The 576,716-nt window shown below is 41.0% G+C and overlaps 1 protein-coding gene, 1 non-coding gene and 1 pseudogene across 3 annotated transcripts; 2 read left to right on the top strand and 1 right to left on the bottom strand.

The window, feature by feature from the left end:
- Positions 1–251,726: 251,726 nt before the first annotated feature.
- DNAH5 (dynein axonemal heavy chain 5) lies at positions 251,727–576,171 on the bottom strand. Of its 2 annotated transcripts, XM_027520118.1 has the most exons (79): positions 575,788–576,114; positions 507,411–507,545; positions 506,363–506,447; positions 503,143–503,303; positions 501,702–501,923; positions 498,724–498,861; positions 497,769–497,945; positions 496,259–496,372; positions 495,224–495,331; positions 492,332–492,454; positions 490,994–491,209; positions 489,148–489,255; positions 484,082–484,167; positions 482,357–482,678; positions 481,188–481,394; positions 475,819–475,990; positions 473,029–473,174; positions 466,271–466,436; positions 465,125–465,364; positions 463,353–463,543; positions 463,177–463,264; positions 460,563–460,696; positions 455,775–455,976; positions 454,445–454,680; positions 449,141–449,359; positions 447,753–447,815; positions 446,437–446,675; positions 445,518–445,758; positions 442,781–442,980; positions 438,952–439,105; positions 436,870–437,033; positions 434,854–435,010; positions 428,884–429,096; positions 427,522–427,746; positions 425,960–426,132; positions 410,127–410,305; positions 409,544–409,731; positions 409,017–409,211; positions 403,758–403,892; positions 402,804–402,911; positions 400,627–400,780; positions 393,130–393,276; positions 389,859–390,100; positions 387,447–387,623; positions 386,794–386,995; positions 384,830–384,972; positions 383,733–383,867; positions 374,982–375,104; positions 374,592–374,805; positions 372,727–372,950; positions 369,349–369,547; positions 366,116–366,288; positions 355,658–355,788; positions 351,005–351,158; positions 349,486–349,753; positions 338,211–338,442; positions 336,709–336,823; positions 336,085–336,261; positions 331,671–331,874; positions 328,302–328,481; positions 324,527–324,664; positions 319,781–319,916; positions 318,482–318,798; positions 316,775–316,930; positions 314,674–314,856; positions 304,811–305,054; positions 303,710–303,824; positions 303,016–303,206; positions 297,133–297,254; positions 293,295–293,444; positions 289,439–289,684; positions 283,928–284,147; positions 281,944–282,149; positions 279,780–279,983; positions 277,087–277,302; positions 273,061–273,273; positions 269,522–269,674; positions 268,491–268,722; positions 251,727–253,676 (listed from the first exon to the last, which is right to left on the bottom strand). In XM_027520118.1, the coding sequence occupies exons 1-79, from the start codon at positions 575,797–575,799 to the stop codon at positions 253,525–253,527; spliced, it is 13,830 nt and encodes a 4,609-aa protein (XP_027375919.1). In that variant the 5' UTR covers positions 575,800–576,114; the 3' UTR covers positions 251,727–253,524. The 2 variants fall into 2 exon arrangements, with proteins under 2 accessions (XP_027375919.1, XP_027375920.1); XM_027520119.1 differs by lacking the exons at positions 277,087–277,302; positions 279,780–279,983 and having other exon boundaries at positions 575,788–576,171.
- LOC113878938 lies at positions 447,012–447,661 on the top strand (annotated as a pseudogene).
- On the top strand, positions 548,713–548,823 carry LOC113879300. The gene has a single exon (XR_003507274.1). It is a non-coding gene; the product is annotated as a U6 spliceosomal RNA (small nuclear RNA).
- Positions 576,172–576,716: the final 545 nt, after the last annotated feature.

Raw genomic sequence — 576,716 nt, 5'->3', positions numbered from 1 at the left:
GCCTCTTGCTTGCCCTATCTCCTATCCAAAATAAACCAATCACCATCTCTAGACAACTTCCAGAAGTCTTCTAACTATGTGTCTTTGTTCAGAATTTCACTTCTTCCAGGAATCCTAAGACCCTCATTTCTTCCTATCAAAATTCTTTCTATATTTTCATGATCTATATTCAGCATCACTTCTTTCATGAAGATTTCCTTGCTCCTCTAAGAAATGCTTCATAGTTCCCTGTGTGGCAACTTATCCAGGTATTCTTGTTTTTATCCATTCATCTCTAATGGCTCCTTGAGGGCAAAGAAAGTATTCTCTATCTCTGTCTCCCTTGCAGTAACTAATTAACTGATATGAATATATTATATTTGCTCTAAAAAGTTAACCGTGATCAAATGGCAGGGCAGGCTATCTGGCAATACCCAAAGAGATCAGCATGTTCTAGACAGTGTGAGACTCAGGAAGGCCACAGAGAAGTAAAAAAGAGTTTATAAACCTGGTATCAGGTCGACTGGATCTTGAATCTGCTGTTTAACAGCAGTTTGGGGCAAGTTTTCTTTTTCCTATTTTTTTTTTAATTTTTATGAACAGCTGGCCCCTCTTGCTATATGTAGTGAATATAAAGATCAATACCACATGTAGACAATTGTGTCTACTACATATGGTTGTGTTGAAGGCTGTGCACCCTTTAAAGTGTCTGACCTACAGACTTCCCTGGAGATCCAGCAGAAGAACCCACCTTGCAATGAAGGGGACAAGGGTTTGATCCCTGGTTGGGGAACTAAGATTCCACATGCCACAGAGCTACTGATTCTGTACCACAGCAAGAGAGATCATGAGCCCTAACAAAAGCTCCTATAGGATGCAATGAAGATCTGATCCTGCAGCCAAATAAACAAACTTTTCTTTTTTTTAAAGAATTCTTATAAAAAGAAAATAAAGCACCTGGCCTAAAATCAGAGGAATTGATTCACAGTCCAGAGTGTTAACCATTCCACTGTGGAACAACCACAGAAGGCCTGATTCAAAGCCCAAGTCACCAGATATAAGAGTGTGACTTGCACTACTGTAGCCCTCACAGTCTCAGAGTTTTCATTGTAAAATTATAGAGCTTGGCTTTATTTCCTTAAACATTATTTTTTTTATTTTATTGAGCTGTGGTTGGTTTACCATGTTGGGTTGTTTCTTCTGTGCAGTGGCATGACTCACTCAGTTGTGTGTGTGTGTGTGTATATATATATATATATATATATATATTCCTTTTCATATCCTGCTTCACTGTAGTTTATCACAGAATATTCTATATGATTCTGCAAGACAGTACATCTGCAAGTTAGATGAGCCTTGCCAAACTGTAGTTCATGAAATAATGGTGCCATTGGCTGCTCTGTGAAAAATGCTTGACATCAAATAATTTGAGGAAATTCTGGATTCTAAACAAGAAAATTTTAAAAGTACCTGGCCTAGGAACCCAATCCTCATGTCCTGACTCTATATCCTAAGCACCAAAGACCCAGGCCCCTCTGTGTTGCCTCTGAGGAAGCAGCCATAGGTCACAGGGTCACACGGGTCATGACACACAGAGACTCATCTGCTGAAGAGCACAGAATGCGCTATGCTGGCTGGTGAGGCTCTAGACAGGGTCTTTTTCCCAAACCCAAAGGTATACCTCGTGTCCCAAGGCTGACCAGTGACAGCAGAGGGTGGCTGAAGCATGAGAAGCCCTTCTCTCTTCCTGTCCAAGTCTACATAGAAATGTAGGTCCTGAGAGATGTGGAGCTAGAAAAAGAGGATGTGCCTTTTAAAGCAGTCACCTGAGCAGAGAGTATGGAAAATAAAACCTTTCAAAAGAGGAGGGGGCTTTCACTGTGTTTTCCATGTTTATTTCTCTCAAAATGGCTAAACACTCAGAGAAATATGCAGAATTTCTGGAAGACAAAAAAAAAAAAAACCTGGATGATGCTAGTACAGAGTATGAAGTAGGATGAAAAGGAAGAGTTATTTCCTTGTCTGTAAGAAGAATAACATTAGACCTGCTTTTGTTTTTGATAATAATGCTAACATGCGGATATAAATGCATCTTGTCTTCAAGCTGGAAATTTCATGTCATAGTAATAGAGGTTTAGGCAGTGTTTATAATTATACAAAATTGGATGGCTGAGAGTGGAAAAAAGCTAAGGCAGACTTTACCCACAACACAGAAACCATGTATTAGGATTCACCGTTACCCTTGGGAAATAGAGCATTTCACACACAAGAACACATGAACCCAGCTCACTGATGGCATTAGCTATGAATGGCATGGTAAAAAAAAAAAAAAAAAGTGTCATCTTGTTTTGAAAAAAAAAAAAAAAAAGCACCTCTGTTACTAAACCTCAAAGATGTCATTTTAAGCAAAAAAAAAAATAATAATAATACTATATTTAAGCAACTCAGGTAACCCTAAAATTCATTTCCTGAAACAAGAATTTTACCCAAAACAAGCAAATTTTCCAAGTTATTTTCCTCTGTAAGCAAAGTGGCTGACCTATGTGATTATGTTTTACAATTGAAAAAAACCTGAAGTGTTGCCCTAGAATAATGTTTGAGTAGAGATGGAAGCTGAAGTATTTTATTAGATTACATTTATACATATCTTTGTATATATACATAGTTTTATACATATATATATACCCTCATATACAGTCACTCCTGGTTATTCGCATGACTCCAGGACCCACCAAGAACGTCAAAATCCACTTAGAAACAAGTCTAATAGCTGGCCCTCTCTACTCATGTATCCACGGATTAAACCAGTCACAGATCATTTAGTACCATAGTGTATATATATATATATATATACATATAAAATGAAAAAAATCCACAGATAAATGGACCCACACAGTTGAAAGTCCACATTGTTCCAGGATCAGATACATATAGATACATATATGTATATTTATACCTAAGACCTCTTTAGTCATTGACTGTTATCACATATAATTTATCCCTGTTTATCTTGTAATCAGTATTACTTTGTTGACAAAGGTACCTATGGTCAAAGCTATGGTTTTTCCAGTAGTCATGTATGGATGTGAGAATTGGACCATAAAGAGGGCTGAACACCAAAGTATTGATGCTTTTGAGCTGTGGTGTTCAACAAGACTCTTGAGAGTCACTTGGACTACAAAGAGATCAAACCAATCAATCCTAAAGGAAATCAATCCTGAATATTCACTAAAAGGACTGATACTAAAGCTGAAGTTCTAACACTTTGGCCACCAGATGTAAGAGCCAATTTATTAGAAAAGATCCTGATGATAGAAAGATTGAAGGCAGGAGAAGGGGATGACCGAGGATGAGATGGTTGGATGGCATCACTGACTCAGTAGACATGAGTTTGAGCAAGTTCCAGGAGATGGTGAAGCCTGGAAAGCCTGGCATGCTGCAGTCCATGGGGTTGCAAAGAGTCGGACATGATTGAGCAACTGAGCAACAACAAATCTTGTATTCAGAACAGTAACCTGAAATGTGGTAGAACAAGTAATTTGTTCCATTCACCTATAGTCTTTACATCTTAAGTTCCATTTTAGGACCTCACAGTTTCAAATATAGAAAACCTCTTAATGAGCCAAGGTCAAAAATTTAGAAAGCTGACCCTGTCAAGGAAGAAAGAATTATATCTTTTTCAAGGGTAACAAAGTCTTAGAGAGGTGTGTGAAAAGCCAACCTGAATGTGCCATAAACATTCTTCTAATCTATCAGTTTCTGGTTCAATTAAACTAGCATCCAGAAAATATAGTTTTTTCTACCAAAAGACAATCTAGATTAATTCACAATGAACCAAAAGACAGACACCATAGATAGAGACCTTCAGTCAGTGTGCAGTGGGCTCCAGACCAGGCATCATGCAAGGACACTCACTGATGAGCCCTCCACTGACTGACAGAAGGGGATGTCCATGGGAGTGCAGTGTAGTCAGCTACTGATGGGAATGGTGAAAAGGACAAGTATTCACTCATCCTTCGGTTTTCACATATTTACTATAATCCAAATGGGATACCTTAATAACCCAAATAGACAAAATTTTTATAATTCAAGTCTAGTGAGAGGATACAAGAAATGAAATATACGCACAATCAATAGTTTAATCATAAAGTGAATTGCTGCTGCTGCTGCTGCTGCTGCTAAGTCACTTTAGTCATGTCTGACTCTGTGCAACCCCATAGATGGCAGCCCACCAGGCTCCTCTGTCCCTGGGATTCTCCAGGCAAGAATACTGGACTGGGTTGCTATTTCCTTCTCCAATGCATGCATGCATGCTAAGTCACTTCAGTCGTGTCTGACTCTGTGTGACCTCATGGACAGCAGTTCACCAGTCTCCTCTGTCCACAGGATTCTGTAGGCAAGGATGATGGAGTAGGTTGCCATTTCCTTCTCCATGATACAGTGAATTAGAAGGTGATAATTGCTATGAAAATGGAGCTGGGCAAGTGGAATGAGAGGGTGAGGGAAGGTTGCAAACATCAATATTATTGTTCAATCAAGACAATGTCTTCAAGATGGCAGACCTATGAACAAGCACAGAAAGAGAGTAACAGACATTAGGGGAGAATGGTATAAGAGATGAGCATTTGGATCTAGACATACAGCTCACACTGGAGGACCTAGAAAATCAACAGAAGAAAGAATGACAGAAATATTGGTGATCCTCACAATAGTGAAGCCTGGGGCTGGAACACAGGAAGATGTCCTGGGTTGCATGTTATGAAGGGTGTAGTGAGATGGTTTTGATGTCCCCTGGTTGGACTCCCAGGACAGAGGACAAGCCACTGAAGGGAACCACTTAAACATTCATTTTGCTTTATTGTCCTATCAATATTAATTGAACACTTTGAAAATTATTGCAGAAATAACTTATATGTATTCTAGGAAACCCAGATATGTCTTCAAGCCTGATAAGTAAAAGAGGAGGAAAATTCATGCTGCTGAAGGCTGACTCTTCTGAAAGTGTAATAGTCAACTTTAAGGTGGAAGGCCAGTGAGTCTCAGGGCCCTGGGCTTCTGTAGAGTTTTTACGTCTCTCCATCTCCTTCATAGCAAGGAGGAGGAAATTCAGCTGTTCCCTACCTGGCTGGTGTTCGACAGCATTTCTCTATGTTGACACTGAAGTTCCAAAATATTGGCCTCCTACTGCAAAGAGCCAACTCACTGGAAAAGACCCTGATCCTGGGAAAGACTGAAGGCAAAAAGAGAAGGAGATGACATGAGATGAGATGACTAGATAGCATCACTGACTCAATGGACATGAATTTGAGCAAACTCTGAGAGATAGTATGACAAAGGAGCCTGGCATGATGCAGTCTATGGGGTCTCAATGAATCAGACATAACTTAGTAACTGCACAACAAGAATCTACTGTATACACAAGGTAAATTTTTTCAAAGCCTGAAAAAAAAAAGAATAATCAGGCACATATGAGTACAGAATACTACAGAGGAGGTGTGTACAGAGCATTAATAGTCATAAATGGAGAGAACTGTAATGTGAGAGATGACAGGAGAGAGGAAAATTTTCCAGAAGATGGTCTTGATAATATTTGAGAATAACTAGTTCATCAAACAGAGAACATTCCAGAATTGTGTCATTTTGTTTTGAATAAAAAACCACTTCTGTTACTAAACCTGAAAGATGTCATTTTAAACAAAAAGAATGTCACATTAAAGTGACTCCGGTAACCCTAAAATTCACTTTCTAAGACAAGGATTTTACAGAAAACAACAGCACATTTCCCAAGTTACTTTCCTTTGTAAGGATAGTGGCTGACCTATGTGATTATGCTTTATATACGCAAAAAAAATCTGAAGTTGCTGTCTAAGATTAGGTTGGTGTAGAGAAAGAAACTTAAATACTTAAATATTTTATTGTATCCCATTTATACACACTAATTATATATGTACATAAGTACTTGCACATATATACTCATATACGGTTGCCTCTTGTTATCGGTGGGGGGTTGATTCCAAGTCGCAACAAGGATGCCAGTGTGTGTGTGTGTGTGTGTGTGTGTGTGTGTGTGTGTCTGTGTGTCTGTGTGTGTATATGTGTATGTGGTGAAGAGGGTGGACTTGCAGTGAGGAGCTTATAAACACAGAGACAAGAAAATGCATGACTTGAGAAAAGCTCAAGAGTTTAGGAAAACTGTTTTCCATATTTAGCTTCATTTCAAAAATCTTATATCAAGAGCTTTGACTAGATAGGGGTTTGAATTTTATTTTTAAATTATTAAAATGTTTTGATGCATGTTCAAAGATATTCTACATAAGCGTCAATAATGTGTTTCTGCAGAGTGAGCAAGCTTGCAGAATTTGGGACAATGTTTAGTGCTGAAATTTTATATCTAACAGAGCCTCAGCTAGTTAGAAAATGAACTCTGCTCTAATCCATCTTCTCTCCCACTTAGTCTGGTTGATAAAAGGCAAGACATCAATCAGGAAAGAGCATAACTATCTAGTGCTTTAGGGAGAAATATGGACACCTTAGCAAGAACATGAAACCATTATGGAATAATTTGAGTTTGGATGAGCATAGGTCAGAAACATAACTTCTTGAAAAATGTCATTGGCACTGAAATCGGACTCCATATTGAAGGGATATTGTTCCCTAAAAAGTTTCAAACTTTATTCCTTTTAAGATTGAAATGTTAAATATACCTTAAAAGCTATCCTACTTAGGTGCACACAATCAAAATATTCAATACAAAACAATCTCAGTTGCATAACCACAATCCAATACATTTGTCTGTTCAAGTCTCTTCTTGGTAATGGTGTCAGCATTAATCCAATTAATCAAATGAGGTGACCTCCAGCATCACTGAATCACCTCTCTTCCTCTACAGCCCTCCTATTTCCTACCTCCTTTCTGTTTACCTCCTCTCTGCCCATTACACTCCACACTCAAGACAAATTGCCATTCTGCCTGTAAGACACACCCAGAATCCAGGCTTTCTCATCACTTCCACCAGTGCCTACTCAGTCTAGGTAAGCGGTTCTCAAATGAGAATGACTTTTGCCTTCCAAAAGATATTTGATGATGGCTGGAGACATTTTTGTTGCCATCACCGTGGGCATGTTATTGGCATCAGTGTGGAGAAGTTAACAATGCTGCTAAACATCCTACAGTGCACAGGATATCTCTCCACAATACAGAATTATCTCCTTCAATTGTCAATCATGCCAAGGTTGAGAAACACTCATCTGAACCACCATCAGCTATCACTTGGATGATGTCAGTACCTTCCTCCTGAGTAGGTCTCTGCCTGCCTCCTACGTTGCCCAGAGTCATCCTTACAAAATGTTCATTGATCCAGAGCATATCACTCTCAACTCTTCAAGGCTCCTCATCACATGTCAAATAAATTTTGAAACTCTTGCCTCACCTCCAAGGTCTCTATGCGTTGGCCCTTTGACTTCTGCTCTGACTTTCCACCTCCCTTCCTTTGCTTCAGCTCTGTGTTCAAGTGACCCCTAATTGGAGAGGCTTTCCTTGGCCACCCTATCTAAACTGGACTCTCCCCTCTTCACTGATCATGTTCATGCAACTGTGTCTTTCTTTATAGAACGTATCACAGGCATATATATTAGAAATCTCTCTTCTATTTATCATTTCTCTTTCATACTGGACAGCAGGGACTTGCTGTTGTTAGTCACTCAGTCATGTCCGACTGTTTGTGGCTCCATGGACTGTAGCCCGCCAGGCTCCTCTGTCCATAGGGACTCTCCAGGCAAGAATACTGGAGTGGGTTGCCATGCCCTCCTCCAGGGGATCTTCCCAACCCAGAGAATGAACCCAGGTTTCCCACATTGCAAGTGGATTCTTTACCATCCAAGCCACCAGGGGAGCCCATGAAAACTGGAGTGAGTAGCCTATCCCTTCTCCAGGGGATCTTCCCCACCCAGGAATCAAACCAGGGTCTCCTGCATTACAGACAGATTCTTTGCCAGCTGAGTTACCAGGGAAGCAGGAACTTGGTCTTCTTTTATCTACTATGTTTCTTATACTTCAAACAATGCTGGTGTGTAGTAGATACTCAATAAATATCTCCTAAATGAATGAGTGTATGAAGCTACTTGCAACAGATTTACGAACATCTCTGCAGGTTATTTGGGTTTTTTTAAAGAACAGCAATGAGGGCATAGTGGACTGGTGGAATTTAAGTTTACATCTATAGGCTCCTAGATCATTTTTTAAAATACGTACTTATTTATTTACTTATTTGGCTGAGTCAAACCTCAGTTGTGGCAGGTGAGAGCTCCAGTTGCAGTATACAAGCTTAGTTACTCTGTGGGATGTGGGATCCTAGTTCCCTGACCAAGGATCAAACCCATGTCCCCTGCCCTGCAAGACAGATTCTTAACTACCATACCACCAGGGAAGCTCTTAGGTAATTTACCGTATGGCGTTAAGCTACTGGTTTATACATTTCTTTCCACCATTAAGCCATGTGTGTCCTAAGGAGAAGAACTGCGACTTTTACTTTCTGTTGTCCAGAAAACCTAGTTTTATGCCTGAATTATAGCAGTTGGCAAGTAATAGTTTGCTGAAAATAAAAAATAAACCATCATTAGATATTTTATGCCACAATAAGCATAATAAATTAAATTTAATAGCTATAAGTTAAAAAATGGTACTTAGGAATCTGTTTTAAACAATGTCTTGGTATAATTTCAAGAGGTTAATCTTCTTACCCCTGGAGAAGGGAATGGCAACCCACTCCAGCATTCTTGCCTGGGTAAATCCATGGACAGAGGAGGTTAGTGGGCTACCGTCCATGGAGTGGCAAATAATTGTACACGACTGAACGACTTTCACTTACTCACTCAATCATCTTACAGATGATTCACTACAAAATTCACTACAGATATTCAAGTTTTTTTAACTCCGTATTCTACAGTACCTGATTTCCACTGTTACAAATGTGACATTTTTTATAATAGCCACATATGACAATGCAGTGGTTCTTTCTGCAAACAAAACAAGAACTCTATCACAAACAAGGGACACTGTGTTTCTTTCTTATAGTTTTAAGTCTTCAGCAATTCTCCTTTGGAACCATCTTCTAATATGTATTATTTTCTGAGTAACTTTGAGGAAGTGGGGCAATATATTACCAACAACTGCAAACAATTATATATTTTCTATAATCTCTTATATTCTGAGTATTGGATTTGAGCTTATTTTCTGACCAGAATTACATTTGAAATGTAGATTGCTGACTAACTCTCAGTGTTAGGAGAATAATATTCACTTCTCATCTACAACCTCCCTAAAGCTTCTTCAGTCTTCTTTGTCAATCCTGTATCTTCCTGTCTCTATGGATTTTGTAACTTCAATTCTCAAACATGTAGGATGTCAAAGCAAAAATCTCAGGGGATAAAGGTAAGCAGGCAAGGAAGATTTTATTCAGGCTATTGCAATGGGAGACAGAACCTAAAGGAATGAATTCCACTTGAAACCAAAGGTGGGGAGGGGTTTAAGCATGAGGGTAAGCGCGTTGAAGGAGATGCATTGCCCACATGGTTGTTGTTGTTCAGTCACTAAGTTGTGTCCGACTGTTTGTGATCCCATGGACTGCAGTATGCCAGGCTTCCCTGTCCTGCACTATGTCCCAGAGTTTGCTCAACTCATGACCATTGTATCGGTGCATTCCTTCCAATCACCTCATCCTCTGTCACCCTCTTCTCCTCCTACCATATTTGTGAACAGTTTTCTCTCTAATTGTGCCATCAGGTTTCTAGTCGACACCCATCCAAGTTAGCCCCCACCTCCCACAGAGACAAGAGATGGGTGTGAGGAGGTGTTTCTCACTTGATGTTTAAGTTTCAAAGAGATGGTTCCTCGACTCCTTGAGAAAGTCATTTCTTGGGTCGTAAAACTGGTGAGAACCTGAGTGAAGATTTACATGCATTTCAAGGAGCAAAGCGGAAAAGGGGATGGCACCCCACTCCAGTACTCTTGCCTGGAAAATCCCATGGACGGCGGAGCCTGGTAGGCTGCAGTCCATAGGGTCGCTAAGAGTCGGACACGACTGAGCGACTTCCCTTTCACTTTTCACTTTCCTGCATTGGAGAAGGAAATGGCAACCCACTCCAGTGTTCTTGCCTGGAGAATCCCAGGGCAGGGGAGCCTGGTGGGCTGCCATCTAGGGGGTCGCACAGAGTCAGACACGACTGAAGTGACTTAGCAGCAGCAGCAGCAGCAAGGAGCAAAGAATTTGCAACTACTAGTCTTCTAAAGTACATGCTCTAAGAAAAGGGACATCTGAGGCCTCTAGGCAGGAAAAAATCTACCTGAAGTGTAGCCAAGCAGAGAAAAACATTAAGTCTGCCCTGGTCAAGGTTGTGGAGAAGGCAGTGGCACCCCACTCCAGTACTCTTGCCTGGAAAATCCCATGGACAGCGGAGCCTGGTAGGCTGCAGTCCATGGGGTGGCTAAGAGTCAGGCACGACTGAGCGACTTCACTTTCACTTTTCACTTTCATGCATTGGAGAAGGAAATGGCAACCCACTCCAGTGTTCTTGCCTGGAGAATCCCAGGGATGGGGGAGCCTGGTGGGCTGCCGTCTATGGGGTTGCGCAGAGTCGAACCCGACTGAAGTGACTTAGCAGCAGCAGGTCAAGGTTGTATCACTAGAACAACTACAAATGCACACATTCCGGTCAGTAGAATTGCCAACTGGAAGATCCTATTATTGAACTTCTGTTCTCATGTCCATAAAATCATTCACTCTGATATGTACTGGTGTTGTGTGTGTGTGTGTGTGTGTGTGTGTGTGTGTGTGTCTTTATAAAGTACCACTTGGGATTTTGAAAGGATTGTTGCTCTTACTCCTAGCAAGAAACTGAACATTTATGTCCCAGCAAAATTTGTATGTTGAACCTCAACACTGGTGTGATGGTGTTTGAAGATGGGACCTTTGAATTACGTCATTAGTGTGGAGTACATTATGGAATTACTGACCTTGTAAGAAGAGGCCAGAGGGCTAGATGTGCTCACTTTTGGCCATGTGAGGATACGAGTCAGTCTCCTATAGAAAGTGGGCCCTCACCAGAGCCCAACCATGCAGGCCCCCTGATCTGGCACTTCCAGCCTTCAGAACTGTGAGAAATAAATGATTCCTGTTTAAAGCACCCAATCTATGGTATTTTGTTATAGCATCCCAGGCTAATGAAGACACTGATACACACTCCAATGTTGCCTGATTTACACTCATCTTGTCAACATTATCATCAATATTACCATCAATATTATTGCTATCAATAATCAATATCAAATATCAATAAGTGAGCTTCAAATGTGGACTTAGAAGGGTTTTTCTGGTGGCTCAGTGTTTCCGCCTGCCAATGCAGGGGACACAGGTTCAATCCCTAATCCAGGAAGATCCCACATGCCCTAGTGCAACTAAGCCCATGTGCCACAACTATTGAGCCTGTGCTCTAGAGCCTGGGAGCCACAACTACTGAAGCCCACACACCCTAGAGCCTGTGCTTCGCAACAAGAGAAGGCACGGCAATGAGAAGCCTGTGCACCGCAACTAGAGAGTAGCTAGCACTCAGCACAACTAGAGAAAAGCCAACATAGCAACGAAGACCCAGCACGGTCAAAAATAAATAAGTAATTAAATAAATAACGTGACAGAGAAGGAGATGATTGGATGTCTTCACCGACTCAATGGACATGAGTTTGAGCAGACTCCAGGAGCTACTAAAGGACAGGGAAGCCTGGCATGCCGCAGCCCATGGGGTAGCCAAGAGTAGACATGAGACTGAACAGCAGTCTAAACTGTTGTCCAGTTAGAGACTGAAAAACAACAACAATAAAAAAAGAAGAAGAAGAACAGACCTCATTCAGTGACGATCCAAAGCAGGAATTTCAAGGACAGCAACAAACGTTCCACTGAATCCCCTCCCCTCTACTGCACCACACCTGTGTCTGAGCCTGTTGATTGTAAGAATCTCAATGAAATTTAGACGGCTTTCCCTGGAGCATCACAGGTCTCTCATCTCACACGACTACATTCAATTAGCATTCTAAAATTGAAAAGTCACTGCCAATTCTGTAACTTAAGTCATTGAGTGCCTGAGGAAAGAACAATGCCTGCAAAGGGAGGGGAATGCAGAGCTTCAAGTTGGTCTCTCGTTTCAGCTGAGCCAACGGTCTAGAGCAGGGATACCAGTGACGCACGCCCTCTTCACTTCTCAGGTGAAGCTGACAAGACTGTGACACCCTTAGTTTGAGCTTCTTGAGCTCACAGAGCACAGAAGGAAGCCAGCTGAGATTTTGATTGCTGATCTAATTTTCTACCTACTCAACGATAAAGTAATATACTCTGTCCTTCCAAATTAATCTTCTAAGTCATTAGAAAAATAAATCTCAAGCAAGTGGATCTTCAATGTAATGACCAAATTAGCTGGATAAAAATGGGGGAGAGTCATTCTCAAGACTATGAGAAAGAAATGAAAGGCCATATACTAGAGAGAGTATGTGTGTGTGTGTGTGTGTGTACACACACACATGTATCTCTTCTTATAACCCCAGCACATCATCAGTGGCAGTTAGAGCACTTGTCACCCATTAGCTAATTAATTCTCACTGCATCCTGTTCAGAGATAACCAGCCCCCTGCATCTTGTACCTGCCCATGAGGAGACAAAGCTGGGTTTTGCAAATATACTCTTAAAATGGTAAGAACTGGAAACTAAATTAGATACTTCATGTTTCCACCTGCTCATTGGAAATTCAGATTTATTTTAGGATGCCTCTTGGAATTCAGTCAGTTCAGTTCAGTCGCTCAGTCATGTCTGACTCTTTGTGACCCTATAGACTGAACTTTCCCAAAGCTTGCTCTTTCAAAATGGTAAAAATTGACAGCAACTGTGATGACCCAAAGGCACCAGGAAATAACTTGCTTAACAATGATGTGAAGAATTTTGCTGAGCGTAGACTTCCAGTAGACTTTCTATCTGTATTCCTCTTCTTCTTGAAAATAATAATAAACCAGCTGTTCATCAATGCAATAAACTACTTAAGTCTTCTGTCTTCTTATTAGTTATCTTCCCCAATAATAATATCATAACATCAATTACACCATCACTTTAAATGAAGCAGTACCTGTGAGCAGCAAAGTTAGAGCAGGTACACATAAGGTATGGCTTTGAGGGTCAAGGTTTCACCTCACCTAAAAATTATTGTGCATGCATGCTCAGTCATGTCCCACTCTTTGTACTGCCTAGACAGTAGCCTGCCAGGCTCTTCTATCCATGGGGCTTTCCAGGCAAGAATACTGGAGTGGGTGGCCATTCCCTTCTCCAGGGGGTCTTCCTGACTGAGTGATCAAACCCCAGTCTCCTGCATCTCATCTGTTGCATCGGCAGGCAGATTCTTTACCACTGCACCGGCTGGGAAGCCCTTTTCATACAAGATAATTGCTGTTATTAGTCCCTTGGTGTCATAGCAAACTTTGTTTCTGCATATCCATATTGATTTTAATTTAATAAATGCTTCTTTGTTTCAAAAGCTGGTGAAAACAGAATAAAGCAATATTTAAAGAGAAGAAAAAACTAATTTGATGGCAAAGCACTCTTTTCTTAAAGTAGATAGACCTTTTCTACACTGTTTGTTTTTTTTCCCCCCTTAACACAGTTGAAGTTTTACAACTTTGATTTTCTAGTACTCCACTTTTACCTACTGGTTCCACTAACAAAAAAGTCCATTTGTCAGGTAGGTTTTAGTAAATAATTATGAGTCAGACCTGAGAAATTATCTATTGAATAATAAGCGTAAACAGGAAACAAATGTCCAGTGCTGTTCTATATTCTAGTACTGGTGTTTCACAGGGATCCTACTTAATAATAAGGTGAGACCTTATCAGAATTGAAAAATCCCTTGAGGTTTCATTTCAAAATAGAGTTCTAACTTTCTCAGTTACAGTAGTAACTGAGATTGCACCTGCAGAGGACATTAAGAAATTGCTGATAATTATTAGCAAAAATGATCTAGGAAGCAGAATTGTCATAAAAAAGGATAATTTTATACTTCATCATCAGTAAATTTTTATTGGGCATTAATTTAATGTCCTATATTTATTTAAACCCCATTCTTCAAATATTTTTTCTGATTTCCAAAGAGTTACAATCTAGATCAACTAAAGAAAAACTAAAATTAGTACAAAAGTCTAATTTGTCAAAATTAAAATGTCATAAAATCACATTGTTTACACAATTAGTGACTGTATTAGCAACTACTGCAATAACCTTGTGTAACAAAGCCTTCTCAAAATCAGTGAGTTACAGCAGCATTTATTTTTCTTCCTTGCATTTCTTCTGGTTGGTTAGGATGGCTCAATTTAGGCTGTCAGTGAGCTGAGCTTTGCTCCAGCCTGCAGGTTGAATGCAGATCTGTGTCATTCATCTCTTCCTTGTTCTTGGGTCAGTGGCGACCCCAGGGCATATTCTTCTCGTGGTAATTGTCAGAGCATAAGGAAGCAAGGCTAAATAATATCAGCACATTTAAGCTTGCAGCTTACAAGTCATATGGCCAACATCAGTACCAGTGGGATAAGAAAATAAAGGTTGCCCACAGTGGAAGGGCACTGGATATATAATTTATAATGAGATAGTGAAGAACTGGGGATAATATGAAGATCTACCACAGTGGTAAAGAGAATAAGCATTACATCTTCAAAAGTTAAAGAGGCTTTGGCAAAAGTTTGACCATATCTTGACTGTATAGCTAAATAAAAATACCAATAATTGCATATAAGAAGCCAAGTTTGGGTAAACACCATTTTTGATCTAAAGATATATTTATACATTTCTTTAGGCATTTGTTTTTCCAAAATGTTCCACAAACAGCTGCTCTTTGTGCTTGCTATTGTTACTGTTCTGCTGGTCTCTACTGACTTTCCTGAATTATGTAAAGTCTGCTTCTAAGTCATGTGTAGCCACTAAAGTCTCTGCTTAACATCAGTTCAGTTCAGTTCAGTCTCTCAGTCGTGTCCAACTCTTTGTGACCCTATGAATCGCAGCACGCCAGGCCTCCCTGGCCATCACCAACTCCCGGAGTTCACTCAAACTCACATCCATCGAGTCAGTGATGACTTCCAGCCATCTCATCCTCTGTCATCCCCTTCTCCTCCTACCCCCAATCCCTCCCAGCATCAGAGTCTTTTCCAATGAGTCAACTCTTTGCATGAGGTGGCCAAAGTACTGGAGTTTCAGCTGCTTAGCATAGTGGCTAGCTAATGACTGAGCAGAGGTTTCCTCAAATTCCTGGAACCAGTAAGTTTCCCAGTCTTTGCCAAAGAGCTCTGTGTATGTGTTGGGACATGCCTTGGGCAGGCAGTTCACAACTCTAGCTTACCTTTCACTTCCTGTTTGCTCAAGGTCTGCCAGAGGTGTGTTCTGAGCTTGCATGTAGCCCTGTACATGGTCATGGCCATCCAGATTTTCCTAGAACATGTTGGAGCTTTTGAAAGCAACTAATTGTCGAAATTGTCCTTTATTTTTTTCCTTTGTGTGTGTGATTGTTGTCTGCCCCACTAGTTATCAGTGCCCCAGGCAGCTGTGATATTAACTAATTGGACTCTATCTTTGGCAAACACTTCTTAGGAAAAAATGCTATTTGCATTGAGCAATGTCTGAATCAGGCCAAATAAACACAAGCCCTGAAAGTGGAGTTTCTCAGAAAACAACCAGGATGGTCAAATAACAACAATTCTCTGGAACTGAAACTTAAGAGGAGAGCCAAGCATTCTCTATTCTACTTCCTTCATGGTTGCTAGTTTTCTGGTTTTCACTGTGACTATGGAACTGCTGGGTTTCAAGGTCCCCACATGGTGGCAACAGGGACATGGTGATAGGGTAAGTTATTAGTCAAAATATCAAAAGATAAAGACAATCCTGAAAATAGCAAAAGAGAAGCAATTCATCACATGACAAGCATTCTCCATAAGATTAACATCTGATTTCTCATTGGAAAGAGTGAAGAATAGAATACAGTGGAATGAATGACATAGTCAAAGTGCTGGGAGGAAAAAAAGATTGTCAGACAAGGATTCTATATCCTGAAAAATATACTTGAAAATTGAAGGACAAATAAAGATATTCCCAGATAAACAGTCTCTTGCACACTTTAGGGAACTGAGTCAATTTAGACCCAGAACCCATTACCTAAAAGGACAGCCAAGTCTCCAGAAGAAAGTCCTTGCTGCATCACAATATGTATAAACTGTGTTGACTGCCCTACTCTTTCCATAAAAGAGCCTGAAGCATTTACTCAGCTAACTGCACCGAGGGGAAAACGACAGACAGTTTTGAGGGCTACTGGATGCAGATTTCGGGAGATGACAAGCTTCATGAGTTTGAGCGGTCTCTGGGAGATGGTGAAGGACAGGGAAGCCTGGCATGCTGCAGTCCATGGGGTCGCAAAGAGTCCGACATGACTTAGCAACTGAACAACAGATGTTTGTCAGTAGAACCTAGCCATATGAATGGCGTGATTTCTCCCAGTTAAGATGAAGTAATTGAACCGATAATAATCAGATCCTGGTCCTCTGATCCAGTATGAACAGGATATTTCAATGAGGAATACTCATTGCCTCTGACGTGATAGCCTTGGGAGACCAGTTAGGACCAAGCTTGATTCCAAGGGATGTACATGGGGGAAGGTCAGGGTGGAGATGGGAGGAAGGTAGAGTGACAGTAGAGGGGGAAGGAAAGAGTGCAGCTGGATACTCAGTTTGCTTCTTTCAAAGATGCTCTAAGTACCAATTTAAACCTAAAGACTTTCCTGCATGAAGAATTCAAAGAACAGAGATAGAGAATAACTACAGCTGAACTTGATGTGAGTCCATTGATTTTTCATCCATCTCTAGACACATGTGTTCTCAGAGAGGACTCCTAAGCCATTCAAGTAGATTACCTTGGCCCAGGAATATGAGACACAGGGATGGGCAACTCATATCTTTTCCTTCTCTGTATACCACATCCCCAAATATTCCTCCTTCCTTTACGAAAATGTTTAAATGTTTAATCATGAAATTTGGGGGCTTCTCGGGTGGTACAGTGGTAAAGAATCCACCTGGCAATGCAGAAGCCACAGGAGATGCGGGTTTGATCCCTGGGTCAGGAAGATCCCCTGGAGAAGAGAACAGTAGCCCACTTCAGGATTCTTGCTGGGATAACCCCATGGACAGAAGAACCAAAATGGACTACATTCCATGGGGTAGCAAAGAGTCGGACAGGGCTGAGTTGACTTAACGTACCCATGCAGGGAGATTTAGATAGCCTGACTTGAATGTCAGAAGCTGGACTTAAGTTATTTTATTCCACTATTTGAATGAAACCTAAACTCTATTGATTAACTTGGTGTGTGACATACAAGAAGAGACACTGGGATTTGGGTGACAGATTTACTTTTACATGTATCACAACGTCATACCTTTGCCAAGCTGCCTGTCACCACTCAGATTCACCAAGAAAGCTTCCATGTAGGAATTGGCACTTGATTTAGGCCTTGGGAAATGTTTCAGGTTTGAATTGTGTAGAAAAGATGAATGTTTTATATGTAAAGAGTAGAACATAAGCAAATTTAGAGTCAGAGGAGTAACCAGTCATTGGACAGTTGGATAGGGATGTGTGTGTCTGTTAATAGCTCAGTCGTATCTAAGTCTTTGAGTCCCTGTGGACTGTGGCCCGCCAGGTTCCTCTGACCATGAAATTCTCCAGGCAAGAATACTGGAGTAGGTTCCCATTCCCTTCTCCAGGGGATCTTCCCGACTCAGGGATCAAACCCAGCTCTCCTGCATTACAAACAGATTTTTTACCATCTGAGCCACCAAGGACACCCGCAAGATATAATTAACAGGAAATAAGATTCAGGTAGGAAGCTTTTTTTTAATTTGCTAAATATACAAATTTTTAAACAAGCATTATTCTATTTAATCTGTACCACCAAGGTAGGTAGTGTCATCTGTCTTCTAAAGATGAGGAAACTGGGATTCCAAGAGGCTAACTAAGTAGTTGAAGATCACACAATTAGAAGGTTGACAGGTTTGAGATTAAAAACCCAGGTCAAGCAGCAAAATCTGCCCCCACACAGCTTCCACGAAATGAGTGAGGAATAAAATAATAAAACAAATTCAGGGCCACATAATAAAGATCTTCCATAGCTAGGTGAAGATAAAGAGTTTTACTCCATAGGCTAAGGGCCACCAAATGTTTGTGTTTCAGGAGTGCTGATTAATGTGATGTGTGATTCTGATGGAAAACAGGATGATTAGTTGAACATGGAATGGTGATTCTCAAGTGAGAGATCTTCACCTGAAACATGATGTTCCACTCCCATCTACACCCTTGACTCTACTCTTTATCCTTGTGGGGACAATAGAAGCTTCCCCAACATGCAGCCCACACATGCATTTCATTTCTCCACAGCTCTCTTTTTGTTTTTCTTCAAGCAAAGGACAACTTGAAGCTATACTTTCGATCTTATCTCCCTAATTCCCTTCACTTCTGGAGCATTTTTAATGTCATTTATTTTGCATACATTTCTACATATTATATTGTAGGCTCGCAACTCTTCTTAAGAGGACTCCTAAAAGATCTCTAGCTGTAGTTTGTCCCCATATTTGAAACATATTTGTGCAAAAAAGAAGCCAAAGGACACCCTCATGTTCATCGCAGCATTATCACAACAGCCAAGGCATGGTAGGGATCCAAGTTTCCAATAAAGGATGACAGAAAAAAGGAAATGTAGCATATATACACAATGGAATATTACTCAGCCTTAAAAAAGAAGGAAATTCTATCACATGCTACTTCATGGACGTATCTTGAGGGCACTATGTTAAGTGAAATAAGTCATTCACAAAATGATAAACACTATAAGATTCCACTGATATGAGACCTCTAAAGTAGTCAGACTTCTAGAAATGGAGAGTAGAATGGTGGTTGCTAGGGGCTGGAGGGAAGAGAAAATGGGGAGCTGTAGTTCAGCCGGTATGGAGTTTCTGTTTCACAAGATGAAAATACGCAGGAGATCTGTTGCCCAACAGTGTGAATATATCTAACAGTACTGAACTGTACACTTTAAAATGGTTAAGAGAGTGAACTTTATGCTGTGAGAATTTTTTTTTTAACCACAATTAAATTTTTCTTAAAGATTCCAATGGGAATAAAACTTTATCACAGCAACATATCATTGGATAACTCTTGGATAATTAAACATCATGCCAAATAGGATAATAAAAAGTAAAAATAATAAAAGAGGGACTTCCCTGGCCTTCTGGTGGTAAAGAATCTGCCTTCCAAAGCAGGGGATGATCCCTGGAACTAAGATTTCACATGCCATGTGGCAATGAAGATCCTGAGTGCTGCAACTAAGATCCAACATAGCCAAGTAAATAAATAAATAATGCTTTAAAATAATAACAATAAAAGAGAACCCAAGAAAGCTGTTGATGGAGCAGAGGTTTGCACCTCCCTTGGGTTCAGGAAGGTACCAGATGGCAGACTCAGAGGACACAGAGGCCAGGGCCCAGTGAGAGGTTAACAACTGCTGTGCTTACTGTCCTGTCAGTCAAGCCCTCCACACTTTTATTTGCTTTATTGCCTTTTTCCTTTCCTTATACCCTGAGCCTAAAAGCAGGCATGATGGATGCATCTGTCACATTGTGAGCTGATAACTATCACACTTCCCCTCCTGTTCTCACTATAATTTCCTTTAGGAGGTTTGGCTTACTGCTGGCTGAGTTCGGAAAGAGCCATTCTTGTCAGACTTAGGAGAAAAGAGAGAGAAGAAATATGGATTTGTGACTCCAGTTTAAATGAAGAGGTGGCAGTTTCCCTGGAAATATTAAATTAGAGGCATGATTCAGGCTTCCAGGTCTTGCTCTCCTTACTCAGCTTTCTCTTAACAGCAGGACTTGGAAGAAAAAAAATAATAAAACACAATATCAATATTTACAAAAAAATATTCATGGGAAATCTTTCCAGAGTTCCTGTGAGAATCAAACGAGACATGGCATAAAAGTACATTTTATTTCACAGAATGACAAGGGCCCAAGGCTTTGGGAATTATTCATTGTGAGCATGGCCTTTCTAGGGGGACTATGCAAGCTCAGGGAAGAAACATCCATAGGGCATGTTTGACCAATCACAAAGCAACTAGGTGTAATTGATGGGTCCAAATGTAAAGCAAGTCCTGGAGGCAGATCAATGGATCTCGTTGAAAGATGCAACGCATCTCTGACAGTCAGTATCAAACTGACAAAATAGGGAAGACAAAGGTGAGCTTGATTCTGTCCCAAAGATATTCTGAAAACTAATTGAATGATGTTCAACATCAACAAGCATTTACAGTCTGATGTTTAGATGCTCCTGAGATGTGTCATGAAAAGCTAGCAAATGCAAAAGCTATGTACATGGTCACTCCAATTCAATCATATCAGAGGACTTTGCTTTAAACACCACTATACACTTGGTTGCCTCAGGGAAATGTCAGATTTCAGGTAACTGAGGCAGAAAATTCTGACCCTTTAGGGGGATAGTTTCAAACCAAAATAGGAATTTCAAAAGGTTCAGAGCATTTGCACGGGTAAATTCCAGTGAGCATTATCTTCATCCTTTGGAGAAGCAAAGTTAGGCTGCAAACCTCACCCACAGAATTCCCAGAAGATGACCTATCTTCCATTTCTTTCAAATATTGCTCTGTTTCCTAGCATTGTACAGATTTCAACTCAGCGTGGACATGAAACATGAATATCAAAGTTGAGTTCTTAGAGGGGAAAGAAAATTTTGCTTTGGTTTCTCGCTGGCCCTGCTATACTGTTACACAATTCAAAGTTAAAGTGGCTATCTGACTTCCAGGCAGCAATTTTATTGTAGCTGTGCCTTTTGAAAGTTCACAGAAGGCTGCCATCATAAATGCCATTTTCATTAGAATAATGCAAAAGGTTACACACCATACAGAAGATGACAAGGCCCGACTATCAGGTACCGCTCTTGGAATTTTCCAGTTTGCATAGCTGTCCACTCACAGGGAAGCCAAACTGAACAACATAAAAGAAAAGTCTAGTGGGCAGAAGGCACAGTGCTTCAGTCTCAGAAATCCTACAGAGGTGAAACATTCCCTCAATTTAAACAGTAACAAAACAAACCTTGCACAGTCCTCGGCATTATTCCTGGGAACACACGTCTAAATCTGCAGTATATTCTGCGTGTGTGCTCAGTCTCAGTCGTATGCAACTCTCTGAGGCTCCATGGGCTGTAGCCCACCAGGCTCCTCTGTCCATGGGATTATTCCAGGCAAGAATACTGGAGTGGGGTGCTATTTCCTACTCCAAGAAAGCTTCCTGATTCAAGGAGCAAACCCTCATCTCTTGCATCTCTGCATTGGCAGGTGGAGTTTTTACCACTGCCTCACCTGGGAAGCCTGCAATATATTCTGAGGCAAACAGTAAAGGATTAGCAAGAGCTGTCTTTCAGAACACATGAGGTCACAGGAGACCATCTCAGAAAGGAGGAGGAAGTATGCATGTGTGTGCGTGTGTGATTGTATGCACACTCAGGCGTGTGTTGTGCATTTACTAGGACCCCTGGCAAATTTTAACTCTAAAATGTCACACAGGCATGACTTCTTGTTTATCATTTTAAACAAACAGATAAACTTCACCAGCATTCCAGGGCAAAATAAGACTTCCTGTGGCAGAACCAAAGTGAATGAACCATGCTGGGGGCATTATTGTTGTGCTGAGATGTTGGGCTTCGTGAATAATTGTGCCATCATCTTATTTTTTTTATATGGTACTTTCAGTGAGGCATTTTAAGCAACCAAATGGTTTAAAGACTAAATCTAAAGATTTTAAGAGAAACAATGGAAATAGAGAGACTTACAGAAAAGCATAAAATTATTGTTAAAGCATAAGAAGATCCTTGCCAATGATAGCCAATGTGTGTTAGATACTCTCATATCAAGGTCATGGTTCAGACTGCCCCCTCTCTGCTATCTGTCTTCAGTATCTGTATGCTCCATCTTTCAACTGTAATTAGATCTCAGTTCACATGTCACCTACTCAGAGAACTCACCAACTCTAACAGTAGAGTATGTTCCTCTCCTATGATGGCTACTTTTATGGGTCAACATGGCCCAGCTACAGTGCCTAATTTTTTGATCAAACATCAGTCTATATGTTGCTGTGAAGGTGTTTTGTAGATGTGATTGACATCTACAATCAGTTCACTTTAAGTAAAGATTACCCTTGATACTGTAGGTGAGCTTCATCCAATCAGTTGAAGGTCATAAAGGTTAAAAACTCAAGTTTCCCAAAGAAGAAGGAATTCCACCTCAAAACTATAACATAGAAACCCTAGGCTTCTTGTCCACCAATGTCCCATACAAATTTTGGACTTAAGACTGTGACAACAACTCCTGTCTGAGCTTTGAGCCTGCCACAGAGTTCAGAGTTGGAAACTCAGCCTGCCCCTACAATTCCACAGTTATGTCAGCCAATTTCCTAAGATAAACCTCATATAAATATATATGTGTGTGTGTACATCTCCCTTTACCACTCCCTTTCTCTACTTCCTCATTCTTTAGAACAATTGTCAGCACCAGTTAAGATAAATAAGTATTTATTGGGTTATATTTTTTAGTACCTAGAACAGTATCTGAGACCTAGCCAGCATTCAAGACCCATTTATTGATTTTCCATCAACTGTGTGCTGAATTTTGCCAGTCACGGCTTTCTACTGCTTTGCACAGAATAACATTAGCTATGTTGATGGTTGAGGTTGATGCTATGTTTTGCTCCCATTTCATAGATACTGAAGTTGGGCACAGAGAGATGAAGTTATTCCACAAAAGTTGTGCAGACATAAAGTGAAGCTGATCATTGAAACCATGTAGCTGGGCCCCAGAGTCCACACTCTGAAATTCCACATTCTAAATTCTGGGGCTTCATGGGAATATTGTTTGGTGGGAGAAAACCCTGTCTTAGAAAGTATAAAAATTGAGAGCATATAATAATAAAACTAAAATACTCTATACATCTGTGATGCTGTAACTCCGTGTGATTTGGGGGGATGTTACAAACCACTCCAACAGATTAGAAACAAAGGATTTTTAATTTAAAGAAGAAAGAGGAGAGTTCCTCATGTTGTTTAGGGAAATGAATAGATGCATATATACATATAACCGAATCAACGTGCTGTACACCTGAAACTAACACAACATTGTAAATCAACTATACTCTGATACAAAAGTATATTTGTGTATTGGAAAATTTTAAGAGAAGAAAGGGGAAAAGAAAGGGAACACTGAAAATAATCAGTGTTCCGGAAGCTTTACTAAAAATAGATTTCAAATGATTCAAGTAGAGAAAATTGGTCCATTGCAAAGCCTTAAAAAGCAAGACAGCTGAAAGAGTATGGGAAACATTTGAAAATGTATTCACATTTACATCATCACAAGCATCTTATTGAAAAAGAAACTTTTGGTAGTGAAGGAGACCAGAGAGAAGGGAGACGCCCAGAGAGTCTCTAGTGAGCCCAGGAATAAGAAGCAGGATGGAAATCACATCACAAGTGGAACACTTTCCCTCAGGCCACAGCTTCCACCGGGTCCTGTTGCCAAAATCATGGTTCCAAGTCTCCAAGCCTGGCTAAATATCTGCCAAGAGTTTCTGGGACTCTGTCCCCACCTAGAGGTCTGATGGTGAATAAAATCAGATAATAGGGAAGTGCCCAGAGTTGTTCAAAATAGCCATCATAGCTCTAATCATCACTGTGTAAGTCCCGATAAGATAGCATTTTGTAACCATTTTGCAAAGGAAGGGGCAATGTCTGGGAGTCAGAGGTTAATCATAAGCATGCCAGCCTTAAAGCTTTCTTGATTTCAGCAAGACTTTTGACAAAAAAAAAAGCATAGTTTTGTGGGCAATATAAAGAGATATGTGCTTGATTATTAGACAGTTAGCCTGATAACTGATTAATTGTGGTATACTGTATTGTGGACTGTCTATATTGACAAGCTGACACTGAATCTCAATGGTACCCATGTGATAAACCAGGCTCTGCAAGGCTGCCATGGGATTGCCTATCAGTTCAGCTCAGTTCAGTTCAATCGCTCAGTCGTGTCTGACTCTTTGTGACCCCATGGACTGCAGCACGCCAGGCCTCCCTGTCCATAAACAACTCCCGAAGCTTGCTCAAATTCATGTCCATTGAGTTGGTGATGCCATCCAACCATCTCATCCTCTCTCTTCACCTTCTCCTCCTGCCTTCAATCTTTCCCAGCATCAGGATCTTTTCAAATGAGTCATTTCTTCGCATCAGGTGGCCAAAGTATTGGCGTTTCAGCTTCAGCATCAGTTCTTCCAATGAATATTCCGGACTGATGTCCTTTAGGATGGACTGGTTGGATCTCCTTGTAGTCCAAGGGACTCTCATGAGTCTTCTCCAACACCACAGTTCAAAGGCATCAATTATTCGGCACTCAGCTTTCTTTATGGTCCAACTCTCACATCTATACATGACTACTGGAAAAACCATACACTTGACTAGATGGACCTTTGTTGGCAAAGTAATGTCTCTGCTTTTTAATATGCTGTCTACATTGGTCATAACTTTTCTTCCAGGGAGCAAGCGTTGCCTATACCTGATGTGACTGTGGCAGCTTTATCATTAATAGCTGCTTACTCTGTTTCCTCTTCCCCTCTCCCTTCTCTTGGGCTGTTTTAGAAAGGGAAGGGAGTCAGGCTTTATAGAAGACATGAACTTTCATATCTGGGGCACATCGCTTCTCAGATGATGTCCAAGTGCAGAGGCTGAGATTATCAAGGATGCTTCTAATGGTTGGTCCACCCTAAACCCTTTGTATGGGATGCTTTTGCCTTTTAAGAGATTAAGTGAGACGTGTCTGAAAATCTTGGTCTGCCCTAGTAGATCAGTTGCCATGGGAAACCTAGGATTCCCTGTCTTATCAGTCTGGTGCCCACAGAAAATAGGTAGAAGATGGGTTTCTGGTGATGGCTGTGGCCCTCTCCTCATCAGTTCAGCCCCTTTTCCATCATCTAGACAAAGGACCTCCTCAGTGCCCCTGGAGCTTGTCTACAGGTTCTGCCAATGAACCACCACTGGGCAAAACCAGAGCTCAGACCCTACATTCAGAACCAGGACCGTCTTTAGGGAAAATGTGTCCTCGCAGCTCTTTTCTCAGTAGAGAGAGGAAAAAGATGACTCCCACGCTCAAACACCCTCAGAACACCCTCCATAACATTCTCTCCCCAAAGCCCCCTTCTTCTTTCCAAATCTCTTTTGTTAGTTTTGTTTTTATTTTATTGTGATAAGAACAGTGAACATGAGATCTGCCCTCATAGATTTTAAAGAGTACAATACAATATGGTCGAGCAGCAGGTTTTGAGAATTTATTCATCTTGTAAAAGTGAAATGTAACACCCACTGATTAACAAGTGCTCACCCGCCTCCTCTAAGCCCCCGGCAACCAGCATTCTGCCCTCCCTGGAGCTGAGGAAGATCCAGCAGTGTTGGCTCGGCTCAGCAAAGTCTCCCTGGAGCCTAAACATTCAAGTCAGTCAGTCAGTTCAGTTGCTCAGTCTTGTCTGACTCTGTGACCCCATGGACAGCAGCACGTCAGGCCTCCCTGTCCGTCACCAACTCTCGGAGTCTACTCAAACTCATGTCCATCGAGTCAGTGATGCCATCCAACCCTCTCATCCTCTGTCAGCACAAGAATAGCCAGGAGCAGTGTTTCATGTCTTAAGTTACTGTTACCAAAAAACCTTTTATAGCACCCTGCTATACAACTTAATGTAAGTCAGCAGCATGATATGACTGTCTCTAGTTTTGTGCTATAAAAATACTGAACTTCTTATGATCATCAAGGCTTTCACTCCCTGACCAGGAGACCATACTGTGTTGTGGATGCCAAAATGCCTTTCTCACAAAGAAGAACTCAAGAAAGTGGAGTCTCATTCTAGATTGGGTGGTGCTATCAGAAAAGCAAGGGTAGGGGTGGCCAGTGGTTAAGACTCTGCATTTCCACTGTCTTGAGCCTGGGTTCGATCCCTGGTTAGGGAACTAAGATCCTGCATGCCTCACAGCACAGCCAAAAAAAAAAGGAAGGAAGGAAGGTGAGTGAAAGTCACTCAGTCATGTCTGACTGTTTGCAACCCCATGGACTATACAGTCCCTGGAATTCTCCAGTCCCATATACTGGAGTGGGTAGCCGTTCCCTTCTCCAGGAGATCTTCCCAACCCAGGGATCAAACCCAGGTCTCCCGCATTGCAGGCTGATTCTTTACCAGCTGAGCCATAAGGGAAGGCCAAGAAAACTGGAATGGGTAGTCTATCCCTTCTTCAGGGGATTTTCCTGACCCAGGAATCAAATCAGAGGTTTCTGCATGGCAGGCGGATTCTTTACCAACTGAGCTATCAGGGAAGTCAAAAGGAAGGTAAGGAGAAGCAATTCAGTGGTCAGTGATTGGATCTTGGTCATTTTTACCTAAGAGTGGAGAGGATTGATGTGATGGTCAGCCCACTGCTCTTAAAATCATACAGCACAAAACTAAACCCTATAATAAGACTCTTTCCCTTCCACTTCCCTTTGCCCTTCATGCCCCATGATTTCTGGGATGTGTACTTTCTCATATAGTAACAAGCTAAATAACCTAATCTTGCTGGACTCTGTGTATCCGTGCTGACTGAAAGGGATGAGGGATGCGAAGGAAGACAGTGTAGATTGGGATTTACTGATTGGAGAGTCTTCAGTCATCTCAAACTTCAAAGTGCATGTGATTTACCTGGGGGTCTTATTTAACTGCAGATTTGGACTCAGCAGGAGAGAAAAATGAAGTCAATCAGTCGTTTCTGACTGTGACCCCATGAACTACAACCTACCAGGCTCCTACGTCTATGGGATTTTCTAGCCAAGAGTATTGGAGTGGGTTGCCATTTCCTTCTCCAGGGGATCTTCTCAATATGGATCTTCCCGACCCAGGAATTGAACCCTGGTCTTTAGCATTGCAGGCAGATGCTTAACCCTCTGAGTCACCAGGGAGGTCCAGAAGTCATGCCTAAGATTCTGTATCTCTAATGAGCTCCATTGATGCCTACCCTGCCAGTCTGAGGCATCCCTTACACTTTGAGATAGCAAGGCTCTGGTCCACAGGCTCTCAAAAACAAAAAATAGAATACCACTGATTTCAGTTGGAGAGCTGCAAAAAACACTGAATCCTGGTCTTACCCCCCAAGATGATTTCAATGTAAAGTAAAGTTTGAGAAATATTTTCTACTGCTCTATGGTACAGAGTGGAAGGCATGGAAGAGTTAAATTCACAATTTCAAAGGAGATTGTACAGATGAGCCAAGTTATGTCAAGATGGACAAAACAAGGAGTGAAGATGTGTGGACTTGGGAGCTCATCTGCATTCTTGGGATCACAGAAGCAAGTGAGGTGAGCCAGGAGCAGCCCTATGATAAGGAATCTACATGTAAATTAACAGTAATTAGGGCTTCCCTGGTGGTTCAGACAGTAAAGAATCCACCTGCAATGAGGGAGACTTGGTTTCATTCCCTGGGTTGGGAAGATCCCCTGGAGAAGGGAATGCCAACCCACTCCACTATTCTTGCCTGGAGAATCCCCAAGGACAGAGGAACCTGATGGGCTACAGTCCATGGGGTCACAAAGAGTCAAATATGATTGAGAGACTAACCACAAGCACATGCCTACAATTGGAGACAGAGTTCTAATAGTCTAGTGAGCTCCTCTGTGGAGAGAGGTCAGGAAAGACAGTGGAAGTTTTGAGCCACATAAAAGAATGAAGATATAAAGGGGAAGGAGATAAATTATGTATGAAAGGGGTCAGGAGTCTGTTGAGCTTCTGGGTTCCGCTGACCTATAGATTCTCCCATTTCCTCAAATCAAATCAATATATGTAATAAATTATGTACTGCATGCTCATCTTTCTCCTCTTCAGATATCACTCCTGGAAAGCAAAAAGGATTTGCCTCCCCTCTGGTGCCCTGCATAGATCTTCTTTTTGACTTACTGACTCAAATTTTACCCTTCTCCAGGGCCCTGGGCTTGAGCCAAGTACAGATCTGAATCAGAAGTCAAGAGAACTATCATGAAATACAAAGATGAATCCCATCCACCTTGAACCTTGGAACGGCTTCACCCACTCCTGAAGGAGTCCAGGAACTGTAGGAAGTTTCACCGCCAGTAGAGTCTATGAATGTCAAATGTTTTTGCTTAGACATACCTATGTAGGGACCCCAAAGTGAGTGTATCACTCGCTAATCAGCCTGTTCATTGGAAGGACTGATGCTGAAGCTGAAACTCCAAAACTTTGGCCACCTGATGAGAAGAGCTGACTCACTGGAAAAGACCCTGATGCTGGGAAAGTTTGAAGGCAGGAGGAGAAGGAGATGACGGAGGATGAGATGGTTGGATGCATCGTCAACTCAATGGATATAAGTTTAAGCCAACTCCAGGAGATAGTGAAGGACAGGGAAGTTTTGAGTGCTGCATGGGGTCACAAAGAGTTGGACTTAATGACTGGTGACCTAGTGACTGAACAACAAAAACAGCAAGGAGCCTGTATTTTGAATCAGACCTTCCCCAAAACACACTCCAGTTGGAGTAACGATCAGCTGGATTGGATAAATGAATGTAAAGAAATACATGGAAAACATTTTTATGTTTAACATCAGATTCAGATAGATACAGACAGTAGCATTCACTCCACCTCCTCATGTGGCTTTCCTAGGACCCCACCCCGTCTTAAATCCATCTTATCCTTATGTGAAACACCAAGAACAGGACAGTCTCCTTCAAAGGTGCTCACTTTCTCTCACCTTAGTGTGTGTGTCTGCGCTCAGTCGTGTCCGACTCATGACCCATGGACCACAGCCCGTCAGGCTTCTCTGTCCATGGAATTTTCCAGACAAGAACACTGGAAGAGGTGACTGTTTCCTATTCCAGGGGATCTTCCTGACTCAAGGATTGAAATCTTGTCTCTTTCGTCTCCCACATTGGCAGGCAGATTCTTTACCACCAGCGCCACCTGGGAAGCCCATCACTTTAGAGCAGAATTCAGCTAAAACCTCAGCCATGGTGATTGTTGTTCTGTTGCTAAGTCGTGGCACTTATGTTAAAGAACCCATCCCAACACAACCGCAGATTTGATCCCTGGGTTGGGAAGACCCCCTGGAGTAGGAAATGGCAACCCACTTCAGTATTCTTTCCTGGAGAAATCTATGGATGGTGGAGCCTGGCAGACTACAGTCCATGGGGTCTCAAAGAGTCAGACACGACTGAAGCATGCGTGCAGCCATGTAAGGGAAATTAAAGGTGACATATTTACTCTTTAACATTGTTCTGTTCTCCAATTCTCATTTTCTCTACTGATTATATGCATAATCTCAGGAATAAGTCCCATAGCACAAAGAGCTCTGATCATAACAACCAAGATCAAGAATTATTGGTATTGATGGTGCTTGTAGGGATTAGTCAGGATGACAAGACTGGCCTCATGGGGAGATACAGATGGTAGCTGCCTCGGGGATCAAATTCCAGGGCATGTGGAGCCCTCAGCTCCTTCTGGTGGATCCCTTACCTTTCATTCTTGAATGTTTTTCCCTCAGTCACATGAAAGCTCCCATTAGTGCCATATCACTCATCGTGAATTAAACATCTGAGCATGTGTTTTGATTTTCAACTCAGGAAAGGAAGAAAGATGGGCAGGTAGAGATGGGTGGAGGACACGGAAGGATGACTCACCCTCTCACAGAGAGGCCAACTCAAGATGCTCTCTTGTGTGCCTCTCCCCCTCTCTCTCCTCTGGGAACCCCTTCCATTTCTAGCCAGACAAGAAGCAAGCAGAAAGGCCAGCGGTCACCCCAAGCTCCCTGGGAGGGAGGGAACCCAAGAGGCTTGGCAGAGAGAGGTCCCAACCATGACAGAGGCAGTTGATTTCCTTGGTCCTCCCAAAGGGCAGTCATTCAGAGCAGGCAGATTTCTTATTCCTTCCTCTCATCCACCTTCTCTGCTTGTTAACAGAACAGGAGCCTTCAGAGCATAGTCAGAGGTGAAAGTCTCATCGGCATCTCCCCCTCCGTCGGGCCTCTTCCCCATTTCTTTGGGCACCTTGCTCACTTCGCCAGCCCTTCCCAAAGAGAACCACTAAAAATAGCAACAGTTGTAAAGCCATGCTTTATGTGTTGTTCCAGATAAATATCTGTATCAGAGTGGGGAAAGCATTTCCAAGCATAGAAATAAAGAAAGAGAACATAAAGTAAAAGATTGATAATAGAGCACATAAAAATTCAAAATGTTTATGCAATAAAACTGCCCAAAGCAAAATCGAACAGCACAAAACTAGATAGAAGAAAATTGGTACACCATAAATAACAGACAATGGGTCATTATTCCTAATACAAAAGAATGCTCTTCTATGGAAGAAAGACATGAATATGCTAGTAAGAAAATTGGCAAAACTGTGAAAATCTGATGTACAAAAGAAGAAATACACATGGACAATGAAAATATTTCTTATTTATTAGAGTTCAATTTGTGTGTGTGTGTGTGTGTGTGCTTAGCCATGTCTGACTATTTGCAGCCCCATGGGTTGCATCCCACCAGGCTCCTCTGTCCATGGGGATTCTCCATGCAAGAATACTGGAGTGGACTGCCATCCCTCCTTCAGGGGATCTTCCCAACCCAGGGATTGAACCCAGGTCTCCCACATTACAGGTAGATTCTTTACCCTCTGAGCCACCAGGGAAGCCAAAGAATACTGGAGTGGGTAGCCTATCCCTTCTCCAGGGATCTTCCCGACCCAGGAATTGAACTGGGGTCTCCTGCATTGCAGGCAGGAGAAGGCAATGGCACCCTACTCCAGTACTCCTGCCTGGAAAATCCCATGAATGGAGGAGCCTGGAAGGCTGCAGTCCATGGGGTCACTGAGGGTCAGACATGACTGAGCGACTTCACTTTCATTTTCGCTTTCATGCATTGGAGAAGGAAATGGCTACCCACTCCAGTGTTCTTGCCTGGAGAATCCCAGGGACGGGGGAGCCTGGTGGGCTGCTGTCTATGGGGTCACACAGAGTCAGACACGACTGAAGTGACTTAGCAGCAGCAGCAGCAGCATTGCAGGCAGATTCTTTACCAGCTGAGATACCAGGTGTGTGCTTAGATGCTCAGCTGTGTCCGACACTTTGTGCCACCAGGGAAGTTGTGCAAATAAAAAACAGGCACTTTGAAACCAGTGCCATTTTAACCCACCATATTATCAGTTATTTTTAAGACAATATCCAGTGCTAACAAAGTTATTAAAAAGTGAATATTTATATGCGAGTAGTGGAACTGTTACCTGCCACTTTTTTTTTTTTTATAGGAAATACACCTGTATGCATCAGAGAAATTAAAAAGCTGTACAGTGTTTACATTCCTAATTCTACCTCCAGGAATTTTTTTGTGTGAAAAAATTATCAAAGATATAAACAATTACTTATTAACAAAGATACTATACTCAGAGTTATAGATAAAGAAAAGAGAGCTGAAAACAACTTATAGATGTGATACCCTAAGTGTCAAACAGAAATGTGGTGAAATGTCCATAACAAGGGATATATGTCTTTCCTTATAATTTTAATTTTAAAGAATATTTGATGACATGGATAAATAATAATGTCATAAAGGATAAGTTAAAAAGTTATAAACAATAAGGGCCAAAAAATTATTTTTATATGTTTATTTGAATGTGTTTGTGCGCCTGTGTATGTGAGTGTGTTTGTGTGTGTGTATTTTTCCCCTAGAAAGCTTAGCACATAAACCCATGGTGATCCAGGATAGGTATGACCATTCAAGACTGCAGTTTCTCATGGGAGCTTTTTCTCCTGTATTCTCCTAGTCCACAATGAATATGTATTTCTTCTATAAATATTATCAGAAAAATGTAATTTTTTAGAATTATGTATGTGTTTTTACTTGATCAAAATGTCTCTCTTCATTGTATTATGCAACATGTTATTTAATTCACTTTTTATTGTATTCATATCAAAATGCTCATTAAAGATGCTGCAGCCCTGGAGGAAGAAATACTTCTGCTTAATGAACCCACGAAATGGTTTGCCCACTGTCCATCATCTCACTAGCAGATGTGCTCAGTCTCGTCCGACTCTGCAGCCCCATGGCCTATAGCCTGCCAAACTCATCCATTCATGGGATTTCCCAGGCAAGAATACTGGAATGGCTTGCCATTTCCTTCTCCAGGGGATCTTCCTGACCCAGGGAGCACACCCACATTTCTTGTGTCTCCTGCACTGGCAGCAGATTCTTCACCCCTAGCACTACCAAGGAAGCCCACACCAGCAGATAACTCTTGAAATAATGCTTGGAGCAGTTAGTGTCCAGAAAATAAATGTGGCTACTCAATGTCCAAATTATGGCCTGTGGTTGATGGTTACAAAGATCTCAAGTATTTTGAAAGCCTTGTCTATTTAAAATCAAGTTATAACCGTAAAGCTTTTAATTGATGACAAAATAAGTTTAAAACTGCATGATTTAGAAAGCTCATTGAACTCTGTAGGATAAAAATGTCCAAGGTAATCAAATTATGACATTTGTGTTTCCTCTTTATCTACAATTCTTCACCTAGAATTGTCAGATTTAAAGTGGTTCAGAGACTCAACCCTCAACATGGGGAGGAAGTTGACTGTAAGACAGGAATTGTGTACACACGGTGTCTCTAAGCTGCATACTGCTGCTGCTGTGCTATACTCAGTCGTGTCCAACTCCGTGTGACCCCCATGGACTATATAGCCCACCAGGCTCCTCTGTCCATGGCATTCTCCAGACAAGAATACTGGAGTGGGTTGCCATTTCCTTCTCCAGATCTTCCCAACCTAGGGATCAAACCCATGTCTCCTACATTGCAGGTGGATTCTTTACCACTGAACCCCCTGGGAAGCCCTAAGCTGCATATGGACTGATTCAAACATGGAATTTTTTTATATCCTGATCCAACCAAAAAACAGATATTATAAAATAATTATACATCTGGCAGTAGCACATTTCCACATAGAATTCTCCATCAGATGTCATGGAAGATGTAACTTCCCAGTTGGTCTGATTTAATCTAAGTTTCCTCTCATCCTTTGTTCTTTCGAGAAATGGCAGTAGCTTTGCAGTTTGTCTTTCACGGTGAGCTGCATCTTTTCCCGAGTGCAGCAGTGCATGGTTCCCTAAAATGTGTTAATCCTGGAGAGATTTACCTTTCTCTCTCAGAGCCTTCACTAAATCACCATCCTACTTCTGGTGTTTATCATTTTAATGAGGAGCCTTGGAGAGCAGCTAGTCAAAACAGACTCTCAGTTAGCACTTTTTAAAATAGCTAATGCCAATTCACTGATCCTTCAATGTTTAAAGGTATTTTACTGGGAAAGATTTCTTGAGCCATTTCTAAAGCTGATGTAAAGGCTCTGATTTTTGTCTCACATTGATAAAAACAGAGTTGATCTAATCTAAACTGATTCTTTCTGAGAATCAATTTCTTTCTCTTAAATATAAGAGATGGTGTTGAAATGGATAGCCAACAAGGGCCTACTGTATAGCCTGCTGTATAGCCTCTGCTCAAGGCTATGTGGCAGCCTGGGTGGGAGAGGAGTTTGGGGGAGAAGGATACGTGTATATGTGTGTTTGAGTTCTTTCGCCATCCACCTAAAACTCTCACAATGTTGTTAATCAGCTATGATTTACTACAAAATTAAACATTTTTTAAAGATAAGAGATAGCATTGGGTGTGTGCGTGCATGCGTGCATCTGTGTGCTGTACATTTATCACATCTCTAGAGCCTCAGAGAATATACACTAACCTGTTAGTAATGATCCTATTTGGACAATGAGAAGATGGGCAATTTTTTTAGAATGTTTTTTTCACAAATATATGAAATGTTTATGGAACTAAATAATAATAGGCTCTAGATTTGCCCAACTATCCTAGATCTTAAACCCTTTAAACTATTCATAAATATTTAATGCATTCATTAAACATTATATTGGTTTGTTTATAAGGTTTTAAATATCTATGATTTGATAAAATAGGCTATATATACTTTTTATTATCTAAGAACAACACAATAGCTTTGAATATTGAATGAAAAATAAAAGCCTATATGAGTGGGCTAAAATTAAAAATATGTATATATACATATTTCTAGAAAGAACAACAAAAATTTCTTTCTTTTCTTCTCTTTATTTAATATCTCTGATATTATTGTTGCTGTTTACTCACTAAATCATGTCCAACTCTTTGTGACCCCATGAAATGTAGTCTTCTAGGCTCCCTTGTCTGTGGGATTTTCCAGGCAAGAATACTGAAGTTGGGGTGCCATTTCCTTCTCCAGGAATATGTCTACTATAAGTTTCCAGAAAATCCTCTCAAAATAAAATGTAGATAATAAAAAATATATATTTTGAATTATTAATATCAAATTAAAGGAGATGTGACAAATTCTACTCCTCTTCCTTGACAAATTAGGAACCAGTTTAAAACTGACAAAGCAGTAAGGCAAAATAAGCAAAATGTTACTGATACTGCTGATAAAGTTGATATTGGATTAAATGGCCTATGTCTGATATAAGTAAATTTCTAATGCTGGATCCCCAAACTGGGCTGACTTACATCCAAGACATTGCAGGACTCCAGGACCCCAGGCCTGAGCCACTGGGATATCATATACACATATCCACATTTATACATATCCACACATCCACACTATATACATATCCAGTAGGGAAGCTCCTACTAAGTTAACTCATGGAGCAAAAGAGGAGAACATTGGCTCTTAATGGACAGGCCAACTCTCAGGAGAAAAGGGGGATGGAGAGGTCAGTATGCATGCAACCATCTCCTCTTACTAAACTTTCTACTAAGGTACATTTAAGTGAAGAAATGGAGGCGGGAAGAGGGGATAGAAGTATTACATGAGTATTTCCTTTGACTGTGTGGATCACAACAAACTGCAGAAAATTCTTCAACAGATAGGAATACCAGACCACCTTACCTGCCTCCTGAGAAATCTGTATGCAGGTCAAGAAGCAACAGCTAAAACCAGACATGGAACAACAGACTGGTTCCAAATTGGGCAAGGAGTACGTCCAAGCTGTATATTGTCACCCTGCTTATTTAACTTATATGCAGAGTACATCATGAGAAATGCCGAGCTGGATGAAGCACAAGCTGGAATCAAGACTGCCAGGAGAAATATCAATCACTTCAGATATGCAGCTGATACCACTCTTATGACAGAAAGCAAAGAGGAACTAAAGAGCCTCTTGATGAAAATGAAAGAGGAGAATGAAAATGCCCGCTTAAAACTCAACACTCAAAAAACTAAGATCATGGCATCCGGGCCCATCACTTGGAAACAGGGACAGACTTTATTTTCTTGGTTTCCAAAATCACTGCAGATGGTGACTGCAGCCATGAAATTAAAAATGCTTATTCCTTAGGAGAAAAGCTATGACCAACCTAGACAGCATATTAAAAAGCAGAGACATTACTTTTCCAAAAAAGGTCCATCTAGTCAAAGCTATGGCTTTTCCAGTAGTCATGTATGGATGTGAGAGTTGGACTATAAAGAAGGCTGAGCACTGAAGAATTGATGATTTTGAACTGTGATGTTGGAGAAGACTCTTGAGAGTCCCTTGGATTTCAAGGAAATGAAACCAGTCAATCCTAAAGGAAATCAGTCCTGAATATTCATTGGATATTCATTGTTGCACTGCTTGGGGTTGCAAAGAGCCAGATACAACTGAGAGACTGAACTGAACTGAACACAGGAAATAATACAGCAAGGTTTAAAAAGGATTTAGCAGCCTGGTACCATTGATGATGAAAATATTCCACATCCTTGAATTTTCCATCTAGCTGAATCCTATTCACTTAATATACGATTGGGAGATTATTCCAAATGTGCTTCTCCCTTTCTTGCTTTATTAAATGGACTTTAGCAAGGGTGATGGTAACTTCTATTCTGAATCCAAAATCCCTTTGACATCTGCCATCACACTCAGGTTTTCGTGTTTGTCAGCCAAGTGGCTGTCCTGAGAGCCTGGCTCCAGGAAGGCTTACCTGCCACGATGGATCAGTCTGGCAAATGTTGAAACTTCAAAGTGGTCTTTATCTGGAATCTAGGGTCTATTGCTGCTGCGTCACTTCAGTCGTGTCTGACTCTGTGCAACCCCATAGATGGCAGCCAACCAGGCTTCCCGTCCCTGGGATTCTCCAGGCAAGAACACTGGAATGGGTTGCCATTTCCTTCTCCAATGCATGAAAGTGAAAAGTGAAAGGGAAGTCGCTCAGTCGTGTCCAACTCTAGCAACCCCATGGACTGCAGCCTACCAGGCTCCTCCGTCCATGGGATTTTCTAGGCAAAAGTACTGGAGTGGGGTGCCATTGCCTTCTCCGAGGGTCTATTTCCTAGGGTCTAATCTAGCATGACCTCAGATTTCTAGCTTCTACTTCCTTTGCAGAAGACAAACCCCAAACTGGACCCCTTCCTAATATTACCAATTAAAGAAAAAGAATGAGAGAAGATACTAGCTATTTGGGGCTTCCCAGGTGGCACAGTGGTAACACATCTGCCTGCAAATGCAGCAGATATGGGTTCCGTCTCTGGGTCAGTAAGATCCTCTGGAGTAGGAAATGGCAACTCACTCCAGTATTCTTGCTGGAAAATTCCATCCGTATAGGAGCCTGGCAGACTACAGTCCAGGGATAATAAACAGTCAAATACTACTGAGCAGCAGAGAGTGTGCACACACACACACACACACACACACACACACACACTAGATTCTTTCTCTCCCTCTTCCCCCCAAAATGTCCCCAATACAGTTGTCTCCTACAGGACTCCTAGATTTCTTTCCTCTTAACTCAGTCGGTAAAGAGTCTGACTGCAGTGCAGGACACCTGGATTCGATCCCGGTATCAGGAAGATTCCCTGGAGAAGGAAATGGCAACCCACTCAGTGGGTATTCTTGCCTGGAGAATCCCATGGGCAGAGGAGCCTGGCAGGCTCCAGTCTATGGGGTCTCAAGAGTCGGACATGATGGAGTGACTAAGCGTGCACACAGATTTTTATCATTTCACTCCTCCAGTCAAGAAGCTTCTATCCGTGGACACAGAAATAAAATGGCGGACACTCCTCTGTTCCCTGGATGATGGAGTTTTATTTTTCCTCTTCAGTTTTATTTCTCCGATGCCTCCATTTTTGTGCTTGTTACTTACCAGGACCCCTGCCCTCTGTGAGAGTAGGAGGAATAGGAGAAGGTAGAGTCATGGTGGCGGTGTTGTTTTAAGACTATTGTTTTCAGCATCTGTCACCGTAATAGATTATTTGCACTTTGCGACTTACAGAGTGAGGCCTCATGATAATGCTTGGCAAATATTTAAATCCAGACAAACGTGGAATCAAATTCTTGCTCCACAGTTTAGTTCATGATGTGATTCATATCGATTTAATTCAGTTCTGAAATCGGGCTGTTTGTAGAGATATGGATAGACCCAGAGATTGTCATAGAGAATGAAGTCAGAAAGAGAAAAACAAATATCATATATTATATGAATATATATATAAGGACTCTAGAAAAATGGTACAGATGATCTCATTTGCAAAACAGAGACACAGACACAGAAAACAAATGTACAGATATTAACAGGGGAAAGTGGGGGGGAGGGAATGGGGAGTGAGGGAAATTGGGAGATTGGGATTGAAATTTATACACTATGGACATTATGTATACAATAGACAACTAGTGGGAACCTACTGTATAACCCAGGGAACTCTACTCCATGTTCTGTGGTGACCTAAATGGAAAGAAATCCAAAAAAAAAGCTGGGGCGGGGGGTGTATACATACAGCTGATTTACTTTGCTATACAGCAGAAACACACAACATTGTAAACCAACTGTACTCCAGTAAAAACTAAACCTTTTATTCTCCAGGACAGAATACTGGAGTGGGTAGCCTATCCCTTCTCCAGTAGATCTTCCAGACCCAGGAATCGAACTGGGGTCTTCTGCATTGCAGGTGGATTCTTTACCAACTGAGCTATCAGGGAAGCCCAATTTAAAAAAATAAAAAAGTTAATTCATTTCTTTAAGACAGTCTTTCCTCTTTTACAAAATAGAAGCATCATCCTGATGATTAAATGACATGACTTAGAGGATGCATCAGAGCACTTGGCTAGTGTCTTGCTCCCCTCTCTGGTACTTTCAAGGTTATCAAAATAAGTAGGCTGTCTGACTTTTCACATAGCATACTCAGCAAGGCTAATTTTTTTATTTTCGCCTCCTCTTTTGCTCTCATGTGTCTCTGTTTACCATTACTGTCTGTCCTTCAGCTTCTAGCCAGCACCTCCCCTCAACATGGCATTTGCTGACTGGTGCTGAGAGCATCTGCCCTCCTCCCAGGGAGCAGAGGCATGGGCTTTGTGACAGCTTATCCCTCTGCTGTGAATGTCTGTCATATCCGTGCTTTCCAGTGCCTTTTGAACATCATTCCTGTGTTTCCTGTGTCCCCCTCACCAGACGGTTACTAAGGTAGTGTCTCAGCTACAAACCAGCTCTTCCGTAGTCCATGTTTTAATGCAGAACCAGGACTCTCTAAACCACACATCTACTTCACTTGTTGCTCCCTGATGGATTCTGCCAAAGGACACAAGGCTTGAGGAACAGAAAGGAGCAATGTCCGCTCCTGTGTGACTCCTGCTCCAAGGAGCAACACTCAAACAGCCTTCTTCACTATGGCAGTAGTGCTTCATTCTGGTACTTGTGTTGGTTCCAGTTTTCAGTTTTCCCAACACCTGCAAAACCAGGCTCATTGCCCTCAGGGACACGGTAAGCACCAACCAGTCAATTTACCCATCAGGAGTCCAGGTCCCCACCCAAAGGGACCACTCCTCTAAGGATCTAAGTTTTAATAAGTCCAATCTCTTCCTTTGATTCTTAAACCCTAGGGGTGGTCCTCATTTCCTGTGGTTGCTAGTCTGATGCATTAGTGGGATTTTTTTCCCAACAATTCCTATATCTATTTAATACTTTTTAAAAAATTTTATTGGAGTAGAGTTGATTTACAATGTTGAGTTAGTTTCTGTTGTACAGCAAGGTGAATCAGTTACACATATACATATACACACGCCTTTTTGGATTCTATTTCCATATAGGTCATTACTGGACTAAGAAATGGCAACTCCAGTGTTCTTGCCTGGAAAATGCCATGGACCGAGGAGCCTGGCAGGCTATAGTCCATGGGGTCACAAAGGGTCAGACATGACTGAGCACGCGCACATACACACAGGTCACTTCAGAGTATTATGCAGAGTTCCCTGTGTTATGTAATAGGTTACTATTAGCTATATATTTAATACATAGTAGATGTATTATGTCAATCCCAATCTCCGAACATTTCCCTTCTCCCATTTCATCCTTTGTAACCAAAACTTTGTTTTCTTCATTTGTGACTCTATTTCTGTTTTGTAAATAGATTCATTCATATCATATTTTTAGATTCCACATATAAGGATATCATATATTTATCTGTCTCTGACTTCACTCGGTATGACAAACTCTAGGTACATCCATGTCACAGAAAATTGCATTATTTCATTATTTATTATGATTTAGTAGCATTATATATACATATATATAATATAAATACACATATATATACATATACATACATATGTATGTATCTACATATGTATACATTAGAGAAGGAAATGGCAGCCCACTCCAGTGTTCTTGCCTGGAGAATCCCAGGGACAGAGGAGCCTGGTAGGAGGCCATCTATGGGGTCACACAGAGTTGGACATGACTGAAGCAACTTAGCAGCAGCATGTATACATATATATACATATAAGATCAGATCAATCTCTCAGTCATGTCCGACTCTTTGCGACCCTATGAATCGCAGCACACCAGGCCTCCCTGACCATCACCAACTCCCGGAGTTCACTCAGACTCACGTACATCGAGTCAGTGATGCCATCCAGCCATCTCATCCTCTGTCGTCCCCTTCTGCTTTTGCCCCCAATCCCTCCCAGCATCAAAGTCTTTTCCAATGAGTCAACTCTTTGCATGAGGTGGCCAAAGTACTGGAGTTTCAGCTTTAGCATCATTCCTTCCAAAGAAATCCCAGGGCTGATCTCCTTCAGAATGGACTGGTTGGATCTCCTTGCAATCCAAGGGACTCTCAAGAGTCTTCTCCAACACCACAGTTCAAAAGCATCAATTCTTCAGCGCTCAGCCTTCTTCATAGTCCAACTCTCACATCCATACATGACCACAGGAAAAACCATAGCCTTGAGGACGAACCTTTGTTAGCAAAGTAATGTCTCTGCTTTTGAATATGCTATCTAGGTTGGTCATAACTTTCCTTCCAAGGAGTAAGCGTCTTTTAATTTCATGGCTGCAGTCACCATCTGTAGTGATTTTGGAGCCCAGAAAAATAAAGTCTGACACTGTTTCCAATATTTCCCCATCTATTTCCCATGAAGTGGTGGGACCGGATGCCATAGTCTTCGTTTTCTGAATGTTGAACTTTAAGCCAACTTTTTCACTCTCCTCTTTCACTGTCATCAAGAGGCTTTTGAGTTCCTCTTCACTTTCTGCCATAAGGGTGGTGTCATCTGCATAGCTGAGGTTATTGATATTTCTCCTGGCAATCTTGATTCCAGCTTGTGTTTCTTCCAGTCCAGCATTTCTCATGATGTACTCTGCATATAGGTTAAATAAACAGGGTGACAATATACAGCCTTGATGTATTCCTTTTCCTATTTGGAACCAGTCTGTTGTTCCATGTTCAGTTCTTACTGTTGCTTCCTGACCTGCATACAAATTTCTCAAGAGGCAGATCAGGTGGTCTGGCATTCCCATCTCTTTCAGAATTTTCCACAGTTTATTGTGATCCACACAGTCAAAGGCTTTGGCATAGTCAATAAAGCAGAAATAGATGTTTTTCTGGAACTCTCTTGCCTTTTCCATCATCCAGCGGATGTTGGCAATTTGATCTCTGTTCCTCTGCCTTTTCTAAAACCAGCTTGAACATCAGGAAGTACACGGTTCACATATTGCTGAAGCCTGGCTTGGAGAATTTTGAGCATTACTTTACTAGCATGTGAGATGAGTGCAATTGTGTGGTAGCTTGAGCATTCTTTGGCATTGCGTTTCTTTGGGATTGGAATGAAAACTGACCTTTTCCAGTCCTGTGGCCACTGCTGAGTTTTCCAAATTTGCTGGCATATTGAGTGCAGCACTTTCACTGCATCATCTTTCAGGATTTGGAATAGCTCAACTGGAATACAGTGTCATCTTTCAGGATTTGAAATACGTCAACTGGAATTCCATCACCTCCACTAGCTTTGTTCATAGTGATGCTTTGTAAGGCCCACTTGACTTCACATTCCAGGATGTCTGACTCTAGGTCAGTGATCACACCATTGTCATTATCTGGGTCATGAAGATCTTTTTTGTACAGTTCTTCTGTGTATTCTTGCCACCTCTTCTTAATATCTTCTGCTTCTGTTAGATCCATACCATTTCCGTCCTTTATCAAGCCCATCTTTGCATGAAATGTTCCCTTGGTATCTTTAATTTTCTTGAAAGATCTCTAGTCTTTCCCATTCTGTTGTTTTCCTCTATTTCTTTGCATTGATCACTGACGAAGACTTTCTTATCTCTCCTTGCTATTCTTTGGAACTCTGCATTCAAATGGGTATATCTTTTCTTTTCTCCTTTGCTTTTTACTTCTCTTCTTTCACAGCTATTTGTAAGGCCTCCTCAGACAGTCATTTTGCTTTTTTTCATTTCTTTTCCATGGGGATGGTCTTGATTCCTGTCTCCTGTACAATGTCACGAAGCTCCATCCATAGTTCATCAGGCACTCTATCAGATCTAGTCCCTTAAATCTATTTCTCACTTCCACTGTATAGTCATAAGGGATTTGATTTAGGTCATACATGAATGATCTAGTGGTTTTCTCCACTTTCTTCAATTTCAGTCTGAATTTGACAATGAGTTCATGATCTGAGCCACAGTCAGCTCCCAGTCTTGTTTTTGCTGACCGTATAGAGCTTCTCCATCTTTGGCTGCAAAGAATATAATCAATCTGATTTCAGTTTCAACCATCTGGTGATGTCCATGTGTAGAGTCTACTCTTGTGTTGTTGGAAGAAGGTGCTTGATATGACCAGTGCGTTCACTTGGCAGAACTCTATCAGCCTTTACCCTGCTTCATTCCGTACTCCAAGGCCAAATTTGCCTGTTACTCCAGGTGTTTCTTGACTTCCTACTTTTGCATCCCAGTTCCCTCTAATGAAAAGGACAGCTTTCTTGGATGTTAGTTCTATAAGGTCTTGTAGGTCTTCATAGAACTGTTCAACTTCAGCTTCGTCGGTGTTACTGGTCGGGGCATAGACTTGGATTACCATGATATTGAATGGTTTGCCTTGGAAACGAACAGAGATCATTCTGTCGTTTTTGAGATTGCATCCGAGTACTGCATTTCAGACTCTTTTGTTGACCATGATGGCTACTCCATTTCTTCTGAGGGATTCCTGCCTGCAGTAGTAGATATTGCCGAGGACCAGCCCCGGCTGATCCAGGGTATTCGAAGGGGAGACGGTGTCGGCGACTATTTATATGCTAATTAGAGATATAGAGAACAATAGAATGAGGATAGCTCAGTAGGAAAATTCAGTGGAGAAAAGAAGCTGAGTAGCTTGGTTTACGCGGGAGACCAATAAAACTTCAAGACAAGAAGTTTGCACCACTTACGTAGGCCGCAGGCGCCCTCTCGAATAGCGGAAGGTGTCTCACCCTAGACACCTTCTCGAGTGGGTCTTAGAAGCCCAGGCATGATTAGTAAGCGTGGTGGGTTCCGCGCTCCAGATGGAGACTCAGCTGGAAGTTAAAAGAAAGAATGACATGGGGAGACCAAGCGTTGGTGAGCAAGGCCCGTAGCTTTATTTTTAACAGGGGCTTTTATACCCTAAGTTACACATAGAGGATAATAGGGGATGCAAAGTCAGCAGTCTTTGGTTCTTATCAAAAACCAAGGTTTCTTTCCTGCAAATGTATCGTATACAAATGGTTTAGGTGATTTACATCATCTTCTGGCCAGAAGGCCTACTAACATTTTATGACTCTTGACAAGGACTTATCAACAAAGACTTACTTTCTCTAAGAGTAATTATTTCAAGGTTTGGCACCATCTTCCAAAGATAAAATTGCATTCCTATAGGGCGGATGTGTAATGGGTTTACAACAAAGAAAGAATTTATTACCTTAAGGGTCTAAAGTTACTAACACCAAGGCCACTACTTATTTTTTCTACATACCCACTATTAATTGATACATATTCAAGGATACAATTCAGTGGATGTGAAAACTTGGCAACAAGCATTGACTCATCAATGAAATCCTTTACTAGTTTATTCTGACAGTTTTTAACTCTCTGAGAGGCTCTAAGCTATTTGAATATCTTAAGCTTCCCATGCCTCTCGAGGCTGGGAGACTGTAAACAATCGTATGCATAGCTGCAGGAGTCCGGGTAAACTTGTCAGGCGAGTTAGAGAGCCATCAGAGGGGTTTGGATTTAAACACTCCTAATTGCCCAGGAACTTTATTAATTGGACACAGAGAGAGAGAGATGGTGGTAGGGGACAGCCCCCAGTAAAGTCAGAGGTGAGAGCACAAAGCAATAAAGTAGGCAGACTCTGGTTTTTGGGGGGAAAATGCTCGAGAATATCCGGGGGGACTCCTGAGGCTCGATCCCGCCTTTGCGTATGCCGAGCCTCCTTCCTCATGACCTTTGTCATGAGTGGAATGCCTCACCGGCTCCCCGCAAGATATAATGGTCATCTGAGTTAAATTCACCCATTCCAGTCCATTTGAGTTTGCTGATTCCTAGAATGTCAACATTCACGCTTGTCATCTCCTGTTTGACCACTTCCAATTTGCCTTGATTAATAGACCTAACATTCCAGGTTCCTATGCAATATTGCTCTTTACAGCATTGGACCTTGCTTCTATGACCAGTCACATCCACAACTGGGTATTGTTTTTGCTTTGGCTCCATCCCTTCATTCTTTGTGGAGTTATTTCTCCACTGATCTCCAGTAGCATATTGGCCACCTACCAACCTGGGGAGTTCATCTTTCACTGTCCTATCTTTTTGCCTTTTCATACTGTTCATGGGGTTCTCAAGGTGAGAATACTAAAGTGGCTTGCCATTCCCTTCTCCAGTGGACAACATTCTATCAGACCTCTCCACCATAACCCATCTGTCTTGGGTGGCCCCAAATGACATGGCTTAGTTTCATTGAGTTAGACAAGGCTGTGGTCCATGACTGTAGTTTCAGTCTGTCTGCCCCCTGATCCCCCCTCTAAGTGCCTACTGTCTCACCTGGGTTTCTCTTACCTTGGACTTCTTTATCCATTCTTCTGTCAAAGGATGTTTCAGTTGTTTTTATGTCCTGGCCATTGTATACGGTACTGCTATGAACATTGGAATACATGTATCTTTTCATATCTTTCATACCTTTTCATATGGTTTTCTCCATATATATAAAAATATCCTGTTAAAATTAATGATGTGATTACTCAGTCCTAATAGGGCCCTGACTGATAAATCCCCATCAGAAGTCCCACCTCACCCAGGACTCATTTACAGTAGGCTAATAACAGCTAGAATACAGGTGTGTGTTCATCTACCCATTGGCACACATGTGTCATCAATTCATCGTACCTTGCAATGTTCAGAAGAGACCAGGATTTCTATTGTAATTCTTTGGATTAGAGAAATAAGATATATAGAAAATGCCTGGTATTTTTAACAGGTTTATTGAAGTATAACTGATATACAAAACCCTGCACATGTTTAGTGTACACAATTAATGGCACACTTTGTACTTAGTCACTCAGTCATATTTGACTCTTTGTGACCCCATGGACCATAGCCCACCAGACTCCTTTGTCCATGGGGATTCTCCAGGCAAGAATACTGGATTGGGTTGCCATGCCCTCCTCCAGGGGATCTTTCCAACCCAGGAATCAAACCCAAGTGTCCCACATCCCACATTGCAGGTGGATTCTTTGCTGTCTTAGCCACCAGGGAAGCCCCCCAAAAGGCTAAGCACTGAAGAACTGATGCTTTTGAACTTTGGGGCTGGAGAAGACTCTTGAGCATCCCTTGGACAGCAAGGAGATTAAACCAGTCAACCCTAAAGGAAATCAACCTTGAATATTCATTGGAAGGACTGATGCTGAAGCTGAAGTTCCATCCAATGCTTTGGCCAGCTGGTGCGAAAAGCAGACTCATTGGAAAAGACCCTGATGCTGGAAAAGGTTGAAGGCAAGAGAGGGGGTAACAGAGGATGAGATGGTTGGATGGTATCACTGACTCAATGGACATGAGCTTGAGAAAGCTCCAGGAGATTGTGAAGGACAGGGAAGCCTGATGTGCTGCTGTTTATGGGATCGCAAAATGTTGGACACAACTGAGCAACAGAACAAGCAACAACAACTCTTGAAATACTGTAAGCATATTAAATCTATGATGTGGGATCTTTGAGGGTAAAACTCATATTCTGTATGTGTTCTGAGTCCCCAGCATGACTGTTAGTCCACTCAGGCTCCATAACATAACCCCACAGTCTGGGCAGCTTAAACAACAGATATTTATTTTCTCTCATTTTATTTCTTGGACCTGAAAGTCCAAGATCAAGGTGTGGCAGGACTAGTTTCAGATGATATCTCTCTTCTCAGCTGATAGATAGCATCTTCTCACTGGGTCTCATACAGCTTTTTCCCTAGGCACACATGGGAAGAGACAGATCTCTGGTTTCTCTTTCTCTTCATCTAAGGACACCAGTCCTGTTGGATCAAGGCCTCACTTCTATGACCTCATCAGTTCAATTCAGCTGCTCAGTCATGTCTGACTCTTTTCGACCCTGTAGACTGTAGCCTACCAGGCTCCTCTGTCCATAGGATTCTCTAGGCAAAAATACTGGAAAGGGTTGCCATGACCTCCTCTAGGGCATCTTCCAGACCCAGAGACCAAACCTGTGTCTCTTAGTTTCCTGCATTGGCAGGCAAGTTCTTTACCACTAGCACCACCTGGGAAGCCCTCATTTAACCTTAATTACTCCCTTTATAGATCTCATTACCAAATACAATTACATTGGCAGTTAAGGCTTCAATATGTGAATTTTGAGGAGACAGTTCAGTTCATGACGTTGATTATAAATGAATTGAGGAGTGTAAGTGTTATTTAAAATCTGTGGGATTCTATCTTTAAATTAATAGATATGGAATGATTTGGAAAACCCTTATTTTCAAAACCCAGTTTATTCTCTACTAATTTCAGTGTCTTAGATCTTACACCTTCTTCCCCATTCCATACCAAATAGTTTTCTTTCTTCAGAGATTAGTTTGGGATCCATGTCACTAACACAGGAGTTGACATCACTTTTCTAGAAGAGTGGCAATTTCCCAAAGATCAACCATGAAGTATTTTCCATATCTGTTCAGCAGGTCAGAAGTAAAATGTAATGGCTTCATGTAACTTACAATCCTCATATTGTGTGTTCAGAATAAGTAGCATGGGCTTGCCTAGCCTGTGTGAACACCTGTCTTCAACAGCTTATGAAATTACAGGAAAGCACCTCTGTCTATTGTGATAAATGCATTATTAAGATTACAGCTGTACTTCAGGTGCCATTATGTGGTATTTGTCAATGTGAGGTGCCTCATTAATTAATTCTTTCTGAGCTTTCAAATAGGTGCCAAAGGATACAACCAGCAGGAAGAAGGAAAATGACTTATACCACCTCTGCTGGTTTCGTGTAGCTTAAAATGAAAATGTAGACACACTGAAAGCATTTGCACTTCTAAATTGAGGGTAAATCTTGGGGTATATATTTTGCAACTGAAAAGTGTGATGAAATTGCATTTCTGGAAAAGCAGGAGAAAGAATAATGGCTTAATTTTATTAATCGTGGTTTTCTTAAAAGAGTAGTTTCCTTTTATATTATTGCCAAGTTTCTATGACAATTCAAGAAAGCTGCATAACCTCATAACAGAACAATTTGTTAAGATGAAGGCAAAGTATAAAGGTAGTGGGCACACTGGAATCACAGTCCCAGGGCACTACCATAAGGAGACAGGGTTTGCTCCTTAAAGATGTAACTGCCCACTGTGTTCCCAACAGGAAGTTCAGACAAATATAATTGTCACCAATTCCACAGCTATTGTATTGGCAGTGACAATTGCAAGCCAATGATCAGATTACAAAATTATGAATCAGTTAAAGAACTTATTCAGCTTAAAATTAGTAAAAATGTATGTACTAAGTATTAACGCAGGTAAGAGAGAAGCAACAAAAAATTTACATTCCCTCTTTTAGTTAGCTCAGTTTCCCTGACCTCTTTCAGCATACCCAGAGGTCCATGCCTTGAATGAGGTGGTTAACAGCTCTTAATCATTGTGGTCTCAATTGAGTTATCACTTTCAACTGAAAAAAAAATTGTTCCAGCAAGTATAGTCTAGGAGAAAAATGGAGCCTTATAGTCCCCATTCCAATCTTTTTAAAAATTTGTATTGGAGTATAGTTGCTTTCAACCCTATGTCAGTTTCTTGTGTTTGTGTGCTCAGTTGCTCAGTTGTGTCTGACTCTTTGCAACCCCATGGAATGTAGCCTGCCAGGCGCCTCTGTCCACAAGATTTTCCAGGCAAGAAAACTGGAGTGGATTGCCATTTTGCCCTCCAGGAGATCTTCCCAACCCAAGGATCAAACCCGAGTCTCCTGCATTGACAGGTGGATTTTTACCACTGTGTCACCTGGGAATCCCTGTGTTAGTTTCTGCTGTACAGCAAAGTGAATCAGTTATATATATACATATCAGATCAGATCAGTCGCTCAGCCATGTCCAACTCTGCGACCCCATGAACCACAGCATGCCAGACCTCCCTGTCTATCACCAACTCCCAGAGTTCACTCAGACTCATGTCCATAGAGTCAGTGATGCCATCCAGCCATCTCAGCCTCTGTCGTCCCCTTCTCCTCCTGCCCCCAATCCCTCCCAGCATCAGAGTCTTTTCCAATGAGTCAACTCTTCACATGAGGTGGCCAAAGTACTGGAGTTTCAATTTTAGCATCATTCCTTCCAAAGAAATCCCAGGGCTGATCTCCTTCAGAATGGACTGGTTGGATCTCCTTGCAATCCAAGGGACTCTCAAGAGTCTTCTCCAACACCACAGTTCAAAAGCATCAATTCTTCAGCGCTCAGCCTTCTTCATAGTCCAACTCTCACATCCATACATGACCACAGGAAAAACCATAGCCTTGACTAGACGGACCTTTGTTGGCAAAGTAATGTCTCTGCTTTTGAATATGCTATCTAGGTTGGTCATAACTTTCTTTCCAAGGAGTAAGCGTCTTTTAATTTCATGGCTGCAGTCACCATCTGCAGTGATTTTGGAGCACAGAAAAATAAAGTCTGACACTGTTTCCACTGTTTCCCCATCTATTTCCCATGAAGTGATGGGACTGGATGCCATGATCTTCGTTTTCTTAATGTTGAGCTTTAAGCCAACTTTTTCACTCTCGACTTTCACCTTCATCAAGAGGCTTTTTAATTCCTCTTCACCTTCTGCCATAAGGGTGGTGTCATCTGCATAGCTGAGGTTATTGATATTTCTCCAGGCAATCTTGATTCCAGTTTGTGTTTCTTCCAGTCCAGCATTTCTCATGATGTACTCTGCATATAGGTTAAATAAACAGGGTGACAATATACAGCTTTGATGTATTCCTTTTCCTATTTGGAACCAGTCTGTTGTTCCATGTCCAGTTCTAACTGTTGCTTCCTGACCTGCATACAAATTTCTCAAGAGGCAGATCAGGTGGTCTGGTATTCCCAGCCACTCTTTTTTGGATTCCATTCACATTTCAGTCACCACAGAGCAATCAGTAGAGTTCCCTGTGTTGTTCAATAGTTCTCATTAATTGTCTATTTTATACATAGTAGTGTATATATGTCAGTTCCAATCTTCCAATTCATCCCACCCCACCCCTCTTTCCCCCCTTGGTGTTCATATGCTTATTCTGTATGCCTGTATCTCTTTTTGCTTCTTTGCAAATAGGTTTATCTGCACCATTTTTCTAGATTTCACATATATGCATGTGGATTACCTGGAGGTAGAATTTTTCTGTAGATAGAAAACTAAGACAGGAGCAGACTCCATCAGCTGAAGGCATAGAAAGAAGTCCAACATGGTGTGAGAGCAAGAAGCAAGGAGGAGAGTAGTATAAGTAGAGAGGATCTCATGGAACAAACCACATGATCCCTTGAAGACAATGATAAAGATATTGGGTTTTCTTCCTGGGATAATAGGAAGCCCTATTATATCTATAAAAATTGTACATTTTTTTGCTGGCTAAGGATTAGGTTAAGAGTAGAGAAAGGAGACCCTCAAAAAAACACTGTAGGAATTCAAGCAAGATGGGATTATGGCCTGAAATAGAATGGTAGGAGCAACACCCATGAGAAGCAGTCAGATTTCGGATATATTTTAAAGCAGAACCAATGACATCACTGATAAACTGATAAAGAGATATAAGGAAAAGCAAGAGTTGAAAATGGCTCCAAGGTTTGGGGTTTGAGCAACTTTGTCCATCTGGACAAAGATCCCATTTACTGAGATGAGGAAACCAGGAGATGAGGAGCCCAGGTTTGGAGAGGGAAGAGGGCATCAGAAGTTCTATCCTGAAAATGTTAGGTTTGGGAGTCTTATTCATGGAATAGATTAACAGAGATATCAAATGGGCAGGTGAATGTCCATGACCAGACTGGGGAAATCCGTGGATGAATGAGGAGAATTTAGAGGGCGTTAAAAGTCACTGGTTTGAGGTTACTCAGACTAAGATCCACAAGCTCTGGTTTGTGGTCAAATCAAGACACTTCTTTGTTTTGGTAAAAACACTTTGCTGGAACACAGGCCCATTCAGACCTTCATGTATTGTCTGTGGACACTTTTGTGCTACAACAGCAGAATTAAGTAGTTGTGACAGAGTCTGTGTGGCCTGTAAAAGCCTAAAATATTCACTACCTGGACATTTACAGTAAAGAAAAGTTGCCAATGATGCCTGACCTAGGGATGAGTAGAGATGAAGAGAGGAGGTCTGAGGACTGAGCTGTGGGATCTTCTAACATTTAAGTCAGTGAGAGCAGACGGATGCAGGAAAAGAGAATCAGAAGGAGGAGTGGTGAGAGAACAGGAAAATGGAAGCTTACTTCTTTTTTCACTTGTACCTTTCACGTCTGGAGCAGAGCCTGCCTGGGGAAGATGCTCAATGAATATTAATGGACATCAAACTAATGGATCAATACAGTCATAGAATTAATTTTTTTAAATGATTGAAAATGTTTTTCCTTCCAGTCTGCCAATACTTCATTATGATTCTAGGATGACAGATTGTGAAGCTACCACAAAGTTTTCAGAGGAAAACTAATATTTTTCAACTCATATATGGGTGAGAGAAAAACAGCAGGCTCTAGCATCAACTTTTGATCTTCTGTATTTCCCTCCTGATCCTAAAAATAGGTTCTGTATATTTTTATTGCAGGATCCAAAAAAGAGGAGAGATTGCCCAAAATGAAAGGGCTCAGACTAACTCTGCTCTTCACATTCTATCACCGGAGAAGATGGGCATTTCAAAAGCCAATTTGTGTAGTGTAATTTATTCCAGCTGCCCAACAGAAATAAGTCATACTCTGGGGCCTTCTCATATTGAAAGATTTAAGCTGGACAAGCATTTCTCACATCTTTCATCTGCATTAGATATCTAAGGGGGAAATCTGTCACCCTGGGAAGTTATGCGCTCTGCTTCCCAGGATCAGGCTTATCACCGAATATTCTGTGCAGCAGGTGCTCTCTCTCCCTGCCTTCAGCTGACAGTCTTTCTGAAAAGTGAAGCTTTATGAGAATAAGGATAAATAGGAAAGGGAATCCCAGACCGGGGATCCCTTTGATTTTTGTAAGCTATCTCTGTGTAATATCCTACCAAGTTTTCATTTAAGATACAAGGCTGCTGCTGCTAAGTTGCTTCAGTCGTGTCCGACTCTGTGCGACTCCATAGACGAAAGCCCACCAGGCTCCCCCGTCCCTGGGATTCTCCAGGCAAGAACACTGGAGTGGGTTGCCATTTCCTTCTCCAATGTGTGAAAGTGAAAAGTGAAAGTGAAGTTGCTCAGTCGTGTCCGACTCTCAGAGACCCCATGGACTGCAGCCTTCCAGGCTCCTCCATCCATGGGATTTTCCAGGCAAGAGTACTGGAGTGGGGTGCCATTGCCTTCTCCGAAGATATAAGGAAATATATTCAATGTCAATAGTAATAATCATCAGGCTGTACTGAGCACTTTCCTTGCTAAATTGTCTCAGGAAATCCTTCCAATAGCCTTTGGAAGAAGGGTTATTTTCTTTACATACAGAAGGCAACTTGGGTTCAGACATACATGATAAAATTCAACTTGCAATGCAATGTTGTATTGCATTGTTTTTACTTTTACTTTAAAGTTTTGTATTTGTGCTTTTGTTTTCTTTTTACCTCACTGCATGCTTCCACAAAGCTCACCACTGAGCTATAAATGAATTGAAAAGAACCTATGCAGGATTTCTTAGGAAGGAATTAAACAGTTTAAGAACCCACTCAAAACAAAGATCCCATTTCCTTCTGACTTGTTTTAAAAGATAAACTGAGGCACATTAACATTTTCAAGTTTCTTTGAGCATGCATGGATTCAGATAAGGCAACACTAAACCAGAGGTGACTGAAAGCACTCCACCAACAGGAGTTAAGGAAAAAGATTTTACTGAGATGTGAAAGCAAAGCAAGGACATTATTTCATCGGCTGTAGGTTAAGTGGGTGCCTTATTGGGGAAAACCTGGTTGATTGTGATATGTTGTTTTAACTTTCATTTTCTCAAATTCAAGTACACTGGCTCTGGCTTAGGTTTTACTTTGTTAATGTAAGCTACCAAGACTTTAGAGCCACCCCCATCTAATGGGCTCCTTGTTTAATTACTTTAACTCTTGCCCGGGTGGTTATGAAGCCATGCCAAGTCATAAGATCCAGTGCCAATAAATTTGATGGTAATTAACTTAAGCAGTTTTGAGACACAGGCAAGCCATCACTAAGTTGAATTCGGTAAGATCAAATAACAGTTTCTGATTTTAAAACCATGCATGGTTACACTGATAAGCTTTTATTTCTACTGAAAGTCATGCCAAGGAAATATTATCAACCAAGAAACTTCAGGGTGCATTTCCGTAATCTTTACTAATTATTTTGTTTACTAAGCAAAACCAAAATTCTTATCCAGAACAAGCACTTTCTAAAAATGATCTTGCACTCCTCAGCTTCTTTCATGTACAGTAGCAGATGTCTCACCTGATAGTCCTTGGCAAAATGTTTCATCTTTAATCTGTGAGTTTAAATCCTTCCATGCCATTTTTTAATCATCATTTAACTTCTTTTACTGTTTAATTTATCCTGCAGTGAAGAGTGAAGCTGTGAGATTCTGCAAATAAAATTCCCTTGTGTGTATTAATTTTTAAAAATAGGAAAAAAATACTTCCTCATGTTCTTCCAACTTCTAAACTATTCAAAATAACTACTTACTCTCTAACCTCAAGAAACATAATTCTGAACATCTGTCCCTTAACATAAGAGATTTTCTTCACTATGCCCCATGTATTTATCAATTATCAGTCACCAGTGGTTAACAGAAAAGAAGTGTGATTCTTCTTTCTTCTATATTCTCTTTGCAACCTCACGGACTGTAGCCCACAAAGCTCCTCCATCCATGGAATTTTCCAGGCAAGAGTACTGAAGTGGGTTGCCATTTCTTTTTCCAGGGGATCTTCCTGATCCAGGGATGGAACCCAGGTCTCCCGCATTGCAGGCAAATGCTTTTACAATCTAAGCCACCAGGGAAGCCCAATATATTGCTATAGACAATGATTTTCATATATGTGATTTTACTGCTCAGTAAAGAATCTGCCTGCAGTGCAGGAGACCCAGGTTTAATCCCTGGGTTGGGAAGATCCCCTGGAGAAGGAAATGGCAACTCACTCCAGTACCCTTGCCTGGAAAAGCTCATGGACAGAGGAGTCTGATGTGGTGCAGTCCATGGGGTCACAAAGAGTCAGGCACGACTGAGCCTAACCATGCCATATATATATATATATATATATATATAAATCATTGTCTATAGCAATATATTCAGAGAAGGCAATGGCACCCCACTCCAGTACTCTTGCCTGGAAAATCCATGGAGCCTGGTAGGCTGTAGTCCGTGGGGTCGCTAAGAGTCCGACAGGACTGAGGGACTTCACTTTCACTTTTCTCTTTCATGCATTGGAGAAGGAAATGGCAACCCACTCCAGTATTCTTGCCTGGAGAATCCCAGGGACAGTGGAGCCTGGTGGGCTTCCGTCTATGGGGTCGCACAGAGTCGGACATGACTGAAGCGACTTAGCAGCAGCATAGCAATATATTGGGCTTCCCTGGTGGCTCAGATGTAAAAGCGTTTGCCTGCAATGCGGGAGACCTGGGTTCAATCCCTAGGTCAGGAAGATCCCCTGGAAAAAGAAATGGCAACCCACTTCAGTACTCTTGCCTGGAAAATTCCATGGATGGAGGAGCTTTGTGGGCTACAGTCCGTGAGGTTGCAAAGAGTTGAACACGAAATCTAGTGACTTCACTTTCACTTTTCATTTTCATAGCAATATACTGGAATTCCTAGTTGGGGCCAGTGGTAAAAAATCCATCTGCCAGTGCAGAAGACATAAGAAGCAGATTCAATGCCTGGGTCAGTAAGATGCTCTGGGAGTGGGCATGGCAACGCCCTCCAGTATTCTTGCTTGGAGCATCTCAAGTCCATGAGGCCTCAAACAGTTGGACATAACTTAGTGATGGAGGACTTATTTGTTGATTGGAGATCATTTTCCAGAGCAAAGCTGTGCTTAACATTAACATGAAAGAAATCACACGTCAACTGTGTGTTTTTTGATTCAGTCAAACCAGAGCTCACTCTCTCTTCCATTTCACTACTCATGCTGAGCCCAGCAGTAAAAGTTCACACAACAAATGTGATTGTATTGTATGGTTCTAGGTACTGTGATCAGTTCAGTTCAGTTCAGTTGCTCAGTTGTGTCTGACTCTTTGCAACCCCATGGACTGCAGCATGCCAGGCCTCCATGTCCATCACCATCTCCCAGAGTTTACTCAAACTTGTGTCCATTGAGTCGGTGATGCCATCCAACCATGTCATCCTCTGTCATCCCCTTCTCCTCCAACACCACAGTTCAAAAGTACCCCACGTCCAAGGGCAGAGAATCCCTAGCAAGATGGTAGGTGCTGGAGCAGTGGCTGTGCTGCACTTGAGCAACCGTGAGGAGATACCCCACAACCAAGAGCAAAGGAGAAGCCCCAGCAAGACCGTAGGAGGGGCAAAATCCTGCGGAGGTACAGGTCAGCAGTGGACTCCTGCAGGGGCAGGGGCTCCGTCCTGGGTGGCCCTGCATGGCATATCTAACTCAATGAAATTATGAGCCATGCCATGCAGGGCCACCCAAGATGGACAGCTCATAGTGGAGAGTTCTGACAAACATGGTCCCTTGGAGATGGGAATGGCAAACCACTTCAGTGTTCTTGCCTTGAGAACCCATGAACAGTATGAAAAGGTACTGTGAGAGAGACAAACGAAGCCCTTAGCCCTGTGTAGCTCACATCCCTGTAGAAACAGACAGTCAATTAAAGTAGCAGACAAATAGCTAAACAATATTTACCTCTCAGGGAAACTCTGGTATATTAGTTTCTTGGGGTTTCCACAATAAAGCAACAAAACTGGGTGGCTTTGTGTTCAGCCACTCAGTTGTGTCCCAGTCTTTGTGACCATCTGTCCATGGGATTTCCCAGGCAGGAATACTGGAGTGGATTGCCATATTCTCCTCCAGGGGATCTTCCTGACCTGGGGATTGAACCAGCATCCTCTGCAACTACTGCATTGGCAGGCAGATTATTTTACCACTAAGCCACCTGGGAAGCCCTAGATGTCTTTAACAACAAATATTTATTGTCCCCTGCTTCTGAAGACTAAATATCTGAAATCAAGTGTTAACTGAAAAAAAAAAAAAGCACAACCTAAAAGTTGAGAATTATGTTTTATTCAGTGAACTTACTGAGGACTGTAGCACAGATAGCTCTAGGTACTATTTCAAAGAAGTAAGGGGGATGCCAGAATACATAGGAGTTTTTGCTAGGGAAAAACATATATATGTAGTTGAACATCAAAAGATTCCTACTCATCACAAAAAAAAAAAAAAAAAAAAAAAACAGATATCTAAGTTAATGTTTTTAGTGCTTTTCTATATCTGGGAAGATGCAACTTTTTGGGCTCATTGAAGTTATTCCTTAAACATACAGCTTAACTGTCTAGAGCCAGTATGCTGTTTTTCTTCATCCTGAGTCACCTCCTGGTGCATCACTGGGGCAACTGCAGGGGCTGGGGACTTCCTGACTGCAACATCCTTGGTTTACTGAAATGACAGTTAACATATTTTGTCCACACAAGGTTTTAACAAGGTCGGTTCCTTCTGAGTGCTGTGAAAGAGAATCTATTCCATGTCCCCACCCTAGTTTCTGTTAACCTCAAGTATCCCTTGGCTTGTAGATGTCCATATCCCTGTGTCTTTCTATCATATTTCCTCCATACTTGTGTCTCTGCATCCAAATTTCTCCTTTCTATAAAGACATCAGTTGGATTAGAGCCCACTCCAGTGATGTCACCTTTACTTGATCATCTGCAAAGATCCGATTTCCAAATAAGGTTCACTTGAAGTACTAGCGGTTAGAACTTCAGTATCTTTGTGAGAAGTGATTGGGGGAGGGGACAAAATTCAACCAATAGCAGGTAGAAGAGAAGGCCCTGAAACCAACTAACTGGTGCTCAGTCTCTCAGACATGTTTGATTCTTTGTGAACCCATGGACTACAGCCCGCGGGGCTCCTCAGTCCTTGGAATTTCCCAGGAAAGAATACTAGAGTGGATTGCCATTTCCTACTGTACAACTAACTGGAAGCACAGAGAATGTATCTTTGGGGTGTCTGCAGCCAGCCATCCCTGGTGTTTCACCAGCTCTAGCTCTTTTACCAAGATTCTTCTTTCACTTACTTATTCACACTCCCCCTGGCATTAGGTTCCCCCATGTTTTTAAAATCTCTTCTTCAAATCATTGTGGTTTTCACCTTCTCTGATTTCACCATTACCCCGGATCTGTATGATAACTTTTAACCTGATCATCTTCTGCTGCAGGCAAGCCTTTTGCACCCAGTTTATTCCGATCACAAATTGAGTTAGGTTTGGCTTAAATTATGGTTGGCTTGAATTATGTTTTCTTTAAACATTTGCAAGCAATTTTTGCTCGTATGAAAGTGAGAGAGCAATAAAACAACAATGCACATATTTCTGTAGTGCTTTATAAGGAGCTTCCCTACAGAAATTTCTCTTTTTGTCTCTCAACAACTCCATGAGATGTAAATTATGTTCTCCCTCAATGCAGACAGTTAGCCTGAAAGACCACAAGCTTCTGAATGGATTCAAAAGCAAGGTGGGACCATTTTGCTGCTAAAACATGGCTTCAGATCATCTGTCACTTGAAATTATTTGGAATTGGAAAAGGTGATCATGGTGGGGGTGAAAAAACAATAGAGTGTTACTCTACTATTTACCAGATAAAATTTTCACCAAAATTATTTCTTCCTGGTGCATCACACTCCCTTTAGGTGAACTGAAAAATCATCCCTTCAGGATTTAACCTCCCTCATGACTGTAGAATTGATAAATCTTTCTTCCCTATGAGAGACATGCCATAATCAATATTTTCCGGCATTGAACAACCCTATGTTTTGTCACAAAAATATCTAGTTTCTAACCTAATTCCACTTAATTCACTTTCATTCTCCTATTCAGATTTTTAAAAAGACATACCAAGTGGAGTTTTCAGAAGGCAAATTATCATTCTCACATGGGGGTGCTGCTCTAATGTGCTTCAGAGTTTGATGCTACCAATATCACTCAAAAGGATAACCTGTCAGTCGGTGGTTATTAATTGAGAAGAATATTGTCTGTGTGCTCCAAAAAAGGAAGAAAAGGCTCACTTTTCATTAGAGCTCTGTCCACTGTTTTCTCCATAGCTTTTGTTGGAACTTGCTGGGTGGCAGGGCAGTGCACAAGCTCCAGGCAAATGGAAGAGAATACTTACCTTGAACAGGTCAAAAACTACACCCCCTTATAATGAGATCTCAGAAAGGAGCATTTAATTCCAATGCTGGAAAGTTTGAAAAGGTTAATAGCAGGGAAAATCCATTTCTAGCACAAAGTCAAGTTCACACCTGGAGAGTGCATGTGCCTATGTTAACTGAGAAGAAAGCTCTGTCTGCCAACCTACAGTATGAAAGTAAGGAAACAAATCTCTGGCATGATTCATGCTCCTTCATTTTCTTGCCCAAGTTGAATATATTCTTGGCTTAGTTGGCTTCTCGGCACTTGTTTTGAAAAAATTGCATGACTTCTGCTCAAAAAATTAATTGGTTTCTCCATCTTTTTATGTTCTGCCATGTCATGTTAATAAAGAAGGCAATAACTTCTGCCCAAGGGCTTATTAGAAAGTTTTACAAACAAAAACCAACTTGTCATAAAAAAAAAAAAAAAAAAACATAGCTGCACTGGAAACTGTTCAAAAACAGCCTCTAGGTTTCCCTTGAAATGATACTTAATAAATGATCAGAAATGTAAACTTGTCAACTCTTTAAGAAAGAAAGCTGATCATAATCCAAGTGACTTGCAATGATCTCCTCAAATAATCACCACCATATTTAAAACTTAGCTTTTTCAAAAAGCAACAGTGACATCCAGTTAAACTCTGGTCTTTTGAGAGCTAAGCAATTAGGAGAGAGTTTTGAAGAGAATTTGCCCAATAACATTAAGCAGAGACTGTCTTACATCTCTGTAGCACTTTACAGATGACAAAGGACTTGTGTGACATCCTCTGACTCCTCCTCCCTACCCAATCCAAAAGGTAGAGAAGATCAGAGGTATCATTCTCCTCATTTTATAGAGTAGTTGAAGCTGAGTAAGTCAGTACAACTTGCTTCAGTTTCAGTTAGTAATTGGCACAGATGGAGCTCTGGTTCCTTGTCTGGGCTACATTATAACTCATTGATTAAAAAATATTCTCTTAGCAAAAGGACTACCACAGGCTTCCTACATCATTTATTGCTTCAGTGACCATTAAAGACTGATGATTCCCAAGTTTATATCTGTGGGAAGGTCTATATACTGGACTTCCCACTTCCCACTGGATATATAAACTTGGATAGGCCACAGGCAGCTCAAATTCAACATGTCCAAAGCTAAACACATCACTAGATGGGCTCCTTCTCACTGCACCACTACTTGGTAAAGATAGATACTGCAAAGAAATTGCTGCAGGAATTTCCCAGCACTAGCCACATGCAATCCATTCCATGAGCCTCTCTCAACAGTCTCAGCATTTACAATTTGTAGCATTTATGCAATTATGAATTTTCCCACATGCCATCGTGTGCTTACACCTATATCCTCCTCAATATTTTGAAGATATGGCAGATAGAGTCCATGTACCTATTGTTAGGTGTGCATGCCATGTATGTTTGCTAAAATTGATCTGAAATTAACATAACTCTTAAATTAGAAAGACTTTTTTAATGAAGATTTTCTTTCAGAATAGTTTGAGGTTTAAATAAAAGTACACGAGTAATTCAGAGAGTCCTCACATGCCTCACAGCTTCCCCTATTACCAATGCTTTACATCAGTACGGTACATTTATCACCAACACTGTTAAGGCACCAACATTGATTGCAGTTAACTAAATTCCATACTTTATTCTGATTTCTTTAGTTTTTACCTAATCTCATTGTTTTGTTCTAGGATCCCATTCACAATTCCACATTACATTCTTTTGCCATGTTTTCTTAGGCTCTTCTTGGCTGTGAGACTTTCTCAGACTTTCCTTGCTTTTGATGACCTTGACAGTTTTTAGGAAATATTGTCACATTTTTCCACCCCAAAGTTATTCCCTTCCTACCCTTTCCATTCTATATTCTTTAGAAAGATGTCCCTATGAATAACCCACACATAAGAGAGGGAGCTATGGTCCACTTCCCTGAGGGCAGAATATCTACATGAATTATTTGGAATTCTGAACAGATCTGTCTCTTCTTTCCCATTGATTTATTAATTCAGTTACTTATTTATGTCAGTATAAACTCATAGATATTTATTTAACACTTTGAATTATAGTTCAATACTTGCTTATTTATTTTCTGGCTCGAATTGTTCCAGCTTTGGCCGCTGGGAGTTCTTTCAGTTGGAAGAAGTCTTTGTTCATAAAAATAAAAATATCATTTATGGATGCAAGCTGGTTTTTACCATTTGAGAAAATGATATAAGTTATATAGTTTAGATGCTTAAGATCTGATTTTAACAAACAAAAATATTTGGATTTCTATTCTTTTTTTCATACTTTCCTCTTTTTTTTTCTTATTTTAACACTTATAAAAATATATAATCCCTACTCATCTTCATATTGTACCTAACTAATCCCCACATCCAGCAGGGCATGATAATGAAGGACTTTTATCTCTGTTTTACAGATGAGAAACTAAGACACAGAACAGCTAAATGGCATGCCTTAAGGCCTTGCATGCCATACGACGGAAATCAAATCTGTAAGGCATCACGCCCAACCATCTTGTAGAGACCTGGGTCACCTTTGCCCCCCTCCCTTCTCCAATTATGGTGGACTTTGCAATCAATGAAGTGGTGATCATGCCCTTTGCAAAGGCTCAAGCTCTCCAGCAAAAGGTCAGCCAGTGTTTTGCAGCTCCTCTGGCAATGTTTTGCCTTCTTCTGCATGTAAAGCCCAGCAGAGCAGGGAAATTTCTGCCACTTTTCAGGACCACCTGGAGTTCTCAATTCCCAGCTTCCCCAAAAAGCTTCACAAACAAGCTCCTTCTTTTTGCCCTGATCCCACAAGACCTTTAATTCAACATCCAGTTGCCTGGTAGGCTTAGCTTTCTTTTCAAAACAAATAGCACTCATTTCTGTTCTGAAAAGCTAAGTTCTACTAAGCCACTGTCCAACACTAACAGGAGATGAGATTTTGCATTCTCAGTGCTAGATAACACAGGGATTGAAACGAGGCTGAAGAAGAAAACAATGCACAAAGTGGGTAAAACAAAAAGCGCCTCTGGTTCTATTTGGCGTTTTGCCTGTAATTAGCTTTGTGACTCCCCCGCCCCACCCCCTTCATTCCCTCTGGACCTCACTCTCTCCATCTGTAAAATGAAAAGGTTATGGACCTGAACCCTGTGTAGCCTTGCAAATTAAAGCCTTTACAAGAACAGTTTCATTTTATCCATATGTCATTGAAATAATAGTTTCACTAACTTGTCCTTTTCATGTGTGGCTACTTTGATATTTCACATTCTATTCCATATCTTTTTTTTTTTTTTTAATGTAAGTGATCTGGAATCTAGTAATACTTTTGTCCTAACCCATGAATGGATTATGAACTGCAGTCCCTTTTTTTTTTAATATAAATTAATTTATTTTAACTGGAGGTTAATTACTTTATAATATTGTATTGGTTTTGCCATACATCAACATGAATCCACCACAGGTATACACGTGTTCCCTTCCCGTACCATCCCTCTGGGTCATCCCAGTGCACCAGCCCCAAGCATCCTATATCCTGCATCGAACCTGGACTGGCGATTCATTTCTTATATGATATTACACACGTTTCAGTGCCATTCTCCCAAATCATCCCACCCTCTCCCTCTGCAACAGAGTCCAAAAGACTGTTCTATACATCTGTGTCTCTTTTGCTGTCTCGCATACAGGGTTATCGTTACCATCTTTCTAAATTCCATATATATGCGTTAGTATACTGTATTAGTGTTTTTCTTTCTGGCTTACTTCACTCTGTATAATAGGCTCCAATTTCAACCACCTCATTAGAACTGATTCAAATGTATTCTTTTTTATGGCTGAGTAATACTCCATTGTGTAAATGTACCACAGCTTTCTTATCCATTCATCTGCTGATGGACATCTAGGTTGCTTCCATGTCCTGGCTATTATAAACAGTGCTGCGATGAACATTGGGGTACACATGTCTCTTTCCCTTCTGGTTTCCTCAGTGTGTATGCCCAGCAGTGGGAGGAAAATTCATTTACAACGTTGTGTTGATTTCTACTGTACAACAACATGAATCAGTCACAATTTTATATATCCCCTCCCTCGGGAGCGTCCCTCCCCTCCTCCCATCCCACCCCTCTGGGTTATAACAGAACTCTGGGCTGGGCTCCTTTTGTTATATAGCAACTTCCCCCTAGCTATCTATTTTATACATGATAGTGTATTGACATTGTATATATGTCAATGCTACTTTCTCAATTCCTCCTACCCTCTCCACCCCACGTTGTGTGCACAAGTCCGTTCTCTAAATCTGCATCTCCATTCCCCCCCTGTAAATGGATTCATCAGTACCATTTTTCTAAATCCCCCCATCGACCACAAAAGATGCACAACTTGAGAGTTGAGAGTTAAGTTTTATTTGGCGCAAAATGAGCCCCAGAGGCAGCATCTCAGATAGCTCCAAGAGACTGCTCCAAAGAGGCAGCTGGGGAAGGTCAATATATAAGATTTCGGTGAAGAGGGGAGTTCAATGCAATCAGGCACTTACTTTACAAGAGGTTTTCTACAAGTCAGAAGGATCTGATGTAATCATGAAGGGATTTCCTGTTTTTCTAGAGAAAGAGATGCAAAGACTGGGATTATGAAATCAGTTCCCAAAAATATCCAACTATCTAAAGACCTGTTCCATCAGATTCTCTGGAGGACAGAGGGCCTCACTCCACCCTGAAATCCCTCAGGGGGTGTTGAAGGTCGGCAGCTGCAGCAGCACAAGATTCAATCTGCACAGAAAGTGAAAGGGAAGTCACTCAGCCCTGTGTGACTCTTTGCGACCCCATAGACTGTAGCCTACCATAGACTGTAGCCTACAGGCTTCAGTGGGTTGTCATTTCCTTCTCCAGGGGATCTTCCCCACCCAGGGATTGAACCCAGTCTCCAACATTGCAGTCAGATGTTTTACCCTCTGAGCCACCAAGGAAGCCCAATCTTCACAGAGGCAGATGGCAAATGCCCTTGTTGTTCAGTCACTGCCAATGCTCTTGGCAAGTGCCCATTTGTAGTTGACAGGCAAGTGTCAATCTGTAGTTGACACCACACATATACATTAATGTATGATATTTGTTTTTCTGTTTCTGGCTGACTTCACTCTGTATAAGAGCATGAGCTGCAGTTCTAAAGGTCTTGGATCTAGGTGGTATCTGAGATGCTGCCCAGGGCTCAAACTTCTAAATCAGTGTTGGAAGGGATACTTACTGTCAGTCATTTGCCGCATCCATGGCTTTGTCCACTTGCCCTCCATTTCATCCTGATTCTGTATTAGCTGTGAGACCTGGAGCAAGGTACACAACTTTCTCAGCCTAGGTGTTTTCACCTCTAATGAAGGCTTATCATTAAGACTATATCAGATAGTGCAACTAGCAATGCCTCAATATTTCATTTCAAAATATTTGGTGTCATTATTGTTATACAAGACTGCAGGGAAAAATTCTTATCTAGGATGAGGCATTCTCCATGAGGAGGGACTGTGAGCAGTGCAGACTTTCCAGAGGAGGACTCTTGGGGAATCAGCTAAATTCTTGAACACTTTTAGGTATAATTCTTTCCCAGTTATGCCCATTGGCCATATTTTGAGGGTGTTGTGGCGTTACATGGATGCTGAGAGCTGGTCAGACTCTTGGATACCTCTTAAGGGTATACAGGAAGTTGGCATCAAGTTGCAAAATCAATATCTAATTTTATCTTATTAAAATTAAATTCTCATATTTTATCACAGTTTATCACATAATGTGGGCTTCCTGGGTGGCTCAGTGGAAAAGAATCCACCCACCAATGCAGGAGACATAGGAGATGTGGGTTCAATCCTTGGGTCAGGAAGATCCCTTGGAGGAGGAACTGGCAACCCACTCCAGCATTCTTGCCTGGTAAATCTCATGGACAGAGGAACCTGGTGGGCTACAGTCTATAGGGTCACAGAGTCAGACATAACTGAGCACACACGCGTGCACTCACACATCATATCACGTCTGTCATACCTTATAAAACAGAGAAAATATTAACAAAAACAAACAACAGAATCACGTTTAAATCTTTTTTAACCCTGCCTGGAAATCTCTCTCAAGCAATCCTTCACTCTATGCAAGTGTGAATTCTTACAAGTCCCGACCTCCTTATCCACCCATTCCACACCCATCAGTCTCCAGATTTCTCAGGCATCCAGAAGCATTTTCCAGCACAAGAGCAGGCCAACCCAACCAAGGCAATCAAGCTAGCACCTCAGGAGTTGTTATCTTTATATAAAGTCTTCTACAAGGAGTAAGGATTCTTTTTTCTCTCTGAAACATAACAGACCTAAGTGCAAATGCAATAAGGGAAGAAACTCCACCCTCCTCTCTTTTCTTAGAGCAACTACTTTAGGAAAATTATAATTGTAAGTTCTTTGTTGCTCTGTGATGACCTAGAGGGGTTGGAGGGATATATAGCTGAACCACTTCATTGTACAGCAAAAACCAACATAACATTATTGTCACGCGAGTGTATGTTCCTCGGTTCTTTGTCTCGTCACAACAAAGATTGGAGCAACGGACATTAAAGCCCTTGGTGCGTCACAGCTCTCGGGTCTTGGACAAACCGTGCTACAGCTCTTAAGCAAATCAGTGTTACAGCTCTATTTTATTTAGAAGATAGCAGGAGAGTGAGAGAGAGAGAGAGAGAGAGAGAGAGAGAAAGAAAAGAGCGCACGCACGCAGGAGAGAGAGTCCGTGAGAAAGCGCTTTGGCTCCTCCTTTTACATGTTTTTTCCTCCACCTGGGCCTGCCCTATGCAAATTGGGCTTAGCCAGGAGTGCTGTTTGTTCTGCCTGAAGTCTTCACTCTGGTCCTCGGACTTTCCTTTGACCTTCCTTGTCTTTTAGCCACTGCCATTTTGGACTCCTTTTCCCTATTCTACCTAACAATTATAAAACAATTCTATTCCAGTAAAAAATTATAAGTTCTTTATTTCTTTGAAATGTTTGTAAATCTTTTTAAAAGCTAAATAGGCCTCCAGCTTTAAGTCTAATGTCTTTCTCAAGGACCTGGAAGCCATCTCTTTGAATTGTGATAGTCAAAGGAACTAGAGCCTTAAAGCTGCACCTGCCAGGCTAGGGGCACAGGTAGAAGGGGCGGGCATAATTCCATGGCTTTTTCCCTCAGTAGGATGGAGATGTTCGGGAAAGCGACCAGAGAAAAATCAACAAGTGCAATGATTAGCATCCTGCTGTAGAAGCTGAAATAACTTTGAGGAGGTGAGCCGAGTTTTGCATTAAAGGCCATTGCAACTCCTTCGAGAACTTTATCCAGTCCCTTGTTATTGTTATTTAATCATTAAGTCATGGCCTGCTCTTTTGCAACCCCTTGGACTGCAGCCCACCAGCCTCCTCTGTCCATAAGATTTTCCAGGCAGGAATACTAGAGCAGATTACCATTTCCTTCTCCAGGGAATCTTCCCAACCCAGGGACTGAACCTGCGTCTCCTGCATTGGCTGGCAGATTCTTTACCGCTGAGCCACCAGGGAAGCCCATCCAGTCCTTTAGAAGCACATGAAAAGGAGCCTCCCCTCTATCTTGTCCCCTTTCCAGCCTCTTTGCTACCTGAGAGGATGGCAGCATATGGTAAGAAATGTTGGTGGATACAAAGAGCTCATTTCAAAAGTGTGATCTGACACAGAATGACTGTTATGTGGGTCCAGAGGTACATCTAGAATCCAACAGAGATTCAAAGTCTGGGAAAAGAACAGCTGTGGGCAGGTGCCAGGTGCCTGGTGGAACAATGACAAACATCCATTGACTGCTACCTCTATGAAGTATGCCCTGCTAGGCATAATTTGATTATCACAACAAGCCATGAGATGTAACTGCTATTAGTCCTAATTTACACAAAAAAAGAAACTAAAGCTTAGATCCTTTAAGCAACTGATAGAGGTGAAAATTCTAACCCCAGACCTGGGGATTTCAAAGCATAGATGGTAACCTCTGTAGTACAGCTCTAGGATTCAGCAATGCGGGTTCTTTCCTGCTCAGTGTGAACTTGGAGAAGCCTTAAACATCTCTGGTCCTCAATACGTTCATCTGAAATGAGGTTTATTAACAAGAGTCCTGATGCCTCTGAGGATCGAGGCACACAGCTGAGAGGAAAGTGCATGGAAAGGTCAAAAGTGTGTGAATTGTTTGTTTATCCTGACAGTTGAGAGGGCAGGAAATCAAGAGGGAGCTCTGCTTACTGGAAATTTTATTAACGCACAGAGACAACAACAGAGTTAAGGTTTCCTGGACAGCAACCCTTGGCTTCCAGGTTCCCAGGAAACTGAAGATCATATCCAACTTTAGGGCCATGTCAGTTCCACAGCTCCATCAGAAGAAGCTTCCAGAGGATTCTTCAGTGTGCAATTCACACAAAAGACCTAAGAGTCAGAAAACATCAAGGTTGTCACCTTGCAACAAAGTCTCCAGCAGGGGTATTTTACATCTGAGACCTGGCACATGATTCTTCTTCAGAAATACAGGAAGACAAACGTGAGGTTCCCAAAGACACCAGTGCAGTATCTTTCAAAGTAGTGAGACAGTCCGATTAGGTCACAGTGGGAGTGAGGTAGAACTTGGGCAGGTGACCCTTAGCTCAGAATTCTGTGACCCACTGTAGTGTATACTGTCTAAGCAGCTGCAATAAACATCTCTTTATCTTGTAAACCAGCGAGTGGCTGGGGGTCCTTGGTAAATCAGCAGTAAAGAATTCTCTTGCCAGTGCAGGAGATGCAGATCAGTCCCTGGGTATGGAAGATCCCCTGGAGGAAGAAATGGCAACCAACTCCAATATTCTTGCCTGGGAAATAAATGCCATGGACAGAGAAGCCTGGCAGGCTAGAGCCCATGAGGTCACAAAGAGTTGGACATGACTGAGTAACTAAACAACAGCAAGTGAGTGGTTGACATGAGATTGAAGTTGTTTCTCATCCATGAGATGGTCCAGATGAGGAGGAGGCTCTCCCACATGGGGATCCAGGCTGGAAGGGAAACTCAACATAGTGGTAGGCTGCTAAAAGCCTACAGCTAGCTCTCAAATTTAAAAAAAAAAAACATGAACTACAACAAAATAGGAAAAGGAGTACATCAAGGCTGTATATTGTCACCCTGCTTATTTAACTTATATGCAGAGTACATTATGAGAAACACTGGGCTGAATGAAGCACAAGCTGGAATCAAGATTGTTGGGAGAAATACCAATAACCTCAGACATGCAGATGATACCACCCTTATGGCAGAGAGCCAAGAAGAACTAAAGAGCCTCTTGATGAAAGTGAAAGAGGAGAGTAAAAATGTTGGCTTCAAGCTCAACATTCAGAAAACTAAGATCATGGCATCTGACCCCATCACTTCATGGCAAATAGAAGGGAAAACAGTGGAAACAGTGACAGACTTTATTTTGGGGGCTCCAAAATCACTGCAGATGGTGACTGAAGCCATAAAATTAAAATATACTTTCTCCTTGGAAAGAAAGTTATGACCAAATTAGACCAACTTAGATAGCATATTAAAAAGGAGACACACTACTTTGCCCACAAAGGTCTATCTAGTCAAGGCCATGGTTTTTCCAGTAGTCATGTATGAATGTGAGATTTGGACTATAAAGAAAGCTGAGCACTGAAGAATTGATGCTTTTGAACTGTGGTGTTGGAGAAGATTCTTGAGAGTCCCTTGGACTGCAAGGAGATCCAACCAGTCCATCCTAAAGGAAATCAGTCCTGAATATTCATTGGAAGAACTGATGTTGAAGCTGAAACTCCAAGACTCTAGCCACCTGATGCAAAGAGCACAGCATTTTCATTGGAAAAGACCCTGATGCTGAGAAAGGTTGAAGGCAGGAGAAGGGAGTGACAGAGGATGAGCTGGTTGCATGGCATCACCGACTCAATGGACATGAGTTTGAGTAAACCCTGGGAGCTGGTGATGGACAGGGAGGCTAGGCATGCTGCAGTCCATGGGGTCACAAAGAGTCAGACACAACTGAGTGACTGGACTGACCTGAACTGAAAGCAAAATATCCCTGATTTGTAGCATTTACCAGTTTCCATGGTGTAAATACTCCAGCATGACCAATGCAAGATACCAACAAGACACTAAAAAATGCAAAGTATGGAGGAGACTGCACACTTGGCTCTTGTGCATCTTATCAGCCATCCCCATCATATCACTGTTCCCATCTATTACCATCTTTTCCAGGAAACACCTCCAGCTTCTGCTATTTCCTAGATGGTGGAAAGGGAGTTAGGGAGAATGACAGTAACTATCTTCCTTATAAAAATGTGATATCACATCCCTAAAACAGGATCATATGGCAGTGCTTTGCTGCACAGGAAGGTTAGAAATGTAGGGGCCTCTAGAGTGAGTCAGTGTTGCATGCACCTCCTCAGTTGGAAAAAAAAAAAGGAATATATATCCCCTTTTTTTTGCCTTAGTCTTAAATCCCCTAAAATGACAAATTTTCTCCCTTCTTACCTCTAACCTGCATTCCAGGAAAACTATGTTAATCTCTGTCTTTGGATGGAGGAACCACATTTTCACTGTCTTACCTCCCACGTCTAACGAGTGAGAAGTTCAGGCTGAAATAAGTGTCATGGGCAGGATAATCAAGTTGCTTGGAGCAAAGAAATGTTCATTTAAACAATGGAAGCTTTTAATCCATTGAGGTAGAGAAATAAAGCTGTGCTCGTGTCATGACAAATAAGCGGGTGAGAACAACAAAAGTACAAACAAACCAATCTTCCTCCAAATTGGAGTACTGGACCATTTTTAAGCCAGTGATTTTCCACTTCCTCTCCCCACGTGATTCTCTTTGATACAGCCTGAAAACGGGTCCTCATGGGAGTTATGGTATCACTTGTAGGTTGAGTTCATGTATCATTCATTTTAAAAAACTTTCCAAATATCTGTGGTATTCTGGTTCTTAGCTATGTTCAGTTCAGTTCAGTCATTCTGTCATGTCCAACTCTTTGCGACCCATGGACTGCAACATGACAGGCTTCCCTGTCCATCACCAACTTTCAGAACTTGTTCAGACTCATGTCGGTGATGCCATCCAACCATCTCATCCTCTGTAGCAAGGCCATAGTGATACCCTGGAGGAAGGCATGGCAACCTCCAGTATTCTTGCCTGGAGAACCCCCATGGACATGGGAGTCTGGTGGGCTACAATGCATGGGGTCACAAAGAGTCAGACATGACTGAGAAACTAAGCACACAGGCGTAGTGATAAAACCTCCACATTCAGTCCAGTTCAGTCGCTCAGTCGTGTCCGACTCTTCTCAACTCCATGAATCACAGCATGCCAGGCCTCCCTGACCATCACCAACTCCCGGAGTTCACTCAGACTCACATCCATCGAGTCAGATGCCATCCAGCCATCTCATCCTCCATTGTCCCCTTCTCCTCCTGCCCCCAATCCCTCCCAGCATCAAAGTCTTTTCCAATGAGTCAACTCTTTGCATGAGGTGGCCAAAGTACTGGAGTTTCAGCTTCAGTATCATTCCCTCCAAAGAAATCCCAGGGCTGATCTCCTTCAGAATGGACTGGTTGGATCTCCTTGCAGTCCAAGGGACTCTCAAGAGTCTTTTCCAACACCACAGTTCAAAAGCATCAATTCTTTGGTGCTCAGCCTTCTTCACAGTCCAACTCTCACATCCATACATGACCACAGGAAAAATCACAGCCTTGACTAGATGGACCATTGTTGGCAAAGTAATGTCTCTGCTTTTGAATATGCTATCTAGGTTGGTCATAACTTTCCTTCCAAGGAGTAAGCGTCTTTTAATTTCATGGCTGCAGTCACCATCTGCAGTGATTTGGGAGCCCCAAAAAATAAAGTCTGACACTGTTTCCACTGTTCCCCCATCTATTTCCCATGAAGTGATGGGACCGGATGCCATGATCTTCGTTTTCTGGATGTTGAGTTTTAAGCCACCTTTTTCACTCTCCTCTTTCACTTTCATCAAGAGGCTTTTTAGTTCCTCTTCACTTTCTGCCATAAGGGTGGTGTCATCTGCATATCTGAAGTTATTGATATTTCTCCCAGCAATCTTGATTCCAGCTTGTGTTTCTTCCAGTCCAGCGTTTCTCATGATGTACACTGCATAGAAGTTAAATAAGCAGGGTGATAATATATAGCCTTGACGTACTCCTTTTCCTGTTTGGAACCAGTCTGTTGTTCCATGTCCAGTTCTAACTGTTGCTTCCTGACCTGCATACAGATTTCTCAAGAGGCAGGTCAGGTGTTCTGGTATTCCCATCTCTTTCAGAATTTCCCACAGTTTATTGTGATCCACACAGTCAAAGGCTTTCGCATAGTCAATAAAGCAGAAGTAGATGTTTTTCTGGAACTCTCTTGCTTTTTCCATGATCCAGCGGATGTTGGCAATTTGATCTCTGGTTCCTCTGCCTTTTCTAAAACCAGCTTGAACATCAGGAAGTTCATGGTTCACGTATTGCTGAAGCTTGGCTTGGAGAATTTTGAGCATTACTTTACTAGCATGTGAGATGAGTGCGATTGTGCGGTAGTTTGAGCATTCTTTGGCATTGCCTTTCTTTGGGATTGGAATGTAAACTGCCCTTTTCCAGTCCTGTGGCCACTGCTGAGTTCTCCAAATTTGCTGGCATATTGAGTGCAGCACTTTCACAGCATCATCTTTCAGGATTTGGAATAGCTCAACTGGAATTCCATCACCTCCACTAGCTTTGTTCATAGTGATACTTTCTAAGGCCCACTTGACTTCACATTCCAGGATGTCTGGCTCTAGATGAATGATCACACCATCGTGATTATCTGGGTCATGAAGATCTTTTTTGTACAGTTCTTCTGTGTATTCTTGCCACCTCTTCTTACTATCTTCTGCTTCTGTTAGGTCCATACCATTTCTGTCCTTTATCGAGCCCATCTTTGCATGAAATATTCCTTTGGTATCTCTGATTTTCTTGAAGAGATCTCTAGTCTTTCCCATTCTGTTGTTTTCCTCTATTTCTTTGCATTGATCCCTGAAGAAGGCTTTCTTATCTCTTCTTGCTATTCTTTCGAACTCTGCATTCAGATGCTTATATCTTTCCTTTTCTCCGTTGCTTTTCACTTCTCTTCTTTTCACAGCTATTTGTAAGGCCTCCCCCAGACAGCCATTTTGCTTTTTTGCATTTCTTTTCCATGGGGATGGTCTTGATCCCTGTCTCCTGTACAATGTCACGAACCTCCGTCCATAGTTCATCAGGCACTCTATCTATCAGATCTAGTCCCTTAAATCTATTTCTCATTTCCACTGTATAATCATAAGGGATTTGATTTAGGTCATACCTGAATGGTCTAGTGGTTTTCCCTACTTTCTTCAATTTAAGTCTGAATTTGGCAATAAGGAGTTCATGATCTGAGCCACAGTCAGCTCCTGGTCTTGTTTTGGTTGACTGTATAGAGCTTCTCCATCTTTGGCTGCAAAATATAATCAATCTGATTTTGGTGTTGACCATCTGGTGTTCATAATGCCATGGGAAACTCAGGTGTGCAGTAATTCATCAAGTCTGCAGACAAAAGTCACTAACAATTTGTCAAGTTGGGCAGCATATACTAAGAATTTCATGCCAGTGGAGGTTCTATTGACATTTGAGTGTTGTGTGTGTGTGTGTGCATGCTCAGTTGTGTCTGACTCTTTCTGACGCCATGGGCTATAGCCCACCAGCCTCCTCTGTCAATGGAATTTTCCGGGCAAGAATACTGGAGCAGGTTGCCATTTCCTACTCAAGGGATCTTCCCAACCCAGAGACTGAACCTGTGTCTCCCATCTCTCCTGCACTGGCAGGCAGATTCTTTACCACTGTGCCACCCAGGAATGGGCTAATATTTCTGTCTTCCCAAAATCCATGTGTTCAAATTGTCATCCCCAAAGTGATGGTATTAGAAGGAGGAGACTCAGAGAGATAATTAAGTCATGAAAGTGGTACCGTCAGGAATGGGATTAGTGCCCTCATAGAAGAGACATGAAAGCTTGCTACCTCTCTGCTGTCTGCCACGTGAAATTACAAAGAGAAGACAGACACTTGCAAACTAGGCAGTAGTCTCTCCCCAGACACCATTCTGCAGGCACTCTGATCTTGCATTTCCAGCCTCCAGAACTGTAAGAAGTAAATGTCTGTTGTTTAGCCACCTAGTCTATGGTAATCCATTACAGCAGGCTGGACTGACTTCTTTTAGACCAAGCTGATTTTATTTTTGTTACTAATTTCTGAGTAACAAATTACCACAAACCTGATGACTTTAAACAAATACATTTAGTTCTCACAGTTTCTCTGGATCAGTAGTCTTGACACGACTTAGCTTGGTTCTGCAGGAAGCTACAATCAAGGAATCAGCAAGGACTGGATTCTCTTCTGAGCTGTGACTGGGAAGGGCCCGGTTTGAGTCAAGACAATTATTAGTTGCATGCAGCTTCTTGCAGGCTTCCAGTGTGAGGGTCTCAGTTTCTTTCTGGTGGTTGACCAAGGCCATTCTCATTTCCTTCAAAGCATGGCCTTCTCTGTAGGGCAGCCGATAAAGTGGCAGCTAGCACTTTCAAAATAAAGGAGAGAGTTCTTAGCAAGACAGATATCATAATCTTTTACAATATAACCACATGTGCCTAGTCGCATATGTCCTGTCACTTCTTGTTGTACTCTGCTAGCTAGAAGCATGTCGCATGCCCCTCCCACACTCAAAGGGTGTGGATTTCATAATAGCATGAATCCCAAGAGGGGTCATGGATGCATATTAGACTCTGTCTACCACAGGGTGGGACAATTATTCCTGGGGTGGCACTGTCCCCTACACGCACAATGGATAACAACCCTCTCCCCTACATACAAAATGCCAGGATACCCCCTCCCCAGTCATTTTGACAAACAAAGCTGTCCCTAGGCATTTCCAAATACAATTATATGCCTGAGAACCACCGCAGTTTCTTTTCTCAAACAGACACAAAGTTGCTAAATTTATATTCAGTTTGTGTTTGGCGGATGTGACCACTAACTAACAAGAAAATATGTCTTCATGTTTTCACCTCACAAGCAACATAGACAGTATAACCAATCCAACCAGCTGTGAGTTACATTTAGTAAAATTTAATTGGAATGGAGACCTTTAAATAAAAGTCACCCTAAAAGTATATTTATTTCATCATGAAAAACATGGTTTATGTAAGGAAACATAAAAGACAGTGGATTCAAAGAAATTTTTATTCATGAAACATTCATAAAACTAGACCCACCATTTTCCTGGTGAAAAGCCTTTGCAAACTTCTACTTAACTCTTTTGAAACTAAAGTATTCACTTCCTCCCGTAGCATAGCGGCACAGTTGGTAGACTACAGGTTCAAATTCCCCAGAGGATAGACTTCATTTAATGTCTTTCCAAACTCTCCTCAGAATCACTGATACAGGAAAAGATAATTGTGTCATTTTTCATTCTCATCACACTTCCAAGATTATTCTGACAATGGATTTATTTGATGCCTTTCAGAGTTCTCCTCAAAGATACAATCAAGAGAAAGAGAGTGCATCAAAGAATCTGGGGCATTTTTTGTTGTCCTTCATCCTTCATGATGAGACAAATTAAAAATAGAAAAAGACTCCAAATGAGATCTATTCTTGTTACCTCACGTTTCTTCTGGGACTAGCTTGCTAGTGATAAAAGCCCTCTTTCTTTGTTGAAATCTAACTTCTGCACGTGTTTAAGTTTTCTGAAACACGTAGACAGGACCTCATGACCTTTTCTAAAGTATAACTGACCTATAAATACACTTCATATAAGCTTTGTAAATTTAGAGGAAATTTAGAACCATCTTCATTTTTAAAACTCATAGAATCTCAAGATTGATAATTCTACTTTAAACAAAGTCTTCTTCTAGGATCAGGCAAACACAAAGATTAAGATAACCCTGGTTTGAAAGGCTGATCTCTCAAGGACATTTCTCAAACTTTATGGGCACACAGACCACTCTGAGATCTTGTTAAAATACAGGTTCCAATTCAATAAGTCTGGGATGGGACTTGAAATTCTTGTGTCTAACAAGCTCCCAGGAGATGGCAGTGCTCTTGATTATGATTTAGGTTAAGAAAAGGGAGGTACTTGCTTCTAGCACAAAAAAAGTTAAGAAGTTGCCCTAAACCTCTATAATAAAAATTTTGAAAAGTTTTAAGGCAATATTTTAAACAATCAAAATGAATGCAAAAAATACCCATGATCAAAACATACCAAATACTTTAACAAAGACAGGCAGTATTTTTCATTACAGCCCTATGCTATTTTTTTTTTTCCAGAACCAATGGTACAAATGCTTTATTAAAATTAAACACAGGACATAAAATGAGTAAGAGAATACAGAAGTCGGCATAGTGACTGGATCCCCATTCCTTGGCTGGCTGAGGGAGCTCCGGTGGGTGGGGGGAAGGCAAGAGCACATCCAGCCTCGTCAGGCCACCAGCTGAGGACAGCTCACTTGTGGCCTGGAGATTTGATGCTGGAGTACCCCTATGCTATTTTATAGCAGAAATCCTTATTCCCAACACATGCTACCTTGCAGATCCTACCATGCAAGCTTAGGAGGGTAAAAATTGGGTGGGAGCAGATTGGGCATGGTAGGGCTTAATATATGGTAATTTTTCTTTAATTGTAGAGATTTTATTAACATTTTTCCATTTAATATCCATGAAATGCATAGGATATTTGATAAGTGTATATAAAGACACATTTTCCCTTTGACCCCAAGTTCTAACACAGCTCCGCAGGGCATTACTGCAGGTCTTCAGATCATTCTTGGAGCCACAAGGCAGCCCTGGCTGTCTGAGCAAAGAGCCTCTTTCTTGGTCTACATCTGAGGCCCACCTACTCAACATGGGTCACCAGCAGCAGCATGGACATCATCATTGGGAAGCTATGTAGAAATTTAGACTTTCAGGACCCTCCCATTCCAGAACTTCACAATCACGAGCTGCATTTTAACATGATCCAGAGATGATTTTATGTACAATAAAATCTGAGAAGTCTGGCTTTAAAAATTTCCAATCTCTCTCATCAGGATGTGAGCTCTTATTTCTCACATCCTTACATATGCCTTCTCTCTAGATCTGAGCCTGTGTGCTTGGGTGGTTTCTTCATGTCTTAAGTAAAAAAAGAAAGCAAATTTCCTGTGGCATGGTATCTTTTTATATTCCTAATTGTGTTTCTGAGCCAACAATGATAAATGGCCTCTAGAAAGAATCCTATCCTCACATGGAAGAAAGAGAAGGAATGAAAAATGTAGGTTTATGTCCATAGGAATGTTTGATGTCTGCTCAGTACCAACTCTTCTCTTGCAGAGAGATGGATAATTTTTCAAGAAGAATGTCAGGACTGACTGCACTAACCTTGAAACTTCAGTCCACTTGGGCTGTAAATTTCTACAAACTCACCAGTGAGTCTTTTTGAAAGAGAAGAGCAGAAGAGAAAGAGTGGGAATAGAGGAAATAATCTTGCCTCAGAAGCAAAAAGGAGAGTCTTGGAAATTAAATTCTGGGCAGTCCCCAAAAATGGCATTTATCTTCCACATTCACCTGAATGAAATGCATGCATTCCATAGGTAAAAATATGATCATCTACCACTCCCTCCAGGTAAACATGTCTTTACTAAAAAAAGTTTAAAATAAAAGAGTATAAGAGTTCCTTATACACTGTTGATGGAAGTGTAAATTGGTTCAGCGACTGTGGAAAACAGTATGGAGATTCAGCCCCAGATTGAAAAATAGAATAGCCATACAATTCAATGATTTCACAACTGTGTGTGTTTGAAAAAATAATCATTATCTTGAAAAGATATCTTCATCTTCCTGTTCATAGCCATATTATTTAAAATAGCCAAGACATGAAAAAAACCTGTGTCCATTGATGAATATATATGTGTGTATATATATACACACACATATATATGGCTTCCCTCATGGCTCAGACAATAAAGAATCTGCCTGCAATGTGGAAGACCCAGGTTTGATCCCTGGACTGGGAAGTTCCCATGGAAAAGGAAATGTAATGCACTCAGTTTTCTTGCCTAGAGAATTTCATATACAGAGGAACCTGGCAGGCTATAACCCATGGGATGACAAAGTATCAGACATAACTGAGCAACTAAAACTTTCAAGTATTTACATAATTGAATATTTTCAGCTATATAAAGAAGAAAATCCCACCATTGCAAAAATATGGATGGACCTTGAAAACATTCAGTCAGTTCAGTTGCTCAGTCATGTCTGACGCTGTGCGGCCCATAGACTGCAGCATGCCAGGCTTCCCTGTCCATCATCAGCTCCAGGAGCTTGCTCAAACTCATGTCCATCGAGTCAGTGATACCAACCAACCACCCATCCTCTGTTGTCCCCTTCTCCTCCTGCCTTCAATCGTTCCCAGCATCAAGATCTTTTCCAATGAGTCAGTTCTTCACATCAGGTTTTTTCTTCCAGTATTGGAGTTTCAGCTTAAACATCAGTCCTTCCAATGAATATTCAGGGCTGATTTCCTTTAGGATGGACTGGTTGGATCTCCTTGCAGTGCAAGGGACTCTCAAGAGTCTTCTCCAACACCACAATTCAAAAGCATCAGTTCTTCAGTGCTCAGCTTTCTTCACAGTCCAACTCTCACATCCATGCTTGACAACTGGAAAAACCATAGTTTTGACTAGATGGCCCTTTGTTGAGAAAGTAATGTTTCTGCTTTTCAATACGCTGTCTAGGTTGGTCATAACTTTTCTTCCAAGGAGCAAGTTTCTTTTAATTTCATGGCTGCAGTCACCATCTGCAGTGATTTTGGAGCCAAGGAAAATAAAGTCTCTCACTGTATCCATTATTTCCCCATCTATTTGCCATGAAGTGATGGGACCGGATGCCACGATCTTCGTTTTCTTAATGTTGAGTTAAGCCAACTTTTTCACTCTCCTCTTTCACTTTCATCAAGAGGCTCTTTAGTTCTTCTTGTCTTTCTTCCATAAGGGTAGTATCATCTGCATATCTGAGGTTATTGATATTTCTCCTGGCAATCTTGATTCCAACTTGTTTTTCTTCCAGCCCAGTGTTTCTCATGATGTTCTCTGCATATAAGTTAAATAAGCAGGGTGACAATATACAGCCTTGAAGTACTCCTTTCCCGATTTGGAACCAGTCTGTTGTTCCATGTCCAGTTCTAACTGTTGCTTCTTGATGTGCATACAGTTTTCTCAGGAGGCAGGTCAGGTGGTCTGGTATTCCCATCTCTTGAAGAATTTTCCACAGTTTGTTGTGATCCAAACAGTCAAAGACTTTGGCATAGTCAATGAAGCAGAAATAGATATTTTTCTGGAACTTTCTTGCTTTATCGATGATCCAACGGATTTGGCGATTTGATATCTGGTTCCCCTGCCTTTTCTAAGTCCAGCTTAAACATCTGGAAGTTCATGGTTCATGTACTGTTGAAGCCTGGCTTGGAGAATTTTGAACATTACTTTGCTAGCTTGGGAGATGAGTGCAATTGCACGGTAGTTTGAGCATTCTTTGGAATTGCCTTTGGGATTGGAATGAAAACTGACCTTTTCCAGTCCTGTGATCACTGTTTAGTTTTCCAAATTTGCTGGCATATTGAGTGCAGCACTTTCATAGCATCATCTTTTAGGATTTGAGATAGCTCAACTGGAATTCCATCACCTCCACTAGCTTTGTTCTTAGTGATGCTTCCTAAGGCCCACTTGACTTCTTATTCCAGGACGTCTGGCTCTAGGTGAGTGATCACACTGTTGTGGTTATCGGGATCATGAAGATCTTTTTTGTACAGTTCTTCTGTGTATTGTTGCCACCTCTTCTTAATATCTTCTGCTTCTGTTAGGTCCGTACCATTTCTGTCCTTTATTGAGCCCATCTTTGCATGAAATGTTCCCTTAGTATCTCTAATTTTCTTAAAGAGATCTCTAATCTTTCCCATTCTATTGTTTTCCTCTATTTCTTTGTATTGATGACTGAGGAAGACTTTCTTATCTCTCCTTGCTGTTCTTTGGAACTCTGCATTCAAATGGAATTCAAATTGAAGACATTATGCTAAGTGAAATAAGTCACACAGAGAAAGCCAAATGATTTCACTTATAATGTGAAATAAAAAAAAAAAAAAAACTCATAAAAATGGAGAAAAAATAGGTGGTTGTCAGAAATGGGGGTGGGGTATGGGGGAAATGGGTGATGGTCATGAAAAGGCACAGAACTTCCAGTTACAAAGAAGATAAGCCTTGGGGATATAATGTAGGACACAAAGATTATAACTAACAATTTTGTATTCTGTATTTGAAAGTTAAGAGAATAGATATGAAAAGTTCTGGTGGAAATTAACTAACTAAATTTATTATGGTTATTTTGCAATGTGTACATGTATCAAGTCATCATATTGTACAGTTTAACACAATGTTATATGTCAATTATTACCTCATCTCAGTAAAACTAGAAAAAATTAAAAATAAAATAAAAAACCATTTACTCCTTTTCACCAGTGGGGAACTAATATTTTGAAGAATTGAACAACTTAAAACATCATGGATTACAGAGTTCTCATGTTGAAGAATGCTTAGATAGCTATTTTCCAATGATTATTTACAATCCAGAAACTGAAATAAAATCTTGGTTTGCCATTATAGAGGATCAACGTTTTATAGAGTTCATTGCTATCCAAACAGTGAAATAGAATACTATAGTGATTCCTCAATCTATATACTCAGGTAACTAATCACAGTGACATCTGGTGAACAGTTGAAGGGATGTAAGTAGTGAAGTGAAATTAGATAATGAAGCTGGGTGGAGTGGGGGTTGAGAAATCAATGAGGTTTTGGATAGAGTCTATTTCTTCTGAAAATGAAGTGCCAGTTGTTTATTTTACATTGTATAATGTGCCTCTAAAACCACAATTCAATTGGCATACAAGTTTTAGAGATCCCTCTGCCACTGCCCTTGACATAAATTGGTTCGTAAAACTTGATATCAGAAAGCAAGAAAATGTTAGCATAAAAAGAATCATCTTCCATTTAAATAGCTGTCTAGTAAGGAAGGGTTAAATCTCAGAAATTGCAGCTGAAAAATAGCATTTTTCTTTTGACAGTTCAGGTCACTAGCACTCCCATTCAGTAACTGCACATTTTAACCTGTAAAATCATCCTCCCTCCAGTGTTCTTTCCTTTCATCGCAGGATATATACCACCCAGTTTGCTTTGTCTGACATTTGCTTTGACTGTGATCCATTTCATTCCTGCCCTCTCCTTCCTATTTTGTTGAGTTTTTTTGTTTGTTTGTTTTGGTTTTGGGTTTTTTTTTTTTTTTTTTTTTTTTGGTGCTTGCTAAAGGACTGGGATTGACAGTCCAAGAGACCAAAATCCTCTGTTTATCCAGAGGAAAGATAAGGAGAAAAGCAATGAGACTGTCAGCTTGGCTGACACCCAGGGCAGCCTCAGTCTTGCTGCTGAGACCCAACTCTCAAGAAGCTTGCCCACTGGACACTCTTTAGTTCTTCCCCAAGGTCCTGGTGACCTATGGAGCAAGGCACACGAGCATAGATACTAACTTCTAGGGAACTGCCTAACGTCTTGGTATTTAATGTGGATGGTAGGTGAAATCTGCAAGAAGATATGGAACAAACACATGGGTCTCTTAGCTCTCCCATTTCTCCCGCCCAAACTACAGTGGGTTTTGGCATAACTTAGTAACAAGCTTGCAAAACTAGGTGTACATGTGTGCACAGGTGATGCACACAGGCATGCATGTGGGCATGTAGGTGTGTATGTGAGTCGAGTCATGGCTGATTCTTTGGGACCCCACAGACCATAGCCCACCAGGCTCCTCTGTTCATGGAATTCTCCAGCCAAGAATGCTGGAGTGGGTAGCCATTCCCTTCTCCAGGGGAATCGAACATGGGTCTCCTGCATTGCAGGCAGATTCTTTACCATCTGAGCCACCAGGGAAGCCCCACTGTAGTGAATTCTCAAACTTGCCATCTTTTCTGTCACCTGGAGATCTTGTTAAATTTCAGACTCTAATTTAAATGCTCTAATATGTGGCCTGAAATTCTTCATTTTCAAATAAGTTCTCAAGGCACTGCTGGTCCAGTGACCATATTTTAAATGACAAGGGCTGTATTTAGGAAAGACCAAGAGGTACTTGTCACCAATCAAGTGCCTCCCTCAGTCATTTCTAGAGTTGATTTCACGATAAAAACAAGGAAGTTACCTTGATACCTAAACCACTAAATCCCTCTAGAGTGAGCATCATTACCTCTGCATTAGTTCATTTCATTGTGGTGATGAACACTGATAGGATAAGGAACCCATAATTCAAGAAGAAACTATGTATCTATTTGCCAAATAGATACTCTGGACTAGGAACTGGACTAGGAACACTATACCCATGAGCCTGAAGAATACAGGATGCTCACACCCTGCCCTCATCCTTAAACTTGGGCTATAAGTTAATTGGCACAAGTCTTCTCTGCTGCTTGGGAGCTTGCCCTAGGAGTCTCCAGTCAATATGAATCATTTATTAACCCCCCTTCAACTGGAGACTAGGCCAAATTTTATTTTCCAAACAACAGGCACTATTTTCCAACAACAACAATAGGCACTATTGTCTGCTTTTATCCTAGTGGGTTGATCTCAATATGTTACCATTTTAAACAACAATGAGAAATATGTATAGTTTTTTTTTTTAAGTAACTAGAAATGTTTCTTATCCAATAACTAGAGATTAATTTTTAACTTTGGAAGAATTAAATATCTCATACAAGCCAACCCTCAAGGCAAAATTCTAGGACACTTGCTTATATAAAGATGTGACAAGGTCTATATTAGCATTCCCTAGTCAAAATATTAAATTTGTTTCCTCATAATTGTGGGTCAGAACAGAAAAGTCTGACACATAATAGAACTCCTCATCGAATCTCCAAGGAACTCCCTTTCCAAAGTGGCTTAAAAATCTATCAGTAGAAAATGCACGTTGAGGAGACAACCTTTCATATGGAAAATTTTTTTAAGGTTGGAAGTTGAGAGATCCTAAGTGGAAAATTATCAAAAGGTGTCACAGTTGCTGGACTTCCCTGGTGGCGCTGGTGGTAAAAAAAGAAAAATAAAAACACACACAAACACAAGGAGACTTAAGAAACTTAAGAGATGTAGTTTTGATCCCTGGGTCAGGAAGATCCCCTGAAAGAAGGCATGGCAACCCACTCCAGTATTCTTGCCTGGAGAATCCCATGGACAGAGGAGCCTGGTGGGCTACAATCCATGAGGTCACAAAGAGTCAGACACAACTGAAGCAACTTAGCACATACAGCATCACAGTCGGTAGACTCTTTTTGAAAAATAATGACACATTCTCTCTCTTCATGTCTGTAAACATCAGAAACCCTTACACATATGTATACCATGAGAAAACAAAAAAGTAAGCAAAAATGCCCTGTAATTTTCCTTTTATTTTTAATTTTTTTCTTGGTTATTTTTATGTTTTTTTTAACCGACCACCCACTTCAGAGCCTAATCAGCAAGATACCAGCCATCTGCTTAAATCCTCACAACACAGCATCTTACATCCTTGTCTTCTGAGTCTATTCCTCTCCATTTTCTTATGGTCTCTGAATGTTATATTACTATCCATTTATATCAAAAGAACTAATGTGACCTTCTCTTCACTCTAGAAAAACAAACATTACATTATCTTGCTTGAGGGTTTGTTCTCAAATAAGCAGATCAGATTTTTGCTCTTTAAGTTATTTCTCATTTTGTGCTTTAAAACTTTTTCCTAAAAAATTAAGAAAAATACCTTCTGCCTTGTCCAATAAACTCTATTAAGAATAAAGCAATGATCACTTTTCATATTCAATACACATCATATTTATTTTCAGAAACTTCCAGGTTTGAGGTCACTGGCTTACTGAGGTTGTAAAACTCTGCAATGAGATCATATTATAAAAAAGGAGTAATACTCTAAATATAGATCATGCTTAGAAACCATTTTTCATTTAAGTATAAGATCTCTAGGTCCTTACTTTATCTGCCTGATGGATCAGACTGTAAAGAATCTGCCTGCAATGCAGAAGACCTGGGTTTGATCCCTGGGTAGGGAAGATCCCCTGGAGAAGAGAACGGAAACCCACTCCAGTAGTCTTGCCTGGAGAATTCCATGAGCAGAGACACCTGGTGGGCTACAGTCCATGGGGTCCCAAAGAGTTGGTCACAACTGAGTGACTAACACTTTCACTTTCACTCCTCTAAAAAGAGTGATGTATCTCAAAAAGTTGTTAAGAAGGATGCCTAGAACTACTTTTCCAAATCATGTTTCTCATAACAATATTAGCAGTATGTATTCTAAAAGCTAAAAATCATAATCAAAGAAGTTAGGAAAACATGAAGCCAAACACAGTTCAACAGAATTTATTGCAGGAATTCTCTGAGCTTTTAGAGTTCTGCAGTAGAAACCGGCAAGGCACTGACCACTTCTCTTTTTTGCACATAGACATATTAAATTGCTACATCTTCCAACTGCTTTACTAGTAAGGTTGCAGCCATTTGACTGGTTCTATCCAATAGAACATGATCAGACTGATGTGCCATTTCCCGGTTCCACCTCCTTCTCTTTACTTGCTTCACTGTTTGGGAAGCTGAAGGCAAAGGATCCATGAGAGTCTTCAAAGGAAACTGGGGATGGTTGTGTAAGAACCTAATTGGAAAAGAATTTGAAAAAAAATAGATACATGTATATGTAGTTAAAGAACCACTTTGCTGTACACCTGAAACTAACACAACGTTAATTAAATCAAGTAAAATCATAGCTTCACAACACTGTAAAACTTCTTTTAAATTAAATAAAACTAATTAAAATGATTTAAAGTCCTAAATGTAAGGCCAGAAACTATAAAACTCTTAGAGGAATATAGACAGAACGCTCTTTGACATAAATCACAACAAGGTCCTCTATGACTCATCTCTTAGAGTAATGGAAATAAAAACAAAATAAACAAATGGGACCTAATTAAGCTTAAAAGCTTTTGCACAACAAAGGAAACTATAAACAAGGTGGAAAGAAAACCCTCAGAATGAGAGAAAATAATAACAAATGAAACAACTGACAAAGGATTAATCTCCAAAATATATAAGCAGCTCAATACTAGAAAAACAAACAACCCAATCAAAAAAATGGGCAGAAGATCTTAACAGACATTTCTCCAAAGAAAACTTACAGATGGCTAACAAACACAGGAAAAGATGCTCAACATAGCTCATTATTAGAGCAATGAAAATCAAAACTACAATGAAGTATCTCTTCACACAAGTCAGAATGGCCATCATCAAAAAAAAAAAAAAATCTATAAACAATAAATGCTGGAGAGGGTATGGAGAGTAGGGAATCCTCCTACATTGTTGATGGGAATGTTAATTTAAAAAAAATGTGCACCATACCTTACTCGAAGACTCTTGAAGAACTCAGATATTAAGTGATCTGCAGTGGATAGTGTGGGGTGTAAGTGGATGGTGTTATAAGTATAATGAATGTTATGTGAATGGTAAATACAGGGTACAAAGTGTTTGGTCTTCTTCTTTTTCTGGTTTTGTTTTTAGGAAACTTTGCTATGAAGAAAAGGCATAAGGACATAGCTAGAGGTAGACAGTGGGATGTCTGTTACACAGATCAGATCAGATCAGTCCCTCAGTCGTATCCAACTCTTTGCGAACCCATGAATCGCAGCATGCCAGGCCTCCCTGTCCATCACCAACTCCCGGAGTTCACTCAGATCCACGTCCATCGAGTCCGTGATGCCATCCAGCCATCTCATGCTCTGTCGTCCCCTTCTCCTCCTGCCCCCAATCCCTCCCAGCATCAGAGTCTTTTCCAATGAGTCAACTCTTCGCATGAGGTGGCCAAAGTACTGGAGTTTCAGCTTTAGCATCATTCCCTCCAAAGAAATCCCAGGGCTGATCTCCTTCAGAATGGACTGGTTGGATCTCCTTGCAGTCCGAGGGACTCTCAAGAGTCTTCTCCAACACCACACTTCAAAAGGATCAATTCTTCAGCGAGTCCAACTCTCACATCCATACATGACCACAGGAAAAACCATAGCCTTGACTAGACGAACCTTTGTTGGCAAAGTAATGTCTCTGCTTTTGAATATGCTATCTAGGTTGGTCATAACTTTCCTTCCAAGGAGTAAGCGTCTTTTAATTTCATGGCTGCAGTCACCATCTGCAGTGATTTTGGAGCCCCCAAAAATAAAGTCTGACACTGTTTCCACTGTATCCCCATCTATTCCCCATGAAGTGATGGGACCAGATGTCATGATCTTCGTTTTCTGAATGTTGAGCTTTACGCCACCTTTTTCACTCTGCACTTTCACTTTCATCAAGAGGCTTTTTAGTTCCTCTTCACTTTCTGCCATAAGGGTGGTGTCATCTGCATATCTGAGGTTATTGATATTTCTCCCGGCAATCTTGATTCCAGCCTGTGTTTCTTCCAGTCCAGCGTTTCTCATGATGTACTCTGCTTAGAAGTTAAATAAACAGGGTGACAATATACAGCCTTGATGTACTCCTTTTCCTATTTGGAACCAGTCTGTTGTTCCATGTCCAGTTCTAACTGTTGCTTCCTGACCTGCATGCAAATTTCTCAAGAGGCAGGTCAGGTGGTCTGGTATTCCCATCTCTTTCAGAATTTCCCACAGTTTATTGTGATCCACACAGTCAAAGGCTTTCGCATAGTCAATAAAGCAGAAGTAGGTTTTTTTCTGGAACTCTCTTGCTTTTTCCATGATCCAGCGGATGTTGGCAATTTGATCTCTGGTTCCTCTGCCTTTTCTAAAACCAGCTTGAACATCAGGAAGTTCATGGTTCACATATTGCTGAAGCCTGGCTTGGAGAATTTTGAGCATTACTTTACTAGCATGTGAGATGAGTGCAATTGTGCGGTAGTTTGAGCATTCTTTGGTATTGCCTTTCTTTGGGATTGGAATGAAAACTGCCCTTTTCCAGTCCTGTGGCCACTGCTGAGTTTTCCAAATTTGCTGGCATACTGAGTGCAGCACTTTCACAGCATCATCTTTCACAATTTGGAATAGCTCAACTTGATTCTATCACCTCCACTAGCTTTGTTCATAGTGATACTTTCTAAGGCCCACTTGACTTCACATTCCAGGATGTCTGTTATGCAAGGAGGATTTAAATATATTTCCACCATGAAGAGAAAGATTCTTTAGAACAAAGAGGATGAGCAATAGCAGAGCAGGAATGATTGATTGTAAAAGTTCTCCAGGAGACCCTGGGACTCCAATTACCAGAGGATTAGCCTTCAATTGGAAAAAGCTTCCATCTTTTTCAAGATCTCAGAGCAGGGAAGAAGGATGAGCAGAGAGACATATGTTTTTAGTGGCAGGGGGTCCAATCAACAGAGTGCTCCCTCAGTGGTTTAGGGATTTTCTCAGTAGGTTAAAGGCATTGTAATTGGCAAGTAGAAAAGAGGAGATGTGAGTGTTATTAGGATAGTCTCGGACAGTTACACTGAACCGATATAATTAAGAAGTAATTATTTGAATGCTAATTGTAATAAATTGAAGCAATATTGTCTTGGGGTTTTTGGAGCAAACACATTATTTTTGAAAAATCATTTCTCTTTTTCCTTTGTAATAAAAAAGAACATTAGTAAAATTGCAAGGCTTTGCTAGTGGTTTTTAAAAGTGAATTATAGCTCTGCCATCTTCTAGGTATTTTCAGCCAATTTCTACGATTTATTTGGGAAGATAACCAAAAAAAAAAAAACAGAAAGCCATATTTTCAACTACACAATCAGGAAAGGAAAATCACCAACTAATAACATTTCTCTATCTCAGTCAGTGCTAGACTGCGTCATTACTTATTTGTAATAAACGTCTGAGTCCCCTTTTCTTGCCTCCGCTTCATTTTCTTCCTTGCTGTTACAAACCAAGTGCAGATGTGCTTTGCTCTCCTAGAGGAGAGGGCTCCAGCCCTGTTCTCATGAACTAGAGACACAGCCTGCTCTGCAAGTGTTCCAGAGGCAGAACCAACACTTGGGGGCTTAGAGACAGGGAAGCGGGAAGGGGGCGTGTTACCATCACAACCACCAGGCTTATCAGTAAGCCCCAGAAGAGAACTAAATGGAATAAAAATGTGACTGAAGACATGTAAGACTGCAGAAGTGTGGTCAGAAAGCCCTTTGATTAAAACAGAACCAAAATGCAGGTGCCACATAATAGCAGGAGGATGCCTTCTGCTATGGCCTTCCAGCCAGGATGCTCTTGAAAGCAATTCTATGTATATTCCCAAACTATGTTTGTCAGCAAGATTAAGTACATCAGGGAAGTACTAAGATGTACCAGACACGGCTCCATGCTTGGTACAGCGACTCTGTTATCATGGGTTACAACTGAATACCAACCTCTTGGACAAAAGTCAGAGTGAAGTCACTCAGTCTTGTCTGACTCTTTGCAACCCCATGGACTGTATAGCCTACCAGGCTCCTCAATCCATAGGATTTTCCAGTGGGTTGCCACTCCAGTACTGCAGAGTTCTTGCCTGGAGTATTCTTGCCTGGAGAATCCCCATGGACAGAGGAGCTTGGTGGGCTACAGTCCATGGGATTGCAAAGAGTCAGATATGACTGAACTGCTAAGCACCAACACCGAGGTGAAGTTACACAGAGAAGAACCAGAGGCGGGCTGGAAACAGGAAAGCCTTGCGTGCTACTCCAAAGGTAATAAAGCACCCATTTGTACTATTATTCTTTCCACTTCACACACCAAAAAAAGGAATCATTGGATGATTCTGGAAAAGAGCCAGGTGATCCTTGCCCTAAGCCCACCCACAATTTGATTCAAGGCTTTTTCAAGTAACCTGGCCTCTTTAGAGCTCAGACTTTCTTTACAAAGGAAATTAAATTAGATCTATGATTTTCTGAGGTCCAGACACATTCAGGAATTTAATGGAGGGCTTTCCTAGTGGCTCAGTTGTAAGGAATCTACCTGCCAATGCAGGAGACGTGGATTGGACCCCTGATTCAGGAAGATCCCATATACCTCAGAACAACTAAGTCCATGAGCCACAACTATTGAGTCTGAGCTCCAGAATTCAGGAGCCACAACTGCTGAGCCCATGTGCCCTAGAGTCTGTGCTCCACAAGAGAAGCCACTGCAAAGGGAAGCTAGCACATTGCAACTAGGAAGTAGCCCCCACTCTCTACAACTAGAGAAAAGTCTACACTGCAATGAAGACCCAGCATAGACAAAAGTAAATAAATAAATTTTTTTTAAGAACACATTGGAAGTGATGGGTGTCATCCCCTAAAGTATGAACTTGTAGATAAATAGACACAAAGATTTTGGAGCTTCCCTGGTAGCTCATCTGGTAAAGAATCTGCCTGCAGTGCAGGAGATACCAACTCAATCCCCGGGTTGGGAAGATCCACTGGAGAAGGGATAGGCTACCCACTCCAGAATTCTTGGGCTTCCCTTGTGGCCCAGCTGGTCAAAGAATCCACCTGAAATGCACTCCATTCTGGCCCGGAGAATTCCCTGGACTGTCCATGGGGTGGCAAAGAGTCAGAGCCACTGAGCGACTTTCACTTCTTACTACACAGATTTCAGATACTTCACTAGCCCTAACAGTCCAGCTATTGATCCTATCATGGATTGAATTGTGTCTCCTAATAAGATATGTTTAAGTCCTAATCCTTGATACTTGTGAAGCAACCTTGTTTGAAAACTGGGTCTTCTTAGACAACATCATCCTGGATGGGAGACAGAAGGTGGTTTGCCTGTGAAATGAAAATATCTCCTGCCATGTCAGTAAGCAAGAAATGTCACAGCCATCAATGACTTCTGGCCTCCAAATGTGAATGAGGGCTCCCCAAAACTGAGATCCAGTGGGTGCTGCCACCTATCAAGGTGATTGCTGAAGAGCTGGGGGTATGCAAGAAGCAGTCATCTGCCACTCCTTAAGGTGAACAATGAAACAGGATTTGGTCTCAGAAGGCTGAGGTGCTTATGAAATGACTGAATTCAGTGAGCCCAGAGGCTTGCATCTTCCTATATATAGAACGCTAAATTCCTTAACTTGTTATCTTGATGTTCAGACTGCCTGCTCCCTTTGTTGCTAACTTGTGTACAGCCTGACTCCCCCTCTTATTGGAGTAGTTTTCTGAGAGCTACTGAGATGCTGTCTCCTGGGCTCAGAGTTCTAAACATTCCCACCAAATAAAATAACTCTCTACTTTCAGGTTGTGACCATATATTTTCATCAACAGCCCTGAGCTGTATCTGTTTGTGTGCTTCCAAGAAGAGGAGAAGAGACAGAGATACCTCATGTGATGATGGAGGCAGAGACTGAAGTGGAGCATTGACACCCTAAGGAATGCCAAGTATTGCTAGAAACCACCAGTCCATTCTAAAGGAGATCAACCCTGAATATTCATTGGAAGGACTGATGCTGAAGCTGAAGCTCCAATACTTTGGCCACCTAATGCGAAGAACTGACTCATTGGAAAAGACCCTGATGCTGGGAAAGATAGAGGGCAGGAGAAGGGGATGACAGTGGATGAGATGGTATGATGGCATCACTGACTCAATGGACATGAGTTTGAACAAACTCCGGGAGATAATGAAGGACAGGGAAGCCTGGTGTGCTGCAGTTCATGGGATGGCAAAGAGACACGACTGAGCAACTGAACAGCAACCAGAAGCTGAAGGAGGCAAGGAAGGATGTTTCCCTAGAGACTACAGAGAGGGTGTGGCCCTAAAGAAAAGCCCACACAGCTGATACCTTATTTCAGACTTCCAGCCTCAGAACTGGGAGAGAATAAATTTCTGTTGCTTCAAGCTGCCCAGTTTGTGGTTCTTTGTTATGCAGCCCTCAGATCTAATATAGACCCAGCAATGTGACTCCCCAGACAAGTAACTGTTAGTTCATCTCTAACACTCACACACACCCCATCAGCAAATCCTCTTTGGCATTACCTGCAGATTATATCCAGACTTGGATCATTTCACTACCTCCCACTCTAGTTCTCTGGTCCAAGCCTCTGTCAATCACCTCTTGCTTAGATATCACATTTTTCTACTTTAGTCAGTGTTAGGCTGCTCCGTTGCTTATTGTTAATAAACTTCATGTTCCCCTTTTTTGCTCACCTCTTCATTTTTCATTTTCTATTACAAATCAATGCAGACATGTTTTCCTGCCCTTGGAGCTTGCATGTCTTTATCTCAACCAGAGGGCAGCAACTAGGATACATGTGTGGACCCATCTGCAAGTAGAGATTCTAATTAATGATATTTTCCAGGGGAACTCCATGATCTACTAGATGTATATATGCCATGTCCCAGTCCCCATCAAGACTCAAGAGACTACAGAAGTGACTTCCTGGAGCCCCTTGTGTTTACAAATAAACTTGTTTTTAAATAAATTTTTATTGGAACACAACCGTGACTATTCATTGATACACTGTCCACAGCCACTTTCATGCTACAACAGCAAAGTTGAATAGTTGCAACAGAGACTATATGCCTCACAAAGACTAAACTATTTACTCTCTGACCCTTAATTGAAAATGTTTGCCCCCTGCTCTAGACTACCTGGGACTCTGAAATTCTCTGTCCAAAAGGCTCCGAGTTCCCTTCCAGGGGCTGCTTGAACTTCTGTAACAATGAAGATGAAAGTGAAAGAAAGTGAAGTCGCTCAGTCGTATCCGACTGCTTGCGACCCCATGGACTGTAGCCCACCAGGCTCCTCCATCCATGGGATTTTCTAGGTAAGAATACTGGAGTGGGTTGCCATTTCCTTCTCCAGGGGATATTCCCAACCCAGGGATCAAATCCTGGTCTCCCGCATTTCGAGCAGACACTTTACCGTCTGAGCCACCAGGGAATCCTAACTATGAAGATATTTCTTTTAAAATTAACTTTATTCACTCTGTTTCCCAATTAGGCATCAGGTAAAGTTATATATAAATCACCATGATTAATATGCATATATAAAACAAACACTTAGACTTTGCCAGTGGTTACCCTTATAAGTGGCTCTGGTGAAGTATTCCTGACATGGGCTATGACAAGAGTTATTGTTGAGTTTTCCGCCAGAGACTCTCACACTATTCATTCAATAGATTTTCAACAATGATGATATCCAAGCTGTGGACAAAAATAGAATTACTAATTATGCACCAGCGGGGATATATCTCAGAATAATGTAGATACACTCCATGCTGTCATGAAGTGGACAGCCAAGTAAGGAACCCAGAAATCAAACAAACATTAGTATAAAAAATATCTACCTGAATTTCTCTTACATGCTAGAAAGGACAGTGAGGGGTAGCAAAGCAATTAGAAGAGGTGAACCAACTTTGGCTGGCAGGGAGGGAGGAGATCACAGGAGGCTCCTTTGAGGAAATGACATTTAAACTGAGCCCAGTGGGATGCGTAGATGTTAGCTGAGCAAGGACAGAACATTTGTCATGGCCCTGAAGCACAGGAGAGCTTTGATCAACTGTAGGAAGACCAGTGTGGCTGGAGTGGAGTGAGCAAGGTGGCAATGGTGTTAGACTAGACTGAAGACAGCTGTAGATCCCAGATCAAAGACAGTCCTCTACACAGAGTTCACACACTTTTCTGTAAAGACCAGAAGATTAGTATTTTAGATTTTATAGACCAAGTAGCAAAATCAAGGATATATGCAGTCAGTCTATATCAAGATAGAGAAGAAATTCTCACACATTTTTATTGACAAAATACAATACCAATACAGTACAATTTTTATTTGTGATTAGATCAGATCAGATCAGTCACTCAGTCGTGTCCGACTCTTTGAGACCCCATGAATCGCAGCACACCAGGACTCCCTGTCCATCACCAACTCCCGGAGTTCACCCAGACCCACGTCCATCGAGTCAGTGATACCATCCAGCCATCTCATCCTTTGTCGTCCCCTTCTCCTCCTGCCCCCAATCCCTCCCAGCATCAGAGTCTTTTCCAATGAGTCAGCTCTTTGCATGAGGTGGCCAAAGTACTGGAGTTTCAGCTTTAGCATCATTCCTTCCAAAGAAATCCCAGGGCTGATCTTCAGAATGGACTGGTTGGATCTCCTTGCAGGCCAAGGGACTCTCAAGAGTCTTCTCCAACACCACAGTTCAAAAGCATCAATTCTTCGGCGCTCAGCCTTCTTCACAGTCCAAATCTCACATCCATACATGACCACAGGAAAAACCATAGCCTTGACTAGATGAACCTTTGTTGGCAAAGTAATGTCTCTGCTTTTGAATATGCTATCTATGTTGGTCATAACTTTCCTTCCAAGGAGTAAGTGTCTTTTAATTTCATGGCTGCAGTCACCGTCTGCAGTGATTTTGGAGCCCAGAAAAATAAAGTCTGACACTGTTTCCACTCTTTCCCCATCTATTTCCCATAAAGTGATGGGACTGGATGCCATGATCTTAGTTTTCTGAATGTTGAGCTTTAAGCTCACTTTTTCACTCTCCACTTTCACTTTCATCAAGAGGCTTTTGAGTTCCTCCTCATTTTCTGCCATAAGGGTGGTGTCATCTGCATATCTGAGGTTATTGATATTTCTCCCAGCAATCTTGATTCCAGCTTGTGTTTCTTCCAGTCCAGCATTTCTCATGATGTACTCTGCTGCTGCTGCTGCTAAGTCGCTTCAGTCGTATCCAGCTCTGTATGACCCCAGAGATGGCATCACACAAGGCTCCCCCACCCCTGGGATTCTGCATATAAGTTAAATAAACAGGGTGACAATATACAGCCTTGACGAACTCCTTTTCCTATTTGGAACCTGTCTGTTGTTCCATGTCCAGTTCTAACTGTTGCTTCCTGACCTGCATACAAATTTCTCAAGAGGCAGGTCAGGTGTTCTGGTATTCCCATCTCTTTCAGAATTTCCCACAGTTGATTCTCATCCACACCGTCAAAGGCTTTGGCATAGTCAATAAAGCAGAAATAGATGTTTGTCTGGAACTCTCTTGCTTTTTCCATGATCCAGCAGATGTTGGCAATTTGATCTCTGGTTCCTCTGCCTTTTCTAAAACCAGCTTGAACATCAGGAAGTTCACGGTTCACATATTGCTGAAGCCTGGTTTGGAGAGTTTTGAGCATTACTTTACTAGCATGTGAGATGAGTGCAATTGTGCGGTAGTTTGAGCATTCTTTGGCATTGCCTTTCTTTGGGATTGGAATGAAAATGGACATTTTCTAGTCCTGTGGCCACTGCTGAGTTCTCCAAATTTGCTGGCATATTGAGTGCAGCACTTTCACAGCATCATCTTCCAGGGTTTGAAATAGCTCAACTGAAATTCCATCACCTCCACTAGTTTTGTTCGTAGTGATGCTTTCTAAGGCCCATTTGACTTCAAATTCCAGGATGTCTGACTCTAGGTCAGTGATCACACCATCGTGATTATCTGGGTCATGAAGATCTTTTTTGTACAATTCTTCTGTGTATTCTTGCCACCTCTTCTTAATATCTTCTGCTTCTGTTAGATCCATACCATTTCTGTCCTTTATCGGGCCCATCTTTGCATGAAATGTTCCTTTGGTATCTCTGATATACTTGAGATCTCTAGTCTTTCCCATTCTGTTGTTTTTGTCTATTTCTTTGCATTGATCGCTGAAGAAGGCTTTCTTATCTCTTCTTGCTATTCTTTGAAACTCTGCATTCAGATGTTTATATCTTTCCTTTTCTCCTTTGCTTTTCACTTCTCTTCTTTTCACAGCTATTTGTAAGGCCTCCCCAGACAGCCATTTTGCTTTTTTGCATTTCTTTTCTATGGGGATGGTCTTGGTCCCTGTCTCCTGTACAATGTCACGAACCTAATTCCATAGTTCATCAGGCACTCTGTCTATCAGATCTAGGCCCTTAAATCCATTTCTCACTTCCACTGTATAATCATAAGGGATTTGATTTAGGTCATATCTGAAAGATCTACTAATCAGAAGAATGGAATTCTTTTGGGGGAGGATATACTTTTGTTTGCAGCTTCAAAGTTAGTATTTCCTATGATTAAAATTGATTAGATTTTATGTGTTTCATCTCTGAAAATGTCTTTTCACACATATAGGTATACCAAATACCAATATAAACCCACGATTTCACTTGAACATCTCTATCATTTGGAATCAGGCATTTGTAGAATTCTGTTATACTCTTCTCTTGATATTTGCCTTTTAACTTACCTTTATGTTGCATATTAATCATTTCCAACAAAAGTTAGGTGGAGGCTTCTCAACTACACAATCAAAATGGGTTTTGAAACACAAAGTTTCCTTTGCACATGCATTGAGGTCTGAAAAGCGCTGCTGGCATTGTAGATAGACTCTGCTGAAAGGTCATTTGTTTTATCATATTTGATGATGCTGGATAGTCTTTCTTATCAAGTGACAAGTTGATAAAAAAAATAAGATTCTAGACCACAATTCAATAGTAGATTTTTAATCTTATATGATACACAGTTTTGTCTGTTTCTCAAATGTTTGTCTTATTCCCTTACTGGAAACCAAAGTTTTAGCTTTCCACAATCCAATTTATAAGGCATACTCAGTTTCAGTTAAGAGTTTTATACAGTATGGCTTCAGACAGTAAAGAATCTGCCTATAGTGCAGGAGACCAGAGTTTGATCCCTGGGTCAGGAAGATTCCCCTGGAGAAGGAAATGGCAACCCCCTCCAGTATTCTTGCCTAGAGACTCCCATGGACAGAAAAGCCTGGTTGGGCTACAGTACATGGGGTCACAAAGAGTCAGATGTGACTGAGGGACTAACTTTTATACAGTATATACATATATATATATATATATATATATATATATATATATGTATATATTTATCAATCCAGAAGATAAAATGATCAGGAAACAGGACCAACAGTCCAGTTGTGGACAGTTGGAACTGGAAATATGTCATCTCTTAGATCCACTTCTTTCTTTGCTGTTCTCACAGCATTTCTCACCATAGGTGAGTCCTTAGCACAGATGGTCCTTTACTCAAAATTCTGTTTCAAGAACCTCAGAGGAACTTTCCACCAAATTATCCTAAGTGCTTAGTTGGCAATAAAGCCAGCAAGCAAGTGTTTGTTGTAATAGTTTTGCAAGAATTTAATGAATTTCTGCAGTCTGAAGTCTACTGAGAAAACTCCCACATACTGACATGACTGAGTGGAGAGATAGACTGAGATTCTGCTTCTCACTGTGCCAAATCCCCATCCCTTTAAAGACAAGCAAAGGACCCCAAAAATAAAACAGCATTGGCAGATGGACTTGACAGCTGAAAGCTGAAGATAGAAAGTGATCCTTCATAAATGTGTACCTGTTTTCGTTTTCTAGTGACCATAAACTCAGAGGTATAAAGCACAGTTATACTGTATAAAGTACAAAGCACTTTAGCTCACAGTTTCATAGAAAGATCCATCATGGTGTGACTGGGTCCTCTGCTTGAAGCTGAAACTGATGGGAGTGAGTTCTCATCTGAAGGGTCTGGGGAAAAATCTTCCAAGCTCACTCTTGTCAGAAATCAAAAACTGCAGGTTGAGGGACTATTAGGTGGGACCACACTTCTCAGTTCATTTAGGCTGCAATATTCCTTAACAGAGGACTTCCCTGGTGGCTCAGTGGTAAAGAATCCTCCTGCCAATACAGGAGACCCGGGTTCACTCCCTAGGTGGGGAAAATCCCCTGGAGACAGAAATAGCTACACACTCCAGTATTCTTGTCTGGAGAATTCCATGGACAGAAGAGCCTGGTGAACCATAGTCCATGAGCTCACAAAGAGTCAGACACAGCTTAGTGACTAAACAACAACAACATTTCTCAACAGGTGACACCCAGTCCAGCCCATCCAGATAATCATTAATTGTACCACATAACAACCTAAGCAAAGGAGAAAAATACATCTGATTCATATTCCTGTAGATTGTGAAGAGTGTGTACACAGTGGGAGGGAGAATTTGGAGGGTGGGATTCCAAGAGAAAAACAGAAGTTTAATACACATGTAGGTATACAGGCACCAGGGTACAATTCTTTTTGCCTTTTGACATTTTAGATTTCATTTCTGAATCTCAAAAAGTAATCTTCATACTAGAAATGGTGTTGCAGTGCAAGATTTGTAGCTGAGTACTATGATGATTCCATAAATTTAAAAAATGGTAAAATATCAGAGGGCAGAAGAGCTCCATGGACATGACAGCTCAAATAATAATTTCATTTCTAAAGCAAACATCACTCTTCTGTCAACCAAAAACTTCCTTCTTACCAAAACATTTTCCACACAAGGATTATAGTCATTGAGAATATTTAGCTATGAATATGCAAGGGTGAATATTTGACAGTGGAATAGTCAATACATTCAAATATTTGTAAATTCATTTAATCCTAATTTTTTACAAGAATAAAATTATTTGGAGTCATGAAAAATATCCTATTGTAGGGAATGCCTGTATATTGTATAAAGGGATTCCATTACTTCCCCCACAAAATACATATTTTTAACAGAGAGAACATTAAGGGTAAGTACTTTTTTTTTTTTAAACTTTACATAATTGTATTAGTTTTGCCAAATATCAAAATGAATCCGCCACAGGTATACGTGTGTTCCCCATCCTGAACCCTCCTCCCTCCTCCCTCCCCATACCATCCCTCTGGGTCGTCCCAGTGCACTAGCCCCAAGCATCCAGTATCGTGTATCGAACCTGGACTGGCAACTCATTTCTTACATGATATTTTGCATGTTTCAATGTCATTCTCCCAAATCTTCCCACCCTCTCCCTCTCCCATGGAAGCAACCTAGATGTCCATCAGCAGATGAATGGATAAGAAAGCTATGGTACATATACACAATGGAGTATTACTCAGCCATTAAAAAGAATATATTTGAATCAGTTCTAATGAGGTGGGTGAAACTGGAGCCTATTATACAGAGTGAAGTAAGCCAGAAGGAAAAACATAAATACAGTATACTAACGCATATATATGGAATTTAGAAAGATGGTAACAATAACCCGGTGTACGAGACAGCAAAAGAGACACTGATGTATAGAACAGTCTTAGGGTAAGTACTTTTTAAATTATGAGTTTGAATCTTTGCAACCCCATGGACTGCCATAAGCTAGGCTTCCCTGTCCTTCACCATCTCCGGGAATTTGTTCAAACTCATGTCCCTTGAGTTGGTGATTCCATGCAACCATCTCATCCTCTATTACCCTCTTCTCTTTCTGCTCTCAATCTCTCCCAGCATCAGAGTCTTTTCCAATGGGTTGTCACTTCACATCAGGTGGTTGAAGTATTGGAACTTCAGCTTCAACATTAGCCTTTCCAATGAATATTCAAGATTGATTTCCTTTAGAATTGACTGGTTAGATCTCCTTGCTGTACAAGGAACTCTCAAGAGTCCTCTCCAGCACCACAATTCAAAATCGTCAATTCTTCAGCACTCAGCCTTCTTTATCGTCTCACATCCATACATGACTCTTGGAAAAAAAAAAAAAATAGCCTTGACTATATGGACCTTAGTCAGCAAGGTGATGTCTCTGCCTTTTAAAACACTATCTAGGTTTGTCATAGCTTTCTTTCCAAGCAGCAAGCATTTTTTAATTTCATGGTTGCAGTCACCGTCCACAGTGATTTTGAAGCCCAGGAAAATAAAGTTTTCTACTGTCTCCACTTTTTCCCCATTTACTTGCCATGAAATGATGGTAATGGATGTCATGATCTTAGTTTTTTGAATGTTGCTTTTAGGCTATTAATCATTTAGGCTGACAATACACTTATATGTGCACCTTCATTTATCAAAAAAAATCAGTTTTTTAATTTTACATATTAATGGCTCATATTGGATGTTCAATGACAAAATATTTTATTAATTTACTATTTCAGGTGCAGTGTTCAGTGCACCCAGCACTCATTAGGTGTTTAAATCTAGTATTGTAGCTGAATTGCATTTAAAAGGTTTTCTTAAATGATAATATAGTATAAGACCTCTGAGAAAATTTTCAAACATTATAATAAGAAATAGATCCATATATATCTTTTAATCATTGGACTCAACCAAAATGCATCTGCATATAAAATATTTTACAGAAATTTTGCTATGATTATTCAGATTCTCTGGGGAAAAGTTCAAGATATCAAGAAACCTAAACATTAAATTCAGAAGGAATGTATTTATAGAAAAAGAGAAAGATTGATTATAAGCCAAGAAGCAGTGTATAAATCATTTCAAGATTATCCAGATTGGCTGAAAGGATTTTTTTGCTTTCAGTGTAAACTTTAAAAATAAGAGTTTTGTCTCAGTTGCCATGGAAAGTCAACTTTTCTCTACTGACATTTGTTTGCAATCTATTTGTTTTTCTGATTAATATGCTCTTTTCTAATATAAAGGAAGTCTAAAAAATTAGGTGGTTTTTTTTTTTTTTTTTGAGTGAGAAATAAAACTCTTATTAGATGTCTCTAAATTGACTAGATCAATTTTTTTTTCTCTCATCTACCCCAATCAACTAACTGCCAGCTCCATTTGTAGTCTGTTCCAGTTATCTATTGCTATATGTGTCATCCTAAAATTTAGTCATTTAAAAAATTAACATTGTTATTAATCTTGTGCTTTCTATGGGTCAGAAATCCAGATAGCATTTGATGGCAGTGACTTAACTCTACTCCATTGTGTCTGGAGACTCAGCTGGGATGAAATGACAAGGGATAACTCCACCAGATAGGACCTGGAATCATCAGGAAGCTTCTACACTCATCTTGCTCTGAGTTGGAATGATGTGAAGATTGGTATCAACTGGACTGTCTACACATAGTCTCTCCATGTGGCTTAGGCTTCTTTCATAGTGTGGCAGCCTCAGAGTAGTTGGTTTTTCCTATGGCGGCACAGGGATCATAGAGACAACATCCCAGGAAACAAGACAAAAGCTAAGTAACCTAACCTCTGAAGTAACATAGCATCAGTTCCTCTCAATTAGTTAAAATAGTCATAAGCCCCTCCCAAATTCAAAAGGAGAAGACATACACCTATATTGCAGTGGGATGAGTATCAAGGAAATTCTTGCCAAATTTTAAATCCAATACACAGTTTACCACCATTCAGTTCAGTTCAGTCACTCAATTTGCGACCCCATGGACTGCAGCATGTCAGGCCTCCCTGTCCATCACCAACTCCTGGAATTTACTCAAACTCATGTCCATCAAGTCAGTGATGCCATCCAACCATCTCATTCTCTGTTGTCCCCTTCTCCTGCCTTCAGTCTTTCCCAGCATCAGGGTCTTTTCAAATAAGTCAGTTCTTCCCATTAGATGGCCAAAGTATTGGAGTTTCAGCTTCAGCATCAGTTCTTCCAATGAATATTCAGGACTGATTTCCTTTAGGATGGATTGGTTGGATCTCATTGTAATCCAAGGGACTCTCAAGAGTCTTCTCCAACACCACAGATCAGAAGCATCAGTTCTTTGGCACTTAGCTTTCTTTATAGTCCAACTCTCCTATCCATACATGACTACCGTAAACACCTTAGCTTTGACTAGACAGACCTTTGTTGGCAAAGTAATGCCTCTGCTATTTAATATACTGTCTAGATTGGTCATAGTTTTTCTTCCAAGGGGCAAGCATCTTTTAATTTCACAGCTGAATGCACAATATGCAGTGATTTTTGAGCCCAAAAATATAGTCTGTCACTATTTCCACTGTTCCCTCATCTATTTGCCATGACGTGGTAGGACCGGATGCCATGATCTTAGTTTTCTGAATGTTGAGTTTTAAGACAACTTTTTCACTCTCCTCTTTCACTTTCATCAAGAGGATCTTTAGTTCTTCTTAGCTTTATGCCATAAGGTTTTGTCATCTGTATATCTGGCAATCTTGATTCCAGCTTGTGTTTCATCCAGTCCAGCATTTTGCATGATGTACTCTGCATATAATTTAAATAAGCAGGGTGACAATACACAGTCTTGATGTTCTCCTGTCCTGATTTGGAACCAATCTGTTGTTTCATGTCCAGTTTTAACTGTTGCTTCTTGACCTGTATACAGATTTCTTGGGAGGCAGGTAAGGTGGTCTGAAGAATTCATCTCTTGAAGAATTTTCCATAGTTTGTTGTGATCCACACAAAGACTTTGGCATAGTCAATAAACAAGTAGATGTTTTTCTGGAACTCTCTTGCTTTTTAGATGATCCAGTGGATGTTGGCAATTTGATCTCTGATTCCTCTGCCTTTTCTAAATCCAGGTTGAACATCTTGAAATTCTCAATTCATGTACTGTTGAAGCCTGGCTTGGAGAATTTTGAGCATTACTTTGCTAGTGTGTGAGAAGAGTGCAATTGTGCGGTAGTTTGAACATTCTTTGGCATTGCCTTTCTTTGGGATTGGAATGAAAACTGCCCTTTTCCAGTCCTGTGGCCACTGCTGAGTTTTCCAAATTTGCTGGCATATTGAGTGCAACACTTTCACAGCATCATCTTTTAGGATTTGAGATAGCTTAACTGGAATTCTATTACCTCCACTAGCTTTGTTCATAGTGATGCTTCCTAAGGCACACTTTCTTGCTAGCTTGAAGAATTTTGAGCATTACCTCAAATAGTGCAATTGTACAGTGGTCTGAACATTCTTTGGCATCGACTTTCCCTGGGATTATAATGAAAATTGACCTTTTACAGTCCTACTCCACTGCTGAGTTTCCCAATTTACTGACATATTGAGTGCATCATTTTAACAACATCTTCTTTTAGGATTTTAAATTGCTTACCTGGAATTTCATCACCTCCACTAGTTTTGTTCACAGAGTAACTGTACTTCAAGAAAAAACTTAGCACACATAAACATACAACCTGACTTCCCGATTCCCAGCCATATTTGCATCAAACTCAGAATATGGACAGTATACCCCTGGATTTTGGCTAAAATTTGAGTAAAACAAAAGCACTGAAAATAACCCTCCATCCAAACATTCAGATTTCACAAAATTTAGTAAGATATCTCAAACTCAAAGTCCTGTGAGAGGAATGGCTAACATGGGCACAGTCTCACCACCTGCTTACACCACCTTAAATTGCAAACTGGGTAAGTCCAAATGCCCTAATTACTGTCTAGAAAATAAAATTTGGGTGTATATTTCTGGTAGTCCTTAAAACTCCTCCTTAGAGGCAAATTGTGTCAACATCATGAGAAACTCTAGAAGAAGTACTCTAACTATCTAGTAAAAATCAGTTTTTCTAGGCAAACGTATTCCCTAATTGTGGCTACTTCCTTTTGTGAAATAGCTTTTGGCTCACCATTTGTCTTTAATTTATACTTTTACCTCACTATTAATTATTAAAGTATCAGATAATTAGTTTAAAGCATTCTGTTATCATAATATGGAATCACCATGTGGATATCTGACCCTTTTATCTGGTAGAAATTTCACGTAATGGTGTTAAAATTATACCGAAATAAAAACTACAGATGGGTACTTAGTGTGTGGATAACTCGGTATTAGTTAACAGGTAATACAGAGACAATTTACTGTCTACCAACTTTAGAGCATCCTCTCATATTCCTGAAGTTGCTATTGCAATGTGCCTGCCCACTAAGAACTGCATTTCCCGACTGCTGCTTTGCCTCCACCTTGCACGAGGTAGACATGTTCATGTTGCATATTCCATAGAGAGGTTCCATCTAAAGAATATGAACCTAAGTGTTATGTGTCCCTCTCAGGCAACAGTATCTAAGAAGCATTTTTTTCTTCTCTCTCCTTCTGTGCCAGATGATTTTGTCTTCTGCTTCTCTCTCCTATGCAGAGCACTCCCAGGCTGTAGGAGGTGACTGGACCACAGAAGAAATAGACCTGGGTCACTGAATCACTTCAAGTAGACAAACTGGCCAGGAGCACCTAGACTGATTAGTACTACACAATGAGAAATTAACTTTATCCCCAAAATCTTAGAGGTTATTTGTTACAGCAGGTGGTGTCAACTTAATTAATAGATTTTTTTAATGAACATGAATGCCTTGTCTCAATATCCTTAGCAGTGATATACAGACAATAAAAGCTACCTTGGAGTATTGTTGCCAGAAAAAAACGAGATAATATATATAAGCAGGCAGCCCAGTGCCTGGCATACTGTAGGTGCTAAGAACAGTAACAATGCCACTTGTGTCCGTAATTTTAAACCATACCTTTTCCCACCTAGTTTAATAGTAATCCTTCAAAAGTAATTACAGTTAATTTTGTGGAAAAAAATAGTGTTTAGTTGCTATGATCTCTTCCTTTCCAGACATTAGGGGAAAATCCTACTTTAATATAGCAGACCACAACCCACTCATCCTACACACACATACATATAACAAACATCACAAGCATAAAACCTCTCTCTTCCTATAATGGTGTTTTCAGCTGCCAAGGGTTCTTAAAGAGATGGGAATACCAGACCACCTTACCTGTCTTTGAGAAACTTTAATGTAGATCAAAGAGCAACAGAAAAATTAGACATGGAACAACGGACTGGTCCAAATTGGGAAAGGAGTACAACAGGCTTACTTATTTAACTTCTGTGCAGAGTACATCATGCCAAATGCTGAGCTGAATGAAGCACAAGCTAGAATCAAGATTGCCAGGAGAAATATCAATAACCTCAGATATGCAGATGATACCACTCTAATGGCAGACAGTGAAGAGGAACTAAAGAGCTTCTTGATGAGAGTGACACAGGAGAGTGAAAAAGCTGGCTTAAAAGTTAACATTCAAAAAACGAAGATCATGGCATCCAGTCCCATCTCTTCATGGCAAAGAGGTGGGGAAACAATGGAAATAGTGATAGACTTTGTTTTCTTGGTTTCCAATATCACTGCAGATGGTGACTGCAACCATGAAATTAAAGGGCGCTTGCTCCTTGGAAGAAAAATTATGACAAACCTAGACAGTATATTAAAAAGCAGAGACATTACTTTGCCAACAAAGGTCCATCTAGTCTCATTTATGGTTTTTCCACTGGTCATGTATGGATGTGAGAGTTGGACCATAAAGAAGGCTGAGCACTGAAGAATCGATGCTTTTGAACTATGGTGTTGGAGAAGACTCTTGAGAGTCCCCTGGACTACAAGGAGATCAAACCAGTCAATCCTAATGGAAATCAGTTCTGAATGTTCATTGGAAGGACTAATGATACTTTATCCATCTGATGCAAAGAGCTGACTCATTAGAAAAGATGCTCATGCTGAGAAAGAAGGAAGGCAAGAGGAGAAGGGGATGACTGGACGAGATGGCTGGACAACATCACTGACTCAACGGACACAAGTTTGAGCAATCTCTGGGAAATGGTGAAGGATAGGGAAGTCTGGCATGCTGCAGCCCACGGAATCCAAAGAGTCAGACACAACTGAGCAACTGAACAACAACAACAACAACACACCTACTCTATTAGTTACCACTCACTATTGTCACCCCAAGGTATTTTTGCCTAGGACTTAACACTAAAACACACACATGCATGTGCACACACACAATACACACACAAAATAAAATTGCACAACACAATTACCCAGTCAAGATTATTTCCTCCTTCTTGGTCCTGATTGCTCTAACTGCATCCATCTGTCTCAGTATCTTCAATCAAGATAACTAGTTTTGTGAGAAAATTGTTGAAATATAAATTCTGAAGCTATTTTGAGAGAATGCATGCCCAAGAAGAGTAGTGTTAAATTTTAAATTTATGCTAATAAAAAATGTATTTTGCAACACATAACCATCTGGCTCTTTGCAACCCTGTGGACTATACAGTCCACGGGATTCTCTAGGCCAGAATAATGGAGTGGGTAGCCTTTTCCCAGACAATCAAGCCCTTAGACCAGCAGTGAAACCAGTCATTGCCTTGTCAGTGCTTTCCCCAGCTTACACTAAGCCTGGAAGTCAATCTCCATTGCCAAGATGATTCATCTCCATGGGCATCATGGCTTTGGCAACTGTGATTGATCAAGGCCCAAGCACATCAGATCAGTCAAGCTATAAAGGGGAGACACTATGTAAATTACACAGAGCACTGATGCTTATAAGGTATTTTAATTATGCAATTTTTTAACTTGCCTATATTAAACAATGTAGAAAATAAAAAGAAGAAAAATAAAATTTCACACTTCAGTGTCACTACTGCTAGCCTGGTAGAATTTTTTCTATGTCTACCTTTGTAAATGCACAGTATATGCAAATTTTACACTGTGATATATATGTTAAAGTCACAATTAGGTCACAATTCCAAAGAGCACCTTAGTAGATGGCTTACAATTATCTAAGAGTAAGCAATTTCTTTTTCAGAGCCACTCTGTGTGCCATCAGCAGAACTGGTATTACAGAACTCATACTGTGTGGTTGAAGGTTTTTGCTTTTTTGAAAAACTCTACAGTAGAAGTGCTGTATCTTCTGACTTGGCATCATGCTGGGTGAGGTCAATTTCTCAGCCCTTTCTTCCCATGGAAAACTACCAGATACCATTCCCCATGGGTTTACCTGGAAAATACATGTTTATATTCTCTCTCCAAACATCTTCAAAATAATTGTATATGAAAGGAAACTTTCCAGAACAATTCTGCTTGTTTTCAGGTTCTACACTGTTAAGCAAAAGAAAATGATGTTCCTAGCAATCATAAATGTCCAGAAAAGGACAAAATTCTCTCTGTGCAAAAATCTCAGATAATAGTAGGTTATATCGTTAAAGCAAGAGAAACTGAACTCTGAGTAGAAACCTATGAACTTTTGCCAATACATAGAAATCCATTTAAAACTAGGGAAATTGATTGAAAACCACTAAAAATCTGCAAAAGAAAACAGCATTAAAGCCAAATATTACATGATTGCATTGTACAAAATTACTGAAATAATTATGGATAAACACTTAGGTCCAAAATATTTGAAAATTAAATAATTTACATGTATTTTTCCCCTGGGGGCCCATAATAAAGTATCATAGTTTGATTTGACAACAGAAATGTAGTCTCGTAGTTCTGGAGGTTAGAAATCTGAAACCAATATGTTGCCAGAGTTAGTTCCTTCTGATGGCTTTGGGAAAAAAACATTTCTTCCAATCCTTTCCCCAAAATTGCTGGTAGCCTCAGGTGTTCCTTGAGTTTCCCTGGTAGCTCAGACACTAAATAATTCACCTGCAATGCAGAAGACCCAGGTTCGATCCCTGGGTAAGGAAGATCCCGGGGAGAAGAAAATAGCTACCCACTCCAGTATTATTGCCCGGAGAATCCCATGCATAGAGGAGTCTGACCAGCTACAGTGCACTGGGTATGCAAAGAGTCGGACAAGACTAAAGTGCCTCACACTTGCACTTATGGTGTTCCTTGGCTTGTAGATGGTATTTTCCAGTCTTCGCATCTCCTTCTCTCTGTGCGTGTCTGTCTCTGTGTCCAAATCTCTCCCTTCTTTTTATAAGGACACAGTCATTGAATTAAGGCCCACCCTAATGACTTCATTTTAACTTGACTATCTACAAAGACCCTATTTCCAGATAAGACACAATCATAGGTACTGGGATTTAACCATTCTCACTTTGAAAATCAGCAAAGTAAGACAGGGGAATGAATTGATAAACCATGGTATCTCAATACCCATTTTAAAGGATCATATCACTGTAAATATAGATTATGTATCAGGTTATATAATAACCCAAACAACAAGCCCCAAAAGGAGCTTTTGGGACAATAACCTAAGACGTTTTATGCTTTTACTTGTTAGTTACATCACCTAGAGCAGCACTCCCCAAGCTTTTTGGCCCCAGGAACTAGTGTCAAGGAAGACAATTTTTCCATGGACCAGGATGGGGGGGAAGGTTTCGAGATGATTCAAGCACATCACATTTATTATGCGACTGCCGCCGCCGATCTGACCGGAGGTGGAGCTCATGCTAATGTGAGCAGTGGAGAGCAGCTTTAATACAAAGGAAGCTTTGCTCACCCACAGCTCACCCACAGCTCTGTGGCCCCGTTCCTAACAGACCAGACTGGTAACAGTCCACGGCCCGGGACTTGGAGACACATGACCTAGAGGACAGGTTTGTTAACAAGTTATTAATTCAGAAAAGCACATGTACAACCTATCATAAAAGTTTTCTTCTTTTAGACAGCAAGATGGATTTTTAATTTTTTTTTTCTTGGACAAATTGTCAGCAGTCCCTGAATGTATCTTCTGAAAATTCAAGTTCTATCTGCTGTCTTTAACACAGCAATTACTTCACTAACACAAAGAAGTGAATTGCCAAGTGGTTTTACTTCTACTTACAGATCTGGATAAACAGCATTATTCTAATTTTGACTTTGGTTTAAGGACACATAATATTGACATAGGACAGTCGGTTTCATTGATGCTCAACAAGCCTTAAACAACATTTATCGTTATTCCCTTAGTTTACAGACCAGCTGCAACTTCCATTAGAATTTGACCCAGAACTGGTACACCAGAATCTGACAGAGTCCTGAGATCCTTGCTCTATGGGACCCTGAGAAAACATTTCAGCTGGGTGCAATAAATTATAGATTGCTTATGTTGCATGCTCTGCTTAAAATCTAGAATTTAACACAGTTCTCATAATTTGTATCAGTAAAGCCTATCAAATCCTAGACGAGGTTTGCTGTTTATGATTTGCTATTACAACGGTTATTTTCTAAAAGGATCTGTGTGAATAAATTGCATCTTTCAGAACTGAAGTTAACCCACCTTTCCCTAAGGAAATTGTCAAGAAAAAAAAAAAAAAACATGAATTGTTTCCTCTGGATGTGTTTGGAAATTCTATTATTTGTGTGTGTGTGTTTTGTTATCACTGTCATTAAAGAGGCACAGGCACACAATGGCACCCCACTCCAGTACTCCTGCCTGGAAAATCCCATGGACAGGGGAGCCTGGTAGGCTGCAGTCCATGGGGCACGAAGAGTCGGACACGACTGAGCGACTCCCCTTTCCCTTTTCACTTTCACGCATTAGAGAAGGAAATGGCAACCCACTCCAGTGTTCTTGCCTGGAGAATCCCAGGGACAGGGGAGCCTGGTGGGCTGCCGTCTATGGGGTCTCACAGAGTCGGACATGACTGAAGTGACTTAGCAGCAGCATACTGCAAAGAAGAATTGAAAAGGATGAGATGAAAGGGATGGGCAAGAACGACAGGCAAAATTCTGAGAATGGAAGGACTGCTGAACACCCCTTATAATCCCTTCTCCCTGAGGGTAGACAGAATCCATGAACTTGACAGGATATCACCTCCATGATTACATTACCATATAGTTCAAAGGTGAAAAAAATGTAGCAGATGTAATAAAGGTCCCTCATCAGTTGACTTGAGTTCAAAAGAAAGAGAGATTAAAAAAAAGAGAGAGAGAGAGAGTCCTAGGTGACCAGACTTAATGAAAGTGAAAGTGAAAGTCCCTGAGTCGTGTCCAACTCTTTGCAACCCCGTGGACTATACAGTCTGTGTAATACAGAATCCATTCTCCAGGGAATCTTCCCAACCCAAGGATCAAACCCAGGTCGCCAGGATTGCAGGCATGTTCTTTACCATCTGAGCCACCGGGGAAGCCCAGTTCTAATGAGGTAAGCCCTTAAAAGGGACTGGGTCTTTCCTGGAGTCAGATATTAGAAGCATAAGAGAGATTCTTCTAGCAGACTTGAATGAGCAACTGCCATATAAAAGAGAGGACTCATGGAAACACCACATAGGAGGGAGTGGTGGGCAGCTCTAGGTGCTGAGAATGTATCTCACCTCACAGCCACTGAGAATAGGGAGGACTCAGTCCTACAATCTCATGGAAATGAATTCTGTCAACAACCTAGGAGCTTGGAGAAGGACCTTGAGTCTCAAGCCAGACTGAACCTCCACTGACACCTTGATTTAAGTCTAGGAGACCCTAAACTGAAAACTCAGTCAGTCTTCACCTGACCTCCAAACCCCTGGAAACTATAAGATAGTAAATATATGTTGTTTGAAGCCCCTCAGATTATGGTTTTTTTCAATGCATCACCGGGCAACCAATGAAGAACATACTAAAAGGAAAAGGTCCTGGAGGAAAGAAGAGAGGAAATGTTAATCAACAGATGAGGTTCACCTTCTACCCTGCTTTGAAGGCTGAGCACTGAAGAATTGATGCTTTCAAATTGTGGTGCTGGAGAAGACTCTTGAGAGCCCCTTGGACTGCAAGGAGATCAAAGCAGTCAATCTTAAAGAAAATCAACCCTGAATATTCACTGAAAGGACAGATGCTGAAGCTGAAGCTCTAATACTTTGGCCACCTTATGCGAAGAAATGATTCACTGGAAAAGACTGATGCTGGGAAAGATTAAAGGCAAAAGGAAAAGAGAGAGGAAGAGAATGAGATGGTTGGATGGCATCATCCACTCAATGGACATGAGTTTAAGCAAGCTCGGGAGACAGTGAAGGGCAGGGAAGTCTGGTATGCAGCAGTCCATGGGGTTGCAAAGTGTCGGACATGACTTAACGACTAAAAAACAGCAGTAAGTACAAGGTGGGTCAGGAAGAACATACTTGGAGTCTGAAAATGTTTTAATATCTCAGTACTTTTGTCTCCATGGAATTTTTTTCAATGATGAAAGTTGCTGTGGCAACATCACAGGATTCCAAATGATTGCTTCTAATTCATTGAAATAGTCAAACAAGACACGCAGTGAGCAATGCTTAGGCTCAGTGAGAGTTCCAGTCACTGGCTGTGATAAATCTCTTTCCATTACTCCACTTGTCACTTGAAAACATCCCAATAAGAACTTCAAAAGACTGAGTAGATTTTACATGTTCAAAGGAACCAAATTTCCCACAAGAGAAATACAATTGCCCATGTTACAAGTGGCTAATTATGATCACGGAAATTATTCTTCATTAAGCTATCTTAAAACTAAATTCCAGTGAAACTCATTCAATTCTGCTTAGTTAACTATCAATACAGAAACAAGTAAGTTGTTCAGATCTTTTGCCTTTAGCTAATTGTTTCTATTACAAAATGAGACATTTTATTAGAAGACTCATTTTAAGCAAAACTAATAGTTTGGCCATATTTCAAGGTTTAACAAAGTTAAATGGAGCTCCCAAAGAAATGAGGTGTCATTTTGGTAGCTGATTGAGCACAATGTAATAATGGTTGGACCCTTACAATGTCTCTAACCATCAGATTGGAAAGGAATAAGAAAGCTGGAAAATCTCTAAGTGCCTTTTTATAAGCAGGCACGACTATGCCACCTGGGCTTCCCAGGTGGCGTTGCTGCTGCTGCTGCTGCTAAGTCACTTCAGTCGTGTCCGACTCTGTGCGACCCCATAGACGGCAGCCCAGCAGGCTCTGCCGTCCCTGGGATTCTCCAGGCAAGAACACTGGAGTGGGTCAGGTAGCATTAGTAGTAAAGAAATCACCTGCCAATGCAAGAGACCAAGAGACTAAGGTTCGATCCCTGGGTCAGGAAGGTCCCCAGAAGAGGATATAGCAACCCACTCTGGTATTTCTTGCCTGGAGAATCCCATGGCCAGAGGAGCCTGGTGGACTACAGTCCATGGTGTTGCAAAGAGTCAGATACGACTGAAGTCACTTAGCACATTATGCAGCATACCAAAGAAAACAGTAAATATTGAGACATGCAATGTGAGTTGCTTACCCATCAGCCACTGCCCACTTTGTTTCTGTAAACAAAATCCTGATTTTGTCCAATGTTTGGTGACCGTGCATTTGTGGGAAAGCTGTACTTCTCCCTAACCTAGAGGGTAAATAGGCATTCAGTCTAAGCCAGTGGTCCTCAGTTTTTATCTCTCATCAGCCTACCCTGGAGGGCTTATTAACATGGTTTGCTGGGCCCACTCTCGGAGTTGCTGACCCAGTAGGTATAGGATGGGGCCCATGAATGTGCATTGCTAACAAGCCCTCTGATGATACAATGCTACTGGCCAGGGGTTGTTCTTGTTCTTTAGTTGCTAAGCTGCATCTGACTCTTTTGAGACCCCATGGACTGTAGCCTGCCAGGATCTTCTGTCCATGGGATTCTCCAGGCAAGAATCCTGAGGTGGATTGCCATTTTATTCTCCAGGGAATCTTCCCAACCCAAGAATCAAACCCTAGTCTCCTGCGTCTCTTGCGTTGCCAGGCAGATTCTTTACCAATGAGCCACCTGGGAAGCCCACCGGCAAAGGGACACCAATGTAAAAGCCAAGCCAATCGTTTCTCTCCCTAGTGAATGATTTCTTTAAATGGGAACCAATGATACCATTCTGAAAAATAAGCTGAGAGGGGAAAACTGCTGAGGACTTTGGAAAGACTTTCATGATTTATTTTTAAAAGTGCACCTGAAATTAAGAGCATTGTAAATCAGCTATACTTCAAATTTTTAAAAATAAGCAAAACAAAATAATTTTTAATAAAAACAAAAATAAAACCTGAGATATACTAGCAGATTTGCTCCCTTTCTGCTTCTGAATACTTTTAAAATTCTATCTGATGCTAGAAGGTGGGTGCTTATTTTACAGCTAGACAGCCAGAACTGCCCAGCTAACCAGCCATGGAATGCTTTCCTTCTGAACTTGTTACTGCTCATGGTTTATTAGCTTTCAGCCAACATTGGTTCAGTTTTCTATTACTTGAAATCTAAATCACCTTAACAGAACCATCAAAAGTTGGAACACTCTATTAGTTATTTTAGGGCTTAGATTAAGTAAACAAGAAAATATCATTATTAAAGAACTGTTTATCATTTGCTCTGTACATTATTTGTATTCTGCTTCCTATTGTCCTAGATATTTAAATAATTAGTCTCCTATTATGAAAACTGGTCGGGTTCCAAACATTATTGTTGAGAGATTATGAGAGTTGGAGGGGAGAGTAATACAAAAACAATAAAATGTAAAGCTAAATGTATAAATATGCTTCAAGATATTAGTATTCCAAACTTAAGTTCTAAGCATTTCATTACAGTCATTAGTGAGTTGTTGTTGTCCAGTGGCTCAGTCATGTCCAACTCTGCAACTCCATGGACTGCAGCACACCAGGTTTCCCAGAGCTTGCTAAAACTCATGTCCATTGAGTCCTTTATGCCATCCAGCCATCTTGTCCTCTGTTGTCCCCATCTCCTCCTGCCTTCAATCTTTCCCAGCATCAGGGTCTTTTCTAATGAATCAACTCTTCACATCAGGTAGCCAAAGGATTGGAACTTCAGTTTCAGTATCAGTCTTTCCAATGAATATTCAAAATTGATTTCCTTTAGGATTGACTGGTTTGATCTCTTTGCATTCCAAGGGACTCTCAAGAGTCTTCTCCAACACCACAGTTCAAAAGCATCAATTCTTCAGTACTCAGACTTCTTGATGGTCCAATAAATGACTACTGGAAAAACCATAGCTTTGATTATAGGGGCCTTTGTTGGCAAAGTAATGTCTCTTTTTTTTAATATGCTGTCTAGATTGGTCATAGCTCTACTTCCGAGGAGCAAGTGTCTTTTAATTTCATGACTGCATTCACCATCTGATTTTGGAGCCCAAGAAAAGAAAATCCATCACCGTTTCCATTGTCTCCCTATTTATTTGCCAAGAAGTGATGGGACCAGATGCCATGATCTTGCTTTTTTGAATGTTGAGTTTTAAGTCAGCTTTTTCACTCTCCTCTTTCACTTTCATCAAGAGGCTTTTTAGTTCCTCTTCTCTTTCTGCCATAATGGCGGTATCATCTGCATATGTGAGATTATTGACATTTCTCCCAGCAATCTTGATTCCAACTTGTGCTTCATCCAGCCTGGCCATTTCGTATGATGTACTCTGCATGTAAGTTAAATAAGCAGGGTGACAATATGCAGCCTTGACGTACTCCTTTCCCAATTTGGAACCAGTCCAATGTTCCATGTCCAGTCCTAACTGTTGCTTCTTGACCTGCATGCAGGTTTCTCAGGAGGCAAGTACCAGTTTGTTGTGATCCACATGGCCAAAGGCTTTAGCGTAGTCCATGAAGCAGAAGTAGGTGTTTTTCTGGAATTCTCTTGCTTTTTCTATGATCCAACAGATGTTTGCAGTTTGATCTCTGGTTCCTCTGCCTTTTCTAAATCCAGCCTGAACATCTGGAAGTTCTCAATTCACATGCTGTTGAAGCCTACCTTGGAGAATTTTGAGCATTACTTTGCTAGTGTGGGAAATGAGTGCAATTGTGCAGTAGTTTGAACATTCTTTGGCATTGCCTATATTTGGGATTGGAATGAAAACTGACCTTTTCCAGTCCTGTGGCCACTGCTGAATTTTCCAAATTTGTTGGCATTGAGTGCAGTACTTTCACAGCATCATCTTTCAGGATTTGAAATAGCTCAACCGGAATTCTACCACCTCCATTAGCTTTGTTTTTAGTCATGCTTCCTAAAGCCCGCTTGACTTTTCACTCCAGAATGTCTGCTCTTGGTGATGTAACTGATTAAAATTAAGAGATTGAAAAGTTGGCTTGTAAAAGAATTTCTGTTGTCATTTAATTTGTCCTTTCTAGGCTGATTCTCTGTTTTATTCAGAAGGGTAAGTCTAAGGCATCTGGGCTTCTTCCTGTCCTGCCTGTTCCTGCATATGGAACATCACCTTTTATGTAAAAATGGGTCTGGTTCTCTGGGCATTCAAGTCCAGCTTCAGGCTGGTATCCTAGTTAAGGATTCTTTGGGCAGTAAAATTGCAGAATATTTGACTTTGTACACTTTGGTGAGGACATCATTCTGGGGACTCCAGCTCCTCCCCCAGGAGATACCCATGTAGTGTCCTGGGTGCGTTCTACAGGATCCAATGACATCTGAGTAACCCCCTCTGGTGGAGTCTTTCCCACTCAAGGAACTCTTTTCTAGAAGTAACAGCAAGCACCAAACCTCTTACTATGCTGCAAATGGGCTTATCTTTGTGCTCTTTGCCATGGGCAGGGTGCAGCAACTGCTTGGTCAGGACCACAAACAGCTCTCTAGCCAGCATTAAGGGCAGAGCCTGCCAGCAAGGCCAGCACCAGGACTCTGACCAGTGGGGCTGGCCTTGCTGCTGACTCCTGGGACTGGGATCTGCCATGGCCATGGAAACCAACCCTGAATATTCATTGGAAGAACCGATGCTGAAGCTGAAGCTCCAATACTTTGACCACCTGATGCAAAAAGCTGACTATTGGAAAAGACCCTGATGCTGGGAAAGATTGAGTGCAGGAAGAGAAGTGGGCGACAGACGATGAGATGATTGGATGGCATCACCAACTCAATGGACATGAGTTTGAGCAAAGTCCGGGACATAGTGAAGGACAGGGAAGCCTGGCGTGCTGCAGTCCATAGGGTCCCAAAGAGTCAGACATGACTTAGTGCCTGAATAACAATAACAACAATGGTGAGTGCACAGAGCCTGGTGACTTGCAGCCTGGGAAGTGAAGTCCAGTGCCCCTGCCTGAGATCCCAGAACCCTGCCCCACATGCTGTCACTTTGTCATTTTATTTGAGCCTACGATGGTAAAGCCTACCTTGGCAATTCCAAAGTCTAAATGTGTGCAAATAAAAGTTCACTGGGAGAGCAGTTTATAACCAATTCCTCAGAAAGGATCAAATCCCAGCTATGAGGAAAATTCTGCAAAACTCATCATTAATCCTCCTCTATGTGAAAGACAATGGACACTTCTTCTTGAGTTCTGTCCCGGGTAATTCAGTTACCGCAATGCTACAAGAACCTCATTATTGAGCAGCTGGAGGGTTCCCTATGAAGCTTCGACATACTAATTACTGCCATCTTTTTTTTTTTAAGGAGCTTATCTTGTCCTTTTTTTAAAAAAGGAGTCATCTTGTTTAACGTCAAAAATGACAAAAATACACCAGTCTAGAGACAGAGATGGAGGAGTTGATCTCCTGAAATACATTTAAATCAAGTTCTATCATTTTAAGAAAACAATTTATCTCGAGATTTTCTCCTAGGCAAACCTGTCTTTTGATCTCTGTACATCATTGCTTATTTATTTTCTAATGCAGTTATTTTCATAGAATTCCCTCTGCCATACACAGAAGGACTGTATACAGTTATAAAGTACAGTGAAACTAGAAAAAAAAAAGTGAATAGTCATTTGAAACATGAGATCAATGTTTTTCTAACTGATACTCTACAGAAGAGCTTAAAGAATTCCCCCCAAAGAATAAAGCATTTTTCACCAACAATGACTATTTGAACTGCTTGAAAAACCTACTCAGTGAGCCTACCATATTCGTCTATGAGGAGCATGAATAGCTTTCCATCGATTTTTTTTAAGTCCACTGTTTAAAAAGGAAGAAAAGAGAAGGCAACAAAATCACAGCACTAAAGCAACAGACTATTAGTCTATTTGAACACTAAGCTTTTTAAAGAAACTTTAACTCATTACCTCTCTGGACTCTAGGGACTTAAAGTTTTCCAGAATGTGCCCTGTTTCCAGGTTTCATATTTGTGTTCTTTCTCCCAGTGACTTTGGAAAGTCTCGATCAGGTTTTCTTCTCTAGGAAAGAAAACTCCATGAAAAATACATTGTTAAATTTAATTTGTTTTAAAGTAAAAGGTATTTTTCAATTTCAGAAGCAATACCTATGGAAAAATGGGAAAAAATGGGAAATAGAAAGAGAAAGGAACCATTCATATTTTCAGTGCCCAAAGACACACAGCACTGATTCCACATTTAATTCCTCTGAAGTATTTTCTTGTTTTAATCTTTACATTTTTCAAAATTAAAAAATTCAGGTTTATTCTCTGGCAATGATTTTTCACTGTCTTTAGTTCTTTTCTCTTATTGTGCCTGCCTATCAAATTTTGATATTCTTTAATTTCTGGCCTTAACTCTCTTCTACTCTCACTTGCTGCTTAATATAATCAATATGCCTGGTTTTATCCCATCTATAAGCTGATAAATCCCAAACAAAGATCTTCTATTTATACAATTTTCTGGTGATTAAATCCATGTTCCATTTCCTTACTGGATAACTCCACCCTAATGTCTTTAAAATTAAATATCTAAGCCTGCCCTTTCTTCTCTACTCTCTTAAGATTAATTTAGTTTCAAGTAAAAGAAATCCAAAGTCAAACTTGTGTAAATAAAAGCAAAAGTAAAAATAACTTATTCAGATAGCAGTGAGAAACTGCTGTATCAGTTCAGTTCAGTTCAGGTCAGTCGCTCAGTCATGTCCGACTCTTTGAGACCCCATGAATTGCAGCACACCAGGCCTCCCTGTCCATCACCAACTCCCAGAGTTCACTCAGACTCACGTCCATTGAGTCAGTGATGCCATCCAGCCATCTCATCCTCTGTCGTCCCCTTCTCCTCCTGCCCTCAATCCCTCCCAGCATCAGAGCTTTTCCAATGAGTCAACTCTTCACATGAGGTGGCCAAAGTACTGGGTGTCAGCTTTAGCATCATTCCTTCCAAAGAAATCCCAGGGCTGATCTCCTACAGAATGGACTGGTTGGATCTCCTTGCAGGCCAAGGGACTCGCAAGAGTCTTCTCCAACACCACAGTTCAAAAGCATCAATTCTTCAGTGCTCAGCTTTCTTCACAGTCCAACTCTCACATCCATACATGACCACTGGAAAAACCATAGCCTTCACTAAAAAGATCTTTGTTGGCAAAGTAATGTCTCTGCTTTTCAATATGCTATCTATGTTGGTCATAACTTTTCTTCCAAGGAGTAAGCTTGGAAGCAAGAAGTAAGACTTCTTCCATGAAGTCTTTTAATTTCATGGCTGCAGTCCCCATCTGCAGTGATTTTGGAGCCCAGGAAAATAAAGTCTGACACTCTTTCCACTGTTTCCCCATCTATTGCCCATGAAGTGATGGGACCGGATGCCAAGACTAATAGAGTTTTGCCAAGAAAATGCACGGGTCATAGCAAACACCCTCTTCCAACAACACAAGAGAAGACTCTACACATGGACATCACCAGATGGTCAACACTGAAATCAGATTGATTATGTTCTTTGCAGCCAAAGATGGAGAAGCTCTATACAGTCAACAAAAACAAGACCAGGAGCTGACTGTGGCTCAGACCATGAACTCCTTATTGCCAAATTCAGACTTAAATTGAAGAAAGTAGGGAAAACCACTAGACCATTCAGGTATGTCCTAAATCAAATCCTTTATGATTATACAGTGGAAGTGAGAAATAGATTTAGGGGACTAGATCTGATAGATAGAGTGCCTGATGAACTATGGACTGAGGTTAGTGACATTGTACAGGAGACAATCAAGACCATCCCCATGGAAAAGAAATGCAAAAAAGCAAAATGGCTGTCTGGGGGAGGCCTTACAAATAGCCGTGAAAAGAAAGAGAAGCGAAAAGCAAAGAAGAAAAGGAAAAATATAAGCATCTGAATGCAGAGTTCCAAAGAATAGCAAGAAGAGATAAGAAAGCCTTCCTCAGTGATCAGTGCAAAGAAATAGAGGAAAACAATAGAATGGGAAAGACTAGAGATCTCTCCAATAAAATTAAAGATACCAAGAGAACATTTCATGCGAAGATGGGCTCAATATAGGACAGAAATGGTATGGAAAAACTGCTGTATAGCACAGGGAAATCAGCTTGGTGCTCTGTTATGACTGAGAAGGGTGGGATGGAGTGGGTGGGAGGGAGGGAAAATTGTGTACATATAGCTGCTTCACTTTGTTGTACATCAGGAACTAACACAACACTGCAAAACAATTATACTCCAATTAAAAAACTGTGGGCTTCCCTAGTAGCTCAGACAGTAAAGAATCTGCCTGCAATGAGGAGACCCAGGTTCGATCCCAAGGTCAGAAAGATCCCCTGGTATATAAGTGGCCTCCCATCCTGAACCCCACCCATGGCTAATTCTTATCTATGTATGAGAAAACCCACCACAATATTGTAAAGCAATTATCCTCCAATTAAAATGAATTAATTTTTAAAAAAGGAAAGTTCCCCTGGAGAAGGAAATGACTACCCACTCCAGTATTCTTTCCTGGAGAATCCCATGGACAGAGGACCCCTGGTGGGCTACAGTCCATGGGGTGGCAAAGAGTTGGACACAACTGAGTGACTAACATTCAAATCAAGGCTCTATAACAACCTAGAGGGGTGGGATGGGGAGGAAGGTGGGAGAGACATTCAAAAGTGAGAGGCCATAGGTACACCTATGGCTGATTCATGCTGATGTTTGGCAGAAACCAACACAATTCTGTAAAAGCAATTATCCTTCAATTGAAAATAAATAAATTTTTTTAATTTGAGGAAAAAGAAAAATATATTTAGATACGAACATGGATTGTATTAAGCAGTTACCAAATTGTTTCCATTAAACAGGTGAAAAAAAAAAAAAACAACTAGATTGATATGATAGATTTCTTATGTGCCCAACACTTTATCATTTTTAGCACACAGGAGTTTGACTTAAAATGCTGGTGACTAAATAGATCGCAATAGTTTCTATTCATTGCACTCTTGATCCACACTTTTACAGACATAAATATTCAGTACTTCTTTTATAACAAAAATAAATAAATAATTTATTGGTTCCAGGACAGAACTGGCTGAATAGAGAAGCTCTAGCACTAACATCAAGTCTGTCCAATCATGCTCAGTCTCTGTTCTGCTAGTTCCTTTTCATTTATTTTTTTAATTTCACCTTCAGATTATAGATATTTGTGACCACCAGATGGCTAGCACCATCTCCCCAGTCTACATGCTTCCAGGTTCTAATCAGGCAGAAAAAAAAAAAAAAAAGAGTGGCTTCCACTTTCATTCTTTTTCCAGTGTCCCCACCAAAGTTCTGAGAGGCACTCAGATTAGACTGGCACACAGATTGGACATGCCCAACACTGAAAAAAAATCACGTTGGCCATAGCGATGCTATGGGATGCTCTGTTTGGCTCTTGGTCTCGTGCTTTATTGGGCTTGTGGGGACCTCCCATGGACTGAGAGTCAGGGAAGGAGAAACAGAATTACAGATGAAAATCAGAGCTGCTGCCAAAATCAAGCAAGTGAATGCCAGGCATTAACAAATACTGTCTCACTTTCCTTTAGATAATGACACTCACTCACTGAATTCCTGTACCTCCCTCCCATTGTATCTAAATAGTGAAAAGCTTTGTCATTCTAGTCCTGCAATTTTTTTTTTTTTAAGTCCTGCAGTTTTATTCAAAGCCATTCTCTCCCTGCATTCCCAATGCTACTCCCTCAAAGCTGGCTTTCTCAGTTCCTCACAACTGACTCTTTCTAACACTAGTCTTATTGCTGTTGTTGTTGTTCAGTTGCTGAGTCGTGTCCAACTCTTTGTGACTCCAAAGGCTGCAGCAGGACAGGTGTCCCTGTTCCTTCACTATCTCCCAGAGTTCGGTCAAATTCATGTCCTTTGAGTCAATAATGCATCCAACCATCTCATCCTGTCATACTCTTCTCCTCCTGAACTCAATCTTTCCCAGCATCAGGGTCTTTTCCAATGAGTTGTCTTTTCACATTAGGTGGCCAAAGTATTGGAGCTTCAGCTTATACCCACAACATTTTATTAAGCCACCACTGATTTATCTAAAATGTATATATGATTCTGCTACTTCGGCAGTTTAATGAGTTCTCTCACGGCCTAGACAAGAACAGCACCTCTGCACCTCCCTTTAGTTGTGGCCTCATCCAGCCTTGCAGCAAGCTTCTGAATATGTTCTGATAGTCACAACTTCTTATAGACACATTGTACAGTGGCTCAGACAGTAAAGAATCCGCGTGCAATGCAGGAGACCTGGATTCAATCCCTGGGTTGGGAAGATCCCCTGGAGAATGAAATGGCAACCCACTCCAGTATTCTTTGCTGGGGAATTCCATGGACAGAGAAGCCAGGTGGGCTACAGTCTGTGGAGTCAGAGAGTTGGACATGACTGAGCTACTAGCACTCTCACTTTCACTTCACAAACAGTCTATAAAGGGCTTCCCAGGTGACTCAGCAATAAAGAACCTGCTTGCCAATGCTGGAGACACAGGAGACATGTGTATGACCCCTGGGTCAGGAAGATCCACTGCAGGAGGAAATGGCAACCCACTCCAGTATTCTTGCCTGGGAAATCCCATGGACAGAGGAGTATGGTGGGCTACAGTCCATGGTACTGCGGAGTTGAACACGACTTAGCAACTGAACACACACACACAGACACCACCAGTTTATACACCTCTATCTACTCCAATTTCTTCTTTCTTCCCTGAAATATCTTTCCTTCATGCCTCCACCCTTACCATTATTTCCCACCACCCGTTGATAACAATCTAATTTCCACTGCATTTACTTTCTCTTGCTCCTGTAAGAAATTATGACAAACTTAGTGGCTTCACTACAACACAGCTGTATTATCTTGAAGTTTTGGAGGTCAGAATTTAAGAGCATGTCTATGGAGCTCAAACTGAGGTGTCAGCAGAGCGTCATTCTGTCTGAAGACTCTGGGAGAGAGTGTGCTTTCTTGCTTGTCCAGATTCTGAAAGCTGCCCACATTCCTTGGCTCATGGCCTCCTTTCATCTTCAAAGCCAAAAATAACGTCACTCTGACCTCTGCCTGCATCATCACTGTGCTGGGCTTAGTTACTCAGTCATGTCCAACTCTTTGTGACTCCATAGACTGTAGCCCACCAGGCTTCTCTGTCCATGGGATTCTCCAGCAAGCATACTGGAGTGGTTTGCCACACCCTTCTCCGGGGGATCTTCCCAATCCAGGGATCGAACCCAGGTCCCCTGCATTGCAGGCAGATTCTTTGACATCTGAGCCACCAAGGAAGAACATCATCACATCTCCTTGTATAATTCTTCTGCCTCCTACTTTCACTTGTAATTTCCCTGAGTCACATTGGACTCACGCAGAAAATCCAGGATAATCTCTTCACCTCAGTATCCTTAATTTAACTCATTTGTACAAAGTCCATTTCACCATATAAAATAACATAACATCTTAGCAGGTTCTAGGGATGTGGACATTTTTGAGGAATCATGATTTTACCTACATCACCCACATTTTCCTGAAGAACCATCTGCAGCATGACCTGCTTTTAAACGTGTGTTCTGGCCTTGTGTCTATTCTGGGTTTCTCCTCTTTGTTTTTGTAACACCTGTATCCTTCACTTTGGCACTCAATATCCACTCTGTCGCTCATGCAACCTTAGGAGTTCCCCATGTAGAACAACCTGGATTTATTTATTTCTGAGTGATAATGTGTATCTGGCACAGCTGAGGAAATTAACAAATGCATTATAGTTCCATAGTCCTCTGTCAACCTAAAAGCTTGATAGTTTTTGAGAACCAAATCTCAAGCTAACCTAAATGTGCTCCAGAGTGATTCACAATTAGCTTATTGTACATTGAAATGGAATTTACCAAATTTTACTTTATTTTCTATACTTCAAACCAATAAATTTTATCTCTGAATTTTGGTCTTTAATAAAATAATATGTTATCACACTTGGCCAGCTAAGAAACAAAAACACTAAATTCTTAAACCAAGCAACCTATAGAATAAGAGAAAATATTTGCAAACCATATATCAGATATGGGGTTAATGTCCAAAATATATAAAGAACTCATACAACTCGGTAAAAACAACAACAAAAAAGCAGCCAATTTGATTTAAAAGAGTGAGCAGAGAAACTATTATAAAAAGATATTTTTTCTGACGAAGACAGACAAATAACCAACATACACACAAAAAGATGCTCGGCATCACTAATAATCAGAGAAATGCAAATCAAAACCACAGTGAGATATTACTTCACACCCATTAGAATGGCCATCTCCAAGAAGAGACGTTATATGTCAATTAAATCTTTATAAAAATAAATTAAAATTTATAATTCCCAAATAAAATAAATACCTATGAGTGCATACTGATTCACATATATGATTAAATAAATAAATAGACAGAAGGAAGAGCATAGACACATTCCCATATGAAAAGAATTTAAACAATGTATGAAGTTGTTCCACCTTCAAGGAAGTAGAGAATAACTTCCCACTTTGTAGGTATGGTCTTTACATGGTGACTTCCTTCCAAAATGTACATTATGGAAATGGGAGAAGAAGTAAATGTACATAGGAAACACCTAAAAATACTACCTAAGAAATATGATCAAAGTAAACAAGAGTGACAAGTGATATTGAGAGTACTTACTCATAATGTGATGAAAATGACGCTTCACCTCTGTGATTTTCTCCAAGAAAATTCATAACCCCAGTCTAATCATTTTAAATAAAATCAGGCAAACCCCAATAATGGAACTAATCAGTAATTCTCAAAGTTGTCAAGGTCCTCAAGGTCAAGTGAAGTTTGAGAAACTGTCAAAATGAAGAGAACCATAGACATGACAACTAAATGTGGTGTATCCTGGAGTGGGAAATGAATATTATGCTAAAAGCTAAGGAAATACAAATAAAACAAAGACTTGAGTTGATAATAATGTATCAGTACTGACATGTTAATGTAGCAACATTAACAATGGTACAAATGTACCATTCTAATGTAAGATGTTATTAAAAAAACTGAGCATGGGGAGACAGAACCTCTCCATAGTCTCTTTGCATTTTCCTATAAAATCAAAACTGTTCTAAAATAAAAAGTTTATTTTTTTAATATCAGCACTAAAAGTGATAAAAATCTAATTTACTCTCCTCCTTATCCTCGTCTTTCTCAACTGGTTCAAACTCAGGGGTTTTATTCATCCTCCTGCCCTCAGGGTCATCTAATGCCAACATTCATCTTTACAGTGGAACCTGTTTTTGTCTTTAATATATGTGAAGAATCATTTTGCTGGAGCATCTATGAGCTCTTTCCATTTTCAACCAGCTGCACCATTAACTCAGCTAGCTGGACCATTACGTCAAGAATTTCTTGGCATTGAACACTACAAATTAAAATGAATGTACAGAAATATATGCAAACATGTGCTCACTCACTCAGTCGAGCCCAGCTGTTTGCAACCCCATGGACTGTAGCCTGTCAGGTACCTCTGTCCAAGGAATTTTCCAGGCAAGAATATTGGAGTGGGTAGCCATTACTCCAAGAAGGGGATCTTCTTAACAGAGTTTGAACCTGCATCTCTTACGTCTCCTGCATTGGCAAGGGGATTCTTTCTACTGAGCCACCTGGGAAGCTCACAGAAGTATGATTTAAGTCAATATAGAGTACAGAAACTTGATTTCCTGAAACAATTCAGTGCACTTTTTTACACCTATATTTCACTCTAAAGGACTGAACAAAAAGCTAAAATTTTAATCATCAGTTTTAAAATAACACATATATTTATGACACTGTTGTTTATTTACTAGATACTCAAGGTTTTAAAAAGAAATGCTTCAATAGACTTCCAATATCTAGTTCATGTTAATATCTGAAATTTCTTGTATTTCATTAAAGTTGATGTGCCTGTGGCATTATTCATGTTTGTTAATGTTAATGCTTGTGGTGTTGCAAAAATTGTGTAAGTCACGATGTTAGGTTTGTGGCTGATGATTTGAGTTTCTTGGATCTAATTATAAATTATATGAAAGGTGTTCCTTGGCTTCAGTGGAGAGTAAATTCTATTAAAAAAAAAAAAAAGAAAGTTTTGGGCATTTTTTTAATGATATTACTGGACTTATCCATTCTTTGAAAGAGCTCTGTTGTCATATTTATCATGTGCTTTCTTTGATTTGCTTGGCCTATTTATTGAAAGAAAGGAAATTTATTAAAAACACACAAATTGCATAGTCTAAACTAGAAAAATGACATCATTTTCTCTCAGATCTAGAGAATAGCACAGTTGCAGTTTATTTCTTGCTTCAAAAGTCTCTCATTATTATGGACAACCACATATCAGTTAAAGCATTTGTCCAGAGTTACTGATAAGAAATCATCTAAGCCACTGATTGAATGCAGATTCATTCATTACTTAGTCATGGACAGAGGAATTTCATCCTACTAGTAATTATTAAACCATTTAGTTCAGCAAATATCAAACATGTTCTTCTGTCCCCTGCATGTAGCAGAGAGTAGGTGTCAGTATATTCCTGTAAAGGGCCAGAGAACAAATATTTCAGAATTTGTAAGCCTTAAATAACCTGTTACATCTACTCAACTTTGTTGTCATAGCATGAAAGCAGCCATAGAAAATATGTAAATGAATGGGGTTGGAGTGTACCCATAAAACTTTATTTACATACAGGCATCCGGTGCATCAAGTCAGATTTGGCCCCTGGACTGTAGTTTGGCAACCACTATCAAACAGTGTGGCGGAGAAAAAAATGGAGATGCAGACTGGTTACTTTCTGAGATTCAAAATGTTCTTTGCTTCCTTCTTGGACTTGGGCTTCCCTTGTGGCTTAGCAGGTAAAGAATCTGCCTGCAATGCGGGAGACCTGGGTTCAATCCCTGCGTTGGGAAGATCGCCTGATCCCCTGGAGAAGGGAAACACTACCTACTTAGGTATTCTGGCCTAGAGAATTCCATGGACTGTATAGTCCATGGGGTCAAAAAGAGTCAGACACGACTGAGCGACTTTCACTTTCACTGACTTAAAAAAAAAAATCCCCTCTCACTTTACCACACCAGCTCATGTATCCTTTCTTCCAGGACATCATTCTCAGTTTCACCAGATAAAGTTAGTTTTCTCTTTTTCACACTGTACTATTATGACTGTTAGTTTTCCTATTTTCCATTCTTGCTAAACAATGGGAAAAGGCCAGATCTGTTATCCAACTGAATTCATGCTGTGCAAAATGTGTCCAGTTCCCCTGGAGTTGAGCCTCACGTTAGCCCTTCTTGGGGACAGAAAAATACCCCATCCATCTCTATATCTTAGTACATTGCAGAATGCCATTATTTAGTGAACACATTAAAGATAAATATAAAGAAGTGATGAGTAAAACATGTGTAGGACAACAACATGCTGTGTGAACTCAGAGGAATTAAAGAGTACCTTCAAAGGGAGGGATAAAATCTGCTTGTCATATAGCACCTTGCAGAGGCTTCAGTTTTAACATCAAGTTACAGTGTAAGCAGAGTTTCAGTTTAAGGGAATTCATCTAGGGATGCAGGTGAGATTGAAGTCTCAAGGCACTGCAGGAGAGAACCTTGAGGAAGTGTTACTAAATAATCTAAGCTACAGATAAGTGAGGTCCAAACTAGAGCAGTTGTAGTGGGAAAAAAAATTAGGAACAATGTCTCAAGAGTCATGGTGGAGGTAGATTGATAGGAACAGAATGAATGTGAATAAGAAAAAAGACTTGAGAACTGGAAGAAAATTTTGGTCCATAACCGAAATCAATTCAGATGGAGTGCGTTTGAAGGGAAAACAGGAGGGTCAAGCCTGGAGCTCTCAGAAACATTGTGGCAATAATTGGTAGAGACAAGTATCAAGAAGTTAGAAAACAGGTCTCCAAATTCATAATTGAAGTTTAGCATCATCTGCACAGAGAGAACTATTGAACTCATAATAGTCATAAGACTGACATTAAAGGACTTCCCAGTACTCTTGCCTGGAGAATCCCATGGACAAAGGATCCTGGTGGGCTAGAGTCCATGGGGTTGCAAAGAGTCAGACACGACTGAACGACTAACACATACACAAACATACTCAAAGGACTCCCCTGGTGGACCTGTGGTTAAGAATCTGCCAGCCAATGCAGGAGACACAGGTTCAATCCCTGGTCTGGAAAGATTTCACGTGTCACAGAGCAACTAAGCCCTTGCACCACAACTACTGTGAGTCCTGAAGCCACTGCTCTGCAACAAGAGAAGCCACCTCAATGAGAAGCCTACTCATCGCAACTAAAGAATAGCCTCCACTCACTGCAGAGACAACCCATGTGCAGAAGCAAAGAACCAGCTCTGCCAAAAATAACAAAATATTTAAAAAAAAAAAAAAGATTAACATTAAAAAGTAGTAGAAAAGGAGGAAAATCTCCCTCTAGAGAGGGCAAAAACACTCCAAAAAGTGAAAACCCAGGAAAAGACAGGGCTTTACTGAGGGGTAGTTATTAAAATCAAAAGCTTAAAGCAAGATAAAAAATGAATTGCTGAATATTCCTCAGGACATTACCCTCAGGAAAATGTCCATCACCAGAGATATTTTCCCATAAACTTGCTGAAACCAAGCCCAAATTCCAAGGGTCAAGGATTGAATGAACTGTTAAGAAAAAGAGGCAACAAGTACAGAATTATCTTCGGGAACTTGTCAATAAATATGAAAATCTCTTTTGAGAATACAGAAAATCTAGGAGACATTTTAAAATTTGGACATGTTTTTAGGCAGAAAGTGAATAGGAACTAAAAAGCCTCTTGATGAAAGTGAAAGAGGAGAGTATAAAAGTTGGCTTAAAGCTCAACATTCAGAAAACGAAGATCATGGCATCTGGTCCCATCACTTCATGGGAAATAGATGGGGAAACAGTGGAAACAGTGTCAGACTTTATTTCTGGGGGCTCCAAAATCACTGCAGATGGTGACTGCAGCCATGAAATTAAGAGACGCTTACTCCTTGGAAGGAAAGTTATGACCAACCTAGATAGCATATTCAAAAGCAGAGACATTACTTTGCCAACAAAGGTCCGTCTAGTTAAGGATATGGTTTTCTCTGTGGTCATGTATGGATATGAGAGTTGGACTGTGAAGAAAGCTGAGCGCCGAAGAATTGATGCTTTTGAACTGTGATGTTGGAGAAGACTCTTGAGAGTCCCTTGGACTGCAAGGAGGTCCAACCAGTCCATCCTAAAGGAGATCGGTCCTGGGTGTTCATTGCAAGGACTGATGCTAAAGCTGAAACTCCAATACTTTGGCCACCTCATGCAAAGACTTGACTCATTGGAAAAGACCCTGATTCTGGGAGGGATTGGGGGCAGGAAGAGAAGGGAATGACAGAGGATGAGGTGGCTGGATGGCGTCACCGACTCAATGGACATGAATTTGGGTAAACTCCGGGAGTTGGTGATGGACAGAGAGGCCTGGAGTCCTGCGATTCATGGGGTTGCAAAGAGTCAGACACGACTGAGTGACTGAACTGAACTGATAGGCAGAGGGGTGTCAACTACAAATTACCACCTGCCATCTACCTCTTCAATGATGAGACCATGTGCTGCTGTAGCTGCTGACTTTCAACATGCCCTAAAAAGAGTTCAGGGTGGACAGCAGACATGAGAGCTCTGCACCCTGGAAACCTGGCAGAACATATCTTCAGACATTAAGATTCACATATTTTGAGGAGCTGATTTTATGAGCCCAATTCTTATATCTCTTCATATCAAGAAAAGCACTAAATTCCTTCCTGGTAACTACTGCTCCTCGTAACTAGCAAAAATTTCTGCAAAAAATATGTGTTTGACTGTGTGAACTCTCACTTCACCAAAACCAAATATATTGGCTTTGGTCAATCATATATATTGGCCTGTCTCTTTAGAGCACTTTCTCAGAGCTATCTGAGGTACTGTCTCCCAGGCTGCAGTCCTCATTTTGCCCCAAATAAAACTTAAACTCACAAGTCTCATGTTGTGTAATTTTTTTAAGTCAACAGTGGGAAGAGCCAGTGAGCAGAAATTGATTCAGAGGAGCATGAAGTAGAGAGGAAACAAGGAAATAAGACTCCTGGTGGGTGGGCTCTTAAAATGACAGGCAAGCACTTGTGCTAAACGGAGGGAAAGGGAAAGGACTACAGGGGGGGATTCAGATGCAAAAGACAGTTGAGAGAACCAACTAGATGGTTTCAAGTTTTTAATAAAATAGAAAGTGAGGTCATCTTAAAGATGTGAGACCAGCTAGGGGCTGGTGCACTGGGATGACCCAGAGGGATGATATGGGGAGGGAGGTGGGAGGGGGGTTCAGGACGGGAAGCATGTGTAAATTTGTGGCAGATTCTTGCTTATGTATGGCAAAACCAATACAATATTGTAAAGTATATATATATATATATATATATATATATATATATATATGAGATAAAATAAATAAATAAAATTGGGGGGAAAAATAAGAAATAAATAAATAAAATGTTTCCACACTGAAAAAATAAAAATTAAGATGTGAGACAGATACAGGTTGGTTTCTTGCAGAAAACAAAAAGGCTCTGAAACCATTACAACCTGAGTCAGAATTTTTAAAACAGACTATCAGTCAAATACTAACAAAGGATTGCTGATCTAAATTTGAGTCACTCAGTTCACTCCCTAGGTTGTGTTCAACTCTTTGTGACCCCATGAACTGCAGCACACCAGGTTTCTCTGTCTGTCACCAACTCCCAGAGCTTGCTCAAACTCAAGTCCATCAAGTCAATGATGCCATCCAACCATCTCATCCTTTGTCTTCCCCTTCTCCTCCTGCCTCAATCTTTCCCAACATCAGGGTCTTTTCCAAGAAGTCAGTTCTTCGCATCAGGTGGCCAAAGTATTGCAGCTTCAGCATCAGTCCTTCCAATGAATATTCAGGACTGATTTCCTTTAGGACTGACTGGTTTGATCTCCTTGCAGTCCAAGGGACTCTCAAGAGTCTTCTCTAACACCACAGTTCAAAAGCATCAATTCTTTGGCGCTCAGCTTTCTTTATAATCCAACTCTTACATCCATAACGTTGGTAGTACTGTTGCTGCTTTTTAACATGCTGTCTAGATTAGTCATAGCTTTTCTTCCAAGGAACAAGCAACCCCTTTGATTTCATGGCTGCAGTCACCATCTACAGTGATTTTGGAAACCAAAAAGATAAAGTCTGTCACTGTTTCCACTGTTTCCCTTTCTACTTGCCATGAAGTGATGGGACCAGATACCATGATCTTAGTTTTCTGAATGTTGAGTTTTAAGCCAACTTTTTCACTCTCCTCTTTCACTTTTATCAAGAGTCTCTTCAGTTCCTCTTCACTTTCTGCCATAAGGGTGGTGTCATCTGCATATCTGAGGTTATTGATATTTCTCCCAGCAATTTTAATTCCAGCTTGTGCTTCATCTAACCTGGCATTTCTCATGGTGTACTCTGCATGTAAGTTAAATAAGCAGGTTGACAATATACAGCCTTGACCTACTCCTTTCCTAATTTGGAACCAGTCTGTTGTTCCATGTCCGGTTCTACTGGTTGCTTCTTGACCTGCATACAGGTTTCTCAGGAGGCAGGTAAGGTGGTCTGGTATTCCCATCTCTTTAAGAATTTTCCAGTTCATTGTAATCCACACAGTCAAAGGTTTTAGTGTAGTCCATGAAGCAAAGGTGAATGTTTTTCTGGAATTCTCTTACTTTTTCTATGATCCAACGGATGTTGGCAATTTGATCTCTGGTTCCTCTGTCTTTTCTAAATCCAGCTTGAACAGGAGTTTACAGTTCACGTATTGACAAAGACTGGGTTGGAGAATTTTGAGCATTACTTTGCTAGCATGCGAGATGAGAGCAACTGTGCAGTAGTTTGAACATTCTTTGGCATTGCCTTTCTTTGAGATTGGAATGAAAACTGACCATTTCCAGTCCTGTGGCCACTGCTGAGTTTTCCAAATTTGCTGACATATTGAGTACAGCACTTTCACAGCATCATCTTTTAGGATCTGAAATAAGTCAAGTGGAATTCTGTCACTTCCACTAGCTTTGTTCATCGTGACGCTTCTTAAGGCCCACTTGACTTCCCATTCCAGGATGTCTGGCTCTAGGTAAATGATCATACCATCATGGTTATCTAGGTCATTAAGATATTTTTTTTTGTATAGTTTTTCTGTGTATTCTTCACAATTTTTAATATCTTCTGCTTCTGTTAGGTCCCTACCATTTCTGTCTTTTATTGTGCCCATTTTTGCATGAAATGTTCCCATAGTATCTCTTTTCTTGGAGAGATCTCTAGTCTTTCCCATTCTATTGTTTTCCTCTATTTCTTTGCATTGATCACTGAGGAAGGCTTTGTTATCTCTCCTTGCTGTTCTTTGGAACTCTGCATTCATATGGGTGTATCTTTCCTTTTCTGCTTTGCCTTTTGCTTCTCTTCTTTTCTCAGTTATTTGTAAGGCCTCCTCAGACAACCATTTTGCCTTTTTGCATTTTTTTTTCTTGGAAATGGTTTTGATCACTGCCTCATATACAATCTTATGAACCTCCATCCATAGTTCTTCAGGCATTTTGTCTACCAGATCTAATCCTTTGAATCTATTTGTTACTTCCACCATATAATTGTAATGGATTTGATTTAAGTCATACTTGAATGGGAGAAATATCAATAACTTCAGATGTACAAATGACACCACCCTTATGGCTGAAAGTGAAGAACTACTAAAGGGCTTCTTGATGAAAGTGAAAGAGGAGAGTAAAAAAGTTGGCTTAAACTCAACATTCAGAAAACTGAGATAATGGCATTCGGTCACATCACTGCATGGCAAATAGATGGGGAAACAATGGAAACAGTGAGAGACTTTATTTTGGGGGGGCTCCAAAATCACTGCAGATGGTGCTTGCAGCCATCAAATTAAAAGACACCTGCTCCTTGGGGAAAAAAGCTATATCCAAACTAGACAGCATATTAAAAAGCACAGACATTACTTTGCCAACAAAGGTCCATCTAGTCAAGGCTATGGTTTTTCCAGTAGTCATGTATGGATATGTGATTTGGACTATAAAGAAAGCTGGGCACTGAAGAGTTGATGCTTTTGAACTGTGGTGTTGGAGAAGACTCTTGAGGGTCCCTTGGACTGCATGGAGATCAAACTAGTTAATCCTAAAGGAAATCAGTCCTAAATATTCATTGGAAGGACTGATGCTGAAGCTACAATACTTTGGCCACCAGATGTGAAGAACTTATTCATTGGAAAAGACCCTGATGTTGGGAAAGATTGAAGGCAGGAGGGGAAGGGGGTGACAGTGGATGAGAGTGTTGGATGGCATCACCAACTCGATGGACATGAGTTTGAGCAAGCTTTGGGAGTTGGTGATAGACAGGGAAACCTGGTGTGTTGCAGTTCATGGAGTCACAATGAGTTGTACACAACTGAGCTACTGAACTAAACTGAACTGAACTGAATCATCTAGTTGTTTTTCTACTTTCCTCAATTTAAGTGTGAATTTGGCAATAAGGAGTTCATGATGAGTCACAGTCAGCTCCTGGTCTTGATTTTGCTGACTGTATAGAGCGTTTCCATCTTCGGCTGCAAAGAATATAATCAGTCTGAGTTTGGTTTTGACCATCTGGTGATGTTCATGTGTAGAGTCTTCTCTTGTGTTCTTGGAAGAGGGTGTTTGCTATGATCAGTACTTCCTCTTGGCAAAACTCTGTTACCTTTTGCCCTGCTTCATTTTGTACTCTGAGGCCAAACTTGCCTGTTCCTCCAGGTATCTCTTGACTTCCTACTTTTGCATTCCAGTCCCCTATGATGAAAAGAACATCATTTTTTGATGTTAGTTCTAGAAGGTCTTGTAAGTCTTCATAGAACCATATTGCTTCAGCTTCTTTGGCATTACTGGCTTGGGCATAGACTTGGATTACTGTGGTATTGAATGGTTTGCCTTGGAAATGAACAGTGAAGTGATCATTCTGTCATTTTTGAGATTGCACCCAAGTACTACATTTCAGACTCTTTTGTTGACTATGTGGGCTACTCCATTTCTTCTAAGGGACTGTTGCTCACAGTAGTAGATATAATCATCATCTGAATTAAATTCAGCCATTTTAGTCCATTTTAGTTAACTGATTTCTAAAATGTCGATGTACACTGTTTTACCGTGATTCATGGACTTAACCTTCCTGGTTTATGTGTAATATTGTTCTTTACAGCACTAGACTTTAATTCAGTCACCAGTCACATTCACAACTGGGTGTTATTTTTGCTTTGGCTCCATCTCTTCATTCTTCTTGGAGCTATTTCCCCACTCTTCTCCATTAGCATATTGGGTATCTACCAACCTGGTGAATTCATCTTTTAGTGTCATATATTTTTGCCTTTTCATATTGTTTGTGGTGTTCTCAAGGCAAGAATACTGAAGTGGTTTACCATTCCCTTCTCCAGTGGATCACGTTTTGTCAGAACTCTTCACCATGACCTGTCTGTCGTGGGTGAAACTACACGGCATGGCTCAGTTTCATTGAGTTAGTCAAGGCTGTGATCCATGTGATCAGTTTGGTTAATCTTCTGTGACTGTGGTTTTTATTCTGTCTGCCCTTGGATGGATAAGGATAAGAGGCTTGTGGAGGCTTCCTGATAGGAGGGACTCAGTTAAGTTCAGTTCAGTTCAGTCGCTCAGTCGTGTCTGACTCTTTGTGACACCATGAATCGCAGCACGCCAGGCCTCCCTGTCCATCACCAACTCCCAGAGTTTACTCAGATTCATGTCCATTGAGTCGGTGATGCCATCCAACTATCTCATTCTCTGTTGTCCACTTCTCCTCCTGCCCCCAATCCCTCCCAGCATCAGTCTTTTGTAATGAGTCAACTCTTCATATGAGGTGGCCAAAGTACTGCAGTTTCAACCTTAGCATCATTCCTTCCAAAGAAATCCCAGGGCTGATCTCCTTCAGAATGGACTGGTTGGATCTCCTTGCAGTCCAAGGGACTCTCAAGAGTCTTCTCCAACACCACACTTCAAAAGCATCAATTCTTTGGTGCTCAGTTTTCTTCACATCCGTACATGACCACTGGAAAAACCATAGCCTTGACTAGATGAACCTTTGTTGGCAAAGTAATGTCCCTGCTTTTCAATATGCTATCTAAGTTGGTCATAACTTTTCTTCCAAAGAGTAAGCATCTTTTAATTTCATGGCTGCAGTCATCATCTGCAGTGATTTTGGAGTCCAAAAAAATAAAGTCTGACACTGTTTCCAATGTTTCCCCATCTATTTCCCATGAAGTGATGGGACCAGATGCCATGATCTTCTGAATGTTTTCTAAATGTTGAGCTTTAAGCCAACTTTTTCACTCTGCTCTTTCACTTTCATCAAGAGGCTTTTTAGTTCCTCTTCACTTTCTGCCATAAGGGTGGTGTCATCCCATATCTGAGGTTATTGATATTTCTCCCAGAAATCTTGATTCCAGCTTGTGTTTCTTCCAGCCCAGTGTTTCTCATGATGTACTCTGCATAGAAGTTAAATAAGCAGGGTGACAATGTACAGCCTTGATGTACTCCTTTTCCTATTTAGAACCAGTCTGTTGTTTCATGTCCAATTCTAACTGTTGCTTCCTGACCTGCATATAGGTTTCTCAAGAGGCAGGTCAGGTGGTCTGGTATTCCCATCTCTTTCTGACTTTTCCACAGTTTATTGTCATCCACACAGTCAAAGGCTTTGGCATAGTCAATAAAGCAGAAATAGATGCTTTTCTGGAACTCTCTTGCTTTTTCCATGATCCAGCAGATGTTGGCAATTTGATCTCTGGTTCCTCTGCCTTTTCTAAAACCAGCTTGAACATCAGGAAGTTCACGGTTCATGTATTGCTGAAGCCTGGTTTGGAGAATTTTGAGCATTACTTTACTAGCATGTGAGATGAGTGCAATTGTGTGGTAGTTTGAGCATTCTTTGGCATTGCCTTTATTTGGAATTGGAATGAAAACAGACATTTTGCAGTCCAGTGGCCACTGCTGAGTTTTCCAAATTTGCTGGCATATTGAGTGCAGCACTTTCACAGCATCATCTTTCAGGATTTGAAATAGCTCAACTGGAATTCCATCACCTCCACTAGCTTTGTTCATAGTGATGCTCTCTAAGGCCCACTTGACTTCACATTCCAGGATGTCTGGCTCTAGGTGAGTGATCACACCATTTTGATTATCTTGGTCGTACAGATCTTTTTTGTACAGTTCTTCTGTGTATTCTTGCCATCTCTTAATATCTTCTGCTTCTGTTAGGTCCATACCATTTCTGTCCTTTATTGAGCCCAAATTTGCATGAAATATTCCCTTGGTATCTCCAATTTTCTTGAAGAGATCTCTAGTCTTTCCCATTCTGTTGTTTCCTCTATTTCTTTGCATTGATTGCTGAGAAATCCAGGTCTTGGTCTGATGGGTGTAGCCATGCTCAGTAAATCTTTAATCCAATTTTCTGTTGATGGGTGGGGCCCTGTTCTCCCTGTAGAGTTTGGACCAAGGCCAAACTATGGTGGGATAATGGCAGTAATGGGACCTCCTTCAAAATGACTTATGCCAACGTGCCCCAAGGCTCCCAGGACTGTTGGATTAAGTGCTCCTGACCTCCAGCAGGCCGCTCACACCTTGCCTCTGCTGGAGACTCCTGGACACTCACAGGCAAATATGGCTCAGTCTCATGTGTGGCCACTGCTCCTTTGTCCTGGATCCTAGTGAGCACAGAGTTTTGTTTGAGCCCTCCAAGAGTCTGTTTCCCCAGTCCTGTGTAAATTCTGTAATCATATCCCACTGGTCTTCAAAGTCAAATTTCCTAGGGGTTCTCAGTGTTTTTGTCAGAGGGGAATCTTTTGTGGGCCCTAGAACTTTTGCAACAGTGTGAGAACTTCTTTGATATAAGTTCTCCGGTTTGAGGGTCATCTACTTGGTGGCTCTATGGTGGGGCTAATGGTGAACTCCTCCGAGAGGATTTATTCCACACGCCGCACCTCCCGGGTCTGCTTCAGCCAGAGCCCCTGTCCCCATGGCAGGCCACTGCTGACCTGTGCCTCCAGAGGAGACACTCAAACACTCAAAGGCAGGTCTCACTCAGTGTTTTGTGGGGTCTCTGGGTCCTGGTGCACATAAGGTTTTATTTGAGCCCTCCAAGCATCTCTGGTGGGTATGGGGTTTGATTTTAAATGCAATTTCACTCCTCCTACTGTCTTGTTGGGGTTTCTCCCTTGCCCTTGGATGATGGGTATCTTTTTTTAGTGGGATCCCACATTCCCTGGTCTATGGTTGTTCAGCAGTGAGTTGCAATTTTGGAGTTCTTGCAGGAGAAGATGAGCACACGTCCTTTGACTGCCATCTTGAGATTAAATTTAGGTTTCAATTAAAACCAAACTCTTCTTTCCCACCACTCACTCCATTATTGGTGTCATTTTTTTTTCAAGGTTAACTAACTGTCATTGGATTGTGATGTCCTCCCAATGTTCTTGCCAATTCAAGAAATAAGCAACAGGATTTGCTGTATAGCACAGAGAACTATAGTTTATATCTTTTAGTAGCCTATAATTGAAAATAATCTGAAAATATATGTATATATGTAACTGAATCACTTTGAATTAGTTTGAATCTCAAACTAATACAATTACTGTAAATCAACTACACTCCGAGTAAATTAAGAAAAAGTACAGAGAAAGCATATAGAGCATTACCCTGGGCAGGTACTTGGCAAAGTGGTATTGGATGTAAGTCAGGGTGAAGAGAGGTCAGGATGCAGACAGGCAGTCTTTAAGTTCTGTCCACTAGTCATGCAAGCAGACAATAAGAAGTTGTGAGATAGAAGGAATAGTGAAGTTCACAAGGATGCTGGATGGAGGTGAAAAGGTAACAGGTGAGAACCATAAAGAGGAGTCCTGAAGGAAGGTGTCAAGGCTCCTCATGTTGGTGGAATACAGACAAGCAAAACAAGCTGAGAGTCATCAGACAGTGACAAAGACCAAAAAGCTGAATTTGTAGCTTCTCTTAAGAGGAACCCATGCCTGCATGTTAAGTCGGTTAAGTTGTGCCTGACTTTTTGTGACCCTATGGACTGTAGCTTGCCAGGCTCCTCTGTCCATGGGGATTCTCCAGGCAAGAATACTGGAATGGGTTGCCAGGCCCTCCTCCAGGGTATCTTCCAGACCCAAGGATCAAACCTGGGTCTGCTGCATTATGGGTAGATTCTTTGCCATTTGAGGCATCAGGGAAGCCCATTAAGAGGAAGCTTTTGCCCAATTCCTAATGTTTTTGTCCAGGTGGTCTCCCTGCATATGTATTCACTCCTCTCCCCACCAGAGGTGGTGTCACTTTCCTGATTGCTGAATTCGGAGGAAAAAATTGAAAGTGTTTAGACCAGCTTCTATCCCCTCCCTCTAGGCACTCACACCCCATTAGAAAATCACCTTCTTTGTGGCTGTTCCATAGACAGAGCACAGCTGACATCAAACATCTTCTGCAAGTGGACAAGTAATTGTAACCCATCCTGTGGTTCTGGTCCATTTGAGTCTCACTCAGCTGCATTCTTCACCTTGGGTGGTATCAATCATTTTACCCTCCATCAGCAAGAAGAGATTATTTTTACTGAAGCTTCTGAGAGACCATAACAGTTCACTGAAACCTCCTGGTGTCTGGAATGTTTCTGGTATATTTCAGTTATAAACTGAGTCTGTAACAGAATCCCACTTAAAAATCCTCCTTATTTCTTTCCATGCCTGTTCAATGTGTGTCACAAGCTGAGTCTGAAAGCCATGACTGCTTGGTTCCCTAATGAATGACCATCCATTCTTGGAAATGCAGAATGTCTAATCTAGCCCTGAAGAGTAGTGGGACCTGACTCTAACTAGCTAAGGAAAGCTTGCCAGTGGAAGAAAATTATATTTCCAGACTGGTTCTGGAGAAAGCAAAATGTGCAAAGAATTAAAATCAGTCACATTTTTTAAGATCAAAAGAAAACTTTGAAGTCTGACTGCTAAAAACAATAGAGGGGGCCCAAGAAATTTAAATTTGATGTAATAATTTAAAAATAATTTTTCACAATTTAAAGCCTAATTCCCTTGTGTAGGTTCCTCTTAGGCCTTTGCTCTGGAAGCATGAATTTATAAATTGCAAAGGTCACACTAGCCATTCACCCCAGTTCTACATAAGGACACAAGTTTACATGATTGTCTTTATTTCTAACTACAAAGGTATAAATTGCAATCCAGTGCTTAAATTAAGTTTATATTATATGCATGACTCTTTGAAATCTCTGTGTCTGCCACTGAAACAGTTGCCATAGTAACTAATGCACTTCCAAAGAGGGGAAAATGTGCACTGATTTTTTTTTTCCACTTAAAAGGTAAAAATTATACTAAATAACAACAGATCATGGCCATTTCATTAAAAGGGTGTTCCCTTACATATAATATTACAAACCTCACACAATTCTTTGACACAGAGAAATAGTATTCTCTTCCTTACCCTTGTGTGTTCACACTCAAGGACAAAGAATAAATGTCCTTGAATAGAACACCGAGAGATTCATGAAGAACTCACTAAACAAACTTAAATATGAAGTAAATGACTGCACTGCATGCTGTATATTAAATACCTTTTGTTTTGCGAGGTGGTTAATTCAACACTACTACTACTAATAATAATGGTCACCTCACTGGTGGCTCAGATGGTAAAGCGTCTGCCTATAATGAGGGAGAGCTGGGTTCAGTCCCTGGGTGGGGAAGAGCTCCTGGAGAAGGAAATGACAACCCACTCCAGTATTCTTGCCTGGGAAATCTCATGGACGGAGGAGCCTGGTAGGCTATGGTCCACGGGGTCACAAAGAGTTGGACACAACTGAGCGACTTCACTTCACTTCATATATAAAGGAAACACACACACAGAGAAATTATTTAGAGTCTAAAATTATATTAAATTATATTTAAGCTCTAAACTTTAAGAACCTTAAAGAGAATTTGGGCAACAAAAACAATTATATTTAGCATATATCACTGAGCATTCACAAATTAATCTTTTGTTTTTAATTTGTTTCACTGCTGTTTTGGATGGAAAAAAATTGGATAAAATATTTTTTTAACTGAACTTATTTAAACAGATTTTTTCTCTAGTCATATTGAATCATTGTGGTATAAATTGTAAAATAAAATTTATAAAATTCCACTTAATACATTTTATATTGTTTAAGTTTACTGACTTGTATAAGATAAAACAAGGGAGCCAGGGCAAAGGTTAGAATTTAGACTTTGGTTAACTGAATATGTCTTTCCCTAATAACCTACAGCAAACAAATAAATTTAGTGTTAACCTTGAGATTTAATGGAAATGTAGAATCTTTCTAAAGACATTATTTTATTTGATGTCTTCACTGCTATTTTGTGTCATTCTCTCTTTTTTCCTTAGGAAATAATGTCCTCAATAAATATTGGAAACATTCTGCTTTATATTTTCTGTAAGCCACCAACTTTGAAATCTGCGCATTAAAGCTATATATACTTCCTGGTAATCTTTCCTCTTGGCATATGCAACTGGAAAATAAACAATGAAATAAACAGAAATAGGAGAAAATAAAATTGCATATCAAAGGGTGTGAATATATCATCTTTCTTTCATTAACAACTCCAGAGTAAGAGACAAGAGTTCTTTAAACCAAATATTATAGGTATAACTTCAGGCACTAAAGCAAAGATAAAATAAAATAACACAAAGAGAAAAGAGATTTAGATACCAAGCAGATGGATGATACACAGATGTTCCTAGAACAGCTGCTATAACAATAATAGTCGAATAGTCTTTGGGAAAATTTAGGCAATTGCTTTCCATTTATGGAACGCACTGTATTTAAAATTTAAATCTAATAAATGCTGCTATTGCATGCTTGAATGTGCTTATTATTTAATCTGAAGTGCAGCGAATTTGGCATTCATTTCAAAATATCTGTGGCTTATAACAGCAAAAAACGTTCAACCTCATGGCCACTGCAGTCATTATTAGATCATGTCCCTCAATGAGCATCATTGGCCATAGCTTCCCTAGGATGGTTCTACCCCAAATGTTGTTGATTATTCTATAGAGCATTCATCTGGAATGATCAATTGCTTCTGGTGCCATGTGAAAACCATGTACCTTGGATCCACTTTGGGGCAATCCAATCCATCAGAAATCTAGCCAAGCCCAGAAGACATTTTGAGTTTTGCCAAGCATTCTGGAGAACTGACAGCTGATTGAGGACCAAAGTTCCATTTTAATGAGTCTCCTAGGTCTTGAATCCATCAATGCCAGACTGACAAATGTCGAGACTTGGCACCTTCCATTAGAAACTATTTACCCTTCAACTCTGCATGCTGTAAAGAACTGCCAGCCTGTAGTTTGTAATAATGAAAACTTGCTTAGCTAAAGCTGCAAGGTCAGCTGACACATCTGCCTCACCAATGAGAACCCTGAGGATGAGGCATTAAATGTTGGCTTTTCCATACTTTTAACAAGTGGAAAGTATTAGTTGCTCAGTCGTGTCCAACTCTTTGCGACCTCATGGACTGTGTAGCCCACCAGGCTCCTCTGTCAGTGGAATCCTCCAGGCAAGAATACTGGAGTGGGTAGCCATTCCCTTTTCCAGGGGGGGTTTCCCTACCCAGGGATCAAACCCAGGTCTCCTGCATTGCAGGCAGATTCTTTACTGTCTGAGCCAGCAGGGAAGTGAAGGTGATTTACTATTGGATGTGACATAGGCTAAAGGAGGTATTGTACAACGTGGGGAATTATAGCCAGTACTTTGTAATAACTGAAAATGGAAAGCAATCTTTAAAAATTGTATAAAAATTTTTAAAAATGTTTTAATTATTAGAGGGAAGCTGCTGTACAGCATGGGGAGCTCAGCTCTGGGCTCTGTGATGACTTAGAGGAGTGAGATGAGGGAGGGAGGGAGATTCAAGAGGGAGGGGATATATGTATACATATGGCTGGTTCACAATGTTGTACAACAAAAACTAACACAACACTGTAAGGCAATTCAATCAATAAAAATCAAAATAGAAAAAATTTTAATTGAAAAAAAAATTAATTATGGTTTTTAGGGTTACCAGGATCTATACACTGGATACAGACACAAAGCATAAAATCTATACATTTAAACTGTGTGGGGAAATTGGTATTTATAACACAAATACTAACACAAACATATACAGAACAGAACACAGGCCTACCCAGGTTAACCTGCACCCTAAAGTAAAATTGACCCTTTACAGTAGAAACAAGTACTGTGGATAGTCTACTGATGGAGTGAGCTCAACCACCGTGTAAGGCGTGGTCTCCAGGGTACATGGAGAGGGACGCGTACTGGTCACCAGTGTGCTTCCTGATGTGCCCAGACCCTTGTAGATGGCAGTTGTGTGGCTCTTCTGGACAATGCACTGTGTGTGTAGGAATGAAGTGTGCCACTTCTGGTTTGAAGCGTGTAAGACTGGGTATCAATCTTTTAAACTGTGGTGCTGGAGAAAACTCTTGAGAGTCTCTTAGACAGCAAGGAGATAAAACCAGTCAATCCCAAAAGAAATCAACTCTGAATATTCTTTGGAAGAACTGATGCTGAAGCTGAAGCTCCAACACTTAGGTCATCTGATATGAACAGCTGACTCATTGGAAAAGACCCTGATGCTGAGAAAGACTGAGGCCAAGAGGAGAAGGGGATGACAGAGGATGAGATGATCGGATGGCACCACCAATTCAATGGACATGAGTTTGAGCAAACTCTGGAGATGGTAAAGGACAGGGAAGCTTGGTGTGGTGCAGTCCATGGGGTCACATAGAGTCAGACATAACTTAGTGACTGAATAACAACAGACTGCTTTCAGGTTTTCCACATTCTTGTCCCCTGCTAGAGTAATCTACATTGTGAAATGCCAGTGTCATTAAATAACAGTGCTTCTGTGAGTCTGAGTCTCTGATCACCACCCACAACTTCCACTGACGTAGCTTAGGTGAGGGAAAATATTGCCAAGTGAGATGTTGAAATAAACTTGCTGATGCAGTATAACCTAGCAGAGACTGTTGAGAATATAAAGGGATCCCTGAGCCAGCAGTACAAGTCAGGAATATTCTAGAAAATAGTAGTAGGTGATGCTTGACTGCAAGAGTACTGTGGTGAGCAGTCTAGGCACTGACTACATAAAGAGTTCTATACTGATAAGTAGATGTAGGGCCTCAGTCATGGAACATTTCTAAAGCAGACTTTCATGAACACGGGTGTATAAGACATCAGGGGATATGCTCATAGAAACAAGAGAAGTGCTAGATTACCTGAATGGAGACAATGTAATAATAGAATCATCTAAGCTACTGAATAAAGTCTCTGAAAACTACCTGTCACCAAGCATAAGCTTTTTATCAAAGCCTGGGATGGGAATCATGGCATCTAGTCCCATCACTTCATGGCAGATAGATGGGGAAACAGTAGAAACAGTGGCTGACTTTAATTTTAGGGGGCTCTAAAATCACTGTACATGGTGACTGCAGCCATGAAATTAAAAGATGCTTACTCCTTGGAAGAAAAGTTATGACCAACTTAGACAGAGTATTAAAAAGCAGAGACATTACTTTGCCAACAAAGGTCCATCTAGTCAAGTCTATGGTTTTTCCAGTAGTCATGTATGGATGTGAGAGTTGGACTATAAAGAAAGCTGAACACTGAAGTATTGATGCTTTTGAAGTGTGGTGTTGGAGAAGACTCTTGAGAGTCCCTTGGACTTCAAGGAGATCCAATCAGTCCATCCTAAAGGAGGTCAGTCCTGGGTGTTGACTGGAAGGACTGATGTTCAAGCTGAAACTCCAATACTTTGGCCACCAGATTCAAAGAACTGACTCATTGGAAAGACCCTGATGCTGGGAAAGATTGAAGGCAGGAAGAGAAGGGGACAACAGAGGATGATATAGTTGGATGGCATCACCGACTCAATGGACATGAATCTGAGTAAACTCTGGGAGTTGGTGATGGACAGGGAGGACTGGTGTACTGCAGTCCATGGGGTCACAAAGAGTCAGACATGACTGAGAGACTGAACTGAACTGAACTGAACTGGGATGGGGAGGAAAGTAACTCCCACCTCTGAACAAAGAAGCTTATTCTGAGGCAGAGGGCCAACATTTTTGAAAACTAATTCCAAAATGTTGATGGAAAAGTTTGAACAAGGTGCATATGATGATCAGTTCAATGTTTGTCATTAAAATGATCAAAGAAAAAAAGAAAAAAATTTGTTCTGGTTTCGAATTGAATTATATCAATAAAAACCAACACACATCCTGATGTAGAACCATCAAGCTATCTCTGGGTTCAGGAGAGCACAGTGGGGCTCCCTGAGGTGTATTAAAAAAATAAATAAAATGATGGCGCATCACTCCTCTCTCATGTTGTGTTGGTTCTTATTAGACCGTGTGCCCTAAAAAGGAAAGAGCTCAGGAAACAAGAGTTGGTTCAAACCAGATTTGTGCCAAGACTGCTTCGTCTATTAGCATAAGAGAAATCTCTTAGCACTCCCATATAAAAAGTATTTCATAAAAATTTAATGTAATCTGTGTCAATAATCAATTATATAATTCAGTGGCTTTAATAGGATATTTCCACACAGTTTTTGTAATTTTATTTCTTTGCTTATTTTTGGCTGTGCTGGGTCTTTGTTGTCACATGGCTTTTCTCTAGCTGTGGAAAGCAGGGGCTACTCTCTGGTTGCCGTGCTCACTGTGATGGTTTCTCCGGTGGCAGGGCACTGGCTCTAGGGTGTGGACTTCAGCAGTTCTGATATGGGGGCTCCGTAGTTGCAGTTCCCAGGCTCTAGAGCACAGGCTCAATATTTAGGCTCAATAGTTATGGCGGATGTGCTTAGCTGCTCTGCAGCATGGATCTTCCCAGTCCAAGGATCGAACCAATGTCTCCTGCATTGGCAGGCAGACTTTTTACCACTGAGCCATCGGGGAAACACTCTTTCCACATGCTTTTAAAAATGCATTTTCAAAAACATGTCTGATTCCTTTTTGAAATACAGCAAAATATAAAATAAAAGAATGTCTTTACCTATTGGCTTTGGCAAAGGCAAATAGAAGCCTCTATTCCTGTGTAAACATTTTGCATGAATTTTGTTTAGCCAATGAACCTAAACCTGCCAAAAAAGAAAATATGAAATGACAGAGTAAATTTAGATTTAGCCTTTGTCCAGATACAAATGGGTTTTGCCAAATTTGGAGTCATGAATTGAATTCAGCAAAAACATTCATATTAGTCTTTGAGGTATTAAGTCAGCAATTTGATGGATGTGTTTTCTTTACAAATTTGCTCTGCCATGTTACACATAGAACCAAATCTAGTTTTACAAACCAGGCTTCAGGTGGCTTACAAAAGGAAAAGAGAGCTGCCAGCAAGGAAGGCACCCCAAGATTTATGAAGAAGAGACATACTTGAAAAGAAACTGGAATCTCATATGGAACTAATTCTTGTTGTTGGTAGATTAAACATTTTTTGGACATGTACGTTAGTCATTATCTTGGCCAAATAACCACGAAATTGTTGACTCAAATTGATCATTGAAGGATATGTAAGAAGCTGTTTAGTTAAAATAATAAACAACTTGCAAATAATGAACTATTTTATGTATTATTATGCAAAGACAAACTATGTCTTAAAAATTGATTTGATTAACTAGTCAACTAGATATTTTAAGTCATCTAAAGAAGTACTTTATTATAGTAGATGTTTTCTCTCTCTGTCACTCAGTTGTGTCTGACCCTTTGTGACCCCAACTCTTTGTGACTCTTCATAGCCCGCCAGGCTCCTCTGTCCATGGAATTTTCCAGGCAAGAATACTGGAGTGGGTTGTCACCTCCTACTCCAAGGGATCTTTCTGACCCAGGGATCAAACTCCCATCTCTTGTGTCTCCTGCATTGACAAGTGGATTCTTTATTACTGTGCCACCTGGGAAGCCCATATTTCCCTTGCTGCTACTGCTAAGTCACGTCAGTCATGTCCGACTCTGTGTGACCCCATAAGTGGCAGCCCACCAGGCTCCCATCTCTGGGATTCTCCAGGCAAGAACACTGGAGTGGGTTGCCATTTCCTTCCCCAGTGCATGAAAGTGAAAAGTGAAAGTGAAGTCGCTCAGTCATGTCCGACTCTTTGCGACACCATGGACTGTAGCCTACCAGGCTCCGCTGTCCATGGGATTTCCCAGGCAAGAGTACTGGAGTGGGTTTCCATTACTGTCTCAGTAAAAAAAACATTAAGTTCTCTTATTATTCATGAATTAGAGCAATATTTCATACCTTTCTGTTTTTTGAGCATAAACATTAAGCTGCCACTCTGGTTGTTCAATAACCTGATGGCAAGTGCATATACATGGTTACACACATCATATACACATGGAACTTTAAAATCACATTCCAGTTAAATCAATAGTGTAAAGTTTATTGATTTAATTCCATCTTGAAGAGAAAGAAAAGTGAATTATGGTGCTTTCTTGCAACTTACCATTGTCCATACAGTATTTCAAACTTATTTATAATGAAATCCATCTTCTTAATGTCAGATAATTAGTCCAGGGAAAGTTCAAGGGATCAGATCATTTTCAAAAAGTCTATGGATGAAAAAATCAGAAAATATTCGGCTGTTAAAGAATTCAAGAAGAGTAAGCTCTTGAAGAAAGCCGAGCGCCAAAGAATTGATGCTTTTGAACTGTGGTGTTGGAGAAGACTCTTGAGAGTCCCTTGGACTGCAAGGAGATCTAACCAGTCCATTCTGAAGGAGATCAGCCCTGGGTGTTCTTTGGAAGGAATGATGCTAAAGCTGAAACTCCAGTACTTTGGCCACCTCATACAAAGAGTTGACTCTTTGGAAAAGACTCTGATGCTGGGAGGGATTGGGGGCAGGAGGAAAAGAGGACGACAGAGGATGAGATGGCTGGATGGTATCACCAACTCGATGGACATGAGTTTGAGTGAACTCCGGGAGATGGTGATGGACAGGGAGGCCTAGCATGCTGCGATTCATGGGGTCGCAAAGAGTCAGACATGACTGAGCCACTGAACTGAATTGAACTGAACTGAAGCTCTTGTAAAATCATATAAGTTACTCTTTTACTAATTATCATAGTATCAAAATACTTGGGATTTTATTCAAAGAATGGGTAAAGATATGCATTTGCATATTTGTTGTGCATACAGACATACACACACCCAATTATACACATTCCTTTTACATACTCCGTTGCCACAAGATTTTTTAAGAAAAGTTAAATTAATTTAGCTGATGTATAGTAGAATATCATCAAATTATGAAATATATAAGTAATATCAATAACAATAAAACAAAAATACAATTAACTACCAAGTAAAATACTGGGATACCTGATTTACGCAACCGTCTCACAAATATCAATCTTCTCCCTATAAATGGGTGGCCTAGTAACCATTTTTCAGTAGAGCATCACTGAGTTTATCCCAATGAGACTAGCTTCTCCACCATCTACGTAACCTCAAAGTCAAAGGCAACAGATAAACAGGTGGACCAGTTCACCAACTTTCCTGGAACAGAATACCAGGTCTTGATACCTCCAATCAGAAGAGACGTGGGGTTGTGACCCAAAGGCCATATAAAGAGAAGGTAGAAACCAAATGGAAATATATGAAATACAATATATTAATATAATAAGAAAAAAGACAAAAGAATTAAATATCCAGAAGAGGAAGCAAAGAAGCAGAACTGATTTTAGGCAGAGTATATAAGACATCACTGACTTCTCTACTAGGAATATAACACATCACTTCAGATGAAGAAGGACAGCCAGAGAATCCCTAGATGGAAGTTAAGAATCTTGTTCCCCTTGGGAACCTCACCGATCAGTTGTATCCTTGTATTGAGTTTATAAGTGGGGTTCTTCCTATTTTATATCATTCTAAGTGGACGTAACCTCCATTTTCCTTGATCCTAGCTTAGATAAGACTGGTGTGTCAAAGGTTTTATTAGTATCTGAGGAGAAAACAAAAAGGAAATTAAAATAGAGTATCATGAATTTAGACAATCTGACATGCCAGCTAAAATGAAACGGTGAGTCCCTTAGACCATTCTAAGAATAGATTGTTTGAATTAGGAATGTATATTTCAAAGAAGATCCTGAGCTCAACCCAGAGTCAATTTACCTGACCTTCCTAGACCTCAAGAGGATTACCCCACCCTGTTCTGTTCTCTCCTTTCTTTTGAAAAACAGCCAAGCTTCAAGCTTTAAATTTTGCTGTAATAATTCCAATCTATATTGATTCTTTTTCCCTGTGACTTAATCCACATATTATGTATATATTCATTTCAATTTTTAATTCTATATTCTCCTAAATAATATTATAATTGTTTGATTAAATTGTTTTCAACAAGAAAAGACAACCAGCTTTTCAAATTGCCAGTACAGGTCTCTGCATATACTAGGCATTTAATACTTAATAAAATAGATTTATATGAGATATAAATTTTCCACAAAAATTATACGTAAAATAATTATTAGCTTTATTGCATGACTGAGCACAGCTTAACAAGAGGATACTCTTCCCACATATATTTAAATGATATTCTGCAAAAACATATTCATAGATAATATTTTTATAGAACAGACAAGGTGAGGCAAGGATTTTTTCATGTCTCTAGGAGGGCATTTGAGTAAGTACAATGACTATATTAGGTTTTATAGTCATTCTTAGGAAATCGGACTTAAAAGTGACTAGCCATTTTTGGCATCTGTGCCTTGAGAGGTACTTTTAAACAGCATAGGGACTTGCACATAGTACTCTAGACAGTGCCCCACCATGTTAGAATGTAGTAGCCAAAGGAGGTTGGCCACAAGGCACACCCAAGCAGTACCTAGAGGGAAAGTTGCAATTTTAACTGAGGAGTGCTATAAGTAACTTGTAAACATCTCCTAGCACCCTCTAAACATCTCCAAAGTAATTCCCAAACCATGGAGGAGAGTTTTCCCAATATTAGCTTGCCCCCAGGGAGGGGTAGAGTACTGGGGTTCTAACCTTGCCCTAAAGGCAGATTGCATGGGGTCAGTTGTATCTCCTCCACACTAACTCCTGACTTTGTGCAAGTTACTTAAGCTCTGATTGATTAAACCTTTTCATCTGATGATAGTTGCAATAAGGTTATGATAATATACTCATAAAGCCATTTTCCTGTATAGTAAACTATTTAATAATATATACAAGGAATATAATGTTAAATCAGAAAGCAAAATGTAAAACAGATTTCAAACTCACAAATATGTATATATTCTATGTGTTTATAAACTTGTTTAAAAATATCTTGTTAAAAAAAAACCCATGGCAGTCATGTCTGGGTGGTGGGAGTCCTGGGTGAGGGAGAGAGAGGTCAATGTCTGAGACTTCACACAGGAAAGAGAAGTGCGCTTCTGATGGGAGGAAAGAAAAGGAGAAGGTCCCAAAGAGAAAAATGACTTTGTCCAGCTAATTTCATTGCACTGGAGGGAAGCCTGGAGGAGTAGAAGGAGTGAGGAGTCTCAATTAGAAGGATGGGGAGGGAGGTGGAGGGGGGTTCAGGATGGGGAACGCATGTACACCCATGGTGGATTCATGTCAGTGTACGACAAAACCAATACAATATAGTAAAGTAAAAAAATAAAGAAAGGGAAAAAATAAACAGAAAGTTATTGCAATGTCAGGAGAGAACTGGGTAGGTAAAGAATCACAGAAATTTCCAAAATTCTGCTCTGTTATCTACTGAATTCTATGAATGCATCCTCCATTACCTCATCTTCACTTACTCTTGTGTTTTGTTTCTCTTACTTCCTCCAACCACAATGGCGAATATATTTATTTTGTATGATGGATTTTTTTGTTATATATATATATATTTTGTTTATATATATATATAAACATTATATATATAATGTTTATATATAATGAAAAATCACATTAAAAGGTGCTTTTGTATTTTTTTCTTGTAAATAAAGTTTTATTGAAAGACAGCTTTACAATTGCTTACATGTTGTTGAAGGCTGCTTTTGTGCTACAACAGCTGAGTTGAGCAGCAATGACAGAGAGCATGTGACCTGCAAAGCCTAAAATACTATGTGGACCTTTCAAAGAGAATCATACTATATATTTACTCATTTAAAACATGTCACAGACGTCTTCCTACATCAGAACTCATAGACTCACCCCATTATACACCTTTCCTTACTTCATAGCAGTCCATACTGTGAGTGGACCAGGATGTTTACATCATTGTAGTGTTTCTCTTAGTACAAACAATAGCATAATATGTGTCCCAATGAATGTGTATCTGAGCTTATATGTAAATATAATGTGGTGCTAGAGAAAAGTCCTGAGAGTCCCTTGGGCAGCAAGGAGATCAAACCAGTCAATCCTAAAGGAAATTAATCCTGAGTATTCATTGGAAGGACCGATGCTGAATCTGAAGCTGTAATACTTTGGCCACTTGATGCAAAGAGTCAGCTCATTGGAAAAAATTTTGATGTTGGGAAAGATTGAGGGCAAGAGGAGAAAGGGATGACAGAGGATGAGATAATTGGATGGCATCGCCGACCCAATGGACGTGAGTTTGAACAAGCTCTGGGAAGAGGTGAAGGACAGGGAAGCCTGCTGTGCTGCAGTTCATGAGGTCACAAAGAGTTGGACAGGACTTAGCAACTGAATGACAACAACAAGTTCCACTTTATTTTTTATTGAAGTATAGTTGATTTACAATATTGTGTTATTTTCAGATATACAGCAAAATGAATATATAAATCATCATCAAAATGAATATATAAATACATATTTTTCCATATTAAAGGATTTGTCTTTACATTTTTTCTAATTTTAAATTTATTTATTTTTTAATTGAATGATAATTGCCTTATAGAATTCTGTTGATTTTGGCCAAACATCAACATAAATCAGCCATGGGTATACATATGTCCCCTCTCTTTTGAACCTCCATCCCACCCCCCTCCCCATCCCTCCTCTCTAGGTTGTTACAGAGCCTGGGTTTGAGTTCCCATTGGCTGTCTATTTTGTCTATGGTAATGTAAGTGTCCATGTTACTCTCTCCATACATCCAACCCTCTCCTGTCTTTACTTTTTGATGAATGATTGTTCATAGCTTTCAATCCTTATGCCAGCTTCTTCTCTTGTCCCCATGTAGGGAAGCTGATGGAAAATCCATGCTTTCCCTTCCTGGGTGCCAGTGAGAAATTCAAACCATGCAATCCCTGACTTAACCTCAAAAACCCTCTTCCTGGTCCCACCAGGAAATCACAATAAAAATTCAAACTCAGTTTGCTTTGCTCTCTCAGTCCATCTCACACTTGCCTGGGACCCTTCCCTGTGGCCCCAGAAAGGCTTATTGTATGAGAAATGAGGTTTTCATACTCTGTGGGCACATGCGTGGCATCTAGATACCTCACCAGATGTGGGCAGATGGTTGATTCTGACCCTTCACAAGGGGACCACAAGACGACAAGTGTTTATGTGAGAAATATTTCTAGAAGTAGCTCTATAAACACCAACAGGTAGTATAATGTCCCATTTCTCCACATCCTTATCAATTGTAAGTGATTTTTCAGATCTTTTGCATACTGATGTGGTGGGCTTCCGTCTATGATGTCGCACAGAGTTGGACACGACTGAAGCAACTTAGCAGCAGCAGCAGCAAGCCAAAAAGGGGAATAAAGACAGAAGTTAATTGCATTAATTTGTGTGTGTGTGCACTCAGTTGCTAAGTTATGTCCAACTCTTTGGGACGCTACAGACTATAGCCCACCAGACTCCTCAGTCCATGGGATTTTCCAGGCTAGAATACTGGAGTGGGTTGCCATTTCATACTCCAGGGGATCTTCCCAACTCCAGGATCAAACTTGAATCTCCTGCTTGGCAGATGGATTCTTTACCACTGAGCCACCTGGGAAGACCTAATTTATAATTATTAATATCTGATTAAGTTGAATATTCTTTTTATTTATTTTCTAGCCATTTGTAATTCTTTTACTGTGTATTGTTTGCATTCTATTTTTATTTTTCTACATGTAGAAACATTTTATTATTCTTCTTCTCTATATAGAAACATTCTACTTTTATTAAGAATACCAGTCTTTATCCATGATACATATTGTATATATATTATTTCATTCTAGCTTTAATCTTTTAACTTTGTTTACAGTGTCTTTTTCTATAGGCAAGTTTTTAATTTTATAAGATTAAATTAATCAGCACTTTTAATTTTATCTTTTCAGTGTTCAGCAATGTTTAGAAGGACTTCCACATCCTAAGATTATAAATTTGCCTTTCTATATTTTCTTTTAGAATATTTATAGTTTTAATTTTTACATTTATATATTTAATCATATGCAATTAATATTTAAATATACCATGATATAGGTTTTTTTATTATTAAATGCCTAGTTATCTAATTTTGTTGTTCAGTCACTCAGTCGCGCTCGACTCTTTGTGACCTCACGGACTGCAGTACATGATGCTGCTCTGTCCTTCACCATCTCCTGGAGCTTGCTCAAACTCATGTCCTTGAGTCGGTGATGCCAGCCAACCATCTCATCTTCCATCATCCCCTTCTCCTCCTGCCTTCAATCTTTCCCACCATCACAGTCTTTTCTAATGAGTCAGCTCTTCTCATCAGGTGGCCAAAGTATTGGAGCTTCAGCATCAGTCCTTCCAGTGAATACTCAGGATTGATTTCATTTAGGATTGACTGGTTTGATCTTGCAGTCCAAGGCACTCTCAAGAGTTCTCTCCAACACCACAGTTCAAAAGCCTCAGTTCTTTGGTGCTCAGCCTTCTTTATGGCTATCTAATGCCACTTAGTAAATAATCTGAATTTTCTTGGCTGAATTTGAAATATCAGTTTTATAATATAAAAACTTCCCTTATTCCAAGCATATACACACACAAGCACTCAGATACACACATATTTTCATGCTTTGTTTCGTTTCATTGATCCATGTGACTATCCATTGCCTTTCAAAAGAAAATCTACCTTTAAAATTTAACTATAATCTATTACAGCATCCTCCCGTCTACCATAGGATTTTTTCCCCAAATTTTTAAATTTTCTAGGCTACTGTTTGCAATTTTAAATTTTGTTTTCAGATTCTAGACAAATTTCTTTAGCCTTATTTCCATATTATTGTGTTTTTTTTTAATTTTTTAAATTGAAATCATTTTTATATTTAGTCTTTCCATCCAAGATACAGAATAGTCCTTTATGTTTTCTGCTAGAACATGTAACTGCAGGAACTTATTCTAGTAATGAATAAGTACAAATTTACATACTTACTGTTTCTAAATGCAGAACACATATCACATTTGTATTTTTTTATGGTAGCATTTCACATATACATGTTTACGGTAGCATTTTTCTTCTGTCTTTTCAAAATGCCATAATTAAAATATAGATAGCATTTTGTTGTTGTTTAGTCGCTAAGTCATGCCTGACTCTGCAATGCCATGAATTGTAGAGAACCGGGCTCCTCTGTCCATGGGATACTCTAGGCAAGAATACTGGAGTGGGTTGCCACTTCCTTCTCCATGTTATTTGCCTAGGATACAGGTGTGTGTGAGTGTGAACACCTCACACTTAATCGTGTCCAACTCTTTTGTTACCCCATGGACTATAGAGTCCATGGTATTCTCCAGGCCAGAATACTGGAGTGGGTAGCCATTTACTTCTCCAGGGAGTCTACCCAACCTAGGGATCAAACCTAGGTCTCCCACATTGTCAGCGGATTCTTTGCTAGCTGACCCAACAGGGAAGCCCAGTAAATCTCATTAAGTAGGAAAACATAATATCATGCAATTAATAAAAGAATATAGCTTTTGTAGCCACTTGTTTTTTCTCTTTTCATGTAGTAGGAAAAAACAGAGACATTCTTCTAGTATCTATTTTAACAGGTAAGGGCAAGACTAGGGTGGCCTATGCTAAGTCGCTCCAGCCGTGTCTTTGCAACCCTATGGACCATAGCCCACCAGGCTTGTCTGTCCAAGAGATTCTCCAGATAAGTATAGCGGAGTGGGTTGCCATGCTCTCCTCCAGGGGACCTTCCCAACCCTGGGATCGAAGCAGCATCTCTTGTGTCTCATGCATTGGCAGCCAAGTTCTTTACCACTAGTGCCACCTGGGAAGCTCCAGGTGGCCCATGATTCAGTTTTTTACCACTCTTCAAGTTTAAGTGCTAACTCCACATCTACTGGTAACATATTCAAAAACCTAGTTTGGGCGCTTAAGTTCTTGGCATATGGCCTCCGCAGACTCCCTAGATTCTAATTCCTAATCTACAATGCAGCTTCTGAAGAACAATTGTCAGTGCTTCATACACATTGGAATAGAGAGATTTTCTATTCACTGCCAAATGAAAAGTTAAATACCTTATTGAAATGCATGGCAAAATCCTCTATCACCAGAGGGCAAAATTTGCTTTCAATACTTTATTTAAAATTACACATGTTATTACTGTCTGGCACATAAAGTAGCTCAGAAGCGTCCTAGAACGTTTCCTTCACTTTATAGGAAAAAAGTGGCCTGTTAATGTTTTCTTTTTTTCACAGCAGCATCCAGACTATAATTATACAAAATCTCCTTATGCTTCAACTAGGGAAAAAGAATGGGGGTGTTTGCATGTTTAAATGAAATTCTTAATTCCTCCAAATTCTGCCACAATTTTTAAAAATCTGTTTACCTCATATTCCAAAGGCTCTCATGACATATGCTACCTATGAATAATATTTTTAAACCCACATATGCTAAATACACAGTTACTGTTCTCACATTATAGTCAAGTACAGTTCTTCACTAATTCTACATAACAAAATGTTCCCAACACTCAAAGACACTTGCAAATTATCATATTTTTTAATTAATTTTTACCCTGAAGCTCCTAAAATTAATTCTTAAATTCCTTGTGCAAAGCGGGAAACCAGAAGCAGATTTAAGTAGCAAAGTTTCATAAGTGCCATTAGGCTTTTTAATCATAGCCCAAATTGACCATTTTCATTCAGCCTTTTGTTTTATTGCTTTATCAACTTGTATTCCAAGAAATGTTTTGCCTTCTCATTGGGCCTTTGGCCTGCTGGCATCATCTGTATAACAGTCGATAGCTTAGATTCCAATCCATTTAGCCTCTAATGCTCAATTAAAACTCTAAAGTAATCATGGGCCAAGCTAAGTAAGGGAAGATACAGAAATAGGAAAAGTCTTTAAAACCCTTCCTCTTTCTGCCATTCCATCTTCCAAAGCAACATGGCTTCGGCCATGCCCTTCTGCCATTTTGAATGCCTTGTATGACAGTCTCTCCTCTTCGGGGCACTCAGCTTTGATTTTCCCACCTGTCCATTTCTATCGTCGTAACCCATTGCCCATTTTTCCTTTCACCCTTTCACTCAATTTCTCTTTCATGTTCTCTCTTGTGAAACGAAGCTGCCCCCAAAAGAAGCAAGAACTAAAGGAGAGAAAGTAAAATGTTGTGTCCTTGGGCTATTGTCTGAAGTTTCATGACTTTTTTTGTACAAATATCTACAGGTTTGTGTTGCTTTTTTTCCCCTCTTACTCTCCTTCTACTGAACTTACAACACTTCCTATCCTCCAAGGGTCACCCTTCACTCATTGTCTAGCAGATTCACCTGTCCTGGTAAACCCGGTGTGCTCCAGATAATGGTTAGCCATCTGTCAATTTCAAGGTAAGATGTATTTTAATCATTTTCTCTTGATTTTGTTCTAAATCAAAGGAGTAAATTTTATCTTGGGAAGTTGAATGATAAGTGAAATCTTTTGACCTTGCAGCATCTCGCCTAAAACAACGTCACATAGGTACTTGGGCAGAGTGAAAGATTCAACATCCTTTATCCCCTTCAAAAAAAAAAAGGTTATGTATGCAAAGACAGTTGTGCTCAGCTGCTTCAGTCATGTCTGACTCTTTGCGACCCTATGGATTGTAGCCCACTGTCCATGGGATTCTACAGGCAAGAATACTGGAGTGGGTTGCTATACACTCTTCCAGGAGATCTTCCCAACCCAGGGATTAATGTATCCTCCTTTGTCTCCTGCATTGCAGGCAGATTCTTTACCCACTGAGCCACATGGCAAAGATGATTAAGGCTTAATAATTCAAAACATTCATTCATTGTTCAACAAACACAGTTCTGTATAGACCCTTCGATATGCCAGTTGTAAAGCTAGGCATGGAGGATGTAAAGATAAATAAAATTTAGCTCCTGTCCTTAATCACAGTCAAGTGAGGGATGCACATAGCACCATGTGACCAGTGCCATGATTGTGACCATCATATCATCTCATGGCAGTTGGGAGGAAGGTACTTCATCCAGATTGGATGGAGGGGAGTCCTGCAAGATTTCTAGGTGGAAGGGACACCCAGTCTAGGAAGGGTGAGTTTTGAAAGATCAGAATGAGGCAGCCAGACATAAAAATGGAATTTCAAAAGGAGGTGCCAGAAAAAAAAGTGATATTTACAGTTCAGTTCTATCTCTCAGTCGTGTTTGACTCTTTGCAACCCTATGGACTGCAGCATGCCAGGCCTCCCTGTCCATCACCAACTCTCTGAGTTTACTCAAATTCACGTCCATTGAGTCAGTGATGCCATCCAACCATCTCATCCTCTGTGGTCCCCTTTTCCTTCAATCTTTCCCAGCATCAAGGTGTTTTCAAATGAGTTCGCTCTTCGCATCATGTGGCCAAAGGATTGGAATTTCAGCTTCAACATCAGTCCTTCCAGTGAATATTCAGGACTGATTTCCTTTAGGATGGACTAGTTGGATCTCCTTGCAGTCCAAGGGACTCTCAAGAGTCTTCTCCAACATCACAGTTCAAAAGCATCAATTCTTCAGTGCTCAACTTTCCTTATAGTCCAACTCTCACATCCATACATGACTACTGGAAAAACCATAGTCTTGACTAGACGTTCCTTTGTTGGCAAAGTAATGTCTCTGCTTTTTAATATGCTGTCTAGTTTGGTCATAGCTTTTCTTCCAAGGAGCAAGACTCTTAATTTCATGGCTACAGTCACCATCAGCAGTGATTTCAGAGCCCCCAAAAGTGAAATGAGTCGCCAGTCCAGGTTTGATTCATGATACTGGATGCTTGGGGCTGGTGCACTGGGACGACCCAGAGGGATGGTATGGGGAAGGAGGAGGCAGGAGGGTTCAGGATGGGGAACACATGTATACCTGTGGCAGATTCATTTCAATATTTGGCAAAACCAATACAATATTGTAAAGTTTAATAATAAAATAAAAATTAAAAAAAAAAGCAAACTCTGTCATTGTTTCCATTGTTTCCCCATTTATTTGCCATGAAGTGATAGGACTGGATGCCATGATCTTCGTTTTCTGAAAGTTGAGCTTTATCCTGCAATTATGAAGTCAGATATTAGGAATTGGGGGTATGTGTGGGGATGAGGGAAAAGATGAGGTTGGGAAAGAAGAAAGAGGCCAGATACTGAGAGACCCTTTTGCCAAGGTAAGGGTTATGATTTTATCTCAAAGTTGGTGGGGAATTACTGAATAATTTGCAATAGAAAAACAGCACATTCTTGTGTTAAAATATCTTTAAGTTAGTGTTATAGAGAGGATAAACACACTATGTATGAGGACATACAGATTCAGGTGTGCATTCCAGCTCCATGCTTGCTTACCTGTGTGCTCTTGGACACATTTAAGGTATCCAATATCCCCTTTCTCCATTTATGAATGGCAACAGAACCTGCAAGTTGTTGTGGGAATAGATGCCACAGGGAACTTACTTAAAACATTTCATATGTTACCCTCTGTGCTGCTTATTCTCTGCCTGCCTCCCCCTCCCCCATCCCCCATTCATTCTCTACCCTTTGCTATCTGTTCTATGTCCTCGAAGTTTGACCCTGAAAGACTGAATGGCCCTCGCTCCTTTGCTGTCTGCTTCTTAGCCAGGAAGAGGCGCCAGCTAGAGAGGAGAAGTTGGAAGACAGGAGGTCTGGTGTGTGTCTCCTCTACTCTCAGTCCTTGCTTAGATGTCATGGTCCTGATGGCAGATGCCTCCTTTTAACACCGAGGCTTCTCCATGGCTCTAGTCCTCATGGTGCTCCAAGAACGTCCTTTCTTCCTCTTGCCCTTCACATTCCCTGCTCTGCTAGCCCCTAGGCACCCCAACATCCTCTTTGGGTTTTCTTTACTTTGCCATAAATCTACAGTTTCTCATTAAGGTTTCTTCTTAGCTGACAATTCCATCTGATATATTGGGTTTAAAAGTACCAATGACAACAATTTTATAGAGGACTCCAGTACCAACGAATGCCATGGTAATGGCATTCTTCCCATGTTAACATTCTCTAAAACATGCTATCCAAAAAGAAAGCAACATGGTTATTTATTAGTCACTATAGTACCCCAATACTTTGGTCACTTCATGCGAAGAGTTGACTCATTGGAAAAGACTCTGATGTGGGAGGGATTGGGGGCGGGAGGAGAAGGGGACAACAGAGAATGAGATGGCTGGATGGCATCACCGACTCAATGAACATGAGTTTGAGTGAACTCCGGGAATTGGTGATGAACAGGGAGGCCTGGCATGCTGCAATTCATGGGGTCCAAAAGAGTCGGACACGACTGAGCGACTGAACTGAACTAAACTGAATCATTCATCCTTTTTCATTAGTGTTATCAACAGCGGTAAGTTGCTACTAAGCATCTGGCATGAAGTGTATTCTTCAAAACCCATTACTTCTTTAATTTTGAATCCTAGAACTTTTTTCATGAAAAAAGTGGAACGACTCTACATGTGGGAGAGGTAAGAGTACATCTGCCATCCTAGCTGTTTTGGTGCCAAACTCCCTGCAGTGGGAAGACTGCAATCTGTTGTAGCTATTAATATTGTAGAAGGGAAGCATACAGGAGAAGAAATTTGCAGTCAAAAACACTAAAGTCAGAATATTAAAAAGTTCAGTATTCTTTAGCATAGTGGTATACCCATACTCTGATAGTGTCTTGGTTAAATATTAGTATTGGTTTAGATCATATTCACCAGGTTTTACAGCAAGAATAAATCTATTTTTTGGTGGAGAGGGATGTAAAAAAAAAAAAACTCTAAATCATTCAAGAGCTTATACATTCAAGATAAATTCTCTTAATTTACCAAAATATTTTTATTTCCTTATCTTAGAGTAATAGAGCATTTCACAAACTCAAGTATTGCCTCTACAAAGATGGAAGAATGAAATAAGGCTGTCTTCTTTTACATGAAAGCTGCCCTATGGAAAAAGGATATAAACTTGCAACAATATTTTTGAGAAAGCATGGTGATGAAAAATTCTTAGCAGTGTTGGAGATTATTTTTAAAAGTAGGCAAGTAGTTAGTGATCAAGTAAATCTGTTCAAGTAGAAAAGTACAGATGTAGACAAGAAGGATGTTCTTTTCTGAGTTATATATGGCGTGTATCTTGTACATAAGAATCGCTCTCTTAGTATCAAACTAACATGTTGTGGTGTGTTAATTGCTCAGTTGTGCTTGACTCTTAAACCACATGGACGGTAGCCCACCAGGCTCCTCTGTCCATGGAATTCTCCAGGCAAGAATACTGGAGTGAGTTGCCATGCTCTCTTCCAGGGGATCTTCCTGACCCAGGAATCAAACCTGGGTCCCCCACATTGCAGGCAGATTCTTTACCATCTGAGTCACCAGGGAACTGATGTATCTTGCGTAAAAAATTAAAACAATAAAAGCAAGGGTAATACCAGCTTATCAACTGATCTACGAAACAATTTAATTAAGGATTTTTTCTTGACAATGCAAAAGGATTTGCTACTTTCCTTAATGTTCTGCTTTCTATAATGTGTTCTATCAGGGAATAAAAGTGTTTTCTAGATTACCAACCATTTTCACCTTTGGGGATTTGCAACTGATAATAATAAATTAGAAATTAAATGCAAGCTCTTGTGGAATCTAAGAAAAATTTTGGTGAAAGTAGGCATCAAGGCAACACAAGATGAGAAAGTTTTCTGCACAATGTCTGGTAGTACTAGAAACTAAAGAGAATATTTCCTCAGATATTTTGTTGGGGGGATGGGGTGGGGAGGCAAAATAAGGAAACTTTCAATTCAAGAGACCAAACAGACCATATACTTTTGCCCCTTTTTGAAACCAGGATCCCAGTGATGTAACTGAAGAAAAATACAATAGCAGGTAAGTTAAAAGTGAACCAGAGAAGGACTTCAGGCTTCCCTGGTGTCTCTCAGATGGTAAAGAACCTGCCTGCCAATGCAGGAGACCTGGGTTTGATCCCTGGGTCAGGAAGATCTCCTGGACAAAGAAATGGCAACTCACTCCAATATTCTTATCCGGAGAATTCCACGGACAGAGGAGCCTAGAGGGCTACATTCCATGGGGTCACAAAGAGTTGGACACAACTGAGCAACTAACCCTTTCAGAGAAGGGCTTCACCAAGCCAAAACAAAGAAATATTTATGAAAAATATAAAGTTGATGAAGTCAAACAAATAATAACACTCAACACAGAGAACTCAAAATGCAGGCATACAGTTGAACTAAGATGGAAGACATGTCTAAAGAGAACCTGAGAATAATCCCCATGGTCAGAGCACAGAGTGGAGAGAAGACTCTGAATTCAGAGCACCTGAGTTCAAGGTGGTCCAGGCGCCATCACCCCCTGCTGCCTCAGTGTCCTCAACTAAATCACAAGAATGAGAATAGTATTTTCCTCAAGAACTAATGTGAGAATTACATGTGATTACAGGTGATGGAAAGTTATGAACAACCTAGATAGCATATTGAAAAGCAGAGATATTACTTTGCCAACAAAGGTCCATCTAGTCAAGGCATGGTTTTTCCAGTGGCCATGTATGGATGTGAGAGTTGGACTGTGAAGAAAGCTGAGCACTGGAGAATTGATGCTTTTGAACTGTGGTGTTGGAGAAGACTCTTGAGAGTCCCTTGGACTGCAAGGAGATCCAACCAGTCTATTCTGAAGGAGATCAGTCCTGGGTGTTCTTTGGAAGGACTGATGCTAAAGCTGAAACTCCAATACTCTGGCCACCTCATGCAAAGAGTTGACTCATTGGAAAAGATTCTGATACTGGGAGGGATTGGGGGCAGGAGGAGAAGGGGACGACAGAGGATGAGATGGCTGGATGGCGTCACTGACTTGATGGACATGAGTTTGAGTGAATTCTGGGAGTTGGTGATGGACAGGGAGGCCTAGTGTGCTGCGATCCACGGGGTCGCAAAGAGTTGGACACGACTGAGCAACTGAACTGAACAGGTAATAATGGCTTTAAGGTGCTTAGCAGACTGTCTGGTTCACAGAAATGCTCAAATATTCAGAACCTAACAAAAATAAGGATACCAGATATCAGAACCTAAAGAAAGCAGCTAAAAATAAACAGGAAAAAGTCATAACTTTAAGTGACTTATTACTTAAGAGGAGAGACTGAAATGCATAAACTAAATTGAGTAGAATCTGTGGGTTCCCAGCCCAGATCCCCAGGGATCAGTTCTTACCTGTGGAGAGTGCTCCTGGTGGGGACCTGCCCCTGCTCACTTCTGCAGCGATTGCATTTGAATGATTGCCGACCCAAAAATGCCCGGAGTTATGTCCTGGCTCCCACTTCTCTAGTGGCTGGAGCCAATGGCTGACTTAAAGCTGGGATGCAGATGTCCCACATCCTTGCCTTAAGTTAGGACAGGCTATGGTTCAATCTGCTACAGAGCTCCCCACAGGACCAGGTTGAGTTTAGACTGCCCCATTCCCTCTCTGCTACCTCACTCCTTACAGGTTCACATGAGCACCTCCATAACAAACCCCTTTCACCAGAATCACATCTCAGGGTCTGCTTCTGGACAACCCAAGCTAAGACATAAGCCTTCAATTCAGGAACCTATAAAAAGTACTCCCCCAACACTCGACCAAGATAAAATATAAGCAAAGAATTAATAAAATAAAAAAAGAAATTAATGAAAAGGGGGAAAACATGAGCTTGTTAAATTGAACAAGAACTTGAACTTGTGAATACTTCCAAAATAGACCTCTTAACTGACCTTTGCTTACCTGACACGCTGGATTAGTCACAGCTCTCTCCATTTACCTTATAAATCATACGCTGTGCACTTAGTCACTCAGTCGTGTCCAGCTCTTTGTGACCTCATGGACTGTAGCCTGCCAGGCCCCTCTGTCCATGGGATTTTCTAGGCAAGAATACTGGAGTGGATTGCCATGCCCTCCTCCAGGGGATCTTCCCAACCCAGGTACCGAACCCTGGATAATGATTTTATAAAAACAAATAGGTAATTTGGAACTCAAAATAGTTGATGTGTTCTCAAAGAAAGGCCTTTCCATACAACATTGTAATTTCCTGTGTGTGTATTATTAGAATAAAATTCAAATGTATTCAATCAAAAAGCACATCTGTTATGTACTTGCTTTCTGTTTGTTTTGTTGTTTAAGACCAGCTGCTTAGTACCAATCCCAATGGATTAGTGTGCTTCTATTTTATTCAGAAAAAAACTTCAGAAAACATAAGACAACAAAGAAAAACAAGAAAATATGCAGGTATCTGCTCATTAGTAGAAGAATAAACCAGAAACTAATGTGACTGGTGAGTAGATGAAAACAGGGTGGAAAAATGGTTCTGCCCTGTAAGCAATTTCATCACACAAGTAATTGACTATGAGGCAATTTTACCATAGGAGATAAAATACTGAAAAGAAAATAAAAGAGGGACATTAAAAAAGACAAAATTGCACATGAAATGTTAACAACAAATTTTTTAAAATTTTTATTGTAAAAATTAAAAATACAAAAAAATACTTGAATACTTTTAAAATGTGCTCAGATTCATTGTTACAGTTGTATTTGGGAATACAGTTGTTCTTCTGTGTTCCCGGGGCATTGTTTCCAGAATACTCCTGCAGATACCGAAATCCATGGGTGTTCAAGTCTCTTACATCAGATCAGATTAGATCAATTGCTCAGTCATGTCTGACTCTTTGCGACCCCATGAATCGCAGCACGCCAGGCCTCCCTGTCCATCACCAACTCCCGGAGTTCACTCAGATTCACGTCCATCGAGCCAGTGATGCCATCCAGCCATCTCATCCTCTGTCATCCCCTTCTCCTCCTGCCCCCAATCCCTCCCAGCATCAGAGTCTTTTCCAATGAGTCAACTCTTTGCATGAGGTGGCCAAAGTATTGGAGTTTCAGCTTTAGCATCATTCCTTCCAAAGAAATCCCAGGGCTGATCTCCTTCAGAATAGACTGGTTGGATCTCCTTGCAGTCCAAGGGACTCTCAAGAGTCTTCTTCAACACCAAAACAGCCTAATTCAGTCCCATATTTGCAGTCTCCACATCCATGATGGGTTGAATCTGCAAATGCAGAATCTGGAGATATAGAGGATCAGTGTATCTTAGAGAAAGGGAAGGTATTTCCTTTCTCGAAGTCAATTATTAAGTGGGATCTAACGGTGGACATAAGCTCTTTGCAATATTAAAAATAATTCTGTAAATCTCTTCAAATTTCCCTGGAAGTAAGAAGAACAGATGAGGGATGCTGTCATTTCATATTGATATATGTAACATATATAATTGAGAGTACATATCTAGACTACATTTAAATGTTCGGTCACATGTCCAGTCCTTATCTTATATTTCACCACACCATCTAAGTCAGATTCTGTGCCAAATACCAAAAACCTGTCTACATCGTGTTCTCCACTATTCAAGAGCAAAAAATACTCACCATTTTCAAGAAACTTACACTCAACAGGAGTCACTAAACCATTTCTTTGGGAGGTACAGGAGGAGCTTGATTTTTTTTTTTTTGCCTCCAACGTGTAACATTGTGTGATAAACTTGGCAAAGATGCCTTGCCAGAACAGGCTGTTGTATTTAAATCAGCTAAAGGATCAATCTTAAAGGATCAATCTTTAATGATTTCCAAGATCTGTGAATTACGAGCCACCTTTTGCATTTGACATAGCTCCCTAAACTTTTTTGGTTTTGATGACTGGGAGAGATGACTGCTCAAAAAGGATTTGCAGAAGTTAATATGTTACCATTTTCTAGTAAAGTATGCAATCTGCCTTTATACTCTCTTATTTCACACTTCCAGTAAGTTTTCCTATCACTGCATTTTCTATCAAGTTGATATACGTAGTTGTTAGCATCCTCTATTTTAAGACCACCACACTTTCTCTTTACTGTGAAGATCGTGATAAGGCCTAAGATTTATACAAAAAAGGAAGTATTGCCTCAATGGAGAAATTAAACCAAACTGTCAGCCAGTTGAAACCAACCTGTCAAACCAAACTGACAGCCAGTTTTGTTATCTTTTATGACAAAACTGCCTAATGGCCATTAGATGTGTGGGAAACTGCTTATAGCAAAGATGTCTAAAGGAAGATCAAAATACCAGATATGAAAAAAATGGAGTAATGGGAATAGAGTGAAAGAGTGGAGTCACATTCTCTGAGGGTACAGTTTGGTGTACCTCTTACTGATAGGCCCACACGGGGTCTCATTGATAAGATGGCTTGTTATGTTGACCTCGCAAACAAAGAATAAATCACAGTGATCTGTGAGACTGACCAAATTGCCCAAATGGCATCTTTTTATCTCACTGGGGCCTATCTTCTCAAAGCTGCGAGACCACCAGATTCCAGACCTTCAGCGACGTGATCATCCGTTCAGAGAATTTTTCATTGATGGTGTAAGGCATAGTTCGGGCCAAGTCAGAAAAGAAGGAGAGACAACCTCAAAGGAGGTGGGTTACCTTTATTCAGGCAAGGAGGGCTGACAGTCAGCCTAATGAGCAGGCTGAGTGTGAGAGGGATCAGGGAGGCTTCATATTTAAAGGGAGGTTTATGGAAGCGATAAGAGAAACGTTAGTCAGGTGGGATGTTTGGGGTATTCTTTAGTTGAGATGGCATTTTTAGTTGAACAGGGGTTAGGAGGTTTTGGGCAGGGGGTGATAAGTCCCCTGGGCAGAGGGTGATAAGTTCCGGGCATATGTAGGCAGTGGAAGGTTTCTGGACAGAGGGTGCTAAGTCCCAGGTAGATGCAACCAGCCGGGAGCATCAGGGCAGGACCTAAAGTTCAGTTTTGTTTTCTCCAAAGTTAGATGATTCAGCAAGGGCCTTTCAGACCATAGTTTTCTTTTCTAGGCCCAGAGATTCCTTCAGATGGGGTATAAGAAGGACTCAGTCAGAAAGGGAGAACACTGGATCTCCTTAAGAGCTCATTACCCTCTCTTTTCCCTCTAATAAATCTCCTTTTCTTGCCTGACCACCGGCTCACTCTCTTTTTTTCTGCACTCACCTTACACTTACTTTTAGCACCATTTTCAAGTTTCACATGGATAAAATTAAATGCCTAATTGAGATTGAGCAGATTGTGTGTCCTGGAGTGAAGGGGTCACTGGTACAGGTTGGAGAGAGTCCCCTGGGCTCCATCCTGCAGGGTCCACCACGCCCAGGGTGAGGAACACAGCCTGCTGGTCCCCGCTTCCTGTCGAGTGAGAAGGGTGCACAGAGCTCTGTCCCATAGGGTCTGAAGCTGAAATGTGGGCAGGAGAGATAAAGGGGGTGGGAGGCAGCACGTGTGGCTTCTATTCACCTCTAGTAGGGCAGGTAAAGTCAGAAATCTTCTAGGCATGCCTTGTACATCTCTGGTCCCCAGATCATCAGTTATACATTTCTGCCCCCAGGGATTCCTGGTTAACTTAGGGTGATGAGGTATTTAGAAAGGGAGTTTAGGTGCTAAGGATGCTCATTGCTACTGGCTCGTTCACAACTTCTGTCACTTTTCTCTGGAAACACACTCATGGATGGAGAAAAATAAACCATGAGTTCATAATACTTTTAATTCTATGATTGCAATCATTTTATGATGAAATTTTGGGTTGCTAAGACATGGCTTCTCTGGTGGCTCAGTAGTAAAGCATCTGCCTGCAATGTGGGAGACCTGGGTTCGATCCCTGGGTTGGGAAGATCCCCTGGAGGAGAGTATGGCAACCCACTCCAGTATTCTTGCTTGGAGAATCCCCATGGACAGAGGAGCCTGGAGGGCTACAGTCCATGGAGTCACAAAGAGTCAGACAAGACTGAATGACTAACACTTTCACTTTTTTCAAGGACATTAATACAATGATATATTTGTTTTGTTGTTATTTATTTCAAAAGAACAAAATTTTATTTATTCACTTATTTATTTTAGGGATGACCTTCTGAATTTTTAGCTTTTGTTTACTTTTAAAAAGTACATTCAGAAAAGTCTAGGTTCTATCACTCCTCTCTATTCTTTTCTCCTTAGTCCATTCAGGCTGTTAGAATGGAAAACCATAGACTGGGTGACTTAAACAAAACACATTTGCTTCTCACAGTTCTGGAAGCTGGGAAGTCCAAGATCAAGGATCTACCAGAACTGGTGTCTGGGCAGAGCGCTTTTCCTGGTCCATAGGTGACCACCTTCTCACTGTGCCCCGATGTGAGCAAAGGGATAGGGAAGCTCTCTTGGGTCTGTTTTATAAAGGCGCTAATTCCACTCATGAAGGCCTCACCTTCATGTCCTAAGCAACCCCCAAAGTCCTACTTTCTAATATCATCACACGGCAGGTTAGTATTTCACCATATGAATATTTGGGGGACAAAAATATTTGGTGCATAACAGACTGAAATAAGTCAGAAGGAAGTCAGAAAGAGAAAACAAACATATTAATGTGTATATGCATAATCTAAAAAGCTGGTACAGATGAACCTATTTGCAGAGCAGGAACAGGTACATAGACATAGAGAATGGACATGTTGACACAGTAGGGTAAGGGGAGGGTGGAATGAATTGGAAGACTGGGATTGACCTATATAACTGTGTGCTCAGTCACTTCAGTCATGTCCAACTCTGCATAATCCTGTGGAGTGTAGTCCACCAGGCTCTTCACCCCATTGGATTCTCCAGGCAAGAATACTGGAGTGGGTTGCCCTGGCCTCCTCCAGGGGATCTTCCCGACCTGGGGATCAAACCCGCATCTTTTACATTGCAGGCAGATTCTTTATCACTGAGCCACCAGGGTAGCCCCATTTATACCCTAGCATGTGTAAAATAAATAGTGTGAAACTGCTGTATGGAACAGGGCTCAACTCAGTGCATTGTGATGACCTGGAGATGGTGGGGTGAGGTGGGAGGGAGGTCCATGAGGAGGGGATTTATGTATACATATAGCTGATACACTCTGTTGCAGGGCAGAAACTAAACAATACTGTAAAACAATCATACTTCAATTAAAAAAAAAAAAACAGTGTGGAAATTCCTTAAAAAACTGGAAATAGAACTGCCTTATGACCCAGCAATCCCACTGCTGGGCATATACACCGAGGAAACCAGAATTGAAAGAGACATGTGTACCTTTATGTTCATCGCAGCACTGTTTATAATAGCCAGGACATGGAAGCAACCTAGATGTCCATCAGCAGATGAATGGATAAGAAAGCTGTGGTACATATACACAATGGAGTATGACTCAGCCATTAAAAAGAATACATTTGAGTCAGTCCTAATGAGGTGGATGAAACTGGAGCCTATTATACAGAGTGAAGTAAGCCAGAAAGAAAAACATCAATACAGTATACTAACGCATTTATATGGAATTTAGAAAGATGGTAACAATAACCCTGTGTACGAGACAGCAAAAGAGACACTGATGTATAGAACAGTCTTTTGGACTCTGTGGGAGAGGGAGAGGGTGGGATGATTTGGGAGAATGGCATTGAAACATGTATAATATCATATATGAAACGAGTCACCAGTCCAGGTTTGATGCACGATACTGAATGCTTGGGGCTGGTGCACTGGGAAGACCCAGAGGGATAGTATGGGGAAGGAGGAGGGAGGAGGGTTCAGGATGGGGAACACGTGTACACCTGTGGCAGATTCATGTTGATATATGGCAAAACCAATACAATATTGTAAAGTTGAAAAATAAAATAAAATAAAATAATAAATAAATAAATAAACAAAACAACATTAAAAGCAAAGTGGCCACCATTGGTATTGACTTTGGTCTATGTGTGTATATCACTTTTCCTGAAATAAATAATATATCCTGTATACTTTGGTATGTCCATAATTTTTTCAGTGACCTCTGTACCCTGGTGGCTAGACTGTAAAGCATCTGCCTACAATGAGGGAGACCTGGGTTTGATCCCTGGGTCGGGAAGATCACCTGGAGAAGGAAATAGCAACTCACTCCAGTACTCTTCCCTGGAAAATCCCATGGATGGAGGAGCATGGTAGGCTACAGTCCATGAAGTTGCAAAAGGTCAGACACGACTTAGCAATTTCACTATGTACCCTGTAAACCATATATACCAATACAACAAGATTTTACTCATTTTTTTACAGTTGCAGTGTGTGTTTACTCCAATAGCCCTTTGTTGATAGAGAATTGGGTTGTATTCAGTCTTTTGCTCGTGAAAACTATTGTAATAAACACCTTTGTTCAGATGTAAATTTGTATTTCCCTGTTTTTCGTCAAAGGCTGAGGTGAAATTTTTCATGGATATGAAATTGCTGGATCAAAAGGCATATATACACTTTTATTAGATCTTGTCAAATTGCTCTCATAAGATTGTCTATTGTCTTATTCCCACCAGCAATGAGTGAACATACCTGTTTCTACTTGCCAACAGATGATGCATCAAACTTGTAGGCTTTGATCATCTGCTAAGTGAAAAACTGTCCCAGTGCAGGCTATGTATCTATACAATTTATAATGAGATTGAGCTCACTTTCCTGTTTAGTGGACATTTGCAGTTCTTTTCCTGTAGAATGTCTGTTTAATTTCCTGCCCATTTTTCTAAATGGTGGTTGTACATTTTCTTCCCAAATTTTAGAAAGGTATTATATATTAGGGATATTAATGCATTTTCTGTGACTAAACCCTAAACGTTTTTTCCTGCTTGTCATTGCCCAAGGCGTTCTTATAAGGAAAAAGGAAAATGGTAACTAGTATGTAAAATATAATATTATTTTACTTTTTAAAAGTTTGTGTATATAGATATTAATTTTTCATTTGAGTCTGGTTCAAATGGTACAGTTCTGAGTTTTATCTGGAAGGTGATATTCACAGAGAATTAGCGCTCTCTTATTAATTGTATGCTTAGTACTATGTCTGTGCTCAGTCACTCAGTCATGTCTGATGGTTTGCAGCCCCATGGACTGTAGCTTCCCAGGCTCTTCTGTCCATGGAATTCTCCAGGCAAGATTACTGGAATGGGTTGCCATTTCCTCCTCCAGTAGATCTTCTGGACCCAGAGATCGAACCCAAGCCTCTTGCCTCTCCTGCACTGGCAGGTGGATTCTTTACCACCGTATAATTTTTCTATTTATATATTGTGTATAATACATTCTGGGCTTCCCAGGTGACACAGTGGTAAAGAATCTACCTGTGAAGCTGGATTTGTAGATTTGACCCCAGGGTCAGGAAGATCCCTGGGAGTAGGAAATGGCAACCCCCTCCAGTATTCTTGCCTGTGAAATCCCATAAACAGAGGAGTCTGGCAGGTTATAGTCCATGGGGTCATAAAAAGTTGGGCACAACTCAGTGATTAACAATCACAACAAATAGTTCATTATACACCACACATTATTGTAGTGTAAGTGCTGACAGTTGGCTGGGTTTCTGTTTTGGTTTTGTAATGTGAGTGCTTAACTTAAGCTTTGATTGCCAAGCTATCTACTTCAAAGATGATTCTATGCAATAAACAGAAAGCCAGCTACAGACTAGATCAAGAACCAGAGTCTCTTCACCCCACCACCACCCCCAAGATACTCATAGTCTCCTTTGTCTTACAGGATCTTGGTTGATTTCCATAACTGACCATTTGGGCTGCTTGTTCTTTCTCTTACCACACTTTAAACTTCTACTCCTGTGTTTTAAATTCACCTTTAAAAAGTCAGTCTAGCAAACCCTATGCCCCCACCTTTGACCCCAATAAAGACAGAAACCTAAGTTTCCCAAATTTCTTTGCTCTCTCTCTGTGTCTCTCCGGGGCTTCCCTCATAGCTCAGTTGGTAAACAATCTGTCAACAATGCAGGAGATCCTGGTTCAATTCCTGGGTCAGGAAGATCCACTGGAGAAGGGATAGGCTACCCACTCCAGTATTCTTGGGCTTCCCTGGTTCAGCTGGTAAAGAATCTGCCTGCAATGCGGGAGACCTGGGTTTGATCTCTGGGTTGGGAAGATCCCCTGGAGAAGGGAAAGGCTACCCACTACATTATTCTGGCCTGGAGAATTCCATGGGCTGTATGGTGCATGTTCATTTAGGGCTTCCCTAGTGGCTCAGCTGGTAAAGAATCCACTTCTCTCTGCACCTCTCTCTCTCTTTCTATTTCTCCCTTGCTGTGTGGCCCCAAGATCTATGTATCCTCCAAGATCTATGAGTAATAAAACTTTGTTCTATTTTCAAAGTTCCCTGATAGTTATTTCTAAGGATGTCCTGCAATTATAATAAGAACCCCAAGGGCTGGTCCAGCCACAACACTGGCTATTTATAGGCTAAGGCCATCATCACTAAACAATTAGATGTCTTAAAGGTACTATATGGCAAATATTATATACTTTATATATATAGTACATTATTTATTCTATACCCAGACCTCATGCGAAGAGTTGACTCATTGGAAAAGACTTTGATGCTGGGAGGGATTGGAGGCAGGAGGAGAAGGGGACGACAGAGGATGAGATGGCTGGATGGCATCACTGACTCTATGGATGTGAGTTTAAGTGAACTCCGGGAGCCGGTGATGGACAGGGAGGCCTGGCGTGCTGTGATTCATGGGGTTGCCAAGAGTCGGACACAACTGAGCAACTGAACTGAACTGAACTGAGAAGGATATATACTGTACTGCTATTAGTGATTATCCTGGCAATGACAGGGTATTTAGAGAATGAAAGAGAACTTTCGCTTTGACCATATTATCTCTGTGTTACTTGAATTATTTTCAACAAACAAGCACACGCTTCCTTTACTGTTTTTGAACCAACCAAAAAGGATAAATAATTTTTAGTTTCTGCTTTCCTAAAGTACTTTCCTAAAGTACTATTACTTCCTAATATCTGGTCCCTTTATGTTGTTGAAGGAGAAAACTCTGCAAGTGAACACCCAATGTCCAAAGTCTGAGGTACAGAAATGATGGAAGAATTTCAAAAGAATCAAGCTTTCCTCTTGACCTTGATTCAACTGCCTGAAGAAAGGAGAATATTATTAATTGCTTTCCTGACACATTTGACTTGACCCTGTCTTTGCTGAACATTCTTAGTACCACTTCCTCCCTGTGTATCATCTCTAACAGTTACCTTCAGCGGTGAGTTTGAAATGGATTTTAATTTAAGAGGCCCATTTCTCCCCCGCTAATTTAATTTCAGAAGGCACAGTGGGGATAATAATTGTTCTAGTGATAATATGATGCTCTGATGTATTTTCTCAAATGTGTAATTAAAATGTTTCCCTTTTATCTTGGTAAACAAGCCAGGCCAACCAAGTCAATCCAAATGATGAGGAATCCTTGTCTCTGTTGGGGAAAGGTAACATCAGCATTCTAAGACTTCATTTAGTATCTCCTCATGGAGACATAGCAAATGGGAATTACATCATACAGTGTAATCACTTAAAGATTTGATGCGAAATTGAAAATGTTCTAAACCCATAAAAGAATAACAGATGTTCAACTTGAAGCATCATGTCTAGACAAATGAATCACCTGTTCCTGGAGCATTTAGATCAGAGGTTATTAACACTCTCCTTTGTATTTTATTGAGCTACCTTGCAGTGCCAGAGTTGTTTTACAGCATCATTAACAAAACTGACCAGGTCTTGATCATGTATCAAGTTGCATCACATCAACACTTTTGAGCTTAACAAAACCTCAGTGTAAGACTTCACTAAGTTCTGCCTCTTTGGTACTGTTAGCTCCATTTATGGAAATATAAAATCACACCTGCATGTCCAGGAACTATGGAAGGAACTGCAAAAATCTGGATCCACCTCTACTATAGGATCCCAGAGACTAGCTGCAGGGGACACATGTTTTGTGTCTGGAATGGACATGTGCATGGTGGAGGGTTGGAGAAGCAGCTCCCTGGAGATATATTGTTGTTGTTGTTTAGTCACTCAGTCGTGCCCAGCTCTTTGTGACCTCATGGACTGCAGCACTCCAGGCTTCCCTGCCCTTCACTATCTCCTGTAGCTTGCTCAAACTCATGTCCATTGAATTGGTGATACCATCCAACCATCTCATCCTCTGTCATCTTCTTCTCCTCCTGCCTTCAATCTTTCCCAGCCTCAGGGTCTTTTCTAATGAGCCAGCTCTTCGCACCAGGTAGCCAAAGAATTGGAGCTTCAGCTTCAGCATCAATCCTTCCAATAAAAAGATGTATATAAAGCACAAATCACATCACACAGCCCTGATGTCTTATTGTTGTTGTTTAGTTGCTAAGTCATGTCTGACTCTGTGACCCCATGGACTGTAGCCCACCAGGCTCCTCTGTTCATGGGATTCTCCAGGCAAGAATAGTGGAGTGGTTTGCCATTTCCTTCTCCAGGGATCTTCCTGACCAGGGAACTGAACCCGAGTCTCCTGCTTGGCAGGTGGATTCTTTACCACTGAGCCACCTGAAGAAATCGCTCTGATGTTCACCAAGAAGTATTTGTGGTTGACCAAGCCACCAGACCTACCTCTGGGACCCCAGTTATATTGTGTGACTATGACAAGTGAGATGCCAGGATGATCCCAACCACTGCCTAAAAGCATTCCCCACAGCTGTCCAGCAGAATGCCTGTGGCTCCACCATCCTGGTCTTCCCTCCAGTCTTGAACACCTCACAAACACCCCTGCAACTGGAAACAAGGTAGACATTTATCATTTCTTAAAGCTTAGTATGAAACTGTGGCATAAAGCGAAGAGTAGATGTAGTAGCTGTACTTGTTTCCTCGCCCTGACCCCTCTGCAGACAATCCATGCGTGCTCAGTCACTTCAGCCATGTCCCACTCTTTGCAGCTTTGTGGACTATAGCCCGCCAAGCTCTTCTGCCCATGGGATTCTTCAGACAAATTGAAGGATAGTTGCTGTACAGAATTTTATTGATGTTTGACAAAAAACCACGAGATAGTTGCTAGGAAGCCGCAAAATTCTATAAAGCCACTATTGTTCAATCAAAAAAATAAATAAATTGGGAAAATAAAAATACTGGAGTGGGTTGCCATTGCCTTCTCTGGGGGATCCTCCCAATCTATGGATTGAATCCAAGTCTCTTTTGTCTCCTGCACTGGCAGGTGGATTCTTTACCACTAGTGCCACCTGCGAAGCCCCTTGCAGATGGTACACCCAGGTTAATGTGTCCTCCAGGTTAACCTACCCTCCAGCGCTTTGAGTCTTGGCTGCTAATGGCTCACCCATGCACCTGCTGCAGACAGTCATCCTCAGTCTAATGGAAGCAGCCTTGCCTGGGAGCCTAGGCAGCCTTCACCCCCTACTTGGGGCAGCCAGTCACTCACTGAAATGTGGTAGAAATGGTGGCTCCCATATCTCAAGGTGAAGGGACCCTGTGGTACAGGTCATGTTCCATGGCATACAAGCCAGGACTGCATCCATCAGTGGGTTCCCTTCCCCACCTGCTCCCTCACCCCCCTCCCCTTCTCACCAGACCCTCCCTCAGGACATCACATGCCTCCAAATCCCTGCTCTGCCTCTAGGAACCCTGACTTAAGACATGGAGGTACATCTGAAGGAAGGAGAATAGAGAGGCATGCCCATGGCAAGAAAGGGACATGACAGGTCTTTAGGCAGAGAATGATAGCCAGGTGCTGAGAGAGGGAACTTGGAAGATCAAAGAGAAGAAAAGGGAAACAGAGGAGTGAATCCTGCCTGCTTCCCTCTCCTGAGAGCAGCACACAGAGATCTTAAGGGAGAGCCATGTTGCACAAAATAATGCTGACAGCTTAAGAATGTGTGGCTGTCACATTATTGCCATACAAGGTAACTCTATACTGTAGAAGGTACCATAGAAGGTAATAATGGGCTGTGCAGATGCTACCAGGAGCAGCAGGCAGGGAGCCACAGCCTTGGAAGGGAGCGTCTTTGTCAATTCAGTCACGAGCCCAGTACTTCTAGTGTCTACTGCACCCCAAGACTTTCTCCCCAGACTCCCAGTGCCGTCTCCCAGAGAAATCGCCTAGGGCCTTCACCTCTCTAACAAACTCTTTTTTGATGGATGGGTCCCTCCGGGCAGTAGAGTTACTGCTCAGAGAGTAGATTTGTTTCTCTTGTCGTTCACTTTGTTTTTCATTCATGTGTTTCTCTTGTCATGTACTTCCAATAAGCTTGAATAACTTTCTCTGTCTCCTGTCCTGAGAGACATGGACCAGCGGGAGAAAACATCCTTGATGCCAATCAACGATAACACTCTGGGGGCTTTCAGGTTCCCTGCCTCTTGTCTTTCCCTTGAAGTAACCCCCCTACATATGAATGAGTTCCTTTCCTAGAGTGTGATCCTAAGTCCAATTTGTTTGTAAGTCCTGCCAAATTAGCCTAGGTACCCAACTAACAACCAACTGTGGAAAATTCTTAAAGAGATGGGAATGCCAGACCACCTTACCTGCCTCCTGAGAAACCTGTATGCCGGTCAGGAAGCAACATTTAGAACAGGACATGGAACAGACTGGTTCCAAATTGGGAAAGGAGAACATCAAGGCTGTATATTGTCACCCCGCTTATTTAACTTATATGCAGAGTACATAATGTGAAATGCTGGGCTGGACAAGCTGGAATCAAGATTGCCAGGAGAAATATCAATAACCTAATCAACTGATAAGGTTGTGCAGATGACACCTCCATTATGGCAGAAAGTGAAGAGGAACTAAAGAGCCTCTTGATGAAGGTGAGAGAGGAAAGTGGAAAAAACTGGCTTAAAACTCAACATTCAAAAAACAAAGATCATGGTATCTGGTCCCATCATTTCTTGGGAAATAGTTGAGGAAACAATGGAAACAGTGAGAGAATTTATTTTCTTGGGCTCCAAAATCACTGCAGATGGTGACTGCAGCTATGAAATTAAAAGACAGTTGCTCCTTGGAAGAAAAGTTATGATAAACCTAGACAGCATATTAAAAAGTAGAAACATTACTTTGTCGACAAAGGTCCATCTAGTCAAAGCTATGGTTTTTCCAGAAATCATGTGTGGATGTGAGAGCTGGACCATAAAAAGTGCTGAAGTGAAGTGAAAGTTGTTCAGTGGTGTCCAACTCTTGCAACTCCACAGGCTGTAGCCTGCCAGGCTCCTTTGTCCATGGAATTATCCAGGCAAGAATACTAGATTTTGGTATTAGTATTATTAGTAGTAACAGCGGGTAGGCTTTCCCTTCTCCAGGGGATCTCCCCAACCCAAGGATTGAACCCAGGTATCCCACATTGCAGCCAGATTCTTGACAGTCTGAACCACCAGGAAACTCCGAAGAAGGCTGAACACCGAAGAGCTGATGACTTTGAAATGTGATGCTGTAGAAGACTCTTGAGAGTCCCTTGGACTGCAAGATCAAACCAGTCAATCCTAAAGGAAATCAACTCTGAATATTCACTGGAAGGACTGATGCTGAAGCTGAAGCTCCAATACTTTGGGCACCTGATATGAAGAGCTAACTCATGGGAAAATATCCTGATGCTGGGAAAGATTGAAGGCAAGAGGAGAAGGGGATGACAGAGAATGAGATGGTTGGATGGCATCACCGATTCAATGGACATGAGTTTGAGCAAGCTCCAGGATATAGTGAAGGACAGGGAAGCCTGGCATGCTGCAGTCCATGGGGTCACAAAGAGTCAGACACGACTGAGGACATGAACAACAACAACAACAACCCAATTAACACAATTGACTATATTGTATTATCTGCTTTTATGCTTACTTCCAGATGCCCTGGGCATTAAATAAAGATACTGAACCTAGAGATTGTCAGAATCTAAAAAGACATGATATAAATGAACTTATGTACAAAACAGAAATGGACTCACAGACTTAAGAGAACGAATTTATGGTTACCAGGGGGAAGGATAGGGGGAAGGGATAGTCAGGGAGTTAAGGATGGACATGTACACACTGCCATATTTAAAATGGATAACCAACAAGGGCCTACTGTACAACACAGGGAACTCTGATCAGTGTTATGTGGACGCCTGGGTCGGGGCGGGTGGAGTTTAGGGAAGAATGGTTACATGTATATGTATTAGTGAATCCCTTCGTTGTTCACCGGAAGCTATCACGACATTATTAATCACCAATATGCCAATACAATATAAAAATTTAATTTAAAAAAGATACTGTATCAGAGTACTGTATACAGCATTTGTGGGGAGTCCCTGGTGGCTCAGATAGTAAAGAATCTGCCCACAATGCAGGAGACCCAGGACACAGTATCTGTACAGTAAAATACAGAAAACCCTTTGTAGAGGATGCACGCCCGTGACAATATACGCCAGACATGTGAACTAGCTTAGATTGGACATGCAAATGCATGTTTGCATCTTTGAAAGTTCTCAACTTGAAGGTTCACATCTAGGAGACTTACTGTATTAAGATTATGTTAGTGAGATTAAGAGACAAGAGAAATGGAAAACCTGAGTAAAAGCCAAGGAAAATGTAGTATGTAACTAAAGGAGGAGGTCTCTGAGTTGGGCGTCCTTCCTTGAGAGTTGAGTAAGGAGGTTGCTCAATAAGGAAAACAATTTCTCTGAAGGATGCTGTATTTAAAGTAGAATAACTGTAGAATAACTGAAATAATTTAAATGTGGTCATTCCACAGACTTCTTCCTAGGTCATTTCTCAGAATTCCTCCCAAAATCAGTCTTTATTAACCTAGATGTATCTAACTTTAAGAAAAATAGAGAGAGAGAGAAGGAAAAACAGAAATGTGTTTTTAAAATGCTAATGAAAGACAAAAATCACATGATATAGCTTTCGCGTGAAATCGAAACAGTGGTACAAATGAACCTATTTACAAAACAGAAATAAAGTCACAGATATGGAAAGCAACTTACGGCTACCAAGGGGGAAATTATGCTGCGTGCACGTGTGTGCTCCGTGGTGTCCACTCTTTGCGACCCCATGGACTCTAGCCCGCCAGGCTGCACTGTCCATGGAATGTTCCAGGGAAGGAATACTGGAGCAGGTTGCTGTTTCCTACTCCAGGGGATCTTCCCAAACCAGAGATCAAACCCACATCTCTGCATTTCCTGTGTTGGCAGGTGGGGTCTCTACCACTAGTGCCACCTGGGAAGCCCAAGGAGGAAAGGGGGAGGGATTAATTGGAAGACTGGGATTGATGTATACACACAACTGTATGTACAATAGGTAACTAATAAGAACCTACTGTACAGCACAGGGGACTCTGCTCAATACTTTGTAATAACCTAATGGGAATAGAATCTTTAAAAAAGTATATATATATATATACACATATACATATGTGAGTGTGTATTACTGTTCACTTTGCTGAACAGCAGAAACCAATTGTACATCAACTATACTCCAATAAAATTGATTTAAAAAATAAAATAAAATTGACATAAAAACTATAAAAAGTCTTTTTAATGTGCATGAAGCTATCAAATTCTCTTTTCGCTGCTGGAAAGTAATTCCTGAATTAAATAAATCAAGGGAGTGATATCTTTGAAATATAAATAATCACTCAGTTTTAATTTGTAAAAGTTTATTTTTCACCCCTGGCTTATGTGTTTTTGTTCTCAGATGATAAATGCTTGGACAAGTCCTGAGTCTATGAGATAGCTGGAGCTGAAACATTCTAACTTGGTTTGTGTTTACTACACCGTCTTGCTTTCACCCCTCAGCCACAATATCTTTCTTTATTGCAAATATCATTGTGTGTCTCTGGGACTTGAAAACCTTACCAGTGTCTTCTCACTGTTTATGGAACTAGGCTGAATAACAGACTGCAAAAGTCTTGCTTCACCTCTTAACTCTTGCTTCACCGAAACCCTGCCTTTCTGCTTCTCATTTCCAGACACCTGAAAAACACAAATCTTCTGTCAAAAAGGTTGTTCTTTTTTTTAAGGCATCAAGTGGCATATGGGTTCTTAGTTACCTAAGCAGGGTTCAAACCTGTGCCCCCTTCATTGAAAGCATGGAGTCTTAACCACCAGACTAACAGGCAAGTCCCAAGCATCTTCTTAAACATCTCCCTTCCATGTCTTTTCTCACCACTCCATCATTTACACCCAGTGATGCTCTCATTCCAACTCACAGCACCACACACAACTTCTGGTGCACTCCAGCCTCTTCTGGATGGTAAGCTCCTTAAAGGATGAGCAGGTTTTTAAAATTCAATGCCTAGCATTTGTCACAGTATCAGGCATTACCTAGGTGCACAATAAATGCTTGTGGGGTTATTCAATAAATTTCATATTAAATTGTAAAATATCTCCTTGCTTCAGGGCCTGTGCAGCAATGCAAGATGAAATTCTATTTAATTTAATTCAAAAGCAAAATTCAGAAAGGTCAATTTTCTGCCACAAAATCTTTCCATGTTAGAGTCAGAAGACTCAAATTTCCACCAAGAAAAAGGTAAAAACCTGACATTCTGGAATGATACATTATTTGATGTTCAATACTTTGCTCTAAAAAAAAAAAATCAAAGTTGTAACATCAAAGCTTTAGCTCCCTAATTTCTAACAAATCACTGAGTTTCCATTACTTTGTCTCCATGGCCATGTTGATCTAATTTAAATTGTAGGCTGTAATTTTAAAGGTCAATTCTCAAGCCTTTCAACCAGAAAGGAAACTGGGGGGAAAAGTTTGCTTTCAATACCAGGAAACACCAAAGTTTGATTTTAGTGTTTTTATCCTCATGTAGGTTCTGTCATTCTATGTTATAGGAATTTGAGGAGGATTGTGCCCTGTGGTTTGGGACTCAATAAGCAATTGTTTTTGAAAGAATCTCATTGTCTTCGTGTCTGTTGTTGCCCAATGCAATATATTCTACAGAAATGGAGTCCAAGCGAAAAGAAATCTAGACAGTATGCTAAATCTGTTTTCAAGCACTACAATTTATTTCAATATATATACCATGAAATTCTGGCTACTTCAGAGTTTTAAGCATTATTTTTGAAGATACTGAAGACTCCTGTCAGGATGCCTGCTTCGGAAGACACATGACAAAAGGCTCTTCTAGCTTGGAGACTTCCGGTAGAGGTTGTGTTCCTCCATGTCTGTGGACCTTGAACACGGATCCCTCACCACTGTAACTAACTCCATATTAGGCCTTTGATGAGCCTGTGAAAAGTGTAAAAAACCCACATTGCATCAATAGTATCAATAACTATGACTTTACAGACACAAATGCTCCATGAATAAGGTCAGAATAATAATAGCTAAGATTATTGCAACTATCATCAGATGAAAAGAGCTTAAGTAACTTGCACAAAGTCAGGAGTTAGTGTGGAGGAGATACAACTGACCCCATGCAATCTGCCTTTAGGGCAAGGTTAGAACCCCAATACTCCACCACTGGACCAGTGGTTAAGAATCCACCTTCCAATGCAGGGGACGTGGGTTCAGTATCTGGTTGGTGAACCAAGATCCCACATACCATGGGACAACTAAGCCAGCATGCCATACTAGAGAAACCAGTCTGCCATAAGAAATACCCAGCACAAAGAATCCCATATAATAGATACTTTTAAGTCCATATTTTACCAATGAGGAACCTATGACTTACTGTATAACTCACCCAAGATTGGTTTTTGTTTGTTTTGGAGGGAGTGAGATTTCAGTTGAATATGATAAGACAGTCGACAAGCTCACAAAAATATAAATGAGGAAATCCTATATTTTGAAAGCTTTGATGAAAGAAATTTTCACATACTGAGGTATGGAAAAGTCATTTTGTCTTATACATGATTTGGCCTGAATGTTATGCTAGCTAGAACAGCTTATCTTGTGTCAAGTATGCATTGTACATCTGTTTTAACCATTCACTAAATGCATCTAAAAATCAAAATGGAGTAACTGTGGTTCAGGTATTTAAAACGGAGCCATGCAGGTGTTGTGGATGTGGTTTCAGGCCCTTTTCCTGTGTCACTGAGAACTTGAATTTTCTAAACTGTATCAAACTCAAGGGCACCACCAGTCATTTTCAAAGCAACATCTGTTAGGAGCAGCTGGCCATAACTTTATGGTCTCAAGGTGTCTCCTCTTGTAATCATGCAACCATTTTGCACCCGAACAACCCTTACTTAATGAGCACCGTTACCTCTCGTCAACTTCAATCCTAATCCTTGCAAACAACTTATGCAACCTGGCAGTTTTTTGCCTATTTCAGCCTGCCCCATCCTTTGTCTGGGCTTCCTAGGGGACAAAGTGGTAAGGGATCCTCCTGCCAATGCAGGAGACACAGGAGACATGGGTTCGATCCCTGAGTCAGGAAGACTCCCTCTAGTAGGAAAAGGCAACCCACTCCAGTATTCTTCCTTGGAAAATCCCATGGACAGAGGAGACTGGTGGGCTACAGTCCATGGGATCGCAACGAATCGGACATGACTGAGCATCCATGCATTTTGTAGTCCAGTGGAATGCAATTCAGGTGTTTTTTGAATCTGCATTTCTGAAGCTATAGTCCTCAGTTACACTCAAATAAAGTTCTTTCTCAATTCTATCATTGATCATTTTATTGATTATTTACATCAACATGACCAACCTCCTGAAAGTTGCTGGCCTTCACCCTTTCAACTGAAGTTGTAGGCAATCTAGTCTGCATGCCCTCCCAGAAGCTTCCAGGTTTCTGGGAGAGGCTCAATGCTTCCAGCACAAAATGTCCAACAGCAATCATACATTTGTGTTCTGAGAGTGTGCTGTGAGCTGTGTGTACACCAAGAACTAGGAAGAACTTAGTAAACAACACAGAGTAATGTAGATTACCTATACCCAAGTTATCTGCTTTCTGGAGGCTTCCAGTTTGCATGGGCCTCTAGCATATGTAATTTTGGGAGACCACCTTAAATAAGAATATCAAAAATTATTAAAATAAAATTAGGTACAAAGGTTAATACCAATTTAAAAAACAAACAAAAAAAAATGAACAAATAACTTTTAAATCCTGGCAAATAGCACAAAGAGACACTAGAGACGCAGCTTCAATGCTTGGGTTGGGAAGAGCCCCTGGAGGAGGAAATGGCAATCCACTCCAGTATTCTTGCCTGGAGAATCCCTGGGCAGAGATTCCTGGTGGGCTACAGTTCATGGGGTTGCAAAAAGTTGGACATGACTGAGCACACACATACACACATACAAATAACACAAATGTGCAAAAATACATAACAGTTTTGAAAAATAGTGTAACATTTTAATTAACTACCTTCCTAATACTTACCCATAGTATTTTTTCCCTACATTTTTTGACTGCATGGTCTTTGATCATTTCTCACATGAAGATTCTTGAATATCTTTCTCTTCAAACAAAATAGGAAGATAATCTAGTCTTTCCTCAAGTGTGGTTGATGCAAATTGTTTTCGTTATTGATATTTTAACCAAAGTTTAGTTCAGATTCAGTATTTGTTATTGAGAGTGACATTTTTAGTATTTTTGTCAATTTGGGAATGCCTTTATTGAATTTCTGTCATATTTGAGCTGCTAGAGATAATTCTGCTGCAGAGTGTGCCCTACGAATAGCAAAAAAATTCTGAAAATTTTATGTTGTGTGATTTCCATGGAAGAAGAAAATATATGGTACAGCACTAGCCATTCTTCTTGACAGGAGATAATTCTCATTTTGAAAGCATAAACAAATCTTCCTCTGTTAATTTTTTTATTTTTAATAACTAGTAGAATTTTCCACAGACCTCTCTCTTCACACATGTCAATCCACATACTAGGGGCCATGGGACATATTCATATCAGGATGTGACATCTGGCCTTGACTTTCATGTGTCAGGTGAACCAGAGCAATGGACCGGGGAACCACTACAGGTAAAGAGCCTCTCCTTACCAGGACAACTAGAAATAACTTTGCTATTCAAGAAAGTGGCTGTGAACCACATTCAAACATCCCTCTAAGTTCAACTAAACCAATTTGCCTAAATCTCAAACATACCTATGGTCACTTTAACACAACCCACCCAGTGGGGAAGTGAAGAAAAATTTGGTGGCACTAAGGGTAAGGAATCCACCTGCCAATGCAGGAGGCATGCAAGAGATGTGGGTTCAATCCCTGGCCCAGGAAGATCCCCTGGAGTAGTAAATGGCAACCCACTCCAGTACTGTTGCCTGAAAAATTCCACAGGCAGATGAACTTGGAGGGCTGCAGTCCATGGGATCGCAAAACAGTCAGACACAACTGAGCGACTGAGCACATGTACTAGTGCAAAGAGAACTTTGGTCTTAACCAATGACAGCGAAAGTGTCTCACTTTTGGAAATGTCACACACACCTCAAGCAGACACTCTGTAGGACCTCTCCCAGGGTCTCAAGAAAAAGCGGCTTCACTGTAAAGCCGTTTTTTTTTTTCCCCCCTCCTGTGCTATCTTTTTTTTAATTTAAATTTATTTATTTTAATTGAAGGCTAATTACTTTACAATAATGTATTGGTTTTGCCATACATCAACATGAATCTGCTACCGGTGTACACGTGCTCCCCATTGTGAACCCCCTGGTTTTAATGTCGGTTGGACACATTTGAGAGATCCAACTGCAAGGAGATCCACCCAGTCCATCTTAAACGAGATCAGTCCTGAGTGTTCATTGGAAGAACTGATGTTGAAGCTGAAACTCCAATATTTTGGCCACCTGATGCGAAGAGCTGATTCATTTGAAAAGACCCTAATGCTAGGAAAGATTGAAGGCAGGAGAAGAAGGGGACAACAGAGAATGAGATGGTTGGATGGCATCACTGACTCAATGGACATGAGTTTGGGTAAACTCCAGGAGTTGGTGATGGACAGGGAGGCCTGGTGTGCTGCAGTCCATGGGGTCGCAAGGAGTTGGACATGACTGAGCGATTGAACTGAACTGAACTGGACAAGTTTTCAACAAAAAAGGAGAGTGGAATTTTCCCAGGGGACATTTGACAATGATTGGAGACTATTTTGGGATGTCATAACTGGAGTGGGGGATGGGAGGATTACTGATGGCATCTAAGGGGTGAATACCACTAAACATCCTCTAATGCACAGGAGAAGCTCCCTCCCCAATAAAGAATCATCTGCCCCACCATGTTAATACTGCTGAGATTGAGAAGCCCTGAGTGAGACAAATCAAACTCAAGTAAGGAAATCAAACCAGAAGATCATTCAAATAGACAGACATAAATGTTGTCGAGGTATCAGACACAGACTGTGTCTGAAAGGGGAGGGCTCCTCTAAATAGGTGGTAATGAAGGTGTCACCAGTGAGCCAGAGAGGACTTCTGAGCTGAGACCTGAGCAGAGGGGCCATGGTGGAAAGATCTGGAAATGAAGCATTTCAGAGAGAAGTACAAAGGCAAAAGGTCATGAGGGCCTCAGTGTATTAAGAAACTGAGCAGGTGAGTGTAATTGGATACTAGTGAACAAAGCGCTTCCCAGGTGGTGTGCTAAGTCGCTTCAGCTGTGTTCAACTCTGTGCGACCCTTTGGACTGTAGCCTGCTAGGCTCCTCTGTCCATGGGATTCTCCAGACAAGCATACTGGGATAAATTGCAGGCCCTCCTCCAGGTGATCTTCCCAAGCCAAGGATCAAACCCTCATCTCTTTCATCTCCTGCATTGGCAGGCAGTTTCTTTACCGCTACCACCACCTGGGAAACCAATGCAGGAGACATAAGAGACATGGGTTTGACACTGGGGGAGGGCATAGCAACTCACTCCAGTATTCTTGCCTGGAGAATCCTATGCACCGAGGGACCTGGCAGGCTACAGTCCATGGGGTCACAAAGAGAGCACAATGAAGGAGACATAAGAGACACGAGTAGACCAGGGTATTCAAAGGGAAAGTGAAGTGATCTACCTTAATCTGTAAAAGGCTGTGCTGCTACAGTGTGGAAATGAAGGGTTGAAGAAAACAAAGAATTCAGGGAGAGAGACTGTAAGAGTTTGTCATAGTCCAGGAGAGTGACAATGGTAGCCTGAACAAGGTCATCAATGGAAAGGGAAGTCATGGACGGAAGGGGGATTTGCTTTGGAAATCGAGCTTTGAGTTCTTGTTGAGAGATTGAATACAAGAAAAAATAAGGAGAGGGCTTAAATAATGACCACAGATTTGTGATTGAGTAACCAGATAAATGTTCATGTGATTTTCCTGAGATGGGGAATAAATATTTTGGTGGGTGACAAAATCTTCTGTCTGTCCACTGTCACAAAATTTTCTGTCTGGCCATTGTACATTCAAAATGCCTAATAGGCATTCAGATGGAAATGATAAAGAGGCAGACAACTGGATGGAGGAGTCTAAATTCAATGGAGAGGTCAGGGCTGGAAATACAAATGTACAAGTCATCAGCATATAGATGGCATTTAAAGCAATAAAAATTCTGTCAGCTACATAGGCTTAAAACTTTCATTACGATGAGCATTAACTACAATTTATTGCATCTGATGTTTCACCTAAAAGAATTTTAACTGTGCTTAATTTTAAACTGCCAAGTGACTCTGAAATTCCAAGGACTCACGATTTAGGGACAAAATATCTACCAGATGAAATGATATGCCTATTGCTGAAAAACCCTTATTCCACTCTCAGGAATCAAGAAGCTGAAAGCCCTGAAGACCGCCAAGCCTTCACCTCTATCCCAGAGTAATTCTTAATTCCAGACCCTCAAGGCAGACTGCTGACTCAACACCACTCAACATCATTGCCATCTTAGAAGTCTTTCCAAATCTTCCAAGCCTGAGTCCATCCCTTGTATTTGTTCAGACCCCCTATTTGTCCATGTTCCGAAATTGCCAATGGGATTGTTTAGCATACCTCTACGTGCTACTAGAAGAAAATTTTAAAATATCAGTGTTGGTGTCCTGTTAAGTGAGAAATGGGAGATCTATGCTCCAAATAGTCCTTTATGATTCAGACAAAGGAAGACTCTGCCATCGCAAATATGAAGTTTCCACAGTTACTCTAGAACTATGAAACAGACAGGAGACAAGGGAGGAGAGACAGTTGAGAAACCACACTGCAAGAAGCAACATACATCCCATCCAATCACCTCCCCTTGATGAGAACAAGCCATACGATCTGTGCAAGGCGCACTGGGCAATTAAGCATCTGGCCAAGAACCCACGCGAGAGGACACAGATCTCTGATAAAGATCTTGGCTCACCTCCCACCTATTTACTGCTCAGTCCCCACCTTCAGAGGGTAAGCTTCCTGAGAATGAGTACCATATCTTGTTCAGCATTATGTGTCCAGATATTAATGCAGTCTCAAAGGAAACACTGATACATGGGTTTAAAGTCCAGATTCCAGTGACTATCTACACCCTAAATTATTATCCTATAGGTACTATGTATGAATCTTTTTCAAGGATTTTGTGGTTATGATTAAGACTAGGGGAGGGGGAAAATGACTTCCTGCCTGTATCTTGAAATATGTATCATGGCTGATCCCAAATTCCTCCACCAGGAGCACTGACCTCAGCAAAAATAGTAAGGATAATTAAATGACTTTATTATTCATAATATTAAACTTGGGGTAGAGGAATGACCAAAAAGGAACCCAAGAAAATGGAATGGTTTGCAAACTGTAAACAAGAGCCCACTCCCATGAATGGTTCCTGTGTAAAGCATGGCATTGCTTTTCCAAAGGGAAATTGTCACAATACCTTTGCCATTCTATCCCTCCATGGAGCTCCTCTGTTCATAAAAGCTTTGGCTGCAAGAAATGCCTGATGGCCCATACTGTTTAACACTGAGAAGATTAATGATGTGTAACACAAGATAGACTAGGCAGCATCTCACCAAACACATCTGCTTTTCTATGGTAAGCAGCCAAGTGGTGTTTCCAAGGGCCCATATGGTCCTTGTATTAATAGAACCATTTCAGGCAACAGCACACTGTTTTGAGAGACTGCTTGAACCGAGATCACTCAGTTCCATTCCAATGCACAACCTCGTCTTAGTGCTTTGTTTAATGTCACTTGCCAGACAAAACATGATCAAACAACAGGTTTCATTAAGTTTGAGAATCTGTGGGCAGAAACGTTACAACCAACAAGAGACAGGAGAAGAATTAGACTGGAACGTCTTAATACCCTCAAACAAATCATGAGCTAGAAGTTTAGGCAAACATTGGAAGATGACTTGAAACTGATCAAGTAAGATCTGTTAGTGATGTCTGAAGTCTTGGCCATCGAGAAGAACATGAAGCTGATCCTAGTCAAGGCTGGAAAAGTCAACAGTGTACAAAGCCTGGACTTGGAAAACTGAGGCACAGCTAATGCAGACATGAGCAGCTAGACACCCAATAGATATGACACTGCCAGCATTATGCCATCATTTATTTATCAGAGGTAACACATTACAGTGAAATTAGGTCCTTCCATCCATAAAGGATAATGGTACTCCTCTGCTCAAAGCCCTCCAATGGCTCATGAGTCTACTCAGGCAAAAACTAAAGTCTTATCAAAGGCATTTAAGGTCCCATCATGTATGAACTCATCTTCAACTTGGGCCACATTGCCACTTTGCTAGTCTTTAAACTTGGCAATCATGCTCCCACCTTAGGTTTTGTATGTCTTGTTTGCTCTGTTTAGAAGGTTCTCACAGAGGTCTGCATGGCCTGCTTACTTCTTACACCTTTAATCCAAGTTTCTGCTTCAAGGTCATCTTCTCAATGGGATCCTACCTGGCCATCCTTTCTAAAATAGCAACTTCCTTCTACACGCTGGCCTTAATTTACTTTTGTTCACAGCATTTGCTACCATCTGACATGTTTTCCTACATATTTGTTTATCTTCATCCTTCCCTAAAATATAAACTGTGTAAGCAAGGGGCTTTGTTTTGTTCATCTCTAGAATCCCAGTGCAAGGACAGTGTCTGAATCAGGGTAAAAATTGTCCACCAAATGCATATGGCGGGACTGTAGTAGTCACTGGGCCCCAACTGGTTGTGTAAGAGACTTCTGGGTAGGAACAAACAGTGAGGAACTAATCAAAAGTACTTCTTCATATCTGTGCTATCATGTTCCAGATAGGCATTGTTCCAGATATGATTTCAAGTGGGGCTTCCATAAATTCAATGAAGCAAGCATTATTATCTCTGTATTAAAGATGGAAATGTGAAGTGATAGAACAGATAGTAAGTTACAGAGCAGAACTGAATCTCAGCCCAGCATGATTCCATGGTTAAAGCAATCTTAGGTAAGAAGGAGGCAAAATGTGGGCAATTAAAAATGCCTTTTATCACTGTTGCTTTCCCAAGCCCCTAACATTAAAAAGAAAAACAACAAAAAGAAGGTTTAAAACCTACACAGATAAACAGAAACTAAAGGAGAAAAGCCAGAGAAAGAGGGCAACATATTATGAGACTCAAAGTGATGTTGGGCCTGGTAGATGTGTAAAAGCAGATTTCTAAGAGATGGCAGAGGAAGAAGCTGATGACAAGGAAATCAGTTTGAGCTTCAGAACCTAGAGCAGGCTCAGACATTGGAGGCATCAGCTACACAGAGGGTGAGGGTAAAACGAGAGGCTCAGAGTACATGAATTAGTGGAGAGTCTATGTAAGGAGAACTCAATACTGCCCACCACCTGCCCAGCACATCCTCCCACCATTACTGCCTTCCCTCTGCCTGACAGATGTAAAATTATTATGAGAAGATACTGAATCATAATGGGCTTCAGACCAAGAGAAAACAATGAGAAAGAAGAGCCTTACCGAAGCACAAGTTAAGGAAGTAGTAGAAAGGGAGGTCTCCGGGCCCTTCACCTTCTTGGTTCCCAGAGATGGTGGTCAGCTGAGGACTGTCCACTGAAGAGTCTCAAAAAAAAAATGAACATCCAAAATTTTTATCTTCTATGATAGGAAGATGGTAGACACTGTCTAAAGTGGATAAACAAGGGAAGAGCAAGCATATATACTTTCTTTAGAAACACAGAAACTGGACATATACCCTGAGAAAACCATAACTCAAAAAGACACATATACTGCAATGTGTCCATTGCAGCACTATTTGCAGTAGCCAGGACATGAAAACAACCCAGAAGTCCATCAACAGATGGATAGATAAAGGTATCTATATACAATGGAATATCATTGTTGTTGTTCAGTCACTAAGTCATGTCTGACTCTTTATGACCCCATGGACTGCAGGATGCCAGGCCTCCCATTCTTCACTATCTCCTGGAGTATGCCCAAGGTCATGTCCATTGAATTGGTGATGCTATCCAAACACCTCATCCTCTGCCACTGTCTTCTCCTTTTGCCTTCAATCTTTCCCAGCATCAAGATTTTTTCCAATGAGTCGGCTGTGTGTATCAGGTGGCCAAAGAATCCCATAAACAATGGAATATTACTCAGCCATAAAAAGGAGCACAATTGGTTCATTTGTTGAGGTGTGAGTGAACTTAGAGTCTGTCATACAGAGTGAAGAAAGTCAGAAGGAGAAAAACAAATATCATATGTTAACGCATACATGTAGGACCTAGAAAAATGGTACAAATGAACCTACTTGCAAAACAAGAGCAGAGACACAAACATAGAGAATGGGCATGGCATGTGGGCACAGTGGGTAAGGGGAGGGAAGAACAAATTGTGAGATAGGATTGCTCTTGTGTAAAAAAACAAAAGGAATAGCTAGTGGGAATCTGCTGTATAGCACAGGAAGCTCAGCTCGGTGCTCTGTGATGACCTAGATGGGTGAGACTGGGGGAGGTGGGATGGAGGTCCAAGAGAGAGGGGATACATGTATACATATAGCTTATTGACTTCCCTGGTGGCTCAGACAGTAAAGCCTCTGCCTACAATGTGAAAGACCTGGGTTTGATCCCTGGTTCAGGAAGATCCTCTGGAAAAGGAAATGGCAACCCACTCCAGTACTCTTGGCTGGAAAATCCCATGGATGGAGGAATGTGGTAGGCTACAGTCTATGGGGTCACAAAGAGTCAGTCATGGCTGAGCGACTTCACTTCACTTCATAGCTTATTTACTTCATTATACAGTAGAAATTAACACAACATTATAAAGCAATTATACGCCAATGAAATAAAAAGTTATCAGGGAAAATAAAGCAGGATTGACTTACAAATAATTTAGTCTCTGAAGTGGAACTCAAGGGTGAGAAAGAGTAGGACAGAGGGCAGCTGTTTGTCATGAAATCTCCTCTAGTACTGCTTGACTTATCCATCTTTATACCCATATTACATCAACAAATTTTTTAATTAAAAAGATGAAGAATGACAGATAAATTTGCCATGTGTGTTATCACCCAAATTGTGCTTTTTAACAATTCTACCAAATTTCTGATGCAAGTAAGTTTTCAGGAATGGACTAAAACCATCCAGGAACCATTGACATATGCTGACCAGATTTCTCTGCCCAAGTTCCTGTCTGTGCAACTGAAATTAGTCCCTGCTGAGAACTAAAGCAGAGGCTTTCCTGCCACTGGAAATGTTGTAATATTTTCTCACTTGTTTGGTGTCCTGAGCTGTCTGTTGATAAGTAACACCGAGATACTAAAAGTCTGATTTGAAGCTCAATGGACCTGAGTGAGTCAAGTTGATTGGTGACTTTTCTGTTTATTCACCTATTATTCCAGAGACTGATACAGATGGGCCTGTGTGTCATCTTTATTTTGACCCAAGGTGACAGGATTCTACCCAACACAGCATGACAATAGCAGAAACACCAGCTGAGTTTTTCCTAAATCATCTTGTGTAGAATCCCCTTCCATAACCACTGAGGGCTCATGGAGGTCCTCTTAGCCCAACAGAATGAACAATGGTTCTGTAACCTTTGAAAATCCTGATGTAGGGACTTCTCATATGTCTGCACCCAGCACAGATGCAGCCTCAAAAGAGAGCTACATGCCTACCCCTTTCTCTCAGCAAGAGTGGAGAGAATGAAAACAACGTGAATGAGGCTCCAAAGGAACACTTTTATTCATTCCAGCCACTGTGGCCTGCACCACGCGAAAGGTTGGAGGGGAGGCATACGAGTGGGTTCTTGAGTCTCTGGCATCTAATCTTAGCTTTTGTTGAAGGTCTACTCTTGAGTCTCCTGTTTCCTGTCACTGTTTGCTGTCACCCCACAGCTAGTGGAAGAGAAGGCGACAGCCTCTGAGACTCTGCCACAGCAGAATATCTTTTCCCCTTGCTCTTAAGAATTCTATGAGCAAATGTACAGCATCCATGGATTTTAAAAATAGGCATTGTTTTGTCAAGTGCTCTCATAGGAGATGAGCTGTGTTCCACACCCCCGTTCTTTTCAAGAGAGATGGAAACCCCACGGCCCCCACTCCCGGCTGGCTGTCAGAACAAAAGGAAAAACAGGCATACAAACCTGCCTGCCCTTGTTGAAGACTGAAAGGCAAGGTGGCTGTGAAGATGGGGGAAGAAACCCTTTCATCGGAATAAAAGTGAAGCATCTCAATGTGCTTTTTATTCTAAATTTCTTCCTCTTCCTAGAAGGCTGTAATCTAATCAAGACTATTATTTTATGAAGTAGTTTGGAATTAAGTAGGAAGTTTCAAAAGAAGACGGCATTGCTCAAACTCCTACCAAGAATGAAACACTTCATCATCATCACTCTTAACCTGTTTGAAGACAGTGCCTTTATCTCTAACTTAGAGACAAGGACACAGCACCAAGTGGCTGACTGAATTGCTTTCAGTGGTGCCATCTAAGAGTAACCGGGACATGGAACCATCTCACCTTTGACCTATTCAAAATGCAACTTTACAGAACGGACCTTGCCTTCAGGATGGTTGACTTAGATTTTTAACTTCACCATGGTGTGAAAGCCATACACATTCAGTAGAACCTGTACCTCAGATTTTGAATTCTGGTCTTTTCTCAGACTAGCGATCTGTAGTAGGACAGTCTCATGATGCTGGGTGGCTGCAGCAAGCTTCAGCACCCAGTCAGCCTGTGATCACAAAGGTAAGCAACCAATATACTTAAAATCATTCTGCACACACAGTATTCAATTATGTGAGATAGTCAACATTTTATTATAAAATAAGCTTTATATTAGGTGCAAACAAATACTGTTCAAGTCCATCTGCATGAGATATCTAGAATAGTCAAATTCATAGTCAGGAAGTACATTGGTAGATATCAGCATCATGGCAGGTAGGGGAGAATGGGGGATTAGTGGTTAATGGGCATGGAGTTGCAGTTTTTGTTGTGTACTCACAAAGCTGTGTCTGACTTTTTTGCAACCCCATGGACCATAACCCACCAGGCTCCTCTGTTCATGGGATTTCCCAGGTGAGGATCCTGGAGTGGGTTGCCATTTCCTTCTCCAGGGGATCTTCCCAACCCAGGGATCACACCCAGGTCTCAGTTTAGGAAGGTGAAAAATTCAGGAGATGGATGATGACGAGAGTCCCCAGACATTGTGAATGTACTTAGTGTCACTGAACTGCACAGTTAAATAAAGTTAAAATAGTGTGCTTTATATTATATGATTTTACCACAATTAAAAGCATTTAAATATATATAACATATATTTAAACATATATATAACATATATTTAAATGTTTATATATGTGTGTAAATATAGGCTTTGTGTTAATATGTGTGCAAACATAGCCTTTGTAAAAAGGCTTTGTGTTAGGTGATATTGCCCAACCATAGACTAATATAAGTGTTCTGAGCACATTTCCGGGAGACTGGGCTAAGTTACAGTGTTATATTTCAGTTTATCTGATGACTTCCCCAAGCAGGAAATGTAGGAGGAAACCTCAGTCTTTTTCCTGGTTGCTGTTTCACCTCCTCCCTGACCTGTCCAGCCCAACCATGCCCACCTCTTGGTTTTCTCTCGATCAGATGCAGGGAGGCAGAGGCGGGAAGGGCACAGAGACTCCCGAGCTGCTGACCTGGTTTATGTTGGCTCCCTGCATGTGAGAAAGCTGACTCCATCTCTAGTGGGTACCTTTGTGGACTCTCTGACAACACCTAAGCCTCAGGAGATACAGTTTTCCTCTGGGTGTCTTTTGACTCTCCAGGTTGGTTTCTGCTGATTTGCTCCATAGAAATGCTTCTTCCATTGCAGTCCCATGACCCTTCAAGGAGGTCATCTCAGGAAAAACATAAAATGACTCCAGGTCAGTTCTTTTACATTTGTCTCACAGGAAAATCCCATGTACTCAGTCGTTCAGTCATTTCTGACTCTTTGCAACCCCATAGACTGTAGCCTGCCAGGCTCCTTTGTCCATGGGATTTCCCAGGCAAGAGTACCGGAGTGGGTTGCCATTTCCTTCTGCAAGAAAGACCCATGCAAGACCTTTAAGCACTTTCTTCTTCATCTGGAAATTTTCTTTGGAATTATTTATCTCATATCTTTAAAGATCCCTCACTTAGTAGTTACAAGAAACCTTCTGTGGCATGGGCAAAAGATTGAAAGTAAAGTGAAAATCACTCAGTCATGTCCAACTCTTTTCCACCCTATGGACTATATAGTCCATGGAATTCTCCAGGCCAGAATACTGGAGTGGGTAGCTGTTCTCTTCTCCAGGGGATCTTCCCAACTCAGGAATCAAACCCAGGTCTCCCACACTACAGGCAGATTCTTTACCAGCTGAGCCACCAGGGAATCCCAAGAATATAGGAGTGGGTAGCGTATCCCTCCTCTAGCATATCTTTCTGACCCAGGAATCAAACCAGGGTCTCCTGCATTGCAGGCAGATTCCTGACCAGCTGAGCCACCAGGGAAGCCCAAAAGACTGAAAGCAGAGTTGAAATCCATGCCTGGGGACTCCAAGCTTTTTCTGTTTTCTATGGACCATTCTGACTCTGCAAACAACTGCTGCCACCTACTCCACCCACTGATGGGACCGCAAAGACTCCCCGTAACTGTCACAAAATTCCCAGCACAGTCTTGGGGGAGGTGCAAAAATATTTAAGGTGTCTTAGATACAAAGGCCAAAATAAGGTTGACATTTTCTGAAATATGAGTTGTTGACATAGGGGTTTGATATTCTGAAGGGAAACCCCTCATGACCATAAGACATCAAGACAACCAACAGTTTTGGCAGTGAATACTCCAAGCACAGTTTGATCTAATATAACATTCAGTTGGCTCACCCACAGGGGTTCAGTAACTCTGGTTGTATCATTTCATGAATTATTAGGATTGGAGTATCCGTTAGGATACATATTCCAGCAGAAGTGAATGACAATTCCAACTAGCATATGAGAGACCCAGAACTCAAGATTCACAACTCAGGATGCTTATTCCATGTCTTCATCTTTTTCACTTGACATTTGGCATTATTTACCAGAAATTAAAAAAAGAGAAAAATCAAGTGATTGTAGATATGTTTTGAGACATTACATTCACAGTAATGAGACTTGAGGAAATTCTAAAATGTCATCTACATTTCCATTGAGTTTTGCATTATTAATACTATGCTGCTTTCTTAAGACCCAAGTATAGAAAAAGAGCAGAGGTGATGCTTGTTAGATTTCATTCATATGTCATCTTTCCATTTTTATGCCAAAGCATCCCAAACTATGCATTCTGCTGTAAAGATAATTTCCCTAGGTATATTGAAAAATGAGTCCAAAGCATCATTTATGTTCAGCATGATGCACTCATATTGCACCATGCTTAGTTAAAAAATAAAGCTTTATGGAAGATTTTTATATTTTGGACTTTTTTCACCTGTTTCCAATCTTTGAAATATTTGCCTCATTAACACTAGCATTTTCTGATGAACCAGCTTCTGAGAGCTAGACAGAAACATACAGCGTCAAAATATTGTGTGTTTCACACAATGGGAAGTGAAGACAATGATCTCTCCATGAGATCCTGAGGTGCCTAGGATGCTCAGAGCAAATACAGCCTTCTCTTCAGAGGGTATCCTTGGAGGAAAGCCAGCATCCAGTCTGGAGAAAAAGGATGAAGGAAACATTTCAGAAAGAGGCTGTGCAAGAGATCACAGTGGGAGAGTTTGGGAATGGGGGAAGGGCATGAGATAGGACCAGGTTAAGGGGTGTGCAAAGCAGTTAAGGGAAAGAATTCTGACCCTGACAGATGATATAGAAGGTGTAAACTTACAATGGTGACAGAATGGTTAGGGTTATGAGGCATAATGGGTGAGACGCAAGAACATTTTTCTCCTTAGTAATTTGTATACATTCTATGTAGTTCTGGGAAAATCAACAGAGGCAGAATCATCTCCCTCATTTTCCCCTATACCTAAGCACTTAGGGGGTACTTAGTTCCCAGGGCCCTGGCCCATGTTAACCTAGAATAATTGAAGGTAGTCTTTGATGAGAGAAAGAAATGAGAGGGATCTTCTTTAGTGCAATCAATCTGGGGGTAGAAAGGAGGATGGGATTGTGAAAGGGAACAAAGGAGTCTTTAACTGTATTTGCAAGGCTTTTATCTCTCTAAAATAAATCTGATAAAACCAAAAAATAAAAATTGCAGTGCAAATTCAATTGTTTTAAGGTTCTTTCTGGGTTAAATAAATAAATCAGAGCTGGACTGACCTATAATAATTAACCTGTATTAACCTTATCACCCTGGCATTTATCTCATTATTTTATGTAAACTATAAAGGCATGAAGATTTTAACTTACAGGACACCAAAGTTCATTCATCCTTAACACATGATTAAGTACGGTTAGAGCCATGTATTGACTTTTTAACATAATGGTTCAATTAACCTGGTTCAATTCAGTTCAGTTCAGTTCAGTTCATTCACTCAGTCGTGTCCAACTCTTTGCGACCCCATGAATAACAGCACGCCAGGCCTCCCTGTCCATCACCAACTCCTGGAGTTCACCCAAACTCATGTTCATCAAGTCAGTGATGCCATCCAGTCATCTCATCCTCTATCATCCCCTTGTCCTCCTGCCCCCAATCCCTCCCAGCATCAGGGTCTTTTCCAATGAGTCAACTCTTCGCATGAGGTGGCCAAAGTATTAGAGTTTCAGCTTTAGCATGAGTCCTTCCAAAGAACACCCAGGACTGATCTCCTTCAGAATAGACTGGTTGGATCTCCTTGCAGTCCAAGGGACTCTCAAGAGTCTTCTCCAACACCATAGTTCAAAAGCATCAATTCTTCAGCACTCGGCTTTCTTCACAGTCTAACTCTCTCATCCATACATGACCACTGGAAAAACCATAGCCTTGACTAGACGGACCTTTGTTGGCAAAGTAATGTCTTGGCTTTTTAATATGCTAACTAACCCTGGTTCAATTAACTTGGTGAAATAAGAGAAAACACAACAACGAGCCTGTTCTCTGTCGAGCCTATTCCTCGTCAGTCTCTGTCACAGGGATGAAATTTAGGATAGAGTTAAATGGTTAAGAATATCCCCTAAGATGTCACTGAATCCATCTTTCCACTAATTCCTGGGGAACAGGAAAAAATCTCTAATTAGTACATCTTTCTTTTCATTTGTTTTGTTTTTTTAATCTTTTTTAATGAAAGGAGAAGAGAATAAAGATTAAGAGAATGGAGGAGGGCAGAGAAAGGAAGGGCGGAAAGGAGAAGAGAGAAGTAAAGAGAAGAGATGAGGGGTTTTCTTGGTGATCCAGTGATTAAGGCTCCATGCTCCCAATAAACTTTAAATCTCTGGTCAGGAAACTAAGATTGCTGCATGCCATAGAGTGGAACTAAAATGTAAAACAAAATTTATTGTTTGAATAAATAAATAAATGTGTGTGTGCTTTTTTTTTAAATAAAGAGAAGATGAGAGGAAGGGAAGGAGGAAGAGTAAAAAGGTGGAAATAGAGCCATAGAGCCTGGAGACAGGGAAAGAAAAGGGGAGGGGAGGAGACTGCAAGGGAGGAAGAGGAGGAAGAAAGTAGAAAGTAAAACTTGGAAAGGATATTACTTCCTTAAAAAGTGACCAAAGAAATGATGCTGCAAAACCCACCATACCCTTGATTAAAAGAGGTCCCATCATTTAACAGAGCTTGGTTTTTCTTTTAATAAAAAATTTAAAGATGAGTTGCTAGTACCTGAAGTCAACATGGAACAACAGACTGGTTCCAAATAGGAAAAGGAGTACATCAAGGCTGTATATTGTCACCCTGCTTATTTAACTTCTACGCAGAGTACATCATGAGAAACACTGGGCTGGAAGAAGCACAAGCTGGAATAAAGATTGCCGGGAAAAATATCAATAACCTCAGATATGCAGATGACACCACCCTTATGGCAGAAAGTGAAGAGGAACTAAAAAGCCTCTTGATGAAAGTGAAAGAGGAGAGTGAAAAAGTTGGCTTAAAGCTCAACATTCAGAAAACGAAGATCATGGCATCTGATCCCATCACTTCATGGGAAATAGATGGGGAAACAGTGGAAACAATGTCAGACTTTATTTTGGGGGGCTCCAAAATCACTGCAGATGGTGACTGCAGCCATGAAATTAAAAGACACTTACTCCTTGGAAGAAAAGTTATGACCAACCTAGATAGCATATTGAAAATCAGAGACATTACTTTGCCAGCAAAGGTTCATCTAGTCAAGGCTATGGTTTTTCCAGTGGTCATGTATGGATGTGAGAGTTGGACTGTGAAGAAAGCTGAGCACCAAAAAATTGATGCTTTTGAACTGTGGTGTTGGAGAATACTTTTGAGAGTCCCTTGGAATGCAAGGAGATCCAACCAGTCCATCCTGAAGATCAGCTCTGGGTGTTCTTTGAAGGGAATGATGCTACAGCTGAAACTCCAGTACTTTGGCCACCTCATGCGAAGAGTTGACTCATTGGAAAAAACTTTGATGCTGGGAGGGATTGGGGGCAGGAGGACAAGGGGACGACAGAGGATAAGATGGCTGGATGGCATCACCGACTCGATGGACGTGAGTCTGAGTGAACTCTGGGAGTTGGTGATGGACAGGGAGGCCTGGCGTGCTGCAATTCATGGGGTCGCAAAGAGTTGGACACGACTGAGCAACTGAACTGAACTGAACTGAAGTCAACAAAAATTAGCACAGGCTCTACTTGTGGCATTTAATTTGGTAAAAAAAAAAAAAAGAGAGAGAGAGAGAGAGAGAGAGAGTTGGACAAGATTAAATAGGTCAAGCGAATAGTTCAAAATGATAGCTTTATAGCGAATGTATATTCCCTAACAACTTGTGTTACATACATTGGTACATTTTTAGGGCTTCACAGGGAAGTTCTCTAATGCTTCATGCCATGTATAGAACCTTATTTCCTACTCCAATCATTTTTTATTCCTTTTCTGTGAGGTTGGTGTTAGAAACACCTTAATTGTTAAGCATTATAATAAGCCACCTGAAAAGACAAATTGTATTAGCATAAACAAATGTTTTAGGAAAAGAAATTTCTCTCCAATTCACGCAATCTAAAAAAGAATACAAAGTTTGTAGAAAATAAGCAGCATAACTGGCCAAAAAATTATGTCATGTAGTTTCTTAGGTTTTTATTTATCTATTTTTTATTGTGTTGGGTCTTCGTTGCTGTGCGGGCTTTTCTCTGGTGTCAGCGTTTGAGGGCTACTCTTCATGGCAGTGTGTGAGCTTCTCATTGCGGTGACTTCTCTTGTTGGGGAGCTGGGTCTCTAGGGTGCCCTAGCTTCCGTAACTGGTGCTCCCGGGCTCGCGACCACAGGCTCAACAGTGGTGGCACACAGGCTTAGCTGACCAGGAGCACGTGGGATCTTTCCAGACCAGGGATCAAACCCGTGTCTTCTGCACTGGTAGGTGGATTCTTCCCCACTGAGCCACCAGGGAAGCCCCCTAAAATTATATTTTCAGTTAAACTTTCCAACTGCTTTTATTTGTAATTTAAAATGTTACTTTCCCTTGTCATAAGAACAATGCATTCTCATCACAGAATATGCAGATTAACAAGAAGAAAACTATCCATAACCCTAGCCACTCAGAGGCCCCACCATCAAAAGTCAAAACGTGTCTTAACATCCCAATAATTATTTTCACACAAAAAATATCTAACCAGTTCACTTGGCCCCTAGCTATGTATATACAATGAATGCCAGCAACAGTGTTACCCACTAGAAATTTGTAAATTGTCTTCTGATTTCCTTTTCAATTTATAATTTCATGCAATTCCTGGAAGTACCAGTTGGTTCTGACTCCCATCTGGAAGCCTGGCTTCACAGTATGTAGAGCTGTCAGTGATTTAACCAGCTCCCTGCTGGACACTGCCTGCTCCTGAACCAGCCCAGGGTGCTGCTACAGGTGCTGTATCTCTAGGAAGATTTAAACTTTCACTTAATTAGTTATTTTTACCCTTTATCAATTTCATTGTAGTATCCACTAGCAAAGATTCTTTGGGTAGGAGGGGAAAACCTCAAGATGTGTTTTTGTATTAATCCAACAGATGAACAGAAGGCACTCTACCATGGATCCAAGAACCAAAAATGAAGCAAGAAATGCAGATATGGGGAACTGACAATAAAGCCAAGAATAGAAACGAAGTAAACATAATAAGGGTGCGCCCAATGAAGGCCAAACTGTGCTTTGAGTACTGTGTGTTGAAAGAAGATCCTGAATAATCCCCCATAGACAGTTTATTTCTCATAGAGATAAATAACGTTAGTAAAACTGAATGAATAACAAAACTACATAGTAAAGTCTGCTTGGGAAGGCATGAGTGCATTTTGCAAGACTAGGAAAAGGAATGGAACTAAAAAGGGGCTTCCAACATCCAAGAACCTAGGCAAGCTTTCAAACTCAGTTTCAATAGAAAGCTAGGAATTACATACTGCCATTCATTCACTCATCATAACTTCTACTTTTCAAGTATATGACTATCTTGTGAGATAGTTCTGAAAGTATTTGGCTTCCAATCAAGAAAGTGTTTTACTCTTTTACTCTACAACATTAGCCGGGTGAGTGACAATCAGTGGAGAATCTTTTTATATCTAAACTTATGGCAATACATGTTCTAATAATCCCACTTCTGCCTGTATATCAAAAAGAAATGAAAACAGTATCTCAAATAGGTATCTACATGCCCATGTTTATTTCAGTATTGTTCACAATGGTCAGGATACAGAAAGAAGGTAGGTGCCCAAAACAATGAAGGAATAAAGATGTGAGATTGGTCAATAGATAGATAGATAGATAAAGAAATATTATTCCACCATTATAAAGAATGGTATCTTCTTATTTGCAATAACATGGATGATGTTGATAGATGAAACTTCAGGGCATTAGTGAAGTGAAAAAGTCAGACCAAAAATACAAATACTGCATAATATCACTTATATGTAAAACCTAAAAAAGGCAAACTAGCCTGATCAAACAATGGCACAAGTCATTTTTACATCATACACATTTTTCTCTCCCACACTGGAATATTATCCCTATAAGGCAAATAGCAAATTTTCATTTCCCTCACAGTATTTTGCAAAGAATTTGCTAAAAGGTAGACTAATATTAGGGAATGTCCAATAAAATGAAACCACTTACTCTTTTACAAAAGCTAAGGGTATGAGGAAATGTCAGCTATTCACTAGAGAGAAAGCTGAAATCTCCATAATAAAAGCATGAAGTAACCTGTACTGAAACATCCTAATGAGCTTTAAATCATCAAAGCCATCCTATCTTTATTTTTCTTTCAAGACAGAACTTGCAAAGCACTTGCAGAATTGAATAGACTTTTATTTATTAATATTTGCCTCTTCATTGTTGGGTGAAATGTGAATTTCTAGTGGTAGGTTTCATTGATTTCTGTCAAACTGGACAAAAATTAATAGAGTTAGTCTATCCTTTCAGGAAGAAAATTAAGAAAGCTGTTGTATCAAGCTGCCTCCTTTATCAGCCAGATATTGAAAAAATATTATTCCCCATTAACAGCTAAAAACAATAAGATGTCCATCTCAAAATTCAAGCCATATGGCTTAGGCCACTAGTGAGAAGGCTTTTATAAAGGAGGGAAGTAAAAATAACTCTCATTTATTGGCTATTTCTAAGTAGTCTGGAATGCCAAAGGATGTCCATCAACCAACTCCAGACAATTGCTGTGGTTCACAAATGATCTCCTGGAATTTCAGGTGTGACATTTCAGAAGACAACTGCTGAAAGACAGCAACAGTGCAAGAACTAATCAAAGGTAGCCAATGAGGGAAGTAAGTCACCCAGCAGAATGAAGGACTCCCAGCCTAGTGGTAGACTCAAGTCTACATACCACTTCTGCCAGTCAAAGAACAGAAGTACAATTCAGAGGAAAACCCAAAGATAGTCAGCTATTAAAAGAGGCTCATTGTAATGTTATTGTTGTTGTTTAGTCGCTAAGTCCTATCCGACTCTTTACAACCCCATGGTCTGCAGCCTGCCAGGCTCCTCTGCCCACAGGATTCTCTAGGCAAGAATACTAGAGGGAGTTGCCATTCCCTTCTCCAGGGGATCTTCCTGACCCAGGGATCAAACTCACGTCTCCTATATTGGCAGGCAGATTCTTTACCTCTGAGCCAACAGGAAAGCCATGTTGGGGATTGAATGAATCAACTTAAGAGGGAAAAGATACCTGGGCATTGTGTAAGGAATCTCAAAATGATACTAAGGTCATCCAATAATAACCTCAGCAGAAGCATTCCATGCCAACCCCTGACTCAGCTTGACACTGACACCTGGGGTCAGTATCCAAGGTTCAAGCATGGAGAACTGAGCTGGACAAGTGGTTGTAGCCAAAGCTTTGAGTGTTTGCTCCTAATAGCACCATAGGAACCAGTGGACTGCATGTGGCCACGTGGAGAGTTATGCACACTCTGGTTATTCTGAATACAACCAATGGAAACAAAACATCCTCTGGACTCTGTTCTCCAACCAAAGAAAAACAGTATCTGATACGCAGCTGAGGTCAGGACATACATATCTCTGAAAATAATGCTGCAAATTCAGGTAAGTAGCAGAGTCAGAAGTTCTCAGAAAAAAATGTTCCTCCATGCAAAACTTAGATCCTTGAAAAACTGTAGTTTCCTAACTTTTCCAGTTTCCTGTGTTTATTATAGGAAAAGCCTGTAACAAGGTACCAGGATTCTCTTAAAACACATTATAAAAGGGAAAGCAGACCAGAAAATTTCATCAGAAGAGTCACAGAGGGGTTTCATGGAGTCATCTCCCACCAAAGGACAGCCCAGACTTCTCCAAGTGTAGCATCAGGATTTTTTTCAATTGTGAGGACACTTTCTCTTTATTTTTTTTAATTGCAGTATAATTACTTTATAAGGTCGCATTAGTTTCTGCTGTGCAACATGAATCAACCTTATGTATACATATATCCCCTGCCTCTCATGTCTCCCTGCCACTCCCCATCCCACCCCTCAAGTCATCACAGAGCACCAAGCTGAGCTCGCTGTGCTATACGCCAGCTTCCCACTAGCTGCCTATTTCACACACGGTGGTGTGAATATGCCAGAGGCGCTCTCCCAGTTTGTCCCACCCTTTCCTCCCCCGGCCCTCTGTCCCCAAGTCTGCTCTCTATGTCTGCATCTCTATTCCTGCCCCCAAACAGATTCTTCAGTACCCTTTTATCTCTCAGTGCTTTCTTCCAGGTCAAATATATGTGAAAGTGGTGCCTATGGTTAATAAACTGGATATTTGAAAGCTACTAAGAGAGGTCTTCAAAGTTCTCATGACCCAAATAATAATTTTGTAATTACGTGTGGCGATGGATATCGGCTTGCTGCAGTGATTATTTCACAATATATGCATACAGCAAATCGTCATGTTGTACAATGAAAACATAAATATTATGTGTAAATTATCTCAATTAAAAAAAATATGTGATGATTTACAGCAGCTTGTTCATGTGGAAGCCTTCTTCTCCCCTTCCCTCTCTGTAAACTTCAAGAGGAGAGTTTAGAGTCATCAACTCTATTAGACACAAATGCTATGCATTTTCTCATTATATGTATATCTCTTGCCTCCTGACCCCTGCTTGGAGCCAACTGATCCTTTAAGGTTTATTACCACCAGCAGTCTGGACCACCAGCCTTGGTTAGAGTGTGTAGCTCCTGCCTCTGCTTTCAAAATTCAAACAGCAAAGCTTAGGTTAGGCCACTGATGATATGTAAGTTGTAGAAAGCAGGGAAATATAAAGAATGCAGCCTTAAAGGATGGAATTTGACATTCTTAGTGACCACAGGCAGAAATGATTAATGTAACCCCAAAGTACAGAGACCCAGGTTTAATCCCTGGGTCAGGAAGTTTCCCTGGAAAAGGGAATGGTTACCCATTCCAGTATGGAGTGGAGAATTCCTGGAGAATTCCGTGAACAGAAGAGCCTGGCAGGTTACAGTCCATGGGGTTGCAAACAGCCAAATGTGACTGTGCATCTAACACACACAAAGTACAGGAAAATCAACTCTGAATATTCATTGGAAGGATTAATGCTGAAGCTCCAATACTTTGGCCACCTGATGTGAAGAGACAACTCATTGGGAAAGACCCTGATGCTGAGAAAGATTGAGGGCAGTAGGAGAATGGGACAGCAGAGGATGAGATGGTTGAATGGCATCTCTGACTCAATGGACATGAGTTTGAACAAGCTCCAGGAGTTGGTGAAGGACAAGGAAGGCTGGCATGCTGTAGTCCATGGGGATTGCAAAGAGTCAGACATGACTGAGCAACTGAACAACAATGAACAAAGAACCGAGAACTTAGCTCTTTGTGGACTGAACTCTGAGTGATGGTCAACATGAGACAGGAGGGAGGCAAACCCCCACCCCTCCATGGACTGCTCTGTTAATATGACTTCTTTGTCTTCCCCTGTGCTGAAGAGATGCACCAGGGTGCCCAGCAGTGTCTTTGCCCAGCCCTTTGGGATGGAGTCACTGGTTTCATAAAGCATCCTTGCACACTTTTGCCTACCCTTTTCCTCACTCTTACTGCCTTAGAGTTGCATCTCCCAAATAATACATTCGTACTTTAAATCTCTGCCTCAGATTCTGTTTCCTAAGACACTAAGGTTAGGGCTGAATTTAAGAAGTTTCATCTAAACTTGATTTTTTAATTATTTCATTCATTTATGATATAGATTTAAAATATAAATAAGTTCAAATTAAATGTGTTAGGTCCTTGACTAAATATTGAGATATGTACAAGCTCATAAATTTTAAATTAAGAATGTATTCTTCACAATTTTTATAGTTAGCTACCCTCCTTCAAGACTCCAAATAGTGACAATAAAAACATTACTCTAGAAAAATATGTGATATGGTTAAAATCAATGGTCTATGAAACTCTGGGATGAATATCCAAATATTTGTCAACACTTATTACTTATCCTCTTCATCCGCATTGTAAAAATAAATATTAGGTGACAAGTAAAATTCCCATTACAATGAACTTCATGGTCTAGACAAATTGATTTCTTGTGGCTCACAACCTGCACATTTCTCAAGTGGCTGAATTCATATCCTCAGGCAGCTAGAAACAAAATAATTATGTCCAAACTCTCAAAAATGAATTAGCAAATATAAGCAAGTTCTCCAAACACAGCTAAGAAAATGAAAGATAACACGAATTCTCCAAGCAAGTAGTTCTTTGTACAGATCACATAGTTTCTTTTGGAGGGTGATCAGGATATATGAGAAGGAAAGGGATGATGAGAATCAGGAGTGAGTTGAGCCCTGAGGGTTCAGAGATAAATAAGATATTGTCCCTCCTGTTTTTGGTGAACTCACAGTCCAATAAATGAGGAGACAAGTTAGAATTCACTGCAGAAGATATTATAAGAGTAGTATATTTCATGTTTCAGAAGCAGAGGTGACGGTGGCTAATTTAACCTGAAGCAGGTCAAAGATACTAATAGACTTTCTAGTTAACAAGTTTCTGCTCACTGAGAAAGGAATTGGTTTGAGGAGGGAAAGTAATCAGTTTGGTTTGGGACTTGCTGAATTTGAGGTAAGACATTCAGGTAGAGATGATCTGGACACAGATGAAAAATTAAACCCAAAGTTCAAGAGATACATGCAGTCTCAAAAAGATGTGAGAGGCAAGAAGGCACAGCTTATAGTTAAATGCAGGCATGAGGAGGTCCAGGGAGTAAGGGGGTAGATTTAAAGGAGATACAAAGCCCAGTTTTGGAGTCCCAGGGACCACAGGTATTTAGGATGCAAAGGAAACTGTAGAAAAGAAACAAGAAAAAGCAGTCCAAAATTAGGAGGAAAAGCCAAAAATTATCTGGGATAAACATTAGGAAATTTCAAGGAGAAAAGTTACCATTGGATTAGACAGCCGATCATGCTGAGAGGGCTTTTTCTGGAGTAGGATTGACTGATGCCAAGTTGAAATGAGTTGAAGATAGAAAGGGAGCAGAAAGATTGATGAGACATTAGCATCCAACACTGACTGGTACTGCACCATTACATTGGGTCAAAAAGAGTGAATTGCATAAAATACAATTGCTGTATGTGTGACAGCTTTTCAAAACCCTTTTTGGGGTCTGCATTATCCAAATGCATCTGGTCCCACCTTCCATTTATAGGCTCCAACATAAACATCTTTAGGGGACCACTCTGGTGTCTGTGGCTCACTGGGATTCATGCAATTGTTAGGTCCCTTTTCATAGGTCTGTTGCAGGGAGACTGTGCTAGAGAAAAAGACATGGGTACACACATTCTGCCTCAGTTCCCCATGAGAGTAGTCTGCTCTTTCCTGCTTTGCCCCACATTCACCTCCAGAAGTTAGCTGTCACCACACTTTCCCTTCCCACAGTTCCTAATCCCATTCATCTTACTGTAGGATGCTGAGAGGGTCACAGGCAAAAGGAAATAGCAGCTATAAGACAGAGAAGGATATAGGTCTTTGTTGGACAGAACAAAGGAGTGAGTCATTATTTAAACACAGATTTTTAACCTCTGGCTTCATCTCAGTTTCTTTTCAGCTTTAGTCTCTCCTCTATCATGTAATGGCACATCATCAGGTTCCTTGATTTAGTGAGTAGCTATTGCTTGGATAGGAAAGAGAGGCTCCATACATTATGTGATTGTCCTTGTGCAGAAACTGTGCCTGTCATGTTTCTTCTGCTTTCAGATCCATTTCCCTCTCTTTCTCGAAACTGCATTTCCACATCTCCCCCTTGTCACCTGGATTTTTACAAAGGTTCAACCAGTCAGAAGGAAATGACAACCCACTCCAATATTCTTGCCTGGAGAATCCCAGGGACAGAGGAGCCTGGCAGTCTGCAGTCCATGAGGTTGCAAAGTGAAGTCGCTCAGTCGTGTCCGACCCTCAGCGACCCCATGGACTGCAGCCTTCCAGGCTCCTCCATCCATGGGATTTTCCAGGCAAGAGTACTGGAGTGGGGTGCCATTGCCTTCTCCAGAGGTCATAAAGCAGAGTAACACCTTTAAAAGCTCTAATATATTTTTCTGGGTCCTCTAAATAGTCTCCCAGATCCTCCTTGATTCTTTGTATTTCTTGATAAGAAAAAGGCTTATTAACTCTCACAGACTGATTATTTTTCCTGGTGGATGTTTCATAAAGAGGTAACAGCTTGTGTGGCTGTTCCTCAGTCTCTCTGGCTGCTCTGTGCATATGATCCCAGGGATAGATTGGAGAAAACTGTTTTTCTTTTTCTCTTTGTCTCCTGTCCTCCATCTCATCTCTTACTTCGACGGTCTGAGTTTCTACTGAAACCAGAGTAGTCTGAGGACGTTCTGAGACAGGAGTTGTTTGGACCTCCACGTGAGCAGTTTGAATCCCAGTTTGGATTTCCACTGAGACCAAGGCAACCCTTCTGAGGGGGGTTCTCTGGCTTTCAGTTTGCTCAGCTTGGAGCCCCAGGTACAGGGGCCAAGTAGGAAGACAGGAGGGAGCTGAAGGTTTCACGCCCAAATCTATACCCTTAGGACACAAGTCTGGCATATTTCTCAGAGAGAAAAAGGGCAACACATATGCTGCTACTGCTGCTGCTAAGTCACTTAAGTTGTGTCTGACTCTGTGAGACTCCATAGTTCTACCCATTTCCCTTGTTCCTCACAGAACCCGTCTAACTGTAGAGCAGTATTATACTTACGAGACCCTCCAACTGGCCACCGTTCACCATCCTCCAATGGATACCTTGGCCATGCTGTATCACATAGGAAGATCAGGTGTGTCTTCTTTAAGCCCTGGGGAGCAAATCTATCCCAGTTTTTCAGGATACAGTTCAAAGGAGTGAGGCTCCCATCTGTAAGAGAGAAAAAAAGCGACCAGCGCCATTTTTCTACCAGAGGCGTCCCTCCCTGCTCTAGGTGGGGGTGTAGACAGACTTTACACAAAAAGCTTTTCCTTCCTGGTCAGACTTAGTCTGTCCCTTACCGATGGAGGCACCGTCCGCGTCCCTCCTGGTTCTACCACTGAGATGGGGTGGGGATGTACCAGGGGTAGACCTGACAGCATCCCTACTTGACGTCCAGCTCTTCACCCTTAACCTTGCTTGCCTCTGAAGCCACCAGGGGTGCAATCAGAGTAACCTTCCGGAATGCCTCCCAAGCTAAGACCGCTGCGGAAAGCATTTGTCACCTCAGTGCCTGTGTACGACCCTGAGTATTTCCTGACCACAATAAGACCGACATGAACATAAAACTAAGATGTTCTTTCCAAGCATCACCACACCATCATAGAGTCGGACACAACTGAGCAACTAAGCATATATATAACTTCTGTCAACAGCTATGGACCAAAATGCTGTGTTTTCCATATTAGATTCTCCTGGAGAAATTCATCAGTTAAAAATAAAATAAGGACAAATTCCTGACTTCCTACCCACAAGCCTCACTCTAGAATTACCGAGATTAAACTCTCTAGGGGGTAAAGAATTTTTAACCTGATTTTTAAAGAGCACTCCACTCAAAGTGTGAGAGACCCCGCTGAAGAAGATACCTTTAAGATCTTGTAAGCAGAACAAACACCAGCATGATTGAATATACTGGAGTAGAGGGATATATCTTTAAGAAAAGTGGGGAAATTTGCCTGCTATCAGAGATCTCAAGATTTAGAAGAAAACTTTCACAATATATGTTTTTGGATACTCTGCACAGTGGCAATTAGAAGATTTGTTTGCAACAGACCTGGATAAGCCTTCCATTTGAGGGCACCCTTGGGAGGACCCAGTCTCATCCTAGACCAGAAGGGGATTTTCATTTCTATGCATGCTTTATAGTTTAGAATGTAAATGCGCCCTATTTTCTTTTTCCTGCATCTTGGTTTGGTCCCGAAGTAATTTTAACCAACTTTAATTTCCAGTTGGAAGGTTCTGGGACATTAAACAAAACAAAAAAGACTCTTTTAAAAAATATTATTTTATGGAGCTATTTGCTGCACTTATTTTACACACAGCATGATGATTACTTCTCTGGGCTTTTTTTTTTCTTTGTTTAGAGATAACTAGATAAGTAATTTTTAGGAGACAATCACAGACACCCATTACTGATGCCTGGCACATTTAGGGAAGCTTCAAGACTATTTGTAACACCACCGAAGACATTTTCAATAACTGGCACAATTTTGAGATGGAAATTGCTCTTGGTGTTAAATTTTAAAAGCAATTTTGTTTGGAAATATTAGTGCAGTCTACAAAGAAACATCAAATGATACAGCTAAGGGGACTAACAGCCTTTGAAGCTTCAGCAGTAGACTGGAGTTTTCTTGTGCTTTCTGCCTGCCTTCCTTCCTTCTTTTGTTTCTGGTACATAAGTGGGACACAGTACTGAGCAAAAATGGTCATTATCTCTGCTGTTATCCCATGACACAATCAAATATTAAGCAAATAAGTATATTAAAAGGTGAAATTTTAAAGTAAGTACAAATAGGAGAGCATCTGACAAGACACTGGACAAAATCAGGGGGTCAAATGAGAGTTTTTCAGTGTCTTTGAGATATCCAAGGAGAAAAGCTAAGTAGGTGGTTGATTAGATGGTTAGATGCAGAAGACTGATTGTGGTTAGTACAGGAAGTCCCCAACATACAAACCTTCAAGCTGTGAACTTTCAAAGATGAAAATGTGCACATGGCTCCAGCAAAGAACCAGAGCCTGTGCCATCAACCGTCAGGCATGAGTGACATTGCAGCTTGCCCTCCATCTCCCATTGCTGAACATCCTTCAGCTCTACCATCTCCCACCTCCTCTCCCTCCTCCAGTCAGTGACTTTTCTTGCCTGTTCATTCTATGCCAGCCCTTGTATGCCAGCTGTTATACTGTACTCCTGTACTTTCCAAGGTATTCTACTGCATGATTAAAAATGTTTTCTTTACTTTTGAGGCTTGTTTTTTAAGTATTATTTGTGTGAAATGCATTATAAACCTATTACAATACAGTGCTATACAGCCAATTGTGTGAGTTGGGTACCAAGGTTAACTTTGTTGGACTTAGAAACAAGTTGGACTTACGAATGCACTCTTGGAATGGAACTCATTCATATGGAGGGAATTTACTATAGATTGATCACAGGCTAGAACTACATTGGTTAACAGTTTTTTTCTTTATACCATCATATAAAATGGCCTGGATGTAATGTGTTCTTCTAAGTGTGTGTGTGCTAAGTCACTTCAGTCATGTCTGACTCTGTGATCCCAGACCTGTGTCTCTTTCATCTCCTGCATTGGCAGGCAGTTTCCTTACCACTAGTGCCACCTGGGAAGCCAATTCATGAGACACAGAGATGCAGGTTTGATCCCTGGGTTGAGAGGTTTCCTGGAGGAGGGCATGGCAATCCACTCCAGGATTCCTGGAGAATCCTGTAGACAGAGGAGCCTGGCAAGCTACAGTCCATAGGTTCTCAAAGAGTTGGACAAGACTGAAGCAATTTAGCATGCACACATGTGTGTGTGTGAATATAATATCCAAACATTATTTATTAGTTGGTAATGGGACATAAAAATACTAAAAATTTTAACCAAGACAGACTCATAATTTGAAACAGGTAAGAAACTGCATCAAACTTTAAGGAATTTAGATATTGAGACAAGCATTTAAATAAAACTGGATCATTTCCCCCATACACTTTTTCTCTCTTGCTGCCCTCTACCCCTTGTTGTTATTATATTTCAAAAAGCTATCATTATTACCATAAACTGCCCAGCCTGTGTCTTGTTAGTTAGAAGGCTTACAGAAAAGGTGACTAGCGGTTTTCAAATTTTCTAATACCTCCTATTTCATTTCAAAGTAACCTGAGGGAAAAAGGGGGAGAAACCTCATCATTCTATGCCCTAGTCACTTTGGGCTGCTATAACAAGCTATCACAGACTAGGTGACTTAAATATTGGACTTTTCCTGGTTGCCCAGTGGTTAGGAATCCACCTGTAGGAACAAGATTTCAATCCCTGGTCTGGGAAGATTCCACTAACCACAGAGCAATGAAGCCCAGGCACCACAGCTACTGAGCCCATGAGCTGTGACTCCTGAAGCCTGCATGTCTAGAGTCTGTGCTCTAAAACCAAAGAAGCCACCATAATGAGAGGCCCACTCACTGCAACTAGCGTAGCCCCTGCTTGCTGCAGTGAGAGAAAGCCCAGGTGCAGCAGTGAAGACCCAGCCCAGCCAGAAAATTAAATAAACAAATACAACTATTAAAAAAAAGCGTAAATACTTATTCCTCACAATTATGGAGACTGGAAGTCCAACATCAAGGCACTGGTCGTTGGTGTCTGACGAGAGCTCAGTTCCTTCATAGATTCATAAGCCACTATGTTCTCAATGGTAGAAGGAGGCTCCCTAAGGTCTCATTTTAAGGATTCTAATTCCATTCATGAGGGCAGAGCCCAACCTCCTAATATTGATGCTATCACATTGGAGGTTAGGATTTCAACATATGAACTTTGAAGGAAGACAAATGTTTAGTTTATAACACTCTGTATATAACTGAATTGAAATGAAGAAATAAATATATGTGAGTCATTTATATGATCAACATCAATGAGTAGCCAGCAGAAGAAGAATAAACTATTAGAAATGGATCTGAACGTATTAAATGCCACTGTCATCACAGATATAATCCATTGTTAAGGAAAATCTCTTGATCATAGATAGAAAATGAAAATATGCTTCCTTTTTTTTTTGCTAGAATATTTAAATACCAGCTCTCTGGTGATTATATGCTCCCAAAGATTTTAAGAAATCAAATTATTCTGGAAGTAAACAAGGCAGAAGTCTTTTCTTAAATGATTCTTGAAAATGACAAACTTCATAGTTGTCTCATTTTTCATTGTTCTTTGCTGCATGCCTCCACCTCTTTCACTTTGTTTCACAATGAAGGATTCACTTTCCCAAAAGTGAGGGAAAAGAAGTTCTTTGAAAAGGCTCATAACCTTTCAGAGTGTGGCTTTGCTCATGTGTCACACAAGGGCAGCAGGGGCTGGCGTCATGCCTGCTACAGCCAGGGGGCGCTCCAAGCAACTCACATTTATCAAAGTGGCCACCTTCCTGTCACAGGTGAGGAAACTGGGGTTGGACGACCTGCTGGTGAGCACATGGCGAAAGAATGAGGACAAAGTGAAGGTTCAAACCCAAAGACTTTGGAACTAGCATCTGTGTCACTGGCCACCAAGCTGCGCTGCCCTGTACAAGCTTGTCAAGCCTACCTTCTAGGATGCTTCTGCAGACCGAGAGGGTAACAGGCAGGAAGGCCAGGGGGTCTCCAAACAGAGGAAATATGCTACAAGTGTCAGACATTTTTTATCTCTCTCTTAAGTGGCAGGAGGAAACAAACTAGTGTTACATTTTTTCCCCTTCTGTATACAAATTTTAAAAGAGGTTTCTCTTAAAATTCTGTGTTGCTGTAATGACACCTGGTTCCACCTGAGCTTAACTTTTCTCAAACCTTGAGCTAACCAATACATTTTTCTTATGGAAATGTTTGTCTTAAGCTGTGTTAATGGGCTATGTATTTACCCCAGACTCTGTCTTCAAGTCAGTTCCACCTAAAGGCTCAGAACCCACTTGACAAAGCAGTATGTTATACATTATTCTCCTAATCTATGTTAAGGAAACTATATATTTGTATGGAAATCTGCCTTTCTTCAAGATTCATGTCAGTCATTTTATGGCCCGGGATGACTCACCTGGTGCCAAGATTATCTCAAAATGCATTTTGTGGGTTAGGGGCCTGGTGCCATTCTCTGAGTTTTGAGACATTTTCTTTCTTTAATTAACAGACTGCTAGTAGCTATATACCTGGTTCAAAGGGAACAGAAGCTCAGGCAAAGCAGCAAGCATGAATCTTAAATATTCTGCCTTAAGCATCCTAAAAAAAGGAGTCTCCATTGTTTTTTATAAAATACCAAATTATCATGGCTTCAAAAGAAATATGCTTAATGTTGAAATAATTGATTAGTTGGTACTTTCACATGCAAACAGTTAAAATGAATACATAATTAAAGTGTTAACATTGTGATGAGGAAAATAGGAAATGAACATGAAATTTTAAGTAGGTGTCATGGAATACTATTGTTGTCTGCTAAGGCATTTTATTTGAAAAGACAATGGCACCCCACTCCAGTACTCTTGCCTGGAAAATCCCATGGATGGAGGAGCCTGGAAGGCTGCAGTCCGTGGGGTCGCTGAGGGTCAGACGTGACTGAGTGACTTCACTTTCACTTTTCACTTTCCTGCATTGGAGAAGGAAATGGCAACCCACTCCAGTGTTCTTGCCTGGAGAATCCCAGGGACGGGGGAGCCTGGTGAGCTGCCGTCCATGGGGTCGCACAGAGTCGGACACGACTCAAGTGACTTAGCAGTAGCAGCTTAGCAGTAGCTATATAATATCCACTAATGACTAGTGAGGGTGGGCACTCTTTCTGGCCCCTTCTGATGTCTATGTCAGAAGCTTTCTCTGTCTCTTTTATACTTTAATAAAACTTTATTGCAGACAAGCTCTGAGAGATCAAGCCTCTTCTCTGGTCCCGGATTGAATTCTTCTCCTCCAGAGACCAAGAATCCCGGTGTCTTTCGTGGTTCAGCAACAACCTTTCAAGACCAAGCCAGGCTCATCACATGAAGCACTTAACACATTTTAAAGAGGCTGGTGCACTGGGACGACCCAGAGGGATGGTACGGGGAGGGAGGAGGGTTCAGGATGGGGAACGTGTGTATACCTGTGGCAGATTCATGTTGATATATGGCAAAACCAATACAATATTGTAAAGTTAAAAAATAAAATAAAATATATAAAAAAAAGAGTGATGCAAAAGTAAGTTAACAATTTTGTTGGAGTGAGTGATCCCAGGATGAAAGGGAACATCCAAGTCAGTTACTGGCGACGTTAACCTCAAACTTTCGCTCAAAGTTGCCTGACTTGAGATATCAAATAAATTGGAGGGCGGGGGAGAAAAAATTTGCATGTTTCACAGTACCATAAAACACTGCTGCTGACATTATGGCTCACCACAAGTAAAGTCTTGATAATATGAGACAGCTTAAACTTTGGCGTCTGATTAAATCGCCCTGAAAATTATAACTTATTTTTGTGAGTGAGGTCATATTGGCTGACACGATAAGATTTTTACTTAAACTCCCTTTATATTTTCAGTTTGATACAAGTCACATCTAGTGTATTATCTATCATTTCCTGAGAAATTCTGAAATTTTTTTCCTAATTCAGTTGAAATGCCACAGTGATCAAAAGTAATTGTTCCATCTTGAATTTAGGATTATTCTATTATAAAGAAATATAGCAAGTTCATTTATTACTATCCCTTTTAGCATCAATATTTTTAAAGGTATTTCCCATTGCCTTTCATCATTTACTTGTAAATGCAGCAGAGATGAACCACACCCACATAAAATACCATAGGTAACATTTACAGAAATAGAAATGTATGTTACATGGTTAAATATACAAGGATATTATGAAAATTGCAAGACAAAATCAATGTTAGAAATTGTTCTGTAGCAATGTAAAGCATGACATTTTTCACTATCATTATTTTCAAACTTGTAAATAGTTTGATATCCATAAAACATTTATTCATGAGTTTCAGAATTTTTAGTTCTATTCCTTTGTATCATATATTAGAGATATATTTTATTTTCTTCTCAGTAACTCCTTAGCATTATTGAATTAAACATCATCATCACCACCACCACCACCATCATTGCTATTGTCACTTAGTAATGTCCAACTCTTTTGTGACCCCGTGAACTGTAGCCCACCAGGCTCCTCTGTCCATGGGATTTCCCAGGTGAGAATATTGGAGTGGATTGTCATTTCCTTCTCCAGGGGATCTTCTTGACCCAAGGACTGAACCTGTGTCTCCTACATTGGCAGGTGGATTCTTCAACACTGAGCCATCAGGGAAGCTCAACCATCATCGTGGCTAAACAGAAATGTTTCAGTGCTAGATTCCACTTTAGGTACTTCACATATATCTCATCAATCTTCACAGCAACCCTGTGTGGCATACACTGGCATCAACCTTTTCTCACAGATGAGAGCATTGACAGGTGGAGGTCTGGTGCCTTGCTCTTCAGGGTCACACAGCTAGACAGTGCTGGAAACCAGGATTTAATCTCAGATGGAAGACTCCAGAGCCCAAATATACAATTCCCAATCTATTTTACTATTGTGTGAAGCATATGAACAAAAGGAAACCTGGAATAATGAGAACCAATGTGAAAAACTCACACTTAGAATCAAGAAAAAATGGACAACAATTCCCCTCCCACAGCACAGGAGTTGACATTTATGCTGCTGCTGCTAAGTCGCTTCAGTTGTGTCCAACTCCATGTGACCCCATAGACGGCAGCCCACCAGGCTCCTCTGCCCCTGGGATTCTCCAGGCAAGAATACTGAAGTTGGTTGTCATTTCCTTCTCCTATGCATGCATGCATGCTAAGTTGCTTCAGTCGTGTCCGACTCTGTGCAACCCCAAAGATGGCAGCCCACCAGGCTCCTCTGTTCACAGGATTCTTTAGGCAAGAATACTGGAGTGGATTGCCATTTCCTTCTCCATGACAATTATGAGCATGCACATAAACTTTGCCCTAGAGGTTTTCTGGTGGTGGCTCAGTGGCAAAGAATATACTTGCCATTGCGGGAGACACAGGTCCAATCCTTGGGTCAGGAAGATACCCTGGATAAGTATATGGCAACCCACTCCAGTATTTTTGCCTGGAAAATCGATTGACAGAGGAGCCTGGAGGGCTACAGTTCATGGGGTCACAAAAGAGTCAGACATGACATAGCAACTAAACAAGAGATTTTCTGCTAGGTCATATTTCTACATCAGGCCAAATGGCACATGGTTAAAGAATGCTGTGAGTCCTTGAACATAAATGTCATATACAACATAGCTGGAAGTGACACAAAAGTCAAAGCTATTTTCAGCTGAGAGTGAAGACGGAGTCCGCGGTCAGGAAACACTCTAGGATTTCAGGACACGTCCTATTTTCACAACCCATCTGTGATCCTCCTCCTTCTCAATGGACCAATTCAATGGACATGAGTTTGAGCAAACTCTAGAATTTGGTGGTGGACAGGGAAGCCTGGCGTACTGCATTCTGTGGGTCTCAAAGAGTCGGACATGACTGAGTGACTGAATTTAACTGAACCTGGACCTTATATTCTGATGGGTCAAAGGGGAAACAGGCAACAAAATGAACATAAAAGCAAAATATACCATATGTTAGATCATACAAGGAAGAAAACTAAATAAGGGAAAGGAGATATAAAATGTCAGGGGACAAGATGTTGAAGTGACAGAAGTGGTAACTAGGGAAGAAGCACTAGAAAGGAGATTTTTGAGTAACAGCCTGGAGGATGGGAAAGCACTTGAAGGACAAACATGCAGCACAACAGTACTCCAGGCAGGGTGAACAGGATGCCCAAAATTCTAGAGGCTGGAGGGTACCTGATATATACAGGAAACAGGCCATAGCGTTGTAATAGAGTATACGCTGGAGAGACTGGTAGGATACAGTCAAGCAAATGTTAGAAGTGGGGGTGGAAGACAGACTCAGAACCACTAGGGCCTTTGCAAATCACTGTAAGCACCCACCTGGCTCTGACACTGTGTTTCAGTTAAGTTAGAGAATTGACCCAAGAATAGAGTGCCTTGGCAAAACAAGGGATTCATTTTATCATATTATCTGTTTATCTTTGAAGATCAGAGATGAACACTCCAAGGCTGTTAAAGTCATCATAATGTAAGCTCCATTTTTATTTCTGATTTGCCTTATTAGTCTGTGACTTCCATCTTCAAGTTTATCTCATGGTCACAATATGGTTGCTGGAAAGCAAGTCAGTGCCTGCATTCCCTTCAGGGACTAGCTGAAAAAACTTCTTTAAAAGACATTCTCAAAAACTACCTCCCAACATTCTTACATATCGTTGGTTATCCTCATTTTATAATAGGGGCTAGAAAATGTTTAATTTTAGTTGACTACATTGCTATTTCCCGAAATTAGGAGCTCATTAAGGGAGAGAGGAGAATGATTATTTTTTAATTTATTTATTTAACTGGAGGCTAATGACTTTACAATATTGTGGTGGTTTTTGCCATACTTTGACATGAATCAGCCACATGTATATGTGTCTCCCCATCCTGAACCCCCCTCCCACCTCCCTCCCCACACCATCCCTCTGGGTTGTCCCAGAGCACTGGGTTTGAGTGCCCTGCTTAATGCATAGAACTTGCACTGGTCATCTATGATTATTGAGTGGGCAATGAACTGCCATATATGGTTACAATTTTTAAAGCTTTTAACCAGAAAATAAAGATGTTGGATAAGTCTAAAAGTGGAATTCTGAATTTGATGGTCACTTTATCCACAAAATAAATGTATATAATAAAGAACACTATTTAAAATAAGTAAAAAGATTTTTGGAAACATTTCAATGAGTATTGCATCAGTGGAACAATTTTTTTTTAAAAAAACTTGGAAAGCTCATTTATTTTGGTGTGGGAATACAACTGAAACCACAACTTTCCAAGATACTTATGAGCAAAAGTCCTCAAAATAGGTATAAGTATCCTCTAGACTTATTATGGCAAAGAAAAATATTTCCAAGATGACAAAACACTCTGCAAAGCACATGAACCAAGTTGATATCCTCTGAAACACCAGTGTCCAAAAGTCCTCAGGAGAGGTCACTATACTTGAATATCATTTTGCAAACCTCAAATATTGCCTACATATATGTGTGGCAAGGTTATACAGAGGTTGAGAAAGAAAAACATAGTTACAGGATATAATCAAATATCCACAAATTTAAAATGTAGAGGCAATATTAAAAGAAGAGAAGGGCTTCCCTGGTGGTTCAGTGGATAAGAATTCGGCTGTCAGTGCAGAAGACATGGATTTGGATCCTAGTCTGGAAAGATCCCACATGCTGAGGAGCAATGAAACCAGTGCACCACAGTTATTAAGCCTGTGTTCTAGAGCCCACAAGGGGCAGCTACTGAAACCTGTGCTCCTGGAGCCCACGCTGAGCAACCAGAGCAGCCACCGCAGTGTGAAGCCTGTACAGCACAACCAGAGAGGAGCACTGCTTGCTGCAACTAGAGCAAAGCCTGTGCAGCAATGGCCAAAAATAATTAACGTTTTTAAAAAAGAAGAGAAAAACATCCAGTAGATCCGCTGGCATGTTGAGTAGAGACAGGAGAGCGCTATATCTGCAATTTTAAGTTCTTCTAAAATAAGAAAACTCAGAGTTTCTAGACTCTTTATATTTGAAATCCTCTGTCAAGGTCATAAAATCCACTGAAGTCCGTTGTGCTCCCATTTCCAGGAGTGATTTCCTTCATAAAACTATTCCGGATCCTATAAGGTTATTTCCACCAACAAGACCGTACAAGTTTGCAGCACAGGGGCAGTTCTGTCTCTATCTTCACGAAAGAATAACCTGGAGTTGTTCTCTGTGGGCACTAAGTGAACATTAATTAATGATGAATGGGGGATACTTTGCCATCTGTTCAGCTCTGTTTCAAAATATACTGTTGTTACTTAATTGGCTTATTTTTAGTCTTGTAGTTTTCAGCTGGGGTGAACACTAATGACTGGATCTGTGAAATGCCCTGGCAAATCATAACTCCCATTTTGAAGTCCTTGTCTGGAGGGGTGGCTAATTATTGAATGATAAGTACATCCAAATGGCAATAAAAGAAGGTCTTTTCTAACATTCAGTCTTCTTAAAGTGATAAAGCATTCCCTCTTCAGTAGAATAATTCAAGTCATGTATAAGAAATAGCAGCCTGGAGGACTGAGAGCTAATGCAAGAAAGACAAGGAAAAAATAATTTAAGGAAAAGAAAACAAATGAGATGAACATATATGGTAAATAGCACCATAGTGTCTCTTTTTTGGTCATTAACCTCCCCACACCCAGCACCTCCTAGCACGTTTGCCATGCTATGCTACCCTCTGTATGTGCTATTGTATGCAGAGGGACTAGCAAATAAAATTTCAAATCAGATATAAGACATATAATCATAAAATGATAGTCGTTTCTTCATGAAGAAGAAATTGAGTCATTTTCGAAATTACTTAGGGCAAGAGGCTTCTGAGAAGTTACACTATATTTTTTCAAACTTTCAAATTAGAATTAAGAGTAAGAAATAAAGATATTTACTTAGGTGCCCAAGGGGAGCTGGGGTTCTCTTAGTGTACTCTTTTTGAGTTGTGAATTGCATGCCAGAATAATTTATTGACAGCCCCAAATGCTTCATTTGCCCCAGTGAAGGACTTTATTAAAGGTGTGTTTTTCCCTCGTCTGCTTTCAGCTGCTGCAGTGCAGCATAACCATCTTGGTTATTTAAGACATCAGATTTAAAAAACAATCAAAATCATGCTCCCACAAGCCATGCTCAGATTAGATAGTGTATTACAGAAGCCAATTTCTAGTTAAAATCCTAGTTCTATACACATCAGATATGTGACCCTAACCTCTGTAAGGCTCAGCTCTCCCTCAAAAGAAAAATGAAACTTTTAATAAAATCTACATCTCAGGTTGGTTTAAGTATCACATTAAATAATGCATATGTAAAATAGTTTGGGTGGAGAAGGCAATGGCACCCCACTCCGGTACTCTTGCCTGAAAAATCCCGTGGATGGAGGAGCCTGGTAGGCTGCAGTCCATGGGGTCACTAGGAGTCGGACACGACTGAGTGACTTCACTTTCACTTTTCACTTTCATGCATTGGAGAAGGAAATGGCAACCCACTCCAGTGTTCTTTCCTGGAGAATCCCAGGGACGGGGGAGCCTGGTGGGCTGCCGTCTATGGGGTCGCACAGAGTCGGACACGACTGAAGCAACTTAGCAGCAGCAAGATAGTTTGTACAGTACTCAGCATTTTCTGTGTTTTCTAAAATATGTGTAGTATAGAAATTGCCAGCCTCATCACTTGTCCCATGGGAACCCCAACTGCTGTCACTCACCCAGGACCTTCTGAAGGGTCATTTGTCCATGGATCCCATGACTTGGATCCAGGCCAAGGTGGCTTTGACAAGGGCAGGGAGCTTGGTACGAAGACAGGTAATCTACAGGCTGATGAGAGACCCATGATTTGGCCTAATGCAGAAGACTTGCTCTAAAGTTCTGACTGTAATTAATTAAACCAAGAGGGGAAAAAAAATCATCTTGGGCATGAAGAATGAGACATAGCAGAAGAATCCAATGGTGGTTGGGGTAAAAGATAAAGGGATGATACATGGGAAAGGTGGTAAATAGAAGAAGTGAGGCAAGAGAATGCACCAATAAGCAGAAGCATAAGGCAAGGAGACAGTCAGACTGCAGTGGCAGAACTGGCAGGAGAGGACCTGACAGTGAGAATGTGAGTCAGCATAGTGAGGACAGATCAGGATGAAATAGATGCTTGTTGCCAAAGAGATTACAAAACACCCTAGCGCCCGTGTCAATGCCTCCAGCCAGGCCCATCCTGCCTGGGCACAGGCCAGGGCAGAGAGGGTATTTCTGGCAGCACATTGCCCAGACTGCTCAAAACTCAGGGCACCAGGTCCCAGGGCATCAGGACTGTAAGCATCCACTTGACCTTAGTCCTCGGGCTCTGGGGTTTCCATACAAGCTTCAGTGCTGAAGGGCAGACACAATGTAAATGGATAGCTACCTGTCTTATCACCCACGTGGACTTTGGCAGAGTCAGCAGGAAAAGCTACGCTTTTTTAGGCCCCAGAAACTATCTGGAAAATGCCGGCTCAGATTAGTCCCATGTGTATAATGTCTTGGTCCTTGACTTTCTCTGGTTCCCTGACTCCCTCATCCAGATCTTCACCTCCTTGCTTCTTCCTCATTTACATGGATGCTAAATACTATAGCGAGCACCTCATTCTCACATTTCCAGTTATTTTGTTTTCCAAATACTATTCCTACCCTAATTAATAATAATTTAGCATTCTCCTTAGAAGCACAGTGTTTTAACCCCTGGACTGCCAGGGTGATTTTATAATACCTATGAATTAGCTGAAACATACATGTGAAAATTAGATGGAAACAGTTACAAACTTTAGTACAATAAAAGATGGCTTTAATATGTGAAGACGTCACTGTTACAGGATTTGGAGATCATGTTAGAAAGATGTACATTATTATGCAATTGAGGTAAATATAATTCAAATAAAAGCTCAACACATTTAATAAAAACAATTTAAAGAGCTAATAGGTTGTGGTTTTTGTTTTTTAGTTTTTTTACTGTTTACGTTATACCAGACACTGGTCTGAGGATGCTATATGCATTCAGTCATTTATTCCCCACAACAATTCAATCATTTGGTATTATCTTAATCTCCATCTTATAGATGAACAAACTACAGGACAATTGTAAGTAATCAATTCAAAATCATTTCCCCTAAAGTTTAGAAGTATGGCTGTTCATGTTTTACTTGCTTCTCACGATATCATTACAATAAGTCCAAATACCTTATTTAACATGTTTGTGTATTGGTTTCTTGAAACTTTAAAAAAAAGAAAAGAAAAGCGCAACCAAAAGTCGTGAACATATTTTCTATGTGTGTGTTAGTTGCTCAGTTTTGTCTGACTCTTTATGACCCCACGAACTGTAGCCCACAAGGCTTCTCTGTCCATGGGATTTTCCAGGCGAAAATACTGGAGTGGCTTGCCATTCCCTTCTCCAGAGGATCTTCCTCACCCAGGGATAGAACCCTGGTTTCCTGTATCACAGGCAGATTCTTTGCCATTTGAGCTACAGGTAAAGTCTGCCGGAGTCCAGCCCCGGTGGATCCAGGGAATTCGAAGCGGGGACGGCGTCGGCGAGGATCAGGAAACAATTGCTTAATTAAACGTTAATTAAGGATATAAAGAGTGGTTAAATAAGGATAGCTCGGTGAGGAAATTCAGTGGAGAAAAGAGGCTGAATAACTTGGTTTACGTGGAAAGCTAATAAAATTCCAAGGCTAGGAATTTACGTCACCTACGTAGGCCACAGGCGTCCTCCCGTTCTCCTGAAGGAGAGGAGACACTAAGGCCTCCCTGGTCAGATCTTAGAAGCCCAGGCAAAATTAGTAGGCTTGAAGAGCCTCCACGCTCCAATTCAGCCAGAAGGTGAGAGAAAGAACGACATGGGGAGACCAAGCTTCGGTGAACAAGGCCCACACTTTATTTTCCAAAGTAGTTTTTATATCTTAAGTTATTCATAGAGGATAATGGGGGAAGGGGTAGAGTCATGCAATAAGCCAGGCTTTCTTCCTGCAAACTTATAACATGCAAAAGTTTAGGTAATTTGCATCATCTTCTGGCCTGGAGGCCTGTTAACATTTTAAGACCCTTTCTTCAGAAAACTAATTTTTCTCTAAATGTGATTAGTCAGGCGCCACCCTCCAAAAGCATTAGATAAAGTTGCATTCCTATAGGGCAAAGGTGTGGTGGGCTACAACAAGAAAAAGAATTAACTCAAGGGTCCCAGGTTACAAACATTAAAGCTACTACTTATACCAATTATATTAATCAATACACTGCCAGGGACACAGCAGGTAAGGGATATGGAAACTTAGCAGCAAACATTGGCCCAACAAATGAAAAACCCTTCACCAATACAATTTCTAATCAATCTTTTAACTGCTCAAAGGACTCTATATTTAGACAGTTTAGAACATCTCATGCCTCTCAGGGTTGTGAACTAAAACACTCTTGTCAGGCCCAGGAACTTTATTAACTGGAGCTGTAATTTAACTCTTTTTCAGAGAGAGATGGTGGGGGACAGCCCCCCGTAAAGTCAAAGGTGTAGGTGAGAGCTATGCTGTGCTAATGCTAAGTCGCTTCAGTCGTGTTTGACTCTGTGCGACCCCATAGACGGCAGCCCACCAGGCTCCGCCATCCCTGGGATTCTCCAGGCAAGAATACTGGAGTGGGTTGCCATTTCCTTCTCCAATGCATGAAAGAGAAAAGTGAAAGTGAAGTCGCTCAGTCATGTCCGACTCTTAGTGACCCCATGGACTGCAGCCTACCAGGCTCCTCTGTCCATGGATTTTCCAGGCAAGAGTACTGGAGTGGGGTGCCATTGCCTTCTCTGGTAGATGAGAGCACAAAGCAGTAAAGTAGGCAGACTCTGGTTTTGGGGGTAGATGCTTGAGAATTTCCAGGGGGACTCCTGAGGCTTGATCCCGCCTTTGCGTATGCGGAGCCTCCTTCCTCATGACATTTGCCACGGGCGGAGTTCCTCACACTGGCTCCCGGCAAAAGTCATTTTCTATTTTTTATGTATGTGTCCTTAAATTTTTTTCCTTTGAAATTCAGAGTCAATAAAATAAATTACTTATTGATGCAGCATCGTAAAGAATCGCATTTGTGTCCAATTCAAGTGGCCTTGATGTAGTTAAGAAACAGGGTCCCAGGGTGGCATTGCAAACAGAAACAAGGGCAGGGTGATAGGAGGTGAAGTCAGCATGGTAGCTGGGGGCAGGATTATACAAAACCTTGCAGGATGTGGTGGAGATCTTGGTAAGGCCAATAAGATGGCAAAAATCTGCAGACTTTGCACAGGGGTAGGTAAGGCATATGGAGTAAGAAATGACAACCCCCTCCAGTTCTTTTGCCTGGAAAATTCCATCAGTAGAAGAGTCTGGTGGGCTACAATCCATGGGGCTGCAAAGAGTCAGACACGACTGAGCAACTGAGCACCAGATAGGGCATAACCAGATTTGTGTTTTAAAAGTATAATTCTGGTTGCTATTTGGAGGGAAAAAAACAGTTGAGAACTAAGCATTAAAGATCAACTAGCAATCTGTTACAATTATCCAAGCAATAAAAAATGGGTGGCATCTCTATAACTGCCTGGTAAATAGGTTCATCCGTATCATTTTTCTAGATTTCACATATCTGCGCTAATGTACAATGCTTGTTTTCTCTTTCTGATTTACTTAACTCTGTACAGCATTCTCTAAGTCCATCCATGTCTCAACATATGATCCAGTTTTATCCCTTTTATGATTGAATGATATTCCATGGCATATATATACCATATCTTCTGTATCCATTGCTCTGTAGTAGAGAACAGATGAGTGGACATAGTGGAGGGTTGTAGGACAAATTGGGAGATTGGGATTGACATATATTCACTGCCATGTGTAAAACAGCCAGTGTAAGCCTGCTATGTAGCACAGAGGTCAGCTTGGTACTCTGTGATGACCTAGATGGGTAGGATGGAGGGCTGGGGGGTTGGAGGGAGGTCCAAGAGGGAGGAGATATCTGCATACATACAGCCAATTCACTTCATTCTAACACAACATTGTAACGCCCCTATACTTCAATAAAAAGTAATGAATGAATGAATAAACATTGGTGGCTTTGATGAGAGAAGAAGGGGTGAGCAAGTAAAGAAATGATGAGATTCTGGCTATGTTGAGGAGGTAACTGTCAGGATTTGCTGACGGTATGGATGTAATGTGTGCATGAGTTCTCTTTTGCTGCACAAGAAATTACCACACAATTAGCAATGCAAAGCAACAACTCTTTGTTATCTCGCAGTTTCTGTGCATCAGGAATCCAGACATGGCTCATCCAAGGTTCTGACTTCAGGGTCTCACGAAGCTGAAATCAAGTGTTACTTGGGCGGCACCCCTACCTGAAAGCTCAAGAAAGGAAGGATCCACTTTACAGCCTCCTCAGGATGTGGGCAGAATTACTTTCCTTGCAGCTGTAGAATTCATGGCATCTTGCTTTTTGAAAGCCAGCAAGAGAAATAAGGAGAGTCCCTGCTATTGGAATTTTCTGTCTTCAAGGAATGTCTATGTCTTCTAATAGTAGTCTCACCTGACCATATCAGGGACACTCAGGATACTCACCCCTCTGATTAACTCAAAGTCAACTTCTCATAAATCTTGTCTCTACTTTTACTAGATAATATAACATAATCGCAAGAACTATATCCCATGCACTATGCATGCCAGATTCTATAGCATAGAAGCATGTCATGGGTCTCAGAGACCACAGCATGTTCTTTCCCACTCACACTCAAGGGTAAAGGTTTTCACAGGGGTGTGGCTGCAGAAGACTCTTGAGAGTCCCTTGGACTGTAAGGAGATCAAACCAGTCAATCCTAAGGGAAATCAACCCTGAATATTCATTAGAAGAACTGATGCTGAAACTTCAGCACTGTGGCCACCTGATGTAAAGAGCCAACTCGTTGGAAAAAACCTTGATGATGGAAAAATTGAGGGCAGGAGGAGAAAGAGGAAACAGAAGATGAGCTGGTTAGATATCATCATGGACTCTATGAACACGAGATTGAGCAAACCCTGGGAGACAGTAAAGGACAAAGAAGGCTGGCGTGCTACAGTCCATGGGGTTGCAAAGAGTCAGACACGACTGAGTAACTGGACAACATGAATACAGAAGGGCAGAAATCAGGCCCACTCTTTTTCTTTTTCACTTCCTGGGGCACACGTGACCACCAGGAAATGTAAGAAAAAAAGAAGGGGCCTGATTGTCTGCAGGTCTTTCACCCAAGCAACTATAAGAATTGAGCTTCCATTTACTATCATAGAGAAGATGGGGTAGAAGGTTTGACATGGGAGTGGAAAACCAAGAGACTGGTTTCAGGCATGTTGTATTTAAGGTGTTTATTTGACATCCCGGTGGAGACGTCAAAGTAGATATGTGCAATTGCAGGTGAAGTGGAAGACTGGGTGACTATCCAGGCAGAAACTGACAAGTGGTACCTGCCTGGGTGAATTATCCACATTTCAGATTTCTGATAGACCTAAAATTCCATCCTGATAGACCTAAAATAGGATTGAGTCAGTGTTCCACAGCTGACCAGCCTGATTTTGCTCACTTGTAAAACACTAACAAGAACATATCAATTCACTGCAATAAATGTGGCTATAAAGAGACTGGATATTCACATAGCTATGGTGAGCATTTTCCCTATACAGGTCTGGAGTGGACACTGCTAATCTAATGATTCCCTTTTTTCTATGATAGACCATAACTGACCACTTCCCCTACCAATGGACATATTCTTCTTTAACTTGGAAATGTTTCCCCTTTCTTTTATTCTTCCCAAACACTCATGAAATATGACCCACTTTCATAAGAAGCAGTGGCTCATTATAATGATAATTTCTAAAATGGTGGAGAGGCTTTAAAATAGAAGAATGGAAATTATAGGAAGCTAGGAAAAGCCTCACCATTACCACATGTCATTCTGAAATATATCCTGAGTGGGACAACTGCCTCTTGAGAATTCCTGCTTTGCTTTTTAATAGGATGCTGTTCTTCAGTGTTATATATTAATTTCATAACCCTCTAAGAACAATTTATCACTTTATTTTAAATTTTCTTGAGGTTCACCTAACTGTACTATCCATACCTAGTAAGGTATATATAATTTTCAATTTTGCAAAAGAAAATTGAAGATCAAAAAAGTTAAACAGCATCCCTAAATCTCACATCTAGATAGGATCATACATTTTCATGCTCAAATCTGGAGAACCCCAAAGGCACACATTCTTTCTTAAATCAGATCAGATCAGATCAGTCGCTCAGTCGTGTCTGATTGTTTGTGACCCCATGAATCGCAGCACGCCAGGCCTCCCTGTCCATCACCAACTCCGGGAGTTCACTCAGACTCACGTCCATCAAGTCAGTGATGCCATCCAGCCATCTCATCCTCTGTCGTCCCCTTCTCCTCCTGCCCCCAATCCCTCCCAGCAGCCATGAAATTAAAAGATGCTTACTCCTTGGAAGGAAAGTTATGAACAACCTAGATAGCATATTCAAAAGCAGAGACATTATTTTGCCAACAAAGGTTCGTCTAGTCAAGGCTATGATTTTTCCTGTGGTCATGTATGGATGTGAGAGTTGGACTGTGAAGAAGGCTGAGCACTGAAGAATTGATGCTTTTGAACTGTGGTGTTGGAGAAGACTCTTGAGAGTCCCTTGGACTGCAAGGAGATCCAACCAGTCCATTCTGAAGGAGATCAGCCCTGGGATTTCTTTGGAAGGAATGATGCTAAAGCTGAAACTCCAGTACTTGGCCACCTCATGCGAAGAGTTGACTCATTGGAAAAGACTCTGATGCTTTCTTAAGTAGTTAACTACAATTTGAAAACTGTACTCTTGTGAAGGCTAGGGCATAGGGGAATTATGGGGGGAAGGGAAAATAAGTTTAAACATTTAAGTAATTCTTCCCTCCTGAGTGGACTAACTAGAAGCTATTTGAATAATCATAGAAAACAATTGTCTATTATTTTTCCAATATAGTTTCAATAAGTGGAATAAACAGATTAATACATCTCTATATCCCTTTTTTCTCCTGAAATCACTATTGATCCTTCAATAGCTGAGTTCAAATGACTCTTCAGTAAATCCCAGACAAAATCAATAGCCCTCTCATAATGTTCAAGACATGCATCTATTTTAGTACTTACCATATTTATTACAATTATATCCTTTTCTGGCTGTCTCCCACACTAGTCTAGGAGTATCTTAAAAGGTGTGTGTGTTGCTAGAAGCTTTATACCTAGGACACTTTATACCTCCAACATCTAGGAGGGTTCCTCTGAGCCTAAAGGAACTGTTAACTGAATGACTGAAAGCAGGAACGAATGAAAAAGCAAATGAACAATGCTCTATGACCAATCACTGTCACTCTTATTGCAATAATATAACGCCAAGGACAAAATTTTTCAAGATGGAATGTTCTCCTGTTTGGTTAAACCAAGCAATAACAACTTGAAATGTAGATTCCAGTTTATATCCTGAAATATATATGTGCTTAGTCAGTCAGTCATGTCAGACTCTTGGTGACTCCATGGACTATAGCCTGACAGCCTCCTCTGTCCGTAGGGATTCTCCAGGCAAGAACAATGGAATGGGCTGCCATGTCCTCCTCCAGGAGATATTTCCAACCCAGGGATCGAACCCAGGTGTTGGCTTTAAATAAAGGAAATGGTTCTTATTTATGGAGTATAAGTTTACTTTGTGCCAAACACTCTACTAACCCCTTTACACTTATTAATTTTAATCCTAACAAAAGCATGGAGAAGTAGGTATTACTATCCCCACTTCCAAATGTAGTAACTCATACTCAGACCATCCTGCAAAAATCCAAGATTTAGCACATTACACAGCCAGGATTTAAATCCAGCCTGTCTGATTCTAAAGTTCATGCTCTTCACTACTAGTTTATAATACTCTTTCAAATGTTGCTAAATAAATTAAGGTCTGTGATAATTCAATGTGAGAGAAAAGATAAAACAGAACCAAAAACTTACTCTTTTGCTTTAATTTCTAGAACTATTTGTTCAGTGTTTCGGAACGTGTATACCTCTAATAGCTATTTTACCAGGGGACATTTAGAGGGACTCTCTGAATACGCTCTTTTATCACTGTGGTATCTCAGCTTGGCACTGGTTCCAGTTTGTCTGATGAAGCTGTTTCATCTGAGATTTCTTTGCATCTAATGTGCATGTGTGTTTTACACTGTGTCCAACCATTCTGGTGGTAGCATATGGTTAGTTTTGTTAATTGGGCTTTTTGTTATGCTGTGTCTGCAAAGCTTCTTTGAGTTTATATTCGAATGTTTGTCATCCTCTGGCAGCCTGTTTTGTGATGTCTGTGTTGTTTGGTGACCCATGACTATAGCATGTTTCTCAAGCTGTGTTATGACACATCATTTGAGATGCCCACCATGTGTCTGCTTCTTACTACAATGTAATTCCTGCTCTGCCTCCTTAAGAATTCAGTATAATTCGCCTTGCGAGAGGGTAGGGAAAGGAGAAAGTCACTGTTTCAGCCACTCTAGGCATCTACATTATTAGGAATAATACAGATGAGATGAAAGTTGGCTTGTTTATCAAAGACAGAACTCTAGACGATTCACGTAGCATCAAACATCTATAAAAACCTACTTTTTGCAGGGTTCTGTGCATGGGCCAAGCTCACGAGATTTAGTAAAAGAAGATAATGAAGGGAGGCCACCAAGATTGGTACTAATTTCAGACTTTTGAATCTAACTCCCTTGGTTCAAATCTCAGTTCCACTAATCACCAACTGTATGACCATAGACAAGATACCTCTGTGTGCCTTAGCTTTTATTGTCTATGTAACGTGACAATAGCATCTATTTCACAGGATTGGTGGAAAAATTAATGAGCTAGCACCTGGGACAGAGTAACATTCAATAAATATTACCCATTATTGCTGTTTCTTTCTTAAACAATTTCTAACAAATATATGAGTCTGCTTACTATAAGGGCTGATGCAAAACAGAAATAAAAAGTCCAAAGGGGTCAAATCAGTATTTTCCAAACTTCATTCTGGAGCCAATTAATAAATTTAAAGAAAAAGAGTTCTGCGGTTACGTATGTATGGGAAATTCTGACCTAAACAAATGACCATATATATCATGAGTCTGCAATAGGCTGATGTATACTGTGATTCCCCAAGAGGAAAGTGAACATGCAGCCCTCAAGTTTTTTGAATACAAGAATTTCATCTAGATGTGCCTCTTAAAGGACCAGTTTCCATATAAAATCCTTGTCGGGGTGGGGTTCTGATTTGGGTAAAAGTTATTAGCAATTATAACTAGCAGTTAGAGGGAGTTAGAGTTATGAATACTAAGTATGTCACAATTGAATTCTTGAATGTTTATATGAAATTGCAATTATGCAGTTATGTGATGGCACGCACACACACATGCAGTCACAGACAGAACTTATCCACAAAGCCATGTTTGGTGTCCAGGAGACCAAATCCTGTGACATTTTTGATATCTTGTTCTTTCTGGAATGACAAATCTCAGAGGAGAAGCCCAAGAGCCTCCAAGTCTCCAAAATAGAAGAGAGGGAAATTGCAGCTGGGAGTCTGCAGACTGCTGGCACTTCCACGCTGCTTGTGTGAAATCATGATGGTAGAGCATGTGGTCTCCAATTTTGCTCCTGCCAGAGGATATAAAAGCATATTGATTTGCTTGTTTGCTCTATAATTTATCAAATGTTTCTCTAATTATGGGGGAGTTAAAGAAGAAGGAGTTTAAAGAGGCAACCTGAAGGAACATAACAACAGTAGTCAGAAAGCAGTAACGTTGCCAGCCACCAATATGTAGAAGAAACATTTTCTCTTGGCTAAGGAACTCTTGCACGCGTGCATTAAGAGTTAAGAGTTAAGAGCTCAGCTGCTCAGTTGTGTCCAATTCTTTGTGACCCCATGGACTGTAGCCCACCAGGCTCCTCTGTCCATGAGATTTTCCAGGCAAGAATACTGGAATGGGTTACCATTTCCTACTCCAGGGGATCTTCCCAGCCTGGGGATCAAACTGGTGTCTCCTGCATATCCTGTATTGGTAGGTGGATTCTTTACCACTGAGCCACCTAAGAAGGTCTTCAATTTGTTTTGGTTTTTTGTTTTTTAAGTTTATATGGAATTATTTGACCAGTTTCAATATGAATATATATCTTAAATATTCTCTCTACACTGTGCTAGACGCTAAGGAGAAAATGACAAGTATGACACAACAGTCTCATACCTGCTCTCACAAATAATCTCATGATTTTTTTGTGAGTATAATCACTTTACAATGTCATATAAGTTTCCGCTGTACAAGAAACTGAATCAGCTATAAGTGTACCTATATCCCCTCCCTCTTGAACCTCCCTCCCACTCGCTCTCCATCCCCTGCCTTTAGGTCATCACAGAGCACCGAGCTGAGCTCCCTGTGCTATGCGGCAGGTGCCCACTAGCTATCTGTCTTACACAGGGTAGTGCATATACATCAAACCTAATCTCCCGTTTCATCTCACCTTCCCCTTCCCCACCGTGGCCAGACCTAGATTCTGTCATACAGAGTGAAGTAAATCAGAAAGAGAAAACCAAATATTATACATTAAAGCATGTATGTGAAATCTAGAAAAATGGTACAGATGAACCTAGTTCCAAACCAGGAATCAGTTCAGTTCAGTCGCTCAGTCGTGTCTGACTCTTTGCGACCCCATGGACTGCAGCATGCCAGGCCTCCCCGTCCATCACCAACTCCCGGGGTTTACTCAGACTCATCTCCATAGAGCCGGTGATGGACTCAAAGTCAGAATAGAGACACAGACTGAGAGAACAGACGTGCGGACACGGTTTCAACTGGAAGCACTGAACAAGGGAGTTTAGGAGCTGGGGAAACACGTGGATGAGTCAGTTAGCTCAAGCTGGCTGGGGAAGAGGCAGAGCAATCCTTCAGAGGAAGTGAAAGCTGAGCTGAAAGCTCAATAGGCGTTAGCAGGGTGATGAGGTGTGGGAGGGAAAGATGAGTTTTACAGAAGAGAAAAGCCTGAGGGCAAGAGAGAGGAGAACAGGGCTGAGAACCAGAAAGAAGCTTAATTTGACTGCAGTGCGGAGTGTAAAGAAGTAGAATGACGAGGGGTGAGATGTGGAGTGAGCCAGGGGAAGACGTGACTGGTTTCATGTCAGGCTAAAAAGCTTCTTTTCCTCCTGAAGGTGATAGGGACCTATGGAAGTGTTTTAAACAGAGGAGGGACATTGTCGCTGCCTCTTAGAACAAATCAACCTGCTACCAGAAAATTAGTTTGGTTGGGAACCGTATTTGTAGCCAGAAGACTATTTAGGAGGCTGTGCCTATTGAAAAATAAAAGACAAGAAATGATGGTGAATGGAGAGATATGAGAAATTCAGGAGGTAGATTGTGTGATTGGTTTAATGTGGGAGATAAAAAGGCGAAGGATTAAAGGATGATTCACAATTTCTTAGATGTGGATGCCACTCATTGATTTTGGACCTTTTATTATATAGGGGAAAAGATAAGAAAGCAGCTTTTTTTTAATCAAGAAGCTTCTATTTCTTTCTTTCTTTTTTTCTTAGCTGTAGATACAGTGTGTTTTCTGTAAAAAGAAAATTTCTTATAATTTACCTAGAAGTGGTTATAAAACTAATATGAGGAGCCCCCTGTGATTATTTGTAAGATTACTTTGCTGACACCTACTGGACAGGATCTTTTACACAAACATATAAAACAAGAAAAGCAATAAAGACTCCCTATTCTAACTGAAGTGCATGAAATATTTTTTTAAATAATTAAATGGACAGAATTAACTTGATTAATTTCCTTGTGTGATACAAATTAATTTTCTTTTTTGTTGTTGTAGTTTTCCTTTCTTTGTTTTTTTCCTTCCTTCTTTTTTTGTGGCCAAGGAACGTATAATGATAAAGTACATCAAATTTTTCAGCTTGGAAAGAAAATATATCACTTTTATTTAACAATTAATTGAGAAAATCTATCTATACTTAACACACTGTATCTAAATTGTCATATTCTTGCTGGTAGATCTTGTCACTTAACAAAACAACTGAGATGAAAAAATATATATTATGTAAATTAATCAGCTGGTATCCAGTGAGAAGTTAATATGCTCTCTTTGGTCATTAAACAAAGCCCTTTTAAACTCAAAGAAGCTTTTTTTTAACATCAGAAATTCAATTATAAACATGAAGTTTATTTAATGATTGTTATTGATCAGTTGCCCAGTTGTGTCCAACTCTGCAAATCCATGGACTGCAGCCGGCCAGGCCTCCCTGTCCCTCACCATCTCCCAAAGTTTGCCCCATTTCGTATCCATTGCATTGGTGATATCATCCAGCAATCTCATCCTCTGATGCCCTCTTCTACCCTCAATCTTTCTCAGCTTCAGGGACTTTTCCAATGAGTCAGCTTTTGCATCAGATGACCAAAACACTGGAGTTTCAGTTACAGCATCAGTCCTTCCAATGAGTATTGAGTTGATTTCCCTTAAGATTGACTAGTTTGATCTCCTTGCTGTCCAAGGGACTCAGAAGTCTTCTCCAGAATGACAGTTCAAAGGCATCAATTCTTCATGCTCTGCCTTCTTTAAGGTTCAGCTCTCACAACCATATTTAATGATTAACTAGAGGTAATAAAGTTATAACTCTTAAGGCTACAATTTTAAAACCCTTAATAAATGTATAGGTATGATGAAACTTAAAATTTTAGTTTAAACACTTGATTTTCTTAATTGTACAAAGAGTGGCGGGGAAGGTCCAAGAACTAGAATAACAAGAAACATCAGAATTGTTCCTGGAAACCTGAACCTGAATCCCAGACCAGTGTTTCATACAATTTCTACTGTATCATTGGCCCTTAAATATTGCCTTATTATTTGTTCCTTGATATCAACTATTTGCATTATAGAAGGGGTTAAGATCCTGCCTCACTTCAACTCACTGGTTTATCAGATGCTCAATAGAATATACGATCTGGTGACAAATTTAGAAAAAAAAAGTATTACTTATCTATTGTTGCATAATCAATAACCACAAACATAACAGCATAAAACAACACTCATTTGTTATGCATCAGTTCAGTTCAGTTCAGTTGCTCAGTCATGTCTGACTCTGCGACCCCATGAACTGCAGCATGCCAGGCCTCCCTGCCCATCACCACCAACTCCTGGAGTTTACTCAAATACATGACTATTGAGCTGGTGATGCCATCCAACCATCTCATCCTTTGTCCTCCCTTTCTCCTCCCACCTTCAGTCTTTCCCAGCATCAGGGTCTTTCCCAATGAGTCAGTTCTTCACATCAGGTGGCAAAAGTATTGGAGTTTCAGCTTCAGCATCAGTCCTTCCAATGAACACCCAGGACTGATCTTCAGAATGGACTGGTTAGATCTCCTTGCAGTCCAAGGGACTCTCACGAGTCTTCTCCAACACCACACTTCAAAAGCATCAATTCTTCAGTGCTCAGCTTTCTTCACAGTCCGACTCTCTCATCCATACATGACCACTGGAAAAACCATAGCCTTGACTAGATGGACCTTTGTTGGCAAAGTAATGTCTCTGTTTTCGAATATTGTCTAGGTTGGTCATAACTTTTCTTCCAAGGAGTAAGTGTCTTTTAATTTCATGGCTGCAGTCACCATCTGCGGTGATTTTGGAGCCCAAAAAAAATAAAGTCTGACACTGTTTCCCCATCTATTTCCCATGAAGTGATGGGACCAAATGCCATGATCTTCGTTTTCTGAATGTTGAGTTTTAAGCCAACTTTTTCACTCTCCTCTTTCACTTTCATCAAGAGGCTTTTTAGTTCCTCTTCACTTTCTGCCATAAGGGTGGTGTAATCTGCATAGCTGAGGTTATTGATATTTCTCCCAGCAATCTTGATTCCAGCTTGTGCTTCCTCCAGCCCAGCGTTTCTCATGATGTACTCTTCATATAAATTAAATAAGCAGGGTGACAATATACAGCCTTGACGTACTCCTTTTCCTATTTGGAACCAGTCTGTTGTTCCATGTCCAGTTCTAACTGTTGCTTCCTGACCTGCATATAGGTTTCTCAAGAGGCAGGTCAGGTGGTCTGGTATTCCCATCTCTTTCAGAATTTTCCACAGAAACTCTCAAATAGTTTTTGTAAATACAATCTATAGCTTCTGTGGGTCAGGAGTGCAAGCCTGGCATAGCTGTGTCCTCTGCCTCAGGATCTGACAAGACTTAATCAAGATGTTGGTTGGGGGACTTCCCTGGTAGTCCACTGGGTAAGAATTCAATTTAGTATAAAATAACAACCAAGTGTTGCTGGTCTCGTCCACAAATGAAATAGCTCCAGAGAAAGGTCCAAGAAAGAAGCAATCTCTGACTAGTCACCACCAATAACTGCAGAGGATTCTGTCTGTGAATGGACTTCAGGGAGAGAAGGTAGATGTGACAGAGCAAAGTTTACCTCAAAACATCCAAAAATAGGCAAAAAGAATGAAATAATTCCATTTACATGAGCCCTGCATAACACATAGCTATTTTAAGTTTTAAAATTAATTCTTCCATAGAGTATACAACCAAAATATTTACTGCTGACAGTATACCACTTTTTTCAACACCTCTCTCAACTGTCTTGATTTTATTTTTAAAATAACATTGTTTGAGAGGCTTCTACTGTGAGCCGAAAAGTTACCTATTTTTCAGTTTGTCTTTCATTAATTCTGGCAACTCATGGACTTGCATTTGAGTAGCACCCTAGACAGTACTAAAACAGATGGAGAAAAAGCTTTATTGACATGAATGTGCATGTGTTTGTGTGAACATATGCAGCCGCTCAGTCGTTTCCGACCCTTTTCAAATCCATGGACTATAATCCACCAGGCTTCTCTGTCCATGTGATTATCCAGGCAAGAATATTAAAGTGGGTTACCATTCCCTTCTCCAGGGTTCTTTCCCACTCAGGGACTGAACCCATGTCTCCTGTCTCTTGCACCTCCTGCATTGGCAGGTAGAGTCTTTGCCACAGCACCACCTGGGAAGCCCACTGACATGAATAAACAATACCTGGTTGTCCCCATATTGAGCAAGTTTGGCTTTGGCAAAGTGTGAGGGTGATTGTGTGACTTTAAAGATGTTACAGTTAGTTAAGCACTGACTCAGCAAGTTAACATAGTAGCAAACTAATAATGGATATTCAGTAATTCTTATTTAATCTTTAAAGGTAAAGTAAATTCAGTTCAGTTCAGTCACTCAGTCATGTCCAACACTTTGCAACCGCATGGACTGCAGCATGCCAGGCTTCCCCAACCTCGGAGCTTTCTCAAACTCACGTCCGTTGAGTCGGTGATGCCATCCAACTATCTCATTCCCTGTCGTCCCCTCTTCCTCCTACCTTCAATCTTTCCCAGCATCATGGTCTTTTCCAGTGAGTCAGTTCTTCACATCAGTTAGCCAAAGTATTGGAGTTTCAGCTTCAGCATCAGTCCTTCCAGTGAATATTCAGGACTGATTTCCTTTAGGATGGACTGGTTGGATCTCCTTGCAGTCTAAGGGACTCTCAAGAGTCTTCTCCAACATCACAGTTCCAAAGCATCAATTCTTCTGCACTCAGCTTTCTTTATAGTCCAACTCTCACATCCATACATGACCACTGGAAAAACCATAGCTTTGACTAGATGGACTTTTGTCACCCTTACTTTATAGATAAGGTTAGATACCATCATGGACTCAGTGGACATGAATTTGAGCAAACTCCAGGTAATAATGAAGGACAGGGAAGCTTGGCATGCTGCAGTCCATAGGGTCACAAAGCATCAGACATGACTGAGCGACTGAATAACAACACATAAGGAAACCAGTGCTTCAGTTCAGTTCAGTTCAGTCGCTCAGTCGTGTCTGACTCTTTGCAACCCCATGAATCCCAGCATGCAAGGCCTCCCCGTCCATCACCATCCCCCGGAGTTCACTCAAACTCACGTCCATCGAATTGGTGATGCCATGCAGCCATCTCATCCTCTGTCATCCCCTTCTCCTCCTGCCCCCAATCCCTCCCAGCATCAGAGTTGTTTCCAGTGAGTCAACTCTTTGCATGAGGTGGCCAAGTACTGGAGTTTCAGCTTTAGCATCATTCCTTCCAAAGAACACCCAGGGCTGATCTCCTTCAGAATGGACTAGTTGGATCTCCTTGCAGTCCAAGGGGCTCTCAAGAGTCTTCTCCAACACCACAGTTCAAAAGCATCAGTTCTTCAGTGCTCAGGTTTCTTCACAGTCCAATTCTCGCATCCATACATGACCATTGGAAAAACCATAGCCTTGACTAGAGGGACCTTTGTTGGCAAAGTAATGTCTCTGCTTTTGAATATGCTATCTAGGTTGGTCATAACTTTTCTTCCAAGGAGTAAACGTCTTTTAATTTCATGGCTGCAGTCACCATCTGCAGTGATTTTGGAGCCCAGAAAAATAAAGTCTGACACTGTTTCCCCATTTATTTCCCATGAAGTGATGGGACCAGATGCCATGATCTTTGTTTTCTGAACGTTGAGCTTTAAGCCAACTTTTTCACTCTCCTCTTTCACTTTCAACAAGAGGCTTTTTAGTTGCTTAGAACTTAGGCAAATAGCCCAAGGTCAAGCATATAATGTGAAAGATTGTGCTGACTTCATATCTAGCAGTATTTCCATCATAGAATAGCTACCTAATGTTCTTATTTTAAATCAATTTAATTCCTATGTCTTAAAATATATAAAAGGAATAACTGCTCCCAACCAATACTTGTTGCTGTAGTTGGCCAAAAGGCTTATCTCTATGTTTAAGTTGATTTGAAGAACTAGAGTATATACTTCACAAGTCTTGTTAAATATCCCTTAGATAAAGAAATGAAACATATGAAAAGCAGAGTGTCCTTAATTATCCAAATGCTTCCATGACAATGGTCTGCAGAGAGGGGAAATCTCAGGTTGAACTCTGGATCCCTGAGATCCACAGATTCCATGGGGTCTCTGAGAGACAGTCCAGGAGGCTCCCAGGAAGAGCCATGGATGGAGATTTCATGACAGGAAGCACATTAGAGCAGACAGTGAAGCAATCAGTCTTCTATGTGCCCTGCACCTATATTTGGCAGCTTAGATTTTAAAAACTATGTCTGTTAAAATCAGCTGAGCAAAGATGAGTTATTCAAACTTTTGGAAATTATTTATTTTATAAAATAGATTTAAAAGACAACTCTACTTCACACCAAAATCAAATTTTTACTGCATTAAATAGAACTGTAAAAACATCAAAAATGTTATATTTTTGTGTTGGGGAAGGGCTTTCCTAGCATATTACCTAAGTGTATACACACAGACAGGGTTTCCATGGTGGCTCAGAGGTTAAAGCGTCTGCCTGCAATGCGGGAGACCTGGGTTCGATCCCTGGGTTGGGAAGATCCCCTGGAGAAGGAAATGGCAACCCACTCCAGTATTCTTGCCTGGAGAATCCCATGGATGGAGGAGCCTGGTGGGCTACAGTCCACAGGGTCACAAAGAGTTGGACACGACTGAGCAACTTCACTTTCACTTTCACACACACACACACACACAAAATTGCAGAGGTCCTCTATAGTTCCATCTCGCCAGCATCTGTTGCCTCCTTTTACAGCAAGAGAATACATCCGATGCTTTCAGGAACTATCCCTTTAGGTGGCTTAGTCCTTGTGACTTATCATCTCTACTTTGCAGGTCCAGATCAAAACCAACCCCTGGCCCATCAGAGCCACAGCCTTCAGGACACTTTTCATTCTTGGAGATGTGACCTGAGTCAGGCCAGGCAAAGTCTTTGAAGGGCTCTACTGGAATTCTCTGGAAAAAAGACTCTCTCTGCTGGGTCTTGGTTATGCAGACCCCTGTAAGTCTGAATCTGCTGAAGGAGTGACGAAGTACAGGGAGAAGAGAAAAGTTGAAGAAGGGAAGGAGGACAGCAGAAAAGAAAGGAAATGCAAGGTGAAGGATAGAAAGGAAAAGAACATAAAGATGAAGAATCTTCCTTCAGCAACATATTTTTGAAATAAATTGTTTTAGCCTTAGGATGGTATTTGAGCCCCCAGATTACTCTGAATTGTGGAATGGAAGGGAGTTACCAATTTTCAACAGCTGAATTTCTTTAAATGACTATATTCAATCTTGCTATGTTGGGAAGCCCTTCAAAATTAAAACATAAAATTGGTCCACTGATGGAAATGAAAAATACTTGCATTAACAAAAGAAGCTGTGAACATGTGTATTTTCTGTTTTGTTGTATCCTATATAGGAGTCTAAGAACCTTTTTCATTTCCCTTTATCACCCTCTATTGAAATTCATGGGGTTTGAAAGAACCTCAAGGATAATGAGAAGGATGTAATTTGCTATTATTCAGAAAATTTTAATGATCAGAGAAACCAAGAGCTTATGGGAGCATAAAATACTTAACGTCACAAAATTGATGCACAATTATGTCAACAAATTTGTACTTAATACATGGTTGGAATAATTTATTTATGAATATTAACTTAAATAACATTGCAATCAGGGGGAGGACTGGAATAGGGAGAAAGCATAAATACCTAAATAAATACTGCAGTGAAATAAATATGTGAAAAGTGACTGTAGTTCACACTTAGAAATAAGTTAAGGCTGTGTGTTTTCCCCTGACATGGACAATTACTACAAGTGATCTGAAGATTACTACAAATGTCACTGAAGTGTGGGATGGACTTCATCCCACACTTTGTGGGATGCTGGGGTCTCTGGACATGGCTTTATTTTAGACCAACCAACCACTGTCTTCATACATTCTCTGTTCACCTTCTCGTCTCTGCCATTTGCCAGTATTTGTAGAAGATTTCATCTTTTTTTGGTCATTTTCAGGTTTTGAGAACAACTTCATTCAGGTAACTAGCAGAGGCACTTATTCTCACTCCTCATGTGTCCAAGGAGAAGAGCATTCATTGACAGAAGCTCTCATCTCTCTTTGCTGCCTCCCTCATTCTCCTTTTTTCTAAATACTTATTTATTTAATTTGCTGCTCCAGGTCTTAGTTGCAGCACATGGGATCTTTGATTTTCACTGTGGCATGCGGGATCTAGTTCTCTGACCAGAGATCAGATCGGGGCTCCCTGCATTGAGAGGATGCAGTCTTAGCCACTGGGCCACCAGGGAAGTGTCCCTCATCATTTCTTGAATAGCAGTTGAGGGCAGGAGGAGAAGCGGGTGACAGAGGATGAGATCATCCGATGACATCACCGGCTCAGTGGACATGAGCTTGAGCAAACTCCAGGAGATGACAAAGAACAGGAAATCCTGGTGAGCTGCAGTTCATAGGGTCAAAAAGAGTCAGATATGACTTAGCAGCTGAACAAGAGCAACGACTCTGCTGTGAGTGGGTGAGCAAATTGATTCTAGGATAAGGGTATAGCAGAGTTGTGGGGGGTACAATAGAAGCCTTATTTTCCATCTGGCTTTATCTGTCAAAAGTTGAAATGATGCTGTATTTTATATTTCCCTCTGTCCAACTTCTGAATCAATCGATTGAAACAAAAATCAGGCAAAGAAGATGGATGTTAAATATTGACTTCTTGAATCCCAATGGTAAGTGAGATGCCCTTTCAATCATGAGAATTATGGCTTGATATTATATTTAATTCAAAACCTTTCCTCTTCCTTCACGCAAGCCTGACCCATTGTCCACACACTTCCAGATGGAAGAAGAGTGTGATTTATTTTTTCAGTCATCTTCTCCCTGCTATTCACTAGGCAATGCCCACCCGTCCAGGTCTCTGTGATGGCCCTACACAGCTCTCCTTTCTCACAGACGAGGGTCTCGTCAGCCCAGCAAGCTGGGCTTGAATGACTTGAGCCCAATCACCTATTGTGAGAGACAATATGGCTCCCAGGCTCATGGTCTTTAAACCTGAGGTTTTTGTTTACCATCCGTGTGACCTCGAGCAAGTCTCAGTGTTACCTAAAGGAAGTGTGTAGGGGGGAGGCGGTTAGGGTTCATCAATGCCCCATACATAAAGTGGAAAAACTGAACTACCAGTATCAAACGGTTGGTTAAGAATTAAATGAGTCTGTATACATATAAAGTATATAGTGCCTTGCATTTAGTATGTGTTATGTAAATGTTGGGGCTTCCCCAGTGGCTCAGAAGTAAACAATCCACCTGCAATGCAGAAGCTGTAAGAAATGTGGGTTCCATCCCTGGGTCAGGAAGATCCCCTGGGGGAGGAAATAGCAACCCACTCCAGTATTCTTGCCTGGAGAATCTTGTGGACAGAGCAGTCCATGGAGTCGCAAAGAGTCAGACATGACTGAATGAGCCTGGCTCACTTCCCAGGTGGCTCAGTGGGTAAAGCATCTGCCTGCAATGCAGGAGACTCAGGAAAACGTGGGTTCAATCCCTGGGTCAGGAAGATCTGCTGGAGGAGGAAATGGTAACCCACTCAAATATTCTTGCCTGGAGAATCCCATGGATGGAGGAGACTGGTGGGCTACAGTCCATGGGGTCACAAAGAGTCAGACATGACTGAGTGACTAAACAGGCAGGGAAAGAAAAGAATTCATCAAGTAGAGGATATTAGTGAAAAGACAAAAAATTTTAAAAGAAGCAAGTGGCAATTTTAGAATTGAAAAGTACAGTGCTAAACTTTAAAAAAAAAAAAAATCACTAAAGGAGTGTGTGTTAGTTTGTTAGGGTTTCCTTAACAAGGTACAACAAACTGGAGAGCTTAAACAACAGAAATTTGTTGTCTCATCGTTCTGGAGGCCAGAAGTCTGAGTTCAAGATATTGAAAGAGTGGGTCGCTTCTGGGCGGGTGGTGGGGTGGGAATCTGTTCCAGTTCTCTCTCCTAGACTCTGGCGATCTTCAATGTTCCTTGACTTCAGCATCACCTCAGTCTCTACCTTCATCTACACAGGGCTTTCTCCTTAAGAGTGTATGTGTGCGCCTGTGTTCAAATGTCCCCCTTGTCAACTGGATATTCACTAAAATTGTGAGGTTTTATTTACATGACCATTCTATGAAGGGAGATACTTTTAGTTTATTCTGTTCTTTGTGATATAACATCTATGGAACAAAGCAAAAATTACACAACAATTTTTGGAATGAGTAAGTGAACAACATTTTCTTTTGAACTCCCCCCTCCCCAAGATGTCCCCTTTTCATAAGGACACCAGCCTTACTGGATTAAGGGCTCAATCTACCCCAGCATGACCTCATCTTCGCTAATTTCATCTGCAACGGCTCTATTTTAAATGTCATCTTCCAAGGTTTAGGACTTGACACATTCCAACCCATAAGAAGTGCAAACGTAGATTTGATTTGACAGAAGAAACAATTAGCAAACTTGAAAATAGATTCACAGAAATTGTAAAACCTGAAGAATGCAGAGGAAAAAGAATTAGGGGCAATGAACAGAACCTCAGAGAAACCATTAAACACACCAACACATCCATAACAGAAGTACCAGAAGGAGAGGAGAAAACACAGTCAGAGAAATAATGCCTGAAATTTATTTGAATTAGAGGGTTGGAAGGAGTGGCAAGAGAATAGGTGGGAGACAAGAGAGTAAATGGGGTAGAAAGTGGCTAAAATGTTTTATAGCAGCAATATCTGTTTCATTTCAATTTCTACTATATGTTGTGCTTGGTTATTTTGTTACCATACAACCCAGATTTTCAGCAAAAATCTACTATACACAATAGCCATAAGCAACGAGCACTCGGAAAATTCAGGAAAATAACCACTAGGATAGGAAAGAGCTCACTGGGCACAAGTAGCAGAAGAAAGATTGAAAAATCAAAGCCAGAGCTGACTGGGCCAAAGCAACCGGGAATCATCTGAAAAGTTTCAAGAAATGTTGGGCTTCATCTTAAGATGAGACTGCACTTAAGATGGGATTGAACCAGTTTTAATGGAGTCTTCACAGAGAAGGAACAACTAGCCAGGTTGCAACTTTTATTACAAGCTCAAAAACAGAGAATATAATTATTGTCCTGTTGCTGCTAAGACGCTTCAGTCGTGTCCCACTGTGTGGGACCCCATAGACGGCAGCCCACCAGGCTCCCCCATCCCTGGGATTCTCCAGGCAAGAACAATGGAGTGGGTTGCCATTTCCTTCTCCAATGCATGAAAGTGAAAAGTGAAAGTGAAATTGCTCAGTCGTGTCTGACTCTTAGCGACCCCATGGACTGTAGCCCACTAGGCTCCTCCAATCCATGGGATTTTCCAGGCAAGAGTACTGGAGTAGGGTGCCATTGCCTTCTCCAAATTATTGTCCAAATGGTACTAAAAGTCCCATGGAAAAATAACTTAGTCTTAGCTGCTTTTTAATTGATCACATGGTTTCAAAGTACGTCTAAACAGTGAGTTGCAGAGCATATGAATTCAGATGGCTTTTTTCTTGTGTCACATAAATATATGTGCTTTTCCTTTAAGGGTGATTTAATTCACATCACATTTTCACATACCTTAAGGACTGGGAGTACAACAAACTTACAACCGACCGTGATTTTTGCTGTAAGATCATTTCCCCATCTTTCAGTATGAACCTTCTCACCAGTAGGAAAGAATTCCAAAGTGCTTGGCTGCAGGCTTACTTCATAATACATCAAAACCTCGGATACACTGCAGCAGGGAGCCATTCCAGAAGGGACCTGCCATTCACATCATTTCAAATCTCTTCAAAAATCATGTACTCACTTTGTCCAAGGCAAACTGTTATGTGTAAAATGTAAACACATTTAAATAAAGGTTCTGTAAACCTTAGATGTGAGGAAATCTGTGAACAGTAAATGAATAGATATGAAGGAGGAAAAGAGTGAGATGAACTAACGGGAAGTCTTCCTTCGATTGCAGAGCATGTCATCATTGAGGTTTATCTATTTTTAATGGCACGTACCATGGCAGCTGTCTGCTTTTGCACTTTCACACTATAACAGCATTCTTCTTGATTGAGAAAGACTAACATTAATGTCACCCTTTTCCTTGGAATAGAAAGTTATTTTTCCAAGCGTTAAGCAAACCTCTGACTTAGATTTAGCAAAGCAAGAGCACTGCTGAGAAATGAGTGGGGAAGGAGACCTCCTATCCTAGTCAACCTGCAGGTCGAGGAGTAACTGACAAAGAATGTGTTTGTCTCCAAGCAGAATTTCAGGGTGAGCTGATAAAGACTAGTTGAGTCTAATGCAGGGGATACAGCGCTGAATCCACAGCACCTACAGGAAGGACCCTAAAGCACTGTAGTCAGGAAGATGACATTATTTACTGACTGTGTGGACTTGGCCAGGTTACCTTTTTTGCTGCTCAGTTCTCTCACATGTAAGAGGAAGGTAATACTTCTTACCCCTCAAGGTTATTCTGGGGCATAAATTAGACACTGTGGGTAAAACAACTATATGCTCATTTTGCAAATACAGGTTTTTTTCCCCCCTACTGTTATTTCTACTCATAAAATAGTTCTAAGATAAAATCTTTACAAGTAAGGGTTGATCATTCTTTATAAATATTTACATTAAATACAAAAAGAGTATTTTTGTTGGTAGTAAACACATAATGTGGAGAATTCATGACAAGAATTTATTTTTTATTTATTTATTATTATTTTTGGCCACACAGCATGTGGGATCTTAGTTTCCCAACCAGGGATCAAAACTGGACTCCCTGAACTGGAAGTCTGGAGTCTTAACCACTGGACCACAAGTCAAGTTCCCATGACCTTAATTTAGAATGAAGGTGTTTTGAACTGAAAATGATGTTTGATGCTCAAAGGAGAAAAAAGAGACCACTCATGTCACCTAGAAGCATCACACCTAATAGCATGACCTGAGAAATTATTAATTTAACTCAGCAGACGTGAAGTTATTAGCAAACAGAAAATGCCACAAAGCCCTGTAACCCTTTCATACACTATAAACAGGTCTCCACTCTCCTGCAACGCACTGTCTGCTTTTCAGGTTTTTCATTTATGCAATTAAACAAGAGGCAGATGGTAGGGGTTATACTTGTGTTCTAATTTTCATCGGCTTTTTCTTTGCTTTCTGCAAAATAAATTCATTTCACTAGCCAACTCTCAGGTAATTGACTAACCAATCCTTTTAGCAAGTCTACAGAATTTATCTAGGACAACATTATTTAGAAACCCTGTTTATAGGGAGCTCTATAGGGCTGATATTGACTAAATGACTAGCTTGGAGAAATTGAGAATACACTATTAGCTCTTGGGACTTACAGAGGCTGCTGAAAAGTACATTTCCCTGAGTCCCTCATGAGTCAACATCCACTGTTTGCTGTATGAAGAAACAGGACATTAGAGATGGTTAATGGAACATCTGGGAAAAGGCAGATCTGGACCAGATTACAGGTCCCATCCCTGCTAATTAATTGGCTTTGAACAAGGTACCCAAATTCTTACAGCCTTGTGTTCTTCATTTATAAAATAGTTGCTGACAAAAATATCTGCATTATAGAGTATTTATGCATTTTAAATAAGTTAATACCATAAAGAACTTTCTCAAACTTTAATGTTCAAGCAAATCAGTAGGAATCCTGGCAAAAATGCAGATTCTGATTTAGTAGATGTAATTCAAGACCAAGATTATGCATTTCTACAGAATCCCAGTTATTTCGATACTTCTGGTCCTCAGATCATCTTTTCAGTAAAAAGGCTTTACAGAAGTTTACTCAGGTCTGGCACATTGTAAGCACTCTGTAAATATTTGCTTTATTATGATGATTATTATTAATTAAGGACTCCAAAGAACTCTGCATGAGGAATTAGCAACTCAGCTACTAAACGCTTCCATAATTCCTTACTAACCCAGAGAAGCTGAAGCTGAAGCTCCAATATGTTGGCCATCTGATGGGAAGAGAAGACTCATTAGAAAAGACCCTGATGCTGGGAAAGATTGAAGGCAAAGGAGAAGGGGACAGCAGAGGATGAGATTGTTAGATAGTGTCACCAACTCAATGTACATGAATTTGAACACTCTGGGAGACAATGAAGGACAGAGAGGTCTGGTGTGCTGCAGTCCACGGGATCGCAAAGAGTCAGACCTGACTTAGCGACTGAACAAGGACAACAACCCAAAGAAAAAGTGTTTTTCAAGAAAAGTCTGCGTACGGTAAAATTAAAATAACACTGGGGTGGTAAGATAAGTAATGGCCACTGAAAGATATCACGTCCTCTATCAGTACCAGATATACAGATACCTGAAACCTGTAATGTTACCTTAGAAGGAAAAAGGGATTTATTATGTAGATGAAAGTAAGTTTAGATTCTGGAGATGAGGACATTGTCCTGGACTATCTGGGTAGGCCCTAAATGCCATCGGAAGTGTCCCTGTAAAAGAATGACAAAGGGAGATTAAGCATACATATAGAGGAGAAGGTGATGTGAATAAAGCTGCAGAGATTGGAGGTAGTGACCAGAAGCCAAGGAATGCTGGCAGGTTCCAGAAGCTAAAGGAGGCAAAGAAGGACTCTCTAGAGCTTCCAGAGGGAACAGAGCCCCATTCTTGATGATTCCATTTCAAAGGGATGGCCCCCAGTTCCTTGAGAAAGGTTTACATCTTAAAGGATCAGAGAAAGGAATTAGGATTACAAAGTTTCTAAGGTAAATATTCTAAGCAAAGGGGAGACTTGGAATAAGCCTGTCTGTAGCTGGGGGTCCATTAGGCCATCTTGGCCACCCTAAGACATTCATCAGAAAGAAAGGAAAATGAATGAGTTGCAACCAATAAACCAATAATGGAGATAAAATGGAATCATAAACAATACTCAATTTTTTAAAAAAATTGACAGAAAAAGAGGAAAAAATGGAAGAAGAAACAGAAAACTAGTATAACAGTAAATTTAAATCAAATCGTGTAAATAATTACATGAAATATAAATGGTGCATACATCCCAATTAAAAGACATTACTTATTTATATTAAAAGGAACAGAACTACATAAGAAACCCATAGCTTTAAAGACACAGATAGTAAAAGAAAATAAAAGGATGGAAAAATACAACCAAAAGAAATCTGGAGAGGCTATATTAATACCACACAAAGAAACATCAGAAGAAGGAATATTACTGAGATATTACACAATAACCAGGGAGTCAGTTCACCATGAAGACACTGAAGGATCTTCAATGCGTATGTTTGTAAAAACAGAGCTTCAAAATCCACCAAGAGCTCTCACATGGTGTCATGTGAGCAGCACTGGTACCATCTGGGAGCTTACTAAACACCCAGAGCTCAGGCCCCACACCTGCCCTATTTATTATAATCTGCAGTTATAACAAAGATCCCCAGGTGATCTGAGTGAACAGTAAAATACAAGAATATTGATATAGTGCATCATGTCACATTTCTAATAAGGAATCCAATGATATGTTTTCATAGCCCTTCTCCCAACAGGGATTAAAAAAGTGATAACTGTGAAGTGATGACAAGTTAATTTGATTGTGATAATTATGTCACAATATATACATATACCAAATCATCAAGTTTTATACCTTAAATATGTAGAATTTTTAATTAAATGTCAACAAAGGAAAAATAGTCAATTAAATACATATTCCTCCACAAACTCTGCAATAAGATAAAACAATTCAATAAACCTATACATAACTCAGTCCAATAATTTCAATTACTTTAACTTTTTAAAAAAATAAACTTTTAATTTCATGGGTTCATAGAGAATGCAGAATTCAGCAACAATATTTTACAATAAAGATTTGGAAGTTAGAGACTAAAATATTGTTCATATGAGAAGCACACAAGTTATGAAAAATTGATCTGTCAATCTGAGAATTGGAACATTTTATTCAATTTTTATTCAATTGAAAATTTTTATTGAATTCAACCCAGAACGAGCACTTCAGAAAGCTCTGCAAATTGTGCTTGGTAGAAGTCTAGGCACAGTTCTATGTCTTTTGCGACAGGGCTGTACATCAGATAATAGTCTACATAATCCCAGTCCAAGTCTTCATGGTGGGTCTAAGTCATCGTGGTGGGTCGTATGACCTCTTGCAAGATGAAGAAAGAATGCTCTCTCTTAGCAGTTGCCTTGTTGGTGCTGGGAGAATGTGGCTTTTAATGGGTAAGCAGGTATTCTGGCCGATGCGTAAAGTTGGTTCCATGTATAACGCATATACACAATGAATAGTGGGGGAAGAGAGAAGGCGAAAGGCGGGCAGAGACTTTTTACATTTAAATTTTTCTTGTCCTGCCATAAACTATGAATTTTATTTCACAGTTCTAATGTTACTTTTTAAAAAGTTGTTCATACTGTCTCAGCTCTCTTGACGCAATTGCTCAAAGATGCTTGAAACACAAATTGTTTCCTAATTATTTTACTGGTGAGTGGATTCCATAGTCCAGGCTTGTTACCAAGTCCATGCTTGTTTACCATTACTCTAAGGCAGTGGTTCTCCACCCTAGCTGCTTTAACAGATGTTCTGATTTTATTAGACTGCAGTGGGTCCTCAGCATCAATATTTTTAAAAGCTTCCCAAATGATTCCAATATACAGCCTGGGATAAGAGCCATTATTCTAACAAATTAAGATTTTTAATTAAGGTAATAACCTTGATTGCAACCCCATGTCTCTTATTCATTTTACCTCTCCCTTTTGCCACCTTGCATATACGGTTACCAGTTTGTGATGAAATAATCTGCCTCACTAGTCTGAGCAAGCTGGAGAAGGCGATGGCACCCCACTCAGGACTCTTGCCTGGAAAATCTCATGGACAGAGGAGCCTGGTAGGCTGCAGTCCATGGCGTCACGAAGAGTCAGACACGACTGAGCGACTCCCCTTTCACTTTTCACTTTCATGCACTGGAGAAGGAAATGGCAACCCACTCCAGTGTTCTTGCCTGGAGAATCCCAGGGATGGGGGAGCCTGGTGGGCTGGCGTCTATGGGGTCGCACAGAGTCAGACATGACTGAAGTGACTTAGCAGCAGCAGCAGCAGTCTGAGCAAGCACAAAAGAAAAGCAATATTATTTGACAGTTTACAGTGTGAATATTAGCATCAGACATCAGCACTGAATGGATATTAGTATCTACACTTAGGATATTTTTGACACAGCATGTAGAAAAAAATTGTTGGAAAGCTTTGATTTAGAATGGACTTACAATCATGCTCACATCATAATGATAAAAATGAAAAGAACCCCAAGAAATTAGTTCTCTTTTAAATTGAAGACAAGGAGAGTCTTCCAGTGGCTAAGACTCTTCATTCCCAACACAGGGGGCCTGGGTTCGATCCCTGGTCAGGGAACTAGATCCCACGTGCCGCAACTAAGAGTCTGCATACTGTAACTAAAGACGCTACCTGCCTCAGTGGAGATAGAAGATCCCTCATGCTGCAACTAAGATCCAGCATAGCCAAATAAACAAATAACTCTTAAAAAATTTTTAATAAATAAATTGAAAACCAGGAGAGAATGGCTTTGATAAAACTGGGCTTAATGCTTTACAAGGAGAAGTGGAAGGACCATATCTGCTGACCATCAAGACCACTTCTTAGAGAAGGATCCTCACGCTAAGTGGGGGCAGCCTGTCTCTCTCCTCCCTCTACAACTTGACTGGAAACAAGGTGGGGGATGAAGTGAGCTTTGCTGAGCACATCTTTGTTCTATGAGTGTGTGTTCTCATTCAGTGGAGTCGGACTATGACTCCGTGGACTATAGCCTGCCAGGCTCCTCTGTCCATGGAATTTTTCCAGGCAAGAATACTGGCATGGGTTGCTGTTTTCTGCTCTATCCATAGTGACACTGCAGTGTATATATCTGGCCAGGTTGTAACTCCAGGATATCTTCCCTCCCCAGGGATCTACCCCACTTCTCTTGCCTCTCCTGCATTGACAGGTGGATTCTTTACCACTAACACCACCTCAGAAGCCTCTCCTTTGTCCTGGGTATTTTCTAATGTTCTGTTTCTATTGGTTCTCATAACAGCCTCACACGGAAGGTGCTGTGTACCCATTATGCAGATGAGAAACATGTCTCAGAAACACTAATCAACTCTGCCAAATTTACCCAGTTAATAAACAGTAGCTCCAGGATTTGACCCTGTCTGTGCACTCCTCTTTCTCTGATCACCCAGCTACCTCCCAGGCATAACACTGATCTAGAAAGTGTGTGATCATGCATCCAGCTGGGCAGAAGGAGTATCTCAGAGAGGAGGGAGTCATCCTGGGAGAATCTCCAGAGACTGAGCGTTACTCACCCTCTATTTGCTATGGTGCCTCAGACAATAGCAGCCACCACCAGGTGATTTGAGCTGGGCAAAGATGGTGAAGGTGGGAAAACTAGAACCTTCAGCAGAGCAGGGTTGGAAGTGGGACTTCAGATGGGGCTGTGGATCTGGGGTGGACATTAGCACCCTAAATTAGAACTCTGCTTTTCTCCATGGACTCTTTGCTACAGAGTAGGCTCAGAACCTATAACCAGTGCCGCCATTATGTATGAAGATGCTCATGGTTAGCAGAGCCTTTAGTGATCTTGTTGGGGCCTAAATAATATGACCAGATAGAGTGATCCATCAGGCTAGAGGACTCTAGATTGACAACTGTTGTCCTGTGGTGCCATTTGGCCTTGGCATTCCTGGACTTTTCATTTTATAACAAAAGAGTATGAATAAGAATGCTATTGAAATAGGCCAGGATGGGTATGAACCTGTAGTTTCTGTTACAGTCTCATATGTGAGATGCAAAGTTTCCCATTTAAAAAAAAATAATTAGTCATTTATTTGGCTGTGCCAGGCCTTAGTTGTGGCATGTGGGTTCTTTTTAGTTGCAGCATGCAGGATCTTTAGTTGCAACATGCAAATTCTTAGTTGGGGCATGCAGGATCTAGTTCCCCAACCAGGATCGAACCTGGGCCTCCCTGCATTGGGAACTTGGAGTCTTCACCACTGGACCACCATGGGAAGTCCCCGCAGAGTTCCCCTTTTAACCCAGAGTAAAATTGGATATCCTCTGATATCCATGGGCAACCCTCCCCCATTGTAAATATACTTCTGTGAAAATTTTGGCTGTGCTTCCTGAAGGGGTAAAGCATAGTCTTTTGAAGTGAAGCATAGCAAACAAGGGTCTCTTTAAGTTTAGGACTCTACCTAAATACAAGTATTCTTCCAAGGGGGTCTCATCTTAAGCCCTGATTAGTTCAATTTGCTGAGAGCTAAGGATGTGACTAGGAGAAGGTAATGGCACCCCACTCCAGTACTCTTGACTGGAAAATCCCATGGATGGAGGAGCCTGGCTGGCTACAGTCCATGGGGTCACAAAGAGTCAGATACAACTGAAGTGACTGAGCACACAGGCATGCAAGGATATGACTGAAGGGGACCATGAGTTGGAGGAAAGGGTCTTTGTGCAAAGATACAATCTAAGAGTTTCACAACTTGGCAAAACTTTGTCCCAGTGTATATAATCCCATAAAAAACCTTAGGATGTATTGTATTGGCCAATAGGTTTGCTCAGATTGTTCCATTACATGTTATGAAAAGCTCCAATGTACTTTTTGGCCAACCCAGTATATTAGAGGCTAAAGATCTTATAATGCCAAGGCGGGCCATAAATGCTCTCCTGTAGCAGGGACTGTGTGCTGTGGGCTCTATCCCAGAGGAACCGTGAGGGCATTATTGTAGCAAGAGACAGACCCACACCACGGGCATCAAGATGTACTCTTTCGCATGATGTACTCTGCACATAAGTTAAAGAAGCAAGGTGACAATATACAGCCTGATGTACTCCTTTCTTAATATGAAAGCATTTCAATGTACAAGCAGAGTACTTCATGTAAAATGCTGAGTTGGATTAAACACAAGCTGGAATCAAAATAGCAAGGAGAAATATCAATAACCACATATATGTAGATGACACCACCCTTATGGCAGAGAGCAAAGAGGAACTAAAGAGCCTCTTGATGAAAGTGAAAGAGGAGAGTGAAAAAACTAGCTTAAAACTCAACATTCAGAAAACTAAGATCATGGCATCTGGTCCCATCACTTCATGGCAAATAGATGGGGAAACAGTGGAAACAGAGTCAGATTTTATTTTTGGGGGCTCCAAAATCACTGCAGATGGTGACTGCAGCCATGAAATTAAAAGACGCTTGCTCCTTGGAAGAAAAGCTATGACCAACCTAGACAGCATATTAAAAAGCAGAGACATTACCAACAAAAATCTGTCTAGTCAAAGCTACGGTTTTTCCAGTAGTCATGTATGGATGTGAGAGTTGGACTATAAAGAAAGCTGAGCACTGAAGAATTGATGCTTTTGAACTGTGGTGTTGGAGAAGACTTTTGAGATTCCCTTGGACTGCAAGGAGATCCAACTAGTCCATCCTAAAGGAAATCAGTCCTGAATATTCATTGGAAGGATTGATGCTGAAGCTGAAACTCCAATAATTTGGCCACCTGATGCAAAGAACCGACTCATTGGAAAATACCCTGATGCTGGGAACAATTGAAGGCAGGAGAAGGGGACAACAGAGGATGAGATGGTTGGATGGTATCACCGACTCAATGGACATTAGTTTGAGTAGACTCTGGGAGTTGGTGATGGACAGGGAGGCCCGGCGTGCTGCAGTCCATGGGGTCACAAAGAGTCAGACACAACTGAGCAACTGAACTGAACTGACAGCAATCATCTTTTTTATAACCCCTCATTTGTGCCACTTATAAATCTTTGTGATCAGTGGTGTATCAGGTTTGTAAGATGTGAACAATGGTGATTTAAAATGTTTCTGAGACACTAAAACCATTTTCACTATTTGCTAGTATACCAAAAAGTTTAATTGGTGCAGGCAAATGATCATTTTTCAAATGATAAAACACTAAAATGTTTTATAAGCTCTTTTTCTGCAGGCCTCCTGGGATTTGCTGTAGGTATTTGCATAAATAGATTACAAATGACATCACAGTGGACCGTGAGGAGCAAGGTGATGCTAATAGAGTGAATTTAAACTGCACTCAGCAGTACAGAGGAGTCCAACCTGAGCTGAAACACCGGTTCTACTTCATAATCCTTCACAAAGCTCCCCATCTTGTGACTTTGTATATAATCTCCTTGGTGTCCTTCACCACATTTAATCCTTCTTCCCTCTCGAGTACTCGGGAACGCTCTATGTGGTCTTATTAAAACTGACTCCTGCACAAAATACTGGAAGAAACTTAATTGGCTTTCCAGGCAAGTGTGTTTACGAGCATAGTTGATGTGAATGCTTATGCTTATTAGCCTAAGTGAAGAAATAAATGAAGAAAGGTATTAACCGTGATCGTAAAACATTCCTGGAGCAGAGGCAAAGCATCACACCACAAATATGTCCTGGCTGTACCCGCATGACACGCGACGAGGAGCAACAGCACATAGCCCAGTGAAAAACGGTGTTTGGCTCACAAACCAAAGGGAGGGCGAGCCTCCCAAGCTCTGCAACCACCCAACATAAACTCAAAGTTGGAGACAATGAAGTTTGCCTGTAAATCCTGAGCCTTGGGAATCTGAATGGAGTTCTAAATCTAGAGAGGCACAAAGGAGCCACAGGAAGAATACACATGAGGCAAGTCCACATGGTGGTTTTACAATGTTAGTAATACTAAGAGCTGACAGAACTTTTCTAAAGCCTTGGATTAAATCCTTTAAGGCATTGAAATTATACTATTAGGTCGTAATACTGTTGGCATTTTGTAATGAAAACTTTGAAATCTAGGGGATACGCTGGTTTTTAAGGGCTCATTTGAGGACTTTGGAGGAGATTATTCATTCATCATCTTGATCTGCTGGAGTTATTGCTAATAATTGAATTCTAACAGTGTCTAAAGAAAAGAAACCCAAATGTCCTTGTGATCCTCCATCCCATCCCGCTCAGGATACTGCCTTCCAGCCTTCTGGTTCTTTAGTCACTGTATTTTCATTTCTTCTCATGCAAATGAGAGGAGAGAGTAGGATTCAACTGGTCATTCCCATCTGGCTGTCAGTTTAATGGTTTTCCAGGCTGAAGAACTAAACCAGAAAAGCCTCAGGGTAGCAGTGCAGTCTGCTCTTGCCTTGAGAAGGTTCACTGTGTGTAAAGCTCATCACAGAAGAAGGCTCCCGTTTAAGACAGGTAAGGACCTGTTTGTGGATTCACAGTGTCCTGCCCAAAGCTCATAGCTCATTCTAAAGCAGACCTTAAATTCTCTTCTATCCTTCACTGGAGGTATTTGTAGAGATGATACGCAGATATTGTATACAGCTGATGTTAGTCGATTAACCAGAATAACCAGAATGTATAAACTTCAGAAATTACTAGAACTCAACACTGAAAAAATATTAAGTGCAAACTACTAGATTTCCTCATGGTTTCATAACCTACTGATCTGTTTACTGCTTTCACTCAATCTGGAGGACCATATTGTGAATATAATTATACCTTTTGTTTTCCCTTAAAAGGCATTATTTTGATGTGTTGACTAGGCTACTGATGAGCAGTGATTAGTTATACAATGTAATTTTCAAAAATCATGTGTAATGTAACTGAAAGGGGAGGGGTCTGGCTGCTCAAAGCCAATAAAAAGTCAGGGTTGGTGGAAAGGAAAATTTGCTTTATTTTGGATGCTGGCAACTGAAGAGGAGGGTGAGGGTGGACTCCTGTCCAAAGACTGACTCCATCCCACTGACATTCAGTGGGCTAGAGCTTTTAATAAGCTGAGGGAGGGGGCTACATGCAGAAACAGCACAGTCAGCTCTGACAACCACCTTGGTCACTGGTGGTCTGACCAGCATCATTTTAAGTACAGTTAATCTTTGGTTTCAAGGCTGGTTTGTTTCTATTTCTTGAGGCCAGTTCTCAAAAATTGACAGCTTTATGTCATGGAGCCTCCAGGTGGGGCAGGGCTGGGCTCTGTGTGCACGCCTGAGGACCCCTGCGAGGAGATGGCCATGGGGGTCCTGGTCTTCAGGGTCTTCATCTCTCTGGCAGGTCCCAATGAAACTGTGGCTTCCTCAGGGGTGTGCCCTGGGAGAGCATATTTGCACTAAATTTGAGGAGTCCTGTGAGCTGCTGGGTGTGGGGTCCAGTCTTGGCAAAGTTTACCCCACTGTGGGTGCATTCGGTGGACAGCTGAACCCCAGCTCCTTCCACCTGGGATGGCCCTCTGGTTAGTTTTTTTATACAACCTGAAGTAACCAAGGAAGGTCCCACCAGGGAAACATGCATACTTGCAGGGTCCTCCATGGAGGGCAAGGCCAGCAAAGCTGAGAGAGAGCTCCTTGAGGAGCCTTGACCTTGGGGAGCTTAGACCTTGAGGACCCTTGACCTTGACTTGCTGGTGTTATGTGAGGAGATCCTTGTTGGGACAGTGGCAAGTGTTACTGGTGCTTAAGTGAAGGTGTGGACATTGAACACTCTTGTGAGTTGAGGCTGTTGGCCACATCTGGGTTCCCCAGGCACACAGTTTGAGAACCACCATCTCAGAAGCAACACCTTCAAAGATGGAGGCAGAGAGCAAGATCTCAGAGAAGCAAAGGGTTTCTTGACAGTCTTGATGGTTCTTTTTCATTTATGCTTAAAAGTTTGGTGACTCAGACAAGGCAGGAGACCCAGATTCAATCCCTGGGTTGGGAAGATCCCCTGGAGAAGGGAATGGCAACCCACTCCAGTATTCTTGCCTGGAGAATACCATGGATGGAGGAGCCTGGCGGGCTACAGTCCATGGTGTAGTAAAGAATTGGACACAGCTGAACGACTAACACACATGTCACGGCTACAGCCTGGTCATCATGTTGTTAACTTCACCACCAGGTAGGGATTTCAGTATCTACAAGACAGCTCATGGGATATGGCTCAAAATATTATCTATAGCCCTTGAGAAGGAACTAAAAGTTCTTGACTATGCTTAGTGACTAAACTATTATTATCTGGTCTCCTTTGACGGATTTCCTTTCTGCATGTTCTTACTTCTCTGATTTAACTTATTCTTTGGCTAAAGTTTTTCCATAGACAAAAAGCAGGCAGATGACATGGGGAACAAGGACCATAGGATCCTACTTCATTTCACTAATACTTGTAAGAGTACTGCTGCTACTGCTAAGTCGCTTCAGTCATGTCCGACTCTGTGCAACCCCATAGACGATAGCCCACCAGGCTCCCCCATCCCTGGGATTCTCCAGGCAAGAACACTGGAGTGGGTTGCCATTTCCTTCTCCAATGCATAAAAGTGAAAAGTGAAAATGAATTCGCTCAGTCGTGTCCGACTTTTAGCGACCGCATGGACTGCAGCCTACCAGGCTCCTCCATCCATGGGATTTTCCAGGCAAGAGTACTGGAGTGGGGTGCCATTGCCTTCTCCTGTAAGAGTACAGGATTAATGTAAAAGTGACCATGGATCTCACCAGGGCCTGACATAGGGGCAAAAATTGTGTTGCAGATTTGGAGGTGAGGGAAAGTTGTGTCTTTAAGAGAAAATGGCTCATGTATTAATATAAATATTGAATTACTTTTGTGATCACTAAAGATTTTTGAGTTGTAAAAATGTTATAAACTACATTAGCAGGATGCATTAGCATATCTAATGTTTTAATAATGCCATACCATTGAACAAAAATTTATCATTGACAAAGACACTGTTGACGCTGTATTTTATCTAAATTGGAGAATCCTGCAAGCTATGTAATTGTAACATTTGTGGTTTGTCTCTTCATGCCTCTTAATGTTGAATTATTTACAAGATTTTCCATTGCAAACAAGCATTTAATACAAAGAAGTACTTCTCGCTCCAGCGACTTAGAAACACATGGTGTCCATCAGCCACTGTGCTGGAGTTGGCAGCAGTCAGAACAAGGTTTGCAGTTTTGCTTAGAAAGTAGCCCTTCTCAGCCTGTATTCTAGGCTGGGCTCTTAGTTAAAATAATAATAATTGTAAAATAATACAATTTAAAAAATAAATGGGGACACTGTAGTGTGGCTTCTACCTGCTAACCCATGACCCATGAATAGCTACCAGCTCCCTCATGGAATCCAGTGCTTCCTTCATAGTAGTTAGTGTGTTAATCGCTCAATCATGTCCAACTCTATGACCCCATGGACTGTAGCTCACCAGGCTCCTCTGTCCATGGAATTCTCCAGGCAAGAATACTGGAGTGGGTTGCCATTCCCTTCAACCCCTCATCTTTATCTACTTTCCTGTATTTTTTTAAAAAACCTTATGGCCACACTACTTGGCATGTGGGATCTTGGTTCTGTGGCCAATGATGGAACACCATGCCCCTGTATTGGAAGAGCAAAGTCTTAACCACTGGACCACCAGGGAAGTCCCTACGTCTTTCTATGTATCACCCACACATGTCAGGTTATCCAACCATATGCTGAGATCATATAAAATTATGTGCCTGGATAACTGCTTAGTTTCCGTGTCTAGTCCTCTTATGTGCATGGACTAAGTTGCTTCAGTCATGTCCAACTCTGTGTGACCCCCTGGACTGTAGCCTGCCAGGTTCCTCTGTCCATGGCATTCTCTAGGCAGGAATACTGGAATGGGTTGCTGTGCCCTCTTCCCTGAGTTCCATGAAATCAGGGACTGTGAGAATGTTTTCCCACCATCATCCTACCAGGGCACGAGAGTGCCTGACACACAGGAGGTGCAAAACAAATACTTTTTTAAGTAAATCAATATTGATGCAGATGAAAAAAATGGGTATATCACCCTGAAATGCTACAAAATCCCCACTGTAGCTTTCTCTACATCCAAGGCAGTCAGCAACTCTCCCCACCAACCTGAAGTTTCAGTCAGTTGGTCCTCTCTGGTCTCCAATTCAGTAGAATAATGAGTACCCTTCAGTGGGTAGGATCTAGCAGGTAGGGAGTGGAGGTGAAGTAGGAAGGGGCCTCACTGGCTCCTCCAGGTTTCAGTAATGTTCCTTGTTTAATTTTTAAAATTAATTATTTCAGTTTTTCCAGTAGTCATGTATGGATGTCAGTTGGACCATGAAGAAAGCTGAGTCGCTGAAGAATTGATGTTTTTGAACTGTGGTGTTGGAGAAGACTCTTGAGAGTCCCTTGGACTGCAAGGAGATCCAACCAGTCCATCCTAAAGGAAATCAGTCCTGAATATTCATTGGAAGGACGGATACTGAAGCTGAAACTCCAGTACTTTGGCCACCTGAAGAGAAGAACTAACTCATTGGAAAAGACCCTGATGCTGGGAAAGACTGAAGGCAGAAGAGAAGGGGAAGACAAAGGATGAGATGGTTGGATGGCATCACCAACTTCATGGACATGAATTTGACTAAGCTCCGGGAGTTGGTGAAGGACAGGGAAGCCTGGTGTGCTGCAGTCCATGGGGTCACAAAGAGTTAGACACGACTGAGCGACTGGACTGAACTAAACTCAGCTGTTTCAGGCGTTAGTTGCAGCACGGGGGATCTTCCTTGCATCACACAGGGTCTTCCATTACAGACTCTCCAGTTGTGGTGCGCAGGCTAGTCACTGCATCGTGAGGGCTCTAGGAACTCGTCCTTCAGTAGTTGAGGCACCCGGGCTTAGCTGTCTTGAGGCAAGTGGGATCGTAGTTCCCCAACCAAGGATCAAACCCAAGAACTCTGCATTGCAAGATGGACTGTTAACCATCGGATCACTGGGGAAGTCTCCCTGCTGAATTACTTCCTAAAACTTTCCATTTGTTTTCATGGTGTTCTTTTCTACTTTGGGTCTCCAAAACTGATACATATATACCAATGGAGTATATCACAAAATTATATGTATTATACATTTTCAAGTTATTTGATTAAAAAATCCAATTTTTAAAGCTTATTTCTGGATACTCAATGGAACTCACCTCTTTGCTTATAAATAACAATTACAATTCAGACGTTCATTAATGGATTTTATTAATCTGCATTATTTCCACATTTTCATCATTTATTATTCAAAATAAAATGATGGTTTTACCACAATTCACACAAATCAACTGATATATTAATTCAGACCAAAAGAAGCTGCTCAAGTGAAAATAGTATTTTCCAAAATGGGTAGGTGTCACATGAACCACTCAGGTGTAATTCTCATTATAATTAAAATAAAATGATACTCATCACAGAGCAAGTCCTAGTGAGAGGGACCCACACTGGTCTCCTTGTAATCCCTCCTCCCTATAAAACATTTATCACCAGAAACCTGAAGTGATGCGTTTCTGAAGTTAAGCAATTCTAAGCTGCAATTCTACCTTAGCACTGACCACATCCTCAAGGTTATAGATGAAACAGTGTATAATCTATAGTCATGATTTAAAGTAAAAACATCTGAGAAGCCCCTTACATAGTATTTTCCTAATTAATAAAAGATCATGTGAATTTTTCACCCACTAAGACTTTTATCCTTTTCCTAATTTTTCTTCCAGTCATTACATTTTTTCAAGTCAACTGGAACCTTTACCATTCGATCATATCTGTTTTTATTTTTCCACATTATCTTCTAACTTTTGTCCACACCAAATACATTTTAGTTATAATACTCAATATTTTGCTAACTTTATCTTTTACTTAACAGCCTGTGCTCACCATTTCTACATTATGAAATCTTCACTATTGTTTTTCATGGCTGTCTGCTGCTGTTGCTGCTGCTGCTAAGTCGCTTCAGTCGTGTCCAACTCTGTGCGACCCCATAGATGGCAGCCCACCAGGCTCCCCCATCCCTGGGATTCTCCAGGCAAGAACACTGGAGTGGGTCATGGCTGTCTAATATCCTCTAATTTCCTTAAGCATAGACTTATTTTTACCTTTGGGGGCATTTATTATTTTTATGCTATTAAATACATTTTTATATATCATTTTTTCAGTCTTTCAAATTGTTTCCTTGGTAGGTTTCTAGGAGAGAAAATAAGGGTCAAAGCATGTGAATGTTTTTATGATTCCTTCTGTGCTTAGTTATTTAATCATTTTACAAAAAAGGATGGGTTGATTTCTATTGTTCAAGGAGTCTGAATGTATCACTTTTACAAAGACCTCATCACAATTCACTTTAGCTTTAATTTTTTTAATTATAACAAATGTAAGGTAAGTGTCGCTCTTTAGTAATTATCAGTGGAGTTGAACACTATTCCATATGTTTATTCTATAGGATTACATGCATTGTCTATTCATCTATTCACATTCTTAACCCACCATTCTATTTCCTTCCATTTTTCAGATCTGTTTAACTGGCAACTTCAGTCATGAAAAGAAATCTCTTACCTGACCTAAATGCAAAAGGCAACAGAAACAGAATTAGCACAAACTTGTCATGTTATCTTAGAGAACTGGGCTGTCACCGAAACCACATTAACAGAAGAATAATCCCTTCCAGGGAAATACTAATACCATCTATTTACCCTAGTCAGTCTTTGGCGTTGAAAGAAGAAAACATATTACTCTGGATTTGAGGGCCAAGCTTGAATAGAAAGTTATAAACATTACTTCTAAATCACCAGATAGCTTTTCAAAACACACAGTGATTGGTCATTAACGGTGAAACAGACTAAATATAAGCAAGCATCCAGCGAAGGAGCAGGGAACCCCGATGCAATTCACACACCGTACAATCAACCTGATGTACACAACATCCATACAGAAGAACAGAGCTTGTGATACTCTGGATCCTGCATTTACTGGGTGAGGGACACGCCCCACATTACTTGACATCGCAGAGAAGGGCAACTCCACGCAGCACCCAGTGTTCGGGGGCCTGGGCTGTCCTGAGGTCTACAGCAGCGATGTAGTTCAAGTCTGTTCGGACCGGCTTCTTGTAGATGGGACAAGAGTATAACCGAGGATCTCTCACAGCTACAACAAAAACCATCAGAAATCTTGGTGAATTTCTCATTCATGCAGCCCCCAAGAGAGTGCAGAGCCAAATGTGTGCATCTGGAAGGTCACAGTGGGCGTGGCAGAATGAGGGAAATTCCTCCTGAGGTCAGGCAATCCCTAGATGTGAAGCAGATGCTATCAAGCTTTCCCAAGGCGGGTGTGACAAGTTACCCAGATGGCCTCACATTTACCCCACCCACCTAGTGTCCCACAACCTTGACACTAACCCCAGTCCATGGGACATGGCCACCCGCTGCTTCCTTTCTCTCCTTTCCACCTGTCAATTCAACTTTGCGCCTCCACCTGCCCCCTGTACCTCCCCCCAAAACCTTGTGCCTTCACACCCTCTTTGTTCTTCCCATGTGGTTTGCCTTTGGCAAAAGGTACCTGTCCCTTTTAGTCAGACATCCAGAACCTCTGGTACTTCACTATTATTACTGCAAAACCCCTTCTTCAATCCTTTTTGCCATAGTCCAAACCACATTGGGCTTCTCAGTCCATAAAGAATCTGCCTACAGTGCAGGAGACTTGGGCTTGACCCCTGGGTCAGGAAGATCCCCTGGAGAAGGAAATGGCTACCCACTCCAATATTCTTGCCTGGGATATCCCATGGATAGAGGAGCCTGGCGGGCTGCAGTCCATAGGGTTGCACAGAGTTGGACATGACGTAGCGACTAAACTACTACCAAACCACATTGCAAATCACAGGACAGAGGATGTTCCCCACCCCACCAGGTGTTGTGAGTTCTCTATGTGTGTGGAGAAATACAAATGGCAGGAAGCACAGAGCCACAGCACAGTTCAGCTCTCTGAGTCAATCTACTTTTCTGGAGTAGGTGAATAATACATGCAATCTCCACGATCACATCTGTCATGAGAGACAATCTCTGTATCCATCCTGTACAGGTCCTCTCTTAGGCATTCTCTCCAGCCCTGGAATCCCCATGCTGAGGACGGAGGCAGATCTTTTGTGACTTCAAGCTTATACAGTTTGGAGAAGGGACTTCTTTTAAGAAAAAGAGTATAATTTGCAAATACCAAATTAAGTTTTGGAAAAAGCCTTTGTGTTGAGTAGCCCTGGAGTTTAAGCTTCAGCAGCTTCCTGTTAAATTCACTCTACCCATAATAGTTTATTTGCACATCTTGTAACATCCATCTTTGGAAGCAGTATATTATTCCTTTTTCTCTCCCAGACTATAAACTATTTCAGGACAGAAGTTATGTCTGCATTCCTCTGTGTACTTCTCTGGAAGGCCAATGTTATAAATGACCCTAATATAACTACTAAAATGAAAACACATTTAACTAAGAGGATAACTTTGGAGAAATAGTGTTATAAATATAGAACTTTCAAAATGCAATATTAATATATTAGTGATACTGAACTTATTTCCCAAAAAATAATTTCCTCAATAATTCAGCTTTTCCTAACATATCAAAAAATAAGGCAGCACCAGCAGTTAAAGTCTCATTTTTGGACCCAAGAAAACCTTCAACCTGCCGTGCCGTGTGTGTGTGTGTGTGTGTGTTCAACACCATCCAGCTCTTTGATATTCTATGGATTGTAGCCAACAAGGTTCCTCTGTCCACGGGATTTTTCAGACAAGAATACTGGAGTGGGTTGTCATTTCCTTCTGCAGGGGATCATCGCAACCAAGGGATAGAATCCATGTCTCCTGTGACTCCAACTGCAAATAGGAAGCCACCTGGAAGCCTCTCTACTATAAATTCAATTCATTTTATTGGAAGAAATTAAACATTTGCATATGATAGCACTTCACAAAAGTTTCAATAAAAGTAGTTTAAAAGCCACAATTCTTAATCAGGTATGACTTTTTTTTTAACCAGGGTACTAAATCTAGAGACATATTTGGTTATCACAACTGGGAAGGTGCTACCGGCAACTGGTGGCTAGAGGCCAGGGACACTGTTAGCATCCTGTAATGCACAGGACAGTCCCTCACAAGACTTCTCTGTGCCAAAAGTGTCAGCAAAACCAAAGTCGAGAAATTCTGTTCTAAAACAATGTCACAGATATTTTACAGTACTCTAAAATGAAGCATTTGCTTAATTCCATGAAATTAATTATTAGAAACCATCTAAGTTAATGCAATATCTAATTTTTAAGTCTAGTCACTATTTTAATCACCATGAGAATATCATAAGTAATAATAATAAGGCAAACATATGAAAATTCTAGCTGAGCTATTTCAAATCCTAAAAGATGATGCTATTCAAGTGCTGTGCTCAATATGTCAGCAATTTGGAAAACTCAGCAGTGGCCACAGGACTGGAAAAGGTCACTGTTCATTCCAATCCCAAAGAAGGGCAAAGTCAAAGAATGTTCAAACTACCACACAATTGGCGCTCATTTCACATGCTACTATGGTGATGCTAAAAATTCTTCAAGCTACACTTCAGCAGTATGTGAACCGAGAACTTTCAGATGTACAAGGTGGATTTAGAAAAGGCAGATGAACCAGAAATCAAACTGCCAACATATGCTGGATCACAGAAAAAGCAAGAGAATTCCTGAAAAACATCTAACTTTTGCTTCATTGACTATGCTATAGCCTTTGACTGTATGGATCACAACAAACTGTAGAAAATTCTTCAAGAGATGGGAATACCAGACCACCTTACCTGCTTCCTGAGAAACCTGTATGCAGGACAAAAAGCAACAATTAGAACCAGATGGAACAATGGACTGGTTCAAAACTGGGAAAGCAGTACATCGAGGCTGTATATTGTCACCTTGCTTATTTAATTTATACGCAGAGTACATCATGCAAAAGGTTGGACTAGATGAATTACAAGCTACAATCAAGATTGCAGAGAGAAATATCAACAACCTCAGATATGCAGATGATACCACTCCAATGGCAGAAAGTGAAGAGGAACTAAAAGAGGAGAATGTGAAAGCTGGCTGGAAACTCAACATTCAAAACACTAAGATCATGGCATCCAGTCTCATCACTTCATGGCAAACAAAAGGGAAAAAAGTTGAAACGGTGACAGATTTTCTTTTCTTGGGCTCCAAAATCATTGCAGATGGTAACTGCAGCCATGAAATTAAAAGATACTTGTTTCTTGGAAGGAAAGCTATAACAAAGTTAGGGTATTCAAAAGCACATATATCACTTTGCCGACAAGGATCCACATAGTCAAAGCTGTGGTTTTTCAAGTAGTCATGTACAGATGTGAGAGTTGGATCATAAAGAAGGCTCAGCACTGAAGAATTGATCCTCTTGAACTCTGGTGTTGGAGAAGACTCTTGACAGTCTCTTTAACAGCAGGGAGATCAAACTAATCAGTCCTAAAGGAAATCAACCCTGAATATTCATGGAAGGATTGATGTTAAAGCTGAAGCTCCAATACTTCGGCCATCTGATGTGAAGAACTGACTCACTGGAAAAGACCCTGATGCTGGGAAAGACTGAAGGCAAAAGGAGAAGCGGGCAGCATAGAATGAGATGGTTAGACAGAATCACTGACTCAACAGACACAAATTTGAGCAAACTCTGAGAGATAATGGACAGAGGAGCATAGCATGCCACAGTCCATGAGATCGAAAAGAGTAGGACAGGGCTTAGCAACTAAACAACAACAACAAAATTAAAATTTCTGATTAAATAAGTGAATGACTCAATTTGAGGAGTGCAATTAATAATAACTACACTAACTGATGTATTTAAACCCTTTAATCCTTATATATGTTATATGTTCAAGGGTTTGAACATATAACAGATATTTAACTAATTGTTCTTCTTTATACACATTTCACTAATAATCATTTTATAACTCTTGAAAAAAACCCTTAGAGTCTTATATTTGAAATAAATGATAAACATGATAATTGCACCTTGGGAAGTATTTGATTGTTTGGGTTTTAATCCCAGAAGAAAAACACAGTTCGGGGAAAAAAAAAATGGTGTTCTTTTCAATAAGCAGGTAAAAAAGGCAATTCTCTGAAATACTTATCCAATTTTATTTATTTTTAATTGTTTCAGAAGGGAAGGTATCCACGCCAAGTCACAGCATGTAACAACCTTCTGCAGCAGGATTAGAAACTACCAAAAATATAACTTCATTGTAAAAGCGCTGACAGATGCTTTATAAACAAGCACATAAACATCTGAAACTATTACTCCTGGTTAGACAAAAAAATTGAAGACACAAATAAGCATGCTAGGTAGGTAGAACAAATCAGCTAAATATGCTTAAAACCTTGGGGCTCCAGAAAAACAAGCAGAGAGAAGAGGGTGTCTAAATTGGTGAGCTATATGCTTTGGGATGCTAAAGGTTTCAATAAAACACCTTGAAGAAATTTCATTTTCTAACTGTTATAACTTCTCTCTCTCTAGCCTACATTTTTCATGCAAATGTTAGTATATCATTACATCATATATTCTTTCCAATATGTAAAACAACCAAGATACCTAGAGATTCCTTATGTCACTCTTTTATTTAACCCCTCTTTTGCTTCAACAATATGTGAGCCATGAACTTCCAGATGTTCAAGCTGGTATTAGAAAAGGCAGAGGAACCAGAGACCAACTTGCCAACATCCATTGGATCATTTAAAAAGCAAGAGAGTTCCAGAAAAATATCTACTTATGCTTTATTGACTATGCCTAAGCCTTCGACTGTGTGGATCACCACAAACTGTGGAAAATCCTGAAAGAGATGGGAATACCTGACCTGCCTCTTGAGAAATCTGTATGCAGGTCAGGAAGCAACAGTTAGAACTGGACATGGAACAACAGACTGGTTCCAAATAGGAAAAGGAGTACATCAAGGCTGTATGTTGTCACCCTGCTTATTTAATTTATATGCAGAGTACATCATGAGAAACACTGGGGTGGATGAAGCACAAGCTGGAATCAAGATTGCCAGGAGAAATATCAATAACCTCAGATATACAGATGACACCACCCTTATGGCAGAAAGTGAAGAAGAACTAAAGAGCCTCTTGATGAAAGTGAAAGAGGAGAGTGAAAAAGTTGGCTTAAAACTCAACATTCAGAAAACTAAGATCATGGCATCTCGTCCCATTACTTCATGGGAAATAGATTGGGAAACAGTGGAAACAGTGTAAGACTTTATTTTTTGGGGCTCCAAAATCACTGCAGATGGTGACTGCAGCCATGAAATTAAAAGACCCTTACTCCTTGGCAGGAAAGTTATGACCAACCTAGACACAATAATAAAAAGCAGAGACCTTACTTTGCCAACAAAGGTCCATCTAGTCAAGGTTATGGTTTTTCCAGTAGTCATATATGGATGTGAGAGTTGGACTATAAAGAAAGCTGAACACCAAAGAATTGAAGCTTTTGAACTGTGGTATTGGAGAAAACTCTTGAGAGTCCCTTGGACTGCAAGGAGATCCAACCAGTCCATCCTAAAGGAGATCAGTCCTGGGTGTTCATTGGAAGGACTGATGTTGAAGCTGAAACTCCAATACATTGGCCATCTAATGCAAAGAGTGACTCATTTGAAAAGACCCTGATGCTGGGAAAGATTGAAGGCAGGAGAAGAAGGGAACAACAGAGGATAACAGATGGTTGGATGGCATCACCGACTAAATGGACATGAGCTTGGGTAAAGTCCAGGAGTTGGTGATGGACATGGATGCCTGGCATGCTGCAGTCCATGGGGTTACAAAGAGTCAGACACAACTGAGCGACTGAACTGAACTGACATCATATAGTCCTTCTGATATGTAAAACAACCAAGTTACCGAGAGATTCCTTATATCATTCCTTTATTCAAGCCCTGTTTTGCTAAAAACATTTGAGTTATTAAATAAAGAACATTTATATGTGATATTTCTTTTAATCCTTCAACTAGCATGTGATGGCATCACCAACTCGATGGTCATGAGTTTGAGCAAGCTCCGGGAGTTGGTGATGGACAGGAAAGCCTACCATGCTGCAGTCCATGGGGTCACAAAGAGTCGGACATTACTGAGCAACTGAACTGAAACTGAGCATGTGTTACTGTATTAATAATAACAGTAATTGTTTTTATTATTATCTACTGTATGCTAATTATGTGCTGGACATTGTCAGTTTTATTCTCTCAGCACCCAGTGAGATGGGTACCATGATTAAATCCATTTTAATAGATGAGAACCCAAGGAGGTGAGTTACTTATTCAAGGTTACAAAGCTGCAGGTAATGAGAGAATCTGGCTGGAATGGACCGGGAGCCGAAGCTCCTAACCTCAACAACAGTGTGACGTACTCTATGTATGTGCTTCCGTGTTTTTTTTGCAGAAAGATGTAAACGTGAGCCAGAAATAACTAGATACCTAACTTCCACTTGTGGCACAGTTGCGATTCCTCTGAAGTCGCATGAGTGCTATGGTGGTAAAGCCAGGAGAACACCCCAAATATCCAGGCTCCTGACTCACTGTCCTTGACCTGAGGACATGTGCCCTGCTGTGGGGCAAGGAGGTAACCACCTTAAGCCTGCAGTATGGGGAGAGGAGGGCCTAGGGAGTGAGAACTCATGTTCCTATAGGACAGAGGCCTTTTACTGTGTCTACCTCGCTATGCACCTGAGAAAAATTAATTCATGACTTCAAAATACAGGAACATTTTCCTCATGTCCAATTTAGGCTTTAGTTTCCAGCTTCATCCCTACATGCACAGTCTTGAGTAGAACACAACCACAGGAATTCCAAGATGTGCATTCAACCCACAACAGACAAAGGTGATTCTGATAACAGACTTAGTAGCCAGGAATCACAGGCAAATTACATAATATCTCTAACCTAGTATTTCCCCATCTGCAAAATAGCCATGATGCACCTTATAGACTTGTTGTTAAGACTAAATGAGTGAATATATGTGGATGCCTGGCATAGCATAATGCTTAGAATGCAGTAGATACCCAAGGCGTGTTAGATTTCTCCTCTCTGCCTCTACACACGTATACACGTGTGTGCATATACACAGTTACCTTTTCACTAAACCTAATTCCCCAGACTCAAGTTCCAGAAGACTAACAAGAGTTCCAGGTTTACAAACTGCAAGTGAATTAAATGCTGTGGGGCTCAGGTATCAGGAGGTTCCCAGCTCTGGGTCACTGCACGGGGCTACCCCCATCCCAGCACCACGAACGCAGAGTGCTGCCTCAGGGTGGGTCACAAGGCATGCTGACACACAGTTTCTCCTGCAGGAAATATTCTCATTAGCTACAGGGACTCTAAGATGCTTCTCCACCTACTTAGCGAGCATCACTTTGTTCCCCCAAACACTGTACTCACCACTTTCCCATCACATGGGGTACAGCACAAAAGTTACTAAGAGCATCACTCTCTCTATATGTAGAAGACTTTACTGAAGAATTGATGCTTTGGAACTATGGTCTTGGAGAAGACTCTTGAGAATCCCCTGGACTGCAAGGAGATCAAACCAGTCAATCCTATAGGAAATCAGTCCTGAATATTCATTGGAAGGACTGATGCTGAAGCTGAAGCTCCAATACTTTGGCCACCTGATGCAAAGAGCTGACTCTTTGGAAAAGACTCTGATGCTGGGAAAGACCGAAGGCAAAAGAAGAAGAGGGCAACAGAGGATGAGATGGTTGAATGGCACCACTGACTCAATGGACGTGAGTTTTTGCAAGCTCCTGGAGTTGGTGATAGACAGGGAAGCCTGGCGTGCTGCAGTCCATGGGGTCACAAAGAGTCAGACCAGACTGATCAACTGAACTGCCTGACACTGACCTTTCCTAATGAATGAATGAATGTGAAGTCGCTCAGTCATGTCCGACTCTTTGCGACCCCATGGACTGTAGCCTACCAGGGTCCCCTGTCCATGGGATTTTCCAGGCAATAGTACTGGAGTGGATTGCCATTTCCTTCTCCAAGGGATCTTCCCAACCCAGGGATCGAACCCGGGTCTCCCACATTGTAGACAGACGCTTTTCCGTCTGAGCCACCAGGGAAGTCTTAGGAAGATCTTTCCTAAACCTTCCTCTTTTCAACTTTCTTTGATAACAGAGGATCTACTGTTTGGTATGTCAGTGGGTTTACTCCCTTGGTGTATTTAGCACTACTTGGGTGACTCCCCCATGACAAGAGACATAAATAAATGTTTGGGGATATATCATTCAATTTTTAGAGTTTAAATAAATAACTGGGCTTCCCTGGTGGCTAGCAGTAAAGAATCCTCCTGCCAATGCAGGAGACGCAGGTTCAATCCCTGGGTCAAGAAAATCCCTTGAAGAAGGGCATGGAAACCCACTCTGGTATTCTTGCCTGGAGAATTCCATGGACAGAGGAGCCTGGAGGGCTACAGTTCATGGGGTCACAAAAGAGTTGTATACAACTTATCGATTAAACAACAAACAACAAAGATTTCCTTTTAAAAACAAACTAGTCCTGTCTGTAAAATTCAATGGTGAATTATTTAAACTGAAATTGCCCTTCATATTAACATAAAAAACAATTCATCATAAGAGTTTTAATTTTAAAATGCTACACCTTTGGAGTGTCCTCTAGTCAGTAATAATATTATACCTCTTTATCTCAATTAGGCCCCTATTTAGTCATCAAAATTGAATTAAAATCATTGTATAAAAAGAACCTATGGAAGTCACGAACCTACAGTATGAATCTATAGTATACCATGAACCTATGGTCAGAGGTTCGTGACATTGTACAAGACCATTGATCAAGACATCCCCAAGAAAAAGAAAGGTAAAAAGGCAAAATGATTGTCTGAGGGTGCCTCATAAATAGCTGAGAAAAGAAGAGAAGTGAAAGGCAAAGGAAAACAGGAAAGATATACCCATTGAGTGCAAAGTTCCAAAGAACAGCAAGGAGAGATGAGAAAGCCTTCCTCAGTGATCAAAGCAAAGAAATAGAGGAAAACAATAGAATGGGAAAGACTATAGATCTTTTCAAGAAAATTAGAGATACCAAGGGAACATTTCATGCAAAGATGGGCACAATAAAAGACAGAAATAGTATGGATCTAACAGAAGCATAAGGTATTAAGAAGAGGTGGCAAAAATACACAAAACTATACAAAAAAGATCTTCATGACCCAGATAACCACAATGGTGTGATCACTCACCTAGAGCCAGACATCCTGGAATGTGAAGTCAAGTGGGCCTTAGGAAGCATCACTACAAATAAAGCTAGTGGAGGTGATGGAATTCCAGTTGAGCTATTTCAAATCCTAAAAGATAATGCTATGAAAGTGCTGCACTCAATATGCCAGCAAATTTGGAAAACTCAGCAGTGGCCAAAGAACTGGAAAAGGTCAGTTTTCATTCCAATCCCAAAGAAAAGCGATGTCAAAAATTGTTCAAACTACCGCACAATTGCACTCATCTCACACACTAACAAAGTAATGCTCAAAATTCTCCAAGCCAGGCTTCAACAGTACATGAACGGTGAACTTCCAGATGTTCAAGCTGGATATAGAAAAGGCAAAGGAACCAGAGATCAAATTGCCAACATCCACTGGATCACAGAAAAAGCAAGAGGATTCCAGAAAAACATCTACTTCTGCTTTATTGACTATGCAACAGCCTTTGACTGTGTGGATCACAACAAACTGGGAAATTCTTAAACAGGTGGGAATACAAGACCACCTGACCTGCCTCCTGAGAAATCTGTATGCAGGTCAAGAAACAACAGTTAGAACTGGACATGGAACAACAGACTGGTTCCAAATTGGGAAAGGGAAGGAGTACATCAAGGCTGTATACTGTCACCCTACTTATGTAATTTGTATGCAGAGTACATCATGAGAAACTCTGGGCTGGATGAAGCACAAGCTGGAAACAAGATTGCCAGGAGAAATATCAATTACCTCAGATATGCAGATGACACCACCCTTATGGCAGAAAGAAAAGAAGAACTAAAGAGCCTCTCGATGAAAGTGAAAAAGGAGAGTGAAAAAGTTGGCAAAAAACTCAACATTCAAAAAACTAAGATCATAGCATCTGGTCCCATCACTTCATGGCAAATAGATGGGGAATCCATGGAAACAATGAGAGACTATATTTCTTTTGGGCTCCAAAATCACTGTAGATGGTGACTGAAGCCATGAAATTAAAAGACACTTGCTCCTTGGAAGAAAGCTATGACCAACCTAAACAGCATATTAAAAAGCAAAGACATCACTTTGCCAACAAAGGTCCATCTAGCCGAAGCTATTGTTTTTTCAGTAGTCATGTATGGATATAAGAGTTGGACTATAAAGAAAGCTGAGGGCCAAAGAATTGATGCTTTTGTACTGTGGTGTCGGAGAAGACTATTGAGAGTCCCTTGGACTGCAAGGAGATCAAACCAGTCAATCCTGAAGGAAATCAGTCCTGAATATTCATTGGAAGGACTGATGCTGAAGCTGAAACTCCAATCCCTCGGCCACCTGATGCAAAGAACTGACTCATTAGAAAAGACCTTGTTGCTTGGAAAGACTGAAGGCAGGAGGAGAAGGGGATGACAGAGGCTGAGATGGTTGGATGGCATCACTGACTTGATGGACATGAGTTTGTGCAAGTTCCTGGAGTTAGTGATGGACAGGGAATCCTGGTGTGCTACAGTCCATGGGGTCGCAAAGTGTCAGACATGAGTGATCGACTGAACTGACTGAACAGATGAAAAGAACAATGGAATGTTAATTTCCTATCACTAACAAAACACCTCTCCAACCACAAAGCTATTTGGCAGCAAGTTTCCACCAACTTCTATTGAAACCAAAAAAAGACAATAAAGAACTGCAATTTTCTTTACTTTTTTATTAGCACTTTGGAATTCACAGTCACCTTTTCTGTTGCTTATTTTTATTTCCTCTCTTACCTGCAGCTAATGAGCATCACCGCTGACTAATGCCCAGCAGGGTGAGTACAGTTCTTCCACAAAAATGTGTTCTTAAGTCATAAAGGACTGACTGTATTATAAAATTATTGCTTTATTACTACCATGCTGAGATGTTCAATGTCACATGAGGAAAGATTTTTACACATTAGTCACAAGAAATAAAAAAGTAACACCTAACTGAATGTGAGAAAGATTTTTCTTTCACTTTATAAGGGAAATATTTTTGCAACAGTGTTGACTAGATGCAACAAAATTTCTAAAGTATTACTTTTGGCTGAAAGAGCACTTGACTATTAATTCTATAAAATAATCACCCCCCTGGGACTTCACACCACAGTAAGGATATGAAGAGGGGCTTCCTTGGTGGCTCAGTGGTAAAGAATCTACCTTCCAAGGCAGGAGACATGGGTTCGACCCCTGATTCAAGAAAATCCCAAAAAAAAAAAAAAAAGAAAAAAAAAAGAAAAAGAAAATCCCACATGCCTGCGGAGCAATAAAGCCCATGCATCACAACTATTGAACCCACACAACTTACAGCCCAAACTCAGCAACAAGAGAAGCCACCTCAATGAGAAGCTTGTGCAGCGCAACTCGAGAATAGTCCCAGCTCACTGCCATTAGAGAAAAGCCCGTGCGGCAATGAAGACCCAGCACAGCCAAAATTAAATTAATAAATACAATTATTTTTTTAAAAAATCATGAAGCCACAGGCAGCGTGTTTACCCAAACTCAGGCACACACATGGATCCTTTCAGACACCGCTGGAGCATAAGGAGTGACACCCTGTACCAAGAGGGAAGCTGAGCACCCTCATGTCTCTTCTGATGTTCATGGGCACCTCTTCCATTACACACTGTCTGTTCCTCAAACACAGTGCCTCCATTGCTAGCTCTTGTCTCTGCATGCTTGCCTTTTCTCCATGGATATCAGTTCAATGTTCTCTTCTCAGCAAACTCTTCCCTGAACACCAGAATGCTCTCTCACTCCCTGACACACCCTGTGTGTGTCCTCTTTACAGAAACAAGAGCTATCTGAAATCAATCTGTTCATTTACACTCCATCCTCATTATTTGTGGGACTAATGTATCTATTTCCTCTGGTGGCTCAGCTGTAAAGAACCCGCCTGCCAATGCAGGAAACCCAGAATTGATTCCTGGGTGGGGAAGATCCCTTGGAGAAGGAAATGGCAACCCACTCCAGTAGTTTTGCCTGGAAAATCCCTCAGACAGAAGAGTCTGGCAGACTACAGTCTATGGGGTCGCAAAGAGTCAGACACAACCTAGCAACGAAACAACAACAATGTATGTACAGTTTAATGAAGCCCAAATTACCGGCAGCTCCCAGGAGAAATAGAGGGTCAGGCTCCTCAGAGCCCTTGGCCACAGAATTTTCATCAACCGATCAATTCATAACCTTGTTTTCTGTGTGCTTTTGTTTAAAGTCATCTTTTTAATATGCTCTGTTAATTCATTAACACTGAACTCAAGGCCAACAGCACTGTGACTCATGCCTGAATGAAGCTTGTCTAACACATGTGGTTTCTCCATAAGGTACATCACAGCCTTCTAGTGCTCAGGAACAGCAGACAGCACTTCAACACTACACTCGAGGGCCACTTTCAACAATGAAAAATAGAAAAATATGAAAAACATAGCACTAAATAGACCACGGAAAGGGCACTTGTTTACAGTCCGAGCCAAAACGAGGAGCAGAGCACAGGCTTGTTCCACCTAAGTTGGAAACACACGTCAGGAGGGTCAGATTCTTCACTGCTTTATACATGTCTGGGAAAAGTCATGAAAGTCCACAGGCATTAACCTTAGGGTCACAAATAAATTTTAAGAGTGTAGGTGAATTCATACAGAATCCTTGAATAGCAATGACTACATCTGCCTCTTTTCCAGTTACCCATCCCTCCTTGAGACTGAACTCCGTGCAAATGCGGGTTCTGCATGGTCTTTCCTCACTGTTGCACCCCCAGCAATAGAGCAGTGTATGTCAGATGGTTGATACCTTGGCTGACTCAGTGAGCTAGAGCTCTTTCCCTCTGCCCAGAAAAGTCTGACTCTAACACCCTCTCATTCTCATCCTCCAAAACGCATCTCAAAAGCAGCCTCCACCTCCTACCAGGCTTAGTTACGTTTTCCTTCTAGCATCCCCGAACATCCTAAGAGCATCTCTATCACGTGCATCTGTTAGTCGCGCAGTTGTGTCCGACTCTCTGCGATCCCATGGACTGTAGCCAGGCTCCTTTGTCCATGGTATTCTCCAGGCAAGAATACTGGAGTGGGTTGCCATTTCCTTCTCTGGAGATCTTCCCAACCAGCAGATGGAACCCAGGTCTCCGGCATTGCAGGCAGATTCTTAACCACTGAGCCACCAGGGATCTCCATCATAACATGCATCAAATTCTATTTAAATTATTTGTTTACTTATCCTTCTCCTTCACTAGGCTGTGAGTCCCTTGTGGGCGTGATCTGGCTCATAAATACCTTTATCCCTTGCAGGTAAGGTTGTATCTGGTTTGTACTAGGCATCTAGCAAACATTTGCTTAAAAAACAAATATTCAAAGCTTATACATATGTTTACAAGTGTGGTATTTATCTAAGGGATAAATAAACTAAAAATTATCCTTTAAAGAGAGATTTTTGTCTCTTCTTTGTTTAAAGAAAAATCTTCATGCTTCGATTATAAAATTAGGACTTCCCTTAGGGTCTACTATCCTGGCTACCTCATGAATTTATGGCTTATAATGATCATCTCACCATGTATATCAAATCAACATGTTATACACCTTGGCCAGTCGCTTCAGTCATGTCTGACTCTTCATAACCCTCTGGACTATAGCCCACAGGCTGCTCTATCCATGGGATTCTCCAGGCAAGAATACTGGAGTAGGTTGCCATTTCCTCTTCCAGGATGTTATACACCTTAAACATGTGCAATTTTATTTTAAAAGGAATATAATTTTTTTAAAGTGAAATGAACAGCATCTCCTCATATTGTAAATAGTGGTTATCCCTGAGGAGACGTTAGCTTAGTGAAATGCAAAAACCTCTAGAAAACATCAAACCAACAATGGAAAATAGTTCAGGTATTTTTAGACTTGTCAAACAGAGCTTTGATAACTCTGTCAAAGGATTCTGCTTTGACATGTATGTTTCATAAAAGTGTTGTCACATTCATAGGCTGCAATGTGAACTCAGCATTTTACCATAAGCTACTGAATTAAGCCAATGTCCCTGAATTCAATCTGGACTTCACAGCCTGGCTTAAATCTCCAAGCTGGAGGAGTCATGACTTCCAGGAGCCCTGTACAATCCCACCTGGAAAGTCTTCTTTCCTACTTTCCACCTCTTGCCCACCTCATCATTCAAGCCCCATCCATTCTTCCAAGCCCCTCCAGGCCCCCCTGCTCCCAAGATCCAGCCCCCGACAGTTTCATCCCACTCTTATCTCACCCTCCTTTCTCACCACTTAGTAACTATTCCAAACACTTGCTTCTTATCTCATTAGCTAATGCTCCGTGAGTATCCTTCCACATTTTACCTGCTTTATTAGATGGGCAAGAACTATCTAGAACCATTGCCTCCCAGCAGCACTCAAGGAAGAGCCCAGAAGTAAGTAAGTACTCGTTAAACACAGGTGTGAATATGAAGCTACTTGACAACAGAGTATAATCCTTATCTGCTGCTGCTGCGGCTAAGTCGCTTCAGTCATGTCCAACTCTGTGCGACCCCATAGACGGCACCCACCAGGCTCCCCCATCCCTGGGATTCTCCAGGCAGGAACACAAGAGTGGGTTGCCATTTCCTTCTCCAATGCATGAATGTGAAAAGTGAAAGTGAAGTCACTCACATGATAAAAAAAATAATGAGATCCTATATTTATAACATCACCCAACCCCATTGTACCAACCGTCCCTGAAGGCACAGACAACTCACCGTTATTTTCAGCATAAATCCTTACAACAGGCATTAACTCAAAGAGCACTTTGGGCTTGGACTCGATAAGTTTCATATTCCTCCTGTCCCAGCCAGCACCTTCAAGATACAAGCCATAGACATAGACACCCTCCGTGGGAGGGGCAGAAATGTCATCCTTCATCCACTTGGTGACTTCGTTGCAAAGCACCATATTGTCCAGAGCCCAGCCTTTGTTGGCCCGAGTTATTTCCTACTCAGGGAAAGAGAAAAAGAAAAGGATGACATCAGCAACTAGAGGGTTGTCTTAAAGAGCATAGTTGTGGTAACAATGTAGCCCCAGATTCAAAAAAGGTAGGATAGTATTTAACGGGTTTTAAAAGATCCTCTTATAAGTAATATCCATGTCCTAATTTAAATATATTTGTACTTCAGTGTCAAATAAGTTGATGCTTTCAAATTGTGGTTGTGGAGAAAACTCTTGAGAGTCCCTTGGACTGCAAGGAGATCCAACCAGTCCATCCTAAAGGAGATCAGTCCTGAATGTTCATTGGAAGCACTAATGTTGAAGCTGAAACTCCAATACTTTGGCCACCTGATGCGAAGAACTGACTCATTTGAAAAGACCCTGATGCTGGGAAAGATTGAAGGCAGGAGGAGAAGGGGACGACAGAGGATAAGACGGTTGGATGGCATCACTGACTCGATGGACATGAGTTTGAGCAAACACCAGGAGATAATGAAGGAAAGTGCAGCCTGGCGTGCTTCAGTCCATGAGTTTGCAAAATATCGGAGATGACTTCATGACTGAATAACAATTTTAAAAGAAATATAAAATCAAATCTAATATAAAAATAAATATTTTAAAATTTAAGCTAGCAGCCTGAGAACAAGTTGCTGGATTTATGTTCAGGATAAAGTTAACTGCTGGTGCCCAAACCAGACAATCATTCTGCCTTATTATAAACTACATATTTAAAACTATAATGAAAGAAGAAAGCCCTCCAGAGGAAAACTGTAATAACCCAACAGGTAAAAATCAGTGCTATTACCTGTCGCATTGCAGTTAAAAATCCTTGAGGGTTAAAAAAGCCCGTCATCCAGAAGCAGTGAGGTCGGTCATTGAAAACCCAAGAGGTAAACTGGCAGTTTCTTTCAATAAGTTCAGTAAACCAGAAACCCAAGGTACTTGAAACCCAAGATGCCTGAAATGCAAGCATGAAAACATGAATAAATACAGGTTTAATTCTACTGTGTAACTGACTATATCCACAGGAAAAAAAAAAAGATGAAATATCAATTTCACATTTAGAATTTAGAAGTCCCTAAGGCATAAATTTCCATAGGGTTCTGACATTTAAGATGTCAAATTATTCTTCCTTTTTAATAATATGAAGTATGTTAGAATCAACTAATCTTCATGTGAATTCCAGATTAACCCAGCTTGGCATGCTGTTCAAGACATCTGCTATCAATAAAATCTCCTTCCACATATGAATATAGTTATGATCAATTCTGTCATAAAGCAATTAAAACAATTAATTGAATTAAATTTAACAGGCTTCAATTATTTTTCCTTAGGCTATATTTTCAACAGATACATTATAAAACAGAATTTCTATTTATGTAAATGTGCTTATGGCCTTAACAGCACTTTATATTCTGTGAATGACAAATGTAGAAGCCTTTCTCCACTTATTTTTTATGGAGCAAACAACATTTATTTTCTGAAGTTTCTGTCTCTTAGAAGGCTTTTTTATATTCTCTGATGAAGGGAATAAAAATGAAAACACAGGTCTCCTTACCACCAACACATTAATTGCATTCACTGCCTGTAACGTTCTGCCTGAATTCACGTGTGGAACTTATGTTATTACAACAGGCATGGAAATGTCATCAACATTATCAGCAGTCACACTAGAAGGTATCTCCAAATCATATTTTATAACATTTCACTGGAACTGCACTATTTTATGTGTGAATAAATGTAGCGATCAACCTGAATAGATAAAACACTTGAATTTCAAATAGCTTGAGAATTGATATGCCTATTTTACAAGAGACACTGGGATTCCCAAAGACTGTTAATAAGTTGAGTAGAAAAAAATGCTGTATAAAAGGATTTTAAGTTCCAGGAAGTGGGACTTCCCTGGAAGTCCAGGGGTTAATCCCTAGTCAAGGAACTAATATCCCACATCCAGTGTGGCATGGCCAAATTTTTTTTTTAAGAGATTCTTAGAGTCCCTTGGACAGCAAGGAGCTCAAACCAGTCAATCCCAAAGGAAATCAACCCTGAATATTCATTGGAAGGACTGATGCTGAAGCTGAAGCTCCAATACTTTAGCCACCTGATGCGAAGAGGTGACTCACTGGAAAAGACCTTGATGCTGGGAAAGATTGAGGGCAGGAGGAGACAGGGATGACAGAGGATGAGACGGTTGGATGGAATGACCAACTCAACAGACATAAGTGTGGGCAAACTCCAGGAGAGGGTCAAGGACAGGGAATCTTGGCATGCTGTAGTCCATGGGGTCTCTAAGAGTTAGACCCAACTTAGTGACCAAACAACAACAAAGTTTAAAATGAGGTAACTCATTCCATCGTATCGTTATAGGTGTGTTAACTGAAAGAGATGTCTTTATACAACATTTGATCTGAAGGCACAGGGACCCATTAATGAGGGGGTATCTTCTGGCAAGGATCCCTGTTCCAGAACTGCAGGTGCTCACCAAGCTGGGTGAGCTGGTCTAGTGGGGAATGAGCCCGCCATGGCCAGGGACCAGGTAGGTCACTAGCAGTGAGCAGAGTCAATGTATACAGAAAACTCTCTGGCCTAGACAATGAATTTTTTGCAGAGGAGGAGAGAAAGGGATCTGGTCAAAGCTGATTCTGAGTTTCTAAGCTGTGTGTCCAGAGGGATGGATGGGATGGTGGTTAATCAAAAAAGTGAGAAGACAGTAGACAAGCACCCCCCAGTTACCATACACTGCTTTCTGTCCCACTGCCTTGGAATCTGCCAAAGCCCTGGGTGAGGGATCAGAGGCTCAGCACTAAAGGAGTCTCTCCTGAGAGATTATGAGTTCTAGCCCCATCCTGTCCCACCATCTCATTTACCTGACTCAGCTCCAAAAGTTCCACTCACCCAGGACCCAATCTCATCTCTGTAAGTTCCCCACCTTGGATAACCCCCACCTTGCCGTCTCCCGCGTCCTCCCACCGCACACTCAGCACCCTCAGTTCCATGATCAGCCAACTCCTCAACAAGGACACTCAGGTTCTCGTTTTACTTCTCCAAGTAGAAAAACATCTCTTCAAACCACATCTATTTATCGTACTATTACATGCAGAATGGGTAAGCAACAGGGCCCTACTGTATAAGGCCCTGTTCAGGGAACTACATTCAGCATCCTGTGGCAAACCATGATGGAAAAGAAATTTTTTAAAAACCCACATCCTGGTGTATATATACATACATACATATTCCATACAAAACGGAATATTACTCAGCCTGGAGGCGAGGGGAGTTTGCGGGAGAACGGATACATGTATTTGCATGTCTGAGTCCCTTTGCTGTTCATCTGAAACTACCACAACATTGTCAACTGGCTATTCTCCAATACAAAATTAAAAGCTTCAAAAATGAGAATAAAGTAAGAAGAATGAAATAATGCCATTTGCGGCATCACGGTTGGACCTGGAGATTATCACACTAAATGAAGTAAGTCAGAAAGACAAAAACAAATACCATACGCTACCACTTATGTGTGTGATCTAAAATATGATGAATGAACACATCTAAGAAAGAGAAAAACAGACTCACAGACACAGAGAAGAGAAATTGTGGCTGCCAAGGAAGGAGGTCGGGGAGGAAAGGATTGGGAGACTGAGATTAGCAGATCAAACTATTATATATAAAGTGGATAAAAAACAAGGTGCAACTGTACAGCACAGGGAACTAGATTCAGCATCCTGTGATGGTCCGTAATGGAAACACAAAATGGAATACACATATATAACTGAGCCACCTTGCTGTACAGCAGAAATTAACACAGCATTGTGTTAAATCAACTATATTTACATTAAAACATGTTTAAAAGCCCACATCCGTCATTTAGCACAATTAATAATATGCAATCAGTAAGAATACTGTTAAATTATTATCTTGCTACCTTGAGAGATATACAGTCACATATTCACAGAAAAAGCAAGGAAGACGATTTCTCTTTGGAGTGACTTTTGACATGTGTGTGTGAGTCTAGGAACACCCCCTTCTATAAAACTAACATCACAGATCTGGGAAAACATTTAATCTCCCCTAACCTAAGTTCCTCATCAGTAAAATATGGGTAATAATTTGTAAGATTTACATGAAACAGTGCATACAAATTGCCTAGCAGAGAACCTGAGATGTGGGAGACGCTAAATCGTTTTCTTCCCTACCTACAATCTAAAAATACAGGGCTCTAAGAGGATTAGTCCCTAAGCAAAAGAACACTCTTAAGCACATTATCTGTACATGCTTTCACTTGCCAATTACAATTATTCACAACAATAAAGTGATTAGGCAGGATAAGAGCTGACTTAAACATACTTTCTTCCAACGAGCAGGAATCCTGGCATCAAACATGCAATTCAGAGCATCTCGTAGATTTTCGCTCATGATGATGGTGCCATCAATGGCAAGTTTCAGCTCGGTCAGGGTGCTTCGGACCAGGGTGAGTACCCTCTGCATCCTGTCTATCTCCTGTCTGAGGAAAATGTTCATTGGCTGGAATGGCCCCATCATCTGCAGCCTCTCCTTCACCTGCCATGGAGACATTAGCACATGAAAAATTATTTGACAGCTACTAATGTTCTATATAAGTTAAATAAGCAGAGTGACAATATACAGCCTTAACATACTCCTTTTCCTATTTGGAACCAGTCTCTTGTTTCATGTCCAGTTCTAACTGTTGCTTCCTGACCTGCATACAGATTTCTCAAGAGGCAGGTCAGGTGGTCTGGTATTCCCATCTCTTTCAGAATTTTCCACAGTTTATTGTGATCCACACAGTCAAAGCTGGAATCAAGATTGCTGGGAGAAATATCAATAACCTCAGATATGCAGATGACACCACCCTTATGGCAGAAAGTGAAAAGAAACTAAAAAGCCTCTTGATGAAAGTGAATGTGGAGAGTGAAAAAGTTGGCTTAAAGCTCAACATTCAGAAAACAAAGATCATGGCATCTGGTCCCATCACTTCATGGGAAATAGATGGGGAAACAGTGGAAACAGTGTCAGACTTTGTTTTTCTGGGCTCCAAAAATCACTGCAGATGGTGACTGCAGCCATGAAATTAAAAGACACTTACTCCTTGGAAGGAAAGTTATGACCAACCTAGATAGCATATTCAAAAGCAGAGACATTACTTTGCCAACAAAGGTCCATCTAGTCAAGGCTATGGTTTTTCCTAGGTCATGTATAGATGTGAGAGTTAGACTGTGAAGAAGGTTGAGCACTGAAGAATTGATGCTTTTGAACTGTGGTATTGGAGAAAACTCTTGAGAGTCCCTTGGACTGCAAGGAGATCCAACCAGTCCATTCTGAAGGAGATCAGCCCTGGGTGTTCTTTGGAAGGAATGATGCCAAAGCTGAAACTCCAGTACTTTGGCCACCTCATGAGAAGAGTTGACTCATTGGAAAAGACCCTGATGCTGTGAGGGATTGGGGGCAGGAGGAGAAGGGGACGACAGAGGATGAGATGGCTGGATGGCATTACTGACTTGATGGAGGTGAGTCTGAGTGAACTCTGGGATTTGGTGATGGACAGGGAGACCTGGCATGCTGTGATTCATGGGGTCACCAAGAGTTGGACACGACTGAGCAACTGAACTGAACTGAACTGAATGTTCTATATAGGGCTTCCCTAGTGGCTCATATGGTAAGGAACCTGCCTGCAATGTAGGACACCTGGGTTTGATCCCTAGGCTGGAAAGATCTCCTGCAGAAGGGAATGGCTACCCACTCCAGTATTCTTGCCTGGAGAATTCCTTAGACAAAGGAGCCTGGTGTCCAGAGGAGCCCAGGACCCATACAGTCCACAGGCTGGCAAAGAGTCGAACACTCAACAACTAACACTTTTACTTTTCACTTTCCCTGGTGGCTCAGTGGTAAAGAATTCACCGCCAAACAAGAGACGCAGGTTTGATCCCTGGGTCAAGAAGATCCCCTGGAGAGGGAAATGGCAACTCTCTCCAGTATTCTTGCCTGGAGAATTACATGGACCGAGGAGCCTGACGGGCTACAGTCCACGGGCTCACAAAGAGTTAGACAGGACTGAGCATACACACAATGTTATATTGTATACGTGGTATTCTAGGGCTTCTGAAAGGGCCCTAAACTTTACAATTCCATAAATAGTAAGCTTTTTCTTTTTTTTTTACTGTCAGAAAACAGAGAAAAAATAAAAGAAATATCGGTTAGAGGACCAGCTGATTTTTCATCCCAGGTGAGAGAAGACAGGCAGCCATTAATTCACAGAAGAATATAAAATCCACGTCCACGAACACACAGTCTTCCAAACAACAACTGCAGTTATTGGGAAACATTCACTCACTGCCAATCTAAGACTTGAAAATACACGCATGGACACACACAAGCAGATGTGTATGCATATGCAACAATTCTGAAGGCTGTCTCAAAAAGCTAGATTTCTGTTTTTAAAGCTTTTTATTTTTTCCATCAAAGCATTTATCCATCCACTCACTCATTCATTTCTGTCTTACAAGTATTTATCCAGAGTCTTTTGTGGATCAGATATCATGCCAGGCTTAATTGTTCTAACAGCAATGGCAAGCCACTCCAGTACTCTTGCCTAGAAAATCCCATGGATGGAGGAGCCTGGTAGGCTGCAGTCCGTGGGGTCGCTACAAGTCGGACGCAACTGAGCGACTTCACTTTCACTTTTCACTTTCACACAATGGAGAAGGCAATGGCAACCCACTCCAGTGTTCTTGCCTGGAGTATCCCAGGGACGGCAGAGCCTGGTGGGCCGCCATCTATGGGGTCGCACAGAGTCGGACACGACTGACGCGACTTAGCAGCAGCAGCAGCAGCAAGCAAATTTAGCAAAACGAAGGTGACTCTTCTAAACTGCATACATACCACCACGTTTATTTATGAAAGGAAATGGCAACCCACTCCAGTATTCTTGCCTGGAGACTCCCATGGACAGAGGAGCCTGGCAGGCTACAATCCATGGGGTCGCAAAGAGTCAGACACGTCTGTGTGACTACCACTTCACTTAATATATTTTAGGCACTTTCGTTGCTTTATAAATATTTCAGCCACTGCTAGACATGAATGACTGCTTTCCTGATGCTATAATGAAAGGCGCTTATGAAAGCTGGTTACAGTATTGATTTTCTCCAACCAAGTGATCAGAGTTTCTTCCAGGGGAAATGATTTCCCTGGTGAGAGTTCTTTGAGTTCAGTCTATAGTGAAAAACTAGCAACCGAAATGGCCTGCTACATGGAAAACAATAGGATGCTATAAGAAACAAAATGCAGAATTCCTTCTGAAAACCAGGTGGAAAGGGCAATATATAAAGAAACTTGGTGCTCCTATGACAGAAATGTCACAAGGTTAGTCCAAGAAATCTCTTAAGACTACAAGGAAAGTAAGCCACTTACTTTTGCTTTTAGCAAAGATTTAAACATGTTTTCAGGGTAAATCTTCCCACAATACATGCTAAAATGTCAAAAAAATTAACCTTCATAACTGTCAGTTTCACTTAGAAGTTACTTGATATTAAAAGGACAAGTTGGGGGGACTTCCCTGATGGTCCAGTGGCTAAGACTCCACCCTTCCAATGCAGAGGGCCCGGGTCAGGGAACTAGCTCTCACGTCTTGCATGCACAACAAGACCCAGCACAGTTAAATAAAATACATTAATTTTAAAAAATGATAAATCATTTTTCAAAACCCATGTGATGAAGAAGCTGCAGAGTTAATGATATAACTATAGACTTCCTGAAATTAAGAAGGCCTGAATTATTTTTGTAAAATAATCGATGCTTTACTCTAAGAATACATCATTTTCCTTTGAACAAATGACAGTGTGAAATGCCTCCAGGAGACATTATAGAAAAATAATCCTAACCCATCAGTACACACTTATAATTTAACTATGAAGATTAACTCTCTCATCAGGTTTATTATTTGTGTTTTGAAATGATTACATCGATAGGTTCAAATACTTCTTTTACTGCTTCTTCAAGAAGTGAAGTTTTTAAATAATTTCTTTAATTTCAGAAAAATTATTTTTGCCCTCCTGCCTTCTTCCTCAGTCTTCCCAGGTGGCACAGCGGTAAAGAAGCACCTGCCAAAGCAGGGGATGCAAAGATGTGGGCTCCGTCCCTGGGTCAAAAAGATGCCCTAGAGAAGGAACTAGCAACCAACTCCAGTATTCTTTCCTGGAGAATTCCCATTGACAGAGGAGCCTGGCAGGCTACAGTCCGTGGGTCGCAGAGTCAGACACGACTGAGTGACTTAGTGTAGCACTGCTTCCTCACCACCCCCACAACCAACCAACCACGCACACCCACAGCTATTCTGTCAGGATGCCATCAACTCACTTCAAAAGGACCATAGTCCGGGGGCAGCTTCTCCAGCATGTCATCAGCCAGCCGGGCCACCATGGCCTCCCGGGTCTCATCCCCTCCGCCAGAGCTGTCTTTGGGCTGGATGCCCAGGATGGTGTCCAGCACGTCCTTGGCCAGCTTGCTCTGGTAGGTGATGTCCGCGTTGGGGTGCAGCCCAAACACCTCGGGACTGTCGTAAGTGGGCAGGCTCTGAATGACAAATACCCACCGGTGAGCAGAGACTGCTGACACAAGCACCAGTTAAATTACACATCTTAGCAAATAGACACGATTTTATTAGGATAAGCATTTACATGATATGTCTGACATGTGGCAGGCTACCATCTCAATAATTTCTCTAGGAAAGAATCAAAAGTGGGACTTCCCTGGCAGTCCAGGAGTTAAGAATCTGCCTTCCAATGCAGGGGACATGGGCTCAATCCTTGGTTGGAGAACTGAGATCCCACACAGCTCAGGGCAACTAAGCCCATGAACCACAACTACTAAGCCCGTGTGCTACAACTCCTGAGACCAGGCACTGCAACGGAAGATTCTGAATGCTGCCACAAAGATCTCCCATGCCAAACCTAAGACCAGTGTGGCCGAATAAATAAATAAATATATTTTAAAAAATAGAATCAAAAGTTGTCCTGAAAAGAAAGTTAACATAATAAGCCCATGGTTCTTTAATGTCTGCACTTTAAGCAAATTGATTCAGAGATGCTATCTTATTTTATAATACATTTATAAAATAGAAAGGGAACTATGGAATGGTATTTGGTTTCTCAAAGGTCCCATCTAATTCAAACCAATTGTTTAAATAAATGGTGTATAACTAATTGTTACTAAAAATGACAGCTTTAGCAATTATGGCCTGATAAAACCAGAGGTGGGAAATGTACTCTCTCAAGGAGGAGAGAGACTAGGAAAAGTGAGAAATATTAAAAGAGGAACAAAGTTAGAAAAACATACAGCAAGACACAGTAAGAAGCAGAAAACTGAAAGCCGCTCAGTCGTATCTGACTATACGGTCCATGTAATTCTCCAAGCCAGAATACTGCAGTGGGTAGCCATTCCTTCTCCAGGGGATCTTTCCAACCCAAGGACCAAACCCAGGTCTACCCCCATTGCAGGCGGATTCTTTACCAGCTGAGCCACCAGGGAAGCCTAAGAATATTGGATTAGCTAGCCTATCCCTTCTCCAGGGGATCTTCCCAACCCAGGAATCTAACCAGAGTCTCCTGCATTACAGGCAGATTCTTTACCAGCTGAGCTACCCGGGAAGCCCTTAAGAAGCAGAACAGCAGAACTAGCAGATAAATACTACCCCAGCTACTTGAACAGAAGAAAATTTACCTACAATTTGACATATACTTCTATGTGAGAATTGTATACTTAACTTTATTCATGTTTTTCCTCCCTTCTAGTCCATTATTTTATTCCTTTTTACTTAATGCCCTCTTATGAGCGAACTCAAATTCTTATAAAATGAGATGTGTATAAATAAATATATGTGCAGGCATACCTAAATTTATACCTTCATATACACTTTTCCTTTTCAGTGCAAATGATTTAAAGACACATATAATACATTTAAGACAAATATATTTGTAGATTTGAATTAATAAAAGTGTAGGGCTGGTGATATATGGTAAACTCGTTACATGTATATATCACAGAACCTCTAAATATACTGATATATTTAGCTCTTTGGGGCTGTTTTGCTTTAGTTGGTTCACCCTGAGATAAATCTGAGAAGCAAAAGAGATCACTAAATAATGATCTAATGAATTCCAGATTCAGAGACAGAAAATGTAGTTACTTGGAAGCACAAATCAAGTTTTTCCCCCCGATTTCCTGGCAAAATCTTATTCCTTCTTGGAGCAAGACTTTAAAGTTGGAAGTGATTTTCCCGCCAGGGATATTTAGCAGTCTGGAGACATTTAAGGTTGTTATAATGGGGTAGGAGGTGAAACTGACATCTTGTGGGTAAGAGGACAAGGGTGATGTTAGCCGTTCTACACAGGACTGTCCCCCACCCCTGCAAAAATGTATTCAGTTCCAAATGTCAATGGTGCCGAAGCTGAGAAACTCAGTCTTAGAGGAACCTCTTATACAGAGTGTGTTTCTGAGAATACTCATATGCTGTCCATTAGGTCAGGATTAAGAAACAGATTCATGGAATAAGGTAAATGCTTTGAAACACAAAATAAGATTGAGTATAGGGCACTGAGTATAATGCCCTATACAAAAGAGCATTTGGATCTAAATCTGCCCAATCTGTCATCTCTCCAAAGAATATACTTCACTGGGGCATTAAAAGAGAAGAAAAGTGGGACTTCCCTGGAGGTCCAGTGGTTAAAACTCCATGATTCCACTGCAGGGGGCATGAGTTCTTGTTGTCCCTGGTCAGGGAACTAAGAGTCCACGTGGACAAAAAGAGAGAGAGAGAAAAGGGAAGCAGAGAACTGATACAAAACAGACACTCAGAACAAATAAACAGCTTAGTCACTAGATGAATATAAACATATGAGGATAACATCTCTGGGGCTCAGAACCTTCCACGTTCAATATGTACCACCATTAAGATTTATTTTCAAAGAAGTATGAAGTATAAATAAATAACAACAAAAAATCATCTGGCTACAGATATTTGCTCTATGCATAAAATTCTGAAGATGACTAACCTGGATATACTGAAGATAGTTATCAACTGTGCTGCATTTTGGAATATTGTAGCCTTGGTAAAAGCTGAAATCTGGTCCAAACATATTTTCACTGAACCAAACTTTAGCAAGTGTGTTCAATAGTCTCTTGTCATAGTCATCGGTGACTCTGCCTCCATACTGTATCTCTCCTATCATGTAGCGGACAGTGGTCCAGGAGACACCCTGGGAAAAGTTACAGAATGATGAGGCAGAAGTGATGACTGTCTCACCCCCATTTTCCCTGCCAGGTAACACCTATGTATGCACTGTCATCATTGTCATCAATGTCATCCACTCGTGCATTCTTCATTCACTCCTCAGTAATTAAAAAGTGCAGAAAGAAAATTAAATAGGCAAACATGAGGGGAACTCAAAGCTCATGTTCATGATTTGAAATAGATTCTCTTGGTGGTGCATTCATGTACTTCTTCACTTTGATTTCAATAGAAAAAATGCTTATTTTTTAAGAATATTGAGGCTATTCCTTAAAAAGCACACATTCAAGAGTATGTGGATAAAGAAGCAGTATGTATGCACAATGGAATTTACTCAGCCACTAAAAGGAACAAAATAAGGTCATCTGTAGAGATGTGGGTGGATCTAGAGTCTGTCATACAGAGTGAAATAAGCCAGAAAAACAGATATCGTATGTTAAGACATGTATGTGGACTCTAGAAAAATGGTACAGATGAACCTTTTTCCAAGGCAGGAATAGAGATGCAGACATAAAGAATGGGCATGCAGACATAGTGGGGGAATGGAAGGGTGGGAAAATTGGGAAATTGGGATTGACATATATCCACTGTGTGTGTGTTAGTCACTCAGTCGTGCCCAACTCTATGCTACCCCATGGACTGTAGCCCACCAGGCTTCTCTGTCTATGGGGATCCTCCAGGCAAGAATACTGGAGTGGATTGCCATGCCCTCCTCCAGGGGATCTTCCCGACCCAGGAACTTAACCCGGATCTCCTGCATTGCAGGCAGACTATCATCTGAGCCACAAGGGAAGCCTCATACATACACTACAACATATAAAATAGAGAGCTAGTGCAAAGCTGGTGAATAGCACAAGGAGCTCAGCTCGGTGCTCTGTGATAACCTAGAGGAGTAGGATCAGAGTGGGGTGGGGGAAAGGTACAAGAGAGAGGGGATATATTTATGTACATGGCTGATTCACTCCATTGTACTGCAGAAACTAACACAACATTTTAAACCAATTATATTTCAATTTTGGGGAAGATTTGGGAGAATGACATTGAAACATGTATAATATCATGTATGAAACGAGTTGCCAGTCCAGGTTCGATGCATGATACTGGATGCTTGGGGCTGGTGCACTATGACGACCCAGAGGGATGGTATGGGGAGGGAGGAGGGAGGAGGGTTCAGGATGGGGAACACATGTATACCTGTGGTGGATTCATTTCAATATTTGGCAAAAACCAATACAATATTGTAAGGTTTAAAAATAAAATAAAATTAAAAAAAAAAAGTCATCTAGACCCTAAATTTTTTGTGTTTTCAGTTCAGTTCAGTCGCTCAGTCATGTCCGACTCTTTGCGACCCCATAAACCACAGCACACCAGGCCTCCCTGTCCATCACCAACTCCAGAAGTCCACCCAAACCCATGTCCATCGAGTCGGTGATGCCATCCAACCATCTCATCTTCTGTCGTCCCCTTCTCCTGCCCTCAATCTTTCCCAGCATCAGGATCTTTTCCAATGAGTCAGCTCTTCACATCAGGTGGCCAAAGTATTGGAGTTTCAGCTTCAACATCAGTCCTTCCAATGAACACCCAGGACTGATCTCCTTTAGGACGGACTGGTTTTAGGATTTTAAAAAACAAGCTTCTTCATCCATTGCTCCCTCCCTCCAATAGATCCTGTTAGGTTGTCTTACTTGTAATGTCAACTTGCCTTGGAGAAATAAAAAGATCATCAAAATGTGTTCATTTTTTCCCTGAAATTAAGAGGTTATTGTGACCCAAGTTGCTATGCCTTAAAGAGGATGACTTTGCCAGCAGAGAAAATCATCGCTCTTACAGGATTTAGCCCATGATGGGGGTGGTGGGGGGGAGCTCATGTTAGCTCAAGGATTCAAGCCCCAAGTCACCCAAGGTAGAAAGTAGTGTGCCCAAGGTACCTTTTTGAGATCCATGTCATCTAAGTGGTTCTGGATGAACTGCACTGTGGCATTAAAATCGGCTTGGTTAAATTCGTAGGGGATGTTCCAACCCAGGGGCCCGAACTTGCGCCTCTCCTGGACTGCTGAGTGCAGGAAAGCCACGGCATACAGCATGGGCTTCCACTGGGCCACAGCGCTCACATCCAGCAGGTCCTGGCTCACCCCTGTTGAGGTCAGGTGGGGAAAAACTATCATCTCTCGAACATCTTTATTTCCTACCACTTTTACAAGTTATTAATGATTGCTGTAAATTCCTGATATTAAAATTCACTTATCTTGAATCATCTTTATCAAAGTCACATGGCAGTTGTAATTTAACTTTTAGGTACCCAGAGGGCATTTCTCTGAAAAATATGCACAGAGATTTGAGGGGAGTGGGGTCTCACTCACATGGATAAAGTTCTTACCAACATAAGAAAAAAGTGGGGCTAAAAATAGTAGCAAAATAAATACTGCTACTATTACTACAATGACGACTAATAACAGACATTATTATTATTATTACTACAGAGACTGCAAAGACAAAGGTTGCAAAGACTTCTATATACTCTATTAACAATTTAATATCAATTAGAATAGTGTATAGAGTATCCCATTGCTATTGAGTAGCACAAACCAATAGATATAAAATAAGAAGGATATATTGTATAATATAGGAAATAAAGCCAATATTTTATAAAAACTATAAATGGAATATAACCTTTAGAAATTATGAATCACAATATTGTACACTTGTAACTTACATTGTACAGCAACTATACTTCAATTGAAAAGAATAATAAAAAATAATAAAATTAAAAAGAAGCCCTTTGCAACCTGAGTATATTCTCCAAATTATAATGATGATTATTATACAGATATACATTTGTCACATATACAATTATAAATGTTTTCACTTACAAACTGTTTTTACAGTCATCATCATTCCACATCTACTCTATTGGCAAAAATGTGAGCCTTGTTAGCAACTGCAAAAAAAATCTCAAATTTATATGTAATAACTATGTTGATGATTTTTATTAAATACACTATTATAATTTAAATTTATCATTTTATTATCTCCATTTTAGATACGAGAAAACTGAAACCCAGGTTGTTTGAGTGATGAGCTCCCATGAGAATAAAGGTATTTGTTCAGGAAGGATTTTTAACTCCAAGCTCACGCTTTTTCTGTGACAGTGAGCTTCAAACAGGAAGCTGTGACACAGAGGGAGTGAATGTATTGGGAACAATCTTGGCTCCAGTTGGGGCAGGAGGGGTGTTTGGGTCTGATTCAGTTGCTGTGGTGGGATTTCTACTTCGCTCACATCCTGACATCCTTATACATGAAATGAAGGCAGAGGCCATAACTTTAATTCAGTTTCTCATCTTGGAAGAGGCTACTGCCCTGAGTTAGGTATGGAGCATGAAGACCGTAAACAGCAACATTATCCATTTTAGATTTAACATAAAAGGGCAGCTGTCTAGCAGAGAATGTTGTGGTTGTTTAGTGGTTAAGTTGTGTCTGACTCTTTGTGACCCCATGGACTGTAGCCCACCTATTCCTATGTTCATGGGATTTCCCAGGCAAGGATACTGGAGTGGTCGCCTTTTCTTTCTCCAGGGGATCTTTCCAACCCTCGCATCAAGCCCGTGTCTCCTGCATTGGCAAGAGGATTCTTTACCACTGAGCCAAGTGGGAAACTGACTAGCACAGGCCAAAGGAGAACGATATTGGGGAAACAGAAAAAACGTAAGGTGGAATCCGAAGCTCTGACGCCCTAACACGGCCAAGGATACTCCACGTGCAGCAGGACAGAGGTGGCTATGCCCTCATCATCATGTTAAATCATAGCACCACTTGCTATAACTAATCCTATCTAATCCCTTTTCCATAATGTCTTTAAAGAAAACAATGTAAGCATAAGAACATCCATAAACTTGGAAGGATTTCTCGACTCACCACCATATGTTCTTTTCAGTCCTGCCCGGAGGCCCTGGGGGGGCTCATTGGCAAATTTGATGGACATCTGAAGGAGGGTGATGGGAAACTGCTTGTGAACCTCGGTTGTCATCCACAGGCGGAACGAGTCATGTACAAACTCAGTTTCTATAATTATATCCATTAGCTCATCCATGAAATCCAGTCCCAGATGGCAGTTCTGCAGAAGGGCCCATCCTCCCTAAGTCAGCAGCAGGAAATGGAAATTAGTCCATTTTGTGTTTCACCCAGAGATTCAAATTAGTACCTTCTTCAGAAATTAAGTAATTAAAACTTAATATTGTAAAGTAAGTAGCCTCCAATTAAAATAAATAAATTTAAATTTTAAAAAACCCCACTAACCCCTATAAATTAATCTAAAGAATACAATCAGGTTTAACTGAGATAGGTTACATTTTTTCTTGTTCCACAAGTGTGTCTGATGGGATGCCATTACTAGCATGCCAATGCAGTAATAATATATGGTTGGAGTCATGAAAATCACCAAAGTAAAACATAAAAAGAGAGTTCCTAGAATACCAGCAATAGGGTTTATATCCTCTAGAATGTGTAAGTACCTTCTCTGGGGAATCAGACTATTCTAACAACAAGAGTCTTGGAAGATAATAAGTCATATCTCTGATACACTTTATCCTATATGCATAAGAAGATTCCTTGTACAAAGCAGCACAGGCAAAAATTTAGGTCATGCAATAATAATTTTGTTGTTGCTTTAGTTGCTAAGTCATGTCTGACTCTTTTGCAACCCTATCAACTATGGCCCGCCAGGCTCCTCTGTCCATGGGATTTCCCAGGCAAGAATACTGGAGTGGGTTGCCTTTTCCTTCTCCAGATCTTCCCCATCCAGAGACCAAACCCAGGTCTCCTGAATTGGAAGGCAGATTCTTGACCACTGAGCCACTAGGGAAGTCTCAACAATAATCATTTCAATATCTAACCCATAGAATAATTTTGCTAAAATCATCTACAATATGCAGATCATAATCTTGAGCTACTTTCTTGATTCTGTAATTCTGGATCATTTTGATTTGATTAGTGTAACCTATTTTTCTTTGCACAACATAAACTAAGTACCAGATCTAAAATCTTAATCAAGTTACATGTAAAACTGACCCCTTTTGAAATGTCACATATCCGCTTAAATTTTCTTCAGAAGTATATAATGAATAAATATTTAATTTTTTCCTATGAAAATTTAATTGATACTGTTCACAATTCAAAAAAAGGAGAATTAAATGTGAAACATAACAACAAAAAGGCTTCAGATGCTCTTTCATCCAGAATACAAGTGACTCCTGATCTAAGTTTCTTAGTTGAGAATTTTGATGGTCGAACCTTCACCCTCAGAAAGGAATCCCTTAGCCAAGTTTGCTTCTTTGGCCTCACTGCTTTCAGTATTAATATTTTGTGCTCTTCTTACTGAGCAGATCTTCCATTTTACTATTCTAGAATAGTTGGTTCATTCTGGCATAAAACACTATTGTCTCTGACAAGTTTTAAACATGCTAATAATAGTAAGAAATCTTTTTACATTTGACTAGAAATTAAACTACTAACAGAAAACACAGATAAATTGAAGGCTAAAAATATTCCATTTAAATTCTAATTCAGTTTCTTGAAATTATAATATTAGTTCCACCATTATTTATTTTAATTCAAGTTGAATCAGTGTCCTGTGAATGTTAGTGTCTTTGTTTTCTAAGTACAGCACTAGCAGAGGGAGGAATTCAGCGTTGGCAGTCAGGGGAGGCCAAGAGGAAGGAGAGGCCAGGACTAGACCTGGGATTCTGAATCATGGATGTATTGCTCATCTCAAGAAAATCAGAGATACCAAGGGAACATTTCATACAAAGATGGGCTCAATAAAGGACAGAAATAGTATGGACCAAACAGAAGCAGAGGATGGCAAGAATACACAGAAGAACTGTACAAAAAAGATCTTCATGACCCAGATAACCATGATGGTGTGGTCACTCACCTATAGCCAGACATCCTGGAATGTGAAGTCAAGTGGGCCTTAGAAAGCATCACTACGAACAAAGCTAGTTGAGGGGATGGATTCCAGTTGAGTTATTTCAAATCCTAAAAGATGATGCTGTGAAAGTGCTGCACTCAAAATGCCAGCAAATTTGGAAAACTCAGCAGTGGCCACAGGACTGGACTAGATCAGTTTTCACTCCAATCCCAAAGAAGGGCAATGCCAAAGAATGCTCAAACTACCCCACAACTGCACTCATCTCACACGCCAGCAAAGTAATGCTCAAAATTCTCCAAGCCAAGCTTCAACAGTACGTGAACCATGAACTTCCAATGTTCAAGCTAGATTTAAAAAAGGCAGAGGAACCAGAGATCAAATTGCCAACATCTGCTGCATCATTGAAAAAGCAAGAGAGTTCCAGAAAAACATCTACTTCTGCTTTATTGACTATGCCACAGCCTTTGACTGTGTGGATCACAACAAACTGTGGAAAATTCTTCAAGAGATGGGAATACCAGACCACCTGACCTGCCTCTTGAGAAATCTGTATGCAGGTCAGGAAGCAACAGTTAGAACTGGACATGGAACAATGGACTGCTCCATATCGGGAAAGGAGTACGTCAAGGCTGTATATTATCACCCTGCTTATTTAACTTATATGCAGAGGGCATCATGCTAAATGCTGGGCTGGATGAAGCACAAGCTGGAATCGAGATTGCCGAGAGAAATATCAATAACCTCAGATATGAAGATGATATCACCCTTATTGCAGAAAGTGAAGAAGAACTAAAGAGCCTCTTGATAAAAGTGAAAGAGGAGAGTGAAAAGTTGGCTGAAAACTCAACATTCAGAAAACTAAGATCATGGCATCCAGTCCCATCACTTCACGGCAAGTAGATGGGGAAACAATGGATACAGTGAGAGACTTTATTTTCTTAGGGTCCAAAATCACTGCAGATGGTGACTGCAACCATGAAATTAAAAGACGCTTGCTCCTTGGAAGAAAAGGTATAACCAACCTAGACAGCATATTAAAAAGCAAAGACATTACTCTGCCAACAGAAGTCCATCTATTCAAAGGTATGGTTTTTCCAGTAGTCATGTATGGATGTGAGAGTTGGACTATAAAGAAAGCTGAGCACTGAAGAACTGATGCTTTTGTACTGTGGTGTTGAAGAAGACTCTTGAGAGTCCCTTGGACTTCAAGGAGATCCAACCAGTAAGTCCTAAAGGAAATCAGTCCTGAATATTCATTGGAAGGACTGATGCTGAAACTCCAATACTTTGGCCACTTGATGCAAAGAACTAACTCATTGGAAAAGATCCTGATGCTGGGAAAAATTAAGGCAGGAGGAGAAGGGGATGACAGAGGATGAGATGGTTGGACGGCATCACCGACTCTATGGACAAGAGTCTGAGTAATCTGGAGTTGGTAATGGACCAGGAAGCCTGGCATGCTGCAGTCCATGGGGTCGCAGAGAGTCGGACACAACTGAGCGACTGAACTGAACTGAAATATATTTAAATCATGTGCTTTTTGCCCTCTCCCTCCCAACTGCAAACTAAGCACAGCAGTCAGCACAGAGCACAAGAGAGGCCCCTCCCTTTCACCAAAGCTGGGGGCAGGGCATGGCTTGAGAATGGAAGAGGCAAATATGGAGATTCTAGAACCCAACAGACTCAGTTCTAGACTGGGGGAAGGGATCAGGCTGTAGCAGTGGGAAGGTTCTAGAGTCAGCAGCTAGGACCTAGAACCCGGCGGTTTCATAGTGGGCCTCGTGCCTGGTGGTTGAGGGGGAGACAGCCAGTTCTGTCCAAAATGGTGGGGGGGGGTGTTCCCTGGAGGGCACAGAGGGCTCTTGAGATATTGAGGGGAGAACTCAGGCTTAGTGAAGGAGGCATGGAGTCTGCTCCAAAATAGGCTGGAAAAGCATGTAGACCATGACTGCATGTTCTCCAGTAGAAATAAGAGGCAAGTAGTTCTGCCACCCTGTACTTGGCCAAAGCGTGCAGGGAGAAGGGAGCAGGGGTGGAGGGAGCCTCTGGCAGAGCTGGGAACCCAAAAGAAGGTTATGCTTAGTCACTCAGTCATGTCTGACTCTTTGCAACCCCATGGACTGCAACCCATCAGGCTTCTTTGTTCATGGGGATTTTCCAGGCAAGAATACTGGAGTGGGTTGCCATGCCCTTCTCCAGGGGATCTTCCTGACCCATGGATCAAATTTGGGTCTCTCACATTGCTGTGCTGTGCTTAGATGCTCAGTCATGTCTGACTCTTTTTGACCCCATGGACTCTAGTACGCCAGGCTCCTCCATCCATGGGGATTCTCCAGGCAAGAATACTAGAATGGGTTGCCATGCCCTCCTCCAGGGGATCTTCCCCACCCAGGGATTGAACCCAGGTTTCTACATTGCAGGTGGATTCTGTACCAGCTGAGCTACCAGGAAAGCCCATATATATATATATATATTTTTTATATGTGGAAATTGAGGTTAAGGTCAAGGGATTGACTACAAATTGACCTGCAAAAATGTACACCCTTTAGAGTCTTGCTGTGTGTTGATGGTGGGGTTTTTCTCCCCTTTTCATTAGACCTGCTAAATAACAGAAAGGATGGTACATATAGAAGGACCTTCTAAATGCCTTTGATAAATGACCGTGGGGACACCAGGGAGACTTCATGTGGCTGGGAGGAGCCTCTGGCTCTTCGAGGTGGTGACCCGAGTGTACACTATTATAAAACTGGATCCATCTGGACACCTAAGGTTAGACCAGAGTAAACACACAAGTGTTCTGGAGCTTGAGTTCCAGAGATAAAATAGCACCTTCTGCATTCACGTAACTTTAAGTCCCTCAAAGTGCCTCAGCTCTGAACTTGTCCCATTGGCAGGTCATCACATGACTTCCAGCTACAATGGCCCCAGACCAGTCCTGAGCATGGCCTGAGCTGTACACTGTTGAATTTGAAAGCTGCCAAGGGCTCTAGGAGCCCACCTGGAAGGCTACAGGCTAGGTTTCCCGAAAATCTCTGGTACCACCACGGGGTAATGGAAGATTCCTGGCCTCTGGAATCTGGGCCAGGCCTAGGGGACTCCAGGGCACAGATTTTGCATTCTGGATTGTGTTGTGGATTCCAGAGTGCTGTGGATTCCCCAAGTAGATCTGCAGGGGCTGGAACTTGAGGCACAGAGGGGGAGCTATGAACCGCAAAGAAGGTTCAGGACCTGGAGCAGGGTTGAGCACTATGCAAACAGGTCAGGAAATAAGATGCTCTCACTGGGCAAGCTTCCCAGAATTCAAGGCTCAGCAGAAAACATTTCACATTGTATTCATTTTTCCATGAAAGTTTTATAAGAGGTGCTTTTCCCTGTTTGGCGAACAGAACGCAACACATAAATTTCAGCGCTTAAGGATTTGTAGGTTCTTCCCTGCATTGTTACCCTGTAAGTGGCAATGTCAACAACAGAATACAAAAGTAGACATCAGGTCTCACGTTCGCCATGGTCTGCTGCAGGAGCTTTCGAGCATGGATCTCCTGGCCCTGTCCCATGGACACGTAGCGCGTTTCTATTTTTAGTCTCTTCCCCAAGGCGATGATGGAGTCCGTGGGGTCTGAGCCCATAGACAGGAGACAGATGAGCGGTGTCCGAGGGTCAGATTCCTCCCAGGTCCTTTCCAAGTCCAGGATAACGGCCTCTGCATACTTTTGTCCCATGGAGTCCATGATGTACTTACGGGCCTGCCAAAAACAGCACACGGGTCACCAAAAGTAGCTCCAACCCCTTATTCACAATTCAGTGTGGTTCCCAAAATTCGTTTTTGCAGATTATTTCAATGATGTCCACAGTAATCCTGCCAGGAAAATAGGGCAGAGGTTTGTTTGTTTGTTTTCTTGTGGGTTAACCTCTTTATTTGCTTGCTTGCTTATTTGTTTGAATCCTCACTCTATCTGCCAGCAATGTGAGAGACCCAGGTTCAATCCCTGGGTGGGGAAGATATGCTGCAGAAGGGCATGGCACCCCACTCTAGTATTCTTGCCTGGAGAATCCTATGGACAGAGGATCCTGACAGGCTACAGTCCATGGGATCTCAAAGAGTCAGACATGACTGAGTGACTAACACTTTCAGACTTTACTTGCCAAAAACATAATCACACATTTAAAAGACCAGAACCCAGTTTGGCCAAATTCTTGTCTGGGACCTCTTTCGATGTACTGGCTGCTTCATACTATACAGAAGGTTTAAAATATTTGGCAACTCTATTATTAAGAATGCTTTAAAGGAAATGTGTGTGTGTGTGCGTATGTGTGCATATGCGCTCAGTCGTGTCTGATTTTGCGCAACCCCAGGGACTATAGCCCACCAGGCTTCTCTGTCCATGGGATTTTCCAGGCAAGAATGAATACTGGGGTGGGTTGCCGGGATCAAACGGGCACCTCTGTGTCTCCTGCACTGGCAGGTGGGTTCTTTACCGCTAGTGCCACCTGGGAAGCTCAAGGGAAAATTACAAGCATTCAAATAATCAAGTAAGTAGTACAATGCCTGGGATTGAACGGATACTTAACAAATAGATAATTACTATTAAATGACTACTTATGGAAAGAAATGTATCGAATACTTACTGAATTACTTACTTAATTTTAAAGGTTTAACCCAACTGCATTTGGAGCACAGGATGCCACTTATTTTTTATCTCTTAATATCCAGTTGACCAGATCCACTATGGAATCCTCTAACGTAAGTATTAATATAAACAGTTCCCTGGTGGTTCAGATGGTAAAGAATCTGCGTGCAATACAGGAGACCTGGGTTCAATCCCTGGGTCGGGAAGATCCCCTGGAGGAGGGCAAGGCAACCCACTCTAATATTCTTTCCTGGAGAATCCCATGAACAGAAAAGCCTGGCAGGCTACAGTCCACGGGGTCACACAGTCGGACATAACTGAATGACTAACGTTTTTACTTTCATACATTTTTTACAGCCTTCTGAAAGGTACTTTAAAAGTTTGGTTGACATTCTTCAGCATCTCCGAAAGTCTATTTGTATACACATTCATCACAGCCATTGGGCAGTGTGCTTGGTGATCAGAAATGACTTCATAGCCTGGATGCCCAGGTGTACCACAGACTGCAGTTGTTTCTCAGCCACAAGTACCTGGTACAGCCATCATTGCGGCATCTCTCAAGAGCCAAGTGCTTTGTCTTCTAGTCTAGCAAGGACCTCAAAAAGCCAATCGTCATAGAACACATCATTGATCCCACATGGAAATTTCTATTCAAGCTATGAGCTAATATACTGTTCCCTACATCAGGGGCCAAGTGGTAAATATTCTATATCTTGGTGGCCATGCAGTCTCTGGTGCAACAACTTAACCTATCACTGCAGCATGAGAGCAGCTATAGAGAGTCCATAAACAAGTGAGCCTGTATTCCATTAAAACTTTATAGGCCCTGGAATTCAAATGTTATATAATTTTTGCATATCACAAAATATTGTTTTGAGTTTTTTTTTTTCAAGCGTTTAAAACTACGAAAACCATTCTTAGCTCAGCAGCTATACAGAAACCAGCAGTAGCACAAGACATCCTCTGATGGTACATTGCTGTTTTAACCAGGATTTTGACTGTGTCTGCAGCCACACTCAGCTGAAATGCTGAGAATAAGCCTAATGCTCTTACAGGGAATAGGGATTGAATACGTCTACAGTGTAGACCTTCTCATATGCTTCCCAAGATGGTGTCTGGTTGAAAAATCACACAAGAAATCTAATATGAGAATAAGAACCTCAGAGGAGAGAACATGTTTGCAAGGGGCCTTCTAGAACTTGCTTAAGACTTGGATGTTACCATAAGCGCCATGGGAAGCCATTTAAGGAAGAGCATAATGATATTTCTATTTCTTCTAGAATATACAAGATGGACTAGGGTGGGCGAGGTGAGAATGAACTAGAGGAGACTCATTAGGAAGAAATGGCTGTTGTCAGCCTAAGGATTTCAGGCCAGGATAAAGATAACAAAGTTACAAAGGAATGGGAGACATTTAAATTTCCGCATTGACCCCAATAAACTGTGAAAAGAGTTAAAAGGGAAAGAAGGAAGGAAAGAAGAGAGAAGGAAAGGAGGAAGGGAGGCAGAGAGCGGGAGAGAGAAGGGAGAAAAGTCTACTTAAAACTTCTACATTCCCCTTAAATAAGGCAATTGTTTGACAATTCATTTGGGCAAGATAAAAGGAATGAAGTTGAGAAGAAAAATCAAAAGAAGGGTGATCTCAGGGCCCTGAGTTGCAAAACTCATTTTTCTTTTCTGAATAAATCATTGAATTCGGTTGTTTCCAAGGTACCTAGGAGGACTGGGAGTTGGTTACTCCGAATGTTTTTAACAGGCCTCTGGAGAGCAAAGGGGAAAACTCCCTACCTTCTATGAGAAACTCCAGCCTACTGTTATTTTATGACTTATTCTTAAAAGTCCATTAAAAAAAATCAATGTCTGGGAATAGTAGCATTTAACTTTTAGCTGTGGGCAAGACACCACAAGTCTGTTTCATGCGTAAACTTCCATGATGGAAGCAGGTGAAAAGTCTTTGAAAAGATGAATCTTCTGGAGGCAGGGCTTATATTTAAACCTAAGTATCACTCAAGGAATTTTAGGCAAAGCTTCTTTCTCACATCAAGGTTTATGACACATCCCAGGGTAACGACTATGGGTTTGGGAACTCTGTACAGCCCTGTAGACTTTCTCTCTCCTCTCTAGTAACTGAACAGTCTTCCTACTCAAGAAATACTATATTGAAAGTGAAAAGTGAAAGTGAAGTAGCTCAGTCATGTCCGACTCTTTGCGACCCCATGGACTGTAGCCTACCAGTCTCCTCAGTCCATGGAGTTTTACAGGCAAGAATACTAGAGTGGGCTGCCATTTCCTTCTCCATGGGATTTTCCCGACCCAGGGATTGAACCCATTCTCCCGCATTGCAGGCAGACGCTTTACCATCTGAGCCACCAGGGAATACTACATAAGTTACGTGTGGTAAAATAGTGTGTTTTATATTATGTGACTTTTACCACAATTAAAAAAAAACATTTAAAAAGAAACAAAACAAAAAAAATAGCTTCCTCACTCACTCTTATTGTACCACTTAGGCCAAAGAAAATTAGTAAATCATTTAGCCACATGTACACCTCTGTACAATTATTTCTTGCTTATTTTTCCATTTTTCACAATTGTATTGTTGGAAAATTAGACAGAAGCCCACATGAAAATTCTCATGGGGGTTAACGTTTTAAATATTCTTTAAAATTTTAAAGGAAATTCTCCTTTAAAATATTCTCTTATTTTTAACATATGCACTTTTTACCTGGGCAATGGTTCTGTCAGGACACCAGGACCTAATAAGGAGAAGACGTCGAAAGCAGTCAAGAGATTTATCATAGGCATTTGGAAGGGGTTCCTCCTCAGGGTTTTCCTTATCAAACCAAATTTTCCACATTTTCTCATTTCTTGATATCTGAAAATACCAGGGGATAAGAAATGTGTCACATCACAGAAAAATCTTTCAGTAAGACTTCACAGATATTTTTCTGACGATTCCAGACATGTGTGAATGATATCCTGTGTGGGTGTGCACGCTCAGGAGTATCTGACTCTTTGCAACCCCATGGGCTGTAGCCCACCAGGCTCCTCTGTCCACAGGATTCTCCAGGAAAGAATACTGGAGTGGGAAAATGAAATGATATCCCTTGACTATTTTTTAAAATTTTATAGCCTGGTACCAAAAAAGTCTGAGAGTCGAAAATCAAATGTGATTTGCTCTAAAGTCAGTCTGTATTAACACCAGTCTACAGACCCCTTTTAAAGGAGAACGCTGCTGTGTCATTTCTTCTGTGCCCTTGTGGTAACGACTCTGTGGAAATTCATTTTCATTATTTTAAGGAAATCTGTTTTGATCCATGAGATCTCCCATGATCAAGAATCAAGTTTCATTCACTTATGCTTCCTCATTTCCCAGGATCATTCTTGGAACTAAAGAAGACATTTAATTCATGTTTATTATTGAAGCTTTCTGGTCAATACTCTATCAATCTAGAGTCATTTGAAATATACCACTTAATATCATCATTAAGTGAATAATCACACTTGTTTCATTTGGGCAATTGATAAAGGGGAAGAAAAAAGACAGTTCATTATCCTTTGAAGCTTACAAAAATTGAAAAGAGATAAGCATTAAACAAACAAACATCCCACAATCACAGAACAAGTCAGATCTGCAGATAAACATGATCTTATGTTCTCTGGTATATTTCCTTTGACTAAGCAACCTAAATGTCCATTAACAGATGAATGGATAAAGAAGTTGTGGTACATGTATAAGTGGAACATTTTTCTGTTGCTGTTCAGTCATGTCTCACTCTTTGCAACCTGTGGACTGTAACCCACGCGGCTCCTCTGTCTATGGGATTTCCTAAGCAAGAATACTGGAGTGGGTTGCCATTTCCTCCTCCAGGGGATCCTCCCAACCCAGAAATCAAACCCACATCTCCTGCACCTCTTGCACTGAGGGGCAGATTCTTTACCACCACACCACCTGGGAAGCCCACAGTGGAATATTACTCAGCCATAAAAAGGAACTGAATTGGGTCATTGCAGTGATGCACATGAACCTAGAGTCTGCCATACAGAGCGAAGAAAGTCAGAAAGAGAAAAAGAAATACTGCATATGAATGCATGTAAGTGGAATCTAGAAAAAATGGTACAGATGAACCCATTTGCAGGGCAGCAATAGAGACACAGATGTAGAGAATAGACATGTTGACACAGAAGGGAAAAGGGAGGGTGGGACGAACTGAGAGATTTTGGATTGACATATATACAGCATCATGTGTAAAACTAGAGAAGGAAATGGCAACCCACTCCACTATTCTTGCCTGGAGAATTCCATGGACAAAGGACCCTGGCGGGCTACAGTCCATGGGGTCACAAACAGTTGGACATGACTGAGTGATTAAGCATACATACATACATGTGTAGAACAGATGGTTATTGGGAAGCTGTTGTATAGCACAGGGAGCTTAACTCGGTGCTCTGTGATGACCTAGGGGGGTGGATAGGGGGTGGGTGGGAGGGAGGTCTACAAGGGAGGGGATATATGTATACATTTAGCTGGTTCACTTCATTGGAACTAACAACATGGTTAAGCAATCATACTTCAATTAAAAAAAAGCTCCAAGTGTATTTCTCAGAGGTGTAATCAAAGGAAAAAGGCATATGGGTTCATATTCAGAAAGTATCCTGTAAGAATAAAAAATAACCTGTTTCAAATCACAAAAGACTACATTATGTGGAGGGATTTCAGGTACAAAATATAAGATCCAGAAGACAGTTGCTTCAACAACAAATAATGGTACAAGAAAGGTCACCAGGAGTTACCCCATAGGGGAAGAAGCTAGAATTCATTAAAATCTCCCAAAGAAAAGCTGTTTAACCCAAGAGAATAGCTTGCACCCAAATTACATGGTCATCACCAGGCCTAAGCCAAAACATAAAAATACAGCTCAAGCTTTCCGTCAACCTAAGCTGGCAAAGTCAAGGACCAACGTTAGGACAAATACCATATGACATCATTTCTAAAGGCTTCCCTGGTGGCTCAGGTGGTAAAGAATCTGCCCACAATGCAGAAGACCTGGGTTCAATCCCTGGGTCAGGAAGATCCCCTAGAAAAGAGAATGGCTACCCACTCCAGTATTCTGGCCTGGAGAACCTGATGGACAGAGGAGACTGGCAGGCTACAGTCCATGGGGTCCCAAAGAGTCAGACACAACTGAGTGACTAACATACACATACACATCATTTCTAAAATGCAATACAAATAGATTTACTTATGAAACAGAAGCAAACTCACAGACATAGAAAACAAATGTATGGTTACAAAAAAGGAAAGAGGGTAGGAGAGAGAGAAAACAGGGGTTTGGGATTAGCAGATATAAGCTTCTATATACAAAATAGATAAACAACAAGGTCCTGCAGTACAGGGAACTATATTCAATATCTTATAATAAGCCCTAATGAGAAAGAATATAGTGTGTATGTGTGTGTCCATGTGTATATATAAAACTAAATCACTTTTCTGTACACCAGAAAATAACGTAACACTGTGAATCAACCATGTGTGAAAGTGTTAGTTGCTCAATTAAGTCCGACTCTGTGACCCCGTGGACTGTAGTCCATCAGGCTCCTCCTCTGTCCATGGGATTCTCCAGGCAAGAACACTGGAATGGGTATCCAGGGGATCTTCCAGACCCAGGGATCAAACCCAGGTCTCCTGCATTGCAGGCAGATTCTTTCCATCTGAGCCACCAGGAAAGCCCAATCATACATCAGTTTTGAAAAAGGACCAGTGTTTGGACATTTTCTGGTCAAAGCCTTCAATGTGCAGCTGAAGAAAGCAACCTTGCTATTCACACAACTTCCTGCTGGTCATCAGATTTTCAAGAACCTGTTTCTTGACTTGTCCCAATTCAACTTTCTGTACCCAAGTGCCATAATTCCAATATACACACAATTCATCCAAAACTGGCTGTTTATGAAAGTACAACAACTTCTAGAAATAAACGGCCAGGTGTTTGTGTTAGATTCATACCCAGATGCCTAGCTAAGGCAGTACAAACAAGGAGAGGAAGAAGAGAGAGACAGGAACTAGAGGCAAGAAAGGATATTTAGCATTCAAGGGCAGGTTGTTCCTATTTCTCGTCATTCAATCTATAGGAAGATGATAAAACTTCTTGACCATATCTAATCTCTTTTTTTTTTTTTAAGAAAAGCAATACTAGAGTTTCATTTTGAGTAGAAAAACAAAAAAAATATCGAAAATAGCATGATTTTATATTGTAAAAGCAATCTCTTAAACTAATTGAATCTGTTTTCCCACTGGTAGACCTCCAATTGGTGATACTGACATATGGCCCAGGACAGCATCAGTTAAACTTCCTGGGCAACTAATTACTTCCTGGAGACCAGCCTGCCATGGGTGGAGTGTACTTTATCAGAATATGAATGAGCCATGAGGAAGGTCAAGCACTGGTCATTCCATTTTAGGAGTGACAGCAGCAAGAAATCTTTCTCTTCCCCAAACAGCCAGGGGTAAATCAGGAAGCTGCCCACTGGGATATTATCATAAGTTTATTCAAAGCACAAGTTACCTGATCAAGGACATCAGAAAACTGTCTAAGTTTGCTGAGTTCCACCAAATTTAGCCAGGTCATGTCCAGGATCCATTTAGATGGTTTAGGAGGACAGGCTTTCAAGTCCAAGGAGGCACCACCTTTCAAGTTAAATATATTATGTTAATAAAATTTTGTTTCTGTACAAACAATATCTGTATTAAAAAAAAAACTTGCTGAAACTATTTTAATATCAATTCTTTTACTACCTTAACATTTATTAAACTCAGAAATATAAATCATAGTGATGAACAAGCTTTAACATTTAATAAAGGAACAGACGGTTTCAGAAAAACACATTTAAGGATCAGTGATATAGGCCTGGATCCAGGTAAGTGATACATTCTGTTTTAGCTACACCTGGCCAAGGTGTGTGACAAGTCAACTCATCGGTCTGGGACTGTGTATTCAAATACATACAGTGGGAATAATGACACCGAGGTGTTGCCTGGTGGTTCAGACAGTAATGAATCTCCCTGCAATGAGGGAGACCCAGGTTCGATCCCTGGGTCAGGAAGATTCCCTGGAGAAGGAAATGGTAACCCACTCCAGCACTCTTGCCTAGAGAATTCCATGGGCAGAGCAGCTTGGCAGGCTATAGTCCATGGGGTCACAAGAGTCTAACATCACTAAGAGACTAACACTTTCACTTTCACTTCAGGTGTTGTGATAATGACAGAAAATACATAAGGTGACTGTGAAGCACTCAAAACGGGATCAAGGACACAGCTGAGAGTCACTAAATGACCAGCTGTTGTCAGCATGAAGAGCTGCCAAATATTGATACAAGCTCATTTTAAGGATGAGTTTCACTATCAGATGGCATCACCGACTCAATGGACATGAGTATGAGCAAACTCCAGGAGATGGTGAATGACAAGGAAGCCTGGACTGCTGCAGTCCATGAGGTCGCAAAGAGTCAGACACGACTGACCAACTGAACAACAACATTTTAAGGAAGGAATTTATCTAGATTTGTTTGTAACACTACCTGTGTTTAAGAGATTCTCCTCTATGAACCAGTATATTATTTACATCCATGTTGAGCACATCCAAGGGCTCTGTGCTATGTCACTTATTCTTGATCAATCTACCCACAACAAACATTTCCGTTGGGTACTGACTCTTATCTCTTTACTGATAATTCATCTAACCTCATATAACTCATACAACTCTCATAGCACCATAAAATAAATAAATGACAGCTTAAAATGTTACTGTGGTCCATCCCAGAAAAACTAAATGTGTGAACAATCATATTTTAAGTCAAAGCAAGAGCTAGCAAGTCTTCTATAGGATAAAATATACCATTTAATAAATAACATCTATTAAAATGCTTCAGGGAAAATATGCTCTAAGCATAATTCTTAAAAGGATATAACCAATCCATTTGGCTACAATCTGTTTTTGAACAGAGCAGGTCATAAACAAATAATAATACTCAAGATATTTATTGAGGCAATCTCTGCCTCATTCAGGTACCATCGACCCCATGAAATTGCTGTCTTTTGCCAAAGCCATCTTAGTCGACTTCCAAGGTAAGTGGAACAAGACGTAAGTGAAGTCATTTCAGTGAAAATATTAGCTCATAAAATCAAAACAGATTGCTTGAACACCAGGGAGCAGTTAAAGAACTAAGTGCAATGGCACTGTGTTGAAAAACGTCACGCCGATTTCCATGGAAAATGTCCATTTTCCAACAAACTGAAAAGAACAACGTATCCACCACATGGTTAGAGAAATGACTTTCATGGAAAAGAGGGTTCCTTGAAACCATAGCATTATTCATCGTTTAATAGAGGGTAATTCTGTCGTAAATATCTTGGCTGCCTCGGAAGGGTATAATGGGCCACAAAGAATACTGTAGTGGAGGGTGGGGACATATTCCTCGGTAATATGACACCAGATTAGATGGACTCCCAAACAATGAACAGCTGGGATAGCAATAATTCAAAATAAATTCTAAAGATGATTGAGAATTAAATCTTTATCATTAAACTTTGTAAAACTGAAACATGCTTATAATGATTCATACAAGCTGTACCACACAATCATGAAGTGACATCACTAAGGCAGACTGAGAAAGACCTCTGGACTCACCTTTTCCCATCTTAGAGATGAGTAAATTAAAAGATCAAAACACTATTGCTGTCTAAACATTTTGAACTAAGTGATTTTAAAATCCTTACAGAGGGAGTTGATGTCTTTGGGCAGCTCTCACCAACATAGCTAACAAAGGGAAATCTTATGAAGCCCTGTGTCCTAACGGAGCATAAGAAATAGGTGCTGAATGCAGGAAGTCCACAAAATCCTGTCCAACCTAGGCAAGCCTCAGACAAATCGAAATAAACTAAAAAAATAAAGATAAAATAACAATGCCCATCATCTGCTGAGCATATTCTATGTTCCAGGGTTTATATAAATTGTGTGAATTCTCAATAATCCTATTATGTAGACATGACTATCCTTGCTTCATAGCCAAGGCAACTGAACCTTGAAAAGTTTAAATAACCTCCTCAAAACCACTTATCCCAAAGTGGCAAAGCCACTATTTTCCCTTAAATTCTTCCCAACTCTAAATTCCATGTTTGTTTTGATTATGCCAAACTGTAACATACTTTACAGTATCTCAACCATTTCTGGATGTCAAGGTCAATGTCATTCCCATCAAGAAAGGCATCTTATGCCTGAATTGAGGATCTCAGGAACAACTTTGCCATAGGAAACCCCATAAACTGAAGGGCCAGAGCCACTGAGGTCAGTGATATACAAAGGACTCACTGAAGAAGGCCACTCCTATACCTACACGTCTACCTAAGGTGATGACTCTCCAGACTACTCATCTTCCATGTGCTCTGATTTAGGAAGCTTGGAACATAAAGAAACAAGGGCAAGGGTTCAAGGATTAGAGACAAAGAAGACACAGAAAGAGATATCATCCCCAAATCATACATTTCTAAATTTTCATGTCTAAATGATGAGTCTTCATTGCCATTACAAGCTATGTATGCATTGTTGTTCAGTCACTAAGTTGCGTCTGACTCTTTTCGACCACATAGACACCAGCATGTCAGGCTCTTCTGTCCTCCACTATCCAGTGGAGCTTGCTCAAATTCATGTCCATTGAGTCACTGATGCCATCCAACCATCTCATGCTCTATCATCCCCTTCTCCTCCTGCCTCCAATCTTTCCCAGCATCAGGGTCTTTTCTAATGAGTCAGTTCTCCTCAGGTAGCCAAAGTATTAGAGCTTCAGCAACAGTCCTTCCAATGAATATTCAGGGCTGATTTCCTTTAGGATTGACTTGTTTGATCTCCTTGCTGTCCGAGGGACTCTCAAGAGTCTTCTCCAGCACCACAGTTTGAAAGCATTGATTCTTCAGTACTCAGCCTTCTTAATGGTCCAACTCTCACATCCATACATGACAACTGGAAAAACCACAGCTTTGGCTAGATGAACATTTGTCGGCAAAATGATGTCTCTGCTTTTTAGTATGCTGTCTAGGCTTGCCATAGCTTTCCTTCCAGGCATATGTATATCAATATGCATTGGTATGAATGTTAAGTGTGACTCTGACCTACTCCCATTGTGCCCTTCCCTTCTGCCCCTACAGGATCCTTTTCAAGTTCCTCCGCAAATCTACTCTCCATGTAGGTGAAGTCATAAAAATCCACCCCTTGACCAAAGATAAAGTTGTGTTTTATCTTTAAAGATAAATCTCCAGGGACTTCCTTGGTGAGACTTCGAGCTCCCCATATAGGGACTGGGTCAATCCCTGGTCAGGGAACTAGATTCCACATGCCTCAGCTAAGAGTTCACATGCCTCAACTAAGACCCAGTGCAGCCAAATAAATAAATATTAAAAAAAAAAAAAAAGTAAACCTTTCTTTAGAAATGTATAGTATTGGGTTGGCCAAAAAGTTCATTTGAGTTTTTCCCATAACATCTTATGGAAAAATCCCAAAATCGTTTTGGTCAGCTTGCCTGGAAAATTCCATGGACAGAGGAGCCTGGTGAGCCAGTCCATGGGGTCGCAAAGGGTCAGACGCAACTATGGAACTAACTTTCACTTTCAATCAGTTCAGTTCAGTTGCTCAATCATGTCCGACTCTGTGACCCCATGGACTGCAGCGTGCCAGGCCTCCCTGTCCATCACCAATTCCCAGAGCCTGCTCAATATTGGCTAGGCTAATAGATTGTTCAACCTGTGAACAATGCTGCAACAGACACAGAGGAAATATACATGGGATGAGTAGCATGGTCGCTCACCACTGCTCAGCCACCGTGTTTGCTGTGCTTTGCCTCCATCACATTGGAGACAGTACGAGGCTCCCTCCCAGCAGAGGCACTGATGCCAGCTCCTCTTCCTTCAGCACTTCTCTAAACGTCCCCAAGGCCAGCACCCCCTGCTCCTCCAGGCCTTGGCTCACCTGTCCATCTCTTAGGAGTTCCACTCCATTAGAAATCCCATTAAACATCCCATTTAAAATGTTAACACATCCCCTCACTCCACATACTGTGTAACTCCCCATCTCCCTTATCCTTCTATTCCCCCCGCCCCCGCCACAGTGTTTATTAGTTTCTCACATACTACATAATTTACTTGCTTATTAAGTGTTCCAAGTGCCTATTCTGTGTCCTAGTACACAGAAGGTTCTCAATAAATATTCACGCAGGGACTTGCCTGCTGGTAGAGTGGATAAGAATCCACCTCCAATGCAGGGGACACGAGTTTGATCCCTGGTCCTGGAAGATTCCACATGCCACACAGCAACTAAGCCCATGCTCCGTAACTACTGATGCCATGCCCTAGAGCCAGCAAGCTGCAGCCACTGAACTCATGTGCTGCAGCTACTGAAGCCCGTGCACCTAGAGCCTGTTCTCCACAAAAAGAGAGGCTGTCATAACGAGAAGCCTTCTCACCACAACAAAGAGTAGCCGCTGCTTCCTGCAACTAGGGAAAGCCCATGCAGAGCAACAAAATGAAAGTGAAGTCGTTCAGTCATGTCCGATTCTTTGCAACCTCATGGACTGTAGCCTACCAGGCTCCTCTATCCATGGGATTCTCCAGGCAAGAGTACTGGAGTGGGTTGCCATTTCCTTCTCCAGGGGATTTTCCCAACCCAGGGATCGAACTCGGGTCTCCCGCATTGTAGACAAGACGCTTTACCGTCTGAGCCAACAGAGAAGTCCCTAGAGCAACAAAGACCCAGCACAAATTATATCTAGTCAAGGCTATGGTTTTTCCAGTGGTCATGTATGGATGTGAAAGTTGGACTGTGAAGAAAGCTGAACACCAAAGAATTGATGCTTTTGAACTGTGGTGTTGGAGAAGACTCTTGAGAGTCCCTTGGACTGCAAGGAGATCCAACCAGTCCATTCTAAGGGAGACCAGTCCTGGGTGTTCTTTGGAAGGACTGATGCTAAAGCTGAAACTCCAATACTTTGACCACCTCATGCGAAGAGCTGACTCACTGGAAAAGACTCTGATGCTGGGAGGGATTGGGGGCAGTAGAAGAAGAGGACGACAGAGGATGAGATGACTGGATGGCATCACCGACTCGATGCACATGAGTTTGGGTGAACTCTGGGAGTTGGTGATGGACAGGGAGGCCTGGCGTGCTGCAATTCATGGGGTTGCAAAGAATCGGACACGACTGAGTGACTGAACTGAATTAAACTGATATATTTTTTAAATACAATAAATAAATTTTTTTTAATTTCATGCAATAAATGAACAAATAAAATATTTCTCATAAGTGTGATCTTTAATGAAATGCAAGGAAACTACAACTAAAACACACATACGACCCTCACAATAATTCGTACAACTTCACAATGCTTTCTAGTCTTATACTGACCTTTAATAAGGGTGAGAAACTCTTCATGCTTGACTCGGTTCCTCTGGATGTCAATCTTCAGGGTAAGCAGCAGCGTGAACAGGAATTTGTGCTCCTCATACAACCCCCGGGCTGTGTACTTAAAAACCTCATAGGTCATGTGCTCAATGATATTAGCGATCCTCTTGCTTGTAATTGGGCTCTTGACAGACCTGGAGGAGACAGCATTTAAATCAGGTTTAGCCCACTGCCCTTTTCAATTGTTCTTAAAAACAACGTCTTTCATGGAAAACAAGTAGCTCTGGAGGACCAATTCTTATTTTATATGCATCATTAGTAAGCCTCCTAAATCTGAAATAACAAGCATTCTCTCAACATGAAATAACATAAGAGAATCCTTCACATCGTCTGAATAAAATTTTACCCGCCAAACATTATCACTCACAACAACATCTGGGGAATTTTCTTGTTAAGTAGAAACTCGTGAACCCAAAGGAATCAATCAATGGATGAATAGTTGGTAGAACTTTCTCTGAGCATAAAATAACAAATGAGAATAATTTGTTAACATACTGGTAATTACGCTCAATTTAGATTAAAAAAAAAGAAGATGCTTAGTAGCAAAGGCGGGGGGGGGGGGGCAGTTATCAACATAATATCATCATTCTATCCCACAGATACCGAATTCAGCTTGGCTTCCTGAGTCCAGACGTACCTGGCCAAGGAAAGGTCAAACAAGCCAAGAAACTGGCGGAGCGAAGTCTGATACATCTCATTAACCAAGCGCATCTCCGTGATGAGAAAGTAGAGGATGCTACCCCGGGTGGCAACTGAAAGACAAAGACCAAGGTTGCACTTGCGATGAGGGTGGACAACAAATGACCCGAGCACAGATCAGTCTGAATGCTAAAGGAAAACAACAACGTTCATAGTCTTAGCAATGACTATCTTCCAGCAATGGGCATCTAGAGCAATGTCATCATATACATTTAATTCTTCTTTATAAGCTCTGTACAAGTAGTCTGCTGTTTGCCCTCATTAAGTAATATTTTCCATTGTAGAATCTCTAGATCCCTTATAAATACATTTTATTACATTTTCTCATAGGTAGAGAAGACAACTGGTGGGACAGCACAGGTTGTAACACCCAGCAAATTGCATAGGCACTGTAAGGACCTCGTTCTTAAGCTCCATGAAGAAGCCCTGACTAACCCTGGCCTCAAGTTGGCAAACCAAGGCATCACAGAGATGATGCTCCTGACTGCCCACCAGTAGATATCGTTTCCATTATTTTTCCAGAAGGCATGATAAATTAACTAACGGAAATTGAATTCTTTTAGCAGGTTCCCTTTATAACCCATAAACAACACTGATTTGTTGATTCATGGATAAGACTGAAGAGTTCCCATGAGAACTACCTTCCTATTAGGAAGACTACAAACAAAATACAGGCTTATTGTTACCAATGATAAACAACTAATAAATGGCCCACAAACGCAGCATGAATTACTCAGACTTCACTAATTTGCAGTCAGATGTCCTCAGAAAGCTCTCCTCCTAACTTTCTGGTTTAAAAATAAGTTCACAGGAACCTTAAGGAATTTGCCAATAACATGAATTATAAGCGCTTAGAAAATTTATACCATCATAAAATTTCTTCATCTCAATTTTGCTGAATATTTAAAGAAATGGCATAAAACATAAATGGCCACCCCACATCGCACAGTCGTTTTCATAACATCCTTACTTCGATTTCTCTAATTCTCATTTCTTGCTTCATTTTCCTGTGACATTTGTCTTTCATTACCAAACTCACCGGGTCTATATTCCTCCCGGGCTGAGTTAATTTGAATTTCTGTCTCAGCTGAAATTTCCAGCTTCTGTGTCACCTCCTCAGCTGTCTTTTTTGTCTTACTCAACACAAGGATGAGACTCTCGTCTTCCACCAGGGACCCCTGAGTGCTGGTTAGACGGTAAAGCAAATTATCTTCCAGCTCCTTCATCTTCCTTTTGTTTGCAGTTACATCTTCCATGAGATGAGTTCTTTCTTTCTCCAATTCCTGTTAATTTGCATAAATATATTTTCTTCCTTAATTAACAACTATCATTTAGCTATTCCTTTAAAAAGTTTACCTATTGGGCTCTCTCGAGTTACTGCACTGTAGTTATCATGTTTGACTGCAGGAAATACAGACATCAAAATCAGAGGAGATGAATTCATAGAGGAAAGAATTGGTGGCAAGCAACATAAAAATGTGCTAAAAATATTACCAATGCTAACAATTTGCCATCCATTTATTTCCTAAAGTCAACTCAGCTTTAAGTGACTTTTGTGATCATATTTATTCCTGTTTTGATGAAACTGAAATTTGTTTGACTATAACATATCCAGCTCAAATTAAATACATGTATCTCTGCTTAGTTTCTTGCTTAAAAGAGCTCTATTGTCATTTGAATGAATTTATTTTCAACTTGCCTGTTGAAATAGTTCCAACTCTGTGAAAAGCAAGTGTCCAAAAGTTAGGCAGGCAAACTGTGCTATTACTGTGGGTACATATAAATTGAAAAATCATCTTGACTTGAAAAGGAAAGATGCTGTTCTCTTAAAGAGAAGGGAAGTTCTGAATCCTTCCCAAAAAACCTTTATGGGAAGCTGGGGAGAAAATGGCTTTGGGAGATTACTGTCCTGATTGGCTATTTCTCCCTTATAGGGAGTTTGGAGAAAGAGAGACGGTGAAAGAGAAGGAAAGAAAAGATGGGGTTGGTGAGGGTGAAGGAAGGAGGAAATGGCCATGAAAAACCAGAGACAATATGCTTCAGGCACCAGGTCAAACCCGTACATGAAAGTCAAATTGTTTCATGAGTGATTCTAACTGGAGGTTAATGAAAGAATCAAAAAAGGAAAAGATGATGAGAACATAGAAGTTAAAATCTGCAAAGAAGGACTTCCCTGGGGGTTCAAAACCGTAGAGAGCATGCGCGTCCACTGCAGGGGACAAGGGTTTGATCCCTGGTCGGGGAACTATGATCCCACATGCCTTGTGGTATGGTCAAAAAAAATTTTTTTAATAAAAATTAAGTAGTCAATCTGTATCAATGATAAACCCAAGAATAAGATGTCAAAAATTAAAATAAAATTTAAAGAGAAAAATATGCATCTGCAAGTTTGCTTGAAGACCTTTCTAAATATAGTGTCCATTGACAAGGTGCCTACCTACGCTTAGTTGCATCACTAAAGAAGCTATACACATTTGAGTGTAAATACAATTTGGGAAAACTAGGATTAAATGCAGGTGCCTTGAATGGGAAAGCACTGTCAGCAGTTCAGGTCCAGCTACCAGGCATGTGGTACCAAGCTCACGTTGAAGAGTGGCTTCAGAAAGGTCCATACTCAATTAGGTATTCTAGAATGACTCAGCAGGTTTTGTAGATTCTATATCCTACCTAGAAAACTAGAAATCTAAAGTTATACACAGCGATGAATCATATGAAAACATATAAAACATAATGAGACTATTCACTAATGACATGACTATTTACTTTATAATATAACACACAATTTACTTAATAGTTATGCTCCAAGGAATTTTCAGTTCATTGATACGTTCTCTAGCTCTTAGTACAATGCTCATATATGGTCAGCTCTCAATACTGCAGAATGAATGATTAATCACTCTACCCCTTTTTCAAACCGATAAACTGAAACATGTTAGTTACCAGAAAATCTAGTCATGTCTTAGTGCCAGAAATACAGACATGAAAATTCTGCCTTTGTAACAAAAACCATAAAATTACAAATAAAGGTCCTGATAACGAAAATGCATACAGACAAAGAGCAAAGAGCACTGGCCTCTGCTTTACAGTCCAGCTAGTTATTCACCATTGGTTAAACAATTAGGTGGCTGGCACCCTACCAGACTCCCAACTCATGCTCTAAGCACAGTGAGTTAGGTCTAGGATATTCTAGAAAAGAAAAATTCTCTCCTTAAGCAAAACAAATGTTCCTTAACTAAACAAACTTGTATCTATTCTTAATTCTTTGAGATATAGCAGTGTAATTAAAACTTACTTATCTTTGCTTCCATATGCTATTTGGTTACATTTGAAAGCTTTCTTACCAGTCATTTTAATTCATTTATTCACTAGATAAGAATCTCAAATTTGAGCTTCTGTAGAAATTAGTACAAACAAGTGACGTTTAATGACTACTATAAAAATCATTTCCATAAACAGTTACAATAAATGCACTTGCAATATGGTCACACTAGGAAATAAAGTGATAATAAAATTAAATGGAAATAATTCAAATATTATTATTGCCATATTCCTAAATTTTATGTACTCTCATTATCATTTCTGAGTCCCTAGAGGTAAGGACTCTAGAGAAAAGTCCCTAGAGGACTCTAAAAGTCCTCGCCTGAAGACAGGTAAGAAAAGGAAAGCAAAGCAGTGGGAAGAGTGAGGATTTTTACATCAAGAAGACTTGTTTCAGTTCTAACTCCCAGAACTTACTAACTGCATGACCTTCACCATGTTACATAAGTCTATATGCCTCAGTTTCTTCATCTGCAAAATGTACATAAATCAGCTCAGAGAGAGATTGTGCGGGTATCACCAGCAGAGTAGCTGAAACCAGTGCCTAGATCACAATAGCTGCTCAGAATATGTCTCTTATCCTCCACCCTCTCCCTTGATTCATTTCCAGCATGGATTTTTCAGATGCAGTGTAACATTTATTTGGAAATCAGTAATTTAAAAATAAAATAAGTCAATACAAAATAAATCACATTTGCAAATGTCACATATCATAAAAGCATAGTAAAGTAGTTGAAATGGGAATTTTAAAAAGGAGAACATTCTAATCTTCCGCTTATAATGCTAAGGATTCATGTATTCCTGTCTGCTGGAGACAGACCATCAAATCCCAAAACTGCACCAAGTCTTATTGAGTCTTCCTACAAAGTAATTTTTCTTCTGCCCATTTTTTTTCCAATTACACACCAAGTCTTATTGAGTCTTCCTACAAAGTAATTTTTCTTCTGCCCATTTTTTTTTCCAATTACACAGCAATTGCCATAATTTAGGTTTTAATTTTTGCTTAGAGGACTGCTCTAACCATGACTGGTCTCCCTGCTGATCTTTTGCTGTCATCACCCCATTTTCTGCCCCAAGTCATTGAGGGATTTCCCTTTACTATTTGTCCAAAATTTTCAACATAGTTTATAAAACCTGTTACAATCTACATTTCCAATCTCATCTCCCCTTGAGAACTATGGGATTGAGACTAAAATTATGCTCCATGTTGCTTATGAAAACCATTATTAATAAACATAGTTATTAGTAACACATACAATAAGGTACAAAATTACTCCATCCCTGATTTTAAAGAGTTAAGTAAACTTTAAACTTTATTGAGATGGTTGTGTTCTATTTAATATCATTAACAACACTAATTAAATAAAATTGTCAATTAAAGTAATGCTTATCTTCCCAAAGGATTAATATAAGGCTAAGAAGTACATTTCCCCCCATAGTTCGATACTGATGAAATAATCTACTTTAAAGTAAATACTACAACGAAAAGTAATATTTGGAATTACAAAATCAAACTATTCACTATAAAGTTAAATTTAAAAAATAAATAAATACCACCCCAGTTGCCAAACATTAGACTAGAACAATAGAGGACAAGGAAAGATATCTCTGAAAAAACAGAAGAATTGCTGTTTGCTTTCCATGAGATTTTTCAGTGGAAAACCTACTTTGGGATAAAGTTTTAGGCATATTTTCATTTGTATGATTGATGTTAACACAGTTCTGTTGAACTACAACTTTATTTCCAAATACTGTTCTTCTTCAAATTAATATGTAGGGGAGAATTAAGCAAAATAATTTTGTCTATAAGCATTTTTCCCAACAAAGGGATTATCTCTTAACACACAGACAGACAGACAGACAACAGATACACACACAGAGAGAATAGTAAACATTTGTGTTAGTATTCTTTATATTGATGAGGGCTTCCCTGGTGGCTCAAATGGTAAAGAAACTGCCTGCAATGCAGGAGGCCTGAGCCCGATCCCTGAATCAGGAAGATTCCCTTCTCCACGGGATGTATTCTTTATATTAAGGCTAAAACAAAAAATGTTATGTAAACTGTGATAATGTGAAAAGGATTCCCAAATTGAGTAAGAAAGTACAGTAGTGATTCAGCGCAAGTTCAGGAAATGTACTATTAATTAATTAAATGATCAAAACTTAAGTGGCTTAGGGGCTTCCCTGGTGGCTCAGTCGTAAAGAATCTGTCAGTGCAGGAGACACGGGTTCAAATCCCTGACTCGAGAAGATCCCATATGCCGTGCAGCAACCAAGTCCATGTGCCAAAACTATTGAGCCTGTGCTCTAGAGCCCAGGAGCTACAACTACAGACCCCACACACCGCAACAACTGAAACCCGTGTACCCTAGAGCCCGTGTTCCACATCAAGAGAAGCCATCAAAGTGAGAAGCCTGAGCACTGCAACTAGAGAGCAGCCCCCACCTGCCGCAACTAGAGAAGAGCCCATGCAGCAACAAAGATCCAGCATTGCCAAAAATAATAAATAAATATTTTTTTTAATTGAGTGGCTCAATGAAGGTACAAATGAAAACAAAAATTCTTTGTGGACATAAAATTCATCTATCACCAGAGTTTTAGAAACAATCAAAGGAAATAGGTGGCAGCCTTCACAGTTCTCATTTTAAGGTATCACTCAGGCTTTCATTCCCAAAGATTCTTCTCTCTGTACCTTGCACTAGTAATTAAAATGAAAGATTAAACAACTGAACTCAGATTTATTTGTTTCTCCATCAAATGAGCTGGCAATAACAATGTCTATTTAGTGTCTTTATTAAGTTATTTTTCATGTCAGTTCCACCAAGTTCAGGTCCTTCTACGTCCAAAAGAATTAAATCACACACCTGTTTGCTCATCTGAAATTCTGAACAATGATGACCCTTGAGGCTTTGCATTTTATGGCCAGTAGAGGTTGTTAACTGATATGAATATTTCTCTCCAAGGAGTATATAGTTCTCTTTCAGTTTCTGTCTTATCCTCTAGGATCAAGATGAGAGAGACCCTAAGAGAATGGGTTTCTTTAAAGGAAAGTTTCTGGAGGGCTACTGGTTTGCTGCCTGTTTAAAAAGGTCTCAATACATCACCTTCTGGTGACAACAGGAAGCTGTCTAAATCTACTTACAAGAACAACATCGGATCAACAATTATACAGGACTTTGATGTGAACTTGGACAGCCCATGCATTTCAAAAGACTTCCTTGAAGCACAGAGAAAATCATAAAGTTGCTTAAAAATCTGCCTTCCTTCCATTCATATGCTCTATGGTTTCCATTTGTTTCTTAAGTAAACAAACCTGAGGGTCTGATAGGCTGGACAGCAGAGCATTCGTGAGACCAGATCCTGCGTGATAATAAGACTCCTCCTCACTGCCTGTATTCCCAGAACACTGGACAGCTGGTGAATTTATGGACTCAAAGACAAGTAGCCTTTCCCTTGCATCCTAAGGTACTGTTCCAAGCCTCCCTTCACCAGAAGGATCAACAGAACAGTAAAGGCATAACTCATCCTGACTGAAGAAGTTTACCACTGGTTTCAATGTTTCCCCACATTTAGGGAATTTCTTAGATGCTTTCCAACATCAACCTCATACCTATGGGATTTTCTTAACTTCCAATAGCCCCCTCCTTGGCTCAATAGCATTTAATATTGATATTTTTACAATCATTCAAAAAGTGATCACTGTAAAAGAGACTGCATTGTTGCTAAAGTCAAAGAAATAATTTAAATAGGCACAGACATAAGCTCTTATCAACTGAGTCACTAGATGATAAAAAATTCCCTGAAAGTACTGGAGATCAACTTAGACCCACTTGCCCAGGCTGCAAAGATTTAGCAGAGTGAGCAGGTTCAGGGGCACAGTGGGCAGAACAGATGCTGCAAAAGGAAAGGCTTCAGGCAGAAAGCAGGCTACTTAAAATCCAGCACAATTAAGTCCAGCAGCTCAGAGCTGAAGAACTGATGCTTTCAAACTGTGGTGCTGTAGAAGACTCTTGAGAGTCCTTTGGACAGCAAGGAGATAAAACCAGTCAATCTAAAGGAAATCAACCATGAATATTCACTGCAAAGACTGATGCTGAAGCTCCAATACTTTGGCCACCTGATGCAAAGAGATGGCTCATTGGAAAACATCCTGATGCTGGGAAAGGTTGAAGGCAAGAGGAGAAGGGGGCAACAGAGGATGAGATGGTTGGATGGCATCACTGACTCAATGGATTATGAGTCTGAGGAAACTCCAAGAGTTAGTGAAGGACAGGGAAGCCTGGCATGCTACAGTCCACGGGGTCACAAAGATTTGGACATGACTGAGTGAACAATAGCAACATGAAGCTCACTTCTTGCATAAGACTTTGCTTTAGAGAAAAGAAAATAGCAATTACACGTTGTATTATACTGTGGTTCAGGGTAAGATGGCCCTCTGTTATTATAACAGAAAGAGTATCACATTACTCTGACCACACTTCTGTAAGAATCATTTACTGTGAGCCAGGAATGAACTCTGATAATGAGATGATGGTAAGAGAATGAGTGTCAAGACACTTCCAGCTTTCCCAGGAAGTAAGGAAAAGTCTAGCCTGGGATCCTTACTGGCTTTCCAAGACTGTTCAAAGTCTTTCAATGAGTTAACGTGCTCCTTCATTTTAAACCTCTGCTGCCACAATTAATGACTCAGTCCTGGAGTTGTTTTGTTGCAACTAAAAATCTGGGAAAACAAATTATTTTTTTCCCAAGGAGACTGCATTCATCTCAGCTGAACAGAAAGAAAGTTAAGGACAAGGATATTATTCAAAGTGCCATCAAAGATCCTTAACCTCCTGAAGCCAACACCACAGGTAAAAGTAGAGCCTGTGTATAAAACAGACAACTAACAAGACCCTCAGAGAAGGCAATGGCACCCCAGTACTCTTGCCTGGAAAATCCCATGGATGGAGGAGCCTGGTAGGCTGCAGTCCATGGGGTCGCTAAGAGTCGGACACGACTGAGCGACTTCACTTTCACTTTTCACTTTCATGCATTGGAGAAGGAAATGGCAACCCACTCCAGTATTTTTGCCTGGAGAATCCCAGGGACCAGGGAGCCTGGTGGGCTGCCATCTATGGGGTCGCACAGAGTCAGACACGACTGATGCGACAGCACCAGCAGCAGCGAGACCCTACTACAGAGCACAGGGAATTCTCTTCAGCGCTCTGTGGTGACCTGAATGGGAAGGGAATCCAAAAGAGAGGGGATATATGTATATGTTTATGTATATGTGTGCTCAGTTGCTTAGTCATGTCCAACTCTTTCTGACTGTAGCCCACCAGGCTTCTCTGTCCATGGAATTTTCCAGGCAAGAATACTAGAGTGGGTTGCCATTTCCTTCTCCAGGGCATCTGCCTGACCCAGGGATCGAACCTGCATCTCCTGAATGGACAGATGGATTCTTTACCACTGAGCCATCAGGAAAGCCCGTAAAGCAACTATACTCCTATAAAAATTAAAGGAAGGAAGAAAGAATGGAAATAAGAAAGAATGGGAGGAAGGAAGGAAGAGAGGTAGGTAGGTAAGTAGATAGTTAGACAGACAGACAGATACAGGCAATTAATATTATCCTGAAGACCCTCAAGGATGCCCAGGTTCCACAGGCCTTGTTGTTGATTAAGAATCCTAGTCCTTTCTGAAGTGAGGCTGCGTCAGCACTAAACTACTTCAACCATCTCGACTGAGACTCCAAAAATAAACAACTACATATTTGGAAGGCTGTTATTCCAGTCTGTGGTAGGAACTCTAGCATCAGTTTCTACCACATGGAGGTCACCAACCATGTGAATTGATGAAACTGGATTAAACCCTCTTAATGCAACTTCCAACTACATAACTCTATGATCTGTGTACCATAAATTAAAAATAAACAGAAAAGTGAAATTCAAAGTGTTAAGTCACTCAGTTGCATCTGATTCTCTGTGACGGCATTTAACTGTAGCCAACCAGATGCCTCTGTCCATGGATTTCCCAGGCTAGAATACTGGAATGGGTTACCATTTCCTCCTTCAGGAGATCTTCCCAACCCAGGGATTGAATCTTTGTTCTCCTGCATTGAAGGCAGATTGCTTACTGTCTGAGCCACCAGGGATTTTTAAAATAAATAGAGAAGATTCATAGAAAAGGAGGAGGGGAAGGAGAGAGAGAGAAATATAAATGCAAGGAAGGGCTCAGAGGAGCATGCATGGTGAGACATAGAGAAGAGGTAATAAAGAAAGGGAGGGGCAGATTCCAAAGATTTTGCCAATAGTTTTAACCTAAATAAATCTTCAGGTCAGTGTGGATGGGGGGCATAAATTAAACTGAACTCCTCATGGATATCGAACTCAAGAAGAAAATCAATAGCAACTTTCAGAGTTCACACAGCTTCGTCGACAGAGTCCCATTAAAACCCTCCAGATTTCTTTCCTTACAGCTCAAATGTTCCCTGGAGAAAATGCTGATTCAAAACAAGTAAGTTTATAAATTGTTGGCCATTTCTCATTGAGAGAAAACAGACACAGAATTATGCTTAGAGTGAAATGAAGCCAGTAGCCTTCACAAGTTCCACAGTGAAATCTAGGGTAACAAACTTGCCTTCTTGCAAGATACGGCAAGCGCTCTTGGATAACAAATTAGAATTGGCAATGCTGTGCTACCTGTTCCAATGTCCCAGTTTTATATTCCAAAAGCATAATAATGAATCAAATGAAATAAAAACTTAGACGTATACTGTGTGTGTGCACGTGTGTATGTGTGGTCAGTCGTGCCTGATTCTTTGCAACCGTGTGGACTGCAGCCCTCGAGACTCCTCTGTCCATGGAATTCTCCAGGCAAGAATACTGGACTGGGTCACCATTTCCTCCTCCAGGGGATCCTCCTGACCCAGGGATCAAACCCGTATCTCCTGCATCAGCAGGTGGATTCTTTACCACTGTGCCCCCTGGGAAACCCCAGACATATACTAGAAAGCTAAAATTCAACAGGTGACTAGAACCAGGAACAGAACAAACTTCAGGAAATTTAAGGAGTGTAAAACCAGAACTGTGATGCTGAAAATGAGACAGATATTCTCATAGTTACATCATTCCCCTATATAAAATTAATTGATGATATATGTTATTTATGTGATACAGATGCAATGTACTGGATAGATAATTGGTTACTTGTTATTAAAGACACTTGAAAATGAATAATGGAAGAAACACAGGAATTAAAAGGGGAGACTCAACCCCATCACGATGTTCATCATCTTATTTTTGTCAATGAAAGAATCATAATGCGATGCAGAAAGGGGAAGGGCCACACTCTGCGTTTTGTTTAGTTGCTCAGTCATGCCCGACTCATTGTGACCCCATGGACTGTAGCCCGCCAGGCTCCTCCTGTCCATGGGGGTTCTCCAGGCAAGAATACTGGAGTGAGTTACCATGCCCTCCTCCAGGGGATCTTCCCAACCCAGGGATAGAACCCAGGTTTCCCACATTGCAGGCAGATTCTTTACCGTCTGAGCCACCAGGGAAGCCCTGGTGGGGTTGCATACTTTACTCTGTTGCATACTTTACTTACCTGCTTCTCTGTGAGAATGACTCTCCCCAGTAACTGGTCCTCGAGACCTTTCATAGTGACTGTGAAGTCAATGATGGAGGTCCGAGCACTTATTTCAGGGGTATAGGCTGGATTGGGCAGCTTGGTGGTGATGTAGAGTCTGAAGCCATCCATCACATCTATTTCTTTGTCACCGACTTTCACCTTTGTTATAAAAAGAAAGTTAAAAGTAATAAAACCCAGATATACCTTACTGTGTGTTCTTTTGCTTAGAATCTAGTATTGCTTTAAACCACTATACACCTGGAGATCATGTGTATACTTAAAAAGAAATGTTCATTAGGCATTCAGAGGGCTTCAGGCCACTAGGATGAAAAGAAAGAAGGACAAAAATAAGAGAGGAAAGAGGAAGGGAGAAAGAGAGGGAAGGGGTAAGGGAAGAAGGGAAGGAGGGAGGAAAGGAAGTTATCCAACATTTTTTGGTTGTTGTTCAGTTGCTCAGTCACGTCCGACTCTTTGCAACCCCATGGACTGCAGCACGCCAGGCTTCCCTGTACTTCACCATATCCTGGATCCTGCTCAAACTAACGTCCATTGAGTTAGTGATGCCATTCAACATACATCATCCAATAAAAATAGAAATTGGGGCTCCCCTGATGGCTCAGTAGTAAAGAATCCACCTGCCAATGGAGAATCCCAGGGACAGGGGAGCCTGGTGAGCTGCCGTCTATAGGGTCACACAGAGTCGGACACAACTGAAGCGACTTAGCAGCAGCAGCAGCAGCCAATGCTGGAGACACAGGTTGGATCCCTGATCCAAGAAGACCCCACATGCCAAGGAGTAACTAAGTCCATGTGCCACAACTACAGAGCTTGTGCTCTAGAGCCCGAGAACTGCAACTACAAAGCCCAGTGTCACAACTGCTGAAGCCTGAGCACCCTAGAGCCCATGCTCTGCAACAAGAGAAGCCACCACAACGAGAAGTCCATGCACTGCAGCTAGAGAGTAGCCCCCACTCACCGCACTGAGAGAAAAGCCCAGGCAGCAACGAAGATCCAGGACAGCCAAAACTAAACAAATTAATACAACTATAAATAAATAAATATTGAATTTATTCCATGGGCTTCCGTGGTGGCTCAGCAGTAAAGAATCTGTCTGCCATGCAGGAGCCACAAGTGACATGGTTTGATCCATGGGTTGGAAATATCCCCTGGAGGAGGGCATGGCAACCCATTCCTGTATTCTTGCCTGGAGAATCCCATGGACAGAGGAGCCTGGCCAGCTACAGTCCATGGGGTTGCAAAGAGTCAGACAAGACTGAAGCGACTGAGCACGCATGCACATAGAATTTATCACCAAAACGGTTGTGATCATACTGCAGAAGTGAGATGGATTCAAGACTGATGACATCAGTCATGTACCAAAAAGATATGAAAAGGTTTATTATTCACATGAGAATTTCTGGAGATTCAGGGTAGGCTGCCAAACAGGTCCAAAGAAAAATCAGTTGAGAGAGAAGAGAGGGGCAGGTGTTTTAGGGTTTTACGGAGATCATGGGATGCGACTAGGATGAGGATTCCCAGATATGGTCATGAACAGGGAGTTGCACGGTTTGGATTTCCCACTGTGGCTCAGCTGGTGAAGAATTCGCCTACACTGTGGGAGATCTGAGTTCAATCCCTGGTTGGGAAGATCCCCTGGAGAAGAGAAAGGCTACCCACTCCAGTATTCTGGCCTGGAGGATTCCATGGACTGTATAGATTCCATGCACTTCATAGTCACTGAAAACAGTGACTTTCACTTTCACCAAAAGAGAGCAGAGCCACGTTTTCTCATCAGCTTGCCCAGATTTGGGATGACACGGGAGAGGGCATGATGGGGCTTGAAAGCCATGCAAAGTCTAACATCAGAATGGAGTCAGGCTTCATGATACAAGTGAAGTAGATGTTCCTAAAAAGGCTACTCTTGATCCTAACTCAGGAAGGTGGAAGAGAAAAGCAAATGCCTCCTGCCCCAGACTTGAATCTGAGTTGATGTTTAATGAGAAACTGTGACCTCTGTCACACTGACCTGGCCTCGTGGAAATTGCTCTGCACACTGTCATTGGCAGGTTTAACCTACCTTAAAGGTAGATCCAGTCTTAATGAAGTTTCTCTCCAAAACATTATCCAGGGCTGGATCTAGTTCCTCCCCAACATCTTCGATAAGCAAGGGTCTTCCGAGAGAAAGACTGTCCTCCAGGTGGTTTCTGAAGTACTTGTGATTTAGAGATGTGATCTGGAAAAAACATCACATTCTTTAGCTTAGCAAATCATCATTTCCTTATCTTTATTCATTTAATTGAAGGGGTTCCATGGGTAAAGAATCTGCCTGCAGTGCAGGAGACACAGGAGACACAGCTTCAATCCCTGGGTTGAGACGATCCCCTAGAGGAGGAAATGGCAAGCCACTCCAGGATTCTTGCCTGGAAAATTCCACGGACAGAAGAGCCTGGTGGGCTATAGTCCATGAGGTCATAAAGAGTCGGACACAAATGAGCAAACAGCACTAAAAGGCACTAAGGGTTGATTTACAATATTGTGTTAGTTTCAGGTGTACAGCAAAGTGATTCAGCTGTAAATATTTTTTTCAGACTGTCACAAAATATAGAAAAAGTTCCCTGTGCTACACAGGAAGTCCTTGTTGGTTATCTATTTTATATATAGTAGTGCATTTATGTTAATCCTAAACTTCTAATTTATCCCTCCTCCATCACCTTTCCCCTTTGGTAACCGTAAGTTTGTTTTCTATGTCTGTGGCTCTATTTATATTTTGTATATAAGTTTGTTTATATCATTTTTTAAGATTCTACTAATACATATAAGTGACATATAATATTTGTCTTTGTCTAGCTTACTTCACTTTGTATGATAATCTCTAGGTCCATCCCTGTTGCTGTGAAAGATACTACTTCATTCTTCTGTATGGCTGAGTAATATTCCATTGTACAAATATACCATACCTTCTCTATCCATTTCTCCATGGACATTTAGGTTGCTTCCATGCCTGGGCTATTGTAAGTAGTGCTATGAACACTGGAATGTATGTATCTTTTTGAATTATGGTTTTCCCCAGATATATGCCCAAGAGTGGGATTGTAGGATCATATGGTAGCTCTATTTTCAGTTTTCTAAAGAATCTCCAGAGCATTTGACGGCATCATTTCCTTTTACTAGGAAGCAGGTAAAAGCTCTGTGTGACAATACTGCCTTTCCCCACTACCACCACATTTGTGACAAATAATCATGGAATAACTATAGAGTGTCTTTATTTGCCGCACACCTAGTGTGACATAGCTCTGCCCTGCTCTGTTTATCAAGGAGAGCCTTAGGCCCTAACAGAAGGGAGTCTGAACCCTTTAATGGACAGCATTAGGAGAGATAAACAAGAATCCAAATAATGCAATTTTTAGACACTCTTTTATAAATATTAATATCTAAATGTTAATAACAAATATGAAATATGAAATAATTCTCAGATACTGTTTATACTAAATATGAAATAATTCTCAGATACTGTTGACCTGGGGCAATGAAATTGCTTAGTAGCACGTTTCATGCGTGTGCTTAGTAGCTCAGTTATGCCCGACTCTTGTGACTCAATGGACTGTAGCCCACCAGGCTCCTCTGTCCATGGGACTCTCTAGGCAAGAATACTGGAGTGGGTTGCCCTGCCCTCCTGCAGGGGATCTTTCCAACCCAGGGTTCGATCTAGGTCTCCTGCACTGCAGGCAGATTCTTTAGGTTATGAGCCACCAGGGAAGCCCATTTATATTCAAACAAAGATTACCTGGAGTTCATTCTGGTTTTCTTTATTTTTAATCCAGATCTTGCCTTGAGTCTGTGGGTCAATTAGCAAAGGATAGCGAGATGCTTTTGTGACAATAATTCCATTCTGAACAGACAGGTCATCATTGGGCAGGCCTTGGAGGTTCCACTCACTAATGGTAGGAGCATCAATCAACATCTCATTGAGGTTTAGATTGTCTCCAAATGGAATTTCCCGGGCTTTCATTTCCTTCTGCCAGTCATTTAACAGCAGATTGCGAAATTCTTGATTAAAGGGACCAGAATAAGATAGAAAAGCTGTAGCCAACAACACATCCCCTAAAACAAAAAACAAAACACCAGTGAAACACTTTATGAACAGCCTTGTAATTCTGCAGAATATAAGTGGCAAAAAAAAAGACAATCATTCTTTTGAATTAAATTTCAGAAACCAAATTGCAACCACAAGTTGCTGTGTCTTGTGAATAAGCAGTAGTTCAGTTCACTGTGAAAAGAGTCCACATGGCCCACAAGTAATAACTGCTGATAGTCAAGCACTGGATTATGTTGATCTTACTGAATATGAGAGGATGACTTCTAACCTCAGAAGACACAGCCTCCATTCTAAATGACCTTGATCTATATGGTCATTCACTCATAGGAAAATTCAAAAATGACCTGATAATAAGAGTTTAAAGGTCATGAATGGGCCTCCATGGTGGCTCAGACAGTAAAAAATCTGCCTGCAATGCAGGAGACCCAGGTTCAGTCTCTGAGTAAGGAAGATTCCCCTGGGAAGGAAATGGCAACTCACAGTATTCTTGCCTAGAGAATTTCATGGACAGAGGAGCCTGGTGGGTTACAGTTCATGGAGTTGTAAAGAGCCGGACATGACTGAGTGACTAACACATTATCTAAGACAGGTTGCCTAAATGCCAGACCAACACTCATCCTTTTGAAACAGCTGGGTGCACACACACACGCACAGAGGAATTTGAAGTAATGGAGTGTTGATGTATATTCTGATTAAAGCTTAAGTCTGCTCACTCCCTATCACAGTCAACACATAATCCCATTAATAAAGGGATTTGTGTGTGTGTGCTTAATCACTCAGTCCTGTCCGACTCTGCAACTCCATGGACTGTGTAGCCTGCCAGGCTCCTCTGCCCATGGCATTCTTCAGGCAAAAATACTGGAGTGGGTTGTCATTTCCTCCTCGAGGAGATCTTCCCAACCCAGGGATCAAAACTGAGTCTCCTGCATCGAAGGTGGATTCTTTACTGCTGAGCCACCTGGGAAGCTAATAAAGGGACTTACATACCTACAAGTCTTTTAGTTTGTGCTGCAAACTCTTTACTTTGCTCTGTCCATCTTTCTTTTTCTCCTGCCAAGCCTCCGATCAGTGCAGAAGCAGCCTGCATCTTATGTCTGCACCTCTCTGCATCTTCAAGCAAGGTCTAAACAAGAAGAAAGCCTTTTTTCAGAAAAATAGAGCCTGCAGCTCAAAAACATAATTCTAAAACGTTATATGTTATACGCCTTTGTGAGAAACGTGAGCCATTTATTTCACAGGAAGCATTAACTTCCGTTTCTATGTGTCTGGGTCAGTCCAGCCCGTGTTAAGCCCTATTTATGGAACATAGAGGGATTCCTCAGGAGGGGTCCTAAGCCAATGGGAAGACCCTCCCCAGATTTTCATAAACTGAGATATAATGAAAATTTGCATCATTGATGATTTTCCTATCAAAAATTACAAATAAAATATACGCACACATGCTAATATCACAGAGCACAGCAAAATGTAAAGACACGCATATCCCCACTTTAAAACGAGAAATGATGGTTCGCATGTTAAAGTTCTAGCATCACTATTGCTTTGTCTAACTCCATATCTCCTTTGATTTCAGGTGAAACTCTAGATTGTCTTGAGGTTGTGGAGTTCTGAAGCTCATTCACAAATTCCAGCCGCATTAACTCAGCAGCCCCCTACCTGTTGCTCTTGTGTCAATAAAAGACCTCTAACTAGACTTCCACACACTGTTGGGCTTCCCAGGGGGCTCAGTGGTAAAGAGTCGGCCTGCCAAACAGGAGACCTGGATTCAAACCCTGGGTCAGGAGGATCCCCGGGAAAAGGAAACGGCACCCCACTCCAGTATTCCTGCCTAGAAAATCCTATGGACAGAGGAGCCTGGTGGGCTACAGTCCATGGGGGTCACAGAGAGTCGGACACAACTGAAGTGACTTCACAGCAACACACACTGTTGCCCCTCAGAGCTTTGTTCTTAAAAACAAATGGCTCCGTATATGTAATTATGGCTGATTTGTGACGTTAAATGGCAGAAACCAACACAACACTATAAAAATTCTTTAAAAAAATTTTAAGGGAAAAAAAAGCAAATGGTTCAGTTTCTCAATATTGAAGAGACAGCTGTTAATTCTACCTGTAAAAATGTATATTTATGAAACAATAATGGATATGGATAAAGATTTAGCTATATGACAAGTCACTGGGAGTTCATATAATATTCACACATATTTATATAATATATATGTCATACACATATGCTAAATGTCTAACAATAGAGGATTATTTATATACTTTATGGTATATTGTGAATAAGAATACTCTAAAGCCATTAAAATATAATCATTATGAAAAATAATCATTAGTTAAATTTCATTTATAAAGCAGTATGTACTGAATGATCTGTTACAGTTTTACATGAATTTAAAATATATGTAAATCAGGCATATGTGTAGATACAAAATAATGAAGAGCAAGATATTTTTAGGCTTTATCACCAGGGTTACCTATGTGTATTTTCTATAAAGAAACACAAATTGCTTTTGTAATAATAGCATAATACAGTGTTTTTCAGAAACAAGATACTTGTTCCAGTTTGTTCTAGTCTGCTCAGTTTTCCTTCCCACTAGAGTTAATGCAGAAAACCCAAAAGCCCAGCTGAGAGGTGCACCCACACCTGTACACCATCCATATTTGTTTGTATCTCCCCAAAACAAAAGATGTCAGCTGGAAGTATCATATGACATCATTGTTTTCTTGTTATTGTTGTTTAGTCACTCAGTTGTGTCCAACTGTTTGCCCTCCAGGCTCCTCTGTCCGTGGGATTCTTCAAGCAAGAATACTGGTGTGGGATGCCATGCCCTCCTCCAGAGGATCTTCCAGAATCAGGGATCAAACCCACATCTCCTGCATTAGGAAGGTGGGTTCTTTATCACTGAGCCACCAGAAAAGCCCTTGTTTATATCTGTTTACCTTTAAAACAAACTTTTCATGTGAAAGATATTTTTAATATTAAGTTATCCTCCCTAAGTTCCCCATCCCCACTTCTGTGTGGCTGAATATAAACTGGCCAACCTCTCCCCTCCCGGCTGTTGCTTTCTGGAAGCCCAGGCTCCTCGGAGGGGATTGGGAAATCGGGGATGGGAGCAGACAGGAGTGAGAAATGAATTTTCCCTCTGAGCCTGGCGGGGGGAGGGTGCAGAATTCCTTGGCTTCCATGGGTAGTACTCCTGGCTCTCTCTTTCCCAATGCCCTAGAATGTGACCAGATTCCTGGGGAAGTGGGCCCTCCACAAAGCCCTGCCCTGTGCACAGAGCAGCAAGACACACACTCCTCCAGGGACTGCACACCTGGGTAATGAGGTCACAGTCGTGACCATGAACCGAAGACTTGAAACCCTCCCCTGCCTCCCTGTAGTCTGTAACCCTGGACTCTCATGGAGCCCCATGGAGGAAGAAGCAACACCATGACTAAAGGTCAACTTCATGCCAACCTGTTGCGGGCAGGCCAGCACATGGCCAGATTTTGTTTTCTTATGAAAAATACATGACATTTGTTGAAATTCAAAATTTTAAGTTAAAGCCATACCTTTATAGTAGCTGTACTTACATGGTCCTTATAATTGCTCACCTAACAAATAGCAGATACTCGAGAACTAAAGAGCTTGAGTGAACTAATGCAAAATTGTTAAAACTGAAAGATAATAAAATGAGGCTGTAAAACATGTTTACTACATGTAGCAGCGCTTCTCAATGTGAGTGTCCAAATGTTAGAAATTAACAGGCCTTCTTCATAGTTTCTAAAGTAGTCTTTCAAACTGCAAAGTGAATTTTCTCTTGATATTATAAGTGAATTCCATAGACCATAAGTAATAAATCCAAATGATGATACATAATTACTTCTCCAAAATTTCTATAAAGCTCTTATTTTGCTTTCAGGAGACTTATCTTTAACAGAGAATACCACACATCTTGCACACTGTGCAACTGATGTTTATCTAAATTCGCTCATTGGGACTCTGTAAAGAGACAGACCAACAGAGCAGAAATCTCAATCCAGCCAAGCGACAACTGAGAAGCAGCAAAGGTTCTAAAACAAATCATCAAGGAAAGCACAGGGAGAATCTAGATCTTGTTTTCCAAATGTAGGCTTTATCGGAGGCAGATAGAGATTTTGTGAGGACAGATGCTTACATAATCTGGGGATCACTTTAAGAAAATCATTAAAGAATTTTTGCAAATACAAAACAGCCAAGTGAACATGTAATGAGAATCAGCAGGGAAAAAGCACTACAAAGTCCTGATGGTGAAGAACTCAGGTCCCTTTCCCCTGGGATCTCCAGGTATTTTATCTGAATAAAATACTCTCCCCATAGACCTCTCCATGGCTCCCAGTAAACTCAGCATTTATGGGGCCTGTGCAAGTGAGGGAAAATGAAGCTTAAGCTACATTAGGTTTATGTTACATCTGCCTTGATTTCCAGAATGAAGGAGGCCCCAGTGGAACTGGAGTTAATATAAATCAATGAAAGAGCTTGCTGCTCAGTGGAGAGGAAATATACAAACTTTGATTTTGAAGAGTGCTAAATGTATGGATGTGAGAGTTGGACTGTGAAGAAGGCTGAGCACTGAAGAATTGATGCTTTTGAACTGTGGTGTTGGAGAAGACTCTTGAGAGTCCCTTGGAATGCAAGAAGATCCAACCGGTCCATTCTAAAGGAGATCAGCCCTGGGATTTCTTTGGAAGGAATGATGCTAAAGCTGAAACTGCAGTACTTTGGCCACCTCATGCGAAGAGTTGACTCATTAGAAAAGACTCTGATGCTGGGAGGGATTGAGGGCAGGAGGAGAAGGGGACGACAGAGGATGAGATGGCTGGATGGCATCACTGACTCAATGGACGTGAGTCTGAGTGAACTCTGGGAGTTGGTGATGGACAGGGAGGCCTGGCGTGCTGCGATTCATGGGGTCGCAAAGAGTCAGACAGGACTGAGCAACTGAACTGAACTGAACTGAAAGCTGCAAAACATGCAGAGGTTGAGAAGGCTGTGGGTAGTCTCTGTGACTGGGATACAGCCATGTGGTCAGGGTGGTCCAGCAGAGAGGCCTGAAAAGACATCAGATGATCAAGATCTAATCTAGTCCTAGGATCAATGCCTATGCTCAACAGCCCTTTTCTTGTCCTTTCTAGACCTAAGTTCCTTTCCTTATTGTTTTTATAATTTTCATTTTGTTTTAATTTTTTTGCTGCACCGTGTGGGATCTTAACTCCCTGACCAGGGATTGAACCCACACTCCTTGTACTGGAAGCACCAAGTCTTAACCATTGGACTGCCAGGGAAGTCCCCTAAGTTTCTTTCTTTAAAATGAGAATAAAATAAAAATATCTACCCTGCCTACCTTGAGAGATTGTTTAAAGATTAAACGAGATAAAGTGGGAGGATGTGATTTGAAAAACATATCAAAAATGCTGCACAAGATGCTGCGTTCATCACAATATACAAGAAAACCCTGAACATCCATGTTCCAGCAGTGACTTCTGTTTTGGCTGAATATCCTGACCTCTCACTGAAGGTCCTTGGTGTCTGCTAGAAACAAACTCCAGGACTTGATGAAGGCGCATGTGCTATGTGTCCATGTGTGTATGTATGTATGTACACACATGCTGCACATCACTTAAATGAATCCCTGCTGGCAATCAAACCCTTAGAGAGAGAAAGCAGGAAGGAACGAAGGGCTGACCACAGTGTCAGAGGACAGTCACCTGCTTTTCGGTCATGGCCTGCTCATACTCAGCCTGCACCACGTCCAGCTCAGCTTGCTTGTCGTCCAGCTCTGCCTGGGCCTTCTGCAGATCCTGCATGGCCAACATGTAGCGGTTCTCCTGCACCACCAGGTTGGCCTGTACAAGACACACACAGCATGAAGGGACAGGCAGCAACCCAGACATCCAGTCGCATCTGAGAACTCAGGGAAGTCCATGCTGCACCATCCAGCATGCCGCATCTGAGAACTCAGGGAAGTCCATGCTGCACCTTTTCTTTGTCCTTTGAGAGTCTTCTCAAATTACATTATCAAGGCCAAGTCTTCATGTGAACGTGACATGTTTGTAAGCAGACGATTATAAATCATTAAGAGAGAGTCAGCAAACTTTTTCATAAAACTCCAGATAGTAAATATTTCTGGCTTTGGGGGACAAGATGCAAAATCAAGACTTTTTTTAAGTACTTAATTTAAAATTCTATGAGCTGTACAAATACAGGTGGTGGGTTAGCTTTGGCCTGCGGACCATAGTTTGCCAGTCCCTAAATTCGAACGCTGTAATAGGAAATGCATAAAGGCAAATTGCAGATTATTTTAATATTGAGTTGTAGGGGAAAAGTTGAATATTTAGAATATTTAGCTAAATTTAATATTTAGAATATTTAGCTCTCATTTGCCAAGGAGAGCTCATCACTGTTAATGAAGATGTTAAAACAAGACAAAGAATGAAACATAATTAATCACTGAATATAAAGATCTAGGTTTTCGTGGGTAGAGATGGACTTGACGGTATTCCTGTAATTCTCATATATTACTTGCTTTCAAGTAAAGAATTGATACTTGAGCTGTGACCAAATAAAAATATTTGTTTTAAGGAAGCTAAATTAGACTCAAAAGACATAATCAAAAGCAATATTGGGGGGAAAAAAAGCAATATTTGGAAAAGGTGATGTAGAAAATAGTATGTGCTTATAGGAATTTAAATTTTTTTGAAAAAAATTTGAAACCTAAATTCCCTCTTTTAAGTTTTTAAAATGGCAAAACTGACTTTAATGGGGAAACCCAATACCAGCATGATATTATTTCTGAAGTGTTTGAGAAGAAAAGATTATCTTAAAAATATTCTTTTGAGATAAGTTATTTTCTTATCTGATAACCCCAGGTTCCCAAATTTTGGCAGAATAATTCTTTAAAGGAATATCTAGTTCCATGACTAGAGACAATGACAGCAAACGCATGGCTTAAAAATTACAGTTTACAAATATTCTGACTCTTGGAACATTTTTCTTCATCTCTGCTCTAAGAAGAATCTGTTGCCATGACTTAAACAAGGAGGAACAGCAAGGCTACCCTGTCAACTTACTGTAAAGCCACCCACTAATGTCAAAGTATCACAGTCCCCCAAACTTTGGATATTTTCAAGGACTTTCCTCAGAAAAAAAAAAAATAATAATCTTTTTAATGAAGTATTCAAAAGATATAATCAAAGGGTATAAAAATCTTTCAAATCCAACTGCTCACATTAGGAGCTGTAGGACTCTATTAAGATTACTTAAACTCTATGAGCCTCAGTTTCTCCATTAAGATATTGAAAAACTACCTGCTAAGATTTATGAGAGTGTGTTGTGTGCATATTAAATATGATAGCATGTAAAAACCCAATTCTGGGACCTGGTCTATAATAAAAGTTTAATAGATAATAATATATTAATATCACTCTTCTAAAGACCTTTTTGATATGGGCCATTTTTAAAGTCTTCATTGAATTTGCTACAACATAGCTTCTGTTTTATGTTTTGGTTTTTTGGCATCAAGGCATGTGGGATCTCTGCTCCCTGAGCAGGGATGGAGCTCACACTCCTGCACTGGAAGGCAAAATCTTAACCACTGGGTCACCAGGGAAGTCCCTCCATAAATAATAGTGTTATTATCTGTGTTCAATATTTAAGGCTCTACTGTTGTAATGTTCTGCTTATGTGAACTCATATTTACTAGTTTTCACAGAGTTTCTAAGGAGAAATCTTATTAGAATGAAATTGAATAGAATTTAAATTGAAATTCTTGTCATCAATATTTGTTTAAGTTTATCCAGTATTAGAAGTCACTCGGCCTGTCTAGAGGAATTGTAAGATGAAAGAAGAGTCCCTCAGTGTCTCCATCACTAATGAGTGGTAAAGAGGTCCCCACTGGAGTCAAAGGAGTGTCCTCAAACTCTTCACTTGGGAAACGAGAGAAACCCCTTCAGAAATCAGTGAAGTTAGACCCTTTGGTCTGTATTTCTTAATATACTGAGCACAGTTGCCCAATGAGACTGCACTTTCTTTGTCTTCTACTTCTCTCTATGCAATGAACATGTGGGATCTATGTAACTATGTTTATTTTTATGACAATGGCAATTAGGAGGGACCTGACAAACTAGAGACTTCCAGACGCTGGATGCTACTAAGAGCACAGGAGGGCACCCCCAGAACAGGCTTCTCAGAAGGGAAGCATAGGTTCCAGGGACAACTAGAAGGTCCCTGCCTGGTGTTCCCTTCACATCCTACTGCAGGACGTACGTTGTCCTGGGGCTGGATGGAGCCTGACTTGTACCAAACGTAATGGAGGAGATGTTGTTCTTGCATAAGCCTTGTTTAGAATGTCCATTATTTTGTACTGATTTTAACTCATTTTATTTCAAGTAATTACAACAAAATAAAAACTCCCCTTGTGAATTCAAGTGTAATTCCCTTGGAGACACTTATGTATGCTTACCCACTGGAAAATTTTGCAAAGGATGCCCTATACTTTTCACTGGACTCAGTGGTTCAGTCAGTATCAAAATAGCCAACTGGAGTCTTCAATGGTCCTGAATCCATAGTACCTGACAGCATGACTTCAACTATTTGCTCTAAAAATCTCTAAGCCAAATGAATCCCTTCTGTTTTAAGTTCCCCTAAGACCTCCAGAGACTCCCCACTGACTAAATGCTCCGGGTATGGTAATAATGAGAAAATAAAATGGAACTTGAAACTCTCTCCCTATCTTCTTTTTATTCTTGATTATTTTTAGCATGATTATTAAGTTCCTCATGTAGTTTGTAAGGATAAGAGGATTTTAGTTGATGGTTGAAAGATATCAGACTTATACGAAAGCAAAATAATCAACCAAACCATTAGGTGTAATTTTTGAGGCATTAATATTTTATTCTCAAAACATGTACTTGCCTCTCCATCTGCTAAAGACTCACTAAATGGTGTGGAGACATGGACAAATAAAGCTGAGAAATTCAATAACTCAGAGAGAAACAGTGGCATATTGTCAGCCCACATTAAATAAAGGATGCTAGTCAGTCTCTTTCCTGAGGGTCAAAGGGAGAGGGAATACTATGTCACCTCTGAAGACAAGTCCAGCCATCAGTGACTGTGTCCACCCTGCCTCATTCATAGGACTTCCTGGCAAGAGCTCTTGGACATTACTGATGGATCCTATGCTATAGTTTTCTGTGTTTCTTTTTCTCAAGTTAACATTGTCTGGGGGTGGAGGGGAAATGTCCAGCAGCCCACAGTGGACTTAGTATCCTTGTAGAGTCCATGCTTAAGGCCCATACAATTCCAGTGGCAGGAGGATTACAGAGAAGAAAGAAACATGCTATGCTTGGCCAGTCCAGCACCAGCTCTTATCATAGACTTGAGACTAATAACACCTAAGACTCCTTTGCTGCAGGAAAGACAAGCCCTGTTGACCCAGAGACCCCCTGCTGGCACACATCCTGAAGCCCCACCAAGGAAGCTTACCTTCAGAGGCAACACCTCTCTGTTGATGGAAAAGAAGGAAGCCATGGCCTTGGTCCAGGAACAAAGACCTGCTACATTCCCACACACTCGTTTAGCGGTTTCAATGTTGTAGTCTGCCATTTCAAAGTAAGGATTCAAAAATTCTATCACTTCTTCATTGATTGTGTCTTTCGGGAATTGCTGTGGAAGAATGGAGTGAAATAGTTAAAATGCTTTTGTCCATTAAGTCATAATCACATTACGCTCATGATACCATTGAAACAAACGGTTAAATCCAAGAATGGATAAATATCTTGTCGATTTTTCAGGATATTAGGCAAATAAAATGATACATATATTTAGCATTGCAAATAAAGTAGATATGTAAAGTGTATATATTTAGACATAAATATTTAGCATTTAGCAGCAACTGAATGCTTAACACATTCAAAGAGAGGTTCTATTAAACTCACCTGAAATGTGATGAAAATCAGTTGGACATTAAGCCTTCAGGGTGATGAATTAATTTTTAATCACTGAACTATCAAAATTATGAGAGAACTTTTCTCTTCTGGAGGGATAAAATTTTAAAATAGTAACAGAAATGGATTAAGAGTGCCTTCTTGCATTAAAAGAGAAGACTGACCAATCAGTGGAATTGGACCTTTTAAAAATGGTGTTTGATCATCTCAATGAAGATAATTAAATGTTTTCCAAGTAGAAAGAAATGTAGCACCTAAATAATTCATAGAAATAAGTCTGCACAGAACATACCTAGCACAGAGCAAAACTCACCTTTATTCAGACCTCCTTAAAAATCCAAGTTTCTTTTGTGAGACTTAAAAAATAGTGAAGCCAGAAGAATATTTGGGAGCAGTGGAAGGATGGTGGTGACAGAAGGCAAATAGCAAAGTAGCTTCCAAGAACAGTGGCTCTGCAGCAGGTATATAAGGCAAGTCTGATGCCACTGCCACGTTTTTCGGTGAGTATTTTTTGAGCCCCACCCCCTACCACCACTGCTCTTCACACACTCATAATCAGATTAATCGCCACCCACTCTCCACCCAAATAGCATGCTATTCCTTCACAGGGCACTTACATCTCAGAGGCTCATATTTCAATTATCTGAAACAAGTCTGTATAACCCACTGGTTTCAGAAGATACTTCTTGTTAGAGCTGCTGCAAAAGGCCCCACAAGATGCTCTGGCCACAGTAGCCACAGGGGCAAACACTGAATTAAAAACTGCACAAAACTGAAAAAGACATACACCCCAGTGTTCACAGCAGCACTGTTCACAGCAGTTAGGACATGGAAGAAACCTAGATGTTAACCAACAGATAAATGGATAAAGAAGTGTGGTACGTGTACACAGTGGAATATTTCTCAGCTATAAAAAGGAATGCATCTGAGTCGGTTCTAATGATGTGGACGAACCTAGAGCCTATTATACAAAGTGAAGTAAGTTAGAAAGAGAAAAACAAATACTGCATTTTAGCATATATATACGGAATCTACAAAGATGATCCTGATGAACCTATCTACAGACTTTTGAACACAGTAGGGAGAGAGAAGGTGGGATGATTTGAGAGAGTAGCATTGAAGCATATATATTACCATAGATAGACAGTGGTAATCTACTGTATGACACAGGGAACCCAAAGCTGGTGCTCTGTGACAACTTAGGGGGGTGGGATGGGGAGGGAGGTGGTAGGGAGATTTAAGAGGGAAGTGATATATGTATACCTATTGCTGATTCATGTTGATGTATGGCAGAAATCATCATAATATTATAAAGTAATTATCTTTCAATAAAAATTAAAATTTTAAAAAGAAACTATTAAAAAATTTTAAAAATAAAAACTGAATGAAAGACAGTGCTGAAGTTACTGTGTAGGGTATGGATGGGGCTTGGGAATCCCAATCAGTTGTCTCAAGATCTAAATATTAAAGATAAAACAACAAAACTTTCAGAAGAAAAGATAGGTGCATTTATTCTACCCTAGAGACAGGCAAAGATTTACTAAACAGAACACAGAAAGCACTATTAAGGAAAATATTGATAAACTGGACTATACTAAACAAGAACATCTGCTTACTGAAAGACACAATTACTGGAATGAACAACTAAGGCAGAGAGTGAAAGAAGATATTTGCAAACATACAGATGACAAATTACTCATATTTTACATATAAAGAAACTCTAAAGCTCTAATGCTTATAATGTCATATTTGAAAGAGAAACTTCTACTCTGAGGAGATACTTAAATACAAATTTTAAATATATATGAAGAATATTGCTGCTAAGTCACTTCAGTCGTGTCTGACTCTGTGAGACCCCATAGACAGCAGCCCACCAGGCTCCCCCGTCCCTGGGATTCTCCAGGCAAGAACACTGGAGTGGGGTGCTATTTCCTTCTCCAATGCATGAAAGTGAAAAGTGAAAGTAAAGTCAATCAGTCGTGTCCGACTCTTAGTGACCCCATGGACTGCAGCCCACCAGGCTCCTTGGTCCATGGGATTTTCCAGGCAAGAGTACTGGAGTGGGGTGCCACTGCCTTCTCTGATGAAGAATATTACTCAGACTTAAAAAAGAAGGGAATTCTGCCATTTATAACAACATGGACAGATCTAGAGGGCATATGCTAAGTGAAATAAGTCAGACAGAGAAAGACAAATACTGCCTGTTATCACTTATATGTGGAATTTAAAATAGTCAGACTCACAGAAGCAGAGTAGAATGGTGGTAGCTAGGGACTTGGGGAGGAGAAAGTGGAAGATGCTGGTCAAAGGCCAAGGGTCAAAGTGTCAGTTATACAAGATGAGAAGGTGCTGGGGACCTAATGCACAGCAATGTGAATATAGTGAACAATACTGTATTATATACTTGAAATTTGCTGGGAGACTAGATCTTAAGTGTTCTCACCACCAAAAAAAAAAAGGAAAAATGATAACTATGTGAGGTGATAGATATTTAATTAGATATTTATTGGATTTAATGGATGGATTAAACCCAGAGGATGAGATAGTTGAATGGCATCATCAACTCAATGGGCATGAGTCTGAGCAAACTCCAGGAGATAGTGAAGGACAAGGAAACCTAGTGTGCTGCAGTCCATGAGGTCACAAAGAGTCAGACATGACTGAGTGACTGAACAACAACAAATGGATGGACTATGGTGAAAGCATTTCACAATGTATCAATACAAACATCAAAACATCAAGTCATACATCTTCATTATAATACACTTTTATTTATCAGTTATACCCCAATAAAGATGAAAAACAGTAAGTTAAAAAATATGCATGCAAATTCATTTTCTGTTAAAGGATCCAGACACTCCAATGAAGTCTGAGTCCCCTCTTAGCCCATCATTACTGAACTACCAACCTGCAAATTCTGTAGAAAGTTCCCTGCTGTCATCAGTTTTAAAGATTCCTGCCAGGAAGGAACTGTGCAGCTTTTCTCCAGATCAATTTTCACTGCATTGACTTTCCTCTGAAACAGCAGCAGCACACAATCCATGATCCTCATGATGAGATGAGGGGGTCGGCCTAGCGTGCGGACAGTAGCGATGTCGGAAGGCTTGATGGTCTGGGGAGGAGAGGAGGTTATCATCCAGTCTTGAGACAGGAAAAGTGGAAACAAACATTTACTCTCCAAAGACTGCTATAGGAAGTCCCCTACCTATGAGCAAGTTCCATTCTGTGAGCACATCTGTAAGTCCAATTTGTTTGTAAGTCCAACAAAGTTAGCCTGGGTACCCAGTCAGTGACATAGTACTGTACTGTAATAGGTTTATAATACTTTTCCCACAAATAATACATAAAAAGCGAACAGATACAAAACACTTTTAATCCTGCAGTACACAGTACCTTGAAAGGTACAGTATTAACAGGACAGCAGCTGGCACACAGGGGCTGGCATAGAGTGAATAGGCAAGAAGTGTCACTGACTAGAGGAGGGAGAAGGGGTGGGAGATGGTAGAGCTGAAGGACTGTCAGCAATAGGAGACGGAGGGCAAGTCGGGCTTTCACTCATGCCTGACACTGATAGAATCCACATTCGCATCTTTGAAAGTTCACAACTTAAAACATTCATATATATGTAGGGGACTTACTGTACTTCAACAGAGGAGCGCAAGCATTTTTAAGTTTGATGCAGTCATGAGGGCTAGAAGCATATTTAATCCCAAAGAAACACACATCCCCACAAGTTCAAATTTTTACAATGCAAAGTGACAGCCAGAGGAGACACAGTGAGAGACATGTTCGCCCTCTGATAAGGAGCCGTGACTTCTCTAAAATTGTAACAGCCACTTAGTGTCAGAAAAGGAAGCAGATCTGAAAGGAAAAGAATCATCAGCTCTACAGTAGATTCCAGCGATTCTCAACCAGGGAAACTCCAGGACTTGCAGTGCTCTTTTTACTCATTAGTTATGTAGGTCAAGAATCTGACTCTCTTACAGCTCGTCACCTTGGACCGACATCAGCGGGTAGCCGCAGGGCTGCCAGTTGCATAATTAGAGGTTTCTTAGCTGGAAACTGACCTTTAGATGATGGAACATGAGCAACAGGAATTTCACTAAGCTCTTAGAAAAGTTCTGTTCCATACAAAGGTTCTTATACAGTAAAGTATTTAACAGTCACATAGACGTGTTGTGGTCGATAATAAGTGTTCTATCAGTTCTATCAATGGAATAAGCATTGGAAACACAAAAATAAGCATCTGATACTGTCCTATTTCTAGGACAAACTGCACCTTCATTCCTTCTAGGCCTTGGAGACCTTTCATCTGATTTCCATTTGCAACCCTCCTGTCAAAGGAAGGAACCCCATGAACTTCATATCAAAGCTAATGATCTTTTCTCTGAGAATTTTGGGGAAAATAAGAAGAAAAGAAAACCACTGAACCTGGTAATTAGAAAGGTAACTATCTACTTTGAAAAGGACTGTTTCAGTACACTAGCATTTGTGAATTCTAGACAGCTGGAAGTGAAGGAGAATTTGAGGTTAAAAAAAAAAAAAAAAAACTGGAAATAGCAGACAGACCTTCATTTGAGATATTTGGCTATAAAAGAGAAAGGAGAGAAACATAATAGCTGCCAATAGGGAAAGCAGCATCAAATTAAAGTGGATATAAAAGGGTCTGGCATGCTTATTTAACTTTAGCTTTTTGTTTGTTTTTTAATTTTATTTTTTAACTTTACAATATTGTATTGGTTTTGCCATATATCAACATGAATCCGCCACAGGTATACACGTGTTCCCTCCTCCCTCCCTGTACCATCCCTCTGGGTCGTCCCAGTGCACCAGCCCCAAGCATGTTTGTTTGTTTTAAAATTTATTTTATCAAAGTATAATTGATTTACAATGTATTAGTTTCAGGTGTATAGTGATTCATATATATATATGGTTCAGGCTTCAATAATGGAAATTCTGCCATTTGCAACAGTATGGATGGACCTGGAATATATTTTGTCAAGGGAGATAAGCTAAACATGAAAGAAAAATGCTGCATGATCTCATTTATATGTGGAATCCCAGATAAACTCATAGAAGCAGAGAGTAGAATGGTGTTGCCAGGGGCTGAAGGAAGAAGGAAATGGAAAGTGATGGTCAAAGGGTAGAAAGTTTTAGTTATGCAAGATAAATTCTAGAGATCTACTCTACAGCACAGTGCCCACAGTTATCAATACTTTATTATATACTTGGAATTTGTTAATGGGTAGATCTTAAGTTGTGTTCTTATCAAAAAAAATACCAATAAGAAAAACAGACTTACCCTATGATCCAGTAATCCCACTACTAGGCACAAAGCCAGAGAAAATCATAATCAAAAAGATACATGCACTCCAACGTTCATAACAGCACTATTTGCAGTAGGCAGGACATGGGAGCTACCTAAATGTCTATCAACAGAGAAATGGATAAAGAAGATATGGTACACATACACAGTGGAATACTACTCAGCCATAAAAAGGAATGACACCAGGTCATTTGTAGAGATGCGAATGGACCTAGGGAGTGTCATATACGAGTGAGGTAAGTCAGAAAAAGAAACACAAAGATCATATATTAATGCATATATGTGGAATCTAAAAAAATGGTACAGGTGATCTTATGTGCAAAGCAGAAATAGAGACACAGAGCTAGGGAACAAATATATGGATACCAAGGGGGAAAGGAAGGGTGGGAGGAATTGAGAGATTAGGATTGACACACATATACTATTGATACATAGATAACTGGTGAGAACCTACTGTACAGCACAGGGAACTCTCTGCTTAATGCTCTGTGGTGACCTAAATGGGAAGGAGGTCCAAAAGGGGGAGGCATATATGTAAGTGTGTGGCTGATTCATTTTACTGTAAAATTGAAACTAACACAAATTTAAAGCAACTATACTCCAATAAAAATAAATAAATACAAATTTTAAAGAAAAAAAAACAATAATAAAGGGAGCAGGTGGAAACTTTGAGAGTTGATGGATGTGTCTGTGGCCTTGAAGGTGGTGATGTTTTCATAGGTGTGCACTCATCCCAAACTCACAAAGCTATACATATTAAATATGTACGGCTTTTTATATATCAATCACAACTTCATAAATTGGTCTTTTAAAAGTGGGACTGGGGAAGATGAGGTATCCACCAATCTGAAAGGCTAAGGACCCTGGAAGACTTCATGGATTAAGGAGGACAGCTTAGCCAGTGCAAGAAGGAATGAAGAAACAGTAAGGAAAGATACATCACCTGTAAGAACGGTGTGAAACTTTGGAAAGAAAAGAAAAGAAGGCAACATCTTCACTGTCTCTAGAGTAAAAATTATCTTATACAATACATTGTATACTGACAGAAAGCTTAAAGACTTCACGTGGATCAAAAAAATTTGTAAGTGTTTCAGGAAGTGTGAAAATAAGATAGGTAGCAAAAAATAATAACTACATCACATTACGATGCAAGTTCAATTGAGGTTATATAACTTGAATTAGCAATGGACAGGTCAGCAGTGTTCCATTTCTCCAGCCACTTTCTAAGCCAAGAGTCAATAACATAAGACAATAGATGAGTAGACTAAGGATTTTATTCCCAACCAGGGATTGAACCGCACCCACTGCATTGGAAGTGCAGAAAGTTAACCACTGGACCAGAATGTTAACCACTGGACCACCAGGGACGAAACAGTAAAAACAATGACTTGAATCCAAAACATCTCAAACTAGACCAGTCTCAAAAATGGCCAGCCCTTGAAGACATAGCCTACTTCACTAGAGTCAACATATTTTTCCAGAATCCAACCTCATTTCTAATTTCATCATTTATGATATTGCCACATATTGCATTGTGTTGGAAGCCTGATCAAAGCCTGACCTTAATGCGTAGCACTAGATCAGCAGTCCTTTGTTTGGATAATTTATATGTACACTCAAAGAAAGCTGTATCTTACTAACCTACTCTAACATCCTCAATGAATGAGTGACAAAACTATTTTAGGAATTTTGTGTGACTTTTCCAACATCACACAGCTTATTAGTAACAGAGTTGAAATGAGAAGGTGGCACCCAGACCCCTATTATATGGCACTGCCCATCACTTGTGAGTGAGAAGGTAATATGTGAAGTGCCACCTGCAATATCTAAAAAAAGCAAATAACATCTCCAAGCAGAAAATACCACTTGAAATCATTCCAGTGAAGAGAGCTTTGGTCTGAAACAGTAGAACATTTCTTCATTGTTATTCATCTTTTCTGCCTAATCTTCCTCCGAGGCCCTAGAAGATGACATCTGTTATATCACAAAGATGTACCTGCAAGGCTGCTTCTGCTTCTTCTAATGCTGGCTTTGCTGCTTCCAGTTTTTCCTCAGCAATGGCTTTATCTTTAGAGATGCTGTCGACAATGGCCTGGGCTTTGTCCTTCACCTTCTGGACCTCAGCTTTGACCTTTTCAGCAGCCTGTGCTTTCATTGTCACTTCTTTTAAGACCTAATTCAATATAAAACCAAAAAAAAAGTACATCAAAAATCACCCAGCTCAAAATGCACATTTTTGCCTGGATTTGTCGATTTTGTCCACTTACACAATTTTTCATACACAGAATTAAGAGTATGGTACTTTTTAAAATTTTATTGGAGTATAGTTGCTTTACAATGTTGCATTAGTTTCTCCTGTACAGCAAAGTGAATCAGCCGTATGCATACATACATCCCGGTTTTTTTGGATTTCTTTCCCATTTGGTCATCATAGAGCACTGAGTTTCCTGTGCTATATAGTAGGTTCTCATTAGTTACCTATTTCATTCATAGCATCCCTGGTGTATATATGGTATTATAATGGAAATAAAAAATTTGCACTTCCATGGTTACTACTTAGAGAACATTTATGAATTGGGAATTCAAAACGAATATGGTCCATGTGTCAATGTCTACCCACCATGTCGGCTTTATCATTGGCCACTTGGAGCTCCTTTTCTTTCACTTCCAGTTCTCTGCTCAGAGCTGCAACAGACTCCGAAGCTTCTTTTAGCTTTTCCAACCCAGTATTCATTCTGAGATTAAAAATCCAAGGCGAGGGAAGTGTTAACATGTGTGGTTCTTGGCCACATTTTCTAAGTACTGGTCTACTGATATAGACAGTAATGGTCATATTTGAAGAATACTGTATATACAATAGCAAAACCAAGAGGGCTTGACAAAAAGAGTAAATGTCTAGGCTTGATTCCAGACTAAAGTCACATGTCGGTTCTTCACAGACTAAGTGTGAAAAGAGTGAGTCTGCTAAGAACACTGAATGACATGAGGAATAACAGTGTCAAGAATCTGTCTCATGCAAGAAACATGCTTAATGAACTTTAGCTAAATGACAACAGACTTCAATGTCTTGAAACCCTATCATGGAGGAAAGGAAATAAATAACTTCTTTTTTTCTAACGAGATCAATGACATTAAAAGAAGGAAGATTTGGGATCAAGAAAATAAACAAATTTAAAGCTATCAAACTGCCTCGTGAAGGGACCAGCTGCCTGTTTGACTCTAAAATAATGCGATCTTAAAGACAGGAGTTCTTAGAGTCATTTAGTCCACTCACTCACCCAGGGGTCCCTTAGGTAGCAACCTTGGCTGCTTCTTGGTTGTATTCAGGCAGAAGAGATAAGTGTTCATAAAAGAGCAAAGTAGAGCTGGGAAGTTGGGAACAAATTTCAGTGAAGTGAGGTATTTGCTGTGCAGAGAACACACATACCAAGCAGACTCTCCTATCCCAGACACTCAGAACGTGTGGGAAGAAAGGGATGAGAGGAGGTGGGAGGGGATGTCTGTATTCTCAGCTTTTTTCCAAGCTCAAGGTTTCTATTATTATCATCCAATACTGTAGAAAGTGGTAGGCTGCAAGAAAACTTGCCAATATTTAGTCTTATTGGGCAAGAATAAAGCCACTAGCAACCATGGAATGATCCTTTGAACAAACTTGAAAGGAAGGTTTCTCAACCTCAGCACTATTGGTTTTTGAGGCTGGACAAATCTCACAAGGACTTCCCAGGTGGCTCAGTGCTAAAGAATCTGCATGCCAATGCAGGAGATGCAAGTTTAGTTCCTCGGTCAGGAAGATCTCCTGGAGGAAGAAATGGCAACCCAGTTCAGTCTTCTTGCCTGGGAAATCCCATGGACAGAGGAACCTGGCAGTCTACAGTCCAGGGAGTTGCAACAACAAAACTGTATGTGATGAGGATTGTCCTGTGCACTGTGAGGATATTTAGCACATCCCTGACCTCTGACTCTTGATCCCAGCAATACCTCTTGACCACCCACCATACCCCCTCCCTAGTTCTAACAAACAAAAATGTCTCCAGTCATTGCAAAATGTCTCCTTGGAGCACATTTGCCCCTAGTTGAGAGCCACTGCTTTACAATAACTTCATATTCTACCCTCACACTTACCTGTTGGCCAGAGTTTGAACCTCGACATGCTTCTCTCCATATATGAACTTATAGCCCTGAATAAAGGAAAGGTACGATTTGGGCGTCACATGGGTAGAACGTCGGAATCTCTGGAAATAATCAACACACTTTTCAGCTACTCCATCCTGGAAGGAGCCCATGCACTGAACGACTTCCTTCTTGGTTTCCAAACTGCAGTCAATATCATAGGCAGAGAGGAAGTGTTCAGACACTAGAAAGAATAAAGACAGTATGTGAAATATGAAAGCGAACGATCATTTTAAAAGTTAAGTGCCTTGAGCCACAGATGTAAAAAATAAGTTTACAGTTACCAGGGAGGAAAGAGGGAAGAGTGAATTGGGAGGCCGGGATTGACATACACATATTACTATGTAGTTCAGTTCAGTTCAGTTCATTTCAGTCGCTCAGTCATGTCCGACTCTTTGTAACCCCGTGAACCGCAGCATGCCAGGCCTCCCTGTCCATCACCAGCTCCCAGAGTCCACCCAAACCCATGTCCATTGAGTCAGTGATGCCATCCAACCATCTCATCCTCTGTCATCCCTTCTCCTCCTGCCCTCAATCTTTCCCAGCATCAGGGTCTTTTCAAAAAAGTCAGCTCTTCACATCAGGTTGCCAAAGTATTGGAGTTTCAGCTTCAACATCAGTCCTTCCAACGAACACCCAGGACTGATCTCCTTTATGATGGACTGGTTGGATTTCCTTGCAGTCCAAGGGACTCACAAGAGTCTTCTCCAACACCACAGTTCAAAAGCATCAATTCTTCGGTGCTCAAGTCCAACTCTCACATCCATACATGACCACTGGAAAAACCATAGCCTTGAATAGACGGACCTTTGTTGACAAAGTAATGTCTTTGCTTTTTAATATGCTGTCTAGGTTGGTCATAACTTTCCTTCCAAGGAGTGTCTTTTAATTTCATGGCTGCAGTCACCATCTGCAGTGATTTCAAAAAAACAAAGCCAGCCACTGTTTCCACCGTTTCCCCATCTATTTGCCATGAAGTAATGGGACCAGATGCCATGATCTAGTTTTCTGAATGTTGAGCTTTAAGCCAACTTTTTCACTCTTCTCTTTCACTTTCATCAAGAGGCTCTTTAATTCTTCTTCACTTTCTGCCATAAGGGTGGTGTCATCTGCATATCTGAGGTTATTGATATTTCTCCTGGCAATCTTGATTCCAGCTTGTGCTTCATCCAGCCCAGTGTTTCTCATGATGTACTCTGCATATAAATTAAATAAGCAGGGTGACAACATACAGCCTTGACGTACTCCTTTTCCTATTTGGAACCAGTCTGTTGTTCCGTGTCCAGTTCTAACTGTTGCTTCCTGACCTGCATACAAATTTCTCAAGAGGCAGGTCAGGTGGTCTGGTATTCCCATCTCTTTCAGAATTTTCCACAGTTTATTGTGATCCACACAAAGGCTTTGGCATAGTCAATAAAGCAGAAATAGATGTTTTTCTGAAACTCTCTTGCTTTTTTGATGATCCAGTGGATGTTGCCAGTTTGATCTCTGGTTCCTCTGCCTTTTCGAAAACCAGCTTGAACATCTGGAAGTTTACGGTTCACATATTGCTGAAGCCAGGCTTGGAGAATTTTGAGCATTACTTTACTAGCATATGAGATGAGTGCAATTGTGCGGTAGTTTGAGCATTCTTTGGCCTTGCCTTTCTTTGGGATTGGAATGAAAACTGACCTTTTCCAGTCCTGTGGCCATTGCTGAGTTTTCCCAATTTGCTGGCATATTCAATGCAGCACTTTCACAGAATCATTTTTTTAGGATTTGGAATAGCTCAACTGGAATTCCATCACCTCTACTAGCTTTGTTTGTAGTGATGCTTCCTAAGGCCCACTTGACTTCCCATTCCAGGGTGTCTGGCTCTAGGTGAGTGATCACACCATCATGATTATCTGGGTCATGAAGATTTTTTTGTGTAGTTCTTCTGTGTATTCTTGCCATCTCTTCTTAATATCTTCTGCTTCTGTTAGGTCCTTACCATTTCTGAAGAGATAATTTATAAGAACCTACTAAGAAGCACAGAGAACTCTGTTCAGTATTCTATAATGACTTATATGGGATGAGAATCTAAAAAAAGGTGGATATATGTTTACATATAACTGATTCACCTTGCTGTACAACAGAAACAAACACAGCATTGTAAATCAACTATATCCCAAGAAAAAAAAATTTAGTTAACTGGCTATTTTAAAAAACTTAATACAGTTCTTAGGAACACATGCCCTGTTTATAGCCCTAGCTAGGTAGATATATGTCAACATTTTTGGCCCCAGGCCTATGACATCAACAATTTTATTTTTTCTTTCATGTACAAAACCATAATAGATTTTAGCCTATCATAAGTCTTTGTTTTCTGGTATGTGTACAAAGACGTCTCCTCTACACAGCTGCAGGTTCTGGTCAGCAGCCAGCCTATTTTATGGTTTACATAAGGATGAAAGTGGTACAAATAACTCAGAAATCAGTGCCACCTGGTACTCATATTTAACAACCGCATTTATTATTTTTTTTTTTTTTTGCTCAGAAACTGCCATAACCTTAATTCCCCCAGGTTGTGACTGCATTTGTAATGTAGAATGTTCAGCACTAAATTTTTTTATGCCCTGGCCATCTTATTCTTAAATGTGGCACCTGGCCATCTGTAGTCAATTTTAATTTATGGTATCCTTTAAAAATGTATGAGTAAAAATCTGCTGTTGTAGACCTTTATCCTCCCAACAGTGCCAAACATGGGACCAATCCTAAAACAGCATTTCTTATTATAAGACCTGGCCGTCAAGTCAGAGTGAATCCATCATCACAAAGACATAGCATGTGTGCTGAACACCTACCACTATGAACCTTGGTCTCAATCCCAAGGAATTTACAAGGCTTGTACATAACACAGTTAAAGTTTATCATAAACATCTTTATTCATCCTAGGAAAAATGGTCTATGGATTTCCTTTAGAAGTGCTACTACTATTGAATGATGTACATAAGAATTATAAATAGAAATACAGGCAGTAAGGAGGGAAGAAAAGAGAAGGAATCAAGTGAACAAACCTATCAGGTGATGCTTAGCAGAGAAATGAACAATGGTATCTTCTCAATATTAATGAAAGTCACTCAGTCGTGTCCAACTCTTTGCAACCCCATGGACTATACAGTTCATGGAATTCTCCAGGCCAGAATACTGGAATGGGTAGCCTTTCCCTTCTCCAGGGGATCTTCCCAACCCAGGGATCAAACCCAAGTCTCCCACATTTCAGGTGGATTCTTTACCAGCTGAGCCACAAGGGAAGCCCAAGAATACTGGAGTGGGTAGCCTATCCCTTCTCCAGAGGCTCTTCCCGACCCTGGAATCAAATCAGGGTTTCCTGCATTGCAGGTGGATTCTTTACCAACTGAGCTATCAGGGAGTAATTGATCACTAAACTACGTTCTTAACGCCATAACTGTGAGACCATTTACATCTATGTAAATAATAGAAACAGTTTATCAATTGGGTTATAAATAGAGTTTAACATGTACACTGAAAGGTAATATATTAAGACACTTGGAAGCTATATTTTTTCATATAATTTAAGCAAACACTATAAAGAACAACTTAAACTCTAGGAAGTTTAAGTCTAGTCATTGAAAACGTACGAACAATTCTTGTCTATGACAAACTAGGTTTTAACCCCAACGGCAGCATTATTCACTATGTGCCAGGCATGATACCAAGTCTTTTATCTGGCATTATGGGATATTCTCAAGAATGTTCCCACTTTCTGAAAACTTTCTTGTATTGGTTTAGCTGAAAAGTTCATTAAAGTTCTTCTATAAGATGTTGTGGAAAAATTCAAGTGAACTTTTTGGCCAACCCAATATTTACCATGTAATAATTTTTATCCTTCTTATGCAAACTGATAGTATTAACTGTTGTTATTGTTTAATCACTACATCAGGTCCAACTCTTTTGCAACTCCATGGACTGTAGCCCACCAGGTTTCTCTGTCCATGGATTTCCCAGGCAAGAATACTGGAGTGGGTTGCCATTTGCTACTCCAGGGGATCTTCCCAACCTAGGGATCGAACCCACGTCTCCTGCATTAGCAGGCAGAAACCTTACTACTGAGCCACCAGGGAATCCCCATAATATCAATAATGGTGACTTATTTCATTATTTAGCAAGTTGTCTTTGTGTCTATCCAAAAAGTCAAAGAAAAAATCTAAGTAAATTTTTCCGTATGACCCACAATCTCTGATGCAGGAAAGGTTAAAAAAGGACCACTTCCTCTTAGGGTGACCCAAGCCTGCTAAGACTCAGACAAAAGGGCATGGAAAATCCTTCTGTTGTCTTCAATGTCCAATTACCAAGGTACCAAGGCCAGTTTGGGGACCCATCTTTAGGCTGATGTCTGAGCTTGGTGGAGGTTATATCCCGGTATTGTTTGTTCACGTAACTTGGTGTAGAACCAGGTGATGGGTATGTGGGACAGAAGGGAGGACACTGGCCTCAGCCCCTGAATTTTCCTGAACTGGAAATTTTCAAATTTCCAATTCATTTGGATTCAAAGAACTCAAGTAATAAAGTAAGGAGGGCACATGAGTTGCCTATCCAGTAGCCATCCCCTCTCTTTCAGTAATAAAAGAATCCTAAATTTGCTCAGAGTAGCAATCCACCCAACTAAAAGTCTTTGATTCCCCAAACTCTCTTGTAGCTGGAGGTGACCCAGTTTTGGCCAAAAACATGCAGACAAAAGTCCCTGGGGAAGAACCCTGTCCCAACTAAGAGACAAAGCTTCATGTTGCACGAACAGACACAAAGCCTTGAGATGTAGCAGCCCTCTGGTGCCTACAAGAACAGGAGCCTCACCCTAAGGATGACAGCAAGCTAAGCACAAGGTCCCCAGTTGTAGTCTAGGCTGCACATCTCTGTACTTCCTTGTTAGCAGGAAAAAGAAATAAAATAAAAACCTTGTTTATGCCAAAAATAAAAAACTTGCTTAAGCCACTACTGCTCTGGTTTTCTCTTACAGCCAAACACATAATTAATGCTACGTTCAGAAGGAAAAGATATCTAATCCTGGCAGATCCTAAATCACAAAACTTTATCAGTTAATCCTTAGAATATCCCTAAGTGATGGATATCACTATGTATATTTTACAGATAAGGAAAATGAGGCTTACAGAAGTTTGCTTGCAGGCAGGAGCATTGAATTCAAAGCCAAAGATGATGAATTCTAACGCCTAAAGCATCTTGATTTAGAAATTCAAATACAACAAAACTATATAGAGTCTTTAGAGTGTTAAACAACATTTTTTATTGGAGCTCAAAGTTCAAAAGTACCTTCTGACTAACGTGCTTCATAAACAAAATACGCTAATTGTTCTGGGAAACAGCGGGGACTACTGCAGTTGGTGTTCCTTTCTGAGTGGTTACTGAGTGCAGTGGCCTCATTTCTGCTTATGCTCCATCGTTAGTTGCAAGCAGTTTCCGAAGCAGTGGTGTCTGACTCAGAAGGAGGAAATCCTGCATACTATATTAATAAATCAAGTAATATTTTTGAAAAAAGGCCAGTGTACATACATAATTAAAACAGCCTTCTTTGAAAAAAAAATATGCCATATATATGCTTATATGACTTTATAAGCATATTGATTTTATTGAGACGTTAGTTACAAATAAGGATGGCCTATTTTAATAACAATGTGCTTATTTTAAACAGAGCCCAGTAGGACATTAATAATTATCTTCACCTTGGAGAAATCTGAATGAACTGAATTTAGTAGTGACTTTGGAATCACTGACTTTCATTGAAAAACACAATATCACCAGAATAAAGATAGTAGAAATACCTAGAAACAATTCAAAACAACTCAATATTAAGCTAAAAACAAAGATTTGCCAAAATGGAGATTACTAAATGGTGGGAAGGCCAAGGATTTTATAGTGTAAGATAAAGCATATTTTTCTTTAAATGCTTCATCTAAAGATTCAGTCCATTTAAATTCATGCATATAAAGAATTTCATTTTTTCAGAAGCAATATAATTACTATAATATCTTGTATTTATGGTATGTGTGAGATAAAGAGGAGGACACTTGGCTTATTCTGAGTATCTTTAAATTAGAAAAATACTCTAAACAATAAGAATAAACTATCCAAAAAAATAAGAAAATAATACCATTCATAATAGCACCAGAAAATAAAATACTTAAAAATAAACTTCCCCAATGGTGTGAAAGACTTGTACTGAGAACTATAAAACACTAATGAAAACATTACAGTAGATGTAAATATATAGAAACACATTATATGTTCACAACTTGGAAGGATTAATACTGTTAAAATGTCTATAGTACCCAAAGTAATTTACAGATTTTATGAAATCACTATCAAAATTCCAATGACATTTTATACAGAAATAGAAAAATTAATGCTAAAATTCTTATGGAACCACAGAAGACTCCCAATAGCCAAAGCAACTTTGAGCAAGAACAAATCAGAATCACTTGCTGTTTCAAAATGTATAACCAACCTACAAAACTTAAAACAGCATGATAAATACAGGCATGTAGATCAATGGGACAGAATAGAGAGCCTGGAAATAAACCCACACACATACAGTCATGTGATTTTCAACAAGGGTGCCAAGAATATTAATATGATAGTGCAGTAAGTCAGACAAAGACAAATATCATATGTTAGCACTTATACGTGGAATCTAAAAAAAAAAAATTATACACATGAACATATTTACAAAGCAGAAATAGACTCGAACATACAGAAAAACAAACTTATAGTTACCAGAGGGGAAAGGTGGTGGGGAAAGAAAAATTAGGAATTTGGCAATAACATATACACCTGGAGAAGAAAATGGCAACCCACTCCAGTATTCTTGCCTGGAGAATTCCATGGACAGAGAAGCCTGGCAGGCTACAGTCCATGGGGTTGCAGAGAGTTTGACACAACTGAGTGACGATCGTTCACTCATTCACTAAATACACTACTACATATACCATAGATAAACAAGGGCCTACTGTATGGCACAGGGAATTACAATCAATATTTTGTAATAACTCACATGTGAAAAGAATCTAAAAAATAGTATATACCTTTATATACAACCAAATCACTTTGTTGTACACCTGAAACTAACACAACATTGTACATCAATTATACTTCAATAAAAAATAAAAATTAGAAGTAAACCACAATAAGATATAACCTCATACTTGTTAAGGTATCTATGATCAGGAAAAAAAAGGAAGAAAAAAGATAAGTGTTTGTTAGGATGTAGAGAGATGAGAACCCTTGTACACTATTGGTGGGAATGTAAATTGATACAGCCACTATGCAAAACAGGAAATTTCTCATAAAAATTAAGAATAAAACTACCATATGATCCAACAATCCCACTTCTGGTTATATATCCACAGGAATTAAAATCAAGATCCTAAACAGACATCTGTGCTTCCATGTTCACTGTAGCATTATTCACAATAGCCAAGACATGGAAACAGCTCAAGTGCCATCCATGGATGAATGGATAAAAAAAATGTGATACTTACATACAATGGAATATTATTCAGCCTTTGAAAAAAAAGAGAAGGAAATTCTGCCATGTGCAACAACATGGGTGAACCTGGAAGGCATTATGCTGAGTGATATACAAGCCAGACCACAAGAACAAAAACTACATGATGTCACTCACACAAGGAACCTAAAAGAGTCAAACCATAGAAGCAGAGAGTAGACTGGTGGCTGCCAGGGACCAGGGGAGGGAAGTGGGGACGTGTTAGACAAAAGGTACAAAGTTTCAGTTATACAAATGACTGAGTCCTACAGATCACCTGTGTGCCACAGTGCCTAGAGTTAACCATGTTGTACTGTACAGTTAGGATCTTGCTAAGAGGACAGATCTTACATTCAGTGAGTGTTCTTATCCCAAAATAATCATTATCATCTTCATCATTTAAGGGAGGAGCACTCAGGGAGAATGGGAGAAAGAGGGTATTGGGTGGGAAGAAAAAGGCCACATTCGTGAATCAAGAAGAACAGAGCAGGAGGAAAAGAGTGACCTCAGGTAAGGATGGGAAGGCAGACAGAACCAGTTCTTCCCAGCCTCGAAGGCCACGCTAGAGACTGTGCTTTTTCCTAAGGGCAGTGGAAGGTTTTAACTAGAAAGCAATGTGATCAAGTTTATGTTTTCATCAGTTCAGTTCAGTCACTCAGTCGTGTCTGACTCTTTGTGAGCCCATGAATCGCAGCACGCCAGGCCTCCCTGTCCATCACCAACTCCCGGAATTCACTCAAACTCATGTCCATCGAGTCAGTGATGCCATCCAGCCATCTCATCCTCTGTCGTCCCCTTTTTCTCCTGCCTCCAATCCCTCCCAGCATCAGAGTCTTTTCCAATGAGTCAACTCTTAGCATGAGGTGGCCAAAATATTGGAGTTTCAGCTTTAGCATCAGTCCTTCTAAAGAATACCCAGGACTGGTCTCCCTTAGAATGAACTGGTTGGATCTCCTTGCAGTCTAAGAGACTCTCAAGAGTCTTCTCCAACACCACAGTTCAAAAGCATCAATTCTTCGGTGCTCAGCCTTCTTCACAGTCCAACTCTCACATCCATACATGACCACTGGAAAAACTATAGCCTTGACTAGACGAACCTTTGTTGGCAAAGCAATGTCTCTGCTTTTGAATATGCTGTCTAGGTTGGTCATAACTTTTCTTCCAAGGAGTAAGCGTCTTTTAATTTCATGGCTTCAGTCACCATCTACAGTGATTTTGGAGCCCCCAAAAATAAAGTCTGACACTGTTTCCACTGTTTTCATCACTGTTCTGCAATGTGAGATGGATGAGAGACAGGTGAGAGAGGAGGAGAGATCATTAGAAAGCTATTTGAGCTTTCCAGGTGAGTTACAATGATAGCTTGGCCCAGGATGCCACTGAAAGGGAAAGAGTTGGATAGAATCCACCATATTTAGCAGATAAAGTTGGCATAACTTAGTGATGGAGCAGACTTGAGAGGTGAAAAAAGGTGTTAAAGACAAAGAGCTCTCAGATTGTCGAGTTTCATGGACAACTGTGCAACTCCCTAAGTGAGACCGACCTGAAGAGGCCCAGTTCGGTTCTGGACATTTTGGGTTTAAGGAGCCTGGGAAACATCAATGAGACTGTGTCAAGCAAGCAGTTGAGTGCACAGATTTCAAGCCAGAGGACATAGGATACCAGAGATAAAAAATTGATGGGGCCTATTACACGGGAGGCTGTGGATGAGCTTGCCAGGGAAGAGAGCTGGAGGGAAGAAATGAGTCTGCCTTGCCTTCCAATATGCCTGGCTCCATAAATGGCATGCGAAGCTCAATAAATAGGTTCTGAATAAATGAACAAATAGATGATGCCTGAAAGTCAGGACACTTGTTAGGAGCTGAGGACACAGAAACAAAAAGTTTCCCTGCCCTCCATGGAATCTTGGCTTAGGTTGATGCAAAGAGATTTAAAAGAATGGGGCAGATTGTGAGAAATCAACAAAGGAAGCGCCTATGTCTTGTGATAGAAGGGATAACTGAAATAAAGACTTGCTAGGAAGGGCTCATAATTTAAATGACATCATCCTAATTATAGTATATTATGGTGTTTGTCACCTGAAATTTGTTATTTTTATCATTAGTAGTAATACCTTACATGATAGTCTACAAAGCATTTGCATACCAATTATCATATTTCACAGTATACTTGAATGTAGCTCTTAAATACTGTGGTTTTGTGCTCTGCATTTGTATCTTCACAGAATTTTAAAGTTTTATCCTTAGTTGTATTGACATTTAAATAGGATTTAAAATTTTTAAATCATGGGTGCTTTCTCAAATCTTATAAGAGGGAACACTGTACATCGGTATTTCAAACATATTAAAATAGTCTATGTTTAAAAGACACAGATCAGAAAACCGTTAGTATTGAGAGTAGAGTGCTAAGAATAAAATGTCAGCAGTAAAAGAATCCACCTGCAATGCAGGAGACTCGGGTTCGATCCCTGGGTTGGGAAGCTCCCCTGGAGAAGGAAATGGCACCCTACTCCAGTATTCTTGCCTGGGAAATCCATGGACAGAGGAGCCTGGTGGGCTACAGTCCAGGGGGTCACAAAAGAGTTGGACATGACTTAGCCACTAAACCACCACCACTGCTACATACATACTATACATAAATATTGGCTATAGCTATTGGCTTCTCGCATCTCTGATAATTCCTTCAGCCCCTCTGTCCCCGGTTTTCCATGTATAATGAGTGGGAGACAGTGAATCAGTCATTCTCCCACTGGGAACCGCAGAGCTAGGGAGGGAGGTATGGCCGAAGCAGGTGACAGGGCCATGAAAGGATGAGGCTTCAGAATCCTTCCTCACCCTGCTTCTCACTGTTTTATCTATTAGGGCTACCTGCCATGTTTTACTGGAAAATAAGCCTCTTCTTAATTATTATGAAGACATAATAATCAGGCCAAAAGTCTGAAAACGACTGCCCTGAATCAGGGTTCTCCTGAACTCTTGATACAATAGGTCAGAGGTAAGACTTAACTATCTCCATCTTTTAAAATAGCTACAGACATTTTCTCACCAAAAGCTGAAAAAACCATAAACTGAAGGAATGCTCTCTAACATCTCCTATACAACTTTCATGTTCAATTGCATTTACAGAATAAGAGAAGCATTCATGTTCCACAGGATGGAGGATTAAACAGAAGGAGAAGCAGCAAGGGCTCCGATCATGAAAGTCTCTGTTGAACAATCCTTTTTCAGGCCCAGACACCATCAGAGGATGGATGATAACGTTTTCCTCTTTGATTTCCAGCCCTGCAGCCACAAGAAGGAATTACCTGGCTTAAACTACTCTGAGGTTGACCAACCCACTTAAAAAAGAACACAAATGCTATTAAAGAGATTGAAACCTCAGTGCCCTCCTGTGATGTCCCAGGATCCGCCTGGGGAGCAACAGAGACAAAGCTTTAAACCACACTGAAAACACTAGAATCACCGTAAATTAACCTGAGGGGGCACAGACTGAAGATGTCATTCGCTGATAACCACACTCTGGGGAAAAAATGAGCTGCCAAATGAGAAAGAGCGAAGTCTTGCAAAAATCCTCAAACCCTGGACAAAGTGACATTTGGCTCAATCCAGTGGATGGCACAGAATATAAATACACACACACACACACTATAAACCAGAAATTCTGATATAAAAAAATCTCCCCCATACTAACCAGCAACTAAGGCATCCTTGGGCCATCGGCTGAACCAGTCAATAGTGCATCCTGAAATGAGGGCAGGAAACTTCAGAGCTCGATTTCGAAATTTCTCCCCCACGGGCGAAAAGCAGAGCACAATGTGAAGGTTCTGTCGGACCCGGCTCATGAAGTACTCATACAGGTTTTCATTCGTAGGAGGGCGCCTAGGATACTCTTTTTTCATGACTGGTATGAGATCACTATTAATTTCATCAATTTCATCACGAGCAAAGAGGTTGGAGACCTTCAAGAAAAGTGCAGACATTCAAATTCAATACAGGCATATAAAAATAAATCAGAATTTACATCCTGATATGTGTTTTCTTCATTTGTGTACTTAAACTCATGTTTAGAAAATCAACCAAAGTCCTCACAGTAAGATAGACCACATTTTAATATACACAAATTGTTCTATTTTATTAGTTGGAAAGTCACAGCCCTTTAAGGGGGTGAATGGGCATATCAAAAATTCAACCAGCTTTCCTTGCAACCTTCTTCTGTTTTTCCATCTCTCTTGGAGCTTCCATTAACATCTTCAACATTTTGATTGGGAGTTTTATTCCTCAAAAACCCAACAGGAAAAGCCATTCTTCAAACCAATCACCTAATCCCAATAATAGTACTGATTCAGTACCTTAACAGAGAAATACAGAAGGAAATCCTCCTACCTCTGGAGGGATTCTGAAGAGGTGAAACACATATGTGGTACATATGCACAATGGAATGCTGCTGCTGCCGCTGCTAAGTCGCTTCAGTCGTATCCGACTCTGTGCGACCCCATAGACGGCGGCCCACCAGGCTCCCACCAGAATCCCAGGCAAGAACACTGGAGTGGGTTGCCATTTCCTTCTCCAATGCATGAAAGGGAAAAGTGAAAGTGAAGTCGCTCAGTCGTGTCCGACTCTTAGCGATCCCGTGGACTGCAACCCACCAGGCTCCTCTGTCCATAGGGTTTTCCCAGGCAAGAGTACTGGAGTGGGGTGCCATTGCCTTCTCCAACAATGGAATGTTACTCAACCATAAAAGGAATGAAACTGAGTCATTTGCAAAGATGTAGATGGACCCTGAGTCTGTCATACAGAGTGAAGTCAGAAAGAGAAAAACAAATATCGTATATTAACACAAATATGTGCAATCTAGAAAAATAGTACAAATGAACCTATTCACAGGACAGGAATAGGGACACAGACATAAAAAGAATGGACTTGCTGATACAGGGATGCAAGGGGAGGGTGGAATGAACTGGGAGATTGGGATTGACATATATGCACTACTTTGTATAAGACAGCGAGCTAGTGGGAACCTGATGTATATAGCCCAGGGAGCTCAGCTCACTGTTCTGTGATGACCTAGAGAGGTCAGATGGGGGGACTATGGGAGGGACGTCCAAGGGGGAGGGCATATACATACAGTTAATTCACTTCACTGTACAACAGAAACAACGCAACATTGCAAAGCAATTATACTCCAATTTAAGAAAAGAAAAAGCTCCTACCTCACCCGATGATAAAACATTATTCATATATTCCAAAAATGACTCATCTTTAATTTCATTGTCTGTGAAAATAAAAGTGATGCCTTTGCCTTGCCGACCAGCTGTTCTATACAATGTCTTCAGGTCTTCCATCAGATTTGATGTGTTGTAGGATCTAGAAAGAGTGTCATTGTGCCATTAGCTAAAATATGTTCATGGGAAGGAAAGATCCTTGTAACAACACTTTATGCCATTTGGTTAACCAAAAAATGCTGATATTATGCCATCAGATAGCTATTTTGTTGTATGCAATTGTTACTGGTTCACTGTATTCACTTGCAAAAATGAAAATAATTTTTAAAACTCCGCATTTTATAAAACATAATATTACACACAAAAAACATCTAGAGTGAAAAACCAACCTGAAACAAATGTGTAATTTTTAGCACAACTAAATGCCATCAAAATGAGTATGTCTCATTTTGAAAATATTTGTTGGTAAAGATAATGGAAAAGCCAAGCTGGAATATTTACTAAGCACCCATCTGCAATTGATATTTTAGAAGCTACCTCATAAACTGAATTAAACTAAAGAATTTCAAGTCTTCATTATATGGCATGAGGGAGACACCCTGTTATAAACGGGGCCCTCCTAATCCCCCAACACAACTGTTTTCACTGCATCTTTGTATCTCACATGAAAGAATTTTCTGAGCAGTCAGTGCACTGCAGTAGAATCATTGGAAACATTATTAAATATCCCACTCTAACTCTTCTCTCATGTCCAAAGGAATCCTTTAGTGAAAGTCAACTTGCAATCATGAAATGTGAGAGAGGTCTCAATATAGAGGAGCCCATGACTGCCAAAAGGGAAAATTAAGATATTCTTATCCTAGAGACTCTGATTCAGTAAATTAGTATCTGAAGTTTTTGTCATTAGATAAACTCAGAATTTAAGGCACAAGAGCCAATGGCCTTCTGATTTTTAAAAAGCTACAAAATATTTAACTTCTATGCTCTGTGTTTTTTCAACATTTAAACCCTAAACTCTGGAACCAGAAATACCACTACCATGCAGCAAGATTTTATTTATTTTTAACTGGAGGATCATTGTTTTACAATATTGTGTTGGTTTCTGCCAACTTGAACCAGTCATAGGTGTATATATATATATATATCCCCCACTCTTGAACCTCTCTCCCACCTCCCACCACATCCCACCCCTGACACAGCTAAGTTGTTACAGAGTACCACATTGAGCTCCCTGTGTCATACAGCAAATCCCCACTGGCTATCTATTTCACATATGGTAATGTGTATGTTTCAGTGCTCCTCTCTCAATTTATTTCCCCCTCTCCTTCCCCCACTGTGTCCATAAGTCTGTTCTCTGTCTGCATCTCCACTGCTGCCCTGCAAATAGATTCATCAGTACCATTTTTCTAGATTCCATATATATGCATTAATATACAATATTTGTTTTTCTCTTTCTTACTTCACTCTATATAACAGGCTCTAGGTTCATGCACCTTACTAGAACTGACTCAAATTCATCCCTTTTTATGACTGAATAACATTCAGTTGTGCATATGTACCACAACTTCCTTATTCATTAATTTATCCATGGACATCTAGGTTGCATCCATGTCCTGGCTATTGTAAACAGTGCTCATGCACCAATATGTCATGAAGACTTCTAGATAAGTAAGATCTGAAAGGTGAGAAAAAATGTTCGAAGACACAGTCCCCTGAGGAAGAAAGAAAGAAAGAGGCGGGAGGGAGTGAGAAAGGAAATGGAAGGGAAAGAGAGAAAAAAAAGAGAGATTGGTAGGGAGAACAAAAGAAAGTATCTTCTTGAGATATGGGGAAAACTTTCAGCCCAGTCTCCTAGATCTCAAGGACCCCACTGCTTCAAATAACATGACCTGAGTCATCTAACAACTAGCTGTGCTTCCAAAGGAGAGTCTCTTAATTGCCTGAGCCTTGACCGCATGGCTATGTAAAGGTTAACGCAGTAGGGTGGTCTCTGGAAGGTTCTGAGAAGCCAGAGAAGGCCCGGACCCTCCTCTTTCTCAGTACATGAGCATTCCCAGCACAACACACAGAGGAATTTATCACAGAGAGAGGAGGCGAAAGCTGTTTTTTCTGAGGCAGCACAGTGTCATCAAAGTCATGTCAGACCAGAAACCAGAAGCACTGTGGTCAATTTCCAGGTTTATCTGGGTTTTCACGCAAATCATACCCTTTCTGAGCCTCAGCTATAAAATATTCTGCCAACCCACAAGGCCACAAAGTTCTTTCAAAGATCACATTAGCATGTGCATGTAAAAGTACTTTGAAAACTGTAAGTTTTATACAAAATATGAGAACAAAAATCTCAGAGTTCAATCCCTTTTCTTTTTTTTTTGTGGCTTAAATTTTTTTTTATTTTTTATTTTATTTTATTTTTTAACTTTTCAATATTGTATTGGTTTTGCCATATATCAACATGAATCCCTTTTCTGAACAGGTTATCTCTCATCTAATGTTGCTTCTATCCACAAACCAGAAGAATTATACACAATGTAACTAAAATTATTTCTCTCTGTTTTAGTACTTGGGAAAAAAACAACATTTTAGATTGATTCTCCAAGCAGAATTCAGTAATGTAGACCAAATAAAAGGTGTAACAACAACAATCTGAGTATCTGGCTCCCCAAACCCAGTGTTTAATCATTTCTAAACTTTGTCGCGGCAAGTGGCAATGAGCCTCCATCTCAGAGATCACAGCGCCAAACCGTTTAGTCAACACCAGACAGGCAAGACTCCCACCTAGAAATTAACTGCTAATAATTTTCTGCCCAAATAAACTTTCCAAACTGGCCTCTTGCTTCTCACCTTATCTTGGTTCATCCTGAAGTTCTGTTCGGCTGATCTTTACCTTCCATTTTCACTTCCTAATTGTCCCCGCACTGCACACACATATCTGAGGACAGCTCTTCTGGGGGTCCCTACTTTGATGAGTAGCAGCACAAACTATCCAGTTTCCCAAGCTAGAACCAAGATGCATCAATTTCAAAACTGCCAGTTTCTTGAGGCTCTCTTGAATCGGCCCTCTATACTTCACGCTCACTGCTTCCGCTCTGGACACCACCATCTCTTGCCTAGATCCCTGAGTTAGCCTTCTAACCTTTCAGTTTCATTCCTTCTGTCCATCTTCTCCACGTGCAAATCTGACACACCTCCCCTAGTGGTGACTCATGAATGGCTTCCCAGTGCTACAATGAAGTGAAAGTGGCTCAGTCGTATCCAACTCTTTGTGACCTGATGGACTATACAGTCCATGGCATTCTCCAGGCCAGAATACTGGAGTGGGTAGCCAGTTCCCTTCTCCAGGGGAGTCTTCCCAATCCAGGGACTGATGGCAACCCACTCCAGTACTCTTGCCTAGAAAATTCCATGGATGGAGGAGCCTGGTGGGCTACAGTCCATGGGGTCGCAAAGAGTCGGACAAGACTGAGCAACTTCACTCGCTCACTCACTCCTGTACTGCAGGCAGATTCTTTACCATTTAAGCCACAAGGGTGAAGTCCAAACTCCTTATGACACCTCCAAAGGCCTGCATTTTTCTTCCTTTCCCACTTTCCGCCTTAAGTTATATACCAGCCATATGTAACAGCTTTCAGGGTCTCAAATGTAACTTTACATGTGCTGATCCTTTTGCCTGGAACATTCTCTACTGTTCCTCTTCTGTGAGATAATTCTTACTCATTCAGATCTCAGTTGAAACATCTCCTTCTCCAGGAAGCCTTTTTGACCATCCCCTAAAGTAGGTTAGCAGTCCTTCCCTCACATTTCAGTAGACTCTAGTCTGCACTTATTTCCTTAACAGAGAAAAACCTACGTATCACATCTTATTGAATGAGTTGCTCAGTTGTCCCCATTAAACTGCTATAAACTCCATGATGACACAGGTCAGGCTTACCTTGCTTATCAGGTACCCCAGCAATGAGCCAGTGCCTGACACATAGTTGGTGTTCAATGAATACTTTTAAACACATGAATAAGTAAATCAACAAACTTTTAATCTATTTTCTCAGTTTACCAACAGTTTACTATTCTTGAAATCTGAATTAACATTCTTTTGCCTGCATGCTCAGTTGCTTCAGTCGTGTCCGACTCTTTGTGACCCCATGGACTATAGGGGGTCAAAAAGAGTCAGGCCCCTCTGTCCATGGAAGTTTCCAGGCAAGAATACTGGAGTGGGTTGCTATCTTCTCCTCCAGGGTATCTTCCTGACCCAGGGATCGAACCTGTATATCTAGCATCTCCTGAATTGGCAGGCAGACTCTTTACTGCTGAGCCATGTGGAAGCCCTAAATTAACATTTAGAATGGATGAATTTCTTCTAAAATGCACTAAAGGAATATACATAATACTCATATCAAGCATGACATGAAAACCAAGAGGCATCTATTGATGAAGTAAGAGGGTGAAATGCTTCTAAAGCAAATTATTCATGTGAAATTTTCATGGTCTATGACAGAGGTTGAAAGAAAACAATAATAAGTCAACATTCAAGAAAGAAAACTATTATGGTTCCTTTACATTAAGATAAATGCATTCTTAACTCCAAGTGGCTTCTAAGAACCATTTATCAAAATCCATTTCAGGTTAATTAAAGTGAAGGTGTGTTACCTTGTCAGAGTGATCTGGAAGGAAGTGTAGCCGGCGATGAATGAAGCCAACCTTGTTAAGCTCTGCTTCCCCGATCCGCCCACCCCAACCAGGAGGGCATTTCCCCGGGGAGTACGAATGACACGTGAGATCTAGAATATAGAAAAGAAAAAGTACATCTCATTTAATGTGCAATATTCCACTTTTTTCCTATTTATTCAATACAGGCATACCTAGGAGATACTGCAGATTCAAGTCCATGCCACCATAATAAAACAAATACTGCAATAAAGCAAGTTACACATATTTTTTTTACTTCCCAATACAAATGAAAGTTATGTTTACACTCTACCATTAACTGTGCAATAGCATTACATCTAAAAAACCTGCACATACCATAACTGAAATATATTTTATTGCTAAAAAATGTTAACCATCATCTGAGCCTTTAGTGAATGATCATCTTTTTGCTGGTAGAAGGTTTGAAATATTATGAGAACTACCAAAACTTGACACAGTGAAATGAAGTGAGTCCATGCTGCAGGAACAATAACACCAACAGACTTGCTTGGCAAAGGGTGACCACAAACCATCAATTGTAAAAACCACACTATCTGCTAAGTGCATTGAAGTATGGGCAATAAAATGAAATATGCCTGTTTAAGCATTTTAGAAGATGTAGGTGTCTTAGGATCAGAATAGAAAGATACACTATTTGGACAAATGGAAGCATTTCTGAAATAGAAGAGTGGAGAGTAGGGAGGTGTACCTTTTAGGAAACTCGGAGGAGAGCAGTACAAAACAGTAGGCAGAGCCCAAACTGTGTCTTGCTCTGAGTTTTCAAGGAGAGAAATAAAGGGGACTTTGAGGTTTCCTTTTAGTTTGCCAATCTGATTTAGGAGGACAGGAAAGAGAACAGAAAATTTCTAAACAATGTGCATCCTTGGAATACACAACACACAATTAATTAGAATACCCCCCACATTTGAAAACTAATGTAATTTAAATAGAAGGCAAAAATTTTCCAAAATATGGTATAAATGATGGAATTTGAAAGGAATAAACGTAAACACTCATATTATTTGGCAAAGACAGTGATACGTAAGGTAGCTAAGTGATCATGGGTAGACCAGAAGTCCACTCTCTGCCACTCAGTAGTTTCTCATCATTTGGGTCACTTTTTTGGTAAAAGTGTGTGATTCTTTGGTTTTATTGGTATTCAATGAATTACTTTCACCATCAGGTCTCCAGCCCCACCTAGAGGGGATTACTGTCGAATTCTCCTGGATGCATTTTTCACTCCATGTGATGACTATCTCTCCCTCCTAACTGCAGTTTGAGCCTGCAGTATTGCTGTATTGTCAGCTTTTTTTCTAAACTAATAATCAAGAATTATATGGGAGCTAAGGAGGGGACTTCACTTTCACTTTCACTTCTCAAGAACGGGTCACTTCTCTGTTACTGTTGGAAGTTTTCTGGCATAGCCTGACCTCTGCATCTAATGGGTTTTTTTTTTTTAATTTATTTCTTTTAATTGGAGGCTAATTACTTTACAATATTGTATTGGTTCTGCCACACATCAACATGAATCTGCCACGGGCGTACGTGTGTTTCCCATCCTGAATCCCCCTTCCACCTTCCTCCCCGTACCATCCCTCCAGGTCATCCCAGTGCACCAGCCCCAAGGATCCTGTATCGAACCTGGACTGGCGATTTGTTTCTTATATGATATTATACATGCTTCAATGCCATTCTCCCAAATCATCCCAACCTCTCCCTCTCCCACAGAGTCCAAAACACTGTTCTATACATCTGTGTCTCTTTTGTTGTCTCGCATACAGGGTTATCGCTACCATCTCTAATAGGGTTTTGTTAAACATCCTTTTGAAAAGGCAAAATGATAGGATACTGAAAGAGAAACTCCCCAGGTCAGTAGGTGCCCAATATGCTACTGGAGATCAGTGGAGAAATAACTCCAGAAAGAATGAAGGGATGGAGCCAAAGCAAAAACAATACCCAGCTGTGGATGTGACTGGTGATAGAAGCAAGGTCTGATGCTGTAAACAGCAATATTGCATAGAAACCTGGAATGTCAGGTCCATGAATCAAGGCAAATTGGAAGTGGTCAAACAAGAGATGGCAAGAATGAATGTCGACATTCTAGGAATCAGTGAACTGAAATGGACTGGAATGGGTGAATTTAACTCAGATGACCATTATATCTACTACTGTGGGAAGGAATCCCTCAGAAGAAATGGAGTAGCCATCATGGTCAACAAAAGAGTCCGAAATGCAGTACTTGGATGCAATCTCAAAAACGACAGAATGATCACTGTTCGTTTCCAAGGCAAACCATTCAATATCACAGTTATCCAAGTCTATGCCCCAACCAGTAATGCTGAAGAAGCTGAATCGGAACGGTTCTACGAAGACCTATAAGACCTTTTAGAACTAACATCCAAAAAAGATGTCCTTTTCATTATAGGGGACTGGAATGCAAAAGTAGGAAGTCAAGAAACACCTGGAGTAACAGGCAAATTTGGCCTTGGAATACGGAATGAAGCAGGGCAAAGACTAATAGAGTTTTGCCAAGAAAATGCACTGGTCATAGCAAACACCCTCTTCCAGCAACACAAGAGAAGACTCTATACATGGACATCACCAGATGGTCAACACTGAAATCAGATTGATTCTATTCTTTGCAGTCAAAGATGGAGAAGCTCTATACAGTCAGCAAAAACAAGACAAGGAGCTGACTGTGGCTCAGACCATGAACTCCTTATTGCCAAATTCAGACTTAAACTGAAGAAAGTAGGGAAAACCACTATTCAGATCAGATCAGATCAGTCGCTCAGTCGTGTCCGACTCTTTGCGACCCCATGAATCGCAGCATGCTAGGCCTCCCTGTCTATCACCAACTCCCGGAGTTCACTCAGACTCACGTCCATCGAGTCAGTGATGCCATCCAGCCATCTCATCCTCTGTCATCCCCTTCTCCTCCTGCCCCCAATCCCTCCCAGCATCAGAGTCTTTTCCAATGAGTCAACTCTTCGCATGAGGTGGCCAAAGTACTGGAGTTTCAGCTTTAGCATCATTCCTTCCAAAGAAATCCCAGGGCTGATCTCCTTCAGAATGGACTGGTTGGATCTCCTTGTAGTCCAAGGGACTCTCAAGAGTCTTCTCCAACACCACAGTTCAAAAGCATCAATTCTTCAGCACTCAGCCTTCTTCACAGTCCAACTCTCACATCCATACATGGCCACAGGAAAAACCATAGCCTTGACTAGATGAACCTTTGTTGGCAAAGTAATGTCTCTGCTTTTGAATATGCTATCTAGGTTGGTCATAACTGTCCTTCCAAGGAGTAAGCGTCTTTTAATTTCATGGCTGCAGTCACCATCTGTAGTGATTTTGGAGCCCAGAAAAATAAAGTCTGACACTGGTTCCACTGTTTCCCCATCTATTTCCCATGAAGTGATGGGACCGGATGCCATGATCTTCGTTTTCTGAATGTTGAGCTTTAAGCCAACTTTTTCACTCTCCACTTTCACTTTCATCAAGAGGCTTTTGAGTTCCTCTTCACTTTCTGCCATAAGGGTGGTATCATCTGCATATCTGAGGTTATTGATATTTCTCCCAGCAATCTTGATTCCTGCTTGTGTTTCTTCCAGTCCAGCGTTTCTCATGATGTACTCTGCATATAAGTTAAATAAGCAGGGTGACAATATACAGCCTTGACGAACTCCTTTTCCTATTTGGAACCAGTCTGTTGTTCCATGTCCAGTTCTAACTGTTGCTTCCTGACCTGCATACAGATTTCTCAAGAGGCAGATCAGGTGGTCTGGTATTCCCATCTCTTTCAGAATTTTCCACAGTTTATTGTGATCCACACAGTCAAAGGCTTTGGCATAGTCAATAAAGCAGAAATAGATGTTTTTCTGGAACTCTCTTGCTTTTTCCATGATCCAGTGGATGTTGGCAATTTGATCTCTGGTTCCTCTGCCTTTTCTAAAACCAGCTTGAACATCAGGAAGTTCACGGTTCACATATTGCTGAAGCCTGGCTTGGAGAATTTTGAGCATTACTTTACTAGCGTGTGAGATGAGTGCAATTGTGCAGCAGTTTGAGCATCCTTTGGCATTGCCTTTCTTTGGGACTGGAATGAAAACTGACCTTTTCCAGTCCTGTGGCCACTGCTGAGTTTTCCAAATTTGCTGGCATATTGAGTGCACCACTTTCACAGCATCATCTTTCAGGATTTGGAATAGCTCAACTGGAATTCCATCACCTCCACTAGCTTTGTTCGTAGTAATGCTTTCTAAGGCCCACTTGACTTCACATTCCAGAATGTCTGGCTCTAGATAACTGATTACACCATCGTGATCATCTGGGTCATGAAGATCTTTTTTGTACAGTTCTTCTGTGTATTCTTGCCATCTCTTCCTAATATCTTCTGCTTCTGTTAGGTTCATACCATTTCTGTCCTTCATCGAGCTCATCTTCAAATCCCTTACGATTATACAGTGGAAGTGAGAAATAGATTTAAGGGCCTAGATCTGATAGATAGAGTGCCTGATGAACTGTGGAATGAGGTTCGTGACACTGTACAGGAGACAGGGATCAAGACCATCCCCATGGAAAAGAAATGCAAAAAAGCAAAATGGCTGTCTGGGGAGGCCTTACAAATAGCTGTGAAAAGAAGAGAAGCGAAAAGCAAAGGAGTAAAGGAAAGATATAAGCATCTGAATGCAGAGTTCCAAAGAATAGCAAGAAGAGATAAGAAAGCCTTCTTCAGTGATCAATGCAAAGAAATAGAGGAAAACAACAGAATGGGAAAGACTAGAGATCTCTTCAAGAAAATCAGAGATACCAAAGGAACATTTCATGCAAAGATGGCCTCGATAAAGGACAGAAATGGTATGAACCTAACAGAAGCAGAAGATATTAAGAAGAGGTGGCAAGAATACAGAGAAGAACTGTACAGAAAAGATCTTCATGACCCAGATGATCACGATGGTGTGATCACTGACCTAGAGCCAGACATCCTGGAATGTGAAGTCGAGTGGGCCTTAGGAAGCATCACTACAAATAAAGCTAGTGGAGGTGATGGAATTCCAGTTGAGCTATTCCAAATCCTGAAAGATGATGCTGTGAAAGTGGTGCACTCAATATGCCAGCAAATTTGGAAAACTCAGCAGTGGCCACAGGACTGGAAAAGGTCAGTTTTCATTCCAGTCCCAAAGAAAGGCAATGCCAAAGGATGCTCAAACTGCTGCACAATTGCACTCATCTCACACGCTAGTAAAGTAATGCTCAAAATTCTCCAAGCCAGGCTTCAGCAATATGTGAACCGTGAACTTCCTGATGTTCAAGCTGGTTTTAGAAAAGGCAGAGGAACCAGAGATCAAATTGCCAACATCCACTGGATCATGGAAAAAGCAAGAGAGTTCCAGAAAAACATCTATTTCTGCTTTATTGACTATGCCAAAGCCTTTGACTGTGTGGATCACAATAAACTGTGGAAAATTCTGAAAGAGATGGGAATACCAGACCACCTGATCTGCCTCTTGAGAAATCTGTATGCAGGTCAGGAAGCAACAGTTAGAACTGGACATGGAACAACAGACTGGTTCCAAATAGGAAAAGGAGTACATCAAGGCTGTATATTGTCACCCTGCTTATTTAACTTATATGCAGAGTACATCATGAGAAACGCTGGACTGGAAGAAACACAAGCAGGAATCAAGATTGCTGGGAGAAATATCAATAACCTCAGATATGCAGATGATACCACCCTTATGGCAGAAAGTGAAGAGGAACTCAAAAGCCTCTTGATGAAAGTGAAAGTGGAGAGTGAAAAAGTTGGCTTAAAGCTCAACATTCAGAAAACGAAGATCATGGCATCCGGTCCCATCACTTCATGGGAAATAGATGGGGAAACAGTGGAACCAGTGTCAGACTTTATTTTTCTGGGCTCCAAAATCACTACAGATGGTGACTGCAGCCATGAAATTAAAAGACGCTTACTCCTTGGAAGGACAGTTATGACCAACCTAGATAGCACATTCAAAAGCAGAGACATTACTTTGCCAACAAAGGTTCATCTAGTCAAGGCTATGGTTTTTCCTGTGGCCATGTATGGATGTGAGAGTTGGACTGTGAAGAAGGCTGAGTGCTGAAGAATTGATGCTTTTGAAGCGTGGTGTTGGAGAAGACTCTTGAGAGTCCCTTGGACTACAAGGAGATCCAACCAGTCCATTCTGAAGGAGATCAGCCCTGGGATTTCTTTGGAAGGAATGATGCTAAAGCTGAAACTCCAGTACTTTGGCCACCTCATGCGAAGAGTTGACTCATTGGAAAAGACTCTGATGCTGGGAGGGATTGGGGGCAGGAGGAGAAGGGGACGACAGAGGATGAGATGGCTGGATGACATCACTGACTCGATGGACGTGAGTCTGAGTGAACTCCGGGAGTTGGTGATAGACAGGGAGGCCTAGCATGCTGCGATTCATGGGGTTGCAAAGAGTCGGACACGACTGAGCGACTGATCTGATCTGATCTGATCTGATCTAAACATCCTTTTTCAGGATTCCCTCCACTGGCAGGCGTTATACTGAACTCCTATTGGGACTACTCTTGCTTTTGGATTATACTCCCAATTTAGTGTGAGCCCGATGAAATGAAGTCCACTTTCCCGTTGTGGACCTGAGAACCTGGTTCCACCAAACCTGGTAGAACCTTGCTCTTCCAGCCTCCTAATCATCTTCTCCATGTGATTCCCTCTTAAGTTGTTACAGGCAGGGGAGGAACGGTACAGGCAAGAATTCTTGGCATTTCCCCAGTGTCTATTCATATTCTTTCCCTGGTGTTACTTCAAGAGGCATAGATAAAGCAGGTAAGAAGTTACTGCAGCCACCTAGAATCTTCTATGTCTTTTCTTGGTTAACTTTTCCAAAATACATGACTTTTTCAATAACCATTTTCTTTAGTTGATGCTGGTGAACATATTAAGGGTTTAAATAATTATTACTAAGTAGGTATTGGAAACTTTCATCCCAATAACTTTTCCTGCAACTGGGCTTAGGTCTGAAACTAAAAATGTCTGTTCCCATCTTCTAGCACTATCTGCGTACTTGCTCAGGGGCTTAATCATGTCCAGCTCTTTGCAACCCCATGGACTGTAGCCCACCAGGCCCCTCTGTCCATGGAATTTTCCAAGCAAGAATACTGGAGTTGGTTTTTATGTCTTACTCCAGGGGATCTTCCCAACCCAGGGATCGAACATATGTCTCCCACGTCTCCTGCATTGAAAGGTGGATTCTTCATCACTGCAGGCCACCTGGGAAGCCCCTTCTAGCATATGAGAAGCCCTTAAAACACATTTGACAAGTGAACATATACATGAACAAACAAATAGAATACTTTAAAAGTAATCTCAAAATCTAGTTGAAAACAGAAATTATAAGAGAAAACACAGTGAAGTGAGAACTTCAAATGGGGCTATCTTGTCTCACCATCTCAGACTGTGAGATAGAGATATTCATTTTTTAATTTCTGTAGCAAATATTTTAAAACTTATTAATTCCCATCCTGCCTTGCAGGTGCTCATACTCCAGTAGAGAAGAGAAACCTATTAATAGAAACATGCAGTAAAGCACTGTGGTGAATGCTGGGGTGGGCAGGAATGATAGCAACTGGAGGAAAAAAATGCAAGGGAAACAACACTGCTTGAGAAGGCATCTTAGATGTGGAGCTGGGGATTTGCTCCAGATCTTGAACAATAACTACAAGTTTATCATGCAAAGAAGGTGACACACGGGGCAGGAGTTGGGCTAAATTTTAAGAATAAGGAATGGGATACACACAGTCTCAGAATCAGCAAAATGCCTGAGGGGTCCTCATCAGGGTGGGAACTTCAATACCAGCTATGGAAATATTGGAAGACAGGATGTTTAGGGCCATAATGGGGACTTGGTTCAACTCTCAACCTATTTATCAAGCACCACAAGGGTGCCTGTCTCAGCAGTACTCCATCCCGTGAATACTGAAGGGAATAAACTGGGTATCCGCCCTCATAGAGCTTACCATCTGGTAAAAAAGTCAAATACAAGCAGATGAATTCTACACAAGAAGACACCTGCTGGGAATGTAGCACTGATAAGATCCTCTGGAATCAGGACCTGTTTAATCATGAGCAGTTGATTTCTCTGAATTACACCCTAAATCGAACACCACCCACAAGGGATACGACAAATCATACACACCACAAATTGAACTTTAATCAAAGAGGCAAAAGACATCTTGCAGAAATATTCTTGGTTTCAAACGGAAACCACCATTTTAATAAAGAAAGGAACTAAGAAACACACTTGGTTTCAGACCACATCCTGTGTTGCTGCAGTTTGCATCTTCAGTCCTGTCCCTTGCTTCTATCATGCTTTATAGCTAAGTTACCTATTTCAAGGCTCACACTCACATGACAGAGTTTGGATATAACGGTACACAGTAAACGAGAGTGTAGGTGAGAGAGTGGGCCTAGAAAACCGTGAGAAATAAGGCATTTTAGCTCAAAGACTCCAATCACAGATTCTTTGGCTAATCCCAGAGGACGCATGCTAGAGGCTGAGGGTGAGGGGAAAACACAGCGCAGGACACGGGCTGCGGCACACATGCCTTGAGTGTGATAACCAAACAAAATGAGGAGATGCTTCATCTGTGGGCTTCCCTGGTGGCTCAGACAGTAAGGAGTCTGCCTGCAAAGCGGGAGACCTGGGTTCAGTTCCTGGGTCGAGAAGATTCCCTGGAGAAGGAAAGAGCAACTCCAGTCTTCTTGCCTAGAGAATCCCATGGACAGAGGAGCTTGGTAGTTACAGCCCGTGAAGTCACAAAGTGTTGAACGTGACTAAGCGACTAGCACACACTTGTGCTGTAAAACCCAGAAAAAGGAAAGTTCTAGAGAACTTCCTCAGACAAAAGATTAACATAGATAACCTCATTTCTAACTGTTGTGGAACCCCAAAGCCAATCAGATTTTGTCTCCAATAGATACCTAGTCAGGAAGTTGCCTTTAATATTATTTACTTAGAAAATGTTATTCTTTGGCTTCTTCCTTTCAATAACTAAATATGAGAGTACCTCTATTCTTCCTGAAACATTTAACTCAACTATAAACTAGGAACTAATTTCAAAATGTTATTTATATTTGGTTTTGGAAGAACATTTGCAGTCATAATTCAATAGAGATGTCTCAGTTTCTGAGAATTCAAAGTTTCCAAGCTAAGTGTCCTCATGCTGGGGACATCCAACCCCAGGACTTACTCATTGTTGTTCTTCTCCCTGACTTAGTCCAGCCTTATAGAAATGCCTTCCTCACACTCCTTAATTTTTCAGAGGGAGAACTGACTAGATAACCTCTGAAATTGTCTCCAGTTCTAAGATTTTATAATTATTAGAGGTGACAATTTGTAATTATGAGGTCGTTCCTCATAGATAAGCCTAAGAAACGGAAGACAGCCCCATCCTTTCTAATGAAAAGGATGTATTCTGAAAAAATAATTGACATCAACAAAGTGAGAGTATCAACAGGGTTTTAACAGCATTATCTCCCACCACCCACAAATTAGGTCAAGTAAATATCTTTTATTTCTATCCTTTGAGAATCCATCATATCCATCATTACAGTGATTGGAAACCTAAATGACTCATGATAGAGTAGAGAGGAAACTTTACTTTCCTGGTGGGTATCATTTAACAGAATTTTCATCCCAGCTGAAAGTCAATTATCTATGCATTATTGTTAATTACTATTTCCAATTGTGGTGAAATATAAGCAACATAAAGTTTCCCATCCAAACCATTTTTAAAGGCATAGTCCAATCCCATTAAGTACCTTCATATTGTTGTGCAACCACCAACATCCATCTCCAAAACTTTCCATCTTGCAAAAATGAAACTCTGTACCATTAAACACAACTCATGCTCCTTCCCTTGGCTGCTACCAACCACCACTCTTTCTGTCTCTCAGTTTTCTACCCTAGGTACGGTAGAAGTGGACTCAAACGGTATTTGTGGTTTTGTGACTGGCTTATTTCACTTAGTATAATGTCCTCAAAATGAATGCCCCACTCTTTACCGTTCTCCTTAGCAGGATGCAAAATAGAAGCAGGCTTTGTGCCTGTGCTTCTGACTCAGATGTCAACCACATTCATTCTATGGAGTGAAAACACTGAGCTGGAAGCAGTATAGCAACACTGAATAAAATTATCATATCACACATTTGAAGTACACACGCTCTGATTTTAAACCTATAGGTGTGACATGTTGCATTCAGTTCAGAAATTAAATTGGAATAGAGCACTGAGTTTATTTTTAAACTGAACTTTCTCCTAGAAGAGGAAAATTGAAGAGGAGGGGGAAAAGTCTGGTGTAAAGGCAAGTGTCTGTCACTCTGGGGAGGTGCTACTGGGCGTGGCCACTGACCTTGACCAAGTGGACCATGGCATCTGCAAAGAACACCAAGTCCGTGCCTGCACCACGGATGCTCTCGTTATAGAGCTGCAAGAACATATTCAAACGCTCCTTCAGGTGATCAAAAGATTCAACAGGCTCATAAATTTTGGGCATCTCAGCATCAGCCTCCTCAGATGTTTCACCTGGGGTTAGGAAAGAAAAATCAACTAAGTTTCTCCAAATCACTGGACTTTACCACTTCCTCAACCTAACTTAGTACACTCATAGCTTTACAATTTAGCACTGAATAATACTAATTTTTACCTAAAAGCCAGAGTATATATTTTTAGAAAAGAAAGCAAACAATAGTCAAAGCATTAGAACTTTTGTGATCATACACAGTCTTAATTCTTTCTTGTCTACAAAGGGTCAATTTCAAATAATGTCACATACATTGAATTTCATTTATATTCATAATAGACCATTGGCATTTCAAGGATCTTCCCAGAAATACTCACTTAATGGTCAAAATGAAGATCGAAAAAGTAGGGATTTAATGTCAAAATCCACAAAAGAGAGAATTAAATGAGTTTTTAATAAGAATAAAAAGAAAAAGGTCACTGCATCTGCTTAGAAAATTTTTATGATTGGAAATTTTAAGTTAATAGTGAGGATAGAAGTGAATTTTGAGAGAAAACAGAAAAAAATTATTTTTGTTATTAAAAAAAATTTTGTGTGTGTTAAAAAAATTTAAACACTGAATTATTTCACTGGGAAAATTATTAAATCAACTATTTTAAAAGTTAGAGACACGTATCAGCTTAACACTTTTCCAACCATGATTATAAAGCATAATGCCAAAGAAAGAGCTAAATTTGGCATATATAAACTCACTATCAGTTAACATTAGTTGAATATACTAATAACAAGTAAGAAATTCACTGAGTATTAGAAGAGTGAGTCGTCCAAATCTAGTAGTACATAATTACTTTCAATTGACCCTGTCCTAATACAAACTATATTAACCTTTTTATGACAAAGCAAGGAAATTGATTTAGCATAATAAGGTTGGTCTATTTGCAAAGCTCTCTCCAATTGAATTTCAATAGGCACTTCGTTATTTCATAAATGTTCCATTCAAGCTTTGAGAAACAAAGTGTGCTGAAGACACAAAAGGTTCTGTATTTGCCTCTAGCCTCATTCACCCCACCCCCACCCAAACCCCCAAGGCCCACCCCAAAATGCTGGAGTTGTACCCTGCACCTCAGACACACAATTACTTATCCTTCTGAATTAGAGGAAATAAAACACATAAATTCTAATCACCTTATAACACTCCTACCTTTACATGATTTTTGGATATGTGTGACCTGATTTAAAATAAACTGTCAGCTTCTTTCTCTGAAAAGATCTGTCCAACTGCATAGCCAGCAATAAACATCCTTTTCAACTGTTACTCAGAAACTTGACAGATCACATACATCCTTATCAAATCTAGTAAGGGGCTGCCTAGTCATTTTCAACCATTTAACAGATATAAATAGCAAGTGCTTAAACATGCCTTTTTGAATATGAAAAGTAACTTAATATTCATCCTCAGTATTAGAAGAGGTTTCTAAATGAAAGAAAAATATTCTACTTAAGCTCAGTTATTTCTGAGGAAAGAAATTAACTGGAGCACCACTTCTTTTCATAAAAAATAATACAGTATATCTCAGTTTTTCACAGAACCATAACCACAATATCTTGCCTCCCCATCACCCACCTCTAATTATATTCAATGGCCCTCTCAGGGAATGTGAGGTTTTCCTTTTTATTTTCAACACCTGGGAATACTCAAGGAATAATCATAGTTTTCCTATATTTCCTCTCACAGTGAGTACAAGACACAGACTGCCAAGCCATCTACAGACACCATCTCATTTATCCCCACAGGACCCAGGATGTATATTTTAATATTTCCATTTTTATAAAAGTAGAGGCAGGAGATTCAAGAAAGTTCAGAAGCTTGCCCAGCTAAGGTACAGGAGACCCATTTCTCAAATCTACCTCTATACGCCAGCTGTAAGCCTTGTCCACTGTCTTCTGCTCTACCCTGCCTCCCAACTCAACCTTTATAACCAAGGCTGACATGTACAAAACGGTTCAGTTCGATTCAGTTCAGTCACTCAGTCGTGTCTGACTCTTTGCGACCCCATGAATCACAGCACACCGGGCCTCCCTGTCCATCACCATCTCCCGGAGTTCACTCAGACTCACGTCCATCGAGTCAGTGATGCCATCCAGCCATCTCATCCTCTGTCGTCCCCTTCTCCTCCTGCCCCCAATCCCTCCCAGCATCAGAGTCTTTTCCAATGAGTCAACTCTTCACATAAGGTGGCCAAAGTACTGCAGTTTCAGCTTTAGCATCATTCCTTCCAAAGAAATCCCAGGGCTGATCTCCTTCAGAATGGACTGGTTGGATCTCCTTGCAGTCCAAGGGACTCTCAAGAGTCTTTTCCAACACCACAGTTCAAAAGCATCAATTCTTTGGCGCTCGGCCTTCTTCACAGTCCAATTCTCACATCCATACGTGACCACTGGCAAAACCATAGCCTTGACTAGATGGACCTTTGTTGGCAAAGTAATGTCTCTGCTTTTGAATATGCTATCTAGGTTGGTCATAACTGTCCTTCCAAGGAGTAAGTGTCTTTTAATTTCATGGCTGCAGTCACCATCTGCAGTGATTTTGGAGTCCAAAAAAATAAAGTCTGACACTGTTTCCACTGTTTCCCCATCTATTTCCCATGAAGTAACAAAATGGTTACTCTTAATCAAAGATTACAAAGATACATTTACTTAACACATTGTGGAGGAAATTTGCAACAACATGCTTCTATATTTATTGAGCACCTACTATGCCTCAGGCTTGTTTCAGCAAAGTTCACTAGACAGAAACTCAACATCCCTGAACTAAACCTCTGTCATCAGATATCCCCTTTGCTGTTTTTCAGTCGCTAAGTCATATTCGACTCTCTGTGACCCATGGACAGCAGCATGCCAGGCTCCTTTGTCCTCCACTATCTCCCCGAGACTGCTCAAATTCATGTCCATTGAGTCAGTGATGTTATCTAAGCATCTCACCCTCTGCCGCCCCTTCTCCTATTGCCTTCAATCTTTTCCAACATCAGGGTCTTTTCCAACAAGTCGTCCCTTTGCATCAGGTTGTCACTTGGCAAAGGATATCCCTGTGGAGGATTTCAAATTCTGCTTCAATAGTTTACCTGTAGCTTCAGGTGCATCCCTCAAGAAATCCACAAAGTAAGTGTCAGTTCCACAATCCACCAAGAGTTTTTTCTCTTCACCAAACTCCTCCTCCACCAAGCTGACTAAAGTCTTATCAAACCAGGTCACGTCATCAGATGCCGTGAAGCGATCAGCAATAACTCGTTTACACTCATGCTTCCACAGCCTTAACAGTTCCTGTCAAAAGCATCGTTTAAATGCGTTATTAATTCCCGTTATGTCAGAGTTGGAAATTCAAGTGGGCAGTATCATAGAGGACCCTCCTTCCTGATTTAGAATGTGACATTTTTTAAAGTTAAGGCTAACATTACTGGTTTCCTTTTAATGTGAGCAACAGGTTTGGGAGCACCTTAGAAAAAAATCCTGGAATAATGGTTTTCATTTGGTATGTGATCACCAAAAAAGGACATTCTTGGGTGCAAAAATGATGTGGGGAACGTTACTGGCATTTGTACAGGAATGCACAGTCTTAGGATACAAAATTGTCCATGAAATATAACTGTCCTGTTAAAAAATAGATAAAATAAAAAGTTAAAATATACTGAGCTTCATTTCAAATTGGTCTCATCTGTGTTCAGTCACTCAGTCGTGTCTGTGACTGCAACTCCACAGACTGTAGCCTACCAGGCTCCTCTGACCATGGACCTTCCGAAGCAAGAATACTGGAGTGGGTTGCCATTTTCTTCTCCAGATAGTAAATAAAAAGTATTCATTTTCAGCCCTTAAATTAAAACAAAACCATTCTTAGATAAAATACTAATTCATTCTGAATGACCAACAAACTAATATTCTACATAAAAGTTTTATGTTTCCGATCAAATTAGTCTGTTTGGATAAGACATCTACATTATGGCCAGAGCATAGTGTAAAAGTTGTGTATAAACAACTCTCGTGCATGCAACTGAGATAATTACAAAGATACATTTACTTAACACATTGTGGAGAAAATTTACAAAAAATATCTGGGTTATCTGTCACCTCATCTAGATACTCCAGGGCCCAAAGTTAACTGGAAGTTGAGAGAATTAATTGTTCAATACAGCTGTTCTGATAGCAAGAATAACAAAGCTTGTCTAAGTATCTTATTTGATATGAAAGACTGGTGCAAATTTCTTAACTTGGTAACATTTTTCAAGATAGAAGGTTTTTAAGTTATTATACTGTGAAAGTATTAGTCGTTCAGTCGTGTCCAACTCTTTGCAACCCCATGGACTGTAGCCTGCCAGGCTCCTCTGTCCATGGTATTCTCCAGGCAAGAATACTGGAGTGGGTTGCCATTCGCTTTGCCAGGGGATCTTCCCGACCCAGGGATCAAACCCGGGTCTCTCACATTGCAGGCAGATTCTTAACTGTCTGAGCCACCAAGGAAGCCATTATATTACTAATGATCAAATGCTCTTTGGTTGCCAGGAAATAAAAGCTTAGTGAAATATATTTAATGACATGGTTAAGACAAAAGTTCATGACAAACCAACTGCTGGAACTGTTAATGCTGATTTAAAATCAGCACCAAATAAATAGGTACTTAAAAAGTAATATTGGTGGTATAGTGGTATAGTGGTAAAGAGCTCGCCTGCCGATGCAGGAGACCCAAGAGACATGGGTTCGATCTCTGAATTGGGAAGAAACCCCTGGAGCAGGAAATGGCAATCTGCTACAGTATTTTTACCTGGGAAATTCCACAAACAGAGGAACCTGGTGAGCTACAGTGCGTGAGGTCTCAAAGAGTCAAACACGACTGAGTACAACATAGCAGCATTCCACGATGCCATTAATTTGTCAGTAACTTTGAGGGAAAAAATTAAATTACATGTTCACTACTGCTAAAATGACTCCCAATTCTCTGTAACAAGGAGAGTGAGTTTTCCCCAAAATGTCTTGTCTTGGAGTCAGCCAGTGAAGTTACCTACTTTGTGACTATGTGTGGTAAAGCTGGGTTTTTCTTACCATCCACACTTGATTTGCTTGTGACAGTTTGACTGACATTTCAACTGTCTCTCTGCATTTATGTGGAGAAGTCCCTAAAACCTATTTGCTTAACTTCCACCTCAGTACCATCAAAGTCTGAAAAAGAGGCTGGTGTTGTCTTAGCCTAAGCACATAGGCCCTTCAGCAAAAAAAAAAAAAGTACTGCATTTTTACGAACTATATACCTTACAATTTTACATACTACATACATACTGATTTTTACACACTAGAATTTCCTTTTAGTCCAAAGAGAATTCTTATAGTGCTAGAAACTGTTATATTTGAGTGTCTGTACAAATGCTCATTTTTCTGTCAAATGAAATTTCTACTCTTCTGCCTCTTTTCAGTTTTACCAATATTTGTAATTCTTTTAGTGCATCAAGTTATATGGAAAAGAAAGATCATGGATGACTAACCAAAAAAAGTGGTTTCATCCCTCAATTTGGAAAGTTCATTTATAAAGATAATTACTAGACTCCATATATGTGCATTAATATATGATACTTGTTTTTCTCTTATTTCACACTGGATATCAGGCTCTAGGTTCAACTAACTCAAATTCGTTCAGTCAGTTCAACTGATTCAAAGTTGTCCCTTTTATGGCCGAGTAATATTCCATTGCATACATGTACCACTATACATATGGAATCTAGAAAAATGGTGCTGATGAACCTATTTGCAGGCCAGGAACAGAATCGCAGACACAGAGAATGGGCTTGTGGGCACAGCAGGGGAAGGAGAGGTGAGGAAAACTGGGAGAGTAACACTGAAATGTATACTCTATATGTAAAACAGAAGGCTAATGGGAAGCTGCTGCGTAACCCAAGGGGCCCAGCCTGGGGCTGAGATGAGCCAGAGGGGTGGGTTGAGGGGGTGGGAGGAAGGCCCAAGAGGGAGGGGATCTATGTATATTTATCGTTGATTCACTGATAATCAATGATAATTAACCAATACAATATTGTAAAGTAATTAGCTTCCAATTAAAATTAAAAAAAAGATAGTTACTTTTTAAAGTTAAAGATCAGGTTTATAATGTGAAGTTTATAATGTGAAGACAGACATAATAAAATCAACAGGCATTTTTGCCATTGTTTAGTATAAGAAAATTATGATGAAAAACAAAATTAATTTTACCTTTTATTCTACTCATTAGAAAATAATAGTATACACTGTCTCCTTAAACATAAACCAAATTTAATTGGAATTTTTAAAGAAAAACATTTGGCATACTTTCCCTTTACATTAGTAAAAAGCCACAAAAGAAAAAAATATCCATGCTAAAACATCTCAAAATATTTTCATGCCCATAAAAATTACATTACTAAGAATATTTAGAGTTTATAATAAATAACAAAGTTACTTGTTCTACTTTCTTACGCATCACTTACGTCTGGTTCCTTGATAACCTCTGGAGTAGTGTTCAGCATTCCCTGCCAGATCCTAGAAAGATCTCGAAGGTTAAAAACGTAATGGAATTTTGCAGGGGTTGGGAGCATTTTAATCTTAGTCATTTGCCATAGTCGACGTGTCAGGGGCACCAACTTCGTCACCCAATCTCTCACTTCTTCTGAGAAACCCCTCTGGGTACAGTAATAACCTACCCCAATCACACCTGAAAGAGGAAAAAAAGTCGCAACATTTTGACTGACAGTTCAAATCAACTAAATTAAAATGAAAAACGTAATGTAGAATATAAATACAAGGACACATTTTAATAGTTAACCACATATTAAAGAAATTTTGATTAATTAATTTGGGAGGGGGGTTAAACCTAAAAAGTAGGTATAGATTCAAGTGAGTTAGCATTCAAATACTGAAAAGCTGATTAAGAAATGCTGCTGAAAACTCTAGCTGAACTAATTCAGTATTATTAAATGGGTAACAATGATGAATATATAAAGTTGCATTGGACAGATAAGAAAAAGAAAGGTCTCATGAATCTTCTAAGATTATTAGTTCATTCTTTTGTTGCCATTCCATGCATTATAATATATTTTGATTTACTTTATAGGCAAAATTTTCCAGGCCAAAAAGGATAATTAAAAGTGATAATAGTCATTCATTCTGGTCCATTTACTTCTCCCAAGTTTAGATAGGTCTAGTGTCATTGGTTTCAAGCCTCTGCCCACTGCTGTGACTGAAGGCAGATATTGCCAACTCCACTACCCTAGGGCGCTAAGAAGACCTTCTAGTCTGCCAGAAGTTAATTAGGGTAATCCTAATTAGTTTTTCCTCAGTCTCAATTTCAGCGATGGTAAATTAATACCTAACACGAACGCATGCATAACTTTACACTCTTTCTCTGAAAAGATTCCATAATCAGTTTCTAAACTCATTTTCATTACTCAGTTAAATAAATATGGTTATCGATTGTGCTAGTGTTTCTTGGATGATTTCTGACATACTACACATGTAATCAATCAATAATTTATTTACAACCCTATAAATTACTCTGAGGATCAGACTCTGGCTAATCCCCATCCTGAGAGATATTATTGATATTTCTTAGGCTAAAATCATTACATGGGGTGGTTAGGTATCAGCTACATAAACTGCTGGTGTGGAATTGTATCAATCCAGACCTGAAATACATGTACCCATGAGGAAGGCATCTCATCATGTCTAAGACCACTTAATATTTAACCTCCTGGCTTAAGAAGCTAGCAACAATATCTTAAAGAAATACATAGGTAGGGGCTTCCCTGGTGGCTCAGTGGTAAAGTATCCTCCTGCCAATGCAGGAGACATGGGCTCAATCCCTGGTCTAGGGAGATCTCACACGCCCTGGAGCAACTAAGCCCATATGTCACAACTATTGAGTCTGTGCTCCAGAGCTCAGGAACCACAGCTACTGAAGCCCACTCACCCGAGAGTCCACTCACCCTAGAGCCCGTGCTCTGTAATAAGAGAAGCCACCGCAATGAGAAGCCTACACACGGCAACAAAAATAGCCCAAGCTCTCCTCGACTAAAGAGCCTGAGAAGCATCAAAGAACTAGCACAGCCAAAAGTAAATAAATAAAATTATATCTTTCAAAAAGAAATACATAGGTATAAAAGATCTACCTGGACACCCAACTCAACAAATACATAAAAATGCTTTTACAAACAAAATACACTCTTGAAAGTGATAAAGACAGCAGACTAGGGAACCACTCAGTGCTCCCCTCTGTGTGGACCTCTGGGTGGATATTTTCTCATTGCAACCCAAGCAGGGATTCTCCCCTTCCACGCCCCACTGACATTCATTTTACCAAAGATCTTGTCCACAGAAGCATCAGAGGGTAGCGTGCAGTTAAATATCGAGAACTGCCTCTTGAGTCGCTGTGGTATATCATTGCGTCCACCCCCAGGATGGATCATAGCTGCTAAAAACTGGATGTCCACAATGCTGGTAAACTCCCCAGGCTTCTCTAGATTATAAAATCCATTCTGTTCCAGCAGCTGTCGTACTATCTCATTAGTAACCTAAGAAAGACAACTTTCAGAATTAAAAGGTCATTCCTTTATATCCCAGGATCTAAATAACGGACTTAATTGGAATTCAGGAATTGCAAGTTGAAAAAAACAGAAAACCATTTACTCATCAAAAAATAAATCAATGATGAACTAAGCAAATAAGATGCCCAACAGGATTGATATACCTGGTCTCCCCACTCATTGATTACTGGCATATTCACATCATCAATGAAGATAGTCATCTTCTTTCCTGCTGGAGGGCCATATGTGGTGCCCATGCGTTTATCCACATAGCTCTCTATTGTCCTCTGTTAAATGAAAAGGTCAACAGAAACATCTGTGAAAATATCCCCTAAGACACGGTCGATTATTTTAAAATTCCAGAAATGTTTGAAATGATAGAAATTACTCATAAAAACCCCAAAATGTCCCTAATTCTGGAAAACAGAGAATGAGGTACCTAAATTTTCTTGCATAACATTCATTTATAACCTTTGAAAATCGGTTTTATTTAGAGGTAAATAAAGTGGTAATCAATGTAAATTTTTAGATGAGACTTCCATTTTTTTTCATTTTTATTGCAGTATATTTGCTTTACAATGTTGCATTGGTTTCTACTGCACAGAAAAGTGAATTAGCTACACAGATACATATATCCAGGCTTCCCTTGTGACTCAGAAGGTAAAGAATCTGCATGCAATGCAGGAGACCCGGGTTTGATCCCTGGGTTGGGAAGATCCCTTGGAGGAGGACATGGCAACTCACTCAAGTATTCTTGCCTGGAGAGTCCCCATGGACAGAGGAGGCTGGTAGGCTACAGTCCATAGGGTCACACAGAGTCAGACATGACTAGCAACTCAGAAATGCCTGCAAGCATTCAAATATTTGGATGAGGCAGCTAGGCAGCTGGTGTTAATCCCAGCGATGAGCACCTAGGAGTGGGTGCAGACTGTGTGATGAGGAAGAGATGTCTATGTTTGGATATGCTGATGTTGTTATGTTCTAGGTCATCTAAGTGGGGAGATGCAGTTGGAGACACCAATCCAAAGATACGGTTTTCAGTGACTATTCAACAGGCAGCAATTCCAAATTCAGGAAGAAATCTCAGCTTCTAGGTTCACAAACTATTGAATTTTTCTCCCTCCTTTGTTTTTGCTTTTGACAATTTAGCTTTCTTATAGCTTACTAGTAATGTCCTGCTATTTCAAAGACACTAGGGTCATAATGAAGAGGAAGAAAGTGTAGGTATGTGGCTATTACTCCATGTTGCCTCACTTGTTCCATCCTTGGTTTTTAGCTCTTAGAAGACCCCCCCAAGACATAAAATCTTCATGTCCCTATGAGTTCTTATCAATGGACAAGAGACTATCTGGAAGAATCTAACCTGCCATAGGGAGTTGTCAAGAGATTATTAATTGCTTTATCCACTTAAATTCATTGAAAAGGAGAGCTAAATGTAGCCTAGTACATTACTTTAAATGGTTTTATGTTAGGGGATATGAAATTCTTCTTGCCATTGTATTGTCATGGGAAATTTGTGTTGTAATTGGATGGAGTGTGATATATTTATGTACCTTTCCATTTAAAAATGGTGAAATTTTTTCATATCCTTGGTATTATGTATTAAAATGATGATGGAAACTTACAACTTGAAATGGCTAAACTGGAGAGTTTTACAAGGACAGTTGTATAAGTTTTCCTTTCTCTCTTGGCCTAATTTCATGGATGTATTAGGTTGGTGCAAATCTAATTGCGGTTTCAGATGGTGAATTTTAACTCATTATAGAGAAGTGAGGTGAAGTTGCTCAGTCATGTCCGACTCTTAGCGACCCCATGGACTGCAGCCCACAAGGCTCCTCCATCCATGGGATTTTCCAGGCAAGAGTACTGGAGTGGGGTGCCATTGCCTTCTCCTTTAACTCATTATAATTAGGCTCAAACACATCTGAATTAATCAAAATAGGAACCATTACAATCAACACACTTTTGCCAATGAGAAATAAGTTGGTTTATTCATGTAGGGTAAAAGTCTGTACTTTGGGATTAGACAAGCTCTTGGAAAGCATTTTCTGCCTCCTGCTGGTTGTGGAAGCATTTCCCCTGCAAAAAGTTGTCAAGATGTTTGTCAAGATACTTCAAGATACTATTTTTTTTTTTAGGTGGTCAGTTGGTGAGAGATTAGGTGAATACGCGGGATGGGGCAAAATTTTGCAGCCCAATGTGTTCAACTTTTGAGGCATTGGTTGTGTGACGTGTGGTTGGCGTTGTTGTGGAGAAGAATTGGGCCCATTCTGCTGACCAGTGCTGGCTGCAGGACTTGCCATTCTCACTGCATCTCATCGATTTGCTGAGCATACTTCTCAAATGTAATGGTTTCTCTGGGATTCAGAAAGCTGTAGGGGACCAGACTGGCAGCAGACCACCTAACAGTGACCATGACCATTTTTCGGTGCAAGTTTGGCTTTGGGAAGTGCTCTGGAGCTTCTTCTCAGTCCAACCACTGAGCTGGTCATTGTCAGTTGTCGAATAAAATCCACTTTTCATCACACATCACAATCTGATTGAAAAATGGTTCACTGTTGATGAGTAGAATAAGAGAAGACGACACTTCAGAATGATTTTTTTTTATTTGCGGTCAGGTCATGAAACACTCACTTATCAAGCTTTTTCACCTTTCCAATTTGCTTCAAATGCCAAATGACTGCAGGATGGTCAGCGCTGAGTTCTTCAGCAACTTCTCATGTAGTTATAAGAGGATCAGCTCTGATGATTTCTCTTAATTGGTGGTTGTCTCCTTCCGATGGACGGCCACTATGCTCCTCATCTTCAAGGCTCTCATCTCCTTTGCAAAACTTCTTGAACCACCACCACACTGTCTGTTTGTTAGCAGTTCCTTGGCCAAATGCACTGTTGATGTTGCCAGTTGTCTCCACTGCTGTACAACCCATTTTGAACTTGAATAAGAAAGTCGCTTGAATTTGCTTTTAGTTTAACATCATTTCCCTAGTCTACAATAAATATAAAATAAACAGCAACAAGTCATTAGCAAAAAAACATAAAGTGAGAAGTGTGCATTAAAATGATGTATAACATAACCACATTTATTTCAGGATGCATCCCAATAGTAAATGGCAAATTTCAACAATGCAAAAACTGCAATTACTTTTGCACCAACTTAATATCTTGAAAGATTGTTACAGTCATTTTAACTGATTTGTTCTTCATCATACAATAAGGAAACTATTTTTTGGATAAGTGGAGAATGCATTTTACCTCAATATACCTCCAGTTTCTCTTATACGTTATCTTTATTTATTTATTAAGTTTTTTTTATATGGACCATTTTTAAAGTCCTTATTGAATTTGATGCAATATTGCTTCTGTTTTATGTCTTTTTTTTTGGCCCCAAGGCATCTGGGATCTTAAGCTCCCCAGCCAGGGATCAAACCCACATTCCCTGCATTGGAAGGCAAAGTCTTAACCACTGGATGAGCAGGGAAGTCCCTGTGTTTTATCTTTAACATGACTTAAATCATGAATCAGTGGGAAAGAAATGAGATCTTTAAGACTGAGATTCTAGAGCACGAGAACCATGAAGCCCTTTCTGTTTTCTCTGCGGTGCTGATTCAGCTTACTGAGCACATACATTTGAATAACTGATTGATTTCCAAACTACATTCCATGCAAATGGTAATGCTATAGTCAGTAGTCTGGGATTCTTCCCCAGTGTCCCCATTACCCCCTTCCAACACCCCTTCCATCAGTTTTAATGTTCCTTTCCACATTGCTAGGACACTTTTTTATAGAGCAGAGTGCAGTTCCCTCCTGTACCATCTGAGCTTAGAATGTAGCAAAAAGAGGGTGTTGTCCTCCACTTTCTGAGGGGAGAGGAGTGATTTAGTGTGACTGCATCTGCCCCAAAACAGATCATGTCAGGCTACAGACACCAGTTTGGAGGAGGAAATTGCAGTATTCTCCACTCCAGTATTCCTGCCTGGGGAATCCCATGGGCAGAGGAGCCTGGAGGGCTACAGCCCATGGGGTCGCAAAGAGTCGGACACGACTGAAGCGACTGAGCACGCACAGACACCAGTGGGCAGACTTCTGAATGAGGAGACAACGGTCTTCAGATCGTGGCAGCCGTGGAGCTCAGAGCACAGATCTGAGAAGCCTCTTGGACAGTAGCCCCGTTTAGCTTTTTTTTTTTTTTTTTTTTGGTTGCACTGGGTCTTCATGGTGAGCGGGCTCTTCATTGTGAATGGCAGGCTTTTTCTAGTTGTGGAGTGTGGACTCTAGAGCGCAGGGTCAGTAGTTAGAGCACATGGGCTTAGTTGCCCCAGAGAATATGGGATCTTAGTTCCCTCACCAGGGATTGTACCCGTGTCCCCTGCATTGGAAGGGGGATTCCTCATCGCTGGACTGACCACCAGAGAAGTCCCCTTGTTTAGCTTTGGCTGTGATTATAAGGAGACTCTGAGCAGGGCTGGTCTCTTTATATAATGGGGGTTGAGACAGTGTCATCCATGTAGGCACCAAAAGATAAAATTAAATCTGTAGGAATAAACAGAAGCATCTATGTAGAGAACAAATGTACAGATACCAATGTGGAAAGGGGAGATGGGATGAGTTGGGAGATTGGGATTGACATATATACACGACTGTGTATAAAATGGGTAGCTAATGAGAACCTACTGTATAGCACAGAGAACTCTACTCAGTGCTCCGTGGTGACCTAAATGGGAAGGAAATCCAATAAAGAAGGGATGTGTGTGTGTTAGTCACTCAGTCATGTCCAACTCTGTGAGCCCTGGACTGTAACCCACCAGGCTCCTCTGTCCATGAAATTCTTCTTGGACAAAGGAGCCTGATGGGCTACAGTGGGTGGGTTACCATGCCTTCCTCCAGGGGATCTTCTCGACCCTGGGATCGAACCCAAGCGTCTTACATCTCCTGCATTCTTCACCACTAGCGCCACCTAGGAAGCCCCTCCAACGTGGTTAAGTTCTATTATAATTTAAATATTGCTTTTTACTGTATCTCCTCCTCTCTGGACAATGATATGCTCTAAATTAGTTGTTTGTTTTTCTCATATGAATGAGTGAATGTCACAGCCTTGTAAATTACCCACCCTGCCCCCAGTCAGGCCTGGAAACTTTTTTATAAGTTATAGACAATGTCTCTAGTGAATGATTTACAATTTTGTCTAGACTCTGCTGTTTCCCAAAGAAATCAGTTACTGAACATATTTGCAATATTGTGCCATCCACCTAATCCCTGGTCTCCTTGACCTACTGTCCCACTTCATCCATCCTTCTGGTGATATAAAAGCCCAGTCCAGTTAATAAAATCAAATGGGTATATTCATTTACTGGAATATTGTCTGTCTCATCCACTAGAATAAAAGGAGTGCAGGCACCTTGTTTATCTTATTCATCACTGCCTCCTGGGTGTCTATAAAGGTGTCTGGTATGATATATTTATCAGTAAATATTTGACACATAGATCAATAAAGATAAGAAACTCGGGGGTCATCTTTAATTTTTTCCTCTCTCTCCTATCCCTCTATTCCAACAATATCCACTCAATCAAAAACAAGTCCTGTCCGTTCTGCTTCTCAGCCCCAATTTGAATGCATCCTATAACCATCTCCTCTTGAGTCTCTCTGAATACAGACCTATCTTTCCCATTAGCAGCCAGAATGAACTTTCTAAGTGGTGATGCAATCCTGCTCAGTATCCCCATGATTCCTTATTAGTGGCTTACAAGGAACACCATGATGCTCCCTGCTCACTTCTCCAGACTCGTTTCTAAATATGCCTTTTCAGTCTTTGTTCCTGCCCATCATGGTCTTCATTCATTCATATTCAGTTAACAACAACAACAAAAAAAAACCACATACCATAAAATAATGCTCCTCTCAGACTGATTTACAGTGCTCATTAAGAGATTCTTATTTACATCCCTAAAGTATCCATTTATGAGCCAAAAAATAAATAAATAAAACTCTCAGAATTAGTATTGTTGTTGTCTAGTCTCTAAGGTGTGTCCGATTTTTTGCAACCCCATGGATTGTAGCCTGCCAGGTTCCTCTGTCCATGGTACTTCCCAGGCAAGCATACTGGATTGGGTTGCAGTTTCCCTCTCTGGGGTAGCTTCCTGACCCAGGGATCAAACCTGAATCTCCTGCATTAGCAGGTGAATTCTTTACCACTGAGTGACTAGGGAAACCCCAAGATTAGTATTAATCAAACACAATTTGTAAAATATTGACTTAGATGGATGATCGCCCATAAAAATCACTTCTTTCAACCTGGCTTATTGGTAAAAAGTTGAAATCTCTAGGAAGGGCCTGGACTATGGGATGTATGCTGTTCTCTAAGAATAGACAACAACTTGACTCTGAAATAGCAGAATGATAGTCATGATGACATCACCTTAAGCCATCAGTGGCACCAAAACAAAGATTCTGACCTTGTAGTCTGTCCAGCTCACACACACATGGGATGTTTGGGTGAACCCCAGTTGGACAGTGCCATTTTAGCCATAAAAACCAGATGGTCAGTCATCCAGATAGACAGGCATGGAGTTGAGGAAAGCCATTCTAAGCAACATGTGGGGTCTTCCCAGACCAGGGATTGAACTGGTGTCCAGTGAATGGTGGCTCAGCTGGTAAAGAATCCACCTCCAATGCAGGATACCTGGGTTTGATCCCTGGGTTGGGAAGATCCCCTGGAGAAGGGAACGGCAACCCACTCCAGTATTCTGACCAGGAAACTCCCATGGATTGTATAGTCCATAGGGTCGCAAAGAGTCAGTACGACTGAGCAACTTTCACTTTCCCCTGCATAGCAAGGCACTCTCCTAACCACTGAACCACCAGGGAAGCCCTAGAATTCTCATTTTTAAAAACCAAAACTTATTGCTATGTCAGCATTTATAAGATGGCTGTTGCATTCAAAACACTTTAAGATTATTTTTTAAAGAAACAAATCTTTTCAGAAATTCCCTCAAGAAATTTTCACTTTCTTCTTATTTTCTGTATTACTCACATTTTTAAAGATACGTGTGAATTGCTTGCAAAAATATTAATATTTGTTTGAGAAAGAAAAAGAATCATCTCTCTTCAAAGACTAACTGAATTCCTTAGCTAAAAATAGGGTGACCATGTAATTTTTGCTCAGATTTCATACATTGGTTAGTGAGGCAGATGCTATTCATTATTTATCTGAGACAACAGAAGTTAACTGGACAGTCCCTAGCAGAAAAGGACATAGAGCCTGTCCTCCTACGGATAAAACATGTGAAAGTGACCCTATGGTGAAAACAAAGGAAGCTCAGAAGAAAACAATCTGTCCAGCAACAGACATGGGTCCCTGATACATGTGCCATTGTGGTAACACGAGAGGGATGAACAATATCTATTTTCTCATCTACAATTTCAATTTGGTTTGGAGCCAAGTAAATGGGAGACAAATGCTCTCAGCTCCATCACCCCTTGTTTAGCATGAATGGCTGAAAATTATCATGAGCAAGTTAATTACAGCAGTTGGGCTAATTGAAAGCTTTCTAAAACTAATGAGTCTAGCTTACTAGGAAGCCCTGATGCTCAGCAGTCAAAACAGGCCCTAAACAGAGCAGATGACCCCAAGATGGCTCTGAACAGAAAAATAAACAGTGAAGTGCTGAGACCCCCTTCTTACTGAAGGATAGGAAGGATCTGGGTTAAAGGTTATTAGCTGTAAATCCAACAATTGAACTCCTAGAGAAGAGATGCTAATACTTTGAAAATCTGCTTTATTACTCTTCTGATTATTATACCTCAGTATGGTAATGCTTCTAGAAATTTATTACATGGTTTATGAATTTTATATTAATAAACAGGATGTTTTCTAGATTATGTGTGCCCTTTTCCAGGAAATGAATAAGTATTTCATGTTATAGACATATAAAACACAGGTCTTTACCACCTGAGAGGGGTAAATATTACCAAGAAAGATACCAGCTCAGTCATGTCTGACTCAGTGTGACCCCACAGACTTTGTAGCCCACCAGACTCCTCTGTCCATGCGATTTCCCAGGCAAGAATACTGAAGTAGGTTGCCATTTCCGACCACAGGATCTTTCCGACCCAGGAACTGAACCTGTGTCTCTTGAGTCTCCCACATTGGTAGGTGGATCCTTTAACACTAGTGCCACCTGGGAAGCCCCAATACCACCAAGAGGTACTGGTAAAAATATGTGCCAACTCCTTGCCATATACTAAGGAATGTGGCTAGCCTTTGTCCTGGTCCCTAGGTGGGAGTCTAAATTCTTGGAATTTCCTGAATAAAAAGGATGTCTTTGTTACTAATGGTGGGTCTTTCAGACCACTTATGCCAGAAAGACTAACCATATGATTAGAGTGTTAGGGCTTTAAACCATGTCATATCAGCTCATCTCCCAGGGAGAAGGGGCTTGGAGATTGACTTCAATCACGCAGCCAACTGATCATGCTTCTGTAATAAAACTTTAATAAAACCTCTGCTCTGTTCACCGAGGCTCAGGTGACATCCTGGTTGGTGAGGTACACAGATGTGCCTGGAGAGTAAATACATCCTGTGACAAAGAGGGTTCACATTCGAGACCCTCCCAAACCTTTTCCTATGCATCTCTCCTTTTGTCAGATCCCAATTCATATCTTTTATAATAAAACCACAATCATAAACATAACATTTTCCTGAATTCTGTGAGTCATTCTAGTGAATTTTCAAAACTAAGGGGTCACAGGAACTCTTCAATCTGAATAATAAAGATACTGGAAAACATAAGTAGAGGATTTACAATGGCTGTGAAACTGCAGGTGAAGTTCAGTGGGTACATCAGAACAGTCGTGAGATTTAAGCCTCCAAAGCTCATCATAAACCTGGGCTCAGTCAGCTGCACCCAAGAGCCAGTACCTGAAACATCAGTGGGGTGGTTGCAGAAGAAAAGTTCAGACTCTTGATCACGTGGCTTTCAGGATCATATTTCGACATAAATCCTTTGATTATGACTGTCTTGGCTGTTCCTTGTTCACCAATTAACAGCACAGCCTACAGTAGAAATTGAGAAAGAAATAAAAGAAATACAATAAGATGACTGTCATGGGCTCAGCTGTGGATATGAGGACGCCCTAACTCCCAGTACTTCAGAAGGTGACTGTGTCTGGAGATAGATTCTTGAAAAAGATGATTATGCTAAAATGAGACTATTGAGGTGTGCTCTTATCAGTCTAACGGGTACCCTTAGAAGAAGACATTGTGCTACACAGAGAAGCAACAGGCATGCACACACAGAGACGAGGGAGGACACAGTGAGAAGATAACCACCCAGAAGCCAGGAAAGAGAGGTCCCCAGAAAAACTAAACCAGCCAACACCTTCATCCTGAACTTCAAGCCTCCAGAACCGTACAGAAAGAAATGTGCGCTGATTAAGCCACAAGGCTGTGGCATTTTGTTACAGAAGCCCTGGCAAAATAGTACAATAACTAAAAGAGAGGATTTCTCTTTGGAGAAACAAGTCAAAACTCACATTCTCTCTCTGTCTGTCTCTCTCGCCATATATATATATATATATATATATATATATGAAAAAATTAATTATGAATTAAAGCTATTCAACTCTAATATTGTTGCATACATGCTCAGTCATCTCTGACTCTTTGCAACCCCATGGACTGTAGCCCACCAGGCTCCTCTGTCCATGGAATTTTCCAGGCAAGAATACTGGAGTGGGTTGCCATTTCCTTCTCCAGGGCATCTTCCAACCCAGGGATCCAACCCAAGTCTCTTGCATCTCCTGCATTGGCAGGTGAATTCCTTACCACTGAGTCACCTGGAAAGTCCCTAATACTGTTACTGAGGAATAATAAAAGAAGTAGTATACTAATTTGGGTAATATTTTTATTTATTGTAAACAGCAATAAAAAGCATTCTAAAATGAATGCAAGATGCTCCATGTTTTCAAGTGACATTTCCAAATGTGTCATTTTAAATAAAACTGAAAGTGCCATACCTTGCCCTGTTTAGCAATGGTTTTAATTAAGAAGTCGGTTCTCACGTTGTCAACATTTGGCACCAGGATGGAGCCATATTCTGGGGTGGTGTTAGATGGATAGACATATTCCTCAGTACATGTGTTCCAGTGCATCCATTTGCCTGAGATGAACAGAGAACACTTACATCTTCATATTTCTATTAATAATTTAATTCCTAATTATAAAGAGCAGACATTTTTGACATCTCATGAAGCCATCTTCCAAAAGCTCCTCAAAAAATAAAAATCATTAAATTCAGACATCTAAGTATTTAAGTATGTGTTCACTGAGTCAAAATTCCCAAAGGAGCTATTCAAAAGTGGTAATAGAGGAGTTATCTTGGAATTCTCTTTTTAAATATGTTCTTGTTGTTCAGTCAATAAGTTGTGCCTGACTCTTCAACCCTGTGGACTGCAGCACGCCAGGCTTCCCTGTCCATGACCATCTCCCCGAGCTTTCCCAAACTCATGTCTATCGAGTTGGTGATGCCATTCAGCCATCTCATCCTCTGTTGTCCCCTTCTCCTCCTGCCTTCAATCTTTCCCAACATCGGGGTCTTTTCCAATGAGTCAGCTCTTCGCCAAAGTATTGGAGCTTCAGCATCAGTTTTTCCAATGAATACTCATGACTGATTTCCTTTAGGATTGACTGGTTTGACATCCCTCTTTGCTATCCAACAGATGCTCAAGAGGTTTTTAATAACATAAAGTGTGTGTAAAAATCAGGACAGTGATAACAGTATGTACCTAAAATCATTTTTCATTACATACTTTTCTAATTGTAAAACCAAAAATAACATTGTTGGAGAAGACTCTTGAGAGTCCCTTGGACTGCAAGGAGATCCAACCAGTCCATTCTAAAGGAGATCAGCCCTGGGATTTCTTTGGAAGGAATGATGCTAAAGCTGAAACTCCAGTACTTTGGCCACCTCATGCGAAGAGTTGACTCATTGGAAAAGACCCTGATGCTGGGAGGGATTGGGGGCAGGAGGAGAAGGGGATGACAGAGGATGAGATGGCTGAACAGCATCACTGACTCGATGGACCTGAGTTTGAGTGAACTCTAGGAGTTGGTGATGGACAGGGAGGCCTGGCGTGCTGCAATTCATGGGGTCACAAAGAGTCGGACACGACTGAGCGACTGAACTGAACTGAACTGAGAATGCCATATACAAATATTCCATATAAATGTAGAACATATATGTGTATATATGTACTTTATAAATATGTAGGCACATAAATAAACACATATTTATGAATATTCACACCTATTTGATAAAAATATACTTCACACTGTAATTTTTACAAAAGTTGCTGATTATATCAAATGAATAGCTGAAATGCATCTGACTTGGGGATTTTTTTAATTTGTTTTTAACTCATTAAAAGTTCAGCACACAATATATTTAGCAACAAGAAAATGTGCATTTGGAACCCAACTGAAATAAATATATGAAAAAGAAATCATGGGCTCTCTTTCAAACACACACGAACATTTCCATTTCAATTTTACAGCAAACAGTTCTGATTACCATTTGGAAATATAGACCAATAAATAGGTAGGTAGAGAGCTGGAGAAGGCAATGGCACCCCACTCCAGTACTCTTTCCTGGAAACTCCCAAGGACGGAGGAGCCTGGTAGGCTGCAGTCCATGGGGTCACTAAAAGAGTCGGACACGACTGAGTGACTTCACTTTTACTTTTTACTTTCATGTGTTGGAGAAGGAAATGGCAACCCACTCCAGTGTTCTTGCCTGGAGAATCCCAGGGACAGAGGCGCCTAGTGGGCTGCCGCCTATGGGGTCGCACAGAGTCGGACACGACTGAAGCGACTTAGCAGCAGCAGCAGCAGGTAGAGAGCTAAAAGGTAAAATAGTAGACATTTGAAAAAAAAAAAAAAAATGGTCCCACGTGTGATGGACGGATAGAAGCCCAGGACTCACCATCGGACCCAACGTAATAGTCAAACATGGAGTCGTCAGGCCCCTCGAGGGGCGGCAGGTCCAGGGCCAGCATCTCCCGGGAGCGCAGCCACTGCTCCACGCGGCGCCGGCCGTCCGGTTCCAGCACCGCCCCCACGCTCCACATCAGTGAGAAGACGTACAGTCTGCCTAGGTGCTCCGCCGTGACCTCTCCGCCTTGCTCCTGTGCGCGCAAGAAACTTTCCTTTTAATTACTTCATTCTCAAACCAAGACTTGGCTTTGATATCTTAATGAAAATCTCAGTAAAGATCTAAAAGGGATAACAGCTTTCTCCCCGCCCCCCCCCCAAAAAAAACAAGGAGGAAAAGATGAATAAAACTGGAGAACAAATTCAGAACTGATGTCTGGGAATATCAAGCAAGTTTCTGAAATAAATTTAGAATCCTTTTAGATGACTGTGAACCTGTGAACCCAAGTGATCAATACAAACCGTGCTTGCTTTGTTTAAAAAAAAATAAATGCACACACACACACACACAGCATTAATATGTGAAGTCCATGATTGAAACTTTCCCCTCCCCCTATGGTTCTAAGAATCAGTTTCAAGTCTTGCACTCTGCAAAGTGTGGCTCAGCTAACAAGGGAGAAATTTCTAGAAAATTGAGGGATTTACCTTGGGAGGGATGAGGCCCTGGAGCATGTTGATGCTTTGCAGGACCACAAAGGCCTCCAGCATCTCCATCTGATGCTCTAAGTTCTGAATACTGAAGCGATACAGGTCTGGAAATGACTTGGTGTACAGCTGACGAAGAATTTCAGCTTCTTGAGGCAAACGTTTTTTAAGAAAACCCTGTTAGTGTTCAGATGAATGCATTCATTAAATTTATTGGCACACCAGAAAAATAATCCAGTTGAGGTACAAGAGTTTTTTAATATCAATTAACAATAATAATACCTAATGATTATATTGCACTTGTAATGTACCAGGCCTTGATAAAATTCTTTCATGTGTGACCTCATTTAATGTCAAAAAAATTCTATGAGATAGGGATGGTTATTATTCTTCTACAGATGAGGAAACTAAGGCCCAAGAAGTTTAAGTAACATGCCCAGGATCCCATAGCTTGTAGGTGTCAAGGCCATCCCCAACCCAGGGATCAAACCCACTGCGTTACAGGTGGATTCTTTACCAATGAGCCACCTGGGAAGTCCAATTCATTTGGAAAAAAACTGGTCCAGAGTCTGATTCTAGCATCTGTAAGTTCAGCTACACTACACCTAAGCTCAGGTCTTGAAGTCAAGATAAAAGGAAAAGTCTTACACTCTTGGTTAAAATATGCTCGGAGAAAATGAGGAGACATATACATGGAAATAATTTAGAAAAAGAAAGAAGAATAAAAGATAAACAAAGGAAATCCATTCTCAGATTATTCAAAATGGGAGACAAAGATATATCATAATTTTACTTCTTCTAATCTAATTAATAACCAATGTAGGAAAAATATCAAAGAATACTCAGGAAAATGGAGAATTTAGTCATGTTGGAAAGCCAGTATTAGAAAATTGCATGTGATTCAGAACAAAATACCATTTAACACACAACAATATTTTCTTCAGATGAGGAAATTTCCCTTGGCATCAAGAAATCAGGTCATTCTTAGAGACTCTGAACAGAAGCAATAAAACAGCAATTCTCAGTTATCCATAATTTCATGGATTCAACATGATTGCACAATGACAAAAACAAAACAGCACTTTCAAGTTGATGGAAGCAGAAAATATACACAGAGCCAAGTAATCAGCATGACTCACAGAGGTTCATGGAGTCTCATGATCACAACTTCTCCATTGTCAGCCCTCCAATGACTCTTTCAGAGCTGCCCTGCCCTCCTCTAAACATTTCCAGTCAGAGATTTATGAGTCCTGCTTCTTGCTAACCATTTGTAAGCAAATTAGCATTAATATAAAAGTCTTATTCACCCTCAACATGGACAGAATATAATAGAAACTCATTTCATAAATAGCAAACTATAAATATTCATTAGCTAATTATGTAAAAATATTTTCTAAAACCTTTGTAAATTTGAAGTATTTGGGAGAAAATCACAAATTCATTTTCACTTGGAGTTTGCTGTATACCTGGTCACCAAGCCTGAATCCACTGTGGTACTTTTTAAAAAACATTTAGAACACCTCTCTCCCCAGAGATTCTAATTTGATAGATTGAGATGTGACACAGTTATCTGTATTTTAAAGAAATGCCATTGGTGATTATTCTTACAAAGCCAGAGTTGAGAACTCGTGTTCTAAATTTTCCTTGAAGGATGGATAATTTAATTGTGAAATCTGAAATTTTCAGAAGTATTTTTAATGACATATCCAACTGTACATCAGAATTACTTTTCTTTATAATCCCCTAATTTAAAAGATGTATTCATAAGTTTTAAATCAAAATTATCTCCAAAAAACTTATTCAAATGAAAATAATAATTTGACCAACTGTGTCAAAAAAGATTGTACTAATGGCTCATTTAGTAAGCATTCTGCCTTATGTTATGGCATTTATTTAGTAAAATATATAAGTATGCAAGGCATTCAATTACAATCTTACCATAATCAATATATCTAACATATACTGGTAGTAATAAAATAATATACCTTATCAGGAATTAAACAGAGATTATCTGAAATATTATTTCCAGGTGCAAACTTAAAACTAACATTATTACTATTGAGTCTCGTAAAAATTCTTTATATACAATTTTAATAAATTGTCTCCTTCAAGTTAATATTCTAAGACGGTTGCTTAAATTTTCCTTATTCATTTACAGTGTGGTAGGATTATTGATTCACCTAGGCCTTGCAATGATTCCTCAACCCGAGCTGAAGAACCCTGAGCACTGAAGAAATCTTTAAGGGACAACCAGGGCTGAAGGTCGCAAGAGCATTCAAGGATCTCCCATAAACATCAGCATTAAAATGCAATTACACCAGGAAGTCTGCAGGAAAATCAGTGCGCACTCTAAAGGAAGGCTCAAGGACCTATTTCCCTCTTTAATTACACCAAAAAAGATTCCAATCATACCTCAAGAATAGGGCTCCAATCAAGGATAGAAGAACTCATGAAAACCATCCCATTTCTTGAGACGGTAGCAGGCGAAGCGTTGTCAATGTTATGAGGTTCAAAAACAATCTTGCAGTTTGGAGCCATGGGAATCCGATCGCCATTGGCAAGGGTTAGTGTTTTGTTATCATCCAAAACGGAATTCAGATTTTCAATCCAGATGGCGTCTACTGGACCATCAAGAACTATCCAGATATGCTCCCCTAAAACATCCCACCAAGGGCAGGCGGAAGAGCATACAGACACATATATGCATATATACATAACTACCATGCTTGAAGAAATATCATAACAATGTAATTTTAATTAATTTTTAAATAAAGCTTTGACCTAAATGATTATCTTATTTCTTTGCATAGGGGTCTTCCAGTTCTTTATGTAGCAGCTGTTTAAAGCACACAATCAAAACAAAAAGTCATTTGTTCCCTGAAAAGATGCTCATTGAGCACCTTCTCTGTATCAGCATTGTTCCTGAGATAGGGTGATAAAAAAGACAACATCCTGCCTGTCACAGAGGTTGCTTTCTAAGGGGTAGAGATGACAAAGCAATATACAAAGAAATATGTAAGAAAGATTCAGCAGGATGAGAGGGTGGGGCATTTTAGATAAAGTAGTCCATGAAATATTTCTGGAGCAGAATAATGTGATGAAGAGATGTAGAACTAGGATTTTTCAGGCAGTGGCAATAGTAGTTGCAAAGGTCCTGAAGTAGGTAGAAGCTAAGGGGATCATGCTCCAGGAACAACAGGAAGTCAAACCTGGTTAGAAAGACAAGAAGGCAGAAAGGGATGTGAGTGATGTCAGAAAGACAGGCAGGGCTTCAGGAATCCATTCCGGTTGGCCCAGGCTGAGTTTGAGATGTTCAACAAGACAACCCATAGAGCAGTTGAGTTGGGAATTCAAAGACTAGAGATTAAAATGTAGAGATCAGCTTAGAGATGGCATTGAGAGCCACGGACTGGGTAAGTTTCATCCAGATCATAAGTGTATAGATAAGAAGTCTGAGAACAGAGGCACTTGAACGTTCAGACTTCTGGGTCTGAACCAGGGTCTCCTACGCTGGTTCCTCCCTCTGGCCGACCTCTCAGTGAAGCAGAAGTAGAGGAAGGTACCCATGATGTCAAGTGGTGGAAGAGTTTGAAGGAGTGATCAGCTGTGCCAGACACTGCTGAGAGTGGGACTAGACTGAGAAGCGACAGCTTGTGTGTGACAAGGTGGAGGTTATGAGTGTCCCCAACAGAGCACTTTCTGAGGGACACTAGGCACAAATACTAACAAACGTCAGGTCAGGAGATATTTGGAGGTAAAGACAGCAGCATAAGCAGAACACCCAACAGAAATGCCCTTGTAAATTTAGGTATTCGGTTTCACAGTTGCTCTTAATTTTTTAACCACTAGTTCTCTTTTACAAACCAGCACCATGACCAAGTCTGTAGTTCTAATTTTTATTTGTAACAATTATGCAGTACTCTGAGTCAAATGAAATGCTTAGAAAATCCTAATTATGCTTATTCAACTAGCAGTTTAAGGAAAATTGTGATCCGATAGCCAGAGTCCCTGTGAAAGTAAAAGTGTATGTTGCCCTTTTTTAAAAGAGTTAAAAAAAAAAAAAACAAAAAAACACCTCTCTGAGTGCCTAGTCTCTAAGTTAACATTTGCTCACTGGATCTGTGTGACACAGGATTACTAGAATAAGTCAGAAACAAAAGTGTATTTAATTCCCATAAAACAGCAGCAGTTTCTAATACACTAGAAATGAAGCATTTTCTTTTCTCTTTCACCATTGGTATTGGGTTGATCAATCACATTCCCTCAGAAAGATCTGTGGTGTCATCTTAAATGTTTTTCAACAGAACACTGTTTCCCAAGGCATGGACTCATGAAGTGAACCCAAATGTCTCCGCCCTCCTCCTATATCCTCCTGTGTCCCTGCAATTGCTTTCACAGTGCTTTCTCCTACTCATTCAGGAGTGAGAGGAGAACTGATCATCACCTTCTCCATCTGAACTTATATTCTGGGACCACTGGGCTCAGTTTGCAGGGTCCCTAAGTAAGAAAATATTCAGAGTGAACCACTAGCCTTTAAGGAATTGGTTTAAACTAAAGCCAAACACACATGTCATCTAAAGAGAATGACGTATGATCAAAAACTTTCTTTTTGATACAGTCTTCTTTCCTAAGAAGCTCATTTCCACCTATGATTTTACAGGAGAATCGGTTTTCTAAAGATAGGCCATACTGAGATGAGTACCATTTTTTAAATATTCAGTGAAAATAGTTATGGTGAAATCACTTGACTTAATACAATCAGTTTTCTTTAACAGCTTTTGCTATTTCATTCTAAGATATCACAGGAATATAGAAATATTTTTTCAAAAGGAAAATAATTCCCTTTGTAACCCAAAAAAGGGAGGAGGTAGGTATTTTAAATACATTAATCAATCATTTCTGTGTTTCAACATTCACAAATATCATACTGATTTATGACTTCTTGGTCTTGGATAAGATATTATATAGAAAATACAATGTTATTAATTTTATTTCTTTTTAATATTTATTTATTTGGCTGTGTTAGGTCTTCGTTGTGGCCCACAAGCTCAATTTCCCTCTGGTATGTGGGTTTTTAGTTCCCCAACGAGGGATCGAACCCGTGTTCCCTGCATTGGAAGATGGATTCTTAGCCACTGGACTACCAGGAAGTCCCCTACTAATTTTAAATAGCTACCAAGGCTTTTATTTAGAAGCATGTGTCAAAAATTATAGCTGTAATTCAGGGACTATGGTGGTCCAGTGGCTAAAACTCCTTGCTTTCACCCCAGGGGATAGAGGTTCAATCCTTGGTGGGAGAACTAAGATCTTGCATGCTGTGTGGTGCTACCAAAAAAAAAAAAGTATAAACTAATACTCTCTTTAGAGTCATGGATGTAGAAAACAAACTTATGGTTACCAGAGGTGAGGAGAGGAGGGATACATTGGGAGATTGGGCTGGACATACACACTGCTATATATAAAATAGATAACTAAGAAAAACCTGGTGTATAGCACAGGGAGCTCTACTCAATACTCTGTAATGACCTATATGGAAAAGAATTTTTTAAAAAAAGAACTGGTACGTGTATATGGATAACTGATTTGCTTTGCTGTACACCTGAAACTAACACAAAACGGTAAACCAGCTTTACTCCAATAAAAATTTAAAAATAAAAAATTACACTTGTAATTCATCTCCTACCTTTCTTAGCCCTCAATGTTTTCCTCCAAAGAGTAGAAAATATCCCATCGGTCCAATCATTTGTCGCCACATCAAGCCGACCGAACATCTGTGGGGCTGTAATCGCTTTAGGATTCATCCTCATTTCCCGATGTGGTTTTCCACAATCTATACCAAGTAAATCCAGATTTTAAACAACTCACATGTAGAATGAACCATCATTAGGCAACACTGCACCAGTTTGCAGTGTACTATCTGTCAGCAGATATTCAAAACATGAAAAATACAAAATTACATTGAAAATACATATCTTACTGCACCCCAAGTTATCATAATTATCCTCATTATATGTTATTGACCAAAGCACTTTTTTATCATCTGGAAAAGAAAATTGCATGTTACAAAAGGGGGGGAAATGATACCATGCTGGAATTGACGAAGGAATTAATGTAATCTGGAAGTGCTTCAAATGTCACAGCTCAAAATCTTTTGGTTTCTGGTCTACTAGGTTAAATCGTGGGTCCCTGATGGCTCAGACGGTAAAGAATCTGCCCACAATGCAGGAGACCTGGGTTCGATCCCTGGGTCAGGAAGATCCTCTGGATAAGGGAATGGCAACCCACTCCAGTATTCTTGCCTGCAGAATTCCATGGACAGAGGAGCCTGGTGGGCTACAGTCCATGGGATCATAAAGAGTCAGAAACAATTGAAGGACGAAGCATGCATGCACACACTTTAAATCTTATATCTGAAATTCACTGCCTGATTCTCCTCATTAACAGCTTTCATTTGCTGAGATATGGTCTTGCTCATTTGGAAAAAATCAGCTAAATTAATGTGACAAAAATCAAGAATTATTTTTCTGTGGTCAACTTCAAAAAAGGTATGCAAATCTCTCAAACTCTGAAACTATTCTCAAGTAAGATGAATTCTGTACATAGGAGACTATAGATAGTAAGTTTTAAAAAATCAAATAAAAAGATTTAAAGTATATTATACATGGAATCTTAAAAAATGGTACAAGTGAACTTATTTGAAAAACAGAAATAGACTCAGAGACATATAAAACAAGTTTGTGGTTACCAAAGGAGACGGGCAGGGAGGGATAAATTAAGAGTTCAGGATTCAAATATACACATATATTTATACATATATGTAATAATCAACAAGGACCTACTGTATAGAACAAGGAGCTACATTTAATATCTTATCACTTCATGGCAAATAGATGGGGAAACAGTGGACACAGTGGCTGACTTTATTTTTCTGGGCTCCAAAATCACTGCAGATGGTGATTGCAGCCATGAAATTAAAAGACGCTTGCTCCTTGGAAGGAAAGTTATGACCAACTTAGCATATTAAAAAGCAGAGACATTACTTTGCCAACAAAGGTCCATCTAGTCAAGGCTATGGTTTTTCCAGTGGTCATGTATGGATGTGAGAGTTGGACTGTGAAGAAGGCTGAGCACTGAAGAATTGATGCTTTTGAACTGTGGTGTTGGAAAAGACTCTTGAGAGTCCCTTGGACTGCAAGGAGATCCAACCAGTCCATCCTTAAGGAGGTCAGTCCTGGGTGTTCATTGGAGGGACTGATGTTGAAGCTGAAAATTCCAGTACTTTGGCCACCTGATGAGAAGAGCTGACTCATTGGAAAAGACCCTGATGCTGGGAGGGATTAAGGGCAGGAGGAGAAGAGGACGACAGAGGATGAGATGGTTGGATGGCATCACTGACTCTATGGACATGGGTTTGGGTGGACTCCAGGAGTTGGTGATGGACAGGAAGGCCTGGCGTGCTGTGGTTCATGGGGTCGCAAAGAGTCGGACACGACTGAGCGACTGAACTGAACTGAATAACCTATAATGGAGGAGAATCTAGAAAAGAATATATATACAATGGAATCACTTTGTATACATCTAAAACTAATACAATATGTAAATCAACCATATTTCAATAAAAAAATTTAAGATTTAAAATGCAAAATCATAAAAATAGAGGCTAAAATGTCACATATTATGTGAAAGATTGACAAACACAGGCACACAAGCATGGATATGCATACTGTCAAGGTGTTAAATTAAAACTTTTCTAGAAAATTAAATGATAATTCTCTTTTTCCAAAATCAGAAAAAGAGTCAGGGTTAATTATTTGCAATATTTTACAGTGCTGAAGCTCAACTTTGGCACAATGCAGGTTTTTCAATAAATGATATCCATAAGACTAGCAAAACTTTTTTTAAAAAATCTAATCACACTTTACAAAAGGCCAGCAAACTCTTCAGATGTCTGACAGCAGCATAGATGAAAACTGGACTTGGTCTGTTGCTCATATAAGAGAAACTATCACAAATTATTCCATTATTGTTGTAGGTTGAATTGTATCATTTTCATTTAAAATCCCATAGTATTTTTATACGAGCACTGTAAGGAAAAAAAAAAATGCTTGACTTTTCAAATGTTAGTTAAACTGATTCTTCTTAATTCTTTCCACCTTCCTGGACTCTGCCCCAGAGTAAGCATTCTTTTCTTGCTGTCCGCTCCTTAGGTCCTCCTTATGGAGAACCCTAGACGGCCCCTCCTGTCCACAGTCTGTGCTCTTCATGGCACAAAGGGCTAATCACACCATTCCTCAGCTCTACGGCTTCCCATCACCCACAGGATAAAATCTAAGAGTTCAGCTAAAGTTATAAAGCTTCTCATGCTGTGCCCTTGCTTCAAATTTGAGTTCCTCCAGAAGCAAAGCCTGAGATAAAGACAGGGGAACTGGGAGTTTGAATTTGGGTGAAAGACAGTGAAACAGAGAAGGAGAGAAAGCCAATAAAGAGCTTGTTGGTGAGCTGGCCACAGACGGAGTGTCCCTCTAGGAGACAGGAGGAGATGGACATTTGCCTTCCACTCTTTCCGCCATATTGGTTGAGGGTATGGCTGCCTCAGGAAAATAACATCCCACCCAATCCCTTCTTCCAGGCTGAGCCAATTCCCAGGAACTGGAAAGGAATAAGGCTGACAAACTCAGAGATACCACTGGTGTTTGGGGGAGAAACTGTCCAACGGTTGTATCTGTAGCAGGGGAGGGTCAAAGGGAGGTGGCCCTGGGCACCAATAGCATTGGTTACCCCTCCGCATCTCCCCTCGCCCACCCCCACAACACAAATTACATCTTATCCATACCAGAGCACTTCCCCTGGTATGTCAGGCTTTCACCAGTCCCTTCTGTCTACTCAGCCCATTCATTCTGCTAAGAATACCTTTTATCCATCTGCTATTTAACCCTCAAACCTTAGATGAAGTAGCATCTGCTCTGTAAGTCTTTCTAGAATTCCTTAGAAAGGTTCTGATCTCCTTTGCCTCTGCTCACACCATAGTTGTCCACATCTTCCCCACATCCAATCTTCTATGCTGAGTTCTAATTATCTGTGACACTTCACTTCACTGTAAACTCTTTCAAGACATGGCAATTTTTCTTTCATGCCTGCTTGGTGTTAGTTCTAGAAAGTCTTGTAGGTCTTTGTAGAACTATTCAACTTTGGCTTCATCAACATTAGTGGTTGGGGCATAGATTTGGATTACTGTGTTGTTGAATGCCTTGCCTTGGAAACAAACTGAGATCATTGGGGTTTTGAGACCGCACCAAAGTATTGCAAACTAAAACCAAGAACGAGTCAATAAACAGCAAGTAGTCTAATAATTTATTCATTTTTGCAAAGACCTTCTCCAAAGCCAGTGATGCCATATTGATTGAGTACATAGTTTAGATATATTATACATAATATATCTATGTCATTTAATATTTAGTACTCATTTTAAGACCCTGGGGCTTCCCAGGTGGCTCAGTTGGTAAAGAATTTGCCCACAATGCAGGAGACCCAGGTTCAGTCCATGGGTCGGGAAGATCCCCTGAAGAACGAAATGGCAACCCACTTCAATACTCTTGTCTGGGAAATCCCATGGACAGAGGAGTCTGGTGGGCTACCCACTCTGGGAATGCAAGAATCAGACACAACTAAACCACCACCACCCCAACTCATTTTGCTCAGGTAACTGTACCCAGCACATTTGTAGTTTATTAAGAGAAGGCAGCTTCATACCAACAAAAGTATTATTAAGCATAGTTTAAGAGAGGGAATACATCATTTTAATGCTATATAAAGATCCCCAAACAGAATTTTAATAGCACACATGAAAATTACATGACAAAGTCCTGCAGGTGTGAAATCTCAGTTTTAGTGGAGGTAGGTGCTGGCTGAGAGTATAATCCTGTCTCAGTGTGATGACCCCCACGTAGAGTCCTATTGTACAGAATTCACTTCATCCTATGGTTGAGGAAACAGACTAAATCCAACATGTGCAGGACCCTAGAACAAATACACACCATCACTAGCAGCCAATATCAGTGCACTGAGGCTCCAAAAGCTGACCAGAAACCCAGCCAAGCAGCTTTTCCCTGTGGGACAATGCATGGTGCATTCTAACAGCCAAAGTTCTGTGAAATTTTGGAACTTATCTGCCATGACCATTGTTGCCAATACTTTTAAGAAGAAAGTCATCAATGTTTCATAAGAACGAGAGAATACAAGGATAATTGTGAACAAGGCAATAGCCATTATGCTTAGATGACCCTGGGTTAGGGGCTTAGATATAAGGCTTAGAGACATCTGGAAATTAAGTGCACTGATTTCACTTCTCAAGAAAAATATCTGATTTGGGGCAGGAAATTAGTTTACAGTGAGGGTGGTTTTTCAGCACATAGAATTTAAGAATCAGGTTTGGAATTATATTTATTGAGAGGTAGCATCTTATATCGGAGAAGGCAATGGCACCCCACTCCAGTACTCTTGCCTGGAAAATCCCATGGATGGAGGAGCCTGGAAGGCTGTAGTCCATGGGGTCGCTGAGGGTCGGACACAACTGACTGACTTCACTTTCACTTTTCTCTTTCATGCATTGGAGAAGGAAATGGCAACCCACTCCAGTGTTCTTGCCTGGAGAATCCCAGGGATGGGGAAGCCTGGTGGGCTGCCATCTATGGGGTTGCACAGAGTCGGACACAACTGAAGTGACTTAGCAATAGCATCTTATATTGGGGCTTCCCTGATAGCTCAGCTGGTGAAGAATCTGCCTGCAATGCAGAAGACCCCAGTTTGATTCCTGGGTTGGGAAGGTCTCCTGGGATAGGCTACCCACTCCAGTCTTCTTGGGCTTCCTTGGTGGTTCAGCTGGTAAAGAATCCACCCACAATGTGGGAGACCTGGATCTTATATGTCATATATTAAGCATCTTGCTGCTGCTGATGCTAAGTTGCTTCAGTCGTGTCTGACTCCGTGCGACCCCATAGACGGCAGCCCACCAGGCTCCCCCGTCCCTGAGGTTCCCCAGGCAAGAACACTGGAGTGGGTTGCCATTTCCTTCTCCAATGTATGAAAGTGAAAAGCGAAAGTGAAGTCGCTCAGCCATGTCCGACTCTTAGCGACCCCATGGACTGCAGCCTACCAGGCTCCTCTGCTCATGGGATTTTCCTGGCAAGAGTACTGGAGCATCTTATATTAAGTCATAATTGCAAAATGGTATGGTATGCTGGGAAAATTCTGGGTTTTACCTTAATGGGCTCTGACCTTAACTTAGAGTCTCATTATTTACCATCTTTTTGATGTTGAGTATTTCTAAAGTTGAATCTTGACTTTTTGTCCAAAATGGAGATAACAGTAGTCACATCTCAAGATCATTTTGAAAACTAAATGGCATAACATATGGAAAACATATAACACAGTCCATGAAATCACTTTAAAAAAAATGTTTGCATAATTCAGAAAATCCAAGATACAGAAACAATCTTGTGTCTGCCCATGAATGAATGAATAAAGAAGATGTGGCACACATATGCAATGGAATATTGTTCATCCACAAAAAAGAACATCCTGCCATTTGTGAAAACATGGATGGACTTTGAGGATATCATGCTAAATGAAATAATTCAGACACAGAAAGACAGATACTGTGTGGTATCACTTATATGTGGCATCTAAAAAGTCAAGCTCAGAGAAACAGCTTCAGCAGAAGCTCCAATACTTTGGCTACCTGATGCAAAGAGATGACTCTTTGGAAAAGATGCTGATGCTGGGAAAGATTGGAGGCAGGAGGAGATGGCTACAACAGAGGATGAGATGGCTGGATGCATCACCGACTCAATGAATATGAGTTTGAGCAAGCTCCAGGAGATAGTGAAAGTGAAAGTCGCTCTGTGCTGTCTGACTCTTTGCGACTCCATGGACTATACAGTCCATGGAATTCTCCAGGCCAGAATACTGGAGTGGGTAGCCTTTCCCTTCTCCAGGGGATTTTCCCAACCCAAGGATCGAACCCATGTCTCCCACATTGCAGGCGGATTCTTTACCAGCTGAGTCACAGGGAAGCCCAAGAATACTGGAGTAGGTAGCCTATCCCTTCTCCAGCAGATCTTCCCAACCTAGAAATCTAACCGGGGTCTCCTGCATTGCAGGCAGATTCTTTACCAACTGAGCTATTAGGGAATCCCAGAGATAGTGAAGGAGAGGGAAACCTGTGTAGTCCATGGGGTCACAAAGAGTTGGACATGACTTAGTGACTGAACAACAACAACAGAGAAACAGATTGTGGAATTGTAGTTACAAGGGATGGAGATGGGGCATGGAGAGATATTGGAAAAGGGTACAAAATGCTAGTTATAAAATTAGCAAGTTTGGGCACCTAATGTATCAGCATGGTGATTATAGCTAATAATACTGTATCATACAAATATTCAAATATTTCTAAGAAACTATCAATAAATCTTAAATGCTGTCATCACAAAAAAGAAATGGTTATTATGTGATATGATGGAGGTGGTAACTAATGCTATGGTGACAATAATTTTGCAACATATATATGGATCAAATCAGCACACTGCACACCTTAAACTTATATATGTGTCAAAATAATATTTGAATAAAGCTGAAAATGGGGGTTCCCTGGCAGTCCAGTGGTTAGGACTCTGTGCTTCCAATGCAGGGAGCACAGTTTGATCCCTGATTAGGAAACTAAGATCCCACATGCCATGCAGCACAATCAAATTTTAAAAAATTTTTTTAATTTAAAATATAAGCTGGAAAAAAATGTTTTTCTCCTCTGGTCTATTAATGTACTGTGTTACCTCTAAAACATATCCAATATTCAAAAAAGTTGTATCTTACATGCTGCTGCTGCTGCTGTTTAGTCGCTAAGTCATGTCTGACTCTTTTGTGACCCCATGCTATTCAACTCTAATACTGTTGCGTGCATGCTCAGTCATCTCTGACTCTTTGCAACCCCATGGACTATGGCCCACCAGGCTCCTCTGTCCATGGGAGTTCCCAGACAAGAATATGGGAGTGGGTTGCCATTTCCTTCTCTAAGAGGTCTCCTCCTATAAAAATATGTTAATATGCATCTATATTTGCATTCCTCTCGGAGCATTCACATGTCACAAAATTGTCCCAGGGTGGTGAGGCTTGACTGTCCCCTTACCTGTCAGGGCTCTCATCAAGGTATGGATGCAGGTGGTCTTCCCTGCCCCACTTGGCCCTAGGGTCATCATTCCATGCCGCACTCTCTGTGTTTCAAACAGCTGGATGACTTTCAGTTTCCAAGGAGGATGGTTGATTAAACCAGCTTCTTCAACCTGAAAACAAAACAAAATCCCCACATAAACAGCTATCAGGACTTATCGTTGTGTTCAAAATAAGTACAGACATGGAGCAAGGTTAAAGGCATGGGGAGTTATTATTAATACATATGGACGTGACAGTTTGGAAAGATGGAAAAAGTTCTCAAGGCAAACAGTAGTGATGTTTGCACAGTACAATGAATGTATTTAGTACCACTGAGCTCTACACTTAAAAAATAGTTTAAAAGGTATATTTAAGCAATGAGTTTTACTACAATAAAAAATATATACACCTAGACAAAAAGCAGGCTGAACATAATCAAAATGATATCCCAACCTAATCCATATCTGACTTAAGGAATTACAAACACTTATATTTACATGAATGTACACATTAGAAGCAACTTAAGGACAAAGGCTCAAATAGCAAAATTATTTTAGATGTTTAATTTAGAAGATACTATTTAGTATAAAAAGATCATTTCAAGCATACCAAGTTGACTGAAATTCCATACAACTGCCAAGCCATCTTTGTAAATCTAAGGGATAGTTTTCATCTATCAAACAGATGTATGGAAGCTACTCAGTGAACCACTATTCTAAATTTAAACTTCTATGAGCTTAATACAAATGATATCTTCATTTTACAGATAAGAAAACTGAGACACAAAGAAACTAAGTAATTTACCCAAGATTATTCATTGTAAAGTTATGGAGTAAGGATCTGACCCCAAGATTCGGCCCTATGGTTCATGCTCCTAACCATCATGCTTTGCTTAAATCCACTATAAATGATGCTTTTATTTTTACTTAAATAACTTTTGGATAGTATTTATGTATTATTTTATGCTATCTATTGACTCTTCATATTTCTCATATGCTACAAATTACAAATGTAAGTCACTTTATAAATTAGCTTATACTTAGCATTTTTAGGCAATGCTACAATTAAGTTGGCCATATGATGAAGAAGCCATTTGCAAAATGAATTATCACTTTTACCTGATTGGGAGATAAAGATTTTTATACACTGACTTTAAAGTCTCCCTGACTTTTAGGAAAGTCTCCCTAAAATACTTACAATATTTAATACTTAAAAATATTTAATTTTTATTACAAATACATTCAAAGAATTGAAATGCATTTTATAAATATGAGCTAGTCACTATTTCTATAAAACTTTTTTTTCCAAACGCTTTTTCATAGGAAAGGAAATTGAGGCACAAGATTTTCATGATTCATTTCCATCACGAGGAAGATTATAGGGCTTCTCAGGAGGTGCTAGTGGTAAAGAACCCACCTGCCAATGCAGATGTAAGGGACTTGGTTTCGATCCCTGGGGGGATAAGATCGCCTGGAGGTGACCATGGCAACCCACTCCAGTATCGGGCTGGAATCCCATGGACAGAAAAGCCTGGTGGGCTACAGCCCATAGAGTCACAAAGAGTCAGAGATGACTGAAGCCACTTGGCATAGCACAGCATAGGAAGATGATAAAAAGTTAAAGCTGCACGAAGTATCATGGAAAATCCAAACACCTCATGATACACTTAACATGATGGATCCCCCAAAGCCCAAGGAAGAAGTCACAAGTGATCCTTGGCCTGGGGGAAAAGATGGACAGCGAAGGAGCCACCTGAGATCACTCCAAATGACTCTCAGTACAGGAGTCAGGACACCAAAGCAACAGGATAAACAAACACCAGGGTTGCAGAGAGAACCAAGCCTAGCACAGGTAAGGCAGCAGGCCGCACCCCCGGCCCCGGCCCATGCTGACCCAGCACTTTTCACTGGGAATCTGGTGTGGAACGGTCTCCGTCAGTAACAGTGTCACTAGCACATGGCTAACGGTAGCTGAGCGAGACCCCCTGGCAGGAAAAATTCTATTAATGGTGTGTAATGGCTTCTCTTAAAACTGTAGTCACAGCCTTGGTGTTGTTCTCAGAATCTGTAGATTTAGACCACACCAGCTCCACTTTATTCTCATGAAATTCGGATGAAAGGAACACATAGCTTGATGTCCTGTGAAACATGTTACCTGTCTACTAATTGCCATTTCCAATTCAGGGTAACCCGCCTTGTCCAGAAGAATATTTGGGAAGAGATCTTCAATCAAACTCAAAAATAAAGGTTCATCCTCATCAATCTCAAAAAGAAAAGAAGAGAAATCAGACCAACTCTTTTGGCACAAGCACAGCAATATTAGGCAAACTGAAAATGAGTAATACATTTCAGATTACTTTATCACAGCCAGTAATAAATAAAATACCTCCACTGAAGTTGAGAGATATTTTCATCATGTTTCCCATGCATTAAAAATTAGTTTTTAAAAGGGAGGAAAGGTAGAGAAGAAGAGGGAAAAAATAAGAAAATAGAAGGAAAGAAAATACTGCCTATGTGACAACTTTCTGTAAAATAACCAGTTTAGGGAGTTACTACATAACCTATAATTTCTTATTTAAATGAAAAAGAATTCTTCAAATGAAACACAGCAGCAAATTCATGAAATGAAATTTGTTTAATTCATACTTTTACTATGAAAAAATATATCGTCAGTATAGATATAGATTCACTGTATATAGATTCACTGATAACCAGATGATTGATTATCAGTCTCAACTGTGAAATCAAAGAATGTGAAATTCTACACACTTGCAAAATCTTACATACAATTTCCTGCCAAAGTCTACTTTAAAAAAGGTGGGATTATAGCTCTAAAACTCAAAAATTTCAAGGTATCTGGAAACTTAAGACGTAGATTTTTTTTAATCCATTTTCATTCTATTGGAATAGACATGTTAGACTAGATATGAGCCGCCACAGAAATTACTTCTGAAAAAAATGTAATTTAAAGTCATGCTCTATGAAATTTAAAGTGCTTCATCTGATAATTAAGCATTTTAAATGAGATCTTTAAATAAATATTTCTAAATCTCATTTGCGCTTAAACTGAAATTTAAGCGGGTGGAACAGCTCCATCTGTGAACCTCACCAGTTTGGAAAGATTCATATCTCGCAGCACACGCATGACGATCGTGGACTCCGTATCTGTGGGGTTGGCTCTCTTGGCTGCTCCCAGGGTTCGCAGAACTGACAGAATATTACGCAGACCAAAGTCATAATGGACCTGAAGAATATGAAGAACACTGGGCTTATTTTCAAAATTAAGTTACCCATGGCAACTGTACAAATTTGACAGATGCATAATGAATAAATGCTGATTTTCCTTTTGAACATGTGTACAGATAGTAGAGCAATAAATCTTTTTTATCAATAACTTTTTCTTTTTAGGAAATGGAGAATACCCAGAAAAGCCCACTCCCCTGTGTCATCACTAATTTAAGCCCTTAGATCTGAAAACTATTGATAATAGACAGATCTTGACAGGGAGAAAGGAGTAAACTTCTTCATGGAAAATACAGGTTACCTTGAGCCCTTCTTAAGCCAATTATCCACAAGAAAATGTCCTCATACCTCAAAAACTAAAATTTCGAACCAGAATTAAACTGTGACCTCACTCATGACCATCATATAAGGTTAAAAGATAGGAATATCAAAGAGAAAAAAAAAAGTAGCTAAATTCCAAGATTACCCAAGTCAGTGAGTGAAGTTGTTCAGTCGTGTCCGACCCTTTGCGACCCTATGGACTGTAGCCTATGAGGCTCCTCCATCCACGGAATTTTCCAGGCAAGAGTACTGGAGTGGGTTGCCATGTCCTTCTCCAGGGGATCTTCCCCACCCAAGGATCGAACCCCGGTCTCCCACGTTGCAAGCAGATGCTTTTACCATCTGAGCCACCAGGGACGAAAGGGAGTAACAATAAGGACAAACTGGAAAGCCAAGCCCCCAGCTTTGTTGACCTCTTGACATCTATTTGTAAAAGTTCAATCACCCAAAATTTTAGCACATATAAAGCAAATAATTAAAAACCAATTCTCCAACCATCATAGGAAACAGTATCTCTGGCAATTCCTCAAAACTTTTTTAAATAGAACCACCATAGGATCCAGCAACCCCACTTGAGGGACTATATCCCAAAGAGTTGAAAGCAGAGTCTCAAAAAGATATTTGCACACCCATGTTCATAGCAACACTATTCACAACAGCCAAGAGGTGGGAGCAACCCAAAGGCCCATCGACAGATGAATGGATAAACAAAATGTGGCATATACAGAAACTGGAATGATATTCAATCATAAAAAGGAAGCAAGTACTATCACATGCTATACCATGAATGAAACTTGAGGACATTATACTAAGTTAAATAAACCAGTCACAAAAAGACAAATACCATGCAGTTCCATTTGTATAAGATATCTAAAGTAGTCAAATACATAGAAACAGAAAGTTCAGTGGTGGTTACCAGGGAAGCAGAGAGTGGAGTTTTTTAATGGGTATAGAGTTTCCGTTTTGCAAGAGAAAAAAGCTATGGAGATCTGTTTTACAACACTATTGAAACGTACACTCAAAAATAGTTAGGATGATAAGCTATAAAAATGTTACATTTTTTATTGTTATTCAGTTGCTAATTTGTATCTGACTCTCTGCAACCCCATGGCCTGGAGCACACCAGGCTCCTCTGTCCTCCACTATCTCCTGGAGTTTGCTCAAATTCACGCCCATTGAGCCAGTGAAGCTATCTAACCACCTCATTCTCTGCTGCCCTCTTCGCCTTCTGCCTTCAATGACTGTATTTTTAATCATAATTTATAAAAACCTACAGAAAAAAACATTATCTGCTAATTGGAAGCTGGTTGCATCACTTAATACCAATCATCTGATGGATAGGGCACATAAAAATACTCAGATTGAACTCCTGCCTTCAAAGAGTTTAAGTTCTAATCCTCAATAAAAGAAACAAAACTGGAGCCTATTATACAGAGTGAAGTAAGCCAGAAAGAAAAACACCAATACAGTATACTAATGCATATATATGGAATTTAGAAAGATGGTAACAACAACCCTGTATAAGAGACAGCAAAAGAGACACAGATGTATAGAACAGTCTTTTGGACTCTGTGGCGGGGGGTGGGGGATGATTTGGGAGAATGGCATTAAAACATGTATAATATCGTATAAGAAATGAATCGCCAGTCCAGGTTTGATGCAAGATACAAGAAGCTTGCGGCTGGTGCACTGGGATGACCCAGAGGGATGGTATGGGGAGGGAGGTGGGAGGACGGTTCAGGATGGGGAACACGTGTATACCTGTGGCAGATTCATGTTGATATATGGCAAAACCAATACAATATTGTAAAGTAAAAAAATAATAAATAAATAAAGCTAAGAAGCATAAAAAAATAAATAAATATCTTTGTCTTTTAAAAAAAATAAAAATATGTTACAAGGAAAAAAAAAGAAACATAAGCAAGCTTGCATAAAAGTAACAATGACTTGAAATTGTTGGTGGGTGGAATTAATTAAGAAAAGTTTTCCATAATAAGACTTTAGTTAAATCTGCCGGCATGAAGCAAGATTCACAGGCTGTTGATCAAGGGCTAATTGTTTTGTACACATGGACTTGAATCATTTCCCAATGACCTTGTGAACAAGGGCAATAGGAATGAAGGAAACAGATGTGAAATTAGAGGAGAGGGCAGGAGTTAGTGATGTGGGAGTTTTTCTACATACAAGATACAGCACAGAAAGTAGAAGACAGAGTAAAGGGGACTTCCCAGGTGGCACAAGAGTAAAGAATCCACTTTCTAATGCAGGAGACTCAGGTTAGATCCCTGGGTTGGAAAGATCTGCTGGAGTAGGAAATGGCAACCAACTCCAGTATTCTTGCCTGAGAAGTCCCATGGACAAAGGAGTCTGGTGGGCTACAGTCCATGGTGTTGCAAAGAGTTGGACATGATTGAGTGGCTGAGCACAAGCAAAAGAAACTAAGGGTGTTTTGAGTGAGAACTGAATTTAGCTGAATCTGTGGGTGTAAGAAATAATTTAGATTCAAAGAAGTTTGAATTAGAGGTTCCTCAAAACCATGAGGACGCACAACACTTTATGATAAATGTATAGGTGGGATAAAGAGCAAACAACAATATGCATATTTCTTTGGCTCTTAAATCAGTTCAGATAGTATTCACTTCATCTCTAGGCTATAAATATTAATTTCTTCAAATGCGCTTAATAAACTATACATGAAAAATCATTTTTGCAATGATACCATTTTCTACTTTGTACCAGGAGCTACTTTCTCAACAACCCCAGTCTACAATTTTCTTGTTTTTTTTTAATTTTTATTTTATAGTGGAGTATAGTTGATTTACAATATTGTGTTAGTTTCAGGTATCCAGCAAAGTAATTCAGTTTTACATATATACATGTATCTATTCTTTTTCAGATTCTTTTCCCATATAGGTTATTACAGAATATTGAGTAGGGTTCCCTGTGCTATACAGCAGGTCCTTATTTGTTATCTATTTTTCTATATAGTAGTATGTATATATGTTAATTCCAAACTCTTAAGGTATCCTTCCCCCCACTGTTCCCCTTTAATTACCATAAATTTGTTTTCTATGTCTGTTAAGTCTGTTTCTGCCTTATAAATATGTTCATTTGTATAATTTTTTAGATTCCACATATAAGTGATATCATATGGTATTTGTCTTTCTCTCTCTGACCTAACTTGGTACAGTCATCTCTATGTCCATTCATGTTGCTATGAATGACATTATTTCATTCTTTTTTATGATTCAACATCTTCATTGACTAGGCTAAAGCCTTTCCCTGTGTAGATCACCACAAACTGTGGAAAATTCTTAAAAAGATGGGAATACCAGACTACCTTACCTGCCTCCTATGAAACCTGTATGCAGGTCAAGAAGCAACAGTTAGAATCGGACATGGAAAAACAGACTGGTTCCAAATTGGGAAAAAAGTATGTCAAGGCTATATATTGTCACTCTGCTTATTTAACTTCTATGCAGAGTACATCATGCAAAATGCCAGGCTGGATGAAGCACAAGCTGGAATCAAGATTTCCAGGAGAAATATCAATAACCTCAGATATGCAGATGACACCACCCTCATGGCAGAAAGCAAGAGGAACTAAAGCCTCTTGATGAAGATGAAAGTGGAGAGTGAAAAAGCTGGCTTAAAACTCAACATTCAAAAAACAAAGATAATGCATCCTGTCCCATCAATTCATGGCAAATAGATGAAGAAACAATGGAAACAGTGACAGACTTTATTTTGGAGGGGCTCCAAACTCACTGTGGACAGTGACTGCACCATGAAATTAAAAGATGTTTGCTCCTTGGAAGAAAAGCAATGACAAAACTAGACAGCACATTAAAAAGCAGAGATTTTACTTTGCCAACAAAGGTCCATATAGTCAAAGCTATGGTTTTTCCAGTAGTCATGTACAGATGTCAGAGCTGGACAATAAAAAAGTCTGAGTGTCAAAGAATTGATACTTTCAAACTGCGGTCCTTGAGAAGACTCTTGAGAGTCCCTTGGCAACAAGGAGATCAAACCAGTCAATCCTGAAGGAAATCAGTCCTGAATATTCATTGGAAAGACTGATGATGAAACTCCAATACTTTGGTCACCTGATGCAAAGAGCCAACTCATTGGAAAAGACCCTGATGCTGGGAAAAATTGAAGGCAGGAGGAGAAGGGGACAACAGAGGATGAGATGGTTGGATGGCATCACCAACTCAATGGACATGAGTTTGAGCAAACTCCGGGAGATGGGAAAGGACAGGGAAGCCTGGTGTGCTGCAGTCCATGGGGTCGCAAAGAGTGGGACACAACTGGGCAACTGAACAACAACAAATATTGCATTATATATATATATATATATATATATATATACACTACATATTTCTCCATTCCTCTGTGAATGCACATTTAGTTTGCTCCCATGCCTTGGCTACTGTAAATAGTGCTACAATGAACATTGGGGTACACATATCTTTTCAAATTATGGATGTATGCCCAGGAGTGGGATTGCTGGATCACATAGAAATTCTAGTTTTAGTTTTCTGAGGAATCTCCATACTGTTTTCCACAGTGGCTGCACCAACTTACATTCCCACAAACAACATAAGAAGCTTCCTTTTTCTCCATACCCTCTCCAGAACAGAATAAAAATGTTCATCACTCAGTCATACCCAACTCTTAGAGACCCCATGGACTGGAGCCTACCAGGCTCCTCCGTCCATGGGATTTTCCAGGCAAGAGTACTGGAATGGGGTGCCATTGCCTTCTCCAGCCTAAATACATAGGGACCTTCAGAATCTCACACCTGCTTAGAAAGTTGCTCCTCACACAACTTGTAGAGTGTAAAAAACTTCCTGGCCAAAACAATGTTGTCAATAAAGCCACAACTGGCCAGCTTCACCCTGATGATAATCTGCCGGTCAGGGACCATCATGGCCACAGAGCGGAAGTTAATCTTCAAGTTTTCGGGGAGTTCCTGCCGCCCAGCGTAGCCAGGATTCTGTACAGAAAATAAAACCGAAGGATGAATGATACAATCATGGGGTAACAAGTGCAATATATCAGCATAATATTAAAAGATTCATTATGCACATACAGCAAATCTGGAATGACAGCTGGAAAATTCATTTACATATCTCACTCTCCTTTTAACTGGAGAGACTAAGTCATGAGTTATTAATATGACTTCTGTTTATCACCAAAGGCTTTCAAATAGGAATGAAAATTACACTCCCAATCCCCATTCATGGAAAATAAATGACAGGACAAGAGAGAGACATGAAAACTGTGATCAGAAGGCTGAAGCTCAGTAGCTCTTCTTATGGTCCTTACCATGGTTAGAAAAAGCCCAAATTCAGGGTTCATAGTTACATTATCTCCATCAGTAAAAATAAAAGATTTTTTACGCTCCTTTTTACATGTCAGAATAATGGAAATCTGCTGGGCTGCAACGGAGAGAACTGGTAGATCGATACGGTTAAATTCATCAAAACAACCCCAGGATCCAGACTGTGCCAGTCCTTAGAAGGGAAATTAAATAGAAAAATCCAATTAGTACATCCAATTAGAAAGTCAAGAAAAAGAGCCTTATGCAACTGCCAAGACAAGCCAGAATTAAATTTGTTCAAACAAAAAGTTGAACAAATAGATCATATATTAAACGCCCCTGAAATAATTTGCAATGTAACACTTTTTAGCAATGCAAACACCCAACCTGCAGGGATAAAGGAACAGCACAAAGGCGAGTGATATTGACATTTGACCCACACAACACTGGAAAGATTCGGGTTTTTCCAAAAGTTTTATAAAGTTGGAAAATGACACTAAAATGCAGCCAGTTGTTGAAAAATAAATCTTAACAAGATAGTCCACATTAGCTTACATTTTTCAGCGAATAAAAAAATATAACCCTCACCTTTAAAAATCCGTCCAAGTCCTCGGAAATCCATCTGATCTGAACAATTGAAAACCACGACGTATTTCCCAAGACACCGTCCCATATCTTTGGTCGTTTCTGTTTTTCCTGTTCCTGCAGGACCAGCGGGGGCACCCCCCATGCTCATGCCCAGAGCTTGAGCCAGTGTGATGTAACACCTGGAAGGATACAGGAACCACTAGAACCACACCACTGGCAGCTGAAAGAGGCCTCGGAGGCATCACAGTGACACGATATTCACACAAAATTTAAAAACGAAGATCCTGCCCATTGTCGCCACTTAACCTTTCCAGAACCTCACCCTAAAGTACACTTATCCTTAGGTATATTAACATGTGTTGAGGAAAAGGCAGTAGTCTAAGGTCAAACACATTTGAAAACTCTTAAAGATATTCAACAAGATTCCTTATGATAATGTATATTGACAATTTCCAGTTATGAAAAAGCATACATAGGATTTCCAAAAGTTATTTGGCAACTTTTTCACAACTACCTCGAACATCTAAACAAGAGTATTCTAGGAAACAGGGCCTGGCTTCCCCGGTGGTTCAGAGGTAAAGAATCCACCTGCCAAAGAATCCACCTGCCAATGCAGGAGATAGGAGTTCAATCCCTGGGTCAAGATCTCCTGGAGGAGGAAATGGCAACCCACTCCAGTACTCTCACCTGGAGAATTCCATGGACAGAGGAGCCTGGTGGGCTACAGTCCATGGGGTCACAAGGAGTCAGACATGACTGAGTGCACACACACCACACACACACACCACACACACCACACACAAAGTAGATTAATCCCTTTTTGAATCTAAGAATATATAATTTGACCAACATGAGAACCAATGATCACAGGAGATTTAAATCACACATTGCTAAATAATCACACTGTAAATTTATTTCTGGGAGCATCTACTAAACCTGCAAATATCTTCTGCTGTATCGTAAAGTACGATATTAACAAATAAAAGATTCTGGTGAGAGAATCAAGAATGCCTGTGAAGGAAAACAAAGGAACTGATAACTTGCCAATGAATCCTTCAGTTTCCCAGCATCATCCACCGCTGCAAAAGGAGGTAATCTACAACAGAATGCATCTGAGGGCTTTCTGATGGCCAAACTCAAAAGCTTTCATCTGGACTTGAAAAAATATTTCAAAGAAAATGAAGTGATTGTCCAGCAATAAAGCATGGGAATGAGCAGCGAGCACACCCACTGGAAACCCCTAGGGTCTCAACTTTATCAGATCTGGGTTCGTAAAAAGACAAGTAAATGACTCAGTCCTGAAGCAATAAATGAGCCTGGATTCACAGAAGGTAATGTGGATGTAAAACCAGAAGGATGCCTGATCTCACTTTGATTCTGCCTTTCAACCCAAGGTCTTATCTTTCCTCTTGAACTTTTGTTATCCCTTCAGAGCAGTCTCTGTAATAACAGCTAACATGATGTTATAATAGCTCTGACTGTTAGAGGATGCACACTGACTGAAACCGCCCACCCTGGCCAGGCACCATAGTAACCATTTTTGTGAGTTATTTTATGAAAGGAGGTCCTGGTAAGAAACAGGGAACTAATAAGCCCCCACCAATGAGAAGAGTTCGAGAAAGGTCAAAAGGAGACGCCATGTGTCTGACCACCTCTCAGAATCCTCCTCTCTGGAATCCATTTTGACTGAACAATGTGGACACCACCAGAAAGAACCCTGAGTCAGAATGATTGCTCAAAGACAACCCAAAAGCTAATCCCATCACCATAAAACTCAAGACTGTGAGCCACGAGGCAGAGCGGTTCTCCTAGGTTCCCCTACCCTACTGCTCTCCACCGGGCACCATCCCAATACAGTCTTTTGCATTGTCAGTATGTGTGTCTCCTCAGACAATTCATTTCCAAGTGCTAGGCAAGAGCCCACTCTCAAGCCATAGAAGGGGTTTTCCTTCCTTCAACACAACTACACCATGTCATTTAAACCCCACTGAAGTTGAACGGTTCTATGAAGACCTACAAGACCTTTTAGAACTAACACCCAAAAAAAGATGTCCTTTTCATTATAGGGGACTGGAATGAAAAGTAGGAAGTCAAGAAACACCTGGAGTAACAGGCAAATTTGGCCTTGGAATACGGAATGAAGCAGGACAAAGCCTGACAGAATTTTGCCAAGAGAACTCACTGGTCATAGCAAACACCCTCTTCCAACACAAGAGAAGACTCTATACATGAACATCACCAGATGGTCAACACCGAAATCAGATTGATTATATTCTTTGCAGCCAAAGAAGGAGAAGCTCTATACAGTTAGGAAAAACAAGACCAGGAGCTGACTGTGACTCAGATCATGAACTCCTTATTGCCAAATTCAGACTTAAATTGAAGAAAGTAGGGAAAACCACTAGACCATTCAGGTATGACCTAAATCAAATCCCTTATGATTACACAGTGGAAGTAAGAAATAGATTTAAGGGACTAGATCTGATAGATAGAGTGCCTGATGAACTATGGAATGAGGTTCATGACATTGTACAGGAGACAGGGATCAAGACCATTCCCATGGAAAAGAAATGCAAAAAAGCAAAATGGCTGTCTGGGGAGGCCTTACAAATAGCTGTGAAAAGAAGAGAAGTGAAAAGCAAAGGAGAAAAGGAAAGATATAAGCATCTGAATGCAGAGTTCCAAAGAATAGCAAGGAGAGATAAGAAAGCCTTCCTCAGAGATCAATGCAAAGAAATAGAGGAAAACAACAGAATGGGAAAGACTAGAGATCTCTTCAAGAAAATTAGAGATACCAAGGGAACATTTCATGCAAAGATGGGCTCGATAAAGGACAGAAATGGTATGGACCTAACAGAAGCAGAAGATATTAGGAAGAGGTGGCAAGAATACACAGAAGAACTGTACAAAAAAGATCTTCATGACCCAGATGATCACGATGGTGTGATCACTCACCTAGAGCCAGACATCCTGGAATGTGAAGTCAAGTGGGCCTTAGAAAGCATCACTATGAACAAAGCTAGTGCAGGTGATGGAATTCCAGTTGAGCTATTCCAAATCCTGAAAGATGATGCTGTGAAAGTGGTGCACTCAATATGCCAGCAAATTTGGAAAACTCAGCAGTGGCCATAGGACTGGAAAAGGTCAGTTTTCATTCCAATTCCAAAGAAAGGCAAAAGAATGCTCAAACTGCCGCACAATTGAACTCATCTCACATGCTACTAAAGTAATGCTCAAAATTCTCCAAGCCAGGCTTCAGCAATAAGTGAACCATGAATTTCCAGATGTTCAAGCTGGTTTTAGAAAAGGCAGAGGAACTAGAGATCAAATTGCCAACATCCACTGGATCGTTGAAAAAGCAAGACAGTTCCAGAAAAACATCTATTTCTGCTTTATTGACTATGCCAAAGCCTTTGACTGTGTGGATCACAATAAACTGTGGAAAATTCTTCAAGAGATGGGAATATCATACCACCCAACCTGCCTCTTGAGAAACCTATATGCAGGTCAGGAAGCAACAGTTAGAACTGGACATGGAACAACAGACTGGTTCCAAATAAGAAAAGGAGTACATCAAGGCTGTATATTGTCACCCTGCTTATTTAACTTCTATGCAGAGTACATCATGAGAAACGCTGGACTGGAAGAAACACGAGCTGGAATCAAGATTGCCGGGAGAAATATCAATAACCTCAGATATGCAGATGACACCACCCTTATGGCAGAAAGTGAAGAGGAACTAAAAAACCTCTTGATGAAAATGAAAGAGGAGAGTTAAAAAGCTGGCTTAAATCTCAACATTCAGAAAACTAAGATCATGGCATCATGGGAAATAGATGGGGAAACAGTGTCAGACTTTATTTTGGGGGGCTCCAAAATCACTGCATATGGTGATTACAGCCATGAAATTAAAAGACGCTTATTCCTTGGAAGGAAAGTTATGACCAACCTAGATAGCATATTCAAAAGCAGAGACATTACTTTGTCAACAAAGGCCCGTCTAGTCAAGGCTATGGTTTTTCCTGTGGTCATGTATGGATGTGAGAGTTGGACTGTGAAGAAGGGTGAGCGCCGAAGAGTTGATGCTTTTGAACTGGTGTTGGAGAAGACTCTTGAGAGTCCCTTGGACTGCAAGGAGATCCAACCAGTCCATTCTAAAGGAGATCAGCCCTGGGATTTCTTTGGAAGGAATGATGCTAAAGCTGAAACTCCAGTACTTTGGCCACCTCATGCGAAGAGTTGACTGATTGGAAAAGACTCTGATGCTGGGAGGGATTGGGGGCAGGAGGAGAAGGGGACGACAGAGGATGAGATGGCTGGATGGCATCACTGACTCGATGGACGTGAGTTTGAGTGAACTCTGGGAGTTGGTGATGGACGGGAGGCCTGGAGCGGTGCAATTCATGGGGTTGCAAAGAGTTGGACACGACTGAGCAACTGAACTGAACTGAACTGAAACCCTATGGGAAAGTCAGTTATGTTCCTCATTTTATAGATAAGGAGAAAGGCTTAGATGGAATAGTTTTTCTCAGGGTCACAGCAGTGGGGGAGCTGAGATTTGAGTCAGTTTTTGTGGCCAATAGCCCTCTCGCTTCCCACTTCTAGGACAGACCCACACTCTCAGGGTCAGGAATAAATCTTCAGGAACTCTGGCCACCCAGATGCTCTGTCTTGCAAAGATCCCTCTTTATTATGGGATCATTTGGGTTTATATTTAAACTGAAGAAATGGCAAGCTGTTAGACTGTCAGAAAGAAATCACATTATTTACATAAAAAATGGGCATCCATGCTAGGTGATTTCTTCAAAAGGGGGGACTTCAGTCCAAGTGATACCAAGCAGGACCCTGTAGGGTACTAGGCACAAAAGCCTTTCTGTGTTCCCCATGTCTTGAATACAGGAAATAGGCTTCATTCAGCCTCAGGACCTTCCCTGAGTTCCAAGGGGCAGATTCAAGCAGTTTTTAAACTGGGAAGGGATGGAACATGGGGACAAAGGAAGAAGAGTCAAGAGTAACAGGAGTGCAACCTTGGGGCAGAATCCTGGTTCCCTGTCAAGGGATACATGTAACAATATCTTTGAGCTGCTTTGCAGATGTTGAAACCCCCACCAGGTAGAAGATAAAATGGTATGGTGCCCACAAGCACCTAGACTGCAGCCCAGTTAGAACCAGAAGGTTCATGATGCTGACTTCCACTTATCTTGCCAGCAACCAATGAGAAGAAGATCCACAAACTCATGAGGATCTCTTGAACCATGAATATAAAACTTCTCGCTAGCCCCTCCAGGTTCAGGCACAGTTTTGAGGACATTCGCCTGCTGTGGCCCCCTTTGCTTGGCAAAGCAATAAAGCTATTCTTTTCTACTTCACCCAAAATTCCACCTCTGAGAATTAATTAGGTGTTGGGGTATAGAGGCTGGATTTGGCTTCAGAACCACTATGCTGGCACCCAAACCCTCTAGGATTTGCCTTTCAGAGGCAAGTGTGGATCTGCCAAAGCATCTTCAAGTACCTATTGACATAACTCTCCCCAGAGCATCCTACATGTATGTCTACCTCAGCCCTCCCTCTCTGCTTTCCTATCTCTTTGGCTGCTTTCAAAAATGTCATCACTCATGAAGGGTTCTGGACTTTTATATGATCTAGTAGCTTTTAGCGGCCAGGTGGCACTGGCAATAAAAAGAATCTGCCTGCTAATGCAGGAGACACAAGAGATGCAGGTTTGGCCCCTGGGTCAGGAAGATCCCCTGGAGTAGGAAATGGCAACCTACTCCAGTATTCTTGCCTGGAGAATCCCACGGACAGAGGAGCCTGGTGAGCTACAGTCCATGGGGTGGCAAAAAGTCAGATACGACTAAGCACGTGCGCACACACACACACACACACACACACAGCAACTCTACTGCAGTTTCCTGCCTCCCTACCAGAGGACCATAAGCTCTCTGCTGTCAGGAACTACGTCTAGTTCACACTTTTATCCCCAGCCACTTGCCTAAACTGACACCTCGTATTCTATGAACATTTGTGAATAAATGGCTTGAACTGGTCCAGCCATACACTCATCTGCTTCCTTTTGTTCCAGTAGCTACAGGAATTAGAGGTGCAGAATGTGACCATGGCACCAAATGAACAATGATCAACTCCATGACCCAGGGCTCATTAGCACGCAATTATCGTATTAGGTATTCATAGCTCTCTATACACATTTCACCACACATAAACCAGAAGTGCTTCCAGCTTCTATTATTAAACAGTATTGATTCTAAAATGCTGAAAAACGCCAACACAACAGGCGTCCATGAAGCAGGAAGTCCATTTTCTTTGTTAAGAACTTGATTTAATTATAGACTATTTAATTATAGGACATGCTTAAAGAGATATGAAAGTAAAGGTTGGCAAAGAATTTGTTATCAATGATTAACTAAATATCGAAAACACAACCCAGTCAAAAAAGGGACAAAAGGCCTAAACAGATGTTCTTCCAAAGAAGACATACAGGCACATGAAAAGATACTGAATATTGTTAATTATTAATGAAATGCAAACCAAAACTGCAATAGGTATCACCTCACACAGATCAGAACGGCCACCAGTAATGATGGCCATTACAGTAATGAATGCTGGAGAAGGTGTGGAGAAAAGGGAACCTTCCCACACTGTTGGCGGGAATGTAAATTGGTGCAGTCACTATGGAAAACAGTCTGGAGGTTCCTTAAAAAATTAAAAATAGAGTTACCATATGGTCCAGCTATCCCACTCTAGAGCATATATCCTGAAAAGATGAAAACTCTAATTCAAAAAGATACATGCACCCCAATGTTCATAGCAGTGCTATTTGCAATAGCCAAGACATGGAAACAAGCCAAGTGCTCATCAACAAATGACTGGCTTAAGAAGGTGTAGGGTGTATACATATACATGTATATATACTGGAATATTATTCATTTATAAAAAAAAAACTAATTGTTGTATTGGTTTTGCCATACTTCAACATGAATCCACCATGGGTGTATATGTGTTCCCAAATCAATACAATATTGTAATGTAATTAGCCTCCAATTAAAATAAATAAATTTAAATTAAAAAAAAAAACTAATGAACTAGTACCATATGCAGCAATGTGGTGTACCTAGAGAATATTACACTTACTGCAGTAAGTCAGAGAAAGGCAAATACGATGTTATATCACTTTTGTGGAATCTAAAAAGTATACAATTGAATCTGTATGCAAAACAGAAATAGACTCACAGACACAGAAAACAAATTTATGGTAACCAAAGGGTAGAGAGAGGAAGGGACAAATTATGGGATTAACTGACACATGCTACTGTACATAAAACAGACAAGCCAAAAGTATTTACTGTATAGCACAGGGAATTATATTCAATATTTTGTAATAACCTATAATGGAATATAATCTGAAAAAAATAACTGAATGAATTTGCTTTACACTTAAAACTAACACAATATTATAAATCGATTGTACTCAAATTGTAATAATTTGAAACAAAAAAGAAAAGCAATAGTCATGTTAACATTATTAATGATGATTTAGATTTACTCGGTGGCAGGACCAGAGCTGGGTCCCAACCTACAGTACCTCCAGTCCACACAATGATTGCAAAAGAAGAGAATCAGAAAGGTTAGCTCTCCTGGCCAAAGTACAGTGGCCAAGACCCAGATAAAACTCAGGAAAGCTATGAGAATATGTCAGAGAAAGACACACGTCATGAGGACTGTCTGTCTTTTTATTAAGAAGACAAAATGCCTCTATCCGTCTTCAATCTCTGCTGCCCTCGGTCTTAAGTGACAGTGGTACTAAGACTCCCTCCAGTCTTCTCGACTTGTGTTTAGAAGCAAAACAAAGGACTGGTCATGGAAAATAGCATGAGCTATTAGAAAAAGGCAGTATATGTTTTTAGCATATTTATTGACTATTTTATCATCTGAAATATTTGCAGCTCCATCCGCATGACGTCAGGCTTCCCAGACACAACTGCTAACAACATTGTTGAATTTTCACAGGGCAGTCAGTGAAAAGCTGAGAAGACATCAAGGCCTCTGGCCTTTGTCTTATTTAAGTATTAATCTTAGTGAGTAATTCTTTGTAAAAAGGCAGCCACTCTTGCAATGGACTTGCAAAGAGTGACTCACTTCTACCATAATCAACTCAGAGTAAAAACCAACAAGTGAACATTTATCATGAAACACATTGAAACAAACTTCCGAATCACCTCCACTTATTAACTTATAAATACCCACTTTGCTTTTAGCAAGGAATAGCAAAGAATAGCAAGGAGAGATAAGAAAGCCTTCCTCAGAGATCAATGCAAAGAAATAGAGGAAAACAACAGAATGGGAAAGACTAGAGATCTCTTCAAGAAAATTAGAGATACCAAGGGAACATTTCATGCAAAGATGGGCTCGATAAAGGACAGAAATGGTATGGACCTAACAGAAGCAGAAGATATTAGGAAGAGGTGGCAAGAATACACAGAAGAACTGTACAAAAAAAATCTTCATGACCCAGATAATCACGATGGTGTGATCACTCGCCTAGAGCCAGACATCCTGGAATGTGAAGTCAAGTGGGCCTTAGAAAGCATCACTATGAACAAAGCTAGTGGAGTTGATGGAATTCCAGTTGAGCTATTTCAAATCCTGAAAGATGATGCTGTGAAAGTGGTGCACTCAATATGCCAGCAAATTTGGAAAACTCAGCAGTGGCCACAGGACTGGAAAAGGTCAGTTTTATTCCAATCCCAAAGAAAGGCAATGCCAAAGGATGCTCAAACTGCTGCACAATTGCACTCATCTCACATGCTAGTAAAGTAATGCTCAAAATTCTCCAAGCCAGGTTTCAGAAATATGTGAACTGTGAACTTCCAGATGTTCAAGCTGGTTTTATAAAAGGCAGAGGAACCAGAGATCAAATTGTCAACATCCGCTGGATCATGGAAAAAGCAAGACAGTTCCAGAAAAACATCTATTTCTGCTTTATTGACTATACGAAAGCCTTTGACTGTGTGGATCACAATAAACTGTGGAAAATTCTGAAAGAGATGGGAATACCAGACCACCTGACCTGCCTTTTGAGAAACCTATATGCAGGTCAGGAAGCAACAGTTAGAACTGGACATGGAACAACAGACTGGTTCCAAATAGGAAAAGAAGTACATCAAGGCTGTATATTGTCACCCTGCTTATTTAATTTCTATGCAGAGCACATCATGAGAAATGCTGGGCTGGAAGAAACACAAGCTGGAATCAAGATTGCCGGGAGAAATATCAATAACATCAGATATGCAGATGACACCACCCTTATGGCAGAAAGTGAAGAGGAACTAAAAAGCCTCGTGATGAAGGTGAAAGAGGAGAGTGAAAAAGTTGGCTTAAAACTCAACATTCAGAAAACTAAGATCATGGCATCTGGTCCCATCACTTCATGGGAAATAGATGGGGAAAGAGTGGAAATGGTGTCAGACTTTATTTTTTTGGGCTCCAAAATCACTGCAGATGGTGACTGCAGCCATGAAATTAAAAGATGATTACTCCTTGGAAGAAAAGTTATGACCAACCTAGATAGCATATTCAAAAGCAGAGACATTACTTTGTCAACAAAGGTTCGTCTAGTCAAGGCTATGGTTTTTCCTGTGGTCATGTATGGATGTGAGAGTTGGACTGTGAAGAAGGCTGAGCGCCGAAGAATTGATGCTTTTGAACTGTGGTGTTGGAGAAGACTCTTGAGAGTCCCTTGGACTGCAAGGAGATCCAACCAGTCCATTCTAAAGGAGATCAGCCCTGGGATTTCTTTGGAAGGAATGACGCTAAAGCTGAAACTCCAGTACGTTGGCCACCTCATGCGAAGAGTTGACTCATTGGAAAAGTCTCTGATGCTGGGAGGGATTGGGGGAACGAGGGAAAGGGGACAACATAGGATGAGATGGGTGGATGGCGTCACTGACTCGATGGACATGAGTCTGAGTGAACTCCGGGAGTTGGTGATGGACAGGGAGGCCTGGTGTGCTGCAATTCATGGGGTCGCAAAGAGTCAGACATGACTGAGCGACTGAACTGAACTTGATTTTAAAGCTCTCAAGTTTTTTGATACAGAAAGATGTATAAGATAATGAATACAGTGAAAAAATCAAGTCACAAAAAAGTTTGTATAATCAAATACCTTTATGTGAAAGTCAGATTTTTGACATGTAAGCATTTACAATTTCTTAGAAAATAAACTATTAATCATTGAAAAATAGAAAAAATTTCCCCTCACACTTTAAACTTTATCTTTCTGTACTATTTAAGTTTTTTACCACAAAGATGCAACTTTGAAAATAAACATTTTTCAATTTATTTGGGAAATTTTATTTAGAACCTGTTACGCAACAGAAGATGCTTGAGAGTCCCTTAGACAGCAATGAGATCAAACCACTCAATCTTAAGGGAAATCAACCCTGAATACTCATTGGAAGGACTGATGCTGAAGCTGAAGCTGCAATATTTTGGCCACCTGATGTGAACAGCTGACTCATTGGAAAAGATCCTGATACTGGGAAAGATTGAAGGCAGGAGGAGAAGGAGACAACAGAGGATGAGGTGGTTGGATGGTATCACAGATTCAGTAGACGTGAACTCAGGCAAACTCTGGGATACGGTGAGGGACAGACAGGCCTGGCATGCTACAGTCCATGGGGTCACAAAGATGTGGACAAAACTGAGCGACTGAACAACAACAACAAATGGAACAGAACCGTTCTAGGAGCAGTGAATAAATCACAAAAAGTCTATACCTTATAGAACTGATATCCTAAAGGAAGGAAATAAACTATTTAAAAATAGAAAACAGAAAAAATAAAGCTGGGTTAGGGAGTGTGGGGTGGGGATTTGCTGATTCAAATGTGTCAGGACCAAAGACCCATGTGCAGAGACATCTGATCAGAGACCTGGAGGACAGGAAGTGAGCTATGCCAGTGTCACAGGGGAAAGGGTTCCAGGTGAAGGCAACAGCAAGTGCAAAGGTCCTGAGGCAGCTGTGTGCTGAGACTGCTCAAGAAACAGCCAGGGAACAAGTAGCTGGAGCTGAATGCGGAAGGAGAGACAGTAGGTAGCAGGGACCGATCATGGCAGGTCATAGAAGTCAGTGTGAGGACACTTGCTTTTACCTTGGGTGAGACAGAAAGACAAAGAAGATCAAGGCAAAGGGATGACAGGATATGGCTAATATTCCAGCATCTGAATTGAGAACAGACTGTCGGGAACAATGGCAGAAGCGGAAGACCAGATAAAAGACTACTGCAATCATCCAGCCTAGAGATGATGGTGGCTGAGACTGTGATAACAGCACAGGGGAGAAAAGTGGTCACATCCTAGGTGAATTCTAAAAGTGTCGGTGCCCAAACTTCATGACAGATTGGATAATAAAATGAGAGAAAAAGAAAGGCATCAAGGATGCTCCAAGGATTTTGGCTTGAGCAACTGAAGAATGGAATCACCATTTGCAAAGATGGAGAAGATGGCAGGAGAGCAGGTTTGTGAGGGGACAAGCAAACATAAGTGTGAATTCCCAGTACGCATCTGAGTAAACATGTCATGTAGGCAAGTGGCTGTATGTGTTGAGTTCAAGGGAAGAAGCCCCAGCAGGGTTCAAGACTGGGGAGTCCACATCTAAATGATACTTAAAACCACATGAGATCATCTCAGGAGTGAGTATAGATGGAAAAGAGAAGAGCCCTGGTGTGCTGTATGCTTAGAAGTCAGGATACTAAAGAGGAACCATAGGAGAGCATATGAAGGGACAGGCAGAAAAGAAGGAACCAAGGGTGTCATGACCTGGAAGCCACATGAAGAAAGGGCATCAAAAAGGAGAGAGTGGGACTTCCCTGGAGATCCAGTGGTTGAGAATCTGCCTGCCAATGCAGGCGACATGGGTTTGATCCTTGCTCTGGGAAGATCCCACATGCCACAGGGCCACTAAAGCCTGAGCACCACAACTACTGAAACTCACATGCCTAGAGCCTGTGCTCTGCCACAAGAGAGGCCACTGCAATGAGAAGCCCATGCACCGCAACGAGGGAGTAGCCCCACACCCCACAACTAGAGAAAAGCCCACGCAGCAAGGGAGACCCAGCACAGCCAAACACACAAAAAGAAATTAAATAATTAATTAATTGAAAAGAGAGAGGGAGTGACCACCTATGTAAATGCTGCTGACCGGTCAAGGAAGGGCAGAACTAAAAATGACCGCTGGATTTAGCAACACAAAGATCTGGGTGATGGCTCTACCAGGGGAAGAAAGTGTGATGTGCAGAATAACGGCACCCCCCCAAAAAAATATCCATGTCCTAATCCCTGAAAACACGTTCCCTGCAAACATGACTGGTCAAGGAAGGGCAAAACTAAAAAACCACTGGATTTAGCAACACGAAGATCTGGGTGACGGCTCTGCCGTCACCCAAGAAAGTGTGATGTGCAGAATAACTGCCCCCAAAAAAACTATCCATGTCCTAATCCCTGCAAACACGTTCCCTTACACAGCTAAAGGGACTTTGAAGATGCAATTAATGTGAAAGGCCTTGATATGGGAAGGTGATCCTGGATTAGAAGTGGACCCTATCTAATCTCATGAGTTCTTGAAAAGGGGAAGAGGGAAGCAGAAGAGTGGGTGAGAGACATGAGATGGGAAAAGGAGATCAGACAGGTCTCAAACCACAGTTGTGGCTGATAGGAGGGAGGAAGGGGCCAGAAAACAACGTAAACAGCAGCCCCCAAATGCTGGGAACAGCCCTCAGCTGACAGTCAGCAGGGAAGTGGCAGCAAAGGTCCTGCAACAGTAAGAGAAAGAATTCTGCCAACCAATTGAAAGAACAAGGGGCAGGGTCTCCGCAGAGACCCCGGAGAGAACTCACTTCTGCTGACACCTAAGGTTAGTCCAACAAGATGTGTGTCAGACTTCTGACACATGGAAACCCAAAGTAATTGATTTGTGTGGTTTAAGCTTCTAAATGCTTGGTCATTTGTTATGACAGCAATAGAAACTAATACACAGAGCCTGAATGGAGTGAATTCAAGGTCAAATAGGTGGACAAAAACTGCATTTTCGAAACAGAGACATAGAGATGTAGAGAGCAAACGTATGGACACTAAGGTGGAAAGCGGGGGTGGAGTGAATTAGGAGATCGGGATTGACATATACACACTACTGATAAAATGTATAAAGTAGAAAGCTAATGAGAATCTACGGTAGAGCACAGGGAACTCTATTTAATGCTCTATAGTGACCTAAACGGGAAGGAAAATCAAAAAAAGAGGGGATACCTATAGCTGATCTGGGGCCTCCCAGGTGGCTCGGTGCGTAAAGAATCTACCTGCAGTGCAGGAGCTGTAGAGACATGGGTTTGATTCCTGGGTCAGGAAGATCCCCTGGAGGAAGGCATGACAACCCACTCCAGTATCCTTGCATGGGAAATCCCATGGACAGAGGAGCCTGGCGGGGTTGCAAAGAGTCAGACACAACTAAAGCGACTTATGTGATGAAGCAGGCATAGCTGATTTACTTTATTGTACAACAGAAATTAACACAAATTATAAAGTAACTATACTATACTCCAATAAAATTTAAGTTTTAAAAACTGCTTTTGAGGAGTTTTGATGTCAGCACAGAAATGGGAAGGAAACCAGAGCTTCACAGTAGGATTTCCTGCCTGGAAGCAATTACAGCATGCTGTACATTGATGAGAATGATCCAGTAGAAAGTGAAAATTAATGATGCTCCCAGAGACAAATAGCTGTGCCAGCAGAGGCGCTGGCTTTGAATGACAGCACAAAACCCATCCCATAAACCGAGAGAGAGAGTGGATGGCACAAGGCCAGGTCCCTTGGTTGGCAGACGTGACGAGGAACAAGTGCAGGTCCTTTTATCTTCTCAGCGAAACAGAAACCAGGACTTGGGTAGAGAAAAGAAGACAGGAAAAGGTTTGAGGTTTGAAAGGACAGATGGTGTGAAATAACTTTTACAGGTGTTTCAAGGAATTCTCCGCCTTTTGTCACTATTCACCTCTCTACTTCAAAGAGGAAAACTCCAAACGAACGTCTGACAGTATCCAGGGGAAACCACCTTTGATGAGACATAAGAAGGAATACAGAGCATGAAGACAAGACAACGTGGGGGAAAGGACACAGTGAAACCTCCTGCTACTCCTCTATCCTCCGGTAAAAGTGAGCATTTCATTTGGTATCATGACTGAGCAGAAGGTGCAATCTCGCAAACAGGGTTATTACATCAAACTTTTAAATTTTGTTTGATAATATATATAGATATAGATATAGATGCATGCGTGCTAAGGTGCTTCAGTCATGTTCAGCTCTTGCAACACTATGGAATGTATCCCCCAGGCTCCTCTGTCCATGGAATTCTCCAGGCAAGAATACTGGAGTGGGTTGGTATGTCCTCCTCCAGGGGAACTTCCTGGCCCAGGGATTAAATCCATGTCTCCTATGTCTCTTGCATTCGCAGGTAGGTGTTTTACCACTAGCGCCACCTGGGATGCCCATATATATATATACAAATGGGATCCTAGTTCCCCAATTAGGGATTGGACCACAACCCCCTGAATTGGAAGCTTGGAATCTTAATCATAACCACTGGACCACCAGGGATAATATTTTCAATCTAACAGCCCAGAGGTTCATTCTGTGAAAATGACTGCTATTCAGGTCAGCTTCTTCTTAACAAATGTTGATTTTAACACTCACCCATTTGGTTCAAAATTAGTATCAAAGCATCCCTGAACAGCACATATACAATGGTGGATGCCACCAAGTTCAAATCAGACTGTTAGCCATGGAGGAAGGACCTCTGGAGATAAACTGGTTCATCTTATAGATGAAGAAACTGGGTCCAGAGAAGCTACATGTTGGCTCTGGCTAACACAGTGGTTAATAACAGGCAGGGGGCAGGACAGGTCAATGTCCACTCCATCACTTCTCACCAGTGCATGCGTTCACACTCAGTCATGTCTGACTCTTTGCAACCCTATGGACCGAACCCACCAGGTTCCTCTGTCCATTGAATACTCCAGGTAAGAATACTGGAGTGGGCTGCCATTTCTTACTCCAGGGCATCTTCCTCTAAACTGGGAATGGAACCTGCATCTCTTATGTTTACTGCCCTGGCAGGCAGATTCTTTATTACTAAGCCACCAGAGAACCAGCATTCACATTTAATGTCTTTCCTGCTTGAAAAAAAAAAAAAACTGTATTGCCTCTGTAATGATGAAAGTGCCACAGTCCCCTGATGCAGCCCTCAAAACCCATGGTGATTTGCACTTGATACATAGCAACGAATTCATTTTTTTTCCTTTGATGTCCACTGAGGTCATTTAGGGCTTCCCAGGTGGCACAGTGGTAGAGAAACCACCTGCCAATGCAGGAGACACAAGAGACATGAGTTTGATTAGGGAAGATCCCCTGGAGGAGGAACTGGTAACCCACTCCAGTATCCTTGCCTGGAAAATCCCATGGACAGAGGTGCCTGGTGGCTAGAGTCCATGGGGTCACAGAGAGTCGGACACGGCTGAGCAACTGAGAAGCAGCAGCAGAGGTCATTTAAACTTAGCTTCTGTAAGATGGAAGGCAAAGGAACCAAAGTCTGTTTCGGTCACAAGCCTCCTAAACCCCACGTGAAGATACGTGGGTAAAGCTCAAAACACCGAATTTCAAAGAGTTTCGTATAAAAGAGGCCATCAGTCAAAATCTGCTGCACACCTGGAGAGAATGAAAATGTGGGAGGTAGGGGAGAGAGAGGCTGAGGAATCATAGAATCTTTCCATCACCTGTCTGTGAGCGGTGTTATGACAAGCCTGTCAGTGCAGCCTAGAAATTCATTCTGGTAGATGAATGGCACGTCTGTGATGTGAACCATCATCTTGTCAGAATCTTCGTTAAAATAAAACCTGCACTGTTTCAGCCACTCAAAGTCCGAAGGGCTCTTGATATGCATGTGACACTGAAATGCAGAAGGTGTATGTTAAAACCAAGAGGAGACCCATTCATTAACTATACACATCAGCATCCAGGTAGATCGAATGTGAAGTAATGGAACTCAGAGACAACCCAACTGGTTGGGAGATGCCAATTACCATCCAACCCATTCATTTATTGATCAGCAAAAACAACAACAAAAAAAGAGATTCTTTCAAAGATATGAGAAAAGGAAAATTCAGGAGAAACACTTAATTGTGCCCCTCAATTTAAATAACATACTCTATTTTAATAGAATGAAGTAAGAAACTTCATTCTTCAATGCCCAATTCCACAGTACTAACCATGAAATACAATCTATGAAAACCATTTTTGGCTTACCAAGATAGAATTAAACAATCCCATCAGGGGAAAAAAAAGTCATCTCTTCTGGTAATAACTAAGTACATTGTTGGGGGTTTTACAATCCGTTAATTATCCTTGCTAGGATTTGAAGCAGGCCAAAATTTCTAACATCTAAATGGCAGGTTAATGCCCAGCGATGCTTCTGTATGAATTTTTTCAACCAAAATTTTAAGCCACTTTAATCATTTTTTTTACAAATAAGAAATCTAAAATTACCCTGAGCCCTTTATTTCTCAGAAAGGCAAACAGTATGCTTAACTATTAGGAGAGGAGATTAGCACATAACAGCCTGAATGTGCCACCTTTATTTCCATTACATCAGAACCAACCTTTCATAATCTTTTTTACATAATGGGGTGAGACATGATCCAGAAAATTATTATGAAAATAAGAGCTTCATGCCTCTTATCTAATGTCATATTTTATAGTAGAGGGCAAATTTCATTTCACATTTCCTATTCTCAACAGCTACCAAACTCTCTTTCTCATCCCTGATCTTTCTTTAAAGGCAAAAGTCTGCATGACAACTGAATGTCATGAACTACATGAGAAAGACCATTTGCAGTCAACAAATGTAGCAAAATTTGTTAAATATGTGATTTGTGTTCATAAAAACCCTCAAAACGACTAAGCACTTCTACTAGTAATATCACTTATCATTTCTGCATCAAGAGATTAGTCATCTTCAATTTAATAACCAAAAGAAGCATAAGACAAGTGAGAGCTCTCGATGACGCTACATAACATTTCAGCATTAAAAATGATCACGTAAAGAATTTCAAAATAAAGTCTCATTGCCTCCATAACACCTTAGCTCAGATCATCAGAAAATGGCCGAAAATCCGGCTAAAGACTGAAAAGAAAATCTGACAATTTCTCTTCATAAAGATGCTCTTTGCCTGAATTTTATCTTTTCTTGAATTCATTCACACTATTCCTGGTGGGTAAACACAGAGAGTGTCTAGTATTTGTTCTTCTGTATATGCCACAGCATTTATAAAGCATTTACCAGGTCATCAAAGATATCTCGCTGGTGCACATGAATAGTAATCAGAGTCTCATATTTAACTCGCTCCACGGAGCTCAGGTCCTTGGTTGTCATGTCTATCAACGTGGTCAGTAGCTCCAGGAAAGACTGATTGGTTTTCTGCATGATTTTTTTATCAAACTTGGCATTTCGAAGGGCCTCTTCTGAATCCCGTGTCCATATCATTTGAATTCCTAATAATCCAACCTTACGGAAACAAAAAAGGCTTTATGAGTGTATGGCATATGAATATATTTAAATAGAAATTACAACAGTTGTGATTATTATGCAAATGCCAAGCCATCCTGTATTACACCAGCTTGACGGGTTGCTTCAAAATCTATGGAAACCCTATGCATATTGTTTACCTGACAATTAAACATATACAGCCTTGTGACATGGCTACAATTTTTTTCATCTCCCTTAAAGTCATACCTCTCCCTCAACAGATTTTAAGTTACTGACATGGAAAGAATATGTCTTCAACTTACTTTCATCAAACCAACAAAGGGTTTATACACTGTAATCACAAAATCTTTATCGATCACATCACTAAGGAAATATCATTTTCTGTATTTTATTGTTAAAATGTAGTTGTCATTTTTCTAGTAAAACACAGGACATTTTATGATTTATGTACTAAAGAAATTCAGTAGGAAAAAAATATTTTAAATTAAAGAAATTATATTCACTCCCACTCCTTTGCTGCCCAGCACGTAGGACCGTTGGTACCATCTTTCTAGACTCCATGTATATATGCATTAATATATAATATCTGTCTCTCTCTTTCTGACTTACTTCAGGAGAGGGTGGGTTGCTTTGAGAGAATAGTATTGAAACATATACAATACCATATGTAACATAGATAGCTAGTGGGAGTTTGATGTGTGATTCAGGGCACCCAAAGCCAGTGCTGTGTGGAAGGATGGGGTGGGGGAAAAGGAAGGATGCGGGTTCAGGAGGAGGGAACACATATATGCCTATGGCCAATTCATGCTGATGTTTGGCAAAAATCATCACGATATTGTGATGATTTAATATTAATTACCCTCCAATTAAAATTTTAAAAAAGAAAAATAAATACTTTCTTACATACTAAAAAAATAAAATATACCAATATTTCTATAGCATAAATATATATGTAAAAACATAGATATATAACAGCAACAATCTGTAGTTGAAATCTTTAAACTTATCTATATTTAACAAATTCTTATGAAAATCTCAATATTGTTCTGGAGTTAAATTATAGTCAGTTGTGTCATTTATAATAGACAGCAAATAAGATCTAAAATGACTCTTCTGTTAAAAAAAAAAAAAACTTTCCAATTTCAATACACTGACCTGAGCAGGGAAGGAAGAAAGAAATTCAATCAGTTGGAAACCTGTTTCTTGAATATTTGCTGCTGCCTGGCGAATCACAAGATGTAATGAGGCCTGAGATTCCTCCAGGAGAGAATTAAGCCAAACTTCCACATTGCCCTCTGCCATCACGGGTTTATGCAATTCAACTGTCTCACCCTCTCGAGAGGAAATTGACAGAATGCGATCATAGATCTGTGTTAGAAGCCCAAGAAAAGCTATATTTATATAAAGAATGAATTTCTCCATTGCCCACTTGTCAATGTTATCCTTCCTGTAGAAATTTAAGCTATATATTATAAAATAAAAGGCAAAGGATGATACAAATTCAATTTCAAAACAATTTTTTCAAAAGATAGCCATGAAATCAAAAAGGGAATACTAAATCAATTTCAAATACTCTATGCTTAAGAAGGAAAATTTTGTTTTGTAAGAGAAATATTCAATACAAATGTGATCATCAAAAAGTCTCTAAAGTTTCCCCAGATAAAATGGGACTCTCTGAGAGTCAGCCATCCATACCACCAGCTTTGATAAGGATTGACCTTATGAAATTAAAAGATGCTTACTCCTTGGAAGGAAAGTTATGACCAACCTAGATAGCATATTCAAAAGCAGAGACATTCCTTTGCCAACAAAGGTTCGTCTAATCAAGGCTATGGTTTTTCCTGTGGTCATGTATGGATGTGAGAATTGGACTGTGAAGAAGGCTGAGCACCGAAGAATTGATGCTTTTGAACTGTGGTGTTGAAGAAGACTCTTGAGAGTCCCTTGGACTGCAAGGAGATCCAACCAGTCCATTCTAAAGGAGATCAGCCCTGGGATTTCTTTGGAAGGAATGATGCTAAAGCCGAAAGTGCAGTACTTTGGCCACCTCATGTGAAGAGTTGACTCACTCTGATGCTGGGAGGGATTGGGGGCAAGAGGAGAAGGGGACAACAGAGGATGAGATGGCTGGATAGCATCACTGACTCGATGGACGTGAGTCTGAGTGAACTCTGGGAGTTGGTGATGGACACGGAGGCCTGGCATGCTGCGATTCATGGGGTCGCAAAGAGTCAGACACGACTGAGCGACTGATCTGATCTGATCTGATCTGACCTTAGCAATCACCTGGTCAAAATGATCAATGCAAACATGTCACATGGCGATTCCATTCTACACTAAACATTATGCTCTTTACAGAGGCTGTTGGTTGTACATAATATATTCTAATGAAAACCCAGCTCCTAGTCTGGTGATATCACTTTCATTTCCATGCAGTATGGCATAATGAGAATGTCTGCAGCATTTGGAGTTCAAAACACAGTTCAGGTGGTGCTGTACTACCCACTGCGTGCAGTGTTGGAAGACAGATCTCTGAGACTAAACTTCCTGTTTGCAATTAGTCCTTAAAAATCCTGACTGTCTTACTTTCCTACTCACCTTACCAGCCATTCATGCCAATTAAGCAAAATATAGTTGGCTCTCCACATCCATGAGTTCCAAATCCAAGAACCCAAACAACCTCTGATCAACAATATTTGGAAAAAAAATTCCAGAAAGTTCCAAAAAGCAAAACTTGAATTTGCCACATACTGGCAACTATTTACACAGGATTTACATTATATGGTAAATAGTCTAGGGACTATGCATTGTTGTTGTTCAGTCACTTAGCTGTGTCCAATTCTTTGAGACCCCGTGGACTGCAGCACGCAAGGCTCCTCTGTCCTTCACCATCTCCTAGAGTTTGCTCACATCCGTGTCCATTGAGTCATTGATGCTATCTAACCATCTCATCCTCTACTGCCCCCTTCTCTTTTGGCCTTCAGTCTTTCCCAGCATCAGGGTCTTTTCCAATGAGTCAGTTCTCATTACATGGCCAAAGAATTGGAGCTTTAGCTTCAGTATCAGTCATTCCAATGAATATTCAGGGTTTTTTTCCTTTAGGATGGACTGGTTTGATCTCCTTGCTGTCCAAGGGGTTCTCAAGAGTCTTCTCCAACACCACAATTCAAAAATAACAGTTCTTCAGTGCTCAGCCTTCTTTATGATCCAACTCTCACATCCATACATGACAACTAGAAAAACCATAGCTTTGCCTATACAGACCTTTGTCAGCAAAGTGATGTCTTTGCTTTTTAATATGCTGTCTAGGTTTGTCATAGCTTTCCTTCCAAGGAGCAATCCATAGGTATATTCAAATACTACCACATTTTATATAAGAGACTTAAGCCTTCACGAATTTTGGTATTCTCCGGTGTCCTGGAACCAATCCTCTCCACAGTTACTGAGGAACAACTATGATGCCAATTATAAAATAAAGGCAAATGTTTGTTTTGTTTTTGTTCTCTAATAAATGGAATATTGTTCCCTTGGGCTCAGATTAGTCTGCATTAATTAAATGCTCCTTAGTTGTCCACAGAAGTTATCTACCACGAAGCTGATGAGTCTTGAGTTTCAGGGTCCCTCCTTGCACAACCTTCTAGGTCCTGAATATAAATTTGTATTTATAATATTATAAGATTTAGGATCCACAAAACCAGGATCAACTCCTCGTCATTAGAAACCTTATGGCAGAAACAGCAACAAGAAAAAAAAAAGCAATTCTACTTATTTTTAAGCAGTAATTGCTATGAACAGAGGCTGAAAATGAGGATGTTTCAATTATCTTCAATGTACAATCAGACAATGAGAGGCTTTGCTCTGGGACCATAAAGTCCTGGGGCTAAAGCAGAAGGATTTGAGCAAAACATCAAGCAGAACCTCCCAGCCAATTCAATCCCTTCATTCAACCCATAGATCCAGTAGATCTACAAGAAACATTGAATTTTTTTTAACCATTCAATCCACACTGTCTCTTCTCACACTCCACTAATGCTCTTTGTTGTAACAACTCAGCCTTTTCCATCCTGACTTTGCAATCACTTTCAACGCTGATTTCCTTGCCCCCTGTTCCATTCCAACTCCTACCCTGACACAGAAGATCTTTCTGAAACACAAATCAGGCCACTTCTCTGCTGAAAACCTCTCCTGCCTTTTGTCACATTCATGATGAAGTACATCCCATAGTATAATACACTTGGCCCTCTGGAATATGGTCCATGCCTCTTTCTCCTCCTTTTCCCTTTGCTCATCAGCCTGTGTTGTGGGTTCAACTGTGTCCTCCAAAATATATATTGAAGCCTCAAGTCCTAGTAACTGTGAACAGACCATGCATGGCATCCACTCAGTCATGTCCAACTCTTTGCGACCCCATGGACTATAGCCTGCCAGACTCCTCTGTCCATGGAATTCTCCAGGCAGGAAAGAATACTGGACTGGGTAGCCATTCCCTTCTTCAGGACATCTTCCCAACCCAGGGATCAAACCTGGGTCTCCTGAATTGTAGCAGATTATTTACCATCTGAGCCACAAAGGAAGCCCCTAGTACCTGTGAATGAGACTTTATTTGGAAATAGGGTGTTTGCAGATGTACTCGAGATGAAGTCACCTTGAATGGCAGTGGACTCAAATCCAATAACTGGCATCCTTAGAAGAAGGAGAGCTAGATGCAGACACACAGAGAGAAAGTCTTGTGAAGACAAAGGTGGGGATGGAAGTGCTGTGTCCACACCCAAGGAACACCAAGGATTGCTGACCACCAGCAGAACTAAGAGACAGGCAGACCCTCCCTCAGAGCCTCCAGTAGGAATCAACCCTGCCAACATCTTAGTTTGGATGTCTAGCCTCCAGAACCATGAGAGAATAATTTTCTGTTTTAATTCATGGAAGCCCTGAGAAAGTAATACACTGCTCACATACTCACACTTCTGACATCCCAGGCTGCCCATACCCCAGGGCCCTTGCACTTGCCCTTGCTCTAAGCAGAGGTCAGGGGGGTCCCATCCCTACCTGCCTGATATGTTTCACTCCCCTTCCAAAAACCAGTTCAAACATCATGGTCTCCTGCAGGAAGCCTTCTGGTATACCCCTCACTTGCAGGTTAGGGCTCCCTGACAGGCATTTTCATGCTTGTGCATCACATGAACACATGCATGCATGCTATGCTCAGTCATGTCCAACTCTCTGCAGCCCTATGGGCTATAGCCTGCCAGACTCCTCTGTCCATGGGATTCTCCAAGCAAGAATAATGGAGTGGGTTGCAGGAGCTGCCCTGGTGGCTCAGATGGTAAACAATCTGCCTGCAATACAGGAGACCCAGGTTCACTCCCTGGGTTGGGAAGATCCCCTGGAGAAGGAAATGGCAACCCACTCTAGTATTCTTAGCTGGAGAATCCCCTGGACAAAGGAGCTTGGTGGGCTACAGTCCATGGGGTTGCAAAGAGGCTGACACAACTGAGCGACGAACACATGAGCACAGCAAATCAAAAATATCAACAGTTTAATGGCCAAATTTCTCTTGAATGTTGTGCTGCATAAAAACAGCTGCAATATGGGTTACAATATATTCTTCCTCGGAACCCCAGGACTGACATTATGCCAGTAAGAGGTTAAAAGACAGGCTTCTAATGGCTTCCAAGAATCCACCTGCCAATGTAGGGGACACAAGAGACAAAGGTTCAATCCCTGGGTCAGGAAGAATCCCTGGAGAAGAAAAGGCAACCTGCTGCAATATTCTTGCCTGGAAAATTCCATGGAAAGAGGGGCATAGTGGGCTAAAACCCATGGGGTGACAAAGAGTCAGACATGACTGGGCACATACATGCCACAGTGAACTAACTCTACCGCTGCAGGAGCTGCACTCTGCAGACCCCACCAGAGCACAAGTTCCCCAGGGTGGTATATTCCCACTGCTAAGCACAACATCCAGTCTATGGTATTTGCTCAACAAATGTGAACTGCATTCTAGATGAACAGATAAATAATACTGAGGTTTGTATGAAGCACCATAGAGGAACTGAGTATGTTATCCAGCTGGAAGGGTCATTTTGTAGGGAATTTGGGGGTGAAGGGGTGAATTAGATAATCTCTTCTAGTAGCCGTGCAAATGTAGTTTTCCTCACATTGAATGACTTCTTTTGGGTCTCATGAATGTCACCATTCTTGTAACTTATTCAGAGTGTTTGAAAAAAAAAAAGAAAGAAAGAAACGTTTTCAATGGAGCATGATGAAAAACATTGAGGATCATTATATCAAAACTGTCCAAAGCCTCATTAAAACAATTAAATCAGGGAATTTCCTGGTGGTCCAGTGGTTAGGATTTAGTGCTTTCATAGCCATGCCCTGGGTTCAGTTCCTGGTCTGGGAACTCCCACATACCATGCAGTGCAGCCATAAAATAAAATAAAAATAAAATAGATAAGGACATACATGCTGACTAATCACTGGAAGGACTGATGCTGAAGCTGAAGCTCCAATACTCTGGCCACCTGATGTGAAGAACCAACTCATTGGAAAAGACCCTGATGCTGGGAAAGATTGAAGGCAGAAGAAGGGGACGACAGAGGATGAGATGGTTGGATGGCATCACCGACTCAATGGACATGAGTTTGAGCAAGCTCCAGGAGGTAGTAGTGAAAGACAGAGGAGCTTGGCATGCTGCAGTTCCTGGGGCTGCAAAGAGTCGGAGAGTCGGACACAATTTATCAACTGAACAACAACAAAGATAAAATAAAATAATCAAACAACTGTGGCAATTCTGTTCAATCAAAGCACTTTGATAAACAATTACTAACAGCTTTTTGCTGTGTCAAATTTCTAAACAATTAACTTGACATGTAAAGCCATGAATGCTACATACAAAGCATTCTTAATCAGATTTAAATGATTTGTTATTCACATCTATACTTTAGATATTAAAACATCACAAGGTCTGAAGGCAAACAGGGCCCAAATGTATCTTTTTAGTCATTTGGTAATGCTTAATGGAAAGGGAGGTAATCCTTAAAACACTATTGGAGAGCTATAAATAAAGACAGTTGAGATTCCAGGATATGTAAATCACCAGCCAGCAAAGAGAATTAGGCAAACCTTTTCATGGAACTTGACAGTCTTAATGTTGTCGAACACATTCAGTAAATGGGCTTGTATCGTATGTGGGTCTGATGCCTGACCCAGAATCTCCAGAAGAGCGGGGTCCGAGACGAAGAAGAACCGGGGAAAGCAAAGTCGTTTTTTCTCCAAGTATCTAAGTGGGGAGGAAAAGGTAAACTTCATAAACACACAAAACTAGCCTTTCTAGGAATACATTAATTTAGATGGAAACAGGGAAAAGACTTTGAGAGAAACTAATTTTCCCACGCAAAGTCTGTTTGTTCTGTTTTCTTTTGTTACTAATTTTGCCAAGTGGGATTACATATTCTATTGGGAGACTGTATTTTTTCCAAAATTGATAGAATTTATTCATTTTTCACAAATATAATGCATATATTTGACTTCACCTGAAAATGTTTGTATTTTGTAGAGGACAGGAAAAATTACACACAGGGAGCTTTTTTTGGTTTTGTGTTTGTTTTGTTTGCAAGTGTCATGCTATGTCAGCTAAAGGCTGACAATTCCAATTCTCAGGATTGTGTCTTTTTTTTTTTTTTTTTAATTTAGCTATGCTGGATCTTAGTTTCAGTACACAGGATCTTAGTTGCAGCATGTGGGGTCTAGTTCCCCAACCAGGGATCGAACCCTGGCCCCCTGCACTGGGAGCTCAGAGTCTTAACCACTGGACCACCAAGGAAGTCACAGGACTGTATCTTAAAAGAATCCAATGAATCAATCGCTGAAGCAGAAGCAAAATCCAGCTACATGGAAGGATGGGTTTGACTCTGTTCTCTGCCTCCAGGAGCTACCAAAACCCCGTGAATGTTTTTCATTCTATCATCACCCTATTTTGCTGCACTTTCACTTCTATATTTAACATATTTCTACTTCAGTGATTTTACCATGATTAACCAAAGAGTGAGAAAATTATTTATTACTCTTGGAATTCATCCAGGCTTCACATATATCACTGTGGGCGTGTCTGCATATATTGACAGGTATTAGGTTGGGCTCCTGTTTTTGTATAATCCTGACTGCTTGTGTATACTACACAGTTCATCTTGTTCTTCAGTTAGACAGGTCAGTCACTCAGTGGTGTCCGAATCTGCGACCCCATGGACCTCAGCAAACCAGGCTTCCCTGTCCTTCACCCACTTCCGGAGCTTTCTCAAACTCATGTCCAGCGAATTGGTGAGGCCATCCAACCATCTCATCCTCTGCTGCCCCCTTCTCCTTCTGCCTTTAATCTTTCCCAGCATCAGGATCTTTTCCAATGAGTCAGTTCTTTGCATCAGGTGGCCAGAGTATTGGTGCTTTGGCTTCAGCATCAGTCCTTCCAATGAATATTCAGGACTGATTTTCTTTAGGACTGACTGGTTGGATCTCCTTGCAGTCCAAGGGACTCTCGAGAGTCTTCTCCAACACCACAGTTCAAAAGCATCAATTCTTTGGTGCTCAGCTTTCTTCATGGTCCAACTCTCACATCCATACATGACTATTGGAAAAACCATAGCTTTGACTAGATGAACATTCGCCAGCAAAATAATGTCTCTGCTTTTTAAAATGTTGTCTAGGTTGGTCATATCTTTTCTTCCAAGGAGAAAGCATCTTTTACTTTCATGGCTGCAGTCACCATCCATCTTCTCAGTTCTCTATCTTGTTCTTAGTTGAGTTTAATGAAATAATTTGCTTCTTCAGATGTTTATCCAAGAAAGGTATCAGAAAAACAGATATATTCATTTTAAAAACAAGGACTGTATGAAAATATTTGCAAGATCTTGTCCCAGTGATGAAAGAAGCTGTTAATCTTATAATTTCAATATCAGAGAAATCAATTAATTGTAACTGATTGGAGAGTGGGTAAAGCTCCAAATGCTCAGTTTTATCTATGCCACAATGTTGGTCATGATTAAAGTCTAAGCAAAAGGAAACCAATTGGCTAATCCCGTCTAGTTTCTCTGGTCCCTTTCATCTCTAGGATGCTAAGAGCCTTCACAAACCCAGTGAACTTACCCCGTAAGGGATTTCTGGCAGATTTCCAACTGGTCCAGCAAGTGTGGTAACAGCTGCCCCATGGTCTCATCTCCAACACAGCACTGAACCACGTTAGGCATCTCATGTGCCCGAGTCATGATCTTCACCCAAGATTTATCGATGTTGGAAAAGCGCTTGGCTTCCTATGAGAACAAGGTAACAAAGCACACTTGGACACATCTGTGACCCCAAGGATAGAGTGTTTCACATACCTCCCTCTAAGGCTGGACTTCTGACCAGTCTGGATATCCGCATACACCTGAAATGTTAGATGTGCTCTATTTCAATTCTTCCTGGGCCTTTTGCACCATAGCATCCTTCATGTATGGATATGAGAGCTGGACCATAAAGAAAGCTGAGCACTGAAGAATTGATGCTTTCGATCTGTGGTATTGGAGAAGACTCTCAAGAGTCCCTTGGGCTACAAGGAGATCAAACCAGCCAATCCTAAAGGAAATCAGTTCTGAATATTCATTGGAAGGACTGATGCTGAAGCTGAAGCTCCAATACTTTGGCCACCTGATGTGAAAAACTGACTCCTTGGAAAAGACCCAGATGCTGGGAAAGATTGAAGGCTGAAGAAGGGAATGACAGAGGATGAGATGGTTGTATGGCATCACCGACTCGATGGACATTATTTTGAGCAAGCTCCGGGAGTTGGTGATGGACAGGGAAGCCTGGCGTGCTGCAGCCCATGGGGTCACAAAGAGTGGGACACATCTGAGCAACTGAACTGAACTGAACTGATTCCTTCTTAAATAATAATCTTCATCTCAAACCTGGGACTGACATTATGTTAACTGAAAACAGGAAGTAGATATAAAAATAATAATACAATATAAAATAATCTGGGAGAAAAGGACCCTCCCAATAATTTTCAATTATCTCCAGATTAAATGAATCTTATGCTTTTCAAGCTTTCTACACTGAGCATTGAATCATTTGTGTATTTAGAAAAATGGACATTTTAAAATTTTATAATTAAAATTAATTATAATGTAACCTTAATATTTTGAAATATTTTTGAATAGACTTTTTTGGGAAAAATGGAAAATGCACAGTTTATTTTGAGAGAGTAGGAATATTTTTTATTTTCTTTCTTAAAATTTTCTGCATTTTACCAATGAGCACATATATCAAATATGAGACCAAGAAACTCCACCTAGCTCCTCCAACATTATATGTGAAAGTTTCCATTATTAAGTCCAATTTGAGACTCTTCTTCACCAATCAAGAAGAAAAACATGCCCAAATATAAGTGCAAAAATAAATACTTAAAATTTTAATGAATGGATATATTTCATTGGTAGCACACACACACATAAATCTGCTAATAGATCTGTCCTGTATAATTAAACTGAAAGCTAACCAAAGAGAAAGCTAAGGAAACCAAAGTGAACACTCAACATTATCATGCTTCTAAAACTCTTATTGTTAAAATGTTATAATTTTGCAAACAATTAAAGATATTGGACAAGACTCCTTGAAATCTGGTAAAAAATAAAAAATGTTAATCTCAAAATACACTCCATACGTACCTAGTGATATGATTACAATTTGTTGAGGAAAAACATACTCAACATCTTGATAAGAGGCCCGTGTTTTTTGGGAGTTTTCCCTTGCAGATTCCCACCCCTCAATTTTGCACTACAGATATAATTGGGTATATTTTATAGTGTGAGTTATTTTAAGCTGTCAGTAATAGAACAAATTATCCTACCATTGTCAAGATAACAACTCTGTAATTCCACAGTGTTCCAATTTCCACCTTCAAATTATCTGAAGAAGTATATCAATTATGCAGGCATTCATTCTTTGATTTTTAACCCTCCATTTCCTATAAAACTTCATGATTTTAAGGCATTCTTACTCTTATTTCCATGCCCCTCTCTTCCACAATTTCTTTCTCTCTCTCTCTTAAGAATAGTTTGACAACAACAAAAAGATTGGAGAAGGGGCGGTTCAATAAAGGTAGAAATATTTTTGCATTTTTAAAGGGATAATGAGCTATTAGTTCTCAAAGTTAAAAACCTAATGAAATCACAGAGAAATTTCTAAGACCTTGGGAAGTTGCTTGGCAATGTCTCCTCCCACAAAGACGGCTTCTAGGTAGATCCACAAGTTTTGCACCATCATCCAGCTCTCAATTATGTCTGCTGAGTTGGAAAGGTGTTGTACCCACTGTTGAATCTGGGCTTTGAATGGCATATTGTACCTAAGATGAGAAACACATTAAGAATTTGGGGATTTGGGGTACTTCATGTTTGTTGTTTTCAAACTAAAGAGGTTTTTAAAAATCCTGATTTTCACATATTTCATTACAACTCTAATTATGTTTCTGCTTTTTAAATGATGTTACCATATTTGTGTAGGATATAAGATTAATATAAGTAGAAATCTATTATATTTAAATTATTAATGACATTATTCACGATGCTCCTACTCTTATTTTTTCTGCACTTGATAAAATATTCTCAGAGAAATGTTAACATGTCTCACTGTGATTGTATGTTTTCCTTTTCCCTTATGTTTCTTCTGATTTTTGCTTTATGTATCTTTGTTTCTTTGTTGTTAGGTGTCTAATGGTTTATTCTATCTTCTTAGTGAATTGTACCTTTTTTCATGAAAGATACTCATCTTTGTTTCATTCAAAAATAAATAAACTTAAAATAATTTTTAAAAATAAAGCTATGGTTTTCATATGAAAAATATTAAAAATAAATAAAACAATGCTATTGAATGCTTAATTCATCACTCCATGCTGGGCACTGTTAAACTGACTTTTCCCCCTTTTGATTCAGAGCATAGAGAGGTGCCCTGTAGTAGGAAATGGCAACCGACTCCAGTATTCTTGCCTGGAGAATCCCATGGACAGAGGAGCCTGAGGGGCTACAATCCAAGGAGTCACAAAGAGTCAGACAAGACTGAGCAACACACAAACACACACAGAGAGGTGGGAGACGTGCCATCTAAGAAGCAGATCAGATGTTAGAGTGGACTCCACTCATTCTAGTCTTTGTTGCTGCAGTCAAGGGGATAACTTTCTCTCTGCTGAACTTCTGTACCTTTTCCATGGGGTCTCTGGTTTTTCACACAATATGGAACCATTACGGAATCATTGGAAGGGACCAAACAACGAATTCAATTTTCAAGTATGATACTGTCTGGACTCTCTCTTTAGCCTGCCCTCTTCTGGGCCTCTTTCCAACTTCCCATCCACTCCTGTCTATATCACTCTTGTCTGTGTGTACACATATATTTGAGGATTTCTTCATGTCCATGCATGACTGCCACTTCTCTGCTTCTTTCATAGTTAATCTATCTTCCCATTTTACTCTTGAGGCAGAAATTGATGGTGGGCTTCCAAAGCCTTTGATCTTTTTCTCCTTCTTCTTTAAATATACAACCCCATTTCTACCTACACTCACAGGTGCCCAGTTAAAATACTGAATTTCCCAGCCTCCTTTGCACCAATGTACATCGGGAGATTATGTTCCACATCAGTATTTCTCAACCCAAGCTGCATACTGTAATTATCTGATAAACATGAAAAACTACCAATGTCTGCCTAGATCCCACCCCCAGGAACTCTGATTAAATCAGTTTGGGATGCAACACGAGCACTGGGATTTTTTTTTTTTTAAGCTCCTTAGAGGATAAGACCAGAGAAGGCAATGGCACCCCACTCCAGTACTCTTGCCTGGAAAATCCATGGACAGAGGAGCCTGGTAGGCTGCAGTCCATGGGGTCGCTAAGAGTCGGGAACGACTGAGCGACTTCACTTTCACTTTTCACTTTCATGCATTGGAGAAGGAAATGGCAACCCACTCCAGTGTTCTTGCCCGGAGAATCCCAGGAATGGGGAAGCCTGGTGGGCTGCCGTCTATGGGGTCGCACAGAGTCAGACACAACTGAAGCAATTTAGCAGCAGCAGCAGAGGATAAGACGATTGGATGACATCACCTACTCGATGGACATGAGCAACTCCGGGAGATGGTGAAGGACAGGGAAGCTTGGCATGCTGCAGTCCATGGGGTCGCAAAGAGTCAGACACAACTGAGCGACTGAACAATAACAACAAAGCTATGGCTAGCGTGTAGCCAAATCTGGAAACTACTTTTCCAGATGAGAAGTGAGCAGCAGCACTGAATATAAAGAATAGATGGAGGAGAAGGGCTACACCTGGAAAACAGTGTGAGTCAGACAATGCCTGGGTCCCCAGTGACGTAGTAGAGGCCACACTCCCACCTGAGCCATTGACCTTGGGACTCTTTGTACGTGAGAAAGATACAAACATCAGTCTTGTTCGAGCAATGTTGCATATGGCACCTCTGTTATTTGCAGACAATCCTAATCCTAAATGATTGTACTTCCTTTCATTGCTTTTCCTCTTCTCTGTCCTCTCTGTTTATTGGTCTCTCTAGTCCAACATTAAACGGACTTGAAGTCATCTCAACTATTAGTCATATTAGTGAATAAAATTTTCATTTCCATATTCTTATGTGCTAAACAGATTGCTTTAATATTCTACACATCTTTCTGGGGTTTTTATTCATGCTTTTCACAAGAATATAGGTCCAGAGCAACAAAGATATTTGTTCCACTCACTGTTCTATCCAGTGCACCCAGAAGACCACATGGCACGTGGTAGTGCTGATGGATTAGTTGCTAAGTCGTATCCAACTCTTATGCAACCCCAGGGACTGTAGCCTGTGAGGTTCCTCTATCCATGGGATTTCCCAGGCAAGAATACTGGAGTGGGTTGCCATTTCATTCTTCAGGGAATCTTTCCCAACTCAGGGATCAAACTCAAGTCTCTTGCTTTGCATGTGGATCCTTTACCACTGAGCCATTAGGGAAGCCCATGGCACAGGAAAGGTGTTCCCTAAATTTCTGTTGAACACGTGTTCTTCACACAACTCTGTCTGTGGGTTCAGTGCCATCGGTAAGAAAAGGTTACCCATTCCTAATACTATGCTTACTTAAGGTATACGTGCACTTTTTCTACTTCCATAGGGTATGTTATCTTCCATCTGTCCTTATTCTGGTTGGGTGTAAACAGTAACTGAATTCATTTTAAAAAATCACCAAATTCTAATCAATCAATTGGCCAAAAAGTCCATTAAGGTTTGTCCGTTAAGGTTTTTCCGTATTGGCCAACCCAACAGTGCAGACTCAAGGTTACCAATAGTCTAAATCTCTAAGATCTAATTTTATACTCTCAGTTACTCATTTCAAACACTTACACAATCACCCTATATTTGAGAAAATCCTGGTGAACAAAAAAATTATTTCAAACAGAGCAAGAGGAAGCACTGAACCAAAGAAATCTATGAGTCTCTGGGTCACATGTCCAAAGTATGGTAGCATTCTCTACTGCTGTTGTCGAACAGAAATATTAGGTTGGTATCTGTCTGTGCTGTTTTACTTCTCTTTATGAATCACATTCATTCTCCATCTTAATCTGTCACCTCATTAAAGCATGTACACAACTAAAATTTTCTAGTTCATAGATGTTGATGAAAAGGTTTCTGAAGTAAAATAATTATTCTAAAATTCAGAATAATTTTCCCTCTGGAATCTAGAGCCTGTCGAGCTGTCAGCTGTGCAATGAGGCTTGTCAGCAGCAAAGCTGAAATACTCTGCAAAATCCAAGTGGCTAATTACATGTTGCGTTATTTTGCCCAATTGAGAGTCTCCAACACATCCCCCAAAGAGAGGATAATGAAATAAAAACAGTATTATCCATGCTGTGCCAAGGGCTAAAATTAAAACAAGTACTTTTGATGTTGAATAAATTAAACAGAGGGTACTGTTGTGTTTCTTAATTAATCTCCCTTGAAGTGTTTGGTATTATAGTTCTCAAATCTCAGGGGAAAGATTGTCCTACCTGTTGCTCAGGAGGGAACCCAGTAACATCAAGCTGTCTTCCATGTTGGCAATGATTTCTGACGTACTGTCTCCTCTCAGGAGGAGCTCTCCACGGGTTTTAAAGCTGCCAAATGTGAATGTTTTGTTGTCCCATTCGTTAATCACTTGCTTCAGCTTTTGTTCAATGTCCCTCTCTTTCACGGCACTGATACAGATGTCCTATTAAAAATGAAAGCTCTCATTTAATCACACCAAAGTCACACATCCTTCTTGAATAGTCAATTCAGCAAAGATCCTGTCTTCACTCCTTTTTTTATATGTATCTATAAATACTTATATATTTCCAGATCCAGACTATAGTATGTCCTCTCCCACATGATGTAGCAGTTCGGATGCCTGATTTTCACCCAAGCGGGCCAGGTTCGACTCCCAGTGTGGAAAGGAAGATCTCTGGGGGCTTCCAGGTGGTGCTAGTGGTTAAGAATGCGCTTACCAGTGCAGGAGACATAAGAGATGGGGGTTCAGTCCCTGGGTAAGAAAGATGCTCTGGAGGAGAAAATAGTATCCCTCTCCAGCATTCTTGCCAGGGAAATCCCAACGACAGAGGAGCCTGGTGGGCAACAGTCCATGAGGTCGCAAAGAGTCGGACATGACTGAGCGACTAAGCACAGCACATAACAGTGTCTACAGAGATATATAGATAAAGATTTACCCTAATTTGTAAAATTTTCCACCAAACTACTCCAGAATAAAGATGACAGAAACGATGTGCAGAAGTGAAGTACCATTCAGCCATGAGGAAAAAGGAAATCCTGCCATGTGTGACAGCATGGATGGGCCTTGAGGGCATTGGGTTAAATGAGAGAGAAAAACTGAAATACTGTAGGGTAGTCCTTGTATGTGGACTCTTAAAAAAAAAGAAAGAAGGAAAAAACCCTGAAAGAAAAGAAAGTGAAATGGTAGTTACCAGGGGCTGAAGGTATGGGAATGGTAAAGATGTTCTATCTATTTGCAAATAGTAGATAAAGAAGTCCTAGAGATCTAATCCACAGTTCAGTGATTACAGACAACAAAACTGTATTCTGAACATCAAATTTCCTAAAAGACTAGATCTAAATTGTTCCCACCAGTAGAAGAAATGATAATTGAGGTGTTAGCTAACACACTGAAGGTTATATTGCAAGATAAATGTATCAAATCATTATTCTTAAATTTACACAATGTCAAATGTCAATTATATCTCAATAAAAATTGGGATTAAAAAGGAATGCAATAACATTTTAATTTTACAGCTTTAATAAAAGACTCAAAATTTAACATGTCTCTCCTGAAACTACCACAACATTGTTAATCGACTAAATCTCAATACAAAATAAAAACTTTAAAGTTTGGGGAAAACAATTTAATGTGTCTCTGATTTAACTCTGAAGTCGAATCAATGCAGTACGAGACGAAGGAATCAACAGAAACCTGCCATCTTCCTAGTTCTTGGGTCACTGTCCCCATCTTCTCTGCAGCCTTGTCTTCTCCTGGACCGTTAATCAAACTCCTCCTTGCCGACTGCCCGACTCACACTGCACTCCCTGTCGGGATGAGTTCTTCCACCACCATGCAGCCAGCAACCGTCTGTATCTCCAGGAAAATCCCACATCCATTTGCCTACTGGGCTCCTCTGCTTGGATGTATCATGGGAACCCAAAACGCAATCTGTGAATATCGAACTGATGCCCAAACCAAGCTCACGGTCTTTGCACCTTATCATTCCACCTGATTCCCTTTCAGTTTTCCCCGTCTCAGTCATAAGCACCATCATTCACCTAGATCTCTCAGCAAGAAATCTAGGGTTCATCCCTAGCCCCTCCTGTTTCCTTATCACGTTCCCTCCATCATCAAATTCTACCCAGTTTTATCTCCTAATGACCTCTTCAATCTTTTCTCCTCTACTCCAGCTTCTTTCCCTGCCCTCCCAGCTGATGCATTATCTCTTGCTTGGGATATTCATATAAGCTCCCAGTAAGTTTTCCTAGGATTGCCCCTTGACATCTTCCAATCCTTTCTCCTCACAGCTACCAGAGTGATCTTTACAAATTGCAAATTTAACCACACCATCCCCTAATCAAAATATATCTCCCAGAGGGCTCGCGATTGCTCCCAAGATTGAAATTAATGGCAAGTTCTAGCCCCTCTCCACCTCCCATCTTCAGCTGTCTCTCTGCCCCCACCTTCACACCTCAGCCACCCCAGCCTTTCAGTCCCCTATACCTACACCTCAGCCCCTTCACACCTGCTGTTCCACCTGCCCAACACTGCCTTCTCTGCATTTTCCAAGCCCCTCACCCCCTCACCACACAAGCACACCCCCTTCACCCAAAAGTCATGCCCATGAACCCCAGTCTTCTTGATTTTCATCACTCTCCCTCCACCACCATACAGGTCCACCCCATTATTACAGGCTCTCATAGAGCAGCACACTTCATCTACTGAAGCTTGTACCTGCACCTTCATTTGAACAATTATTTAATGATACAAATTTTTAATGGTCTATGAAGGCAGAAATGCATCCTTCTGTCCCCAGTACTTAACACAATGTATCACATAAACATTTCTTGAAGAAGTAAAAGCTGACTCACAGGAAAAGAGTTTTGATTGTCCTAGCCTGATTCCCTTCTCCAACAGTCCATAAGGTAGGAAAATTATCTAATAAATCCCCTGGGACCTTCCAGTCTCCCATGACATCGTATCCTCTGTCATCATACCTCTATTTCCTCCTTGTATTTCAGAAGAGGTGCTTCCATGATATTTCTTAACTTGAAAGTTTCATTCCCCACATCCAGACTGTGCCCAGTGACAGCCATTATCCTTTCCCAGTGCCGTTCCATCATGGCCTTACTGGCCATGTGCTCCAGCAGTGGGCAACACTCACTAAAGTCATCAATGGTCTTCTTCAGATCCAAAAAGGCCTGCCAGTCCTTCAAGGCTCGAGGCAGCTTCCGACACCTGCGAAGTAAAGCCATCATGAAAAGTCAGTTGAATATAAGCCTGGCATTTCTATCAAAAACCGTCACCCAGAACAGCCACCATATTTTTAAATCTCATGACTCAGAGGATAACTGTAGGATTTACATTACAGAAAACCACTCCTCCCAATCAAGACTAATAGTTTCAATTCCTTCATAAAAATTAGGTAAGAGGCATTCTTTTAAAGAAAGTGCTTCTCAGTTCAATGTAATTCTCCAGACACATATTGAGACCCTACAAAGTACAAAGCACAGCAGAATATACCAGCTTATCAACTGAAAATTACAACCAATAACCCTCCATTTTCTTTAGGCTCAATACTTAAAGGCTGTAGAAAAATCAAAGGGCTCTTGCTTTTATTCCAAATAAATCATCTAACATAAACTTCAAATGTTTGGTAAGTGTAATACAAATAGCAATCAGCTCTAAGCTGCAGAAAGGCCCCTGGAAAGATTCATCTGGGTTTAAAGGATGCACTTGTCTCACCAGGTACACACAGGGGTAATTAATAAATAGTATTTGACAAGGGTGATGTCAACAGACAACAGCAATGAAGCACAATGTGCTCTTGAAACATCTGGGTGAAAAGAGAACCTGACAAAGAAGAAAGCATTTGAGGTTCAATAGCTCTGGGCACGCTAAACATTAATTTCTCACCTGTTCTGGAACTCTAAAAGTTCACCGTTGATTTTTTCAATATTTACTTCTGACCACAGGATATCGTGATAGCTATTCACAGTGTCTATGACACTGTTGTACAGAGTGTATATTTTCTGAAGAAGATTTAGTTGCTTCTTGATTTCGAGAAGCTTAGGATACTGCGTGACCGGCAGACCAAAAAGCTCCTCTCCCCCAGTATAGGTGATGTATTTCCGATAGATATTATCAAATTGATTCTAATAAAGATACAAGTGAAAACTCATCAAAATGGTTTACATGTGAATAAACATGCAAATGAAAAAAACACTGACCAATAAGCAAGCATGCATGATCTCTGATTCCATGTAAATAAGAATACTGAAGGAGTACCGTTAATTACATGGGAACCAATTCTAATTATAACCATACCAAATCACAGTTTTTAAAAGGTAAGTAAGTATATACTGTATTCCACAATGAGCTTCTCTATATTAAGGGGGTGGGGAAGTATGTGTTTAAAACACATTGAGCTCTTTCAGCCACCTTGGACCCTGTGGCTGCCTGCTGGGAATAGGAGCTCTAAAACGACAAACATGTCTAGCAGGCTGTGGGGCAACACCATTTTTGCTGTCTATAAGCAGGGCCTACAGAACCAGAGGAAGCACACAGCTCTCCTGAAAACTGAAGGTGTCTATGCTCAAGATGAAACTGAATTCTATAAAGGCAAGGGATGTGCTATGTGCACAAAGCAAGGAACAACACAGTAACTCCTGGTGGAAAACCGAACAAGACCAGAGTAATCTGAGGAAAGATAATTTGAAAGTGGCTCAGTCACGTCCAACTCTTTGCAACCCCACGGACTATGCAGTCCATGGAATTTTCCAGGCCAGAATACTGAAGTGGGTAGCCTTTCCCTTCTCCAGGGGATCTTTCCAACCCAGGGGTCAAACCCAGGTCTCCTGCATTGCAGGTGAATTCTTTACCAGTGGAGCCACAAGGGAAGCCCAAGAATACTGGAGTGGGTAGCCTATCCCTTCTCCAGTGGATCTTCCCGACCCAGGAGTCAGACCAGGGTCTCCTGTATTGTAGGCGGATTCTTCACCAACTGAGCTATCATCGAGGCCCAACCATAACTTGTGCTCATGGACACAGTGGTATGGTTTGTGCCAAATTATGAAGCAACCTTCCTGCTAAGGCCACTGGATACAGAATCCACATGATGCTGTACGCTTTGAGGATTTAAACTTGCTGAAAAGTAAATAAAAGTGTGGAAATAAAATAAAACACATTGAGGTTTTGGTGGTATAGGAGGTCAAAGAAACTAAAAAGATTACCTGAAACATGATAAGTCTATCACTGGCTTCCTGGGGTTTCAGGCCACTAGCCATTGGACCATTCTGAAACAAACAGTTTAAAAAGATAAGATAAAATGAAGTATTTGCATACAAATTTCATAAGCTCAATGTATTTGAATATCAAATTTTGTTTTCATGCATGTCACATATAGGATAGGAAATGTAGCTTTTTATTTGTAAAAAAAAAAAAAAAAAGGACTCAGAAAAGTGACTCATTTGGAAATATTTTCAAGGCCAAAAAAGCCAAGTTAATTTCAGAACTTTTATATGTCAAGAAATTTTGAAAATTAAAAATACGGAGAGGGTGGGATGATTTGGGAGAATGGCATTGAAACATGTATAATATCATGTAAGAAATGAATCGCCAGTTCAGGTTCGATGCAGGATATAGGATGCTTGGGGTTGGTGCACTGGGATGACCCAGAGGGATGGTATGGGGAAGGAGGTAGGAGAGGGTTCAGGATGGGGAACACGTATACACTCATGGCGGATTCATGTTGATGTATGGCAAAACCAATACAATATTGTAAAGTAATTAGCCTCCAATTAAAATAAATAAATTTATATTTAAAAAAAATAAAAATACGTGGTATTCATCTACTAGGTGACACAGACAAAGAACGGTCAATAATTGTAAGAAGCACAGTGTCTGGTTTGAACTAAACCACTAATGCCACACAACCTACAAAGCTCACCACCCTAACACCTATGTCTAAAGTGACTTGTAGTATTAACAGTCTAATCAGGTTTTCCTACATTAGGCCACCTTAGAAAAGCTGCATGTCTGTGCTTCCTCAACCATGAAGCTGGTGCATGAATCCAGTCTCCTAACTTCATTCATTTTGGTGTGTTACTGATTAATAAATATTTTACCCTATACTTTACACATTTCCCCTCTGCAGCACATTATAATTGGTTGGAAATAAGTCTCCTTGAACAACGTATTCCCAGTTGAAGATTCTGCACCAAAACTCATATACATACAGTTAAAATATGGACTCAATCTGTTTTGTCCACTTTTGTGTCTTCAGCACCAAGGGCAACTCTGCAATATTTGCAGAATGATGAATGCTGTGAGAAGGATGATCACGATAACCATAATTGAGTAATATTTGTCAACAAAAATCTAGAATGCTACCAAACACTTTAGTAAGAGACCAATGATACAAACAGCACTTTTTAATTTCCATTTACTGTTGAAATTATCCTGGATGAAATCAAAGGGGAAAGGATTGTGAAAGGGAAATACCTTTGGTCTCATAAAAATAAAATTTCTATTTCTAGAGGGATTTCATTAAATTTGACATGTAAGCTTTAATCAACATTTTGTATGCTGTATTCACTCTTCCCCAAAAATACAGTCGTACCACATCATAGTCCTGATAGAACTGGTGACAGTCTTGGAGGAAAACCTCCATGGTACCAATAAGCTCTTTCCTGAAACCGGGTTGTAGTGAGACTAGTTCATTCTGAACTTCACTGGCACGTGCCAGAAGCTTCTCCCAAGAGTAACGCAGGGCATCCACTTTGTCCATCTCTTCCTTTGCTATCAGAAGCCCATATTTGTTAAGCAGAGTATAGGATTCCTACAAAAAGAAGAAAAATTTGATTTCTGCCAGTCAGATGCATAAATCTACACACAGTCATCTTTTTAGGGCATCAGAATGAAAAAAAAAAAAAAAGTCAGCAAGACAGTGCAACTGTCCAGAGTTCTAGTTTCTCTACTTGCAAACTTGGGAAAGCTTAAGCGAGCAACGGAGCCACTGAGCTTCAGTTCCCTCATCTGTAAAACAGGAAAATTTCCTGGATGTGTCACAGGATTTTCATGAATATGGAAAAGATACCATTTTAAAAGCATTTTGAAAACTATAAATCATTATACAAACAAGTGATATTTTTACTTAGGCCCCTAAATTGTATTTGAAGACTATAAAATTAAGTAGATGCAAAATGTAAAACAATTTAACTGCTAATTTTAGAATAACAAAATGAATCAGTTCTAACTCTACTGTATTTCACTTTGTTGATAAAAGGTTCCAACAGTAGAACATAGGAGGCCATGCTTGAATCACACCCTGAGCCAAGCCATTGCCCTAAGGATGAAAAAACCTGGACTATTCTTTTGTCTAGAAGATTAAAATGAGGCAAAGTTTGGTTTTCATGAGAAAAAAATTTTCCTAAATATCCCTAGCCTCTTCTCCCATCATTACTCTTCCTCTTAGACAGAGAATGAACACCTGATTGTTGATCTGAGGAAAAGATTATTGATTTGAGTGTGTATAGCACAGGGTCTTTCTCCCTCCCTCTTTCTCCTTCAAGGCATGCCTCCAGTCTACACTGCAGTACCAATCAAATTGAACAAAGTAACACAGACAGGCAGCTTTCCAGTATTTCTCTGATGGATGAGAAAGTACAATTCTGGGACTTCATGTCCACAAGCCCACTGCATGTATGTATAGGACCTAACAGAAGCAGGAGATATTAAGAAGAGATGGCAAGAATACAAAGAAGAGCTGTATAAAATAGATCTTCATGAACCAGATAATCATGATGGTGTGATCACTCACCTAGAGCCAGACATCCTGGAATGTGAAGTCAAGTGGGCCTTAGGAAGCATTACTACGAAAAAAGCTAGTGGAGGTGATGGAATTCCAGTTGAGCTATTTCAAATCCTAAAAGATGATGCTGTGAAAGTGCTGCACTCAATATGTCAACAAATTTGGAAAACTCAGCACTGGCCACAGGACTGGAAAACATCAGTTTTCATTTCAACCCCAAAGAAAGGCAACGTCAAAGAATGCTCAAACTACCGCATGATTGCACTCATCTCACACGCTAGTAAAGTAATGCTCAAAATTCTCCAAGCCAGGCTTCAGCAATACATGAACCATGAACTTCCAGATGTTCAAGGTGATTTAGAAAATCAAGAACCAGAGATCCAATTGCCAACATCTGCTGGGTCATCAAAAAAGCAAGAGAGTTCCAGAAAAACATCTATTTCTGCTTCATTGACTATGCCAAAGCCTTTGACTGTGTGGATCACAATAAACTGTGGAAAATTCTAAAAGAGATGGGAATACCAGACCACCTGACCTGCTTCTTGAGAAACCTATATGCAGGTCAGGAAGCAACAGTTAGAACTGGACACGGAACAACAGACTGGTTCCAAATAGGAAAAGGAGTACGTCAAGGCTGTATATTGTCACCCTGCTTATTTAACTTATATGCAGAGTACATCATGAGAAATGCTGGGCTGGAGGAAGCACAAGTGCAATCAAGATTGCCAGGAGAAATATCAATAACCTCAGATATGCAGATGACACCACCCTTATGGTAGAAAGTGAATAAGAACTAAAGAGCCTCTTGATGAAAGTGAAAGAGAAGAGTGAAAAAGTTGGATTAAAGCTCAACATTCAGAAAACTAAGATCATGGCATCTGGTCCCATCACTTCATGGCAGATAGATGGGGAAACAGTGGCTGACTTTATTTTGGGGGGGCTCCAAAATCACTGCAGATGGTGACTGCAGCCATGAAATTAAAAGACGCTTACTCCTTGGAAGGAAAGCATATTAGACAGCATATTCAAAAGCAGAGACTTTGTCAACAAAGGTCTGTCTAGTCAAGGCTATGGCTTTTCTAGTAGTCATGTATGGACTATAAAGTGAGAGAGTTGGACTATAAAGAAAGCAGAGCACAGAAGAATTGATGCTTTTGAATGGTGGTGTTGGAGAAGACTCTTGAGAATCCCCTGGACTGCAAGAAGATCCAACCAGTCCATCCTAAAGTAGATCAGTCCTGGGTGTTCTTTGGAAGGACTGATGTTGAAGCTGAAAGTCCAATACTTTGGCCACATGATGTGAAGAGCTGATGCTTTTGAAAAGACCCTGATGCTGAGAAAAACTGAAGGCAAGAGGAGAAGGGGACAACAGAGGATGAGATGATTGGATGGCATCACCAACTCAATGGGCATGAGTTTGGGTAAACTCCGGGAGTTGGTGATGGACCGGGAAGCCTAGCATGCTGCGGTTCATGAGGTCACAGAGAGTCAGACACGACTGAGCGACTGAACTGAACTGAACTGATAGGATGGATGGGAAGATGGGGGAGGTGAGATACAGTGGGAATATAGGAGCCAAACACAAAACCAGATCTTCCAAATAACTTCTATCATTACTAAAGATTGAATCTTGATCTTGACTACTTGAAAAGGGTTTGTCTTAACTCTCAGGTCAGGAGTAAGAGTTGACAATTACTGTATCTCTTCTTCAAACCTCTTGTCCAAATTCCCCTGGTCCTATACTACATAGGGGGTCTTTGCCTTGATGTTTCAATTCCCAAGAGAAGCACAATGGAAATGTGAATTTCCTGACCCAGCACAACAGAGGCACAAACCTGAAGTCATCTCTACCATTTTCACCATAAGTTGAAATTTTCCAAAATTCGAAGTGCAGAAAATATGATAAAAGGCTATGCTCCTGACCATCAGAGTTTAAGTCCAGACATTTAAGTTACAGTATGATGAAAGGAGGCTTCCCTTGTGGCTCAGATGCTAAAGAGTCCACCTGAAAGCAGGAGACCTGGGCTGCATCCCTGGGTTGAGAAGACCCCCTGAAGGAGGATATGGCAACTCACTCTAGTATTCTTGCCTGGAGAATTCCATGGAATTCCTGGTGGGCTACAGTCCATGGAGTCACAAAGACTTGGACATGACTGAGCAACTAATACACATGATGAAAAGACAACATTTTATATCTGAAATTGTTTTAATGCTACAGTTATAAACGTCTCATACAGAAGAATATAGCAACCCATTCCTAATAAAGAATTTTCATCTAGAAAAGATATGATAAAAACAAAAGTAATATACAACATTAATAAAACTGCATGACTTCTCTGACCCCAAGTTTCCATGTGGATATGTAGGGGGTTGTAGTAAGGATGAAACAAGTTAATATGAAGTAAACTCATGAATGGACACCATCAGTGCCCCATCCAGGTCCTGTTTGCCAGCTGACATTTGCATCCTGGCTGTTGGGCATGTTGGCTGTAGGAATTGAGCTGCCTTCTTCCCTTGAAAATTGTCCTCGGCTGATAGGAGCCTCTATTTCTGCTTCATTGACTATGCCAAAGCTTTTGACTGTGTGGATCACAATAAACTGTGGAAAATTCTGAAAGAGATGGGAATACCAGACCACCTGACCTGCCTCTTGAGAAATCTGTATGCAGGTCAGGAAGCAACAGTTAGAATTGGACATGGAACAACAGACTGGTTCCAAATAGGAAAAGGAGTACGTCAAGGCTGTATATTGTCACCCTGCTTATTTAACTTCTATGCAGAGTACATTATGAGAAACGCTGGGCTGGAAGAAACACAAGCTGGAATCAAGATTGCTGGGAGAAATATCAATAACCTCGGATATGCAGATGACACCACTCTTATGGCAGAAACTGAAGAGGAACTAAAAAGCCTCTTGATGAAAGTGAGAGTGGAGAGTGAAAAAGTTGGCTTAAAGCTCAACATTCAGAAAACTAAGATCATGGTATCTGGTCCCATCATTTCATGGGAAATAGATGGGGAAACAATGGAAACATTGTCAGACTTTATTTTTTGGGGCTCCAAAATCACTGCAGATGGTGACTGCAGCCATGAAATTAAAAGACGCTACTCCTTGGAAGGAAAGTTATGTCCAACCTAGATAGCATATTCAAAAGCAGAGACATTACTTTGCCAACAAAGATCCATCTAGTCAAGGCTATGGTTTTTCCAGTAGTCATGTATGGATGTGAAAGTTGGACTGTGAAGAAGGCTGAGCACCAAAGAGTTGATGCTTTTGAACTGTGGTGTTGGAGAAGACTCTTGAGAGTCCCTTGGACTGCAAGGAGATCCAACAGTCCATCCTAAAGGAGATCAGTCCTGGGTGTTCACTGGAAGGACTGATGCTGAAGCTGAAACTCCAGTACTTTGGCCACCTCATGCGAAGAGTTGACTCATTGGAAAAGACTCTGATGCTGGGAAGGATTGGGGACAGGAGGAGAAGGGGACGACAGAGGATGAGATGGCTGGATGGCATCACTGACTCGATGGATGTGAGTCTGAGTGAACTCCGGGAGTTGGTGATAGACAGGGAGGCCTGGCATGCTGCGATTCATGGGGTCGCAAAGGGTCAAACATGACTGAGTGACTGAACTGAACTGATAGGAGCCTCCTCATGGGGAGATTATGGTCAATGATCAACTGTTTGGGGGAATAAAGACAGTCCCCCTTGCCTCAAAGTGGGGTCAACTGAGTGGTACACTTCATGCTCCAGAACAGCCTCCGGGGTCAGGCTGATAGTCTACAGCTAAGATCACACCCCCACATGGCTTCCTTCCACACCCAACCTGGTCCTTCCCCGTTTCTTTCACTCTGCTTCTCTCATGAGCATTTGCCAATAAATCACTCATGCAGAAACCCTCATCTCAGGCTCTGCTCTTAGGGACCTCAGATGCCAAGCAAAGGATGAGATCTAACCCATATGAGGCACTCTATAAGGTCAGATATCATCATTACTGGAATCATTGTTCATGGGTTTAGCATCCATTTGTAACTCCAGTCAAGACCTGGTCAATACTTCCTCTAATACATCTGGAGATATTCCTACTGACACATAAATAAGTGATTATCAGTTACCTCGACGGGTCCCACTTGAAAGTCAATGGCGATTTGCTGCTCCCTAATTTCCTTCAGTGCTGCCATGGCAATTCGAATATCATCTAAGTCTTTAATGGGGCGATTCAGTTTCTTATTGAATTCTTCAACAAGTGTAAAAATGTTTTCCATTTCACTTCTGTATTTTTGGTTACAGTGACGGCCGATGACAACCATCCAGGCCTTCGTCTCAGCAGTCAAGGTGAACTTCAGATCAGCTGTAAAACCCAAATGTCCATGTTCAGTTTGAAAACCATGAACAAGAATGAGGAGACCCAATGCAACTGTTCACCAATAGTAAATATTTTGCAGCCAAGAGCCCTTTAACACATGAAAAACCAAACTTGAAAAAAAATTAGTCTTTCCTAATTATTATATTAGGGCTTCCCTGGCTGTTCAGTCATAAAGAATCCACCTGCTAATGCAGTAGATGCGGGTTCAATCCCTTAGTCGGGATGATACCCTGGAGAAGGAAATGGCAACCCACTAGGTATTCTTGCCTGGGAAATCCAATGGACTGAGGAGCCTGGTAGGCTACGATCCATGGGGTCAAAAAAGAGTTGAACATGACTTAGCAACTAAACAATAACACATTATTGTATATTCATTGATTGTATAAAGCCTGTTTTGCAATAATTGAAAACACATTTCAAAATGCCCCAAAAAAAGTACCTAAGAAAACCGTTGGAGGTAAGCCTCAAATGTTTGCTATTGTTATTTATTAAAAACAGTACATTTTTAAAAAATAAAATAAAAAAAATAAAAACAGTACATTTTAATTCCAAATATGAGAGCTCCTCCCTTCTCTTAATTAGCCTTTATTTTCAACGTTTAGCATCAAAGTGTCCCAAAACAGTCCAGAATAAATAATTATGCTGCTGCTGCTGCTAAGTTGCTTCAGTCGTGTCCAACTCTGTGCGACCCCATAGACAGCGGCCCACTAGGCTCCTCTGTCCCTGGGATTCTCCAGGCAAGAATACTGGAGTGGGTTGCCATTTCCTTCTCCAATGCATGAAAGTGAAAAGTGAAAGTGAAGTCACTCAGTCATGCACGACTCTAAGCGACCCCATGGACTGGAGCCTACCAGGCTCCTCCATCCATGGGATTTTCCAGGCAAGAGTACTGGAGTGGAGTGCCATTGCCTTCTCCAAATAATTATGCAGAAGAGATTAAAAACAAAATCTACAAATTGGTCTTGCAGCTCGAGGCCCATAAAAGGAAAGTCAATCTTTAAGAAAGCTAGAACTCTCTGGAATGCTAATCTAGGTAAAGAGACAGAAAATACTGTTGAATTTTCATGACATGAACCAACCTGTATACAGGGCAATGGCACCCACACAGATATACTCAGGCTTAGCATTAATTTCTTGCTCTAGTTTTTGGAAGTAGAGAATCTGGGATTCAAATTCAGAAAGTGAGGGGTTTTTTATAATAAACGTCATAATAGTTTCTTCTTTCTCCTTTTGCCAAATGTGATCATAGCGTTTGAAGCACTCCATGGATGTAATAACTTCCTAGAATATAAATGACAGATTTGTGGAGAAAAGGAAGAATAAAAAACATCACAATCAGTTCAGTTCAGTCGCTCAGTCATGTCCAACTCTTTGCAACCCCATGAATTGCAGCACACCAGGCCTCCCTGTCCATCACCAACTCCCGGAGTTCACACAGACTCACGCCCATCGAGTCAGTGATGCCATCCAGCCATCTCATCTTCTGTCGTCCCCTTCTCCTCCTGCCCCCAATCCCTCCCAGCATCAGAGTCTTTTCCAATGAGTCAACTCTTCGCATGAGGTGGCCAAAGTATTGGAGTTTCAGCTTTAGCATCATTCCTTCCAAAGAGCACCCAGGACTGGTCTCCTTCAGAATGGACTGGCTGGATCTCCTTGCAGTCCATGGGACTCTCAGGAGTCTTCTCCAACACCACAGTTCAAAAGCATCAATTCTTCGGTGCTCAGCTTTCTTTACAGTCCAACTCTCACATCCATATATGACTACTGGAAAAACCATAGCCTTGACTAGACAGACCTTTGTTGGCAAAGTAATGTCTCTGGTTTTGAATATGCTATCTAGGTTGGTCATAATTTTCCTTCCAAGGAGTAAGTGTCTTTTAATTTCATGGCTGCAATCACCATCTGCAGTGATTTTGGAGCCCTAAAAAATAAAGTCTAACACTGTTTCCCCATCTATTTCCCATGAAATGATGGGACCAGATACCATGATCTTAGTTTTCTGAATGTTGAGCTTTAAGCCAACTTTTTCATTCTCCTCTTTCACTTTCATCAAGAAGCTTTTTAGTTCCTCTTCACTTCCTGCCATAAGAGTGGTGTCATCTGCATATCTGAGGTTATTGATATTTCTCCCGGCAATCTTGATTCCAGCTTGTGCTTCTTCCAGCCCAGTGTTTCTCATGACGTACTCTGCATATATTTGCCAATTGCTAGGGGTTCCCATCAATTAATTAACATGCTTAATTAGTGAACCCTGTGACTAGTTGAAGATGCCATAGAAATGGACCCGGATACAACAATGAACAAGTAACCCAGGACTGGTAACAATAGAACTACCATCCTAGCCAAAAAGGAAGGGGAACAGTTTCTGGGAGGGTAGGGCAGCGAGTTGAGTCCATGAAATCTCTTTTGGACAGGGCCCAGTTGATTGGAGCTGGACCTCAGGTCAAAAACCACAGCTCAAAACCATACCAAGGAGAGGGTGATGCTACAGGGGTAAAAATATACTCTGAGGTCACTTTCTTCCACTGCTCAGAGCTCCTCCAAGACTCTCATGGGTGAAATCCACTGGAAATCTCAAAGAAAACCCATTGACTTGTTCCCTAAGTTCAGAGTATGGAGATTAGATATAGAGACACAAACAGATACATCCAGCATCCAACTCCATTGAAAGACTGCATGGAATCACACAAAACGCATAAATATATTAGATAAGGACTGACATCCATACAGTGTTAAATATTTCTGTATATCTTCTCATCTTTCCTTTCTAACTTCCTTGTTAAGTTTTAGAGAAATCTTCATAAAGACCCTACAAACTTCTCATCATGTATGCTCCTAGGTATTCTCCAATGATGTTTTTATCATAAAAATGACCTTTTCCCACTATTCTTATAACTATATGAATGGCATATAAACTGTTTTTCAGTTGGTTTTTTAATGAATGGTCCTGTTTGCTACAAAGTTTGCTTCTATAAGATGCATTGGCTGTCTCACAATTGGCAAATAGGAAATGATGTCAATATAACAGGAGGCTCACATTTTCAAGAGTTATTTTTCCCAGTACTTTGCTTTGTATTCACTAAAGCAGCAACCCACAGAGAGGCACAATGCTTTCTGCCCCTTCTTTCTTTGGGGTTAATTTGGTCTCCACTTTGTTTTGAGAATGTTCTTGGCACAGTTAGACCTGATTTTTGCATATTTTACCTTTGTTTCCATAACTCAGCATTTTTAACTGTTTTTTACATCACCTTCTCCCAAGTTTCTTTCATCTTTGATAGTAAAGTTTCATACTCATTACGATGTCATTAAATGGCTAAGTATCTTACTATGATTGTTACAGTTTTTTGTTAACTACCCTGGTTACAGAATTTCCTACGTTTTGTATGTTCTTCCCAACCCTATTTTTCTCATAATCCCTATTTTATTAAATGTGCGATGTTGCAAATCAAGCTTTTTAGGAACATATTTACTGTATTTCAGCAGAAATGCCTATCTTTCAACTTACTACTAACTTAACTCTTAACTAAGCCATATTTTCTTTTCAGATTAGCACTTTTGGATTTACTTGGTAGATAATTATATCATCTCCAAACAATTAAGATTTGTCTCCTCATTCTAATGTTTACAGCTCTTGGCAATCAACTTTTTCTACTGGCTAATATTATAATTTCAGAGTTACATCTAAATGAGAAAAAAAAACTTTAAGCTGAGAGTGAAAATGCCATTATTTGAAAGAAAAGAGCATTTCCAACTTCATTCTAAATGGTCCAATTAAGTAAACTTCACCAAGTTGTACCAAACCAAGGATAGCTTTACCGCCATGCCCAACATGAAGCTAATGTGTCACTCAGAACCTCAGGCTTAATGAGTGTTGAGACTTCCCACTCATTAAAATGCAGAAAGGTAAGCCTGCTGCTGTGTGTCCCAACCACAACCAATCCCCTGGCGTGAGATGAGATGCTGACATACACACCCAGAATGCATTGCAACAGCATGTGGACATTCTCACAAATGGATGATGGTTTGGAGAATGAATTACAGATCATCAAGGACCCCTGAATATGGATAGAAATTCCAGAATCCAGATCTTTCAACATCCAAGAGTTTATATTATTAAGAAGATACTCTACCTAAATAAGTTTTAGACTCTCATTATTTTATCTGAAAGTGTCTAACTTGATTAAATTGGGACTTTTGAAAGCAGAGGTAACCTAGAATCTAAAGGAAAATTACATGAACTACATTTGTAGGGTTGATTTATTTAAGTTATTTTAATTGCCACGGTTATTTTGATTATTCAGTCCAGCTCATCTTTTCAAGCCAGGCAGTATTATAAGTTGATGGCCAACCTTTGGATGAGCTGAATGTAGGTCAAGTTTACATTCTGATTCAGTTAGCTCCTGTAAGAGGGAAGGGGCTGAGATCAGAGGATTTTCTGTGGTTGAGGAAAGGTCAGTCACACAAAATCCAGAAGGGTTGATGGCTATGGACTGTGACCAAGTATATACTTGGTCATATATACTTCCACAAACAATTTGGCCATCCTATCAATCTGGATAAAGTCCTTCAAATTATTCTAAGTCCCAACTTTTTCTATTATTTTAAGAAAGACTAACATCCATACATTTCCTTCATATAATAGAAAGGCAAATGTAACAAAAATGACACACACATAAATATTTTGGTGCCAGCAGGATATTAATTTCAACTACTAGGCCTTACTCTTAGATTTTCATAATGCTGGCTGCTTACATTCAGAGAAAGTAATGAACTTTATTATTGTCTATTTTATTGTGTTTTCTATGATTACTGAGGATTTGAAAGGATCCTTCAATGCTTATTATCATCATAAAATACTCTACTTACCTTTACATTTAGTATAGAGCTTGATAAACTAAGCACTAGACAAATATTTGTTAAATTGAATTATGTGAACGCAGTCCCTAGGGCAAACTTAAATACAGGACCTTCACGATATTAAGAAAGGAAAATAGAAAGATCAGAAATGCAAAAGCTTCCAGTTCCCTCAGGAATACATTAAAATTAAACTTAATATTTCCTCACATGGTTACAGCAAAGGCAGCTTTTCAAAACACTTTCAAACAAAAGAAGTTCATTCTATCAAAACTGAGTAATAGAAAAGACACATTTGCTGAGTGACAGCTGTTTCCTCAACACTGAGAAACGTTTTTAAAGAGTCAGCAGGTCTTAGTGGCAATGTGAATATTTTCTTTTAAGGAGAAATTGATGTTAGAATTTTGAGTCTTTTTGACCACGAAAACAGATTTGCCTGAACAGAAAAGGGAAAGTTGAGACAAGAAGAGGTTGGAAGAAAAAAAATTAACCTGAATTTATATCCATGTCCAGGGCAAGTTTGTGCTGATAATATTTTCAATATTCAGTATTATCTTTTTTCCACATTATAATATACATAAACATTCATCTGATATACACAAATAGAAAATTAGAGTGTAAACCTTACTCTATTTCAAATGATACAAGCCAGTTCCAGCATCACTGACTCTTTGAAAGTGAAGTCTGACTTGGGCTTTGAGAAGTATCAAATTTTTTAACAGACTTATTTGTACTAGTGGTATATAAGTACATAAGTAGTTTAAGGCATTAAACAGGAGACAATATTAAAAAAAAAAAAAAAAACAGAAAAGATAGTTCTCTTTCACCTTGCAATCTGGAATGAAAAATCTTGAGTTAAACATTGGCTGAGCACCTACAAGTTTCCATAAGTTGCTCACTGAAGTCACAGAGGGTGGGACCCAGGCTACATGAAGGGCAAGCTTTAATGCTGGACTTCACACAGGTTTGTGCTGTAAAGCAAAATAGCCTGGCTGCAAATCCTCTTGGCATACCTTTTTGGTGGAGTTGATGATTGTGCTAAGCACAGAGACTAATTTTACAATCTCTTTGTTGTCAGAAACATTCTTATAATAGTTCCTGGTTTGCACGGGAATGGGTAAGTTCACAGATGCTATCTCAAGGGTATCTAAAGGGAAGAAAAAAAAAAGAGAGAAATATTTATATCAAAAGTATAGAAACGTGCTTTTAAAAAGATGAGTGAGTTTCTGTAACAGTAAGAGGGCTTCCCTGGTGGCTCAGACAGCAAAGAATCTGTCTGCCAATGCAGGAGACCCAGGTTCGACCCCTGGGTTGGGGAGATCCCCTGAAGAAGGACATGGCCGCCCACTCCAGGATTCTTGCCTGGGAAATCTCATGGACAGAGGAGCCTGGCGGGCTACAGTTCATGGGGTCACAACGAGTCAGACACGACTGAGTGACTAACACTGTAAGTAAAGTAAGGACTTCTGAAAATCTTCTTTAGAAAAGCAATAGAGGGGACTTCTCTGTGGTCCAGCGGTTAAGAACCCACCTTGCAGTGCAAGGGATGCAGGTTCAATCTCTGCTTGGGGAAGTAAGATCCCACATGCCTTACAGCAACTAAGCCCATGCACTGCAACCTCTGAGCCTGCGCACTCTGCCTTTATCCTCTTTGGTTACAGATTATTTTAAAGAGGGACTTGTTTCAGTGCCTTCCTGGTGGTTAGTCTATTTATCATCTCAAGGGATATGAGCACTAATTGAAAATCACACAAGGTCTGCTGTTTGCTCAGCTGCTTAGAAGAAGTTTGAATAAATAAAGACTAAATTTATCATCTATCATTAGCAACTTGAATGTGATATACTCCCTCATATTACCTCAGATATGGGGATGACACCATCCTAATGGCAGAAAGCAAAGAGGATCTAAAGAGCCTCTTGATGAGGGTGAAAGGGGAGAATGAAAAAGGTGACTTAAAACTCAACATTCAAAAACTGAGATCATGGCATCCAGTCCCATTACATCATGGCAAATAGAAGAGGGAAACGTGGAAATAGTAACAGATTTTACTTTCTTGAGGTCCAAAATCACTGCAGACAGTGACTGCAGCCATGAAATTAAAAGATGCTTCCTCCTTTGAAGAAAAGGTATGACAAAGCTAGATAGCACATTAAAAAGCAGAGACATCACTTTGCTGACAAAGGTTCATATAGTCAAAGCTATGGTTTTTCCAATAGTTATGTACAGATGTGAGAGTGGGACCATAAAGAATGCTGAGCATCAAAGAATTGATGCTTTTGAATTGTGGTGCTGGAGAAGACTCTTGTGGGACTGCAAGATCAAACCAGTCAGTCCTAAAGGAAAACAACCCTGAATATTCATTAGAAGGACTGATGATAAAGCTGAAGCTCCAATACTTTGACCACCTGATGTGAAGACCCGACTCAATGGAAAAGATCCTGATGCTGGGAAACATTGAGGGCAGGAGGAGAAGCAGACGACAGAGGGTGAGATGGTTGGAGAGCATCGCTGACTCAATGGACGTGAGTTTGAGCAAACTCCGGGAAACAGTGAAGGACGGGGAAGCCTGGCTGCTGCAGTCCGTGGGGTCACAAAGAGTCGGACACAATTTAGCAACTGAACAACAACAATAGCATAAATGAAAACCATGAGATATACAGCAAAAATCACATTATGTAAGCGAAACAGGACACACAATGTGTCAAAATACAAAAGATCTCTTAAATCAGGAAACATTCATTGTGATAATGACAAGCTTTTCTTTAAACTGTGAGACTAAAATCCTTCTTGTCTCCCAGCATGTCTTTGATATATACATTTAAAACACACTATTTAGGGGCTTCCCTGGTGGCTCAGTGGTAAAGAATGTGCCTGCCAGTGCAGGGGACACAGGTTCGATCCCTGGTCCAGGAAGAGCCCACATGCCATGGGACAACTAAGCCCATGCACCACCACTACTGAGTCTGTGCCCTAGAGCCCGAGAACTGCAACGACTGAGCCACATGCCACAATTATTAAAGCCTGCAGGCCTAGAGCCCGTGCTCCCCAACAAGAGAAGTCATTGCCGTGAGAAGCCCCCGCTCACTCAACCAGAGAAAACCCAGGCACAGCAACGAAGACCCAGTACTGCTGCTGCTAAGTCGCTTCAGTCGTGTCCGACTCTGTGCAACCCTATAGACGGCAGCCCACCAGGCTCCCCCGTCCCTGGGATTCTCCAGGCAAGAACACTGGAGTGGGTTGCCATTTCCTTCTCCAATGCATGAAAGTGAAAAATGAAAGTGAAGTCGCTCAGTCGTGTCCGACTCTTAGCAACCCCATGGACTGCAGCCTACCAGGCTCCTCCATCCATGGGATTTTCCAGGCAAGAGTACTGGAGTGGGGTGCCATCACCTTCTCCAAGACCCAGTACAGCCATAAATAAATAAGTAAATCTTTAAAAAATAATAATAAACTACACTATCATGGTGATATAAAATACATGAATCTGTATTTTACAAACATGAAATTGACTCATAGACTAATATTACAATCTGATTGCACAGGGGTTGGGGGATGGAAATACCTTTTAGCTCAACAGGTTTTGATTTAGAATGACTAGTTTCAGAAAGAACTAAAAGAACATTTACCTTGAGGTTCATTTTCTCCCATTTCAATATCAGAATCACTGTCTTCATTGTGCTGCAGGGCAGTCAGTTTTCTTTCCTGCATCTTTTTCTGCAACGGAAAAGGACACCTTTCAGTCCCCTATCACCTGTAAAAGGAGCAGCTTCCACACGTAACGGTTTCCTCATGCCAAACCTACCTTGGACACCGGCTCGTCGCTCCACTGTCTGACCCCCTTGCTGACAGTGACGATGAACTCCACGGCTTTGTTCAGCGTCTGCTGTATGTCTTCGAGGGCTGGGGCCATGCTGATGTTGGGGATGGCCAGAGTGATGCTTGCCCGGAAAATGGGCAGACCGTTCTGCTTCACTTTAGAGGCACTGTTACTGTCTGAGTTAACACAGAACAGGGAAGCTTTCATCTTTTTCATTTAAAAAGATTCTTTTTTTAATGAAAAAGATAAAATCTCATTTTTAACCAGAAAAACAAAAGCACCTAGATAAATACATAATAGGTATATTATCAGACAATATGAGTTTGCTGAACGTATGAGTGAATGAATAAAAACTAATAGAGGATCTAGTTTTGCTCCGTGGAACACAGCAGTTCAGTAGAACCCAAGCCATCTTCTGCTGATTACAATCTATGGGTACATGTTCCATAACGAAAATTGGCTGCATGGAGTCGGCAGATTACATAATTATAGGAACTCTTACCTAAAATATTGAAGACGAGAGTGTCTGAATAATAGGATGCCAGCAAATTAAATATAGAATAAGTAAGTAAGGGGTAAAACACAAGACTATCAGAACAAACGCCAGCTTGGAATTTCAGATAAAATACGTGTCTTTCTACCATCACTATCATCACGCTGATATACATCAGAGTATATCACATTGGGAGCGGTTAAAGAGCAGGGACAAAATAAAGTGTAATTCACCATTTATATCCAAGGGACTTTTAAAGTTGGATATAGGCATAGTTATGGGTATATAGTATGGATATGTATGTGTGCAACTCTATACAACTGGAAATACCTGTAATATATAAAGTTAGGAAGACAGGAGACAATATCCAACATATCAACAGTTGATAAGTTCAAACATTAGCCCCATGTCAAAGAAAAGGACTATCCTCCATTTTGAAGTGAAATAAAACATAATAAACCAAGTTGCCAATCAAAAGTTCTTTCAATGTTTCCACTTCTTTTCATCCACTTTTAATTAACTATTAGAGTTAACTAACTGCTTTCCCTTAGGTGCCCATGTTCAAAATAAATAAAAAGGTTTATTATTCTATTATTTTTTCAGTTTTAATTAATTATTGTTACTTTGTTTTTATATGTTTTCAATTTAAAGTTTAGCTTCAGAATGTCTCTAGATTTGAATGATTTTTGTGGCCCATCTGGGAAACCAATTTCTGAATGGTGCTGAAGAGAGATGATTGTTTTAAGAATGGAGAAACGAGCTGGAAAGTACTAAATTGACATGAAATAGCAAAAAAAAATAATAATAATTTTCTGCTTTGGAGGTTATGACATTAATAAAATCTTTATAAGACTGGCTAATAATCTAATGATTTAACAATGAAAGTATGTTTCTATATAGCTTCTTTTTAAAATATTTCTTCTTTTACTAGTTAAAACAATTCATTTCACATGTTTTCATCTTATTACAAAAAGATTAAATGTGATGTTGATTATTATGTTATTAACAAAAGCTAAGTGGCCTTAAGTCAATTCCTTAACTTTCCTGGACTGCAGTCTTATCAGTCTTAAATGAGAGAAATGCTAGTGTCTACTTCATTGAACGGCTGGGATAATCCAAGTTTATATTATATAAATGTACAAGGAGGCACTGAAGAAATGGTGAGTGTTTGGATTATTTAAATTTAACAGGAACACACACACATGCACACACAACCAGAAGCCAGGCTTGGCAAACCAAGAGGCAAACGCTGTGGGCTCGTTACCCCAGAAGCTCGTCACGTTGCAGAATTGAACACGCCTGCGGACGGCCTCCAGTGTGTTCCTTGTAACTTTCAGAAGAGCATCCGTGTTTTGGTGATTGAAGTGACAGAGCAACTCTCGGGCTCCTTCCTCTAACACCTCGATCTCTTTCTTCTTTCTTGAGATTGTCATCAAAGGCAGGAGGCCTGCCCCGGCATTAAGGGAAGAAGTCAAGGCATCAGAATTTTCTTCTTCTCTTTTTGCTGTTACAAAATGAGAGAAATTGAAAGAGATGGGGGTAGGGGGCACCTATTGCAGTTAAAGAAGAAAATTAAGATAAATTGGTGCAGTGGTAAAGAACCAGCCTGCCAACGCAGGAAACACAAAACACATAATCGATTGATCCCTGGGTCAGGAAGATCCCCTGGAGGAGGAAACAGTAACCCACTCCAGTATTCCTGCCTGGAGAATCCTATGGACAGAGGAGCCTGGTGGGCTACAGCCCATGAGGTCGCAAAGAGTTAGATAGGACTGAGCCCACACATACGCACATACATGCAAGTTTAATAACACTCAAATGTCATACTTCTTATGAAATGAGGCCATCGAAGGATAGGAAGAGGACATTGGGGGAACAAGGTGGACTGATGCAACCTCTCATCCTTGATGCGTGGGAATAGGAGGAGAGGTAGGAGCTATGCAAAAACAAGACAGGGCTGGGGTCCTAGGTGCTGGCTCTCTGGGGTCTCTCTTTCACCAACAACCACAAACCCATGGGGAACAGCGTCCCTTCTCTGCCTCTCGCTGTCTTCATCTGTTCCATAAACCACTTGCTCTGGTGTAGACATACTCCAGTGGGAATTCCAACCCATAATCCATCCTACTTTACTGATAAAGCGAAAAAACACACACTTACACCTAAATGCAAACAGAGCTAACAAGGACCAGTGTGAAGTACACGTTTGTAGAGCTGAACAAAAAGTAATGGAAATTAATGATATGCCATCATTCAAGTGTGCCCCAAATCCTAATTTCAGATTTATTAATGTCCTTATAAAATTGAGAGGGTCTTATTAGAGTGTGAAATTCACTGCAAAGTAGAATATTAAATTTTGGTTTTCAGGCATGTCCTAGAAAAACAAGACCCTTCCATTACCCGCTTCTCTTACCTGAACTTTCATTTTTCCAATCATCACTATTCACATTGAATACTTTCTCTCTTTCTTCCTTAGATGGAACTTCCACATCCAGCAACATATTAATTAGCTCATTAACTGCTTCCTCCACTAAAGAGCTTTTAAAGTGTAGTATCTGAGCACCATTTACACAAAGGTCCTATCAAAAAAAAATAGCATCATGTCATATTTGTTTATGTAGCTATTGATAGCACATCAGTATTGGTAGCAACGCGACAGGTCCAGCCTCCAGATGAGATTTTGGCCTCCAACAATGGCCATACTTCTCACGCTAACCCAGGCCAGGCATCCTGTAAAGGGCTGTGTTAAAGATGAGAGAACCAACTGGTGAATAGATGGACCACAATCACTCTAATTTCTCCAGCAGTGGAGGAAATAAGTCCAAAAGCCATGAAGAGCCTCTCCTCCCACGAAGCTTCTATTTCATATAAATCTGCTCTAGTCAGGCTCCCTTCCCTCTTCACCTTTGCCAACAATCCATCATCAACCCCTAACTAACTTTAAGTATTCCCCTCCCCTCCAACTAGATTATACATTTCTCAAGAGTGTAATAAATACAAATGAATATACTGGGGCACTTTAATCAAGACAAATAGACAGACAAGGAGATGATATAGTCAGTGATTTACCACCTAGTTGAAAAAACAAACCCATGAAGCAACAGACTGTGAGTGGGTCATGGTCTCCAGCTTCAACCCACCATGGTTCACCTTGAGACACTCTAATGTCCTCATGGACCCTCCACTCCATTAGCCTCAGGGTTCATTTACCTCCTCATCAGCCACGACATTCACCCTTAATAAACCCTCTGAATCTGCACACCCTCCCCTAAGGATGGTGTCTCACATCAATCATTCTTTTGCCAACAGCCTTTACTCCATCAACCCCTCAGCCTTCCAGGGCCCTAAGCAGGAGAAGTCCAACCCAAATGATCAGATAATGTACAGTCTCTACTTGCACACACAGGTCATGGCAAGGCAGGGGCTTGGCGCTAGGAATTCATGGCCTCCAAACTCAGTCCAGCTCCTAATGCTACCCAGGAATCACTCTATGTGACTCCAGCCACATTCCCTGCCAGGCCCCAGACAACTGTGTTCCCAAATCCTTGTCCCCTCAAATCCTTGCACCATCCTCCCCATGACCTGGCCCTGACCCCATGCCCTCATCCAGAAGACTAACCAGCATCCATCGTCAACTCTCTTTCCTCCTTTTTCAGGAATATAATGCTTATCCTTCTAGTTAAGAATACGAGGGACTTTCCTGGTGGTTGAGTGGTCAAGAATCTACTTGCCAATGCAGGGGACACAGGTTCGATCCCTGGTCCAGGAAGACCCCACTTGGCACAGAGCAACTAAGCCCATGTGCCACTACTACTGAAGCCCGGGCACCTAGAGCCCATGTGAGGCAACAAGAAAAGCCACTGCAATGAGACGTCCATGCACCACATGAAGACCCAGAGCAGTCAAAAATAAATAATAAGTAAATTAAATAAAATCTTAAAAATTAAACAACACAAGTAGCTGCTTTAAAAAAAAAAAAATCTAAAGTTCTAAGCCACACTCGCCTGCTTCCCCGGGACTACACTTACCAACCATTCCCTTTTTCCTTCTCTTCTTGATCTCCCCCACCCCAGCATATGAACATAATCAACGGACTTCAACTCAGTGCCTTTCTACCATAAGAATAAGCATCAGGACCTTTGCACTTCCCATTCCCGCTGCCTGGAAAGCTTTTCCCCAGGCATAGTCACATGGCTTTCTCCCTCACTTCCTATGCTCAGATGTAATTCCAGAGGTCATCCCTGACCATCGACATAAAACCACTACTCCCTTTCAGGTACTCCTTTTCTCCACTATCCTCTTAACTTTTCTCCACTGAACTTGGCATGTTGTTTGCTCACTGGCTCTTTTTGTTTGCTTGTTTTTCTATATCCTCCACTTGAAAGCGAGCATTACGATCGCAGAGATTTCACTTGTTTTGTTCACTGTTTTATTCCCAAGCAGTGTTTCACACAGAAGCTCCATAAAAAAATTCTTGAAGGAAAAAATGAATTATAAAAAGTAAATGAATTCAAGAGAAAGCATTCTTTTATATTGGTAATCATTCACTTTGGTAATCAAAATGCAAATTAAAATTAGGCTCTATGATTTTGCCACTTAAGGTAAAATTAATAATTTATAATTACTTGCGATACATTTATTGTTGTATTTTATTATAATAAATGCATTGCTCTACTCTGTACCTTATTCTAGGAAAAATTTTATTATAATTTACAGTAATTATAATAAAGCAGTGTTTGTTGGAAGACAGTGAAATTGGTACTACTACATTGCTTATGGCATTTTAAGTTGATATCATCAGTTTCAAAAGCAATTTGGCTACAAATATTAACAGCTATTAAATGAAGACACATTTTTTTTGGAGGAGGAAATACTCCTAAAGGGGAATAAAAAGCATGAAACATATAAATATATTCATTGTACTCTTGGTAAAACAGCAAAACTAGAAATCATCTAACTATCCAACAATAACAAAGCAAGTAAATTAGGACACATCAACTCAATAGAATATTCTGAAGGCATCCTTAAAATGGTGGCCTTGGAGCAACATGAGAAATATTTTCTGAATAAAAAGTAAGTCGGAGAAAAGAAAAACACCATTACAAATCTGCAGTCTTTACAGTAAGGATCACAAATGTAAATAGGCAATATACCAAATTATCACAATGGCAGTGAAATAGGTTAAAATGCTACTTTTCCCATTTTTTAAAATATTTTAGGATGGAATGGCTACCTACTCCAATATTCTTGGGACTTCCCTGGTGGCTCAAACAGTAAAGAATCTGCTTGCAATGTAGGAGACCTGGGTGCAATCCCTGGGTTGGGAAGATTCCTTGGAGGAGGGCATGGCAACTCACTCCAATATTCTTGCCTGGAGAATCCCCATGGACAGAGGAACCTAGCAGGCTACAGTCCATGGAGTTGTAAAGAGTCAGACATGACTGAACATTTAAGCACAGCACAGCAATGTGGGAGTTCCAAGTTTGATCCGTGGGTCAGAAAGATCCCCTGGAGAAGGGAATGGCAACCCACTCCAGTATTCTTGCCTGGAGAATCCCCATGGACAGAGGAACCTAGCAGGCTACAGTCCATGGAGTTGCAAAGAGTCAGACATGACTGAGCGACTAACACTCTCACTTTTAAAATTTGCTTTTAAATTTAATTGTTTTAAAATTTTGCACTTTTATAAAGTAATCCTAAGAACCAGTCAGTCAGTCAGTTCATTCGCTCAGTCGTGTCCAACTCTTTGCAACCCCATGAACCACAGCACGCCAGGCCTCCCTGTCCATCACCAACTCCCGGAGTTCACCCAAATCCATGTCCATTGAGTCAGTGATGCCATCCAACCGTCTCATCCTCTGTTGACCCCTTCTCCTCCTGCCCTCCATCTTTCCCAGCATCAGAGTCTTTTCAAATGAGTCAGCTCTTTGTATCAGGTGGCCAAAGTATTGGACTTTGAGCTTCAACATCAGTCCTTTCAATGAAGACCCAGGACTGATCTCCTTTAGGATGGGCTGGTTGGATCTCCTTGCAATCCAAGGGGCTCTCAAGAGTCTTCTCCAACACCATTCAAAAGCATCAATTCTTCAGTGCTCAGCTTTCTTTATAGTCCAACTCTCACATCTATACATGACCACTAGAAAAACCATAGCCTTGACTAGATGGACTTTTGTTGGCAAAGTAATGTCTCTGCTTTTTAATATGCTATCTGGGTTGGTCATAACTTTCCTTCAGAGGAGCAAGTGTCCTTTAATTTCATGGCTGCAATCATTATCCACAGTGATTTTGGAGCCCAGAAAAATAAAGTTAGCCACTGTATCCATCACTGTTTCCCCATCTATTTCCCATGAAGTGATGGGACCCGATGCCATGATCTTAGTTTTCTGAATGTTGAGTTTTAAGCCAACTTTTTCACTCTCCTCTTTCACTTTCATCAAGAGGCTTTTTAGTTCTTCTTCACTTTCTGCCATAAGGGTGCTGTCATCTGTATATCTGAGGTTATTGATATTTCTCCCGGCAATCTTGATTCCACTTGTGCTTCCTCCAGCCCAGCGTTTCTCATGATGTACTCTGCACAGAAGTTAAATAATTAGGGTGACATTATACAGCCTTGACGTACTCCTTTTCCTATTTGGAACCAGTCTGTTGTTCCATGTCCAGTTCTAACTGTTGCTTCCTGACCTTCATACAGATTTCTCAAGAGGCAGGTCAGGTGGTCTGCTATTCCCATCTCTTTCAGAATTTTCCACAGTTTATTGTGATCCACAGACTCAAAGGCTTTGGCATAGTCAATAAAGCAGGAATAGATGTGTTTTTTGGAATTATCTTGCTTTTTCAATGATCCAGTAGATGTTGGCAATTAGATCTCTGGTTCCTCTGACTTTTCTAAAACCAGCTTGAACATCTGGAAGTTCATAGTTCACGTATTGCTGAAGCCTGGCTTGGAGAATTTTGAGCATTACTTTACTAGCATGTGAGATGAGTGCAATTGTACAGTGGGGTAATATTAAAAACCATGGAGCCCAATAATTTCTCAGAGTGGGAGTACAGCAAATGAGCAAAAGAGAAGAGGTACAATTTAGGGTCTGTACACAGACAGTGAGTCTAAGAGAAGGATGATGGAGAAATTTCTAAATTGTGAACATTTAATTTTGACTATATACAAATTTAATATAAACTGAAGATGACTATATATGCAGAAAAAGGTTAACATGGCAGGCCTGAGATTGTTCTCCTGCTAATGAGGTGGATCTCTGGCTGGTGTCTGGGAGCTTGGATTTTAGGAAGGTTCCTACAGGCTACAGAGAGTGCCTCTCTGTGCTCAGACTCTCTGGGCAAACAGTGTGGTTTATCTTGCCAACCAGCTTTCCATCTGGGTGTCTGGAATTTTGGTGCATGCTAGGCAGAGAGCACCTGTGTGATGAAAAGGGAAAGGGAAAGTCGCTCAGTCATGTCCATCTCTTTGCAACCCCATGGACTATACAGTCCATGGAATTCTCCAGGCCACTATACTGGAGTGGATAGCCATTCCTTTCTCCAGGGGATCTTCCCAACCCAGAGACTGAACCCAGGTCTCCCGCATTGCAGGCAGATTCTTTACCAGCTGAACCACAAGGGAAGCCCACCTCTGTGATGAGACCCAGTCAATACCTTGGGCATGAAGTCTCTTAACGGGCTTTCCTGGGCAGAAATATTGCACACTCTTGACTGCATTTCTTTTGCTGGGGGTCAGTGGGTGATGGTGGGGTGGGAGGGGGGAGGGCAGGGAGAGACAGTGAGCTCTTTGTGGCTGAGGGAGAAAGAATAAGGAAGCCCATGCGTGCATTCCTCCAAACTCTGCCTGTCTTTTCCCTTATGGTCCGACTGTATCCTTACTGTGTGCGCACTCTGTTGCTCAGTCGTATCTGACTCTTTGTGACCCCATGGACTGTAGCCCACCAGGTTTCTCTGTCCATGGAATTTCCCAGGCAAGAATACTGGAGTGGGTTGCCACTTCCTTCTCCAGGGGATCTTCCCAAGCCAGGGACTGAACCCGCATCTCCTGCACTGTGGGAAGATAGTTTACCACTGAGCCATCTGAGAAGCCTGTGTATCCTTATTATATCACTATAATAAGTCTTAGCCTTTATTGCTACTAGATTGAGTTCCATGAGTCCTTCCAGTGGGGATGGTCTTCTGGACTCCTGACATACCATATTAAAGTCACCACCGATGAGTTTTTATAATCAGGATGCCCATTGGAAATGTTGTAAATGATGCTAAAGTGACTTTCCCAAAGGGGCACTTCATGGAACACTGTTCCCAGGATCCTAATTATGGCACAGGGAAGAAAGTGTCCCCTTTGCAAATGTTTGAGAAATAATGGATTAAAGAGAGTTAACTAGACCCTTTCCCAGGAGACCATCTGAAGGTCTTTATTCTAAAACATTAATGTGAACAGAACCTGGAGGGGAAAGGAGAGCAGTCTTGACCCCAGGCCAACTGAACTCGGACCTAGTCTTTTCCAGGTTCCCCAGCAATGGATCCAGAACCATGTACCACAGAACACCAGTTTGGGAAATGCTGCTCTACAGAAATGTCTAAAGAGGAAATTCTATGCAGAAGCTGTTTCAAACAACTATTTTATTAATGAACCCTAGCTAGAAGCTAGAACTAGAACTGGAAGCTCTTCAACAAAATAGCTCTATGGGCTTCCTTGGTGGCTCAGAGAGTAAAGAATCTCCTTGCAATGTGGGAGACTTGGGTTCGATCCCTGAGTTGGGAAGATCCCCTGGAGAAGGAAATGGCAACCCACTCCTACATTCTTGCCTGGAGAATCCCATGGACAGAGGAGCCTGGCTGACTACGGTACATGGGTCACAAAGAATAGGACACGACCGAGTGGCTTACACTTCAAAACTGTGGGAAAATGAGAAATGTATTCCGTGGCAATTTCTCTCTTACTGATCCGAAAAGAAATGATTTGTTCTTCATGTCTACCTGACCCCTCGGGTACATTCCTCTTCATTTTCAAATTATTGTCGGAAGGCTCCTCGTTTAAAGAACATCCATCACAGACCAGTCATGGGAAGAGAAAAAAAAAAAAATGCAATTGATGTTTCCCAAAATGCCCTTTATAGAAAAATGAATCACAAAATAAAGTTTAAATAAAAGCATCAATCTTCTAATAACCTTTGTCATCTGGAGAAACTCTTCGCAGGTAAGTGGCTCCTCCCCAGGGAGCTGACAAAGAGGAGTGCTGCTCATTTCTTCCAGGATGGCGTCAATGCGGAACTCGATCAAATCATTGACCCTGTCGAGCAGCAACTCCAGGTCCCCTTTGGAGAAAAATAAGAGTGGATAAAAGAAATTAAGCATTTTTTTGTTGTTTTTCTTTTTTAAAAAAAGTGATTGTATTTCAGTAGTAAATTCAGGATTAAAATTGCTCCACAGAGCTTTTGCAGGAGACATGAAACCCAGGTTCAATCCCCAGGTCGGGAAGATCCACTGAAGAAGGGCATGGCAACCCACTCCAGTATTCTTGCCTGGAGAATCCCATAAACAGAGAAGCCTGGTCCATGGAGTCCCAAAGATTCCAAGAAGTGACTTAGAACGCATGTGTAGAGCTATTTCACACTTGGTTCTCACACTGTTCTTTCTTTAACCAGCTTCCCAGCTTTCTCAGCCTGCCTAACTCTGACTCAACTTGCAGATTCAGCTTGAACACATCTCCCCCAGGAGGCTTGCTGTGAATCTGCACATATTCATGTGGCCCCTTCCTCCTATGGTGGCACTGACCCCTGGGCACCCCTCCATCTCAAAGGACCTTCTCCACTCCTATACTGCTATGGTTGTCTGATCACACATTTTATATTATTCAACCTTCAAACTGTAATGAGCCTCATTCATACCCAAAGATCCCTTCACAGGTTGTCTTTGAACCTAGTCCCCAAAGCTATGAAGCAAAGCAAAGAGGGTAGGAGGGTTCAACCATAAGCCCCTCACTTCTCTGCTCCACCTAACCCAGTACCTATCAAATATTCTTGAGTATATTGCACCTAGTAAACAGCTGGACCCTTCTGCATTCTAAGGCATTTGGAAGGTACCGTGGAAACCTACTAATAAGACAAGCTCTTGAAAATCTGGGCTATAAATAGACGAGGTGTTACTGAATCAGCCACAGAGAGAGGAAGGGAGGGAGGGAGACGGGAGGGAGAACATAAAGAGCTATCAGAACGGGTATGTAGAAGGGAGGCTCAGAAAAGGGTGATCCAGAAAAGAGGTGATGGGAGCAAAGGGTGGATAAGGGGTTATGGAAGTAAATGGAAAGGGATTGACTGTATAAGACTATCGCAATTATGAATACATATGCGTATAGGTATCTAGCACAAACCCAACTCAAAGTAATACAAAAGCATAAGAAAGAGCCTAATTTTTTAAGCCCTCTGCAGTCAGTCTGGGGGAAAGATGGAACCCTTAGAAGAAACAGAAATGCAAAGCCTTTTGTCTCAGTGTAAAATAACAGGAGGTCACAAGAGGAAGTAGTCTTGCCGTAGAAGAGTCCAAGTGGGCTTCTTGGGAATGGGACATATTCTGGGCTATCAAAAACATGGAGAACTGAGCCGTGAAGGGGTGAGGACACCGCATGGAAGAGGAGAATGACCGTTTCTAGTCTTTCTAAAACAATGCCTCCATCGGGCATTAACATGCTTTCCTAGAAGGCAGCCAAGGAACTCTGGGAAATGCAACTTATAGAAGCCCACATTTGGAGACCTACTAAATACTGGCACATCAAGGGCTCTGAAAAGTCCTCCAGAAAAGAAACCTGCCTGACTTTGTTTAACGTGGATTTCCCAGAATTCTCTGAGACTAGGCTCCTTCTTTGCAACATACTTGTACACATTCGGGAAATTGTAATTTATGGAATATACCACCTTAAGTATATTTTAAAGTGTAGTATATCCCTCTTTAGGAACAAAACTGTTTGCTTAAACTTTTCCCATATATCCTGCTGTTCAGCAGTCTGCTCTGTCCAAATCACATCTTTTAAATCAGCATCTCAAAATACACTAACCTGTTAGTACAAAGAGCTGAATGATTCTAAAGTTCCTTTAAAGTCTAATGCCCAACAATAAGCATAATTTTAAAATGTAGTTAATCTCTGGGGATAAAACTAAATAGCAAATATATATGGTTTCCAGGGCTTCCCTGGTAGCTCAGCTGGTAAAGAATCTGTCTGCAATGCAGGAGACTTGGGTTCGATCCCTGGGTTGGGAAGATCCCCTGAAGGAGGGCATAGCAACCCACCCCAGTATTCTTGCCTGGAGAATCCCCACGGACAGAGGAGCCTGGCAGGTTACAGTCCATAGGGTTGCAAAGAGTTGGACACAACTGAGCAACTAAGCATAACACACACACATATGGTTTCCAGGAAATTAATGATTTCATATATTTGGTAAAATTCCTTCAGTTCAGTTCAGTCGCTCAGTCACATCTGAATCTTTGTGACCCTGGGTACTGCAGCACGCCAGGCCTCCCTGTCTATCGCCAACTCCCAGAGTTTACTCAAACTCATGTCTATTGAGTCAGTGATGCCATCCAACCATCTCATCCTCTGACTCATCTCTGTCTCATCTCATCCTCATCTCATCCCTTCTCCTCCTGCCTTCAATCTTTCCCAGCATCAGGGTCTTTTCAAATGAGTCAGTTCTTTGTATCAGGTAGCCAAAGTATTGGAGTTTCAGCTTCAGCATCAGTCCTTCCAATGAATATTCAGGACTGATTTCCTTTAGAATGGACTGGTTGAATCTCCTTGCAGTCCAAGGGACTCTCAAGAGTCTTCTCCAAATTCCTTAGGGAACAACTTAAGAACACAATTCTCATTTTATTGTGTATATCATAATATCTATAAGAAATTAAACAGTAGAACTCAAAAACTCAGTCTTTAGAACTGAAAAATAATAATCATTTAAACAGACTTACTTATCTTTGCAAAAGCATTTTTCAAGTACATCTCAATGTTCAGTGATGTCCAGGTCAGTGCAGCCAGGCCAGGCTGGAGAGCTTCATCCACTTTCGCCAAATGAGGGACCATCAGTTGCTCTATGATGGCAGGCATTTTTGACTTCACCCTCTGATATTCAGCCAGCATCATCTGCAGTGAAACAGGGGTGAAGTTATCAAATAATATCTCACTTTGAATATCTGTTAAGAGCTCATTTTTATCCAAAACAATTACTTTTATTTAGAGTCCAGCTATAGGGCTCCAAAAAGCAGCCAAAACAAAACCAGAGTAGAACAGAGATGAAATTTCTCCATGGATACAAACTCCTTATCCAATAAAGAACACCTAAGGAGGAGAGGGAAAGAACTGAAAAGTTAGAGATTTTCACCCACTATCCAGCCCTGTATGCAGATGTAAGAGTTGAACCAGAAAGAAGACTGGGAGCAGAGAAATTGATGCTTTCGAATTGTGGTGCTAGAGAACACTCATGAGAGTCGCTAGGACTGCAAGGAGATCCAGTGAGTCAATCCTTCTGGAAATCAATCCTGAATAGTCAAGCACCAATCCTTTGGCCACCTGATGCAAAGAGCAGACTCATTGGAAAAGACCCTGATGCTTGGAAATATTAATGCTAGGAAAAGGAGAAGAAGGTGGCAGAGGATGAGATGGTTGGACAGCATCACTGACTCAATGGACGTGAATTTGAGCAGACTCTAAGAGACAGTGAAAGACAGGGGAGCCTGGTGTGCTGCAGTCCATGGGGTCACAATGAGCTGGACATGACCGAAGGGATTTAGCATGCATGTACACAATAGTACTTCCAGCCTACCTTTTATGGTTATGTTAATATTAATTATAATTAATTATAAGAAAACAATCTTAATTCACTTCTTAAATACAATTGTTAAGCTCATCTATAATATGCATGTTAGTATTACTTTGTGATTACATCAATGTTTCCCAAAATGCTTATGCTGAAATGCTAGCCACAAGGGATTCTGTAAGACAAATGGTCCCTGGATGGGTAAGTTTGGAAAACACTGTACACAATACCTCTTCTCTCTGACAGTCACAATTAATATTAATGATTCTGAGAAAACTGCAAGAAGGAAGTAAAAAGCCCAACAGTCTTTGTGAATTTTAAATTCAGCATTTCCCAGTGGACAACATTATCCTTTCTTCGTTTAATACTTTTCCACAATTTCTGTAATATCTTTTCAATTTCCATGAAAAATCTACATTTGATGATTCTATTAGCAGCTACTTAACACATTTTCTGAACCATTTATCTACTGCTTACCTTTCTTTTGGAGTTCATCACTTATTCTACCTGCAAGGCAGGTCTTAAATCAGCCTCCAGTAGCCCTTCCACTTCCCACCTTAATCTTTTAACCCCAGGAGGTATTATTCATCCATTTTAAAAATGAAAAACTGAAGCTTAGAAGGGTAAAGTAATTTGCCCAAAGATAGTGCTTCAAATCCCGACTGGCTTCAGAATCTGTATTCCTAACCATTAGTCTATGATGATTCATCTCTTTCTAGTCTGAACTGCCTTCTAATAGGTAAAGACAAACTCTCAGCTACTTCAGCTTCTCAGGCTTCTGTAGAAGCCTACAAACTGTTAAATATTCAGCACAATAACTCAGCAACACCTGAGATGGTCTCCGAACATGCTAATTGATCTGCTTTTACCAACTACTCAGGTTGAGTGGGAACTTTTAACTCTTTCAAACTCAAGACACAGTAAAAATTACCCATCAGATGATAATTCACTTGGAATTGTCATTTACAGCTGTGGTGATTCTAAAATATTATTTGAAAGATAAATACATAAACTTTTTAATCAAATAAAACATTCTTTGACCCTCCTCCATTCATAGGGTAGGGTCTATGTTCTCTCTCCTTCGCTCTGTGTGGGCTTATGGAGCCCAGCAGAGGACAGCAGAGGTGATGCTATGAGACACATGCAAAGGTGCTAGTCGCTCAGTCGTGCCTGACTCTTTGTGACCCCATGGTCTGCAGCCTGCCAGGCTCCTCTGTCCATGGGGATTCTCCGGGCAAGAATACTAGAGTGGGTTGCCATTTCCTTCTCCAGGGGGTCTTCCTGACCCAGGGATCAAACCTGGTTCTCCTGCACTGCAGGCAGATTCTTTACCATCTGAGCCACCAGAAAACTTTTCAGGTTCTTTCCCATTATAGGTTATTATAAGATATTGAGTATACTTCCTGTGCTATACAGTAGGTCATTGTTGCTTATTTTATATATAGCAAAAATAACTATTTCTGTACAAATATGAAGATTGACTTAGCTATTCTCTAACACCCAAGAAAAATATAAAAGGGAATTCCAACATGTTGACTAGTATTTGATGAGCTTACATCTGAGGAATGTCTGCGTGTTGCTAATATTAACTTTTTAACATAACATGAAAGAGTGGGAAAACACTAGAGTACAAGCTTGGGTTCTGGTCCTACTTCGGCCACTTGCCAGCTATGAGACCTTGGCTAAGTCATTTAAGTTCTCTAAGGCACAGTCCTGTCACCTCTAAAATAATAATATAATGGTACTCTGTACCAATTACCAATTGCCTGTGGAAAATATCGAATGGAATAATGAATATGAAAATGATTTAAATGTAAGCATTATGCAAATATGTGGCTTTATTGGACTTGTCCTTTGATAGTAGCCACTATAAAGTTGTAACAATGGTTTCCATGTTATCAAATAGAATGGCAGCATCGCTGACTTCATTTGAGCATCTTCTGGGCAGTATTTGTCACTAGTGACCAGTCCCTCCATCATGAAGTTTTTCTTACCCCTGGCTTTCTTTTTTTTAATTATTTTATTTATTTTAACTGGAGGCTAATTACTTTACAATATTGTAGTGGTTTTTGCCATACATTGACATGAATCAGCCATGAGTGTACATGTGTCCCCCATCCTGAACCCCCCTCCCACCTCCCTCCCTACCCCATACCCCTTGGCTTTCTTGACACTTAGCTTCCACCTGCTTTAAAGGCCAATCTTTAATTTCACTAGCATATTTGTCCTCTTCTAGCAGACCTGTTAATATTGGAACAACTCAGAGTTTAATGAAGACCCTTTCAGATCAGATCAGATCAGATCAGTCGCTCAGTCGTGTCCGACTCTTTGCGACCCCATGAATCGCAGCACGCCAGGCCTCCCTGTCCATCACCAACTCGCAGAGTTCACTCACACTCACATCCATCGAGTCAGTGATGCCATCCAGCCATCTCATCCTCTGTCGTCCCCTTCTCCTCTTGCCCCCAATCCCTCCCAGCATCACAGTCTTTTCCAATGAGTCAACTCTTCGCATGAGGTGGCCAAAGTACTGGAGTTTCAGTTTTAGCATCATTCCTTCCAAAGAAATCCCAGGGCTGATCTCCTTCAGAATGGACTGGTTGGATCTCCTTGCAGTCCAAGGGACTCTCGAGAGTCTTCTCCAACACCACAGTTCAAAAGCATCAATTCTTCGGCGCTCAGCCTTCTTCACAGTCCAACTCTCACATCCATACATGACCACAGGAAAAACCATAGCCTTGACTAGACAGACCTTTGTTGGCAAAGTAATGTCTCTGCTTTTGAATATGCTATCTAGGTTGGTCATAACTTTCCTTCCAAGGAGTAAGCGTCTTTTAATTTCATGGCTGCAGTCTTCATCTGTAGTGATTTTGGAGCCCAGAAAAATAAAGTCTGACACTGTTTCCACTGTTTCCCCATCTATTTCCCATGAAGTGATGAAGACCCTTTACTCTTCTTTACATTCTCCTCCTTGGAAATCTCATGCAGGACAATGACTTTAAATAGCAACTCTATTCTGATAGGGCTTCCCAGATGGTACAGTGGTAAAGAATCTGCCTGCCAACGTAGGAGACACCAGAGACATGGGTTTGATCTCTGAGTCAGGAAGATCCCCTGGAGTAGGAAATGGCAGCCCGTTCCAGTATTCCTGCCTGGAAAATTCCATGGACAGGGGAGCCTTGGATGCTACACTCAATGGGTTGCAAAGAGTCAGACATGCCTAAGAACACACATATATACTCTGAACTTCCCTGGTGGCTCAGATGGTAAAGCCATCTACCTCCAATGTGGAAGACCTGGGTTCAATCCCTGGGTCGGAAAGATCCCCTGGAGAAGGAAATGGCAACCCAGTCCAGTACTCTTGCCTGGAAAATCCCATGGACAGAGGAACCTGGTGGCTACAGTCCATGAGGTCGTAAAGAGTTGGACACGACTGAGCAACTTCACTTCATGTGTGACTTCACTTCACATATATACTCTGATAACCCTCAAAACTATGTCTTCAACTTTGACTTCTCCACTCAACTCCAGAAAGACATAATCTGCATGGACAACACCTCTACTTCAATCTCTAAAAAATCATCTTATACTTGAGATGGGAGTTATTGATTCCCTTCGGCCCCCCAAAACAAACTAGTTCCAGTCTTTACCAACTCCATGGGTGGAATTTCCATTCAGAGCCACAGCAGGTTATTGAACATGTGGGCAGAACACGAGCAACACAGTCAAGGCGTCGGACACAGCTTAGCGACTGAACAATAACAATAGTGTATGTTAGCCCCACTTTGAGTAAACCCATCGAGTTGCTCACACTAAAAACAAAGGTATCACCCTTGAGTTCTCTCATAACCTGCCTGTTGACATCATTTGCTAATCCACTGATCTACTACGCAACTGCATCTAGGTTCAGCCACCATCTTCTCCATCCTAAGTCGGTACAGCAGCCTGCAAACTGGCTTCATACTGACCCTTTGTTGTTGTTCAGTCACTAAGTCATGTCTGACTCTTTTCTGGTCCCGTGGACAATAGCTTCCCAGGCTCCTCTGTCCACGGGATTTCCTAGGCAAGAATACTGGGGTGAGTTGCCATTCCCTCCTCCAGGGGATCTTCCCAACCCAAGGAAGTCTCCTGCCTTGGCAGGCAAATTCTTTACCCCTGAACCACCTAGGAAGCCCCCACAGGGACCCTCCTGTCCCTTAAAAATCACCTAGCAGCAAGAATGTTTTTATGGTAAAGGACACCACACCTTTTTCTCCTGCTCAGACTCCTCTAATGGCTTCCTGGTGCACCCAAACAAGTACCCTTAGTTTACAAGCTCTGTAAGGACCTGGCCTTTGCCAACTCTACTTTCTGGCCTCAGTCACTCCACTACAGTCATCCTGGGGACTTTCTGTTCCTCAACAGTGACACACCACTAGATTTTTTTTTTTAATGCACACTGGGGTTGCACTAAATGAATTTTGTAAAAAAGAAAAATGCATTTTGTAATGAACCCAAGATGGGAAAAAAATTAAAGTTCCATACCTTCATGTTACTGAAGTTCTTCTTGTATGTGTCTCGTTTCTGGAAAAGAGCAGCTGCAAAGGGTGAAACTTGTAGACCCATCTGTGACATGCACTCGGTTTCTCTAAATAAGGTTAGTATCTGAGGATCAAAGTTTACAAACAGTTCCCCTGTGCCAGGAGCCTTCACCAATAAAGAAGCCTCAAGTCCTACGTGAATTTCTTCAGTCTGTGAGGAAAGAGCAACATTACTATTATTAGAGAGTTCAGTGCATATAACGGGGTATCAAACTCACCCTTTTCTGGGAATAAAGATCATTGTGTGTCCTTTCATGGGTTTGAGCTTCGCAAACTAAGGACAATGGGGTCTCTTACTCTTTTCCTAACTTCACTTTTAGGTGGGAAAAGAAAGCCTTAAAACTCTTGGTGGTAACGTACAGTTAGTTCAACAAAATGGTTGGTCATGAATCTGTTGTATTTGGTAAGTGGATACTGCAGTAGAGATGACTTCTCAAAAGTCACTTTGCTCCCTGACACCTTCATGCCAACTCAGTTATTTTTCCTAATAAAAGTTTCAAGAAACCTACTTAACTCAGTTTTCATTTATCTAGAAAAGCAATGAAAAACACTACAGAGACATCTGTTATTGATTCAGACATCAAAAGTTGAACTAGGAAAGTGAGATACCATTTTAGAGGCCTTGTTAGGCTGAATTTTATCCTCCAAAATACTTCCTGCCAATCTACCAAGAAATACAAGTGTTGGTAGGGTATGAAATATAATTGGATTAACCCAGTATGACCAAATAAAAATTAAAACTTTGCTTAACATGCATGCTGGTGTTTATGGACACTTAATGGAGAAAAAAGGAGCTTAGTGGAAAAACAAAAAAAGAAATACCAATCAACCAGGTAAAGAAAGCAATAAACAAGATCTTCTTCCTTAGGAGTTTATAAATTAAATAAAAATAAGTTTCTGTTACCTGGCTTTATGACTTTTTTCCAAAATTAAAAACTATTATCCTTCATGAACATATTATACTCTTTGACTGATTACTTGCAGTCAACCAACCCTGTCTTATAAAATAGACACAAAGTCAACTTTCCACAGGAGTAAAACTGCCCAAGGTAGTAGAGGATTCCCCATGGATCTGACAGTGGCAGCATCATCGTAGCGTTAAGTCAGACTCACTTGTTGAAGCCACGCCCTGTGGTAGAGAACCTCAAACTCCAGGAGGACCTTGGCCACCCTGTTGTAACTGCGAATCACTGGCTTCGCTTCCGCAGTCCGGAGCACGGACGGGTGCTTCTGAAAAAGCTGCATTGGTTGCTGAATCCTGTGGAAGAGCTGCCGGGCCCACAGAATCTTCCCAGCAATGGGAGGCTGGTCTCGAGCCAAAGGTGGGTCGTTTTTCTGCTTTGTATACAGCTTCGAGATCATATCAATGTCAGCCCCGTAGTTTTCAAGGATACGCTGGTACTTGTCATCAATACCAAGATTAGGTATGTTCAATCTGTTATTTTTTTTTTAAGTGAAAGGCTTGAATTAATGGGATGATATTGAGAACTTCTGTCTATTAAGACTAATTTTAAAACATACGCTGACATATTTATTATCTTTTTAACTGCATGCCAGGAGACTTGGTATCTTGTCTTTTCATTATTGTTTAGATCTAAATATATTTAAATTTCTAGGAGTTTTTTTATTCAAAAGAGGAGACCTAAAAGTTCTAAGCATACGTTTTTGAGATCTAATTTAATTGCATTGTGGTTAAAAAACTTGGTCCATATGATAATGGGTATTTGAAATTTTTAATTCATTTTTTATGGTCTATTCCATAGTTATTCTTCATAAATATTGTTGTATGGAACCTATATATGTCCTGTAAGTGAAACTTGAAAATTACATTTTTATATTTTTACTAATTTTTTGTCTTATCAATACATAAAAGAACTACCTTGAACAGCCTATATATATATATGTATATATATATGCTGACGGAAGAGAATGAAGTATTTACTTGGCATGGTAAAAAAGCAAAATGGGCAGTCCAATGGTTAAAACTTCCCTTTCCGACACAGGGGGTGTCAGTTCAATCCCTGCTTGGGGAGCTAAGATCTCACAGGCCTTGTGACCCAAAACCAAAACATAAAACAGAAGCAACATTGCAACAAATTTAAGGTTTGTTAGTTGTTCAGTCGTGTCCAACTCTTTGTGATCCCACGGACTGTGGCCCACCAGGCTCCTCTGTCCATGGGATTCTCCAGGCAAGAATACTGGAGTGGGTTGCCATTTCCTTCTCCAGAGCATCTCCCCGACGCAGGGAGTGAACCCCGCTCTCTCCCATTACAGGCAGATTGTTTACCAGCTGAGCCATAAGGGAAGTCCAAACTCAATAAAGATCTTAAAACAAAATTATAAAAAAAAAAAAAAAAATGGAATCAGCCCATCAATCATATGGCAATACAGTGGCTGTGAGTTTTTTTTGTTTTGTTTTGTTTTTAATGTCTCGTGGGATCTTAGTTCCCCAGCCAGAAAGTGAACCTGGCCCTTGGCAGTGAGAATGCAGAGTCCTAACCACTGAACCGCCAAGGAATTCCCTGAAGTGTTTCAGTTTTTTTTTAAATAGTATCAATCCTTAAAACCTAGTCAAAACTATTGGTAAGAGTTTCTTCAAATTATTTAAACATTAACTGCTATTATGATAGGCAGTCACAAGGTACTTCAAAGCTGAGAGGAAATAAACCTGTAATCCTCTGAAGAACTTAAATCTGTGGTCTTGTTATTCAGATTGTCAAGAGAGGATTTTCTTCCCATTAGAATATGAAATAATAATAACAATAAAATTGTAAGCTAAACTATGTTCATATTATCCCAATTTGGAAAACAGAACTTAGAAGTCTTTCAAATTTTTACCTTTCAAATCTCTTTAACATACTTAGAGCTTGATTTGTGTTTTGAATCTTTTCAAATGTAGCATCCATGAACTTCTGCAACTCTTTCTGAAACAGAATGAAGTCTGACGATGAACAATGGGTTAACATTGCAAAGAAATCCTATTTAGCAACAAGATAAAAGAGTTCCCCATTCTCTACAAACACGCACCCTACAGGACAAAATACAGCAGCAGATATAATGCTCATCTAAGCTTAAAGGAAGATAAATGTCCAGAAGCCAGACAAAGAGGGCCTTGAGAGCCAGAGCAGTCAGGGGGTTGGCGCAGGACCCAGGGATACTGGGCCATGTATTTCTACGGCAAACATCATGTCTTAGGACCAGGAAATCTTCCTGAACTGAAGAATTGTACAGTTAGCCTACCTAAATAAACCCTCAGAGGTTATCACTATATAAAAGTATCCAAGTATAAACTGTGCAGAACTAGAGCATTCACAACGCTTCCACTCCCTCCCTTTAATTTATACAAAGATACACAAATAGCCAACAAGCACATGAAAAGATGCTTAGTATCTCTAGTTATTGTGCTCAGTAGCTAAGTCATGTCCGACACTTTGTGATGCTGTGGACTGTAGCCCAGCAGGTTGCTCTGACCATCTCTCTAACTTGCTACTACTACTGCTAAGTTGCTTCAGTCGTGTCCGACTCTGTGCGACCCCATAGACGGCAGCCCACCAGGCTCCCCCTTCCCTGGGATTCTCCAGGCAAGAACACTGGAGTGGGTTGCCATTTCCTTCTCCAATGCATGAAAGTGAAAAGTGAAAGGGAAGTCGCTCAGTTGTGTCCGACTCTAGCGACCCCATGGACTGCAGCCTACCAGGCTCCTCTGTCCATGGGATTTTCCAAGCAAGAGTACTGGAGTGGGGTGCCATTGCCTTCTCCGTCTCTCTAACTTAGGACACAGTAAATCTTTACGGGGCTTCCCTGGTGCCTCAGATGGTAAAGAATCCACCTGTCCTCCTTATAAATGTATATTATCATATGTGAAACAAATCTCCAGTCCAGTTTCAATGCATGAGACAGGTTGCTCAGGGCTGGTGCACTGGGATGACCCAGAAGGATGGGACGGGGAAGGCGGTGGGAGGGGGGTTCAGGATGGGGAACACATCTACACCCATGGTTGATTCATGTCAATGTATGGCAAAACCAATACAATATTGTAAAGTAATTAGCCTCCAATTAAAATAAATAAATTTATATTAAAAAATAAGTTCTCTAGGACTTGTTTGGAACATGTCAACTTATCTTTGAAGCCTCACTTGCTGGTACAATATCAGAATATTATACTTTTATAATTAGTCATTTTAGCCACTATTTGCCATTTTTAAGATACATTCATTACTTTGTTCTAACATATATGTACTTATATTTCAATCATGTTACATGTCAGATGTGATCTTTAAGGGCCAATCAACTCTATCTACTTCTGTACCCATAACCTACAGCATAGAAGCCTAATATGCATTTAATGTACAGTCAATGCATGTTTCAGTTAAGTTCAGTTCAGTTCAGTCGCTCAGTTGTGTGCCGACTCTTTGAGACCCCATGAACTGCAGAACGCCAGGCCTCCCTTCCATCACCGACTCCTGGAGTTCACCCAAACCCATGTCCATTGAGTCGGTGATCCCATCCAACCATCTCATCCTCTGTCGTCCCCTTCTCCTCCTACCCTCAATCTTTCCCAGCATCAGGGTCTTTTCAAATGAGTCAGCTCTTTGCATCAGGTGGCCAAAGTTTTGGAGTTTCAGCTTCAGAATCAGTCCTTCCAATGAATATTCAGGACTGATTTCCTTTAGGATGGACTGGTTGGATCTCCTTGCAGTCCAAGGGACTCTCAAGAGTCTTCTCCAACACCATGGTTCAAAAGCATCAGTTCTTAGGCACTCAGCTTTCTTTATAGTCCAACTCTCACATTCATACATGACCACTGGAAAAACCATAGCCTTGACTACATGGACCTTTGTTGGCAAAGTAATGTCTCTGCTTTTCAATATGCTGTCTAGGTTGGTCATAACTTTTCTTCCAAGGAGTAAGCGTCTTTTAATTTCATGGCTGCAATCACCATCTGATGGCAGTGATTTTGGAGCCCAGAAAAATAAAGTCAGCCACTGTTTTCACTGTTTCCCCATCTATTTGCCATGAAGTGATGGGACCAGATGCCATGATCTTAGTTTTCTGAATGTTGAGCTTTAAGCAAACTTTTTCACTCTCCTCTTTCACCTTCATCAAGAGGCTCTTTAGTTCTTCACTTTCTGCCATGAGGGTGGTATCATCTGCATATCTGAGGTTATTGATATTTAATTACATTACATTAATTTATTTACATAATTAATTTAATGACAATGCATGTTTAATTACAATAAATCTAGTTCTTATGCTTTGCTATCATATCCATAATTATCTTTCTTTTCCATTTTTTCTTAAAACAAACATTTCATTGTGTCATTTAGTTTATGTGCCATTTAAAGTAAAAGCTGTGATTTTTTCCAAATCTGATGTCCTAATATATGTGGGAATTGGATGTGATTTTCTTAAAGGTTCGGTTCAGTTCAGTCACTCAGTCGTGCCTGTCTCTCTGCAACCCCATGGACTGCAGCACACTAGGCCTCCCTGTCCATTACCAACTCCTGGAGTTTACTCAAACTCATGTCCATTGAGTCGGTGATGCCTTCCAACCATCTCATCCTCTGTCGTCCCCTTCTTCTCCTGCCTTCAATCTTTCCCAGCATCAGGGTCTTTTCAAATGAGTCAGCTCTTCGCATCAGGTGGCCAAAGTGTTGGAGTTTCGGCTTCAACATCAGGTTATACTCCATTTTTTTAAAGGTTATACTCATTTATAGTTATTGAAAAATACTGGCTATATTCCCCATGTTGTACAATATATCCTTGTAGTTTATTCTATACCTAATAGCTTCTACCTCTTAGTCCCCTACCTCTACCTTGCCTCCCCTTCCCTCGCCCCACTGCTAGTAAGTAGGGAAATTGTTCTCTATATCTATGAATCTGCTTCTCTTTTCTTATATCCACTAGTTTACTGTGGTTTTTAGATTCCATATATAAGTGATATCACACAGTTGTGTTTCTCTGCCTGTCCTACTTCACTTAACAGAGTCTGATGGTGGTAGTGGTGGTTTAGCAGCAAAGTTGTGTCTGACTCTTTGTCACCCCTTGGACTGTAGCCCTCCAGGCTCCTTTGTCCATGGGGATTCTCCAGGCAAGAATACAGGAGTAGGCAGCCATTCCCTTCTTCAGGGGATCTTCCTGACCCAGAGATAAAGCTGCAGCTCTTGCATTGCAGGCGGGCGTTTTTCCACTGAGCCACCAGGGCCTAGTTCTTACCACAAATCATACAGTAATCCAGCAAACATCCTTTGGTCTCCAGTTATATAAAGTCCCATCCGCTAGGGCCTGGAGACATAGATAGGAATGAACACAGTTCCTGCCCTCAAGGTGTTCACCATCTACCTGCATCCAGCATACAAACTCCTCCAGTGCTGTGCGATCAGAAACTGCTAGGACACACACACAAAGACGACGGATCAACACTGACCATGACGCACACACTCAGGATCTGCCGTTGCTCATCCATTTCCCATGAGAGATCAAGATCCACAGATCTCATGTCTGAGTCAGCCCCCAAAGAGCTCATTGCTTATATTATTACAAGCGCTCTATCTTTCCATCACCTGAAATTTGTCTTGTAAAATAATGGTTAAAAACCTGAATCAAGATGGTGGGACACATGTACACCCATGGCTGATTCATGTTGATATATGGCAAAAACCGCCACAATATTGTAAAGTAACTGGCCTCCAATTAAAATATATAAATTAATTTTAAAAAATTGTAAACCAGTAAAAAAAAAAAAAAAAAAACCTGAATCCTAGAGCCAGACTGCCTACCAGTCAACACCTCTGTGACTGTGGGAAAGTCACTTAACTTCACCATGCCTCAGTTTCCTCCTTTCCAGAAACAGTGTAATAAGAATACACACTTTATCAGATTATTGTGAGTATTAAATGAATTAACACCTATAAAGTGCCTAGAACAGACCTGACATACAGAACTAGCAAGTTTTATTATAATGCCTTCTACACTGAACCCATCCTTCCAAAAATGACTCAGAGCTCTTTCTCCCTTGAAGTGTACAAGCGTATTTCAGGCCAAAATTTCTGGAAAAGAAGGAACAGAACAGCCATTTTCATTTTATCGTCAGAAAACATGGGAAGAAGTCTGCACGTTGATTAAGGTGGACATCCATTAGTGTGTCTCCCAAACTTACCCTCCCTGGCTCTTCTCATCTGGTAATAAATACACCCAGCCATGCCAGGGGGTCCCACGTCCTCTGCGTTTACCATATGACCCCACAGTAATGAGGCACAACACTGGAACCCTGACCAACCCAACCCGTCCTTAGACATTGGGAGCTAAGAGTGGGTCCATGGCATGTCCTCAGAAGCTTCTGATGGCCATAACCTGCTCCTGTGCGCTGACCTGCAGTGACCGGAGAGAGTGGGGAAAGCAGGAGGAAGGGAAGGAGAATGAAGAGAACAGGGCTTTAAGACCAAGTTGGGTCAAGGTGCTGAGTCAGCCCTGGTACCACTGTTTCAAGGCCAGCTAGTCTCCGGCCCTTGGGATCTGCCGAACATCGATGACCATTTGCTCAAGCTATCATTGGTCATAATCACTGCTATAAAGTAACAAACAAACGGAAACTAATTTCTATATTCTAATAACACTATGTTTCAACAGAGGATAACAGTTAATTTTCTAAGATCTAAAATGAAACACATGCAGAAATCTGTGATTACAGCTCGTTATCCAAAGCTGTATTTATGAACCTTTAATCCAGGAGAAAGAACCTTCAATTATTCATCTGAAATCATAAAATGCAGGCCAAGCCCTCTGTCGGTCACCTCCGTGATGAAGATGCCTCTTCCTTCTGAATGGGTAATGATTAGCAGCATGACACAGAATGGAAAAAGTAAACACCAGACTGTCAACAAGAATGTTATTATACAACCTACATGAAGGTCATTAATCTGCTTGCAAAACTCTTCGTAATCCTGCTCAAATTCCATTTTCCGCTGGTCTAAGAAATCATACTCCTTTTTCTTTATGGTAGCAACAATACCCTGAAATAGTACGAAACAAATAAGACAATATTTCAATGTTCTTGCATTATTTACCTAAATATGACCTTTAAATATACAGCCTGTGCAATCATTCCCCAAAAATCAACTTCAGAGAAGCCTTATTTCTTTAATTATTCTCATTGCATCATGCATATTATAGGTAGTATAATGTTGCCTGGTGCATTCAGAGAAACCACTTGGAAGCATTTTCATGAGACTTTATGTATTCTTGAAGAAAAATTTTAAATAAGTAAAAACCACATCTGAAAAGTGGATGTTCTGTCTAAAAATTTCTTACAAATTACATCTGAAATAATAAAAAAGAAGCCTAAAGTAGAATTTGCTAAAATATTTTTCATTAAAAAGTTTGTCTTCTCAGAAAATAGACTTTAACAGAATGCAAACAACTTAGGAAGAGCGCAATTATATTATAGTAGCTACAGGTGAAAAGCTACCTTCCAAGCTTCAAATGTCCTAAATAAAATATCAGACCACAATCTACCATTTAAAGAATCTCTAGAATTAATTGCTTCCTCCTGCTCTGCAAAGCTGCAATCTGTGACTATAAGAGTACAGATTAGGTAACTCATCTTCTAGAAAATACTATTATCTGAAGTTTTGTTTGCTCTGAATAATGAGCTCTAATGCTCTGTGATCATTCTTAACCAGGTACTAAGCCATTCTCAAACTTGGGTGCCCACACTGTTGACAGAGGCATATAATTTTTATGAAGAACGTTGGACCAGCTTCCACAAATGCTTCTTCAAAGCCATTTCCATTTAAACATCAACTCAAATCTCTCAATAGACAAAAGTGCCTAAGTTGCATAAATTCTTGAACCAAGTTTACTACTGTATATATAGTTCATAATTGTATAATCAAGTTTACAGTTGTATATACAGTTGTATATACATACAATTGTATGTACATATATATTCACACAGTAGTGCTGTGTGTGGTACTTAGTCATTCAGTCATGTCTGACTCTGCGACCCCATGGACTGCAGCCCGCCAGGCTCCTCTGTCCATGGGGATTCTGTCATGCCCTCCTCCAGGGGACAGTCCCAACCAACTGAGACACCAGGAAAGCCCCAAAGATACAGGCTGCAGGTTGGTGATGGTGGTTTAGTCACTAAGTCATGTCTGATTCTTGTGACCCCATGGCCTGTAGCCTACCAGGCTCCTAAACTGTTAGAGGAGAAAAATCAATGAGTGACAGTAAATTATATGATCCTTTTCAAATTCAAGGACAAAAAGAAAAATTAAGGTTTAGTGTCACTGTCCCCAAACAAGAAAAAACCCGACTATATTCATTAGTTTTTAACATGAATCCATATAAAATGCTTAACTGCAGATATAATCAGATATCACTCAGAATTCAGTGTCAACTAGAGCCTAACACAGTATATGCTTGATTAAATATTTCTTATATGAATAAATGAAATAATAAGTTATATTTAAACATTTTTCCTGTGCTACTAATGAAAACGCTTTTACTAATGATGATTAATTTTAGACTATTGGAAAGTCATTCTTATAATCACATACCTGGAAAGAATATATTAGCATCATTGCACCATTCTCAAATAAATTTAACTGCTTTATTGTTTAAGGGCCATAAGCTTATCTTTTGCATTAGAGACTGATAATTTGAAGCATTCTAAATAGTCATTTGCATAAAAACATTAAAATTTTATTCCTGGATAAAGGTAGCAAATTGTGTTTTGAAGTACAGTACCTGGTATTTAGTGATCATGTTTTCCAGCCCTTCAATTTTAGAATCTTGCAGTACTGAGTATGTCTTGAAGGTTGTAAAGATATCCATTATCTTGGCAAGACGTCTGTGGAAAGTTTCAAATTTTCCAAAAATATACATCTCACTGAATTCAAATTGTTTTTCACTTGGATTTTGTTTAAGCTTTTGTTTTGTCTTGTGAAAGCAGTGCTGGTATTCCTTAAAATTAAAAACCAAAATACAAGAAAGGGAACCCAACAAAGACATCAGCCTTATTCTCTTAAGTGAAGGTGATAGCAAATTTAGGGTAGAATTACAAAATCTTTCCGTTTCATACCTCTGGAGCAACTCACTCATCAACCTGGGATGTCATCTTTTCCTGACCCCTAACCTAGAAAACTCCTTTTTTTTTTTTTTTTTTTTACCATGAGGCATGCAGAACTTCTCCGACCAGGGATTGAACCTGTGCCCCCTGCACTGCAAGCTTGGAGTCTTAACCACTGGACCACCAGGGGAGTCCAAACTCCTAACGGTTCATAATACAACTCAAAGATGCAGCCTTTCCACCTGCGTCTCACTGTGTCAGGAGAAGCCTAGCTCTTCATCTAGCTCCCTGTTTGTCTATAAGAAGCTTAAGGAAAACGACTTCATCTTTGTATATCTAGTACTTGTGTGGTGTTGGGACATAGAAGGTCCCCTAAAGGGTAAAGTAAGTGAATAAATTTGTGGGGCTGATTTACTAACATTCAACTTTTCTTAACAGTGAAAGATTACCATTCTTTTTAACTGGGCTTCCCAGGTGGCACTAGTAGTAAAGAACCTGCTGCCAACGCAAGAGACATAAAAGACTCGTGCTCGACCCCTGGGTCAAGAAGACCCCCTGGAGGAGGGCGTGGCAACCCACTCTAGTGTTTTTGCCTGGAGAATCCATGGACACAGGAACCTGGTGGGCTACAGTCCATAGGGACACAAAGTTGGACACAACTGAAGTGACTTCATAAGCAACCACACGATATGATAACTGATAAATTATTTAACTGGCAGGGCTTTCACGGCGGTCCAGTGGTTAAGAATCTGTCCGGCAATGCAGGACACAGGTTCAATCCCTGGTAGGGGAACTAGGATCTCACATGTCTTGGAGCAACTAAGCCTGCACGTCGCAACTAGAGAGTCTGTGTACAGCAAGGAAAGATCCCACAGAATGCACTGAAGATACCGCACGCTACAACTAAGACCTGACACAGCCAGATAAATAAATAAATACTTTTTTTAAGATATATTGGCAAAAACAATGGAAAAATAATTTTTAAATTCTAAATATATTATTAAGTTGACTGTTACCTGCTTAAGTTTAATTGCAGATAGTATTTTTTCCACAACAACATCCTGTGGCTGGCTCCAGATCGAGGCAGTTCCGTTGTTGGTAATATAGGCTTTACATGCAGATATCATCTGATTGGTCACCTGGAATTTTTCAATGAAATGACGTCAAGTACAGTAAGCAGCCATCAAGCATAAACTGGGCTAGAGTGTCCTCAGCTCTTCTAACCTCTCTGAGTATGACATCTGTGAATAAACCTTTGGGTTTATGTTTTTCCTTCACAAGTGTGATCAAGCACTAACTCTCTTTTTTCCTAGCTTTACTGAGGTATAATTGACAAACAAAAATTGTATTATGCTTAAGGTGTACAAGTGATGCTTGGTATACATATTCATAACAGAATGATTAGCACAATCAAGTATTAACACATCCAACACCTCACATAATTACTATTTGTGTGCGTGTGTGTTGAGAAAACTTAACATCTGCTCTTTAGCAATTTTCAACTATACAACACAATACTAAACATAGTCACCAAGCTGTATATTGGGGCTTCCCTGATAGCTCAGTTGATAAAGAATCCACCTGCAATACAGGAGACCCCGGTTCGATTCCTGGGCCAGGAAGATCCCCTGGAGAAGGCATAGGCTACCCATTCCAGTATTCTTGGGCTTCCCTTGTGGCTTAGCTGGTAAAGAATCTGCCCACAATGTGGGAGACCTGGGTTCAATCCCTGGGTTGGGAAGATCCCCTGGAGAAGGAAATGGCTGCCCAGTTGAGTATTCTGGCCTGGAGAATTCCGTGGACTGTACAGTCCATGGGATCACAAACAGTCAGACTCAACTGAGTGACTTTCACTTTCACTTTCAAGCTGTACATTAGACCCCAGAACTCAGTCATCTTACAACTCTAAGCTTGCAGCCTTTGACCAACATCGTCCCATTTTCCACACTCTTCCAGCCCCTGGCAACCACCCATTCTACTCTCTGCTTCTAGTCAACCTTTTTAAATTCTACACAGCTATTATCAAAAGTGAAAGAAAGTGAAAGTGAAGTCACTCAGTCGTGTCTGACTCTTTGCGACCCCATGGACTGTAGCCCACCAGGCTCCTCCATCCACGGAATTTTCCAGGCCAGAGTACTGGAGTGGGTTGCCATTTCCTTCTCCAGAGGATCTTCCCATCCAGGGATCAAACCTGAGTCTTCCGCATTGCAAGCAGATTCTTTTACCATCTGAGCCATGAGGGAAGCTCCTATTATCAAAATGATTCGTAAAATCACAGAGTTGGAGGCACTACAGAAAATCAACAATTCAGACCCTCACGTTAATGCAGGATGAATGTCTTAGCCAACCACTTCCCTACCTAAAAGCTATCAAGAGCTTTCCTAAGTCTCCTTCTTCAGCAGCCTTCTCTAAAAATCTAACTCACAGTTTCCAAGTGCCATGAAAAGAACTGTCCACCCTGATCATTTCATGACACCATGATCTGTAGCAGAAAAGTCAAAAGCAGAAGACAATAGAAAAAAGAGTAAATATAATGTATGTAAAGCCAACACTTTATCCCTTTAAACTTAAAAAAAAAAAAAAAAAACTTCAGAATTCTACTGGGGATTTTTTAATTAATTAAAATTTTATTAATTTTAAAATTTTAAAATTAAAATTTAATTTTAATAAATTAAAAGGAAAATGGGATGACTGTACTGTATGTATGCCTGGGATTGCAGTGCAAAGGTTAGGTGGAACAAGACTGGCCATGTGTTGACAGTGGGTAATCTGGGTGATATGCACAAGGGGATCCAGTATACAATTATATTTCCTTTTGTGCCGCTGCAAATTTTTCATAACGAAAGGTTTTTGAAAATGAGAGAATTTTAAAAAAAAATGAGAGAATTAGGTTCAAATTAGGTTTCACAGTTAGGTTCTAAAACAAGCCTTGCAAATAAAGTGCATGAAACCTGGACATGCATCGTAACACAGATTGACTTTTGGGTCTTGCACTCGGGAAATGCCCCTCCTGACTTCAACATAACATTAAAGTGTGAGGAGTATAGAAAAGGATTTTGTGGGTTCCCCTCCTGTCTACCCAAATATGAGAGCAGATGAGATGGTTGGATTGCATCACCGACTCAATAGACATGAGTTTGAGTAAACTCCAGGAGCTGGTGATGGACAGCGAAGCCTGGTGTGCTGCAGTCCATGGGGCTGCAATGAATTGGACATGACTGAACTGAACTGAACTGAACTGAACACAGTCCTGAGGAGTGGGAAATGCCTCTATTTTAATACAACATTTAAAATTTTCACCTTGGTAATGAAAAAGTCATTTCCTTCTTAGAGAGGAAATGGGAAAAGCAACACTGTTCACCATAAACACTTATGAGTTAGGACATAAGGTTTAAACATCATTATGTTTTCTGGCAGAATCATTATAATTGCTTTATGTATTACTGGAACATTGCAGTGGCTTTTATTACCATGATTACTGTTCTAATAACACCAAGTAAACAACTTGGCATGAAATAAATTTGGAACAGCAGCACATAAAATATGAAACTGAAGATGGCCAGTTAAATATAGCTTTTCTTAATTAAAATTCACCCAATAGGAAGAAATCATGTGCTAAATATCATAGGGAAAGAAATTCTAAAAAGAATCTTTTTCCATTTTTATTACATAAACAATATAATATCTTTTATAATTATTACTTTGGGAAATAATGCTTTATGATTTGCTAAAATCAGCTTCCCATGTATGCTTAATTCTATTTCTATCAAGAGATTAAGTCTTTTTGGTAAATTGTAGGATACAGAGACATTGGATTGTGCCAATGTGGTAATTTCTAATTATAAAAAACAACATTAACCATTGACAAGGAAATCTAAGTGACCACGGACTCTACACCAGGCTCTTACCTTTACAAACAGAGACGTGATCTTCTCAGAGGTGTTATAGTAATGAGAGATACTGTAGATCATTTTAATTGCATTTACAAGAGTAGGAATAGCATCAATCATGGATATCTGGAAGACAGCACAAAACTTTTCAGGGCAACATATCAAAGTCAGCAAAATTCTAACAGACTAATCACTCTGTCCTCATTAGAATAAAATTTAGGTAAAAGACTTTTATTTAAATTTTAAAATATTATCTAACATGCTATATAAATATAACACATTGAGGAGTAATCTCATCTTGATTATTTAGTCATATGCGGTTAATCAAATTTTGTCTCAATGCAAGAAACACTAACATTCTGTTAAGGACAAGGATTGTGTTAGCAGTTAATTTTGTAATAAATAAAACCAGGAACAAATGAAAGTTAAAAGATTTTTTTTTTAAAGTCAGCCAATAATTCTTCCCACAGTTGTTTTGAGTATAGTTTAGGATGTCAATTGCTATATTTATGGGAAATGGAATATACAATAAATGTTTTTAAAATATAATGTATATCTTAGAAAACATAGGAAAATATATATATGTAGAAACAGACATGTGTGTATATGCATATATATGTATTAGTTCAGTTCAGTCGCTTGTTGTGTCCAACTCTTTGTGACCCCATGAACCACAGCATACCAGGCCTCCCTGTCCATCACCAACTCCCGGAGTCCACCCAAACCCATGTCCATTGAGTCGGTGATCCCATCCAACCATCTCATCCTCTGTCATCCCCTTCTCCTCCTGCCCTCAATCTTTCCCAGCATCAGGGTCTTTTCAAATGAGTCAGCTCTTTGCATCAGGTGGCCAAAGTATTAGAGTTTCAGCTTCAACATCAGTGTATACATGTATGCATATACATGCACATATAATTTTCTTGAGAATAAAAAGAGGTTTTCTAAGACTTTTCCAACAAACTGCAATATTCATGAACCAAAATTCCACACTCATTTCAGCTAGTGTAAAAGGGTCATGAGTAGAAGACTAAGGAGGTGGAAATTTCGACTCACAGGGTCACTGCTGTACAAGGGGTCACAGCACTTCTCAAGTGTATACAGATACTTGACATTGTCCTTCGCTTCATTAGCTGCATCAGTGATTCGAATATCCGTCTCCCGCCATGTCTACGCACAATACAGGAAGGAAATTTTAACGCAATTATTAATAGAAAAAATTCCAACTAACAGCTGCATAAAAGTCATCCCAAGTCCCAGGGGTCCAACTTTCAGTCTCTCCCGTGCCTCTTACATAGAACTCAATCCAGAGGGGTGAGGGGCACTGCCACGCTGAAGAGCAATTAAAATTTTTCGACTAAGTGTTTAAAGGTATCTCTTCCAAGCCTTCTCTCATGAAATCTCTTCAATAACTAGGACAGAGCATCACGGCGGGGAGGGGGGCAGCACTTTCATATTTACACCTACACGCCTTCTCCTCCACAGCCTGCTGAATCCATTTTGCACCTCACTCTGACATTCTCTATGACCAAGAACTGAAGGAGGCCTCCAGCCAACAGACAGCAAGGAACTGAATCCCACACGGGCAACCTGGAGGAAGATCCTCCCCCAGTCAGGCCTTCAGATGAGCCAGCATCCTGACAACAACCTTAAGAGATCTCCAGTCAGATGATCCCAGCTAAGCTACACTGAGGGCTTCCCAGGTGGCTCAGCGGTAAAGACTGCCTGCCAGTGCAGGAGATGCAGGTTCAATCCCTAGGTCAGGAAGACTCCCTGGAGAAGGAAATGGCAACTTGCTCCAGTATTCTTGCCTGGGAAATCCCATGGACAGAGGAGCCTGAAGGGCAACAGTCCATGGGGTCACAAAAGAATTGGACACCATTCAGTGACTACATAACAACAATAAGCCACACCCAAACCCCTGACCCACAGACTATGTGGTGATATTTATTGTTTCAGGTGGTGAAGTTTTGGGGTAATTTGTTACACAGGAATATAAAACAAATACACCAGTTCTAAAAAAAAATTAGAAAAGTTTAAGCCTTCATTATTACTACTCCTCATTGGTCTGAATTCATAATATATAATCATGTTATTATGGTACATATTAATGACTTGCAATGCCCTCTAGTAATACAGATACATATGTGTGTGTGAATATGTGTTAATCATTAAGTTGTGTCCAATTCTTTGCAACCCCCATGGACAGTAGATTGCTAGGCTCCTCTGTCCATGGGATTCTTCAGGCAAGAATACTGGAGTGGGTAGCCATTCCCTTCTCCAGAGGGATCTTCCCCACCCAGAGATCAAACTCGGGTCTCCTGCACTGCAGATGGAATCTTTACCATCTGAGCCACCAGGGAAGCCCATTCATACATGTACACCAGCCGATAAATACCTTTCATTCAAAGGCTATTTCTACAGTTTATAAAATTACAAAAGGGCAGTAACATTTAATCTTAAAGTTACTTTTTCATTAATGTAGAATAACATTTTTCTGTTCCAAATTACTCTATGACATATGCATAAAGAACTTCCATTCCCAGTTCATAAAGCAAAAAGCAACCTTGAGAAGTTTTGACTTGGCAGCAGCAAGCACTGCCAATGCAGCCTTCACATCTGGGCTCTTCAATTGATCCAAAAGGTAGTTAAATTTAGACAGTCTTTTTTTCCAGTACTCCAACTCTGCTCGAGGCCCAAGGTCATCCGCCTCCTTCCGCAGCTGGTTGTTTTCAGCAAGGACCTGTGAATGCACAGGAGAACCATGAGCCAATGAGTCGGCTGGAGAGTTAAAAGTTACACATAAGCAAAATATAGGGAAAGAAGTAAATTCTGCTATCTGAGTCATGATATATTTTTATTCATTTGCATGCTTTGAATGACAGCCTTTTACTAACCTGAGATGTATCCATTTTTTAAATTTCAAAAAAATTTAGTTGACTCATTCTAAGTTAAAACTACTTGTTTGAGGAGCTTTCATGACCTTTTGGAGGACCTGATCTCAGAAACTTTCTTTGGTTTATTCACTTAGAACCTCAGAGAAACACAACCTTGCGAAGTCCTCATGCCTTCAGTTGGTTAATTTCCATTATTGATGTAACATCAATAATTGGATGTAACACCTAGCTTTCACTTTTCTGAAATTTTTTTTAACAATTAAGTCCAAAGCTTTGTTTTGGAAGACACATTGAATTAGAAAACTCCTGTACTCCTATAGGCATTCTCTCCAGAGTAACTACATCTTGAGGAAAAACCTGGCCAACTGCAGTGTTTTAGGTAGACAAGTATATAAAGTCATTTCCTGTCATCTCCTAGAATTCTTACTATCTCTTCTTAACTAATGACGATACATTAACATTGCAGTGAACCTTTCATCTTTTTTAGGGACTTGCAGTAAAATACTTAGGCAGATGGAACAGGGATGTGATACAACCTTCTTCCACTGGCTGATTCAGTCACATGGCATGTGAACTAGTCAGTGTTCAGAGAGCTAGGTCTGATGTTTGGTTTCTGCAAATTACCTGTTCTGTTTGTTTGATCCATACTTTCATACAACCTTCTATTTTTTCCATAGTCTCAGGGTTATTAGCTAGAGTCAAGAAGTCTATGGGTTCCTTCAAGGTTTTCAGTTCAAATATGTCACACTTTTGAAGGTTCACCTAATTACAATGAAAGTTAAAGAATAAGATGATGTTACTTTACACACACACACACACACTTCTGGTTGATCCAGAAGGATCTTAAGGAGATTCTCTCTAACTACCCTGCTCCCTGGGAAACGCTCATGAAATCAGTGTAGGAATCCTCCTTAGGTATTGAGCACACCAGTAAAGTTGATTGGTCTGAATTAAAATTTTGTGTCAAAAAAAAAAAAGTGTGAACTGCAGACAGACAGACAGACAATATCACAGAACTCGGGAATTGATAGGGAACTTGGAAATTAAAGAATCAACCCATGAAACCAAAGAAAATGGGGACCTTCAAAAAATGACTGAGGGGAGGGTAATCTCTAATCTATCACATTCTTTTTTGAAACTAACCAGAGGGAAAGACTCTCATGTCCCTGTCCAAAAAAAAAAAATCTTATAGTTACTAAGTTCAATGGCAAATACACCAATTCATTTGGGGAGGGAGGGGTAGAGAGGGGTAGGAAAGAAGGTGTGTTGGATTTTGACTTGACAGAGAAACCAAAGGGATCTTCCCTGGTGGTCCAGTGGTTAAGAATCCATGCTTCCACTACAGGGAACCTGGGCTCAGCCCCTGGTTGGGGACCTATCACATGCAGGGCACAGCCAAAAAAAGAAAAACAAACCCAGGATTTTTTACTTCCCTCACAGAAAGAATCTACCTGCAATGCAGGCGATCCCGGTTGGATTTCTAGGTTGGAAAGATCCGCTAGAGAAGGGATAGGCTACCCACTCCAGTGTTCTTGGGCTTCCCTGGTGACTCAGCTGGTAAAGAATCCATCTGTAATTCAGGAGACCTGGGTTCAACCCCTGGGTTGGGAACATCCCCTGGAGAAGGGAAAAGCTACCCACTCCAGTATTCTGGATTGGAGAATTCCATGGACTGTATAGTCCATGGGGTCACAAAGAGTTGGACACAACTGAGCAACTTTAATTTTCAACCCAAAAGCCTGGAGAAGGCAAAGGCAACCCATTCCAATACTCTTCCCTGGAGAATCCCAAGGACAGAGGAGCCTGGTGGGCTATGGTCCAGAGGGTCACAAAGAGTTGGACACGACTGAAGCAACTTAGCACGCGCACACGCAATCCAGAAGTACCTCAGTATTTAATAAGGACATTTTCCTCCTGGGAAAGGTGCAGCTAGCCCTGTGAGACTCTAAATTCAGATTTCAGCACCCACCCCCAACACTGCATCTTCCACCTGCCTCCTAGACCTGGCCTTGGTTTTATGGGGGAAGCTTCTGCCTTTCGTGAAATGGCACCGCCTCCCTCTTGTGTGAGATCCAGCCACTTTTTTAATACCTCTACCACAATATGAAGTGGAGCCCTGTGGAAGCAGTACTCTTTTCAGGAGAATAACTATTTAATTTAGTTCAACTTGCATTTAGGTGGCCTGCATCATAGTCAACTACGAATATAACTCAAATGTTCGCTGGAGCCAACTCCCCCTGTGTGGATATCATTTACTCAACTCTCCCATCCCACATCGTTTAGAAAGCCTACTGTCTGCCTCCCTGCCAACATCCCAATAGGTCCCAAAGAGTCTCAGTATTTCCTGGAGAGCAGTGAGCATTATCTTGTCATTGGTCTCACAGGATCCATTTCTGTGTCTCCCACTCATGCCTTATCTGGGCTGTCATCTTTCATGGTTTTGCATTCACCCCACCTTCTACCCCAAGGAATCACTAACACAGGCTCACTGTAGGTGGCACAAATTTTACTGATGCCAAATCCCACAAATGCCAAACTTATTCTTTGTGTGTGTATGTGTATGTGTGGTTGTGCTGGGTCTTCACTGTGACAGGCAGGCTTCTGTAGTTGCATCACATAGGCTTATGGGATCTTAGTCCCCTGACAGCAGGGCTTCACTGATGGCACAGACGGCAAAGGATCTGCCTACAGTGAAGGAGACCTGGGTTCGACATCTGGGTCAGGAAGATCCTCTGGAGAAAGAAATGGCTACCCACTCCGGTATTCTTCCTTCTTATTATGTCTTTAAAAATCAAGTAGTCTCTGCTTCCCTGATGGCTCAGACAGTAAAGAATCCATCTGCCAACACAGGAGACTCAGGTTTGATCCCTGGGTTGGGAAGATCCCCGGAGAAGGAAATGGCAACCCACTCCAGTATTCTTGACTGGAGATTTCCATGGACAGAGGAGCCTGGTGGGCAACAGTCCATGGGGTTGCAAAGAGTCAGACATGACTGAGCAATTAACACTTTCACTTTCAGTTCCCTGACAAGGGATTGAACCGAGGCCCCCTGCATTTGGCACATGGAGTCTTATCCACAGGACCACCAGGCAAGTCCCTGCCAAACTTCTTCTTAATGGCCCTTTAGATCACTGGCTGGACCACAGGACCCAATCTGTCTTCAGATATATCCATTCGTCTCTCCTCCTGCCTCTTCAAAATTTCCTCCCATCCCTACCATCATCATCACCCCCCAACCTCCCCATCACCACCACCCCTGAAACACACACCACACTCTGGCTCCAAATTTCTCCTTCTAAGTTGCAGAGCAATACCAGAAGCACTTCATGCTCTTCTTGCAGTCCAACATCTGACATGACAGAGTAAAACTCTCCACCATGGCCAGTATTTCTAAGGAACCCACAAAGCACTCATTGCTCCAAATGACAGGAATTTAAATCTAGTCACCACCACATTTTCAAGGGACAATAAAGCACACACAATATATTTTCAAGATTTGCAAAGTAGTGGAATCAAGACCCTCTAAGAGAAGTATTACACACCTAGGTGTTGATTTGTTCACCATCAGATACTTTTTGAAGAAATAACATAGTTGTTCTTACCTTCTCCTTCAAACTCTCCTGTGCGCTGGCCAGGATGCTCACAAAGCCTTCCAGGGAGCCCAGGAACTCCTGCCGAAGGCTGGAGGCTTCCGGAAGGCCCTCGAGCTCACTCCAGCCATGGCTCGTGGCTCTGAGAGCGGGAATGAAGATGTCAGACAGCAAACGTCTCATGCTGTTGAGCAGACCCCCGTCTGCGGTGTCAAGCATGTTGAAGCTCACCTCCTGCAAAACAATGGGGAAAAACCTTTATCGTAAAAAGGATCTTCAACTGCAATCTAGCTACTGTCATTCATAAATGAAGACCTGCCAAATGAGTAAAGCAGGGACTTCCCTGGTAGTTCAGTGGCTAAGACTCCACGCTCCCAACACAGGGGGCCCAAGTTTGATCCCTGATCAGGGAACTAGATCCCACATGCCATAACTAAGACCCAGAGCAGGCAAATAAATAAATGAGCTGTAACAAACACATGAAAAGATGCTCAACATCACTCATTATCAGAGAAATGCAAATCAAAACCACTATGAGGTACCACTTCACGCCAGTCAGAATGGCTGCGATCCAAAAGTCTACAAGCAATAAATGCTGGAGAGGGTGTGGAGAAAAGGGAACCCTCTTACACTGTTGGTGGGAATGCAAACTAGTACAGCCACTACGGAGAACAGTGTGGAGATTCCTTAAAAAACTGGAAATAGAACTGCCTTATGACCCAGCAATCCCACTGCTGGGCATACACACTGAGGAAACCAGAATTGAAAGAGACACATGTACCCCAATGTTCATCGCAGCACTGTTTATAATAGCCAGGACATGGAAGCAACCTAGATGTCCATGGGCGGACGAATGGATAAGAAAGCTGTGGTACATATACACAATGGAGTATTACTCAGCCATTAAAAAGAATACATTTGAATCAGTTCTAATGAGGTGGATGAAACTGGAGCCTATTATGCAGAGTGAAGTAAGCCAGAAAGGAAATTCTTTTTTAATATTCATTTATTTATTTGGCTACACTGGGTCTCAGCTGTGGCACTTAGGATTTTCAGTTGTGGCTTGCAAATTCTTAGCTGTGGCAAACAGGATCTAGTTCCCTAACCAGGGATTGAACCTGGGCTCCCTGCACTGGGAGTATGGTGTTTAAGCCACTGGACCATCAGGGAAGTCCCAGGAAATTCTTTTTGAAAGAAAAAAATCTCACTGTTTTACATTCACACAGATACATATAATGTTATATCAATTTTCATTAATAAACTGACTATTAATTCCTCTTATTCAACAGATTTAAAGGAACCATCCTCTTGACTGCTTACTTTAAGTGACTTGAAAATATTGCTGTGAAAGCAGTTTTAAATATTTAATGAATACAGTGGTAGTCTCCATGGAAGGTATCTTGAGGGTAGAATTTTTGTGATTTTTAGTAATTCAGGAGCTGTTGCCTCTTACCCGATGGATGTTCTCAGGGGTGATAGCTCTGGCAGGGTTGGTCCTGATGAAGAACACACACACCCCAGTAAGAGCAACATCTTTTCCCTCGGTCACAAACACCTTGGGTTTTTTCATCTTTCCAGAAACAGAGTTTACTCCTCCTGGAGAGCCAAGTTGCCCTACAAATGAAAAGGATTTTAGTCCCACAAATGCTATACTACGTCCACGTGGTCATCTCTTAGAATGAGGCTTCCCTGTTAAAATACTGTCATGTTGACTCATCCTGGTGCCCTACAAGCTCCATCCCTTGGACCACCTCTAGCCTGAACCCTAAAGGAATCTCAAAGGATCTGTTTTATATAGTGATCATTTTGAGACAGACAAAAATACTGAATCCCTGTGCTGTACACCTGAAATGAATCTAATATTGTAAGTCAGTTATACTTCAATAAAAAATAAAGAATAAAAAGTAAATGAAAGGATCTGCTTAATTCCAGACCACAAGTTCACTTCAAAATTGGTGCTCCAGGGAAAAACAGAAATGGAAGAAATAGGAATGAGAGTTCTGCTGCTGCTGCTGCTAAGTCGCTTCAGTTGTGTCCAACTCTGTGCAACCCCATGGACTGCAGCCTATCAGGCTCCTCCATCCATGGGATTTTCCAGGCAAGAGTACTGGAGTGGGGTGCCATTGTCTTCTCCAATAAGAGAGTTCAGTCCAGAGCAAATTCTTGCTGGAGCTGCAAGTCATCCTTGATGGGGCCATCAAGGGGCCAGTGAGAAAGGGTGAAGGAGGAGACAGCATCTACTGGTAAATGTTGTGCATCAGGGCTTCTGCTCAGTACCATGCATGCGTGCTAAGTCTTCAGTCAGGTCCGACTCTTTGCAACCCTCTGAACTGTAGCCCTCCAGGCTCCTCTGGGATTTTCCAGGCAAGAATACTGGAGTGGGTTGCCATGCCATGATCTTCCTGAGCCAGGGATCGAACCCACAGCTCTTATGTCTCCTGCACTGGCAGGCGGGTTCTTCACCACTAGCATCACCTGGGAAGCCCTGGCTGGTACCATGTCTACGTTTTTGAAACTGCTTGCAACCCTGAGGACAGCTGTGACCCGCCTCAAGTCACACACCAGGAGAGCCAAGATCCAAATCCAGTTATGACTGCAGAACCTCTACATCCTGTTGTTCTGATCCAGCTGGCCCTCCAGATCACCGGAGTCAGAAAGACGCAGGGGAGGCAGGACAGCAAAGTGATGGCTGATGTGGGCTCCACAGTCAGTCTCCCAGGGTTTCCACCTCCGGCTGCACGTCCTAGCCATTTACGTGGAGCAAGTTGCTGCACGTCCTAGCCATTTACATGGAGCAAGTTAACTTCGTCTTTTGTTCCTCTGACATCTCATCTGAGCAAGGCCTGAGAATTCCAGGTCAGCTAGCTCACAACAGGTGCCAGCCAAGTAAAAACTTCACTGCTCCCTCTTCCCTCTTATCTCTGCCCTGACACACTCAAAAACTGTGGTTAACAGGATGGGGGTAGGGGGTGGAGGGGTGAGTTGAAGGAGAAAAGGAGACCATCTGCTCCTCTCCCACTGCAGATACTGACCCTCAGAGGCCTCTGCTGCAAAGGTGGGTGGGATGAAAGGAAAGGGGGAGGGCCAAGAGTGGAAGAGATTTAACTTTAGATAAACTAGTTTTGATCAACTGGATATTTTTACTTTCTGAATTGAGGCTGTGTTTGTAATTGGACGCAACCATGGGAACTTTTATTCTTTTTTTTTTAACTGGGTTATAGTTGCTTTACAATGATGTGTTGGTTTTTGTTGTACAATGAAGTGAATCAGTTATATACGCCCCCTCCCTCTTGAGCCTCCCTGCCACCCACCCATCCCCCATCCCACCCCTCTAGGTCATCACAGACCACCTAGCTGAGCTCCCTGTGCTACATGGCAGGTTCCTGCTAGCTATCTATTTCACACAAGGCAGTGCCTATAGGTCCGTCCCAATCTCCCAATTCATCCTTCCCTTCCCCATGTCCATAGGTCCATTCTTACATCTGAGTCTCTATTCCTGCCCTGAAAATAGGTTAATCGGTACCATGTTTCCACATATATGCGTTAATGTGTATTTGTCTTTCTCTTTCTGGCTTACTTCACTCTGTATTTTTATCTAAAAGTATCCAGCAAAGTTCATGGGGTTGTCTGAATTGCAATTTAAGTTCAGAAGAAAAGCTGCTCCTACTGAAAAGGTTTAAAGGGAGAGTGGGGAAGAAAAACAAGCTCGCACTTACGTTCACACCCCTGCACCCTGTGTGCCATGTAAGGTGACACACAAAGGCCAGCCTCACCCCGTGCAGAGTTCATGGCGAACTTCACATTCACTCAGTTAGCCTAACTCAGCTTGTGCTTTGCAATCTGGGACAGGACTCAAAATTTGTCTTGTTTTGATTTTTTTACTCAAAATACAATGCCCTTTCTGACCACAAAATATAAAGCAGATAATCTGGGGGAAATGCCAGTCACTTATGCATGCATAATTTCCTCAGTTTTTAAATAAAAAATCATGGTCATATTCTATGCCAAGAGCAACAACTATCTTCTCTTCCATCAAAAAGGTCACAAGGGATTGCATATGATATTTTAATATAATCATAATATATTTATGTCCTTAGTTTGGCTTTAAAATTATATTAATTCACATAAAAGTAGACGGGGATATATCAATAGAATCCACATAGAGATTTGCAAGTTTATCTTAAGTGAAAATGACTAAACTTGTCATTCAATATTATTCATTTGAGTCACAGTCAGTAGAAAATAAACATGATGTGATATTTAACTAAAAAAAAAAACTCCTATTACACATCTTGGCAATAATTCCTATGTTCAAAAGAAATAGAGAAGAAACAGATGCCCAGTGGAAGTTCTAGAACATAATGGCACAGAATGAACTAACATGTAAGGAAAGGAAATCTCAAAATGTAAATTATTTTATCATTCTCTAGCTACCAGCACAGCCTGAAAAGGAAAACAAAATATCCCAACTGAAGTTAGAACCAGGCTGCAGAGCCACCGTTATCTGTCCTTTGCTTGAGGTACAAACAGGACCTGTTTCACTGGGCCTCATCCCCCACTCCTCACCTGTCCCATCCCCCAGGATAAAGTCCTCGCAGTGGCCTCTGCTTCATGCTGTCCTTGGGTAAATCTAACAACACATTTCTGGGTTATGCGACATCAACTTTAAATACCTGTTTCCACTACCTCCACATCCTGATAGTAAAACATGAGGTGACGAAGGCCTCCAGCAGCAAAAAGCTGATCGATTCTTTCAATCTGGGAAAAAGGAAAAGCAAGGTAATGGCTTTGTTCTGAATCAGAAACCAGGTTTAAATCAGCATTTATTATCATCTTTCTTATTCAGGTAAGATTTCAGTTTACCCAAACCATATAGAGCACATTTCTTATAACATAAAAACCACACAAGAATAAACATCTTACCACAGTAAAGGCTAAATTCAAAGAAGTGATCTGATGAATCGTAAAAGTATTTGCTACATCCACACATCTGAAAAGAGATTGTCCCTTAATATTGGCTAATTTCTTAAAGTGCTGAGCTGTTACAGGCAGATATAAATATATTTAATTTTTCACCCAGTTACAGATCAGAGAGACCACACCTTTCAAAATGCAGTCTAACACACTACAGAAAAATATCATTAAAGTCCAATAACCTTGGAAAACCACCATGATGAGAACATGTATGACTACGGAATGCTCCACCGTCTCACAACTTCGTCCCGTCCATGAGGTTCTGTGTACATCTAAAGGTCTGCCAACTGGCCTGCTCCATGGCAGGATATGGAAGTCAAGGTCAGGAACAAAAGAAACCAGAGTCAAAGCCAGGGAACTATGGCACGACTCAATCTCCCAGGATAGAACAGGATAAAGTCAAAAAAAAAAAAGATAAATTAGCAGCTAAGAGGAGATTCTGTTCTCTAACCTCAGATTCCAAAATGGCACCCAAGCCCAGCTTCACTGACATCTCTCACTGTCAGAGATGTCAGATATCTCTGACATCTCTGTCAGGATCATGGAACTCAAATGATGATTTTAACATGGAGAGCTGGAGAGCCCCAAGCTCATTCTGCCATCACCATCACCTGTATCGAGTCAGAATGGGGTCCTGTCCATGTTGAAACAGACACCCTTCCCTAAGGCCCAGCACAGACCCTGCCGTAGGACAACATGAACTGTGCCCTCCATAATCAAGTCAGTGGGAACACAAATGCATCGCACCTGATTCCCCTCAAGAATGGCATCCTCCACTTCAGTTTTGTTTAGGTCCACACAGGAAGCTACAATCCCAAATAAATAGTCATGTCTCCCATCCAGACGAGCCCGCTTGGCTTCTTTTTCTTCCTTCAGTCTTTGCTAAAAAAAGGGAAGAAAAATGTTATATGACAACCACTGTTCTCAAATGGATTCACTCTAATTCATTTTGTAATTTCATACTACCATTGCTTTTTCAAGTCTTAGGTATTCAGCTATCACACAGCTTAATGGTACCACTTTTTATGTACTATCTTCTATATTTAGAAATAATGTTATTTCTACTATGGAAATGAGATGTGCTCATTGTTTTGAAATTATATAACACAGATAAGCCAAAAGAAGAAGCAAAAGTCACCTGCCAACCAGATAATATTACTGTTAACATTTTGTTCTAAATCTTTACAGACTTAATTTCATACATATATAAGCATTCAAAAGACCTTATATATAAGACACACAGCAAAATTTTTTAAAAATCTCATTTTTGTAAACATTCCCTATGCCACTAAAGTAATACATATTCTTCTACACTATTCCCTATGTTTCTTGCTTGTCTAAAAGTTCATATCTGGTCTTGAAATTAATTTATGAATAGCATTGCTTACTTTTTACCTGTTGACTGTTAATTACAATAATAAACAAGTTTAGTGCCACCAATGTTGCAGTTTGAAGCGTATCTTTCCATGTGTGCTCTGTTCATACAAACATATACAAATATATATACAGATTTCTATTTATATTATACTATAAACATTTTTCATGCATTTTCCCTTAATAATACATCATAGACTTCTTTCTAGTTTAATACAGACTATTCTAACTTGCTTAATGGCTGCAAAATATTTAACAATATGGATAATTATTCAACCATTTCACCATCAATCAATATTCAACTTCCAATTAATCTTAAGTATGTGCATTATCTTTAATGCTAGCCAGTAGCTCTGAATCCTTCTTGTTTTTAACAGTTGTTAAACCCCAAATATGTATGAGCACTACAGAGGCAAACACTACCCAGTGACCTCAAAAAACTAACAGACTGGTTTGCAGAATATGAGCAGAAAATGTAAACAGGACAGACTGGCATTATGGTTGATACAGGAGCATAAGATTTATGCAAGGGCATTCATGGGTCTTCAGAGATGGAACCAAAGGGAGAATCCCCCTCTAGCCCAGTGCTGAGGAGGGGTGGAAGGTACCGGGAAAGTTTCAGGAAGAGTTGACTTAAGCCTGGAGTTGAAGGAGATTTGACTACACTACCTGGGACAGAGGCATTTCTGCAGATTCAAAGGCCAAAAGGCATAAGAAACCATAGCAACTCTGGAAAACACAAGGCAGCCAGGATGGCTGAACTTGAACTAGAAAAACATAATAGGAAATGAGAGAGAAGTCAAATCATAAAATATCTTATGAGCCATGGAAGAAAATATAAACATTATCTTAAGTCCATGGGGAATCACTGATGAGTTTCAAATCAGGAGAGATGTTTAGCTGTCCATGCTGCATCAAAACATCAGTCATTGTGACAGCAGTGTAAAAAGTGGAGTGAAGTGATACAAGTCTGGAGACAGGAAGGCCAGGCAGGTGGATGTGTTTGCAGAGCCTGCAAACACATTTGCAGAGCCTGGGACAGACAGTTCCTTCGGAACGTGCATCTGGAGCCCAAGGGGAATTCGCACTGCAGAGACAGACACCGGTTCTCAATATAGCAAAACAGACATTGTGGGCCAGATCTTCCTTGCAATTGCATTTACAAGACAGCTTCAGCATCCCATAGCTCTTCTGTGATGTGATTGTGCCACTAACCGATCAAGAGGTGGTCTCTCTATCCCCTCCTCTTGAATCTGGCTGGAACTGTGACCAGTTTTCACCCAAAAAAATATGGAAAGAAGTGAGAATGTAAAACTTCCTAGGCCAGTCCTGCAGAAACTGTCAGCTTCTGCCTTTGCATTTCCAAATACTCCCTCAGAACCCAGTTACCATGCTATAAAATGTCCAAATCACATGGGGAGACCAAACGGGGAAAAACCAAGGCACTCTAGTCAACAGCTCAACAGATCTCCTAGTTCAGGGGTCCCCAACCTCTGGGCTGCAGGCCAGTACCTGCTGTCAGATCAGCAGCAGCATTAGAGTAGAAATAATAGGGCTTCCCTGGTTGGCTCAGGTGGTAAATAATCTGCCTGCAATGCAGGAGATCTGGGTTTGATCCCTGGGTCAGGAAGATGCCCTGGAGAATGAAATGGCAACCCACTCCAGTATTCTTACCTGGGAAGCCCCATGGACAGAGGAGCCTGGAGGTCTACAGTCCACAGGGTTGCAAAGAGTCGGACACAACTGAGTGACTAACACTTTCACTTTCAAAGTGCACAATAAACATAATGCACTTGAATCATCCTGAAACCATCCCCCCACTCCTTAGTCTGTGGAAAAATTGTCTTCCACAAAATCGGTCCCTGGTGCCAAAAAAGTTGTGGACCACTGTTCTAACTGACACTCGAGCACCAATTTGCAAACTATCTTGGACATTCCAACCTAGTCAAGCCTACAGCTGACTGCAACCTAGACAATGACATGTGATACAGAAGAACCATCCAGCTGAGCCCAGCATATCACAGACTCAAGAGAGACAACAGAGCTATTAAGAGATAACAGATAATTGATATCAGATAGTTAAGCCATTAAGTTCTGATATGATTTGTTATGCAGCATGAGGCAACAGAGTAATTCTTTTAGAATAATTTCATTAGTTGGACAGAAAACCAATGGATGCAGAACCACAGAAAAGAATGATTGGGAAAAGAGAAACATACTACCCTTTCCAGAAACTTGACTGTAAAGGAAAGAGATGTGGTTACTAGTAGAAAAAGGAAAATTTAGAGTCAAAGGAGAATTTTTTAAGATACAATAGAATTAATAAAAAGTTAAGAGGAAAAAATTGGGAATTTCAGGGTTATTGAAAGACTATCACTAGACATATGCAATTTATATTCATTTGTCCGAAACTGAAGGAACTGCTTGAGAGACAAATTGGTTGGGGGTGGGGATGAGGGTGCAGGGTAAGGTTAAGGTTCCAAAAAACAATCTACCTATCTTCTTGCCATTTCCCTAAAGAAAAGAACTGACACTGGTCTTAACCCAAAATGCACATTCCATAAACATCATATAGAAGTAAATTTAAATCTCTTTTCAACCATGGCTAAAACCAGGAAAATGTCTGTTCTCTGACTGTGTTCCACATTCAAGGCAGGGAGGAATAAAAGACTTTTCTCAAAGCGATATTTCTGGGTTTATACTAAATGTCTCCAGCAGTGTGTAGGCACAGTCGGCAATCAGGGGAGCCAGGGACCCAGCAACAAATCAACTAGATGGCAAATGCTGGGCAGCCAAAAACACATTTCAAAACTAAAGAGCCAGTAAAGTCAGGACGCAAACCAACTGAAGGCTTCCAACGAACATAGAAATTTCTATAGGATTCTGCCATGGCAACGCATTATTCTATGACTCGATTTTACAAGATTCCAACAGAAAAAAAAAAAAGAACATATTCTAGTGGAGGAAGGGAGAGATTAGCCTCTAAAGCAGAACACTAGTTATTTTATTTTACTTAAATATCACAGGGGAAAACTTCTAAAGCAGTTTTATATATAAAACCAAATGTGTTTTTAAAGTAAATGTTTTCAGCATTATATTTAAAAGCATGTTAAGCATTGAATATGTTCTTACATAACTAGCCTATCTCCTAAGTAATGTGAAATTAACCCTAGTGCCATGTAGATGAAAGAGCAGTGTTTATCAATCTCAACTTTCATTGCCTTATACTAAGGTATCCTGGTACAATGAGGGATTTTTTTTTTACTACCACAGAAAGTCAACAGTGTCAAATAAATATTTGGTGATTGGATCAGCGTGTTGTCAGCCCCTAAACTTGAACCTGAAGCTTTCTGGCTGCCAAGGAACTGCAGGAGCAAGCAATCAGATGATTAGTTGGAGGTGGTTTGTCCTGTTGGCCTTTGGAACATCTTGGAAACAGGATGACAAAGGCAAGAGGTGAACTATGGCATTTTTTTTTTAAAGGATCACATTAAAATTGTTTTCTTTGCATGAGCAAGCTCCAACTGATAGAGATGGGGAATAGGTTCAGAAACCTATTCAATGTTCAAGGAAATCTAGAGCAATGTTTAAAATATTTCTGCAAAAGCAAAACTACAATGAAATATCACCTCACACCAATTAGAATGGCCATCATCAAAAAAATCTATAAACAATAAATGCTAGAGGGGATGTAGAGAAAGGGAACTCTCCTGTACTTTTGGTGGGAATGTAAACTGATACAACACTATAGAGAATAGTACGGAGGTCCCTCAAAAAGCTAAAAACAGAGCTACCGTATGATCCAGCAGTCCCACTCCTGGGCATATTTCTGGAAAAAGCTCTAACTCACAACAATACAAGCAGTTTGTTCATGGCACCACAGTTTTGCCATGGTCAAGACCTGAAAGCAAGCTATATGTTCATCAACAGATGAATGGATAAAGAAGATGTAGTACATATATACAGTGGAATATTACTCAGCCATGAAAAAGAATGAAGTAATGTCATTTGCAACAGCGTGGATAGACCTAGAGACTGTCACAGTGAGGGCAATGAGTCAGACAGAGAAAGACAAATACGATGGTATCACTTACATGTAGAATCTAAAACGATGATGCAAATCAACTTACTTGCAAAGCAGAAATGGAGTCACAGATACAGAGAACAAACTTATTGTCACTAGGGGGATAAATTGGGAGATTTGGGGTTGACATATATACATTACTATATGTAAAACAGATAACTAAGAAGGACCTACTGTACAGCATAGGGAACTCTACTCAATACTCTGTAATGACCTATATGGGAAAAGAATTTTAAAAAGAATAGATATATATATATGTATAAATGATTCACTTTGCTGTATGAAAAAAAAAACTAACACAACATTGTAAATCAACTACACTCCAATAAAAAATTTTTAATGATAAGCAAGCTAAGGTTTGCAGAATAAAAAATAAAATATTTCTGCAATATTTCTGTAACTTGTGACAAATAATGTTACTACCATTTTGAAATGAAAGAGGGAGTAATGTACTCCCTCCCAAGAAACAAGTGCTGATTTCAAGGTAGAGCAATGTCATGTACACAAGTGAGCACTGGTGCCAGACTGGGCTCCAGCCCCAGGGTGGCCCCTAATTGTAAGACCTTGCATCTGTCTTTTAAGCCTTCCAGACTTCAGGTTCTGCAACTCTAAAATCGAAGTGTAGGACTCTGTGACAGCTAAGTCCCTTTCCATCTCTTAACATTTGCATTACTTCTCACTGATTCAAAAATTAACACAGGGACTTCCCTGGGGGTCCAGTGGTTAAGAATCTGCCTTGAAATGCAGGGGACTCAGATTCAATCCCTGGTCCAGGAACTAAGATCCCACATGCCTCAGGGCAACTACTGAGCCTTCAGGCCACAATTAGAGAATCCCTGTGCAGTAATGAAAGATCCCGCATGACACAGTGAAGATTCTGATAGAGTTAAATAAAGAAATTAAAAAAAAAAAAAAAAACAATGTATGCTGTTTAAAAAAAAAAAGGTAACACAGACAAGAGACTTAACGGTGGGTTTTTTGTGTTTTTGTTTGTTTCGTTGGTTGGTTTGGGTTCTTGGGGTCTTTTTATCAGATCAGGAGAGGTCTGGAATAGGACTTGAGATTTTAAAATATGAATCCCAACAAAGACCCAATGCCATGTGTCTTCATAATAAAGCTCCATGACTTTTTCTCGTGACAAACCCATCCTTCCAATTTTTTTTTTTATATACTAAGCTTTGCCGTTACCTCTAAAGCACCAAAGCCCAGGTCTACATGTTCATCTACATAAACAGTGCGTGAACTACACCCATTTCATTTTGGCTTCAGGTTATAATCCCCAACTCCATGAGAAACTTTGTTCTTGTTCAGTCGCTAAGTCGTGTTCAATTCTTTGTGACCCCAGGGACTGCAGCAGGCCAGGCTCCTCTGTCCTCCACTATAAACTGAAGTTTGCTCCAATTCATGTCCACTGAGTCAGCGATGCTATCTAACCATCTCACCCAACTCAGAATAGACCTTGATGCGAGGAAAGATTGAAGGCAAAGGAGAAGGGTGCAGCAGAGGATGAGGATGAGATGAGAAGCCTTACCCTTGTTTATAAAATGGAGATAAAAGTTCAAACTTGAAAGGTATTTGCAAAGATTAAATTGTCCAGTTCCTGTGTCTCAGCAAATGGTTAATTCCCCACTGGATCTTCACATCCAGAAGTGCCAGGACTTAAGCTCCCTCCCTGGGTAGCCAATAGGCTGGGCTCCATGCATCCCCAAACTCAAGGACAATTTCACCTGTATCCATGTCACACTGTTCACACCAGGTCCATAACCTATCCTTTCTATAACCTTTATATATATCTATATGTCATATTGAAAAAAATGCTTTTCTAGAAGACACAATTAGCCTTGTTGTCCATCTGAATCTGAGAAAGAGATGTTTTACTGAGAATCTGTTGCATATTTTTTAATGAATATATTTCCATTTTGTAGTTGGGTGTTTTATTCTTTTATGCATATGTAAAGTCGCTCAGTCATGTCCGACTCTTTGCAACCCAAGGACTATATAGACCATGGAATTCTCCAGGTCAGAATACTGGAATGGGTAGCCTTTCCCTTCTCCAGCAGATTTTCCCAACCCAGGGCTCAAACCCAAGTCTCCTGCACTGCAGGCAGATTCTTTACCAGTTTAGCCACCAAGGAAGCCCACGCTTATAGCAATGTAACAAACATAGCAGGAGAGAGTACAACGTAGATTTAAATCCTCACTGGAGAGTACCGTAAATAACGAGGAGTCTATGAATTACAACTGAAACTCCTTATCTTAAATCACCAGGGTAAATACCTCTGAGACCCATTTCACTTTGGTTCTCAATATCAGTCTCAAGCCCAGAGATAATTAATCACCTGATGAAGCAGTGCTGAAGAGGCCAAGGACATGGGTTTGATCGTCTTAGGCCAGTTAGCTTCACTTTATTCCATTTTTGCCAACTGTAGATGAATCAGGGCAAATCCATGAGCAGAAGGGAAAATTACTCAAAGTGTATGTCTAAGTAAAATGCCTGGGGTGGGAGGGAGGCCCAAGAGGGAAGGGATTTATGTATACAGATAGCTGATTCCCTTGATAGTCCTTTGGACAGCAAGGAAATCAAACTAGTCAATCCTAAAGGAAATCAACCCTGACTATTCATTGGAAGGACTGATGCTGAAGCTGAAGCTCCAATACTTTGGCCACCTGATGTGAAGAGCCAACTTATTGGAAAAGACCCTGATGCTGGGGAAGACTGAAGGCAAAAGGAGAAGGGGGCAGCAGAGGATGAGATGGTTAGATAGCATCATCAACTCAATGGACATAAATTCAAGCAAATTCCAGGAGATAGTGAAGGACAGGGAAGCCAGGCATGCTGCAGTTCAAGGGATCACAATGAGTCGGACATGACTTAGCAACTGAACAACAATAGCTGATTCACTTCGTTGTACAGTAGAAAATAGCACAACATTGTAAAGCAATTATACTCCAATTTAAAAAATGAAATACAATGCCTGGTTACTGATAAAAATAAGTATTTATTTTTCTTTTTTGAAGGGAGAGATCCAAATGGCCCAGGCTGGTTTCCCTCATTGGTGTGCCATGTATTTAAGCTGATCCTGCCTATCTCCTAAAGGGTAAAATAAAATAAACATCACCTGAATCTCATCATTCCTACAAGAGGAGCAGCTCCACAGGGAGGGACGTTTTCTATTTTGATTTCCGCAGCATCTCCAGTACCCAGAACAGCGCCTAGCACTTAGCAGAGCCTCAATTGCTATCTAATCAGGGGATGATTAACCAAGTTTATCATTCACAAGTCACATTCAAGTAATTAAGGGCTGGTGAAAATTATTCTAGCTCCATGTGAGTCCATGGCAGGTGCAGAATTCAGTCAATAAGCTCCTGGGTCTTGCATGTTGTTATGACTTCAGCAGAAACCACTGCACGGAACTCCATCATTAGTACGGATAATGGCTCCCCCTCAATTCACAGCCACTATAACTAACCTCACTTAGCCTACATCCCATTCAAACATGCTGACTTACAGAAAGAGATGGAAGCAGTTCTGCTTCTCATTTCTACAAATGAAAGGGCCCTCTCCAAGTTAACCCAATTTCCATGTCTTCCAACAAAGAAAAGCCTCCCTTTTCTGTCTTCCAGCATTTTCACCATAACCCTCAGGGCCCAGTTTCCTCCCTGGGAGAGGCTGCTCTGTGACGATGCCTCCTGGACCATCCGAACCTGCTGGAAGATTAATTGGCTGGAAGAGCCGCAAGGGAGCAAGGCTCCACTCCCCACTGCGCTTCTGGCATCTTAACTTCCCTTCCTCCCCTTTTATGTCACTTCTCCAGGTGAAGGGCCACAGCTGCAGGAGGAAGTGCTACACCTCCTTCCCGCGTTAAGAGCACTTGAGCAGAGTGGTTCCTGGGAGGGAGAGACACTCCACGCTGACTAATCCACTCCCAGCAGGTGCTCCAGGGAAGCCCTCCTTTATTTAACAAGAGTTGCACTCCCCCTCCATCGCAAAGAGCTAGCTAGCACTTCAACAGAGAAGGTCCCATCAATTTTCTTTCCACCTGAGAGTAAGTTCTGGAATCTTGTCTATTGTTGCTGAAGTTTTCAGGGCCCCTAAATCTCCCCATTTACCAACTCCCTTACCCGTCATTCTTTCCAAGCATATAGAAGATCCCACCTTACCTGTCACTGTGTGTGGATTTTTTACCCAAGCCAACCCAAAATCTGCTTAGAGGCATGTCCCCATCACCAACTTACCTCCTCTCCCCCCAGCATTCCATAATCCAAACTCTAACACCCACTCAATGGACATGAGTTTGAGTAAACTCTGGGAGGTGGTGATGGACAGGGAGTCCTGGCGTGCTGCAGTCCATGCGGTCGCAAAGAGTCAGACACGACTGAGCAGCTGAACTGAACGGAGTCCATTTTCTACACCCCAAATGTCTGCACCTGACCAAGACTTAGTGAGACTTTATGGGATGGACGTGTACCCACACCCACATTTAAAATGGGTAACCAACAAGGACCTACTGTATAGCACAGGGAACTCTGCTCAATGTTATGTGGCAGCCTGGATGGGAGGGGAGTTTGGGAGAGAATGGATACATGTATATGTATAGCTGAGTCCCTTTGCTGTCCACCTGAAACTATCACAACATTGTTTGTTGGTTCCCTATACCTTAATACAAAATAAAACATTTTCAAAAATTTTTTATAAGGCTTAGCCTCCATATGCCCATATATTCTTTCTTCCTCCAATCCTACAGAGGTTTTAGTTCAAAATCAGGAATACCACTCTTGTACAATTCCGAGTCCCCTTGGGCAACAGAGGCCATATAATTCAAATGGTTTTCACTCACTTGCTAAAAAAAATACATATATAACGTCATCATTCACATTATCCATGGCTGTGGGGTTTCCCAGGCAAGAACACTGGAGTGGGTTGCCATTTCCTTCTCTAGGGGATCTTCTGGACCCAGGGATCGAACCTGGGTCTCTTGCATTGCAGGCAGATTCTTTACCAACTGAGCCACCAGGGAAGCCCCACTGTCTATAGCACAGGGCTGAAATCCCAAAACCTCCCTTATTGATCACAATGAACCAGAATGCTCAGAGCTGATGCTCATCAGAATCACCTGGAAGCTTTAAAATGCTGATTCCTTTGTCTCCCCAGAAACTGACTGCTCTTGTGCAGAGTGGTGTTTCTCAAAAGCTCCCCTCATGATTACAGTGGTGGCCCAGCCTGAGAACACTGTCTCAAAGGAAAGCATTTGATGACTTGATCATAATTTACAAACACCACGAGGTTTTCACTTGAGTTAGGAACTTAGGAAAGTCCAAATGCATAAAGCTGGGATCCCTGTAACTCTAGATCTTTCCTTTCTGTCAGTATTTGGGTCGTGCAAAAATCGATAGGAAGGACAGGTTTTAGCTCAACTCCACAAGGCCCAGAAGTGTGGCAGGCACAAAATAGGTGGTCACCCGATTCTAGTGGAATGGGTGGATTCTGCACCTCGAGTCACATTCTCCCAGGGTCTAGAGATGGTGTAGTGACTTCATGGCCACATCGGGCTGTGACTCCTTCAGGTTTGGGAGCCTCCACCTAGGTATTAGCAAGCATCACCTGCCAGCTCCCCACACCTGCATCCTAGAACAAGGGTCCCAACCTCCACGATCTAATGTCTGATGATCTAAGGTGGAGCTGATATAATAAAAATAGAAATGAGGTGCACAATAAATGTAATGAGTTTTGACTCATCCCCAAACCATTCCCCCTACCCCAGGCCATGGAAAAACCATCTTCCAGGAAATCTGTCCCGGGTGCTAAAAAGGCTGGGGACCGCTATAACCTAGAGCCTTTCACCTCCCCAAGTTCCAAGGAAACTGTTTTCATCTGTGCGTGTGAAATGTGCTCACAGGACCAAACACGTCTGGGCCTGATTAAGAGAACACTGAAACCAGCTAGGCTATTTTGCCAAACAATAACACTGATATCTTTTCAGCTTTCAAAAGGTATCTGAGAGCAAAGGTTCCTTTCTTGGCTTGGCTTCTACTGTGTACTCCCTGAGGAACAATGGCCCCTCCAGGGGAGGTTCTCAGCAGGGGAAGGAGGTGCCCTCTCTCCCCAGCCAGTCTCTACCTCCCACCCCCTCGAGAATCACTGTTTAGAGAAACCTAGCAATCCCAGGAAAGTTAGTGAGCAACAGTAATCCCCAGGATCAGGACGTAAGTGGAAAACACGAATGATACATATTTCAGCAGCAGTGAGAAAACTTGCCCCCATTTCAAAACTAGGTGTCCAATTAGATGAATTTAGGCCAAGAGGACTCTCATAAATCTTTCAAGTGTTTTTTTTTCTAAAGGTCGACAAATCCCAGTTTAATTTTAGGGAAAAAAAGAAAAACAAAATCTGTTGAGTCTGGAATTCATGTCCATGGTACGCTTGAAAGTAGGTACTAAGCATTCTTCATCTTTGAGAAAAGCCCAAAAAGGGGGGGTGGGGGTGGGCAGGCATCATATCTGATGCCTGAGTCAATAGATAGAGAATTACTTCGAGTTTTTTCATTGAAAAGCATTTGTGTTTATTATACAACAAAAAGGATATATGGTTTGACTTTTCCAAACCCAGAAAGCTTATGGTTTATTTGGCTATTTGCAGGTGTATTCTGAACAGAGTCAATTATTATATCACAATAACCTAATGACAAATATAGCATCACTACAGTAATAGCTGCAGACTAAGTTTAAATATAGGGGCTAAATTTTGTATCTTAAGTGGTTTGGGAATCTTTGTCATTAATTATTTTAGGTGACAAAGGTATAACTTAATAAACCATCAAATCAGTGCGCTAAAAAGAAAATGTGTAATTACTTACATAATACACTGCAACATTATTAAGGTAATTCTGTTAATATACATCAGGGGGGTAAACAGAACCAGCATCCCAAATGTATAGAAACTTCCAAAAAACTTAAGATATTCCTAAAAGGTAACCAGTGCCAAGAAAGAATCCAATTCATTCATTATATTCGTGATTTTATCGTCAATTTTAATTTTTGTGATTCGGTAATGAAGCACGGAAAAGTGAGGAATAGGGGAAATATTCAGACATGTGAAACATTTAATTAATTCAATTTATTGAGAAAGCATAAACTAAGGTGTATTAGTACCGGGTTCTGAGCCTGGCAGGCTGCAGTCCAGGGGATCACAAAGAGTTAGACATGACTCAGCAACTGAACAACAACAAGTACAGGTTCTGTGTTAGGGGAAGGCTATCAGAGATGGAGGAAGCACCGTCTAGTCATCCAGGAACTCACAGTAGACAAATGCCATCTCACCACAGCAATGTGATGAGAGCTCGAGCATCAAAGTGCAGACAGGACCCAAGGAAGGGAGCCCCCACCTCCTCCTGAAGTGTCAGGGAGGCTTCTCAGAGAAAAGGTGACACCTGTACTTGGTCTTAAATAATAAGCGTCTGCAGGCCAACAAGTTCAAGGGCTTGGCTGAAAGATGTTGATCTTGGGAGAGATGCAACAGAACGGTGGGGCTAGGGGAAGGAGGGTGGCTGGTGGCAGAGAGTTTAGGAAAAACAGAGACAACGGTTCTGTGTTTTGCGGTGGAAGAGCAGAACTGCAAGGCTGGCCAGAATCATCCAGGATGCTAGGGGTGCATAAAAGATACAGCAATTCAAGCCCTGAGGAAGTATGGGTCAATGTCGACAACAGAGTTCTGGAGAAACCTCAATTTTCTTCTGACATTAATCATTAGTGGAAGAGGCTCCAAAACACCTCTTTATGCATCTGCCTAATCCAAAGCTGCTGAGTTGAGTCCTAGGCTAAGGGAAGCTCATTCTTCATCCTTGTAGCTCACGGACTGTGAGCACATTTCCAGGCCCATAGAAGGCGATAGGGGACAGGGTAAGTGGTGGGGTGTCATTTTAAAGAAGCCTGTAGAATCTGCCTTAATAAATTCTCATCACCAACAAAAGCTTATGGGTCTAGGAGAATGCAGTCACCAAGGCACCCTGAGTAGATTTTTTTCCATCAGGCAAGCAGCTCGAGAGTCCCTTCAACAGCAAGGAGATCAAACCAATCAATCCTAAAGGAAATTAACCATGAATATTCATTGGAAGGACTGATGCTGATGCTGAAGCTCCAATACTTTGGCCACCTGATGCAAAGAGGTGAGTCAATGGAAAAGACCCTGTTGCTGGGAAAGACTGAGGGCAGGAGGAGAAAGGGGCAACAGAGGATGAGATGGTTGGATAGCATCACCCACTCAGCGGATATGAGTTTGGGCAAAGTCCAGGAGAGAGTGAAGGACAGAGGAGCCTGGTTTGAATGCTAGGCTGCAGCTTAAGTGCTGCAGTCCATGGGGTTGCAAAGAGTCAGACACAACTTACCGACAGAACAACAATAAGCATCATCCCAAAAGATGGAGACTGTATTTCTACAAGAAGCCACAGTTTAGGCGGCAAGGTGCAGAAAAGCCTAAAGATGAAACTCCTTTTCAATTTTAAATTTGAAGTAACATATAGCCTTATGAACTATCCAAAAATTAGTAGATAAACTTGTTTCTCACAGATTCATCAGAATACGATTTTGAACTTTTTTAGGAATTTTTGCACACAGGTGCAAGAGATGATGTTCTAAGACATGTGCAAGCTCATAGACAGCAGCTCCTTACCATTAAAACGCGGGTGACACTCTGCTTCCAGAGCTTTCGCCTGCCGATTCTAAACATCCCAGCAATCTGTTCAGCTTATAGACTCTTCCAGAATGATCTTCTAGCTCCTGGGAGACCAACTCATCATCCAACAGGCTTTCAGATGAAAAGTATTTTGGAGGACCAGAAGTTCAACATGTTTACATGATCAATTTGCATGTATTATGCACCATAAACATGGAATAAAAATTAAAACCTATACTTGAATTCAAGTTTTCGCTCCCCACCTTGGCCTCTCCTCTCTTCCAAAGCCCTGTGTTGTTAGGGCAATACTGGTTACACGCTATACAGTTGAACCGTGTCTCTCATTCTTACTTATCAACCTATCAACGCATTTGAACAGCTGGGTTGCAACACAACCTCTGATGTTCGTTTAATTCTAGACACTGCCCAGCAGGAAGCTTGAAGTCAACAGAGATATTTGAATCATTTCTTTGAACAGGGAGTAACTTTAAACCGTATCAAAACAGAAAACAGAGAAGCCACAGCCATGAATCAGTTGCACAAGACATTCAGTCCATCTTTGTCTAAACAGCTTTTGTGTGCTCGATTAACTACCAGGCTTGTGGCTAATTGTGACTGTCAGGTAGGCTAATTGTAACTCAATGGAGCCATTTTCTCCCCATAAAAAAACAAGCCTACTTCATATGCAAATAGCAAATGATGTCCATAAATTACTTGCGCTCACAGAGCTGTACTTACAAATAAACCAAGGTTATTTATTCTCTATGACTAAAGATCTTGATCATCCTTGCTGTAAAGACATGATGGGGAATCACAGCCAACGTGATCTGAGAAGTCTAGTAGGTGGGATTTCTCTCATCAAGATGAATAAGTGGCAGGACATTTAAGGTTGGACATGTTGAATCCAGGTTTTAGTCCTTGAAGTTCAAGTTTCAGGAACTCAAATCCAATCATCCAAGGATAAATCGAGAACCAGGGGACCCATCCCACCAAGATCCTGCTAATTAATCTCACACGAGACCCATTTGAAAGCCAGGATGCTAATTTGGTACTGACACCTACTGCTAATTTGGATGTCAATTTGGTACCTGACTTGGGAGATTCACTTCAATAGACAACATTAGGGAGGGGCCTCCATACATAGCTTCCCAAATAGCACAGCGATAAAGAATCCGCCTGCAATGCAGGAGACGACAAAGACACGGGTTCCATCCTTACGTCGGGAAAATCCCCTGGAGAAGGAAATGGCAACCCACTCCAGTATTCTTGCTGGGAAAATTCTATGGACAGAGGAGCCTGGCAGGCTACAGTCCATGGGGCTGCAAAGAGTTTGACATGACTGAGCATTGATTTCATTCCATACGGAGAGTTAACAGAGAGACAGCACTTAGACCTAAATACTGTTTGGTAAACAAAGCATTAGAGACTTCCCTGGTGGTCCAGTAGCTAAGACTCCACCTCCCAATGCAGGGTACCAGGGTTCCATCTCTGGTCAGGGAACTAGATCCTGTATGCCTCAACTAAGAATTGGCATGCTGCAACAAAGATCGAAGATCTTGCATGATGCCAAATCAATAAATAAATGTTTTTTAAAAGAAACACATACACACAAAACACAGGAAGGGAGAGTTGGTTTATGGGATAGTTTTTTAATCAACCTCTGGGTATAGGCAAGCAACTGTTTTTTGTTCTAACCGTGAATGAAGACGGTATCTAGACTAGCCCTCATTCTGCTCTGTGCCAGGTTGAAAGTGAAGTCGCTCAGTCATGTCTGACTCTTTGCAACCCCATGGACTGTAGCCTACCAAGCTCCTCCATCCATGGAATTTTCCAGGCAAGAGTACTGGAGTGGGTTGCCATTTCCTTCTCCAGGGGATCTTCCCAACCCAGGGATCGAACTCGGGTCTCCCCCATCACAGGCAGACACTTTACCATCTGAGCCACCAGGGAAGCCCAGGTTGAAAGGTCACCAGCAAATTGCAGTATTTTCTCATCCTCCTTGCTCAGCATCTCAGTCCCAAGGATCGTCTGTCAACACATGACCTCAGGACAGAGGTGACAATTCACCATGTCACTGTTTATCTTTCATTAGCTACATTGAAATCGCAGCTTCCCTAATGGTATTTTAGGCACCTCGTCATTTCATCAGCAGCTCATTTATTAATACAATGGTCTCTCTTGAGAAGAGTTACTTTCTGGGAAGATTTCCACAGATGGCTGATGGCATTCATCCTGGGTTTGGCAGGCGTCACCATGGCTCTCTCGAGGCTCCGCAGTAAACTGCAGTCTTCCAACCTCTGGGCTGAATTTCAGCAAAGACACTAAGTGTCTTAAGGAATCCCCTTGAGTGAAGGAGGCTCACTGAGAATTTTCATCAAGCAGCACAAATGAGGGGCTTTCCTGGTAGCTCGGTCAGTAAAGAATCTGCCTGCAATGCAAGAGACCAGGGTTTGATCCCTGGGTTGAGAGGAACCCCTGCAGAAGAAAACGGCAACTCACTTCAGTATTTTTGCCCGGGAAATCCCATGGACAGAGGAGCCTGGTGGGCTGCAGTCCATGAGATTTCAAGTTCAGTCCACTCGCTCAGTCATGTCCGACCAAAGAGTCATGTCACTCTTTGTGACCCCATGGACTGCAGCACACCAGGCTTCCCTGTCCATCACGAACTCCTGGAGCTTACTCAAACTTCATGTCCATTGAGTTGGTGATGCCATCCAACCATCTCATCCTCTGTCGTCCCCTTCACTTCCCACCTTCAATCATTCCCAGCACCAGGGTCTTTTCAAATGAGTCATTTCTTCACATCAGGTGGCTAAAGTACTGGAGTTTCAGCTTCAGCATCAGTCCTTCCAATGAATATTCAGGACTGATCTCCTTTAGGATGGACTGGTTGGATCTCCTTGCAGTCCAAGGGACTCTCAAGAGTCTTCTCCAACACCACAGTTCAAAAGCATCAATTCTTTGGCACTCAGCACAATTTAGCAACTAAACCACTACTACATCACAAACCAATCAAAGCACAAGCCTGCATCTGACCCCTTGCCCCCTAATTGCCAGCCGACAATTGAGTCGGTTTCTGGTCATTGGAAAAGGGTATCAAATGCCTCCCAGAGGGAGACTCGGGTGAGTTTTCCTATGAGTACTTTCTACCAGGTGATGGCTTCAGCAAGCGAGACACCTCCTTGTTTCTGTTCTTCAGTCCCATCCAGCTCTTTGCTGCCCCACAGACTGCAGCATGCCAGGCTCCTCTGTCCTCCACTCTCTCCCAGAATTTGCCCAGATTCATGTCCAGTGAGTTAGTGATGCTGTCCAACCACCTTATCCTCTGCCACCCCCTTCTCTTTTTGCCCGCCTCCTCCTACAGGAACTTTTAAGCTGAGGAGTCCTCCAGCCCTATCTTTATGGACGATGCACTGTTCCAAGCTGAGCATATTGGCCATTTCACAAATCTTAAGTCAGACATAATAAGAATACAAGAGTGGACAATAAACTTCCTAGAGGCAAGAGACTTCATCCATAAGTCCAAGTACCTTCAGGCAAGGTTTAAAGTTTCACTTTCATTCATTCACTCACTCTTCATCAGCAAATGTGAGTACTTTTTATAGGACCAGGCACTGTACTATGTATTAAGCATAGAGCAGCTAATTAAAACACATACTTAGGACTTCCCTGGAGGTCCAGTGGTTAAGAATTGGCCTTGCAGTTCATGGAGACAGGTTCGATCCCTGGTTAGGGAACTAAGATCTTGCATGCTGCAGAGGAACTAAGCCCCAGTGCCACAATTACTGAGCCCACATGCTCCAGAGCCCGTGTGCCACAACAAAAGTTCCCACGTGATGCAACAAAGGTCTCGTGGGCCAGTGATTATGTAAGACTAAGACCCAAAACAGCCAAGCAAATAAATTTAATTTTAAAAAATCACAATCAAACACTAAAAAATGTCCATTGTAAAATGCATAATTATTTTAGAGGACCTCCAAAGAGAAAAATAAAACACTGCCAATTACACTTAAAAACAACCTCAACTTTAAGCTGCATTCTGAATTCATAGACATTAAAATGTAAAACATGTAGATCTCAGAACCAATGAAAAGCCAACATGCCGGCCTTCACTGGGGAAAGATATAAAGTAAATAACATAATTATAAATAAAATATGATTACACAAATTGTGGAAAGTGCCATTAAAAAGGAAATCTTGATGCAAGCTTCACTTGGATCTGTGTTCTAAATTACTGCCGTTTGTACTTGTATTCCAAAGTGTGAGACTTCCTGAACTCATTGCTATATCATGAAGAATTACCTGCATCGAGCCTTGCAGCCCTGTATGTACAACCCACCGTCATAGAGTAACAAAGTGCAAGTTCTGGGGTCAGGCACATGCATGCTGTGTGCATGTCAAGTTGCTTCAGTCGTGTCTGACTCTGCGCGACCCTATGGACTGCAGCCTGTCCATGGGATTCTGTCCACTAGATTCTCCAGGCAAGAATACTGGAGTGGGTTGCCATTTCCTTCTCTAGGGGATCTTCCCAACCCAGGGATCAAACCCACGTTTCTTACATCCCCTGTATTGGTAGGTGGGTTCTTTACCACTAGCGCCAACTGGGTCAGACACACCTGGGTTTAAATCCTAGCATTGCTCTCTTTCAGCTATATGACATCAGAGCTTTTGTTTTCTAAATTATCCATTAGAAATAAACCCACCTGCCTAACAGACTTGTGATTATGTAAAATTCCTGGATCCTCACAGGTACCTAATACATGAAAAATATGTTAATATTTTTTATTTGCAAAAAAGTTATGACTACAATTAATGACAATACTAATATAGGGACGAATTCCCAAGGAATTTAACCCAGCATATAAATTTCAGTGTAGAGCTGCTTCAAAATTTTGCTCTTGATTTCCCAATATATCCCAAGAGAAAGAGTAGATCCAGGTTTTAATGGTTACCATCTACACATTTTTCACAGATTTCTGCTTCTAAATGTCTCAGTGAGGCCCAGCAGAATTAAATACATTCATCAGTTTAATGGCCTTGTAAACAATGATACAAGGGGGCAGCATAAAAAATGGTAAGTGGGATGAGAAAGTATCATATTTCAATCCATTCTGAGTAGCACATTTTTTGCACTTTTTACCATATTGAAATTGAGCACATCTGCTATTCACTTTTCGGAGAAGGCAATGGCACCCCACTCCAGTACTCTTGCCTGGAAAATCCCATGGATGGAGGAGCCCGGTGGGCTGCAGTCCATGGGGTCGCTAAGAGTCGGGAACGACTGAACGACTTCACTTTCACTTTTCACTTGCATGCATTGGAGAAGGAAATGGCAACCCACTCCAGTGTTCTTGCCTGGAGAATCCCAGGGACTGCGGAGCCTGGTGGGCTGCCGTCTATGGGGTCGAGCAGAGTCGGGCACAACTGAAGCGACTTAGCAGCAGCAGCAGCTATTCACTTTTAACTGTTGGTTGACAGAAATCATGGCCAGAGTTTGTGCACTCAGTTGTCACTCCAGGTGTCAGGATAAGGCCACTGGAGCACCTCGATATCACAGTCGACAAACTACTGAAAATCCATCTGAGGAGGAATGTGTGTCCTAGTTGTTTTCTGAAAATCTTCCACTGACACCTTCTGGGAAGATCAATAAAACAGCAGCATCACAACTCCCAGAATACATGACAGGAGATGGAAAGAAAACCCCAGGAGAGTCAGACCCTCGATGGGAAGCAGCTTTGGAAATTTCTTAACCCATTCATTACATTTATATTTGTATGGATGCACAAGAGTGACATATGATTTTTCTAAATCTAGGTTTAATCAAACCTGTCAATCCTAAAGGAAATCAACTCTGAATATTCATTGGAAGGACTCATGTTGAAGCTGAGGTTTCAATATTTTGGCAACCTGATGCGAAGAGCTGACTTACTGGAAAAGACTCCAATGCTGGGAAAGATTGAAGGCGGGAGGAAAAGGAAATGACAGAGGATGAGACAGTTGGATGGCATCACCAACTCAATGGACATGAGTTTGAGTACGCTCTGGGAGTTGGTGATGGACAGGGAAGCCTGGCATGCTGCTGTCCATGGGGTCGCATGACTGAGCGACTGAACTGAACTGAAGGGACTAACATACAGGGAAAATATCACCAGCAAAGCACAAAGGTTGGATTTCAAAAGCAAGTCTTTCTGGTGCTGCAGTTTTCCAGAAATATGAGTGATTAATCTCTGAAGAGTATGTGAGGCTGAGCTGTGTGTGTCAACCTATGGTAGGTGGCCCTCATAGGCATTAGGGAGTCACTGAAGAATAAGTTGATGAAAATCTTGATTAGGAAGATTATGCTGAAGAATGGGAGGAAAGGAAGATTGAAGTCAGAATCCTAGGCATGAGGAAATAAAGAATTTAATAAGGGAGTGGAGACAATGGTCACGTGATCCACTCAAAACCAAACAAGCTGAGGGACTTCCAGCAGTGGCTAAGACTTCCAGTGGCTAAGACTCCACTCTTTCAATGCAGGGGCACAGGTTTACTTCTTGGTGGGGGAACTAAGACCCCATATGAAGCATGGCACTGGCCAAAAACAAACAAGCTAGATAAAAAGAGGCAAGTTCTTTTATCCAATCCCATGTTGCCACCCCTAAGCTACCCCCATATAGAAATCCTGGATGGGGAGAAACAGATAGACGGAACTTGACAATTGGTAATGGGGGATTCCGTGGTGATTGGAATCTGTCCAAGGTGATTCCATGTGGTGTCAAGCTTGGTAAAGTGAAGAATAACTCAACAGGAATGGAAGAATCTAGAGAAGGAGTGCATGTTGGAGAAAAGAATACTAAAGAAATGGAAATAAAGCTCTGATTCTTTGCTTTCCCTGTTGGTCTTTACATCTTGAAAACGTGAAGGTCAATATGCTTATGCTTGGTCATTCAGTTGTGTCTGACCCTTTGCAACCCTCTGGACTGTAGCCTGCCAGGCTCCTCTGTCCATGGGATTCTCCAGGCAAGAATACTGGCATGGGTTGCCATTTCCTCCTCCAGGGGATCTTCCTGACCCAAGGATTGAGCCAGTGACTCCAGCATTGGCAGGCATATTTTTACCACTGAGCCACCTGGGAAGCCCAAGAATACTGGCGTGGGTAGCCTACCCCTTCTCCAGGGGATCTTCCTGACCAAGGTCAGTATATGTGAGACCAAGAACATCCAGTATCTTTCTCTTTATTTCTAAATTCATAAAAGAAAGAAAAAACTCACAGTTAAAAGAAAGATAACTAATCATATGTGGATTCAATAATTACTTTAGCTGTCTTCCCTCAAAAAAATTTTTGAAAACTTAAATTAAGTGGTGCAGAATGTTGGCTTTGCTAAGATTGCTGTGAGTTCAAAATGTGCAGCAAAAGCTAAAAAAGATGCATAAGTTTTCTTCAGCTTCATCTGCCAAAGTGGAAGGGACAAACACTAGTAAAATCCCAAAGGACAATACAGAAAACTGATGCATTTAGAGTAAAGCATCCACTAAACAGAACACCCAAGTTCCACAGGTATAGATTGGAAGAATAGAGATCTCAGTGTTAATGCTCATTCCAGATGTTATTTTGTATAGTACCCTTTGAGCAGAAAGTGTAAGAATTAGAAATTTTTGTCAGTCAGTTCAGTCATTCAGTCATGTCTGACTCTGAGACCCCATGAATTGCAGCATGCCAGGCCTCCCTATCCATCACCATCTCCTGGAGTTCACTCAAACTCACATCCATCGACTCGGTGATGCCATCCAGCCATCTCATCCTCTGTTGTCCCCTTCTCCTCCTGCCCCCAATCCCTCCCAGCATCAGGGTCTTTTCCAATCAGTCAACTCTTCGCATAAGGTGGCCAAAGTACTGGAGTTTCAGCTTCAGCATCAGTCCTTCCAAAGAACACCCAGGGCTGATGTCCTTTAGAATGGACTGGTTGGATCTCCTTGCAGTCCAAGGGACTCTCAAGAGTCTTCTCCAACACCACAGTTCAAAAGCATCAGTTCTTCGGCCCTCAGCTTTCTTCACAGTCCAACTCTCACATCCATACATGACCACTGGAAAAACCATAACCTTGACTAGACAGACCTTTTTGGGAAAGTAATGTCTCTGCTTTTCAATATGCTATCTAGATTGGTCATAACTTTTCTTCCAAGGAGTAAGTGTCTTTTAATTTCATGGCTTCAGTCACCATCTGCAGTGATTTTGGAGCCCAAAAAAATAAAGTCTGACACTGTTTCCACTGTTTCCCCATCTATTTCCTATGAAGTGATGGGACCAGATGCCATGATTTTCGTTTTCTGAATGTTGAGCTTTAAGCCAACTTTTTCACTCTCCTCTTTCACTTTCATCAAGAGGCTTTTCAGTTCCTCTTCACTTTCTGCTATAAGGGTGGTGTCATCTGCATATCTGAGGTTATTGATATTTCTTCCGGCAATCTTGATTCCAGCTTGTGCTTCTTCCAGCCCAGCATTTCTCATGATGTACCCTGCATATAAGTTAAATAAGCAGGGTGACAATATCCAGCCTTGACATACTCCTTTTCCTATTTGGAACCAGTCTGATGTTCCATGTCCAGTTCTAACTGTTGCTTCCTGACCTGCACACAGGTTTCTCAAGAGGCAGGTCAGGTGGTCTGGTATTCCCATCTCTTGAAGAATTTTCCACAGTTCATGTGCAATCTTCTGATTTCTTGTCTTTGCTCTGGTGACACTTCAATGTGTTCATAGAAACAGCATTCTCCTGGCTTTGGGAAGCCATGTTTTTGATGTTGACACCCAAATACTGGTTGAGTGTATGATGTTAATAAACCACCTGCCACTCTGGTCCCAGTTGCCCATGAATAACAGGAAGTAGGTGACCAGATGATCTTACAGGCATCATCCAGTTCTAAGCAAGATGCAGGAACTAAGTGAGTGATCTCCATCACTTGCATCCCAAGCACAGAGCATCTTAATCAAAACATTATCTTAACATGAATTTTTCAAGTACAATCTTACAACACGGCAAACAAAACACTGGAAAATTATGATATCCCTGGAATTATCTGAAATGAGGTTGATGAATTTAACTTTGCAAGGCTGTGACATCTTTGATAATATTGTTTTCCCATAGAAATTTTTTCCCATTCTAGATGCCCAATCTTGAACAAATGATGTTCCCTGGACCATGACACTTGTTCTTTGTGTATAAAGCTACATAGTGCTTTCAATGGACTACTACTCAGCCATAAAAAAAGAATAAAATAATATCATTTGAAACAATATGGATGGACCTAGAGATTACCATCCATGTTATTATTATTATCAATAACCTCTGATATGCAGATGACACCACTCTTATGGCAGAAAGCAAAGAAGAATTAAAGAGCCTCTTGATGAAAGTGAAAGAAGAGAGTGAAAAAGTTGGCTTAAAACTCAACATTCAGAAAACTAAGATCATGGCATCTGGTCCCATCACTTCATGGGAAATAGATGGGGAAACAATGGAAACAGTGAAAGACTTTTTATTTTCTTGGGCTCCAAAATCACTGCAGATGGTGATTGCAGCCATAAAATTAAAAGATGCTTGCTCCTTGGAAGAAAAATTATGACCAACCTAGACAGTATATTAAAAAGCAGAGACATTACTTTGCCAACAAAGGTCCAGTCAAAGCTATGGTTTTTCCAGTAGTCATGGGTAGATGTGAGAGCTGGACCATAAAGAAAGCTGCACACCAAAGAATTGATGCTTTTGAACTGTGGTATTGGAGAAGACTCTTGATAGTCCCTTGGACTGCAAGGAGATCCAACCAGTCCATCCTAAAGGAAATCAACCCTGAATATTCATTGGAAAGACTGATGTTGAAGCTGAAACTCCAATACTTTGGCCACCTGATGTGAAAATCTGACTCATTGGAAAAGACCCTGATGCTGGGAAAGATTGAAGACAGGAGGAGAAGAGGACTACAGAGGATGAGATGGTTGGATGGCATCACCGACTCAATGGACATGAGTTTGAACAAGCGCCAGGATTTGGTGATGGACAGGGAAGCCTGGCATGCTGCAGACTATGGGGTCACAGAGTCAGATATGACTGAGCGACTGAACTGAACTGAACTGAGAGATTATCATACTCTAGGTGAAGTTAGTCAGACAGACAAAAACAAATATCATATGATATCACTAATATGTGGAGTCTAAAAAAGTGATACAAGTGGAACTTATTTACAAACAGAAATAGACTCACAGACATAGAAAAACAAACTTACAGTTATCAAAGGGGTAAGGGATATGACTAAACTAGGAGTCTGGAATTAAAATAAATATACTACTATGTAGAAAACAGATAAGCATCAAGGACCTATGGTATAGCACAGGTAACTACACTCGGTATCTTATAATAACCTAAGGGAAAAGAAACTAAAAGAGAATAGATACATACATATACATATACCTGAATCACTTTGCTGTTCACCTGAAACTAACACAACGTTGTAAATCAACTCTATTTCAATAAAAACTCTTTAAAAAATTAAGCTGAAGTGCTTTTTAAGATTGTCCTCCCAAGCCTAAACACAAGCTCAGGGGCTCCAAGTGAAGATATGAAAATCAAATTTTAGGTGCAAATCACAGAATTCATAGTAGTAAAGTCCACCCAGTATTCTGCTCTTCAGTCAGCTACTTAGCCTGGTTCTAAATTTTTTCATACTAGTCCCTTTCGGATCATATTGCCTCATTCAGTTACCCCATTCGCTCTTTATTTAAGACCAAAATTTTGGCACTATTTCACACACCATTGAGAAAAACAACACTTCTTTAATTAGCATCTTGTTTGTAGTTATAATCTAAAAGATAAGCAACAGCTTGGGAATGATCCTATGCCTTAATTACATGTTCTTTCCGAAATCCAAGGTCCAAACAATAAGACAAGTATTAACTGGAGAGATGTGAAAAGAGTCCTTATTTCTTTAATAATTGTTAGGTATCTATTTATGTTTTTTAGCTATGCTGGGTCTTCACTGCTGCGTGGGCTTTTCTCTAGTTGTGGAGAGTGGGGGCTACTCTCTAATTGTGGTGGGGGAGGTGCTTCTCATCGCTGTGGCTTCTCTTGGGTGTGGGCTTCAGTACTTGCAGCACGTGGGCTCAGTCGCTGTGGTGCACAGGCTTGGTTGCTCCGAGGCATGTGGGATCTTCTTGGGTCAAGAATCAAACCCACGTCTCCTGCATTGGCAGGCAGATTCTTTACCACTGAGCCACCAGGGAAGCCCAACAATCCTTATTAGCGTAATAGTTCTTGCTTTGTGAAAGCTGTAGATACAAATGATCTTGACCTTTATGTTACCTGTTTGTTGCTACTGTCCCACCCATGGGCTTTCTCAGGCACTTAGGTATGATCCTTTTCCCAAACATAAAGCAACAGAAACACCAACTCATATTCCATCTCTTTTGGTTCTGATTCAGTTTATCAGATATTTATTTAGAAGGAAACTATCTTTCCTTACATAAGTCTGATAATGAAGATGCCAAGATCTGGTTCTGAAAATGATGATGTCAAGGACTGGTGAATCACACTGAGACATGAGTGTTAGTTCCACATTCCCCCATCCACCGGCTCCCGCTGATTCCCACCAACAGACACACACAGCCCTGCAGGAAGCCAACGTCACAGCAGCAGAAATGAGGGTCAGGGGCCCAAGGTTCACTGGAGGACCCATTACCACAGCTGTGCTTATTCAACAGGGAAAGAAATTAACAGGGAAAGAAGAAAGTAGAGACTCAGGTTCACGAACAAACATCAAAATTCTTACGGAATCCTACATCTCTCTGCTTTTCCCTTGTGCTAAAATGTCATGAAATGGTAATCTCAAAATCTTGTCCCTTTCCTCCAGAGAATAAAGTCCGTCAAATGGCATTCAGTGTAAAAATCAAATCCTATTATTAGTGATGTTTAGTTAATTCACTCAAGAGACATTTTCTAAATGTCTAAAAGCAACAAAGAACAACATCCCAGGCTTCTAATATCATCCCTTCAGAAGCACATTACTTAGCCACCATCATGGGGGACTTTCCGGTGTATGATAGCATGACTTTGAAAACCATTTTAATATGATATTTAAGGGAATGGCTACCCACTCCAGTATCTTTGCCTGGAGAATTCCATGAACAGAAGAGCCTGGTGGGCTACAGTCCATGGGGTTACAAACAGTCGGACACGCTGCTGCTGCTGCTGCTAAGTCGCTTCAGTCATGTCCGACTCTGTGCAACCTCAGAGACAGCAGCCTGCCAGGCTCCCCTGTCCCTGGGATTCTCCAGGCAAGAACACTGGAGTGGGTTGCCATTTCCTTCCTGAGCAACTAACACTGTCATAAATACAAACCCACAAAAATAACCAAGACATATTTATAAACTCGGAGGTTAGCACTCACACCCATGCCAAGGGGTCTGGTAGTAAAGTGATGCATTGATTCACAAGGCAGAAAAACTTTTGATTACAAGAATGTGATCAGATACAGAAAATCTATTTATCTGAAACCAAGCAGTGATTTCTAGAAAGAATGTTCTGTCTCTCTTTGAAAAGGTTAATGATAAACTTGGGGAGATATCAAAGGAAGATATGTCCAGTCAGAGCTAAGAATGATCACTTCAGAAAGAGAGCAGCTGATGGAAGGTCAGAGTTCAAGGGAAGGCTCGGATGCTTTGCTTTTGGTGACCTCTGACCTCCACCAATACCACTGCAAACTCTAAGATCAGGGATGGATCTGTCCACATCACAGCTATATTTCTGGATCTTTGCACTGCTCATTAAGTGAATGAAGAACAGTCCCATCTATAACCTCATCCAGGAGTTAAGTCTTTAAACCCCAAATAACCTATAGTTACAAATGAGTTACTCTGCTACCAAGAAAGCAAAATTTATTTTGCCAAAGAAGACAAAAATAACCCAATTTATTTACCTGCTCATGTTTATTTAACTTCACCCTTCTTAAAGACCGTCACATAATTTGTAATAAATGTCATTACTGCCTATAGATTTCACAAGGCAAATCTCAAACCCTGCTGTTTCCTTCAACAGCAAAAATTCGAAAACATCATTTCAGAGAAGAAACATAAACTTCATTATTGCATACATAAAGAAGATATTCCAGCCATTAAATGGAATGAATTAGAGTCAGTTCTAGTGAGGTGGATGAACCCAGAGCCTGTTATACAGAGTGAAGTAAGTCAGAAAAATGACGTAAATCAATGCACATAGATGGAATCTAGAAAAAAGATACTGATCAACCTATTTTGGGGGCAGCAAGAGAGACTCAGACATAGAGAACAGACTTATGGACACAGTGGCACAAACTGAGAGAGTAACACTGAAACAGATGCATTACCACATGTGAAACAGACAGCCAGTGGGCATTTGCTGTAAGAAGCAGGGAGCTCAACTGAGTGCTCTGTAACAACCTAGAGGGGTGCGATGGGATGAGAGATGGGAGGGAGGTTCAAAAGGGAGGGGACACATGTATACCTATGGCTGATTCATGGTGATGTATGGCAGAAACCAACACAACATTGTAAAGCAATTATCCTCCAATTGAAAAATAAATTAATTAAAAATAATTATAAATTCATTTTATTGCTAACAAACTAAATTATAAAAATGCTATGCAGATCAAATGTTCTTCCAAAGCTTCTTTAAGATGAGTGTCAATGCTTATGTCTTACCAAAACCAGCACTACAACTTTCCTGACAGAGCAGGGACACCCAATATTAATCTTAATATATATATATCAGAGAAGGCAATGGCACCCCACTCCAGTACTCTCGCCTGGAAAATCCCATGGACAGAGGAGCCTGGAAGGCTGCAGTCTATGGGGTTGCTGAGGGTCGGACATGACTGAGCGACTTCACTTTCACTTTTCACTTTCATGCATTGGAGAAGGAAATGGCAACCCACTCCAGTGTTCTTGCCTGGAGAATCCCAGGGATGGGGGAGCCTGGTGGGCTGCCGTCTATGGGGTCGCACAGAGTCAGACACGACTGAAGTGACTTACCAGTAGCAGTATATATATATATATATACACACACACACCTGCACACACACACACATATGGTTCCTATCCATATAGTCAAAGCTATGGTTTTCCAGTAGTCATATACAAATATGAGTTGGACCATAAAGAAGGCTGAGTGCTGAAGAATTGATGCTTTTGAAGTGTGGTGCTGGAAAAGACTCTTGAGAGTCCCTTGGACTGCAAGGAGAACAAACCAGGCATGCCTAAAGGAAATCAGTCTGAAATATTCATTGGAAGGACTGATGCTGAAGCTGAAGCTCCAATACTTTGGCCACTTGATGCGAAGAACTGACTCACTGGGAAAATAACCCTGATGCTGGAAAAGACTGAGGGCAGGAGGAGAAGGGGGTGACAGAGGATGAGATGTTTGGATGGCATCATTGACACAATGGACATAAGTTTGAGCAAATTCCAGGAGATAGTGAAGGACAGGGAAGCCTAGCACGCTGCAGCCCATGGGGCTGCAAAGAGTTGGACACAACCTAGAGACTGAACAACAACATATACATACGATTCCTATGGTAAGTACACTTAACAGTGCTTTAGGATGCAATATCTAGTTCTGGCTACTTGACTGCCAGTTCCCTGATTTTCCATCAATTATTAACCTTTCCACTGAAAACAGCTGACATTGGGCCTTGTACTCAAAGGCAGACCCCAGATAGAGTCAAATATTCACGTGAAATGGAACCATTAATAACATAAATAAACTCTCATTGATTAAGCTCTATTATTATGGGGACATAAATGTACCAAAGAAGCACAAGCTGGAATCAAGATTGCCGGGAGAAATATCAATAACCTCAGATATGCAGATGACACCACCCTCATGGCAGAAAGTGAAGAGGAACTGAAAAGCCTCTTGATGAAAGTGAAAGAGGAGAGTGAAAAAGTTGGCTTAAAGCTCAACATTCAGAAAATGAAGATCATGGCATCTGGTCCCATCACTTCATGGGAAATAGATGGGGAAACAGTGGAAACAGTGTCAGACTTTATTTTTTTGGGCTCCAAAATCACTGCAGATGATGACTGCAGCCATGAAATTAAAAGACGCTTACTCCTTGGAAGGACAGTTATGACCAACCTAGACAGCATATTCAAAAGTAGAGACATTACTTTGCCAACAAAGGTCCGCCTGGTCAAGGCTATGGTTTTTCCTGTGGTCATGTATGGATGTGAGAGTTGGACTGTGAAGAAGGCTGAGCACAGAAGAATTGATGCTTTTGAACTGTGGTGTTGGAGAAGACTCTTGAGAGTCCCTTGGACTGCAAGGAGATCCAACCAGTCCATCCTAAAGGAGATCAGCCCTGGGATTTCTTTGGAAGGAATGATGCTAAAGCTGAAACTCCAGTACTTTGGCCACCTCATGCGAAGAGTTGACTCATTGGAAAAGACTGTGATGCTGGGAGGGATTGGGGGCAGGAAGAGAAGGGGACGACAGAGGATGAGATGGCTGGATGGCATCACTGACTCAATGGACGTGAGTCTGAGTGAACTCTGGGAGTTAGTGATGGACAGGGAGGCCTGGCGTGCTGCTATTCATGGGGTCACAAAGAGTCGGACACAACTGAGCAACTGAACTGAACTGAAATGTACTGAGTATGAAAACATGAAGGCTGGAATAAGGCAAAGATTTTGAAAATGTAGCTCTTACCTGGTGATTTAGCATTTGACATGAAATTAATCTGAACAATTTATTTCTTTGGATTATTTTCACTTTCAAACATGACATCATCAAAAATATGGGAAATTTTTTGTTTAATATTGTTTAAAAGGAACCAATGATACAGAGAAAGACTCTAAAGAATAAAGCTAGGTTGTATAATTCCTTTCCTATTTCCATATTTTAGGTGTGATTTACATATTTTAAGAAAATGTTTTAGTCTAGATCATTAATCTCATCAAAGTCAACCACTGTTACATTTATTGAACTTCTTGGATAAACCCAGCATGATGTTATTCAGGTATAAGATACAAAAAGTTTATAATCTAGCAAAGGAGACAAAACCACAATTAGTCAATAATAAAGCACTAAATTTTGAGAACCTGTCAAAGTTTATTGCAATCCAGCCTACAGTATCAAGTCGATATATCAAAAATAAACCCTTAATATTCAGTAAGGTTTAAAAGATAAGAAAAGAATTTTTCATAAAACTCAGTTTTTAAATTAGCCTAAATCACTTAAAGTAGGAACCACAGGATACCTAAAAACTAAAGGAAAAAATTAAAAAGCTCTAAGAAAGTCTGTACCATTTTCCTTTCGTGTATTAGTCATTCAACTGTGTCCAACTCTTTGCAACCCCATGGACTGTAGCCTGCCAGGCTCCTCTGTCCATGGAATTCTCCAGGCAAGAATACTGGAGTGGGTTGCTATTTTCTCCTCCAGGGGATCTTCCTGACCCAGGGATCAAACCCAGGTCTCTGGCACTGTAGGCAAATTCCTTACCATCTGAGTCACCAGAGAAGCAGAGTATAAAGATGTTCTCACAGTAAGTGTTCTCCAAGTAAGCAACAGTGAGCCAGGAGAAAATACTTTCTGCTTTTCCACTTCCTTCCTCCCCCTCTACCAAAACAAAGGTTTAACATTTGAATCTCCTCCCAGAGAAAATTCTAGAAGGAAGATAGTATCTCCCTGTTCCCCATGAAGTCACTCCAGCATTCATATCACTGTTAATTTCCTGAGTGAGGCCCATCCCACCTTGTACATCTAGGTCTTCTTCATTCTCTTAACCTCCCCATCTGCTTCAGTCTCCCTCCTTTCGTATCCTAAAGCCTAAAGGAAAATGATCTCTCAAGCAAATCTCACATCATCACCAAATATCCTGCCATCCTGAGCATCATTTTGAAACAAATCAGAATCACACCATCAACCTAAAGACTAAGGCAGATCATGGGCACATTGCTTGGCAAGTGGGTTTTTCAGCCAAACAACAGAATGAAGGAAACATGGTGTGCCGAATGGCTTATTACATTATAATAACAAAGCACAGGAAAACAAAATTGAAGGTGTTAATTCATTGTGTGATGTAGAGCAATAGGAGAAAATCTATTGCTTTTCTAATCCAGAAAATGCACAGAGCTGAAAACAGCAATCTCCTAGGAGCAAAACCGAGGCAATTATGACTAAAAGAACCACAGTTGAAAGTAATTTTCCTCCAAATGGTTATCCTCTTTGGGGAATTACATGTGTACTTTTTAAAAATAAATAAATAAAAGAAAATGAATGGAAAACATTTTTTAAGTCCCCGAAGTTTGTCCTAGAGAAAGTTTTCTAAATGGTAAGCACTCTATCAGACTTTTTCTCTAATTAGTTCCATTCGATACTTACAGTAATCCCAGGTGGCACCAGTGGTAAAGAACCCGCCTGCCAATGCAGGAGATGTAAAAGTTCAATCCCTAGGTCAGGAAGGTCCCCCGGAAGATGGCATGGCAACCCACTCCAGTATTTTTTTATCATAACAGATTATTGCTTTATTTATTGCAGGAAACATTACAAAGGCCCTAAAACATAGCATTTGTTTGGAATCAAACAATTAGAATATTTGCCATAAGTGCTAATTCTTTGTGGCTGATTAGAACTCCTCTTAAAACCACAATGAAAGAGAAAGGAGAGACTGCGTTGCTAGGGCAGGTGAAGCAGAAACACAGAAGGTAAACATCTTGGGGACTATTTTCAGAAGGTGATACATTCTTGCAGTGACACCAAGACAGTGGCAGAGTATGAAACAACTGACTCCTTGGCACAAAGTTTCAGATTTTTCATTGCATTCTAAATATTTACAGCAAGCACATTAGGGAGATATATGACAATTTTTTAATTGCATGCTGAACTTTTCATGATGTCTTAGCTTAATAATTTTTTTAATTTTAGTTTAATTTAGTTTTAGTTGAAACTCACGTCTCTGAAAGTAAATTTGTTTTAGTAGAAGAACTTAAGGGTAGAGATTGGGATCACACATAATACATTCAAAGGACAGTGTTCTTTAAATGGCTTTCCACATAAATTTTGTTTGGTATATGCATTCTTTCATCAAACCAACATTAAGCTCGAGTCATCATTTTTCTTATAATTCATGGTTTAGTTCAAGTGTTTGCCTGGAGAATCCCATGGACAGAGTGGCCTGGCGGGCTACAGTCCATGGGGTTGCAAAGAGAGGGACACAACTGAAGCGACTTAGCACCCACACAACTCTTACAGAGATTAAATCTCATCAAAATCAGGTCCAAACTCTCATTTAAATATACTTATTTTATTCTTGTATATTTTTGAGATTAGTTGTTTGTCAGTTGCTTCATTTGCTATTATTTTCTCCCATTCTGAAGGCTGCCTTTTCACCTTGCTTATAGTTTCCTTTGATGTGCAGAAGCTTTTAAGTTTAATTAGGTCCCATTTGTTTATTTTTGCTCTCATTTCCAATATTCTGGGAGGTGGGTCATAGAGGATCCTGCTGTGATGTATGTCGGAGAGTGTTTTGCCTATGTTCTCCTCTAGGAGTTTTATAGTTTCTGGTCTTACGTTTAGATCTTTAATCCATTTTGAGTTTATTTTTGTGTATGGTGTTAGAAAGTGTTCTAGTTTCATTCTTTTACAAGTGGTTGACCAGTTTTCCCAGCACCATTTGTTAAAGAGATTGTCTTTTCTCTATTGTATATTCTTGCCTCCTTTGTCGAAGATAAGGTGTCCATATGTGCATGGATTTATCTCTGGGCTTTCTATTTTGTTCCATTGATCTATATTTCTGTCTTTGTGCCAGTACCATACTGTCTTGATGACTGTGGCTTTGTAGTAGACCCTGAAGTCAGGCAGGTTGTCTGATATATATGGAAAAGCAAAGGGGAGGGGAGGTTCTGGCCAAAATGTGCAACAGTGAAGAAGGAAGAGCTTCAAGCCACCTCCTGCTCTTTCCTACAAACCTCACCCTTGTGCAAGGACATCAACCATTGCCCACTCAGGCAATGGGGGTCCATGTTCTTCTCCAGATATACTTTCAGAATCTGTCTGAAATCCACTCCCATCCTGGGCAGGTCAAAGTCCTCTTCATGTGTCCAGGGTATGTCCCCATGTCCCTTCCTCTCTTTTATCCTTCCTGAATCTCAGGGTTCCCTTCTCTGAAATTCTATTGCTCATTCTTTAACTCAAATAGTTTTCAACCTGAATAATAATTACACTTTAGAAATATAAATTGTACTAGGATATTTTCAGAAGCAAGGATTTTGAATATTGTGAATCAAGCAGCATCTCACACAGAAGTGATCGTTTTTTTTTTTTTTTTTTTTTTTATTCTTCCAATTTTATTTTATTTTTAAACTTTACATAATTGTATTAGTTTTGCCAAATATCAAAATGAATCCACCACAGGTATACATGTGTTCCCCATCCCGAACCCTCCTCCCTCCTCCCTCCCCATACCATCCCTCTGGGCCGTCCCAGTGCACCAGCCCCAAGCATCCAGCATCGTGCATCGAACCTGGACTGGCAACTCGTTTCCTACATGATATTTTACATGTTTCATTGCCATTCTCCCAAATCTTCCCACCCTCTCCCTCTCCCACAGAGTCCATAAGACTGTTCTATACATCAGTGTCTCTTTTGCTGTCTCGTACACCGGGTTATTGTTACCATCTTTCTAAATTCCATATATATGCGTTAGTATACTGTATTTATGTTTTTCCTTCTGGCTTACTTCACTCTGTATAATAGGCTCCAGTTTCATCCACCTCATTAGAACTGATTCAAATGTATTCTTTTTAATGGCTGAGTAATACTCCATTGTGTATATGTACCACAGCTTTCTTATCCATTCATCTGCTGATGGACATCTAGGTTGCTTCCATGTCTTGCTATTATAAACAGTGCTGCGATGAACATTGGGGTACACGTGTCTCTTTCCCTTCTGGTTTCCTCAGTGTGTATGCCCAGCAGTGGGGTTGCTGGATCATAAGGCAGTTCTATTTCCAGTTTTTTAAGGAATCTCCACACTGTTCTCCATAGTGGCTGTACTAGTTTGCATTCCCACCAACAGTGTAAGAGGGTTCCCTTTTCTCCACACCCTCTCCAGCATTTATTGCTTGTAGACTTTTGGATCGCAGCCATTCTGACTGGTGTGAAATGGTACCTCATAGTGGTTTTGATTTGCATTTCTCTGATAATGAGTGATGTTGAGCATCTTTTCATGTGTTTGTTAGCCATCTGTATGTCTTTTTTGGAGAAATGTCTATTTAGTTCTTTGGCCCATTTTTTGATTGGGTCGTTTATTTTTCTGGAGTTGAGCTGTAGGAGTTGCTTGTATATTTTTGAGATTAGTTGTTTGTCGGTTGCTTCATTTGCTATTATTTTCTCCCATTCTGAAGGCTCGTTTTTAAATTAACCTATAGTCTATATGCATCCAAGGTGGCATTAGACGTAAAGACTCACCTGCTAATGCAGGAGACGTTAGAGACTCTGGTTCGATCCCTGGGGCAGGAAGATCTACTGGAGGGGGGCATAGCCAACCCACTCCAGTATTCTTGCCTGGGAAATTCTGTGGACAGAGGAGCCTGGCAGGCGACTGTCCATAGTGGCGCAGAGTCCAACATGACTGAAGCGACTTAGCACACACACACGTAGTGTATATAGTAATAAACCAGAAATGATATTTCTTTCTGTTAAGTAGTACCTCTGTTTAGCCTCTTGAAGGTGTTTTTCATGCCACTGTTGTTATCCTTGCTGTTGTTTTTCCGTTTTAATGTGTTGTGTTGGTAGTGGTCATGTTATTTGGGGTATGTGGCAGAAGGAAGCACTGATAAACGTGAAAGGCAAATTCCAGCCCCTCCTGTGTCAGTTTTCTTCCTCTGTGTCCTTAATTAAATAGAGGACATATACTTACTTATTCTGCATTTCTACTTTCCTTAATTAGCCTAGACTGAAGCCTGAGGTTTACACGACAATCAACTCTAACATTTCTTTCTGGCACTGAAATATACAAACAGGTGGGGTTTTTTATTATCATTTTACTGAGTGATTATCAAATGGGATAGAATTGCTAACTGGAATTTTGTGAACTGAATTATTCATTAGAGTGAATTTCAATATACCGAGCATCAACTTACCATTGCTTCGAGCCATCCACTAAGGTTTACAAATATTTTCGTTACGGGAATTGCTATTGCAATAGTATTTGCAATAGAGGAATGTCAAGTTGGTAAAACTCCACTATTAATAATGGATTCGTAGATGCATGAAAGGAGCTTCGTGCCTGCAATCAACAGGTTTAGGCTTACCAGGCTTTTTTTTCTTTTCTTTTTAAAAAGAAATCCTCAGAATTCCAGTTACAAGATTTACAACATTTCAGTCTTATGCCCTATAAAATCTTATGTTCGAAGGTTAATAAAATGAGATTAATCCAGAGATACTACATGTTGGGTTCTTTTCTTTTTTCCTTTCAAGCGCAGTATGTTAGATAATGCAGCCTAAGCTGTGGAGAGATGTGGAAACAGCCAGCCACTAGTGGAGGTTAGCTGCCATCCAGCGGCTGGAAGTGAAATTCACCCAAACCCCTCCCTGATGAGCTAAGGAACTGCAGAACAGAGCTGTGCAACCAAAGTACATCAAAGACTCAATAATTTACACTTACTGTCTAGTATTTACATAAAGACCACAATGATGGGGGAAATTATTGAATACTTTAATGGAAGTGAAGCCACAGTCTCCTCCTTTATAATTCTAAATCGTAAGAAATATCTTTTTGTTCAAATTGTTTCCCTTTCAAATATTCCCAATTTAGAAACTTTGTCTATCTATGTCATATGCACCAAACTAAACAATGAAATGATTATCAGTGATAAAACAGATCTGACTACATGCAAGGCAGCGCATTGAAGAGGCACAAATTTTGATATCAATCTCTAAAGAAGAAAAACATGCAAATATATCCATAAAGTGATCTCAGTATTTATACAAGTACATAGTGAATTCACCATGAACAAATCCTAACACTTTCTCTTATGTAAAATGTTGTACCATCTCTTATTTAAAACCTCCAACCTCTTTTAAACAATTATAGTTTTTAAACAATTATAAGTTTTTTAAATAGTTTTTACACTGATTTATTCTAAAAATGATGCACATTTATTGTGAAAATGTAAAAAAAAATCACAATAATCTGAGCACTATTACAGTCTGTTTTCTATGATAAATGCTCTACCATCTCCCTTGTCTTTAAAAAAAATTATTTTATATGCATGTACATATACATATATATATATACACACTCACATAAACACATATGTATATATGTATATGCATATGTGTTAGTTGTATCTGACTCTCTGTAGCCAGATGGACTGTAGCCTACCAGGCTCCCCTGTCCATGGAATTCTCTAGGCAAGAATACTGGACTGTTCTGTATTCTTACTAAATACTGGAGTGGGTAGCCATTCCCTTCTACAGTGGATCTTCCCAACCCAGGAATTGAACTCATGTCTCCTGCACTATCGGGGTCACCAGGGAAGCCCTTTATGCATCTGTACATCCTGATATTTAGTCTACAAGATACCATGAAAATGTTCTCATATTACAGAATATTCCTTTTAGGTTGGTTCCAATTTTTTTACTGTTAGGAACAACAATATAATGAATAGTTCTGTGGTAAAATCCTTGCCTAGATCTCTGCTTATTTACTTTAATAAATTATTAGAAAAAATTATTACTTAAAATATATCCATTGGTTTGTGTATTAATTTTGTTTCATCTTTGCCTGTATGATAGATAAGAAATGGCTGTTATCTCATTGCTGGTTTAATGTGCAAGTCTTTAACAATCATGAAGCTAAATATTCTTAAGTATTTATTGGCCATTTGTGGGGTGGTTGTGAATCGCCTATTCATGTCCTTTCCTATTTTTTTCCTAGTGATTCTCTTTCTATTGATTTGCAATTGCTCCTTTAAGATTGGATAAAGATATTGTACACATACAGAAAACGAGGTGCTTTGATACTACTATCCTACAAAGTAGAATTAAAGAGAAAAGTCTTAAAGATTTGTACCAAGATAAACATTTTATGTGTGGATCACAAAAACTGTGGAAAATTCTGAAAGAGATGGAAATACCAGACTACCTTATCTGCCTCCTGAGAAACCTGTATGCAGGTCAAGAAGCAACAGTTAGAACTGGACATGGAACAATGGACTGCTTCAAAATTGGGAAAGGATTACATCAAGGCTGTATATTGTCACCCTGCTTATTTAGCTTATATGCAGAGTACATCATGCAAAATGCTGGGCTGGATGAAGCATAAGCTGGAATCAAGATTGACAGGAGAAATATGAATAACCTCAGATATGCAGATGACACCACTCTTATGGAAGAAAGCAAACAGGAAATAAAGAGCCTCTTGGTGAAAGTGAAAGAGGAGAGTGAAAAAGCTGGTTTAAAACTCAACATTCAAAAAACAAAGATCATGGCATCTGATCCCATCACTTCATGGCAAATAGATGGGGAAACAATGGAAACAGTAACAGATTTTATTTTCTTGGGCTCCAAAATCACGGCAGATGGTGAGTGCAGCCATAAAATTAAAAGAACGCTTGCTCCTTGGAAGAAAAGCTATGGCAAAACTAAACAGTGTATTAAAAAGCGGAGACATTACTTTGCCAACAAAAGTCTGTCTAGTCAATGCTATGTTTTTTCCAGTAGTTATGTATGGATGTGAGAGTTGGCCCATAAAGAAAGCTGAGCGCCAAAGAATTGATGCTTTCAAACTGTGGTGTTAGAGAAGACTTCTGAGAGTCCCTTGGACTACAAGGAGATCAAACTAGTCCATCCTAAAGGAAATTGGTCCTGAATATTCATTGAAAGGACTGATGCTGAAGCTGAAGCTCCAATACTTTGGCCACCTGATGTGAAGACCTCCCTCATTAGAAGAGACCCTGATGCTGGGAAAAACTGAAGGCAGGAGGAGAAGGGGACAACAGAGATGAGATGGCTGGATGGCATCACCGACTCAATGGACAGAGTTTGAGTAAACTCTGGGAGTTGGTGATAGACTGGGAGGCCTGACATGCTGCAGTCCATGGGGTCGCAAAGAGTCAGACACGACTGAGTGACTGAACTAACTGAAACATTTTATATTTATAAAAAGTATAATCCACTATAAGTGTATGGTATCATTTCAGTTCAGTTGCTCAGTCGTGTCTGACTCTTTGAGACCCCATGAACCACAGAACGCCGGGCCTCCCTGCCCATCACCAACTCCCGGAGTCCACCCAAACCCATGTCCATCGAGTCAGTGATGCCATCCAACCATCTCATCCTCTGTCGTCCCCTTCTCCTCCTGCTCTCAATTTTTCCCAGCATCAAGGTCTTTTCAAATGAGTCGCTATGTACTAAAAAACAGTCCTAAAGTAAAATAAGGAAAACCTGTTAAAAAACCAGACAACATTAACAGAAAAACCATAATAAAAAGATGTTCTAATAGAATGCCTTAATAGAAATACGTTATACCTTATACTCCCCTAGTAACATCAGTCTTTTAAAGTGTTATAAATGGTCAACAAAATTAATCATTTGTTCAAACACAGAAACAACAAAAGTCACAACTGATAACAATAATTGTAAATTATTGTAAATTGTTGTAAATAGGAAACTGTAAAAATTGTAAAAGTTGTTGTAAATAGGAAATTAATCATGAAGGAATTTTATGTCTCTCAACTGCTTTAAAGCTTAGAAAAGCTTCTTTTAAATTACTACTAGATCGTTTCAGAACTCCAAGCTGCAAACAGAGGCCATTTGGAATGTAATGCTGCTGCTGCTGCTGCTAAGTCGCTTCAGTCGTGTCGGACTCTGTGCAACCCCATAGACGGCAGCCCACCAGGCTCCCCCATCCCTAGGATTCTCCAGGCAAGAACACTGGAGTGGGTTGCGATTTTCTTCTCCGATGCATAAAAGTGAAAAGTGAAAGTGAAAGTGAAGTCGTGTCCGACTCTTAGCAACCTCATGGACTGCAGCCCACCAGGCTCCTCTGTCCATGGGATTTTCCCGGCAAGAGTACTGGAGTGGGGTGCCACTGCCTTCTCTGTTGGAATGTAATAAATCCCACTAAAGACACCAGAGGACTGAAAAACAGAAAGATGTAAGAGAATGCAATCACTCCCTGTATCCCCCAGGAACGTAGGACAGAGAAAGTTAGGAGAGGGGTGGCCTAGTCAGGCTGATTTGGCCAAACCACCCCCCACTCAGGGACAGGTCTCTGCCTCCTCATGCCTGGAGGGCAGGTCTTTTCAGAGACCCCAAGTCCTTAGAGCTCCCAAATCCCTGGAGCCCACAAGTGCTTGGGAGAAGAAATAGGCCAAAAGGTGCATCCAGGCACAGAGAACAGATGAGAACTGGAGGTGATGTTACCACGTCTCCTTTCTCATTCTTTACCCGGTTCTCAGCTCCCCTTTCTGGAATTTTAGATGTGCTTTATCAAGATTCTTCATTACTCTCTCTAGGAAAGGAACCCCCAAACCTGGGCTCACTGCATGATATAGCTGAATATAAAGGTCTGTGTAGAAAATCGGGACTCTAATGAGGAAACATAGTCAGAAAGGTAAACTGACTTGTCAGAAGCCTGTGGACAGTGTCCATGTCCAGAACAAAGCATTATAAGTCCTCTTTTTAAGATGCTTCGCCCATTATTTCTACTAATCCTTGACTCTCAACTCCTTTGCCAGCTGACTCACAACTTACCTTCTCCAAGAAAGGTGACCTGATTGACACTGACCCTGAGTACTCCTCTACAGCAAAGTCGATTCTTAAAGACTTTATTATTTGCATTTATTATTTTATTTGTATCTGTTAATGTTTTACTTTGAATTCAAAGCATGTGGCAGTATGTATATTTTTTCCTATAACAGATACGCACCTGAATTCCTTTGTACAAATGGAATATTACCAAATAATAGTTTCTAATTTATATGTCATCATTTAAGTTTTTCACAGGAAAAGTGAATCCAAGAAAAAACAAAAATAAAATGTTTTTATTCCTTAGAAAGCAATAAGTTGGTAATAAAACATTCAGTATGCTTAAATTTTAATATGACAAAACACTTGTGTTTTTCAAGATTCTTTTTGAATTGCAAGAAACAGAAAACACTCATAAACACAGGTGTCAATAAGAAACTTCAACGGACACTTGTTATAACGACAAGACAGATTTTATTCAAGCTACTGCAGTAAAGAAGCTAGATTTCAGTACAGAACGAATTTAACTCTAAATATAGCAATGGGTAGCTGGCAGTTTATAGGCAATAGTCAGGGGTCACTGGATAGAAAATTAGTAAGAGGAACTTGATTAGATATCCAGGGTGGGGGATTCTTTCTACGCTGGCTTAGCAGGATTCTTGCTAAAACTGGGCTTTCCAGGCCAAACCCTGGACCAGGAATGAGGCAGAGGAGTCACAGAGAGGGCTCAGAGGAGCCTGACAAAAGTTTGGTCAAGGACACAGACTTTGTCAGAGGTAATGGGAGTTTAAGAACAAAGAAACGAATGAAAAACTGTCTCAGCAGCTGCTTGGCCAGCCTCCCAGAGGAATGCCACATCCATCACAGTGGCTCTGGCGGTGCATCCATCACCTCAGTGGTCAGGCCCCAGAGCAGGGAGCCCACGTGTTCTGCCATTTTGATGACACCACAGCCTTCTTCTTCTCTTATGTTTCAACTGTTCCAATTACTCCTTGGATCAACCAGAACCCCTCGTTGCAAACAACCAGAATCAACTCTGAATAAATGACAGAAAAGGAATCTATCAGATTCATTTAAAACACAGAGGATAGACAGGAAGCCTAGATGATCAGGCTCAGAAATTAGATGGGAACCAAGAGATGCTGGAGGTCAACTATCAGCAAAATATGTCACACTATGTGACAGTCTCCAGAGGTCCCCTGACTCTCACTGCTGCCTCAGGTACCACCACACACACCCTTGACCTTGTACCACTTCCCCCAGATTTTAAGTCCCAAACTAGGGCACCTGACTGAAGGTCCTGAACCAAGGCAGTGGCCACAGGAATGAAGATGAGACAGAACTGACAGAGCCCAGTGGCTGAGTAGAAGTGGAGAATAAGATGATCTGAAGGAGATACTAAAATTTCTCATTTGAACAATGTGGTAAATGGTAAAGCTATTATCTGAGATAAGAAATCAGTGAAGATGAGTAGCTTGGAGGGGAAATTGATGAGCTTCACTTGGGGGTATATTGAATTTGAGGTCTCTAAAAAAATATTCATGTAGAAGGAAATGTTCCAATGAAAATTGGGAAATGTAAATCTGTGTTTCATAAAAGAAATAGGGGCTTAACAATACGGATCTAAGAGTCATCAGAGTAAAAATCATAGTGATGTAAATTAGTTCCCCCAAGAAGAAGGTAAAAAGTGAGACTAGAGGTGACGCAGGGCATGGGGACAGTGAGATTCAGTGTGTGAGCTGCGGGACAGGAACAAATGATAGAAACAGAACAGTCAGAAAGCAGCAGGAAAGCCGTGAGAGAGGAGTGTACTGCAACTCAGAGCAAAAGCGTTCCAAGGAAAGAGTAAGGAGCCAGGAGTGTTAAAGCTCAATCCAAATGTTCCTCAATGCGGGACTGTGTGAATAAACCATGACGCAGCCATGCAGTGGAGGGAAGAGGCATGGGGAGGCCTCTATATCCTGCCGTGTGCGACCTCACGGACACAGGCGAGAGAGGCACAGTGCAGAGCAGTGAGTCGTACGCCACTCTCAGTGTAAACAGAAGGAAATGGGCAGATGCATGCGTGCTCATGTACTTGCTTACATTTTTAAAATCAAACTCTGGAAAGATAAGCCAAAACCTAAAATCAAAAAGTTACCTATCAAGGGAGGAGAACTAGAACTCTCTATTGCTCACTCACTTTGACAGCACACATGTTAAAACTGGAAGAATACCAAGAAGATCAGCATGGCCCCTGCACAAGAATGACACACAAATTCATGAAGTGTTGCATGCTTTCAAACTACAAGATACTAATGAAAGAAAAGACGACACCAACAAACGGAGAGTGACACAAGCTCTTGGTTTCAAAGAGTCAATATAGTGAAAATGACTATACTACCCAAAGCTATATAAAAAAAAAATCTACAAACTATAGATGCTGGAGAGGATGTGGAGAAAAGAAAACCCTCCTGCAGTGTTGGTGGGAATATAAATTGATACAGACAATTAACAGGATGGCGGTTCATTAAAAAACTACAAACAGAACTACTATGTGACCCAGCAATGCTATTCCTGGGCATATACTCAGGGAAAAACCATATTTCAAAAAGATACACGCACCTCAATGTTCACTGCAGCACTATTAGCAATGGCCAGGACATGGAAGCAACAATGGCCATCAACAGAGGAACGGGTAAAGAAGATGTGGTACACATATTCAGTGTAATGTTACTCAGCCATTAAAAAGAACAAAATAATTCCTGATGCTGCGCAAGACTGAAGGCGGGAGGAGAAGGGGACAACAGAGGATGAGAGGATTGGATGGCATCACCGACTCGATGGACATGAGTTTGAGCAAGCTCTGGGAGTTGGTGATGGACAAGGAAGCCTGGCATGCTGGAGTCCATGGGGTCATAAGAGTTGGACACAACTGAGTGATTAAACTGAACTGAATGTCATTTTCGAAAACATTGATGGACCTAGATATTGTCTTACTGAGTGAAGTAAGTCAGATACAGAAAGACAAATAGCACATGATATCATTTATATGTGAAATCTAAAAAAAGTGGGGGGTACAAATGAACTCATCTACAAAACACAAGTACCGTCATAGATGTACAAAACAAATTTATGGTTACCAAGGGATAAGGGGCCAGGGGAAGGAATAAATGTGAAGACTGGAATTGACACATACACACTACTGCTGCTGTTGCTGCTGCTAAATCGCTTCAGTCGTGTCCGACTCTGTGCAACCCCATAGACGGCAGGCCACCAGGCTCCTCTGTCCCTGGGATTCTCCAGGCAAGAATACTGGAGTGGGCTGCCATTTCCTTCTCTACACATACAAACCACTAAATGTAAAATGCATGCATGCATGCTCATCACTCAGTCATGTCCAACTCTGCAACCCTATGGACTGTAGCCCGCCAAGCTCCTCTGTCTATGGGATTCTTCAGGCAAGAATACTGGTTGTTGTTGAGTCGCTCAGTCATGTCCAGCTCTTTGCAACCCCATGGACTGCAGCACACCAGGCTTCCCTGACCTTCACAATCTCCCAGAGACTGCTCAAACTCATGTCCATTGAATAAATTATGCCATCCAACCATCTTATCCTCTGTCATCCCCTTCTCCTCCTGCCTTCAATCTTTCCGAGCATCAGGGTCTTTCCCAATGAGTCGGCTCTTCACTTCAGGTGGCCAAAGTATTAGAGCTTTAGCTTCAGCATCCATCCTTCCAGTGAATATCCAGGGTTGATTTCCTTTAGGATTGAACTGGTTTGATCTCTTTGCTGTCCAAGGGATTCTCAAGAGTCTTCTCCAACACCACAGTTCAAAAGCATAAATTCTTCAGTGCTCAGCTTTCTTTATGATCCAACTCTCACATCCATACATGACTACTGGAAAAACCATAGCTTTGACTGCTGCTGCTGCTGCTAAGTCACTTCAGTCGTGTCCAACTCTGTGCGACCCCATAGACGGCAGCCCACCAGGCTCCCCTGTCCCTGGGATTCTCCAAGCAAGGACACTGGAGTGGGTTGCCATTTCCTTCTCCAATGCATGAAAGTGAAAAGTGAAAGTGAAGTTGCTCAGACTAGACAGACCTTTTTTGGCCAAGTAATGTCTCTACTTTTTAATATGCTGTCTAGGTTTCTCATTGATTTTATTCCAAGGAGCAAGCGTCTTTTAATTTCGTGGCTGCAGTCACCATCCACAGTGATTCAGGAGCCCAAAAAAATAAAGTCAGTCACTGTTTTCATTTTTTCCCCATCTATCAGTCATGAAGTGATGGGACCGGATGCCATGATCTTAGTTTTCTGAATGTTGAGCTTTAAGCCAACTTTTTCACTCTCCTCTTTCACTTTCATCAAGAGGCCCTTTAGTTCTTCTTCACTTTCTGCCATAAGGGTGGTGTCATCTGTGTATCTGAGGTTATTGATATTTCTCCCGGCAATCTTGGTTCCAGCTTGAGCTTCTTCATCCAGCCCAGCATTTCATATGACATACTCTGCATAGAAGTTAAATAAGCAGGTTGACAATATACAGCCTTGACATACTCCTTTCCCAATTTTGAAGCAGTCCATTGTTCCATGTCCAGTTCTAACTGTTGCTTCCTAACCTGCATACAGTTTTCTCAGGAGGCAGGCAAGGTGGTCTAGTATTCCCATCCCTTGAAGAATTTTCCACAGTTTGTTGTGATCCACAGTAAAAGGCTTTGGCATAGTCAATGAAGCAGAAGTAGATTTGTTTCTGGGATTCCCTTGCTTTTTCTATGATCCAACGGATGTTGGCAAGTTGATCTCTGGTTCTTCTGCCTTTCCTAAGTCCACCTGGTACATCTGATTTAGAAGTTCACATACTGCTGAAGCCTAGTTTGAAGGATTTTGAGTATGACCTTGCTAGCATGTGAAATGAGTGCAATTGTGTCGTTTGAACATTCTTTGGCATTGCCCTTCTTTGGGATTGGAATGAAAACTGACCTTTTCCAGTCCTGTGGCCACTGCTGAGTTTTCCAAATTTGCTGGCATATTCAGTGCAGCATTTTAACAGCATCATCTTTTAGGATGTGAAATAGCTCAGGTGGAATTCCATCACCTCCACTAGCTTTGTTCATAGTAATGCTTCTGAAGGCCCACTTGACTTCACACTCCAGGATATCCTTGGTTGCCATTTCCTCCTCCAAGGGATCTTTCCAACCCAAGGATTGAACTCATGTCTCCTGCATTAACAGGTGGATTCTTTACCACTGAGCCACCTGAGAAGCCCTGAGTGCAAAATAGGAAACTAATAATAATAACCTTCTATATAGTACACAGAACTCTACTCAATACTCTGTAATGGACTAAAGTGGAAAATAATATAAAAAAGAATCAGTTCAGTTCAGTCGCTCAGTCGTGTCCGACTCTTTGCGACCCCATGAATCACAGCATGCCAGGCCTCCCTGTCCAAAACCAACTCCTGGAGTTCACCCAGACTTATATCCATCGAGTCAGTGATGCCATCCAGCCATCTCATCCTCTGTCGTCCCCTTCTCCTCCTGCCCCCAATCCTTCCCAGCGTCAGAGTCTTTTCCAATCAGTCAACTCTTCGCATGAGGTGGCCAAAGTACTGGAGTTTCAGCTTGAGCATCATTCCTTCCAAAGAAATCCCAGGGCTGATCTCCTTCAGAATGGACTGGTTGGATCTCCTTGCAATCCAAGGGACTCTCAAGAGTCTTCTCCAACACCACAGTTCAAAAGCATCAATTCTTCAGTGCTCAGCCTTCTTCACAGTCCAACTCTCACATCCATACGTGACCACAGGAAAAACCATAGCCTTGACTAGACGAACCTTTGTTGGCAAAGTAATGTCTCTGCTTTTGAATATGCTGTCTAGGTTGGTCATAACTTTCCTTCCAAGGAGTAAGCGTCTTTTAATTTCATGGCTGCAGTCATCATCTGCAGTGATTTTGGAACCCCCCAAAATAAAGTCTGACACTGTTTCCACTGTTTCCCCATCTATTTCCCATGAAGTGATGGGACCGGATGCCATGATCTTCATTTTCTGAATGTTGAGCTTTAAGCCAACTTTTTCACTCTCCACTTTCACTTTCATCAAGAGGCTTTTGAGTTCCTCTTCACTTTCTGCCATAAGGGTGGCGTTATCTGCATATCTGAGGTTATTGATATTTCTCCCGGCAATCTTAATTCCAGCTTGTGTTTCTTCCAGTCCAGCGTTTCTCATGATGTACTCTGCATATAAGTTAAATAAGCAGGGTGACGATAAAAAAGAATAGATACATGTATAACTGATTCATTTTGTTGTATATCTGAAACTAATGCGACATTGGAAATCAACTATATTCCAATAAAAAAATGTTTTAATGATTAAGAAAGAGGGACAATAACACCAATAAGGCAAAACACTAACTACAGATAACACTAAAGGATATGAGGATAATCTTTGAACTACTCTTGAAATTTCTGTCAGTTTGAAATTATTTCAAAATAAAATAACTTTTAAAGTTTAAAAAAAAAAACAAAACTAGAAATCTCTAAACGCACCATATTTTGTAGTCTAGATTTTATCATGGTTCAACACATAATCATAAAACACAGTATATCAACTTGTTTTAAAAAGCAATCTCTAAAAATGGAAAAGAAATTTTAAAAGAAATGACCCTGTGTCTCAAGCTGGTGGTTTAACCACAAACAGAAGAATTATTTTAAACAACTTTTTTTTCACTGTTTCTAAAATGGAATCACTTTTATTTTCTCTATCTAAATGTTATTAGCAAATATAAATGTCATTTCAAATACAAAAATAACAGAGTTGCTGATAGATTTGAACATACTTTATAACTATGTTCCTATGCATTTTGCAGACAATTACATAAAACTTGTGAATTCATCTATCATTATTACCAAAATACTGCCAAAAACCAGGCTGTAATTTCTTCAGGTTGAACTAGCCTGGAATTAAACAGACTGTCCAACCACTGTAAAGTAATTTTTCAAAACTTGACATTTTAATTTTCACGAGTTAATTTTAATTTTCACATTTTCCTGTGTGTCCAAGGTTTCAGGATCATGCACTTGATAAAAGCACCTTTAAAATGGAGTGGTGTTTTTGTGCATATCTAACCTGGTGGTCCAGTGGTTAAGACTCCATGCTTCCACTGCAGGGGACATGGGTTCCATCCCGGGTTGGGGAATTAAGATTCTACATGACCAGCGCCTCCTCCCCACCCCTCCAAAAAAAAGGAGGACCAAATGACAGAACTGCTTTTGGGTGAGAAGCACTGAATGACACAAAATAAGCTTAACCAGGAATTGACTTTTAACTACAGCTGCGGTTCCAAATATAATTTCCTGAACTAGAAAGAAGCACAGGTTTTGTTGAGCCTCTTTGGATCTTGGAGGCAACAGATCCCATACTGGGGTTCACTGCTCCTGCCACAGACATAGTAACATATAAGGCTTCCAGTCGGGGTGCGGGGATCCCAGAGCAAGACACAGCGCCATCTGGTGGAGCCCCTTCTACCCCCTGACCCAGCTTGAAGTTTTTGGGAAAGATGCTATGTGGTCCATAGAGCTCTGGGAAGAAAATCATAGCAGAGTTCCCCTGCTCACTTTGGAAATAAGTCTTCTCTTCTTGAAACAGTGCCTGGCTTACTAATGGCCGGTTAGAAACTCCAAGTGCCCACAGGACCTGAAATTCCTATCATAAATCCAGTGTTTTCTGATCCTTCAGATCAAAAATGTAGGATTTTGCATTGACCGTCCACCGGGTCCTGATGGCACAGGTAGGTTCTGATAGCAGGGAGTTCACATCCCCACCTACACCTGGGCACCAGGCACTGCCTCCTCTCTCTTGGGCCCCCCCCGAAGGAGGGGCCTCTTCGGAAGCAGAGGTCACTTTTGCTTCTCCTCCTAAGCATCGTGCAACGCATCTGGTCTGCTTCTACTCTTCAACCTGTAAGGTGGCATCTTACAAGGTTGATTTCCTCACAGGACAGATTAGGAAACTGGTACCTGGAGTTAAGTCGGTTCCTCCTGATGAGGGAGGCAGGTGGTGACCGGCCAGGATGAGAACTCAGGGCTCCTTGTATGCGGTCTTTTTGCACATATGAAGGTAAAGAGTTGGTCTCAGATTTTTCTAGTAAGAAGCGATTCTGCATCCTACCTCAGCCCTTTCCTTAACACTAACCACACCTAGAGAAAGAAAATCTAGGCTTCTGCTGCATTTCAGAACGTTATTAAACTTGTAGAAAAACAAAGGAAGTCTTAACCATATAACACCAACCTTCTCATGCATCCATCTCTTTCATTGCTCTATCCTTCAATGGTTTACTCGGCCTCTTTGAGTTTAATGGGAATCTTTATTCATGTCCAAGGTAATCATGAGCACTTTCAGCCTCAATTTGCTTAAAACTCACATTAAGTGAATTAAATGCCGACAATAATGCTTTTCACGGGAAACTAAAGGTGAGTCATCTAGACATTTTTAAACATGTTATTGCAATTAGACTCAGTATCACCTGCTGAAGTGACTTCATCACCTATGAAAAATAGCTGTTTTTCACAGAAAAGGTACTGGTCCAATTACATAAAAGTTCACGGTATGTTCTCAAAAGGGTAATAATATTAAAACTCAAATGCATTTTGCTTCAATTCCTTAACCTTGAGCAGTGTGACACTGAAATATTGGATTGGCCAAAAGGTTTATTTGGGTCTTTCCATAAGATGTTACAGAAAACCCCTAAGTTTTTGGCCAACCCAATATTTTTAGGCTTCTCCACAAGATGGGGCTACTCCCCAAGCAATCTGTTGCTAAGCTTGGGGGCATTCATAAATGTTTGATTATAAAGTGTCGCTCTCGTTAGCAGTCTTAATAGGATGACTCATTCACTGCACTGCATGCACTCCAGCTCAGTTGTACCCAACTCTGAGGCTCCCTGGACTGCAGCCTGCCAGGCTCCCTCATCCATGGGATTCTCCAGGCAAGAAGACGCTAGTAACCCCAACTAAAAACTCAGGGTTCACAGGGCTCTGTCTAGCCGTGGAATCCAGCGTAAAGTATCTGAGTCCTGGATCAGATAACCAAATTGAAAACCAAATGTGGTTTTCAAAAAGTCTAACTGTTGCTTGCATTATCTCCAGGAATATGGAAGAGGATTAGATTTATAACCCATAGCAACATTTCTCAAAGCCTCTCCTTCTGCTTTTCCACTTGCTTCCACCCCAAAGCTGTCCCTGGATTTCTCACACACAGACCTTCCACAGCCTTTCTCTCTCCCCTCCTCATTTCCTCTTTCCTGGCTAAATCCCTCAGTGCAGCTCAGTCGTGTCCAACTCTTTGCGACCCCATGGACTGCAGCATGCCAGGCCTCCCTGTCCATCACCAACTCCTGGAGTTTATCAAAACTCATGTCTGTTGAGTCGGTGAAATGCCATCCAACCATCTCATCCTCTGTCATCCCCTTCTCCTCCTGCCCTCAATCTTTCCTAGCATCAGGGTCTTTTCCAATGAGTCAGCTCTTCGCATCAGGTGGCCAAAGTATTGGAGTTTCAGCTTCAACATCAGTCCTTCCAATGAACACCCAGGACTGATCTCCTAACCCTAAATCCTTCCCGCTTTTAAAATAGACAGCTAGTAGTAAGCTACTGTTTAGCACATAAAGCTCAGCTCGGTACTCTGTGATAACCTAGATGGTTGGGATGGGTGGGGGTGGGAGAGAGGCTCAAAAAGGAGGGGATATATGTATACATATATACTATGTATACAGTACATATCTGTATATATGGCTCATATATGTATATGCATATACTGTTCTGTGCAGCAGAAACCAACACAACACTATAAAGCAGTTATACTCCAATAATAAAAGAAAGATGATAGTAGTCAAAGAAAAAAAAAATCCTTCCCGCTTTCTTGCCTCTCTGGTTCATAGCCAGACTAGTAGCTCCAAATTCTCCTGTGAAGGTGGAAAAAAAGCTCAAACCCTCACATGGAAATCCCAGGTCTCAGCCCAGGCCAAATGGGATTCAGAAACATCTGAGTCCATATGGATGTCTGACACGAGCTGGGGAAGTCCTCAGGAAAGGTGATTCCATAAGGATTTTAGGGGTTTTCTTCCCATTATCTTATTTCGGTCAACGGAGAAGAACGAATCTTGTGTAGGGTCGCAGGGGAGAACCAGGGAGGGAAGAACAGAAAGGCAGCTCTTCCATATGATGCTTCAGGCCCTGAATCACGGCTCAGGGCTGAGTCTCAGGGGAAGGGGCCCCCCACGAGCTCCAGGGGAAATCTGAGAACTGGGGAGAAAGCGAGTGCAGCTTTGATGCTCGTGGGGCCAAGTACCATCCTTCATGAGAGAGGGTATCAACTCCTTTCCCCACTGATGGATGGTGAGTTTTAGGTGTCAATGTGGCTACACACAGAACCCAAATATTTGGTCAAATGCTAGTCTAGATGTCGCTGTGAAGCTATCTCTTCGATGAGATTAACAAATTAATCAATAGATTCTGAATAAAGCAGATAGCATATTGAAAAGCAGAGACATTACTTTGCCAACAAAGGTCCGTCTAGTCAAGGCTATGGTTTTTCCTGTGGTCATGTATGGATGTGAGACTTGGACTGTGAAGAAGGCTGAGCGCTGAAGAATTGATGCTTTTGAACTGTAGTGTTGGAGAAGACTCTTCAGAGTCCCTTGGACTGCAAGGAGATCCAACCAGTCCATTCTGAAGGAGATCAGTCCTGGGATTTCTTTGGAAGGAATGATGCTAAAGCTGAAACTCCAGTACTTTGGCCACCTCATGCGAAGAGTTGACTCATTGGAAAAGACTCTGATGCTGGGAGGGATTGGGGACAGGAGGAGAAGGGGACGACAGAGGATGAGATGGCTGGATGGCATCACCAACTCGATGGATGTGAGTCTGAGTGAACTCCGGGAGTTGGTGATGGACAGGGAGGCCTGGCGTGCTGCGATTCATGGGGTCACAAAGAGTCAGACTGAGCAACTGAACTGAACTGAACTGAACTGAAAGCAGATTACCCTCCATAATGTCCGTGGGCATCATCCAATCAGATGAAGGCTCTAAGAGACAAAAGAGGGAGATTTTCCCTGAAGAGGGAATCTCTTCCTCGGCAGAGACAGGAGTCTGGGAGAGATATTTGCCGGTACTGACTCTTGCCCTTTTCTCAGACCCAGTCCCCTTGCTGCCCACACTGTGATTCCCCAGGCCACCCTGGCCACTCCGGCCCCTCTTCTTCCTCTGGTTTCATTGGTTTAGGTTTCCCCAACCAAAAAGATCCTAATCAACACATGATTAGGAATGATAAATTCTGCAGGAAGCATTTACTAGAAAATATATTAAAATCCCTGGTGGCTCAGTGGTAAAGAATCTGCCTGCAAGTACAAAAGACACGGGTTCGATCCCTGGGTAGGGAAGATGACCTGAAGAACAAAATGGCAATCTGCTCCAGTATTCTTGCCTGGGAAACCCCATGGACAGAAGAGCCTGGCGGGCTACTAGTCCATGGGGCTGCAAAAGAGTCAGACATGCCTTAGTGACTGAAAAACAATACTAATGAAAATCCATGACCAATATTTACGGAGTTCCCTGATGGGCTCCTGTGAGCAGGGATTGGGGTAAAAACTATGCAAGATCACAGCACCCCACGCTTCCCTGCACCACCTCTCATGTGTTTGGCCTCATCTGTCTCTGAGGCCCTGGACCACTGTCCTGCCCCGACTGTGGCTCTGAGACATCTCTGGGTGAGCACTGACCACCTTTGCATACACACAGCCCACAGCAGCTCTGACTTCATTTCCAGCCGGTGTGCCTCTCACTTCCTGCCTGGGGTTCCCTGTTGCCACGAGACACCTGGAATCTGCTTGTCACCCAAAATGCACAACCAGAAGAGCAAAGGAATTCATGTCAGTGAAGCAAACGCTCACAGCGGGAAAGTGTAACATGAGATAAGCTCTCCTTCTCCCCCCAACCCCACTTCCCCCCACCTCAATCCACCCCTACCGCCCACCCCTCCCACTGCTGCATGGCTCTAGGTCCAGGCTGCCTCGTGGCAGACAGTCCCAACAGACTTTACCTGGAAATAATTTGGGACATACTACATTACACATGTTCCTATTGGTTTTCTGGCTTCCCAGGTGGCGGTAATGGTAAACAACCCACCTGCCAATGCAGGAGACCTAAGAGATGCAATTTGATCCCTGGGTCGGGAAGATCCCCTGGTGGAGGGCATGGCACCCCACTTCAGTATTCTTGCCTGGAGAATCCCATGGACAGAGGAGCCTCGCAGGCTACAAGTCCATAAGTTCACACAGAGCTGGACACGACTGAAGCAACTTAGCATGCATGCATGCGTTGGTTTTCTTTCTTTCCCTACTTCACTCCGCTTTCTCCTCACACGTGCTTTCCTGGGATTGCACTCCCAAATAAATTGGTAAGACAAATCCACAACCAGGCTCTGCATTTTTTAGAGAAGCCATTCCAAGATGTTCTTGCTTTAAATGAGGTCTATGGTCAAGTTGGGCTTCCCTTGTGGTTCAGTTGGTAAAGAATCCCCCTGCAACGTGGGAGACCTGGCTTCAATCCCTGGATTGGTAAGATCCCCTGGAGAAGGGAAAGACTACCCACTCCAGTATTCTGGCCTGGAGAATTCCATGGACTGTATAGTCCATGGGGTCGCAAAGAGGTGGACACGACTGAGCGCTTTTCACAACATGGTCAGGTTAGAAGCTGAATATGGTAGAGATGAAAAATTCCTGGTTTCCTTTCTGGGTAACTGAAGCTGCAATAGGACACAACTGGATACAAGACATATAAAGCAATTCATCCTCCAACGAGTGGGCTACCCTGAGCGCTGCTGTAGGAAGGTATCAGCAATCGACTTCTCACACAAGAGAATGAAAGGAAGGGCCTATTAGCAACTGATGAAGTTTAATGCCTCATTATCCACCAAATATGAGAGAATTTAATAGGATGCTTCAGTGGGAGTTCTCAAATGATGACTGCTTTTGCCTGGAGTAAAAATGAACACACAGTGAGTGAGAAGCCTGTCTGTCACCGGAAAACAAAACCGAGAGGCCAAATTCAAGGAAGCTACTTCCTTGACAGCCACTAGGTGGCGAGCTTAACCATCTTTTGGATTCTTGACGCAATCACTCCAGCATTGGCTCAACTGTTCTTAGTCTGGAAAGAATTTGTTAGTTGACAAAGATCTTTTGTACTTGCAATAATCTGAGTGCAAGGACCCTCTAAATTTAAAAGTTGAGAATTATTTTATTATAGATAATATATTATATATTTTATTATATTATATAATATACATATTTATATAAATATATTGTTTATATAATAAATATATATTATATGAATATAATATTATATGATTATTATATATACATCATATATTATATGATTATATAATAACATAATTATATTACATATAAATTACATTATATGTAAATATATATTATAATAATTATAAAAATGTTATATAAATAATATATTATATAATAACACACAATAAAACAATTCTCAACTTTTCTCAACTCAGTCGTGTCTGACTCTTTGTGGCCCCACAGACTGTAGCCCACCAGGCTCCTCTGTCCATGCGGATTCTCTAGGCAAGAATACTAGAGTGGATTGCCATGCCCTCTTCCAGGGGATCTTCCCAACCCAGGGATTGAACCCAGGCCTCCTACATTGCAGGCAGATTCTTTACCAGCTGAGCCACCCGGGAAGCCATAGATAAGATAAAGTTCAGATAAATGTAAAGCATAGAGACCATCATAGTTGTCTGTTGGCTGTGTGTATTTTTCTCTTGCTGCTCCTTTAGCTTCCTGCTCTCAGGAGGGCTGCATTATTACAGTGTTTGATGAGGCCATTGGCTTTGTTTTACTTTACTTTGAAAGGATATGGGTGTCTGTTGTTTATTTTTTTTAATACTTTAATTTTATTGGAGTGCAGCTGATCTACAATGTTGTACTAGCGTCAGGTGTACAGCAAAGTCACTCAGTTACACAAACCCATATATCCACTCTTTTTTAGATTCTTTTCTCACAGAGGTCACCGCAGAATATTGGGCAGAGTTCCTCGTGCACTACAGTAGCTCCTTGCTGGGTTTTCTATCTTATATACAGCCGTGTGTACATGTTTATCCCAAGTTCCTGGTATACCTCTCCCCGCCTGCCACATTTCCCCTTTGGTAAGCATGTTTGTTTTCAATATTTATAAGTTTGCTTCTGTTTTGTAAATAAGTTCATTTGTATCTTTTTTCTAAATTAAATTCCATATATAAGTGATATCATATGATATTTGTCTTTCTCTGTCTGACTTAGTATGATAATTTCTAGGTCCATCCATATTGCTGAAAATGGCATTATTTCATTCTTTTTTATGGCTGAGTAATATTCTAAACACCAGAAATGTAAATACAGGCCACAAGGACTAGAGACTGAGCCTAATTAGCTCAATCAGACAAGACCTGAAATCAAGGGGGGGGGAAGTGGCAGTTTTACAACCCAAACTGCTGGGACGGCTCCCTCAGCCAAGCCGTACGGGTAGTAAGTCTTAGTCAGCTGAGGAAGCAACCTTGACGTATTCCAACTGTTCTCTGTAAACTAGTATCCGCCTGCCAACCCAGGAGACGCAGGTTTGATCCCTGGGTTGGGAAGCCCCCCTGGAGTAGGAAATGGCAAGAAAATTCCTAGAAAATTCCATGGACAGAGGAGCCTAGCAGGCTACAGTCCATAGTGTCGAAAAACGGTTGGACACAACTTAGCAACTAAACAACTGTGAAATCGGCTAAGCAACTAAACAACTTAGCAACTAACAATTTTTCATTGCACATAGTATCAGATCCTCTTTACCCATTAGGTGTTTGCTGTTTAAACAAGGTGCTTTTATAACCAAAAAATCTCCTTAAAAGCATTTCTCAAGTGAAACCAGGGCAGAAATGGAAGCCTGAAGACACAGAAAGGGCAAGGTGGGGGAGGCGGGATTGGAGGATGGGAGCAGAGGCGCAGGGGTATTGTCATAACAATGACATATACACACATATGTATGTATTGTTGTTGTTCAGTCACTCAGCCGTGTCCAACTCTCTGTGACCCCGTGGACTGCAGCACACCAGGCTTCCCTGTCCATCACCAACTCCCGGAGCTTGCTCAAACTCATGTCCATCGAGTCGGTGATGCCATCCAACCATCTCATCCTCTGTCATCTTCTTCTCCTCCTGCCTTCAATCTTTCCCAGCATCAGGATCTTTTCCAATGAGTAGTTCTTCACATCAGGTGGCCAAAGGATTGGAGCTTCAGCTTCAGCATCAGTCCTTCCAATGAATATTCAGGGCTGATTTCCTTTAGGATTGTTTTGATCTCCTTGCTGTCCAATGGACTCTCAAGAGTCTTCTCTAACATCACAGTGCAAAAGCATCAATTCTTTGACACTCAGCTTTCTTTATAGTCCAACTCTCACATCCACACATGACTACTGGAAAAACCATAGCTTTGACTAGATGGACCTTTGTCAGCAAAGTAATGTCTCTGCTTTTTAATATGCTGCCTAGGTTGGTCATAGCTTTTCTTCCACGGAGCAAGCATCTTTTAATTTCACGGCTGCAGTCACCATCTGCAGTGATTTTGGAGCCTAAGAAAATAAAATCTGTCACTGTTTCCATTGTTTCCCCATCTATTTGCCAAGAAATAATGGGAGCAGATGTTATGGTCTTAGTTTTTTGAACGTTGAGTTTTAAGCCAGCTTTTTCACTCTCCTCTTTCACAATACATATATATTGTTGTATATATATGTATAAATTATTAACATAGGAAATACTTTACAAAACCTTCATAGCTTCACAATAAGAGATTCGTAAAATAAATTACTATAGAGGTATTCAATGCATTAAAAATCATGTTCAAGAGACATTTTAAAGAAATTGAAACACTTATGATACACTGTAAAATGACAAAAATCAGGCTCCAAAAGAGTAAGAATCAATTTTTGTAAAAAAAAAATGTATTCAATAAAAACTAAATTGTATATACATGTATGTGGGGAGAGAGGGAGAGAGAGAGGGAGATTGTTTCTGAGACTGAGAGGCTGGCTTACTTATTTTTATGTTCTTTTTGCTTCTTGTGTTTCCTAGGTTTACCTCTTTCTTATTTTCATTTTAATTACTAGCATTATTCTCCACCTGGCCCTGTTCTAAGCACTTTTAAATATCAGCTCACTGGATATTCACAACATGTTTAGGAAGTAGTTACTGTTACTTTCTCCATTTTTATAGGTTAAAACATTGATGCCCAGGGATGTCCACTTACCTACTGAGGTTAAGGCAGGAGATAGAAGCCCTCCCCAACCCCCAGATAAAGCAATTTGAGTTCATTCACCATGGACTGAAACTCCAAAATATCAAAAGCAGGATAATCAAGACAGGAGGCTGGTCAGGGCCCAGATAAAAGATAAGAGACCACATATTTCTTACTCTCTAAGTCAAGGAAACCCTCGAAACTAGAAAGTTCCTTGGGGGTCGAAAAAGGAGGGGGTCCCACCCCATAGTAAGTGATGTCAACTACCCATAGGCCTCTGGTGGAATCCATCTTGACTGACAGATGTCTGCGTGCACACACACGGGAGGATCCTGAGATAAACCACATGCAGACACAGAACCAGACAAATCAAAGTGACTGGCCAAAGGAAACCTGGAAGAAATTCCCCATAAAAGCGATTTAAAATACCACAAGGACACGACACTCTCTCTGAGCCTTCTCATGTATCTATCCACATGTAAGGAGCTCTTTTCCTCCCAATAAACACTTTACTTGTCTCACTCTTTTCCATCATTGCGGAAATTCTTTCTTGCAAAGCCGAAGGGCCAGGGCCTGGTCACCGACCACTGGTCTAGTGGCTAGGATTTGGAGCTCTCACTCAGTCTTGTGACCTGGCCTCAATCTCTGGCTGGGAAACCGATGCCCAGCTTCAAGTTGCTGCACGCCGAGGCCACCTGAGATCAAGGTCACACAGCTGAGATCAAGGTCACTGAGCGTGGGAGCCAGGATTCAGACCCAGGAAATCTGACTCCAGATTCTGTGTTACTAAATTAATATTTTTAACAGAGGGAGAGGGCTTCCCTAGTGGCTCCGTGGTAAGGAATCCACCTGCCAATGCAGGGACATGGGTTCGATCCCTGGTCGGGGAAGATCCCACAACTCAGTCTGTGTGCCACAGCTACTGAAGCACACGTGCTCTGTGGCAAGAGAAGCCACCGCAATGAGCCCGCACATCGCAAGGAAGAGCCCCGTTCACCACAACTAGAGAAAGCCTGCAAGCAGCAATGAAGACCTGCAAGCAGCACTGCCATAAATAAATGAATGTTTAAAAAAATAAATAAATAAAAAGAGAGAGAAAGGATAAAGAAAAAGGAAGGAAGCAAAGAAGGAAGAGAGGAAATTGCCTCAAGGGAACAATATACATTTGCTTTAAAAAAAAAAAAAAGAAAGAAACCTTTGAAAAGCATTTAATGCCTCCAAATTTTATTTTTAAAAGAAATTTGGTTTTTTAAAAGGCAAAGAGAAAATGTAAACTGAAAAAAAAATAGGTAACAAACATTGAATTGGCTAATCCCTAATAAATTAACTGCAGGAATCCAGAATCATGCAAACAAAACTGGCTTAAATAAGAGGCTCTTCTTCCCCCCCACTCACCCCCTGAATACTTGGTGCTACAGCTCCCCTCTTAGAGCGCAATCCATTTCGAAGGGCTGGATTTACCTCTCTGCCCTGGACAAGTCTGGACTTTGCCTCTCCAGAGCATGCCTCAACGTGACCAGCACGAAAGTCATCTGTTTGTTTTTTTTGAACCAAGTTAAAAAAAAAAAAAAAAACTAGTAAAACAGGGGAAAAGGCGTAACACCCAAGCAGAAAGTATGTGTGTGCTGTGTGCTTAGCCAGTCATGTCTGACTCTGTGACCCCTTGGACTGTAGCCCACCAGGCTTCTCCGTCCATGGGATTCTCCAGGCAAGAATACTTGAGTGGATTGGCATTTCCTCTCCCAGGGGATCTTCCAGACCCAGGGATCGAACCTGCCTCTCTTGTGTCTCCTGCATTGCAGGCAGATCCTTTACCCGCTGAGCCACTGGGGAAGTCTAAGCTGAAAGTACCTTAATATGAACTTTTATTCTATGTCTGTCTTCTTCAAGACCAAGGGCTGGAAATGAACCAATGATATCTTTCTGCTGCTAACACCAAACAGCCAGGTGGGCAGCCGGCTGCTCTGTGTGACTCTGTGTAAGGAGAGAAGGTGTCCACCCGAATGGCTCCCTTTCCTGGATGCATGCTTTTCGGGGTGACCAGACCCAAGGACTCAGGTGGGGTTTCAGGGAGAGGAAGGAAAGGGGGAGAAGAGGAAGTGGAGGGGAAGAAACAGGAGAGAGAGGTGACAAGAGCAGTGAAGACAGAAAAGAGATGGACGTGGTGGGGGAGCTCTTTTTCTTTCTTTCTTCCTTTTTTTTAAATAAAATCTGGGGGGAGGGTATGTTTTTAAATATTTATTTATTTATTTGGCCTCACTGGGTTTTAGTTGCAGAACTCAGGATCTTTAGCTGTAGCATGTGGGAATCTAGTTCCCTGACCAAGGATCGAACCCAGGTCCCCTGCCTTGGGAGCGTGGAGTCTTAACCACCAGACCACCAGGGAAATCTCTCATTTTCCTACTACTGTGGTTAACACGTCGAGGAGTGGGTCACACCCATATGTTGAAACTCACACAGTCTAAAAACAAGAAGAGAACTATCTCGTTCTTGTCCTCTGCCCCTAGGTGCGGACTTCAAGGCAAACATCATCTGCAGAGGTGGGGAATGTGTCTTGACCTCTTAAAACACACGGCCAGGATTAAATGTGGTAAAGAAGTCTGAGTGTCATATGTAACAAGCACTTGAGAGAATCCTTTCTTTCACCGCAATATCCTTCAGTACACACAGCAGGAATTAACAGACTTTGTTAACAATAATCTTAATATAAATAAAGCAAGTGCTGTGTGGGTGAAGACCCAAGCCCCCAAATCAACAAAGTCATGTCATAAATCCCCGAGGAATGCGACCAATGACATTCACCCCATTAGCTCATCCAGGTACCTGGCTCCCAGGAAGCAGGTATTTTTTTCAACAGTCAAGGATTAAATGGTTTTCAGAGACTCGTTCAAAGGGCCTCTCGACTCCACTTCACAGAACCAAAGGTGTGCCTGGTCTGACCCACCAAAGATTGACTGGGTGGTGGTTGTTACTTGAGCCGCAGGAACAGAAATTGCTGAGCTAAACTGAGTAGCTGGGAAGAGCCTCGAATTCCCAAAACCCAAATGATCTGCACAGGATGACTGTCTACCTCCCAGCCCCCAACAGACACACTACTCCCACCATGTCCAGAATTTTTGCTGCTTTAGTCACTAAGTCATGTCTGACTCTTGCAACCCCATGGACCGTAGCCCACTAGGCTCCTCTGTCCATGGGATTCTCCAGGCAAGAATACTGGAGTAAGTTTCCATTTCCTTTTCCACGGGGATCTTCCCAATGCAGGGATTGAACCCAGGTCTCCTGCATTGCAGGCAGATTCTTTACCAACTGAGCTACGAGGGAAGCTGCCACCAAGTCCAGCAGACCCTATCAAAAAAAAAAAAATCCACCCAGAGACTTCCCTAGCAGTCCAGTGGTTAGGACTCTGCACTTCCACTGCTGGGGGCATGGGTTCAATCCTTGGTCAGGGAACTAAGATCCCAGAAGCCACATGGCATGGCCACAAAAAAAAAAAAAAAAAGGAAAGAAAAACCTACCCAATTCCCAGATTACCCACAAAATTGCACATTTAAGAAATCCAGAGGAGGATGGAGATCAAGGTAAGGATGAAGGAAAACCCATGATATCTCTTTTCAGAATTTTTGCATCACTGTTTTTAATAGATCATTTGCACCTATCATTCATTGCTCTTAAGCCTTTGTCCAAAACAGATGAATATTTTAACCTAATATCTTTATATTTATGCATTCACTGGTGACGGCCTAAGTCCTATTTTATTTCATTTTGGTGCCAGTGGCCTACGAATTTGCCTTTAAACATCTATTCTGAAGAAATTCCACTGCAAGAATACCTCTCTATATTTGGGGAGATCCCCTTGTAATGGAGCTGGCTTCTGTGACACGCTTCATAAAGAAATGCCAAGTTGATGGTATTTCAGGGCCACGTAATGTTATTCCCCAATACGAAAGGGAGATCAAAAAGGCAAGAATACATCACTAGCCATTTTTAAATCTTTATGGTAAATTTAAAATATTAGATCCCTGGCCATATATGAACACACAGTTACCAAAAGAGCTAAAACTCCCAGGGTGGAACTTAACCAGCCTCTCCTAAACCAACCATCACTACGGGGGCCACTAGATAATGACCCACTTACTTCCTTGGATGTCTTAACTATCCCAGAAACATTAGAGCTCTTTTTTGGGAAGTGGAAATCTATTTCTGTTATTCATTAACACCCTTAAAGCATATATAAGCCAATGAGAGAGCAGTGGGGAGTCACAAACACAAGATATGATTAAGGTCTCCAGTGAAGGGCCAGTGGATGCCCACTTTTTCCCTCAGCAGTGCCTGTCTACACTTGCTCAGCTTTAAAATGGAGGATCTAAAATTCTAACGCAGATCAAACCAGGTCCCAAAGTCATGATGAAGTTGCTGTTGCTCAGTCGCTAAGTCATGTCCAACTCTTAGCAACCCCACAGACTGCAGCACACCAAGCTCCCCTGTCCTTCACTATCTCCAAGAGTCTGCTCAAACTCATATCCTTTGAGTTAGTGATGCTATCTAACCATCTCAGCCTCTGCCACCCTATTCTCCTTTCGCCTTCAATCTTTCCCAGCACCAGGGTCTCTTCCAATGAGTCAGCTGTTTGCATCAGGTGGCCATAAGTATTGAAGCTTCAGCATCAGTCCTTCCAATGAATATTCATGATGAAGTTAATGAACAAATATAACCATGATGCAGATGCTACAACAGGTCCAGAAAGAAGTTAAATCTGCTCTGTTTTTATTACTCTCTCTAAAATTTCTCCTTAAGCAGGTGGAACATATTTTCAAGGTACATGAAGGGACTTGGGAGGGACTTTTCATTTTTAAGTAGGAACTTAAAAAGGTCTAGAAAGGTCTCCACAAGTCTGGGAAAAGGATGCTGGATACCCAAGGGTTCTGAGATTAACTTTCTTGGCAAAAAGAATGTCAAATATTCCACCCACTCTGTTATCAGTTGTAAAGGTAACAAAATAGAGATCACACAGAGTTTCAGTTCAGTTCAGTCACTCAGTCATGTCCGACTCTTTGCGACCCCCTGTACTGCAGGACTCCAGGCTTCCCTGTCCAACACCAACTTCTGGAGTTTGCTCAAATTCATGTCCATAGAGTCGGTGATGCCATCCAACAATCTCATCCTCTGAGGAGGCCAGTTTGAGGCTTTGCCCCACACTGATTTCCCTGTGTTATTCATGCCACCATAACCATGTGTGTTTTGTGCTGAATCGGTTTTCATTTTAACCTGTTTAGGATTTCCAGCAATTTGACATGCGTGTCTTCCCAATGAGATGGTTAAACCTTTTGAGAATGAAGACATGTGCTTTCAGTTTCTTTTATATCCCCCATGATGCCTTGTAAAGCACAGCATCTGTGGCAGGCATTTAACAGGATGTCTGGGACCCCACCACCAAAGCCAGTCCATGGGAAAACCGGGACAAAGGCAAAATTATTCTTTAGCTCCTTCCTTCCACCCCTTCACCCCTTCTCCCTTCCCATCCTCCCACTAGAGCCAAGAGCTCCCACATAAACCATTTAGCACTTACTTAGGCCAAAGTGGAGTGGATCTTGATTTAGTGGGGCCTGAGGTTTATGCAAATTGGGGGCCTCACATTAATAAAAGAGCTGAATAATAAAAGAGTTGAATCAATAAAAGAGTCACTCAGTCATGTCCAACTGTTTGTGACCCCATGAACTGTAGCCTGCCCTCCAGGATCCTCTGTCCATGGGATTTTCCAGGTAATACTGGAATGGGTAGTCATTCCCTTCAGAAGACCTTCCCGATCCAGGGATCAAACCCATGTCTCCCACATTGGAGATAGATTCTTTACCATCTGAGCCACCAGGTTTAAGCAGATTGGGCATCCCACATTAAGAAAGAGAGTTAGAAACACAAAATTAGGCATTAAAGCAAATATTTAGGTAGAAATAACAAATAAAATATAACAAATTACAAATTGCTTAAGGCTGGTAACACAAAAGCGAGGAAATAAATAACAGAATATTTGTATTAATTTCCTAGAAAACTTTTATGTCAAAATAGATATATACAGAAATATAGATAGATACAGTTTTGGCTGAAAACTCTTTGATCTCCTTACAACTTTGCAATGTTGTCTGTAGAGTGAATACAAAGATAATTTAGACCTTCCTTCAGCAGGACTGAATGCGATTTGTCTTTTATGATGAAGAGATCATATGCTCACAACACACAAGTTCCCCAGACAGAGGTATTGGCGATTTACTGTTTACAGGTTTGGGTCCTACAAACAAAGGATTTTGATCAAATCTATTTTGCACAACTTCTTTCCTAAAGGAAGAAAATGTATAGTGTGTTTACAATTATATTATTACATTATCAAGAGCAGTCATGACAGAACAGAATTTCCATTTTTCAGTAGACAGTGATGAGAAACCAGTGCTCCACTTCGGACATATCTGGTGATTAAAAGTTTTCCGTAGCTAGCTTCTGGCTCATCCATTTCAAACTGAGTCTCTCCGCTATGGAGCCCCTCTTTCCATGAAGGGCACCACAGGACACTTTTACATTGAACGTGACCCCAGCCTTGAACCTTTAGGTCATGAGTCTGGCCAAGTGGACACAGCAGAAGGAATGCTTGGCAGAGACATGTAGCAAAATATATTTGTGCTAGCACTTTGCTATATCCCTGCATTTAGGTAATAAAGATGAGGCAACTTCTGCCTTCTTCTCTGGAATTCTCTCTGTGGAGGCTCTCGGCCATCATGAAAGCAGTCAATTGCCCTGAGATCACCTTGCTGTGAGGAAGCCTATTCATAGAGACCAACCACGTGGAGCCGTGTCTCAGACCAGTCGAGTCTGATGTGAGACACAGGAAGAGGAAAAGGGAGATGCCTGTCCAGTCCTCGCTCCTCCAGCCACCAATGAAAACCCTCCAGCTAAGCCCATTCCTGGGCTCCTGACCCACAGAAACTAGACAAGATAGTACAGTAGCTGGTGCTACTTTAAGCTAGTAAGTTTGGAGTGACCTCAAGAGCAGCAATGACAATCAGCATAACCTCCAACTTTCCAGAGCTTCCACACTCATCTGAAAGGAAACACTTCTAATATTGCTGCTCAGTGTCCATCTCAACATTGTTTGCTGTAAAATACGGATGTCAAATCCAGGTCAAGGTTCCTCCTGGCCCAGCTGGTCCTTATCTGAATGGCAGCAGCCACCTTTCTTCCAAGATGTCCCCTGAGTCCCCAACACAGCCCCTGACACTTGACCCTCTTTGGGGAGGGTTGCCGGAGTCTGAGGTGACTGCTTGCTCTGGGCTAAGCCTTGCTTTGCTTCTTTGTAATGAGCAATAACATGGACACTTCAGGACACCAATGGATCACAAATCCTTTTATTCTTTACCCTGAATAAGCTAAACAATGATCGGAAGTGGCCCACCGAGCTTTCAGCCCTCCAAGAGTAAGATTCTTTATTTTTTCTGAAGTCCAAGCACTCCAAGGAAGTCCACGCCCACTCCCTTCGTGATGGGTATGAGGTGGGTGAGGGTGGGTCGCCCACTCCCTTCGTGATGGGTATGAGGTGGGTGAGGGTGGGTCGCCCACTCCCTTCGTGATGGGTATGAGGTGGGTGAGGGTGGGTCGCCCACTCCCTTCGTGATGGGTATGAGGTGGGTGAGGGTGGGTCGCCCACTCCCTTCGTGATGGGTATGAGGTGGGTGAGGGTGGGTCGCCCACTCCCTTCGTGATGGGTATGAGGTGGGTGAGGGTGGGTCGCCCACTCCCTTCGTGATGGGTATGAGGTGGGTGAGGGTGGGTCGCCCACTCCCTTCGTGATGGGTATGAGGTGGGTGAGGGTGGGTCGCCCACTCCCTTCGTGATGGGTATGAGGTGGGTGAGGGTGGGTCGCCCACTCCCTTCGTGATGGGTATGAGGTGGGTGAGGGTGGGTCGCCCACTCCCTTCGTGATGGGTATGAGGTGGGTGAGGGTGGGTCGCCCACTCCCTTCGTGATGGGTATGAGGTGGGTGAGGGTGGGTTGCCCACTCCCTTCGTGATGGGTATGAGGTGGGTGAGGGTGGGTTGCCCACTCCCTTCGTGATGGGTATGAGGTGGGTGAGGGTGGGTTGCCCACTCCCTTCGTGATGGGTATGAGGTGGGTGAGGGTGGGTTGCCCACTCCCTTCGTGATGGGTATGAGGTGGGTGAGGGTGGGTTGCCCACTCCCTTCGTGATGGGTATGAGGTGGGTGAGGGTGGGTTGCCCACTCCCTTCGTGATGGGTATGAGGTGGGTGAGGGTGGGTTGCCCACTCCCTTCGTGATGGGTATGAGGTGGGTGAGGGTGGGTTGCCCACTCCCTTCGTGATGGGTATGAGGTGGGTGAGGGTGGGTTGCCCACATCCCACATGCTATTGGCCCAACCAGGAGGCTGCGTCAAGAAAGAAAGAATTCTGACTATTCACAGTAACTCTCCTGGGGTGGAAATGTTGGCCCACGGGAACCGAATCATAATTCTACTACCCACCTGGGGTAGGAACAATGACAGGCTTTCACTACATGGACTTATTAAAATAGCATGACATCTGGCAGGCGGAAACTTTGTCAGGAATCTGACGAGCATCCCATGCTTGCTCTCCCTTCCTCAATATGTATGATCCACCTCCTGCAAGACAAGCCCAAGCCACTTATCTGCATTACTCAAAACCAGTAAGCAGTGGTCACAATCTGCACATCTCATCCAGTCCCCAAAGAAACAGGGAGAGTAATCATTAATTGTGTAGTGAGTGTGAGGGGATCTTCAAAATCCTCAAGGAAAACTTGAAAAAAGCATCTGCAAGAAACAACATAATATATATTGTTGTTGTTCAGTCGCTCAGTCGTGTCCGACTCTTTGCGACCCCACGACTGCAGCACGCTGGGCTTCCCTGTCCTTCACCATCTCCCAGAGCTTGCTCAAACTCATGTCCTCTGAGTCGATGCCATCCAACCATCATGCTGCAGGAGGGGGAAAGAAAAGGAGGGAGGGGGCGGGAGACATGAAGGAAGGAAGAGAAAAGCAAGAAGAAATGAAGAAAGCGAGGGAGGGAAAGAAAAACGGAGGCCGAAAAGAATGTGTGTGCACGTGTGCTCAGTCACGTTGCGACACTCTGGACTGTAGCCCACCAGGCTCCTCTGTCCATGGGGTTTTTCAGGCAAGAATACTGGAGAGGGTTGCCATTGTCTCCTCCAGGGGATCTTCCTGATTCTGGGATTGAACCCACATCTCCTGCATTGCAGGCAGATTCTTCACCACTGAGCCATCAGGAAAGCCTGGCAGAAAAGAAAAGCAACTCATACTCCTCCCCAGAGCCCTTCCACAGGCCTGCAAACAAAGTAGGCACTTTAATAGGTGTTTTTTTAATCGAACCAAACTGCTAAAGTATCCTCTAATTTCATCTTTCCTACCCCAGCCTCAAGCATGAGTTAAATCAGCAAGAAAGCATTCATTCAGATTCCAACCAACAAACCACCCGTGGGACTTGGCAGTGGAGTGGGCCTGGCCCTGAGGGTGGGGTCACACATATCCAAGCAACATCCTGAATGCTAAACTCCTCCTAGGAGCCTCATCCAATAGCCTGGGAAACCAAAATACCCCTGGGAGGCAATTTACTCTGGCGTTGAAGCTCTCGGTTTTTATTCATAAACAAAGTAAGGAGTGAGCAGTCGTTTCACCCTTTTGGGTCTATTTGCTATAAGTAAGGCTACAAAGAGTGAAGCCGAATGCAAACAGCAGAGAGGTATAAATAAACAGCCACAGTGCTCAGTGCCAGGAAAGAGCTCAGCCTGATGAAAGGAGAAAATGTAACAGGTGAACTTCCTCCTGACATTTCTCACGCAGCAGGAACCAATTCCTCGAAATAACCGTATTCATAGCAGCCTTTCTCTAATGCTTTACTGACCTCGGACAAAGGAGAAGAACAGCATCCTTGACCATCCCCAGGGAATTGAGAGCTCCATAGAGGTCACATTTCCCAGCTGTGACAATTTATTATGTCTCAGTGTCCATTTGCTTCTATTTTTCCTAAATAATATAACCACAGAAATCCACACTGAAACTGAGCAGGATCTTTGTACCCTTCTGGGTACAAAAGCCTCTCCGTGTCCCTCATCTCTTGTTTGTAGAAAAAGCTTTGGTCTCCTAGGCCTTCTGAGTTCCAAAGAGCAGGCTTAAGCAGTTACTAATTAGAGAACAGAGGGAATGCAGAAACAAAGGAAAAGCAGTCAAGCAAGAAAAGTAATGATAGCTTCAAAAGAGTCCTGTTCCTCCTCAAGGGATACGTATAACCATCTGAGCACATCTTTGCAGACACTAAGAGCCCCCCACCCACAGGTGGAGGATGGTGACTGCATGCTGACTACGTGCTCTAGACACCAGACTGGCTGGAATCAGACAGCTGATGACTAAGATATCCTAAACATCACCATGTTACCTCACCACCAACCAATCAGAAGAAAGTCCATGAGCTGCAGCCTTCATCCCAAACACTGCCTTTAAAAACTCTCCGCTGAAAGCCATCAGAGAGTGTGTGTATGTGTATGTGTGTGTGTATATATATATATATATATATGTATGTTTGCATTTTACTTAACCATATAACTTAAATATAGTGGTAAAGAACCCGTCTGCCAATGCAGTAGACATAAGAAAGAAAGTGAAAGTGAAAGTCACGTCCGACTCTGCGACCTCGTGGACTATACAGTCCATGGAATGCTCCAGGCCAGACTACTGGAGTGGGTAGCCTTCCCCTTCTCAAGGGGATCTTCCCAACCCAGGGATCTAACCCAGGTCTCCTGCATTACAGGTGGATTCTTTATCAACTGGGCTATGAGGGAACAGGAGTTCAATCCCTGGGTCAGGAAGATCCCCTGGAGAAGGAAATGGCAATCCACTCCAGTATTCTTGCCTGGAGAATCCCACGGACAGCAGAGCCTGGTGGGCTACAGTCCATAGGATTGCAAAAAGTCGGACACAACTGAAGCAACTTAGCACATATATATATATATTGCATTAGTAGCCTACATTTTTCAATCTTAAAGTGAGCATAATTAATAAAACATAAAACAGTATGGCTTTAGACTAAGAGCCATATTTTTATATCCCTACAGAGATAAAACTTGATAAACTTATGTAAGATTATAGAATATATGAAGTTTAAATTAAGATATACAAAAATATCATTGGTTTATTGGCATTAGCAGTTGCAATGCCATCTGTCATTTCAGGGTCTCTATTTTCCTGGACAGAAAATGAGGAAGAGTCACTAAAAAGATTAAATGAATTAACAGGTATTTGTCTTAATGAAATGCAACAGACATTTTGGAAATTCCAAATATTTATGGCATATAAGTTACATGAAAATAAGAGCAATAATATGAATCTATCATGGCAAGATGCTCACAAAAATAAAAGTTTGTAAAAGGTAAATATCTACAGAAGGAAGGAAACTGTTGAAGTATCATACACATAAACCATATGTATGTGTATGCATGCTCAGCCACTCACCGTATCTGACTCTGCGACCCCATAGACTGCGGGACGCCAGGCTCCTCTGTCCATGGGATTCTCCAGGCAAGAATACTAGAGTAGGTTGCCATGCCCTTCTCCAGGGGATCTTAGCCAACCAAGGATCGAATCTGCACCTCTTGCATCTCCTGCTTTGGCAGGTGGGTTCTTTACCACTGAGCCACCTCAGAAACCACATAAACTGTATACATTGCTCTTAATTAAATCAGTATTAAATTCATGTTTATTAAATCATGACAGGATGCACATTTTATTGATTAGCATACTATATTCCTATAGTAATATAGCTATAGCAGTATTAGTAAAAGTCATTCAGTCGTGTCAACTCTTTATCACCCTATGGACTATAGCCTGCCAGGCTCCACTGTACATGGAGGCAAGAGTACTGAAGTGGGTAGTCATTCCCTTCTCCAGGGGATTTTCCTCACCCAGGGATGAAAAACAGGTCTCCTGCATTGCAGGCAGATTCTTTACCATCCGAGTCACCAGGGAAGCCCAACATAGCTACAGCTAGTGTAAATGAAAAAATGTATAATGTAACCACAGAAATCCATATTGAAACTGATGGCGACCCTCTGAGGCCCTCCTGGGCACAAAAGCCCCTCCCTGTGCCCTGTTTCTTGTTTGCAGAAAAGGCTTTATAGTCTCCTAGACGTTCCCTGAGTTCCAAAGAGCAGGAATCAGTTTAGAAGACAAAGGCAAAAACAAGTAGGCGAATTTTTTTTTTACCCTATAAAACTCATTTAAGAGAGCAAAGCCAAATGGAGTGAAACCTGATTTAAATGCGCAGAATTCCTTTCCAGCCCCCTCCCCACTGCCCTGTACTGAGGCGAAATTACAAGACACCAGGAAACCACCCAACAGGGCTTCCTTGAACACCGTCTGGCTCCCTCTCTCCAAGGGAACTAAACATTTGCTTTTGTCCAAACCCAAGGGCTAACGAGAGCTAGTAACAGCCAACAAACTTCACACAAAAGCGGCCTCCGCCACGCCTGGATATATCTGATGCTCGCTCTGGGTCAATGGGTTGCTTGGGTCCACGGGTGGGCTTTCCGCAGCAGGTTGATGATAAAATGAGAAAGGCGGTCCCTGAACCTGCGCTTCTGCACTTTACTCGCGCCCTGCTAAACATGATCGACCACCACAACCTCCTGAGGGAAACAAGCAAAACTCAGAGACCGGCAACTCTAGCCCCACAAGCTCATGAAAGCGTCTTCAGGCCACGCGGCCTGAATCTGAAGCCGGGAAATAAGCCCACCCATCCTCTCCCCGTGACCGCGTGGCCTCCGGGGAGTCCCCAGCACCCAGCAGTTCCGAGGCCGCGCATGCGCCGTGGCGGGGGCGGGGCGGAGGCGTGGGAGCTGCGCGGAGGGACAGTGCACAGTACCGGCTTATCCATGGCGCTGCGGTCTGGTGCTCCGGCAGGGACACGCCACGGGTCGGGGCCCAGCTGACCGGTGCTGGGCTCTGTTGCCCACCCCTCTACCGCTGTCCCCAGCTCGCGCCGTTCCTAGGCGTCTGCTCGGGTTGCTTCTTGCTGGGCTAGGCCGGCTGTTTGTGGCTCATGTGGTTGCCATGGCGACGAGCTTTGCTCCGCCTGGACCAAGATCCCTCCTCCCGTTCCTGGTGCTCCTCGGGAAGTCGAAGTCCAGAGGGCATCGAAGTCCAGAGCACTTCATTGCCGCGCTCTCGCCACTGGTCCCACCAGAGAGGAAATTCAGTTTTCGGCTTCCGACCCCCAGATGCCGTGTTTTGGCTGCTTTCCATCAAGTTTCTGTTGGCTCTCATCCGAAGGTTACTTCTGGCATCAGCCAAGTCCACTCATTTTGAATTTCTCTGCTGAGTTTTCTATGTTTCTAGCTTCAGGAAAAAACGAATTCAAAAGGAGACTTAGTATGTTTCCATTTTAATTCCCACAGCTTCCCACAGCCTTGCCTTGTCCTGTGGTTCCTTGTTGCTTCCTTGTCAGGTAACTTCACAGCTGATGCTTTAGCCTAGGAATGAATTCTCTGGAAATGTGTAACCTGGAGGTGACTACGATAATTTGGTAAATGCTGTCTGCCTGTCAGAACAGCACCTGTACTGACATGTATGAAGTTTCCAAGAATTTTGCCCTAAAAGACTTCACAAAGAAAAATAAAAATATTTCCATCTCTGCAAACTGTCCTCAATCCTTGGGGCTAGGACTGCCCATTAGAAATATGTTTGCCACATTTGTCAGCTTATACCTCTAGGAGCCATGTTTTTAAAAGTAAAAGGAATCAGGTGAAATTATTTTAGTAATATTTACCCCGTAGCATTGTTACCGAGTCCAGC

The sequence above is a fragment of the Bos indicus x Bos taurus genome, chromosome 20 (genome assembly GCF_003369695.1).
Source record: "Bos indicus x Bos taurus breed Angus x Brahman F1 hybrid chromosome 20, Bos_hybrid_MaternalHap_v2.0, whole genome shotgun sequence".
Taxonomy (NCBI): Eukaryota; Metazoa; Chordata; class Mammalia; order Artiodactyla; family Bovidae; genus Bos; species Bos indicus x Bos taurus.
Note: the sequence above shows the minus strand (reverse complement) of the source record. Positions and strands in the feature narration are given on the sequence as shown.

Bases quoted from the DNA above. Each gene is read 5' to 3' on its own strand.
- DNAH5 (XM_027520118.1), bottom strand. The intron at 463,265-463,352 runs GTAGGTTTGGCA...TTTCCGTTGCAG, and splicing joins GCGACGAGCCGGTGTCCAAG to AAAAAGATGCAGGAAAGAAA. The intron at 318,799-319,780 runs GTATGTAAGTCC...TTTTTGTTTTAG, and splicing joins ACAAACTAAAAGACTTGTAG to GGGATGTGTTGTTGGCTACA.